This window comes from Muntiacus reevesi, chromosome 2 (genome assembly GCF_963930625.1).
Source record: "Muntiacus reevesi chromosome 2, mMunRee1.1, whole genome shotgun sequence".
In the NCBI taxonomy this organism is placed as follows: domain Eukaryota; kingdom Metazoa; phylum Chordata; class Mammalia; order Artiodactyla; family Cervidae; genus Muntiacus; species Muntiacus reevesi.
In genome coordinates, this window is record NC_089250.1 from 190586183 (window position 1) to 191162898 (window position 576716).

Consider the following 576716-nt stretch of genomic DNA (forward strand, 5'->3'; position numbering starts at 1 on the left):
AGCCCAAACAGGGGCTTTCTCTGGTGGCTCAGTGGGAAAGAACCCACCTGCCAATGCCAGAGACATAAGAGGCCCCGGTTCAACCCCTGGGTTGGAAGATTCCCCGGAGAAGGAAATGGCAACCCTCTCCAGTGTTCTTGCCTGGAAAGGCAGAGGAGCCTTGTGGGCTACAGTCCACGGGGTTGCAAAGAGTCGGACACGACTTAGCGGCCAAACAATAACAACAAAGCCCAAACAGACCAAGAGAGCTGATTCAAAAAAATGGTTGCCATCATTCACACATCCTTGTGAGCAGGTTCCTCTTCAATGTGACTTTTTACAGCTTTTCCCATCAAGAGAAGAAGTCTATTTCTCCAATTCCATGAAGAGGGACTGGTTTTATGGCTTGCTTTGAGCTAACAGAATGTGGCAGAAGTGATGGTGCGATTTTTTCCAACCTGGGTCTCAACTGGGCTTTCATGCTTTCTCTCAAATTCTAGGAAGCCTGCCCAGACACCATGTGAAATACCCTAGGCTAGCCTGATGGTGTATAATGAACCTCATGGGGTAGAGTGGAGCTGACCCAGCTGAAGGCTGTCCCAGACCAACCAGCACCCCGGTGACCTGGCAGTTAACAGCAAATCCGTGAGTGAGCCCAGCCAAGACCAGAAGAATCATCCAGTTGAAGCCAACCTAAAAGTTTCCAGTGCACAGAACTATCAGCTAAACAAACATTACTTGTTTTGAGCCACTGTTTTGGGATAATTTGTTACATGTCAAAAACTGATACAGTCTCATTTATAGGCATTTATCTGAGCAGAGACATATGGGCCTGGGGAGTATACAGTTGGGGCATTATCATCTAGTCTAAGTTGATTCCTAGGGATAAACCTAGTTATTTTAATATAGCTAGCAGGAAAATTCATGACCCCCCAAACCTATTTTGGTTTCACAGTATAGTTGGAGGGCCTTCAATTATTCAGATACTTGCTTCAACCTACCACTTTACTTGTAAATGGAAGCTACTGTGATGTTTTAAAATTAGTCCCAGACTCTGGGATTTAATCTATAGTAAAATAGCCAAAAATTGGGAAGGGTAGATTTGCCAATTTTTCTCTGGTAGGAAATATTTTTTAAAATAACACACACATACACACTAAATGGGCTTCCCTTGTGGCTCAGACAGTAACAAATCTGCTTGCAATGCAGGACACCCAGATTTGATCCCTGGGTTGGGAAGATCCCTTGGAGAAGGGAATGGCAACCCACTCCAGTATTCTTGCCTGAAGAATTCCATGGACAGAGGAGCCTGGAGGCCTACAGTCCATGGAGTGGCGAAGAGTCAGATACAACTGAGTAACAATTTCACTTTCACACACTAAAGGGAAATGAATGTGGAGTAAGTCCAACATACTTTAGAAAGCAAATTGTAATACAAAAATAATATATAACAATTAAAATGTGTGTTTTTTTTGAACACTTATTTCATCAGTCTTACTTGTTCTCAGTTTTCTAAATGGCCCAGTGAAAACCTGAACACATATTGGTATTATTCCTCAGACTAGCTTTGGAGAACTACTCCCCATCCCCCTATTTTCTGATTGCACTCTAGGCATGTAGGATTTTAGTGCCCTGATCAGGGATCCAACCCATCCCTGCAGTGGAAGGGTGGCATTTTAACTACTGGATCACCAGGGAAGTCCTGAGAACTACTTTTAAAGGGCATCTACCAAATTTTTTCCTGCTACATTTCTGAGAATGCTTAGGTACATTTAACTTAAATTAACATTCTCAAATGTCACCACCTCTGGGAAGTCCTCTTTATCTGTGTTGGTGGAGCTAAACATCCTCTTTAAAGTTTCTGTAAGATTGAACTCTGAGAAATGGAGCATTTCCAGCCATATCAATAACCAAAGGATGTCACAGTCATCAAGAATTGCAGCCGCCATGGATGGTGAGTGGGTAAGCCCTGAAGGAGCTCAGCAAGGAAAGAATACCTGCCATCTAGCAGCCATCAGATGGCAGCCACTCCCTACAGTGAGCCCTGAGGAACTCAGGATGTGGAAACACAGGAAACTGGCCTATCAAAGGAACGATTTCAGTGAGCCAGACTCTTGCATCTTCCCATACATAGAAAAGCGCTAAATTTCTTAACTTGGGATACCTGGTTTCAATTTACAATAATCTTTTAAGATTTAGACTACCTGCCTTTTTGCAAAACTTTACTGTATAACCTACACCTACCGCTCTCCCCACTCCCCTTGTCCAGGGTTACTTGAGATGTTGCCTCCTGGGCTTGAAATCCTAAATTCCCATCAAATAAAACATAATTCTCAGCTTTCAGGTTGTGAATATTTCTTTAAGTCAACACCTCTGTTTCTGCTAGAGTTGCATTACCTATATACAGGACTGGTTATATAATCGGTGGGACCCTGTGTTCAAAAATCACTTGGAATTTCAAGAAGGCAACTGTGGAGCATTAAACACGCATTATGCAGAGCATTAAAGCACGGAGCCTTCCCTAAGCATGCAGGCTTGTTGTAGGGCTGCACAGACGGCATGCCCAGGAAGCCTGCCCTGCCTCTATATTCTATCTTGATCTGCAGATGTTGAGATCCTGGAAAGCAAGACTCTTGTCTCAGTCATCTGTCTCCTCACTTCTGGGTGTAGTGCCTGACACAGTGTGGACTTACAGATGTACTGTAATAAGTGATGGTTTCACTGCTAAGTGTGAAACTGAATAAAAGAAACCTCTTTTAAAATGGAGTCAGGAGGCCAGAAGGGGAAACTCTCAGGCACTACCGCTTCATTAAACCACAGACCCCAACAGGAAGAGACATACCTTGCATATCCGGAGGAGGAAGGTATCTCTCTTCCCTACCACCTCAGCCTGAAGAGGATTTTCCCCCGCCCAGCAACAGGCCCAGCCAATGAGAACTGTCTAAACCCAGCCAATAGGAAGCCAGCACCACCCTGGACTCTCTGGATCCTCCGTGGGGACTTTTGCTACAAGCAATGCGGTGCTGCTGGTAAAGAACCCACCTGCCAATGTAGGAGACGTAAGACAGGCGGGTCGATCCCTGGGTGGGGAAGATCCCCTGAAGGAGGAAACAGCAACCTACTCTAGTATTCTTGCCTGGAGACTTCCATGGACAGAGGGACATGGCAGGTTGCTTTGTCTGCTGGACTTACATGGAACGTTTGCTTATCCCACATTGCAATTCTCTGATAATCACAAATTAGCCCATTTTGCTGGTAAAATAAGTGGCAGTGTTATTTTCAAGGTCAGCATCAGGTTCCATTCACTGTGCTTTTATCACTCTACACAAAGTGTGGAGTGTCTGTTACAGGTCTGAGGAGAGGCACCGTTCTTATCCCCATTTATAGGTGAGGAAACTGAGGCTTAGAGAGCCTAAGTGATTTGAGATCATCAACCTCATTTGAGAAACTGCTGGGATTTAAACATAAGTAAGATTCAGTGGGTTTTTTTTTTTTTTTTTTTTTTGTCCCCAGGGGATGTTTTGTAAACAGTTTTTGGTTGTCATACTGGGAGGTGGGCTCCCTGTGGCTTAGATGATAAAGAATCTGCCTGCAATGCAGGCAACCTGGGTTCAGTCCTTGTGTTGGGAAGATCTCCTGGTGAAGGGAATGGCAAGTCACTTCAGTATTCTTGCCTGGAGAATTCTGTGGACAAGAGGAGCCTGGCGGGCTATATAGTCCCTGGGGTCCTGAAGAGTTGTACACAACTGAGGGACTAACACTTTCACTTCTCAACTGGGAGGTACTTTTGACATCCAGTGGGTAGAATCCAGGGATGCTGCTAAACATCCTGCTGCTGCTGCTAAGTCGCTTCAGTCGTGTCCGACTCTGTGCGACCCCATAGACGGCAGCCCACCAGGCTCCCCCGTCCCTGGGATTCTCCAGGCAAGAACACTGGAGTGGGTTGCCATTTCCTTCTCCAATGCATGAAAGTGAAAAGTGAAAGTGAAGTCGCTCAGTCGTGTCCGACTCTTCTCGACCCCATGGACTGCAGCCTACCAGGCTCCTCCATCCATGGGATTTTCCAGGCAAGAGTACTGGAGTGGGTTGCCATTGCCTTCTCTGGCTAAACATCCTACAGAGAATCAATTAACCATTCCAGTCATCAGTGCTGAAGCTGAGAAACTCTGTCCTGATACCAAAGGCCAAGTTTCCTCAATTCTGGTTTTCAGTACCAGCCACTTCATATTCTTTTCTTTATTTATATTTTATTAATAAATTTTTTAAATTATATTTATTATTTTTCTTAAATTGACTTTAAATTGATATACTTGAAAGAACTACAACTTAAACATTGAAGCCATATGTTTGATGTGATATCATTTTTTCCCCTGATATACACTGAAATAAATATGTCAATGAAAAGATGTTGCCTGCATATCAGTAAACACAGGATGTTGCCACCATCAAGCCGCTATAGCTGCCCACTGTCAAACTTTTAGCCGTGGCATTCACCTTCAAGGGTGCACCCAGAGGGAATTCAGGATTCAGAAAAGCAGGATACTGGCCCCAGACAGTTGAAGTGCACATCAAATGAATGATTTCGGTGAGCCCAGAGTGTTGCCAAAATCTTGGCTCCCTGTCCACTGATGCCAAATAGAAATACAGAGACAGAGTCTGGAGGAAATAGAAAAGAGTAGCTTTATTACCTTTGCCAGATAAAAGGGAAACACAGCAGGCTAGTGCCTCAAGAACTGTGCTCCCCCTTTCTCGGGAATAGGGAGACGCTTTATACCCTTTTGAAGTCTTGCATTTTTTTTTCTTGCAAAGTTTCAAAACGGCTACAGTTGGCATTAGACACAAGCATTAGGCTGTGGCATTAGACCCACAGCCGGGTCTTGTGTCCCTGAAGTTATCAGCCCATGACCTGCATGTAGGGGAAAGGTATGACAGGTGCAGAGCATCATCTGTATGGAGAAAGAGGGTAATTAGGTTTGTGAAGGACAAATCCAGCTACAAGTGTGTGTTTGTTTGTAGTAACAGCTAAAGAATAACCGAGATTGTTTAACTCTTGCAGGCCGGTTTGACTAGTATGTACCAAAGGCTGTTCACCAATTTCTGTTTTTGTGGCATCAAATGCCCCTCTGTTAGTTAGTCCCTCCATATCAATGGAGGAAAGGAAACAGGTATCATTCCTGTCTGGCTGAAGACTAAAACTTCAGTTTTGCTCCATTTGACAAATATCAGCTGCCTGGCCCAGGGGCCCATTTATCTCCTACATCAAGAGTCTTGTATTTTCCCAGACACAGAAAAGCGCTAAATTCATTAACTTGAGATATCTGATTTTCTTTAATTAACGGTAATTTTTTAATGTTCTGATTGTTGCAGAAGCCAATAATTGAAAAACCAAAGCACCACACTTGGAGAGTTGGAGAACTCAGGTTTATTATGCTGGCGGGCCCAGAGGAGTTAACACTCCAAGCTCTGAGCCCCGGACAAAGGGATTACAGAGTTTTTATAGACAGACTATACTGGGCAACACTAGCTGTTAAAGGATGGTTTAAACTAAGGGGTTTCATGTGCTTGTGGGAATAGCAGTCAAGATGGGGAGGGGAATGCCTGACTTCTACATGGACAGGCATGATTAAGCAGGACTGCAGGGGCTGGGCAGTTGCAAAGAGCAGGACAAAGGTGAGTGAGATAAGCTCCAGTTCCTAGTATTGTAAGTCCCCAATTTCTGAAACTACATGACCTACGTGATCCAGACTTTTCAAGCAGCAAGCTGAGTTACAGAGGCAGAAGAAGCAGGAGGTTATGTAAAATTTTAACTTTTCCTCTTCACGATAACCTGGCCTTTGTTGCAAAACTTCTGTATATCCACCTTCCCTCCTTACCTCTTCAGAGCAGTCCCTCAGAGTGAGCTGAGAGTCCTGTCTTCTTGACTTGAAGTCCTTAGAATGTCCGCCAAATAAAATGTAATCCTCAACTTTTTAGGTTGTGCATTTTTTTTCCAGCCAACAAATATAAAACTATAAAAAAAAAATCTTTGTTGGGGGGACTTCCCTAGTGGTCCAGGGTTTAAGACTCCATGCTTCCACTGTAGGGGGCACGGGTTGACGCCTGGTAACGGAACTAAGATCCCATGTGCCCCACTGTGCATTCAAAAAATAAAAATAAATAAATAAAAATATGCTAAAGTCACTTAAAAAATTTTTAAAAATCTTGGTTGGAGTACCGCCAAAAATCATCTCACACACTACCTCCGGTCTGAGAGAACTGTATAGCAGACCCACTTTTCTTCTTCTAATAAAACTTCTTTTCAGAACAAGAGAATAAAATATATCATTTCAGTATTTTACTTGAAATTGGCAGGGTGTTAGCAACACTTTGGCTTCTGTTGGAGAAGGTCATAAAGAGGATGTGACCTGAGAGCTAGACCTGGGCAATGAGAGGCTCCTGACTCTCCTTGGCCCTTGAAATATACACTCCAGCCACTTTTCCCACACTAGAAGCTGTTCCAAGGATGCAAAAGTCTAAATAAACAGTTAAGACTGGCAGACGAGTGCAGATCTATTCCTCTTGGAGCCACTCAAGACAAACTCATCTATAAATTCCCATGTTTATTAATCCTGCTAATCTGAAGTGGCTGCCTCTGTCTCCTGTCTTCTTTCTCCGGAGATGGGCCAGTTTGGAATTTCACCTGGGAAGCTCCCTAAGGATTTAAACCAACAGCTTCTGTTTCAATGCTTTATTTTTCTTTCTTTCTTTCTCAAGGCTAACAGTTGCTTAGAGACTACTTTGAAACCCCAAGGCACCGGATGAGGACAATTAACAAAGAACTCCTGGGAGTGAGGACCACTGCACGAATCATCTGATTTGCTGAGCTGCTTCTGGACATGGGTTACAAGTACTGGCAAGCAAGCATCCTTCATTACAAGTCCTGGTAAGTGAAAATCCTTCGTTACAATGCTACCTCCACTAATTGTTGGAGCGGGGTGGGGCACAATTGCATTCTCAATACTGCAGCCTGACAGCAGTAAGGCTGGAGCAAATGAGATTCTTCTTCAGATATTAAAAGCCCCTGTGTTGTAAATAATAATTTCATCATCTCTTTCACAGAAAGCACTTTCATTAAGAGCTACAGTTTAATTTCAACACATTTGCATGAATTCATTTTGGTAGTGGTAGGGGGTGGCGTTTAATAACAATTTTTCATCTTCCATGAACTTGCCAGGTGTTTCAATTAGGAAGTTTATAAACGCACCCCACCCCTCATCCCCAGAAGCCCTGAAAGAAATATCTTCTCAATCACATGTTCCAAATGGGGGCATGTTCCCAATAATCACACATCTGGTAGGAAATAGTGAATCTATTTCCCGAGTTGACATACCCAGAGGAAATCGACTTTTTTCCCTCTGAGGAGTAAAATGAAGATGATTCCCATCTCCTCTGAGTATTTTTCCAAATCTTAGGAAATAGGCTTTGGCAGTATTCCAGCGGACACTGACAGTCACGGCCGGTGGGAACAGGAAGGGAATTTGGTTGGGGCAAAGCTTCCAGGGCTTCAGGTTTGGAATCTGGCAAATAAGCCACGCAGAGTGGATTAGGTCTGCTTCTTCCCAAAGCCATTCCCTGCACTCTGTTTGTCACAAACAGGGGGCAGTCTCTGTTAATTAAAGCCGGCAGCAGCCTCCAGAGCCCGTCTCCTCTGAGGATCGGACTCAAATGTCCTGGTGACAGGCAATATTTTGCAGAGATTGGAAGCTGCTTCTGAAATGGACTTTTCAGTCTAGATTTTGTCTCTTTTTGCTAAGCTTTTTCTTTAAAAATAAAATCAAATTTAGGAATGCCTTCAAACCTCTTTTGCGGGAAGGTGTCTGTGATTTAGCCTTCTGTCGGGGTCTTGCTCTCAGCCCTGATGTTTGCTGGGAAGTGTCACATGGGGTACATGCAGTGGGGTAGGATGGCAGGAGACCTGGGATTAGGGGCCCGGCGCTCTGCATCCAGCTCTGCATTTCCCATTTACTGGGTGTGTGACCTTGGACAAAGTCCTTAACCTCTCTGAGCCTCACCTTCCTGGACTGAAGCGAAAGTGTTGGAGCAGCTCTTCTCAATTCTGAATTCTCGTGTGAAAATATTCCAAACCCTCTGCACGTCTATTTTAGCCCTCAGAGTTTCTTTCCTCTCTTAAAGACAGGGTTGCATAAAAGATGTTAATTAATTCATTAAAACAGCCTGTAGGTATTTTGGGGGGCTTCTCCAGTGGCTCAGTGGTGAAGAACCCGCTTGCCAATGCAGGAGACTAGAGTTTCATCCCTGGTCTAGGAAAATCCCCTGGAGGAGGAAACGGCAACCCACTCCCATATTCTTGCCTGGGAAACCCCATGGACAGAGGAGCCTGGTGGGCCACAGTCTTTGGGCAAGAATTGGACATGACTTAGCGACTAAACAACAACAATGTATTTTTAAAGTATTTCCCACATCCACATTGTTCTAGATGCTGGGGGACTCTTGCCAGAGTCAGAGTCTTTTCTGGTCTGGGCTTTATATTTCAATGTGGTATGACAGTTAAAAAAAAAAAGAAATAATAATATACTGCCAGCTGGATGGAGAGTGTGGAGGCCTATTTTAGGAAGGCGCTACCTGCAGTGGTTAGAATACAGGCCCCTGAGTCAAACTTTTTGGGTCAAATGTCAACAGCAGCACTTCTTTGCTATGTTTCCTTGGGCACCTGGTTTAATTGCTTTGGGCCTCAGTCTCTCCCTCTGTTGTGTGGGCTTGGAAAGATTACCTAACAGGGGGGAATTAAATGAGATCAGTCACTCAATGCTTCAGCAAATATTCCCAGATTGTCTGCTAGATGTGAGGCACTGCTTTAAGCATTGTGAGGAGGTGATTTTACAACAAGCAAGCTTACTGGGTATGTTACAGGCACCGAATAAATGTCAGCTGTGGTCAGCTCACACACCTGTGTTTGCAGAGACTCGCACCGTGGTGGTGGGTGTGCGTGGACACAGGTGTGCTTGGACACAGGTGTGGGTGGACACTGTCTTGTTTGGGGGATCCTGTTCTGATGAACACAAGGAGTTCAGACTACGCAGTCTCATTTCTTGTCCTGATGGGTTTGGGATATAACAGCCTGTAGTTCATTGATTCTTCCAGGGCTGGTTCACTCCTGGATATGGCTCTATCAATATGGCCCTGATGTGTTTTTGTTGGAATCAGGTCATTCTCTGCTAGTCTTCAGCGGGAGAGAGTAGGTGACCATTTCTTCAAAGAGAAGGCATAAATAGCAGAACCCCCTCTCCTGCAGAGAAAATTTGCAAAACAGTCTCATTAAATCCCCATGATTTTCCAATTAAGGAGACCCCACCGTAGTATGTCACCTTCTCTGTGGCCCAAGCTCTTGATTCTTTGGAAATGCCCTGAGAAGCCCTTGACTGCAGCCAAATGGAGAAGAGGGGTGGTGGAAACATTTGCCTGCAAATCGCCTAGCTAACTGCAAAGTGTATACTTAGTTAATGCAATTAAAAAACAAAACGCAGGGGCGTGTGGGGATCTAAATTTGGTGTAGCAGCTTTGGTACAAATCCTGTTTTAGGGGCTACTGGAGTCAAATTCAAGCCGAGGAGAGGAAGAAGTGGGAGAAATGGGAGAGGGCCGACGGCTGGCTGGAATCGGCTGATGTGAGCTAGGGCAGATTTGGAAACACTGACCACGGGAGACTTGGAGCCGAGGAAGCAAGGCCGGGTTCGGCAGCTCCGGTGAGGATATCCGGGGTGGTGGTGGGAGTCGGTGGGGACAGGGGTCAGCCGGCTCCCGGAGAACGATGCGCGAGGGCTGCAGGTACGGGAGGGCGGCCGAGGCTGGGCGCCCAGGCCTTGCGCTGCACCAGATCTGGGCGCGCAGAGGCGGCGCCGCGGTGTGGCCCTCCTGTGGAGCGCGGAGAAGGCGGCGAAGAGGGACCAAGTGGCAGGTCCAGGGGCCTGGGAGAGAGTCCCAAGGAAAGACGTTCTGGGGCCAGGTCATCGCCTCGGCGGTGGTCACTGCCTCACCTTCCCTGCGTTTCTTTGACTTAATTTCATCCCGAGCCTCTCTCCCGGGGGCGCCTACGCCGGGCCCAGGCGCCCTCCCAGCTCTGCCTTGGTCCTCGCCTGGGTCCCGGGAGTCGACCCAGCCCGGGTTGGTCCCGGGTTGGAGGGCACGGCCCAGGAAAGGGCCAGGCAGTCCCCGGGCACCTGGGAGGGACGATCCTGATCAGATCGCGCCCCACTCCGTCTTGGAGTGGAAGCCACCTGGTCTGTCCCTCAACCCTTCGAGACACCCCTTTCCCCGGTGGGCCGACTCAAGCCGCCGCTCCTGCGCACGCACCCGGGAAAAAGCCACCGGCGGAGCCGCCTCCGCGCCCCGAACAGGTCGGGACCGCGGCTCCCGCCCAATGAGGGCGCGGGAGGTCCCGCCGCCGTCCCCCACCTGCCGGGAAATCCGAGCTGTGCCTTCAGCCACTGCGGCTGCCGGAGCTCGCTCCTGTCCGCCCGCAAGCCCGGCTCGGCTCCGCACGCCCCCCGCCTGGCTCCCGCCCGCCCGCCCGCGGGAGTCACCTCTCCCGCGCCCCCGCCCCTCTCGAGCTCGCTCCCGCCCCCTCCCCCCCGCGCCTCCTCTGCCCGCCCTCCTCCCCCTCCCCCTTCCCTCCTGCCCTCCCTTCATTCCACAAGTGTCGCTTCGCTCTCTCCCGCGCACTTGGCGAGCTGGAGAGGTGAGCAGGGAGCCTGCGAGCGGGCGCGGGGCGGCGAGTCCCGAGCCGCCGGCCGAGGGGAGGCGCGCACCGCCCGACTCGCCCTTGCTCTCCGGCCCCCGCCTCCCCCCGGGAGCCAGCCGGACCTGCACCCCGCGCTGGCCCCCGTTCCTCCTCCCCCCGCCCGGCCCGGCGCGCTCCTCCCCGGCCGGCCCCTCGGCGCGCGGCGCGCTGGAGGCGAACGCGGGCTGAGCCGAGCGCAGTGGCCGCCGACCACCGAGCGCCCCGCGCCGCTCCCTGCATGTGCGGCCCGCGGCGGCTCGCAGCCCCCGGCAGCAGCCTCGGCAGCTTCGGCCGCGCCTCGAGAGGCGGCTGCAGCGGCTCCAGCGGCGGCCGAGTGGCCGAGCCCGGGCTGGGAGACACGATGCGCCGCGTCCTCCGGCTGCTTCTCGGCTGCTTCCTCACCGAGCTGTGCGCCCGCGTGTGCCGGGCGCAGGAGCGAGCGGGGCACGGGCAGCTGGCGCAGCTGGGCGGCGTGGTGGTGCTGACGGGGGGCAACCGCTCCGGGGCCGCCTCGGGAGAGGTCGGCGAGGGCGTGGGGGTCTCGGACGCGCCCCCGACCCGGGCGCCCACGCCGGACTTCTGCCGGGGCTACTTCGATGTCATGGGCCAGTGGGACCCGCCGTTCAACTGCAGCTCGGGCGACTTCATCTTTTGCTGCGGGACTTGTGGCTTCCGGTTCTGCTGCACGTTTAAGAAGCGGCGACTGAATCAGAGTACCTGCACCAACTACGACACTCCGCTCTGGCTCAACACCGGCAAGCCCCCCGCGCGCAAGGACGACCCCCTGCACGACCCCACCAAGGACAAGACCAACCTGATCGTTTACATCATCTGCGGGGTGGTGGCCGTCATGGTGCTCGTGGGCATCTTCACCAAGCTGGGGCTGGAGAAAGCGCACCGGCCCCAAAGGGAGCACATGTCCAGGTGGGCTGCCGCCCCCCGACCCCCCACTCCCCGGGCGCCGCTCTCTCTCCCCGCGCCTCCCCACCTTCCCGGAGGCAATGGCGCTCCCCCTCCACCCCGGCCTCTCCGCGGGGGGATGTCACCCGGGCAGCCAACTTGGGCTGGGAGCGCAGAGGGGGGACGGGGACCTCAGCGCAGGTGTGGATGTGAAAGTGTGTGTGTGGATTAGGGGTGTCTCCCCCCCTACCCCCCGCTCCCCAGCTCTCTTGCCGCCCCCTCCCGCCGAGTATTGCAGCGGACTTGAGACACACAGCCTGGGAGCCCGTGTCTTTGGAGTCTTGGGTTTTAGGGAGGGGGGTGGGCCAGCCTTCGGATTCCGCATACGAGCCTCTAGGTAAACGGGGGCCGGCGAACCTGAAAGGGAAGGGGGGCGTGTGTGAGCCCGCGCGCGCGTGTGTGCGGGGGGGGGGGGGGAGGGAGGGAGGCAAGGAGTGTGTGCCGCCTGCAACTCGTACGACTCGCGAAAATGTGGCGAGGGAGGTGGAGAGTGCGGGGAGGGCGAGAACAAAAGCTTTGCTCGGAGCGGCCGCCTCGCTTTCCGCCGAGCTGCCAGGTCCCTGGAATTGGGACCTCGCACCCCCCTCCCCATCACCCCCTCGTCCCTCTCTCCAGTCGACACCTCTCTCTGCCGGGGGCAGCGACCTCAGCCGTGGCGCTGCGCCCTTTGCGCGGGCTGGTGTGGCCTCCCAGGGCCGGAGCCCCCTCCCAGCGTCCCTTCACCCCCCTAGACACCCTGATTCGTCAACTTTCCCTTTTGCCTTATTCATTATGCAAGTCCCAGCACGAGCAAGTCGCAGCAGATGGGAGAAGGCATTTGGGGATTAATGGAGCTATTTGCCTTTTTTTTTTTTTCTTCCCCGAGTGTCTAAATCGATTCGCACAACCCAGTAACTTTGGAGGCGGAAGACGCAGACGGGAGGATGCAACCCCCGGCCGGGGAGAGGCCAGGGGTTGGTGTGGGGTCCCGGCTGGGGTGAGGGGGGACGGAGGAGGGTGTTAAAGAGCGCGGGGTCGCCTGCACACAGCCGGATGACTGAGGAACAAGGTTTATTCTCTTTCCGTCTACGCGCAACGGAGTCGCCATGTGTTCCCCCCACCCCCAAACACACACACACACACACACACCCCGCACCTCCGGCTGCCTGTGCGCGCGCGTGTGTCTGCACGCGCTCCGTGTGCCTGCTTAAAAAATCTCAACAAAGAGACCCACCAAAAATAGGCGAGGAACATCACCACCACCTCACTAGTAATTATTTTCTATTTATATGCAGATTATCGGATGATTCCCCACCCCCTTCCCCACCCCAAGGGAAGAATTTGGGGGAAGAAAAAGGTGAGGAAGTTCCTCTCGGTTTGGGTTAGCAGGGAGGTGTGGATGGATGGTGGGATCAAGAGGCACAGAAACCCCCCTCTCCCAGGGGTTTCAAGAAAGCCTGACCTACCAGAAGAGTCAAGCGCGGGCCCCGCCCACCTCCTGCCACCCCAAGGTGCCCGATCGCCAGCCCCACGGGCCGGTGGTTCCACGTCCCCCCGCTGCCCTCGCCAAGGGTCTGGTGTTGCGAGCGAGACTCGGAAGCAGGGCTGCGGCAGCGACTGTTGCCTCGGTAGGGAAATTCACCCAGGGATGGGTAGGCTGCCTGGCAGATTTCGACTTAATTCCTCTGCTGAAAGCTCCTTGGAGCCTTTGCCTTGCAAACCAGGGCTTTGGGAGCTCTCCTCCTCGTTCGGTTGGGATGGGGGTGGAGAGGCAGGAGGAGGGAGGTGGGAAGCTGGGGAGGAGCGCTAACCTTTGGGCAACTGTGGGAGAAAGTGATGCTGGCTTGAGGCCCCAGGGACTCAACTTCCTCGCCCTGCCCGCTTGCAGCCCAGCAGGCTGCAGCCACATTCCTCTACAGGTACCTGGAAAGGTCTCCTTGGTGGTGGAATCTAGGGGGTATCCAGTCCTGGGGTCGCAGAGCCCCAGCACAGGCTCCCCTTGCATACATCTTGAGAATTCCAGGCAGGAGTGAAGTACATACTCCTGAAAAGAAAGAATGCTTGATTTTTACTGATGACTCCCAAGGTATAGTTTTCAACCTTGGCTGATGTTTAGGGTGACCTGGAATGCTTTTTAAAGAAACCCGGTTGCCAGGGGCCCCACCCTAGATGGGTCAAGTCAGGATCTCTAGGGTGGGGCCTGTACATCCATACCCTGTGTATCTCTCCGGGCTTTATGGTGTTCAGTCAGTCACTGTCCAGGAAAAGGAAGTAACATTTGCTGAGCACAGTTCTGGGTGCCAGGCACTGTACTAGGGGTGTGTGTGTGTGTGTAAACATCATTTAGTTTGCACAGTGATGAGACAGGTGCTAATTCTCTATTACATAGGAGCAAATCATAGCTGAGATTGGTAGCTTGCTCAAGGTCACAGAGAAAATTGCGCATTCCTTAGTCCCCTGGTGTCAGCTGTGTCTGGGGCAGATGTTTTCAGGTTGAGTGAGCATCAGAATTTGAGGAGCTTCCTAAAATGCACAGTCTTGCGCTTGATCCAGAGAGATTCTAAATCCATCTATCTGGGCCTCAGAAGTCTGCGTTTTTACCACCTCCCTGAACGGCTTGTGTAAAGTGGTCCACGCTTGACTTGGGACCATTTTCCCGGATGGAGGGTGGACGGATTCATTCAGTGTGACTCTTACTTACATTGTGTTGCTGGTTCTCCCTGTGTGTATAGCCTTTGGGTGTGTTTCAATGGTGCTGGGGGCTGCCCCAAGTACTCACCAAGTGCATCCTGCTCTACTGATGCAGTTAATCATTTCCTATCCCAGCCATGGCTCATTTGCTTTTGCCCACATGGACCATAGGATGTTTGGCTGGGTCCAGGACGCCAACCTCTGCATCAGAGAGACTGTAGGGTGGCTTTCAGGTGAAATTAATCTGCTGGCTGCAGCCTCTTAATTTTGTCTTGAGCTGCAGGGGTCACTGGAATGGGAAGTTTGTTCTTACCTTAACTTGAGATTACCTTCTCCTCAAAGACTTACAGCATGTGCTGCTCCCACGTCACACCATTGACTGCTTCTAGTGACCCGTGTGCTTGTGTTTGATGAGGTCAGTTTCCAGGCTCAGAGGCCTGGGCACATTGCCTGCTTCCTTCTGGGCTGATTAGGACTGAAAAAGGGGAGAGACATCAATTCCAGAGTGTGCTCAGGCCTGGCCTGTGATGTGGAGAAAACTGTATAGATGCTTCGACAGCAGATATAACCACAGCCACATTCATTCACTATTTATTGGAAGAAGTGACTGCAAATGGTGGGTACCAAATAGTACCAAATCATGCAGACACATTTTATTTGGTCTGCAACATATTTCTATGTCTGTATTCTTATTTTTGGGCTTTCCAGGTGGCTCAGTGGGTAAAGAATTCACCTGGAATGCAGGAGATGCAGGAGATGCGAGTATGATCCATGGGTCTGGAAGATTCCCTGGAGGAAGGCATGGCAGCACACTCCCATATTCTTGCCTGGAGAATCCCATGGATGGAGGAGTCTGGGGGGCTACAGCCCACAGGGTTGCAAAGAGTCAAACATGACTGAAGCGATTGAGCCTGCACACATAAATTCTTAAGTTGTTCCCAATTTGTTATTGTGAAACATTCTAAACATGCAGAAAACTTGAAAGAAGAATAAACATAAACTCCAGTATATCTTTCATCTAGATCAGGATTTCCTCCCCTTGGCACTCTTGACATTTGGGGCTTGATTGTTCTCTGCTGTGGGAGGCAGTCCAGTGCATTGCTGGGTGTTTGGCAGCATCTCTGGACCCTGCCTCCTTAGGTGCAGGTGGCACCCACCCACACTGCAGTCGGGACAATTAAAATGTCCTCAGACATTGCCAAAAGTCATCCAGGAGTGGAGTCACTCCCAGTCAAAGACTACTCATTTAGACTGAACAGTTATTAGTATTTTGTCACATTTGCTTTATGGCTATCTCTCTCTCCCTCTTCCTTCTTTCCTTCCTTCCTCTCTCCTTCCCTTCCTTCCTCTCTTTTTTCCTTTTTTTTTTTTTTTTGGCTGAGCAGTTGAAAATAAGTTGCAGTCATGACACTTCATCCCTAAATACTTTAGCGTGGATCTCCTAAGAACAAGGACATTTCTCCCACATAACACAGTTCCAGTATTCTGCCCCCCAAAAGGAATAAAAATTCCATAACATCATCAAATAGCCAATCGTATTACTGTTTTCCCAGTCATACACCAGAAATGTCTTTTAGAGACTGGGTTTTCAAACCAGGATTTCAGTCAAGGCTCACTGCGTTTGGCTGTGAAATCTCTTTAGTCTCTATGGTGTACAGTGTTTTAAAACCAACTTAGAACCAATGACCAACATTTAAAACACTGGGAGGTTTCGCATAGAAATCCTGATTTTCTGATTTCTCTTGAGAAACCAATAGATCTGGTAGTACTGGACCTGCATTTTCAAGCGGCATTTGTTCCCTTTAAGACCCTCTCAGGTTAATTTCACTTGCCCCCGCCCCCCTATCACCCTGGTCCTCATTTCAGTCAGTCATGTTCCCTGCAGTCCCCAGAGGGGTCGTCCGGCTGATCTAAAGCGAAATGGGTTCAAGTCAAATGGCTCCAGATTCAGTCCCAGCTCAGCCACTTAATAGTGTGAAATTTTGGGAAATTTGTGGCACATCTCTGATTCTCAGATTCCTGTCTTTAAAAATGGGATGATGAGGGTCCCTATGTCATAGGTCTGTGTGAGGATTCACTGAGACTGGGCTTAGAAATCTCATAGAGCAGGACCTGCCATAGTCACTGCTCAGTGACTATGACCCTTTATCATCATCCTTATCATTGAAATTTTCTCCCCCTTATCTATGGAAGGAGGTGAAGTTGTCGTCTGGAACTCTGTGCCTAGTGCTTGCTCTGCCATGTCTATTTAGCTGCGTGACATTGGCCAAGTCTCATCACCTCTCTGGACTTGCACTGAATTTCAGCAGAACAGGTGGGAAGTTCAGTAGGTTCTCATTAGTTATCTATTTAATACATAGTAGTGTATATATGTCAATCCCAATAAAAGTTAATTTAAAAAAGTGACCCAGGCCAAAGCTTTGCCATGTGTTTTATTGGAGTATAGTTGCTTTATAGTGTTATGTTCATTTCTGCTGTATAGCAGAGTGAATCAGTTGTGCTTATACATATTTCTCCTCTTTTTTAGATTTCCTTCCCATTTAGGTTACCACAGAGCACCTGTGCTTACAGCAGGTTCTTATTAGTTACCTGTTTTATACATAGTAGTGTATATATGTCCATCCCAATCTCCCCAATCCATCCCACTACCCCCTCATTGACCTGGCTGATATTCAAGGACACTTGCTGACTTTGCTATTTGGCCATAAGCTTGTGTGTAAATTCTCATTTAATTTCATGTCCCACGGAGGTCAGCTTTATGACAATCTGCTTTTCACAGAGGCACAGATTGCTTTTCAAGAGGATGCAAAATCCCTTAGCGAGCGGAGGAGCTGGACTTCAGGCACAGACAGTCTGAGGCTATGGCACAGGTCCTTGACCACCAGGCTGCACTGCCTTGAAGCATTGACATCCAGGACTTCAGTCTTTGCCGATCACAGACAGGTGCTTGATGCCCTGCAAATAAGAGTGCATGTGTCAGGGCTGGTTCAAGGAATCCGAGTCAGATCAAGACTATGGATGTTTCCTGCATCTGCCCCTGGCAGGGCCAGCCCTGTTGGAAAAGGCATTGGTGAGAAATGGCCTTGGGGCCAGGAATGCATGTTTGAAGCTCTTTACATTCGAAGCCAGTAGGGAACATATGTCATTATCTTGCCCACCTTCAAACAGTCAGAAGTCCAAGTGGCAAATTACATAGCACCATGTCCTGTGTGTTTTTCAAGCATGCTTCACGAATGCTTGAATCTCTTACAAAGAAATGGCATCAAGTGATAAACATCCCTTCTGCTGCTGCTGCTGCTAAGGCGCTTTAGTCATGTCCGACTCTGTGCAACCCTGTAGATGGCAGCCCATCAGGCTCCCTCGTCCCTGGGATTCTCCAGGCAAGAACACTGGAGTGGGTTGCCATTGCCTTCACCAACATCCCTCCTGCTCTTGCCTTTTCTGTCTTATTCCAGCCTCCCCTCCATCTCCCTTTTCTTATACATTTATGGTTATCCTGTGGCTTCCACCAGCTGCCCAGGCTGAAGAAGCCCATGAATGCATATGCTGTTGGCCACAGAAAGTCTGTAAGTTATTTTTTTAATTTTAGTTTTTAATTGGAGGTTAATTGCTTTACAATGTTGTGTTGGTTTCTTCCACACATCAACATGGATCAGCCATAGGTATACCTACATCCCCTCCCTCTTGAACCTCCCTCCCACCCCTCACCGCATCCTAGCTGTGTAGGTTGTCATGGAGCACCGGCCTGAAATTCCTGCATCATATAGCAAATTCCCACAGGCTATCTAAATTTTTCCTTGCAGAATATGTTTTGCTTCTCTTTGCACACTGAGACCTTGCATTTTAAAAATCTACTTTATTGGAGTCTAATTTACACAATGCAGTGTACACATATTATGTGTAGTGTGATGAACTTGGACACATGGCTACACCTGTATAACCACTTCCCCTGAAAGTAACTTCATGTCCATTGCCCTTAGATCTTTGAAAAATAAATGATGCTTCTGGTACAAGAGGAAAAATCTCAGGAATCCCATTCAAGTGTTTAAAAGTCAGAAAACAGTTCAGACCTTGGAACCCCTGGAGGCTTCGAAGCAAGATGTTGGAACTCTGAGCTCCATTTGGCGATGTTGGGGTCTTTTATTTACTCACTGTAATTGGAAAGAAAAGGGATGCAGGCTTTTCTTTTCATTCTTCAAATATGCCATGCTCATTGCTGCCTTGGAGTTGCTGTGTTGGTTTGCCTCAAATTCTCTGGCTGGCCCTTTCTCAGCATTCAGGTCTCAGCTCAGTGTCACCTTGTCTGAGAAGCTGTCCTTGATCCCCTAGGCTTATTTACCAATGCTCCCCCACCCCCTCCAGCCCATCACTCAATGTGATTTGCTTCATTTCACATTATAGTCTAAAATGAACTTACTAATGTACTGGTCTACTAGTTTATCATCTGCCTCCTTCCATTATTGTTCACAGTAAGGAGTGCAGTCTTTCCCCATCTGTCACTTGAGTCCTGGTATAGTACCTGGCACATAGGAGTTCTGATTCCTGACATCCTGGTTTACATGACAGAAGGTACCTCCTCATTCCATCATTTATTTGCTCATGGATTTAGTCATTCAGTAGGTGTTTATTGAGTGCCTATAGTAGATCCAGCGCTGGACTGAGAGCTGTGAAACTGCAGGGAATAATGCAGGCATAGAGCTCATGGTCCATGGCAGGAGATGGGTGACGTACAAGTGAAAGTACAAGTGAATAGACACCAAGTTGAACCTTATGAAACTGCCAGTATTCCATCATCTTCAGCCTCAAAAATGGCAGTCTTTCAGCTGTTTGGAACTGGGTTAAGGGATATCGAGGAAAAGTGTAGTTTCTTCAATAAGGTGCCTTTGTTAAGTCAGGGTTCTCCAGAGGAACAGAATCTTTAGGAGATCTGTCTATCTACTTATCTAGAGATTAGGCAGACTTGCCACACATGATAATGGAGGGTGGTAGGTACAAAATCTTCAGAGTCAAGGTCCAAGTTTTTTTTTTCCTTCTTTTTTTTACTTTTTGTCTGTACCTCAAAGCCTGTGGGATCTTAGTTCCCTGACCAGGGATCAAACCCGTGCTCCCTGCAATGGAAGCATGGGGTCTTGGTCACTAGACCACCAGGGAAGTCCTAAGGTCCCAGTTTGAATCTGAAAGCCTATAAGTCACTGTAGAACCATGAGGACCTGATGTCCCAGTCTGAAGGCCAACAGGCAGGAAAATTCTCTTTCTTGGGGGAGGATGAGCCTTTGTTCTATTCCAGTCTTCAACCGATTGGGTGAGGCCCACCCATGCTGTGGAGGACAATCTGCTTTCCTCAGTCTATCAATCTAAATGTTAATTTCATCCAAAAACACCCACTCAGAGGCATTCAGAATAATGTTTGACCAAATCTTTGGTCACACTGTGGCACGTCAAATTAACACATAAAAGTTACCATCACAGTACATTTAGGATCTTGCTCTTTTAAGTGTGGACCAGCTGTAACTCTGTCACCTGGCTCCAAATCTCAGGGCCTGCCACAGACATCTTGAATCAGAATCTGCATCCTAACAAAAGCCCCCAGGTGGCTCAGAGTTTAAAGCGTCTGCCTCCAATGTGGGATACCCGGGTTTGATCCCCGGGTTGGGAAGAACCCCTGGAGAAGGAAATGGCAACCCACTCCAGTATTCTTGCCTGGAGAATCCCATGGATGGAGGAGCCTGGTAGGCTACAATCCACGGGGTTGCAAAGAGTCGGACACGACTGAGTGACTTTACTTCACTTCAATCCGTGTGCACATTCAAGTCTGAGAAGCACTCTGAGTGTGTGCTACACATAAATACCAATCCCTTAGGCATTTGTTTGGCTTGTGGTGCATAGTTGGTTCTTTCCACTGTCTAATTCACTAAATTAAAAAAAAAACCACATCCTTATTTGTAGCATATTTTTTAGTATACACAATATATGGGTTTCCCTGGTGGATCAGATGGTAAAGAATCTGCCTCCAATGCAGGAGACCTAGGTTCGATCTCTGGGTTGGGAAGGTTCCTTGGAGAAGGAAATGGCAACCCACTCCAGTATTCTTGCCTGGAGAACTCCATGGATAGAGGAGCCTGGCAGGCCATAGGTCATAGGGTTGCAAAGAGTTGGACATGACTGAGTGACTAACATGTATAATATATGCACATACTGGCAAACAATTATTAGGTACACTATAGCATTTATTTTTAAAATTTTTATTGAAAGACAGTTGACTTAAAATGTTGTATTAATTTCTGCAGTAAAATGATCTTCAGCTATATATATTCTTTTTCTTATTGTTTTCCATTGTGAATCATCACAGGCTATTAAATATAGTTTCCTGTGCTATACAGTTGTTGTTCAGTCGCTAAGTCATGTCTGGTCCTTTGTGACCCATGAACTGCAGCATGCCAGGCTTCCCTGTCCTTCACTATCTCCTGAAGTTTGCTCAAACTCATGTCCATTGAGTCAATGATGCCATCCAACCATCTTATCCCCTGCTGCCCCTTCTCATCTTGCCTTCAATCTTTCCCAGCCACAGGGTCTTTTCCAATAAGTCAGTTACTCACATCAGGTGACCAAAGTATTGGAGCTTCAGCTTAAGCATCAGTCCTTCCAATGAATATTTAGGGTTGATTTCCTTTAGGATTGACTGGTTTGATCTCCTTGCAGTCCAAGGAACTCTCAAGAGTCTTCTCTAGCACCACAATTCAAAACCATCAATTCTTAGGCACTCTGCCTTCTTTATGGTCCAACTTTCACATCCATACATGATTGTTGGACAGTCCATAGCTTTGACTATATGGATCTTTGTCAGCAAAGTGATATCTCTGCTTTTTAATACCCTGTCTAGGTTTGTTATAACTTTTCTTCCAAGGAGCAAGTGTCTTTTAAGTTCGTGTGCAGTCACTGTCACAGTGATTTTGGAGACCAAGAAAATAAAGTACATCACTGTTTCCCCATCTATTTGCCATGAAGTGATGGGACTGGATGCCATGATCTTCATTTTTTGAATGTTGTCCTATATAATAGGACCTTGTTGTTTAGATAGACTCTAAAGCATACATAATAAACTCACAATAAACTGTGGAAAATTCTGAAAGAGACGGGAATACCAGACCACCTGACCTGCCTCTTGAGAAACCTGTATGCAGGTCAGGAAGCAACATTTAGAACTGGACATGGAACAACAGACTGGTTCTAAACAGGAAAAGGAGTACGTCAAGGCTGTATATTGTCACCCTGCTTATTTAACTTCTATGCAGAGTACATCATGAGAAACGCTGGGCTGGATGAAGCACAAGCTGGAATCAAGATTGCCGGAAGAAATATCAATAACCTCAGATATGCAGATGACACCACCCTTATGGCAGAAAGTGAAGAGGAACTAAAAAGTCTCTTGATGAAAGTGAAAGAGGAGAGTGAAAAAGTTGGCTTAAAGCTCAACATTCAGAAAACTAAGATCATGGCATCTGGTTTCATCACTTCATGGGAAATAGAAGGAGAGACAGTGGAAACAGTGTCAGACTTTATTTTTTGGGGCTCCAAAATCACTGCAGATGGTGACTGCAGCCATGAAATTAAAAGATGCTTACTCCTTGGAAGGAAAGTTATGACCAACCTTGATAGCATTTTAAAAAGCAGAGACATTACTTTGCCAACAAAGGTCCATCTAGTCAAGGGTATGGTTTTTCCATTGGCCACGTATGGATGTGAGAGTTGGACTGTGAGGAAAGTTGAGTGCCGAAAAATTGATGCTTTTGAACTGTGATGTTGGAAAAGACTCTTGAGAGTCCCTTGGACTGCAAGGAGATCCAACCAGTCCATCCTAAAGGAGATCAGTCCTGGGTGTTCATTGGAAGGACTGATGCTGAAGCTGAAACTCCAATACTTTGGCCACCTCATGCAAAGAGTTGAGTCATTGGAAAAGACCCTGATGCTGGGAGGGATTGGGGGCAGGAGGAGAAGGGGACGACAGAGGATGAGATGGCTGGATGGCATTACCGACTCAATGGGCATGGGTTTGAGTAAACTCCAGGAGTTGGTGATAGACAGGGAGGCCTGGCGTGCTGTGATTCATGGGGTTGCAAAGAGTCGGACACGACTGAGTGACTGAACTGAACTGAATTGAAAGCATACATAAGAGCAGGTATATTAAACAGAACTGAAGGTGAAACAAACATTTACAATTTGTTGCCAATGGTGATGACTTTGTGTAATAACACACTAATGTGTGTTGAGGATGAAAGTCACCATTCATACATAAATCCATATTTTGAATATTCTTCATGAGACTTTGAATTATTTTTGGATGATTTCATTTTGATCTGACTAGGCCATCATTTTTTTTAACCTCGTGAGAAGCTGTTGAAGAGGTGAGGGTCCAGTCTATCATTTTCCTGTACTTGTTTCATCAGTATTGTCTCCAGGCTGTGGTTTTGTTATGAGGGAACATTCTTAAGCCCCATGTCCACCTAGTGATGGTTATTTTAGTAAAACTAGATACTTTGCTTGCACATCCCTTTGGGGGTGTATATAACTACAGCACAGGTGATGCACCCTAAAGATGATGCCACTGCCAAGGTTGGCACCTTGATCCAAGGTTCTTGATTCTCACCATCTGACATGGGTGTTTCAAGTGAGGGCTCCAGCCTCATTTTTTTAAGAAAAATATTTCTTATTTTTAATGACTAAAGACCATACACAGAAGTTGTCATATTTCCTTCCCCCCACTGCTAAACTGTATTAAGCACTCCCCGAGTGAGTGGACCACACCTTGAAGACACCTTGTCCAGGATACAGAGGCCCTAAGAATCCCTGTCCCCATCCCTGCTCTGGGAAGGGCTGCCTTGGGGAAAAGTATCCTTGGTTTTCTCGTGAATTTCATGAATTTTGGCACTCAGCAAGAGCCAGGGAATCTGCCGATGGCAGTGCTGACCGAATTCACAGAGGAAACACCCTGATCATTTACTTTGCTATTCTCTTGAAAGTTCAAATATTTTGAAATTTTGGAGAGAAATCTTTAGAGAATGTGGCGAGAGCTATGGCCTCTTTTTTTTTTTTTTTTTTAACTTGATAGTGTCTCAATCTGCCTTCTTTATTTATTTTTATTTGCTTATTTTATTATTTTGACTGCAGTGGGTCTTCACTGTGGTGTGCAGGCCCTTTGTTGTAGACTGTGGGCTTCACTAGCTGTGGTGCGGGCTTAGTTGGAAGATCTTAGTTTCCGGACCAGGGATCAAGCCCTGTATTGGAAGGCAGATTCTTAACCACTGGATGGCCAGAGAAATCCCACACTATGGCTTCTTGTTCAGGAAAAATGCACAAATAAAATTTCTGTTCAATTCTAGAGGAGTTCAGAGATCCTCTGAAGTTCAGTAAAGAACCTATGTATTTATTTATTTTTATTTTAATATATTTCTTAAAAGTTTTTTTAACTGGAGGATAATTGCTTTACAATGTGTTACTTTCTACCATTCATCAACATGAATCAGCATAGGGCAGCTTCTCATTAGCTATTGTGTTACAATTGGTAACGTATATATCTCACTGCTGCTCTCTCAGTTCGTCCGACCGTCTCCTGCCCTCTCTGTGTCCATAAGACTGTTCTCAATGTCTGGGTCTCTATTGCTGCCCTACAAATAGGAAAGAACATGTTTAGAAGTGGAAAAAAGGCAAATTAGGTTTGAGAAACATCTGTCTTGTCTTTCAAACATTCCTTTCCTGCAGTCTCTTTCAAGTTTCAGGTCCTGCTTACTGTGCAGGGTCCGGAGGAGCTTAAACAATGATTTCAAAGACATTCAGGTTTGTATCTTAGTCCCTCCACTGATTAGCTGGGTTAACTTGGGAGTGCGTGCGTGCATGCTAAGTTGCTTCAGTCATGTCCAACTCTTTGCTACCTGATGGACTGTAGCCCGATAGGGCAGCCTTTTAAAAAATATTTATTTATTTGGTTGTGCCACGTCTTATTTGCATCATATGGGATCTAGTTTCCTGGCCAGGGATCGAACCCAGGCCCCCTAAATTGGGAGCTTGGAATCTTAGCCACTGGACTACCAGGGAAGTCCCGTTGGGCAGTCTCTTTGTTCTGGAGAATGGGTATAGTAATCCACACCTTGTAACGCTCTCCCACTTGTTGGCTGCAGTTCAGCTTTGTTAACCTTCTTGTCCCTCAGATCTGAACTCTTTCATGCCTCAGGGTCTTTGCACTTGCTGACCTCTCTGCCTGGAATGTTCTTTCATCCTCTTTATGGCAGTAACTCCTTCTCACTGTTCAGGGCTCAGCTCAGATGCCTCTTCAGGAGGGCTTTTCCTGATCAGCCAATCTGTCAGTTTATTTAGGATTTTTCTTTTTTTAAAGTGTACAGTGCAGTGGTTTGTAGTATTTTGAGAAAGTTGAGCAACCATCACCACTGTCTAACTCTAGAACATTTTCATCACCCTAAAAAGAAACCCCTCCCTCATTAGCAGTGAGTTCCCATTTCCCCTCCCACCCCCAGCCCCTGGCAAGCACTAATCTGCTTCCGTATGGATTTTCCTATTCTGAACATTTCAAGTGATTGGAATCAGTTCACCTCTCTGAGTCTTTGTTGACTCATTTGCAAAGAAGGAGTAATAACCCTCATGACCTGTTTATGTGCTGTTTAATTGAATTAAGGCTTGTCATGTGACTAGTATAGTGCCTGGCTTATGGGAAGTACTCAGTAAGTGTTACTTACTGTTACTAATACTGGGCTGTAGCTGCACCCGAAGTGTTGGTATCTAGGGTTAGCAAGAGTACCGAGCTGTGCTCAGTTCTGTCCAAGTCTTTGCAACCCCATGGACTGTAGCCCACCAGGCTCCTCTTTGTCCATGGGATTTCCCAAGGATACTGGAGTGGGTTGTCACTTTCCTTCTCCAGGGGATCTTCTTGACCCAGGGATCAAACCCATGTCTCTTGCATCTTCTGCATTGGCAAATATATTCTTTGCCACTAGCGCCACCTGGGAATAAACATTTTTTTTTTTTTATTAGGATTAGTTATAAAGGGTGACTAAACTTGTTAGGTGCAGACATATTACATATATTCATCATTTAATCCTTTCAATAACTCTATAAAGTGGGTAACACTGCTCTTACGTCAGTAACATGAGAGACGTATGAATTCTTCTGCAGGAAATCCTTATGTAATCTCTGATTGCAGTGATCTTATTTACTTATGTCTTTTCCCCCTCTACCCTAAGTAGAATGGCAGCTCCATGGAGAAAGGGGTCTTGTCTTTTGTTCATAAGCCCAAAGCCCTGGTAGCTTGGATGGTAAAGAATCCTCTGCCTGCAATGTGGGAGACCTGGGTTTGATCCCTGGGTTGGAAAGATACCCTGGAGGAGGGAACAGCAGCCCACAGTTCATGGGGTACAAGGAGTCAGACACGACTGAACCACTTTCAATTTTTCAGAATAAGTAGGTGCTAGTCATTGTTTTGAATGAATCAGTTTAAATTTTCTCTCCTTTCAGGGCCCTTGCAGACGTGATGAGGCCCCAGGGCCACTGCAACACTGACCACATGGAGAGAGATCTCAACATTGTGGTTCACGTCCAGCATTATGAGAACATGGATACCAGAACCCCCATAAATAATCTTCGTAAGTATAGCACTGCCATCCAGTTCCAGTCCCACTGGGTGACCCAAGTGGTGGTCACACCTCCAGATTTCATGGTGTGTGTTTGGGTCCATGAGGAGCTTCTCTTTGTTGACTAAGAAGATTTATTTTATCTCTTCTGGATCTAACTGTGGGTGGCATCCTCAGATTTCACTTTGTTTCTCCATTAAAAGAGTCATCCATGTGGTGGATTTCTCATGGTTGGTTCTTCTGTTAACAGACCACTTTGGAGGTTCATCTTGGTCATATATTAACTATTAGCCCTCTTGACTGGTCATCATGGTTAGTTACTTAGCTAACCAAAGAATTACTTGGTTGGTTTATCCTAGATAGTAAATCTGTTAGCCAATAACCTATTTTGTTGGTTCATCTTGATTGGGTAATCTGTTAACCAATGGTTCATTTGCTTATCTGTCTGCCTCCTGAGGTAGACCAGTTGTCACTTTTAGGTTTCACATGGCTTTCAGCTAACAGATACTGGTTCAGAAGGATTAGATTTATTTTTCATGAAACCAGAGTTTCATAAACAATCCACTAACTCTGTGTGTGTGTGTGTGTGTGTGTGTGTGTGTATACCTGTGCATGTATGTGGGGGTTTTGAGTTGTGGTTATGTTAGTTTGGGTGTGTACTTATGATTCAACAGAACAAATTGTTCTGTTGTTCTCCCAGGGGGAAAAAGTTGCATTTGCTATTGTGTTTCAATAGGTATTCTTTAGCTGACAGAGCATACCTGGGAATCTTAGTGTGGTCAAGATTTTCTTTCCTTTCAAAGGTCAGTATATACAATATATACTATGGAGCTGTGTACTGACTATAGGCAGTGGGGAAAAACAAGATTATTTTGTTTTTGACAGTAGTGTACTATCATGGTTATTCCTAGCAATTATGTTTTCAAGTAAGCCCCACATTAAAGTAATGTGTAAGGCTTGGTTTAAAACAATAAAAGCCAGAAAATTTAAAGGATGCATTTAGTTGTGGCTGGAGGTTTTTTAAAAATGGAAACAGTTCTGGCATTTTTGCACGTTTTTCTAGTCTGGGTTACCTTTGCTAAAGCTCCACCAGAAACAGCATTGGTGTTTTATTTGCTGAATCATAGTTTTGCACTGTTTGGTTGCAAATTTTCATGCTCAATGGGTAGAGGAATAAGTCTATGGAATTTGGCATTGGTGATGCAAATTATCTGATTCTGCATGGTGATAATTGTTCATGGCCTTGGAAATGTTGCAGTATGTTTGCAAAGTTGATGTGTACGTGGTTTGAAATGGGTTACAAAGTAGAAAGTCTTAAGTTCCATTCTATTAAATAACTTGACATTATTTATTTATGAACTGGATCATAAAAATGATATGAGAAATAGCCACATGTTAGAGCAAAATACACCAGTCATTGGAAGTCTTATGACCAAATCTCACAGCCCCGAAAGGCATGGTGAATTGCGCCAACTCTGATATAGCAATCGTCGTATCCAATTCTGGTTTTGATGGAAATGAGCACATTCTCTTTCAGAATGCATTGGAAAATAAGTTGAACCTAGGTGTATATGAGTCCTAAATATCATAAGTGAGTGAATATGACCATGAAGTAGAGAAAGCCTGAAATGGTGTTGAGTCCCTGGCTATGAAAAGGTAACTGTTCAAAGTTTCTCATTTGAAGTTTCAATTTCTAGGATGATTTTGAATCAGCTCTTGAGTGGAATAGCAAACTCATTGAAGTCACTCAAATTACACCACTCCGTCAGGCAAAAGGGCAGGCAACATTAATGAATCTTGCTTTAGTAAGGGATTTTTGTTTAAAGTTGCACTGAAAATAAATTGTGGTTCAGAGATGGGTCTCTAGGTACTGAACATTTCAGAAGTCTCCTGTGACAGACTAACTTGGTTTATTTATGAGTCTTGCTTTTAGTCTATATTTGTGTTTCAGTAATCAGTGATCTTTTACACCAAGGGAAAAAAAAATGTGTCTTGTAAGATTTTATTGGGTAGAATTGCACTAGAGCTTTAACTGCAGGGGAGAATTCTAGGTACAATGTCACAAACACTGCATTCCCCTAGGAATTACCACAGATATTAATTTTATATAGTTCTGCTAGGTAGTATTTTTGGGAATATCAGGAAAATAAGAGCATATAGCTTTTCTACAGGTTTACATTAATGAGTTTAATTTAAATAACAAATTACTTCAGTAGTTGGTAGTGATAATATTTACTTGTAATGAAGTGTTTGTCTTTTATTGATTTACAGGAGCTCTTTACATATTATGGACACAGGGGAAAATCACGTGTTCAAAAGAAATAATGATTTGTGGAGTTCATTGAGAAGATAAGAACTAGGTGACTGACATTATCAGTATTTAAAGGTTCAAGAAGCCACGCAGTCTCCAGAGCCCACTGACTAATAGAGAACTAGGAGAGAAGGAATTTTGTCTGAAAATCAGAAACTTAGACCAGCTCTTGGTGCCAGAATTAGAATGCCACTACTGAATATAATGTCATAGGAAATGGTAACATACTATAATATTCTTGCCTGGAAAATTCCATGCACAGAGGAGCCTGGTGGGCTACAGTCCATGGGGTCACAAAGAGTCCGAGCATGCAATGAATGTAAAACCCTTTTCTGGACATTATGGGAGCTACAAAGATTTACCATTACAAAAAGTGGAAAGATGCATTTATTTGTGATACAACAAGAAGGGGCACATTGTGCCATTTTTAGGGTGTTCCTCACTAAATATTCAAGTTGTGAGATTTGATTGAAGTTCCAACTTAAATGTTATTTTTATCTCTGTTTGTTGACCCACTTGACATTGCTTTAAGAGAATAATCATCTTCTCCTCTTGATACTAACACTAGATCACTTTCTGCTCTTTTCCTTATGCTTTGTTCAAACACTAAGAGAACCAGCAGTCAGTCTAGAAACCTGGATATTTGGAAGGAGAGGAGTTGGGAAGGACTAGAGTGAAGGCAAATAGGGAGGAAAAGGCTTCAATATTGGGAAATTTTTTTGCCAACTTTTATCAGTTTCCTATGGTTTATTTTTCCTGTGATATAGGCAGGACTCGCCTTTTTTTATCTTCAGCAGATGCTGTTCAGGGTCTTTTCAGGCATTCAGTGTTATTGCCTAAAAATATTTAGTCTGATAATCAAAAGGGCTTGGACCTCTTTGATTAACAGGATGTAGATTCAGATGAGAGAGTGATTTTCTGCAAAAGCTCCTCGGCTTCTGCGTAATTACAGTTTGCTTTTGAAGGCGCATTTTGTTCTCAAGTACTGTGAACGTGTGCTGTCTCCCCCACCCCAGCCGCCCTGCTTGCCAGTGACACCCCTCAACCCCACCTTCTGAGAGTCCAGGGTAAATATAGGCTTCTTTTAGTGTCAAGATTGTGAGATTTGAGTGAGGGACTGTGGGGACAAAATACAACCTGGATCAACATTTCTCGACTTGCTTGTGTTAAAAGTACACTTCTTTTGAAATAAAGTTTTAATTTGGGAATAATTTTATATTTATAGGAAAGTGGCAAAGGTGCTACACAGAGTTCTGGGTACCCCTCACCCACTTGCCCCTCATATTAACATCTTACATGACTATGGTACACCATAGTCCTATGTCAAAACTAAGAAGTCAACATTCGTACAACATTATTTTTAGCCAAGTGATAGGTATTGTTTGAATCTCACTAGTTTCTTCTCTGATATCCCTTTTCTGCTCCAGGATTCAATCCAGAATACTATGTTGTAGTTATTGCAGCTGACTTGATAGCAGAATTTTGGTTGTGCAGTATTGTTTAATGATGTGGTAAAGGCTGGAAACAACATGAAATAAGTCAGTGGCAATTACAAAGCCTTTATTGCCACTGTATAAAGAATGTTGCCCAGTGTCCATGAAAACCTCATGTGAAGTTATGCACCTGCTCAGGGTTGGAATGGAACCAGCTGATGTCCTGACTGTGCTCTCATATCTATTCATGGGGCAAAGGACCCTCACATTCCATACAAACATACAACTCCACTTTTGAATGGAGTCAACGTTGTAGTATTTATTTCACGGGCATAATCTGAGCAAGTGAGATCTCACCCCAAACTCTGGTGAATGCTGACTTGCTATTTCAGGGCATGGAACTCATCAGAAAGACCGGATTCTTATTCCAATTTCTATTCCCACCCTGTCCTCCCCCAGGACGATTTCCAAGCAGGTTTACGGGGAATCAGATGAAAAGCAGATCCATGTGTTAGTTTCTGAAGAGGTTGTACAGCTCATGTTTAGGGCTAAATGGATTTTCATTCATTTGTCCATATTGACAAAGGCACCCAGGATGTCCCATACTCGATTTTTTTGAAATACTAGAAAGAATATTCCCATATACTTTCTAAAAATTGGGAGGAATTACCAACACGGGCCTACTGTATAGCACAGGGAACTGTCCTGAATATTTTGTAATAATGTGTAAAGGAAAAGAAGGGCTTTCCAAGTGGTGCTAGTGGTAAAGAACCTACTGGCCAACGCCGGAAACATGAGACAGGAGTTTGATCCCTGGGTCCGGAAGATCCCCTGGAGGAGGAAATGGCAACCCATTCTAGTATTCTTGCCTGGGAAATCCCACGGACAGAGGAGTCTGGCAGAGGGCTATAGTCCACGGGGTGGCAAAGAGTCAGACATGACTGGGTGACTGACACCTTTACTTTTGTTTGTGCCAGGCACAGGTGCTAAGGGCTTTGAATATATTAACTCCTTTAATATGCAAAACAACGCTTAAACAGCCTAGCTCATTCCTGCCTCAGGGCCTTTGCACCTGCTGTGCTTTTTGCCTATAGCACAGGATCCCAGCCCTCTTGCATCTCATCTGTTACCCCTGTTGCCACTTCACTAGAGAGGACGTCCTTGTCTACCTCTGCCTCCCAAGTCACCTACTGTTCCCCACTTCCCCACTATTCTCTCTATAACTTTTGTATTCTCTGAAGTTGTCGTGCTCATGTTTTAAATTTATTCCTCTTTCACTATATTGTAAACTCCACAAGAACAAAAGCTTCATATTGTCACAGCTGTACTCCCCACGGCAGGACTGGGCTGGCTCATGACAGAAGCTCCATAAATTTTTGTCCAATAAATGAAAAAGCCTGTGGAAGAGGTATCGTTATCCCTGTTTTATGAAGGAGAAAACCGAGATTCATGGAAACTAAAGAACTGGCATGATAACTGAGATTTACTTTTAACATCGCCAGAAATATATAAAATTGTGGGGGATGGTAGATGAAACAAAATGGGAATAATACTGTTATTACAGCCAGGTGACCAACTACATGGGGATTTATTATTCTAGTCTATACTTGTGTATATTTGAAAATATCCATAATAAAATTGAAAGTTAAACAGCTTGTCCACCAGAGCAGAGTTAATACACAGAGGAGCTGGGATTCAAACCCAGGTCTGTCTGTGTCTGTAGCCTGAACTTTAAGCAGGCATGTGGGTTATCCTCTGGTGAATATCCAGGCTTAGGAAGGATGAGAATCAAGACACCTCAGGGACTTTAGGAGGTAGAGTGGGTAAAGCATCGCTATTGTTTCTGTCCTTAATATGCTCAATCACAGTGTCTTTTAGCTCACTTTATCCAGAGAGAGAAAATGTGGTTGGTTTCTGACCAACCATTGACCTGGCTCCCCTGAATCAGCTGTCAGACTCCTGAACAATCAGTTGGGTAGGATGGAGAATGTCTCGGTTTCCTTCTCAGGACTTAGGTGGGACTAGTCTCCAAGAAGGCTGTGTTTTGAGAAGCACGGTGGAGACTGCTGTTTTAAGCTTCCTAGGGGTAGGGGCAAGGATTACATTTGTTTTATTCTTTTCTGTACCTCCACTGCCTAGAAATTACACACAGTTCAACAGACGTTTGTTGAATGAATGATTACATGCGTCTATCAGTGAATCCCTTGCCGGAGCTCCATAAGTCCAGGGGAGTGCATTAACAGGATCTTTGAGATTTTTGAGTTTTGAGGAAGCTTGGCTAATTGCAACTCATATGAGGCTTTAACTCTCTTCTAAGAAGTGACAGCTACCAGCACTCGTGTTCCTGAAATGACGGGACAGGTAGTCTTTCCATCTGACGATCTATGACTGCAAATAGTTTTGCACACAGGTCAGTAGATTATAGCGTTGCTAAGAGTTAGGGAGTTGGGCCACACTGGATCCACTAGAAACACTTTAAAAGAAAATATTTATTTATTTGGTTGCATTGCGTCTTAGTTGTGGCCTGTGGGATGTTCATTGCATTGTGTTGGATCTTGTGTTGCAGCACACGGGCTCTCTAGTTGTGACTTGGGCTTATTTTCCCCGTGGTGTGTTGTATCTTAGTTCCCTGACCAGGGATCGAACTTGTGTCTGCTGCATTGCAAAGCTGATTCTTAACCACTGCACCACCAGGGAAGTCCCTAAAGACATTTTTAGGTTTAGTGCAGTGGCCTGAGTTCACTTGGTGTGGTTTTAGATTGGAGCCCTGGTTTCCTCCTGAAGTAGTCAGTGTTATAGATGGGATCCTGTGTTATAATGATGCTCATTAGACAGTGGACAGTTTATCTTCGAGATGGTGCAGTGAGGCCGTGGGAGATATGGGCTTGGGAAGTGGACATGGTTGGATTGGGTGTATGTATGCTGTATCATCTGTGAACTGTGGAGTCTTGGGAATATTAATTTAATTCTGTAAGCTTCAGTTTTCCATTCACTGAAAAGAGTAAAATAACATCTACTTTACAAGTTTGTTTTGGAGATAAAGGAATTAACACATACAAAGGATTTAGTGTAATGCCCGGTAACATATGCATTGATTGTTACTGTTATTATTTGGGGAATGATTGAGCATTGATGCTAAGGTGGTCCATAGACTAGGGGCCAGTAATGCTCATCAGCATGCATTTATTGTGCAGTTGTCTTCACAGTGAACACATTTTCATGCTGCCTGTTGATAACCCCATTTGTGTGTGTGTGTTTTCTACTACTGTTTCTGATGTAAATGAGAACTGAAGAAACTGTCAACTCTTTCCCGAAGAAATAACTAGGGTGCAGCAGCTGTCCCATTCTTAGCCATTTGTTCCTGTCTTATGTTTTTCTTTGAGTCCCATTAAAACACATGAGCTTTTGTTCTGAGTGTTGATTTTAATATTTACTTACACTAGCAGACCAGTCCCATAGAAATCTGTCTGGCCCCAAACATGCCTTGTATTTCCACCTAGAAAAATGAGATTTTGTGTGTGTGTCTGTATGTGTGTGTGTGTATGCACAAGCAACAGAAACAGAGCCCTTAAAAGAAAAAAAATTAGCACTTTCTGTAAGTCATCTCCTGGGCTCTTTTCAAAAATTGCTACTAATGCTGGCCACATGGCTTTGCCTAATTGGATCTACATTGCCTTTCCAAAGTGCTTCCAACCAGCTGTAGGACTATTTGTAAAGAAAGCCCAAGTGCTTATCACAGTGTCTGGTTTAGTTTAAAAGATGCCAAGTTCTACTCTTTCCATTCTAGGGAAAGCCTATCCAGCTCCTTTGGGAGAGTGTTTCTATTTAGGTATGGGGACTAAAAGATGCAACATGCTTGTTATGTGATTGACAGCGTGGATTAAAAATGAGAGGAATACATGAAATAATAACATTTGTTCTGCACCTACTACATGCATGCATTTTCCTTCTCACAACAATCCATGAAATAATTGAAATATGTACTGCACCCCCATATTATAGATGAGGAAACTAGGACACTGAGAGTTTAAATAATCTGCTCAAGGCCCCTGAGATATTTGGTAAGGAGTTCAGATCCTAGGGCTTCCCTGGTGGCTGAGATGGTCAAGAATCTGCTTGCAATGCAGAAAACCTGGGTTCCATCCCTGGGTTGGGAAGATCCCCTGGAGAAGCGAATGGCTACCTACCTACCTACCTACCCTTTAGTATTCTTGTCTGGAGAATCCCACAGACAGAGGAGCCTGGCAGGCTATAGTCCATGGGGTTGCAAAGAGTCAGAAATGACAGAGCAATGAACACTTCAGAGCATAGACATGGATTCAGGCATGAATTGTATTCATGACTTTCCTCATGTCTTCCAGGGACATGCAGTGGATGATGTACCAGGTTATGTCTTTTCTCCTTCTCCCCTTTTATTTATTGATCCTCACTAAGAATCACTGTATTAGATGGCACACATCTTTGAAATGGACCAACTGGATAGAGTCATAATTTCTGGAAGATTCAGATATTCACCAATCTTTGCTTTCTTGTCATTAATATTTCCATGTCTTCATCAACACTGAACTAAAATTTACTAAAATTCTGCTATGTGTCAGGCAATGCTCTGTGAAAACTGGAGGTATGAGGATGAGTGAAAGAAAAATAAGAAATATCCTTCTGGAGCCTGTGATGCAGTCAGGGAGATGGAAGGGAAAACAGGTACTTGCAAACAGCGTGATGGGAGTCAGTACAGAATGTCATGGGAGCATCATGCCGGTCTCCTCAAAACACCTGGGGCTGATGGGAAGGGAAGGGAAATGAGGACAGATTTTCCTGAGAAACAGGTATTTTGTTCTGTGAGAGAAATAGTTCCCAACAACTTTCCAAGAACCAGAGTGAAAGAAAGCAGAAGATTTTTATGTACTGACTTTGCTTGCTTTTGATTGAGAAATCAGTCCTAGAATATAGATCTCTCTTGCATGTCTGATTGGTTTTATACAAATTATATAAGGGGAGAAGAGGATTTGGTCATTTAGGGTCACACTGCTTTTGGCAGGAAAGTTAAAATGCCATGTCTGATGTGGGAAGCCCAAAACTTCAGGATCAGCTTTCAGATTTGAGCACAGATTCTTTGCAGAACAGTCTCTGAGTTCAGGTCAGCTTGCTGTTCTTGGAGATTAGCATTGAGTATTTTCTTCTTCTTTGTTTTCTTTTCCCTTTTCTGAGCATGTGGAATCTTTTTTGCCTGACCAGGGATCAAACCTGCGATCCCTGCAATGGAAGCACAGAGTCTTAATCACTGAGCTGCCACGGGAGTCCCTGAATATTTTCTTCTTTTTAAAATTACAGCCAATATAAAATTAAGCAACATAGTTAATACCATAATGCATATATTAAAAGAATTTGTAATAAGGCTTTAGGAAAAAAATCCCAATTAAGAATTCTCAGTAAAGTTAATTACAAGTTGGAAAGGAAATCCCGTCACATTAGTCTGAGAATGCAGTTAATGAAACTAAATGTAATCATAATCTGAATATTTCATTGAATGGAGACTTAGACTCATTAATTTAGGTATTAGGCCTGGAGTTGTGTGCTCACATGAAGACAGCCATGCTCAAAGCAGAGCCTGGATTTTACACGTTGAAATCCAGCCCTTAGTCTAGGGAGATGGGCCTTCTCTGAGATTTGTCCATGGTTCTGAATTACACCCTGGATGTATTTATTCAAGTCACCCAGCAAGAAGTCTATCTTATAGAATTTCAGAGCTAGAAGGAACTTTGGGAGTCATTTTGCCTTTGGTTTACCACAGTTTTGGTTTCAAAGGTGGCCAAAAATTAAAACAAAAACAAAAACAAGAATGGAAGGACCAACATAGAGTGCTTTCAATTTTGCTAAGGAAGATAATGATCTAAAAAGTAACTATGAAAAACAATCAGCTTCATTTCACAAATGATATGGGCATTGTAACACCAAACATTTAGGTTAGGTATAGCTCTCAAAATAAAATACAACTCCTAAACTGAATGAAATTGATTTTTTGAAACACCTCATTCCAGCATCCTTATATTTTCTCTCTCTCTCTTTCTCTCTTTTTTTTTCTTGGCCTCCAGTCAGTTGAAAGTGAGAACATAGACTTACATTTTGGGGGATTACTGATCATTTCTTAAATGGTTTGCTCATTGGATGAGTATGTATTGAGTACCTACTACATGCTTAGTGCTAGGGATATGGAGATTGGCATTGTGTATGTGTGTATGCAAATATATGTACGTAGGTATATATGTATGTATGTGTATATATATATATATATATATATGTATATATGATTTCATGGAGCTTAAGGTCAGTCCATTCTTTGCATTTTGCCAATAATGAAACTGAAGTACATGAAAATGTATGGGTTCTGTTCTTCTTTCTAAAGTGACGCAGCCATGAAACGTGTGAAGTTAATACTGTTTAGAAAACATTATTGTGCTTCCCTAGTGGTTCAGGGTGGAGAATGCTCCCGCCAGTTCGGGAGACACAGGTTCTATCCCTGATCTGGGACGATCCCACATGCCGCGGAGCAACAAAGCCCGTGTGCCACTTCTACTGAGGCCTGTGCTGTGGAGCCCAGGAGCTGCAACTACTGAGCCCACAGGCTTCCACTACTGAAGCCCGCACACTCTAGAGACTGGTCCGCAACAGGAGGGGCCATAGCAGTGACAGGCCTGTGCATCACAGTGAAGAGTAGCCCCTGCAACTAGAGGAAACGTGCACAGCAATGAAGACCCAGGGCAGCCAAAAATAAATAAATAAATAGGATTATTTTAAAAGTTGTGCAAGCAAATTAGCTGAGATATTGATATGGTTGTTAATTCAGAATGATGAAAAGTGGAAGAATTGCTATTTAAAATTGAAAATTTAGGACACAATTACTGATCACAGATACACGTTTACTTGGCAGTTCTTGGAAATGGACTTAAGGATGTGAAACACAGAGATGGACTTCATAGTTATTGATGCAGTTCCTCCTTAGTTTGATGCCTTATCTGTTATCTAAAGGAAGCTGTTTAAAATATTCAGATACTCAGATATTTTAACAAAATATTGAACTGCCCAAAGCCCATGAATTGAAAGTTGTGTAAGGGCAGCATGTAATTTTTGATTTCCTTTATTAAGTATTAAAAAGGAATGAAGAAAGCACCTCATTCTTCAGAGGCATTGTTTAAAAATATTTAGTGCATATATTCAAGATCAAGGAAGGTCCTCAGTCAAACAGTCCTTTGATAATAGCTGGCAGGGGCATTGTATAAGCATGTTTTCCTTTTAAGAGAGAAATTGTATGTTTAATATGTTAAAAATTGTATTAGTGAAGACAAGAATGGGCACTTTAAAAACATTATTTCACTGAAGTGTAATTGATTTACAATGTTGTGTGTTTTTTTGTAAAATATATTTATTTATTTATGGTTGTGCTGGGTCTTAGTTGTGGCCAGCACACATGATCTTTAGTTGCAGCACGTGGGATCTAGTTCCCTGGCCAGGGATTGAACCCAGGACCCCTGCCTTGGGAGCTCAGAGTGTTAACTTTTCCTACAATGTGGGGTTGATTTCTACTGTTTAGTAAAGTGGTTCAGTTACACATAAGATGTACACTTAAAGACATGCGAGAATATTGCCTCTGTTTAAAGAAAATACAAATAAGGCTGTTTTCCCCAAATCCATAGACTAGAACAATGATTGAAGTTAACCCCTGATCCTGCTTCATTTTTTCATTGAACTATAATTAACCCACACCACCATGTTAGTTCCAGGTACACAATGTAGTGACTTAACACTTCTGTATATTACAAAATGGTCACCATTGTATAAGCATGTTTTAAAAAATTGTTCATTATGAAGATTTTTGTTCTGCTAATAAGCATAGAGGTGGGTAGGGTTCAGATCCTGGCATGGTTCTTTAAACATGTATTCATTATTATTTAATTTACATGAGTATTATACCTATGGGCTTCCCTCATAGCTCACTGCTTGCAGTGCAGGAAAAGTGGGTTTGATTCTTGGCTTGGGAAGATCCCCTGGAGAAGGAAATAGCAACCCACTCCAGGATTCTTGCCTGGAAAATCCCATGGACAGAGGAGCCTGGCAGACTACAGTCCATGGGGTCGCAAGAGTTGGATACAACTTAGTGACTAAACCACCACCATTATACATATAATTATGAACCTCTTCACATAATGTGGTGCTGGAAATCTTGCTTCTGTCATTAATCATAGCCTCTTCGTAGATACAAAATAATCTCCAGTCATAATGATTATTAATTCTATGTAAATGAGACCATTTCATTTTATTTCAATGTGAATAAGGTCTATCATGTTGTTGAACTGCTGGGGAGAAAGATCACTTAGGGTTGCTAGGAGGTAGGCTGCATACCTGGAGCTGCTTGAAGCTGCCTTGCCATCACAAGGGGAGGGAGCATCCTGCCATGGAATAAAGACCTGGAAGAGAAAGGCAGAATGGAAAGGGGAGAGAATGAGGTTAGTTCTCATATTGTTTGAGTTCCTGGATCCAGCCATACCTGAAGCCAGGGGCCTTTCGGTAACAGAACAAATTTCTTTCAAACTCAATCAGCTTGAGTTGGGTTTCTGTCACTTGCATAGGAAAGAATGCTGATTTCTATAAGCAAAATCTACCATTATAAATTACCCACAGTTTCCAGTGCTTAGGTTATCTCATCTAACTTTTAGAAAAACCACCTTGGGTCTATTGCCTCTTTAGCCGGGATACTCAAATGTATCCAGAAGTGTGCTAACTCTGTTGTGATTTTATTCTACCAGACTGTGAGCTCTTCTCTGTGTATCTCTATTCCCAACATTTAAACCTGAAAACAGTCCAGTTCAGTTCAGTCACTCAGTTGTGTCCAACTCTCTGTGACCCCGTGGACTGCAGCATGCCAGGCTTCCCTGTCCATCATCAACTCTCGGAGCTTGCTCAAACTCATGTCCATCGAATCAGTGGTGGCATCCAGCCATCTCATCCTCTGTCGTCCCCTTTTCCTCTTGCCTTCAATCTTTCCCGGCATCAGGATCTTTTCCAACACAGTAGACAGTGAGTAATTACTTGGTGAATAAACTAGTGAAGCCCGGCCACTTAACTAGCTGTGACCAGTCTAAGCTAACAGCACTGGCTAAATGGCAGAACAAGGACTAGAATTCCAAACCCAAACCACAGGTCTAGTGCCCTTGCATTTGGCATTGGGTAATTTGGGCCATAGTGACATTTTGGGGTCTTCGCCTGACTTTCATTATGCCACTTCCTGCTTAAAACTCTGCAACTGAGCTCTGCATTGCCCATTTCTGTTGCAATAGTGACAACAAACTCCTCACTTGCCTACTTGGTCTCGCATAACCTGGCCCAAACACTGTCTCATTCACTTGACCACAGGGAGCTCTCTTTTTTCTTATTTAAATGAACCAGGATTGCTTTTTCCTTAGGTAAGGACTTTCTTTTTGCTTTTCCCTCTGCCTTGCCCTACTCGTTGCATCATTTAGGTCTCTGCTAAATAGTTATCTCCCTAGGGAAGCCTCCCTATAGAAAGTAGCTCACCCTGCATATGGAATCCCACCACCATAACTCTCTATTAGGTCACCATTTTCTTTTTGTCATAGCTCATATCACTACCTAAACATCATCTTGTTCATTTGTTTCTTTAGTATCTTCCCCACCCAAAGGTCAGCTCCATAAGACCAGGGAACTTGTTTATCTCTCTATATTAGGTGCTCAATAAAAAAACTGTGAAACAAGTACTGTCAAAATACAACCCTGAGGGACTTCCCTGTGGCCCAGTGGCTCAGACTCCATGCTCCGTATGCAGGGGGCCAGGATTCAATCCGTGGTCAGGGAACTAGATTCTCTGTGCCACAACTAAGGCCCGATGAAGCAAAATAGATAAATAAATAAAGATGAATATAAGAAAATACAACACTGAGCACATTTCTCAAGTAATTGCTACTCACACTTTTTCTTGTCACTTCTCCAGGGTTTTATTTCTTATGGACTAAACTTTTAGTGCAGTTATCAAAGTTTAGCAAATGCCAAGTTGCATGCCTAGAGAAATTACATATAATAAAAAGATCATGAATACACATTCCAGCATCACCTGGAAATTATGACCAGTCCACCAGTTTGAGCACAACTGACTGTTTTCAATGGCGTTTTCTCCCATGTCCTTTCTTTGGACTTGCCTGTGTCTTAGGTCCCCCACGATATCCCTTCTCCATCATGGCTCTCAACTTCATCACCGCGAAAGCAAATTAAAGAGGGAGTTGGGTGTATTTAACACTTTTGAAATAACTATGTTGTATTGATGTGCACAATTAAAAAAACTCAACTCCGGTGTATGCCAAGTAACCGTAATAACAGCCTGCTTAGGATTATAATGTTGATTTTCAAATATTGCCAAGCAGACTATTAAATCCCCAACAGCTATGTTCCACATTTAATTATTATATTTAAAAGGAAGTCTTAAAATCCAGAGGGAGGAGATGGTGGATACAAAGGAAAAAAATAAACAGCAGATCCACAGATTCATTTCATATCCCATAACTGGGCAGTCCTCCATAAACCCTGGGTATAACATCTATGGTTAAGATCAAGTATTTACCTACCTTTTGACTCTGAATTCCAAAATGCCCCCAATATGCCACCGATCTTATAATCCTCACCCTCGGAGCAAAATCAGGTCAAGCTAAGAAAAGCACTCAAGAACAAAAGATGCAGTCTCTGAATTTTCCATCACGAATGCTCTGAGCATCCTCTGCCCTCCAGGATACTTTTTAGTAAAAGTATGGGGAAGAAATGGGATATGTCATGATGGGGAAAGGGTGCAGACAGAGGACATCGTTGTTGGTTCCCTTTGCCTGGTTTTCCAGTTTTGTATCCTGTTGTGGCTGTTTCAGCAGGTTATTGTTCACGTCAGCCCATTTTGTTAAGCATCACGGTATGTGAAACACTTTATGAGGCTTACTTGGGTAAGTGTAATAACACCAATAGTTAGCATTTATTGGACGCTGTCTGCCAGGTGTTTCCAATGTATTATCTCCTTTAATTCTCTTAATGAGCTGGTATGGTGGCTGAGGTTAGCTATATCTGACGGAGTAAACAGATATAGATATCAGATACCATGTATCAGAAGCTATTCTTATGATGCATGGATTCAAATACACTGCATTAGTATTGGTTCAGTTGCTCAGTTGTGTCTGACTCTGCGACCCCATGGACTGCAGCACGCCAGGTTCCCTGTCCATCGCCAACTCCCGGAGCCTGCTCAAACTCACATCCATTGAGTCAGTGATGCCATCCAACCATCTCATACACTGTAGTCTGACTTTAAAACCTGGGTTCTTTCTTCTACCCAAAGTAGGCAAACAGATTCCCTTTTGGGTGCTGGGAAGGGGCTGCCTGAAGAAAAGTGTTGGAAGGGATTTTTAGGTTAGATTCAAACCCAGTGGGCATGAGTGCTGTGGTTGATTAACTGTGTCTGCTGTGAGAGCTGGCTAGGAGTATACTGTTGTTTGCCTTGTATTTATACTCATATTGACATAAGCCCTTTAAGTCAAAGCACTTATGATATTTTTAATGAGGGAAGATAAATGGAATATAAACTGAGGGAATATAAACCCACTTGATGGACTGGGTACTATGCCTCAATGCATAGTACCCAACATATGGTGTTTGGATGTGTAGTAGGTGATTAGCATATCTTTAATGAATGGATGAATACATGAGTGGATAGTCTGAGGCATATTACAACCCTTTGTTCTTCTAGGTTCTTTAAGCTATTTACATGTAACAAGTCATTCTACCATAATACTACATAACAGAACTACATTCCTTTGTTTCCTATAGGAAAGTCAACCTAGAACTGAATATTTCAATAGTATACTTTTGATCTTTAAAAAAATCATTGTTGTGTTTCCTTCATTGGCAGCTGGATTCTTTACCAACTATACCACTTGGGAAGCCCATCCTTTATATAGGGAATTACTTCTGTCTTATGCATGTATTCAACAAATCTTTTTCTTTTTAGATCTAGTTAGACACTGTGCTAATGGAGCAAAATCCTGCCAGGTTTCTGACCTCTGGAGTCTACAGTTGAGGGGGGATAGGACTGTTCGCAAATCTAATAGATTAAATAAGTAGAAGAGATATTACTTGTGCTAAGTGTAGGAGGAAACAAGGAAGATGATGGGATTAAGGATAACAGGGCTAACTCACTGAGGGGGTGACAATTCACGTGAGACCCAAGGATGAGTGAGAAGGATCTGTCCAAGTGAAGCACAGGGGAAAGTGAAGGCAGAGAAGACAGAATGTGCAAAGGTCCTGAGGCTGTAAACTACTTCATCTGTGGAACCAAAGGAAGCCCAAGGGGGCTAGAGTCTGGTGAGGGAGGGGATGAGGTCATATTCCTAAATGTGGAGAAATGATATGCAGAAATGAGAACAAAGTGAGATATTAATTACAGGCATGTCTTGTTTTATTAAGTTTTGCATTATTGCACGTTATAGATACTGCATTAAAACTTTTTTTTGGAGTATAGTTGATTTACAGTGTTGCATTAAAACACATTTAAGGGACAGCTAATTAGTGACAATTAATTGAAAGGATACATGCACCCTAATATTCATTGTAGCACTATTTATAATAGTCAGGACATGGAAGCAACCTAAATGTCCATTGACAAGTGAATGGATAAAGAAGATGTGGTACATATATACAATAAAGTATTGTTCAACCATAAAAAGATACTGCTTTTTTTTTTTTTTTTTAAACTGAAGGTTTGTGGCAACCCTGAGTCAAGCAAGTATGTCAGCAGCATTTTTTCCAACAGCATTTGCTCATTTTGTGTCTCTGTCTCACATTTTGGTAACTCTTGTCATATTTCAAATCCTTCACCAGCAAAAGATCACGATTTTCTGAAGGCTTAGATGATGGTTAGTGTTTCTCAGCAATAAAATATTTTAAAATTAAAGTATGTACATTTTTTTCAGATATGATGCTATTGTACACTTAATACACTACCGGCTAGTGTAAACATGATTTTTATATGCACTGGAAAACCAAGAAATTTGTGTGACTTGTTTATTGCAATACTCACTTTATTGCAATCATCTGGTACTGAGCCTGCAGTATCTCTGAGGTGTCTGTAGAGATTATAGCTGCAATTTTGAGCACTCACTATGTGCCAGGCACTGTGTTAGGGGCTTTACATCTGTTCTCGTGTGTCCCAGGACTGCTCTGTCCCTCTATTAGCTTCCCAGTGGGTGTTTCACTGAACACTGGTCCTTTAGTTTCTTGCCCAAATAAATTTGGGAATTGCTACATGCTCTCTCTACCTCTTGGAGATTCTCAATGTATCTTATTGGCACCTTAAAGACTGAGAATACAAGTAATAAAGCCATTTATAATTGCATTCATTTCAGTGTTTTTCAAACTGATAGATCTATTAAATATCTTTTTGTGGAGCAATGATTGATATATGTGGAAGAAAGGAGATACTGGAGAACTAACTTAGAAGAATGCTGCTGGGTTTATGTTTACTCCGTCTGACTTAATCACCTTCCCTGGTGGTAGACTTATTATTTCCCAAGGCAATTCTTTCTGGTTTGAGGCAGACCTCATTGATAGGGTGCTTCCCTATTAATTTTCCCTATCATTGATAGGGGGCTCAGTGGTAAAGAATCTGCCTGCCAGTGCAGGAGATGCGGTTCAATTCCTGTGTTGGGAAGATCACCTGGAGGAGAAAATGGCAACCCACTTCAGTATCATTGCCTGGAAAATTCCACGTACAGAGGAGCCCGAAGGGCTACAGTCCATAGGGTCACAAAAGAATTGGACACAACTTCGTGACTAAGACAACAACAACAACATTGATATGGAGTGTGCCCTTTTCAAAGTTATTAGCCAACCCCTTGCTGCTGCTAAGTCGCGTCAGTCGTGTCCGACTTTGTGCGACCCCATAGACGGCAGCCCACCAGGCTCCGCCGCCCCTGGGATTCTCCAGGCAAGAACACTGGAGTGGGTTGCCATTGTCTTCTCCAATGCATGAAAGTGAAAAGTGAAAGTGAGGTTGCTTAGTCATGTCCAACTCTTAGTGACCCCATGGTCTGCAGCCTACCAGGCTCCTCCGTCCATGGGATTCTCCAGGCAAGAGTACTGGAGTGGGGTGCCATTTCTTCTCCGAGCCAACCCCTTAGAGCGGCCTAAAAGAGCAAGTGGAGGACAAAGCTATTAACAATTCTCTTTCCTCTTCTCTGTGCATGCTAGTTTCTGTCATCTTTCAAGGCTCGATGTAAATAGTCCATATCAGGGTGATTTGGCTATACATAACAGAAATCAGGGACTTCCCTGGTGGTCCAGTGGTTGGGACTCTGTACATCTAGTGCAGGAGGAATGGGTTCAATCCCTGGTCAGGGAACTAAGATCCTGCATGCCTGCTGCACACAACTCAGCCAAAAAATAAAAATAAAAGAAATTAAAAATAAGTAACAGAAGTCAGTGCTATGAGACTTAAGCAAAAAGGGAGCTCTTTTGAAGAATATGGGATGGTTCATTGAACTGAAGGGGCATTTGAAGAACAAAGCTTGGCATAGTAAGAATCAGGGCAGCTCTAACCAGGGCTGGTGGCTTGAGCCAATCTGTGGTCTCATCAAAGCTCCCCTGCAGACATCAATCATTATAACCATTTTTCTTTTTTGTGCCTACTCCACTTAAATATAAGGTCCTGGGGAGTGTCTGTCTAGCCCACACTGAGTCACATGTTCAACCTTGGCTAGGGAGGGCTGGTACCTTGATTGACAGTCCAAGATTGCACACGGGGAGAAAGACAAAAGTCTCAAAAATGAAATTGAGACTCTGGGCAGAAAATGCAGGGATAGATGCTGAGTATTCAGAGAGAGAAACCAAGGTCCAAACAAATCCCATCTTTTGTCTGATCACTCTTCTGAGTTTATATATGCCTTGATATCTGCCTGAGTCCCTTCAGACCACTCAGTTCTGCCAACATCCAGATGCTGCCTGGCCATCTTTCCTGCGTTGTTTTCCTCCTCTGTGGCTTAGCTCTTGTGGGATGAATTTGCCCTGTATCTCTAATTAGGTATAATAATGAAACCTATACGATGTCTCCAGCAGTAGTCAGAGTTAAGTGATTAAGGGAAAGCATTCCTAGGGGAAGGCAGTCAAGTGATTAGAAGGATGGTGTGAGGTGTGGGTGGGCTTCCTAGGCAGCTCAGTGGTAAAGAACCTGCCTGCCAAAGCAGGAGACTCGGGTTCAATCCCTGGGTCGGGAAGATTCCCTGGAGGAGGAAATGGCAACCCACTCCAGTATTCTTGCCTGGGAAATCCCATGGACAGAGGAGTCTGGCTGGCTATAGTCCATGGGGTTGCAAAGAGTCAGACATGACTTAGCTACTAAACAACAACAACATGAGGTGTGGGATGGGTGGAGGGGATGTGGTTGGTAAAGAAGGAGATGTGGGTAGAAACATGGGTGTATAGACGAAGACGTTCAGAGAAGGCTGCAAAGGTGGATGGAGAGGAAGCAGCCTTGCTGGGATGGAGGGGCTGCCCACGGAAGTGAAGAGTGATGAAACTGATGAATGGAAGGCCCCCGAGTCCAGGTTAAGAAATTTAGACATGCGCCTCTGGGAGTGTTGAGCGGCTGGGCTGCCTTACATCACTTTTGTGACTAACAGTGTCTTGTTGGGTTGCTGGGATGATGGATGAGAATGGCCTTTTAAGACAATTCGGGGAAGCTCCCAAGCCATCTCCAACACAGCTGCAGCTACCTTACCCGCTTACCCATAAAGTCCTCGTTCTAACCCTTCACCAAAGCGTTTTGAGGGTTGCTAGGAAACCGGATGCTTGAACAGTTGGGATCTGATGATAATAATTCTCTAAGTTTCCATGATTGGAGGAAGAGCCAGGTCAGTCCAATGCCATCTTTTCTTACCTTACTATGGAGTAGAGAGAGACAGAAGTGCCTTTAAGACATGTGAATTCTATTCTGTGATCTCAGGTCAGGGATGGGGAGAAGCAAATGGGAGAGGGGGCGTGAGGGGGGGAGAGAGAGAGAGAGAGCGCACAACATAAATAACGTGAGTATTTCTGCTCACCCTTCCACACAATGAGCATATGCTCAGAGTGAGACGGAAGACATGAGTCTGCTTTTGCCGCAGACAGACTCACTTCCCACGAGCTTCTCCTGAGTGTGATTCTAGCATTTAAAGATATGCATTTTTCATATAACTTGGCCACCAAACAGAAGCCACTTACTTCATCTGGTGCTCAACCAGAGAAACAGCCATTGTGGGTAATTTTGGCTGGGCATGATTTTAGCTGCTGCCTCTGGCCTTAGATTTCTGCACAAGACAGGATTCCAGTGAATAGCTCTGTGAAATTCCTACTTGGTGCCATGGATAATCCCACAATGGGGTTCACCTACTTGCCCACCCCCTGGCATAGTATGGACTGGCTGGAGGGTAGTGGGACTTATTTATTTGTACCTTACCCTAATGATGTCATTTCTGAGATCACTGTTATAACCTGAGCAGAAAATACCATTAGGTACTGGTGGCTCAGATGGTAAAGAATCCACCTGCAATGCAGGAGACATGGGTTTGATACCTGGGTTGGGAAGATCCCCTGGAGAAGGGAATAGCTACGCACTCCAGTATTCTTGCCTGGAGAATTCCATGGACAGAGGGGCCTGGCAGGCTACAGTCCATGGGGTCGCAAAGAGTTGATAAGTTGCTCGGACTGGGCAACTTTCACTTTTTCACCCTCATACAATTAGCTGGTCCTCCCAAGAACCACAGCTCAACCCCCTGGGTTATGCAAGTCCACCACTGCCTTTGCGTTGCATGTTTTTTTGGAGATTTAGGGATTGACTTTTAGGTCGGTGGTGGAGCTGAGGATGTCCCACTAGGACAGCTCACCCAAACCTCTGGGGAGTGTCTCTTGCCATTTACTTATAGTACTTTTTTTTTTCCTGCCAGTATTATTGAGATATAATTGACATACAGCACTGTATAAGTTTATGTACAGCATAACAATTTGACTTACATGCAACCTGAAATGCTTATCAGAAGTTTAGTGAACGTCCCTCATGTCGTATCGACACAAAATTAAAAAAATAGAAAAAAAAGTTTCCTTTGATGAGAACTTTTAGGGTTTACTCTCTTAACTTTTGTGTGTAACATGTAGCAGTGTTAGATTTATCACATGTACATTACATCCCAGTACTTATTTATCTTATAACTGGATGTTTGTAACTTTTGACTGTGCATGTGCTTAGTTGCTAAGTCATGTCTGACTCTTTGCAACTCCATGGACTGTAGCCACCCAGGCTCCTCTGTTCATGGGATTTCCCAGGCAAGAATACTGGAGCGGGTTGCCATTTCCTCCTCCAGGGTTCCTTCCCAACCCAGGGATCGTACTCACATCTCCTGTGTCTCCTGCATTGCAGGCAGATTCTTTACCCACGGAGCTATTGGGGAAGCCCCTTCATCTAATTCTCCTCCACCCCTGCCTTTGGTAACCACAAATCTGATCTCTTTTTCTATGACTTTGTTTTTGAAGTGTAACTGACCTACAACACTAGGCTAGTTCCTGTTACACAACAGAGTGATGCAGTATTTCTATGCTTTTCGAAATGATCACCGTGAGTCTAGTTATGATCTGTCACCATACAAAGATATTACATAGCTGTTAGGCACATTCTCTACCTACACTGTACATTTCATACTGGTGACTCATTTATTTTGCACCTAGAATTCTGTGCTTCTTAATCTCCCTCACCTCTTTCTTTCCTCCCCTCATCCCCTCCTCTTTGGCAAACACCCGTTTGTTCTTTGTGTCTGTAACTCTAGCATTGCATATCTGTTAGACTTTCAGCAACTGAGTTTTAGGTGGTTGGTGGAGCTGGAGATTTCCCCAGAAGGACAGCTTAGCCAGCCTCTGGGCAGTGTGCTCTTGCTTTCTGCATTCAGTGCTTCTAAAAAATTAATGCATTCATCTATCTGAATAGTCAACATGAATATGTAGAAAAAAATGAAGTGGTACTAAAGGGTATAAACACAAGGTGTCCCCTAGCCTCCAGGCCACAGTTCTCCTCCTCAGAAGCAATCACTGTAATAAGCTTATTGTCTGTTCTTCTGAAGATACTTATTAACACTTGTAAACACTTTCACACCTTGCTTATTTTGCTTACCAGTAGATGTCTTCATCTGCTCAGGCTACCATAACAAAATACCATAGAGTATGTTGCTTAAACAGTAGAAACTTATTTTCTTATCGTTTTGGAGGCTGGCAAGTCCAAGATCAAGGTGCTGGTCAATTTGGTGCCTAGTGAGAGCACTCACCCTGCCTTACAGATGCTGCTTTCTCACTGCATCCTCACCTGGTGGACAGAAGAAGAGATCTCTGGTGTGTGTGTGTGTGTGTGTGTGTGTGTGTGCGCGCGCGCGCACCTGCTCAGTCACGTGTGACTCTTTGTGACCTCATGAACTGTAGCCCACCAGACTCCTCTGTCCCTGGGATTCTCGAGGCAAGAATACTGGAATGGGTTGCCATTTCCTTCTCCAGGGGATCTTCCCTACCCAGGGATCAAACCCACGTCACTTGCATGTCCTGCATTGGCAGATGTATTCTTTACCAAATTGTGCCATCTGGGAAGCCCCAAATCTCTTCTTAGAAGGGCACCAACCCTATTGGATTAGGGCCCCAGCCTTACAATCTCATTTAACCTTTATCATCTCTTTTTGTTGTTGTTGTTCAGTCACTTAGTTGTGTCCCACTCTTTGCACCCCCATGGACTGCAGCATGCTGGGTCTCCCTGTCCTTCATTATCTCCCAGAGTTTGCTCACACTCATGTCCATTGAGTCAATGATGCCATCCAACCATCTCGTCATCTTCTTTATCATCTCCAAATACAGTCACCTTGGGGGTTAGAACTTTAACATATGCATTTGTGGGGGACACAAGCATTCCTTCTACGACAGTGGATATATGTCTGTTTAGTAGCCTTACATTTTCCCAGGTGATACTGAACCCTAATTGTTCAGCTCACTTATCCATACTCTGGTGGAGGCGGTAGGCATTCAAAGGTTGACTCCTCCCATAGCAGCCCATTCCAGTATTCTTGCCTGAGAAATCCCATGGACTGAGGAACCTGGTGGCCTACAGTGAATGGGATCACAAAGAGTCGAACACGAATGAGTAACTCAGCACCTCCAAGTTATCATATTTTAGTGGTAGCCTTGGTGGGAAGGAAGGCATTTTTGGCTGGATGAACCTCAGGAGCAAGGGATTCTTCTGCCCATTTATGGTTACATGTTGTTCACCCTCCAGGGTTTGAGGCAGAGTCTAGAGCAGGGGTTCGGGGGTCCTTTAGACCTGGGTTCAGATTCATGGGTTCTGCCTCTTATTAATGCTAATGGTGTGATCTTGAACAAAGTATATAACCTCTTTCTCCTCTCATGGGATATAGTGTTACTATGTGGTTCCTTGGATCACTATGAAGATGAAATTAAATAATGCATATAAAACCCTTGGCACAGATCTGAGGATAGTGAAAGCAAACAAACAGACAGGAGGAAAAATAATACAACCAAATCTTGTCTTCTTTAGTGTCATAGTTGTAATATTTTGCTACAACCCTGCCTGTGTTTATGGTACTTGAATGAGACACATGGTTAGAATATACTTCATCAAAGCATCACCTCTCCAAGACAAGTTCGGGGGCACATTTGGCAATTTTTTGCTTGTAAAAAACAGGGAACCTGGGGTAAGCTGTTACTTGGGCTGGAGTCATTTGAAATCCTTAGTGCTGTGACAGTCTGATGGTAACATGAGATCCCAATGGCCTGAGTGAATCATGGAGACAGGATATGAAGAAGAGGGAAGCTCTTGAGACCTCTGACCACTGTGGGTCCCTCCGTCCATCTTCATTAGTGCTGAAGGGCAGGAGGCTCCAATTCTTTTGAACATTCTTCCTCTGAAGGGGAGGGGGGAACCTTCTGAAGTTGAAACAAATGACCTTATTTCATTAAAAAAAAAAAATTTGTTTATTTCTTGGCTGCATTGGGTCTTAGTTGCAGCTCATGGGATCTTTGTTGTGACAAGCAAATCTTCCCTTGATGCACGTGGGCTCTCTAGCTGTGGCACTCAGGGTCAGCAGTTACAGCTCGGGGCCTTAGTTGCTCCAGTGACATGTGGAATCTTAGTTCCCCTTCCTGGGATCAAACCCACATCCTTTGCATTGGCAGGTGCATTCTTAACCGCTGGACCACCAAGGAAGTCCTGAAGGAGCTTATTGCTGAGAAGGGAAAGGCAGAAACAGGCTGAGAATCAGTCGTGGTTAAAATGTCTTGGAACCAGTTCTAGGAATGTTCACACATGGAGAAAACCTTCAGGAAAGTTCATCCTTGGAGCACACCGCCTCTCTCTCAGCCCCACAGAAACAAGTTGACCAACTGGGGAAGAGTGAGTCCCCCAGCATCTGTTTCAGAGTCTGTAAAAGGCAGTTGACTATTTGTATTCGTGAAGGTGTCAATTAGATAAAGCAGTATCCTTCATATCTCAGTGTTCCCTTTCTTACGATGCTTTGAGAAGTCAGTGCTAGGGAAAAGCTTTGCTTCTCTCAAGGAGCCTGAGTGGTCTCACCCACTCATGAAAATGATGTAACCAGCTTTCGCTTTTCACTCTGACTACCGAGAAGCACACAGCCAAATCCAAACCTGTGTTCACCCTCATGTTCTGCTCCCTGGTTTCCATTTTGCTCTTATCTTGGCATATACCCCGTAATGTGTCATAATCTTGTAGGTTCAAGTGACAGAAACCGAATGCAAACAGGAACTTAGTGGGTCAAGAATTTCAGGCATCGCTAGGACTCATCCAGTGTCCTCAGGGATCTGACTCTCTGTTCATCTCTAGATTTTGTGTGTCTCTCTCCACTTAATTTTCAGACAAGCTCTTTCCCTGGGAAGGCAAGTTGGCTTCAGCAGCCCTAATCTGACATCGTCCTTAGCCTCCAGATCTGCAGAGAAGGAAAGAGCTTATTTCTTTACAACTTTGGGGAAAAACGTGGGCGTGGTCTATGGTTGGTTTCTGGTAGGTCACATGCCCATCCCTGGACCAATCATGTTAACTGAGGAAGTCGTGCTGATTGGTTAGTGTAGTATCATGGGTTCACTGTTGGACGTAGCGGGAATCAATTCACAGACTGCACGGGATTGCTATGGAGCCGTGAATGTGTGTTTGTATTTGTACGTGTGTGTACGCGTGTCATATTTCAGGAGGAGCTTCCCAGACAAGAGACACCAAACAGACAAGAACCATAAAGAAAACAACCCCACACACCTGTTGTCCCTGGTTTTGATGTATGATTGTTTATTTATGTTTTGCTTCACTGCCTGAAACCTTTTGTGAAATGAGGTGGAATAAAAAAACCAAGATGTGTAAACTGATTGAATAGACGCATCCATGCATCTCTCTTTACGGAAGGAGGGAGGGGCCGATGAGAGATAGCAGTCAGCAAGCTCAGCCCCAGGTTGAGCTCTGGAATGTGATGGAGAGGGTAAACTTGTTTCTGATTGCCCACGGGTTTGCGGACAAGACCTCCATACTGTTAGGGTCACGCCTGTTAAAAAATGACCCTGCCTTCATTTGTAGATAACTGATGAGAGGCTCATATGATGTAAATAGCATTTTATAGATTGATAACCAAAACCTAGCTTAGGTTCAAATTTGAAATACTTAGTAGTTTTTTTGTTTGCTCGTTCATTTGTAAATATTGCTGCAATGAACACTGGGGTACATGTGTCTATTTGAATTATGATTTTCTCAAGAAAACCACCACTCTTATTTGAATGTGGCTTCTGAGAGAAGAGGGCCTCTGAATAACTTAGTTGTCTGGAACTTAGTAGATGCTCAACAAATCCTTTCTTTTTTTCCCAACAAATCTTTGACTAAATGAACTGGCCCACTTTGAACTAATTTCTAGGTACTTTTGACCTCCAAACAGCCACATTTCTTCTTGTTAGGAGAACTAAACTAATTTGTGTAAAGTCTTACCTCCTTTCAGGGACATGACGAGCACTCAAGAAATGTTTGCTCTTGACATTACTTTTATCATGATTACTTCCTTCCTGGAAGAGTGCTAACCTAAGCCCAATGCCATGTGGTTATTTTGTCCTAAAAATCATGGCTATTTCTTGAATTATAGGAAGGAAATGGATGGAAATAATTGGAGAGGGAGAGAGCAGAACAGGCACAGGGGGTGCAATTATAGGACTTTTAGGGGTAGTTCTCGTGAGATGGCCTTGCCATGTGCCTCTCTTAGAGCCAGATCTCTAGCCAGAGAGCAAAACATTTTCTTATGCAGGAATAGGAAGTCGTCCCCCTCCACACTTCAGTATGGGTGTTTGGAAAAGTGTAGGAACTTTTTCAGTGTCAAGAGGCCTGGGGACTGCCTTGGCTTGAGTTTCCCCAGAAGCTGACCTTGAGACAAGATTTTTTGGGGGAGGTGATCCCAGAAAACACTGTTAGGTAGGTGTAAGCAAGATAGGGGCGCTAATAAAAGGTGTATTTTCCGACCAGTTACCATCAAGGCAACTAGGAGACCAAGTGTGTTTTCCAGGCAGAGGAAAAGTTATTGGACATAGAGTCAGAGGTGTTTTCAGATGGCAGCACTGGGTGTAGAGGTGAGTTGTTGTTGTTAAGTCGCTCAGTTGTGTTCGATTTCTTGTGACCCCATGGACTGCAGCACACCAGGCTTCTCTGTCCTTCACTATCTCTTCAGAGTTTGTTCAAACTCCTGTCCATTGAATTGGTGATGTCATCCAACCATCTCATCCTCTGTTGCCCCTTTTCCTCCTGCCTGAACAGATATTGGCAGGGCACTGCTATGGGAGGGACATTTGGTGGATGGGGCAGTGGTGTACATAGCAAGGTGCTAGAAAAAGGATGAAATCAAGAATGAGAAATAGGGACTTCCCTGGTGGCCCAGTGGCTAAGACTCTGAGCTGCCAATGCAGGGGACCAGGGTTCAACCCCTGGCCAGTGAACTGGATCCCACATGCTGCAAACTAAGACCCAGTACAGTCAAATAAATAAATAAAAATAAATATTTTTTAAAAAAAGAAATATGTCTTGTTTGGGATTCCAGTCTACTAATAAAACATCAGGGTCTTTTCAAATGAGTCAGCTCTTCGCATCAGGTGGCCAAAGTATTGGAGTTTCAGCTTCAACATCAGTCCTTCCAATGAACACCCAGGACTGATCTCCTTTAGGATGGACTGGTTGGATCTCCTTGCAGTCCAAGGGGCTCTCAAGAGTCTTCTCCAACACCATAGTTCAAAAGCATCTATTCTTTGGCTCTCAGCCTTCTTAATAGTTCAACTCTCACATCCAGACATGACCACTGGAAAAACCATAGCCTTGACTAGATGGACCTTTGTTGACAAAGTAATGTCTCTGCTTTTTAATATGCTAAGTTGGTCATAACTTTCCTTCCAAGGAGTAAGCATCTTTTAATTTCATGGCTAGTCAAGGCTATGGTTTTTCTAGTGGTCATGTATGGATGTGAGAGTTAGACTATAAAAAAGGCTGAGAGCAGAAGAATTAATGCTTTTGAACTGTGGTGTTGGAGAAGACTCTAAAGAGTCCCTTGGACTGCAAGGAGATCCAACCAGTCCATCCTAAAGGAGATCAGTCCTGGGTGTTCATTGGAAGGACTGATGTTGAGGCTGAAACTCCAATATTTTGGCCACCTGATGCGAAGAGCTGACTCATTTGAAAAGACCCTGATGGTGGGAAAGATTGAGGGCAGGAGGAGAAGGGGACAACAGAGGATGAGATGGTTGGATGGCATCACCGGCTCGATGGACATGGATTTGGGTGGACTCTGGGAGTTGGTGATGGACAGGGAGGCCTGGCATGCTGCAGTTCGTGGGGTCGCAAAGAATCGGACATGACTGCGTGACTGAACTGAACTGAACTGAATAAAGTTAAATATTTTGGTAGCACCTGCTGGTTGCTGAACACTTTGACCTTCATGTGAGTTACCACAGCAACCCTTCAAGGTAGCCATCCTTACTCTCATCCGTAAAATGGGTGACCTGGGCAGTCTTTGAGCCTAGGGGTCCTTATAGCAGTGTTGGGAGAATGCGGGCATCACTAACAAGAAGGGCTTAGCAGAGTGCCTGCCGCACAATACACTGCCCACCATGTGGTACCTGCTGTCACAGTATCGCTGCTACTGTTAGCTGTTATTGTCATTAGGTCACAAGCCAAGTCAGTGACAGAACCAGAATTTCAACCCAGGCCTGTTAACATAAAAAGTCTGCATTCTTTGTCCTATACTATGTGCTGAAGATGCATCCTCCATTTCTCTCCTCATCCTCTAAAAATCTCATAGCTGTACTGGGAAAGATAAACCTAGGAAGCATAAGACAGCCAAGAGAGAAAGACGAGGCCAGTAGGGAGCCAGGATGGGTTTTAATATCTTATCTCAAGTGGAGTTTCCTAGCAGCAAAGCCTGAGACAGGGGTTTGGGAGGATTTCATTTACCAAGGGAGGCTTTTAGGAGAAGGGGGATGAGGAAGCAAGATGGGGAAAGAGACAAATCTAAGCAAGCATTGGACTTGACTGTAGACTGACTTTTCTGCCTGATGCCAGAGGGGACTCTGGAGCATCGGGTCTACCACAGAGTGCTTTCTGCCTTAAGACAAGTGGCTGACCTTCTCTACTTTCCCCTAAGCCACCCATTCACTGGCCCTGGCCACTCCATTGGATGGGCGTAGGGGTCCAGTAATTTTTTAGTAGAGAAGGCTCTGCTGGTCAAAGTGGAGAAGAAGGCAGCTGGGAGCCATCAGCCGCTGGTAGAAAGGATCTGAGCAGGGCACTGAGAACGGCCACTGCAGATCTCTGGGGCAGGAGTCTGCAAACTGCAATCCATAAGCCAAATCCTGCTTGCTGCTAATGATATAAACAAAGTTTTATTAGAACACCGACATGCTCATTTGTTCATGTCTTGTCTGTGGCTGTTTGTGCTCCAAGGGCAGAGTTGAGTAGTTGTGATGGAGACCCTAGGACTTTGAAAGCTCAAGTATTTGCTCTTCCCAGCAACCAATCCAGAGGTTCAGAGAAGAGAGAAGTTCACAGTAATCCAGGGTGGCTGGAGAATGGAGGTCACTCTTCTCTGGACTGGAGAAGGACATGGCAACTCACTCCAGCCTTCTTGCCTGGAGAATTCCATGGACAGAAGAGCCCAGCGGGCTACAGTCCATGGGGCTGTAAAGAGTCAGACTGAGCACCTAACACTCACTTTTTTTCTCTGGACTTGAGTTCATGATGAGGAATCCAGAAGAACTTCAAGGATGAGCAAGTTCATGTGGGTACAGGGGAAACAGATACACCCAGAAGAAAAATGGAAGGCTGTATACCAAGGAAGCGTGATGTGGTACAAAAATTCTTCTCTCAGGACCACGTGGACATCTGGGACAGTAGCTTGTTCAAGGGAAGAAATCCACTTCAGGCTCATTTCCAGGGAAGAATTCCATTTAGAAACCGTTAATCAGAGGAGTGCACGGTCTGGGGTGTGCTCAACATGATGCGGTCAGACGTAATTATTTGGAACAGCTGTAAACAAGTCTGGTCACTTAAGATAAAGATGGAAAGCACACGCTTTGCCTTCATAGGGACAGCAAAAGGAGAAAAAGGTATCTCGGCCCTTGGCATTGGTGAGCGCTTAGCAGGAATTCATTCAGCACCCGTAGACATCACGTGCTCGCTAACAGGGACAGCAGGACAGCAGCTCTTGAAACTCATGGACTATTTTTGCCAGAGGATTCAGTTTTAAATATTCAATGCCTTTAGGATAACTCATCTATCACTGCGCCAATTTAAGTCTCATTAATCACGTACAGAAGGGGGAAAGAACTCCCAGCCCCTGGAACTTTTAGTGTACAGTGGGGAATGGAGGCTGGGAAGTGGAACTCGAGTGGCATAGTCACACAGGGATGTGAGTGAGAGTGATCCCCTTGCATTGGGGACTGCTCCTTGGCTCAAAAATCGCCAGCTGTGGGTCCTACTGCAGAGCCTCGGGCAGCCTGAATTGAGAAGATTTTGAAGATCATGATGGGGATCTAGGGATTCCATCTAGGAACATGGAGTAGGGTAAAGACCATGACTCTTGGGGCCGGGCAACCTCTGTTTATGGATCTACCATCTACCAAGAGCCTACCATGTGCCAGGCAGCATACTGAGCACTTCTAATGCAAACTCTCATGGAACCCTCATAAGCCGGCGGCAGAGGATGAGATGGTTAGATAGCATCACTGACTCAATGGACAGAAGTTTGAACAAACTCCAGGAGATAGAGGAGCACAGAGAAGCCGACGTGCTACAATCCATGTGGTCACAGAGAGTCAGATGTGACTTAGTGACTGAGCAACAACATGTAACCCTCATAACAACCTTATGAGATATGTCATTGTCCACCTTTCTCACACGCTAGTAAAGTAATGCTCAAAATTATCCAAGCCAGGCTTCAGCAATATGTGAACCGTGAACTTCCAGATGTTCAAGCTGGTTTTAGAATAGGCAGAGGAACCAGAGATCAAATTGTCAACATCCACTGGATCATTGAAAAAACAAGAGAGTTCCAGAAAAGCACCTATTTCTGCTTTATTGACTATGCCAAAGCCTTCGACTGTGTGAATCACAATAAACTGTGGAAAATTCTGAAAGAGACGGGAATATCAGACCACCTGACCTGCCTCTTGAGAAACCTGTATGCAGGTCAGAAAGCAACAGTTAGAACTGGACATGGAACAATAGACTGGTTCTAAATAGGAAAAGGAGTACATCAAGGCTGTATATTGTCACCCTGCTTATTTAACTTCTATGCAGAGTGCATAATGAGAAACGCTGGGCTGGATGAAGCACAAGCTGGAATCAAGATTGCTGGAAGAAATATCAATAACCTCAGATATGCAGATGACACCACCCTTATGGCAGAAAGTGAAGAGGAACTAAAAAGCCTCTTGATGAAAGTGAAAGAGGAGAGTGAAAAAGTTGGCTTAAAGCTCAACATTCAGAAAACTAAGATCATGGCATCTGGTTCCACCACTTCATGGGAAATAGAAGGGGAGACAGTGGAAACAGTGTCAGACTTTATTTTTTTGGGCTCCAAAATCAATGCAGATGGTGACTGGAACCATGAAATTAAAAGACGCTTATTCCTTGGAAGGAAAGTCATGACCAACATAGATAGCATTTTAAAAAGCAGAGACATTACATTGCCAACAAAGGTCTGTCTGGTCAAGGCTATGGTTTTTCCAGCAGTTATGTAGGGGTGTGAGAGTTGGACTGTGAGGAAAGCTGAGCACCGAAAAATTGATGCTTTTGAACTGTGGTGTTGGAGAAGACTCTTGTGAGTCTCTTGGACTGCAAGGAGATCCAACCAGTCCATCCTAAAGGAGATCAGTCCTGGGTGTTCATTAGAAGGACTGATGCTGAAGCTGAAACTCCAATACTTTGGCCACCTCATGTAAAGAGTTGACTCATTGGAAAAGACCCTGATGCTGGAAGGGATTGGGGGCAGGAGGAGAAGAGGACGACAGAGGATGAGATGGCTGGATGGCATCACCAACTCGATGGGCATGAGTTTGAGTAAACTCTGGGAGTTGGTGATGGACAGGGAGGCCTGGCATGTTGCGCTTCATGGAGTTGCAAAGAGTCAGACACAACTGAGCGACTGAACTGAACCGAACCTTTTACAGATATTAAAATTGAGGTTTAGAGAGGTTAATTCTTTTGCCCAAAGCCATAGAACTTCAGAGTGGTGGAGCTGGGATGTGAACCCTAGGTTGACTCATTCCAAACCAAACCAAGCTCTCACCATTATATCACAGTGTACTCAAGGCAAACCAAACTTCAACAGAAATGGAGCCCTTTCTCTCCTTGAAAAAACTGAAATTACAGAATGGTAGGAACTGTTACTGAACCAAACTTGCGTCTCTTTGCCTAATGTGGAGTAGAGCCAATTTAATGGTTGTAGTGAAGGAGTAAAGTGATTTTTAAAAAAAATTAATTATATTTGGCTGTGCTGGGTCTTCGTTGCTGCAGGCAGGCTTTCTCTAGTTGTGACGAGCAGGGGCTACGCTCTAGTTTCAGTATGAGGGCTTCTCATTGTGGTGGCCTCTTTTGTTGCAGAGCCCAAGCTCTAAGCATGCAGCTTTCAGTAGTTGTGACGCATAGGCTTAGTTGCTCCACAACATGTGAGATCTTCCCGAACGAGGGGTGGAACCCATGTCTCCTGCATTGGCAGGCAGATTCTTAGCCACAGGACCACCAGGGAAGTCTTGAGTAAAGTGTTTATTGTCAGGTGCCAGGCAACACATGCCAAGCAAGGAGCATGGGAGGTTAGTGCTCAAAAGACTCAGACTCTTTGATTGCTTTTAGGAAAGTGCTTTTAAAGGGATGAAGGTCACAGGATATGTGAACAACTCATGGACTTTCTTTTCTGATTGGTTGGTGCTGAAGTAACAGGGTGATTTTTTTTTGGTGTCTTGATCATCAACCCTCTGGTTCCATCCAGCCTTGAGTCTCTGTTTCTGCCTGGTGGGGTCCTGGTTTTTGAAAAACAACTCAAGAACATGAGTTGGCCTATGATTTTCATCCTTTGCAGAGGAGTTTGGGGTCCTATGGCTCTTGTTATGGCTGATCTACTTAGTTATTACTACCTTTTTGCTTGACTGTTTTCTTTTTGTGTCTTTTTTCCTGCTTCTGTAATGATTAACTGCTTGCGTCTGCTCTTTGGAACTCGGGGGCTGCCTAGGAGCCCAAGGCTTCTTTTATAAACAAGAACTGGGGGACACAGGAGGTCTATTACTGGGGAGTCCCTGCAGGGTCTTATTAAATTGTAGAATAAACAGCCATTAATAAACATAAACAGCCATTCATTTTGATTGCCCTAAGTAAATTAAAAAAAAAAATTATTTGTTTGTTTTTGGCTTTTTTGGGTCTCAGCTACAGCACGTGGAATCTTTTTTGTTGTGTGGCTGGTGGCCTTCCCTCTGTTTGTGGTGTGGCTGCCCCAGTGTGTATGGGCTTGGTAGTTGTGGTCCATAGGCTTTGTTGCTCTGTGGGGTGTGTGGTCTAAGCTCCTGGGCCAGGGGTCAAACCCACATCTCCTGCATTGGAAGGCGGATTCTCAACCACTGGACCACCAGGGAAGTCCCCAGAGTAAGTTATTGACAGCATTGCACTGTATATCCTTTCAGGCTTTTAAAGAATATTTGTATTTTAGAAGCATATGAGGACTTCTCTGGTGGTCCAGTGGTCAAGACTCCATGATTGCACTGCAGGGGGCATGCGTTAGATTCCTGTTTGGGGGAGGGCCCCTATTCCACACAACTTGGCCAGAAAAATAAAAAAAAATAAAGACACATGTATTCACATAGCACATTTTTGTCTTATTTTTCCAAATCAGCATTATACCATAAGTGTTTAAATACTATCACATACCTTCACAAGTATAATTTTAAATAACCCCATGGTATGTTGTTAAATGGCTGGGTATACTTATCTATGTAAGTTTCCTTATCTTTGAAATGGGACTAGAATTTGCTACCAGACCCTGATGCTGGGAGGGATTGGGGGCCGGAGGAGAAGGGGACGACAGAGGATGAGATGGCTGGATGGCATCACCGACTCGATGGGCATGAGTTTGAGTAAGCTCTGGGAGTTGGTGATGGACAGGGAGGCCTGGTGTGCTGCAATTCATGGGGTTGCAAAGAGTCAGACATGACTGAGCGACTGAACTGAACTGAACTGAGCTTTGTGATGAGATAAGTTATTAAGCCTCTGACATGTGATGGATACTCAGCAAATATTTGTATTCTTTTCTCCTCATGTTTGACAACTTTACTAGAATCAGAGCCTGAGATGGGGATTCTTGCACAGGTCACTTTTTAGAGGTGAGGGGTATCTTAGGAAAGATCTGGAAGGGGGAGATGGTGGCAGGAGGCTGGCAAGAGAGGAAGGAAAAAGCATGTCTACTCTGGAGCCCGGCTACAGCCTGATCCCATGGCGAGCTCTGAAGCATCACAGAGCTGGCATCACCTTGAGGCTGTGGGGTTGACCTCTGACATCTTCACATTAGTGATCATTGGCTGTGGCTTTGTGTAGGAAAAACCTACTCTTCTTCCTGTGTGAGTCTCCTTTACGATCACACTGACACCACTTCTCACACTAGATGTGTTGGTTATTTTTCCCACACCAAACGATTCTCTGTGACACCAGCTGGTTGTCCTACAGTTCAATTATGACATTAATGGGAGGAAGCTCAGATCACAGATCAGACATATTTCTGATGTCAATTGCAAGTCCCAGGATGTCACCTGTACTTCTGCCTGACTGGTTATAAATTAGGCTTCCCGTGACCTACTCCTTGAGTTCAACAACTTACTAGAATGACTTAAAGAACTCCGGGAAGCACTTCCTTCCTTTTACCACTTTATTATAAAAGAGTATGATGAGATGTGGGTTTCTCTGATGGTTTAGCCATAAAGAACCTGTCTGCCAATGCAGGAGACATGGGTTCGATCCCTGGGTCGAGAAGATCCTCTGGAGAAGGAAATGGCAGCCCACCCCAATATTCTTGCCTGGGAAATCCCAAGGACAGAGGAACCTGGCGGGCTTCAGTCCATAGGGTCACAAAGAGAAAGACATGACTGAGTGATGAAACAACAACTTGATGAGATGCAGAGGAGCATCCAGATGGCCAAGAGGCATGGGGCAAGGTGTCGGGAGGTGGTATACACAGCTTCAAGCTCCTTCATATCTTCAGCAACCTGGAAGTTTTCAGATCCACATACCACCGGACTCTTTATGGAGGCTTCATCCCATAAGTGTGATGGATCCTGAAGTCAATTTTTACCCCCACTTTTCCCTTCCTGGAGGATAAGGAATGGGGCTGAAACTCCCAAGCTCCTTATCATAGTTTGGTCTTTCTGGTGACCAGCCCCCCCTTCCAGGACCCCATCAAGCATTGCCTCATTAGAACAAAAGACATTCCTCTCATCCATCAGGGAAATTTCAAAGAATTTAGGAGCTCTGTGTTAGGATCTGTGGTCAAAGACCAAATATTAGAACAAAAGGTCCTCTTGTACCCCTGTTTGTAGCAGCACTATTTGCAATAGCCAAGACATGGAGACAACCAAAATGTGCATTGACAGATGAATGGATAAAGAAGACGTGGTGTATGTATATAATGGGACACTACTCAGTCATATAAAAGAATGAAATAGTGCCATTTGCAGCAACATGGGTGGATCTAGAGATTCTCATACTAAATGAAGTAAGTCAGACAGGGAAAGACAAATAACCATAGGATATCACTTATATGTAGAATCTCAAATATGATGCAGATGAACTTATTTATACAGACATAGAGAATAGAGTTGTGGTTGCCAAGGGGAAGGGAGGGTGGGGAGGAGCTGGCTTAGAGTTTGGGATCAGCAGACACAAACTAGTATATATAGAATGGAGAAACAAGGTCCTGGTCTTCCTTTGTGATTCAACTGATAAAGAATCCACCTGCAATATGGGAGACCTGGGTTCAATCCCTGGGTTGGGAAGATCCCCTGGAGAAGGGATAAGGCTACCCACTCCAGTGTTTTGGCCTGGAGAATTCCATGGACTGTATCTTCCATGGGGTTGCAAAGAGTCAGACACGACTGAGCAACTTTCACACTTCAAACAAGGTCCTACTGTATAGCCCAGGGACCTATATTCAATATTCTGTAATAAACCATGTGTATGTTAGTTGTTCAGTTGTGTCCGACTCTATGCGACCCCATGGACTGTAGCCCACTAGGCCTCTCTGTCCATGGGATTCTCCAGGCAAGAATACTGGAATGGGTTGCCATGCCCTCCTCCAGGGGATCTTCCCCACCCAAGGGTTCAACCCCGGTCTGCTGCATTGCAGGTGGAATCTTTATCATCTGAGTCTCAAGGGAAGCCTCCAATAACAAGCCATAATGAAAAAGAATATGAAAAAAGATGCTATTAGTGCTTGTATCACTTAGGAAATTACTAAGGTTTCAGGGGCTCTGTGCCAGGAACCAGGGGCAGAGACCAATATGTGTATTTTATATTATTTCCCATGTGTAAAACCTCTGGGTAAAACCTCTCCTAGTCAACCAAAGGAGACTGTCTTGAGTAGTCCTTTCCAATGTGGTAGCTCACAGCCATATGTAGCTATGAAGCACTTCAAATGTGGCTAGGTTTAACTGTGATATGTTGTAGGTATAAAATATTCATCATATTTTGAAGATTTAGTGTGAAGAAAGATGTCTGCATTTCCTTAATAATTATAAAGTAGAGTACATGTTGAGATAACATTTTGAATATACTCGGTTAAATAAAATAGATTTTTAAAATTATTTTTATTTTTTCTAATATGGCTGTTTGAAAATTTGAAATTACAGTACATAATTTCTTTAAAAAATTCTGAAATGCATTTGGGTTATATTCATTTGTTTAAATTTATTGTACTGAAGTATAGTTGATTTACAATGTTGTATTAGTTTCTGCTATATAGCAAAGTGATTCACGTGTAAGTCGTTTCTGACTCTGTGATCCCATGGACTGCAGCACGCTGGGCTTCCCTGTCTTTCATTATCTCCTTCACTTTGCTCAAACTCATGTTCATTCAGTCGATGATGCCATCCAACCATCTCATCCTCTGTTGCCCCCTTCTCCTCCTGCCCTCAATCTTTCCCAGTATCAGGGTTTTTTCCAATACGTCAGTTCTACCTATCAGGTGGCCAACGTATTGGAGCTTCAGCATCAGTCCTTCCAATGAATATTCAGGATTGATTTCTTTAAGGATTGACTGGTTTTATCTCCTTGCTGTCCTAACTATATATATATATATTATAATATTAATATATAATATATTATATATATGTATTGTTTTCATATTCTTTTCCATTATGGTTTATTTATGGTTTATTTCCATTATGGTTTAATTAATATTAGTGTTAATATTAATATATATAATATATTATATATATATGTATGTATTCTTTTCATATTCTTTTCCATTATGATTTATCACAGGATATTGAATATTGTTCCCTGTGCTGTACAATAGGGCCTTGTTGTTTACTGATTATATATGTAATGGTTTGCGTCTGCTTCACATTATATTTCTACTGGACACTATTGCTCTGGAGTAGGAGTTGGCAGGCTCCATAAAAGGTCAGAGAGCAAATATTTTAGACTTTGTGAAGCCATACAATCTCCATTGCAATTTCAGTTCTTCAGTTATTGGGGAGGCAACCATAGACCAAACATAAATCATTAATGGGCATGGTCATGTCCCAGTAAAGGATTATTGATAAAAACAAGTGGTGGGCTTGACTTGGCCTGTGGGCTGTAGTTTTCTGATCCCTGCTCTAGGGAAAAATAACAGTTGAGAACTGTTAGCAGTCAGTATTCATACCAGATAAGGATGGTGGTGGCGGAGGGGTCTATATGCCTCTATTATCCTCCTGATTAGGAAATAATTCTTTTCCCCAAATGATTTTCCCCAGGTTTTATTACTGACCGCTAGCTATTTTGTTTATAAAGGAGGAAGCTTTGAGGGGGAAACTTTATTTTAGGGAGCTTGGACTGTGAGACTAAAGATGGAGAAATAGGCAGAAGGAAGGAAAACAGGACCAAATATTTATTTCCTTCTCAGAATTGCAGGAGGGGTACACATACATATCAATATAGCATTTAAAGATGCTGCTTAGTATTCTCCAGGTCTGCGCAACTGGTCTACCCTGGAAGGTGGTGGCAGTGTTGTCTTGAGGATTTAAGTGATTTTTAAAAATGATACATTTCCCCGCCCCCCAACTTTTGCCAACACAAACATAAACATGAAATCTTCCAATTGAGGCCAATTAACATGGAATGCCTTAGGCCAGGAAATAATTAATACAGAATCCTGGAGAAATGACATCTTTGCAACTCCTGCTTTCTCAAGGTGGAATTACTCAATTAAAATGATTCTCTGGCCTCCAGAGAACTTTCTGTGACCTGTTTGGGCTGGACTCAAATGTCTCCACTGTCTCTGTGCATTTCCTCTGGCAGCCCCATGGCCCTGCCCCTCTTTGTAAATGTTGAGACTCTTCTAAAGGCCCCTTCAGCTGGTTTGCAGTCGATTCTTTGCAATTATTTTTACCCATTGATGTATTGGAGTGGTCTCCCCAGTCTTCAGTCTCCTCCAATCAGAATCTTATTTCTTCAAGGAAGAATTGACATTTCCTTCTTTCTGTCCTCTTCCTTTGACAAATGTTTGTGTGCATGCTCAGTCCCTAAGTTGTGTCTGACTCTTTGGTGACCCCATGGACTGTAGCCCGCCAGGCTCCCCTATCCATGGGATTCTCCAGGCAAAAATACTGAAGTGGGTTGCCATTCCCTTCTCTAAGGGGTCTCCCTAACCCATGGATCAAACCTGTGTCTCCTGCTTGGCAGGCAGATTCTTTACCACTGAGCCACTTGCAAAGCCCCTTGACAAATGTTTATTGAGCATTTATGGTTCACTCAGCCTGTTTTAGGAACCATGTTTTGTCAGGCTTGGTATGCTAGTGGGAAGGACTGATACTCATTTTTTAAAAGAATTATTTGTTTTTTTGGCTGTACTGGGTCTTTGTTGCTGCATGCCGGCTTTGTCTAGTTACAGTGAGTGGGGGCTACTCTAGTTGTGTGTGGGCTTCTCATCGCAGAAGCTTCTCTTGTTGCAGAGCACAGACTCTACGCAAGAGGGCTTCAGTAGTTGTGACACCTGGGCTTAGTTGCCCCATGGCATATGGGATCTTTACAGACCAGGGATTGAACTTGTGTCCCCTGCACTGGCAGATGGATTTTTAACCACTGGACCACCAGGGATGTCCTAATAATCAATTTTAAATAAATAATAAAATCATGCAATTTTGCCAAATGATAAGGTTTGTGAAAAGAATTAAAAGGGGTGAAAGAATAGAGAGCAATGGTGTGTGTGGGATATCACAGATAAGACGGGCAGGAGTGGTCTTTTGGAGAAGGTGGCACGTGGAAGAAGGCCTACAAATAAAAACAGCCAGTGCTACTGGCTTTGGTGCCTACTCTGTGCTAGGCGGTGTTTGGAGTGCTTCTCAGAGACTGATTAATCTTCATGACGGTGCAGGAAGGTAGAACTAAGATGAGCCCCACGTGATAGGTGAGAACCTAACATAGAAGGATGAAGTCATTGGCCCAAGGATGCCAAGCTCATCGGTACTGAGATTGGGTTGGAACCCAGGCCCCTGGCTGTAAGTGCCCTTAGCCATCAGGAGGCATAAGGACATTGATTTATTGAATATTTGATTCATTAATTTATTCTCATCTCTCACTCATAGAGGACCTGACATAGGCTAAGTAGACATAAGTAAGACCTACTCCTCTCTTACATAGATGGGGAAAAAGTGGAAATTGTGGCAGATTTTACATTCTTGAGCTCCACAATCACTGCAGATGGTGACTGCAGCTACAAAATTAAAAGACACTTGCTCCTTGGAAGACAAGCTATGACAATGCTAATACTAAACAGAGTATTAAAATGCAGAGACATCATGTTGCTGGACAAAGTTCTGTATAGTCAAAGCTATGGTTTTTGTAGTAATCATGAATGGATGTGAGAGTTGGACCATAAGGAAAACTGAGTGCTGAAGCATTGTTGCTTTTGAATTGTGGTTTGGAGAAGACTTTTAAGAGTCCCTTGAACAACAAGGAGATCAAGCCAATCAATCCTAAAAGAAATCAACACTGACTATTCATTGGAAGGACTATTGCTAAAGCTGAAGCTCCAATCCTTTGGTCACCTGATGTGAACCGCTGACTCATTGGAAAAGACCCTGATGCTGGGAAAGATTGAGGGCAGGAAGAGAAGGGGGCGACAGAGGGTGAGATGGTTGGATGGCATCACCAAATGAATGGACAAGAGTTTGAGTAAACTCTGGGAGATAGTGAAGGACAGGGAAGCCTGACGTGGGGCAGTTCTATTAAGTTGAACAGGACTTAACAACTGAACAGCAACATCGCTCTCTTATTGCCTCATGGTAGAGACAACTTCAGGGTTCAGGCTTTCTGAGAATTGTTATTGAAGTGAGGAGCACATGATCACAGGCTGGGATAGTGGAGGGATAATCATGGAAGATCGTTCAGAAGGGACAAGATGGATTGAAACTTGAAGGATGAGTTTTCAGGATGGCAACATTGAACTAGATATGTACAGAGTGTGAAAATAGGCATGGGGAATGGCATGGCAGGTGGAGGGAACAGACAGTCCCTCCACTGTGCCTTTGACAGACAGTTAAAGGCACAGAGTCAGAGCATCTCAATCCTTAAAGACAGCATAGTGTTTACATGGGGGAAATAACAGTTCATGAGACAGGAAATGTGGGCAGAGTTCAGATTGCTTAAGGAACCTCGGTTTTATCCAGAGGGCAGTGGGTAGCCATCAAATGAGGGGTGATGTGGATAGATTTGTGTTTTTAAAAGATAGCATAGTAGCAGTGTGTGCATGCATGGTGGTTTGATGGGGGTTATGTTACCCATTTCATTTTTCTTGACACCTTCCCATCAGCCCAGTGGGACTTTTTTCCTTAATTCTTATTTATGGTAATGAAGAATAATAGTAGATATTTCTTACAGGGCACATCCTAGGGGCAGAATAGATTCTGTGCTGAGTACTTCACATTTTTTAATGTTATTTAATTCTAAAGAATCACTCTGCATGATAGGCATCCCTGTTGCTATTGTTTCTATTATAGAGATGAAGAAACCAAGGGTCAGAGAGGTTAAATGATAGATCTCAAATGACACAGCCATTCATTGGTGAAGCAGAGATGACAGTCCAGAGATTATAATTCTGGAGGCCACCGTATAATTCCAGAGGCCACAGTATAAAGCATGATGCTTTCATCAACTCCTTTTGTTAAGTGCACTTGGCTTATTGTCATACCCAGAGGGCAGGGAATAAATGAAGACACGCATTGAGCACCTACTAGGTACTAGGTACAGGGGAACAGGTCTGCGTGTATTTCTGATGCTCTTTCCTAACAATAGTAGTGTAGGAATTGTAAGATTCCTTACAACCTCCTTTTAGGAGGTGAGGAAACTGAAGCCAGGAGGTGTGGATTGCTGGTTTTCCCGGCCCCACTTGATATTTCCACGTGTTTCTCCCTGTGGGCTTGGTAAGTTGCCTCCCCAGTCTGCATCTTTGATTGCCTCTCTTCCTGTGGGGTGCACATGCTCTCCCCAACCTGTACTCCAGCCACTGGCCACATTAGGAATACCACTCAGTAGCCGTTGCTCCCTGGTTTCCTTGCCAGGTGCCTCCTTCCATAAGCAGCCTTCTCTCCAGTGCTCATCACACCTCTGGGAAGAGCCTGCCCCTCCAGGCTTTGAGCTGATGTGTGTCTCTGGGTGTCTGTTCCCACTGGGGTGTTGGGGAGGGGAGGAGGGATTACATTTATAGAGACTAATTCTTGGATGCCAAAGACCATGAGTTCACTTTTCCTCGTATTGGCATGACCGATTTATTATAGACACACAGAAAATGTTTATTTGTGTATTGCTTCTTATTCCTATCGTTTTATTCATCACCAAACATTTAGAATGTTTCAATAAGCAAAAATAAGCAATCAAAGTGTTAGTTGCTCGGTCATGTCCAACTCTTTGTGATTCCATGGCCTGTAGCCCTCCAGGCTCCTCTGTCCATGGGATTCTCCAGGCAAGAATACTGGAGTGACTTGTCATGCCCTCCTCCAGGGGATCTTCCTGACCCATGAATCGAACCTGGTCTCCTGCATTTGCAGGCAGATTATTTGCCATTTGAGCCACCAGGGAAGCCAAAAAGCAATCAAAAGAAACTTTTAATTAGAACTTCCCTGGTGGCCCAGTGGTTAAGACTCCATGCTGCCAGTGCAGAGGGCGCAGGTTTGATTCCTGGTCAGGAAACTAAGATCCCACATACCATGTGGTGCAGCCAAAGACTAAAACTTAAAAGGAGAGAGTCAAAAAAGGTAGAAAAGCATTCATCAAAGCAAGAAACTTTTAATCTTACCTCCTAGGGATAAATGCTGCTAACATACTGGGACGTATTTATCTTGTCTGTGTTTTTTTTCCCCCCTCTCTCCTTATTACGAACTAAAATAATGCTATACATGCTGTTTTGTAACTGGCCATTTCCCTTTCACAACTCAACAGAGGCACCTTGACATTCTCCTCTAGTGATGGTTTTCAAACTTGTTTAAGCAGCTCCTGGACCGTTTCTGCAAGTACCGTCTTTGGAAATGAAATTTATTAGACAGATTGTCTTAATCTGCTTGGGCTGCTATAATGAAAACCATAGACTGAGTGGCTTAAACAACAGAGATTTATTTCTTATAGTTCTGGAGCCTGGGAAGTCCAAAATCAAGATGTCAGTCAATTTGGTTCCTGAGAGAGCTTGCTTCCTGATTTGCGGATAGTCACCTGCTTTCTGTGTTCTCACAGGGGCATTAACCCATCCTGAGGTCTCCAGCCCCATCATCTAACCCTAATCACCCCCAAGTCTCACCCCCTATTATTATCAAGTTGAGGATTAGGGCTTCAACATATACATTTAGGTGGGGCCATAAACATTCCATTCATAATATGAATAAAAATAAAGCTTCTTTGATTGAAGTGTAAATAGAGGAACCGAAATTCTGCCTATTTGCTTTATTGTTTTGCTCAAATTAGCTCCTGAATCAACTCCGTGAATTTTCTAGTTTTCCAATCAGCATTGCTTGCAAAAAAAATTCCTCAGTTGACATTAGTTTAAATGGTTGTGTTATATTCCATCATATGGATGTACCCAGTTCCTTTTTGTTGGACATTTAACTTGTTTCTCATTTTCCATCATGAACTAAGTTATAATGGGCAGCTTTGTGCTGCCAACCTTGTGTGTATTCATGATAGTGTTCCACAGATAGTTTTAGAAGCAAAAATGTCTTTTGATTGCTCGCCTGTGGAAATTTATCTCTGAAGCCCTAATCTTTGTCAGGCTGGGACCGTGGGCCTTGGTTCAGAGTGTGTATGTGCTAGACACAATATGTCTTCATAAGATGGGTGGTATTGGCCTGCTGAGTCATGCTTCATTGTCAGGACAGCCACAGACCTTCCTCTGGATCTGGGTAGGCAAGACTGTTGCCGAATATTCTGTCTTATATTTGCAGCAGGCTTTGACAGTTTTCAAAGCCTTTTTTATTTGTTGTCCCACTGTCACTGGAGGTAAATGGAGAAGAGACATATATATCTTCAAAAAATTAAAAGCATATTGAGGTTCAAAGAGGTTAAGTGACTTTCCTAAGATTCTGCTTCTAGTAGATGATGACACTCTGTTTTGGTCAGCTATTACTGCAATAAAGCTGTGTAACAAATAACTCTCTACCTCTCCCCTCCGAAAACATCTCAGGACCTTACATCAGCAGTTATTTTGTCACATAACTGTTGTTGGGTCTGAGGGTTGCCTGTGGTTCAGCTGATCTCAGCTGAGCTGGTGCAGCTGGGCCTATGGGACAAAGAGTATGGTGACAACAGATTATGTCATAGAGAAAGACTTGACCATGACTTTAAAGGCCATGGCGGCAGAGCGGAGTTCTGAATCTTATATTTATTGCAATGACAGGCTACTGAAGGATTTTATGTTGGAGAGTAATGTGATCTGAGTTATATTCTTAAAAGATTATTTAGACTTGTTTGTTCAATGTTAGATTTTTCAGTGCTGGGTTCATAACAGATGCTCCATAAATATTTTATTGGATTAATAAAGAACCTGGTTCCCAGAGAAAGCAGTGCAGGGCAAGCCCTGAGGAACGGGGCCCAGGCCCACTCTGTGCAGGGGGCTGGTAAGCTTGCTGGCTTTTCTGGGCAAGATTCACTAAGTCAGTTTGTTCATTTATTCACTCATTTCACTAATTCAGAGGACATTTACTGGGTGCATTCCCTGGGATGTCCACACCAGCAGAGGGAAGGCTGTGATTCTGTAAACACTCTAGAAACCTCAACTGAAACGATGTCCTCGCTTGTCTTTTCTTTGGAGGAGGAAAATCTCAGGGCAGCTAGTGAAGAAAAGGACTTCCCTGGCGGTCCAGTGGCTAAGACTCCACACTCCCAATGCAGGGGGCCTGGATTCAATCCCTGGTCAGGGAACTAGGTCTCACATGCTGCAACTAAGGATCTTGCATGCGACAAACGAGATAAGATCCCGCACGCAGCAACTAAGACTTGGCTCAACCAAATAAATAAATTAATTAAAAAAAATAAAAAGGGCTTATACTCTTCACAAAAGGTCCTTTATTTTGGGGTGAAATAACCAGGGCAGAGGGAGATAATCACTGCTAGGACTGGGACATCCTTTATTCATCAGTTCACTCAGCTCCTTGTGTGGAAGAGGAAACCAAAACCCTTGGAGAAGAGGGGGGCATCGATTGCTCAGGATGACCCAGAAAATTGGTTCACAGCCCGGGAGACCCCGGGCCCCCAGAGGCCGCCTTGCTCCTTGCTTCAGGCTGCCCTGAACTGTGCCGTGCTTGGTCGCTCACTCATATCTGGCTCTTTGTGACCCCCCGGGCTGTAGCCCACCAGGCTCCTCTGTCCATGGGGATTCTCTGGGCAAGAAAACTGGAGATGGTTGGCGTGCCCTCCTCCAGGGGATCTTCCCAACCCAGGGGTCGAACCCAGGCCTCCCGCATTGCAGGCGGATTATTTACTGTCTGAGCCACCGGGGAAACCCAAGCCCTGGAACCAACTCACCCTTAAACCAACAGTTTAAACACTCTAAATACAAGTTTGGGGGAGAAAATGATGGTCTTTATTTTGAATGAAGATGCTTTTTTGATTAAAAAACAACCTCAGAAAGGTAGTTTGCATTTAAAGAGAAACGGTAAAGTGCAAAGGTCTAGAAATAGGAATTAGGATTTCTAATTGTATCACACTTGGGACCACATGTTTATGAAATCTTTGAAGAAACGCTTTATAAATAGGTCAAAACAGTCGTCACAGTCTTCATGAGTGTATTTGCTGGGTGTACTTGTTTAGTACTGGGCCCTGATCTTCTGGAGCCTTGAACTCTAGTTGCATTTTCTTATGTAAATGAATCATCTCCAGTTAGACTGCAAACAGAGTGTATTTTTTTTTTTTTTCTTTTTCTATTTATCATTCCCTTTCCCTCCGTCCCAGTGTCTAGTGTAGGGCCAGGTACAGGAAGTTTGCTTAATAAATCCATTTCATACCCAGCTTCTCGCCTCCCCTCCTCCCTCCAGCTTTCCCTCCCCTCCTCTCCCAGTTTCTTCTCCCTCTTTCCTCTCAAGCCCTCCTCACCCTTTCTTCCTCCCTTTCCCTCCTTCCCTTTTCCCTCCCTCCCTGTCTTTTTCTCTTTCTCACCACTCTCCTCCCTTCCTTCCATAAACCTGCCCACTGCAAACCAGTGCCAAGGGCTTACAGGCGTTGGGGATTCCGTGATGAGTCAGGTGAGCAAGTGTCTTCTTCTCTGCCTGGGCACTAATCATCTAGAAGTGGGATCACTTATGAAATTATCTTTATACCACGTGGAATGAAGAATGCAATGAGGGGGGGGCTCATTGTGTCAAGGGTCAGGGAACACTTTCCTCTTCCTTCTTGCTAGAGCTGAGACCCAGAGGACAAGTAGGAGAGCAGCTGAAGGAGGGGAGCAGGTGGAACATGGATCAGCAGAGGGAGCCGCATGGTTCTGGGAAAGCCTTGGGCAAGGGGTTCATGGCTGGATCTTTGGAGGGATGGACAGGAGACCTGCATGGCTGGAGCAGACAAAAAGTGGCAGGGAAAGTGGAGAGGGATGTGGACAGGTCAGCAGGCAGGTCAGGCCAGGTCTAAGGTCTGGGGCTGGGGGGCAGGTGTTGGGGAGAAGGTGGAGTTTTTGTTTAGAGCAGTGGAAATTGTGGAAGGGTTTGAAACAGAAGGAAAACACACTTGGAATTCATTTCTGGCAAGTCACTTTAGACCAGAGTGATATGTGGCTTCATTGATGGGGTGGGGATGTAAGCTGTGAAGGCCCGCTCTCTACCCCCAATCATGGCACATGCCATATCCTGATAGACAGGGTCCCCAGAGGGACATGTTGAATGGGGAAAACCAAGTGCAGGACAGTGTCAGAAAGAGAGGTGGATTGGAGTATGTATTTGGATTTACATGTGTTTGATTAAGGAAACACTGGAAGGGTGAAGAAAAGGTACCCCAAGAGGCTATATATTGATCGTATGTATGTGTGGGGCAAGATGTATGGCGACAGGTGTGGTGTCCCTGTGTGCCTTTAAAGAAATTTTGTTTAGGTCACTGCAGAGCATTGAGTAGGGTTCCCTGAGCTGTAGATGAGGTTCTCACTAGTTTTCTATTTTATACATATTAGTATATGTATGTCAATTCCAACCTCCCCATTCATCCCACCCCCCATTTCCTCTCTGGGTGTTCGTGTATTTTTTTCTCTACATGTGTGTCTGTTTCTGCTTTGCAAATAGGTTCATCTGTACCATTTTCCTAGATTCCACATAGATGCGTCTCTCTCTTTCTGACTTACTTCAATCTGCGTGATGGTCTCTAGGTCCATCCATGTCTCTGCTAAAGGAGCAGGGAATCCAAAGCAGAGGGGATCTATGTATAAATGGATTCACTTTGCTGTGCAACAGAAGATAACACGACATTGTAAAGAAACTGTGAAAAGTGCAAGTGAAAGTACAAGTCACTCAGTCGTGTCCAACTCTTTGCGACCCCATGGACTATAAAGTCCATGGAGTTCTCCAGGCCAGAATACTGGAGTGAATAGCCTTTCCCTTCTCCAGGGGATCTTCCTGACCCGGGGATCAAAGCCTGGTCTCCTGCATTGCGGGTGGATTCTTTTTACCAGCTGAGCCACAAGGGAAGCCCTGATTTACTTCACTTAACATGATACTTTTATGTTAACATGAAATCCACCAATGTTGCGGCAAATGGCATTATTTCATTGTTTTTATGGCTGAGTAATATTCCATTGTATTTATGTTACCACATCTTCTTTTTCCATTTATTTGTAGATAGAAGTGGCTTCCATGTCCTGACTATTGCAAATAGTGCTACAGTGAACATTGGGATGTATGTATCTTTTTGAATTAGAGTTTTCTCTGGATGTAAAAAGTAGAAACAGTGACATATTTTATTTTCTTGGGCTCAAAAATCACTGCAGATAGTGACTTCAGCCATGAAATTAAAAAGCCCTTGCTCCTTGGAAGAAAAGCTATGACAAACCTACACAGAGTATTAAAAAGAGTCAAAGGTCTGACAAAAGTCTGTATAGTCAAAGCTGTTTTTTCCAGTGGTCCTGTGCAGATGTGAGAGCATGGCCATGAAGAAGGTTGAGTGCTGAACAATTGATACTTTCAAATTGTGATGCTGGAGAAGATACTTGAGAGTCCCTTGGACTGCAAGGAGATCCAACCAGTCAATCCTAAAGGGAATCAACCCTGAATATTCATTGGAAGGACTGATGCTGAAGCTGAAGCTTTGGCCACCTGATGCGAAGAGCCAGCTCTTTGGAAGAGGCCCTGATGCTGGGAAAGATTGAAGGCAAAATGAGAAGGGGACAGCAGAGGATGAGATGGTTAGATAGCATACCAACTCACTGGACATGAATGTGAGCAAACTCGAGAGGAACTTGGCATGCTGCAGTCCATGGGGTTGCAGAGTCCGACAGGACTTAGCGGCTGAACAACAACAAACAATTGGATGTATACCCAGGAGCTGGATTCCTGGGTCATATGGTAGTTCCTTTTAGTTTTTTAAGGAACCTCCATACTGTTTTCCATTTGGCTGTACCAATTTACATTCCCGGCAGTGTAGGAGGGTTCCCTTTTCTCCACACCCTCTCTAGCATTTGTAGCATGTGAATGTTTTTATACTGCTTTGACTTTTGAGCCACTTGCATGGCTTATTTCTGAAAAATTGAATAAAAATGAGCTGAACTGAGCTCTAAAAGCAGTTGTGGTGAATTTTGGAGTGGGCCGAGGGGAATAGAATGTGAGCTGTCAACCAGTGATGGGAGATTCTGTCTTCTTTCACTCTCAGGAGATTTTCTTCTCTATATCTGATAGTGAGGCTTTAACCATTTATTGAGTAAACAGCCTCTTGGTCTCACACTTCCTCCTCTAGCCAGACTTTTGTCTTAATGGCAAGAATTCATCAACTTCTTACCTTTCACAGTTGTTAAAGTGTTGCCCCCCTGGAGGGTCATGGGACGTAACTTGTATTGAGCACGTACGTCATGCCGGATGCAGAGTGTTCTATCTGTATTGTCTCATTTCGTCTTCACAGCAACCTGTCACCACCATTTTGTGGACATGCAAAGGTGAGTTGATTTGTTCAAGGCCTTTGGAGGTTAGCCTGTTAGAAGGGTAAGATGGAACATTGATTAGTTTGACGGCTGTGTGTGGGCACTGAGAAGGTGCTGGAAATATCCTGATGAATGGAAGTCAGGCTTTGGTCTTTAGAGATCAGACTATCCAAAAGGTGTGACAGAACTTCCGCATGTAACTGTTACGTAGTGTGATGGAGGCTTTCAGCCGGGAGTAGGCAAGGCCAAAGAAATGGGAGAAGGGAATCAGGGAAGGCTTCCTGGAAGAAGAGAAGATGCTGTGGTTATACATAACTCCTGTGTGCATAGAGGAGTTTGATGAGGCAGGTAGAGCCTGGGGGGCACTTTGAGGGGAGGCCAATCCAGGGAGAGGAAACAGCACGTGCAGAGGTCTGGAGATGGGACGTGGGGGACCATGAGGGAGGAAATATGAGAGCCCTTGAACTGCCATGGGGGAGGAGCTGAGTGGGGACCTTGATACCGTGTATGAGGTTCATGCCATTTTCCTCCAACCAACCCCCTTATGATGTGCGACTTTTTCTGCGGGCAGTATGTCCCCTTGCCTTTGTGATATGTCTGTAGTCAGCTCCCAAGATTCATTCTTTGCTTAGCTGACTTGTTACTATGTGTCACCCTCAGAGTTGGAGGTTCAATGGCAAAATGAGATGATGGTGTCCTGGGTGAGTCAGGCATGGAAATGGACAAATTGATATCAAATGGATGTTCATAAGTGGCATTATACAAAGATGCCCAGAAATGGAACATATAATTAGGGACAGGAGGTGGTCAGGAGGACTTCTTGGAGGAGGTGACTCTTAAGCTAAGTTTTGATAGATGAGGAGGCATTGGTTGTGGGAGTGGGGATAAGCTGGTTTGGCCTCAGAGAAGAAGGGACAGCAGGGACAAAGGTCCAGAGGTATGATGAAATTACCTGTGTATGTGGAGCCAGTGGAGTGACCAGAAATAAAACTGAGATGGGATTTACCTGGTGGTCCAGTGACTAAGACTTTGTGCTCCCAATGTAGGGGACCCAGGTTCAATCCCTAGTCAGGGAATTATATCCCACATGTGGCAAGTAAGACTTTGCATGCCACAAATAAAGATCTTTCATAATGCAGCAATATTTGATGCAGCCAAATAAAATAGGTAAATAAATATTAAAAAAAGGGGGGGGGGAAATCCCAAAAGGCCTAATAAGGTGTTTTCACAAGGGAGGAAGAAAAAGGAGAAAGAAGGGGAAGAAAGGTGATATCCTCGCATTCTAAAATGCAAATGAAACCAGAGTATCTGGTAAATCGGATCATTGCACGAGAACTGTTCCCCTGGGGAACAGCAAGTGAACTCACCAAGTCAGGTTTCGGCCAAGCCCTGTGAGTCGAGTGGCTCAGGTGTGATCACACATCTCTGCTGGAGCTGGCCTTTCTCTGCTGGGGAGTTGTATCTTCCAGCCTGGCTGAGACTGAAAACCCAGGGCTGGCACTTCAGGCCAGTAAGAGTAATTAAAATGGGATCAGTGGTTCCCATGGCAACATTGACATTCGTGCTCTCAGCATGGAGGCCTCTGGCCACGGCCAGACTTGCCTCCTGAGGACTGACACCTGGCCCACCTTGCCTGCCCTGGCCAGGCTCACCCTACCAGACAAGCAGGAAACACCCATCATGTCCCAGCGATCATGTGCCGGCGCTATCCTGCTGTCGCTTTATGCATGTGACCTTGGATTCTCAAGACAACAGTCCTGGGAGGCAGGAAGGGGAAACTGAGGCCAAGAGAGGCTCAAGGACCTGCTCAAGGACGGTGGGAACCAAAGTCTGCAAAGTTTTGTATCTGCAGGATACACAACTGTAGATCCTGGGGTCATCAGTTTCAGGGGTTTTGACCTCCCTCCCCATTACTTTTCAGACCCACAGTTGTGAGAATGACACTTGCCACATTCACTTCTGTTATGGACTAAATGTTTTTGTCCTCCCAGAATTCCTATGTTGAAAGCCTAACCCCTAATGAGATGGTGTTAGGGAATGAGGACTTTGGAAGGTGATTAGGTTTAGAGGGGTTCATGAGGGTGGAGCCCCCATGATGGCATTAGTGCCCTTATAAGAAGAACAGACATCAGAGCTCACTCTGCCATGTGAGGTCACAGCAGGAAGGTGGCCATCTGCAAGCCAGGAAGCTTTCATGGTGAACTGAAGCACCCGGCACCTTGACCTTGACCTTGGACTTCTCAGCCTCCAGAACTGTGAGAAGCAAATGCCTATTGCTGTAGCCACTCAGTCTATGGTGTTTTGCTATGGCAACCTGAGCTAAGACAGCTAGCCTTTCACCTCCTTCCTTGCGTGTGTGCATGCGTGCTCAGTTGCTTCGGTTGTGTCTGATTCTTTGCAACCCCATGGACTCTAACCCGCCAGGCTCCTCTGTCCATGGGATTCTCCAAGCAGGAATACTGGAGTGGGTTGCCATGCCCTCCTCCAGGGGATCTTCCCAATCCAGGGATCGAACCCACGTCTCTTACATCTCCTGCATTGGCAGGTGGGTTCTTTACCACTAGTGCTGCCTGGGAAGCCCAGCCTTCTTCTTTAAAGCACCTCAGTTTCCGTTTGGAGGATTTTGTTCCCCTCACTCACTGCATCTTGGTGGAATTGACTGATGATGGTCACGTGACCACATTGGGCCAATCAGAGTTCTTCTCCCCAGGCCTGGCCTCTGCTGATTCTTACAGTCCAGCATATTCTTCCCACAGGGTGCTCCGGGAGACTAGGAGGGAGCTTGGCTCCTGTTGCCTGATCCCAGTCCTACTTCCAATTCGAGTTCTCAACCTTTCTATCCTGTGTAAGCTGCTGTCCATCCAATCACGTCTGTGTCTGCTTCAGTTCCCCACCATCGTTTCTGTTGCTTGCAGACAGAGGTTCCCCAAGGTGGGTAGCCTGGTTCTGGGAGCTTAAAAAAAATTGTTTTTTTAAATCAAGTATAGTTGCTCTACAATGTTGTGTTAGTTTCTAGTGTATAGCAAAGTCAATCAGCCATACGTATACATATATTCCCTTGTTTTTGGATTTCCTTCCCATTTAGGTCACCTCAGAGGTATTGGGTACTTTCAGTGCTGCTTGTTTTTGTTTTAAATCAGCTTTATTGATACATAGTTTACATACCAGTAAAATTACCCTTTGAAAGTGTGCAATTCATTGGCTTTGGTATATTCATGAAATGATGTATCCATCATCACTGTCTCATGTTAGGATATTTTCACCATCCCCAAAGAAACTCATAGCCATGAGCAGTTATCCCTTCAGCCCCAGAAATTACTGACTTACTTTCTACTCCATGGATTTGCCTGTTATTGGCATTTCATCTAAAAGAATCACACAATATGTGGCCTTTCGGTTCTGGTTTTATTTATTTATTTATTTGGCCATGCTGCATGACTTGTGGGGTCCTAGTTCCTTCCCCAACCAGGGATTGAACTCATGCCCTTGGCAGTAAAACCACTGGACTTCCAGGGAAGTCCCATGGTCTGGCTGGCTACTTAAACTCAGAGTGTTTTCAAGGCTCATCCATACTGTAGCACGTATCAGTATTTCTTTGCTGTTTTAAAAGTTGTGGTTAAAAAACACAGAATGTGAGATCTACCCTCTCAACACATTCTAAGGGAAGTGTAGGCATGATGTCATATAACTGATAACCAGGACTTTTTCTCCTTCCATACTTGAAACTTCATACCCACCAAATACACTTGTTTTTTTAAGTTTTATTTTATTTTTCAACACCAGAATCATTTTGTACTGAGGTTATAGCAGGTTAACAATGTTGTGATGGTTTCAGGTGAGCAGTGAAGGGATTCAGCCATACATTTACATAAATACCACTTGTTTTTAATCGTCAGCTGAAAGCGTGCCATGAGATGAGCATGAATGTGTGTGCATGTGATGAGCAAGATGAGTGGGAAAGGTGAGGGACGTGAGGGACATCTCTGCAGGACTCAGGGTGGTGGGGAGGGAGCAGACAGAAGCACGGCGGCAAGCCTGGATCTTTTCTGCAGCCTGACTGGGAATGGGAAATAGTGTCAAAAATACACACAGCATGGCCTTGGCCTTCAGGGCCTCATAGTGTTATCAGCAGAGATGTTGACAAGGGCATAAATAACCATATCAGAGCACATATGATAAAGACATGAGGGAGACAAGATGGGTGATGGGGATCCAGAGGAGGAAGAGATCATTCAGTGTGGGGGATAATTGATAGTAAAACAGTAACAATGATAAGAGGTAGCATTTATTGAAATTTATTGTCTTCCAGGTGCCTTACTGAATGTTTTATATGCTGATGTCATTTAATTTTCATAGTAACCCTAGCAGGTAGCTACTCTTATTTCTCCCATTTTTCAGATGGGGGCACTGAGGCACAAAGAGGGTATATAAGTGTCCCAAGGTCACAGGGCTGGGATATGGTTGGGTGGCATTTAGATCCTCCCTTTCTGGCTCCTCAGCCCATTGGTGTCCCAAGGTATCATGGGGTTAGAGACTTTGGTGTCGCCTTGTGAAAGGCAGGCTGAGAAAATTGATGCCAGAGTCAGATAATACTTGGGCTTCCCTGGTGCCTCAGTTGGTAAAGAATCCGCCTGCAACGAGGGAGACCTGGGTTCGATCCCTGGGTTGGAAAGATCCCCTGCAGGGGGATGTGGCAACCCAGTCCAGTATTCTTGCCTGGAGAATCCCATGGACAGAGGAGTCTGGCGGGCTGCAGTCCATGGGGTCTCCAAGAGTCGGACACGCCTGAGCGACCCAGCACAGCACAGATAATACTCACCTCAGGCAGAAAGCATTAAAACAAGCTTTTTCACATGTTCTGGGTGTTGTAGCCGAGAGAAAATCACTCATGTAATCCCTTCCCTCTAGTCCTCACCGAGGGGGCTTCTGGAACCCTTCAAGTCACAGCCTTATAATTAACTAAATGAAAAGCTCCCTGCAAACAAGGAATCTTCAAAGGGCTACTGCTTGCAGACTAATAACACTGACAGATCACAGTTTTCGTTTTAACAAATTCCTGCTGATGTTGGGCCAGTTCCCAGACCTGCCCTGGCTACGTTAAGAATCAGTCCACTTCCAGATCTAGCCCAAGATGCTGTGTTTGAAAAGAATTTTGAGCGAAGACATAGTCAGAGCCGATCTTGAAGGAAGCAAGATTGTTTTGCGATCACAAGCCCAGGACCTTGGCCTCTGGCAGGTAGATGCAAGTATCTGTTGCCTGAACAAATAAAAATGATTCAAAGGTGATTAATTCTATGGTGCATCGTAGATATGACATGAACCAAAGGAGTGATGGTGTATCTATCAAGACCTTGGGGTTTTCTGCATGTCTATTCAACAGAAATTCAATCTGACTTAAGTAATAGAATTGGTCAGCTGTATAACTAAAATGTCCCACACAGTATGCTGGCCTTCAGGAAAGGTTTGATCCAACCATGCCAGTGTCACAAAATTATGATTTTCATTGAGAGAGCTCAACTTCTGGGGAATTCAAGGCAGATATGTTTATACTACACCTCTGTTTGAAGACTGATATTGTGGTTTGGTCAAGGGTAATATTTTATAGACACACAGTCTGGCCTGAGATGGAAAAAAATTCACCAGATTGCCAAGCTTTTGTGAAGTAGAGAGGAACAGATGACCAGAATTCAGGAACATAACAGAAAATGGAGAGCATTCCTAACTGTGTAACCTCAGAAAATTTCTTAAATCTCTCTGAGGTTTTTCCCCTGGAATAAACATGGATAGTAATTTCTGCCCTATTTTAATGCTTTGGGGTTGTCAAAAGCCTCAACTGAGAAAATATATCTATTAGAATTCTATGCAAGTGAGCAACTATAATTCGTGATCATGGGAATTAATGGGTTATTGATCATGACAGTTTCTTATAGTAGGTGCTTAGACTGATTCATTCATTTATGCATTCATTCATGTGTATTATGTATATACATGCATGTATGTGTATATATATATATGTATATGTATATATTCATGTATATTATGTGCCTTTAGGAAAGGTTTGATCCAGCAATGACAACAAATTATTGTTTTTGTCTTGCAAGTTCAGCTCCTAGGAAATTTAAGAAATGATGTGCTTAAACTGCAACTCTGAAGTCTGTTGATATATGTCTGTGTGCATATATATATATTTGAGATATAACTTACATATCATAAAATTTCACATTTTAAAGTTATACGGTTCATTTTTTGGTACAGTCACAAAACTGAAAATTCACAGGTCATTTTCATCACCTCAGAAAGAAACTCCATACTGATTAGTAGTCACTGACATTCCTCCTCACCCCAGCCCCTGGCAGGCATTAATCTCCTTTCTGTCTCTCTTTTATTGAGCACCTTCTATGTTCAAGGCACTCTACCAGGAGTTGGAAATATGATAATAAGAAAATTCTCCCAACTGACTTGGAATCAGATGAACAAACCCTAAATTACTGAGATAAAAAATGAATGGAACTGACTGTCATTGTCATTGAGGGGGTGACTGCTTCTTTTAAATAAAAATTTTAAAATATTTAGTTAATTCATTTGGTTGTGGAAGGTTTTAGTTGCAGTATGTAGGATTTAGTTTCCTGAGCAGGGGTCAAACCTGGACTCGCTGCATTGGGAGTGCAGAGTCTTAGCCTCTGGACCACCAGAGAAGTCTGGCGAGGGGGTGGTGGTGACTGCTTTTGCAGGGAGGGGCAGTGTCGGGTGGACCAGATTTACTTTCTCTGCCACAGCTTGGCAGCCGTGTGGCCTTAGTCTCGTTGAGTCTTAGTTTTCTTGTCTCTAAAATGCCACCCACCTCTGAGGGTCGTTCTGAGCGTAAAATGAGATGAGGCATGTGAAGAGTTTAGCATGTCTTCTAGTGCACGCGTGTGTGTCAAGTTGCTTCAGTCATGTCCGACTCTTTGCGACCCTAAGGACTCTAGCCCACCAGGCTCCACTGTCCATGGGATTCTCCAGGCAAGAATGTTGGAGTGGGTTACCATGCCCTCCTCCAAGGGACCTTCCTGACCCAGGGACTGAACTGACATCTCCTGAATCTCTTGCATGGCAGGCTCTTTACCGCTGAGCCACTGGGGAAGCTCATCTAGTGCATAGTAAGTGATCAATAAATGGTAATGATATTATGCTTGAAGACTTTACTAATGGCTCAGCGTAAAAAATCCACTTACAAATGCAGGAGATGCAGGTTTGATCCCTGGGTCAGGAAAATCCCCTGGAAGAGGAAATGACAACCCACTCCAGTATTCACATCTGGGGAATCCCATGGACAGAAGAGCCTGGTGGGCTATAGTTCATGGAGTCGCAAAGAGTCAGACACGACCAAACAACTGGGCAAAGTGATGCTTGCAATGAATGATGAGGAGGAAATGATATTTTTGGAAAACCTTGTCGTAAGTGTGAGTGCTTATCTCAGGAATTGAAGGATGGGGGAAATTTTCTTATCAAATGCTCCATTGAAACTGAGGTCTGACTTCACACCATTACCATCGTGGACTGGATAATCCTCTGTTGGAGGGGCTTCTTGTCTATTGAAGGACATTTAGCAGCATCTGTGGTCTCTCTCTGCTGAATGCCATTAGCATTTTCCAAGTTGTTATGATCAAAATTGTCTCAGTGCATATGTGCTAAGTCACTTCAGTCATGTCCAACTCTTTGTGACTCTATGGACTGTAGGCCTCCAGGCTCCTCTGTCCATGTGATTCTCCAGGCAAGAATACTGGAGTGGGTTGCCATGCCCTCCTCCAGGGAATCTTCCTAACCCCGGGATGGAACCTATGTCTCTTGTCTCTGGCATTGGCAAGCGGGTTCTTTACCACTAGGGCCGACATTGCCAAATGTTCCCTGGAGGGCAAAGTTAGTCCCTATTTGGGCACCACGGATCAAAATTGGATTCTCAAGAATCCTCTGAAGAACATGTTGCTTTCCTGCATCTATGATTTTACTCACCTCAGGGACTTCTATCTCCCAGCTCCACCATGTCCAAATTCCACCACTAGCCTTCAAGTCCAGGCTCCAATGCCGCCTCCTTCCTGTGTCTTTAATGTTGAAAGAGCTTCCCCCATCTTGAGTCTCTACAGCACTTTAAAAATTATTTTCAGTTGGAGGAAATTTGCTTTACAATGTTGTGTTGGTTTTTCTGTATGACAACGTGAACCAGCTGTTAGTATACATATATCCCTCTTGAGCCTCCCTCTCTCCACCCCCCTCCTATCCCACCGCTCTAGGTCATCACAGACAACTGAGCTGAGCTCTTTGTTTTGTATAACAACTTCCCACTAGCTATCTATTTTACAAATGCGTGTGTGCTAAGTAGCTTGAGCTGTGTCCGACTCTTTGTGACCCTATGGACTGTAGCCCACCAGGCTCCTCTGTCTATGGGATTGTTCAAGCAAGAATACTGGATCGGGTTGCTATGCCCTCCTCCAGGGGATCTTCCCAACCCAGGGATTGAACCCCCATCTCCTGCGGTTCTTGCATTGCAGGTGAGTTCATTACTGCTGAGCCTCCAGGAAAGCCCCTATTTTACACAAAATAGTGTATATAAGTTAATGCTACCCTCTCAATTTGTCCCACCCTCTCATTTTCCCCCCACTGTGTCCACAAATCGAATCCATAAAGCTCTAAACTTCTTTTTTGGCCATGCCCTGCAGCATGTGGGATTAGTTCCCTGACCAGCTATCAAACCCATAACCCCTGCACTGGGAGCCTGGAGTCTTAACCTCTGGACCTCCAGAGAAGTCCCTAGAATCCCAAAAGCACTTTTTGTCTTATATGATAATGAGTGCCAATAGGTACTGGGTCTGTGCTTTGCAATCCTTGTCATAATCCCATAAGTATATGGCAACCTGTTAAAATGTTTTGCCTTGGATGAAAAGAAAAAATTCCATGAGGATGACATCATTACTCTCATCTATAGATTAGGAAGCCGAGGCTTGGAAAAGCTATGTAATGTGGTCAAGGTGACATCGCTGGACAGTGGCAAAGCCAGGACCTCTGTGCATCTCAGAATTTTGGCTGCTTCTCTTACCCCACCCAGTCTTTGGGACAATTCCTTTCTCCTTTGCACTGGAGTGATCTGTATACATCAGTTATTTCTTTTGGACACTGTGAATCCACTGTCTCCTTCATTTCCAGCACAGTGCCTGTCATGTAAGTGCTAAGAAATATTTGTTGAATATATAAATGAAAAGAAGAAGTCTTAAAGGAGGCTTCCAGGTGTGTTTACTGAGCCGTTGAACTTGAGAAACACACACTTCTATCGAAGGTGGTTAAATATTCACCTTCTGGAAGGGAGGCTGTGGTCCAGATTATCTTTTGAATTTTTGCCTGATTCTGGTCATTTGGTAGAAATTTTCTGAGTGCCTCCTGTGTGCTAGGATTTGTGAAAATCTCTGGGAATCTAGAAATGAAGAAGACATGGTCTTGTTGGGAGAAATATTTTGAAGACCAGTTTGGAAACATCTTGGAAACTGAAAGATGTTCATACCCTTTGATCTAGCAGTTTCTCTCCCAAGTGGAGATTCTTCTTCTTCTTCTTTTTTTTCTTTTGTTGTTGTTTTTTTAAAATTTATTTTTTAATTGCTTTACAGTGTTGTATTGGTTTCTGCATACAAGAACACAAATCAGCTCCAGGTGGAGATTCTAAAGGAGCCCTTGGCTGTGGGCACAGCAGGACCTGCAAAGAATAGTTATTGCAGTGTTGTTGGTAATAGTGAAAAAATTGGAAACAGTCTAATTCAGTGGTTCCCAAGCATGTCTGCATGTTAAAATCACACAGAGATGTTTTAAAAATTGTCTGCCTCCCATATCAAGTCTATCACAATCCCTGGAAGTAGGACATAGCTGTCACTATGGTTTGAAGCTCTCAAGTAATTCCAACGTGCAGAATCCTTTGGGAACCGCTGATCTAAGTGACCACTATCAGCTGAATGTATAAATAAATTATGGTATGCTTATATCATGGATTGCCTTGCTGTAATTATAACATAGGAACTATTCGAAAAGATGTATACCAGAATGTTTACAGCAAGACTTCCCTGCAGGCCCAGTGCTTAAGATTCTGTGCTTCCAATACAAGGAGCATGGGTTCAATCCTTGGTCAGGAAACTATGATCCCACGTGTGGTGTGAAAAAGAAAAAAAAAGAATGTTTATAGCAGGAGCACTCTTTACAATAGCCAAGACCTGGGAGCCTTCTAAATATCCATTGACAGTTGGATGGATAAAGAAAATGTGGTTTATACACACATAGTGGAATACTACTCAGCCATAAGAAGAATGAAATAATGCTATTTACAGCAATGTAGAAGGATCCAGTGATGATCATACTAAGTGAAGTGTGTTAGACAGAAAGACAAACATCACAGGACATCACTTATATGTTGGCTTCCCAGTGGCACAGTGATAAAGAATCCACTTGCCAATTCAATAGACTTGAGTTCGATCCCTGGGTCAGGAAGATCTTCTGGAGAAGGAGATGGCTACCTACCCAGTATTCTTGCCTGGGAAGTACAATGGACAGAGGAGCCTGGCGGACGATAGTCCATGGGGTCACAAAAGAGTCAGGCATGACTTCATGACTAAACAACGACAATAAATAAAATAATCAACAAGAACCTGCTGTATGGCCCAGGGACCGATATTCAATATCTTATAATAAATTATAATGGGAAAGAATATGGAAAAGAAAAAAAGTAGATTTAAGTATGATTGAATCACTTTGCTGTCCATCAGAAACTGATCCAATGTTGTAAATCAATAACTGTACTTCAATCACAAAATTTGTGAAAATAATGTTCATAGCATCACTATTCATAATAGCGCCCGAATGGGAACAACCCAAACGTCCATCCACATATGGATAGATAAATCATGGCGTGTTTATAAAAGAAACTATTACCCATCAGGGAGAATGAAGAAACTACAATGAGTGTGTGACTCACACACGGTTGGGTAAGAGAAGCCAGACCCAGAGGTGTAGACTGTGTGATCCCAAGTATGTGGTGTTCTAAACAGGAGTCAGCCAACTTTTCTGCAAAGGGACAGACAGTGAATTCTTTAGGCTTGTGTGCGGTATTGTCTCTGTTGCCAAGTCCCTCTGCCATTGTTGTACAAAAGCAGCCATGCGTGCTATGATAACAGGTGAGTGTGTCTGTGTTTCAATAAAACTTTATTTGTAAAACAGGTGGCGGGCTGGCTTTGGCTCACCATGTGTAGTTCTGCCGCAGTTTGCTGATCCCTATTCTAAAGCAAGAAACATTTATCAATGCTAAAACTGCCGTGAGACTTGTTGCCCCAGGTGGAGGGTTGGGATGAGAAGGGCAGCTGCAGGAGCTCAGGAAATGGTCTTTTTTTCCCCTTTCTTCTGGCTGCTGATCATGCTGCCGGGTTTTCTTTGTGGCAGTTCATCATTGTGTGCACTTCTGATGTACACTTCTCTGTGTGGTATTATTCTTCAATGTGAAGTTTGCATTAGAAGCGGCAAATAAAAAGATGAGCCAAAATGATATGCCCTAAGTCATAACGTGCAAAAAAAGTTGTGTTTTGGAAGGTATACCCAGAATGTAAAATAGGCAGAACGACGTGATAAACTGTTTAGGGACCATGCACCAGATTAAGATTCAACACCAAATTCAGGATCCTGGATACCTTGGTGTGGAAGCAGGGAGGGATATGGGAGGGAAAGAGGTCCATAGAGGCCTTTATGTGGAGCTGTAGTTTTTTATTTATTGAGCTGGGTGATGAATAAGTGGGATTTATCACGCTATCCTTTATTTCTTTTCTGTGTTCAAATATTCAATACTAGGGGCTTCCATGGTAACTCAGCCTGTAAAGAATTTGCCTGCAATGCAGGAGACCCTGGTTCAATTCCTAGGTTGGGAAGATTCGCCTGGAGGAGGGATAGGCTACCCACTCCAGTATTCTTGGGCTTCCCTGGTGACTCAGACGGTAAAGAATCTGCCTGCAACGTGGGAGACCTGGGTTCAGTCCCTGGGTTGGGAAGATGCCCTGCAGAAGGGCATGACAACCCACTCCAGTTTTCTTGCCTGGAGAATCCACATGGACAGAGGAGCCTGGTGGGCTGCAGTTTGTGGGGTCGCAAAGACTCAGACACGACTGAGCGACTAAGCACAGCACACAGCGCACATTCAATACTAAGAGCAAAAAGAATAGCAGACCATATCCTTATTTTTCGGGGGCAAATGCTTCAAGGTTCAGAAGAATGTGCACCCAGGAAGACAGTGGTTTCTAATTCTCTTATTTCTCTCCAGTACCTGGAATAAGGCCTGGTCTGTAGTAAAGTGAAAGTGGAAGTGTTAGTTGCTCAGTTGTGTCTGACTCTTTGTGACCCCATGGACTGTATCCCTCCAGGCTCCTCTGTCCGTGGAAGTCTCCTGGCAAGCATCGTGGAGTGGATTGCTATTCCGTTCTCCAGGGAATCAACCTGGGGATCAAACCTGGGTCTCTCGCATTGCAGGCAGATTCTTTACCATCTGAGCCACCAGGGAAGCCCTGATACACAGTAAGTAAAGTGAAGTGAAAGTTACTCAGTCGTGTCCGACTCATTGTGACCCCATGGACTGCATCCCTCCAGGCTCCTCTGTCCATGGGGATTCTCTAGGCAAGGATACTGGAGTGGGTTGCCATGCCCTCCTCCAGGGGATCTTCTCAACCCAGGAATCGAACCCAGGTCTCCTGTACTGCAGGAAGATTCTCTACCAACTGAGTCACGATGGAAGCCCTGATACACAGTAGGGACTCCTCACATATTTGTTGAATGAATGAATGGATGAAATGCTCATCACCTGAGACAGTTACAGACTGACTGAAGAATACATTTTGGCAGTGTCACAGGAATTTGGAGAGAAGGGAAGCCAGTGATTCTGTAAAGACCCCCACCTGAGACCTGAGCAGTAAGACAGACTCTGTAAGCTCTCCACTTCTGCCCAGTCTTCAAAGCTTCTAATTTTCCAGCCTAAATGGCAAAAACAAAACTCTCTGTCCAGCATCTAAAAGATGATACCTGCTGACCTTGTCCCCTCTCCACATTCTGAATTTGTGCAGGAAAGGCTGTGAGGGACCCCTTAGCTTGCCTGCCTTCTGAGGCTGTCTAGTAAATCCTGAAGCTTTTGTCAGAAGCCAGGGAGTTCAGATCACCGGTGGGGAAGGAGGTGATGGGGGAGATGGAGGTTGTGCCCGGCCCTATCGCAGAGACAGGCAGAAACCCGCTTGTCTTTTGGCTGGCTGCCTGGTCTTGAATGGGAAAAAGGTCTTCCCGTGAAGCGTGAGTCAGCCTCTTAAGCTTGGGGAGGAGATGGGGGAAACTGTGGCCTAATTTGGTGCATAATTGGGGAGGCAAGCATGCTGCCTGTGCTCGGGGGATGCTGTCATTTAAAAAATTCATGAATCTCCTTACTCACCCTGTGCTGTTGTGTGGATCATCTCTATTTAGGAGGATGAGCCCTGAGCGCCAGGCACTGTACCCGATTATTTTTATGATGGCCATTATTATTAATGCCATCATCGTTGTTCTTGGGGTGGATCTGGGAGGCAATTAATCAAGGCAGCCAAAGTAAAGAAAATCCTGTACAAATGGAGAAAGCTGGTATTTGGCAGACTTTCTTAGCTCCTTTTCAGCTCAGTGTTCAGCTCAATTTTAGTGGTACCCGTGGGGTTATTCATATTAGCTTTCCTTTTACAGGATTGTCCCTTGGATCCTGGCCTGTCTTTGCATTGTATTTAGCCTAGTTAATCCACAAAATTTTCTCTTGAACCCTTACTCTATGCTAGGCACCTTCTGGACACCAGGGATGTGATCCTAAATAAATTAGGGACAAATCTCTGCTCTCCTGGAGTTTATATTTCTAGCGTGTGTGTGTCTAAGTGGAGCCCATGGGGGAGAAATAAGTAAATATATATGATCATTTCCAGTTGTTGTGAGCACTGATATTAAAACTGTGCTGTGTGCGTGCTGCATGCATGCTGTGCTAAGTTGGTTCAGTCATGTCTGAGTCTTTGCAACCCAATAAACTGTAGCCCGCCAGGCTCCTCTGTCCATGGGGATTCCCCAGGCAGGAATACTGGAGTGGGTTGCCATTCCCTTCTCCAGGAGATCTTCCCAACCCAGGGATCAAAACTGTAAGGACATATGTTAACTAGGGTGGTCAGGGAGGGCTCTTTGGAAAGGAAATATTTGAATTAGAACCTGAAAGATAAGAAAAGCAATAAGGATTTCCCTGGTGGTCCAGTTAAGAATCTACCTGCCAGTGCAGGGAACAAGAGTTTGATCCCTGCTCTGGGAAGATCTCACATGCCTGTGTACCACAACTATTGAGCCTGTGCTTTAGAGCCTGGGAACCACAACGAGAGAAGCCACTGCAATGAGAAGCTCTTGCATTGCAAGAAGAATGACCGTTGCTCACTGTAACTAGAGAAAACCCATCTGCCGCAATGAAGACCCAGTGCAGACATAAAAAAAAAAAAAAAAAAAAAAAAAAAAAAAAAAAAGCAGCAGCAGTAGGGCAGAGTGGAAGAGTATTCCAGCCAAAGAGACCCACAGATGCAAAAGTCCTGAGGCAGGACAAAGTCTGGCAGGGTCTAAAACCAAACAAGGGGCTTCCCAGGTGGCGCTAGTGGTAAAGAATCTGCCTGCCAATGCAGGAGATGCAAGAGACAGGGGTTTGATCCCTTGGAAGGGAAGATCCCCTGGAGGAAGGCATGGCACCCTCCCTCCAGTTTTCTTGCCTGGAAAACTCCATGGACAGAGGAGCCTGGCAGACTACAGTCCATGGGGCTGCAAAGAGTCGGACACGGCTAAGTAACTGAGCACACGCCCAAAACTGAAGAGTCCAGTGTAATTCGAAGTGAGCAAGAACAAAAGTGATGCATAATGGAATTAGAAATATTGGAAGGAGTGAAATTATTTAGAATTTTTAAAAGCATAGTTAGTCTTTCTTCTCAGCCAACACTGTCCAGTAGAATGTTCTGTGATGGTGGGAATGTCCTATATCTGCTCTGGTTAACATGGTAGCCACTAACCCTATGTGACTATTGGGCAGTTGACATGTGGTTAGTGCAACTAAGGCACTGAATTCTTAATTTTAGCCAATTTTAATGAATCCAAAGTTCAATTGAAATGGCTGAGAATAGCTAGTGGTTACCATATTGGAGGACAGTTATAAGTGATCCAGGAAGCAATGCATAGTTTCGTTCAGTGCAGTGGTGTGTGAGTACATACTAGGTCGCTTCAGGCATGTCTGACTCTTTGTGACCCCATGGACTGTGGCCCACTCGGCTCCTCTACCCATGGGATTCTCCAGACAAGAATACTGGAGTGGCTTGCCATTTCCTTTTCTAGGGGATCTTCCCAACCCAGATATAGAACCCACAACTCCTGTGACTCCTAAATTGCAGGCAGATTCTTTACCACTGAGCCACCAGGGAAAACCCCAGTGGAATGGCATGATTGGGTAATATTTTTCTGGAGAGTGAATTTTTAGGGCAAGTGTAGAAGCAGGGGCCCATTTCAGAGACTGTTTTATGCCATTCATTTTTCCTGAGAAACCTGGCAGCCGAGTCTAATATTTGAAGAAAAATTTCCTGTGTCCTTCCTTTTTTTTTTCAAATGCTGTCTGATTTTCTGGAATGGTCCAGGATCAAGACTGAGCTGATGCTTTCAGAAGACAGAAAGCCCCAGGGAGTGTGCATTCTAGTGGAATGGATTCTTGACTCCCATAAAGATACTGGCTACAGACCAAGCTACTTTACCACCGGTCACTCACTAGGCAAGAGCAACATTTTGATTTCAGAACAGAGTCGTCAGGCTACTGGACAAGATAAGACTAGTTCACCCCATCACTTCTCTTTCCTTCTGCAGACAAAATGCACTTAATAAAATCTGCAAATGATAATGATAGTTGCCTTTTTGCTTTTAGTACATATGAGCTATACAACTTACATATATGTAACATTGAATTTTCATAACCACTCTGCCTGTTAATGATAGGTCCCCAAAAAGTATTTCAAAATTTTCAAAATAAGATCTATAGAGGAGACTTCCCTGCTGGCCCAGTGGTTGAGAATCTGCCTTCCAATGCAGGGGATGTGGGTTCAATACCTGATCCAGGAACTAAGATCCCACATGCCGTAGGACAGCTAAGCCTGAGCACTGCAACAAGAGAAGTCCATGTGCTGCTATAAAGATCCAGTGCAGTCAAAATATTAAAAAAATGAAATAAAACTAAAACTAAAAAAAAAAAAAAAGACTCATAGAGGCAAGGATGGCATCATTGATTTGGGTGCAATGAAAGGAACAGAGGCTGGTGTTCTAGTCTGGGTTTTGTCCCCAGTTGGCTGTGTGGCCTGGGCAAAGCTCCTCCTGTGTGTCCAGGTATTATGTGGAGGGGATTAATGAGGTCTTCTCTAAGTTCCATTCTGGTTCTGTAACCTATGGCATCAAGGTGTGCTGGCTTTCTTTATTGTGTGTTACATGGCCTCATGGTTATTTAGGGAGTGGAGCTCAAGGGGAGGTGAAGACAGAGGGGAGGGTCTCCAGCATTGGCATGGTCAGGATTCTGGGGTGACAAGCAGCAGAAGCCAGTGGTGCTGAAGTATGAGGCCTCGGAAGGACAGGAACCAGGGAGCTCCGGGGTATCCACAGAAAGGCAATGAAGACCTGTCTAGGTTAAGTCCTTGTATTCACACGCTTGTGATTCAAATTATGGGGAGAAAGCATATGTTTAGAAAACCTTGGCCTACTCCTTGGCCTGGAGAGGGCATGACATCTTTTATGATAATTTTGTAAAAATTGTATCCCGTAGGAGAGAGGTAGTTTCCTAAAGGAGCTTACTAGATGAAAAGGGCAGAGGACCAGATAGACAGTTCCCTAAAAACACAGCCTATATTTTGGAAAATTAAGCATGCTGTCTAACTGCTATGCACACAAAGTCTGTGCTTTTTAGTGATTTTTAAATCTAAGCAAAACCCCTATTCATCATAATCCTCAATTCACTGGCATTTTTAGATTAATCCCTGTGAAAATTATTGTGAAGCTAAGACTATCTCTCTCTCTGTCTTTCCCTATGTCTACATTTATGTTATCAGTATCTATATGTCTCTCTATATATACACTTCCGTGTCTGCTACTAAATCAGCTAAGATTCTTATATGTTGATAACCTACATGCACAGTACTCTCATTCATTCATCCATCCAACCAGCCATTCATCCATCCAGTCATCCAACAAATATTTGTTTAGCGCCTAATCATGGCCAAGCACTGAATAAGTGTTAGCTGCTTAGTTGTGTCTGACTCTTTGTGACCCCATGGACTCAAAGAGTCCTCCAGGGTCCTCTGTCAATGGACTTCTCCAGGCAAGAATATTGGAATGGGTAAGCCATTCCCTTCTCAAGGGGATCTTCCTGACCCAGGGGTCAAACCCAGGTCTCCTGCATTGAAGGCAGATTCTTTACCATCTGAGTCACCCAGGAAGTCCTTATGCACTATATGAGCACAAGTTATATAAGATACATTTCCAGTTCTTGAGGAGTTTTTGGTTAAGTGTGGGTAGTTGTGGGGTGTGGAGAGATGGATAAGATCACAAATAAACTGTCATATGCTGTGTTTGAAACTAGTACAATCACATGAACAAATTGTCGTGGGGGGACTCAGAGATTAGAGCTATTATATTAAGTCCTTCACAATAGTTGGGATTTGTGGGAGTTGAGAGTTAAAGGATTATTAAGACTATTTAAGTGATGACCAAGGAAGGTCATTCAGGCAGTGGTAACTAAGAGGCACATGCATGGAATTATGAATAGGCTTGATCTAATCAGGAACTGGTAAGTTTAAGATAGCACTGGTGAGTGAGGGGTCTGACAGGAGGTGGATGATGACCCAGATTTTGGCAAGATCCTTTGTCATCTTAGAAAGATTTAAAGTCATCCTCAATGGCCTGCCTTATAAAAAAGGATAATGATTTCATTTATTTGAGCAGCGTTTTTGGCAATGAACATTAAACTAATAGAAAATTCTAGTTAAACTTTAATTCATCAGAAAATCTGATGACCCAGAGTGTCCTGAAAAATCAAAGTTTTACTGTGATTCTCAGTTAATTTCACTTGGCAACATGTTTGAACCAATCATGGGATGCCTTCAAATCATGAGTTGCCTCCCTGCTGTTGACTTTAGGAAAGGAAACTCGTTAATTTTTTTTTTTTTTACTAGTGAAATGTAACATTTTTTCCCATTTATTTTTATTAGTTGGAGGCTAATTGCTTTACAATATTGTAGTGGGTTTTGTCATACATTGACATGAATCAGCCATGGATTTACATGTATTCCCCATCCCGATCCCCCTCCCACCTCCCTCTCTACCCGCTCCCTCTGGGTCTTCCCAGTGCACCAGCCCTGAGCACTTGTCTCATGCATCCAACCTGGGCTGGTGATATGTTTCACCCTAGATAATATACATGTTTCGATGCTGTTCTCTTGAAACATCCCACCCTCGCCTGCTCCCACAGAGTCCAAAAGTCTGTTCTGTACATCTGTGTCTCTTTTTCTGTTTTGCATATTGGGTTATCATTACCATCTTTCTAAATTCCATATATATGTGTTAGTATACTGTAATGGTCTTTATCTTTCTGGCTTACTTCACTCTGTATAATGGGCTCCAGTTTCATCCATCTCATTAGGACTGATTCAAATGAATTCTTTTTAATGGCTGAGTAATATTCCATGGTGTATATGTACCACAGCTTCCTTATCCATTTGTCTGCTGATGGGCATCTAGGTTGCTTCCATGTCCTGGCTATTATAAACAGTGCTGCGATGAACATTGGGGTACATGTGTCTCTTTCAGATCTGGTTTCCTCGGTGTGTATGCCCAGAAATGGGATTGCTGGGTCATATGGGAGTTCTGTTTCCAGTTTTTTAAGAAATCGCCACACTGTTCTCCATAGCGGCTGTACTAGTTTGCATTCCCACCAATAGTGTAAGAGGGTTCCCTTTTCTCCACACCCTTTCCAGTATTTATTTCTTGTAGACTTTTGGATAGCAGCCATCCTGACTGGCGTGTAATGGTACCTCATTGTGGTTTTGATTTGCATTTCTCTGATAATGAGTGATGTTGAGCATCTTTTCATGTGTTTGTTAGCCATCTGTATGTCTTCTTTGGAGAAATGTCTGTTTAGTTCTTTGGCCCATTTTTTGATTGGGTCATTTATTTTTCTGGAATTGAGCTTCAGGAGTTGCTTGTATATTTTTGAGATTAATCCTTTGTCTGTTTCCTCACTTGCTATTGTTTTCTCCCAATCTGAGGGCTGTCTTTTCACCTTGTTTATAGGAAAACTCGTTAATTTTTGAAGAGTGTGGTCCTTTGGATTTTCTTCTGTCCTTTTGTGGTTCTGGTCACATGAGCATCATCTCTTGGCTTGAAAGCTTTGAGATTCAGCATCCCCCACTGAATAATTCTTATTCTGCTACCATCTCAACTGAATCACAGAGATTGGAAAGGATGCTTCCTTCAAAATTCAGTTATCTTGCAGGCTTGAACTAAAGATATTTTCTCTATTCTCAGAATCTCTCTGAATCATTCTAGGTGTGCTAAAGTGTGGCTAAGGCTTTCCAATGCAAAGTGCCTTTTGGGGGTTAAATATTAAATGGTTTTTAGGCAAGTGAGTTTTACAGTGGAAGACAGTAAAGTCTTGTGGCTGAAAGTCAGACTTACCCTGATTCCAGGCTTGGCTTTGCCTAGAATTTCACTCCAGGTAGAGAAAATGAGATAGGATAGTTAAAATGGGCAGATATACCTGGGATCTCAGAGGAGAACGGCTGAAGGTAAGTCAGGGGAGGCTTTTAGGAAGAGTTGACACTTTAAATGAAGAAAAAACCATCTAGGGTTGCATGGTTTCTCTGGAGAAGGAGAATATTGTGAATTTGAGTGATATAGTAAAGTATAAAGTAGTGTGAGCAGAGAGCGAATTGAACATATTTCTGAGGTTAAAAACTTAGAAGAATAGGTATATATTAGTCACCATGGTCTAGGTTATGCTGCCGTAACAAATAGCCCCTAAATCTCAGTGATTTAAAACAAAACGGTTTGTTCCACAAGCTGTAAGTTATTGCAGGTAGGCTCTGCTCCTAACTGTACCTATTCAGAAACCCAGTTTATCAGAGCCTCTGTTGTCTGCAATGTTGTCATCATTCAAGGCAGGGTGAAGAGAAGGTGCCAAGTCTTGCAGTGGCTCTTAAAGGTTTCCTTTTGTGTGTGATTGACAAAAGCAAGTGACATAGCTATCCATACCTCCAAGGAGGGGGGGTGTTGTAAATTTCGATCCTATCTGGAAAAAGAAAAATGAGGAATATCAGTGGACAGTAGGAATGCCTACCAACAGTATTATAGCATTAGTTTGGAATCATTTGGATTTGTAACTTTACATGATTTGAGTTTTATATCATTATAATTATAGCTGCAAATTGTGCTATGTTCTAGGCATTGGCTAATGATTTACATACATTAGAAATTATGTGTTCACTACCTACTGTGTGTGGTAGATTTTTATCCTGCTCATTTAACGTGGGAGGAAACAGGTCTGCAAAGGCTAATCTACGTTTGCCCGAGGCTACAAGTTTAGTAAGTTGTAGGGTTCCTCCTGCATCGAAGCTCAGGCTCTCTATTTCTAGGTGAAAGGAAGATGAAGCTCTTAGAGGCATAGCTCCTGTAGTGTGTGTGTGTGTGTGTGTGTGTGTGTGTGTGTGTGTGTGTGATGTTCCCACTGGACTGTAAGCTCCATGAAGCAGGTAATTTCCTGTCTTGTTTACCAGTGTGTCCCACATGCTTAGAAGAGTCCTTGGTAGATGCTCAACAAATATCTGACGGGACTTCCCTAGTGGTCCAGTGGCTCAGACTCTACACTTCCAATGCAGGGGACCTGGGTTTGATCCCTGTTTAGGTAAGTATTAGTAGAGGCTATGTGCTGCAACTAAGAGTTTGCATGCCATAACTAAAACAAACAGCAGCCAAATACCTGGCGAATGAATGAGAAGGGGAAGGTACTGTGTTGGATAATCCTACAGCAGTCACTGGACAGGTAAATGAAGGAAATGGCTCCTTATTTATTTGTTTATTTATCTGTTTGGCTGTGCCAGGTCTGAGTTGGGGCACTCGAACTCTTAGTTGCAGCATGTGGGATCCAGTTCTGCAACCAGGGATTGAAGCCAGGACCCCTGCATTGGGAGCTTGAAGTCTTAGTCACTGGACCACCAGGGAGACCCCCCTGGAGGAGCTCTTGATGGAGGAAAGGATATGGTACTGTGGAGAACACAGTCCAACTTGATGGAATCAGGTGAGGCATCTTTGAAACTGACACCTGAGCAAAGTTGTGAAGAAAGAGAGAGGGATGGATATTCATCTTATGTGAGTAAGGGTGGGGGGTGGCAAGGAGCCTTGCAGAGGGTTTAGGTGGTACAGAGGTAGAGAACCGAGGGAAAGAAAAAGAGTGCTTGGAAATGGGCAGATGACACAGTGAGAGGATGATGTTCTCTAGAAAATAAAATGGAAGCCTGAATTTGGTCCCCATCTAGCTCCTACTTTCATGAACCAAAGTGGCATCACCTACTTGGTATAGGATAATCAGATTGCTTACTGTTTATTCTGGGAGAAACAAGCCTGACTTCTATCTCCCCCTGGGGAAGAATTTTCATAAGTGCAGCCCTATTTCATCAAATTACGATTGCCAATTTGTACAGAGAAGGAACAGCCACTGTGTAACCCAAGGAGTTACTTTGGATTGTAACCTGACGTCTGAGCTTTATTTGAAGCACTCAGAATTCAATTATGCTCCATGTAGATGGTAAATAATTTGAAACGGTAGACAATGAGTGTGTTTCCAAACCCCAGACCAAATGCCAGTGATGCCAATTGCCACCTCTATAAAACTCCCATAAAGAACAATTAAGGACAACAGTGTTTGTTTTCAGAATTATCTGTTTAATATCTAATTCGAATGACGTTAGAAACAGCCTTAAAGGAGTGCAGCTACGTTGTGGGAGGGGGAGGTTGGTGGTGTTTGAGATCATCACAGAACATTTGGTTTTTGTGTTTAAGGCGGCAATGCATTTTCTTTTAAGTTTGTTTTCTTTCCACTGCAATGTGACAGAACCGGAACCACCCCCTTTTGAAGAAAAGGAAAAAGAAAAGAGTTGATGGGTGAGAGATAGATACAAGGATAAATGTATGTAAAAGAAGCTATTCTCAAGTATTAATTGTAGAATCTAAGTGTGAGTGAGTATGTAGGTGTATGTATTCACATACAATTCTTTCACATTTTCTGTATATTGGATAGTTTCTGTAATAAAATGACTAGGGAATGAAACAGTGAGATGCAGTGTCTTTGACTTACGGGGTGGTTCGTGATCTCTTTTGGAATCTCAGAACTTGGTCACTAATGTTGATTCCTCTCTTCTCTCCAACTCCTCATCTGATTAGTCTCCAGGTCCCGTGGATTCTATTGCATTAAATCTTCAGATTCCATCCTTCCCTTAGCTCCTCCCTTGATTCCTGCCTCCAGAAGGTCTTGCCTGGGTTATATAGCCATCCCTTATTGGTCTTTATCTGGTCCCTTTCTGATTGATCCTGCACACTGCTATTAAAGTGCTCTATTTATTCATGAAGCATGTTTTCAGTATCTGCCATATGTTAGGGATTGGACCTCAGGTACAGAAAACTGGAAGGATGATCAGAAATAAAATCAGAATAACCCCTAACACCATACACAAAGTATTTGTTGCTCAGTCGTGTCTGACTCTTTGTGACCCCATGAACCAGGCTCCTCTCTCCATGGAATTCTCCAGGCAAGAACACTGGAGTGGGTTGCCATGTTTATCTCCAGCGGATCTTCCAGACCCAGAGATGGAACCCAGGTCTCCTGCACTGCAGGCAGATTCTTTACCCTCTGAGCCACCAGGGATGGATGATAATCGTTAGTTTATAACACACTTTCATCATTCCACGTGGGACTTGCTTTTGTTTAGTTAATTCTGTTCAGTAGTTAAAGTTTGTTATTTTTAATAATGGAAGAAGCACATCTGAACTCATGCCCCAAACAAAATCTGGAATATTGATGATAAAGTGCATCTAATTTTATGGTTCTATATCAGCCCCTAAACCCCACCCCATGCCTTCCTCCATTAAAGTCAACTACCATTCTCAGTGCTGTGGCATCATTTTCTTGCTTTCCTGTTGATCCATTTATTGCTTCTGTTTATATTTCTGATTGTTTATATTTTTATTTTGGTTGTCTTTAACCTTGCAGAATATGCTGCACACTCTATGTAAGTTTTTGGAACTTCCGTTGCTTTTCTCCACTTACTTAGATTCATCCATAATGTTGTGTGTTGCTAGTGTTCATTTGTTTTGACTGCTGTTTATCCATTTTAATTTATTTCACTTTTTAATTTGTTTCATGTTTAACATTTTTAAACTTTAAAATGCTTTCTTTTCAAAAATGGGTATCTGTATCTCCCCTCTAATAAGATAGGGATTTGACATACCTTCTCATACCTCGGCTTCTTTCCTTCCCATCACTACAGCTAATGCTTTGGTATTATCTGTGTAAAGCTGCTCCGTTTCAAAGTGCATTCAGATCACTTGGGGGTCTTCTTAAAATGCAGAGTCTGTTTCAGTACATTGTGGGTGGGACAACAGTTCCTGCATTTTTAACAAGCCCAGGTGATGCTGCTGGTCCAGGGACCACAATTTGAGTACGATCTGGAGACTTTTAATTCTCTGTTTTTCTGGTTATAATTTCTCTTTCTATTTGGTCCTGGCTATTTTTTAAAGACAGCATCAAGACATTTGATCATCTACAGCTATATATCTGGTACCATCTCCTGGATGTGTCTTTCCTCTTATTTAGGTAATTCATCCCAAATTGTGTTCAAGGTGGAGCTTTGTGTGGCTAATCTTTGAGGACTTCTGTACCTGAAAATATTTTTATTATGCCTTCATATTTCAATGATGGCTTAATTGGATATAACATGTTGAGCTCTATTTTTTTTAACTAAATTCCTTGAAATCATTCCTAAATGTATTCTTTTTTAAGTTATTCAATAAATATTTATTGAGTGTGTTCTTTATGCCAGACAGTGTTCTAAGAATTGGAATACAGCAATTAAAAAAAAACCTAACACTTAAGGTCCCTGCTCTCACAGAGTTAGATTCTAATTGGGGTAAACAGCCAATGAGTAAATACAAAGGGAAATTTCAGATTAGTGTAACTAAAGAAAGAAATATGATAGCAGAATGGAATTAAATGGTGATATCAAATAGAAGTATAAAGTGAGCTACACATGTGTACCATATTAATAATTTAAATATTCTAATAGTTTCATTTGAAAAAATAGAATGATGTGAATCATAATATCTTTTATCCAACTTAGTCAGTCAGTTCAGTCGCTCAGTCATGTTCGACTCTTTGTGACCCCATGAATCACAGGACGCCAGGCCTCCCTGTCCATCACCAACTCCCGGAGTTTACCCAAACCCATGCCCATCGAGTTGGTGATGCCATCCAGCCATCTCATCCTCTGTCATAACCTTCTCCTCCTGCCCCCAATCCCTCCCAGCATCAGGGTCTTTTCCAATGACTCAACTCTTTGCATGAGGTGGCCAAAGTATTGGAGTTTCAGCTTCAGCATCAGTCCTTCCAATGAACACCCAGGACTGATCTCCTTTAGGATGGACTGGTTGGATCTCCTTGCAGTCCAAGGGACTCTCAAGAGTCTTCTCCAACACCATAGTTCAAAAGCATCAGTTTTTCAGCGCTCAGCTTTCTTCACAGTCCAACTCTCACATCCATACATGACCACTGGAAAAACCATAGCCTTGACCAGACAGACCTTTGTTGGCAAAGTAATGTCTCTGCTTTTTAATATGCTATCTAGGTTGGTCATAACTTTCATTGCAAGGAGTAAGCATCTTTTAATTTCATGGCTGCAATCACCATCTGCATTGATTTTGGAGCCCCAAAAAATAAAGTCTGGGACTGTTTCCACTGTCTCCCCATCTATTTCCCATGAGGTGATGGGACCAGATGCCACGATCTTAGTTTTCTGAATGCTGAGCCTTAAGCCAACTTTTTCACTCTCCTCTTTCACTTTCATCAAGAGTCTTTTTAGTTCCTTCTCACTTTCTGCCATAAGGATGGTATCATCTGCATATCTGAGGTTATTGACATTTCTCCCAGCAATCTTGATTCCAGCTTGTGCTTCATCCAGCCCAGCGTTTCTCATGATGTACTCTGCATAGAAGTTAAATAAGCAGCATGACAATATACAGCCTTGACGTACTCCTTTTCCTATTTGGAACCAGTCTGTTGTTCCATGTCCAGTTCTAACTGTTGCTTCCTGACCTGCATACAGGTTTCTCAAGAGGCAGGTCAGGTGGTCTGGTATTCCCGTCTCTTTCAGAATTTTCCAGTTTATTGTAATCCACACAGTCGAAGGCTTTGGCATAGTCAATAAAGCAGAAATAGATGCTTTTCTGGAACTCTCTTGCTTTTTTGATGATTCAGTAGATGTTGGCAATTTGATCTCTGGCTCCTCTGCCTTTTCTAAAACCAGCTTGAACATCTGGAAGTTCACGGTTCACGTATTGCTGAAGCCTGGCTTAGAGAATTTTGAGCATTACTTTACTAGTGTGTGAGATGAGTGCAATTGTGTGGTAGTTTGAGCATTCTTTGGGATTGCCTCTCTTAGGGATTGGAATGAAAACTGACCTTTTCCAGTCTTGTGGCCACTGCTGAGTTTTCCAAATTTGCTGGCATATCGAGTGCAGCACTTTCACAGCATCATCTTTCAGGATTTGAAATAGCTCAACTGGAATTCCATCACATCCACTAGCTTTGTTTGTAGTGATGCTTTCTAAGGCCCACTTGATTTCACATTCCTGGATGTCTGGTTCTAGGTGAGTGATCACACCACTGTGGTTATCTGGGTCATGAAGATCTTTTTTGTACAGTTCTTCTGTGGATTCTTGCCACCTCTTAATATCTTCTGCTTCTGTTAGGTCCATACCATTTCTGTCCTTCATCAAACCCACCTTTGTGTGAAATGTTCCCTTGGTATCTCTAATTTTCTTGAAGAGATCTCTAGTCTTTCCCATTCTGTTGTTTTCCTCCAGTTCTTTGCATTGATCACTGAGGAAGGCTTTCTTATATCTCCTGGCTATTCTTTGGAACTCTTCACTCAAATGGGAATATCTTTCCTTTTCTCCTTTGCTTTTGGCTTCTCTTCTTTCCACAGCTATTTGTAAGGCCTCCTCAGACAACCATTTTGCCTTTTTGCATTTCTTTTCCATGGGGATGATCTTGATCACTGTCTCCTGTACAATGTCACGAACCTCCGTCCATAGTTCATCAGGCTCTCTGTCTATCAGATCTAGTCCCTTAAATCGATTTCTCACTTCCACTGTATAGTCATAAGGGATTTGATTTAGGTCATACCTGAATGGTCTAGTGATTTTCCCTACTTTCTGCAGTTTAAGTCTGAATTTGGCAGTAAGGAGTTCATGATCTGAGTCACAGTCAGCTCCCAGTCTTGTTTTTGCTGACTATATAGGGCTTCTCCATCTTTGGCTTCAAAGAATATAGTCAATCTGATTTCGGTGTTGACCATCTGGTGATATCCATGTGTAGAGTCTTCTCTTGTGTTGTTGGAAGAGGGTGTTTGCTATGACCAGTGCATTCTCTTGGCAAAACTTAGTAGATCCAAAATATTATCATCTCAACATGGAATTAAGATAAAAATTATTAGTGAGCTAATTTGTATTTTTTTTGTCCTAAGCCTTTGAAATCTACTGTACCTTTTATACTTAAGACACATCAGAATCTGGACTAGTCACATTTCATGTAACTACTGGACTGTCATGTATTCTTGCATTTGGTATGGCTGATGAAAAATTTCTGCTGTCAATTTGATTCTTTCTTTTTAAAAATGTGATCTCTTTCTCCTTGGAAGCTGTTTAGAATTTCCTCTTTGCTTCCCTGGTGGCTCAGGATCTGCCTGCAGTGCAGGAGACCCAGGTTTGATCCCTGGGTTGGAAAGATCCCCTGCAGGAGGTCATGGCAACCTACTCCAGCATTCTTGCCTGGAGAATCCCCAGGGACAGAGGAGCCTGGTGGGCTGCAGTCCATGAAGTTGCAATGAGCTGGACATGACTGAGGGACTAAGCACAGCACACAACTTTATAATGTGTGTTGTTCAGTCGCTCAGTAGTGTCCGACTCTTTTAGACCCCATGGACTGCAGCATGCCAAGCTTCCCTCTCCTACACCATCTCCCGGAGCTTGCTCAAACTCATGTCTCATGAGTCAATGATGCCATCCTGCATACCTCATCCTCTGTTGCCCGCTTCTTCCCCTGCCTTCTATCTTTCCCATCATCAGTCTTTTCCAATGAATCGGCTCTTTGCATCAGGTGACCCAAATATTGTAGCTGCAGCTTCAGCATCAGTCCTTCCAGTGAATAGTCAGGGTTGCTTTCTTTTAGGATTAACTGGTTTGATCTCCTTGCAGTCCAAGGGATTCTCAAGAGTCTTCTCCAACACCACAGTTCGAAAGCATCCATTCTTCAGCACTCAGCCTTTTTTATGGTCCAACTCTTACATCCATACATGACTACTGGAAAAACCATAGTTTGACCAAACTGACCTTTGTTGGCAAAGTAATATCTCTGCTTTTTAATACTGTGTCTAGGTTTGTCATAGCTTTCATGCGGAGAAGCAATCTTCTGATTTCATGGTTGCAGTCACCGTCCATAGCGATTTTGGAGTCCAAGAAAAGAAAATCTGCCAGTGTTTCCACTTTTTCCCTATCTATTTGCCATGATCTTAGTTTTATGAGTGTTGAGTTTTAAGGCAGCTTTTTCACTTCCCTCTTTCACCCTCATCAAGAGGCTCGTTCGTTCCTCTTCACTTACTGCCATTAGAGTGGTATCATCTGCATTTCTGAGGTTGTTGATATTTCTCCCAGCAGTCTTGATTCCAGCTTGTGATTCATCCAGCCTGGCATTTCATATGATGTACGCTGCATATAGGTTAAATAAGCAGAGTGACAATATACAGCCTTAATATACTCGTTTCCCAATTGTGAATCCGTCTGTTGTCCCATGCCTGGTTCTAAGTGTTGCTTCTTGACCTATGATGTGTGTAGATGTGGGTTTTCCTCATTTCTTCTCTTTGAGACCTTATAGAACATTAAACAAATTCTGAGAAATTTGTATCTAATATTTTTTCAAATGTTTACTCCTCTTCACTGTTATTCCTCTCTCTGGGAATCTTCTTAAATTTTTAAAAAAAAATGTATTTGAGTATAGTTGATTTACAATGTTGTGTTAGTTTCAGGGGTACAGCAAAGTGAATCAATTTTACATATACATATATCCACTCTTTTTTTAAGATTCTTTTCCCATATAGGCCATTACAGAGCATTGAGTACAGTTTCCTGTACTATACAGTGGGTCCTTATTAGTTATCTATTTTGTATATAGTAATGTGCATATTTTAATCCCAATCTCTCAATTTATTCTCCACCTCCTGGAATCTTATTTTATATTACCAATTCTATTTTCCATATCACTTAGCTTAAAAAATTTTTGGCCTCCTTAAAAAACTAAAAATAGAGTTAGCATATGATCCGGCAATCCCAATCCTGGGCATATATCCAGAAAAGATGAAAATTCTAATTAGAAAAGCTACATGCACCCCAAAAATGATAGAAGCACTGTTTACATTAGCCAAGATGTATAAGCAATCAAAATGTCCGTCACCAGATGACACTGATAAAGATGTGGTACGTATATACAATGAGATACTACTCAGTCATAAAAAGAATGAAGTAATGCCATTATTAGCAACATGGATGGACCTAGAGATTATCATTCTAAGTGAAATAAATCAAAGACAAATGTTGTACATAACTTATATGTAGCATCTTAAAAAGTGATACAAATGAACTTGCTTACAAAATAGTATAGATTCACAGACATAGAAAATGAACTTAGAGTTACCAAAGGGTAAAGTTTGGGGAGGGATAATTAACATATCCCATGTATACTCAGCTATTCACTTGTGTCTGACTCTTTGCAACCTCACGAACTGTAGTCCCCCAGGCTCCTCTGTCCTTGGGATTTTCCAGGGAAGGATACTGGAGTGGGTTTCCGTTTCCTACTCCAGGGGATCTTCCCCACCCAGGAATTGAACCCGTGTGTCATGCATTGGCAGGTGGATTCTTAACCACCAAACCACCTGGGAATCCCAATTAACGTACATACACTACTGTATAAAAAATAAATGAACGTCAAAGTCCTAGTATAGCAGAGGGAACTGTATTCACTGTCTTGTAATACCCTATAATGGAAAGAACCTGAAAAGATATATATATATATATATATATCTGACTCATTTTGCTGTACATCTGAAATTAATACAACATTGCAAATCACCTGTACTTCAACAAAAAACTTTTGTCTCTCTGCTTCCTTCCAGAAGATTTCTTCAACATTGTTTTCCAGTTTCTTAATTCATTCTTCAACTGTGTTCATTCTGTCTCCATTTATCCATCCATTGTGTTCTTTATTTCACCCATTGCATTTTTCATGTGTGATACTTCAGCTTAGCTTTTTAAAAAGTATTTTCTTGTTCTTGTTTTAATTTATTTTGTTCATATTTTCTTTAATCTCTTTAATATGCTTTACAAAAGACTAATTTTATATCCAAAGTCCACCTGTTCTAATATTCTTATTTCTGTTGGCATCTGAAGCCCAGTGTGTTGTTTTCCCTTTGAAGTTATTTTAATCCTCAAATGTCTTGTTATTTTGCGTTATGAGCCCTTGTCACCCTGGAGGAATTGGGCATTGACTCTGATGGGCAATGCGGATGGATGAAGGCCAGACCCCCATGTCAGTTCCCATGAGCTCAGAGGGTAGGGAGTAACTGAGCCCTAAGATGAAGAGCACCAGGCAGAAGTACCCCATGATTACTGCTCACCACTCAGAATGGCTTTTCAGGCATCACTTTTTGCCCCTAAGGAAGCGCCTCCTCATGGAGCTTTTCCGTTTTCCCTACTCACACATACCACTTTTAGTATAAAAGGGAGATGTCCTCACCTCTCTTTGAGGGAGCAACTTCCTTGAGGTCATTTTGTCTCATCCCCATTTCTCAGCACCTTACAAGCACACGGCTTTTACTCTAGCCTGATATTTTCCCCTGATGGCATCTGGACCAGATGAGGTGGGTTGTGGGGGCAGGCACTGTATGTATCTGGGAAATGGTAGGGGGGAGCATCTGGGACCAAACTTCTAGAACCCTCTTTCCGATGTGTCCTCCTCCAGGTTCTCTGCTTTCCTCTTGATTCTTCCAAGGTGGCCCATGCGGAAAGGAGCCAGTATATAGGTCAGAAATGGAACTGTCAATCTTGATTTTTGGTCTGTAGTGTCTTTACTATTATATGAATCGTGCCTCCAAGCTCTGCAACTTCGTGTCAATGTCCTAACCCCCAGGACTTTACAGTGTGATTATACTCGGAGATAGGCTCTTTAAAGAGCTAGTTGTGTTAAAACAAGTCTCTAATCCGGTATGACTGGTGTTCTTATAAGAGGAGACTGGGACACAGTCATCCAGCAGGAAGACCATGTGAGGACCCAAGGAGAAGACGGCCATTGCCACAGCAAAGAGGATGACCTCGGAAGAAACCAAGCCTGCTGATGCCTTGATCTTCGGCTTCTAGCTTCCTGAATTATAAGAAAACAAATTTGCTGTTAGCACATTTCAAAGCTTCCCATCACCTTCTGAACTACACAGATGCTAGTTGGGTTATTACAATATGCTAGGTGTTTGTCCAACTGCTTTATGTGTATTGACTTAACTTATCCTCACAACACTCTTAGGAGATATGTTCTTATCATCCCATTTTACAAATGGGAAGACTGAGGTACAGAGAGTTCATGGAACTTTCTCAGAGTCACACTGCCAGTCTGACTTGGAGCCAGTTTCAAGTCTTCCTCCGAAACTGCCAGATTTATGGCTGGATTTGGGTGTCCCATATCGCAGCCCATAGCCACATCTGGCCATTTAAATGAATTGAAAATAAATAAAGTAAAGAAGTCAGTTTCATTAGGTCCCATTTGTTTATTTTTGCTTTTGTTTCTAATATTCTGGGATGTGGATCATAGAGGATCCTGCTGTGATTTATGTTGGAGAGTGTTTTGCCTTTGTTCTCCTCTAGGAGTTTTATAGTTTCTGGTCTTACATTTAGATCTTTAATCCATTTTGAGTTTATTTTTGTGTATGGTGTTAGAAAATGTTCTAGTTTCATTCTTTTACAGGTGGTTGACCAGTTTTCCCAGCACCACTTGTTAAAGAGGTTGTCTTTTTTGCATTGTATATCCTTGCCTCCTTTGTTGAAGATAAGGTGTCCATAGGTTTGTGGATTTATCTCTGGGCTTTCTATTCTGTTCCATTGATCTATATTTCTGTCTTTGTGCCAGTACCATACTGTCTTGATGACTCGGCTTTGTAGTAGAGTCTGAAGTCAGGCAGGTTGATTCCTCCAGTTCCATTCTTCTTTCTCAAGATTACTTTGGCTATTTGAAGTTTTTTTGTATTTCCATACAAATTGTGAAATTATTTGTTCTAGTTCTGTGAAAGATACTGTTGGTTGCTTGATAGGGATTGCATTGAATCTATAGATTGCTTTGGGTAGTATAGCCATTTTGACAATATTGATTCTTCCAATCCATGAACACGGTATGTTTCTCCATCTGTTTGTGTCCTCTTTGATTTGTTTCTTCAGTGTTTTATAGTTTTCTATGTATAGGTCTTTTGTTTCTTTAGGTAGATATACTCCTAAGTATTTTATTCTTTTTGTTGCAATGGTGAATGGTATTGTTTCCTTAATTTCTCTTTCTGTTTTTTCATTGTTAGTGTATAGGAATGCAAGGGATTTCTGTGTGTTAATTTTATATCTTGCAACTTTACTATATTCGTTGATTAGCTCTAGTAATGAGTCTTTAGGGTTTTCTATGTAGAGGATCATGTCATCTGCAAACAGAGAGAGTTTCACTTCTTCTTTTCCTATCTGGATTCCTTTTACTTCTTTTTCTGCTCTGATTGCTGTGGCCAACACTTCCAAAACTATGTTGAATAGTAGTGGTGAGAGTGGGCACCCTTGTCTTGTTCCTGATTTTAGGGGAAATGCTTTCAATTTTTCACCATTGAGGGTAATGCTTGCTGTGGGGTTTGTCATATATAGCTTTTATTATGTTGAGGTATGTTCCTTCTATTCCTGCTTTCTGGAGAGTTTTAATCATAAATGGATGTTGAATTTTGTCAAAGGCTTTTTCTGCATCTATTGAGATAATCCTATGGTTTTTATCTTTCAATTTGTTAATGTGGTGTATTACATTGATTGATTTGCGGATATTAAAGAATCCTTGCATTCCTGGGATAAAGCCCACTTGGTCATGGTAACAGCCATATGACCCAGCAATCCCACTTCTGGGCATACACACTGAGGAAACCAGATCTGAAAGAGACACATGCACCCCAATGTTCATCGCAGCACTGTTTATAATAGCCAGGACATGGAAGCAACCTAGATGCCTATCAGCAGATGAATGGATAAGGAAGCTGTGGTACATATACACCATGGAATATTACTCAGCCATTAAAAGGAATTCATTTGAATCAGTTCTAATGAGATGGATAAAACTGGAGCCCATTATACAGAGTGAAGTAAGCCAGAAAGATAAAGAACATTACAGTATACTAACACATATATATGGAATTTAGAAAGATGGTAATGATAACCCTATATGCAAAACAGAAAAAGAGACACAGATGTACGGAACAGACTTTTGGATTCTGTGGGAGAAGGCGAGGGTGGGATGTTTCAAGAGAACAGCATCGAAACATGTATATTATCTAGGGTGAAACATATTACCAGCCCAGGTTGTATGAATGAGACAAGTGCTTGGACCTGGTGCACTGGGAAGACCCAGAGGGATCGGGTAGAGAGGGAGGTGGGAGGGGGGAGCGGGATGGGGAATACATGTAAATCCATGGCTGATTCATGTCAATGTATGACAAAAACCACTACAATATTGTAAATTAATTAGCCTCCAACTAATAAAAATAAATGAAAAAAAAAAAGTCAGTTACTCCGTTGCTCTAGCCATATGCCAAGGGCTCAGTCAGTGGCTGCCATGTTGGTCTCTGCAGATTTAGGCCATTTCCATCATCATGACAAGTTCTATTGGACAGCGCTGCACTAGATTGTGTTGCTGCTTGGGAAAGTGATTACATGTCTTTTCTTAGCACAGAAAGTCGCTTGTGGCTTGGCCCTTGTCTACCTTTTTAACCTCATTTTCTGGTACTCCTTCACTCTTGCTGCCTTTCCATGGTGCCCAGTTCCTCAGACCTCTCCAGTGCATCACACCTTTCAGGAATACATTATACTTTCATCATGCCTGCTCATTCATTCAAGACTGGGTTCCTGTGTCACTGTCTTCAGGACCTCTTCCTTGATTTGCTGGGCCAGACCAGGTATGCTTTGTCTGTGCAGCACTCCTTGCCTCTTCCAACCACAGCGCTTATCGTGCTGGATGGCCATGGTTTAGTGATGCATCTATTCTAGATATGGTGAGCCCCCCAAGGGAGGATATGATAACTTCTTAATCTTGGAAGCTTTGGCACCTAGATTACCTGTGAAGAATGAGATGCTCACCCACGAAGTGTGGCGTATATAAATGAGGGCATTATAAGTATCTCCCATTTTCCCATGTCACACACTCACTTTCATAGAGAAGTTTTCACCCCACCATGAGCTGCCCTGATTTTACAAGGTGACGTCTTGCTCATCATCAGAGCCGAAGGGATAAGAAACCAATCAGACTCTTTACTCTGAGAATTTGAAACAAAAGACAGACATTTCCATCAGATGGTTTTGGACACCATAGAATGTAATTGTTGATATGGGTGGGCTCATGTCTCCCCTTCTGGTACTTTCCTCTGGGTACCAGAGCCAGATTTGGGCTGCTCATTTTGCCGCTTCACAAGCTCATTGACGCAGGAAGAGCCAGCCTGTAAGGAGAAGCATTCAGGATGTAGCAGACCCAGAGAGAAGAAGCTGAGATGGAGCTCACGTGACTGGTGATAGAGGACAGTTGTTTTGAGGACTGGGTGTGAATTTTTTCCTTTAAAAAGTTTTCAAATTTATTTTTTAATTGGAGTATAATCACTTCACAATGTTGTGTTGGTTTCCGCTGGACAATAGTGTGAATCGGCTGTATGTATACATATGTCTCCTCTCTCTTGAGCCTCCCTCCCACCCCCACTCCATCCCACCCTTCTAGGTCATCACAGAGCCCCGAGGTGAGCAGGGCATGAATTCTAATTCTGCAAATGTGTAGCTAGCTGTGCAACCTTGGGAAAATTACTTTAGCCTCACTTTTCCCATCTGAAAAATGGAGATGTTTGTGTCTCGGAGACTTTCTGTGTAGGTGAACTGTGAGATAATGCAGGTAAAGCATTTAGCACGGTGCTTGACACATAGCAGGACCTCAGTCAACGTTATGTGTTTGTGTGGAGTCAGAGAGAAGAGGGTGGTTTGCTGTTTTTGTGTCTGGCTGCGCTGGGTTGTCATTCCAGCGTGTGGACTTCTCTAGCTGTGGCACGCTGGTGGGCTTAGTAGTTGTGGTCACAGGCTTAGTTGCCCCATGGCATGGTGGATCTCAGTTCCCTGACCAGGGATTGAACAAGCGTCTGCATTGGAAGGCAGATTCTTAACCACTCGACCACCGGAGAATCCCCTGTGGTTTTGATTTTGAATGTTCTTGTGTATTCACCCTTTTGCTTTGAATTCTCCTTCTGATTCTTCCAATTAAAATCCCCTTCATCTCCAGCTAGTCTGAGTGAGTTTTTGTTTCTTACAACCAAATGGTACATGATTAGGATAATGAGTGCCTGTTGGCTTTTGGCATTAGCTCCTGTCCAAGACTCTCCTATGGGCACTCATTCGACTCCGCTCTTGGTGTTTTTCTTTAAAAACTTGGTATTTAGCACTGATTTTGAAGCTCAAGTCCATCCATGTATGAGACCTCCTTCATATCATCCCAGAATTTCCAGCCTGGAGCCCTTGGCCTTCCTACCAGTTTACGCCATTGCCAAGACACTGATTCCATCTCTTCCTCAATATCAAAGCCTCAAGCATCGAGGAAATGAGCAGCAGAAAGAAATGAAAGGCTCATTCAATATCTGTCATGGTAAAAATTGAAGCCCCCATAATGTATTCAATCATCTTCCTTGTAGAAGGATTTCATATTAAATCTCAGTGGCCTTTATTTTTGCCACCAAATAGAAGCTCAATTTGCTGAAGTTCTGTGAACAGTCAAATTTTCCTTTATTTACTGGTATCTGTATGAATAAAGCCGAAGAGCCAGGGACAAGTCACTTGATTATATTTCTTTCTCTACAGAGGTGGAAAATGAGATACTTTCCTTAGATTAGAGCCAGGCTCAGGTAATCAGCTCTTAAAAATGGTCTTTGAGATGCTCTTTAGACTATCAGAAAGGGAGACTTTTTCCCCCCCGGGCAATAGGGAAATTGGTTCTTGGGGGTGAAATCTAAGAATTAGGGAAAGGACAGCTGGGCTTCATTAAGAATGATGGGTGTCAGGGTGGTACCCAGATTGCCTCTGGTTCCTTAGGCATGCCTCTCTAACCTTTGCTTTTATGGTCTGCTTGCCTCCCCACCCCGTTCTTTTTTTTTAAAAAGATTTATTTATTAATTTTATTTTTGGCTGTGCTGGGTCTTTGTTGCTGCACGTGGATTTTCTCTAGTTACGGAGATCAGGGGCTACTCTTTGCTTCTATTTGTGAGCTTCTCATTATGATGATTTTCCTTGTTGCAGAGCTATGTACCAGCTTCAGCAGTTGTGAACTCGGGCTCAGTAGTTGCAACAGCCTGGCTTAGTTGCCCTACCGCATGTGGAATCTTCCTGGACCAGGAATCGAACTGGTGTCCCTTGGATTGCAAAGAGAATTCTTAACCACTGAACCACCAGGGATGTATCGTCTACCTCTCTTTGAAGGACTCCCTTGGGTTACTGGAGTCATTCTACTGGGAAGGCTACATGCTCTGGGTGCCTACGTGGTGCAGGCATGTGAAAGCCTAGTTCTTTTGCTTCAAGTTGGAACTAACTCTGAAGCCTGATATACACGCCAGAGTTCCAGCTGGAATCAGGGGCTGGGGCTGGGAGGTTCCTGAAGACCGCCTAATGCACAACTCTGTCCTCTTCCCTGACCCATTTCCCCCACTTAAGGAGGTCTCTTCCTGCATGAGATGTTGATGACCCTCACTGCACATGAATCCTCAGCTCAGAACCTGTGTCTGGGTCATGGTTACATCCAGAGGAGGTGATGTTGAGTAGGGATGGCAGTTGGACAGAACAGCAACTCTGGAGTCCTGCAGACTCGAGACTGATCAGAATTTCTCCATAACCATTTATTTGTTGTGGAAACTTTTAGAAGGGGCTTCAATTCTCTGAGCCTCATCTTGCTCATCTGTAAAGTGGAAAGAATGTGATCTACCTTGAGAAGTTGTTGTGAGGCTGAGCATGGCATTTCATGGTCCCCCACCCTTTGTGGGTGCTCTGTACATTTGTTGTTGTTATTCTTAAGTCACTAAGTCGTGTCCGACTCTTTTACGGCCCCATGGGCTGCAGCCTGCCTGACTCCTCTGTCCAGGCAAGAATACTGGAGTGAGTTGCCATTTCTTCCTCCGGAGCATCTTTCTGACTCAGGGACCAAACGCGAGGTTCCTGCCACATCTCCTGCACCAAAGGTGGGTTCTTTACCGCTGAGCCACTGGGAACCCCCACTCTGTACATTTTACCTCTTGTTACTCTTTGGGATGCAAAGGGCTGACACTGGAGATAAGAAGTTTGTATTTCAATGAATTATGTAGTAGGAGAAGCATTGAACCCCAAAGCCGGTACCCCATGCTACTCTAGGCACCATAGCCATCACTTGCATGTGTTCCTTCCTTGTCTAAGGACTTAGGCTGACATTCAGTTGGTGTCATGGGAAGTTCTGGCACTCCATCTAAATCCACTAATTATTATTATTATTATCATTATTATTTTTGGCCATTTTCATGGTGTCTAGCCTTTGACTTTCCTGGGCTCTTGCTTCCAGGTGCGACCAGTGGCTGTTGTTCAGAGGACTACCTGGGCAGCCCCTGGAGACGCTTTGCTTTGCTCTGTATCCTGCTCCCAGGGCAGCCCTCAACTCCTGCCTTCCAGATGCATGAACATGACAGTCAGGCTCTCTAGCCTTAGATCAGCCGACCGTGGGGCTGACTGTTGCTCCAGACTCCCCCGTGGAATCAGGTTGAGGTCACCATCTGTGGGGCTTTGATTCAAGTCCTGAGCCAGCCCAGGCTTTCCTCCCTTCTTTGTTCTGCTTTCTTTGCTTTCTTGCTGTTTTTTGTTTGTTTGTTTTTATTTTTTCTCCCCGGGAACAGTCTTTTAATAAACCACCCACGTACAAATCCTCATCTTAGAGCCTATGTTCAGTCTTACAGTATGCACCAGTGTGCCCATGGTAGGCATTAAAATACTGAAATACTTCCATGCCAGCTGGGCAACAGTCATTGCCCTGGGGCCCCAAGTGCCTTCCCTTCTATCGCCTAACCTTCCTGAGATTTTTAAAATAGAAAGATAACAGCAGGGGACTTCCAGAACTTTCTCTAAAGTTACAGTCTTTGTCCATTCTGCTTGGTTAGTAGATGCACTGTCAGAGTTGTTAAATATTTTGTCCATCACCTTGTTAAGTAGGCACGCATGGGGTTACTCGGAAGTGTGTGTGTGTGTGTGTGTGTGTGTGTGTGTGTGTGTGTGTATTTGAGAATGGCAGGCAGGCTGGTCCAACTTTATCATTTTGTGGTGGCATTTTTCCCAGATGTCACAATGCCTCCCTTGTTTAGCAAAACCCTCAAGCACTTGTGTCTACCCAAATGCCCACACTCTGCCAGGGAAAAGGAAGAATTGTGTTCTGTTGAAGATCAGCACAAGACTGCGAGTTCATTCAGTCTGGGGGTCACCCAGAGTGACCTGGGGGTTGCGGGGGAGGCTGGACCAGCAGGTGTTCAGGTGAATAGGCCCAGAGGAGACACCTGTCACCTGTCTGCTCAGTCAGGTGAGGCAGAAGAGCGTGTGCTCAAGTGTCTGGGCCCTGTGTCCATCCTCAGACAATCCTGCCTTGCCCACGGTTATTTCCTTATCATCCTTTCTGGTTCCTGTTAAAGGGCTTCCTTCTTCACTTCCTGCCTCCCTCCCATCCCTCTCCCCTCTCACACCCACCACACCCGCCCTTCACTGTTTGGTGTGTGTGGCACAGGAGATGGGGAGAGCGGGGTATTGCTTTTGTTTATTTTTTAAAAGTATTTAATTATTTATTTGGTTATGCTGGGTCTTAGTTGTGGCATTCGGAATCTAGTTCCCTGACCAGGGATTAAACCTGGGCCCCCTGCATTGAGAACGTGGAGTCTTAGCCACTAGACCACCAAGGAAGTCCTGATATTACTTTTCAAAGTGATTCGGAGTCTCTTTTCCATTTAGAAAATGGGTGAGTGGCTCCACAGCCACAGATGTTTTGTGGTTTTAGGGGAGGAGGGTAAAACAATAAAAGTGTCCATCTTAAAAAAAAAAGTGTCCATCTTAATTCCCAAGAAAGTTTTCTCTAGATCTGTGTGGTGATGCTGAGGGGGAATTCAGGTGTGGTATGATCATGGCCCCTGAGGTCTACCCAAACTGGATATTGGAAGGGATGGGCTGACTTTCCCTGGGTAGATCCCCCCACCCCCATTTGCAAGTCAGAGACCCAGACTGCCTTTCTAGGGTCCATATAACTAGTTACTCAGATGTTAATAGTGGTAACCAAGCTAACATTTATTAAACCCTGTGTGCTGGGCACAGTTCTAAGGGTGTCCCCTTATTTTGTCCTGACACAACCCTATGAAGGAGAAACGTGACTATTATTCTTTTATTTTATATTGTTCTCCCATTTTGCAGTTGAAAATACTGAGGCTTAAAGGGGTAAAGTCACCTATTCAAGTTCACATGGCTTCAAGATCTGAAGATAAAACCAGGGAGGGTTGTTCCAGGGCCTGTGTGCTACCATGGCCTGATATTGCTTCCTCTTCTCACTATCTGAACGAAGTATGACTTCCTTGTCTGTCTTCTCTACTGGATTCTGAGCAACTTGAGACCAAGGGACTGTTTCTTGGCCATTGCAGTAGCCCCATTGCCTACCCAGGACCAGGCACAGGTCAGAAACATGAATCCTGTGAGAAGTCTTGATGGACTAAAGAACTGTTGTCATTCATCCTTCGTACATCTGCTCATTGACCTACCCCACACTCAAAATTTCAAAACAATGAATTCCACTTTGAGGGAGATTCAAGTTCTATGTTTGAAATAACTTTTATTATTATATTTAAATTTAATTTTTGTTTTCTAGTAGAGCATAGCTGATTTACGATGTTGTGTTAGTTTCAGGTGTATAGCAAAGTGATTATACATATACATACGTTATACGTGTATGTATGTTTTTTTCTTTTTCAGGCTCTTTTCCTGTATAGGTTATTGCAGAATGCTGAGTAGAGTTCCCTGGGCTATACATAGATCTCTGCTGATTACCTATTTTATATATAGTAGGTTTGTGTATGGAGTAACTTCTAATACTTATTTATTTACTGTTTTAGTTTTAGCTGTGTTGACTCTTTGTTGTGATGTGGGCTTCTCTCTAGTTGTGGTACACTGGCTCAGTAGTTATGGGCTTAGTTGCCTGGAGGAATGTGTGATCTTCGTTCTCTGATGAGGGGTTGAACTCACATCCCCTGCTCTAAAAGGCAGAGTCCTAACTGCTGGACTGCCAGGAAAGTCCCTGAAGTGACTTTAAAGAAAGCAACTAGAGCTGCCGTGTTAAGTCCTTGCTGGGAGTTACCTGGCTCCATGCTGAACCTCTTACAGAGGGTAGATATATCACCCACCTCTTGTAGATGCAGAAATGAAGACTTAGAGCCATCAAGTAAGCAACTCACCCAGAGATACAATAGCTAGTCTGTGGTAGGTCCAGAAATCACCTCTAGGTGGTTGGTCTCCAGTTTTCCTATTCTTCTAAATGAAGCTAGTCTGCTTATCTGAGTACACCGATTGTCAGAGATCCAAAGAGGAAAAGGAATTTGCAGGACAAGACAGCAAGATCTTGAAGTCAAGTCTCCAGATTGTTTCAGTCCATCCCAGTGCTAGTATCCACAGTCCTCCAGGGCTCTCCTTCAATGACCTGGGGCTCATGGCTCTCCAGGCTTCAGAGGAAATGGACCACAGCATGCCTGGGAACATTTCAAGTGCCAATTCCCAATGTCTCTTTGTAAGACCCTAGATTGGTAGTCTAACCTGTTAGGAAGTTAAATTTACAGCTCTTGACACTTCAGTACTCTTGACTTGAAGCTATCTCTCCATCCTGTCCAATTCAAATAACGTTTACCCGCAGGCCATCTCCACTGCCAGGTGGATTCTTCATTGCTGTTTTCATTCCACGACTCACAGTTCTGTCCAATGTCAGATCCCTGAGCATCAGTGACTTCTCACTCTCAGGCCGTGTCCCTCCCCAGAGAAACTGGACAAGCTCCTTCTGTCTTGGTGTTGTGTGTTTTAAGAAAAAGATTTTAATTAAAAAGGTAGTACCTCTTAATGAGAACTCATCTTTAGCTGAGTACTTACGACCCCCCAGGCACCTTGCTTAGCACTTTCTATGAATTAACTCGTTTACTCTTTACCCTCTTTGCTGTAGATACATGGTTATTCCCGTTTGATAGATGAAGTCACAGCACCTTAGAGGTTAAGAGCTAGTAATTAGGAGTTTTGAATTTACATATATGCACATTATTATATAAAAAATAGATAACCAACAAGGACCTACTTGTTTCCTGTAGCACAGGGAACTCAATATTCTGTAATATGGGAAAATGAATCTGAAAAAGAACCTGACATGTATACACTGTGTGTCTTTAGCTGCTCAGTCATGTCCGACTCTTTGTGACCCCATGGACTGTAGCTCACCAGGCACCTCTGCCCATGGGATTCTCCAGGCAGGAATACTGGAGTGGGTTGCCATTCCCTTCTCCAGGGGATCTTCCCGACCCAGGGATCGAACCCAGGTCTCCCTCACTGAAGGCAGATTCTTTACCATCTGAGACACAAGGGAAGCCCCATATATACATGACTATGTATAAAATAGATAGCCAATGAGAACCAGTTGTCTGACACAGGGAACTCTACTCGATGCTGTGACCTACATGCGAAGGAAGTCCAAAAAAAGAGGGGATATATGTATACATAAAGTTGATTCACTTTTCTGTACAGCAGACTAATACAGCATTCATTGTAAAGCAACTATACTCTGATAAAAAAGGAATAGGTATATATGTGTGTGTGTATATATATATAAATATATCTGTATCACTTTCCTGTACATCTGAAACCAACACAACATTGTAAATCAACTATACTTCAAGATAAAGTAAAAATTAAAAAATAATAAAAATTATTTCAAAATAAAAAATGTTAAAAAGCATTAATGAGTAGTAGATAGTGCTGGTTCAGTTCAGTTGCTCAGTCGTGTCCGCACTGTGACCCCATGAACCACAGCACGCCAGGCCTCCCTGTCCATCACCAATTCCTGGAGTCCACCCAAACCCATGTCCATTGAGTCAGTGATGCCATCCAACCATCTCATCCTCTGTCATCCCCTTCTCCTACTGCCCTCAATCTTTCCCAGCATCAGGGTCTTTTCCAATGAGTCAGCTCTTTGCATCAGGTGGCCAAAGTATTAGAGTTTCAGCTTCAACATCAGTCCTTCCAATGAACACCCAGGACTGATCTCCTTTATGATGGACTGGTTGGATCTCCTCAATAGTGGCAGTACTCGGATTTAAAGCCAGGTTTTTCAGACTAGAAATCCGTTTTCTGAGCTTATAGAGCCAATAGGTGTTTTAAAAAAGGAAATGAAAATTGCTTTTTTATCCTACTACCTACAGATAATTGCAGTGGACATTTGCTTTATTTCCATTCAGTCTGTTTTTCTAGGAAAAGCATGACTAATTAAATGATTAGGGGCTAATTAATGACTAGCTAAGTACTTTTCTTCTTTGCTTTTTTCATTCACCATTTTATCATGATTAGGTTTCCATGTCATTAAAAACTCCTTGAAAGCAACATTTTAAGTGATTACATAATATTTCATCTTCTGAACAGACTGTAACTCATCTGACCATTCTATTATACCTGAACATTTAGGTCGTTTAGAAGTTTTTATTCTTAGATCAGTGGTTCTTGATGCAGATTTTGTCACCCCAAAGAACATTGTCTATATGAGGCAGTATATGGAGACAACTTTTAAAAAATTTTATTTTATTGAGGTATTGTTGACTTACAATGTTGTGTTAATTTCTGCAGTACAGCAAAGTGATTCAGTTATATATATATATATATATATATATATTCTTTTTCATATTGCTTTCCATTATGGTTTACTGAACAGTTGTGTACAACCTTTTAAGATCCCATGGACTGTAGCCTGCCAGACTCCTTAGTCCATGGGATTCTTTCAGGCAAGAATACTGGGATGGGTTGCCATTTCCTCCTCCAGGGGTTCTTCCCAACCCAGGGATCAAACCCATGTCTCTTAGGTCTCCTGCATTGTCAGGCGGATTCTTTACCACTGAACTACCTGGGAAGTTTTGTGGTTTATCAGAGGATATTGAATATCGTTCCCTGTGCTATACAGTAGGAGCCTGTTGTTTATCCGTTCTTTATATAATAGGTTGCATCTGCGAACCCCAAACTCCCACTCCACCCATCCCCCCCCAGCCTTGGAGACAGTTTTGATTGTCGTAACTAGAGGGATGGTGGGTGTGTGTAGAGTCCAAGGATGCCCCAAACATCCTGCAGTGCCCAGGACAGCCCTCCAAAAAAGAATTAGTTGTCTGGACCCCAAATGTCAAGAGTGCTGAGGTGGAGAAAACCTGATCTTAGAAAAACCATCATGCTAGACTCCTTTGTCCATTAAACAAGACATGTTTGACAGACAGATCTCCTCTGGTTTTCTGTGGTTGATTCCTAGAAGGGAAAGTACTGAGTTAAATATTAGTACCTCTTTGCAGGATCCCAAAACATAGTATTAAATTGCTTTCCAGCAAGGTAGAAATACCATTCTTCTAACACCAACCTATTAAACCCCACTCTAGCAAGCATGGAAAATGATTATACTAACCCTTCGTAATATGAAACCTGAAAGAAGTCCTCTCTTGTTGTTTTAATTTGCATTTGCTTTGATTATTAAGGAGCTAGGTACCTTTTCATATGCTTATGAGTTGTTTGTATTTCTTCTCCTGTGAATTAGCACTCCTGTCCTTAGCCCACTTTTCTACTGAAGTTTTAGGGGTTTTAACTGATTGGTGGGAAAGTTTTTCTTTACAAACCTTTTTTTTTTTTTTTTTGCGGGATTTCAAAGGCAACTCAGAACATACATTTTGGACTCATTATGTACAACTTATTAACTATTGTTGGGAAGAGCTGTCTAGTAGGGTGATTATGAGTTTTTTTGGAGCTGTTCCCGTGTCAGATATAGAGACATCATTGCAAGTTGATAATATCCTTTGAAGATGAAAACAGTGCTTGGGTGTAAACCAAAGTCCTCTGTGACTGAATGGGAGGTGATGAAAGTGCCTGAAGTTTGGGGTGTGAATTAAAAGTGGAGAGCCAGGAAGTTCAAGCATGTTCTCAAACTGACAGAGCCCTAGTCTCTGGCTCAGGAGAAAACTTCTTGTAATTGCTGAATAATCACTTAATTAATGTCACTCTGTTCATGGCTGGAGCAGAGTGGGTTGGAAGAGAGGAGATAAAGTATGTCAGTCTCTCCAGAGAAATCTAGAACAGAACGCTTTTGAGAGTTAGCAGGAATCTTAGCTATTATCCAGGTCTCCAAAAGCATCCACCTTGTATCACTTGGAGCACCTGAGATTGTTAGTCGCTTAGTCATGTCCAACTCTTTGTGATCCCATGGACTGTAGCCCACCAGGCTCCTCTGTCCACAGGATTTCCCAGGCAAGAATCCTGGAGTGGGTAGCCATGTCTTTCTTCAGGGAATCTTTCTGACCCAGGGATAGAACCCAGGTCTCCTGCATTTCAGGCAGGTTCTTTACCATCTGAGCCACCCCTACCTGAGATTAATGTGGATGTTAAAGGACCTGTTTCCTTCTACAATTTTTACATTGATTTTTAAAAAAATGTTATTGAAGTAATTTACAATGTGTGTTAATTTCTGCTGTGCAGCAAAGTGATTCAGTTATACAGAAATATATTCTTTTTCATGTTCTTTTCCATTATGGTTTATCACAGGTTGTTGAATATAGTTCCCTGTGTTATACAGTAGGACCTTATTGTTATTTTCACATTGATTGTAATATACATTAGAAAAAAAATACCTATAGTTAGCTTATCAGTCCCATGAGTTCATGGATATTATTGCTTCAGTTCAGTTTAGTTCAGTTCAGTTGCTCAGTCGTGTTCGACTCTTTGCGACCCCATGAATCGCAGCACTCCAGACCTCCCTGTCCATCACCAACTCCCGGGGTCCACTCACACTCATGTCCATCGAGTCGGTGATGCCATCCAGCCACCTCATCCTCTGTCGTCCCCTTCTCCTCCTGCCCCCAATCCCTCCCAGCCTCAGGGGAGAAAAATAGATATTAAGTTAAAAAAAAAGTCATCTAGAACAGTGCCTCAGTGCCTAGAGGATTATCCAGCATATTGTAAATGCTGATGAGTATTTGTTGAATAAATGGGTATAAATTGGAAATATTTAATAAATAATATTGTGAGTGCATGCATATCTGTAAGTCGCTTCAGTTGTGTCTGACTCTTTGCGACCCCATGGACTGTTGCCTACCAGGCTCCTCTTTCCATGGGATTCAGGCAAAAATACTGAATGGTTCACCATGCCCTTCTCCAATGGATCTTCCCAACCCAGGGATTGAACCCATGTCTCCCGCGCCTCCCGCATCATTGGCAGATTCTTTACTACTGGGCCATCGGAGAAGTGGTATACTGTTCACTAAAATCTGTGAAAGTGGTAGGAGAATGAGAAGTTTGCAAAAGAGTGCTGTTAACATTCTTGACTGCAGACCAAAAAAATTAAGTCTCACAGAAGGAAAAACATTGCCCACAGTCCACAGGGTAGGTAGGACCTAGAATCTGCTCTAGATCCCAGTTTTTCTGTCTCAGAGACCTGGGCTTTTTAAGCCATAATTAAAGGTTGTTTACAGCAATTTAATCATGGGGTTCCCTTCTTCACTGTTGTAACTGTAGTATCCACAGAGGTCACTGTCATTTTTGCTTTGTAAGTAGTCTGGGGGTGACTGGCATTTGCAAACAGGTCAACACTGAATGCTTGAGATTTTCTAGGTAAAACCAAACACTTCGAATGTGTAGCTTCCTGGAGATTGGAATGAGTCTTATCGCCCCATTTCACAACTGGGTAAACTGAGGCCCAGAAGTGCCATCCCACCTCTAGTGTGGCATCGTTTGTACAATCTACTTGGCCCTGAGCACACACAGCCTGTGCCATGCTCTTTGTCTCCATCTTGGATGCTTAAGGAATTCATCTTTGTGTGTATTTCTCTCTCTTTCTCTAAAAGAGATTACTCATTTCATGGTGGAGGCTGGGTGGAGAGGAGAATGGGACAGTTCAGTCCCTCCCTGAGCCCCCTTTGCTGACCCTCAGGTAGGTTTTTTGCATGAGGAAGGAATTGACTTTCTTCTTGTCTTGGAGGTTGACTTACATTGCAAAGAACACAGGATGGATCATCTCATGTCCTGCAAAACTACTTCTGCGTTTCTTCTAGAGGAAGCAACAAGGGACAACACTTACTTGTATGGACCCCAGAAATAGATACATCTGGATTTGTATCTAAGCTCTGATTTGTTCCTCACATTGTGACTTTAGGCACATTACTTCTCTGAGCTTCAGTTTCCTTGGATTAATATACCTAGATCAGGAATGAGGACAAAATGAAAATAAGTGCTCAGTTAAAGAGCATTTGGTATTCATTCAACAACCAGTTGTTTGAACTTCCCTGGTGGTCCAGAGGCTAAGACTCAGTGCTCCCAATGCAGGAGGCCCAGGTTCAGTTCCTGGTTGGGGAACTTGACCCCACATGCTACATCTAAGAATTCTCATGCTGCAACTATAGATCTCGCATGCTGCAATGAAGATTGGAGATCCTGCATGGGGCAACTAAGACCCAGTGCAGCCAAAGAAATAAATAAAATATTTAAAAAACCCAAACAAGCAGTCATCAAGCATCTGCTATGTATACTGTGTCCAACACTGGTGACTTGATGGTGGGTGACATAAACACACGGAACCTGCCCACGTGGAGTTTACCATGTGGCAGAGAGGCAGACATCAAGCTGGTAATTGCCCACTTATAACTTCAATTTGTAATGAATACAGGTTATTTAAGAAACTATATGAAGAGTTCATTTAGACTGGGCAATCCCTTGTCTTTCTGAGCAAGGGTATTATAAACTGACACCTGTCAGTGAATAGGAGGAAGCTCACATAGCAAGGAGAATGGGAAGCACGTTCCAGGTGGAGGGGATGGCATCTAGAATGGAAGTGAGGTGGCATCTAGAAATGAAGATGGTGAGTTAGAGGGACCTGCAGGAAGGTTGTTGTGGCTGCAACATGAGAGCAGAGAAGAGAGAGAATGAAGGCGGGAACCCAATGGGGGTCCATGGACTCCAGGCTCAATAAACCTGGCCTAGAGAGATAGTCTAGGGACAGCTTCGGTTGGGCCTTAGTAATCAATACAGATTTTGAATTTTTCCTAAGTGCAGTGGAAGCCATCAGAGAGCCCACCATGAGCTGATCAACCCTGTGAACACATTACACTGACTCCTGTGTGGAGACAGGTTGGAGGAACCATGGAAGGCAGGCAGGTCGTTGGGGTGGGGTGTGAACAACCAGGCAGAGATGATGCTGACTGGGACGAGGATGGGAGCCATGGTAACGGAGAGAAGTGGATGGATCCAGGGCATATTTTGGATGTCACCGAGGACTCTCTCATCGTTCTGTAAAGATTCACTTTCTGCTTCATGTACTTCCTCACTCTGCTGATTTTGGGCTTGGCCACATGGCACGCTTTGGCTAATGGACTATGGGCAGAACCAACAGGGTACAGTCAGAGAACAGGCTTTAAGAGAAATCATGTGCATCTAGCGGCCTCTTGTGTTCCTGTCACCTATCACCCTGGCTCTGGAATGAGGTGACATTCCAGAGTTCAGGCACACTCCCGAACTTGGTCTGCATCTTGAGAATGTCCTAAACTTGGCCTGCAGAGTCAGGCAGAGCTCTAGCTGACTCATCGTGGTCTTCAGCCACTGAGATTTTAGAGTTACTTGTTTCTACAGCAAAACCCGACCCTTTCAGAGATAGAACTGGTCATCACTGAATCATGGTCAGGGATATGATGTCATGGGTGAGGAAAACAGAGGTGTCAAAGACGATTCTCGTATTTCTGGCATAGGCAGCTAGGTAGATTGAGGTGCCATTTACTAAGAAGATCAAGAGTCCAGTGTTGTTCTTAGAAATTTAAGATACCTGTGAGGTGCCCAACTAAAAAAATCAAGTCTGCAGCTTATCTTTTATGTCTTGGACTCACAAGAGAGTTCTGAGATAAAGATATATGTTTTTTTCCTAATGGTGTGCAAACAGAATTTGAAGACACAGGAGTGGATAGGATATTGAGGGCCAGTGTTTCTTGAATTTGGTGTGTGTCTGAATTTTTTGAAGATACTTGCTGAGAAAGCCAGGTTTCTTGGCCACACCAATGGAGATTCTAACTGAGCAGGCTGAGGCAGGACCCAGATAGGGAAAGGGACTTGAATCAGGTGGTTCAGTTCAGGTCAGTTCAGTCGCTCAGTTGTGTCCGACTCTTTGTGACCCCATGGACTGCAGCACACCAGGCCTCCCTATCCATCACCAACTCCCAGAGTTTACTCAAACTGATGTCCATTGAGTCAGTGATTCCATCCAACCATCTCATTCTCTGTCATCCTCTTCTCCTCCTGCCCTCAGTCTTTCCCAGCAACAGGGTCTTTTCCAATTAGTCACTTCTCCACATCAGGTGGCCAAAATACTGGAGTTTCAGCTTCAGCATCAGTCCTTCCAACGAATATTCAGGACTGATTTCCTTTAGGATGGACTGGTTGGATCTCCTTCCTGTCCAAGGGACTCTTAAGAGTCTTCTCCAACACCACAGTTCAAAAGCATCAATTCTTCAGTGCTCAGCTTTCTTTATAGTCCAACTCTCATGTACATATATGACTACTGGAAAAACCATAGGTTTGACTAGACAGACCTTTGTTGGCAAAGTAATGTCTCTGCTTTTTAATAAGTTGTCTAGGTTGGTCATAACTTTTCTTCCAAGGAGTGTCTTTTAATTTCATGACTGCAGTCACCATCTGCAGTGATTTTGGAACCCCCCAAAATAAAGTCTCTCACTGTTTCCATTATTTCCCCATATTTGCATGAAGTGCTGGACCCAGATGCCATGATCTTAAAAGTTTTCTGAATATGGACTTTTAAACCAACCTTTTCACTCTCCTCTTTCACTTTCATCAAGAAGCTTTTTAGTTCCTCTTCACTTTTTGCCATAAGGGTGGTGTTATCTGCATATCTGAGGTTATTGATATTTCTCCTGGCAATCTTGATTCCAGCTTGTGCTTCATCCAACCCAGCGTTTCTGATGATGTACTCTGCATATAAGCTAAATAAGCAGGGCAACCTTGACGTACTCCTTTCCCGATTTGGAAACAGTCTGTTGTTTCATGTCCAGTTCTAACTGTTGGTTCTTGACCTGTATATGGATTTCTTAGGAGGTGGGTCAGGTGTCTGGTATTCCCATCTCTTAAACAATTTTCCACAGTTTGTTGTGATCCACATAGCCAAAGGCTTTGGCATAGTCAATAAAACAGAAGTAGACGTTTTTCTGGAACTCTCTTGCTTTTTTGATGATCCAACGGATGTTGGCAATTTGATCTCTGGTTCCTCTGCCTTTTCTAAATCCGGTTTGTACATCTGGAATTTCACGGTTCACATACTGTTGAAGCCTGGCTTGGAGAATTTTGAGCATTACTTTGCTAGCATGTGAGATCTGTGCAATTGGGTGGTGGTTTGAGCATTTTTTGGCATTGCCTTTCTTTGGGATTGGAATGAAAACTGATCTTTTCCAGTCAGTCAGGGATGTCCCAAGCCCAAACAAGAGTGTCTTTTAAAAAAATATTATTTTCAATTTATTTTATTTTTGGCTTTGCAAGGTCTTCATCGCCGTGTGTGGGTTTCTTCTAGTTGTGGTGAGCCAGGGCTTCTCTTTAACTGCAATGCACAGTGGCTTCTCTTGTTGCAGAACACAGGCTCCAGGTGCCAGGGCTCAGTAGTTGTGGCATATGGGCTTAGTTGCCCCATGGCACGTGGGATCTCAGTTCCTGGGCCAGGGGTCGAACCCATGTTCCCTGCATTGGCGGGTGGATTCTTAACCACTGGACCACCAGGGAAGTCCCAGAAGTGTCTTTTGAATGTCCATCTGGCCTTTAGCCCAACAAAAATGATGGTTTGGCTTCTGAATTTTTTCCTGCTCTCTCCTTCTCCCTCACTTGGCCTCTACTCTCCCATCGTTAGAGTTCCTCCTAAATCTCAGAGGATTTCTCCAAATGACACGGAAGAAGGGCTTGGAACACCTGAGATGTTTGCATTCATTTCTATGTATTTATTTATGTAGAAGAGCCTGTTTTTAGATGATCTAATGTGAATTTTATTTTATTTTTTAAAACCTTTTTATTTTGTATCGGGGGTATAGCTGATTAAGAATGTTGTGATAGTTCAGGTGAAAAGCGAAGGGACTCAGCCATGCATTTACATGTATCCATTCTCTCCCAAACTCCCCTAAGGAATGTATTAAATAAGCAGTTTTATCTTGCTCATTCATTTAAATGGTGCCTATGCTGAGCTGCTCTGACTCTGAGATCTGGGTACCTCAATCTTGTAATCTCCGCCTTCACAATGGTGGCCACTCAGGTGCATCACTGACCAAGGGGTGGACGGATATGCAGGAAACTGTACCGTATCTCTTTCTGTGCTTCCCGAGCTGGGGTTTCTGCCTGTGTCGCTGATAATGTCGATTGCATAATTCCTTGGAAATTGCAGGGAAGTGTGACTGAGGTCTCCTGACTCAAGGCAGACCGCTCCAATTCCTGGATATATCCATGGCACAGAGGATGTGATACATACGTGCCTCTTTTTATTTGTTGCCAAAAACTCAGATACTGTCTGATGAAACTATCAAACCAAAAGCTGCAAAGTGGTGACCCAGAGGTGTATTTGTCTTGCAGACACATTTGATTTGGGCTACATAATTAAAAAAAAAAATGAACTTAATTCCTAGCATTTAAAAACTGGGAAGCTTCATATGAAATCCAGATTTTTGGCTTCTCTTGAAAAAATTCAGATCTGGCAGTACTGAGCTGGTTTTCCCACATAGCAACAATCAGTCGGAGGTGAGTAGCAGCTGTCCTTACTTTTAGCAGGGCTGAGTTCATCAGTTTGCTCCAAGCCCCACCATGCTCTCTTGAGCCTGGTGCTCTGGCTAAGTCCTAGTTACCATTTATCACCTTTTCCAGGCCTACTTGTCTTGCTTGTGTTACAGCGTGGCCCCCAAGGCTGCTGCCTTGCACACCTCCAAGTGATGTCATTCACCTCATAGTCTGAAGTTGTGCAGTGCTCACCCATGCAACTGACTTGGCTCTCAACCTGGGATTCTCAACCTGGGATCCATGATCTCTAAGGATCTTTGGATGTGTCTCAGGGTCTTATGGGATAGAAGGGGAAGTCCTGAGGGTGGGACCTTCGAGAGACCTCAGTTGCTTATCCCCACTTCAGACAGAAAGCTTCCTTTGGGTCTGTCATTTGGGCATGCTGAATTGTAATTTCGAAAAAAAAGAAAAAAGAAAAAATTTGTTAAGAAAATTTGATAAATGACGGCCAAAATACATTTTATGTAAGGCACTCAGTGCTGAGTCTTCTGGGGATAAAACTGCTTAGCATGCATGTAATTGGTGTCTGCAAGTCCCCCACTGCCAAATCCTCAGCCTCGAATTTGTTTTAATCAGTGTAATTTACATACAGTGAACTGCACAGTAGCTTAAGTGAACAATGAGTTTCGACAGATGCATAAACCTGCATCATCAACTCCCCTATGAGGATGGAGAACCTTTCCATCATCCCCCAAATTCCCTTAGAGCTCTTCCCAGTCGGCGCCTGCATCCCCTAGGGTGGGGGTCCCCAACCTCTGGGATCTAATGCCTGTTGATCTGAGGTGGAGCTAATGTAATAATAATAGAAATAAAGTACCCAATAAATGTAATGTGTTTGAATCATCCCCAAACCATCCCCACCTTCCGATCCATGGAAAAATTGTCTTCCACAAAATTGCTCCCTGGTGCCAAAAAGGTTGGGGTCCACTGCTAGAGGAAGCCACTGTTTTGATTCCTTCTACCATGAAGTAGGTTTGCATGCTCCCCAACATGATACAAATAGAATCATAGGTGATGTAGTCCTTTGTGTTAGCTTTTTTTTTTTTTTTTTTTGTCAAAGGGGTTCACTTAGTATAACTTTTACTGGTGAAATAATTGTAGATTTACAGAAAGGTGTAAAAATAGTACAGAGAGGTTACATGTACTCCTTACCAGGTTTCTTCCACTGGTTCAATCTTACATAATTATAGTTATAGTATCAAAAATAGGAATTTGACATGGATACAATGTGTGTGTATAGTTCTCTGCCGTTTTGTCACATGGATAGATTACTGTAACCACTGCTGGAATAAGATTCCATCACCACAAAGCTTTTCTTCATTCTACCCCTTCACAATCATATACTTCTCCTCCCCCTACACACCCTCAATCCTGAATCTGTTGTAGGTCTGTAAGAGCTTTGTTATTTTGAGAAGGTTATATTGTGTTTGCTTCTCTTCCTCCTCCTCTCCCTGGCCAATGCGAGGGGACCTGCTAACTCAGAAGGTCACAAGGGCTTTTTTCTATGTCCCAGTCTCCTCCCCTCTCCTGAGACTCACTAGGGTAAGTGCATTTAACTAGGTCTTTGGTTCTGAATTTTGACTTCACAAAGAATCTCCCCTAGAGCACTTTTTAGCAATTTTATTAAAGGATAGTCGATTTACAATGTTAATTTCTGCTTCTCTAGAGTATTGAAAACTCCATTGCCCTAAACTAATCAATGGTAGAAAAAAATCAGAACAAAGGTTGATTCTGGGGAGTAGAGGTATGCATTCACTGAGGAATGATATGAAGGAACTTTTTGGGGTGGTGGTAATGTTGTCCATCTTGATACAGATTGAGGTTACTTACGTGGGTGTATGCAAGGGGGCTTCCCAGGTGTCACAGTTGGCAAAGAATCCACCTTCCAGTGCAGGAGACAGAAGAGACTCGAGTTCAATCCCTGGCTCAGGAAAATCCCCTAGAGGAGGACATGGCAACCCAGTCCAGTATTCTTGCCTGGAAAAATTCATGGACAGAAGAGCCTGGCAGGCTACAGTCCATGGGATCTCAAAGAATCAGACACCCCTGAGTGACTGAGCATGCATGCGGGCAGATGCAATTGTTAAATCTGTAAAATGATATACTTCAGATTGTGTGTTACATTCTAAATAAATTTTATCTCCGAAGAGACAAATATAAACAGATACCGAACTTTAGTTCATGACACGATAGTCATGCCGAAGTGTTTAGGGGAAGATAGGCTGCTGTCTGCAATTTACTTTGAAATGAAAAAAAAAAAAAAAAAATAAGCAACCCCATGAATATAGGTTGATACGTGGAAAGATGGATAAATATATGAAAAAGCAAGAATAGTAACTGTTAAATGTAGAAATTAAGTTGTGGATATATGAGCATTCATGGTAAAAATTCTTCAACTCTTCTGTGTGCTTAAGCACGTTCATAATAAATAGGTTGGGAAAAGTGCCAATCGCCCAGGATTCTACCCTAGATAAATGGATTTAATTGATCCGGAATGGGGCCTGGCCACCAGTGCTTTATAAAGCTTTCTGTGATGGAAAACCACTGACCTGACTTAGAGTAATAGCATTTGGACTTTACAAATTGCCAATTTTATGTCAGGACCTTCACTTACAAGATCTTGTTTAATCCCCCACAATAGCTCTGAGTGATCAGAGAGGTGTCTGTCACAGTCACATGGCTACAAAGTGGGAGAGCCAGGGTTGGAACCACTGTGCTCTGGACCCCTAAATCGTGCTCTTTGATGAATCCCCTTAACGTGGGCCAGGCATGATAATAAGCCTGCAGAACTTCCCGGCTTCTCCTTGCAATCATTCCACGAGTTAGTCCTGATTATCCTCATTGTGCAAAAGCAGAGGCTACAGGGGGTTAAGTCACTTCACAGTCATTCATTCGATAATGATCTAAATGTCAGGCACTGTGGGAGGAGCTGGCGATGCCCTGGGAGAGCGTCAGTGATCCCCGTCTTTGTAGGTTGTTGTTGTATAGTCGCTAAGTCGTATCCAACTCTTTGTGACCCCATGGACTGCAGCATGCCAGGCTCCCCTGTCCTCCACTATTTTCTGGAGTTTGCTCAAATTCATGTTGATCGAGTCGGTGATGCCATCCAACCATCTCATCTTCTGCTGACCCCTTCTCCTTTTGCCTTCAACCTTTCCCAGCATCAGGGTCTTCTCCAATGAGTTGGCTGTTTGCATCACATGGTCAAAGTATTGGAGCTCCCGCTTCAGCATCAATCCTTCCAATGAATATTCAGGGTTGATTTCCTTTATAATAGACTCGTTTAATCTCCTTGCATTCCAAGGGGCTCTCAAGAGTTTTCTCCAGCACTGCAATTTTTTTTTAAAATTTTATTTTATTAGTTGGAGGCTAATTACTTCAAAACATTTCAGTGGGTTTTGTCATACATTGGTATGAATGAGCCATAGAGTTACACGTATTCCCCATCCCGATCCCCCTCCCACCTCCCTCTCCACCCGACTCCTCTGGGTCCTCCCAGTGCACCAGGCCCGAGCACTTGTCTCATGCATCTCACCTGGGCTAGTGATCTGTTTCACTATAGATAATATACATGCTGTTCTTTTGAAACATCCCACCCTCACCTTCTCCCACAGAGTTCAAAAGTCTGTTTTGTACTTCTGTGTCTCTTTTTCTGTTTTGCATATAGGGCTATCTTTACCATCTTTCTAAATTCCATATATATGTGTTAGTATGCTGTAATGTTCTTTATCTTTCTGGCTTACTTCACTCTGTATAATGGGCTCCAGTTTCATCCATCTCATTAGAACTGATTCAAATGAATTCTTTTTAACGGCTGAGTAATATTCCATGGTGTATATGTACCACAGCTTCCTTATCCATTCATCTGCTGATGGGCATCTAGGTTGCTTCCATGTCCTGGCTATTATAAACAGTGCTGCGATGAACATTGGGGTGCACGTGTCTCTTTCAGATCTGGTTTCCTCGGTGTGTATGCCCAGAAGTGGTATTGCTGGATCATATGGCAGTTCTATTTCCAGTTTTTTAAGAAATCTCCACACTGTTTTCCATAGTGGCTGTACTAGTTTGCATTCCCACCAACAGTGTAAGAGGGTTCCCTTTTCTCCACACCCTCTCCAGCATTTATTGCTTGTAGACTTTTGGATAGCAGCCATCCTGACTGGCGTGTAATGGTACCTCATTGTGGTTTTGATTTGCATTTCTCTAATAATGAGTGATGTTGAGCATCTTTTCATGTGTTTGTTAGCCATCTGTATGTCTTCTTTGGAGAAATGTCTGTTTAGTTCTTTGGCCCATTTTTTGATTGGGTCATTTATTTTTCTGGAATTGAGCTTCAGGAGTTGCTTGTATATTTTTGAGATTAATCCTTTGTCTGTTTCTTCATTTGCTATTATTTTCTCCCAATCTGAGGGCTGTCTTTTCACCTTACTTATAGTTTCCTTTGTTGCAGCACTGCAATTTGAAAACATCAATTCTTTGGCACTTGGGTCTTCATAGGGCTTGCAATCTAATAGGAGCGTAAGCTCAAACTTGCTTTCTTAACTAAGTATGGATGACAGCCATGATCTATGCTGTTGAGATCTAATTAGAGGGAGCTGTGAGGGCATCTACAAAGGACATTAGACAGAGTCTTGGGGATGGATAGACCATCAAAGACAGCATCCCTAAGAGGATAATAGTGAGCTAAAACTGAATAGTTGGTGTTGTCAAGGGGCACACATCCCACTGGAGGAAACAGCATGCGAATGAACCTCAAAGTGGGAAAGATTTCAGGAGCGAGAAGGTCAGCATGGTTGAAGCAGAGTGAGATGAGAGGGGTGTGGTGCAGAATGAGATCAGAGCAGTCACAGTGGCCAGAACACGCAGAGTCTTAGACCCCATGGCAGTGACCCAGGACTTTAGCCTCAGATCACCGGGGAACCAAGGAAGGGCTTCAAACATGGGAAGAACATGACCCATTTTACTCCAGGTTATGTAAGTTCCAAAATGGCCAAATCCAGATTTAGACCCAGATTTCTTTGCCTTCAAAGCCTCTGTCTCCCTAAGATTGATGTATTCCGATCTTTTCAAACATTGGTGTGTATTTCTGAGAATTGTTTGTTTTGGCCACGTGCAAAAACCCAACCTGCTCGAATGGCAAGAAACATTCTCTTTGTTACAAGACAGAGGGCATAAAAGCAATCTACAAATACTACTAACAACAACAAATAAGCAGAAGTGACAACATCCCTAATATTCTGTGTGGCAGGACGAATTAAGAGCTTTTGGATAAGTCATATGCTGGTCTTGCATTCTTTTTTTAAACTGAGTATAGTTGATTTATAATGTGGTAATTTCAGATGTACAGAAAAGTGACTTCGTTGTCCCTATATATCTACTATATATCTGTACATATCTGTCTGTTCTATTATAGGTTACTATAAGATTGAATATAATTCCCTATGCTGTACAGTAGATCCTTGTTGTTTATCTATTTTATGTATAGAAGGGGATAGATCTGTTAAGCTCCTATGCCTAATTTATCCTTCTCCCCACCTTTTCCCTTTAGTAGCCATAAATTTGTTTTCTGTGTCTCTGAGTCTATTTCTGTTTCATAAATAAGTTCATTTGTATCATTTTTTTTTATTCCACATGTGAATGGTATTATATAGTATTTGTCTTTGTCTGATTTACTTCACTAGGTGTGATAATCTCTAGGTCCATCCATGTTGCTGCAAATGGAATTATTTCATTCCTTTTCTATGGCTGAGGAATATTCCATTGTGTGTATATATTTGGTCTCTTCTTTAAGTCTGCCTCAAAGGGGCTATAGAAAAAAGGCCAGCTTTTGACAGATCTATAAGGCTCCTTAGTGTCCCACTTGTCCATTTTAAAAAAGCACCAGAGAAGAGATGTTATGCAGTCAAAGCTCAAAAGGAAGCCTATGGTCATTCAGGAACCAGAAGTCAGGTTGCTTGATTGTCAGGTCTCTGTGTTAAATATCTCCAAAGTCAGGGCCAAAGGAATGGTCAATAGTGAGGCCAGAAGGCTGGGCTGGGTCAGTTTATGCTCTTTTTTGAGTTAAGGTAAAGATTTTTAATTTTATTCTAAAAGTCCTAGGAAGCCATTGGAAATCTTTACACAGTGGGGGTGACCTCAACCAGATTCCCATTTTACAAAGAGATCTCTAGATGCTCGGTCTAGAGTGGGTCGGTTCTATCATCCAGGCAGGAGATGATGGTGACCAAACGTAGGGTGGGATGGGGATGTCTTTGGAAAGGGGAGAGATTCAAGAAATATATGAGAGACTGTCAACAGAACCTGGTGATGGCTTCATTCTGATGATGGGAGATGCCTCCTGGGTTTCTGGGTTGGCTGGCTGAGACCATTGGAGGTGCCATTTCTGAGATGAAGGTGACTGAATGCTTTGGGGGAGTTGGTGCGGGGAAGAGTGGCTCAGTCCTCTATCTGAGGCATTGTTAAGTTTGGGACACTTGGGAAATGTCCAGACGGAGATGCCAAGTCAGTGGATGGATAGATGAGTCTGGAGATCAAAAGAGAGATCAGTGCTCTAGATTTAAGTTTGTGAGTTTTGGAAAGTTTCCAGATAGATGAGATCAGCTGTTAAGAAGCATAGAGGAAGAAGAGGCTGGGTGTGGGGGAAGGTGTTTATGAAGCACCTACTATGCGTCATCATCTTGCATCTGCAAGCGCTGGATGGTTGGATGCCTATTTGGCCAATGAACAAAATGAGGCTCAGATAAGTTATCTGCCCAAGGGCACATAGTAAGTGTGCAGAAAGTGAAAGTGAATTCACTCAGTCGTGTCTGACTCTTTGCGACCCCATGGACTGTAGCCTACCAGGCTCCTCTGTCCCTGGGATTTTTCAGGTAAGAGTACTGGAGTGGGTTGCCATTTCATTCTCCAGGGGATCTTCCTGACCCAGGGACTGAACCTGGGTCTCCCGCATTGCAGGCAGATGCTTTGCCATCTGAGCCACCAGGGGAGTGTGCAAAAGGGGAGTTTAAATCCAGCTCTTTCTCTCTTCCACTTCTAGGAAAAAAATCTTTCATGAGGGTCCTGAGATTGGCTCTCATTAGACAAATCTGAGTACTTTCTCATCCTTGTTCCCATCCTCAGGCCAGTGGGACCTTCTGATTGTCCAGGCCTGGGACAAGGGTCATCCCTTGAAACTGGACACTGAGGTTGACCCCACTGACCGCATGGCTGCAGAGTGGGGGAGGGGAGGAACTGATCAGAGAGGGGGGGCGTGGATGCTGGCAGGGACGAGGAGCAGGTGATCTTTGCAAACAAACCCTCTGCCTCTTGGGCACTAATGTCCCAGGGACGGCTGCCTGTTTGGAAAAGCATTGCTGCCACATGGCATTTCTTGGGTGACCTCGGCTTGTGAGCAGGGAAGGTCTGAAGCGGTGGGAGGCTTTTATTTCAGAGAGTTGAGCACAGAATGTTGGAGTCCTTTTCAATTGCAAAGTCACCCACAAAGGCATATGTCTCCCTGCAGCTTAGGCTACAGATGGGCAGTGAAGCCACACACATGCACACACACACACACAAACACACACACACACACACACACACACACACACACACTCTCCAAGAGACTGATTTCAGATGAGCTTTTATTAGCTAGCATATCATCTGTGCAAAGAAGAGACTCACATCTGAGTGTTAGCATCATTGGCAGGAAAGAAAAACAAGCCTGCCAGACTCTTTCCTTCCTCCTCTAAAAGAAAGGGCCAGAGTGACCCCAGCAATCTGGGTGGGTGTGTTTGCTCTGAGCGCCTGTCCCTTGCCTTGTTTCCTAAACCTGGAACCAGAGAGGTCAAACCACCAGTCATCAGCTGGGTGATGGGTGGGGAGGGGTAGAGCCCCACTTCCCTGCTAATATATCAACATCCCATTCAGCCCTTGACACTCGGTCAGCATTTATGGAACACTTTCTCTGTCTCTCTGACTTGTGGCTGAGGGCAGAGAGGGTGCCAGTGAAGCATGACTCAGAACTCTGTCCTCAAGGACTCTGCAAGTCACTGGGGACTTCATTCATTCATTCATCAGACCTTTTTTTGGGGGGTATAATTGCAGTACAAGTACAATGGTGTGTTAGTTTTTGCTGTGTGACGAAGTGAGTTGGCTCTATGAATGCCTATTTTCCTTCTCTCTTGGACCATGACCCCATCCAATCCCGCCCCTCTAGGTTATCACAGAGCATCGAACTGAACTTTCTGTGCTCTGCACCCACCAGCTATCTGTTTTACACATGGCAGTGTATACATGTCAGTCCTACTCTCCCAGCTCATCCTCCCTCCCCTCCCTCCCTGTGTCCACATGTCTCTTCTCTACATCTGCGTCTCTATTCCTGCCTTGCAAGTAGGTTCATCTGTACCATAAATTATCAGACATTTTTATCTGTCTTGTTCATTACTGTGGTACTAGTACCATGCATGCTGCCTTGCTCACTATAGGCAGTGAGTACATATATGTTGGATGTGCAAATGAGGGAAGACATAAGAAAATGAAGTGCATTATACCCTCTGATGAAAGGACTGGGACCCTTACTTCAGATGTTTACACTCACCGGGGGCACATAGACACCATCCCTCAATGGCATACACACTCTCCTCCAGCCTACTCGGCTACACCTCATGTCTGACTCCTCTGGACACTTGCTGGTCTTTGAAACTCACCCCTTCCTTGGTTTTCATGCTGTACTTTCTCCTGTTTCTTTTCCACCTTTCAGACCATCCAACTTAGGCTACTCTTTAAAAAAAAAAAAATTATTTATTTGGCTGCGCCAGGTCTTAGCTGCAGCATGTGGGATCTAGTTCCCTGTCTAGGGATCAAACCTGGGCCTCCTGCTTTGGGAGGACAGAGTCTTAGCCACTGGACCACCAGGGAAGTCCCCGGAGTTCAGGCTACTCTTTTCCTACCTGTCTCCAACTGTAGGTGTCTGCAGCAGTTTTTTCATCACCCTCCATACCTTTTCTGCACACGGCTTTTCTGAAATAGCCTCAGGGCTATTTCAATGCTGGTGAACCCCTCCAAAATGTTCCTTCATTGTGTCAGCAGATATTTACAGGGCACTATCCATGTGCCTCTTCAGGGTCTAGTCTAGATGTTATAGATAATACAATGAGCCACACACACCAAGTCCTTGTCCTCCAAGAATGTCTGTCTCCTACTCTCAAGTTTCTTTCTTGAGTTCCAGACTCATGTAGCCAAATGTATACGTGATGTTCTATTGGACATCAAAAAGAGATTCATCCTTTCTCCCACCAGACCGGTCCCTCCTGTTGTTTTATGGATCTCAGCAGATGGTTCTTTCCATCACCTGTTTCCCCAAACCAGAGAATAGAGCCTCATTCTAGACTCTGCCCTCTTCCCACACCTCCCACACCCAGTAGGTCCCAGTCCTGTAGTTCGCACATCTCCCATATTGCTTCCTTTTCTCTGCTCTCCACCCACAAATGTTCCTTATCTCTTGCCTGTATTTATTGCTATGGGCGCCATATTGGTCTCTCTGCTTTTTTTTCTTTTTTCTTTTAACTCATCTCCCCACCGCAGCCAAAGGGATTGAAGATCCCAATAATTTCACATTGCTGCATTACTTAAAAACTTGAGAGCCTTCCACTGCCCAGTGGTGAGACCCAAGCTTTTAAACATGGCCTTCAGGGCCCTCATGACTTTCCCTTCTGTGCACTCTCCCAGCCCCCACTCTTATATGGCCTCATGCAAACTTGCTCTTAGCTGCTCTAGTGGGACCTGGCAGCCCTTTGCTCACGACACCTTTCTTCTCTGCAGCTCCTCTTCCAGCTCCCTGCAGAGAACTGGCCTCTCCCTTCCTCAGACCCCTCTTGTGCCCTGTCATCTAGCTCTGCTCTTATACTCTTTAAAAAAATTTTAAAAAACAGATTCAGTTTTTTAATTGGTGGAAAATTGCTTTACAATTTTGTGTTGTTTTCTGCCATACAACAACATGAATCAGTCATAATTATATATATATATATATATATATATATATATATCCCTTTCCTCCTGAGTCTCCTTTCCCTCCCCCATCTCTACCCCTAGCTTTATTCTTTTCTCCATAAATTTTATTTATTTATTATTTGACTATGCTGAGTTCTAATTGTGGCATGTGGGATCTAGCTCCCTGACCAAGGATTGAACCCAGGACCCGTGCATTAGGAGCTTGGAGCCTTAACCACTGGACCACCAGGGAAGTCCCTCTGCTTCTGTATTCTTATTGCACATGTGTGTTTACATGACTCTCGCCTTTAAATCCCACAATAGGAGGAGCAGTCGCTTAGTCTTCCCAGTGCCTGGCACTCATAGGTGACCACTTGCCAGCATGGGTGATGCCCCACATGAGGGTTTTCTCTGACTGCAGGAGCATGCCTGGGAGGTGAACAGAGCAGAATGGGAGTGTCAGGGTGTTAACATTTTAGGGAACATTGGTGGGTAAATAATAATTAAAAATATCTGCAGTGGAATCATAGTCAGCCATAGAAAGGAACAAAATTAGGTCATTTGTAGAGACGTGGATGAACCTAGAGAGTCTGTCATACAGAATGAAGTAAGTCAGAAAGAGAAAAACAGATACCGTATATTAATGCATATATATGGAATCTATAAAAATGGTATAGATAGGGACTTCCCTGGTGACTCAGTGGTAAAGAATCCGCCTGCCAATGCAGGAGACATGGATTTGATCTCTGGTCCGGGGAGATCCCACATGCCACAGAGCAACAGCTACTGAGCCTGTGTCCTGGAGGCTGGGAGCTTGTGCGGCTGCTGAAGCCCATGTGCCCTAGAGCCTGTGGTTCACAACAAGAGAAGCCACCGCAGCTAGAGAGAAGCCTGCTTAGCAGGGAAGACCCAGCCAGCCATAAGTAAATAAATAAAATTATTTTAAGAATGACATAAATAATCTTATTTGCAAAATAGAAATAGAGACACAGATGTAGAGAACAAACATGTGGATACTGAGGAGGGAAGGAAAGGGGTGCAAGGAATTGGGAGATTGGAATTCACATGTATACACAGCTGATACTCTGTATAAAATAGATAACTAAAGATAACCTACTGCGGAGCTCAGGGAACTCCACTCAGTGCTCTGTGGTGACCTAAAAGGGAAGGAAATCCAAAAAATGGGGATGCGTGTGGAGGTGTAGCTGATTCCCCCTGCCGGACAGCAGAGTCTAACACTGGAAACGCGGCTGTGAAAAGTGAAAGTGAAAGTGGCTGAGTCGCGTCCAACCCTTTGCGACTTTCTCTGGGCCGGAATACTGGGGTGGGTAGTGGAAAGAGGATTTCCCCTCTCCAGGGGATCTTCCCAACCCAGGGATTCAACCCAGGTCTCCCGTGTTGTGGGCGGATTCTTTACCAGCTGAGCCACCAGGGAAGCCCGAGAATACTGGAGTGGGTAGCCTGTCCCTTCTCCAGTGGATCTTCCTGACCCAGGAATTGAACCAGGGTCTCCTACATTGCAAAGCAACTATACTCTAATAAAAAGTAATTCCAAAAAAAGCTTCTAAATTTAGATGAGCGTTGGAGGGTGAATAGCCCAGCTTCCTCACTGCTTGGGTGCAACCATGATGAGCTGACCTTCACACGTGCTCCCGGCGGTCCCCATCGTGAGTGTGCTCCAGCCGTGTCAGGGATAACTTGCTCGTCAGCTCACCCTCACCTCGTGTCACATCCCCGCTTCTCTGCTGAGATGCCCAGGGGTCGTCCTCTCACTAGGTGACGTCATCTCACTAAAGATCCAGATCTTTGTCTCAGCGTCTGCCTCCGCCCAACTAAGACAGTGCCTGTAAGATATTTAATGAGTGACTAAAACATGTCATACGATGACTATCAAGTATCTAAAACAGTAAGGGAGCGACACGAGACAGTTTACAACCACCAATCAGCCGTTTCAAAGCCTCTGTAAATCAGAGGATGAGGACCCCAGTGAGGATGGTGAGTAGTTAGCGTGAATACTGAGTAGGCATTGACCAGGTCCCAGGCTCTAAGAGGGAGTGTGTCTGTGTGTATTTTTTTTTTCCCTCTCATTTAAACATCACAGCAGCTCATGGTCGGGCCGTTATAATAATCCCTATTTATAGAGGAGGAAGTAAGCTGGGAGATAAAATGGTTAACCCAGCTTCTCAGCTGTAGGTGGGGGAGCTGGGAAGTGGTTCCAGACGTCCGGTTTTGAGCTGGATTCTGAAGCGCTGTGCCTTATTGAGAGGGTGATACTTGATTTGGGTTTTGAATGGCTGGAAGAGGTCACTAAGGCCGTTCTAGGAAGGGGGGTCGGCAGGAGGGAAGGCAAGATGAGAAAGGACAGGATTTGTTCAGGGTCATATGCCTTGAGGGAAGGTTTTTTGTTCTGTTTTGCTTCTTTTTCTTCAGTTTTATTCAAAAATAATTGACACACATCACTGTAATTGCTTTTTTTTTTTTTTACTATAAAATAATATACTCATTGTAATAAAGAGAAAAGGGTGACTCAGTGGAAAAGAATCTGCCTGTTAAGCAGGAGACATAGTGTTCGATCCTTGGGTTGAGAAGATCCTCTGGGGAAGGAAATGGCAACCCACTCTAGTCTTCTTGCCTGGGAGATCCCATGGACAGAGGAGACTAGTGGGCTACAGTCCATGGGGTCACAAAGAGTCGGACACGACTAAACGACTAAACGGAAGCAGCAGCGATAAAGAGGAAAAGATACAGAAAAGCAGATTCTGATGCTGTTATATGGACCTAACTACTTTAAGGTTCTCATCCGTTTCTTTCTAATAAAAGTGGGACTTTATTTATTTGCAGGAAGGTCTGCCTTCTGCAATGATCTCATTTCCTCCTCCCCTTTTCCTGTCCCCTATATTATTATCTGAAAGATGATGTTGTTAAAGTGCTGCACTCATTATGCCAGCCAATTTGGAAAACTCAGCCGTGGCCACAGGACTGGAAAAGGTCAGTTTTATTATCAGGCTTCCCAGGTTGTGCTAGTGGTAAAGAACCCACCTGCCGGAGTTGTTTTGATCCCTGGGTTGGGAAAGATCCCCTGGAGGAGGGCATGGTGACCCACTCCAGTATTCTTGCCTGGAGAATCCCATGGACAGAGGAGCCTGGCGGGCTACAGTCCATAGGGTCACAAAGAGTTGGACACGACTGAAATAACTTAACTTGCACACACACGCTATATTATTACCAGCATCCTGGGATGTGGGGAAGGTTGAGGGGTCAAAAGCTATAATCAGAAACTTTGGAGGAACCTGGCTACAGATGCTGCAGTAGCAGATTCTTTTTTGTAGCTTTACTAATTTTAGGCAGAGGTTGCAGGATTCTCAAATGCACTTAGATTCAAAACCACCGGATTCCGGAGCCTCATGGCCAAAGTTGCAAACTCAAATGCCTGCAAGGGCCAGGCAGTCAAGGTGAAGCCCTCGAGGTGAGATGGTAAATGGCAACACCTGTGTCTTGCCTGGAGGAGGCAGGCAATAGTCCACTGCAGCCCCTCGTTGCTTGGTGAGGGTGGGGGCTCAGTGTGGCCACTTTTTCTCTTCTGTAGGAAAGAGAAGACAGAAATCCGTTTTTTAAAAGGAAGAACATCCCAAATTGTGAGTATTGGCCATAAATCAATTTTACAAAACATTTTGCAGGGTGACATTGAGGAGCTCAAACAAAATGTGTTAATGGATCAGATTCAGCTTATAACCCCCTTAATAAGACCCCCTACTTAAGACAATAGAATATTGTGCTTAGCTTGACAGAATCCATTTTAAATAAATAATGAGAAACCGAGAGAATCTTAACGTCAGAATCATTAGTGTTATAGATTCTTAGTGGTAAAACTATCTCCTAGATACTTGACACATTCAGTCATTAGAATAACAGACAGAATTTTAGCTGAAATCTCAGGAATGTAAAATCGAATAGCCAGAAAACAGAATTACTAGCATTATTTGCTTTTTTGAGTCTAGACCTTTACTAATTTACCTCTACAACCTCATAATCAAGCATTGCTAGAATCAGGTGCCTCCTACAACAAGTATCTGGCCTTCAAGAAAGCCGGTTGAATGACTCTACTTGGCAAATCTCTGCTTGAATGAACTGCACCCCCTCCAAGATATTCTTGTTCATTTCTTCCAAAAATATATAGTTTAAATATTTCTGATTTATTTCTTTGGGCTTCCCTGAGGGCTCAGTGGTAAGGAATCCACCTGCAATGCAGGAGATGCAGGAGACCTGGGTTTGATCCCTGGGTGGGGAAGATCCCCTGGAGGAGGGCATGGCAACCCACCCCAGTATTCTTGCCTGGAGAATCTCATGGACAGAGGAGCCTGGTGGGCTGTGGTCCATAGGGTCGCAAAGAGTCGGATGTGACTGAAGTGACTAAGCACACAGCTACATTTGTTTGTTTGGCTGTGCTGAGCCTTAGTTGTGGTTTATGAACGCTCAGTTGCAGCATGTGGGATCTAGTTCCCTGATCAGAGAGTGAACCCAGGTCCCCCGCATTGAGAATGTGGAATCTTAGCCACTGGACCACTAGGGAAGTCCCCCCAAAATATTTTTTACTGAGCACCTAATGTATATGGGCATCAGTGAACCAGAAAGACATAATGCCCACTGTGATGCAGCACACATTCTTGTGCAGATGGGCAGGCAGAAAACAGACATGGGAGATAATTTTAGACAGTGATCAGTTCTAAGGAGAAAGAAAACAGCATAATACTACAGAAAGTGACCTGATGGGATGATCAGGGTGGACCTCTCCTCCTTTGAGAGGAGACCCAAATGATGAGGAAGAGTCAGTCGTGGGCAGATCTGGGGAAGGGAAGTCCAGGCTGGGAAACGGCAAGTGCAAAGGCCCTGAGGTGGGGACAAGCTTGTGTGATCGTGGTGCAGGACAGGCACCGGTGGGTTGAAGCACAGTGAGTGGGAGGGGGAACGAGGTGGGAGGGATGAGGTCAGACTGCTGGGCAGGAGCGCACCCTCTTTTCATTTCAAGTAAACAATGAGAAACTCTTAGCACATCAGTGTTGAACCCACTGCCCACTACACATTACACATAAGTGCTGGCTAAGCGATTTGGATGCAGAAGCAGGTCACAGAGAATGAGGTCAGGGTTGGTACCGCCTTGGGCCACTGCTTCATACAAGGGTCCGTGGTTGTGCTTCCTCGGTGCTTTGCAAGCATTCTTGTGCCTGCGTGCTTATTGCTTCAGTTGTGTCTGACTCTGCGAACCCCATGGACTGTAGCCTGCCAGGCTCCTTTCTCCATGGGATTCTCCAGGCAAGGATACTGGAGTGGGTTGCCATACTCTCCTTTGGGGCATCTTCCCAACCCAGAGATGGAGCCCGAGTCTATGTCCTGTACTGGCAGGCAGGTTCTTGACCACTAGTGCCACCTGGGAAGCCCTTGCGAGCATCTTCTTGTTTACATAAACCACCTTCCCATCACCCTCATCTTGTGACTTCCCCTCCTCTCTGGTCCTGTGGGGCTGGGCTCCTGTATCTCCATCAACGACGGCCAGACGGGGAGGAGAGACAACTTTCAGAAGTGTGTGTGAGAGCTGTCACAGCCTCTGTGCTTGCTATCTCCATGGTACCCAGGCAGGGGGACAATCTAATTAGGCTATTTTCAGCATCCCAGAGGGAGGGGAAGTGGAGGGAGACAGGGGGAAGGGGGCCTGCCTCTCTCGCTGCCTGTCTCTCCTCTCTCTCTCTCCCTCTCTGAAGTTATTATTGATTAAGCAGTCAGAGGCCACGGAGGCAGGGCCTTTCTATGCTCCGTGCTGGGATCAGAGGAGGCTTTTCGGCAATGTGGTGGGACTTGCCAACCGCATCAGGGACCCCAGGGCTGGCGGGCTTCCAAGCGCCCGGTGCTAATGAGCTCTGAAGCCTACAACTTTGACCGAAATCATGTCCCCTGCAGGCTGTTTGTCCTCTGCCAGGGTTGGGCTGCCACCAGCTTCCTCTGGAATGATGGGCCTAGAGACAAGGAGGCTGGCAGGCCTTTATTTCTTAGCCTGCGGCCTGTGTTGGCCTTCAAGGCTTTTGCCTGTGATCTTCAGAGCCTTGCAAGGAAGTTAGGCTTTCATCTGCCTGGAGCACAAGGCCAGTGGCTCCTGGGAGTGACTCAGGGCCATGGACTCAATAAAGATACAGTTGACTAAATTCCCAATGGCCAGAGGTTGCATCCAGTTTGCTTGTCCCATGCTACAAGCTTGTAGCATCCAGAGGTTCTAAGCATTTATTCACCAAATATCCTGCTATGTACTTGTAAGAAGGCTGACTCTAAACCCCATCTTCTTTAGTTCACAAGACCCCACTTTTCACATCTCTGCATTCGCTCCGTTTTGCCCAAGCTTGTTGGACCTGGATGTTAGTGTGGTCAAAGCAGATTGAAAAATGATGGGTACCTTTAAAGCTCTCATTGGACATAGAAATGGTGCCAGGTGAGACACCTGTACCATCTCATTTCACCCTCATACAGCTCCATGAAGTAGGTATTTTTATTCTCCCCACTTCACAGATGAGAAAACTGAGGCACAGAGAAGTAAAGGCATGTGCCCAAGCTAACAAGGCTGGAGACAGATTTGAGATTAACAGCCACGTTTGCCTGACTCCAGAGCCAGCCTCTGGAGGTAACCAATTTAAATGGGACTCTCAGTTTTAGGATTCAAAGGAGTTTAATAGGTTAATAGGATTTATGAATCTCCAAGAAGGGGCATTTCCTACAATCATTCGACCCTTCCGTTTTTATTTTCTGAGCACACTTGTTAACATCTTCTGACAGCGTTTTGGGAATGGTTGCTCGGAGGTAATTAAACAGAGCGAGTGATAATATCCTTAATTAATCCAATCCAGTCTCTTTCATTTGTGCTTATTTCCTTATATTGGCAATAGTTCCAACAGGAGGGCTTTACAATCACATCCCCTGGTTCTTCCTTCTGACTCCAGAAAGAGCATGAACACCAAAGGGGGAATTTTCAAAGAGCATCCCATCTTGGGTTACTGCTTTGCACCAGTTTGATGTGCGGTGCTGTCTATCACAGTGGAGGGCTGATGTGGCTTTTGAACCAGGGTTAAGGCTATTAAACACGCACGCGTGTGCACACACACACACACACACACACACACACACACACCCGATGAATTAGATCTCACTATAAGCCTTTTGTTTAAAATATCGTGGAGCCACAGGATTTCAAAGACATCCCTTGGATATATTTTCATGACTGTGTTCCTTTTTACCTGTTATTTACCTATTCGATAACGGAAGGTGACTTGAAAATGGAGGCCTCACCTATCTGCGTGGTACTTCTCGCCTTTAGCATCTGGTAGAGGGTTGAATGGGCTTCCCTGGTGGCTTAGTGGTAAAGAATCTGCCTGCCAATGCAGGAGACACGGGTTTGATCCCTGGGTAGGGAAGATCCCCTGGAGGAGGGCATGGCAACCCACTCCAGTGTTCTTACCTGGAGAATCCCATGGACAGAGGAGCCTGGTGGGCTACAGTCCATGGGGTCACAGAGAGTCAGACGTGGCTGAAGTGACTTAGCATTCATGTGTGCAGAGGGTTGGACAAAGAGAGCAGTCAACAGATGACTGGTTGGTGGGTCTTTTGTGTTAATCAGCGTTGCTACCATCATCATCATCACCATAACTACCATTTTTTATTGTCTTTCACGTGTAGACACTGGGTTTTATGTTTTTCAGCCAGGAGTTGGCACACTATACCTCATGGGCCAATAGCAGGCTGTCTATTTTCGTAAATAAAGCACTATCAGAACATAACCATGCCTCATTATGTATGTATTGTCTGTGTCTCTTTTTGTTCTGCAATGGCAGAGTTGAGTAGTTGTGGTAGAGACCATACGACCCCGTAAAGCCTAAAATATTTACCATCTGGCTCTTTACAGAAAAAGTTGGCCGACCACTGCTTTATAAACAAACCTGAGAGGCAGTGTTCCCATTATACAGATGAGAGGATTGAGGTTCAAGGAGGTTAAACAGTTTCCCCAACTAACAAGTAGTGAATGCAGGGTGTGGACTCAGGTCTAGCTCTCTAAAGCCAAGGCTTTTTTAGTCTGCCTTATGCTCCCTGTTCCCCGATATTGCAGAAAACTGAGAACAGACTGAATTTTTTCACCGTGAGTTTTGAACCATTTTTGGAGCATCTGGGTTAATTCTTTTGGGGGCTTTGAGGGCACTGCCACCTAAAATCACTCGAGAAAGCAGGCAGGAGGCCTGAGTAGTTTGTGACTGGAGGGAACTGTTGTCTGCATAAATACACAGATTTGCTCTTGGAGATCAAAGGTGTCTGGAGCAGCTGATTCATCAATACCTTTGAAGTCTGGTGCAAGTTTCACAAAGACAAATTAATTTCCCTAGCTTCTTAGCCGCTGATGGTTTGAGTCCTCCTAGAGCTTTCATCTGAAACATCTTCTCCATGCCACAGATTCTTCGTGCGTGTGCACGTGCTAAGTCAATTCTGTTGACTCTTTGTGATCCTAAGGACTGTAGCCCACTAGGCTCCTCTGTCCATGGGATTCTCCAGGCAAGAATACTGGAGTGGGTTGCCGTGCCCTCCTTCAGGTGATCTTCCTGACTCAGGGATCGAATCTGTCTCCTGCATCTCCTGCATTGCAAGTGGACTCTTTACCACTGAGCCACTGGGGAAACTCTGCCACAGATTCCTAGAGCGTCTAAATCTTTGCTGACTTGTCTGTGCAAGGAAGAGGAGGGGCAGTAACACCAAATTCACAAGCGTAAGTCCACATAGTTGGTTGTGTAATAGGTGGTGATGAGGGCAGAGATCTGCACAAAGGAAGATGCAAGGTCTAGCCTTCCAGTTTTGGTGGCTTTTTCATCACTTACATTCACATTCGGCAGATCCTACAAGACTAATAACCAAACTCAACTCAGTACATTCATTTTACTTATTTATTTATTGGATCTTTAAAAAAAAATTTACTTATTTGTTTGTGTTGTGTCTTAGTTGTGCCACGCGGGATATTCACTGCATCATGTGGGATTTTTCATTGCAGTGCCTGGGCTCTTTAATTGTGATGCACAGGTTTAGATGCTCCAAGGCATGTAGGATCTTAATTCCCTGACCAGGGATCTAACTCACATCCCCTGCTTCGCAAGGTGGATTCTTAACCACTGGACCATCAGGGAAGTCCCAAAACATTCATTCTGTTGGTTGATTGGCTGATGAATCAGACCTCTGACAACCTTTATATTGAAAGTGTTACAAAACCATTATACCACGTGTTAAAGGAATGGGCTGTGTGGGAAATCATGAAGGGAGATGAAGTCAACACCAACATGCAGGGACATACCTAGCTTCTTAGGCACTTTCCTGGGATGTTTAAAAACATAATCCCCCAGAAAGGCAATTTTGACCTAGGTGAATATTCTCTGGTATTAGAAATTTCAAAACACATGTTGAAGTATTGAGCAGGAGTCTGAATGTTTATGTATATGTTGGGAGTCCCTGACCCATGGGAACTTTTGCTCTTCTGAAAAGATGGGATGTAAGATTTTGTGAAAGGCACTTTTCTAAACATCATCTCACTGAAGTTTCATAAACAGATTTCCAAGTTGGAATAATTACCCCCATCTTAGAGAAAAAGGAACTGACACTCAAAATTGTCAAGTAATTTGTTGAAAATCTCATGGCTATTGGCTAAGCTGGGATTCCCATTTAGATCCCTCTCATTGAAAGTCCTTATTCTTTGAAAATAACATCATCAACAACAGTAAATATTAATAGATAATACAAACTGCCCACTTTGTGTCAGGCATTGTGGTAAACACTGTCCATGGATTATCTCATTTAGTCCTCACGGTAACCTTACAAGATAGGTTATTATTCCCATTTTACAGGTAAGAGAAGCTGAGGTTTAGGGAAGTTGATTTACTGGCTCAAGGCTCCCCAGCTTGTATATATCAGAGAAGGGGCTTGAATACATCCTTTCGTGACACCAGTGTTGCAAAGACATGGACTCTGCTAATTTCAGCCCTTCTCAAGTCATACCGATTCATGCATTCAACCCAGAGTGTCTTTCCTTAGAGGCCATCTTATCTAATTCCTTCATCCAATAATGGATCAACTGGCCTTAAGGAAATCCCCTTATGCCTGTATTCCCTTCTAACAGGAGATTTTTGGCTACTTTAACATTTTTATTTATTCATTTAAAAAAACTTTCTTGAAGTGTAGTTGACTTAGTTGATTTACAATGTTGTGTTAGTTTCAGGTGTACAACATAGTGATTTCATTACATATATACATCTATTCATTCTTTTTTAGATTCTTTTCCCTTATAAGTTGTTACAGAATATTGAGTAGAGTCCCCTGTGCTATATAGTAGGTGCTTGTTGGTTATTTTATATATAGTAGTGTGAGTATTTTATATAGAGTAATGTGTGTATGTTAATCCCAAAGATTTTTGGTTACTTAAAGGAGAAAGGTCTGAACTTGGATTTCTTCCTTGTACTAGCCAAGACCATTCACACTTCCCCAAGTCCTGTGTTGTCCCCTACTTAGAGGCCAGCTCAGAGTCCCAGCCCTTGGTTGGACAGAGGTAACCTCAGCTGGATCCCTGCCCGGGCCAGCCTTTGCTCCCTATTCTATGCCTACCTTGGAGGCATTTGTAATCAGCAGAAGCCTTCTGTGGAGAGGGCTTCTTGAACTCGTGTTGGCCTGGCTCCCCCTCATTATTCATGCCCTGCACTCAAAGCTTGGCCCCAGATCTCGCAAGAGGGATCTGGCCTCTAGTTTGAATTTAGACTCATGCCAGTTGGCCCCACTTCCTAAGGAAGTCATTAAATATGGTCAGTTAATACCAGTTTCTCAGTATCTCCTGTTTCCTTCCTGTTTTTTTTTTTTCCCCCACTCATTCTCTTTTCCTACCCTCAGTCTGTCTACCCTACCTCTTAGCATTTTCCCTGCACACCATCCTTCACTTCATGGGTCATCTTTTACAAGCGGTGTCTTTGAGCAAGGTGTAGGAAGGGGGAGGATTGTTCCATGGGGATGAAGGCTAACAGTTGCAAAGCAGCAGAGGGAAGAGTCTCAACACGTTCTCTCTGCCTTCATCCCAGCCGTTTTCAGTCCAGGAGAGGCACTGCAGCTGGAAATATTTCCAAAATATGTCTGCTTCAAGTTCTTTATGGACTCCCAGTCACTTGTCAACTTTAGTCCTGCAGTTTTAAAAATTTAATTAATTAATGGCTGTGCTGGGTCTTTGTTGCTTTCTCTAAAGTTGTGGCGAGTGGAGGCCACTCTCTAGTTGTGGTGCTTGGGCTTCTCATTGCAGTGGCTTCTCTTGTTGTGGAGCCTGGGCTCCATGGTGCTTGGGCTACAGTAATTGCAGCAGGCAGGCTCAGTATTTGTGACACATGAGCTTAGTTGCTCCATGGCATGTGGAATCTTCCTGAATCAAGGATTGAACCTGTGTCCCCTGCATTGGTAGGTGGATTGCTATCCACTGCACCACCAGGGAAGTCCTAGCCCTACAATTTTAATGTGTGTAAATATCACCTGGTGCTCTTATGCCAATGCCGATTCCTTGGCCCCACTTTCAGAGCCCCTGATTCAGCAGGTGTGGGTTGTCTGCATCTGCAAGAGCCTCTAGGAGATCTGATGCAGAAGGTCCAGGAACTGAGTTTTGGAAAGTTTCTATTCACAGGACAAAGTTCAAACTCTTTAGACTGAGCCTTTCTCTGCTTGGGCTGCCATAATAAAATATCATAGGCTGGGTGGCTTAAACAACACAAATCTGTTTTCTCGAAGTTCTCGAGGCCAGCAGTCCAAGATTAAGGTTCCAGCTGATTCAGTTTCTGGTGAGGCCCCTCCTCCTCACTTTTGCAGATGATCCCTTCTTATGATAACCTCACATGAACTTTCCTTGGTGTGTGTCTAGGAAGAGAGATAGAGGTAGAGATTAAGGTTGAGGTAGAGGAAGAGAGAGAAAGAGGTCTGGGGCTCTTTGGTGTCTCTTATAAGGACACGAATCCTATTGGATCAGGGCCCCACCTCTATGACCTCCCTTAACCTTAATTCCTTTAAACACCCTACCTGCAAGCATAGCCACTGTGTGGTTAGAACTTCAAAACATGAATTTGGGGATTGGAGGGAATATTTAATCCATCCATATAAGTATGGCATATAAGAGTCTTTAGCACATCCTTTCCATCTCCAATTTCCCTTCCTTCCTCGATTCTATGGTTCAGATGTACCAAATGACACTAGGCCTCTGATACTTCAGAGCGGTAAGTTCCAAGACCTTTGATTATAACTGTCAGGCATTCAGTGTGAGTTAGATATCCTATCACTTACTTTTCTTTGAAGGAATAACACACAAGAACACAGAGTCTTGCATTTATTTTTATCTGCAGACACTTAATATCTCCCCAGTCCTAGGCTCCCCTGGTGGTTGGTGTTGGAGCAAGACGGTCAGGCCCAGAACTTGTTGGGATTTCTGTTCCTGGTTTATTTCAGTCTGGAAGGGCTGGGTGTGCCAGGCTGAGCTTGCTCATTCAATCTCACAGACAAAGAAGACAGAGTGTTTCTACCCTTTCTACAAGCCTCGTAGATGCTGGACTCTCCCGTGGAGCAGGAGTGAATCAACTTGGGATGATTTTCCTCTCTCTCCTCCTTTAGGGGTATTTGCCAGTGTCTGTAGTCTTTCTGCTTCTTTTCTTTTTGGCTATGCTTGGTTCAGCATGTGGGATTTTACTTCCCTGACCAAGGATTAAACCTGCAATGGAGTCTTAACTACTGGACCACCAATGATCCAATGAGTCATCATCACTGGGGGATGGTGATGGCTCTTGGCATCTATTGTTTGTCGAGGCCAGGGGTGCTTCTCAATACCCTAGAAATCACAGGACCCACTCCTTTCTTTTCTTAAAATTTATTTTATTATTATTATTTTATATTTTGGCTATCTCGGGTCTTAGTTGCGGCATACAAACTCTTCGCTGCGACATGTGGAATCTAGTTCCCTGACATCTCTCTGCATTGGGAGCTCTAAGTCTTAGCCACTGGACCACCAGTCCTGACTCCCTTCTTTCCATACACACATAATGAAAAGTGATCCAGTCCGAACAGTAGTGATGACATTGAGAAATTCTCTTTTAGTGGTCCTGCTGGGGGCATGTTTGCAAAACAGTCTTCTACAAATGAGGGATGCAAGTGTAAAATAGGATACGGAGCCAGGCTTCTGATATTTAAGGCTCAGTGCCATTAGTAAAATGTGGCTCAATCCATGTAGCTAATTCCAGACATTCAGATGAGCTACTTCTTTTCCCATGTGAAGTAGGAAGGTTGGGAGCTGGGGTGAGGAGGAAGAGGATGAAGACTGAATTAACTGGCTATTCTTTTCTCTGAAGGTTGAGGTGGAAATTTGGTTAGGGCTGGGAAGAAGATGCATTAGGGTTCTCTTGCAGCTGGATCCTATCACTACCCATTGCCTGGCTATAAAACAATACAAAGTTTTTTTTCTTACAGTTTTGGAGACTGTAAGTCTGAAATCAAGATGTCAGTAAGGCCACACTGTCTCTTAAAATCTATAAGGAATTTTTTTTTTTTTTTTTTGTGTGTGTGTGTGTGTGGCTGCACCTCAAGATATGTGGAACCTCCCTTACCACGATCAATCCCGTGCCCTCTGCATTGGAAGCCTGGAGTCTTAACCACTGGACCACCAGGGAAGTCCGAAATCTGTAAGGAGAATGCTTCCTTGCCTTCCTGCCTTTAAGCATTCCTTGACTTGTGGCTGCAAAGCTCCAGCTTTTGCCTCTGCCTTCATGTGGCCTTCTTTCCTGTGTGCTTTTACGTGTCAAATCTCTCTTTGCATTTCTCTTGTGAGTACACCTGTCACTGTATTTAGGGCCTGCCCAGCTGGGTAATTCAGGATGACCTCATCATGAGAGTCTTCATTTGGTTATATCTACAAAGACCCTCTTTCTATATAAGATCACATTTACAGGTTCTGGGGATTAGGACTTGGACAGACTTTTGTGGGGATGCTATCCAACTCAGGACAGAATGGGATACAATAGAAAGATGGGAGGAATAAGAGAATACTGTGGAAAGTGATTTACCGCCTAAAATTCAGGGAAAGGAGAGACTGAGGCAGAGAGGGAGTAACAGAAATAATACATCTAGTATATGCCAGGGTAGCTCAGATGGTAAAGAATCTGCCTGAAATGCAGGAGACCTGGGTTTGATCCTTGGGTCGGGAAGATCCCCTGGAGAAGAGAATGGCAACCCACTCCAGTATTCTTGTCTAGAGAATCCCATGGACAGAGGAGCCTGGTGGGCTACAGTCCATGGGGTCACAAAGAGTTGGACATGACTAAGTGACTCACACTATATGCCAGGAACTGGACTACTCTCCACTTCTCATAGCCATGAATCCTTGCTAATACTTGTTGGATAGGTTGTCTCCATTTTTAAATTTATTTTTTAGTTTTAATTGGAGGATAATTGCTCTACAATATTGTGTTGGCTTCTGCCATGAAACAACATGAATCAGCCACAGGTACACACATGTCCCCTCCCTCTTGATCCCGTCTCCCACCTTCCACCCCATCCCACCCCTCTAGGTTGTCACACAGCACCGGGTTTGAGCTCCCTGCATCCTACAACAAATTCCCACTGGTTATCTATTTCACATATGGTAATGTGTATGTTCCAGTGCTACTCTCTCATTTTGTCCCTCCCTCTCCTCTCCCCACTGTATCCACAAGTCTAGAGCCTATTATTCAGAATGAAGTAAGTCATAAAGAGAAAAATAAATATCATATATTAACACAGATATATGGAATCTAAAAAGATGCTAGTGATGAACCTATTTGCAGGGGTTGTCTCAATTTTAAAGATGAAAACAGAAGGTCAGGGAAAGTAAATGAATAGCTCAGACACATTCAGAAACTGAACACAGCTCTGCTGATTCTTCCTTGGTGGCTCATTGGTAAAGAGTCTGCCTGCAATACAGGAGATACAGATTCGATCCCTGGGTCAGGAAGATCCACTAGAGAAGGAAATGGCACCCCACTCCAGTATTCTTGCCTGGGAAATCCCATGGACAGAGGAGCCTGGTGGGATTGCCAAGAGTTGGACATGAGCAACTAAACCACCACCACCACCACTGTTGATTCTAGAGTTTGTGCTCTTTCTAGGGTAAAGGAAGCATTTGCGTGGCTTCTTACCAGCAGCTGTAGGGAGAGGTCAAGGCTCAGACATCTCTTTTGCAACACAGAAGCTGTCACTGCTCATCCTGGGCCTTCCCCAGCCTGGCATTCACCACCTTGCCTTTGGCAGCTAGAACTCAGGGCCTTGGGCAGCCCAGCTGGTGGGCACAGAGGCAGATTTTGGCAGGTTCAGTGGTGACACCCTTTCTGGCACCCTTGGCCACTTGGCACTGCAGAGGAGCCAGTCCCACAAATAAATATTAAAGGGCTTGGATTCCCTACACCCTCCAGTGCTGGAATTGGAGAAAGTCAGGCAGAATTTTCCAAGAGAGAAGCAGTATAGTCTGCTATAAGGAGAAGGTTGAAATAAGACAGACCCCAGCTCAAGTCCTGTCTTTGCCATTTGATGGGTTGTGTGACCACAGGTGAGTTATTTCAGCTCCTTGGTCCTCAGCATCCTCATCATCCTCTCAGAGCCTCTGCATCCTCTCTGAACCTCAGCATCCTCTTGAAGCCTTAGCATTCTTAGCATCCTCTTGGAGCCTCAGCATCCTTAGCTAAACTAAAGGATGATAGTATCCACCTTTGCAGAGGCTGCACGTAAAACGCCTTGAATGATGCCTGCCACACCATAGACCCAGAGGTCCTGGGTTGGGTGCATCTGCAGGTCCCTGTGATGCTTCCTTATCCCTGGTTAGCATCTTCTGTAGGGTGAGGTCTCTGCTTGCCTGGAAGTGGCAGGAATGCAGCTGGCATCTCAGTACCAGGTACCTTCTGTCAAATGCAAATATGTTGAGCATCTTCACTAATTGGGGGGGGGGCAGATCTTGGAGAAAGGATGTCTGTGTGGAAGATTGTGCGATCCCATGTGACTTGGTCTGGCAGGGCTTTTATTGAACATCTACTGTGAGTCAGGCCCTGTGCGGGTGCCTTACTAGCTTCTCTCATTTATCCTCATAGTCACCTTGATTTTTTTTTTGTCTTTAATTGAAATATAGTTCTTTTTAAATATTCTTTTCCATTATGGCTTATCACAAGATATTGAATATAGTAACCTGTGCTATAGAGTAGAACCTTATTATTTATCCATCCTGTATATAACAGTTTGCATCTGCTAATCCCAAACTCTCATCAGTCTATCCCTCCCTAACCTTCTCCCACTTAGCAGCCACAATTCTCTTCTCTATGCCAGTGAGTCTGTTTCTGTTTCATAGATAGGTTCATTTATATCATATTTTAGATTTCACATATGTCATAATCCTGGTGAGATTTGCCTAGTGGCTCAGGTGGTAAAGAATCTGCCTGCCATGTGTGAGACCTGGGTTCAATCCCTGGGTCGGGAAGATCCCCTGGAGTATGGCATGACAACCCACTCAAGTATTCTTGCCTGGAGAATCCCCATGGACAGGGGAGCCTGGTGGGCTACAGTCCATGCAGTCACAAAGAGTTGGACAGGACTGAGCGATTAAGCTCAGCACACACATAATCCTGGAGAAGGAAATGGCAACTCACTCCAGTATCCTTGCCTGGAGAATCCCATGGACAGAGAAGCCTGGTGGGCTATAGTCCATGGGGTGGCACAAGGATCAGACATGGCTTGGTAACTAAGCAACAACAACAACACAATGTCATAGTCACCTTGGGACTGATAGCAGTATTTTAAGAGGAGTCTTTAAAACTCAGTATAGCATCATCCCCTCTTGGAATTTTCTCTGAACCTTTAGGCCTGTGTGGTGTCTTCCTTCTGTGAGTTTCTACAATGCCTCATACTTAATTTATCATCACACTTATGACATTGGATTGTAATGTCCTATTTATTATATAGGGTTTCTCTTGTGGCTCAGATGGTAAAGAATCTACCTGCAATGCAGGAGACCCAGGTAAGGATACATTTAAAGGCAAGGGCTAATTATCCTTTTCTCGGGCTTCTCTGATATCTCAGTTGGTAAAAAATCTGCCTGCAATGCAGGAGCCCCCGGTTCAATTCCTGGGTCTGGAAGATCCACTAGAGAAGAGATAGGCTACCCACTCTAGGACTCTTGGGCTTCCCTTGTGGCAAAGAATCTGCCTGCAATCCGGAAGACCTGGGTTTGATCCTTGGGTTGGGAAGATCCCCTGGAGAAGGGAAAGGCTACCCATTGCAATATTCTGGCCTAGAGAATTCCATGGGCTGTGTAGTTCATGGGGTCGCAAAGAGTCAGACACGACTGAGTGGCTTTCACTTTCACTTTCATCATCCTAGACCACTGGTTTTCAGAATTTGGTCCCCAGACCAGCAGTATCAGCATCATCTGGAAACTTGTTAGAAATGCCAATTCTCAAGACATACCCCACATCCATTGCATCAGAGACTCTGAACAGGGGCCCTGGCAGTCTGTTTAATAAGCCCTCCATGTGACTCTCATACATGCTCAAGTTGAAAAACCACTGCCCCAGACCCCTGGTCCTCAAGCCTGGCAATGTGCCAGAAGCCCTAGGGAGCTTTAGAAATTAATGACGCCTTGGTCTCACTTCCAGAGATTCTGACTTACTTGTTTCAGGGGGTGTCCTGGGCACTGGGATCCTTTGAAGTCTCCAAAGGATTCTAATATTTAGCCAAAGGTGAGAACCACCAACATGGTGTGTCACTCCCAATAGGCACTCAAAGTGCATTTGTTAGTTAGTAGAACATAGTGATTCATCGCCTGCTTGGGAGTCAGACATAGATGACACACTAATGTTCTTGTTTTAAACTGTGGGTCCATTCTTTTTTCCACATGTAAGAAAATGTGACAAGAATACTTACTGTGAAATCTACTCTTTCATCAAAATTTTACAATTTTTATTACTGTGTTTTTAACTATGAATCTTTTAACTAAAGAATCTGCCTCCTAGGTAGGAGAGACGGGAGGTGCAGATTCTGTCCCTGGATTGGGAATATCCCCTGGAGGAGGAAATGGCACCCCACTCCAATATTCTTGCCTGGGAAATCCCAAGGACAGAGGAGCTTGGAGGGCTACAGTCTATGGGGTTGCAAAGAGTTGGATACAGCTCCGAGTTGTGCAGAGACTGACTGCGTTTTTAACTACAGGCATTGTTTTGCACGGCAGATCTTTAGAACTTATTCATTTTGCATGGCTAAAACTTCATACCCTTGGAACAGCAATTCCCTATTTCCTCCTCCTTCACAAACCCCTGGCAACCACCATTCTATCTTCTGCTTCTAGGAGTTTCACTACTTTAGATTCTTCATATAAGTGGAATCATGCAATGTTGGTCCTTTGCCACTAGCTTATTTCACTTAGCATAATGTCTTCCAGATTCATCCATATTGTCACATGTGGCATTGTTTCCTTTTTTTTTTAAGGCTGAATAATATTCCATTGTATGGATATGCATTTTCTTTATTATTCATCTATCAACCCTGAGTATTCCTTGAAAGGACTGATGCTAAAGGTCTAATACTTTGGCTACCTGATGCAAAGAACTGACTCATTGGAAAAGACCATGGGGCTGGGAAAGATTGAAGGCAGGAGGAAAAGGGTGCGATAGAGGATGAGATGGTTGGATGGCATCACTGACTCAATGGACATGAGTTTGAGCAAACTCTGGGAGATAGTGAAGGACAGAGGAGCCTGGCATGCTGCAGTTCATGGTGTCACAAAGAGTCAGACATGACCTAGCAACTGAAAAACAACAACAATCAATGGACATTAAGGTTGTTTTACTATCTTGCCGACTGTGAATATGCTACAACGAACATGGGAAGGCAAACAGCTCTTGAGATCCTGATTTCTATTCCTTTGGGTGTATTCTTAGAAGTGAGGTTGCTGGATCTTATGGTAGTTCTATTTTTAATTTCTTTGAGGAAACTCTATGCTGTTTTTCATAGTGATTATCCTGTTTTACATTCACTGTGGGTCAGTTCTTAACCTCTGTCAGCCTTAATTTCCCTATCTGTTAATAGGAGTAATAATGGGAATCTTCTTATAGGCTTGTTTTGAGGATTACCTATGTATTGCATATAAAGCACTCAATACAATGAAAAACTTCCAATTAGCTGGGATGATTAGTATCATCTCCACTTTATAGGAGTAGAATGTGAAATGCAAAGACTTTGGCTGAAGAAAGAGGAAATCAGTGCCGCTTCTGGATCAAAGTTAAAGCGTCAGGTTTTAAGGTTCAAAGTTATTAGTTCTGCCTTCAGGGTGCCGTGCCTTCCTGGGGTTTGGTCGTCTGGAAGAGACTTGAAGAGACTCCCTGTGACTATCTGAACAACTGCACCCAAGTCTTTGGGGCTATAGTTTTATCTACTGAACAACAAAGCAGGGAGCCTCAGGATTTCTCCTCTCAACACTGAGTGGGGATTCCCAGGTGGTGCTAGTGGTAAAGAACCTGCCTGCCAATGCAGGAGACAGAAGAGACGTGGGTTCCATCCCTGGGTCAGGAAGATCCATCAGTATTCCTTCAGTTATAAGTAGCAATAAAATCCACTTCAAACTTCCTTAAACAATTAATATTATTAATTAGGTCATGTAACAAAAAGTCTAGGAATCCAACTAGAAACAGGTGCTCTAAAGACCTTGTAAATAAGGTTTACCTTTTGTTTCTTAATTCAGTGAACACTTAACATATGCCACTGAAACATCCCCTTCCTGTGTATTTACCCAAGAGAATTGAAAATTATATCCATGCAAAGAAATCTACACTAGTATTCATAGAAGCTTTATTCATAATAGCCCCAAACTGGAAGCAACCCAAATGTCCATCAACAGGAGAATTAATAAACAAGCTGGAATATCCACACAATGGGGTAATTTTCAGCAATGAAAAGAATGAATATTGATACATGCGAAAACAAGGTTGAATCTCAAAAGCGTTATATTGAGTAAAAGAAGCCAGGCACATCCATATATTCTGTTTATATGAGATTCTATAAAGGTAACCCTGCAGTGATAAAGTCGACCAGTCCACTGGTTTCCTGGAGTTGTTGTTTTGTCGTTCAGTCGCTCAGTCATGTCCGACTCTTTGCGACCCCACGGGCTTTGAAGCGTGCCCAGCTTCCCTGTCCTTCACTGTCTCCCAGAGTTTGCTCAAACTCATGTCCATTGAGTCGGTGATGCCATCCAACCATCTCATCCTCTGTTGTCCCCTTCTCCTCCTGCCCTCAATTTTTCCCAGCATCGGGGTCTTTTACCTGGAGATGGGATGGAGACTGAAAACAGGTCCGAGACCCCTCTAAGGTGATGGACACATTATAACTCTCGCTTGTCATGGTGGTTACTTGACTAGATGCAGGTGTCAGAATGTATCAAATTGTGCCCTTAACATGGGTGTATTTTATTTCATATAGATTATACCTCAGTAAGTTTTATTGAAAAATCTGCCTCTCTCTCTGGCTCTGCTTACGTTGATGTGGCTTCGTTTGTGGACGGGCTCTTCCCATGTAGTAGCAAAGCCAGTTCATGGCAATTTATGTTCCTCAGTTCAGCAACCTCAAGGGAAAAAGAGCTTCTTCTTATATAATAGTTATGGGATAAATTGTCATTGGAAATCTATGATTGGTCAGGCCTGGGTCATGTAATTGAGTTGGAGGGTGGGTTCAGCCCTCCAAAACTGGAGTGGAATCCTTTCTCAGAGGAATGCAGGGGTGCTGTTACTAAAAGATGGAGAAATGGATGTAAATGCCATAGAGGTCTTCTACATAGACCTTTCCTAGATATAACCTTTCTGGCTGGGTACCCGTCTCTCTTTCAGATCCTTCATCCTCCAGAATGAGATGGATACATCTGTCTCATCACTTTTGTGATTTCTACGACCAGCATGATGTCAAAGAAAGGCAAAGGCATTGAAGTCAGACACATGTAGGTTCAAATTTCATCTCAGCTCCTTCTTGAGTCCTTGAAGTTAGAAAATTTATTTAAGCTCTTCAAGAATCAACTTCTTTGTCTCTGAAATGAGGATACTTATAAGACCTACTCTAAGACAGTGCTGTGAGGATTCAGTGAGATAGTTTGTATTGAGTGCACAATGCTTGGCACACAGTAAGCACCTAATCAGTGGAATCCATTATTATTACTTTTTTTTTTTTTTATTGGGATATAGTTGCTTTACAATGTTGGGTTAGTTTCGGCCACACAGCAAAGTGAATCAGCCACATATATACATTATCCTGTCTTCCTTGGACTTCCTTTCTGTTTAGGTCACCACGGGACTTGGAGTAGAGTTCCCTGTGCTGTGTGGTAGGCTCTCATTAGTTATCTGTTTTATACATGAAAGTGAAAGTTAGAAAGTTAAGTCACTCAGTCGTGTCCAACTCTTTGCGACCCCATGGACTGGAGCCCACCAGGCTCCTCCATCCATGGGATTCTTCAGGCAAGAATACTAGAGTGGGTTGCCATTTCCTTCTCCAGGGGATCTTCTCAACCCAGGGATTGAACCCAGGTCTCCTGCATTGCAGGCAGACACTTTAACCTCTGAGCCAATCTGCATTTGCCAATCCAAGTCTCCCAATTCATCCCACCCTCCTTCTTCACTTGGTATCCATGTTTGTTTGCTACATCTCTGCCTTTATTTCTGCTTTGCAAATAAGTTCATCTATGTATTATTACCATTTTAATATCGTAAGTGACTTTTAAAAAACCTGGGTACTTACCTGTGAGTAACCAAGTGTAGCAGGTGAATGGGTGCCTACACTTATCTCCTTGGCACTTTTATGCCCGTATCTGGTGATGGCATTCCACTATAGGAATCTTCCGCTCACTTTGTAGGAGGGATTTCTCTGGCATGCTCTCCTGCATGTGAGGTGGCCTAGGGGTGCTGGAGAGTTGATACCTCTGAAAGTAGCTCTCAGCCAGCAATGGATACCCCAGCTTTCTCATCTCTTGGGTGAAGTAACCCTAACTCATATTCTACAGCATCTCCCAGGAGTTCCCCCTCCTCCACCATCAGTGTGGGGATTGAGCATCAGTTGCCCCCTGCCATTTAAGATTGGACTGTCTTATGCCCCTTCTCTGTCCAACTTCCCTCCTCTTTCCTACCTACTATATAAACTATTTGCATTCAGACTTTATTTCAGACCCTCCTTCTGAAGCCAATCCAAGATCCAGATCCCATGAGTGAGTTGAAACATCACATTTCTACTCTTGGCTAGAATCACCCAACGTTGTATAGTGTCATAGTCTGGGCTAGTTATCTTCTGCCGGCCAAGGGTATTGATTGGCAGCTCTTTAAGGCTTTGATGAATAAAATATGGTAGAACAGAATTGTTTCTTAATAAATGCCATTTGCTGGGTAGGCAAACCCTATAAAAGCACTTATAGGAGAAGAATACAATGGGGGAGATGAATCCTGAAAGGCCCTTTCACAACAAAAGAGAGGGGAGTTTTCTGTAAACAATGGTTGAGTGATTGATTGGCCTGGCTTGTAGTGTGGGGCTATCACTCTGTCAGAATAATGGGCTGTGGGTTTGTGTGCAGCCAAGTGACTTTGCGAAACCACAAGGCTTAGGAAGCTGAGCACATACCTTCTGGCCGTTTCTGTAGCTCTGCTCTGTTGATGGAGGGGCTAGTTTGAGTAAACAGTGGTTTAAGCAGGTGCTACTGGGCACCGTGGTTACAATGAGTCTTATTCCAGGCATACTGCAAATGACTTTGTTAGGCATCCACAGCCCTGGATTTTAATCACTCTCCTGCTACCACCTTCCTATGTGACCTTGGTGAGTCCCCTGATCTCTCTGGCCTGCAGTTTGTGAAGTGAAAGTTACTCAGTCATGTCTGACTCTTTGCAAGCCCATGGTCTGTAGCCTCCCAGGCTCCTTTGTCCATGGAATTCTCCAGGCAAGAATACTAGAGTGGGTAGCTGTTCCCTTCTCCAGGGGATCTTCCTAACCCAGGGATTGAACCCAGGGCTCCCACACTGCAGGCAGATTCTTTACCATCTGAGCCACCAGGAAAGCCCCCTCCGGTGTCAAACGCAGTGGTCTGGATGAAGCCTCCTGTTTTCATGTATCGTGAACTGTGTGAGGCTATTGCCTTGTCAGTAGCATATGCAGGCTGTGCACCTTCTCTGTTGGGTGGGTGGGTAATAAATGGGCACGGCCCCATTTTACAGATGGAGTAATCAAGGTGGAGCGAGAAGCATGATGCAGTCACTACCTCCTCTGCCAGATTTTTAACATTTCAGTGCAGAATCTTATGTAATTCCTGAAACCTGAGGAGAAGACAGCCAAGGGTAAGGCAACTTAGACACGTAACCTAGGAAACACTGGTGCTGCGATGGAGCCTGCCAGTGTGGAGAGCGCGTGAGCACTACAGTCTGGTGGACACAGCTTTGAATCTAAGTTTGGCCACTCACTGTCTTCCTGAACCTCAAGGTCTTTTCTTTTAAAATGAGAGAACTAATATCTAGGGCATAAGATTAAGGTTAGCATATGAGATGGTTAATTCTGCTCTAACACTTGTCCCAGAAACATGAATTTGTTCCAATGAGATTGATACATTAGGAAGCAATTTGAACATAATGTGAATTTCGTGTTTGCTTATGTACAATTTCATCAGTGAGAAATAATAGGTGAATGAAGGCAGTTGCACTCAGCTGAAATGAGCCATGTAAGAATACATGGGATGCAGTGTGCACACACCTCAAGCATCTACCCAATACCTAAATTATGAGCCACACCCATCCTCATCTGGTGTTAAAACTTTCTCTCTGACTTCAGATAGCTGATATCAGTTCTGTCACCTCATAGCTCATCAGCTGGTTTACCCAATCCCCACTTTAACAAACCAGTGTTAATCACTCAGTCATGTCCGACTCTTTTGTGACCTCTTGGACTATAGCCCACCAGACTCCTCTGTTTATGGAATTCTCCAGGCAAGAATACTGGAGTGGGTTACCATTCCCTTCTCCAAGGGATCTTCCCAACCCGGGGATCAAACATGGGTCTCCTGCATTGCAGGCAGATTCTTTACTGACGGAGCCACCAGAGAAGCCCTTCATGAGCCAACTTCAGGTCTTTTCCAGGGTAAAGGATCATATTTGTTGTAGCACATATGTATTTAAAAATGATTGAACGTGTGTAAAACAGTGCTTCAATTATTATCAGTTTGCTGTATTCTTTAATGTGTCACCGGTGAGGTTTTTGAGTGTTGTACTCCAGCCTCACTTCCCCGTGAATTTTGTGGTTTTTATTGTACAACTTTGCATAGTGCAGTGAATTTTAGGAATGCATATGATATGCATTCTGTTATATGATAGCAGAGCTGTTTGTATATCTGTATAATGAGGTAAAGTGCCTGGCATAATGCACAGTACAGAGTCAATATTAGTGTAGCCTCATCCCCTCACTTTAAATCCTCATACGATGAAAAGTAGATAGAGCTGAATTGTGACTCTTGATTGCTTAGAGAAACGATTTGGGCTTCATAGGTAGAAAAGAATGAGTGATTTATTAGAATAGCTATCTCAGGGAGAGGAATGTAACTTGGCTTCACTGAAGTCATGGCTATGACCTTTAGTTGTAAGAAACAGTAAGCCCAGCTCACACTTGTGAAGACAAAAAAAGGTTTATTGGCTTGTAACTAAGATGTTCCCTGAAGATCTGGTTCAGTCACAGCTGGATCAAGGAACTAAACCCTTGCTATGTCACTGGGACTTAGTTTCTGTCTTTCAGCCTTGCCTTCTGCCGGCTGTTCTCAAGCAGGCTTTAATCCTGGTGGTGGCAAGATGGTGGCCAGTGATTCTTGGCTCACATCCATACATTCCAAGTCTAGTAGAAAAGATAGGGTGCTTCTTTCTTCTAGTCTCATCTGCTTAAATCCTGGGATTTATTGGCTCTAATTGGATCATGTTTCTGAAATTATAATTGTGGTCAGAGTGATGTGATTCTCTTATTGTCGGGCTTGGGTGTCATACATTCCCCTGGAGTTTAGGGTATCATCAGATCTTATGCAAATGAACCTTATGCAAATGAAATGAGAGAGAATTGGAAAGAGTGCTTCTTCACAGGAACCTCAACGTATTGGTACCCGAATAAGGAAGAATGAATACTGGCAAAATCAACAAGATAACACTATAAGAAATTACCCAAATCAGAGGTTTGGAGGCCATTTAGATTTTCTTAACTGCTCTATGCTTCACTGTTTTGTTTTCCTGAAATTTTTCTTTCTCTGCTTTTCTGATTCACACAATCTTCACAATGGGAAGAATCTGCCAGCCCCACACTGTCCAGAGTCTTAAACAGCTAGTCATTGGAAGGACTGAATATCTCAATTCAAAATTCTAAAGCAAGAACTCTGACCCAGCTTGAATCAGGGGCTCTCTTTCATGTAAGCGACCTGATTCAAGCATGGGGGTGCTGCTGTTTTGTTGTGTAAATAGACTCTCAGGAGCCCACCCGTATGTCTCTAGATGGGGAGACCGACAGAATGGTCCTTGTGAGTTGGTCAGACTACCTAAGTAGGTGTCCATAATGAGGCAGGTCATTTCAAATTGCTCTAGTATACCTCCACTACTTCCAGGATTCAAGTCCAAGATGACTTAGCTCATGATTGATAAGGTGATGGAGAGTTGACAAATATCTCTATCTGAGGCCAGAGTTTTCACTCCCTCAAGCAGAGAGGTAGTCTGCTTGGCTCCTTGGAGTCCGGCTCATTTAGTAGGATAGAGGGTAACACAGAGGAATAAAGCTGTAGGTGTGTTTGTAGGGGGAGGGAGGGTGTAGAGGCAGTGAGTACCATTAACATCTCCTTACAAATGACCTCACTTCTCAGCTTCTCTTTCACTTCTTGGTCCTGCTAGACTTGCTAATGAACAGACACTGATTCACATCTTACAGAAGTCAGGTCATTGGGCTATCCTTTTTTCTGGGAGGAGGGAAACTGGATCATAGATATTCAGCCTGAGGCCAGAATTAGTGAGATTCGAGAGTGGGAAGTAATTTAAATTTATCTTAAGTTTGTGTGGCAGATTGGCATTATAGAACCAAGACTTCAGCCTCTCAGTATGCACACTCTTTTCCACGTGACTTTGCAATTTCTATCACCAAAGAGGTGGAGATGTTTTCCCACCTCTTGAACATATGATTTGCTTTGACCAATAGAATATGGTCGAAGTGTCTCTGTACCAGTTCAGAGTCCAGGACTGAGAAATCTTTGTGTGTTTCTGCTTGCTCTCCTGTACTTCCACCATTGCCTAGGGACCGTGCCTGGAGGAACCTGCTGGAGGTCAAGAGGCATGTGAAGCAGAGACCCCCTAGCAATCTCATCTGAGATTATTTCTTAGATTAGTCAACAGTCAACCAACCCTAGACATGTGAGTGAGCTGAGCTGAAATGGGAAGGGAAACCTAGATGATCCTAACCTAAGTCACTGGTCATAGACTTGAGAGCTAAATAAGCAAATTTTGAAAATAACCACAGCATTTGAGGGATGATTTTTTAAAATTTAAATATAGTTAATGAACAATATTATATAAGTTGTTGTTGTTCAGTTGCTAAGTCGGGTCTGACTCTTTGCGATCCCATGGACTGCAACACTCCAGGCTTCCCTGTCCTTCACTATCTCCTGGAATTTGTTCAAATTCATGTCCATTGAGTCAGTGATTCTATCTAACCGTCTCATCCTCTATCACCTTCTTCTTCTTTTGCCTGCAATCTTTCCCAGCATCAGGATCTTTTCAAATGTTATAAGTTACAGGTATACAGTAAAGTGATTCACATGGGGGATGGTTTTTAAAGCAACATTGTTGTGGCAATCTATAACTAATATGTTTAAATTAAAAGTTTTAAATTAAAGCTTAAGTTTAAATTAAAAGTTTAAATTAAAATAATTAAAGGTTTTGTATCTCGGTTATTTACTATGCAACAGACACCATATGTATACTTTCTTCAGTCTTCCCAACACATTTAGGAAGGTTGCATTTTGAAGATAATTGAGATGAGAATTACAGAGGTTAATTGACTTACATGGGGTCAACTAGCTAATAAGGGATTAGTTAGAGATAACAAGGTAGACAATTTCCACTGTCCCACTCTACCTAACTCTCTGTGGTGTATCCACACCCAGAATCCTATGGTGGCCATTGCTGTTAGTTCAAAGAGCTCAATAATTTGGAGTAAAGGGGAATATTCTCTTGGACTGTGTCATCCTGAGGTTGGTTATGTCTTCCTTCAAGTGTCAGTTTTAATAACTTTTACTATGAAGATCTTGTGTTTGTTGATAGTATTAAAATCATATTTAAAAGGGAAAAGGTTTGAACAGAGGGCAAAGGTAATTCACAAATAAATATACAAATGATTGACAAGCACATGAAAAGATGACCAGCATCATTAATTATCAGAGAAATGCAAACAAAAACCTTAATGAGATAGGTGTCACCCATTAGAATGGCTAAATTAAAAATAGTGACAATATCAAGTGATGGTGAGAAAAGTAGAGCAACTAGAATTCTCATACATTGAGGGTATAAAATGGTACAACAAAAAAAGAGTTTGACAGTTTTAAAATAAAGCTAAGTCTACACTTACTGCATGACTCATCAGTGTTACTGCTTGGTATTTATTCAAGATTCATGTAAATGTGTCCATGCAAAGACTTGTGTGCAAAGACAAATATTTGTATCAGCTTTATTCAAAATAACTCTAAACTGGAAATAGTCTGAAAGTCCACCTATTGATAAATAAGTAAATTGTATATGGGATGCTGCATAAGCAACAAAAATGAATAAATTAGAGATATCTGCATTAACATGGATAGATTCTTAAAAATTACATTAAGAGAAAAAAGATAGACATAAATGACTATGTACTATATACTTTATATTACTATTAAGTCAAGGATTGACAAATCAAATCTATAGTGACTGAAGGTAAATGAGAATTTTTCTGTGACTGAGATGTGGGAGATTTATTAAGATGGAGCCCAAGGGGACACTTGAGGATGATGGAAATATTCTGTATCTTGGTGGTTAAACTGGTATACACATTTGTCAAAAGCCATCAAAATATACAATTAAGGTGGTTGCATTTAATTGTATGTAAATATAAATGATGAAGATGATTTTAAAAGAGACTTAAAATTTTGTCTTCTGAAAGTCATAAGATTAAGAATTCCAGGGAGATGGTGGGTGCTGTGGCACAATCAGCTTCCTGGAATTAGGAGAAAAATAGCATAAGTTGCTGGGAAAAAACCAATTCAGAACCATGGACAGCACCCCAGGAGTCAATGTTAAAAATGCAGGTAAAGCAGTTAGCACAGTGCCTGGCAACAGAGTAAGCCCTCACTAGAAGGCAGCTCAAAAAACCCTTTAATGAATGCCTACTATATGCCAGGTATCATGTAAGACCCTATTTATATGCATTCGTTTTATTCTCACCAGCCACTGTTATTATCCTCACTCTGCAGTAGAGAAATCAAACGTTTTCCTCAGGGCAATTTTTTTTTTTTTTTTTTTTTTTAAGGAAAACAGAGAACAATGAAATACACACACGCGCACACACACACACACACACACACACACACACACACACACACGTTAAACTTCAGAGTGGTGGTCTCAGTCCCTGAAATGGGAAGGGGCATTTTACCTCTCGTGTGTAATTGTGTTCTGCTTCCAGGATGTCTGAAGGCAGAATTGTCATCAGGCAGGCAGGTGTACCCGCCAGTGTGTACAGAAACTGCAGGTACATTTCCCCAGGCCTCTGGCAGATTGTTTTTTTACATACGGAATTACTCGTCAGGCAGACTTTTCTCCCCCTTAGTTCTCAGAAGATAGAAACAACAGTGTTACATAACAGGCATCAGCAGTGTTGGTTTTGCAGAGCATCTGACCAAGATCAGAGGGTGGGCAGCAGCAAGGGAGGATGCGAGTGGTGGAAGTGGTGGCTCAGAGGGCCTGGGGTCCTGAGGTTCTGGGCAGGATGCTGGCGAGAGAACGGGGCGGAGATAAACTCTTCTTGTAGGAGACTGGGCAAAGAATCAAGCTGAGAGCTCAACCCCTGCTCCTTGCCTGCCCACATCTCCTCCTGGCCACACCACTATCCCCATGGGGCCATCTCCCATATCTTTCCTGAATTCCAGAAGCAGCCTCCTAACTGGTCCTTTCATTCCAGCCTTTCCCTGTCTTGACCCTAGTTCTTTGAAAGCATGTGTATCTGCTTTTTTCCCCCCACTGTGTTCTCTCAAATATGTTAAACATTCCCTCAAACTGAGCTTTCTCATGTAGTAAAGTCCTCCATAAACATCATGTGTCATTCAAAACCTGGGTTCTGACTATGTCACCAGTCTATTTCTTTGCTCCTTTGCTCAGTCCTCATCCTAGTGAGCTATGGGCAGGGTCCTCAATGTATCACATGATGCGGTATTTCACCTTCATGGTTCTCTCTACCTGAATGCCCTTTCCTGCCTCAGCTGTCTCTGTAACGCCCGGATATCCTCCAATCAAGAATGCATGTGTCAGCCTCTCCGAGTCTTTCTGCTCCTTCTAACACCATTATTCTTACAGCTGGATCAGAGGCCCCTTCTCTGCACCCCTCCACTATCTGTATTCCAATCCTCTTAAAAGTTCCACTTGGTAATATGTGTGTGCTAAGTCACTTCAGTCATGTCCGACCCTGTGGACCATCGCCTGCCAGGCTCCTCTATCCATGGGATTCTCCAGGCAAGAATACTGGAGGGGGTTGCCATTTCCCGCTCCAGGGGACCTGGTAATATACAGATGTATTTAATCATTTGTAATTTACCTTCCATTCTTCATCCCTGTGCCTTCCTTCCGTTTCCTTCAGAGCAACTAAGATGTCACATTGTGACCTATGAGGTCCCGCACAGCGGAGGCTCTGCCCCTGCTCCCGTCTCATCTTGCAGTCCTCTCATTCTTGTTCACTCTGCCCATGACCCCTGGCTTTTTTTCAGTTCCTCTGATGTGCCCCATACTCCTTCTTGCCACAGGACTTTTGCACATGCTCTTCCATAGAATGTTCTCATCCTTCCCCATACCTGCCCATCTCATAGTTCATTTCAAGGCACCCTTAGGATTCAGCTCTGTCTTTTTTTTTCTGGGACACCCTCTCTGAGCCCCTGTATCACCCTGCATGTTTCTTTAAACATGTGTTCTAATAATGTGACATTATGTATTTGCAGAGGCAATCATTTGTTCATTCTCTCCCTGACTAGACTATAAGCTCCATGGAATCAGAGACCACCTCTCATGTCTACTTTACCCACCACTGAATTGCTAGTGTCTGGCGTAAAGTAGAGAGCCAATAAATATTTATTGAATCACTCAGTGGCTCTCTTTACTCATTCCTTCATTGAATACTAAACAATTCATAATATTCATCCTAACATTACACATTTCAGTTCACAAATGACATACAATGTCTTTCCTGTTTCTCCTTGAACTTTCCAAGATTTACAGGACAGGGTATTACCCCATAATAATTTTCAGGTATTTTAAGACTCAGAGAGGCTAAGTGACTTGCACAGGGCCATAAACTATTTGAGAACTTCTATCTCCAGCTCTTTCCACGCCTCCACCTTCTGCTTCATCTGTGGAAAAAGACATGCTTGGCCAATGTGTCAATGACATGGGGTTGTTTATTTCTATAACTCTAAGAGGAGATTGTGAGGCCAAGGAGGGTGGCCCATTCAGAGCCCTGAGAAAGTGACAGCATAATCCAGGCTCTTATTACATTACCCTTTGGAAGATGAATTGGAGCTGCCAAGCATTTGCCTAAATCAATAAGCAGCGTCATGTTAACGAGTGCAAGGTTAATTTTTCTTCCCCAGATGAGGAGGAGTTGGCATACAGGGAAGGCACAAACCCCACACACCTGTTCTTTGGCAATGACCGCAAGAACAAAAGCTCCATAAAAAGGAGAAAGATTGGAAAGAACGTGGGGGTTCTGGAGGCACAAAGACATGGTTTCAGATCCTGGTCCTCATAGCTCCTGACTGTGTGACCTGGACCTCAGTGTCTTGACCCGAGAACACGGGGATGAGAAACCATTTCCTCATCATGCGCATTGGTTGCTAGTTTGCTTAATTCCTTTTGCTTTTCAGTCTTGTCAGTTCCACCTCCCTAACATTTCCTGAATCGCTCTGCCTCTTGGCACCATCTTGGTCCAAGTCATCTCCCTGCTGGTGGTCTGCCATCACCTCCTACCCGGTTTCCTGATTCTGCTCTGGCTTCCTTTACTGTCCGTTTGCCACACAGCAGTCAGAATTGTCCTTCAAAACCAAATCAGATCATCAAACCACCCGCACACTCCTCACGGTGCTTGCTCTGATCCCTGCCTCTTTTTCTGGCTCATCTATTTTTGCCTTACTACTCAGTTCCAATCACACTGGCCTCCTTTCTAGTCCTCAAACACGTGACTCTTGTAGGGCCTTTGCACTGGTCGTTAACCCTGCTGCCTGCTGTGGTAATCTCTTTTAATGTTTGCACGACTGTCTTGTTGTCATTCCAATTTCAGCTCAAATGCCATTTCTAAGAATGGTCTCCTTTTCTGAAAAGCTTCCTGCCTTTTACTCTCTTTCTTTTGCATATCTCCATTTAAAATTTTTTCATGGGATTTATCACCTTCCAAATAATCTCATTCATTTGCATGTCTTCATGTTTATGGCCTGATTCTCTATTAGGATGCAAACTTCAAGAGAGAAGAACCTGGCCTATTTCCACCCCCCCCCACCCCCCGCTCTATCATCAGTGCCTTATGCTGTGTCTGGGGTATAAAACAATAGAATTTTTGAATTAAAAATATTGAAGAGCCACCCAGTAAAGAAAAGCTTCTTTTCCTTCTTCCTATCATGCTAAGATATGGGAACTCTTAGGTAGATTTTTGGTTCAAGAGAACAATCAACAGGATTTTTAAAGACTCATAAACAAACATTGTCTTAAGGTGCTTTACTGAGCTTTTTTCTTTGGAGCAAGTCTGTTTTCTCTAGAGCAAGACAGACTTTTCTGGCTTTGAAGTGGGGAGACAGAATTGGGTCCGGTGATCCCTGACTGCCAGAGGCAAGAAATGGGTTCTGTTGCAGATATAAAACCCTTCATCCACTCATCTATTCAGCTATCATCCATCCATCCACCCACGCATCTATCCATCCATCCACTCCCCCATCCATCCATCCACTCAGCCATGCATGCATGCATATGTCCATCCAACAAATACTAACTTATTGAGGGCAGATTTTATGCAAGTACTGGGGATGCAATTTTGAGCAAACATACGTCTTCTCTTCCCAACAACTCGCAGCTGGATGTGCTGTCTTGTACTTTATCAGAGCTGTGTAGCTGTCCACAGGAGCAGTGCAGGGCCCCACAAAGAACTTTCCTTTCCTCACCATTTTCTTCTTGGCCAAATGGAGCTCGCTTATTTGGCCAACCTGTTATCCTGTTGGCCTCTCTCTGACCCCCTCTCTGGTCTCCCTTTGTGCCTTGCACTCCAGTTCTTCATCATGGCTGGTGCAGATATAAGACCCTGGGCTCTTGGCCGATCCTTGGCTTTCTGCTCCGCCATGATCAGACTTTGAAACCTGCCAGGCTCCTCCCTCATCCAAAGTCATGCCTTGTCCTTTCTCTGGCTGTTCTCTCCCTACCAGCATCAGGCAGCCCCAGGTATGGCTTCCGTGGTGCATGCATACCCTCGCAGCTTGGGCTTACAAACAAGGGGTCTATGCAGCTCTGTTCTGATTTACTTTGTGTTTTGAAATCCCCGTGTAGAATTTGTTTTAAGGAAACCTTGGATCAAGTTTCAAAATCGCCAGTCAGATCAGATGAACACAAAACCCAGTTTCTCATTTTGGCAAAATGTCAACAGAGTGCCCAGACTAGCAGTTCTCAAATTTCAGAGTACATGACTCTGGCTAAGGAAGCCTGATAAAATACCAATTGCTGGGCTTCACCTCCACAGATTGCAATTCAGTATGTGTTTGCTGGTACTCAGGAATCTGCAATTTGAACAAACTCTCAGGAATTCTGATGCAGGTCCAGGGGTAATATCAAAAATATTTACATGATGTCAGCACTAGCCAATCAGCAAGATATTGGAGCTCTTTCTCAATCTCTCCCCTAATGCCTGGGTTGAGCTTTTGGTTTCTGAATTGGGAGAAGGTCTAGGGGACTTAGAGAGAGGGGTTGTAGTATCTGATAATCAGGTGGGTGTTTAGAGTTCAAGTTACCCACAAGTATGGCAGCTTTGCATGGGGCTTCCCCAGTGGCTCCATTGGCTAAAGAATCTGCCTGCCAATGCAGGAGATTCAGGTACAATCCCTGGGTCAGAAACATCCTCTGGAGGAGGAAATGGCAACCACTCCAGTCTTCTTGCCTGGAGGATCCCATGGACAGAGGAGCCTGGGGGCTATAGTACAAAGGGTTGCAGAGTTGGACACCACTGAGCACGTATGAATGGAAGCATTTCTGTATTTTTGAAAAATATTTTTTATTGTGGTAAAAGTCACCTAATATAAAATATACTATTTTAACCATATTTAACTGTAGACTTCAGTGGCAATAAGTACATTTACATTGTTGTTCAACTCTCACCATCTTCCAGCTCCCGAATTTTTCACCTTCCTAAACTGAAGCTCTGTCCCCACTAAACACTAACTCCCCTATCTCCCTCTCCACCCGACCCACTCCAGGCCCTGGCAACTACCAGTATACTTTTTGACTATATAAATTTGACTATTCTAGGTACCTCATATAAATGGAATTGAACCATATTTGTCTGCTCCTAATTTATATTGGAGGAGGGCTTTCCAGGTGGTGCAGTAGTACAGAATCTATCTGCCAATGTAGGAAACGCAAGAGATAGGGATTTGATCCCTGGGTCAGGGATTTCCTGGAGTAGGAAATGGCAACCTGCTCCAGTATTCCTGCCTGGAAAATCTCATGGACAGAGGAGTCTGGCGGGCTACAATCCAGGGGGTCACACAGACTGAGTGACTGAGTACACACACAGCGTTTATTGGAAACATTTCTGTATTTTAATGACCGGTGTGACTACCAAGCTGTTCCAAAATATGCTGGGTGCACGCTTGTAGAACGCAGTTTGAACACTGGCCATAAAGAAAACCCAAAGTTTTGGGCCGGTTCTCACATCCACCTAACCCTGTAATTGTGCTCATATTGACTAGCACCTGGAAGGGGTTCTAACCTGCTACTTGGGGAAGTTTTAATACCATGCTTGTGATTGCTTTCTGTTCATTGACAGAATCGGTTCCTTTGGGGGCTGGTATTAGGATTAATGAAATGGCACATTTACTTTGACTGTAATTAATGGGAAATACAATGACAATTTATAGGACAACATATAGCTGAGCCAAACTCCCCAAGCACTGACAGGCTTTGCAAACATCTGCCCAGCCTCTGTGATGAATGCCTTAGTTGTTCTCATCAAAGTCTTCCCAAGACAGGATCATTTGATTTTCACTGAGTTGAATGCTCAATTTTTTGATGAAGGGGATCAAGAGCCACCTGCTTTGGGTAGTTCTCTGGTCCTGTAGTGTCTAGAATGCTTGGGGTTCTGAAACAGGGTTTTGGGTTCCAAAAAAAAAAAAAAAAAAAAGGCAGAGGGAAGTAGCTGCTCTGCTTAGAGTAAGTTCCCTGTTTCCCACTGTAGTTACATCATCTTGTTTTATTTCCTTTATATATATTTTCTCATTTTATTTCATTTATCTCCTTTTTCTTATGATGGTCTAATGTGATCTTATTTGCTTACTTACTTGCAGTTTGTCTCTTCCCACTACAGTTGCATGGGAGCCCTTCTTCTTGTTTATCACAAATACCTAGAAGCATACCTGGCCACATAGTTGATGCTCAAAGAACATTCATGGAATAAACTAACTCAAGGGGTATATTGCTCAAGGTGATACTAACTTCCAAAATATACAAACCCCAGATCTCAGGGGCTTAATGAAACAGAAACTTCTTTTGTATTCAAATAAAATCTAACTGTTCCTGGACAGCAGCTCGGGATTGGAGATTGATGAGAAGCTCTGTTCCTTGCAGCCACTCGAGAACCCAAGAGGATGGAGAAAGTTTCAGCTTCATCCTATGGCTTTCAGTGTTGGCCTGGGCATCATTATCTAGACATTAGGGGGTTGGGGTGATGTAGGCAGAGGGATGGAAGATGCCTTGGGAGGATTTAATGGGTCTGACCTGGAAGTGACTCCATTAGTTGTCTCCATAGTCTGTTGGCCAGAACTTCAGTCACATGGCCACAGGCAAGGGAGCCTGGGAGATGCTGTCTAGCTGTGTACCCAGGAGGAAGCAGAAATGACCTTGGTACTCCCCACTACTTATCATGGGGTCTTTTGTGGTTGCTCTCACTCCTGTGTTGGACTTTAAGATGTGTCTGTTTTTCTGAGCACCCAAAGTTGACCTCTCCTTTTTTGCAGCAGGAAGTTCAAACTTCTTAGCCTTCCATAGGCTGAACTCATTGTCCCAACAGCCTCACATCCCTCCTTGAATGGATATTGTAAGGTCCAGAGTCATGCAGGTTACACTTTGGGACTTTCCCTCTTCTCTCTGCCAAAAATGCCTTATCAGCTTGTTTTGCTACTTAGTCGCCAAGTTGTGTCTGACTCTTTGCAACTCCTTGGAATGTAGTCCACCAGGCTCCTCTGTCCATGGGATTCTCCAGGCAAGAATACTGGAGTGGGTTGCCACTTCCTTCTCCAGGGGATCTTCCTGACCCAAAAACAGAACCCGGGTCTCCTGCATTGGCAGGTGTATTCTTTACCACTGAGCAGTAAATAAAATAGAAAATGGTTTTTTTTTTTTTCTTTTTGTATCATGCTCCAGAACTTAGCCTGGCCAAACAAATATGTCTTGCTGGTCCCACGCTAGTGGAAAGGGCCCTATTTAAATTTTGCTTGGAGATTGACCCACGGGGATCTTGCAGACTCAAGCTTTGATCTATTTCATGAATTGGAATCTGAAAATCCTGTTGAAGGCAAGGGTCCTAGAAGATGTCTAATTTGATTTTCTGATGTCTGAGGGGCAACAGGTCAAATCCACATGGCACTTGTGTATATCTGGGTGGCAGGAAGAGCTTGGGTCTAGAAAGACACAGAATGGGATCCCAGCTCTGTTGTTTACTGACTGTCTGACCTTGGGCATGTTACTGATCCTCTCTGAACTTTTGTTTTCTCATGCAAAAAGTGATAACTTTAACACATTTGTTTACTGAGTGTCTATTATGTGCCGGCACTGATGTAGGTGCTGGGTGTGTGAGAGTGAATGGAAGGCATGTAGATCTCAGGGACTAGGGGTGTTAGACCAACGACTTTAAGGTCTCTTTCAATGCAAAGAGAAGACTTCAGAGGAAGGGATCCCCAGGAAGCTATGGGGCTGAGACTGGAAAGTAAGCAAGATACAGCAGAGGAAGGGGTTACTGGAAGATTCCAGGCAAAGGCAACAGTATGTTTATATGAAGGTCTGGAGGTGAATGGGGATCCTTGTTAAGTTGTTGAGAGGATTACATAAACCCTTGCAATTTCCCACCAGGTGATAAATGACCCACTCATATTTCTCGGGCTGACTCTATGGTAATAGCTTCATGATCACTTCAACCTTTGAAAAATAGAATTCTCTCCATTTTTGGCATGTTTCATTTTTTCCACCATAAAGAGTAAAAAAAGAAAATTTGAACATTTTTTTAAAAATTTTTTTTTTAAATTTTTCAGTGGGTTTTGTCATACATTGATGTGGATCAGCCATAGAGTTACACGAATTCCCCATCCCGGTCTCCCATCCCACCTCCCTCTCCACCCGATTCCTCTGGATCTTCCCAGCCCACCAGGCCCGAGCACTTGACTCATGCATCCCACCTGGGCTGGTGGTCTGTTTCACCACAGATAAAATACATGCTGTTCTTTCGAAACATCCCACCCTCCCCTTCTCCCACAGAGTTCAAAAGTCTGTTCTGTACTTCTGTGTCTCTTCTTCTGCCCTGCATATAGGGCCATCGTTACCATCTTTCTAAATTCCGTATATATGTGTTAGTATACTGTAATGTTCTTTATCTTTCTGGCTCACCTCGCTCTGTATAATGGGCTCCAGTTTCATCCATCTCATTAGAACTGATTCAAATGAATTCTTTTTAACGGCTGCGTAATATTCCATGGTGTATATGTACCACAGCTTCCTTATCCATTTGTCTGCTGATGGGCATCTAGGTTGCTTCCATGTCCTGGCTATTATAAACAGTGCTGCAATGAACATTGGGGTGCATGTGTCTCTTTCAGATCTGGTTTCCTCAGTGTGTATGCCCAGAAGTGGTATTGCTGGATCATATGGCAGTTCTATTTCCAGTTTTTTAAGAAATCTCCACACTGTTTTCCATAGTGGCTGTACTAGTTTGCATTCCCACCAACAGTGTAAGAGGGTTCCCTTTTCTCCACACCCTCTCCAGCATTTGTTGCTTGTAGACTTTTGGATAGCAGCCATCCTGACTGGCGTGTAATGGTACCTCATTGTGGTTTTGATTTGCATTTCTCTGATAATGAGTGATGTTGAGCATCTTTTCATGTGTTTGTTAGCCATCTGTATGTCTTCTTTGGAGAAATTTCTGTTTAGTTCTTTGGCCCATTTTTTGATTGGGTCGTTTATTTTTCTGGAATTGAGCTTCATTTTTTCCACCATAAAGAGTAAAAAAAAAAAAATTTGAACATTTACATCGATATTTACAGTCTCTATTTGAAAAGCCCCCTGAGTATTTCATGGGGGAGACCAGTTGGGAGTTAAGCACATTGATTCTGCCTGTTTGAAAAATCTGTGCACTGAGGTTTCTAACGTGTGACCTCATACCAGTTTCTTGTGTCTGTTTCCTTTTTAAAACAAAATAATTTATTTACTTGGCTGTGTCAGGTCTTAGTTGTGGCACTCAGGCTTAGTTGCTCCTTGGCATGTGGGATCTTAGTTCCCTGACCAGGAATCAAACTCACATCCATCTGCATTGCAAGGCAGATTCTTAACCACTGGACCACAGGGAAATCTCCTTAGTTTCCTGATCTGTGAGATGGAGATAATAGTAGTCACTACTTCCTAGGCTTGTCGTAGAGATTCCACATGTTTGTTATTATTAGTGGGAGAAACATAAAGACTTACCAATGTACTTAAGTCAAAATTGTGAGTCAATATGAAAGGAAGTTAATAGAGAACTTGGATTGGGTATTTACTAGGTGATGTGCTAATGGTTTTACATGTATGTTCTCCCTGAATGCTCACTATGAAGGTGTGTTATTAACACATTTTACGGGTGCAGACAGGTAAGTAGTTTGCCCAGGGATGTGTCAAATGGCAGAGCAAGGATTCGATGCATTCTGCTTCCAGATCCTCTACTGCTCCCCAGCACACCATACTGTCTCTGTTTAAATAATATAGATGGTCTGTGGATATGACATGACTAATGAAAGACTGCTTGCTCACTTATTCACTTGAGAAATATTTATTGAGCTTCTATAGTGTGGTGGGCTCCATTGAAAATAACTGCTGGGGTGACAATGGTTAGCAGTGAATCTCCTGCAGGGCTGCACTCTCCAGATGACAAATCAGTAAACAAATATGTGAACTAGCTAATTTTAGACCCAGATTTTAAGTCCTGTGAAGAAAATAAAACTGGATAATGGGATGGAGAGTGACTGGGAACTTTTGTGTGGCTGCCCCTCTGGGAGAGGGCGAGTGGTGCCCGGGAAGGAAGGGTTTGGCCGTTTCCCCAGCTGCGGCTTGTCTTCCCTGATAAGCCAGCCCATGTCACAGTTATGAATTCAATCCAAATTTCAAGACGGTCAGGCCTATTAAGTCAGGCCTTCCAACGAGTGTGCAGAGAACAGATTTATTCTCTGTCAATGTTTGTTTAAATTCGTAACTCTCTCACAGTGGAATTGAGGAGGCAAGCTCCAAATAACCATCAAAACCCATTAATTTTCTCCAAGTGCAATAGCATATTAATCAGACATCAGCAAGAAGCTGTGGTCTGAAGGTGATGCTGCCGTGAGACAGATATTGGCTCTCTTTCCCTCCTTTCCTAGGAAAAGGCGAGTTTTCCTCTGTGGCTGCGTGTTTTACAAAGCCTTGCTGTATACTAGATGAATGGAGAATGACAGTGTATTTGAGTAAGAAGCGATCTTTTTGAGGGAGGCTGCAGTTCCTGACTCTCAATTCAGATTCTATTGGCATGACAAAGGACTTAAAATTTTTTTTTTTTTATTGAAACGTAATTGATTTACAATGTTATGTTGGTTTCATGTATACCACAAAGTGATTCAGTTATATATAAATATATATATCTATATGTATGCATGTGTAAGTCACTTCAGTCATATCCGACTTTGCAACCCAATGGACTGTAGCCCACCAGGCTCCTCTGTCCATGGGACTCTCTAGGCAAGAATACTGAAATGGATTACATGCTCTCCTCCAGGGGATCTTCCTGACCCAGGGATTGAACTGGTGTCTCTTATGTCTCCTGCACTGACAGACAGGTTCTTTACTACTAGGGCCACCTGGGAAGCCACATATATATATGTGTGTGTGTATATATATGTGTGTGTGTGTGTGTGTGTGTGTGTGTGTTTGTGTGTGTATGTGCCTTCTTTTTTACACTCTTATCCGTTATAGGTTATTAACAAGATTTTGAGTATAGTCCCCTGTGCTACACAGTAGATCCTTGTTGGTTTGAGAAAGGATTTTCGAACTGCTTTTAAGTGTGGAAGGAATTCAGGTTATGAGATCCAGACTCCCAGAGTATAGAGTTTCTGGACGGTTTGGGGGCTGGGTGACACAGAGCATTTCTTAGGCCTGCTCTGGGAAGGGGGAGACAGGATGGATTTTTGCTATGATGTCCTATCATCAATCCACTTTCCTCATCTTCTAGAAAAGCACTCAGAAAATGTGTGAATAACCCATAACCACATAGCTAGTTATTAAGAGAACCCAATATTCCCTACACAGCAACCAGGGCACACATCATAAAAGGGAATTTCATGAGCCTCCTCCTGCCTAAATTGCTCTGTGGCTCCCCATTGCTCTCACAAGGAAAGTTAAGCTCCTTACCATAGCCGGATGGTTGGATGGCATCATCAACTCAATGGACATGAGTTTGGACAAGCTCTGGGAGATGGTGACGGACAGGGAAGCCTGGCGTGCTGCAGTCCATGGGGTTGCAAGGAGTTGGACACGACTGAGCGACTGAATAACGGCACTACCATGGCCTACAGATGATGGCCCGTATGATCTAACTCTGGTCTGTTTTTAACTTCTTTTCCCTTTCCTCTTCCCTCACGCTTTTAAATCCAGCCACCAACAGCTTCTTTCAGTTCCCTAGACATTTCAGTCTTTCTTTTATGCGTAAGTCTTTGATAGCATCATTTCCTCTGTCTAAAATACACACCTCTGCTTGGCTAATTCCCTCTCCTCCTTCATGCTTCAGTTACAACATCATTTCTCCCAATTGTGTCCCTGGAACCTCTAGGGTAGATGAGCCTTTCCTGTTCTGGGTTTCCATTATACTATGTACTCTCTTGCATACTACGGTGTCCCCAAAACAACAAAAAACAAAACAAAACAAAAAAACAAAACCCAGGCAAACAGTATGAATGTTGAACATGTTGGCAAGTGGACGAGAAAATTTTCAATACTGGCCATGAGAAAAAAACTGACCAGCCTTCTTTTTTTTTTTTTTCTTGTCCCGTTTGTTTTAAAACTATGTTTGTTGGTTTGTTTTTAAAAGCAATATGTAAGTCAGACCTCACTAAAATTCATTTTTGTTTTGATATCATTATGTCATAAGCACCAATATGTTATTCTGACAAGTATCACTTCCACGAAATTTGTATGTAGATGTCATGCACATTATCTTTGCATCTTTCATTACACTAGTGTCAACTTTAGGGAAAGTTTCATCATAAACAAGTGGTGGACACAAAGTAGAAATGGAACTAAGGGATAAATTAGAAGGATCCTTTGAGACTGCCAGGGGAACCTGCAATTTGAAACTAAATTCTACTATAGTTCTCTCTCCAGTGGATCTGGCTGGGTATTTTCTCAAAAGATAAACTAAGGAGGGCTACACATTTAATCCGTAAGAATCCCCTCAACTCTCTACTCTTTATTCTTGCACTGATTGAATTCCTCTGAGACCAGTGTTTCAAGACTTACTCTGGCCATTTCCTCAGAGCCTTCTTCAATCCTTATCTGCCCCTTTGTCTGTCATGGGAAGAAAGGAGCAAGCTCATTCCCTGCCATGGGCCAGCAAGCTTCCTTCCCTCCATCAATGAGACCATCAGCCCACGGTACCTCATCTATCATGGGGAAAGTCAGGAAGACATCCTGGAGCCTTGGGGACCATATCCAGTCCCAGTTGGTGGCACATGGGCAGTTGTTATTTTCAAGAAGCTTTCTTAGGCAACAGAGAGAAGTTTACAGTCAGTTTCCTTGCCCAGGGCATAGGGATTAGCTTTGTGATAGTGGCTTTCTGGAGGGTGCTGAAATGTTTACTGCATAATGATTCTGCCCTTTGAGAAAAAGGATAAATGCAGAGGATCCCCAACAGGGCCATCTAAAAAAAGTGACAAGAAATAAACATTAAGTACCTCCTGAGTGCGAGAATCTGTGCTAGATTCTATATCCACTATATTTCACTTGAGGCTCACACAGCCCTATGGGTTGATTACTAATAATATTCAATAATAAAATTGCTGAAGTGCATTGAGAAATTGTGATGTCTCAGACCTTATGATGAGTATTTAAAATGCATCACCTCATTGGATCAGGAGAAGGAAATGGCAACCCACTCCAGTATTCTTGCCTGGAAAATTCTATGGACAGGGGAGCCTGGCAGACTACAGTCCATGTGGTCACAAAGGTTCGGATATGAGTGAGCGTGCACACACACCTTGTTGGATCATCACTTCCTCCGTGGAAGGTGGAAGTTATTAATGTTCCTTTTTGTAGAGGGACCCTGTAACTCAGAGAAACTGAGAAACCTGCCTGGGCTCACACGTTCTGCAAGGGGATTCCAATTTTGCCCAGCAGATGTCAAGATTCATATTATTTTTTAGTGGTTAGCTAAACTTATCACTGAACATTGTGAGGCTTTCTGAAAGACATCATCCTAGACACCATCTTTCACATCAGGAATTCCTTGGGAAGGATTCTAAAGGCTCAGCTTTGAGGTAGCATGTCTCTACCATCTGCATGCAAAATCACTCCTTTTTTATTTGTTTTCCCCACACAGACGCTGTTGTTTTGATAAATGGCATATCTCAAACAAAGTCGGATGATGAAGTAACAAGCAATTTCTTTGATTTTTTTTCACTTTGCATAACTCAAAATCAGATAGGATCATCAAAACTTCTGATCAGAATGATAAGGAGGGCAAACATTTATGTAACCCAAAGCAGATCCAGGCATGTGTAGAGCATGCAATTTCGAATGAGCTTTTCAACCCATTGAAAGTGACTCATGGACTTAAGTGTGTGTGTGTGTTAGTCACTCAGTTGTGTCTGACTTTTTGTGACCCCATGGACTATAGCCCACCAGGCTCCTCTGTCCATGGGATTCTCCAGGCAAGAATACTGGAGTCTGTAGCCATTCCTTTCTCCAGGAGATCTTCCTGACCCAGGGATCAAACCCAGATCTCCTACATTGCAGGCAGATTCTTTACTGTCTGAACCAACAGGGAAGCCCATGGACTTAAGAGCATCTTTTAAAAAGTGCTTTAGGGTCTAGGAGTCTAGAAAGGAAGCTCTGTTGTAAGATGAACTTTGGACTTTAAGAGAACCCCACAGTGGACAGAGGTCATGAGACTTAATTGGTCTAATATGTGTGGGTTTCATTGAGTAGACAAGTCAGATATGAATTAATTCTTCAATTAAGTACATTCACTCAATATTTTATTTCTCTTATCTCTTGATTGATTCTGTCATTCAATTCATTAAACCTTTTAGTCATTCAACAAACATTTCTGGTCTAGTGTGGGAGGTGCTGGAATTTTCAAAAGGAAAAGAAACCTTCAAAGAAGTCTACTTTTGGTGCTGGGCTTAGTGGGCACTATTCAGGAATTATTGACAAATCCAAAGCTTTGAGCAGCTATTCTAATTTCTGATTAGGAGTGTGTGTATGTGTGTGTGTGTATTGAGTTTGCCGGCTTGCTTGGTATTTTGCCAGGTACAAGTGTAAGAGTGATTAAAGTGTTTCATGGCATAGGGGAAGCAAACAACATTGATGAATGGTCCCAGCCTGCTTTGTTTGGAAGTTAGCATCCCTGGGCCCTGGAATGGCCCTGGTCCTTAAAAACTGTGCCATTTCTAGGGAGTTGAAGAACGTTTTTGGTCTTACTTTTCCTAGCTGTAGAACAGGCAGGTTGACTAGATGACCCAAGATTCCGCATGCAGCTAGTTCACAGTAGGTAATCACTTCCTCTGCTTCTCTTATTCCAGGTTTGAAAAGAGGATTCATCGAGAAATGACCCAATTTGGCTTTGCTCTTTACACTCTGGGGAGGGAAATGTGTCCTCTCTGTTGTTTTCCCCACCGGATCGTGTTGGTAGTGATGAGGGAGCAGGAGATAGTGAAACACGCTGCATGTGTTGTAACTAAAACAAGAACAGCCCTTGACAGCATGAATTTCTTCTCTATCCAGAGCTGAAATCTTCCCTGTCAAGAGGGGAAAATTAGACAAAAGAAAAATTCTGAAAGGATAATGAGTCCTCTTTTCTTCCTGCTGCTTTCCTCCTGGGGCAGCCAGACAAAATGTCCTAGCTTCACACCTCCTACCCCCAACTCAGTTTCCGCTGCCAGGTGATTCTCACCTTGAGAAATGCTCAAATAGGAGAGGTGATGGCATGGGGGGTCAGATCTGCCCTCTCTGTGGCTGGTGACAGCATCTGTATCCCCACTCATCATTTTTTTCTTTGATATTTATTTTCTCATTTGTCCCTACATGTCTCTGCAGGGATAGGGTTCACATCTTCTTCTCAAAAGGAGAAATAAGTTCTAGGAAGTTGATCCCAAGGAAATCAGCTTGGAGCTGTCAAGCTAAATGTCCAAGAAAGGGGATGCTAGATAAAACAAAATATTAGTACACCATATCATGATCATGTAGAATAATTGTTGACACGAAAAAGTATCGTGATGTAGTGGCAAGTTTTCAAAAAGGATGAGTACAAAATTCTATGACTAATATGATCCTACTTGTGAAATGGATAGAAATATGGTTATAGATATGTTTATAGATAACAAAATGTTAAATTTAACCTTTGGGTGGAGAAATTATAGATACACTTTTTAAAAAAATAACTTAAAATTTTAATTTTTTCTTATAATTGAAGATACAGTGGTAAAATGCATATACAATTCAGTTTAGTTCAGTTGCTCAGTCGTGTCTGACTCTTTGTGACCCCATGGACTGCAGCACACCAGGCCCCCCTGTCCATCACCAACTCCCAGAGCCTACTCAAACTCATGTCCATTGAGTTAGTGATGCCATCTAACCATATCATCCTCTGTCCTCTTCTCCTCCTGGCTTCAATCTTTCCTAGCATCAGGGTCTTTTCCAATGAGTCAGTTCTTCCCATCAGGTGGCCAAAGTATTGGAGCTTCAGCTTCAGCATCAGTCCTTCCAATGAATATTCAGGACTGATTTCCTTTAGGCTTGACTGCTTGGATCTCCTTGAGGGACTCTCCAAGGGACTCTCAAGAGTCTTCTCCAACACCACAGTTCAAAAGCATCAATTCTTCAGTGCTCAGCTTTCTTCACAGTCCAACTCTCACATCCATACATGACTACTGGAAAAACCATAGCTTTAACTAGATGGACCTTTGTTGGCAAAGTAATGTCTCTGCTTTATAATATGCTATCTATGTTGGTCATAACTTTTCTTCCAAGGAGTAAGTGTCTTTTAACTTCATGGCTGCAGTCACCATCTTCAGTGATTTTGGAGTCCAAGAAAATAAAGTCTGTCACTGTTTTCATTGTTTCCCCATCTATTTGCCATGGAGTGATGGGACTGGATGCCATGATCTTAGTGTTTTGAATGTTGAGTTTTCAGCCAGCTTTTTCACTCTCCTCTTTCACTTTCATCAAGAGGCTCTTTAGTTCCTCTTCACTTTCTGCCATAAGGGTGGTGTCATCTGCATATCTGAGGTTATTGATATTTCTCCTGGCAATCTTGATTCCAGCTTGTGCTTCATCCAGCCCAGCATTTCTCATGATGTACTCTGCATGTAAGTTAAATAAGCAGGGTGACAATATACAGCCTTGTCATACTCCTTTCCCAATTTGGAACCAGTGTGTTGTTCCATGTCCAGTTCTAACTGTTGCTTCTTGGCCTGCATACAGATTTTTCAGGAGACAGGTAAGGTGGTCTGGTATCCCCATCTCTTGAAGAACTTTCCAGTTTGTTGTGATCCACACAAAGGCTTTGGTGTAGTCAATAAAGCAGAAGTAGATGTTTTTCTGGAACTCTCTTGATGATCCAATGGATGTTGGCATCTGGAAGTTCACAGTAACACATACTGTTGAAGCCTGATTTGGAGAATTTAGTTTGTTTGCTTTTGTAATTTTTAATTAATTGATTTACTATAATTTAGAGACTAATTACTTTACAGTATTGAGGTGGCTTTTGCCATACATTAACATGAATCAGCCACAGGGGTACCTGTGTCCCCCCGTCCTGAACCCCCTCCACTGAACAGTTTATAACTTTCTATAGTAAGTGTCCATTACATTTATAATAAAAATACAGTAAATATTATCATAGATTCTAAATGGGGAAACTAAAGCATGGGGCATCATCAGTCTTTCTTTAGTCCCTTAACAAATTAGTAACTGATTAGAGTTCAGTCTGCTTCCATGCTCAAGTTCTTTTCTTGTGACATTCTGTCTCCTAAAGCTTCATCAAAGATTCAGCAGGAAAATCCCAAGTATTTGCCATGTTTGGCTCATGAGTAAATCCCTGTGTGTAGATGCAGTATAATTTAGTATACTCCGGAGCTCTGCTTTGCCACTACTAGCTGATAACTTGGGTATCAGTCTTTTCGTCTGAAAAATGGGGTTAATAATGATTTCTATCTCAGAGACTGTTTGTGAGGATTCAGTGAGATGAGGCTTCTAAACAATGCTTAGCACAGAATATGGATTGAATACTCTGTATTAGCTGCTTCTGGATGTCCAACACTCTCCAGTTGTTCTTACTACCTTCCTTCCTATCTGCCGTGATTTTCTTTCTCCTCTCCCCCCTCCCCTCCCTCCACCTCCTTCTCCTCCTCTGGTACCTCTGCCTTCCCCTCCCCCTTGCCTCCCCCTTCTCCTTAAAACAACATGGTTTACACAACATGGTTTAAACAAACAAATGAGCAAATAAAAGTGAATCTTTGAAGCTATTCCACATCTCCAGAGGGAGGACCACTTTACAATACGGCCCAGTTTGTCTTCAATCATGGCCCCATAAAGTTTTCATATTTTTAAAGCACTTTTTGACTTTTAACACTTCTCATTGCAAGCCTTCAGTTTTGGAGGAAGGACCAATCAAACCTCAATTACCCACAGATGCTAGAAACCCTCTGTCATTAAAAATAAGAATAAGAATAAGCCAAGAAAAGGAAAGAAGAAACAAGGAATATTGTATAAAACTCCAAATTAGAACCCAGTCACCTAAGGGCTTGATGCCTTTGGTGATGATTTAGAGATTTTTTCCTTCCTTTCTAAGGATACTTCTGGGCTGTGGAAATGAAATCGTTTTTCTGTAATAACTCTTGGTGAATGTGTCACCCCAAATGTTTGGCTCTAAGGATGATTAAAGATTATGTGTGAGGGAGGGAAGAAATAAGGCCAAGGAGACCTTTTGTTGGGCTTTGTCTTCTGAGAGCTCTGCAAACAGTCATTATTAGGAGACATTCCTCCTTTGCTCCATCCTGGTTGTTGAGAAATGAGTCAAACACATCTCTTAAGTACCTGAGGCTGCCAGTTGCACTGAAATAATCATCTTGCCACACAATCTATGGCAAAAATACAACTGGCTGACAGACACTGTCTACAGACCCTATTCAGATGAGTCCACCCAACCAAGAAATCCATATGGCTCCAAACTGCAGGAGAGTCACTTCTGTTTTCCTGAATTAAGCTAAACCATACATATTTTTAACCATAAGTTTTTCTTTCCCAGTGGCAGCCAAACTTCAAACACACTAATGGAAAAATAGATTTTTAAAAAAGATGCCACATGAGCTGAGCCCTGTGCTAAGAAGTAGGTATTTGGTCTTCCTTGCAATTGTCTGTGGGTAGTGGTATTGTTCAGTCGTTCAGTTGTGTCTGATTCTTTGTGACCCCAATGGACTGCAGCCACCAGCCTTCCCTGTCCTTCAGTATCTCCTGGAGTTTGCTCAAATTCGTGTCCATTGAGTCAGTGATGCCATCCAACCATCTCATCCTCCATTGCCCCCTTCTCCTCCTGCCCTCAATCTTGCCCAGCATCAGGGTCTTTTCCAATGCGTCAGCTCTTCGCATCAGGTGACCAAAGTATTGGAGCTTCAGCATCAGTCCTTCCAATGAATATTCAGGGTTGATTTCCTTTAGGACTGACTGGTTTGATCTCTGTGCTCTCCAAGGGACTCTCAAGAGTCTTCTCCAGCACCATTGTTTGAAAGCATCAATTCTTTGGTTCTCAGTCTTCTTTATGGTCCAACTCTCACATCTGTACTTGACTACTGGAAAAACCATAACTTTGACTAGATGGGCCTTGGCAGCAAATGATGTCTCTGCTTTTTAATATGCTGTCTAGGTTTGTCATGGATGATTATTTCCCCTTAAGATTAGAAGAACTGAGGCTCAGAAGATTTCAATGAGTTGCTCAAGTTGATACAGCTGTTAGAAATCAAGAAATCCTTTAAGATTCCCTTCTCCTCCTTGCATCCCACCCTTCATCAGTCAAGGGCTGCCGTCTCACCTCCACAATAATGTTTCCAGCCAATCACTTCTTTTCATCTTCTCTGTTCCTACCCTGGTCCACGTCTCCATCTCTTGTTGCTTGAGCTACAACCACAGTCTCTCTGCTGCCATTCTAGTCCCCCACAATCCATTTTCAGTATAGCGGTCCAAGTATTCCTTTCCAAAGGGGAAATCGTGCTATTCATCTGAAACCACCACAACGATGTTAATTGACTATACTGCAGTATGAAATAAACAAGTTTAAGGTTTGGAGAAAAGACAAGTTAGTTGTTGCTACCATAAAAAAATAAAATGAAAAGGGAAATTGATGGTATCACTCCATTATGGCATCCTCCAGAGGTTTCTTGCCCACCTGAATTGCTCTCTGAACACCCCCTCTCATCTGCCTGCAATGAGGAGAGCTTAGTTTGATCCCTGGGTCAGGAAGATCCCCGGGAGTAGGAAATGGCAACCCACTCCAGTATTCTTGCCTGGAGAATCCCATGGACAGAGGAGTCTGCTGGGCTGCAGTCCACGGGGTCGCAGAGAGTCAGTCGGACATGACTGAGCGACGAAACCACCACCTCCACTCTCTGACCTCACCTTGCCATCTGCCTCCCCCCTCCCTGAGCTCAGCCTCCCCCATCTTTCCTCACAAACCTTAAACCCACCACGCTCCTTCCTGCCTCAGAGCCTGACATTCACACTGGTTCTCCTTTCTGCCTGGAATGCTCTGTCTGCGGGTGCTGGGTGTGTTTTCATAGTCCAGGTCTTAAGTCAAATGCCACCAACTCACCCGGAGACCCTCTGTGATAATCTCAGCCGGAGACATCTGACCTTATCACCCCTAGTCCCTCCTTTCCATATCACCTACTTTATCTTCTTTAAAACTCCCATCAGTCCCCCCATCAGACCTTATTTTGTTTACACAGAAGTGTGCTTAATTTGATGTCTTCCTTACAAGACTGTAACTTTCAAAAGGACAGAAACCATAACTATGTGTTCCTCGCCCAGACAGCCATGCCTGGTACTCAGTTCAACAGACATCTTATGACCGAATAAATGATTCCATTCCTAGGTTTGGAAAAACATGGTCACCCTGTATGCCACCGGCTCTTGAAACCCTTTGTTCCTACCTGCTTGTTGTGTATTTTAATTTTAAAGGGGCTGGGAGGTGTTGGAAGCCTGCCATCAATAAGGTGCCAGCAATATTACTCAGATCAAAATTTACTCAAGAGCCTGACTCGTGAAGATTTCCCTGGTTGTTTTTGGCATGAGAAGTAAAGTGAGCAACCACGCTGGTTTGCCTGGGCCTACGGGATTTACTGGGATGCGGGACTTTCAGTGTTAAAACTGGGATGCATACATGCGGGCTAACTTGCTTTAGTCATGTCTGACTCTTTGTAGCCCTAGGGACTGTAGCCTACCAGGCTTCTCTGTCCATGGGATTCTCTAGGCAAGAATACTGGAATGGGTTGTTATGACCTCTTCCAGGGGGATCTTCCCAACTCAGGGATCAAACCCGAGTCTCTTATGCTTCCTGTGTTGGCAGGTGGGTTCTTTACCACTAGCGCCACCTGGGAAGCCCCAAACTGGGGTAGTTCCAGATGAAACATTAAGGTTGGCTATCCTAAAGAGAGCAGACCAGCTAACCTGACAACCTGACTTTTTGAAAGACTTCTTTCTTTTGTCTCACTGGGTCTTAGGTGCCGCTCACGGGCTTTCTCCGGTTGCGGTATGTGGACTTCCCATTGGAACGGCTTCTGCTTGTTGCAGAGCACAGGCTCCAGGCATGCAGGCTCAGTAGTTGTGGCCCTGTGGCATGCAGAATCTTCCAGGACCAGGGATTAAACCCGTGTCCCCTGCATTGGCAGGTGGGATTCTTAACCACTGGACCATCAGGGAAGTCCCCGCAGCCCAACTTGTAACCATTGCTTTGTCTTTCTGCTTCATCTTAACCAAGGATAGTAGAAACACTGTAGATTTAGGTTTAAACGGTGGCCTTATGCAAACTGTGTAAAGAGACTCAGTTTTGTTTATGTGGGGAGGGGACTGATCTTTACCTTACAGGGCGAGCGTGAAGGCCACCTAGGAGGCACCTGCGTGGAGCCTGCTGCCGCTCATCACTTGGAGCACGTTGGCCCTCGATGAACGTTACGACTTTGCTCTCGCACCTTCTGTGTAACACTGAAGTTTCCCAAGCAGCAAATGATGACTATTCTATTTTAAACTCTCCGATATTTCTGGGAACCAAGGAGTCTTGTAAGTCATTCGACTACACACAAAGCCCTGGAAATTCTTATTGGCGAATCAAGAAGAAGGCCTTTAACTTTCCATCACAGCCTCCTTTTAAAAATAGCTGACAAATTTGACTTATTTTTCAAGGCAACACTAGGATTTTTGCTGAGGGGGTTTGTGACTCTTCTGGAGATGGTTGTTCAAAAGGCAAATAAGAATGATCTGGTGTGGGGGAGGGTTTAGACTTGCCTCAGGCAGATGCCTCAATGAGAGCAGCATCTTGTACATGGGCTGCCTCTCTCTGACCTCTGCCTGCACCTCCAGCCCCATCATGACCTATGTTCCCATCACTCTCTGCCTTCTAGGCATGCAGCCCTCCTTTTAGTGCTAGGAACTTTTCACTGTCCCTGCTGCCACAGGACATTTGCACATGCTACTCTGTCTGACTGCTTCACTATTCTCTCTAGTCTAAAACAAGTTAGCTGCTACCTGTTCATCCAAATAGCTCTTCCTTGGGGAAACATTCCCCAATACCTCCAAATCAAATCTTTTTACCCTCTGCTCTTAAAGTGTCCCAGTGATCACAGCTACAAGTTCACATCTGTGTGTCTCTTTGTTACATTAGTAGCCCTCCCCGCAATTTGGCCATATTCATTATCATCATAACTCACCCCTTTATAATTCCTTTTCTGTGTCCAGCACTGTTCTAAGCATCTGTACTCATATTAGTTTGTGGAATCCACACAATGATCTCTCATGAGTTTGCCACTATGATTGTGCCCATTATACAGATGAGGACACTGAGCCACATTGAAAGTAAGTGATTTCCCTAAGATCATGCTGCCAGTAAGTAGAACTGGGATTAGAACTCAGGCGCCCATGTTCTAGAATCTGTGTTTGTAACCCCTAGTCTATTCTGTTTCCTTTAGGTAGTGACCATGTTGATTTCTGCTGCTTACTGTCTCTCTAAATCTAGCACAAGATAAGCTCCACCTAAGTATTTTGGGGATGAATAAATATTTCTCTCTCTAATTCTGTGCCCTGAAGCCTCTATTTCCTTATTCTGTTTTTTGAAAAGTGTTTATTTATTTGGTTGCACTAGGTTTTAGTTGTGACATGTGAGATCTAGTTCCCTGACCAGGAATTGAACCCAGGCCTCCTGCACTGGGAGCGCAGAATCTTAGCCACTGGATCACTAGGGAAATCCCTCTTTATTCTTTTTTTAAACTGAAGTATAATTGCTTTATGGTGTTGTATTAGTTTCTGCTGCACAGCAGCATGAATCAGCTCTCAGTTTACTATTTCCTTAACCTTGGTGATGGTCACAGGAAGGTCCATAAACTCCCAGCTTGAATCCCAGTCACCTGGGAACTGTAATGTGACTTTGAGGGACCCACTGAGGAATGAGGCAGCATCCCACTCTGATTTACAATAGCTGAGAAGATGCTAAATTCACCCTCTATGTCACCCACCTGCTTCCTTCACAGAACTTTAGAGGCCAGGCCCAACCTGGAGAAACACTGAGATACATTCTTGGGTGGCAGAGAAGTCTGTGGAATCACCGAGGGTGCAGCAGGATTGACATTCTGCTATTCATGACTCAACCAAAGTGTTTTTAGAAAACTTTCCTCTGGGCTCAACTGAGAGTGGCTGAAGAACTATCACGTGTCCTTGGTGAGAACCCATGAGCCCTTGGTGGGTGGAGGCCTCGGGGCTGCCATCTAGACCTATGGACTCTGGCGGGTGCCATAACATGTAGTTTTCATGATGTTTGGGGCCCTCATGTCCTTACTGGGTTTCAAGTCTGGCTTCCTTGGTAGACCGTGATTTCTAGGAGAGCATGGACTCCCCAGGACACCTTTCGGGGTCTGACACATAGCAGGAGCCCCGGAAATATCAGCAGAATGGATGCATGAGATACAGGGGTCATTTTCTTAAATAGACTGAATTGTGAAATGCTTTACCCTGGGGCAGCAGAAGAGGAGGGAAATCCTGCATGCATCACTTAGCACTAAATGACATCAAGTGTGCTGGGGATGTTCACTTTGTTTGGAGAGGCATTGGCAGGAGGAGAGAAGTGCCTTTTTCCAGGGTGGAGGCAAACCAGACTTCATCTACACGGAGGGGCTCATTCACTGAATAGGGGGCTGAATACAAGGAAATAAAAGCCCACTGTCTAAATCCATCTCTCTTGGTAATAGGATCTGCATTGGTCCATCTATGTTGGAATCACCCTGAACATCAAGGACAGATATGTAGACCACCGTTAGAGGTGGAGAGGGACTCCTACAATGGATAAGACTAGGTCGCCATCAGGTATGCAGTGGTGAATTTAAGGGGTGACAGCAAGCATGCTCTGTGATCTGATTGCCTGAGTTCAATTCCAGGGTCTGCTCCTGAATGAGCTCTGTGGTCTTAGCTAAGTGACTGCTCCTTTCCTGTCTGTGAGATGTGCCTCCCACCTCATGGTGTAGTGGCTGAGGACCAAATGAATCAGGATACACAGAGTGCTCAGAAGACTGCCGAGGACAGCATGGGTGCTATAGAGGCATTAATTCATTAGGATGGGAAAGGGGTACATTTCTTTTTGGGGGCTGGCTAAGCCTCCAGTATTATCAGGAAGAAGTGGCAGAAAGTATTATAGACACAGGAGTTTTGGGGAGACAGTGAGTCTGGCAGGTTTGTACCTTTGTATGTTTAGGTTGAAGACTGGCTCTGGGACTCATTAGCTGTGAGGCTTGTTGCTGTTCAGTCACTCAGTCATGTCTGACTCTTTGTGACCCCAAGGACTGCAGCACACCGGGCTTCTCTGTCCTTCACCATCTGGAGTTTGCTCAAACTCATGTCCATTGAGTCAGTGATGCCTTCCAACCATCTCATCCTCTGTCGTCCCCTTCTCCTCCTGCCTCCAATCTTTCCTGGGATCAAGGTCTTTTCCAATGAGTCAGTTCTTTGCATCAGGTGGTCAGAGTATTGGAGCTTCAGCTTTAGCATCAGTCCTTCCAATGAATATTCAGGACTGATTTCCTTTAGGATGGACTGGTTGGATCTTCTTGCAGTCCAAGGGACTCTCAAGAGTCTTCTCCAACACCCCAGTTCAAAAGCATCAATTCTTTGGTGCTCAGCTTTCTTTATGGTTCAACTCTCACATCCATACATGACTACTGGAAAAACCATAGCTTTGTCTAGATGGAGTTTTGCTGGCAAAGTAGTGTCCTGCTTTTTAATATGATGTCCAGGTTGGTCATAACTTTTCTTTCAAGGATCAAGTGTCTTTTAATTTCATGGCTGCAGTCATCATCTGCAGTGATTTTGGAGCTCAAGAAAATAAAAGTCTGTCACTGTTTCTATGAGGCTAGCAAAGGCGAAAATGGCCTTGGTGCAGGGGCCCTGCCAGCAGAGTGCATGACTGAGTTCGAGTATGTGATGTTCTCCAGGCTGGGGCCTTGTACGGAGCTGAGGTTCCCAGAGTGCCCACCCAGCTGCCCTGGCTTTCTAGGAGGCAAACTGCTAGGCATGGACTCCCAGGTATGGAAGGTACTGGCAGGGATCCCCAATTCCCTGAATAATGCTTACTAACAATGCAGACTGTTGGGGCTCATCACAGACCAGAGAATCAGAGTTTGGGGAGCAAGGGTCTGGGAATCTGCATTTTGAACCCACTCCCAAGGAGATCTGATGCGTTATATTGTTTGAGAACTTACTCTAGCAGGTCATTCTTAACCAAGAGTGCACCTCAAAATTGCCTCAGGTCTAATCTTAGACCAGTTGCCCAGAGTATGTGCAGGCTGTGTGTTTGTGGATGAACATTTGGGAAAGTGTGTCTTTTGCATTCATCAATAAGACATTCTGATGAGGTTGTGTAATGAGTTGAATTGTGCGCGCGTGTGTGCGCGCACGTGTGCTCTGTCATGTCTGATTCTTTGCAGCCCCGTGGACTGTAATCCACCAGGCTCCTCAGCCCATGGAGTTTTCCAGGCAAGAGTACTGAAGTGAGTTGCCATTTCCTCCTCCAGTGGATCTTCCCAGTCCAAGGACTGAACCCGAGTTGAACTGTGTCTCCCCCTAAATGTATATGTTGAAGTCCCAGGACCTCGGAATGTGACTTTATTGAAAAATGGGCTCCTGACAGAGGCAGTCAAGTTAAAATGAGGTCACAGGGGTAGGCCCTACTCCAGTATGACTGATGTCCTCATTAAAGGGGACACCTGGGCAAAGAGATACATGGGGTCAGAGGGAGAGAGACGGAGGGAAAGGACGATGTAAAGAGATACAGGGAGAAGATGGCCATCTCCAGGACAAGGAGAGAGACTGGGAGCACATCCTTCCCTCACGGCCCCAGAGGGAACCAGCCCTGCCGACACCCTGGTTTTGTGGGAGAATGAAGCTAAGCCCCCCAGTCTCTGGTACTTGGTTAGCACAGCCCTAGGAAACCAATACTCCAGTACTCTTGCCTGGAAAATCTCATGGATGGAGGAGCCTGGTAGGCTGTGGTCCATGGGGTCGCTAAGAGTTGGACATGACTGAGCGACTTCACTTTCCCTTTTTACTTTCACACATTGGAGAAGGAAATGGCAACCCACTCCAGTGTTCTTGCCTGGAGAATCCCAGGGACAGGGGAGCCTGGTGGGCTGCCGTCTATGGGGTCACACAGAGTCAGACACGACTGAAGCGACTTAGCAGCAGCAGCAGCAGCAGGAAACTAGTACAGGAGTGACTACTATTATCATCCCCATTTTACAGGTGAGTAACTGGAATTCAGGAAGCTCATTCTCCCGGTGAAAACCATTCAGGTTTCTCCCTCCCGTCCTTCCTTGGCCAGGCCCTGCTGGTGAGGGCGGCAATGGTGTGGACCGTGCTTTCCCTGGGGAGCACGACTGCCTTTGGAAGAAACAGACGAGGTTGAAGTCTCCTGTTCTTCATGTGGTTAACTGGAGGCATGAGACTTGTTTTGGTTTTTAATTAATTTTTTAAAATGGAAGGATAATTTCTTTACAATATTGGTTTCATTCCTGCCATACATCAACGTGATTTAGCCAGTGGTGTACATATGTCCCCTCCCTCCTGAAACCTCCCTCCCACCTCCCACCATTTCTCACACCTCTGGGTTGTTACAGAGCCCCGGTTTGAGTCGTACAACAATTTCCTTTTTATCACTGGGTAGTATTCCACTGTATATGTCTGCCACAGCTTCTTTATCCATTCATCTGTCAATGGAACTCTAGGTTGCTTCCATGTCCTAGTTATTGCAAATAGTGCTGCAATGAACATTAGGTCACACGTGTCTTTTTAAAGTACAATGTTGTGTTAATTTCTGCTCTACAGTGAAGTGATCCACGTATGTTGTTCAGTCACTAAATCATGTCCGATTCTTTGTGACCCCATGGAATGCAGCATGCCGGGCTCCTCTGTCCTCTACTGTCTCCTGGAGTTTGCTCAAATTCATGTCCACTGAGTCAGTGATGCTACAGTATCTTATATCTTATACTTCAGAATTGTTTTCCATTTATCACAGGGTATTGAATACAGTTCCCTGTGTATACTGTATGACCTTGTTTATCCACTCTATATATAATCATTTGCATCTTCTAATATCAAATTCCCAATCCATCCCTCCCCCACCTACTTCCCCCTTGGCAACCACAAGTCTCTTCTCTATATTTGTGAGTCTGTTTCTGTTTGGTAGGTAAGTTCATTTGTGTCATATTCTAGACTCCACATATAAGTGATGTTGCATGATATTTATCTTTGTTTGATTTACTTCGCTTGTTATGATAATCTCTAGGTCCATCCATGTTGCTACAAATGCATTGTTTCATTCTTCTTTATGACTGAGTAGTGTTCCATTGTGGATATGTACCACATTTTCTTTAGCCATTCATCACAAGACAGTTTTTTTAACCTCTCTCTGGGCCCCAGTTTTCTTCTCTGAGAAGTGTGGAGAGTGAAGCTGATCATAAAGTGTGTATGTGTGCTCGGTTGCTCAGTCCTGTCCAACTCTTTTGCAACCCCATGGACAGTAGCCCACAAGGCTCCTCTGTCCATAGGATTCTCCAGGCAAAAATACTGGAGTGGACTGCCATTTCCTCCTCCAGGTGATCTTCCTGATCCAGGGATCGAACCCATGTCTCCTGCACTGGCAGGTGGATTCTTTACCACTGCGCCACCTGAGAAGCCCAAAGGTGATCATAGAGGGTGATGGTACAGACTGGAAGGAATAATGCCTGGAAACAGTCTAGAGTAGCACTGGGCATAACAGCACTCCCAGTCCATGGCACCTGCTGCTGTTGCTACTTGAATCAGATGGTGTCCCTTCAAGTCAAGACATGTGGGGTGGGGGACAGGAACTTTTGCTTCCCAATGTTCTCATCTCCATTGAGACCAATGGATCTGGCAGGTAGAAGCAGGGTTTGGTTATTCCCCTGTCACTTGGAAACTTATCTCCTTAAACATAGTAAACAGCAGGGATGCTCTTTCAGGCCCTCCACACGGGACTTGCTACGGCTACAAGCAAGACGTACTAGAATAGGCTTCCGAAGCCTTTGCATATGCTCTGTGCTCCAGCCAGAGATATAAATACGCCTCACACACAGTGTTAAAAGAATCGTTCTGCAGCCTACACAGATGTCAAAATAATAACAGGATGATGCCAGGCAAGGAAATATTTTTGATGACTCTTCCCCCATCTAGAGTTATATAATACATTTTTGGGGGTTGCTATTGTTGTTAAGGGAAGTAACCTGAAGGTTGGTGAGGTTCAAGGTCTAAGACTGTCGGATGCAGGCAAAGCCTTTGATCTGGGCGGATTTATGCACTGCCTGCTTTAAGGGGAGCATGGATATGAAGTCACTTTGGATGATTCTTTGGGGACAGATGAGATGCTGCTGGACTGGGAGTGCCTAATGGTTTGGTTGTGTTGACTTGGTACATTTATCGCGCACTTACTATGTGCCGGGCACTGGGCTCAGTGCGGGGGGGAGACTGGAAGGAGCAAGCTGCCCTTTGGAGCTTGCAATCCTTTGGGAAGAGGCAATCTCAACCCAAGTAAGAGGCCAAAAGGTAAACAGTTGCAAGGTGTGATTCCTCCTGTAAAGGAAACAAGCAAGAGGCAGAGAGAGTGAGACATGAGGTGATGGGAAGATTTCTCCAAGAATGAAGCATTTAAGCCAAGACTCAAAGGACAGAAATGATGGAGCCATTGCATAGTGGAAAGTTGAAAGTGTTAGTCACTCAGTCCTGTCTGACTCTTTGCCACCCCATGGACTGTAGCCCACCCCCATCCTCTGTCCATGGGATTCTCCAGGCAGGAATACTGGAGTGGGTAGCCATTTCCTTCTCCAGGGGCGATTCCTGATCCAGGGATTGAACCAACGTCTCCTGCATTGCAGGTGGATTCTTTACAGTCTGAACCATCAGGGAAGCCCAAACAGAAGGATCCATGTAAGGTCCTTCAGGCTGGAAAGAGCTCCATACAACTGAGGAAGGAAGAGAAGAAAAACGAGGCTAGACTTCAGGTGGTGGGGGAGTGAGAAATGATGGTAGCTAAGTGTCCAGTTAAGTGATTATTTTTATTATCTGATGATTCTTGTTACCTGAAATCTGTTGCAGCTAGGGTTGCTAAATAAAATATGGTGTGCCCAGATAAGTTGGATTTCTAGTGTAAGTAGGTCCCAAATAGTGCATGGGATCTATACTAAAATTGATTTATTTATTTTTGTTTATCTGGATTTCAAATTTAACTGAGCATCTTGTCTTTTTATTTGCTGAATTGGCAGCCCTAACTGGAGTGATCAACTAACTCCATGCAGACTGGGAAGATAGCGCAGTGTTGAGAGAAGTCTCGTGGGCAAAGCTGGTGACTTGTTTTGGCCCTGGAAGTTCTGTGGCGCAGAGTGAGAACTGTGGGGAGGCACAGTGGACTGTGCTGTGACCCAGAGCAGGTTGCCTAACCTCTCTGTGTCCCAGCTGCCATAGCCGAAAAATAGAGATTCCAGTTTACGTCTGAAGTACCTCAACTGGTTTTACTGAGGCGTCATTTGCAGAATGTTTGCTCAAGTGCTGTGAAAAGCCCTAGGATTTTTATTATTTGAGGGTATGAGTTATCATACCTGAGCCCCTGACATCAGTTGGTTGCTTAGGAGTTTCCTGGACAAGGTTGAAGAAGGTATTACCGCTTATTCCTTAACCACAGGCTCCAATTTGGCTTGGCACAGTTACTCACTCTGTCTTTATTTTAAGTGTTGACACGGTTTTATCACAGATTTTTTAAATTAACTTTAAAAATTATTGCATGAAAATATTATTTATCTTGATTGCTCAGTGTTTTGGTGCCCACCTCTTATATTTTACATGCAAGGAGAAGGGCTCACTTGCTTTCACCTTAGTCTTGGTTTCTTTTTCCTTTTGGCTGCACCGTGAGGCCTGTGGGGCCTTTGTTCCCCAGCCAGGGATGGAAACTGTGCCCCCTGCTCTGGCAGTGTGGAGTCTTAACCACCAGGGAAGTCCCCTAATCCTGGTTTCTTAGGCAGAGACTGACAGTATCACGAGTCAGACACACTTGCTGTGAGTGCTTCCAGACCCATGGCTTACTGGCAGAGTGACTCTTAGTGCCTTAGTGTCTCATGGTGCCTTAGTTTCCCTATCTGTAAAATGGGTTTAATAAAAGCATGTGTCTCAACGTTGGTTGTAACCTTAACTGAGGAAAAAAAGTTCATGTCAAGTGCTTAAGACAGTGCCTGGCATTTACAAAGTATTAAAAACACCTCTCCATTTCTGTTAGAGCCTCAGTTTCCTCATCTGTAAAGTGAGGACCACACCAGCTTCTATCTCAGTGATTTCTTATGGTGCATCCATGAGACAGTTATGCAGAATGTCTGAGTGTCAGGATCCCTCAGCATCCTCTCCTGTCTTTATACCAGGAAAGCAGGTTATTGTTATGTATTGGGCATTTTTATTACTTCTTGCCACTTTCCAGCAGGGATGGGTGGTGGCTTCTCATCAGGGGCACAGAGGTGGCAGAGACTATGACAGAGATCTGGACAGTGCGGATCCTGAAGCCAAGGCCAGTGCAAATGCGCCAACTCGGAGAGTGGGTGTGCTGACCGTGACCCTGAAAAATCAAGCCCGGAGTGTTCTGGCACTAGGAAAATGCACATGTTTCCCCAGCAGCACTTTTTGGGCAGCCCCCATCCATTTCCAAGCTTGACTCAGCCTGTGTCTGTGACCCCCCCGCCCACCCCCCAGCCCTGCCCAGCGCTCTTGAGGCTTCCTGGCTGAGGCAGACTCTGTGTGGCTTTCCTGCACCTCTGGATCCAAGACTTCACTGTCGCCCCATTTTCTGTATTTTACCTTTCAGCTCTCAATTTCTGCAGCTGAGAGCTGAAACTCAAAGAGGTGTCATGGCAGGTCACGGTCACTCATTTATGTGAATGTGCTAAATTGCTTCCATCGTGTCCAACTCTGTGCGACCCCATGGACTGTAGCCCTCCAGGCTTCTCTGTGCATGGGGTTCTTCAGGCAAGAATACTGGAGTGGGTTGCCATGCCCTCCTCCGGGGATCTTCCCAACCCAGGGATCGAACCTGTGTCTCTTACATCTACCTGCATTGGCAGGTGGGTTCTTTACCACTAGTACCAGCACTCATTTAGTTGACAGGTATTTGTTGAGCACCTACTATGTCCTGGGCATTTCTGCAGATGCTGGGGTTTCAGTCGGAAACGAACAGAGACAGGTCCTTACAGTTAGGAAGCTTACCCTTCTTGTCTTCCCGTTGTGGTGGCAGGTGAAAAACAAGAGAACAAAGGGTTGAGCGAGCTGTGATGGGGTAGGAAGTAACCCGGGCCAAGGGGGAGGGCGATGGGGAGGAGGTACCCAGGAGAGGGGCAGTCTCACCAAGGTGTGATCTTTGAGCTCAGACCTGATGGACCACGTACTGCATCCGTCCTTGAGCTCTGCATCTTCATCTGCTTGATGGGGATAAATCCTCCCTCTCAGGAGGACGGTGAGAAATAGACATCAGGCAAAGCTTAGTCTCCTTCCCTTAATGGGATCAGTCTGGCCTTAGCCAAAGAGATCTCGCCTTTATCTCCCCGGGGTCTCCTAGGCCCTGGACCTCATTTAACAAGGATGCCAGTCACACCTGTGCCTCATTCCTTGCGTGCTCCCTCTGGTCCTCTGCATCCTGGACAATGAGCACACATTATTGGTGATGGTCTTCTCTCCCTCTCTCTCTAACCCTTCCTCAGCCTCTCTCGTCCCTCCTCTTCTCTCTCCGCTTTTTTCCTTCCTCTTTCTCTCTCTTCTCTCCATCATGCTGGTTGGACCCCAGTCAGGAAACCAGCTCATCCTTAGGGTCAGCTGGATGTACCTATAAACAAGAAATTTGGGGAGAGAAGAGGACAGAATTCAAGGTCAAAACCACGTCCAGGGCTCCAACTGAAACTAGCGCTGTTCCCATGGAAAAGACACGTTTATTCAGGCACTTGATGTAAAAATGATAACTTCAGTTGGCCTTTTACTCATTTCTAGCTCTCGGGTGAGACTTTTTTTTTCTCTTTTTAAATGCTTTTAATGTTCTTTGCTTACTTTGACAATTCAGTTGCTATGGAAGAAAGTTAGAAGACTTGCCATGTTTTCCCACACCATGGCTCATCTGTAGAGAGGAACAGAGAAAGGAAAATAAGTTTCAGAACCAAGGTGTTAAGTCCTTTGAATTCTGCAAGAAAGGCAGAAGCAGCGACTGTCGTCTGGAGCTCGCAGAATCTCTGCTTGTCAGGATGACTTGGCAAGTCTTTCATCACTCTGAACTAGACCTTGACAACGCACTGACTGTCACAGCTCAGTCTGTGTGCAGGCCTGGGTCCTGTGTACCCATGGTGTGTGAACGGTCTTTTGTGCCAGGGTCTGTTGATAATTCATGCTAGTAGCCTGGCCTCAAGAAAAGGTGTGGGCTGGTGAAAGATCAGGGTTTAAATCCCAGTCCTGCAACCTGCTCTCCTAAGGGGCTCCTCTGATCTGTCGACTCAAAGCATCCCCCTGGATTAGTCTCTGTCCCTCACCAAGGAGGGCTGATCACTATCCTCTGTTTCCCTGTCTCCCAGGGACAAGATAGAATCACTATTCTCCTTCTATTTTAATATAAGTTCAGAGTGGCTCTGTGACTTTATTTAACCAATGAAGTGTAAATAGAAGTGATGGGTGTCACTTCTCAGGTGAAGCTTTAAGGGCCAGTGTGTGATTTTCTGGATCCTTGTCCCCTGTCCGTGGAGATGGAACACGCTAAGAGGAAGCCTCCATCACGGTCCCCCAGGGACTAGAGTAAACATAGCCCTCTTCTGCCTGCATTTCACTTGGGGTGTGAATGAGAGCTGGACCAGTCATTGAGACTTAGGGCTTGTTTGTTATTGCAGCATAACTTAATGGATCCTGACATATACAATATCACCTTCAAGTGTTCTCTTTTTTTCTCTATAGCACTTATTAATCACCATCATCATGCTTAGTTATGTTTTGCATAGTTCTTTGTTTTATGCCTCTTTTCTCTAAACTATAAATTCCCTGAGAACCATTTTTTTGTGGTTGTTTATTGGTGTTCAGTGGAGTAACCCTGTTATCCTGAAGGGTGCCTAGTACATGGTAGGCACTCAGTTAATACATGTGTTGAATGAATTGATTAATAATGTGGTTAATGTAGTAAGGTCACTTCACTTCTATGAGCCTCACATTCCTTGTCCATAAAATGGGAATATTAATCATATCTGCCTCATAGGGACATGTTGAGAATTAAAGGAATGAAGGTAAAGGATCTTCCACCCTGCCTGGCACATAATAAGGGTGCAGTAAACATATGCTATTATTTTTGTAATGATTGTCAGGGCCTCTGTGATCAGTTACTTTTAACAGAAATGTTTATGTTGTTCTTCAGACCTGTGGAAGATTCTTTAGCAAAGGGATTGCATTGTTACATTGGAATCCAGGGTCTTCATTCATAGAGGCTCTAGGAGCCTTGTTCTAAGTGTTTGCTTTTAGATCACAGGCTGGACTTGGAATTTGAAGAAGGTTCCTCTTCTATATTGGACTGGAGCACCTTCAAGCCCCCTCAAGCTTTACTTATTTATCTCTTTCATTTTGTTTTTTTGAGCACTTTGTCTCTCTTTGTATCTGTGTCTATGTGTGTGTGTATGCTCAGTCACTCTTTCTAGACCCTATGGTGTGTAGCCTGCCAGGCTCCTCTGTCCATGGGATTTCCCAGGCAAGAATACTGGGGTGGGTTGCTATTTCCTCCTCCAGGGAATTTTCCTGCTCCAAGGATAGAACCCTCATCTCCTGTGTCTTCTGCATGAGCGGGTAGATTCTTTACCACTGAGCCACATTTATGTGTATGGATGTATTTTTTTGATGCTGTTTTTTCTTTCATGTGTATTTCTTCCTCTATTTTTTAGTTGGAGTATAATTGCTTTACAATGTTGTGTTAGTTCCTGCGGTACAACAAAGTGAGTCAGCTCTATGTATACATGCATCCCCTCCCCCTGGGACCACCCTCCCCTCATCCCACCCCTCTAGGTCATCACAGAGCACTGAGCTGGGCTCCCTGTGCTAATCATCACCTTCCCACTAGCTATTTTACATGTGGTGGTATATATATGTTAATGCTATGGTCTCAATTCATCTCCCATCCCTCAAGTTTTAAATGCTTTGAGTCTTAGGCCAAATGTTCAAATAGGAAGAAATAGCTAGTGTCTATAAGGCCTTCACGGAGAAGGCAATGGCAGCCCACTCCAGTACTCTTGCCTGGAAAATCCCATGGGCAGAGGAGCCTGTTGGGCTGCAGTCCATGGGGTCGCTAAGAGTCAAACTCGACTGAGCAACTTCACTTTCACTTGTCACTTTCATGCACTGGAGAAGGAAATGGCAGCCCAGTCCAGTGTTCTTGCCTGGAGAATCCCAGGGACGGCGGAGCCTGGTGGGCTGCCATCTATGGGGTCACACAGAGTCAGACACGACTGAAGCGACTTAGCAGCAGCAGCAGCATAAGACCTTCACAGACAGGGGCAGTGATGCTACATAGAAAAATATACTTTTGATGTCAAAACATCCAGAAGAGGTGGGATGGGGTTGGAGGGGGGAGGGAGGTTCAAGAGAGAGGGGACATATGTGTACTTATGGTTGATGCATGGCAGAAACCAACACACTATTGTAAAGCAATTATCCTTCAATTAAAAATAGACAAATTAAAAAAAAAAATCCAGAAGAGACAGAGTGGGTGCTTACACTTATTTCCAGTTCAGTGATGAGTGTAGAATCCTGTCCCCGTGAGGCAGCAATGGCCACAGCAGCATCTCTTCCAGCCTCTTGGCTAAGAGTAGAGCGAGGCTGTAAATAACACCCAGGTGGGCGGGGCTTGTGCAGGTCCCGCAGAGCTGGGCTCTGGACGTGGATGAACTCACGCTGGAATCTGGATTCCACGACTTTCCAGATGTGTGACTCTGGGCCACATGGCTTCTCTCTGTGCATTGGTTTCCTCTTCTGCTGCTCTGGGAAGAATCAGATGAGATTCTATGCCTCTCCAGCAGGGCTTACCTCCTTCAGTCTGTTCTCTTGGTGGAAACCAGTGTATTTTATCTAAGAAGCAGATCTGATCATGTGATGCCTCTCCTAAAGAAAAAAGTCCTCAGTGACTTGGCATTGTCTTCTGGGTAGAATCTGAACTCAGTTCCAGCTGAGGCTCTGCCTTACCTGGCCTTCCTCTACCTGCCTGCCCATCTCTGCCTGCGCCTGCTGCTGCCGCCACACTAACTGCATCCAGGCCTTGTCGTAGGGCTTCACGCCCTTTCTTACCTGCCCACACTCCCGCTTTGCACCCCGCCTTCCTCCTTTCACTGATTCCCTCTCACCCTTCAGATCTCACTTTAGATGTTCCTTGTCAAGTGCCCAGGCACCAGCATTAACTAACTATGCACAGTGTCTGTCCATCAGTTCCAGGCTGGGGTCGTTATCCTGGGGGCTGGGTAGCGGAGTGGTTCAGGTCCCAGGCTCTGAGACCCAGCTCATTGGACTTGAATCCTGGGTCCATGACTGACAGGTGTTAGCCCTCGGATGGCACTCTTTACCTTCCCATGCCGCAGTGTCTCCATTCATGGTGTGGGTGCCTGGATAGCATCCTTGTGACTCAGTTTTCCTCCTCCATGAAATGGGCTAGCAGCTGCCACTGCTGTGCTAATGACACTGATAATGTAAGTGGTGCCTGGTTCAGAGGAGACGCTTTATACATGGTGGTGTTTTTTTTTTTTCATCACTTTCCTGTTGTTTTGTGGACCTGAAAAGAAAACGGTTCTTCAGAGGGGTGTGAGTGCACGTGCACACATGCACACACACACACACGCTCATTCTCCCTCTCTCTGTCACTAAGAGACCTTGCAGATGGTCCCTTCAAAGTGCCAAACCTTGTGTGACAGTTGGAGGTGGCTTTGCGTTTAGATGGAGAGCAGGAGTATCTCTTCCCAGGCGCTCCTTCCATCCCATCCCTGGAGCTCCGTAAATAAATTGGGTTTGAGCCAAGGCTTTGATAAGCTTCGCAAATGCCAACAAATACTACAGCTGGGCCTTTAGGAAGCCCAACTTTCCCTGCAACTTGCGGATGAGAAAGGGTTCTAGGGGTGTGTGTGAGTATTTTGTACACAAGTACATTTTGATTTTATGTGTGCAGGTGTGTCTGTGTGTATACACGTGTATGGACATGTGAAAGCAGCCAAAGAAGAGAGGGAATCCTCCTCCTCCTCCCCTCCCACCCTTCTCCGTCTCTCTCCTCTCGGTCCCCGCCTGTGTCGCTTCGTCTCCATGGCTGTCCTTGTCCTCTGTCCCCTCTGTCACTGACCCGCCTACTGTCGGGCTGCCACCCCCGGGTCTGTCTCTGTGCCCCTCCTCGGCGCCCCTTGGCCCAGCACCCAGTCTCTCTGGGCTGGCACAGGAGTGCTGGTTACCTAGGCAACCATTGCAGGGTGAGCCCATGTGATTGGCCAGGCTGGGGCCCGACTCTGGGTTGGTGGGCAGATTTGGGGGGCGAGTCTTGTCCTTGGTCCCCTTAGGGGGAGGGATACTCTCTGGAACATGAAAGGAATTGAAGTGTGCCGTGGTGGGCAGGACTTCCAAGCTGGGGAGGGAATCCATGTCCTAATGAAGACTCTGAGTCGCAGAATGAGGTCACTTGAACAGGTTTACAAAAAGGCACGCAAGCAGCTTAGAGGGGCAGGGTGGTCCAAATTGGTAATAGTTCTTACCTACTTATCAGCCACTGTTTGCTAAACTCTTAAAAAATTTTTTTTCTTTATTGGAGTACAGTTTTCTTTACATAGTTCTGTTACATTCTGCTGGGCAGCAAAGTGAGTCAGCCACACATATACCTATATCCTCTCTTTGGTTTTGCATTTCCTTCCAATGTAGGTCACCACAGAGCATTGAATAGGGTTCCCTGTGCTATAGAGCAGGTTCTCATTAGTTATCTATTTTATACATAGCAGCGTGTAGATGTCAACTCCAGTCTCCTTATATACATATATATCTTAACTCATTAGCAAACCTATGAAGTAGGTGGTATTTTTCTCCCCATTTTACAGACTAGGAGAGGGAGACAGAAATAACATGGTTAAGACTGTATGAGATGCAAACCCAGATGTGTCTTGTCATTAAAAAATCTGCTTCGCCACCTTCCCTGGGGATCCTAGAGACGGGCTAGAAGGTGTGGGATCCGGGCTCATGGAAGCAGGGGAGTGAGGGGCTTTTTAAGAACTTTCCTGCCCACCCCACCCCCATCCTTTGATCTGGTTCCTCTCTCTCTGGAGTAACTAGCCAGCCAGTAACTAGCCAGGAGTCCTGAAAGTTTCAGGAACTAGGGTGTGACACCCACTTTCTCATCATCATTGTTGTTGTTGTTGTTGTTTTTAATATTTTTGAGCTGTGCCGAGTCTTAGCTGTGGCATTTGGGATCTTCTTTGCCATGTGTAGAATCTTTAGTTGTGGCATGCAGGATCTAGTTCCCTGACCAGGGGTCAAACCCTGGCCCCCTGCACTGGGAGCTTGGGGTCTTAAACCAGGGAAATCCTAGCCTTTTTATGGGTTAAAAACGATGTGTATTAAGAACGATATGGTATTCTGGAGATGAATGGTGGTGCTGGTTATACAACAGTGTGAAATACTTAATACAACAAAGCTGTACACTTAGAGTTAAATGGTATGTTTTATGTTATGTGTATTTAAAGAAAAGAGTGACGAAGGTCCTAGGTATTACATCCCATTGGGGTCTTCTGAAGCTGTGATTCCGGCCCTATGCTTTTTACTCCACATAAGGGAAAGGAATCAGCCATCAGGGTACTTTTGAGTACCCTAGGTAAGTATCCTGGGTAAGCGCCTCGACAAACGCTTAAATGTGGATTATTTCATTGTATCCTCCCAGCACCCTACAAGGCAGCTTCTCCTATTACCTCCACTTTACAGATGGAATACTCGAGGCTCTCGAAGTCGGGGCATTGCTGGAGTGCGCCCAGCTAGCTAGCCAGGCAGCCCTGGTGTGAACCCAGACCTTTCTGACGCCAGCACACCTCCCAAATCCATGCCGCCTCCTCACTGCTTTACCAGTGCGAGGATGCCGATCAGAGAGCCCGACTTCTCTGTAGTCCCAGGAGATTAGATGATGCCTCGTCCCTGGTTCCAGCTCAGTTCCTTCTGAAGGCCTGAGTGCCCGTCAGTCTCCTAGCAAGCAGCTGGTTGGCCCAGTCTGTCTCCCTAGTGTCCTCAAAGTGTCAAAGCCGCTTCAGTAGTGTTGCAAAGCAGTGGCTGGAAAGAGACCTGGGACCAAGTCTGGTAAGCCAGCCACATCAAAGCTAATGAGGCTCATCCTCGGAGGAGGGCAGCAACCCAGGTGATTACCTGCCCTCATCGATGCTGGATACGTGGCTTGGTAGTAGCTTGGTGGGAGGGGAGGAACCTGGGCCTCTGTAGGGCTAGGAGAGGAAGTGAGGGCCAAAGACACACTTTGCTTGAGTTATCTTTTGGCAGAATTAGACCCGTGGTCCTTCCGGTTATCCTGTGCCCATCACACGTCAGCAGCCAGGCCACTTATCAGGACTGCTGGCTTGCTGACATCTTTAGCTGTAGCAATAGCTACGTCTACACATATGGTCCATTCAGCCTTTTAAGAACTAGGATTGGACCAGGTAAGATTCCCTTTTTTTTTTTTTTTTTTTGAGATTTAGTTATATTTTTGATTGCACTGGGTCTTCATTGCTGCACGCGGGCTTTCTCTAGTTGCAGTGAGTGGGAGCTACTCTTCGTTGTGAAGCACAGGCTCTGGGCAAATGGGTTTCAGTAGCTGTAGTTCTTGGGCTCAGTAGTTTCAGCTTGTGGGCTTAGTTTATCCACGGCACATGGGATGTTCCCAGATCAAGGGCTGAACCCATGTCCCCCGAATTGACAGGCAGATTCTTAACCACTAGATGACCAGGGAAGCCCCTGGACTGGGCAAGATTCTTATTCCCATTTTAGAGTGGAGACAGCTAAGGCTTCGACAGATGAAATGGTTCATCCAAACTCACACAGTTTGGCAAGATGCAGAGACAGGTCTGGCTAAGCTCAGAGCTCCTCCCACTCCCACTTTTTTGTACAGTAGGATTTGCTGCTTCTTGAAGATTAATTTGGGGTCCCTGGGGAGGCAGGACAGGGACTGATGAGGCAGGCAAGGATGAAAAATGGGGGCAAGATCTTTGCCATCTTTCTTCGCTCTTTTCGGTGGAGACATCTGATACTTGTTAAATATCAGAACAGCAAGTCACTCGGATGTGGAGTTTTTGCTGAAGGCAATGGTCCTCAATGTGTGTTTCCTGGACCAGAAGCATCAGCATCACCTGGCAACTTGTTAGACATGCAAATTCTGGGCAAGGGGCCCAGCCATTTCTATTGATTGATGCCCCCTCCTGCCCAAAGGTATGTCCAACTGGAACTTGTGAATGTGATCTTATTTGGAAAAGTCTTTGTGGATGTCATGAAAGTAGGGATTATGAGATGAACTCATCCTGAATTAGGGTGAGCTCTAAATCCAATGACAAGTGTCATTGTAAGAGGAGAAAAGAGGAAACGACACACAGGTGCATGCATATGGAGACAGAGGCAGAGATTGGAATAATGCTCATTTGCATCATTTTTAACTAAATTCCTCATATAAGTGATATCATATATTTGTCTTTCTCAGACTTTACTCAGAATAGTAATCTCTAGTCCACCCATGTTCCTCTAAAAGGCATTATTTCATTCTTCTTTATGGCCAAGTAGTATTCCACTGTATGCCCCACATCCTTATCCATTCATCTGTGCATAGACCTTTAGCTTGTTTCCACATTTTGGCTATTGTAAATAGAGCTGCTGTGAACATTAGATGGGCTTCCCTGGTGGCTCAGATGGTAAAGAATCTGCCTGCAAGGTGGGAGACCTGGGTTTGATGCCTGGGTTGGTAAGATCCCCTGGAGGAGGGCACGGCAGCCCGCCCCAGTGTTCTTGCCTGGAGAATCCCATGGACAGAGGAGCCTGGCACGCTATGATCCATGGGGTCACAGTCAGACACGACTGAGTGAATAAGCACATAAACATTCGGTGTATGTATCTTTTCAAAGGAGAGTTTCCATCTTTCCCAGATAATATGCCCAGGAATGAGATCGCTGGATCATATGGCAAATCTATTTTTAGTTTTTAAAGGAACCTCCATATAGTTCTCCATAGTGACTGTACCAATTTACATTCCCATCAACAGTGTACAAGGGTTCCCTTTCTTCACATCCTTTCCAACATTTATTATTTGTAGATTTTTTTTTTTTTATGATGGCCATTCTGGTCGGTGTGAAGCGGTATCTCATTGTAGTTTTGATTGGCATTTCTCTGATAGTTAGTGACATTGAGCATCTTTTCATGTGCCTATTGGCCATCTGTATGATTCCTCTGGACATATTCCTGTTTTAAACTACTCAATTTGTGGTCACTTTTATGCCAGCCACAGGAAACGAACACAGAATGCTCTAGGGGATTCTGGTGCACATTAAAGTCGAAAGCCCCCCTGCCTCAGAGCAGTATTTCTCCAAGTGTGTAGGGACAGAGGCCATCCCTTGTTCTCCCAAACAAAATCAAACCCAAATCAGACGTTTTTATGTTTTTAAAGCAAGTTTCTATGGTTACTTCTATGCACACTAAAATCTGAGAGTGTTTAGCCTTGAAGAGTGTTACCTTGTGAGTAAACACCTCTTGTCTCTTCTTCTCTGCCGGGCCATGCCAGTCAAACAAGGCACATCCTTCTGTAGCCAGCTTTATACACTTGCAGGAGAACTTTCGTTTTTTTAACTTTTATTTTATATTGGAGTATAGCTGATTAGCAATGTTGTCATAGTTTCAGGTGGACAGCAAAGGGACTCAGCCTTACATAGACATGTATCCGTTCTCCCCTGAACTCCCCTCCCTTCCTGGCTGCCATATAACATTGAGCAGAGTTCCCTGGGGTATCCAGTAAGACCTCGTTGGTTATCCATCTTAAATATACCAGTGAGCACATGGCACACTGATCCGGTCTCATCACTTCATGATGAACAGATGGGGAAACAATGGAAACAGTGACAGATTTTACTTTTTTGGGCTCCAAAATCACTGCAGATGGTGCCTGCAGCCATGAAATTTAAAGACACTTGCTCCTTGGAAGAAAAGCTAGGACCAACCTAGACAGCATATTAAAAAGCAGAGACGTTACTTTGCCAACAAAGGTCTGTCTAGTCAAAGCTGTGGTTTTACCATTGGTCATGTATGGATGAGAGAGTCAGACTATAAAGAAAGCTGAGCACTGAAGAATTGATGTTTTTGAACTGTGGTGTTGGAGAAGATTCTTGAGAGTCCCTTGGACTGCAGGGAGATCCAACCAGTCAATCCTAAAGGAGATCAGTCCTGAATGTTCATTAGAAGGACTGATGCTGAAGCTGAAGCCCCAATACTTTGACCACCTGATGGGAAGAACTGACTCATTTGAAAAGACCCTGATGCTGGAAAAGAGTGAAGGCAGGAGGAGAAGGGGACGACAGAGGATGAGGTGGTTGGATGGCATCACCAACTTGATAGACATGAGCTTGAACAAGCTCTGGGAGTTGGTGATGGACAGGGAAGCCTAGCATGCTGCAGTCCATGGGGTTGCAGAGTTGGACTGAGCCACTGAACTGAATTGAGTGTGCACATGTCAATCCCAAACTCCCTAGGTATATCTTCCCCTCATTCTTCCCCTGTGGCAACCATAAGTTCACTAGTAGGACTGTTATTTTTATTATTATTATCATTCTCACTATTACTTTTATTGTTAGCTTTATTTATGCTTCTCTGTGTTCAGCAGGGGAAGAAAGTGAACCTGGCTAATGGTAGAGATACACACACTCGTCTGGGACCTTATATCTGCCCTATACTATGACTCAGGCTCAATGTCTGAAGCATCCTGGCATGGATGAGAAGATGTCAAAGCCAAGAAGCATGGGGCTTGACTCCCTGGTTCACATCTGGTGGGCAGGACCACCAAGGAAGCCGAGTTGGGGGGGGGGGTGGAAATTTCCTAATCATCTGTTTGAATGGTGTAATGAAGTCAGCATAATTATATACCCAAGAAGTCTCCATTATTCACTGTTCTCTGATCTCTAGCATCTGGCATCAGCCCCTTAGGAGACAGAGGGCCTGACAGATTCTTGCTTGGTCCTCTAGGTCCTAAAGTCAAGGGATCTGGAGCCCATCCTCATGGTTTGAACACTTAGGAAGATCTTTTGAATCCAAGGTGCTCTGTTGTGTCTGCTGCCTATAAGAGACAGGAAGATGGAGAGACAAGCCAGGCTGAACTGGGGAAACCATCAGCTAAGTCTTTGGGATCACCAAGGAATTCTTTTGGTTCTGAAAATTCACCCTGGAGATTTCTAGAACAGCTGAGCTCATTCAGTTCATTGTATCTATTGGTAGCTTTGGTTGTCCTTTTTATGCAACTTCCTCAAGTGTATTATCTTAATTAACCCTCAGAAAACCACCAATCTAGATCCCATAGCCCCTAATGAGCTTATGTGCTCAGTCATATCTGACTCTTTGCAACCCCATGGACTGTAGCCTGCCAGGCTCCTCTGTCCATGGAATTCTCCAGGCAAGAATACTTGAGTGGGTTGTCATTTCCTTCTCCAGGGCATCTTTCTGACCCAGGGATTGAACCCATGTCTCCTGTGTCTCCTGCATTGCAGGAGGATTCTTTACCTGCTAAGCCAGCGGGGAAGCCTATTTGAAAGATGTTATAGCTTCCTATTTGGCAGAGGATGAAATAAGACCCAAGGAAAAAGCAGCCTGCCAAAGGTCACACAGCTGGTGAGACAGAACCAGGATTTATCTAACTCAGCATTTCTTAACCTCAATACGGTTGATATTTGGGACTGGATAATTTTCTGTTGAGGGGGTTGTCCTATACAGTGTAGCATATCCTTTCCAGTTATGACAGCAAAAGTATCTCCAGATGTTGTCAATCATCCTTGTGGGGACAAAACTATCTCCTGTTGAGAACTAGGGGTCAAACTATGGATCCTGTGTTTTTCCTAAGATGCTGCTCTGCCTCTACGAACATCCCAAATCTGAGCATCTCTGTATGAGTCATCAGAGTATAAAGTTATATATGATACAACTCACTCACCTCATCACTGCCTAGTCAATTCCTCTTCGAAACACAAACACACACCACTGGTGTTTTAGTGGTGTGGATCAACACAGAGGTTTGGCCACGTGTTTTAAAGTCAAGCGGTAAGTCGCATGCTAAGTCACTTCAGTCATGTCTGACTCTTTGTGACCCTATGGACTGTAGCCCACCAGGCTCTTCTGCCCATGGCATTTGCCAGGCAAGAATACTGGAGTGGGTTTCCATGCCCTCCTCTGGGGGATCTTCCAGACCTAGGAGTCGAGCCAGCATCACTGACATCTCCTGCACTGGCAAGTGGGTTCTTTACCACCAGCACTACCTGGGAAGCCCCATCAGTAAGTTGCTGGATGGGCTTCTTGAGGCTTCATTATGTGGCCTTAGCAAGAGCATCTTGAGAACACTGATTTCCTTATTTCCCCTCCATTCTTTCCCAAGAATCTGCTTGATTGTCATCTCTGCAGATTAACAGTTTTTCTCTGATGTGTTTGGCATTGTATCTCCAATGCCTGTCATGGTGCCTGGCAGGTAGTAGGCCTTCAGTAAATACCTGTTGAATTCATGAATAAATCAATTTTAGTGTCCTTTCCATTGCATTCATATCACAAGAGCCATCTGTATGTCTTCTTTGGAAAAGACTCTGAAGAAGAATGGCTATATGTGTATTTATGGTCTTCCCAGGTAGCATGAGTGGTAAAGAACCCACCTACCAATGCAGGAGACAAAAGAGACGCAGGTTCAATCCTTGGGTCAGAAAGATCCCCTGGAGAAGGGCATGGCTACCCACTCCAGTATTCTTGCCTGGAGAATCCCATGGACAGAGGAGCCTGGTGGGCTACAGTCCATGGGGTTGCAAAGAGTTGGACACGGCTGAGGTGACATAGCACACAGGCATATGTGTATGTAAAATTGAATCACTTTGAGGTACACCTGAAGCTAACACAACATTGTAAATGAACTATACTCCAATATAATATAAAAATTAAAAAATCTCAGGAGCATTCATTAGCTCTTAATGTCAGTGACAGTTTACCTTGGTTACCACTGGGTTCCGAGGGAAGAAGCAGAAACCACTCAAACTACATAAAGCAAAGGGGCTATTTGCTGGAAAGACCCACAGATACTCACAGATTCCAAGGGCAGAAGTGCAGCCTAGCTTCCTGAGCGACCAGGGCCAGGAACTGGAAATGCCTCAGGACCAAAGCCATCATTCTGCCTTTCTCTGCAGGAATGGCTCCTGACCTCAGGTTTGCTTAGTGATTGCCTTCATCTTCCTCTCTCTGCCTGCCCCTCTCCTGTTTATCTTTTTATTCCTTTTCTCCACACCAGCTTCCTTTGTCTACATGGCAAAAAAAATGATCTGCTCAAGACTGAAATCTTGATCCCCATGTTTACTTTACCTCTTACTTCAAACACAAATCCAGATCAAGCAAAGTCTCTAGCCATCAATTTCAAGTTTTCAGGAGAGAGACCCTGATTGACTCAACTTGGATCAGATGATCATGTCTGGTCCAATCAGGAGTGTCCAGGAAGTAAGCAGGGTTTGCTGTACATAAAATGACCCCAAAGTCCCATTTCTATGTGTGGGGAGTAGGCGATGGGTAAACAGCCCCAAAGGCTGCTACTGTTCTTTCTCTGCCCAACTGAGAAGTCATAGCTCCCCCTAGGCTGGCAAAAGGCATGTACTCAATAAGAAACTTTTGAAGGTAGGAGAGCTGGGTGTTGGCATACCAGCCTTAGGTGGACACCAGACAAAATGACTTGGAAGGAGACCCTGGAGAAAAGTCAGAGTATGACATGATTCCTATCCCAACTGCTGCCATGCCTAATTACAGCCAGTCTCAGTCCATTTCAATTAATTGGGGGTGGAAATCTGGTTTACATGAAAGGAAAGCCTGATATGTCTATCCTTCTGTTATCATTACTTGTAAGGAAAAACAACAAGTTATACTACGGTCTTAAAAATGCAGCAAAAACAAGTAAGAAGAAGCCAAAGAAGATGAATAGAAGCCTAAGTGAAAGAAATCTCAGGGGATCTGCTTTTTTGAATACAACCATAATGATGGTAATGAACACAGAAATAGTTGGAATGAAAACAGGTGCTTGTTTGATTCTCTTAAGTAATGATAATGATAAAAAGAGAAATAGCAAATGTGTATATAGCATTTACTGGGTGTCAGGCACTGTTGTAAGTGTTTAATAGATTATCTATCAACCCATTTAATCCTGCAGAAACTTGATGGAGATTCTAAAGGGTGTGAAACCTAGTACTAGACACTGGAGACTGGGGAGTAGTGGTGCTCAAACTCCTCAAAAATAGCTTTGAAACTAATTAGGAGGATAAAGAGGGAGGGCATGTCTGACTTCCTCTGGAGAAGGCATGAGAGTGGTTAGAGTTAGGCTCTGCAGCAGCCAGATGGCTGTGGTTTGAATCTAGCTGAATCTTGACCTTGTGCAAAGTTACTTAATATCTTTGAACCTCAGCTTCCTCTTCTGTAAAATGGGGATTAATAAAACCTACCTCGGAAGATTGTGGGGAGGATTAAATGTGACATGCATGTGTGCTAAGTTGCTTTAATCAGTCCAACTCTTTGTGAACGTATGGACTATAGCCCCACCAGGCTCCTCTGTCCAGGGGATTCTCCAGGGAATGGGTTGCCTTGCCCTCCTCTGGGGATCTTCCTGACCCAGGGTTCGAACCTGCATCTCTTAAGTCTCTTGGCAGGCAGGTTCTTTACCACTAGCACCACCAGGGAAGCCTGTTAAATGTAACATAGGACCTCTGAAATGCCTAGTACAGCCCCTGGCACATAGAGGACCTTAATAAATGCAATGATATGGTAGTTGGGGATACAGAGTGTGGATTCCAGCCTGTGTACCTTACAATCTTTGCACACTTGGAATTAATTCTCAAAAAACTTTGACTTTCTCATCTAAAAAGCATGTTTGATGATAGATCCTATCTATCTTATGATAGACCCCACCCTATCTATCATGGAGTCTTATGAGGCAGAATTCAGGTAATTCAAGGTAAAGTCCTTAGTGCTATCTCTTACATATTGTCAGCTTGTTGTTGTTATTATTGTCAACATTCTAGGATGAGGAACTAAAGTAACACAGAGAAAAAGGTGGGCAGTTAAAAATGATAGCATAAAACCCATTCCACTGTTAAGTGATTTGCACTGTACAATTAGTAAATTACACTCAAGTTTTTTTGCAAAGCTACTTTAACAAGAGGAGGACGCTTATGACAATCACAACGCCCCCAAAACAATTCGTTTTTCCAGGAAGATCCATCTTCTTCTGGCAATGTTCGTTCATTTTGATGGCATCTGCATTCCCCTTGATTTGCCTAATTTTAATGAGACATTAGGTCAATGTCACAAAACTAATTTCAGAGTTGTCTGGTTGCTTGACAAAAATTCCGTTGTCATGACATTATTCAGCTGATACACAGAGACTCTTTTCCATTGACTTCCAGGTTCAAACTCATATGCCAGTACAAGTGTGAAATGGTTGTTTTTTAAAAATATATGATTAAGGTTTAAAAAATCTGGGAGACACCTTCTTGGAGTGTTAACAGTACACATTAGTATTTGTTGATGCAAGCAATAGAAACCAGCCTTGGCTAACATAAGAGAAAGGAGAACGTTAGAACATACTGAGTGGATAAGAGTAAGGGAAGGGTAGGGAGCCAGCAACCAGGGATTCCAGGTAATAAGGAAGCCGGGCAGCGGAACCGTCTTGTCTAGACTCCAGCACTTGAATTCCCAGTTAGAGTCCCATTGGTCTTGCTTGGCTTGTACATATGCTCCTTGGCGAGGACAAGGTGAGGCACAGTGATTTACAGTTTCAACGAGACCCTAGACACTGAGGGAGAGGAGATTTCCTAATAGGAGGACAGGAACAAGGACATGGTGTATTTGCATGAATGGGATCTCCTTTTCTTTGGTTGTCATTTACCAGAATTGCAATCGATGCTTTGCAGTGGTTGGCTGATGGCCACCTTCAGTCATGGATTGACTATCACTGGAAGCATGACTTAGACACGCTGTCAGAGAAGGGAGTCACTAGATTCTGGAGGACTAGGATGAGACTAGATGATCCTAGTCTCATTTGATTTAATTCAGGGAGTCTTATCTGTACCCAAGAAGGGATAGAAAATGTCGTCCCCAGAGGTGGAGTCTCTTAGCAATCTGGGCTTTGCAGTCATTTTCTGGGTGGAGTACCTCATCTGGATTTAGACCCGAAGCAGTGGGGTGGGGTCACTTAACACAGGGAAGAAGAAGAGATGGGAAAGACAACTTTATAGCACCCTTTATCATGAATGTAATAGGGTCAGATGAGGCTGACAAGCCAGTCCTCACAGCTGCTGTGAAGAAGGAAGGCTGGGCTGAAATTGCAATATGAATTATTTAGGCAGAACATGAGGAAGGGCTTTCTGGCTGCAAGGAAAATCAGACATTGGAGCAAGCCTTCAAGGTATGGTTTTGTTCCGAGGTGATCAGTTCGTGCCCCTTCTGCCCCTAATACCTACATCTGTGACACCCCCTGCCCCCCAGGTAACCACAACATTTTGTCTAGGTAGGATTGGATTTGAGAATATTTCTCAGCCCAGCACTTGAGCTGGCCTCCACTGATCAACTGGAGAATTGGTGGGGGTGGGGGGGATGACCCAATTTATTGCCCCAAATGTAGATTCAGAATTGAGATTGTGAATAGAAACAGTCTGCACTTAAGTATTTTGCCACATTTGGGAGTCATGGCCGACTCTTTAGGTAATCGCCAAGGCAACAACAATGACAACAGCAACAGAAAATCCCAAGGGAGAGAAAAGAAGGACAGGCAATTTTGTATGGGTGAATGCTTTGAAGCAGAAGTGTAGTATTAACCGGAAGTGTTTAACTCCCTCAAGAACACACAGAATAGATATGTGTCACTTAAGAGTTTTTGCATTGTATACAGAAAGGAAACCCAAGTCACTCTGGCTAAAACGATTTATGCAACTTATTCACTACAGCAACAGGGAAATCCAGATTCTGCTCCATTCGGGTGGGGCTTGATCTAGCAGTTTAAAGCCTTCTCCTTTTGCCTCTTAATGGTAATAGCTTCATCCTCAGGCATCTCTTCGTGGGTCATCAATAGCTCCATGCTCTTTGCTCCTGGTCTAGAAACAGCTGCAGCAACTGCAGATGCTCCACCTTTCAGCCCACACCATTCAGAGAAGACAGAACATCTCTTTGAATACCTCTTACTCGAGTCCTTGGGGTCTCTTTCTCATTGGTGGGTTCTTTACCATTAGGGCCACCTGGGAAGCCCACAGTGGTCACATACATGGGTTATTCTGAGGATTTTTCTAGGCATTACATGTGATGATGCCAAGCAATACTGCCTCCATTTGCATCTTAAATTGGATTCCCTAGAAGCAGAGATTCAAAGAGGGACTCTTGTGCAAGAGACCTATTGAAGACTGCTTTCCGGAGAAGGGTGGGCTTCCCTGGTGGCTCAGTGGTAAAGAATCCACTGCCAGTACAAGAGATGCAGGTTCAATCCCTGGGTCAGGAAGATCCCCTGGAGAAGGAAATGGAAACCCACTGCAGTATTCTTGCCTGGAGAATCCCATGGATGGAGGAGCCTGGCAGGCTACAGTCTATGGGATTGCAAAGAGTTAGACACAACTGAGTGACTAAACAACAACATTCCAGAGAAGGGTGGCATCGAGGAAAGCAAATGGTTCAGGAAGCTCAGAAGTGTTGGTCTCAGCTAGTCTATGGACTGATCCCATGGGGACCACTGGGCCTCCATCACGTCTCAGAGCTGGTCTCACTTTAAGGCAAGGGGTCTGGCTTTCTGTGCTGCTGGGCCATTCAGGCTGCTCCAAGGCCCTGGGGATGGAGCCTCCTAGGCGAGGCAGCTTCCTATCAGTGGCAGCCAGTTCTCTAACGATGAGGGTGGCTGTGAGTCTCCAGCAGTCATGGTTCTCTAGCGGGGGATGTGCCCACCATGGTGAAGGGAATCTGGGCAGGGCACCCATGGCATCGACTCCACCATGCTGAATACAACTGGCGACCGAGGGGCGGGGAGACTGGGCTTGTGAGTAGCTCTAGCTGATCAACACTGGAACCGGAGGACAGAGCTGAGGTCCCCGGTGCCAGCAGGCGTTGGAAGAGGACTAGAGATGGAAAATGCTTGCCTCTTACCATGAGCTTATCCCTGCTATCAGTTTTCTCCAAAAAGTCGAATCATTTAAAAAAAAAAAAAAAAGATGATCTGGACCAGCCCCTTTACTCTAAAAACAAGGAAACCGAGGCCCAGAAAAGATCAGGTAACCCAGATTCACACAGAGAGGGGGACAGACCCAAGACTGAACCTGCCCAAGAATCCTTCTTCAAAGCCAGCAAGCCTCTTTCTGCTGCTTCTCTGAAAACAGGCAACTAGGGGAGCAGCAGTTGCTTTGTGGAACTACGTCTCCATGAACTCAGTGACCCTCCTCCCGCTGCTTAGAAGCAAATTTTGGTCACGCGGTGAATAAGCCTCCCAGACAATGGTGTTCTTGCTTCGAATGAGGCTCGCAGGAAATACGGTGAGCTCAGGTCCACGATAGCCAGGGTGACAGAGAGCTGGTGCCTGGGCACTCACATTTATTTAACAAATATTTATTGTGCTAGACAGTGGGGGTTGCAGCAGTGCACCATCCAGATGGAGTCTTTCTTCTGGAGGCTACAGTCCAGTGGCAAAGACAAAAGTTAAACTACTCTTTGTGCAATAAAAAGGACAATTTTGGTAACTGCTCTGAAGATGTCTGGGGTACTGTGTGAACCTGTAAGCAAGTGTCCTGACCTGGTTTGGGGTCAGAAAGCTTTCCTCTGTGGGAGTGATCAGAAGGAGATTGAAAGAATGGAGAGAAATTAGGAATTGGGTGGGTGGGGTTTGAGGAAGAGGATGGAAGAACATTCCAGAAAGAAGGAACAGCTTGTGTATGATCTCCAAGGTGGGGCGGTCTGCTTGAGACCCTGTTCATTTGAGGAAGGTGAGGTGGCTGGAGGGTAGGGTGGGGATGGATGTGTTGAGAGATGAGGGTGGAAATTGACTCTGGAGTCAAGAGGAGGACAGGACAGGAAGGTGAACACAGTAGGCATGAGGGTTGACGGTGTGTGTGCATGTGTGTGTATGGAGGGTAACAGGATACATTTTGGGTTTTAGAAATATCAGTCTGGAAGTTAAGGCATGAAGGAGTATACTTAGCAATATGGCAGACTCAACTGGCATAGCCCTCTTCCTTCTTCACACAAGGTAGGATTGCTGGAGAGGGAAACATATATATTTGATATATATCACAATATATTATATTCATATATGAATATGAATATATGAATATATTATTACTGTTGTGTGGTTGGATACCATCACTGACTCAATGGACATGAGCAAACTCCGGGAGACAGTGAAGGATAGGGAATCCTGGTGTGCTGCCGTCCATGGGATTGTAAAGAGTCAGACAGGCCTTAGCAGTTGAGCAGCAATTATTAATATCATTTATAGTAACTACTGATATCCCCACTTAAGGCTAGAATGCAGCTTCCTTTATTAAAAGGGTGCAGAAACTCTATCCACATGTTCAGGGAAGATTGTTGTCCACCCAGGGTTCCAGGTTGAGAAAACGAAATGTTGTTTAGTCGCTACAAATGTGTCCAACTCTTTTCCATCCCATGGACTGTGGCCCACCAGGCTCCTCTGTCCATGGAATTTCCCAGGCAAGAATCCTGGGATGGGTTGCCCTTTCTTTCTCCAGGGGATCTTCCTGAATCAGGGATCAAACCAGCATCTTTTTTTTTGCACTGGCAGGCAGGTTCTTTATCACTGAGCCATCCAGGAAGCCCCTGAGAAAACAAAATATCCAGTGAAAAGTGAAAGGTTAGATCTGTGTTATGTGTGGGTGCACCCACTTGGAGTAGATTTTTTTTTTTTTTTTTTTTTTTTGTACTTTTTAGCTACACTGTGTGGCATGTGAGATCTTAGTTTCCCCGGATCACTAGGGAGGTTCCTAGAAATTTTAACATGAGAAATTAAGGTATAAATTCATCTGGGGCCAGGGAAACACCTGGAGAGTGAGACCCCTTTTTATGGTAACTTCTGCATCCTTTGACTCACAGAACTTTCACAGAATAAAGAATCTCTGTTGATGAGGAGCTCATCATTAAAAAATTATAAGCCACATCATTAGATATTTTACATAAAGGAAAGTTAAGAAATAACATCTCAGGAACTTGAGACAGTTGAACCATCTGTGAGATTATAAAATCAGTTTGTTGAAAATGATCAAATAAAAGGAGGATGAAAGACAATCATGAAAGCACAGGATATTGTTAAAAAAAAAAAAAAGAGAGAGATAAAAATTTTAAGGCCAACTAAAATGAAATACTTGTGGATTTCCCTGGCAGTCCAGTGGTTAAGACGCCCCGCTTCCAGTGCAGGTTTGGCATGGGTTCAATGCCTGGTCAGGGAACTAAGATCCCACATGCCATGCAGTGCAGCCAAAGAAAAATTTTTTAATACTTGATTTCATAAACAATTAGACATAACTTCAGAGAGAGGTAGTAGTTTGAAAGATAGATTGAAAGAAATTATCCAGAGTGAAAAATTGGTGCTGATGAATCGGAAGGTGTCACAAATAGAGTCAAAAGATGCTTGGGTTGTGTGGTCCCAGGCAAACGTGGTGCCATTAGAATGAAATTTAGGATACTTTGTGTTTCAGGACTAAGAAAAATGGGTATGCTAAGGCAGTGACTGGGCTTCCTGTGTAGCTCAGCTGATAAAGAATCCACCTGCCATGCAGGAGATCCCAGTTCAATTCCTGGGTTGGGAAGTTCCCCTGAAGAAGGGATAGGCTACTCACTCAATATTCTTGGGTTTCCCTGGTGGCTCAGATGACAAAGAATTCGCCTGCAATGCAGGAGACCTGGGTTCGACTCCTGGGTTAGAAAGATCCCCTTGAGGACGGCATGAAAACCCACTCCAGTATTCTTGGTTGGAGAATCCCCATGGACGGAGGAGCCTGGCGGGCTACAGTCCATGGGGTCACAAAGAGTCGGACACAACTGAGCAAGTAAGCACAGACACAAGGAAGAGACCAGTGGGCAACAAGGAAGGGACCAGTGAGCTTATCCTCTGGAGGGAAACCAGTGACTCGGTTGAGTAGAGAGAGGCTGATTTTCAGGCATTATAAGGAAGTTTTCATTTTTCTAAGAACCAGGCTTGAAGAGACAATGAATTATTACTGTGAGCACTAGAGGTGGGTATGGGGCTCCCCAGGTGGCGCTAGTGGTAAAGAGTCTGCCTGCCAACGCAGAAGATACAAGAGATGTGGGTTTGATGCCTGAGTTGGGAAGATCCCCTGGAGGAGGAAATGACAAGCCGCTGCAGTATTCTTGCCTGGAGAATCCCATGGACAGAGGAGCCTGGTGGACTTACATACAGTCCATGCAGCTGCAAGGAGTTGGACATGACGGAGCAACGGAACACACACACACACAGGTGGGAACATGAACCTAGCTCTTTTGGACACCAAAGCCCATTGGTGGAAATACAGAAGCTGGGATGGTAAGGGAGGTCACCTTGAGGTTTTGCTTGGATCTGCAGCAGAGTTGGAGGGGGAAGGGAATATGGGGCCGATGGCTTGGGGAGCTGGATCCTTCTTTTTCTGGACTTGGCCTTGGACCTGGCTTCAACTTCAGGTAACAAGATAATCAGGAGGAACTTCTACTGTAGATTCTTTCATTGTAACAAAGAGTTTAAGAAAGCCTGACTCTGCCACTAGTTGTAGGATCTTGGTCCACTTGCTTTCTGCCTCTGAGCCTGTTTGTTCATCTGGAAACTGGGCATGTTGATAAGGCTCATTTTACAGGACTTTTGACAAGATTTCCTGAATCATACATAAAATGGCAAGTTGGTGATAAGAGTTACAATAAATGTTAGCAGAAAGGTGGTCGGTCATGACTGTTTCTGGATACAACAGAGTAATTGGGACGGGAAGGGCCCACTTAGGAGGGAGTCCGTATTAGCTGTCATCGATTTTTAGGTAAGGATCAAAAAGATTGAAGAAAAAATATTAAAATCCAACTTACGAAGTATGCACATGGGACACAGAGGGAACAGACAGATTATAAATCAGAGAAAGTCAGCCCTCTGGGGAAAACCCTGTTCCCCTTTGGGGAGCTGCTGCTCCAATTCAGCCCTGGGTTTTTCTTCTGGGTGCTCAGGTGGGCTTGGAGAATCTCCTCAGGAGTTGGGTATTTTTCTTCGTTGACCTCCCCTGCCTGCAGCCTTTGTATCTCTTTGCATGATCACAGTGACAAGCCTCTCTCTATGCAACATGCAATATATATATATATAATATATATATATATATATATATATATATATAGAGAGAGAGAGAGACAGACAGAAAGAGAGACAGAGAGAGAGGGGGCTGGCGGGGTGGGGGTGGGGTTGGGGGTGGGTTCTAGGTGGCTCAGCAATTGAGTTCACCTGCAATGTAGGAGCCACAGGAGTTGTGGATTTGATGCCTAGGTTGGAACAGTCCCCTGGAGGAGGGCATGGCAACCCACTCTAGTACTCTTGCCTAGAGAATCCCATGGACAGAGGAGCCTGGTGGGCTACAGTCCATATGGTCGCAAAGAGTCGGACACAACTGAAGTTACTTAGCACAACAGAGAGAGAGAGAGAGCGAGAGAGAGAGAGAGGTGCCAGGACAAACTAGCTCAAATGACACTGTTGCTGACTCAGAGGCTCACTCCTCTGGCAGAGGAGAGGAGCACCAAGGATTTAAATAGGTGTGGCTCACTTTCCCCCACTGTCTGCCTCCTCCCTCGTCTGCCTTTTCTGTAGCTGGACTCTGCCCAGCTTCAGACCACACCCCATAAAGGAATACCCCCGTCAGGAGAAGGCCTATTCCTGCGTCTCCCATCTCCTGTTTCAAGGACGCTGCCCAGGTCTCCGCTTCTCAGTACTTTTCCGTTCTCTCTTTGTCCTTTGCCAAAGCGCCAGCAGAAGGGATTCTGGGAAAGAAAAGATTGTCATTGTCACAGGAAAGGAGAAAAGGGAAAATGTGATGAATTCCCCAGATGTGGTCCTCTGATTTGGGAGAAGGATAGAAGATATGATTTTCACCCTCAGAGCTGCATGAAGCAGTTGACAAAACCTGTAACTGAACTTCACCTCTTTGGAAGATGACTTTAAAATAGGCCATTAGACAGAAGTAAGCAAAGAGCCAATGAGTGCTAAATATACCCATTCTTATAAAATCTGCTATTTTTGAGTTAAATGTTGCAGAAATTACCGAATTTGCATTTAATTATTTTAATAGATCTTGTTTACAGATGACTAGGCAAAAAAAGAAAAAAAAAAATACCCCAAACTAATTCACTTTGACTGTTCAGGTTGTAACTGTGCCTAAAATAGAAAAACATACTCAGAGTATTTTCTCAAAGTCAAAGGGAAAGCCAACTTTAATTCCATTTGTCTCAGTGTCAACACCACACATGCTGCATTTCCCATTAAGTGAGATTTATGCATTTGATATTGGGTACTAAATATACATTCCCTGCAGATGGACTTTTCTGGACCTCTCTCCGAATTGGCTTATAGACCTTGCTTTGGGAGTAATGAAGAGTTAGTGTCTCATGTAATTGACAAGACTCTGGTCTCTGTAGTCAAGCACGACTGGGATTGAATTCAAGTTTTGCTCTGTACTAGCTGTGTGTCCTTGGGTAAGTCACTTAACTTCTCTGAGTCCTGATCACTTCTTCTAAAATAGAGATATTAACTGTGTAAGAGTGTCAGAAAAGTTAATGATAATCTATGTGTAAGCCCAGGGCATCCCAGGAGGTACTGGTGGTAAAGAACCCGTCTGCCAATGCAGGAGATGTAAAAGCTGTGGGTTTGATTCCTGGGTCGGGAAGATCCCCTTGAGGAGGGCGTGGCAGCCCATTCCAGTATTCTTCTGGCCTAGAGAAGTCTGTGGACAGAGGCGCCTGGCAGTCTACAGTCGGTATGGTCACAAAGAATTGGACATGACTGAAGTGACTTAGCAAGCACACACATACATAAGGCCAACTAGCATAGTGCCTGGCACAAAGTGGGTATTCAGGAAATATGTATTTCTTCCTTCTCCTCGCAGTTTCCTCTTTTTACAGAGTACACCAATTTTTCCCCCTCCTCCTTGAGAGAGCAAACTTGCTGGGTTCAACGGGTTCAATGGTTTCTTAATACATCCTAGGCCCCAGGGATAACTGGGAGAAAGAAGAGGAGAATTATCTGAGCAACACTGTTTGTGACCATACTTGCTGGCAACACGTGTTTGGAACCTGTTTCTCAGGAGACTGGCAGGCATCTGCCTGGAACATTTTTCATTTCTACCTCTGCTTTGAGGACGATGAGACCCATTAGCCCACAGCACACATACACAGTTTGTCTTTGTGCTTTCAAGCTAAGCTAAGGATGCTGGGAAATGGCCAACCTTGGTGTTTGGTTTCTCGGTTGGTTGACCACCTCCATTCTGCATGTTTTAATTAACTGGAGAAGGCACAGTGAGTGAATGGGCAAATTATCATTTCCCAAATGTGAATATGGGAACCTCTACTAGGTCAGGGAAGGGACATGAAAATACAAATGGTTGCTTCTGCATATATGGAAGTAGAGAGAAGACTGCTGGCTTTATCTTTGAATCAAGAAGAGCCTCGCCAGACACCCAGTTTGCTGCTGTTGCCTTGATCTTGGACGGCCCAGTCCTCCAGAAGGGCTGTGACACTAAACTAATGGAAATACACTTTGCTGTCCTTGACATGATACGAACTTTGCCTTTGTATCAAGATTTTATGTCTTTGGTACCCAAGGGATCCATGTCCAAACACAATGAGCAGCTACCAATCAGGAGTCAAATATATTGTAGTTTGAGCTGAAGGCAGTTAATTGTTTGGGAATCTGGAGTTGTCTTCTCCGGGGAGGAAGGTTTTTAAGTGTTGAGAGGCTGCCAACTTCCTTTTCAGAACTCTTCTAGCTTGTGTGGGTTTCAGGCAAAATATTTGCTATATGTCAAGGAAGAAGATTGTGGTCCTGGCAGTCCTTATTTTACAGACCACTAGCCTTGCATCCCCTTCATGGATCACAGCCTTGTTGTGGTAAAGGGGCTTGCGTAGCTCAATGAAGCATGAGCCATGCCTTGCAGGGTCAGCAAGATGGACGAGTTATAGTGGAGAGAGTATTAAAAGCCAAAGACAAAGACATGACTTTGCCTATAAAGGTCTATATCGTCAAAGCTATGGTTTTTCCAGTAGTCATATATGGAAGTGAGAGTTGGACCATAAAGAAAGCTGAGTGTCCAAGAATTGATGCCTTAGAGCTGTGGTGTTGGAGAAGACTCTTGAGAATCCCTTGGACTGCAAGGAGATCCAACCAGTCAATGCTAAAGGAAATCAACCCTGAATATTCATTGGAAGGACTGATGCTGAAGCTCCAATATTTTGGCCTCCTGGTGCAAAGAACCGACTCTTTGGAAAAGACCCTGATGCTGGGAAAGATTGAGGGCAGGAGGGGAAGGGGGTGATAGAGGATGAGATGGTTGGTTGGCATCACCAACTCAATGGACATGATTTTGAGCAAACCCTGGGAGATGGTCAAGGCCAGGGAAATGTAGCATGCTGCAGTCCATGGGTTGCAATGTGTCGGACATGACTTAACGACTGAACAAGAACAACAAGCCGTGTATTTCTAAATTTGACAGTGTATAACATTCAGTCAACAAACCCTTCACAGTTAGGCTACACCGGCAGAAGCTGGTGATATTATTTCTCATCTCTATATCCCTGGCATTGACCTGCTATCTGGCATCTTGTGAATACTCAATAAATAGTGAGTAGGTTTACTCTGCTTGACAATAAACTCTAGCCAGTGGTTCTCAAACTTGAACGTGCCTTGGATCCACTTGGAAGGCTTGTGATAACACACATTGCTGAGCCTATGGCTAGAGTTTCCTATTTATTAGGTCTGGGGTGGGGCCTGAGAATTGACATTTTGAGAACTACAACTCAGGTGTCAGTAGTGAAAGCTTTCGAGTCAGACTTGAGTTTGAAGTCCTACTTCTGCAGGTGTTAGCTGGGTAGTTTTGATGCTGGTGAGCGAATCCTGACTGGGACACTTAGCTGTGTGATCTTAGGCAGGGCTTCCCTAGTAGCTCAGTGATTTAAAAAAAAAAAAAAATCTGCCTGCCAGTGCAGGAGACATGAGTTCAGTCCCTGATCTGGGAGGATCCCCTGGAGAAGGAAATGGCAACTCACTCCAGTATTCTTGCCTGAAAATCCCCAAGGACAGAAGAGTCAGACTCAATTTAGCGACTGAACAACAATAATCTCAGACAAATGGCAGTCTCTCCAAACCTCGGTTTCCTCACTGCCTGTCTTGTAATATTTAGACACAATGTGTATAAGATGCCAAATGAATCCCGGGTGTGTCATTGGCATCCATAAATGCCAGCTCTGATAATTAACGGCCAATATCCTTTTCCTTAACTAATTTCAGGATTAGCTGTTCTGTGCTGCCGTAAACCCATTAGAGCCCCAGCAAACCAAGGAGTCTCTGTTTCTCTCTCACTTGCTGGTCCTGAGTTGTGCTCTCTGAACTTCTTTTTTAAAAGGCGCTGTTCCAGACAACGATTTATCCACCAAAGAACCTAAACTTTGAAATATGCATTTTTGGGAATTATTAAGCATTTATGACAGGTTTGAAGTGGCCCCTTCCTTTTTTCAAGGAGTATAAAATATATAGATAATTGGGTTTGTGCATAAACAAACTGGGGCATCCCTGGTGGCACTAGTGGTAAGGGACCCAACTGCCAATGCAGGATATACAAGAAATGATGGTTCAGTCCCTGGGTTGGGAAGATCCTCAGGAGGAGGGCATGGCAGACCACTCCAGTATTCCTGCCTGGAGAATCCCATGGACAGAGGAGCCTGGTGGCCTGCAGTTTGTGGGGTCACAAAGAGTCGAACACGACTGACCACAATAGCAACATTAACGTAAAAAGGATTTTAAATCCTAACAGAATTTCGTTTGTTCTCTTATTAAATTTTTGCTTTCCTTGATTTACTTGTAAATGCTACATCTTGTATCTCTAATAAATCAGGTCCATTTTTCTTTTTCTCATAACTGAAAAATCACCATTCCACCCAGTGTTATTGTATTAGCTTGCCAGTGCTGCCATAACAATGTGCCATAGACTGGGGCTTTAAACAACAGAAATTAATTTTCTCCCAAGTCTGGAGGCTGGAAGTCCAAGATCAAGGTGAGCGCAGTGTTAGTCTCCTGTGAGGTCTTTCTCCTTGGCTTGCAAATAGCCCCTTCTTGCTGTGCCCTCTTGGCGTCTTTTCTCTGTGTGCTGACATCCCGTATGTGTATGTGCGTGTGTGTGTGCGTGCGCGTGAGTGTGCGAGCATGTGTTTTAATCACGCAGTTGTATCCTACTCTTTGCATCCCCATGGACTGAAGCCTGCCAGGCTCCTCCATCCATGGGACGCTCCAGGCAAGAACACTGGAGTGGGTTGTCATGCTCTCCTCCAGGGGTAAACCCACCCCTAGAATTTCCCTGAGTTCTGGATCCTGTTCTCTGCAAGTGAAAGGGGAGCCCTTCCCTGTGTAGAGTGTGGGAACCACTTTTCGGCCACAGTGAGGAAGGAAGGGGGCTCAGAGAATGAGGCATCTAGAATGAACCTAAAGGTCTTCACAGGCTTCTGCAGGATGCCCAGGGCAGAATGTCCAGATTCTCTTCGAGGACCACTTCTGGGCTCCCATCCGCTCTGTGCGGGGGGCAGTTGCTGCCTTGGGAGTGGAGCTCAGCGCTGAGCTGGATGAAATTCCCAGTGGGGTTCTGGAGTCGGTGGCCCCGCTCTGATAGGCCTGGCTCTGCCCCTTCAGGCTCTGTGATGTTGGACAGCTCCCTTCACCTCTCTAAGCTTTGGTTTCTTCATCTGCAAAGTGGGGCGGCTATGAGGAGTAAGTGAACAGTACTTAGCTAAAAGGAAATGGCATATGTTTGTGTGTGTGTGTGTATAAGGGACTGACATTAAAAGCTGCTGAATTTATTCAATAAACATTTTTTTTTTTTTTAAAAATCTAATTTTATTTATTTCACGGCCCCTGGTCATAGTTGTGGGATCTTTGATCATCGTGTGGCATGCGGGTTCTTTCAGTTGTGGCATGTGGGATCTAGTTCTTTGGAATCAGATCCAGGCCCCTTGCACTGGGAGCATGGTCTTTGGACCCCCTGGACTGCAGCACGCCAAACTTCCCTGTCCTTCACTTCACCAGAGTTTGTTCAAATTCATGCCCATTGAGTCAGGGATGCCATCCAACCATCTCATCCTCTGCTTCCCCCTTCTCCTTTTGCCTTCAGTCTTTCCCAGCATAGGAAGGATGGAGTCTTAGTCATTTCTTGAGTGTGTAAGGCATTGTTCTAAGATCCGGGGTTGGCAAACTATGGCCTACAGGCTGAATCCAGCTGCTGCCTATCAAAGCGTGATTAGAACATATCTACATCTATTCATTTCCGTATTGTCCATGGCTGATTTGATGCTACAATGGCAGAATTGAGTAGTTGTGACAGAGACCATATGGCCTGTAAAGCCCAACATATTTACTATTAGGCTCTTCACAGATAAAGTGTGTCGACCTCTGATCTGGGAAATGACACATAGAAAATCTCTTGACACACACACACATCTCTTCCCTAATGTAGTGGGACACTATAGAAGAGGGGAGATAGGTAATAAACCTAATACATAGCTAAACTTTATGTTATAGCGACTTCCCTGGTGGTACAGTGGTTAAGAATCTGCCTTGCAATGTGTGGGACATGGATTTGATCCCTGACAGGAGAACTAAGATTCCACATGTCATGGGGCAACTAAGCCCTCGTGCCAGAACTGTGGAGTCCATGAGCCACAGCTAGAAAAAGTCTGTGTGCTGCAGTGAAGAGCCCACGTGCCACAATAAAGACCCACACAGCCAAAATAAAATCAGTAGATAAAATAATCTATTACATTAGGAGATGGTAAGAACAATGGAGAAAAATTAAAACAGGATGGGTGACAGGGCTTGCTCGTAGGGAATATAGTTGTTGACTTCAAATAGAGTAGCCAGAGCCAGCAACATTGAGAAGGTGACATTTCAGAAGGAGGTGAGGTGTCTGGGAGGAGAGTGCCCAGGGAGAGGAGGTGACACGTGCAAAGGCCCTGAGGCAGAAGAGTGCTCAGAGCATTCTGAAAGCAGTGAGGAGTCCGCATGGCTGGAGCAGAAGGCACAGGGAAGAGAAGTGGGAAATCCATCCTAAAGGAAATCAACCCTGAATGTTCATTGGAAGGACTGATGCTGAAGCTGAAGCTCCAGCACTTTGGCCACCTGATGTGAAGAACTGACTCACCCAAAGAGACCCTGATACTGGGAAAGATTGAGGGCAGGGGGAGAAGGGGACAACAGACGATGAGATGGTTGGATGGCATCATCAACTCAATGGACTCATGGAGTTTGATCAAACTCCGGGAGATAGTGAAAGACAGGGAAGCCTGGAGTGCTGCAGTCCATGGGATCACAAAGAGTCAGACATGACTGAGTGACTGAACAGCATCTCAGTGGGGGGGAGGGGGGGCGGGGGACAGTTGTCTCTGACCTTGTGGTTTCTTCAGAGGATTCTGCCTTTTGCCCTGTGTGAGCTGGAGCACTGGGTGATGTTGAGCCGAGAAGGGCCATGATCGGACTTGTACTTGATAACTCCCTCCTCAGCTACAATATTTGAGCTGGGAAAAATCCAGGAGTTTGGAGAGCCTGGGGTCTCCACTGGTGGACCTCCAAGCCTCCCATCCTGGACCATTTCCCTTGACAGCTGGAGGTGGTGATGAGAACCCAGGAGTTGATGGGGGTCAGCCTATGATGCAACAGCAAGTGGGACTGATGTGAAGGAACAGTGGTCTTTAAGAGATGGATGCTAATCCTCGCCAGCTGGTTGTTGGGAATACAGGAAAGGGAGCTCAGTGCCCCAGAGGTGGTTTCTCAGGAGAACTCAAAAGCAGATTTTAATATCAGGTCTTCCAGGTTTTCTAAGTTTGCTAGTAATTCAACTTGTCTTTTTTAAATACTATGCAAAACAAAGAGTATCAGCAGAAAGTTTCCAGCACAAATACAGGTGAATGCCCCCTCTTTGCTTCTCATACCTTGCAGATAGGCTTCCCAGGTGGCATAAGTGGTAAAGAACCCACTGGCCAATGCAGGAAATGTAAGCGACCCAGGTTCAATCTCTGAGTTTGGAAGATCCCTTGGAGAAGGGTATGGCAGCTCACTCCAGTATTCTTGCCTGAAAAATTCCATGGACAGAGGAGCCTAATGGGCTGCAGTCCATGGGGGTCGCAAAGAGTCGGACATGACCGAAATGACAGCATGCATGCAACTTGCAGGTGTAGCTTGATAGCAATGATGGGTCCTCACTTGGCTCACTCCTACCCCAGGTCTAACCCTGTCCTCAGAGCTACCCCAGAGACTGAGAGGCTACAAGCTTATGCTTGCCCTCCTGAAGTTTCCACTCTAGGAAAAAGAGTAGCATACAAGTCCTTAAAAACAGAGAAATAACTGGGTTACGGTTAGGGTTAGGGTTATTATTATAGACTGGAATCCAGCCAGCAATTGCGTTTTGTTTGAGTAACATAATTGCATATAAATAAAAAATGTCTTAAGTTAACTGCTGGCTTTTGAAAAGTGAAAGATTTCAGAGTAAATTCCAGATTTGGGCTCCTCATGAAAACATGGGGAGAATCTGGCCACACCAGACCCAAATTCCTGCATGGGTGACGGTGATGCTGAGCATGGCTCCCTCTTGCAGGTCGGGTGTGTGCTCCCAGCTCACTCTGGGCCAGGTCCACCTGACTGATTTATATATCCTGCCTGTTCTCCTCCTCCCTGAAGTCTGCCAGGTTTGCATCTCTTGAGGTTGAGGCTGCACGTCTGAGTAGCACACCTGGGGCTGAGTGTGTATGAGCTCCCACGCTTGTCCCTGGGACTCAGAGCCTTGTGTGTCCGCCGTGACCAATAAATGACCAGTTACCATTTCTCCAGTGTGTTCTTGTATCTCCGTGCCCCTGGCTCAATCTCCAGGCCACAGCAGGCTTCAGAGGAAATTACAATTACTGCTATTTTGGTAGAATTCTGACCTGCCCTGTGTGTCCCAGGGGTATCCTTTCTCTATCTCTTCCAAGTCCCTCTGTTCTCAGGTGGATCTCAGGGCCAGGAAGTCCAGGGTAGCCATTGTTGCCCCTCTGAACTATTAGGGGCAAGAGAGAGAGGAGAGATTTCCCTTCCATCCCATCTGATGCCCCCGTTCAACCTTCTTGGTCAAGTTGATCACACCGAAAAGTCAGCTGGGCCTTGGGAAGCATTTCATCCATGAGGTCGTAACTGGCTTTCCCCTTTCTGTCCTCTCTCCTGACTCCCTCTGCCCCAGCCCTTTCTCCATTTCTCTTTCACTGTGATGCGCCACTGATTCCTCTTGACTTTTGGGGAGAATTCACTCTCCATGACTTGTTTTGTCCCTGCTAATCCCCAATCAATATGGCATCCAGTGCAGTCACTGTTCAGGGAAAAATAATTATTATTCTCCCTGGGCCAAAAGTCATCTTAATTTAAAGGATAAATTGCTAAGTCAACTTCCACACTTCATTCTTAAGTTGACATAGGTCATGGATTGGCAGACGGAACAGACAATTTCTGATAGTCTATTCATATAACGATGCCCTTTTTAAATGTTTTTTTTTTTTAAGTATCCAGTAATTAATTAATTTTTGGGGGGCTGCATCATGTGGCATGTGGGATCTTAATTCCCTAACCAGGGATTGAACCTGTGCCCCTTGCATTGGAAGTACAGAGTCTTAACCACTGGACTGCCAGGGAAGTCCCTATCTTTTCTTATTTCTACTTTTCTTGAAGGTCTACTATGCATAAGTGTCTGACTACATTATCTCTAGTTCTCCCAATAGCCTGCAAGGTAGTTTTCTCAGTTATAACATGAAGAAATTGAGGCTAGAAGATAGCACAACTTACCCAAGGTCATATGACTAGTTGGTGGCAGAGGTGGGATTGAAACACAGATGTGTCAGACTTCAAAGCTCATGCCATACATTGAGGAATACACCGACCAAGACCCCATCCTCCTTCTTTTCACCCTTAAGCTTCTCTGGGATAGGATGAAGTCTCCCTCTTTAAAGATATCTCCTGTATGAGTTTGATGATTTATCTCCTTTGAGTCTGATTTATAGAGTTTAGATGATGTCTAGGGGGATGTGATTATCTTTCTTGGATGACTTATTGCACATCTGGGGCCACATAGTATCTTTAATGTCTCATGAGCATGTGAGTGGGAGAAGCTTTGGCTGATGGGAAGGAAGCTTATTGCTCTTGCATCTGCAAAGCAAGAAGTCTTCAGTGGGAATCAGCTCCCCTCTCGTACATCATGTGTGACCCAGTCTTCCCAGGATTCTCAGCCTTGAGGAATGATGGAGTCACAGGGGCAGAGATTGCTCACATTTTCTGACTGTTATCATCATTCACACACACAGACTTCTGCCCGTGCAAACGTTCTCTCTGTAGAGATTTCTCATGGCAGGTTCACTGTGTCCTGCTGCGTTCCTTTCATAGTGTCTGCGATGATTTTTTCTTCTGCTTTGGCCTCATTGTCATTATTTGTGATTTAAGACGCTCTTGAGGGTGCTTTGTGTTGCTGGTGCCCTTGAATCACCACCCATTGACTCTGTGTCCTGATAGTCACAGTTTCCAACTCTGAAGTTTCCAGAGTCATGAGAAGCAGTCTCTCCCCAATTCTGAGATAGAATCTACTACCTGAGCTCTAAAACCATCCTGCTTGGCTTTACACTAAAATGTCTCATGAAACCAGAGCCTTCAGTTTCTCTGTTCATTCCCTCTCTAGGTTGCTCCAGGGGCCATGCACCTGGTTCTTCCATCATCCCCACATCTCTCTCTCTCTCTCAGGTCATCCAAGTCTCTTGCTTTCATCATTATCCTCAACCTATGCTCTTCTGCAAGGGACTCATGTGAAAGCATTGTCTCATTGTCTCAAGGGGCTTAGCCCACCAGTTCACACTCTCAGACATGTCTGAAGTTCAGTCAAGGTAGGGCATGTTAATAGTGAACAGTATGGTTATGGATGGGAATGTAAAATGGTGCAGTGGCTTTAGAAAATGTTTGACAGTTACTTAAAGTAAACTTCCCATACAACCTAGCAACTTCATTGCTAGAAATCTACCCAAGAGAAATGAAAGCATATGTTTACACAAAGACATATCCATGAATATTTATGCAAGTGTTATTCATAATAGCCTCAAAGTTGAGTTAATCCAGATGTCTATCAATCAATGGATGGATATACAAAATGTGGTATATCCATGCAGTGGAATACAATTCAGCAATATAAAGGAATGAAATACTTGAACTGTTATGGCTTGAGTGATCGTCAGAAACCTTATGCTAAATGGGATAAACCAGATATATAAGCTAGTTGTGGTATGATTCCATTATGAAATATCCAGAGAAGGCAACTCTATAGAGACAGGAAGTAGATCAGGTTGCCTGAGACTAGAAGTGGGAGCAAGAATTAAGAGCAAGTAGGCATGAGGAGGGCTTCCCTGTGGCTCAGATTCTTCTTGGGTGCTGGAAATGTCTAAAGTTAGAGGGTGGTAATGATTCAAATATTACAGATCTACTAAAAGTCCCCCATAGAATTGTATACTTACAATGGCTGAATTTTATGGTATGTAAATTACATCTCAATGAAACTGATTTTTAATATATGGGCTCGAATTCAGGCAGACATTAATTTGAGTTCCTACTGCATTGCTCACTAGTTATGCCATTGTGGATTGCTGAATTTAATTGAGCTTCAGTTTCCTTTTCCATTAAATGGGCATAAGCACTCCCTCTTTGGGTTTTTGTGAAGACAGATATTGGTTAGCACATGAGAAATGCTTAGCATCAAGAAAATATAGGAACCAAAATTAGAATTTGTAAAGAAGAACAATTTATATTCTACATGCTCAGTAAGTTATTTTTAATTGTTGTCTTTCTTTGATGCTGATGTTTTTTAATATTATCAACATTTTAAAAATATACTGTAAGAATGTACAGCTAGCAGAGTAATTGTGTTTCTTTATTGCCAATGCTTCCTTTTTCTATTCCACATTTTAAAATGATGAAGTATATTCATAAAAGTACAAATGCAATGACCTTGATTACAAGTATTTAAAATTTTTTTTTATTGGAGTATGGTCGCTTTACAATGTTGTGTTAGTTTCTACTATAGACCAGTGTGAATCAGCTATGCTTATAGGTATGTGTGTGTTCATGCTCAGTCATGTCCAACTCTTTGCAACCCCATGGACTGTAGCCCACCAGACTCCTCTGTCCATGAGATTTCGCGACAATAATACTGGAGTGGGTTGCCATTTCCTCCTCCAGGGGATCTTCCTGACCCAGGGATTGAACCCTTGTCTCCTGTGTCTCTTGCACTGACAAGTGTATTCTTCACCACTAGAGCCACCTGGAAGCCCCATATGTATACATATATCCCCTCTTTTTTGGATTTCCTTCCCATTTAGGTCACTACAAAGCATTGAGTAGATTTCCTTGTGCTATATAGTAGGTTCTCATTAGTAATCTATTTTATACATAGTATCAATAGTGGTGATTAGGTTTCTTTTATCTCGAAAAGTGTTTCTGAACCTACCATGCATCTGCGGATCGATCTGTGGATCGAAGATGTCTAAGACTGGCGGAGACGCACCATCATCATTGCTGCTTACTGCATTCAGTCCCAAGTGGGTCCTATCTGAACTGCATTTCAGGCCACCAGCTTCCTTGCTTCTTGCTTACCACAACAGGTCTTCCGGTCTTCCTGGCTCCTGCTTCCTATTTTTGCAAAGCTTCTTGTAGGGAAGCTTAGAGGGAGGATGGGCAGGCTGTCCCCACGGGGCTTCCCGCAGCATCCCAATTAGACTCGTTGTGGGGAGATTCTGGAGGAGGAAGGTCTGGGCTTGTGCCAGCAGAATGGCTGCGAGTCTGAGGAGAGAGAAAATAGAGCCGAGAAAGGGAGCTGAACTTTCTAAGCAGTCAGTTTCATTTTGGGCATGGCAAGTGCTTGTGCTGTCAGGAGGAATCAAGCTCAGCTGCTGAAGAGAGCTGCCAGCGGCTGAGAAGACTCATCCTTACAAGTTGCCCAGCTCCTCCTGGGTTTACTGAAAACTTGGCACTGCCTGGTGCGGAATACAGAGCTTGGAGGCTGGGAAATGTGGAACTGAACTTGAGCGCACCATCTTGGATATCAGCATGGAAAGTCTTCATCATTTGGCTTCTGGTTGCACACACATCACTCTTGCATCTTACCAGGGTTGACTTCCTCTGTATACCCTGATCTCCCTATTTCCACAGGTACGGCTCTGCCTCTGCTTCTTTGCCTTCATCCCTGCAGCCCTTCCCCGCTTCTCTTTTGGCAGATGTGGAAATCGGTGGTAGAGCTGAAATTAGAACCCAGTTTTCAATGACTCAAGAGCCTGATCTCTTGGCTCCGAAGTTCTATTGCCTCCCAGATTTTGGTGTGAATCATATCACGTGTTATCACATCATTTCATAATTGTACACTAGTGCGTCTGCTTCTCGTGTGCACAGATTGTGTATATTTCATTGCTGTATCTTCTGGGCCCAGCCCAGAGCCTGAGGACGGAAGTGAGTTTGGTGTGCGTTAAGTTCCTGAGTCAGACCTCGCTTCTTCCACTTACTAGCTCTGTGGCTTTGGGTGACTTGTTTAACCTTTCCGAGTCTCACTTTCTTCATTAGAGTATGTGGTGCGTGTTGTTTAGTCACTAAGTCATGCCTGACTCTTGCAACCCCATGGATTGTAGCCTACCAGGCCCTTCTGTCCATGGGATTTCCCAGGCAGGCATACTAGAGTGGGTAGCCGTTCCCTTCCCAGGGGATCTTCCTGACCCAGGGATTGAACCCACATCTCCCGCCTTGGTAGACAGATTCTTTACCACCTGGGTAAAGAATCTGAGCCACCTGGGAAGTCCCTCACTTTCTTTATTAAGGAATAATAATACCTACCCAGAGGGTTTGTGATTTAGTGAGGTGATGCATGTATGGTGCCTGATAGGAATTAAGTGTGGTGGGCAGCTTTGTCTTCCTTTGGGCACCAAAACCTTGTTTATCCTCAGCCAGCTCAGTTTTGATGAGATTTACTGTAATCTCCAGCTCCAGGGACAGTGTCATGACTCTGGTCGCATGGATTGGTTCACAGAAAATCATGTGACCTGGATGGACCAATCCATGCCTGCCCTGGGACTTTGGCTAGACGTATCTTGAAGAGGCACTTTCCAGCCTTCCAAGTTGATGGGTGCCAAGGGACATATAAACACTGAGCTCTTGTTGCCATCTGGTGGGAAAGCATTTCCTGAGAATGAGGCCCAACCAGAGGAAACAGAACCAAGAGAAGGAAGGTGAGGGAGAGAACTTTGGTCATAATGAATTTCTGGGTCCTGTCATACCTCCACATTTCTAGTTGCATAAACCAAAAAAAAAAAAAATTCTCCCTCTCTTCTTGCTCTGGCCTGAGCTAGCTTAAATATATTTTCTCACTTGCAAGAGAAATTTGTGCTTCACATAGTAGGCATTTTTAAATGGCCAGTTTTTTTTTTAATTGAAGTATTGCTGACTTACAATACTTTATTAGTCTCAGATGTACACTGTAGTGATTCAATATTTTATAGATTAGACTACATTTAAAGTTTTTTTAATAAAATATGGACTATATTCTCTGTGCCCTATAATATGTCCTTGTAGCTTGTTTATTTTATACATGGTAGTGTGTACCTCTTAATCCCCATTCTTTTCTTGCCCCTCCTCCCATCCATCTCCCCACTGGTAACTGCTGGTTGCTCTCTGTACCTGTGAGTCTGTTTCTACTTTGTCATATTCATTCATTGGTTTTATGGCAAGTCTTGCTTTCATTTAAATGTTCAGTAAGTGATGGAGTGAATAGAAATAGTAAATGCTTATAAAATGATCAGAGTTGAACTTTAGATTTAGCAAAGATCAAATAATTAGATGGGAAGCCAAGGTGCAGACAGGTAATAGGGTCCAGAATTCACAAGGTGAAAGATTGTTCCACTGGATACAGGTACTGTGGCTGCATTATTTTCTTGTATGAGAGCCACACTGGGATCAAGGAATAATTCTGGCAGATGATGCTGACCAGGTAGGTTGGGGCCAGGTCATCAGAACCTTCGATGGCGTGACATAGAACTGGAGAATGAATGATGGCAGGTGAAACCAGAAGCCAGTAGACCATTTTGGGAGACTGAGTGGGAATAAATGAGAACAGTGGCAGTGTTTTGAGGTACAGAAATAGTCTTTGATCTCAACTCATCATAAATCAGCTTGGAAAGTAGGGATATGAATAGGAGTCTAATATGGCATAGCACAAGCCTTACATGTAGTAGGTTCTACAGGTATGAGTTGGTTTGATTTGATTTTTTTCAAGGAATTGAGGTTTTCAGCTATAGTTTGACAGTATCCTAACACCTTTCACTGACCAAACATTGTACAAGGTACTTGGAATTCAGCTGGTAGAAAAGAGGAAGAGTCCTGGACTTCTCAGAGTGCACATTGAATGGGACAATAGTCTGTAATATGTTAAAGAAGTGTTAATTGCTCAGTGGTGTCAGGCTCTTGGCTACATCAAGAATTCTCCAGGCAAGAACACTGCCTGGAGTGGTAGCCATTCCCTTCTCCAGGAAATCTTCCTGACCCAGGGATTGAGCCCAGGTCTCCTGAAGGGCAGGCAGATTCTTTACCATTTGAGCCCCATGGAATGTATCCGGTGGTGATCAAAGCTAAGAAGAAAAAATTTGGATGAGCAGATGAGAGTTGGGGGAGGAAGTGCTATTTAAGAAGGTGGACAAGGAAAACTGACAAGGAAGTCTACCTTCAGAGCAAGACACATAGGAAGGTGTGCTTATTAATCTCTAGGGAAATGTTCATAATGTAACACAAAATGGAGTGAACTTCAGCAGAAGGAGCTAGAGAGTTGATGGAGAGAAAGAGATTGCTCTTTTGACACTGGGGAAATCTTGACTCTGATCCAAACATTTTTTTTTTTAAGCAAGTCACTTATACACTTTTCTTCCCCCATGATTTGAAACAACTCACAGCACAGTTGATGATATCACAGGAGACTCTCATGAACCTGGGCTGGAGAACAGATTTCCTGGGTAGAGTCAACTTTTCAATATGCTTTCCAAACTGTCATGTCCAGAATGGACTAGGACCTCCCTGGGTGCGCTAAGCATCTAGTGTCGGGTGACATGGAACAGATGAGGCTCTGACATGCACTCTGTGATACAGGTGGCCATTTTGACCTGGCGCTCCTGATTCCAAAGTCATGTGATATTTATGAGCTTTTCAGGGTTCTAAAAATCAAGCCACTGTAAAAACATACCCAATGTTTTGGGCATCAGCACCACCCCCCCCACCATGTTTCATTTTCAGCCTTCAGGGGTAGCCCCATATTGGCATCATTCCTTTCCCTGACTCCTGCTTAGGGATGGGGTGACAGCAGCAAATTCCCTGGGTGTCTCATACACACATCATTAGGTTTTGTAAAAATAATCTGAATGTTTGGTGACTTTAAAAAAAATCTAAGCTCGTGGAGGTGCAATTTACCATAGCATAACATTCACCTATTTTAAATGTATGATTTAGATTTTTTTTTTTTTTTAAAGCTTTATTTATTTATTTAGGGCTATGCTAGGTTTTTGTTGCTTCTTGGGTGTTTTTCTAGTGGCCGTGCATGGGTTTCTCATTGCAGTGGCTTCCCTTGTTTCAGAGCGTGGGCTCTAGGGCATGCAAGGGGCTTCAGCAGTTGTGGCACGTGGGGTCAGTAGTTGTGACTTCTGCGGTCTAGAGCACAGGCTCAGTGGTGTGGTGCACGGCCATAGTTGCTCCATGGCATGTGGGATCTTCCTAGATCAGGGATCAAACTTGTGTTTCCTGCATTGGTGGGTGGATTCTTTACCACTGAGCCACCAAGGAAGCCCCTAGTTTTTTTTTTTTTTTTTTTCCCCAAGTAAACTTAACAACTATCACCACCATGCAGTTCTAGAACATTTTCATTGCCCCAGTAAAATGCTATTCTTGTTCCCATTCCTAGCCCTGGGCAACTACTAATCTATTTTCTGTTTCTGTAAATTAGCCTATTCTGGCAAATTTAGTATCAAATGGAATCATACACTATGTGGTCTTGTGTGTCAGGCTGTTTTTGAGGTTCACGTGTGTTGTAGCAGGTATCAATACTTCATTTTTCCATTGATGATTAATATTCCGTGAGATGGTTAGACAGTATCACCAGTTCCATGGATATCAGCTTGGGCAAACTCCGTGAGATGATGAGGGACGGGGACAGATGGTGTAGGTGGCATGCTATAGTCCAGGGGTCGCAGAGACTCAGACACAACTGATTGGCTGAACAACAGCAGCAGCAGATGGAGAGACCGCTCCACTGACCTGTGAGTGGGCACCTGAGTGTCTTCCACATTGGCAATAGTATGGATAATGCTACTCTGAGTACTTTCATACAAGTCTTTGTGTGGAGATAAGTTTTCATTTGTCTTGGGTAACTATCTAGGAGTGGAATCAGTGGATGCATTCCAGGTGGCGCAGTGGTAAAGAATTCACCTGCCAATGCAGGAAACATGAGAGACACAGTTTGATCCCTGGATTGGATCAAAGAGTCATGTCCAGAGAATCGAACATTGATCCATGAAACAGGGCACTCAAAGCCAGTGTGCTGGGACACCCCTGAGGGATGGGATGGGGAGGGAAGAGGGATGGAAGTTCAGGATGGGGGCTAATTCATGTCAATGTATGGCAAAAACACTACAATAGTGTAAAGTAATTAACTACCAATTAAAATAAATAATTAAACAACAACAACCAAGAGTCAAACATGACTGAGCAACTGAGCACCCAGCCCATAGTAAGATTATATTAAGTTTAAGAATCTGCCTTCCAATGCAGGGGCTGTGGGTTCGATCCCTGGTCAGGGAACTAAGATCCCACGTATTGTGCAGCAAGTTAACCCATGCGTCACAGCCAGAAAGCCCAGGGACAGCAACTAGAGAAGTTCATGTGCTGTAGTGAAGATAAGGGCAGCCAAATCAGTGAATAAATAAACGAAATATTGAAGAAAAGAGAAACTGATGGCTCGGTTTTTCTATCATCCAACACTTGCTCAGTTGTGTCTGATTCTTTGCGACCCCGTGGACTGTAGCCCACCAGGCTTCTCTGTCCATGGAATTCTCCAGGCAAGAATACTGGAGTGGGTTGCCATTTCCTTCTCCAGGGGATCTTCCTGACCCAGAAATTGAACCTGCATCTCTCAAATCTCCTGCATTGGCAGGCGGACTCTTTACTACTTGAGCCATTGGGCAACCCAACTAAGCTTTTCAGCCTTGTTAAGATTTCCTTTCAGCCACATCAAAAGGGCGGTGGCTGAGCCTTCTTTGTGGCCCTGGGTACTCTCCACATGACTGCCGCCCAGCCTGCAGTGGGATTTTTAGGACCTTCCATGCCTTGCCATGTGCTGGAGCAGTTCCACCCACCAATCGCTCCTCCAAGCTTCCCCTTCCTGCCCCAGCCCACCCGAAGGATGAAGAAACACAAAGACAGCTACAGCTGTCTGAACTCGCCTTTTTCTCCAGAGGAGACGGGTGCAGTCCTGTAAAAGCAGCTGCAATGCTTCCCTCCTGAAAAGGGCTTTTCATGAAAGAGACAAAAAAGATGAATGTTGTGCTAAAAGGTGAACCTTGGTAGCGGGTATGAATAGTATGCGGTGTCTGCTCTTCGTTTCTCTGGGAGGAGACGTGGTCCCTCTTCAGTTTCCGCTACTGCTTGGTCTGTTTCAGCATCCAAAAGCACAGAGGGGAGAGACCTGAAACTTTAGTGAGAATCAAAGGTTGCTGGAGACTTGGAGTTCATCACCTGATGATGTGACAGGTCAATGAGGCCAGCCAGCCAGCCGAGGAGCTGTGATGGAGAGAGAGCTTGTGATCAGAGCCTCCTGGCTCATCCTGTGGGCACCTGAGGAATTCAGTCTCAGACAGTCCTGAATTGAACCCGTGTCTGCCCAAGGGACAAGAAAGAGAAAGTGTTAGTCACTCAGTCATGTCCAACTCTGTGACTCTATGGACTGTAGCCTGCCAGGCTCCTCTGTCCATGGGATTCTCCAGGCAAGAATCCTGGAGTGGGTTGTCATTTTATGGCTGATATCCATGGAGGTCCTTTTTATCTTGTATTTACAGATGAAGGAATTAAAGCCCAGAGACATTAGGAAACTTGTCTAAAGACTCAAAGCTAAGAAACAGAGTTGAGATTCAAGACCAGGTCTCTTTCTAACTTCAGTGCTCTGGTCCTTTACCATTTGCCTTCTAAAAATCACCCAAAAGGTCTTGTTACCTTTAGTCCAGGTGCTCACACTATTAAAAAGAAAGGACTTCCTGGGATCAAACCTGCATCTCCTGCGTTAGCAGCCGATTCTTTACCACTGAGCCACAGGGAAGCCTAACATTATATATTCAATACCTGTTTGCCTAATTGAAGGAAGGAGAGAAGGAAGAAAGAAAGAAGAGGTTTGGATTTTCATTCGCAAGATACACTTTTATAATGTATTAACTTTTGCGGGCTTTATGAGGGTTATGCCTTAGAATTTCCAGAGGAACTTTTTTAAAATGTGGTTTTTAGGACCATACCCACACCTACTGAATTGGAATCCCTCAGGTTAGTTGTAGGCAAATGAAATTTGATTCTAAATTGTACATCTCATTGAGAATCGTGAGTTCGTAAGGTTTTTAGTTGTTGTTTTAAGCAAAAGTGGGATTTGTTGCTGGTGGCTCAGGTGGTAAAGAATCCACCTGCAATGCAGGATACCTGAGTTCAATCCGTAGGTTGGGAGAATCCCCTGGAGAAAGAACTGGCAAACCACTCAGTACTCTTGCCTGGGAAATCCCATGGATAGAGGAGCCTGGTGGACTACAGTGCATGGGATTTCAAAGAGTTGGACACGACCGAAGCGACTTAGCGTGCACATACGTTTAGATAACAGGGCTCTCACAGTCTTTTAGGATTAGGGATAGGGGTTTGGATTAGGTATAGGGTATGGGTAGGTTAAGGATAGAGAGATGTGTTTTTCCAGGCAGTATCCATCCTGAGCCAGCCTGGAGGTTGCCTGCTCTGAATTTCCCACCACCCACAGTGGAGTGTGGTCATTCTTGTTTAGAAAGACAACTCTGAATTAACTGGCTGTCTTCAGGACTTGTGGTTGTCACCCATTGGACAAGAACAGACATTTAAGCCTTGGGAAAATTGTCTTGCTTGAGAAGTTCATTATTGCAGCCAATACAAAGGAGTTTGTGCATGGAGGTCAGAGTTAATATGCTTAATATTCAGTTGCTGCAGGGACCCAGCCAAGAAATTGAGACTGTCCTGAAAATTAGTGCCTCATTTGTTTGCATTCTCAGGCTGTGTTGTTGGAACCCAGGGAGGAGAGAGGGCTGAACATATTGGAATCTGAAAAGAGGCACAGGCCACTATCTTATGGAGGAAAAGGGTTTTGTGAAAATAATCAAGTGGTCGCTTAATCTGATTCCCAATCAATGCAGGCCTCTGCCCTGAACTACCTAGCAAGCATCCCTCCCTTCCTCCTTCTCTCCTTCCTTTCTTCCTTCCTCCCTCCCTTCCTTCCTTTCACAAATACTTGCCTTGTACCTATTGTAAGCTTGAAATTATGCCAGGAAAATTTTTAGATATTACCTGTGTTGGTTTAAATAGTCCTAGAAATAAATGACTATTGTTCCCAGAGCACAGAGATTTGACTATTAGCAAAGTCATAATACTGAAGTCTCCCCCAACTCCCAATTTTTTTCTTCTTCATTCTACTTTCTAGTTTGAGGAAAAGGACAAAGAACTAAGTAACAATCACCCAGCTTTCCACAACCCAGAATGAATAATTGTTGACTTTTGGTCATATTTCTTCAGATAGATATGTATATTTGGCATCAGAACCAATGTGTTAATGGTCACGTTGAAACTAGTCTTTCCTGAATCACTTTTCTGTACAGCAGAAATTAACACAACATTGTAAATTGATTGTATTTCAATTTAAAAATAAGTTAGAAGTACAAGAAAATAAAGAAAAAGTGTCAAAAATCAAAAAAGAGGGAAAGGGAAAAAAGTCTTTCCCTAATGCCATCGCCCAGTGTTATATCCCAATCCAATATCCTCTTCCAATCAGGGAGTTAGAGTCACATTTTTTTTCTTTTTTTTTTTTTTTGGCTACACCATGTGACATACAGGATCTTAGTTCCCTGATCAGGGATTGAACTGCTGCCACTTGCAGTGGAAGCACTGGGGCCACCAGCTCACCAGGGAAGTCCCTTTATCGTCATGAATTTTGTGTTTTCTTTTTATACCTAGTTCTAATACCTTTTAACTTTATTTTTTTTAAAGTTTATTGTATTGAAGTATAGTTGATTACAATGTGTTACCTTTTAACAGTAAATAGTTAAAATTATTTATTTTTAATTGTAGAATTTATATAACAAGATTTAGCAGTTTGACATTAACTGTACAATCACCACCACCATTCATCTCCAGAACTCTTTACATCTAGCAAAACTTAAACTTTGTATCCATTACATTCTAACTCCCCATTCCCTCCCTCTAACCCCTGGCAATCACCATTTTAATTTCTATCTCTATATATTCACTACTCTAGGCACCTCATATAAGTGGAATCATATAGCATTTGTCCTTTAGGACTGACTTATTTCACTTTGCATAATGTCCTCAGGGTTCATTCCATGCGTCAGAATTTCCTTTCTTTTCAAGGTTGATTATTCCATCATAAATAAATATTGCACTGGTGTTTATCCATCCATCTGTTGATGGACATTTTGTTACTTCCACAAAGGAACAAAAGTTCCTTGTGAATAATGCATCTAGGAACATGAGTGTGCAAAAAACTGTTTTAGTCCTTGCTTTTAGTCTTTTATTTTTTTTGGCAGGGTCTGCGGGTAGGGGTGGGTAGTATATATCCAGAAGTGGAATTGCTGGATCATATGATAATTCTATGTTGAGTTTTTTGAGAAACCATCATACTGTTTTCCATAGTGGCTGCATCACTTTACATTCCCACCAGCCATGCACAAGAGTTCCAATTTCCTTGCCAACACTTGTTATTTTTCTGTCCCTCACCCCATCTTTTTTGAATAGTATCCATCTTCATGGGCATGAATGTGACTCTTTTTGAAAAAATTTTTTTAAATTTATTATTTCTGGCTATGCTGGGTCTTCCTTGCTGCCCAGGCTTTTCTCTAGTCATGGCGATTGGGGGCCAGCTTTTCTCTAGTTGCTGCAGGTGAGGACTACTCTTCATTGCAGTGTGTGGGCTTCTCATTGCAGTGGCTTTTCTTAATGAGGAGCACAGGTTCTAGGGTGAGTGGGCTTTAGTAATTGGTACATTTAGTAAGGGAGTGGGCTCAATTAGTAAAAGAGTGGGCTCAATAGTTGCAACTCCCAGGCTCTAGATCACAGGTTCAGTAGTTGTGGTGCAAGGGCTTAGTTTCTCTGTGGCATGTGGGGTCTTCCTGGACTAGGGATCAAACCCACGTCTTCTGCATTGGCAGGCAGATTCCTTGCCACTGAGCCACCAGGATGCCCAAAGGTGGAGTCTTAATTTGCATTTCACTGATGATTAGTGATGTTGAACATCATTTCATGTGCTTATTAGTAATTTGTATATCTTCTTTGGAGAAATGTGTGTACAGATCCTTTGCCCATTTTTGAATTTTCTTGTTCTTTTTTTTTTAAAGTGTTGAGTTTTCAGAGTCCTTTAAAAATTCTGGACATTAACACCTTATCAAATATGTGATCTGCAAATAGTTTCTCCCATTCCATGGGTTACTTTTTCACTCCATTGCTTATCTCTTTTGATGCACAGAAGTTTTTGATTTTCACATAATCTATTTATGTGGTTTCTTTTGTTGTCTTTGTTTCTGGTGTCATTTCTAGGAGATCACTGTCAAGCCCAGTGCCATGAAGTTTTACTCTTGTGTTGTTTTCTAAGATTTTCATAGCTTTCTCTTACAAGTAGGTTTGCTTTTAACTTTTACATATAGGTCTATGTTTCAGTAAATAATGTATAGTATTTTTATATTTTCATTTATGTACATTGTCTCATATTTTTCACTTTGTTCTGCTCTTACATTTTCCCTCACTTGACGTTATGCTTTCTGGCTTTCCATGTGTTGCTTTGTAACTAGGTATTATGCCTAGCTCCATGTATCTATCCATCCATCCAGCTAACTGTTCATTTCTTTCTTTTTCCCTTCCTTCCTTCTTTCTTTCCTTCCTTTCCTTTCTCCCTCCTTCCCCTCCCCTTCTTCTTCTCTTTTTCTTTCTTTCTTTTTTTCTCCTCCGTCATTATCACCAATATCATCATCATGGTCATTATCATCATCAGTGTGTCTGTCTACATCAATATGTCTGTCTTATTCATATTTCTGGCTGCTGTCTTGCTATTTTACACCTGTCCTATTTCACTCACTCATTTTTCTTTCCTAATTCATGTATCAAGGGTGATACTCAATATATTTAACAACCTTCATGCCCCCAGGCACCAAATAATAAAAGCTTGTAATAGCCCGATGAAGCTAAATTTGACCTTGAATAATTGGTAAATCTATCATACTGGTTCATACCAGCTGTCCAATAACCCTCCCTGCCTGTAGGCACTTGGGTTTGCAAGCCATATTCTAGCAAATTCCTTCCAGTGCTGACTTCTTATGAACAAAATCCTCTCATTTTCTTCCTAAAGAATATCCTTCCCTTCTACTACCCAAACACCTCCTTCATCATCTCTGCTTGTAGAAATCTAAGCAGCCTTTCAGGCCAAGTTCAAATTCCACTTCCTGTATGGATAACTCTAAGGTCTCCAAGACAAATTTTTATTTTGACGCCACCCTGCTTTGTAATCGGGGTTATGCCTGTGCATTGTCCATGGCTTGAATGGTCCAGCGGACTGTAACTTCCTTTAACCTGGGACTGTACCTTACTAACCTATCTGACCTTCTTTTGTATCTGCCTCTCACTTAAACACTGGAAGAACTGATGCTGAAGCTGAACCTCCAATACTTTGGCTACCTGATGCAAAGAGCCAACTCATTAGAAAAGACCCTGATGCTGAAAGATGAGAGCAGGAGGAGAAGGGGACAACAGAGGATGAGGTGGTTGGATGGCATCACTGACTCAGTGGACATGAGTTTGAGTAAGCTCTGGGAGATAGTGAAGGACAGGGAAGCTGGGGGGGTTAAGTCCATGGGGTCACAAAGTGTCGTACATGACTGAGCAACTGAAAAGCAGCTCATTTAAATGTGCATACCATCTGGTGCCTAGGGGACTCAGCAAATCCTTGTTAGGTAGGCGAGGAGTCAACCATGGAGTCAACAGGCATGAGCTATAGGCGTGCAAGGGGGCAACATGATAATGTCACATCCTCGTGTTCTCATTCATAGGAACTTATCAAGGTGTTCCTGACTCTAAAGGTCCTCGGCTCCGAGAGAGCTCATCAGAACACTGTGGTTTATGGGACGGCAGAATGATGTTGCTGATGATCTTGGGAAGGAGCTGAAGTTTTAGGGGTAAAATGTGCTTTGAGAAGGTGAAACCAAGACACTTTGAGGGCCAGGCGGTGTGGAACAGGGAGCAGAGCTAGACACTAACTTCTCTGAACCTGTGCTTAGAAAAAAGTCTAGAAAAGTGTGCATCTTGAACCTAGTCGCTCCTGGCATGTGGTGGCCACTCAGTAAATATTTGCTGAGTGTGTGAATGGAGCCAGAGAGCCATGTGTTCAAATCCTGGCTCTCATGTTTGAATCTACCTCTAAGATTTTGGACCCATTTCTTGGGCTTCCCAGGGGTGCAGTGGTTAAGAGTCCATGTGCTGAGGAAATGGCAACCCACTCCAGTATTCTTGCCTAGAAAATTCCATGGACAGAGGAGTCTGGCAGTCTACAGTCCAAAGGATTGTAAAGAGTTGGACATGATTGGGCACCTGAGCACCGTTATCTAACGAAGCTCAGTTTCACTGTCTGAAAAAATGGTAACAAAAACAGCCTACCCTTTGGGCCTGTTGAACAAAGGAGATTTCACAGATGGATAGCTTCCCTGGTAGCTCAGATGATAAAGCGTCTGCCTGCAATGTGGGAGACCTGGGTTCGATCCCCGGTTTGGGAAGATCCCCTAGAGAAGGAAATGGCAACCCACTCCAGTACTCTTGCCTGGAAAATTCCATGGATGGAGGAGCCTGGTAGGCTACAGTCCATGGGATTGCAAAGAATCGGACACGACTGAGCAACTTCATTGACTATGATTGGCACATGGTGTGTATGCAGTAAACACCTTTCACGTGATATGGGTGGGAGCTCTTGTGTATATTAGGGACAAGCATCCAGGGAACAGACATATGTGTTTGTCTCAATGCTGGGGAAGGTTTTGCAATTGTTGTTGTTGATTTGTTTTTAAACACTCCTGGCCTCAGTTTCTGCATCTGTAAAATGGGTCTGCGTTAACACAGCAGACATTTCTGGGGATGCCTACCATAAGATGGTGCAGTAGGCTCCTTGGTGGTCTTCAAGAAGACAGAGTCAAGTCCTGATCCTCAAAACCTGTGAATTTGAACTTATTTGGAAAAAGAAGTGTTTTTTTCCCCATTTATTTTTATTAGTTGGAGGCTAATTACTTTACAATATTGTAGTGGTTTTTGCCATACATTGACATGAATCAGCCATGGATTTACATGTGTTCCCCATCCCGATCCCCCCTCCCACCTCCCTCCCTATCCCATCCCTCTGGGTCTTCCCAGTGCACCAGCCCCAAGCACTTGTCTCATGCATCCAACCTGGGCTGGTGATCTGTTTCACCCTTGATAGTATACTTGTTTCAATGCTGTTCTCTCAGAACATCCCACCCTTGCCTTCTCCCACAGAGTCCAAAAGTCTGTTATGTACATTTGTGTCTCTTTTTCTGTTTTGCATATAGGATTATCATTACCATCTTTTTAAATTCCATATATATGCATTAGTATACTGTATTAGTCTTTATCTTTCTGGCTTACTTCACTCTGTATAGTGGGCTCCGGTTTCATCCATCTCATTAGAACCGATTCAAATGAATTTTTTAATGGCTGAGTAATAGTCCATGGTGTATATGTACCACAGCTTCCTTATCCATTTGAAAAAGAAGTTGTAATAAAGTTAAGCTTCTTGAGATGAGATCGTATTGAATTACCTGCCTGAGCCCCAAATCCAGTGGTGTGTCCTTGTAAGAGACACACAGAGGATGCAGCGTGACAACAGAGCAGTGATCCTGGAGCCACCAGAAACTGGAAGAAGCAAGGAACAGATCCTCCCGTATAGCAACCCTGCCTGGACCTTAGTTTCAAATTTCTGGCCTTCAGGACTGTGAGAGAATGAAATTCTGTTGTTTAAGGCCACCAAGTTTGTGATAATTCATTACAGCAACCATAGGAAATTAATACAGGTGCTTTCTGTGATAAGTTCTGATTATTTAAGAATCTTTTGCACACTGTAGGCATTTCCTGGAATGCCCTTCAAAAGTTAACAGCAACTATCATTGAAAAGTATACAGATAATAAATGCTGGAGTGGCTATGGAGAAAAGGGGACCTTCCTACACTGTTTGTGGGAATGTAAGTTGCTGCAACCACTATGGAGAACAGTAGGGAGGTTCCTCAAAAGCTAAAAACACTCCTGGCGTGTTTATCATATTATCATATGGATATATAAACATTATGTATATCCATTATAAACATATAGATATATAAACATTATATAAACATATAAACATTATCATATGATCCAGCAATCCCACTTCTGGACTTATATCTGGAAAAGAGGAAAACTCCAATTTGAAAAGATACATGCATCCCAGTATTCACAGCAGCACTCATGGAGGCAACCGAAGTGTCCATCAACAGTTGAATGGATAAAGAAGAAGTGGTATATATACACAATGGAATATTACTCAACCATGAAAAAGAATGAAATATTGCCATTTGCAGTAACATGGATGGACCTAGAGATTATCATTCTAAGTGAAGTAAGTCAGACAGAGAAAGACAAATATCATATAATATCACTTATATGTAGAGTCTAAAAAATGTACAAATGAACTTATTTACAAAACAAAAATAGATTCACAGACATAGAAAGCAAGCTAATGGTTACCAAAGTGGAAGGTAGGGAGGGATAAACTGGAAATTTAGGATCAACAGAAGCACACTAATATATATAAAGTAGATAAACAATAAGAAACTATTGGAAAGTATGGGATTTATAGCCAATATCTTATATTAACCTATAATGGAAAAATCTGAAAAAGAATATATATATATATAACTAAATCACTTTGCTGTAGAAAACATTGTATACCAATCATACTTCAATAAAACTTGCTTGTTTGGGAAAAACGCTTATGGGAGATGCCATGTAAACCAAAAATTATACATTATAGCTGGTGAAGATTTTGATAGAGAGAAGCACAGGGAAGGCAGGTAACCCAGCAGGGAGGTATATATGTGGGTGTTTTCAGAAATGTTTCTTGAGGCTTAATCTAAACTGTGCCTCAAAGATCAATGAGGGGTTAGCTAGGCAAGGGTTGGGGGAGGGCATTTGAGTAGAGGGAGCCAGAGGCAACAAGATCACAAGAACAGACAACAACTCTTGTCTTTGTAACTCTGGAAAGGTTACAAAGTTAATCATAGTTAACTCAGGGAAGGTCACATAGCCATCTAGAGTGGTGCTTCTCAAACATTAAGATAGACGCAGATTTGACTTCCCTGGCATTTTAGTGGTTAAGACTCTATGCTTTCAATGCAGGGGGCGTTGGTTCGATCCCTGGTTGGGGAACTAAGATCCCACATGCCACGTGACCAAAAAAATATGTACACAGATCACCAGGGGACTCTTGTTACAATATAGATTCTGATTCCGTGAGTCTGGAGTGGGTACAGAATCTGCATTTCTTACAAGCTCTTCAAAGATGCCAATGTGGCTGGTCTGTGGACCACACTTTGAGATGCAAGGCCTGGGTATTCCAAAGTTTAGAGCACTTTTCCCCATTTCTTAACACATTGCAGTCTCTCCTGAAGAATGCCAGGTCCTCGGTTTGCAGCTGTGAAAGTGGAAGCTTAAAGAGAGGAGGTACCTTGCATGACATCACATAGCCTCAAGTGAGATCTTCAATTTTAGATTTCAGATATTCTGGCTTTGAATACAATGCTCTTTTGTTTGTTTTTTTTAAACTTTTTATTTTGTATTGGAGTATAGTTGATTGAGCAACTGATCATGCATGCACGCACGCATGCATACATGGCTGGCTAAGTGTTGTGATAGTTTCCAGTCAACAGCAAAGGTACTCAGCCGTACATATATATGTATCCATTCTCCCTCAAACTCCCCACCCTTCCAGGCTGCCACATAACATGGAGCAGAGTTCCCTGTGCTATACAGTAGGTCCTTTTTGGTCATCCATTTTAAATACAGCAGTGTGTACAATACTCTTTAAAATAACTCATTGTGCAACTTATTTGCGACTTGCAAATAAATGCTAGGCTTTGATTTTTCAATTTTGTTTTAAATTGGAGAATGTTGTTAGCTGCTCATTTGTGTCCAAGTCTTTGTGACCCCATGGACTGCAGCATGCCAGGCTTCCCATTTCCCAGAGTTTCCTCAAACTCATGTCCACTGAGTCAGCGATGCCATCCAACCATCTCATCCTCTGTTGCCCTGTTCTCCTCTTGCCCTCAATCTTTCCCAGCATCAGGGTCTTTTCCAGTGAGTCAGCTCTTTGCATCAGGTGGTCAAAGTATTGGAGCTTCAGCGTCAGTCCTTCCAATGAGTATTCAGGGTTGATTTTCTTTAAGATTGACTGGTTTGATCTCTTTGCTATTCAAGGGGCTCTCAAGAGTATTTTCCAACAATATAGTTCAAAAGCATCTGTTCTTTGGCCCTCAGCAAATAAAGTCTAGCCTTTGATTTTTCAGTTTTATTTTATATTAGAGTATAGTAGATTTACAATATTGTGTTAGTTTCAGGGATACAGCAGAATGATTCAGTTGTATGTATATATATATATATACACACACACACACATATATCTATTCTTTTTAAAATTCTTTTCTCATTTAGTTTATTACAGAATATTGAGTAGAGTTCTCCGTGCTATCTAGTAGGTCCTTGGGCTTTGATTTTTTTTTTTTTTTACCCAGTCTGAGAGTCTTTTTCTTTTCATATATTGTTTGATCATATTTCTACTTAGAATATAACTTGTTTGTGATGAATTCTGTTTTCACTTTTGGGTGATATTCTTGTTCTTCATACCTCCTTGCTGTTTTCTTTCCTTTCTATCTTGTATCTTTTGCTCTAAATTGGTGCTTCCCACTTTAACCACATGCTGGAATCCCATCCAGAGCTTTAACGAATTTTGATGTCTGACTCCCATCCAAGAGTTGGATTTATTTGCTCTGGCATGTGGTATAGGCATCAGGGTTTAAAAATCTTCCCCAGGTATTCTAATGAGCAACCAGAATTGAGAATCACTTATCTCGATCTTTTTTTAGTCTCCTTTCCCCCTCCTTTCCTGCTATTTCCGTGATTTCTGTAGTCATTTTTAAAGTTCTGCTGGTTGCCTTTATGTGCTTAATGAGTACATTTAATTCTTTTTCTTCATTTTTGTTTTTTCTTTTCATCTTTTGTATTGTTTTGTTTCTTGGCCACACTATGCAGCTTGTGGGATCTCAGCTCTCCAACCAGAGATTGAACCTGGGCGGCTGTTCATTTGTTAATAATAAAATTGGAGTGGAATCTTTTCATTCACTATTGTGAAAAAGTTTGAAAAAAGTGGATATTGATTCATGCTTTTCCCATCCTCCCTCTTACTTCAGAGAGTCTCTTTCAGTTTAATTACTAAGCTCTAGGTGGTGGGTGTATGTCCGGGTTGGGGTGGAGTGGGGGCTGTACATTTCACTTCTGTTCCTGTTATTTTATGTCACTTGACTTTTCTTTCAACTTGTAAGACTTACATCCTCTTCCCAAGGTTGCTTAGTTTACTTTCAGATTTCTGTGGCTCCCTTTGTTAAAACACTTTTGAAGAAGTTGAAAGTGCTACAACGATGGAGACAAAATTCAGATCACCATTATATCTACGCTGCTGGCAAGAATCCCTTAGAAGATATGGAGTAGCCCTCATAGTCAACAAAAGAGTCCAAAATGCAGTACCTGGATGCAGTCTCAAAAACAACAGAATGATCTCTGTTCGTTTCCAAGGCAAACCATTCAATATCACGGTAATCCAAGTCTATGCCCCACTCACTAATGCCAAAGAGGCTGAAATTGAATGGTTCTATGACAACCTATAAGACCTTCTAGAACTAACACCAAAAATATGATGTCCTTTTCATCATAGGGGACTGGAATGCAAAAGTAGGAAGTCAAGAGATACCTGGAGTAACAGGCAAATTTGGCCTTGGAGTACAAAATGAACCAGGGCAAAGGTTAATAGAGTTCTGCCAAGAGAACGCACTGGCCATAGCAAACACCCTCTTCCAGCAACACAAGAGACGACTCTACACATGGACATCACCAGATGGTCAATACTGAAATCAGACTGATTATATTCTTTGCAGCCAAAGATGGAAAAGCTCTATACAGTCAGCAAGAACACAACAGGGAGCTGACTATGGCTCAGATCACGAACTCCTTATTGCCAAATTCAGACTTAAATTGAAGAAAGTAGGGAAAACCACTAGACCATTCAGGTATGACCTAAATAAAATCCCTTATGGTTATACAATGGAAGTGACAAATGGATTCACAGGATTAGATCTGATAGACAGTGCTTGAAGAACTGTGGACAGAGATTTATGACATTGTACAGGGAGCAGTGATCAAGACCATCCCCAAGAAAAATAAATGTAAAAAGGCAAAATGGTTCTCTGAGGAGGCCTTACAAATAGATGAGAAAAGAAGAGAAGCTAAAGGCAAAAGAGAAAAAGAAAGATATACCCATCTGAATGCAAAGTTCCAAAGACTAGCAAGGAGAGATAAGAAAGGCTTCCTCAGGGATCAGTGCAAAGAAATAGAGGAAAACAATAGAATGGGAAAGACTAGAGATCTCTTTAAGAAAATTAGTGATACCAAGGGAAATTTCGTGCAAGATGGGGGCCACTAAAGGACAGAAACAGTATGGACCTAACAGAAGCAGAAGATATTAAGAAGAGGTGACAAGAATACACATAAGAACTATACAAAAAAGATCTTCATGACCCAGAGAACCATGATGGTGTGATCACTCACCTAGAGCCAGACATCCTGGAACACAAAGTTAAATGGGCCTTAGGAAGCATCACTAGGAACAAAGCTAGTGGAGGTGATGGAATTCCAGTTGAACTAATTCAAATCCTAAAAGATGATGCAGTTAAAGTGCTGCATTCAATATGCCAGCAAATTTGGAAGACTCAGCAGTGGCCACAGGACTGGAAAAGGTCACTTTTCATTCCAATCTCAAAGAAAGGTAATGCCAAAGAAATTTCAAACTACCACACAATTGCACTCATCTCACACACTAGCAAAGTAATGCTCAAAATTCTCCAAGTCAGGCTTCAACTGTATATGAACCGGGAACTTCCAGATGTTCAAGCTGGATTTAGAAAAGGTAGAGGAACCAGAGATCAAATTGCCAACATCCATTGGATCATAGAAAAAGCAAGAGAGTTCCAGAAAAACATCTATTTCTGCTTTATTGACTATGCCAAAACCTTTGACTGTGTGGATCACAACAAACTGTGGAAAATTCTTCAAGAGATGGGAATACCAGATCACCTGACTTGCCTTCTGAGAAATCTGTATGCCAGTCAAGAACCAACAGTTAGAACCAGACACGGAACAACAGACTGGTTCCAAATTGGGAAAGGAGTACGTCAAGGCTGTATATTGTCACCCTGCTTGTTTAACTTACATGCAGAGTACATCATGAGAAATGCTGGACTGGATGAAGCACAAGCTGGAATCAAGATGGCCGGGAGAAATATCAATAACCTCAGATATGCAGTTGACACCACCATTATGTCAGAAAGTGAAGAAGAACTAAAGAGCATCTTGATAAAAGTGAAAGAGGAGAGTGAAGAAGCTGGCTTAAAACTCAACATTCAAAAAATGAAGATCATGGCATCCGGTCCCGCACTTCATGGCAAATAGATGGAGAAACAATGGAAACAGTGACAGACGTTATTTTCCTGGGCTCCAAAATCACATCAGATGGTGACTGCAGCCATGAAATTAAAAGACGTTTGCTCCTTGGAAGAAAAGTTATGACCAAGATATACAGCATATTAAAGAGGAGAGAGATTACTTTGCTGACAAAGGTCCATCTAGTCAAAGCTATGGTTTTTCTAGTAGTCATGTATGGGTGTAAGAGTTGGACCATAAAGAAGGCCGAGTGCCAAAGAATTGATGCTTTTGAACTGTGGTGTTGGAGAAGACTCTTGAGAGTCCCTTGGAGAGTCCCTCAAGGAGATTCAACCAGTCAATCATAAAGGAAATCAGTCCTGAATATTCATTGGAAGGACTGATGCTGAAACTGAAGCTCCAGTACTTTGGCCACCTGATGGGAAAAACTGACTCATTGGAAAAGACCCTGATGGTTGGAAAGATTGAAGGCTGGAGTAGAAGGGAATGACAGAGGATTAACTGTTTGGATGGCGTCACTGACTGGTTGGACATGAGTTTGAGCAAGCTCCAGGAGATGAAGAAGGACAGGGAAGCCTGATGTGCCGCAATCCATGGGGTTGCAAAGAGTTGAACATGACTGAGCGACTGATCTGAACTGAACTGAATATATGGGACAGGTTATTGATCTGGTGGCAAGCTTTCACGGATACCCTAGTTCAGTTTATTTTTTGTCTTGTTTTGCACCTCTGTGTGTAATGGAGATAGGTTTTCTTGTGTGGTCCTTGTTGAGTAAGGGCGATTGGTTTTGTATACATTTCTAACCATCTTTGTCCTGTCTTTTGTACTAAGATTATACTGCTGTTATAAAGTTATGAGGGTAAGTCCCATCCTTTTCTATGTTCTAGAATAATGTGACTACAATGGGAATTATCTATTTCTTGCAAGTTTGCTAGAATTTGGCTAGAAAACCATCCTGAGCTAGTACCTTTGTCTAAATTTCTTTTTACCCTGACTTTTTATTCTGAAATGTTGAAAGATTGACAAAAACCATTGAAAGAGAAGCACCATAGAAATTACTTCAATTTTTAAATGTCTTTTGGTTTACTGTGATTTTCAGTTTTTTCTTGGGGCAGTTGGGTCATGTATATCTTGCTTGAAAAATTGACCACGTCAACTTGATTTCTAATTTATGGTGAAACTTACAGATCATACACTATTTTTCTAATTCCGGCTATATCTGTAGTGATAACAACTTTATTCTTTCTTATGTGTTTTGTGTTATTTATACTCATAGTGACTTTATGACACAGATAGACATATCCTCCTTTAACAGGTAAGGACACTGACACAGAAAAATTTGGTAATTCACCCAGGGCCAAACAGCTAGTGAGAGGACAGTCCAGGGTTTTAGTGAAAGCCCTTCTGAGCTTAGAGTCCAGCTGACCTCAGTGGTTCCTTCCCAGTTGAGGTCTGTGGACCACACTTGGAGGAGCAAGGCCTGAATATCCTGAAATTTACATGCCTCCCTCCCCTGGAGGAGCTTCCTAGGTAGTGCTAGTGGTAAAGAAATGCCTGCCAATGCAGGAGATGTAAGAGATATATGTTCGATCCCTGGGTTGGAAAGATCTCCTGGAGAAGGGCATGGCAACCCACTCCAGTATTCTTACACTGAGAATCCCACGGACAGGTGAGCCTAGCAGGTTATAGTCCATGGGTTCGCAAAGAGCCAGATATGACCAAAGTGACTTAGCACACACCCACCCCTGGAGATAGTCATGTCCTTGGTTTGCAGCTGAGAAACCAGAAGCTTGTTGACAGGAGGTCTGCAAGCCTGAGGTCACACAGACTCAGATGATATTTTTGATATCAGAACTCTGCTTTTCTGATTTTTTTCTAAGTGGTGTCCTTTTGAATAATTTATCATGCAATTACACTATGTTCTACAAATAAGGGCTAGATTTAAATGTTCCTGACCCAATCTGAGAGTCTCTTTCTGCTAATAGATTCTTTATGTCATATTTCTACTTATTGATATAATGTAAGTGCTCATTACTAATCAATAATAAATATTATTACTTGTATTCTATATTATTGAATAATTATATCAACTAGTGACTATTAGTTATCCTCACTAGGCACTAATAATTTTATGAATTGTAAGTAAATTACCTCTTTTCATAGCGTCCTTAAAGGTGTGGGCAGCAGTGTCTCTATTTGCTGTTTCCTTCAGGGAAGGTGGAGGCTTCCCTGGTGGCTCAGATGGTTAAGAATCCTCCTAAAATTCAGGAGACCCAGGTTTGATCCCTGGGTTGGGAAGATCCCCTGGAGAAGGGACTGGCAACTCACTGCAGTACTCCACCTAACCCACTCCAACCCAGTACTCCTGCCTGGAGAATCCCATGGACAGCAGAGCCTGACTGGCTAGAGTCTGTGGCATCACAAAGAATCAGATAGGATTGAGTGATTAACACTTTCACTGTTAGAGAAACTGACCTAGTGGGAGTTGAGGGTGAACTGGGCTTCACCTGATAGCTTATGGTGAACAGTGTCAGATTCTTGATCTCCAAAGAAGATTTAGCTTCGGGACCAGGGACCAGGCTTGATCACTCAAGAACTTTTGTGTAGCAGAGTTTTATTAAAGTATGAGAAAGGACAGAGAAGGCTTCTGACATAAACATCAGAAGGGGGATGGAGCATGCCCTCCACCCCGCCCTGCCTTGCTAGTCTTAGCAAGGCCTTATATACTTTTATCAGACCCACTCCCACAGCATACATCCTAAGATAACAGGATTAGAAGTAACAATAGAAAGATCTTACCAGACACACTCCCACAGTATACAAGTTTTAAGATAACAAGATTAGTCAGAAGGTTCTTGTTAAGGAGAAACATATCCTTGAGCAAGGTACATTGTTATATTGACTAAGACAAAGCAATATAGGAAAAAAAAATGTTTCTCCTTTTCTCCTCCTTGAGAACCTCAGACCCTTTTCTCCTTCTCAAGGGCTCCAGACTCCTTTCTTCTCCTTGGGGTCCCTGGACTTCTTATCAACCTACCTAGTAATTGACTGTCACACCCCAAACCCCGTTTCCCCTGATCAGAGCCTCAGAGGGCTGTAGTGTGGGTCTTTTGCTCAGTTCAAGGCAAACATTCTGTTACTGAGTTGTTGTACAATTACTCTTCTGAGATGACTACTGAATATTGAAAGAGGCCTCATCTTTTGTTTTTGCTGTTGTTGTTCTGAGTTACATGAGATCTAAGGTACCAGGCAAGTCCACCTTCCATGGCAACAGTCACTAGAATGTACAGTTTTTGGAAGAAGGATGGTGGATGACCTCGGAAACAGGAGGCTGGACTCCAGGGAGAAGGAGAACATGACAGGGAGACATGAAGAGATGAAGACAGTGTGGTCTTAGAGGTCAGGTGGGAAGGAGGTGACTCCAGCTGGCATGTCCTTAAAAATGGCTTGACTGTAGATGCCCACAGGAGGGGACAGTAGTGTAGGTGTATCTGCAGGCAGCTCTGAGAATGGATTAAAGGAAGGGTACAGATAACCATACATATATTTCTCTTAGCTTTGACCAAATTGGTTTGATCACAGAGTTACTCCCACCCGTGAGGGCACTCTCATGGGACTGTGAATGATAGATTCCACTAGAGAGTTTTGGGGCCCTTTGGCATATCAGTGCGGACTTGTTACCAGGGAATTTCACATCAAACATCTGGTCCCCCCACGATGCAGGATGAAGCTAGTGGCCCCGACGCCCCACCACTGCACCATCTCTGCCATGTCCCAGTGGTAGTATGTAGGGAGGAGGACACGGGAGGGGGGGGGGGCGGGCGGGCAGGAGAACATATTTTTACACATAAATATTTATGTCAAATCAGCTCTGTGTAGAAGGTGGCAAAACCAGGCGTGAAAACACAATGCGACAGAGCAGGCTTTGCAAACATTTATGAGAGAGGAAAATGCTGAGAGAGAGAGAAATAGCCCTGGCAGTTTGGCAAGGAAGGGGAGAGAGAAGTCAAGGATGTTTCACAGTGTAGGAAGGCTGTCTTTTTTGAGGAAGGAAATAGAGAAGGCAAGGCTAATCAAATAATAATGCCATTAGGGAGGGAAGAGGATGGGCACTTTCTGTTTCTGCTTTCAGTACCTGTATGATAGTCCTTTTGCTAAGCATGTGTAACTCTTGGAGGTAAGCATTTAAAATCCATTTTACAGATAGGAAAGCATGCATTTAAACCCCATTTTACAGATAGGAAAACTGAGTCAAAGAGATTAAGGGAATTTTTTTCAAGTTACTCAGCTAGTACATAGGGAAGGACCTGGGAGTCCCTACACATTGATTTGTCTCCTAGCCCAGTGGTCTTTCCACCAATAAACCATGGTTACCGGACCCAGTTCAGACCTGTGCAGTAATGTGATGGGCAATTGAGAGAATCTGTCTCTGCATTCTGTACATTTTCTATCATAACCATATGTTACTTTTTCAACTGGAAATACAAAGATTCCATTATATTTGTGTAGCCATTCCTTTCTCCAGATCTTCCCTACCCATGGATCAAACCCAGATCTCCTGCATTGCAGGCAGATTGTTTACTGTCTGAGCCACCAGGGAAGCCCAAAGATATTAATACAAAACTCTAATAGAAGAAAGCTCCAATATATGAAGAATTATATTCAATGTGCCTTTTTTTGTTGGATGGGCAATATCTGGCAAGGGTCTACACCAGACAATATCCATGTTAATCTTGTGAGCCAAAAGGGGAGTAGTCAACTTTAATGTTTCATTTTGTCCATTTCTGCTCAAAAAATTTGCAAGACCATTGTGACTTTTGTAATAGATTACTAAATTCAACACACACACAGAGGACAGGTGTCTATAACAGGCATATTCAGCATCCTTTTCTCTCACTGTCAAGTTTCCTCTTTGATAAAATGATCATAATGGAAGTCCTGTTGCATGGGATTTTCTGAGGACAGAGGGAGAGAGCCCACATCAAATACCGCAGTGCCCAGCACATGGGAAGCTCTCAGTCCATGTCCAAGGTTACTCTCATTTTTTTTCAGCTCACTGAAGAATTGCCTGGAGGAATTGTTGATGGATATAACCCATGGGTTGCCCAGAGTAGGGGCTCAATACTTTTGTTGAAGAAATAAATAAGCTGGGACTGACATTGGTTTTGACAGAAGGAATGTCAGCCTCTGTGTATAATTCAGTTCTAGGCATTTACCAACTATTGTAGAATTTTGCTATTGTTGTTCAGCCAAAGGTCCTCTTCAGCTTTAGGACACGGCCATTTCTTTATTTTGTTTTTAAAAAAATTAATTTATTTATTTTAATTGAAGGCTCATTACTTTACAATATTGTAGTGGTTTTTGCCATACATTCACATGAATCGGCTATGTGTGTACATGTGTCCCCCCATCCTGACCCCCCCTCCCACCTCCCTCTCCATCCCATCCCTCTGGGTCATCCCAGTGCACCAGCCCTAAGCACCCTGTTTCATGCATCAAACCTGGGCTGGTGATCTATTTCACATATGGTAATATACATGTTTCAGTGCTATTCTCTCAAATCATCCCACTCTTGCCTTCTCCCACAGAGTCCAACAGTCTGTTCGTTACATCTGTGTCTTTTATGCTGTCTCGCATATAGGGTCATCATTACCATCTTTCTAAATTCTGTATATATGCGTTAATATACTGTATTGGTGGTTTTCTTTCTGACTTACTTAATAGGCTCCAGTTTCATCCACCTCATTAGAACTGATTCAAATGCATTCTTTTTAGTAGTTGAGTAATATTCCTTTGTGTATAAGTACCACAGCTTTCTTATCCATCCGTCTGCTGATGGACATCTTGGTTGCTTCCATGTCCTACCTATTGTAAACAGTGCTGTGATGAACATTGGGGTACACATGTCTCTTTCAATTCTGGTTTCCTCCGAGGGTATGTCCAGCACTGGGATTGCTGGGTCATATGGGAGTTGTATTTCCAGTTTTTTAAGGAATCTCCACACTCTTCCCCATAGTGTATTCCCACCAACAGTGTCAGAGGGTTCCCTTTTCTCCACACCCTCTCCAGCATTCATTGTTTGTAGACTTTTTGATAGCAGCCATTCTGACCAGCGTGAGATGGTACCTCATTTAATTTTCATTTCTCTGATAATGAGTGATGTTGAGCATCTTTTCATATGTTTGTTAGCCATCTGTATGTCTTCTCTGGAGAAGTGTTTGTTTAGTTCTTTGGCCCATTTTTTTGATTGGGCTGTTTATTTTTCTGGAATTGAGCTGCATGAGCTGCTTGTATATTTTGGAGATTAATTCTTTGTCAGTTGCTTCATTTGCTATTATTTTCTGCCATTCTGAAGGCTGTCTTTTCACCTTGCTTATAGTTTCCTTCATTGCACAAAGCTTTTAAGTTTAATTAGGTCCCATTTGTTTATTTTTGCTTTTATGTCCATTACTCTGGGAGGTGGGTTATAGAGGATCCTGCTATGGTTTATGTCAGAGAGTGTTTTGCCTATGTTTTCCTCTAGGAGTTTTATAGTTTCTGGTCTTACATTTAGATCTTTAATCCATTTTGAATTTATTTTTGTGTATGGTGTTAGAAAGTGTTCTAGTTTCACAAGTAGTTGACCAGTTTTCCCAGCACCACTTTGTTAAAGAAATTGTCTTTTCTCCATTGTATATTCTTGCCTCCTTTGTCAAAGATAAGATGTTCATAGGTGCATGGATTTATCTCTGGGCTTTCTATTTTGTTCCATTGGTCTATATTTCTGTTTTTGTGCCAGTACCATACTGTCTTAATGACTGTAGCTTTGTAGTGTAGTCTGAAGTCAGGTAAGTTGATTCCTTCAGTTCCATTCTTCTTTCTCAAGATTGCTTTGGCTATTCTAGGTTTTCTGTATTTCCATACAAATTGTGAAATTATTTGTTCTAGTTCTCTGAAAAATACTGTTGGTAGCTTGATAGGGATTGCATTGAATCTATAGATTGCTTTGGATAATATACTCACTTTCACTATATTGATTCTTCTGATCCATGAACATGCTATATTCCTCCATCTATTTGGGTCACAGCCATTTCTTGCCAAGACACCAGTGACTGTTTCTGCTTCTGGCAAGTGGCTATCCTCAAATTTTTAAAAAGAATTATTTATTAATTATTGTTGTTGTTCAGTCATTGAGTCACATCTGACTCTTTGTGACCCTGTGAACTGCAGCATGACAGGCTTCCTTCTCCTGGAGTTTACTCAAACTCATGTCCATTGAATCAGTGATGCCACCCAACCATCTTACCCACTGTCGCCCCCTTCTCCTCCTGTCTTCAATCTTTCCCAGCATCAGGGTCTTTGTTTTTATTTATTTTTGGCTGTGTTGGGTCTTTGTTGCTGTGCTTGGGCTTTCTCTAGTTTTGGCAAGTTGGGGCTGCTCTCTAGTTGCAGTGCACAGCCTTCTCCTTCTTGTGGAGTGTGGACTCTAGAGCACAGGCTTCAGTAGTTGCAATGCATGGGTTTAGTTGCTCTGCAGCACGTGAGATCTTCACAGACCAGAGATCAAACCCATGTCCCCTGCATTGGCAGGTGGATTCTTAACCAATGGACCACCAGGAAAGCCCTATCTTCAGATTGATTTGAGACTCCTGCTCTCCCCAAAATGCTGCAGGGAATCAGTTCAGTTCAGTTCAGTTCAGTCGCTCAGTCATGTCCGACCTTTTGCGACCCCATGAATCGCAGCACACCAGGCCTCCCTGTCCATCACAAACTTCCTGAGTTTACTCAGACTCATGCCCATCTAGTTGGTGATGCCATCCAGCCATCTCATCCGGCCGTCGTCCCCTTCTCCTCCTGCCCCCAATCCCTCCCAGCATCAGGGTCTTTTCCAGTGAGTCAACTCCTTGCATGAGGTGGCCAAAGTATTGGAGTTTCAGAGGGAATGGGGTAAAAAGATCTCTGTGATATAGGAAACCAGCCAGGCAGTTGTGGTGGAGGATGAAGAGATACATTTAAGATATTTGGGCATTTTTTTCCAAGAAGTTGAAGAAGAAATATATAGTGTCACTTGGGTTTGTAGGTTTGCTGCATAGTGTTGTTCAGTATCAGTTTTCTGCAAGGAGCAAATAGACAAGTATGATGACTAGTGTTCGGGAGAGGAGGGAGAAGCGTGTTGACATGAGTGGTCTAATGTCACTAACGGTGCTATACTTCGTGCCCTGTGAATGTTTGCTCATTTAATCCTCAGACAACACCACAGGGACAATATTATCCCACTTGTCTTGTGGATAAAGAAACTAACATCCCCAAGCTCGTGTAACTCAAAAAAATATGATGGCACTAGGGTTTGAGAACTAGAATATTTGCCTGGATCCAAATCTTTGAAAGAGTATGTGGGAATGAAAAAAAAATAAGAGATGTGATGGTAAAGGTACACATTAGACAATCATTTTGTTTTTCTGCTCTCTTGGGAAGTGAGGCAAAAAAGAAGAAATTTTGTTAATCCAAAGGGTAAATTCATTCATATTTTTAGGAGCTGTGATGGGCTTGGGTCAGGGCTGGTGAATAGATTAAATTCTAATTTGATCTAATCTGATCCATTGGTAGTGGCTGCTCAGTGGGAAATTGATTAATGATGCCTGGCTGCCGTAATAGGATGGGGTATGAGTGACCCAGTTGCTATTGATACCTACTCATAAAGTGGCTGTTCTGAATAATACAGAAAAATTGCTCTGTTGAATGCACATACTAGGGCATTTATCTTTTTAAAACAAAGGTATGAGGTGGATGGTGAGCATAGGTGGCAGAAACTGAGAATCTAGGTGAGAACGGGCAGATGTTATGTGATAGAAGATGAGTGCATGTCTGACTCTTTGTGACCCAGTGGACTGTGACCCACCAGCTCTTCTGTTCATGGGATTATCCCAACAAGAATACTGGAGCGGCTTGCCATTTCCTTCTCTGGGGTATCTTTCTGATCAAGGGATTGAACTGCTGTCTCCTGCATTGGCAGGCAGATTCTTTTAACACTGAGCCACTTGGGAATAGGAGATGGTGAACTTAAAATTCTTCAACTGCCTCCAAGAGAAGCAGCCCTATCTGGGCAAAACAGAGATATTAGGAAGAATTCAGGAAGTGAGCCCTTTTCCTAGTAAAATGGTTTTAGCCAGGGGACTGTTAGACAGATCATGTTTCAAATCCTGGAACTTATGAGCTATGTGACTTTGGGTTTTTACCTCTGTATTCTCTTTTACAAAATATGAATACTACCCCCAACTCTTGATATTATTCTGAAAATGAAGCAATGTAAATTATTAAAAGGCTTTGCATACAGCAGGTGCTCAGTGGACTGGAGTTATAAATTTAGAAACCATCAGTATCATTTTGGGCTTCCCTGGTGGCTCAGCAGTAAAGAATCTGCCTGCAATGCAGGAGCTGCAGGAGCTGCAGGTTCAGTCCTTGGGTCAAGATGATCCCCTGGAGGAAGGAATGGCTAGCCACTCCAGTATTCTTGCTGGATAATCCCATGGACAGAGAAACTTGGTGGGCTATATAGTCCATAGGTTTGTAAAGAGCTGGACACGACTGAAGCAGCTTAACATGCACGCCTGCAAGTATCATTTACTGTGTTCTTTTATGATGGAGGAATCACTCTGCTTGTCTCCATTTTGAAATGGACGGGATATGAGGAAGGGCCCAGTTCCCTGCCACATCCTAGCTAGCGACAAACCTGAAACATTCTATAGGACGAGTTGAGAACTCTGGGATCTACACAGGCTCACAAAGCCTTAGCAGTCCTGTGTGTGCAGAAAATGGCATCTGGAGTACCGGCTCTTGAGTACCTTCTCCACGCCACTGTCTCCTGCATTTGGGGGTGCTGTCCTTGATGGGGAAAGTCCTCACTGAGGGGCCCTGAATCCTGACTCAGAACTGAGCCCAGCCCTCCATATACAGGCATCTAATGCCCCCTCCCGTGACCCACCTTCAGGATGTACTTGGCTTCCTCTATTACTGTTAAAGGAAACTGTGCTCCCAATTCCCCCTCCTGCTGCAGTTAGTTTACCTCTTAATGCCTCCTAGAGGCTGCCCCCAAAAGATTAGCAACATTGTTCAGTGTTTAAAGGCTCCGCTCTGTGTTGCAAATTACCTAAATGGGGGGATAATGAACCATCACCAAATTGGAGCTTGCTCAAGCTGATACCAAAGAAAGGCTTTGCAGAGAGGTTGACCTATGACCAAAGGTATTAGCTGGGGGGTAGGGAGCGGGGTGTGGAGGTGGGGTGGGGTGTCACTTTCCCAAGCCCAAGAGAGATCAGACCTGTTAAAGCATGAGGCATGTGGAGCCTTTCACTGTTTTCAGGTTACCTAACATTTCAGAGAATTCTGGACAGGTACACCTTCTTCTCTAACCTGTCCTCTGGACAGGGTAATAAAACAGAAGTGATTGGTATCTTCCACCATCTGTACGGGCTTGTCTTGTGAATTCACCACTGATTTCCTTTCAGATGGTAACTTCTCTGATGGGGTGGGGTGTCCCATTTGGAAGGACTGCATCTCAGATTCTGGCCCTCTGTTTTATTAGTGACGTATCTTCGAGTTTTCGCTTCTCTCCTGAAATGAGTATATGATGATACCTATCTCGCAGCACTGTAATGATGAATTAGAGTAATAAATTTAGAAATCATAAGTTTTCTAAGAAATCGTGTTCTTATTTTATGATGGAGGAGCCATGGTGTTCACCTCCATTTTGATCAGTAGTCTTGCAATGCAGATGTCATAACCCACATTGGGAAAATGTTACACTGAGCTGCATAGAATTGAGGTTTCTTACCCAAGACCTCACAGTTAGGAATGAAAATCTGTTTGACTCCAAATATGATGTTTTATCCCATCTACACAAGATGACCTTAATACGAGACAGTCTCTGATTGTCTGATTTTACCTGACTATTCACCATTGCCCAGGACAGAGACAGGCAGACATCAGACCAATTTCTTTTTATCTTCTAACAACAAGGATGACTCCCTCATCCCTGTGCTAAGCGCTTCAGTCATGTCTGACTCTGCGACCCCATGGACCATAGCCTGCCAAGCTCCTCTGCCCATGGGATTCTCCAGGCAAGAATACTGGAGTGGGTTGCCATGCCCTTCTCCAGGGGATCTTCCCAACCCAGGGATCGAACCTGCATCTCTTATGTCTTCTGCATTGGTAGGCAGGTTCTTTACCACTAGTGTCACCTGGGAAGCCCTGTGAAAACCCAGTCTGGTGCAAAGCTATCATAACTACTCAGGATATATTTATGTGTTTTTTGTTTACGAATCTGCTCTCACAAATGCTGAACATTGATCAGCTGTGAGAGCAGTGGTGGACACTGGCCGGCTGATACCTGATTTTACCTGACTATTCACCATTGCCGAGAGACAGAGACAGGCAGACAGTAGGCCTATTTCTTTTTCTCTTTAACTACTAGGATGACTCTCTCAGCAATGGCCAGCTCAGTTTGAAATGGACAAGATAGGAGGAAGGGTCCAGTTCCCTGATTCATCTTAGCTAGCAGCAAGCATTCCATGGCACAAACTGAGAACTCGGTGATCTACAGAGGCTGACAAAGCCTTGGTAGCCCCATGTATGCAGAAGGTGACCTCTTGAGCTGGGAGAGCCTTTTGGACAGTGACATAGAGACTGCCTTGCAGACCAAGCCTTCCCCAGGGGCCCTATTCCACGCTCCTACAGCCCATTGACCTCTCTTACCATCACGCTCACCTCCTACTGCACTTGTCTGTGGCTCTTTATCTCCCGGCTCTACCTGAGTGTGGGTTCCTGGAAGACAGAGACAAGGTCTAATGGATCTTCACATCCCAGTGGGATGCAGGAGACCAGGCAAAGAATGGGTAGGTAATCAATACAGGGAGAGAATGAGAGCACATGAGAGTGAGGAAGTGGGAGGGGGGAGAGAGAGACAGAGATCGAGATAGAGATGGAGAGCGAAAGAGAGGCAGAGACAGAAAGAGACAGAGACACAGAGAGACAGAAACAGAGTTGGAGAGAGATAGACGGAGAAAGAGAGAGATAGAGACAGGGACAAAGAGGAATAGAGAAAGACATCGATGGGGGAAAGAGAGAGAGGCTAGGGAGATAAAGAAGAAAAGCGGGGAAGACAAGAGAAAAACAGGGGGGATGAAGACTAAAATAAGAAAAGAAAAAAGAAAGTTGAGAAGGAAGATAGGGGGAAGAAGGAGGAGAAGAAAGGAAAAGATAGGAAGGACAGGCAGACTCTATAGGCAAGTTTTGGTGGTTTTTTTTGGTAGTACTTCAAAGTTGAAGTTAATTCTTTTTTTAAAAAACATTATTTGTTTTCAGTTGAAGCATAAGCGGCTCACAATATTGATATATGGCAGAATCCAGCACAACATAGGCCACCTCTTGAAAGGTTTCCCTTTGGTTCTTTTCCAAGACATAAATTCTTTTTTAAAAAAAGTTAGTATTTATTTATTTTAAATTTTGTTTTGTTGAAGCATAGCTGATTTACAACATCGTGTGAATTTCTGCTGTAGAGCAAACTGACTCAGTTACACACATATGTGCATTCTTTTTTATGTTCTTTTCCATGATGGTTTAATCCCAAGATATTGAATATAGTTCCCTGTGCTCTGCAATAGGACCTGGCTGTTTATCCACTCTATTTATAATAGTTGCATATCTGCTAATCCCAAACTCCCGGTCTATCTCTCCACCCCACAGCTTGGCAACCACAAGCCTGTTCTCTGCCAAGATACAATTTTTTAACTTGTCAAGGTGGACACTGAGCTGCAGGGAGAGCGTAGGAATTTTGTTCCAAATCAAACTCTCTAAGCCTCAGTCCTCATCTGTGAAATGGGCTTAACCGTGTTGACCTCACATGATTGTAAGAATTAAATTAAATAATAGCAATTAAAAAGTCACAATCCCCAAAGTAGGGGAGGCTGAAGCCGAGATGAGGTATTTCAGAGGCCAAAGCATCCTGAGAAGCTCACCCAGGAGGCAGGGATCTTGGGGAGAGCCCAGCTTCGGTTGCATGAAGACCTGTCAGCCTTCTCCATTTTAAGGTTGCAATTGTTAAATTCTGTTATTACACGTTTTCCTCTGGCTTCATAGGCCTGTGTCTGTGAACGGGACCTTTCCTGGGGTTCACACAGACTGTGCTATTTTGAATGCTGCATCATTAAAATAATTAGGTGCCTAGACAAAGTTTAAATACCATTAAGGATTTGGTGCACACTGGCTGGCCCTTTGTGGCAGAGTCATTTGGGGACATAGCCTCTGCTTGCTGCTGGCTTTTGGAGGCCAGAAGCTTGCCTAGGACAAAACAGCAATCCTTGGCAAAGGAAGAGAAGGAAAAAGGAAGGAAGGGAGGAAGGGGGCACATTTCTGAGCTCTAAGTGTCAGGTGATCAACAGGAATTCTGCACCCAGGGTCTGATTTAATTTCGTCCTCCTAGTAGACGACCAAGTGTCCTTGTGGCTGCCTTGTTTCAGATGAAGATACAGGGTGATGGAAGGTTGAAGGCTCATACCAGGGTCAAGCCTCTAGGAAGCCCCACTGGCCAGGTGGCCTTAAGCCCCTCCCTTCAGGTCTCTAAGCCTAAATGTGCTGACTTGGAAAGTGAAGATAACAATAATACTACCAGGTAGGGTTGATAAGAGAATCAAGTAAGAGGGGACATATATAACACCCTTATCACAGTGCTGAGCAGCTACAAAGAACTTGATAAGTGTGAGTTAATATTTTTATTCATTCTGCGATTATCTGGACCCAAATCCTACACTGGGTGTATGAATCTGTAAGCTCAGCTTATGTACCCTTGGGAAATGGAGTGTCCTGCATGGAGAGGAGTCCCACATGTACATGGAAGTCTGGAAATCTCTTGTTCTGTCTGGGACATGAACACTCTGGGTTCCCATTGTGCTGTAAGAATTCAGCTATGCTGTGTCTGTGTACCCGTGTCTGCATCACGATGCCGTAAGAACTCCATGTGGCTATGTCTGTACACAAGTTCTGACCTGTGCGTTTGCAAACCCACCTTGGCAGTGGTGGTAAAAATTAATATCCTCACAGAACTTTGCTGTTTACAGAAGAGCAGTTTTCTGTGTATACAGTTATCTCATCTTTCCAAGGACTCTAGGTCATTGATTGCTGTTTATCTTGTCCTCAACTTGCTAATATTTTGGTCTACAAATGTTATCTGAACATCTTTATGTCAGACTGTTCTAGACAGAAGGGTGAGTAAGAGGACAGAGTTCTTGTTTTCATGAAGCTTCCATTCCGAAGGTAGTATAAAGGAAAAGTCGAAGAAAGTGGCAGAGGATGAGTTCATTGGATGGCATCACCAACTCAGCGGATGTGAACTTGAGTAAACTCCTGGAGATAGTGAAGGACAGGGAAGCCTGTTGTGCTGCAGTCCATGGGTCACAGAGAGTTGGACAGCAATATCAATGTACTTATATGTATCAATTAGGGTTATGAAGAAGAAAAACAACCCTCAAATCTCAGTGCGTTAATATAATCAATATTTTTTCCCTCGTGCACAGCTAGTGAGTTCTGCTTCATGTAGTCATTTAGGGACTCAGGGACTCTTCTAGTTTCTGATTCCACAATTCCCACAGGGCCGTGGGTCTGTGTCTGACCAGCAGACTAGGAGAGGTCTAGATGGGCTGCTTTACTTGGATGGGCTTGGGGAGTCTTCGAGGGGCAAACATAATTTCTGCCTAGCTTCTATTGGCCAGAACTGTTGTATGCATACATGCTAAGTTGCTTCAGTCATGTCCAACTCTCTGTGACCCTGTGGACTGTAGCCCTCCAGGCTCCTCTGTCCATGGGATTCTCCAGGCAAGAATACTGGATTGGGTTTCCATGCCCTCCTCCAGGGGGTCTTCCCAAACCTGGGATCCAACCCACATCTCTTATATCTCCTGCATTGATAGGTGGATTCTTTATCACTAGCACCATAGGGGAAGCGCAGAACTGCTGTATGGTTAAACCTAAATACAAGAAAGGCTGGTGGATATGGGATAGTTTCCCAGGAAGAAAAGGGAACCTGTTTAGTAGAAATACATACATACCCTGCTGCAGTGTACACAAGTGTGATTGCACAATGCCTTGTTGTGTGTTTACAGTTGCACGAGCTTCGGAGGGTTGCATTCCTTCAGGGGAGGAGGCATCCTTGGTGGATGTGTAGCATTCTGTATGGTTTCACGATGTCCAGGAGGGAAATTTGACCATTAGTCCTGCCATTTTCACATCCTCCTCTTTCTCTCTTTGCCCTCGGTTGTTTAGTCACTCAGTCGTGTCCAACTCTTTATGACCCATAGACTATAGTCCACCAGGTTCCTCTGTCCGTGGAATTCTCCAGGCAAGAATGCTGGAGTGGGGTTGCCATTTCCTTATCCAGGGGATCTTCCTGACCCAGGGATTGAACGCATTTCTCCTGCATTGGCGGGTGGATTCTTTACTGCTAAACCACTAGGAAAGCCCCAGGCCTCTTTTACCCTATGTCTTATCCAGTGCTCAGATATACACAGTGTTCTCCTTTGTGCCTCTTCTCCTTCCTTCTTCCCTGGGTTAAACTCTTCCACTCTTGTGAATCCCTCAGTCACCCCTCAAAGCCCTCTTACAACTGGGAACCCAGATGTCTTACACCTTTAAAAAATTCTTAGCTGTTGGTAGCAGTCCTAGTAATGTTATCACTTAATTTGAATGGCCCTTCCAGTTTTCCGTGAATTTCATGTGCTGAAGTTTCCTGCTCAGGGTCTTTCTATTCCACGAGACCCTAGGTGCCAGGATAACAGGGACCATGCTGTCTGAGGATAGTGGTCCAGCAGTGATTGGCACAGCTCCTAATGTACAGTGGGGAAATCGTATGATAAATTCAGTGAACAAATGCATAAGTCACTGAATATATTTCACTGAATCTTCCCAGCAACCTTAGGAATTGAGTATTATCCCTGGGCTTCTCTGGTGGCTCAAATGGTAAAGAATCTGCCTGCAATGCAGGAGACCCGGGTTTGACCCCTGGGTGGGGATGATCCCCTGGAGGAGGGAATGGCACTCATCCCAGTATTCTTGCCTGGAGAATCCTGTGAACAGAGAAGCCTGGTGGGCTACAATCTATGGGGTCGCAAATAGTCAGACACAACTAACACTTTCACTATCCCCATTATGCATTATTCCCTTTCCATAGTTTAATAATATTATCCTCAGTTAAGAAAACTGAGATCATGGAATTTACTAACTATGCCCAAATCACAATAGTAATCATTGGTTGGACTTGGGTTCAAATGTGCTTGATTCCAAATCCTATGCTACTTGCTTGCTTTTCATTCTGTCACATTGCATGAGGTCTATATTTCTTAGTTCTTTTCCAAAGTGCTTTTCCATGGATCATCTCGTTAGACCATCATGGTAGTTCATGTTTGTGGTCAGCTTGTGTTTGAGTTTTTGTTTCTCTGCTTCATAGATTGAGGAAGAAACACTACAAAGAATTACCTCTATACTAGGGCTCAAGAGACTTTATCTGTAAAGGACTAAATAGTAAATATTTTTGATTTTCAAAATCTGTTGAAAATGTTCAACAGATGTTCAAAATCAAATTTTCAAAATCTGTTAACCCTCCCATCTCCATTACAACTTCTCAGCTCTGCCATGATAGCACAAAGGCAGCCATAGATGACACTTGAAATATGGGTGTGGCCATGTCTCAATAAAACTTTATTGTCAAAAATGGGTGACAGCCATATTTGGGCTATAGGTCATAGTTTGTCAACTTGTACTCTATACAACTGCCCGAATTAAAATGAAAAACATGGAATATGCCCCCCAAAAAGGAAAATGAGATGAATTTAGCAAACTTGCTCAAAGTCCTAGGATATCTTTGTGGCAGAGCCATGTCCTGAATCCGTGTTTTTTGCTTCCTGACTTAATGTACTTTCCACTACACCAACCTCCCTCATTAACCACTATGGCGGAAGCAGAAACCAATCTCGGGCTCATGTATTTGCCATTTGTTCCTTCTGACTGCAAACATTAGTCACTGTTCAGTGTTCACTCCTGATGCCTTTCTTCCTCAGAAACCTGCACAAGTGCAGACGCTCTGCTCTGTCGCATTCTCTTTCCTGGAGAGATGAATCTAGAAGCAAGAACAGATACGGTCCCTGACCTCCAAGACACCCAAGTGGTTAAGAATACAGGTCTGGCGCCAGGCAGGTGAGGTGGGAATAACAGCTCTGATACTTACTAGCTGGGTGACTTCAGGTGCCTCAGGCTTTCCATAAGTAAAATAAGGAGAGTAATTGTCCCTGCCTGAGGGCTGTTGGATGAGGGTTGAAACAGTTCAAGTTCAAAGTGCTTAGAAGAGTGTCTGCCATCCAGTATAGGTGTTTATTGCTGTTGCTGCCATCATCTTCATCATCATCATTATTTTTCCCAACGTGGTACTTATGACTTCATATGTTAATTGCTTCTAAGCACCAGTGCCTTAATGCAGAGTATCTTACCCTCAGCACCATTGGCAGTTGGGACTTGGGTAATTCTTTGCTAACATCCTAAAATTCACAGGGTTTTTTAGGGTGTTAGCAGCATCCATGGCCTCTCCCCTCTAGTTGCAATAGCATCTTCTCCCCCAGTTGGGAAAACCAAAAATGTGTCTAGACATTGCCTAATGTCCTATTGGACCCTGGGGGCAAAAATCTCTCCCCTAGTTGAGAACCCCTGCTCTGGTGTCATCACTTCTTCCTTGTGGCTGTTCGGCAAATCCTGATACATGCCTTCCTCAAGAGAAAAATTAATGTGTTAAAAAATATCAAAAGCAATTAACCCCTAGTCAAGACCCTTTCACTGATATGATCCATTGAAGGTCATTGGAGAAAACTTTGGGGAAAAAGTGAACAGATTGTGGAAAGTGTTTCTGATGGAAGGTAGATATTTTAGGATCTGACCCCAACCCAGGTCTCTACATTCTCTTTATGGATGGGAAAGATGTTCTGAGTGATGTAGTCAATCTCTTGGGGAAGGTGTACTAAGAGAGAGTCGCCAGGTCAGACCATGATGGAAAGAGGGAAAGTCATCATTTAGTCACTCAGCAAAACAAGGGATACTTTTATAGCTCAGGAAGCAATGAAAAGGGAGATACCTTCTTCACATTCCAGAAACTCACAATCTAAACAGACAAATAAGTGAGCAGTATCCCAGATGGGGGCTACAGAGCTGGTTGGGATCTTAAATGGACTTTGGCTTAACCAAATATTAGGGAATTCTGTATTGATGTGGAAATGTGCAAATACTGAAACTCACATGCTCTATTATGATTAAATGCCCATATAAATGATCACTGAAGGCCTGAGACACAGAACTTACTTATAAGTAATGTCCATGATTCTCATTTCTTTTTCTTAATGGAATAATAGTGTGATGAATACTGTGGAAGCCTGGGTCATTGCCTAATGGAGCCCATTCAAATTCAGGTTGAGATTCTTCCCTGAATCCTACTTGCATCTCTGCAGTTCCAATCACTGACATAGCTGGCATGGGAACACCAAGGTGAGCTATTTCTCTGTCCCTACCCTTCAGATTACTGGGTGATGCAAGGCCCTTTGCATTTGCATATGGATTTTTAAAAAATCCTGTTTTTGGAATGCTAGGACCATCCAGCTGAATTGGCTGGTTTCTGCCCAGTTTTACTCACATTATGCAAGGTAGGCAGCATGTCAAACTAGGCTATGGGCTTTGCTTTCATTCAAAGAAATGGAAGTAATTGACTTGTTCTCTATCAGCTGCTGCCTCTTCATCATTCACATTCTCTTCAATTCTATCAACTAGTTTGTTCATTCATTCAGCAACCTTTCAGTGCTATATCAGTCAGTGGTGGAATGGAAATGATCCATCTTGGCATGTAAGAGTATTTTATTACTGACATTTAGAATTGCTAGTGCATGGTGGTATTACAAAGAAGACCAAATGTTGGTTGGTTTTACCACTGTTTTAAAATTTCCTCAGTCAACATACTTCCTTTACGCTTGCAGTAGGAGCAGACCCCCTCCAAACACCCAGCTTGAAATATCACTGCTATCATTTATTGAATATCCACTATGCTTAAGAAACTTGGTTAAATCTCAGTTCACTTCAGTCACTCAGTCATGTCCGACTCTTTTCAATCCCATGGACTGCAGCATGCTAGGCCTCCCTGTCCATCACCAACTCCTGGAGTTTACCCAAGCTCATGTCCATTGAGTCAGTGATGCCATCCAACCATCTCATCCTCTGTTATCCCCTTCTCCTCCTGCCTTCAATCTTTCCCAGCATCAGGGTCTTTTAAAATCAGGGATTCTTAACATCAGGTGACCAAAGTATTGGAGTTTCAGCTTCAACATCAGTCCTTCCAATGAACATCCAGGACTGATCTCCTTTAGGATGGACTGGTTGTCCTTGCAGTCCAAGGGACTCTCAAGAGTCTTCTCCAACACCACAGTTCAAAAGCATCAATTCTTTGGCGCTCAGCTTTCTTTATAGTCCAACTGTCACATCCATATGACTACTGGAAAAACAGTCTTGACTAGATGGACCTTTGTTGGCAAAGTAATGTCTCTGTTTTTTAATATGATGTCTAGGTTGGTCATAGCTTTCCTTCCAAGGAGTAAGCATCTTTTAATTTCATGGCTGCAGTCACCATCTGCAGTGGTTTTGGTTGGAATCTGGGCATCCATGAATTACTATAATATAGCACAGTGGTTCCCCAATGGCTCAGCAGGTGAAGAATCCACCTGCAATGTAGGAGATGTGGGTTTGATCCCTGGGTTGGGAAGATCCCCTGCAGGAGGAAATGGGAACTCACTCCAGTATTCTTGCCCAGGAAATGCCATGGACAGCGGAGTCTGGTGGGCCGCAGTGCATGGGGTTACAAAGAGTCGGGCATGATTGAGCAAGTAAGCACACACAGCACAGTGGTGAAGAAATGCCTAGTAAAACCAGACTGCCTGGTTTTGCCAGTGCCAAGTACCTACAAAGTCACTTAACCTTTCTGGGCTTCAGTTTTCCCACTTGTCAAATAAGGAACAGCAGTAATACCTACCCTCATTTAAGTTAAATAATCTTCATCAAATACTTAGTACAGTGCCTGACATACAACACATCAATGCAAACTATGATTTGTTCCAACAAATATTATTGACCCCCCGCTAAGTGTCTGACAGTGTTCTAGGCACTGGGCAGGGATTAACAGAAGAGTTTCTACCCAGCTTGTTGAGAAAAACTGGAGGAGTTACTTCCGTCTCAGGAGAGGGGATGAGGAAAAATTGTATAAAGTAAAGAATATTTGAGCTACATCTGGGGAAATGGGTAGGAGCTTTCTTCCATGATTCAGGATTACAAACACCTCACATGGGGATTATTTGAGCCATTTGGAAGGACAAGGGTTTTCCAGGAATATAGCTCTTATTTACATGCAAACAATTGCAGCCCTCATTACAAATCATTTTCCTCTATTCATGTGAGCAGGTCATTAGGGTTCTCTATTTGGCAATATCTTTTTTTGAAGGATTCATGGTTCATGAGATGACTAGCATATCTGTTATCCTATTTGGAGTTTTAGATTTGACAATCCCCCCTTTTGCCTTTGCTCTGTGCTTTGTTTGGCATCCTGGGCTTGCAGCAGCTATGAGGGCATCCTATTGCATTGTGGGGTGGCGGAAAGGAAGAAGGAGTTAGTAGAGCCTCTGTCCTGAAACATGGAGTCCTGAATTGGGAAGGAGAGGACCAGAGTTTTTACTATGATGATGCTATCTCCTTTCTTTGCCCTCTGACCTCAGAAATCTCACTTTGCTCTTGACTCTGTTTTCTCATGACAAGTTTGGGTTTTATCAGTAGTTTATTTTCTTCCTTCTTGTTTCTTTTCCTTAATTCATCTCCCGCCACCTCTCTTTCCTTCCTTCTTTCCTTCTCTCTTTTTAACTTGCTTTTCTTTCTGGCCTCCTCTGCTTTCTCCTTCCCTCCTTCTTCACTCCATTTCCTCTTCTGTCTCCTCCTCTCTCTTCCTTTTCACTTTGCTGGACAGCAGAAACTTAACACAACCCTGTAAAGTGATTATATTCCAATAAAAATAATCAGGGAAATGTAAAATAAAGCCACAATTAAAGACACTCAAAAAAGTAATGATGTAAGATTTAGATGACAAAGAAAAATCATAAGAAATAGGAAAAAAAAATTCTTTCATCTTTTGAATGGATGCCCACCCTCCAAGTCAGTCAGTTCAGTCACTCAGTCAAGTCTGACACTTTGCAACCCCATGGACTACAGCACGCCAGGCTTCCCTGTCCATCACCAACTCCTGCAGATTGTTCAAACTCATGTCCATCAAGTGAGTGATGCCATCCAACCATCTCATCCTCTGCTGTCCCCTTCTCCTCCTGTCTTCAATCTTTCCCAGCATCAGGGTCTTTTCAAATGAGTCAGTGGCCAAAGTATCAGGTGGTCAAAGTATTGGAGCTTCAGCTTCAGCATTAGTCCTTCCAATGAATATTCAGGACTGACTTCCTTTAGGATTGACTGGTTGGATCACCTGCAGTCCAAGGGACTCTCAAGAGTCTTCTCCAATGCCACAGTTCAAAAGCATCAATTCTTCAGTGCTCAGCTTTCTTTACGGTCCAGCTCTCACATCCATACATGATTACTGGAAGAGCCATAGCTTTCACTAGATAGACTTTGTCAGCAAAGTAATCTCTCTCCTTTTCAATATGCTGTTTAGGTAGGTCATAGATTTTCTTCTAAGGAGCAAGTATCTTTTAATTTCATGGCTCCAGTCACCATCTGCAGTGATTTTGGAGTCTAAGAAAATAAAGTCTGTCACTGTTTCCATTGTTTCTCCATCTATTTGCCATGAAGTGACAGGACCGGATGCCATGATCTTAGTTTTCTGAATGTTGAGCTTTAAGCCAACTTTTTCACTCTCCTCTTTTCACTTTCATCAAAAGGCTCTTCGGTTCCTCTTCACTTTCTGCCACAAGGGTGGTGTCATCTGCATATCTGAGGTTACTGATATTTCTCCCAGCAATCTGAAGTTATTGATATTTCTCCCAGCAATCTTGATTCCAACTTTTGCTTCATCCAGCCAGGCATTTCTCATGATGTACTCTGCATATAAGTTAAATAAGCAGGGTGACAATTACAGCCTTGACGTACTCCTTTCCCTATTTGGAACCAGTCTGTTGTTCCGTGTCCAGTTTTAACTGTTGCTTCCTGGCCTGCATACAGATTTCTCAGGAGGCAGGTCAGGTGGTCTGGCATTCCCATCTCTTGGAGAATTTTCCAGTTTGTTGTGATCCACACAGTCAAAGGCTTTGGTATAGTCATTAAGCAGAAGTAGATGTTTTGCTGGAACTCTCTTGCTTTTTCTATGATCCAATGGATGTTGGCAATTTGATCTCTGATTCCTCTGCCTTTTCTAAATCCAGCTTGAACATCTGGAAATTCCCGGTTCATGTACGGTTGAAGCCTGGCTTGGAGAATTTTGAGCACTACTTTGCTAGCGTATGAGATGAGTGCAGTTGTGGGGTAGTTTGAGCATTCTTTGGCATTGCCTTTCTTAGGGACTGGAATGAAAACTGACCTTTTCCAGTCCTGTGGCCACTGCTGAGTTTTCCAAATTTGCTGGCATATTGAGTGCAGCACTTTAACTGCATCATCTTTTAGGATTTGAAATAGCTCACCTGGAATTCCACCACCTCCACTAGCTTTGTTCACAGTGATACTTCCTAAGGCCCACTTGATTTCGGACTCCAGAATGTCTGGCTCTAGGTGAATGATCACACCATGGTGGTTATCTGGGTCGTGAAGATCTTTTTTGTATAGTCCTTCTGTGGGTTCTTGCCACCTTTTCTTAATATCTTCTGCTTCTGTTAGGTCCATGCTGTTTCTGTCCTTTATTGAGCCCATCTTTGCATGAAATGTCCCTTGGTGTCTCTCATTTTCTTGAAGAGATCTCTAGTCTTTCCCATTCTATTTTTTCCTCAATTTCTTTGCATTGATCATTGAGGAAAGTTTTCTTATTTTTCCTTGCTATTCTTTGGAATGCTGCATTCAGATGGATGTATCTTTCTTTTTCTCTTTTTCCTTTAGCTTCTCTTCTTTTCTCAGCTATTTGTAAGGCCTCCTTAGAGAACCATTTTGCCTTCTTGCATTTGTTTTTCTTGGGGATGGTCTTGACTAGGGCTTCCCTGGTGGCTCAGCTGGTAAAGAATCTGCCTGCAGTGTGGGAGACCTGGGTTTGATCCCTGGGTTAGGAAGATCTCCTGGACAAGGGAATAGCTACCCAATCCAGTAGTCTGGCCTGGAGAATTCCATGGACTGTATAGTCCCTGGTGTTGAAAAGAGTCGGACATGACTGAATAACTTTTACCACCCTCCAATGTCAACCATTATTATCATCCTTGGTTTTTTCTGTCAGTCTTTTTTTTCTACATAGTTTTTTATACAGTGGAGATGATGACAAAGGAGAGTTTTAAACAGGAAAGTGCTCCCTTTATGGAACCCTACTCCAATAAACTAGAAATTGTTGTTGTTAAGTCGCTAAGTCATGTTCAACTCTTTGCAACCCCATGGACTGCATTGTTCCAGGCTCCTCTGTCGTCCACTGTCTCCCAGTTTGCTAAAATTCTTGTCCATTGAGTCAGGAATTACATAATGGATTTTTGTTTGTTTGTTTGAAATGTTTTATTTTAGAACACTTTAGATTTACAGAAAAGTTGCAAAGATAGCACAGAGAGCTCCTGTATGCTCATTTATTAGTCCTGTAATTAACTGACGTTTATTGCCACTACTTGTTGTCAGTCAGATAAAAAAAATAGCCAAGTCCTGGGACTTTGTCTAAAAACATGATGGCAGTCTCTGCCTCCCATATTTTCTGCAGCAGTGATGCTGGACCCTGAGGAGGAGAGTTCACGTCGATGACCCTGGAGGGACACATCTGTAGATCTTCCTTGCTGAGGCAGGAAATTAACTCAGATGGTAGAAAGATTCCCCATCACACAAGCCAAAATACACCTAGCTTTCCATTCTACCTGAGATAAAGTTGCAGCATCCTCATTCTAGGAATATTCCTGAGGTCATCCTTGGAGCCATAGCCAGTTGGAGATGGTCCTGTGGGGTCTGACTCTAGGTCTTTCATGTCTGGGTGTGGACTGGGTGAAGTAGGGTTCCAGGAATCATTATAATTATGTTAGAAATGGGGTGTCTAGCATGACCAGACTGAATGGTGCAGCCATAACTACTTATTAGGTCTTCCTTAACTCCAGATGAGTAACAGCTCACATGTTCCCTTCCATAGCTATATATACACACACACACATATATATATATATATATATATATATATATATGTATGTATATATATTGTTGAGTCCCTCAATAATACTGCCTGAGTTAGGCAGTTTAAACCTTGGCAGCTTCTGAGTTCCTCTAGGATCCACTTGATTTTCACACTTTGGCTAAGTGCAAGTTATCAGCAACTAATTTATTATACACCTCTGTGGCCAGCTGCAATGGGAATTTTGCAAGTAGGAACCAGTAGACTACACTACTCAAACTCCAAGTCTTCATATTAGATTTATATGTCATTAACTTCTCCCCACCATTAAGTCTGCAGACATTGTATTACCAAATAGTCTCTAACTTGGTCATCATCTGGATTAAAGTATTTCTGTTTCATTTCATTCTGGATTAAAGTATTTCTGCCTCTTGTTTACCCCAAGTTCATTATTTTATTACCATCTCACTATTTCAAGGGAGTATGGTGGGAGGTGGGGGGCGATATTTCCATCATCACTTTGAAACAAATTAAAGCAGGTGAGCACACTGTTTAGGAGTTTTTAAAGAGCGTTAGAGTGTCTGTGACAAGGGTTACAAGGCTCTTCCCAATTCTTCCTTTCTTTTTTTATTTGGTTGCATTGGGTCTTGTTTGTGTCACGTAGGATCTTCACTGTGGCACACGGACCCTCCAGCTGTGGCGCATGGGGCTCCAGAGTGTGCAGGCTTCAATAATTGCAGCACGTGGGCCTAGCTGCTCTGTGGCATGTTGGATCTCAGTTCCCCACCCAGGGGTTGAACCTGAATTCTCTGTATTGCAAGGCAGATTCTTAACCACTGGACCTTGAGGAAAGTTCCCTGTAATTTCTGTTTCAAGTGTTTTATGGGAGAAGATATAGTCAAGATTTTGAGGATGAACTTAGCAGCATGTAGCCATGGATGAAGGTCCTCAGCAGATGTTTCCTTTATTCTGATTAGCCTGCTTGTTCAGCCTAAAACCTCAGCGTGTCAAGAATGAATATGTCCCCATACCTATCCTTCTAGAATTCAGAGCCTACCTAAAGAGACTGATAAGGAAGGAAGCAAAGAGCTACAAAGGAGGGTGATAAGGAGGTGAAGGAAGGCCCTTGGGCAACTGCACTGGTCCAAAGGGGAAGTCGTACTGTGATTCGTTCACCATACCCCAGCTGTGCTACCCAACCTTGCTGGCTATTCCTCTTAATGTGAACTGGTTCCAGAGACTGACTCCCAGTAAACTGATGTATAAACCATTATGTTGTTGTTGTTGCTGTTATTGTTGCTGTTATTGTTGTTCAATCACTAAGTCGTGTCCAACTCTTTGCAACCCCATGGATTGCAGCATGCTGGGTTTCCCTGGCCTTCCCTTTTTTCTGGACTTTGCTCAAATTCATGTCCACTGGGTTGGTGATGCTATCTAACCATCTCATCCTCTGTCACCCCCTTCTCCTTTTACCTTCAATCTTTCCTGGCATCTTTGGGCCTTTTCCAAATGCATCAGCTCTTCACATCAGGTGGCCAAAATATTGGAGCTTCAGCTTCAGCATCCGTCATTCCAACGAATATTCAAGGTTGAGTTCTTTTAGGATTGACTGGTTTGATCTCCTTGCAGTCCAAGAGATTCTCAACAGTCTTCTCCAGCACCACCGTTTGAAGGCATCAGTTCTTTGGTGCTCAGCCTTCTATATGATCCAACTCTCACTTCTGTACCTGACTATTAGAAAAACCATAGCTTTGACAATATGGACCTTTGTCAGCAAAGTGATGTCTCTGCTTTTTAATGCACTGCCTAGGTTTGTCACAGCTTTCCTTCCAAGGAGCAAGCGTCTTTTAATTTCATGGCTGCTGTCACCATCCACAGTGATTTTGGAGGCCAAGAAAAAAGAGCTATTCAGCAGATAAGTGAATTTCCTTGCAAGGACCAAACCATACAGGAAGCTCAGTTACAATCAAAGGATTCCTAATGCAAAGGCTACCACTAGAGATGCCAGAGTCTGCTGGTTTTGATGCACAAGAGCCAATTACATATATCTCTTACTAAATCCACAGTCAATGGAATGTACAATCTGTATACAGAGAATTGTACACATCTCTTTCCAATCCAACATTTATGTTGATTTCTTGCAATGAACCATGGTGGGAATATGTACACTATCATACTTTGCAAATGTTACAAATTAGAGCTCCTTCCCCCAAAATCTGGTTGTTAAACATTTACCAGGATTTGAACTATTATTTGAACCATATATGAATAAGACATATTTAAGCTGATAGGATTTCCCTAAACATCTGCTAGATAGTCCTGGGAAGGACATGCCCTATGTTTTCTTCCGTAACACTCCTGGTTGTATGTGTGGCTCGGCAAGCACCCTTCTGATGAGTGAATCTACTATTATGTATTAGCCCAGATTTTTTTCTTGCTAGTTCTTTAAGGCAATATTTTTTATTTCTCCTCTAGTGTCTATCTAGGGGAGAGAATTGTACACATCTGTAGTATTCCAAGATAACCCGGTTTCTAGATTCCAAATTCTCTGTGGCCACCTCACAGTTGTTCTTGCATACACTATTGAAGAGAGAGGGAGAGATAAAAACAACAACAGTGAAGAAGTGGCTGTGGTCATTTTTAGTGACTGTTTCTATCATTAAATAGCTTCCCTAAAACAATAGATATAAATTTCATGGAAGCTTAAATTTCATGCTAAAACTGGCCTTCTGCTGATTCCGGGTCTTTGTTTGGACAAATGGAAGGCAGCAAAAGCCACCGCTAAATGGATTTTGCTCTTCTTAATGAGAGATATAGTGCCCCCCAAAATTAAGTTTCTTTCATTAGTGAAGATGAGGCTCCTTCATCAACCTTCACATTATACAAAGAAAGAAGGAAAAAAATACAGGCAGAAGAGAAGGAGCCCAGACAAAGTAAACAATTAGTTTTGATTTATTGATCTCTGCAAGAAGATAGAGCTTTTGGCAGAACAAGGAGCATCGTTCTTAATTAGTGTCATGATTTTTCGGTAGTTATTGACAATGCGGTTTCTTCAGCCCTATTGTTTTCTTAATGCCAGCCTCTTTTCCTGTGTCCCTCACCATCTAGTTTGGGGGCTCCATCAGAGGAATGGGGGTGGAGAGAAGATTCTCTGCTTCTGCTTAGGAGACCATGAGAGTTCCTGGATTGTATCATAGGGGAGCGTGGAAACGAGCCTTGGATTCAAATCCCAATTCTGTCACTTAGCAGTTATACTGCCTTAGGCTAGTTGTTAACCTCGATGGGTCTTAGGTCACTTAGCTTGCTCACCTGTAGAAAATAATATTCAGACTTGTGATTTTGTGGACAGAATTAGAGATGAACTATGGAAGGCTTTTCACAGTTCATGGGGAAAGTGGCAGCTGTTAATAATAGCAATGATTAGACAGATTAATTTCTGCAACCTACTGATGGGTACAGTATTTGTTATCCTAACAAATATTCACTGAGAACCACTCTGGGCTGAAAACTGTTCTAGGCACTGAATTGTATCAGTGAATAAAATAGAGGGGAAAAAAAAAAAATCCTTGACCTCATGGAGGTCATCATGATGTACCATCCTAGTACCTTATTAATAATTCACAGCTAAAATTACCATCTGAGTTGAGAAGACTTGGGAAGCCTCAGCCTGATGGACAAGACTCTTAATTGAAACCTAAATTCCAGCATTCAGGAAATGAGAGGGGCATGATCTGTGTCCATTGGGAGGAAGCTAGGTGTATATTTCCTAAAGCAACTTTTACTGAGCCATTACAATAATACAGCATCTCATACAACCTTTTGAGGTAGGTTTGTTCCATGAAGCAGTTGCGACACAGAGACTTTGGCAAACTTGTCCAAGACCGCCCACCTTAACATTGGTGGAGTCAGGTTTCAAACCCAGATATTTGAGCATCCTGAACTCATGCTCTTAGCCAGGACTAAAGAGAAACCAACTTGATGGATGAAGTCTTTCCTTCAAATTCTCCTTCATTCCAGATTCAGGCACAGGTTATGGCACTAGGTTTCTGGAGAAAAAAACTTATTTCAGTTAATTTTAATATGTTAGCTTTACAAGGGCATGGGACATGTCTTTCTGGCTGACTTCTGTATTCTAGTGGTAAAGAATCTGCCTGCCACTGCAGGAGATGCAGGAAAGTCTGGTTCAGTCCCTGTGTCAGGAAGATACCCTGGGGTAGAAAATGGCAACCCCCTCCTGTGTTCTTGCCTGGAGAATTCCATGGACAGAGGAGCCTGGCAGGCTACAGTCCACGGGGTCGCAAAGGATCAGACATGGCTGAGTGACTGAACATGCACACACACTGCATTCTAGAAGGTAACTGAGCTTCTGACTTACTAATTACCAGAAACTACTTTGAATGGATGAATGAATCAGTCATGAGTGACCATGGTAGGGTGTGTCCTTCCCAGTCCTTGATCTTTTTGCAGAAAGGAAGACAGAGGAAGTATGCTTATTCAGCACAGAGGACAGTGACGTGTGTTTCTTTGCTAAGTTTGCCTTTGAGGAAGGATCAGTGAATAGATGAGCCTAAAAGATATGATGGCATGGAAGGATGGCTGGAAGTGAGAAACTAGTAGGATCAGGTCGTGAAGAGTCTTGAGTGGTGCACTAAGGAGATTGGACTCTATCTGAGGACTGTATGGAGGCAACTGGATGGTGGAGTCCCTCAGCCTTGTCCGACTCTTTGCGATCCCATGGACTGCAGCCTACCAGGCTCCTCCACCCATGGGATTTTCCAGGCAAGAGTACTGGAGTGGGCTGCCATTTCCTTCTCCAGGGGATCTTCCCGACCCAGGGATCGAACTCGGGTCTCCCGCATTGCAGACAGATGCTTTACCGTCTGAGCCACCAGGGAAGTGCAGGGAGACAACTCAGGGCTGTGTTAAACACTCTGGAGTGGCTGGAATGGGTGGGAGTTAAGACAGAGATTAAGACAAAGGAGGGATTTACCCAAGGTCAGACTGCAGAATAATAAGAGCAGAAACTAGAAACTCTAAAGTTGGAGAATTTCTTCTAAGCCACACTATGTTTTCTTTTTTTGTTTGTTTGGGTTTTTTTTTTTTTCACACTATGTTTTCTTAATTCTTATGAGGAAATGTGAAGTGAGCTTCAACTCTAGGCTATTTCTGTTCAGGACAGGTTTTATTTTACTGTTTGATTTTGACCATCTCCATCAAGTTGGGACACCTCTGCCTCTAGACCAGAGTTTGAGAGAAGCCTATATGTACCAAGAAATGTCGACTGCCCCAGACTCTTTGTGCCTGGTCCAAGGAATAATTAGGGACTAGAGTCCCAGAGGGGCAGAGGAGAGCAGGAGGTCAGTATTCAGGAGAACACCTTCAAGTAGGTCTCTGGCAACAAGTTGGAGGAAGATCTAGGATGTTGTAAGCATTGGGCAGGGTTGTTCAAGGCTCTGGGACCATCTTTCTTGGTGTCATCAGCCTTGACATGTGCATGCACCCACAGACACAAACAGGCACACACCCCTTCCAGCACACACCTGCATACTCACCACATACTTGTGACCCACATATATTGTCAACATAACGTTTCCCACACAATCTGAATGCACACAAACACACATTCCCCGTCCTGAGTGAAATAATCCACCACATGCTCACATAAGCAAGAGCAGATGCAATGCCTTGGGTTCACATATCTTATGCATCCCTGCAGACACATCAACACTACACACAGAATGCCCAGTTTCCACCACACACGCATACAGCTCATGCTTTTAGCCACAGAAATATACCACACACTGGTATCAAAACTGTCCCATCCATGAAATTTACACACCTTATGCTCCCTACCCAACCCAGTCACATGAAACACATTCTGGACCACTTTATTGCAGCAAAACACAGACCACATTCTCTATATCTACATCCATATCCTTACTCATATCTATATCTATCCATACTCACAACAACCGTCATTCCTACATGTACATACACACAAATATGCTATGCCTATGCCATGTATATGGGGCTTCCCTGGTAGCTCAACTGATAAAGAATCCACCTGCAATGTGGGAGACCCTGCTTCGATTCCTGGATTGGGAAGATCCCCTGGAGAAAGGATAGGCTACCCACTCCAGTATTCTTGGGCTTTCCTGGTGGTTCAGATGGTAAAGAATCTGCCTGCAGTGCAGAAGACCTGGGTTCGATCCCTGGGTTGGGAAGATCCCCTGGAGGATGGCATGGCAACCCACTCCAGTATTCTTGCCTGGAGAATCCCCATGGATGGAGGAGCCTGGTGGGCTACAGTCCACAGGGTCACAAAGAGTCAGGCACAACTGAGTGACTAAGCAAAGCACAGCATGCCATGTATATATCCTATATTTATTTCCTGGGGAACATAATTCAACAGTGAAAAAAACTTCTTGGGGTCAAACATAATTCTTGCCTACAATCACACAAAAAAATATTATTTAAAGCTTAAAAATATTATGGGGAAATAAGATTCTCTTTGCCTATTTTTATCTTCCTTAAGGTTAAATGTGGCCTTATTCCATGCTCAAGCAGCCTCTGGAATTATGTAACTCCAGCATCTCTGACTTCTGACGTCAGCATCTGCTCTACTGTTAGTGATGGGCGTGCAAGTTCCTTTTATCCACCGCCACCAGCAGCAGGTGTTCTAGGCAAGGGGATATTTACTGCTCTGTTGAAGGGATGGAATATTTGGGGAGGGGGGAGAGTGATGCTCTCAGCTAGTTAGATGAGCTTCCTGCCACAGCGTGCCCTGCTTGGTGAAGGCTGAAGCTGAGACCAGTATATGAAAAATGGTCTATTCTTGGCACATATCCCTTCCCAAGATCTCTTGATGTGAGACAAATATGTGGAAAAGTGGGGACTCAGCTGACCAGGTTCAATTCTGGGCCCGGTTGGCCAACTGGGAATGGATATGAGGGGCCCACGTGAAGAGACGATGGTTCAATACCCTGGGTTTTGGTGCTCATGTTCTCCAGGCACAGGGCCACAGGTTTCCAGGAACCACCTACAGGTAAGGATGGAGCGGCCACTGTATCACCAGTCGGGGATAGTAGCCTGCCTGCGTGCTGTGTTCAGGTGTGTCTGACTCTTTGCAACCCTGCAGACGTGTAGCCCTCCAGATTCCTCTGTCTGTGGGACTATCTGGGCAAGAATACTGGAGTGGGTTGCCATTTTCTCCTCCAGGGGAATCTTCCTGATCCAGGGATTGAACCCACATCTCCTGTGTCTCTTGCATTGGCAAGCAGATTCTTTATCACCGAGCCACCCTGGGAAGCCCTGGGAAGGGAGTAGTAGAGCATCGTATAAATTCATGGTGCCTGGGGCTGGTAGCCTTCCATCAAATTCCATCTCCTTTGTCTATTAGCTCCTGGATCTGGGGCAAGCCTCACTTTTCTCAACTCTGAAATGGGGATCATTGTGATGTCCAAAGAGATAATGGTGAAATGAGCACAGCTCAATGCCCACCACACAGGAACCGCGCAGTAGACGTTATCGTCATCATTTTTTTTTTAAGCCAAGCTTATTTTTCTGTAGTGACTCTGGCCAAGATTGAATTCTAAGGAAACCCTGATCTTTTATTTCACCTTTGAAGGATGCACTTTGCTCTTCACCCATATTGAGCTTTCAGTAGTTCCCCAGGTGGCTTCCCACGTGGCTCAGTGGTAAAAAATCCACCTGCCAATTCAGGAGACACAGGTTCAATCCCTGGGTTGGGAAGATTCCCCGGAGAAGGAAATGGCAACCCACTCCTGTATTCTTGCCTGGGAAATAACGTGGACAGAGGAGACTGGCGGGCTACAGTCCACCAAAAGAGTAGGAGCAAAGAGTAAGACGCAACTACTGGGGGTTGCAAAAGAGAAGACACAGCTCAGTGACTAAAACAACAGTTTCCCAAATATATTAGCTCATACCTCTGTGTCTCTTCTTGTGTCATCTTATCTCCCCGTGCTGCCCTCCTCTCTCTTGTTGGCTTGGCAAACCTTTACTCACCTTTTAAGTGTGGACTCAAACGTAACTTGTTTTGAATAGCATCCTGGATTCCCCAAGGCAGACTTAGACTTCTTTTGCTCTTATGAATCCTTGAGCATGGTGATCCCCTGCCCCCCATCCTTCACCAATGTGGCAGACCTGGCCATCTCTGGCAGCAGCAAGAGACAGGGAGAGTGGTTAAGAAGGAGGACTCACCACCATCTACAGTATAATAAGATCAGTCTACTCCTAGCCTTGCTACTCAACCTGTATTTTGGGGTTATCCTTGTCACCTGGGAGCTTGTTTGAGATGCAGAATTTCAACCTTACCCCTGAGCTTCTGAATCAGACTATAAATGTTAATAATAGGGTGATTCATTTGAATAATGAGGTTTGGGAAACACTGTCTAGGGCTTCCGCCTTGCAATGATGGTGATAAGCTGGACAGGTGAAGTAAAGGGCATCTGTGAACACTTGTCTGATTCCTACCATGACCATGGAAGAAACCCCAGGTAGATATCATATGTATGTATGATGCAATCAAGAATACAGTCTTGTCTTTCATTGAATCCTCTAATTTTTCTCCATGTTATCTTTTTCCTGCCTTCATCTCAAACCTCCCCCAAACTCTGTTCCCATATTTCCCAGATGGAAACAGCAAACTATGGGTTACTGTGTCTCTAATTACTGCATATTTCTTTGCATATGGACTTTTTTTTTTTTACATTATCATCAACAGGAGGAGGAATATCCACATATGGAACAACAAAGAGTGGTACCCAATCTCTTTGATTTTTCAGCGTTTTGTACCCTGCCTCCATTTGGCTGAACAGCAGAGAATTCAGCTTCCTCTTACGGTCACAAGAATATAAATACTCCATAGCTCTATCCTCTTTATATATCTCATCCACCAAGATGTGTTCCCTCAATTCTCCTCTATCAGTATCTGTCTCTCCTGCTCTTATGAAAAGAATATTTCTAAATTTACATGACTGCATAATTAAACCTTTACAAATCTTGAGCCAAATATGTTTTGTATGCTTATTAATTAGCCAAATGCACTTTCTCTCATTCAGGAAAGAAAAAAAAAAGGTTTCCCTGCTGATCATTCTACACCAGCACGTGTCTCGTTCATAAGTTTGTCTCTAGACTCTAATCTCCACGAGAACAGGATGATGGATTAGCTGGGGCACTTAGTGGGTATGCTCAGGGAATTTTTTTCAATGAATGGCTCAGTAACTCTCTTGGGCCCAGGGTGTCTGACTTTTTAAATCTCCACATCTCTAAGGTTCCCAGCACAGAGTAGGTATTATAATTTATGTTTGAATGAATGAATGGACAGAAGTGGCAGTCAGTTCTGCAGGCTTTGCCAGTAGGAATTAGTATGGCTCCTTAAATTTTGTGAGAGAAAGATCAGAGAAGAAAGCAAAATAGAAACCTTATTTCACACATATTATCATATTCCTTTTATCATTCAGTGTAGATAAATAAAAAGGGGCTAGTTCCAACAATGGAACTGTGAAAATACCCCAAGATGCATATAACAAGTCTACCACTCCCTAGAAATAAATTCATCTGGCCGAGCTATTTATTTCAGACTCACTTTTTTTTTTTCTTTCAAAATAAGTCTGTTGTCCTCAATACAAGTCAGGAGAGCTTGTCTGTGTGCCTGCTTTATCTTCAGGTTCTGTGAGTTTCTCTGCTTATCTCTGTGTGTGTCTCTGTGTCTGAATATCTCAAGGCTTATGGGTTGCAAGCAACAGAAACTATAACTGGATGACTTAAGCCAATAAATGATCTTTTGGATGAACCATGGGATAGCTCACAGAATCAGAAGACATACTTAGAGAACCTGACTTTAAGAAGGAAAGAGACCAGGGAAGTTTCAGAGAACTGGAACTATTATGCTTCTTTCAGCACAATCTGTGATGAAGGTGATTGAACGTCAACAATTTTCCATTATGGGATCATTCGATTCAAGATTCAAATCCCAGGGACAGGATATCTGACTGGCCTACCTCACATGTATAGTCCTTAAACAGGAAAGAATATGGCACCCAGTTTGCTGAACTGATCAAAACTGAATCAGGAGACTTCCCTTGTGTTCCAGTGTTAAGAATCTGCCTGCCAGTGCCGGGGACATGGAAGCTAAGATCCCACCTGCAAGTAAGCCAGCCTGTTACAACTACTGAAGCCCACGCGCCCTAGAGCCCGGGCTCCACGAAGAAGCCACCACAATGTGGAAATAACTGAATCACTTTGGTGCACACTGGGAACTAACACAGCATTGTAAATCAGCTGTATTTCAATTTAAAAAAAATGGTTTAACAGACTATAATTTAATTATGCCCTCTTTTTATAAATAAAACTTTGTTGCTGTTCTTGTTCAGTTGCTAGGTCATGTCCAACTCCTTGTGACCCCATGGACTGCTGCACACCAGACTCCTATGTCCTCCACTGTCTCCCGGAGTTTGCTCAGGTTCATGTCAGTGATGAATTGAGTCAGTGGTGCCATCCAACCATCTCATCCTCTGTTGTCCTCTTCTCCCCCTGCCCTCAATCTTTCCCAGCATCAGGGTCTCTTCCAGTGAATCAGTTCTTCACACCAGGCGGCCAAGGTATTGGAGCTTCAGCTTCAGCATCAGTTCTTCCAATGACCATTCAGGGTTGATTTCCTTTAGGACTGACTGGTTTGATTTCCTTGCTGTCCAAGGGACTCTCAAGCCTTCTCCAGCACCACAATTCAAAAGCATCAATTCTTTGGTGCTCAGCCTTCTCATGTAGGAAAGGAAGTGTCTGATGCATGCTGGCTTCATCCATTGGTAGACGGTGGAACTTTCTTGCTCCTGGTCCTCTCAGCCGTAGTGTTCAGTGGACTGTGGAGGTATCCCATGCCCACTGTTCTGGAACCAGGTGGTGGAACTCCTGTGGGTGACTTCCCACAAGAGGAGGGGGTCTGCAGGCTCTGCTTCCCACAGAGCCATTAGAAAAAGCCAAAGCGTGTCCAAAAGGATCGGTTCCAGCCATCACAAACTCCAACAGGCAGAGGGATGTGGCTCTCTGAAGGGGTCCAAACCTGCTGTTCCAGGATGTCTGTCAGTCTTCTCTGGAGTGTGAGACAATATTGTGCATGATGATCATTCATTTTGATTACACTTCTGCTCTGGGGAAGTATGGTACCTTTTTTTTTTCTGCAATGTTTGGGAACAAAGCAGCTTTGGGTATTGGTCTCTGCCCATCAGAAAACAGTGCTGTGATATAATTACATTTGCGAAGCAGATGGATCATCATTGAGCACGTGGTTGAAGCTGCTGTGGGAAAAGGCAACAGATCTGAGGGCTGGAAGGGAGGTGGGAGTGGGGCTGAAGAGCACCTCTCTATTCCCAGATAAGAGCCATCTAGTTTGTGTCTCTGATGGTTTCTTTTCTTTTTTTTTTTTTTTTTTTTTTTTTTGCGAGGAGGTTGACAAGGAGATAAATTCAGAGGTTTGGGGAAGGTAATTCATGTTTATTAAGCACCTGCTGTGTGCTGGGTTCTTTCTTTTCCTGTCTCATCACTTACAATAGACCTGAGAAGTAGGTTCTAATTATCCCCATTTTACAGGTGAGAAAACTGAGGCTTGAGAAAATGAAATTAGGGGCCTATGGAAACCCAGCTGGTGTGATCGTCATCAGTGTTGCAGCAGATATTTCCCATTCTCCTCCGAAGAACATAAACATCTTTGTGGTCTTTGTCCTTCTCTGTGCTGTGTGTGTGGGCTCAGTTGTGTCCGACTCTTTGTGACCCCATGGACTGTAGCCCACCAGGCCTCTCTGCCCATGCAACTTTCTAGGCAAGAACACTGGAGTGAGTTGCTATTTCCTCCTGCAGGGGATCTTTCCCACCCAGGACTGAACCCACATTTCCTGCGGCCAGTGTGTGATTTCTCTTCCCTGACCTTTGACCATGAGTGGACATGTGTGACTTTTTTAGGACAGTGAAATGTGAGCAGAAATGACGTGCATCTCTTCTGGGAGGAAGCCCTAAGTGCTAATACATACACTGCTGCGTGCTCTCCCCGCCCCCCACCATGGGGATGGTCAATATTCCAGACACAGGCTGCTCTCGGTCTTGACAGTGAGGCTACCATGGAGCAGAGCCCCCATCCAATGTGTGAGAGCTGTGAGTCATGAGTGAGAGATAAAACTATTTTCAGCCACTGAATTTTTTTTTAACTTTATTTATTTTTGGCTATGCTGGGTCTTCATTGCGGCACGCAGGCTTTCTCTAGCTGTGATGAGAGGGGGCTACTCTCTTGTTGCAGAGCACGGCCTCTAGGGCACACGGTTTCAGTAGTTGAGATGCGCCGGCTTTGTTGCCGCATGGTGTGTGGAATCTTCCAGGACCAGGGGTCGAACTCATGTCTGCTGCATTGGCGGGTGGATTCTTAACCACTGGACCACCAGGGAAGTCCAGCCACTGACATTTTTTAAGGATGTTAGGTACATAACCTTGTCTCTTACAGCTTCTAAGAAGATCCGGAATTTGACCATTTATTAGTGTGGCTTCCAAGTTTATGTTCTTACCTCTATTCCACATGGCACCAAAGCATGGAGATTTCTGTAGAGAGTTAGGCACTCAGATGTTTTGCCTATGATCCTTTTTGTTTATTTGGCTGTGCTAGGTCATAGTTGTGGCATGTGAGATCTAGTTCCCCAACCGGGGATCGAACGTGGGGCCTCCTGCATTGGGAACGCAGTCTTAGCCACTGGACCACCAGGGAAGCCCTTGCCCATGATCCTTGATTCAGCTGGGTCTGTGAAGACTGTAGCACGATATGGCCCTCATTTTGTTTCATAAGGATGGCTTCTGATGTTGAACTGAGAGTGCACAACTTCTGAGATGGTAGAGTGGATAAGGATTCTCCTGCCAATGCAGGGGACTCAGGTTTGGTCCCTGGTCCGAGGTTCCACATGCCACGGGGTAACTGAAGCCTGTGGGCCACAACTACTGAAGCCCAGGCACCAAAGCCTGTGCTCCACAACAAGGGAAGTCACGCAATGAGAAACCTGTGCACCGCAGCGAAGAGCAGCCCCTACTCACTGCAACTAGAGAAAGTGCCGGCACATTGATGAAGTCCCAGCACCACCAAAAATATAAATAAACTAAATAAATTTAAAAAAGAGAGAGAGAAAGATGGGGGCTCAGCCTGTCTCTCCAGACCCCTTCTGGCACCTAGGACTGGTCACATCACCGATCTTGTTGGAATATTTCTGGCAGGAGTTATGGGAACAGATTGAAATGGTTAAGAAGATGCTGCAATGATGAAATGGGATGAAATGGAACGATTTTGGACACTGGGGCTTGAAATGGAAGAGCCTGACTTTCAATGGAATGAGATGACCTGGAAGTAGATTAGGAGAGAATGGTCCGAGATGAGGTAGAATGGCAAGAGTGGGAATTTCAATGGGATGGAAGGTCTGAGAAGGGAATAGCGTATGGTGGAAGCTAGGGAGAGATATAGAGTAAGATATTCAGAACAGGTGGAATAGAATGAATTGAGTGGAACAGAATTAGTCATTGAATGAAAGGCATAGAATGGGACTGAGTTCTTTTCTTCTGGTCTTTTATCCTTGCCTTACCCCCAAGCTGTGCCCTGGGGACTATCTTTGTGGCTGTCAGTAGTCCACAGACTGTGGAGAAAATGTCATTGTTCAAAAGATGTCCCTCTTTGAGGGAGATAGATTTGGCTGATTCTGGGATGGTTTCTGACTTTTAATAGCATGCATGCGTGCACGTGTACACATAAACACATGCACACACATACAGTGCAGAAGAGTTGGGGTATCCTAGTTGGGGTACCCAGACCATAACCTTTAAAAGAACTCACAATTACTGGGTCCTGGGGATACATTGCTGGATCAGGGGAGCATCTGGCCAATTTCATTTGGGGGAAATACATCTTCCTGTCCCATTGGCTTCTCAGCCTGTTCCCCACATCTCCTCTCTCCCTGCCCCTGTTCTGTGTTCCCTGTATAGTAACAAGAGGCTTTCTCTTGCTTTTTCCTTCCCTCTCCCAGAATGAGGGAATGTGCTTGGAAACAGTTGCCGAGGGAGCAATCTTGTTTTTGAAAAAGAAACTGTTAAAAAAAAAATGTGTTTGCGGGGTTGCCAAAGTGGAGTGAGCCTTATTTAAGTGAGTGGGGTGGTAGGAATGTGTTTACACAGCAAGAAAACTCAGGCTGGGTGTCTGCTGTTTCTTAAGTGGATGGTATTTTGAAAGGACTTTATGATCTAGCTTTTAATTCATTGTTACTCCTTCCAGCCCAGGAAAGTGTGCCTTCCTGGCGTTATTCATAGAGCTTGGGTTAAGAAGCTGAAAATTGACAGCCAGTCTGAACCTGTGCTTCCCCAGGGAAAAATCTGTGTATGTGCAGCTCAGAAACAGCTATGCACATATCCACGTGCATCCCTGGGTGCCACTGTATCCACTGTGAGGATTAAATGTGATGATGTTTGCAACATGCTTAAGACAGAGCCTGGCACGTAGTAAGTTCAAATTAGTGTTAGCCCATTAATAACTGTGTGCACATGGGTGTATGCGCCCAATCCTGCAGACATTCACTGAGAGGTCCGATTGTATACAGTGTGAAATTATATCCTTGCACAACCGTGCACACCAAAAACTGGGCACACCTGTGGGATGCTGTTTATCCACAGAAGCCTGTGCACACCTCTTGTTGCGCAAGACTCCATACGGTGTTCCCCATTGAAGCATGAAGGCAGGAAGAAATGGAACATTTATGGAGTGGTTTTTTTTTTTTTTTTTTGATACAACAGATATATGGAAGCGATTTGCAAGTTTCCTTTGGAAACTTGGCTGAGGGCTTTTCAAGCCTACATCAGAGGATACCCATTTAGAGCGACATTTCTATATTCTACTCTTTCTTGGTTCCACGTGGCTCTTTCCTTCTCATCTCCTTGCTACCATTTGAATCCTCATTTTATGTGTTTGCTCATTCATTCATTCATTCATTCCACCAACATGATTTCTATGCCTGTGGTAAGGCTAACCATGGTGCTGGGTGCAGGGCTACAAGACAGATACATGTCTCCTTACTCAGAGACTCGACTCTATCCTGGAATCAAGTACATTTTTTTTTTTTTTTGCTAGTCTGTGTGAAGCAATTTATAGTCACAAAACTCTATTGCATCCATGATAAAACTTGATTAGCATAATCCTGAGGGTCTGATTCTGGAACTAGGATCCCTGGGTTCAAATTCCAGCTGTCCCTGTTATTTGCCATAATTAGACAACTCACTTAAACTTTCTGTACCCTACTTTTTCCTCAGGAAAGCAGAGATCACAACAGTACCCAATTCATGTTTTGGTGAGGAGTGAAAGAATTCATATAGGAAAAACCCTTCAAACAGTGTGTGGCTTATTTTAAGTGCTATAGGTTGTTGCTAAAATTCCTGTGCTGATGTTCTCAGGCAGACCTGTGCAGGAAGTGATGTTATTCCTATTTCGCACATATGATAACAGGGTCAGAGCAGATCTGTGTCACCACCTCTTAGCTGTCTTCCCTGCTTGCTCCCAGGAAGGAGACCACCCCCACACCCCCGTTAATCATTCATTCCTGTTCCCAGTTTCCCAGGAACTGGCCATGATCACAGGCTTTAATCTTGTTTTGAAAAGAGAACCCCTATCTCTCTGTCTGGGAAGTTCCTGCTTCTATTCATGTTTGGGATTTCGTTCCCTCTATTGTGGGCTCCTTAGTTTGAAACAAGATTTTTATGTCAAGAAGCTATGGTGAAGAGTGGTGGAACAGAACGTGAGTCCTGGTACATGAGAGAGAACCAGGACTTACAGTCAATTCCAGGCTGGGTGGTTACCTCTCCTCTCTATGCCTCATCTGTGAAATGGGATCAGCTTTCTCCCAGAGCAGTGTAGATATAGTGGAGACAGCCTGGGCTCTGCCTTCAGACTGACCAGTATCCAAATCCTTGAATGACCTTGATGTCTTCTCCAAGGCTGAATCAGTCTGAGTTCTTAGTTGCAAGCCAAGGGACCTGCCTCTGAAAGATTCTCTCTGGAAACAAATTTGTTGAAGGGATATTAAGGAGCTGATAGAATTTCCAGGGTGTCTGGGAAACTAAGGGCTTCCCTGATGGCTCAGCAGTAAAAAATCTGCCTGCAATGCAGGAGACACAGGAGGCGCAGGTTCAGTTCCTGAGTCAGGAAGATCCCCTGGAGGAGGGCATGGCAACCCACTCCAGTATTCCTGCCTGAAGAATCCCCGGGACAGAGGCGCCTGGTGGGCTACAGTCCATGGGGTCACAAAGAGTCGGACATGAGTGAGCGACTGAGCACGCACACATGCACTGGGAAACTAGCTCGTGAAACAAGCAGAGACAGAGAGACACAATGGCCAGAACCACCATCAGAACCCTGCCACAGAAGCTGTCCTCTGAGGACCCTCTATTGCCCTCCCAGGACCCTGTCTGTTTTGCTGGCGACGCATCTGATTGGCCAAGTCTAGTCACATGCGCCTTCCTGAGCCGCAAGGGAGGCTGGGAAAGCACCTGGTCTTTTCAACTTCTGGGAGGTAGATTCCATCTCTCTTCAAGACTCTAAAGACGGGCACCTCCCCAAACACTTCTAAACGTAGGAAGAGATGATTAAGATAATTGAAATAACAACAAACTCAACTAGCACTGTCAGCAACAATATTGATTCCTCCTCCGTAAAATTGGGAAAACAAGACCCATCTCTAAGAACTGTGGTGGAAGTTGCCTGTTAGCCCTAGGGAACTGCTGGAGCACCGTACCTAGCACATTACGTGCCCTCAACAAATCCTTCTTTCCTGTCCCTGTTTCTGGAAAGTACTTCAGGGCTTGGGTTTCAGGGGATGGTTCCCAGAAGGCTGTTCCTTCCTAGCTACATAAGTGGTATATGATGTTGGTTTATGATGTTGATCTGTCTTCAGACTCCCAGTGGTTCATGGAAGCTCCTGAGAATGACTTCCTGCGGTATGAGAGAAGGGGCCTGATACTGTTCAGTTCTGAGAAGGAATTCAGGATTGGCAAAGGTCTTGTTCCCTTGTCTTGTTGTTCAGGCGCTAAGGGGTGTCGGACTTTGTGACCCCATGGACCGTAGCCTGCTGTATCACTGATCCTGTTCATGACACCAATTGTCTCACAGTTCATACTGTTCGCTGAACCCAGGATAGGCAAGGCGTGAGCTAAGAGGCTGGAAGGAACAGCCGCAGCAGCAGCCACAACATGACCATAATGTAGCAATAACAGCCATGACATAACCTCATATAGCATAACCATGATGCCACTCCAATGTAGCCCCAATGCCGTAGCAGCCAGGGCCTTCGTGGTGAAGCTCTTACAGGCCTACCGCGCAAAGTAGCACGTGACTACGTGAGTGCCTTGTGATGCGCATGCACAGTGCTACCAGCGAGCTCAGCTGTTACATAAACATTATTTACAAAACGCAGGGTAAGACCGAGGGGCTGTGGGGCGAGAGAGCAGGACCACACCATCTTGGCTTATTTGCTCTCTCCCCACACCCTCCAGGCTCTTCTGTCTGTGGGATTTCCCAGGTAAGAATAGAGGAGTGGGTTGCCATTTCCTTCTCAAGGCATCGAACCTGAGTCTCATTTCTTCACCACTGAGCCAGCTGGGAAACCCGTTCCCTTACCTAGGATGAGTTAAATATTTGTTTTATTTGACTGCACCTCGAGTCTTAGTTGTGGCACGCAGGAGCTGTAGTTGTGGCCTGTGTGACCTAGTTCCCTGGGATCGACCCCAGGGATTGATCCTGCGCCCCCTGCATTGGGAGTGTGGAGTCTTAGCCCGTGGACCACCAGGGAAGTTCCTAGAATGAGTTGAATATCACTTAGGAGTCTGACAGAAGTGGACACAAGCAGCTCTTGGTTCACTCATGAGAGCATCCTTTGAGCTTATGCTTTTTTATGGATAAACATTTGTGACATTTCTATGCCATCATAGCATTCCCTTGCATCCAACACTTAGAGGTGGCTGCTCTTGGGAGGAGAATAGCTCATGGAGATGTCAGATCGTCTGCCCATTCTCCAAGACCCGGATTCCAGTCTGCCCCCTGGGTGAAGCTCACTGGGACCATTCAGTGCCCACCCCTGCTCCTGGAGCTCACATGGTTTCCTCTTTTTTTTCACTCTTGGTTTTATTTTCACCATTTTCACCGAGGGCCTAACTATGTTCTAGGGACAGGAGATAAAGTGGGTGATAAGACAAACAAGCTGTCTACTCTCAGAGAAATTTTATTCTAGTGGGGAAAGGAGAAAATTGACAAGTAAAGAAATAAGTTAATTTTATACTGTGGTGGGTGATGGCTAGAAAGACTCTGGGACAGTGACATCAGGGGAGGTGGAGAGACTTGATGCCTGGATGTTAGTGAGGTCCCTTCTAAGGAAGACTGAAGACCCAAGGAAGAGAGTTCCAGGTAGAGGAAACCGAGGAGCACAGGCTCTGAGGTCAGAGTGAGCTGATGTGCTCCAGGCATAGACAGAGGGCTCACATGGCTGGTGAGCAGTGAGGGAAGGAGAGAGGTTTAGCAAGGCGATCAAACCAGTCAATCCTAAAGGAAATCAACCCTGAACATTCATTGGAAGGACTGATGTTGAAGCTGAAGTTCTATTACTTTGGCTACCTGATGCGAAGAGCTCATTGGCAAGACCTTGGTGCTGGGAAAGATTGAAGGCAGGAGGAGAAGGGGAGGACAGAGGACGAGATGGTTGGATGGCATCAACGACTTGATGGACATGATTTTGAGCGAGCTCTGGGAGATGGTGAAGAACAGGGAAGCCTGGCGTGCTGCAGTCTATGGGGTCAGAAAGAGTCAGACACAACTAAACAACAACAACAATGGTATTTTGTGTGTTAGCTTATTAAGTTGTGTTTTTGACAATCAAGTCTGTGTTTCCTACTTCTTGATGTCTGCCTGTTTTAAAAAATTTATTTATTGTTGGCTGTGTTCAGTCTTCTTTGGTGCTCATGGACTTTCTCTAGTTGCGGTGAGCAGGGGCTACTCTCTAGTGGCGATGCTCAGGCTTCTCACTGCAGTGGCTTCTCTTGTTGTGGAGCACGGGCTCCAGAGCACGGGCTCAGTAGTTGTGACACAGGGGCTTAGGTGTCTTTCGCCATGTGGGGTCTTCCCGGACCAGGGATTGAACTCATGTCCCCTGCATTGGCAGGCGGATTCTCAGCCACTAGACCACCAGGGGCTTCCTATCTGCCTATTATTTGTTTTGCTTAGAGTGTTAACTGACTCATGTTGATTGAAATTGTTCCTCCCCTAATTGTATTTTACACTGCATAAGTGGTCCTGGTCCCTTCAAGTTATTATTTCCAGAAAATACTGCAGCCCAAAGCAGAAGGCTACAAGGTCCTATGTGGTTTGTGTGTGTGCCAAATTACTTAAGTCATGTCCAACTCTTTGTGACCCTAGGGACTGTAGCCTGCCAGGCCCCTCTGTTCATGGGATTCTTCAGGCAAGAATACTGGAGTTGGTTGCCATGTCCTCCTCCAAAGGATTTTCCCGACCCAGGGATCAGACTGGGTCTCTTGCTATCTCCTGCATTGGCAGGCAGGTTCTTTACCACTATTGCCGTCAGGGAACCCCCCACATGGGGGCATAGCTAATGAATGTTGGGTCATGTGTCACCAGTATAGTCAAATCAGAGGACCACACCCCAGCATCAAATATGAGAACCAAAATCTAATGAGGAAATTCTTCTATATGCTCTTTGGGGTCTGTTTTTTTAATACCTCCTTGGGCTCAATTGAAAGATACAGCTCCTAGCACATAACAAGCTCCCTGTCACATATGTCCGTAGATCTATCAGAATACTTCTGCTGGGAACTTTACGACAGGAAGGGGATGATGTCTCCCTGAAGTCCTCTAATTTCGCTGCCTCTGGCTGAGACAAGGTGGGAAGAAAGCAGCGCTCTCCTTTTCAGACTGGATGGCTTCAAGGAAACAAGTAAATTCTCAGCCTCGGGATAGATAATGGTGTCAAAATGGCCTTGGTTTCTCTCCCTAGTCTCATTTTCCATGGCAAGAGGAGTTGGAAAGTCAGCACTTGAGCCAAAGCTTCATAAATTATTTGTTGGAAAAGGCAAACCCTGATGAGAGCCAAAGACCTATATTTCAAAGGAGCCATGGAAATTCTCAGAGTTCTCTGTCCTGGCAGGTTCCAGGAGGTAGTGAGCAGATGGAATGATAGGCTGTGGGGAGCTCCAGGCTCCAGGCTTCCATGGCTTTTGGGAGATGTCTGTGATGCCTTCAAAATTAGGGGAGGGTGGACCTCTGCTACTTCAGTGGGTCACTCTTTGTCACATCACTGAGGACATCTTTCCCAGCTGCCCAGGCCTCTGTGTCATTAGACCCAACCACCCACATGGGTAGCCCTACCTCAGAGCTGGACCCTAACAGTCTCACTATTGTTACCTTATTTCTAAACAACGCTTCACCTACATAGCCACATTTTTTTTCCCTGATCAGTTTCTGAACCAGTTAACCCATCTCTTTCATCTTGATCTTGACTTTTGACACTTTTCCCATCTCAATCTCGACTGTCCCCCTACAGCTAAGATGCTGGGCCCACACAAACTCAAAGGCATTTTTCTACCCAGCCATCCTGACTTCCCTATGATGGCCCAGACCCAAGTCTAGGACCCAGGCAGTGATGAACTTATCTTCCTCTCTGTATTTCCCTGCCTTCACTCCCCGAGTCCTATATCTACCAGTCCCTTTTATGGGCATTGCACCCTTTGCAAACCACCACATGCAAGATAAAGTTTTGATGGGTGAGGGTTGGAGAGTCTTCATGCTGCCCTACTAGAAAAACCCCTTCCTTGTTATTTTCCCCCAGTAGTGCTAGAAATGGAGAGTTGCCAATGATTTGCTTCCTTGGAGACTTTATCGTGGGGGAGGGGGAAACGTGATGGCAGAGGGGGACCTCAGATGTGATTGTCAATAGCAGATGAATTGGCTCATAGAAGTCCCCAAGATCCTCAAGTAGATAATATAAGGTTTTGCAAAAGTAGTCAGAAGGGTGGATGTTTGGAAGGAGGTGGGAGAGAGCTTTTTCTTAGAGACAGAGAGTATGCATATCAGTTTCAGGTTCTTGGAGACCTAGCTGGTATAGAAGAATACGGAAAATAAACATGAACTTTTTGAGATTTATGAGTTAGTATATCTCGGTGATAAAAGAATCTGCCTACCAATGCAGGAGATGAAGGAGACTCAGATTCGATTCCTGTTGTCAGGAAGATCCCCTAGAGTAGGAAATGGCAACCCACTCCAGTATTCTTGCCTGGAAAATCCCATTGACAGAGGGGCCTGGTGGGCTACAGTCTATGGGATGTCAAAGAGTTGGATACAACTGAGCATGCATGCATGCACATAGAATGGTATAATTCTCTTGGGGGGGGGGAGAAACAGGGACAAGAGATACTTGTGTCGATAAAGGAGTCATTAAGAAACAAATTAAACCAGACTGGCAGGTGAATCTAACAGGACTGTTGAGGAAAAACACTTAAGAGAAATAAGGATGCTGTTTTTGGTACCTTGCATTAGCATCAGTCACTGTGTTAGGTGTGGAGTGCATCTTTAATATTGATACATGGGGCTGATTGCTGGAATGATAAGTCAAATTCCATTAAGATAAATTCAAAGCTTGTCCCAATTTTTTTTTTTCCTGTGATAGAATTGGGGTAGAGTGAGTGGACTTGGAAATAAGTAGGCCACTCCTTGACTGTGTGTTACACATGGGATTTTGTTGTGATGTGACTTAGTGGATAGCTATTATCAGGTGGGTATATGACCATTGTTGTGAGAGATATCAGACACTCGAAAAAGACTTCAATAGCAAGTGCTTTTGAAAGGAAAGCAACTTAAGTTATTCATTTACATGAGAAAATCCTGATAGAAGAAGTGGTTTTGAGCACATTCTATTTTATCACGTTGGAGTAGTTATCCTACCTCTGTCAAAAGATGACTCTACTCAATCGTCAGTCTTACTGTGAATATTTTATCTACAGTGTTTTTTATTTGCCAGAATGAGAGAGAGAGAAATTCTAAGTCAGCCCATATTCTTTTTCTTAAAGACCGTGAGTTACTTAGCTTAGTTTCACCATAAGTCACTTGGGCCTCAGTTTCTTTGTCTGTAAGGGACGCTCTAGGGCCATAGTAAGGACGATATGAAACGATATGTTTGGAAATACCTGCCTAGGACAGGTACTGGGGAGGGGGCCGTAAGGGAGGGGCAGTAAGGGCAATAACATGTCATTCAAGGAAGGAGAGAGGCATGATCTTCCTTTGACCTTGGGAAAATTATTTAACATTTCTAAGCCAACTTTATTCTACTTTTTAGCATTGCTTTGGTTGTTACAGACCTTTTGAATTTCTGTATGGATTTTAGAATCAGCATGTCACTTCTGTAAAAAAAGAAGTCTGCTTGGGTTTTGATTGGTATTGCACTGAATTTATATACCAATTTGGGGGAAATTGACATTTTAACAACACTGAATCTTCTAAACCAAGAACCCAGTGTCTTATTCCTTTAAAGTCCTTATAAATTTCTCTCAGTAAAGCTTTGTGGTTTCAGTGTATAGGACTTGCACCTCTTTTGTCAGATTTATCTCTAAATATTTAGTATTTTTATGTTATCTCAAATGGTATTTTATTCACATTCAGTTTCTAGTAGTCTATTAGTATTCTATAGAAATACAATTGAGTTTTATATATTGATCTTGTATCCTACAATCTTGCTGAAATCATTTATTAGTTGTGATAGGTTTATTTTATTTATGTTTTTTGTAGATTCTGAAGGAAAGGAATCCTGATAATAAAGGCAATTTCTGACAAGGATTCCTTTCCTTGCTTTATTTTGCTTACTAGAACTTCTAATAAAATATTGAATAAATATGGTGAAAGTGGGTATTCTTGCCTTGTTTCTGACTTTAGTAGGAAACTATTGGGTATCTTACCATTAAGTATGATGTCCATTATCAGTTGAAAATTTCTCCTTTATTCCTAGGGTGCAGAAAGATTTTATCAGTAATAGTATTGAATTTTAGCAAATGATTTTTCTGCATCCATTGAAATAATCATATGATTGTTAATATTATGATGTTCACATTACATTGACTTTCAAATGGTAAACTAACCTTGGTTTTGTGGGATTGTTGGTCCTTGGTCTCAATGTATCATGCGTCATAAGTTTGGATAAATTTCTGTTACATCTTTTGTCCCATTGGATGGATGGGGAAACTGAGGCTGAGGTGGGCTAAGACTCCTCCTCTGTGGGTGGAGAAGGCGCTTTTCAGCATCTTTCCCTCTGTCTCCAGGGGTTTCAGCTCCACACACACTATCCCTTCCTACAACAGACAGGAGAGCAAGCACATTATCATCTGCTGATCAACAAGCAAAGCTGTTTCTGCTGTGAATTTATTAAGATTAATTTACTAGCCTGGTTGGAGGATTTATTGAACATTCAAAAATGTTAATGGACAGAGTTCCCAATAAATCATGTCTCAACAGATCTTTATAAAAAACAGTGGGGAGGTTTTGAATCAGGCCCAAGAAGCAGCATTGGCCCCATATGGTGGGCTCAGATCAGTTTAGTCGCTCAGTCATGTCCAACACTTTGCAACCTCATGGACTACAGCATGCCAGGCTTCCCTGTCCGTCACCAACTCCCAGAGCTTGCTCAAACTCATGTTCATCGAGTTGGTGATGCCATCCAACCGTCTTATCCTCCATCATCCCCTTCTCCTTCTGCCTTCAATCTTTCCCAGCATCAGGGTCTTTTACAATGAGTCAGTTCTTCGCATCAGGTGGCCAAAGTATTGGAGTTTCAGCTTCAGCATCAGTCCTTCCAGTGAATATTCAGGATTGATTTCCTTTAGGATGCACTGGTTGGATCTCCTTGCAGTCCAAGGGACTCTCTAGAGTTTTCTCCAAGACCACAGTTCAAAGGCATCAATTTTTCAGTGCTCAGTTTTCTTTATGGTCCAGCTCTCACACAACCTTTAAGTACAACTCTCAGTAGAGCCTTTAAGAAAATGGCAGGCCTCCCCGGTGGTGCAGTGGATAAGAACCCACTGGCCAATGCAGGGGAGACGGGTTGAATCCCTGGTCCATGAAGATCCCATATACTGAGGAGCATCTAAGCCCGTGCATCACAACTATTGAACCCACACACCTAGAGCCTGTGTTCCACAGCAAAACAAGCCATCGCATTGAGGAGCCCAAGCACCACCGTGAAGAGTAGCCCCAGTTTGCCACAACTAGAGAAAGCTCGTGTGCAGCAACGAAGACCCAGTGTTACCAGAAATAAATATATAAATAAATAAAATTGCTAAAAAAGAAAATGGCTGATATTGTCAGCTGCTCAGTGTCTGGAGCCTGTGATTTTCCTGCTATAAAATTCTCAATGGGAAGTCATTGTCTTAATAGTAGCTATCATTTGTTAATGCCTACTGTTTGCAGGAGATTGTGCTTGGGATTTCATACATGCTGTCTTTGATCCTGCACATGTTTGTTGTAGTATTTTCCATTTCATAGATGAGATAACTCAAGTCTGAATAAATGAACGGACTTGCCCAGGATAATAGCTTGTCACCCAGTTCCTCTCTCCACTGGAGCCATATCAGACCACTAACAGTCCTCACAAGTATATGTTACTCCTTCATGCTTCTGGACTTTTGCTAGAGCGTCTTCTCACTCCTCCTTCACATTTCAGCTCTTTTGATAAAACAGTTCTGGTCATGGGACTCCTGTGCCTTCCAGACTTAGAATACCTCCTTTGTTGTTGTTCAGTCATTAAGTTGTGTCCGCCTCTTTGTGACCCCATGAACTGCAGCACACCAGGCTTCCTTGTCCTTCACCATCTCCTGGAGTTTGCTCAAACTCATATCCATTGAGTCGGCGATACCATTCAACCATCTCATCCTCTGTCATCCCCTTCTTCTCCCACCCTCAACATTTCCCAGCATCAGGGTCATTTCCAGTGAATTGGCTCTTGGCATCAGGTGGCCAAAGTATTAGAACTTCAGCTTTAACATCAGTCCTTCCAATGAATATTCAGGGTAGATTTCCTTTAGGATTGACTGGCTTGATCTTGATCTCTCAAGAGTCTTCTCCAGCAAGACAATTCAAAAGCATCAATTCTTTGGTGCTCAGCTTTCTCTTGAAGATCAAGTGCACACTTCTTGGCTTGGCTGGCTAGGAAGATTGGTGAGGTCTTTCCTAGCCACTTCTAATCAAAGTCCTCTCCTCCTCATCCCATGCTTTCTCTTTTCCTGCTTTGCTTTACTCCATTTTGGCATTACTACCTAACACTATACATTTTTTTCTGTTGCATTGTCTTTCATCCCCACTAGAATGTCACAACTATGAGGACGGATATTTTTGTCTGTTTACTGCTGTGTAACTGGTACCTACCCTCAAATTTTCCAGAGATGCTATCAAAATGAGGGCAACAGAAAGATACGCAATGTGATCCAGTGTGAAGCCACCAATAATATTCACGGGGTGCTTCTGGGCAAAGAAGCCAGACTATCATGGAAGAAGTAGGGAAGTTAAGGAGGCAGTGTGTAGAATACTAAGATTTATTTTTTCTTCAGGAGAATATGCTTCCATTCTTATTTTACTCCATTTCTTAGCAGCACTCTCATTTCCTTGGAACACTCTCCTCCCTTGACTTGGTCTTCTCCCTGTATTTCTGGCCACTCCTTTCCACTTTCACTTATTTGATTTTCTATGCTATTCTCTCTGATTAGAGTCTGCCTTCTTCCTTTTCTCATGACTGATGGCTTTCCATTATTCAGTCTCGGCTCACATGCCTGTTAAGAACCACATCTTCTAGTTTCTCTGTTTGATGCTTTGACATCTTTTGACCTTGTTGGACCCTGATGGGTCTCTCCATCCCAGCATAGCCAATACCTGGAGATAGTAAAGGGCTCATCTCAAGAGTGCCTTTCATATGCAACCCAACCAATCCAGAGTGCAGACACTCCCAGCCACCGCCCTCACAGGATTTCTACACTCTAGATCACTCACTCATCCTCTATGTTTATCACCCAGGTCTAGGTACTAGACAACTAGGAATGGCTCTAACGTCTCAGAGCCAAGCCAAATTATTCACAGTAACCATTCCTAAACCTTCTTACTCTGCCTCTCCTGTTTCTTCTTGCAGAAAGCACAATGGAAACCACAATGCACATGCTTTCTCCTGGCTCCTCACTCTCCTCCCGCCTGGCCCTGGGGCTTCCCCACCTGGCCCCACATGCTGTGCCCCATCCTTTTGGAGTCTAAGAATGTAAGAGGCCATCTTTTCAATGGTAAACATTTCCAGGTCTCTTGATCTGTTGGCCTTGACATACTGGAATATAATAAAAGCTACATTTTAAGACAGTATTGTCTCCTTGGAGAGCCTTTTCCCAACCACCTGTAATTCCCAGCCTGCATGGAAGGTACCCTAGGTTGTTATTATTTAATTCTGTGTTTATTCTTCTACTTAGTTTCTTTCTTAAGGGTGCATTAATCAGAGAACCAGAGCCAATAGGAGATGTATCTTTATATCTCTATCTTTCTCTGTCTCTATTGCTATCTCTCTATCACTGTCTCTCTCTATCTTTATCTCTGCCACTATCTGTCTTTATCTCTGTCTCTGTCTTTATCATTCTGTCTCTCTTACCACCTCTATTTTTCTGTAACTGGAAGTTCCAGTTCAAAATTTGGCGGACTTGAGACCCAAGAAGAGTTGATTTTTCAGTTTGAGTCTGAATGTAAGAAGAGACTAATATCTCAGCTCAGACAGTCAGGAAGGTGAAGGTCCCTCTTACCCAGCCTTTTGCTCCATTCAGATCTTCAGCTGATTAGAAGAGGATCACCGACAGTTGGGAGGGTGATCTGCTTTACTCAGCCTGCTGCTTCAAATGTTCTCATCCAGAAACACCCTCATACATACCCAGAAGCTTTGACCAAACATCTGGGCATCTCGTGGCCCAGTCAAGTTGACACCTGGAATTAACCATTGTAGAGATAGGATCATGTCAGCCTTGATCGCCATTGTCTCTCTGAATGTAAGAGGTGCTTAATAAATCTGTTGATTGAATGAAGACTAGAGACTTACAACTATTCTTTGAGGGGGTTGACTAGTTAGGTGAGGCTAGGCTATGCATCAGTGATTGAAAAAGCCTAGAAACTCAGTAGCTTAATACAATAAACCTTTATTTCTTTTTTATACAAACCCTGCTATACATTTGGCAGTACAACTCTTTTAGTAATGCCCTCCAAGCATATGGCCTCCAGAATTGCCGCAGCAGAGGCCTGGGGTCCATCACTTTTGCCAGTGCTCCACTGATTAGCATTTAATCACATGGTCCAAGCCTACCCACAAAGGAGGCTGGGAAATGTAGTCTTCCTGTGTGCCTTGGTGAACCGCAAAGCATTGTCTCTCTATATACGACATCATGAAAGAGAGGAGGGAGACTTGGAAGACAGCTGGCCAGGGAGCAATGAGAGCTTAGGAACAGCTAGAGATCTTGGATTTGCTCTAAATCTCATCAGCATCTAGATTCTCATTTTTCCAGCATCCCCTAAGAGCCTTGGCACCCAGGAGACGTGGTTAGAAGGGTTTGATTTATTTCTACTTCTGACATTGACCAGCTGTGTGGCTTTAGGCAAGTCATTTGACCTGTCTGAGCCCCACATTCCTTATTGGTAGGGGTGGATATTATGCATCATTGTGCCTTGCATGACCACTTTGCCCTATGCGTAACTGTCATCATTAGAGTTGTTTCTGTGTTCTTGGTTAGCACTGTGAAGCCCACTGAGGCATGGGTCCTACCTAGCAAAGCAGAAGCAGCTTCCAGCTTTTGAACTTCCAACTCCTTGTATATGACAGCCCCACGGAAAGCCTCATGCCTGTTTCAATGAAGAGAAAGATATCCTTGCCCTGGGTTTGGCCATTTCCTCTGCCTTAAGCTTTCCATGTGATCCTTGTCCCTCTCTCCTCTAGCCAGAAGGTCAATGGCAGAGCAGCCCTTTTCCAGGGTAATAAGTTTTTAATGTAGACACAATTAGTGAATAAGCAGTTGATTAGTTCATTATGAAAATACCGAAAACAACACCATTTGCGGTGGCAGAAGCTCCGGGAAGACAGATGCGCTCCCTCTTCATTCTTTCATTTGGGTCAGAGTGTCAGGCAAGTTAACATATTTTACCATAATATTAAGCCCTTTTAACACTGAAAGGCCATTATGTTAGAAAAAAATCCCCCCTCTGGGGTATTAATTAGAGAGATGGAGCTTTAAAAAATCATAATTGCATTAAATTCCTCTCTTACAGCCATTTTCATAGCAAATCCTTAATGCAAAATGTGGATGGAAAAACGCAATGTTGGCTGAAGAATTTATGAAAAACACCAAATGGCTGATCTATCATTTTTAAGGGAAATAAAAAAAAAATTGTCAGATCTCTGGCTTTAGATTTCTAGATCTAAATGGTTTTAGAGTTCTAAAACAATTGCGAGAAGCCTGGGCCAGAAGTCAGAGACTGATACAGTCTTTGTAATACGATCCCTAGCTCCCCCCAGAACTAATGATGATGGATGATCACTCTGGGTAAAAACTCCTGCTCTGTGTCCCAGTCCTGAATCATTCTCTTCTCTTGGGACTTTCCTGGGTCACTCTGGCTCACTGGCTGGTGTGGCAGTCAAGTTCTGAATTGTTACCCATGTGCTTATAAATATTGGCATTTAAAATACATGTTCGTTTGTTCATGTATTCATCCCCATGATGGAGATCTGTTGAGCCACTCTGTGCCAGGTGCAGGAGCTACACTGGTGAATGGAACAGTCCCTAAACTTAGATACTTCTCACGTAATAGTGGGTGGGCACGTGTGTGCTCTGTCACTCAGTCATGTCCGACTCCTTGTGACCCCATGGACTGTAGCCCGCCAGGCTCCTCTGTCCATGGGATTCCTCAGGCAAGAATATTGGAGTGGGTTGTCATTTCCTCCTCCAGGGGATCTTCCTGACCCAGGGATCGAACCCAAGTCTCCTGTGGCTTCTGCTTTGGCAGGCGGATTCTTTATCAATGAGCCACCAGTGTGATAGAAAGTGAAAGTGTTAGTCATCAGTCATGTCTGACTCTTTGGTAAAGAATCTGCCTGCAATGCAGGAGACCCAGGTTCAATCCCTGGGTTGGGAAGATGCCCTGGAGAAGGGAATGGCAGCTCACTACAGTATTCTTGCCTGGAGAATTCCATGGACAGAGGGGCCTGGCAAGCTACAGTCTTTGGGGTTGCAAAAAGTATAATAGAGGGGTTATCCATTCATCAATAAATCACAGAGATTGGTGTGAAGTTGCAAATGAGATAGATGTCATAAATGAAGGAGGTGTGCACTGAGGAGAGTATCAATAACTGATGCTGTTAATACTGTTATGGAGGTTCAGGGACGCCTCCCCCTGAAGCTGACAAGGAGGAAGGGAAGGGGTTAAATGGATGAATCAGGGTTTCTCAGGCAGAGGAAACAGTATCTGCAAAGTTCTAGCCCCGAGAGATTAAGAGCAAAGGACAAGGACATTTGGGAAACTGGAAGAAGGCAAGCAGCTGAAAGTATGAGGTGGTGGGAGAGGTAGGAAGGTGGAGAGGTGGCCAGGGCTGTGTGGGTTCCCTGTCATCTTTGTCCTAGGAGAAGGGAAAACCACTGGAGCATTTTAGGAGGTGACATGAGCACAGTTAGACATGTATGCACAGACAGGTATACGTAAAATAAAGATGCAATGTTAGCTATGTGATGCTGAATGAATTGCTTTCTCTCTCTGATCCTTTCCACATGTATTAGGTGATACTAATAATAGGACTTATCTCTAGTTTTACAGTAGCTATTATAGGAAATAAGCCAAGAGCAGATGCTCCTCCTAGCATTTGGTATGCTGAATATAGGAAAATTTCCTTTCTTTTTCTTTCTCTTTCTCTCTCATCCTCCTTCCTCCATCCCTCTCTCCCTCCTTTCTCTTTTCTGTATTTATCAAGCTAATATCCCCTTTGAGAAAAAACCCAACTGACCAAAGAATGCATTTTTTTCCTGTGCAATTTTAATTGAATTATAATTGATTTACAATGTTTTGGGTGTACAGCAACTTGATTTAGTACACATATAAATTTATGAATATATATTCCTTTTCAGACTGTTTGCCATTATAGGTTATTGTAAGATATTGAATATAGTTCCCAGTGCTATATAGTAGATCCTTGCTTATCTATTTTACATATAGTATCTGTATCTGTTAATCCCCAAATCCTGATTCATCCCCCAACTCCTTTCTTTTTTGTAACAATGTTTCTTTTTTTATATCTGTCAGCCTATTTGTTTTGTAAATAAGTTCATTTGTATAATTTTTTAAAAGATTCCACATATGTGATGTCAAATGATATGTATTTTGAGGTATTTCACTTAGTATGTGGAAACAGTATGGTGATTCCTTAAAAAATGAAAAATAGAGTTGCCATATGATTCAGCAATCCCACTCCTGGACATATATCCAGAAAAAATGAAAACTAATTTGAAAAGATACAAGCACCGCAATATTCACCCCAATGTTTTTTTGCTATTTATAATAGCTAAGACCCGGAAGCAACCTAAATGTCCATCAACAGATGAGTGGATAAAAAAGGTGTAAGTAAATGGAGTATTACGCAGCCATAACAAAGAATGAGAAATGCCATTAGCAGCAATATGGATGGACCTAGAGAATAGCATGTTAGCCAAGAATGCATTTTAATTCTTTTAAAACTCAGGGCTATTAAAAAACAAAAAAAAGCTAGGGACTTTGCTTATTATTCTTACTAAATCAGTTGGTTATCAAATTGATCGAGTATAAAATGGGCACTAACTTTATGCCTGGTTCTTCAAAGAGGGCCAGGAGACGGGAAGGTTTCCCTGTTATAGCATCTGTGAATCTTAATATCATGAAACAGTTGAGCAGTCCTTACTGAAACAAGCAGGTGGTGGTAGGGGCAGAAGGCTGCACAGAAGCAGGTAGCTTGCTAATTACTCTTCCTCCGGGGAATTTGTTAGTGAGTCCAGTCCTCAGTCAAGGCATCAAAGCAAGGTGCAGAATCTCTTTAAAGATGCACAGTCATCTTGACTGTGGTTTGAACTATTCTCCCTTCCTGTGGCACCATCCATGGCTGCTCAGTTCCTTTTAGTGTGTGTGTGTGAAATAATAACAAAAACACCATTTTACCATCACCTTCCTGCTGGCAAGAACAGCAAACATTCAGCCTGCCAGTGGTAATTTGAACCTGTTTATGCCAGTCTCTTTAGGCTCATTGAAAGTGTTAAAAACAATCATATGACTTAATTACAATTCACTTAGCCTGATGATTTTTTTCTTTTCTTTTTTTTTTGTAAATAATCTTGATGTAAATTCCTGGTGGGCCAGGAGAGAGGAGGCAGGATCATAATGAACTGGTGATGAAGTGGAAATATTTTGAAATGCCGAATAATGTATTTTGCTTGTCACCTAATTACTTATCTGCCACATAATAGCACATTTCATAATATCTTATTTCCTGATCTGTTCATCTGGCAATAAAAATTCTTCCTTGAGATTGCCATGTGCTCCCAAGTAAAGACCAGTGCATTAGGAGCTCAACATGTGACAATGCTTTAATGATCTGATAATATCTCTTTTATGGAATGGAGAAAGGGCTTTCTTTCTCCACACACACACAATCACCAATCCGAGAACAAAGAGTTGTTAAGTTCCAATTAACAGCAGCGTGTTTTTGTTGTTGTTGTTGTTGTTACTTTTGTTTTAACAATACAATATAAACAGAGTAGTATTGAATGCATCCCAGAAAAGCAAAAAATCTTATATCCTGGACAATTTATTTGGAAAGCACCATGTGCAAATAGCATGTTTTTGTGTGTGTGCATGGACACACACACACCCCACAAATGCATTTTCATAGGCATAAATTTAATTTCATTGCATGCTTACCATATTCCAGGCCCTGAGCTGCATCATAGGAATATTTATATTCTTATATAAGAAGAACATTGTTTCTACCTGGGGGTGATTTTGTGCTCCTGTCTCTGTCCGCACCCCCACTGCACGAGTATTTCGCGATGTCTGGAGATAGTTTTGGTTGCCACAACTTGTGGTGGGGGTGTTCTGCTACTGGCATCAAATGTACTTCAGTTTTCCCCTTTGAGGAGGTGATACTTCCTATGTTTCAGAGGAGCCGCAGGAAGTAAATGAGAGAATGGATGATAATTCTTTGGAGCCTGGGGGCTTGCCTCTGTGATTTGGGCTGGACACGCCCCATGGCGGGGTTCTGGGGGGGCTGCCAACTCAGTTTCACGCCCACCCCTGGCCAGGCAGAAAGTGACTTTGGAAAGAGTCTGGAATAACAATGATTCTCCAGGTAGTCTTAAAGGGATGTGAGGTTCATTCCAGTGTCTTCCAGTAGAGGCACTGTTAGCATCTTGGATCTTGGAGAATAGTAAGCCCCAAGGCTAGAAGCCTCTTCTTTATCACCGATAAAATTAAAAATGGCCTCTCCCACAGGCCCACAGACTTTCAAGGGTGGGTGGGTAGGATCACTCTGGTTAGAATGTCACATATAAGGAAACCAAGAGAGAAATGTATTGGGCTCAAAGTTATAGAGCTATAAAGTGACATAACCAGGATTTGAACTGAGGTTCATTTTCTGTCTCTGAAAATGTAAATATATATGTATATAAATAAGTACATTTGTAAAAAATATAAAGTACTATATATAATCATATAATATAAAAGTATACATTTTATAAATATGAATGTATTTATTATATATAATTTATAGATCATAAATAAAACATATATAAATGTGTATTTATATTAGTATTCAGTTCAGTTCAATTCAGTCACTCAGTCGTGTCCGACTCTTTGCAACCCCATGAATCGCAGCACGCCAGGCCTCCCTGTCCATCACTAACTCCCAGAGTCCACTCAAACTCATGTTCATCGAGTCAGTATATTAGTATTAGTATTTAATTATATTACATTTTGTGTTTTGCATATATACATATTAATATTTGTTATATATGTTTATATAAATATATAAACATATTAAGATACAGATATACTTTTGTTTGTTTGTGTGCTCAGTCCCTCAGTCATGTCTGACTCTTTGCAGCCCCATGGACTGTAGCCTGCCAAGCTCATCTGTCCATGGAATTTTTCCAGGCAAGAATACTAGAGTGGTTTGCCATGCCCTCCGCCCGGGGATCTTCCCAACCCAGGGATCGAGCTTGTGGCTCTTGAGTCTCCAGCATTGGCAGGCAGGTTCTTTACCACTAGCACCACCTGGGACACCCAAAATATACCTATATGTACATGTTTATAATATATATATATATATTTACATATATTTTCTTATATTTATAACTTAGCTTGATTCTGTTTTATGTCCTTCTTCTGCTTGATGTTAAAAACTTACATATGGCAATTAAGATTTCCTTACTTGATATATTCTGCCTTCACCCTTGTCCCCATGATTGCATCTAAATTCAGAGGGAGTTGACACCTTGTCCAGGCATATTTGGGTACAGGTTTGGCCTTTGGTGATTATGTGTCTATACTGGTTTCTACTGATGGCTATGTCGCCCAGTCTGGTTCTTGACTGACCTGAGGCATCCATTCTTACATCTGTAGAGGTGCCCCTTTCCTTCTGTCTCTGGTGAGATGGTCCAGGCTGTGAGGCTGCTATGTCTTGTCCATCTAGTCAAAGCTGTGGTTTTTCCAGTAGTCATGTATGGATGTGAGAGCTGGACTATAAAGAAGGCTAAGCGCTGAAGAATTGATGCTTAACTCAGAGTCCCTTGGACTTCAAGGAGATCACACCAGTCAACCCTAGAGGAAATCAACCCTGAATACTCATTAGAAGCATTGATGCTGAAGCTGAAGCTCCAATACTTTGGCCAGCTGATGTGAAGGGTTGACTCATTAGAAAAGACCCTGATGTTGGGAAAGATTGAAGGCAGGAGGAGAAGGGGATGGCAGAGAATGAGATGTTGGATGGCATCACTGATTCAAGGGACATGAGTTTGAGCAAGCTGTGGAAGATGGTGAAGGACAGGAAAGCCTGGTGTGCTGCTGTCCATGGGGTCGCAAAGAGTCGGACACGACTGAGGGACTGCACAACAATAGCCAGACCCCAGGGTCTGTCCAAAGACCTACAGCAGCAAAGTCCAGAGCAGTCAGACTCAGGAACATGGGCCCACAGTGGGGGGTCTGAATTCAGCCCAAGACTTGGCCCCCTCCCACTTAAATAACTAGTGGTGACGTTACATCTGTGAGCTGGCTTTTGACTCACCACAATTTTTTTCACCAGTAAAATATAATTGCAGACTTATTGCTGTATTATAACCTCACATGGAGGAGTGGGTGGTAGGGTGGGCAGAAACTTAAGACAGATAATGGCCTTCCAGGACTGCAGCTCTCGGATCACCCACATCGCTTCTCTTCTTTCTGCGTTTCATCTGTTGTTGAGACAATAACTAAGTCATGATGCTGACTTGGAGTTATTGAGCCATGTAGTTACCCAAAGGCTGGGGAGGATATACGACTCCAATTATAGACTGTTTGCCAGTCTTTGACCTTGGAGGACCCAAGGCTGGGGAAGCCTCCTCATTTACTGACTGGGGAAAGCCTTCTCTTGGCCTTTCCTTCACCCTGCTCAGCTCATCAGCTGGGAATATCTCTGAACCAGGGCCAAAGTCTTCAATGGGCTTGGGGATATGAGAACAGGGGAGATCTGTATTTTTGCTTGTGCCTGTTTCTTTGGGCAACCCACAGAACCTCATCTCAGAAAATATAAACGAACAGCTGACTCAGTTGCTCTTTTATTTAACTTTTGCCCCTCCTGTAGCCCAGAATTCCTCATATCTTCTGGGCCAGAAATAGAATGCTAACTTAGCAAATATTTGTCCATATCAGTGCTGTGTTTTGAAGTTCAGAAATCTGGAATGTGACTGTTTTGCTGTCTGATTCCTTTGTGCAAAACTCTCCACCAAGACTCTGGCTGCCCCATGGCCACTGGCCCAGTGAAGAAAGGTCGCTGAATAAAAAGAAGTGGGGTGAGGGGGAAACATAGTGGTCAATTCCTCATAATATTCTGCAACATGTGAATTAGGGACAACTGGTACCCAATACTTTTTCTTTACAAAAACTCGTTTTCTTTCTGCCTAAGATCTGTCTTGCCCACTAGGTTATGGGCTTCTGGAGGTAGGAACTAGGTACGTGTTTTTCATCGATGCATTCAGTGCTTGGAATGAGAACTTATACATAGAGGTACTCCAAAAATATCTATTGAATGAATGAATGAATGTGATCAGGTCTATTCTGAGGTTCTATAGAGAGGAACAGATACTTGAAGAACAAATGCAAGTGTAGAAAGAGAACTGGGAGGTGTTATTCTCACATTGCTCAGAGCATCTCTTCTACCCATGGGTTAGGTGTAAGTTGGGTCAGGTGTATCTGGGTGAAGAGAGGAGTACTTTGGAATCCTGGGGAGTTGACTGTCATCCTGGCAGTCATCATGCACATTTGCTGAGTGACCATGCCAAGCCCTCTTTAGGTCTGTGGCTTGCCTGTGTTTTGACCTTCGATAGGACTGAGAGAGTTTTCAAGGTACACATTCTATCATCTTCTGGGGATGCTTCTGCCCCCTATCCTAGGCTTCATGCTTTATAAGCTGCTTCCTTCAAGCGCTCTCCAGGCTGCTGACACAGCAGATGGAGACGGTGCCCGCCCACGACTGACAGATGAGCCTCATTTACAGCCCTCAACATTTAACCACTTGGCTATCTGACAGTGTCATCTAGCTCCAAGATGCCGGGAGAGCCCTCCCCATCCCCAGCAACACAAACAACTTCCCACCCCCTTGCTCTGTCTGCACCCGGGACCTGGGGAACGTGAAGCAGAGAAGCCAGCTTCCAGCCATGGGTCAGCGAGGCCTTAGAGAGAAGCCCCATTTGGACTTAGCAATACTGCCTGGAAGCTGAAGATGCTGACGTGGTGTCCAGACAAATATTAGCTAGCTTGATCTATTTTCAGGTCCAGTTTCTCAGCCAATGGGATTACTTTGGCTGACCTATTTAGTAATAATATCAGTACTTCTAGAAAAGCCTGATACTGATTATAAGGTGGTCTGAGAATTGAAACACACCTTATTCTTACCTTGTCTGTTGACACAGAAGACTTTTGAATGGTCAGATATTTCCATGACAATAACAACAACTCTCTAATTAATCTGTTGAGTGCTAATTATGTGTGTGTGTGTTAGTCACTCAGTTGTGTCCAACTCTTTGTGACCCCATGGACTATAGCCCACCAAGCTCCTCTCTCCATGGAATTCTCTAGGCAAGAATACTGGAGGGAGTTGCCATTTCCTTCTCCAGGGCATCTTCCCAAAGCAGGGGTTGAACCTGAGTCTCCCCCATTGCAGGCAGATTCTTTATCATCTGAGCCACCAGGGAAGCTGATCACGTGCTAGGCATAAACATCTTCACAAGCTCTTATTTTGCCCTTCCAACACCTCTATAAGACAGATATGATGATTATCACTACTTTATAGCAAGGAAACAGAGAATCAGAGATGCTGAGAAATTTACTCAATGTTGCACAGGTCTTAAAAGGTAGAACCAAGATTGTACTCAAGCAAACTCACTTTCCTTCTCCTTTCCTTCTAAGTAATTGAAGGAAAATCCTCTGTTAAATAAGCAGGCCTCCTGGCCTTGGCTCCAGTGATGATCATCCTCTGAGAAAAATGATGGGGCTGGAAAGAGACTCTCTTCTCCTGTATCTTCCATGTATTATTAATTTTTAGGTTCAGTGTAGAAATTCAAGAATCCGTGGTCCAGATGGAAAATTCAAGGGTGAGACCAGGCCATTGGATGGGAACAGAGCCTTCTTTATTTTTTAATATTTAAGTATCTGTTTATTTTTGGCTGTGCGAGGTCTTCGTTGCTGCATGGCTTTCTTTAGTTGGGGCCACTCTAGTTCCAGTGCGCAGGTTTCTCATCGTGCGGCTTCTCTTGTTGCAGAGCATGGGCCCTGCAGTGCTTGGGCTTCAGTCGTCATGGCTCCTGGGCTCTAGAGCACAGGCTCAATAGTTGTAGCACACAGGCTTAGTTTTAGTTGCTCCACGGTGTGTGGGATCTTTCAGGGATCGAACCCGAGCCTCCTGCATTGGCAGGTGGATTCTTTACCACTGAGCCACCGGGGAAGCCCAGAACAGAGTCTCCTTAATGTAAAGAGGAAGGGTCACAGCCAAAATCCCCTTCTGCTCTTTCACCCTGGCAGAAGAATGTGGGCATTAAAATGTGTTGGGAGCAGGGTGAAATTGATAGGACGAGACTTGGGATATCTGTTTAGGTCTCTTTCTTAGGGTGAATTTTGGCCCAGGATATTGATGACTTTGTAATACAAAAGAGTCATCAGGCAATTAGGAAAATTTCCTGAGTCTATAAGGCGCATGACCTCTGGTTCACTTAGTTTCTGAACTTCGATTGCCCAGGAACCTATGGCGTACAGTTCTAAGAGATCATTGTGTACGGATGCCGTGCGTGCGTGCATGCTCAGTCACTGCGGTCGTGTCCGATTCTTTGTGACCTGGCCAGGCTCCTCTGTCCATGGGATTCTCCAGGCAAGAATGCTGGAGTGAATTGCTGTTCCCTCCTCCAGGGGATCTTGCCGACCCAGGGATCGAATTGGTGTCTCTTATGTATCCTGCATTGGCACGCAGGTTCTTTACCACTAATGCCACCTAAGAAGCCCATTACAAGCCTACTTTAAAAAAAATTATATTTCCAATGTTTCAGGTGTACAACAAAGTGATTCAGTTCTATATATTTATGTGTGTATATATATGTATCGGAGAAGGCAATGGCGCCCTACTCCAGTACTCTTGCCTGGAAAATCCCATGGACAGACAAGCCTGGTAGGCTGCAGTCCATGGGGTCGCTACAAGTCAGACACGACTGAAGCGACTTAGCAGCAGCAGCAGCAGCATATATGTATATTCCTATTCAGATTATTTTCCATTATAAGTAATTGTAAGATATTGAATTTACTTACTTATGCTATACAGTAGTCTTTGTTGTTTATCTATTTTGATATGTAGTAGCGTGTATTTGTTAACCCCAAATTCCCAGTTCACAGCCCCCTTTCCCCTTTGGTAACTGTAAGTTTATGTCCATGAGCCTATTTCTGTTTTGTAAATAAGTTCACTTATATCATTTTTTAAGATTCCACATATAAGTGGTAACATATGACGTTTGTCTTTCTCTGTCCGACTTACTTCACTTATTATTGTTCCTAACCTACTTTTAATGTCACATGTGTTATGGTGAAGTTATTTGCTGTCTGTTCCCCTCATTGAATTGTGAGCTTCTCAAAGGCTCAGGTGTGACTTATCCAATTCTTTTCCTGCAAATACCCAGAAAGATGTGTGGCCTAGGAATGGCACATGATGATTATTTCATAAGTGGGTTATTCACTGAATGAAATTGCTCAACCTGTAATTAGAAAGGATTTGGTTTATTCAACAATCACCACCTTGAGTGTTCTCAGAAAAGAAAATGGTTAGGTTGTTTTTCCTTGGGGCCTGAATTTTTAAAACAGAAATGTTGGGGGGAGGGGAAGGATCTCACATTGCAGGCTCTCACGTGTGCCAAGCACGAAGGTCAGTGTTTTCAGGAGGTATCTTGCTTTGTCCCATCCTGAACTCTTCATAGAGAATCAGTGTAGAGAAAAAAGCACTGGCTTTGGCTAGAGCTGGACTTTGTCTCTTTGCTTGTGACCTGATCAAGTGGTTCAGAGTTTCCCTTTGTCTCCATTTTCTCATCTGCAAAATGAGCACAGTAACGCCTAACTGGGTTTCCCCGGTGGCTCAGTGGTAAGAATCTGCCTGCAGTGCAGGAGACACAGCAGATGTGGGTCCAATCCCTGGGTCAGGAAGATGCCCTGGAGGAGGAAATGGCAACCCACTCCAGTGTTCTTGGCTGGAGAATTCCCATGGACAGAGGAGCTTTGGCGGGCTGCAGTCCATGGGGTCACAAAGAGCTGGACACGAGAGCACACATGCACACACACACACACTCCTCACAAATGCTGTGGGTTTGAGTATATTGAAGGATGTGGAGGTAAAGTACTTGGCATGTGTGCTTTTTGTTCAAATTGTGGTAAAGAACACATAACATAAACTTTGCTACCTTAACCATTTCTGAGTGTATAGCTCAGTAATGTAATGCCTGTTCACAGTGTTGTACAACCATCCCCGCCATTCATCTCCGTAATCTTTTCATCTTACAAAATTGACACTCAGATACCTCTCAAACACTGACTCCCAATTCCCTCCTCTGCTCAGCCCTTGGCAACCATCATTCGACTTTCTGTCTCTATAATTTGACTAGGTGCCTCCTATAGTATGTGTCTTTTTGCAACTGGCTTATTTCACTTAGCAGAATGTTCTCAAGGTTCATCTGTGTTGTAGCATGGGTCAGAATTCCTTTCCTTTTTAAAGCTGAATAACATTCCATTGTGTGAATATATCACATTTTCAAATCCATTCATCCTTTGGTGAACACCTGGGTTCTTCCAAGTCTTGGCAATTGCGAAGAGGGCTGCAAGGTCCCTGGATGTGCAAATACCTCGTAAAGGTTCTGCTTTAAATTCTTTTGTTAGCCTTTGTGTTGCAATTGGTAATACTTAGTTGCCCATTTCCCCCATTTCATGGGCAGTGAAACAGAGGTGTCAGAGGTCAATTAACTTGATTAAGGCCTCACAGTTGATATATTTCTGGAGTAGGATTTGAACCCAAGTCTTCTGTCTCTGGGCTTCCCAGGAGGCCCAGTGGGAAAGAATTTGCCTGCCAATGCTGGAGACACAGGAGATGCTGGTTCGATCCCTGGGTTGAGAAGATGCCCTGGAGGAGGAAATGGAAATGCATTTCAGTATTCTTGCCTGGAAAATCCCATGGAGAGAGGATCCTGGTGGGCTACAGTCCATGGGATCACAATGAGTCAGACACGACTGAGTGGCCGAGCATGAGCACAAACATATGTATCTACATTATCTGTTCTCTCTCCGTATCCTCACTTTACCCTCAAATACTTCTCAGGAGGAGAGGTTGGCATCTTGAGTGACAAGAGGAGATTTGGGGGTACTTTAGAAGAAAAGAGAGAGAAAGATGGTAGCATCCATCACTGTGAATTTCATAACCAGTCATTTACATTCTTTGTGACAGGCCCCGAGTGGGGTAGATTTGCACCCCAATCTAGTGGGCTCTTGAGTAGATAAAATGCATAGATGGTAGGGAAATCAAAAAGTAGCCTGCTGCATGCATTGACTTTGGGAAGCTTCAACAACAGCATGAGCTAAAGACCCTTTGAGTGCATATTCAAAAATTCCTCAGTCCCTAAAGTGAGGCTCTCTAGAGAGTTCTTCAACCCCTATACAGACTTATCTTTACTAGAGCCTCAGTGGAGAACATACTTCACCCTCCATCCAAGGGGCATGTGTGTTGCATTATCACCTGAAGGATACACACCTGGGCAGTGTAGCATCCGTAGTGTTTGGTTAAGCATAAGTCACTCAATTGTGTCTGACTCTTTGCAACTCAATGGACTATACAGTTCATAGAATTCTCCAGGTCCGGATACTGGAGTGGATAGCCTTTCCCTTCTCCAAGGGAGCTTCCCAACCCAGGGGTCTAACCCAGGTCTCCTGCATTGCAGGCAGGTTCTTTACCAGCTGAGCTACCAGGGAAGCACAGTGTTTGATTAAACTGAATGCAGTTTTCTCATCTGTTATATGCTTTTATTGTTGTTATTATTTGCTGTCCAGACATCAAGCAATCCATCAACAAAATGCATATCCACTACACATACACTCCAAAAAGCAAATACAAATTTCAGAGCAACTAGAATAGCTGTTGCTAAACCAATACATTCAGTGCATTTTTCTTAAATGAGTAGTTGACTTTTAGGTAAAACATCTTGCATGCTGCCTGTCACAAAGCATGTGCCTGAAAATCATCCTTTTTCTCCCTCATCCTTTTTGTATTAGAATTCAAAAAGGAATTCCCTCATGGTCCAGAATCTGCCTGCCAAGGCAGGGGACACATGTTTGATTCCTGTTCCAGGAACTAAGATCCCACATGCTACCGGGCAGCTAAGCCCGTGCACCACAACCCCTGAGCCTGCACTCTGGAGCCTTAAAGCTGCGACCACTGAAGCCCGCGCGCCCTAGAGCCCGTGCTCCGTAACAAGAGGAGCACCGCACTGAGAAGCCTGACATGCCAACGAATAGCATGTTGCAGAAGAAATAGTATTTTGATATGTGGCTAGTGGTTACAATCTATTCTAACAAGTGTGGGTGTCACATTTCGAATCCCACAGCACATTAGGAGGAAGTCCAGTGAAGTCCAAAAGAGCTGGCTGCTACTCGCCGTGTGGTTGATGAAACAGACTGACCAAGATGGTGCAGGAAAGTAAACTTAAATCAATGGAATTGGGAGGAAGAAAACACAAAGGGAAGAGAAAAAGGAACAGAAATAAAACAACCTTTCTATTTGGATTTTTTTTTTGGGGGGGGGGGCTCTAGTTTTTAACAACAGAAATTAATCTTATCACCACTCTGGAGGCTAGAAGTCTAAGATCAAGGTGTCGGCATGTTTGATTCCTTCCGAGGTCTTCGTCTCTGGCTTACAGATGGCTGCCTCCTTGCTGTGTCCTCACCTGATCTTTCCTCTGCTGTACATCTCTGTGTTCAAATATTCTTTTCTTATAAGGACTCCAGGCAGGATTGGAGTCAGGTCTACCCATATGGCCTCACTTAATCTTAAAAAAATTTTTTAAACCTTTTTAAAAATGGAAGTATAGTTGACTTACAATGTTGTGTTAGTTTTAGATATATACATGTCAGAATATATGTACATTCTTTTTCAGATTCTTTTCCATTATAAGTTAGTATAGGATATTAAATATACTTCCCTGTGCTATACAGTAGGTCCTTGTTAGTTATCTATTTTGTATGTAATAGTGTGTATGTGTTAACCCCGAACTCCTAATTTATCTCTCCCCTTTCCTCTTTAGTAACTGTAGTTTGCGTTCTATATCTGTGAGTCTATTTCTATTTTGTAAACAAGTTCACCCATGCATGTGTGCTAACTGCTTCAGCTGTGTCTGAATCTTTGTGATCTTATGGTCCACAGCCCGCCAGGCTTCTCTGTCCATGGAATTCTCCAAGCAAGAATATTGGAGTGGATTGCCATGCCCTCTTCTGGGGGATCTTCCCAACCCAGGGGTCAAACCCAGATCTCTTATGTCTCCTGCATTGGCAGGCAGGCTCTTTACCACTAGCACCACCAAGGAAGCCTGTAAACAAGTTCTTTTTTTTTTTTTTTTTCATTTTTTTAAGATACTACATGTAAGTGATATCATATGATATTTGTCTTTCTCTGAATGACTTATTTCACTTAGTATGATAATCTCTAGGTCCATCTGTGTTGTTCAAATGGCATTATTTCATTCTTTTTATGTCTAAGTAATATTCCATTGTGTGTGTGTGTGTATCCTACATCTTCCTTATCCATTCGTCTGTCTACTGAGTGAAGGGACAAACATCCATCATTACACTAACTCATGAGATTGACTTCTGGGGAAATGGCTACTTGAAGCACAGAATAACCAACCACCCTTTGATCCTTTAATGATAATACTGAGCCATCAATGGTGAGTTTAACCACTTTAGAGATGGCCTGTTTCAGAAGCGATGCCAGTAAACTGTAGTTTCTTCGACACACAATGCTACTACAAATTTAAAAAGTCCTTCTCTTCTTGTTACTGTCTTTGAGAGTCTCTCTTTTTCAAAATGTACCTTTTATACCAGGAGGAGAAGGGGGTGACAGAGGATGAGATGGCTGGATGGCATCACCGACTTAATGGACATGAGTTTGAGCAAACTCTGGGAGATAGTGAAGGACAGAGAAGCCCGGTGTGCTGCTGTCCGTGGGGTCACAAAGTCGTAGGATATGACTTAGCAACTGAACGACAATAAACCTGGGTTAGGTACCTGCTTCCTTGGGCCCTCATAGAATCTGTTTTGTTGTATCATAGCACTAACCATGCTGATTTTAACTCTTCTTTTCTCTTACCTGTGTTGTTCTTGGGCTGCTTCCTATTCTAGACCATCATCTCCTTGGGGCACAAACTGAGATACAAAATGGCCAGAAATGAACATTAAATAGACATTTGCTTAACAACCCCAGTTTCAAAATATTCACATCCTAATGCTCAAAATTAATTTTTTTTTTTTTTGCATTCTTAAAGATATAAACTCTTGGGTAACATACCTGATCAATTTGCCAAAGGTTTTCCAGTGATATGTGTACACTTTTTTCTGCATCACAAATTCCTGCTGTTCTCTCTGCCACCAGGGTTCAATAAGATGAATTTAATTCTCTTTTTACATCAACCTTTTCTGGTAAAAGCCTAGCCTTCTATGTTCTCTTTTGACAAATTCAGGGTAATTTTGAGTTGGATCTGATTTTTTTTTTTTTTTGCTTTCCTGTGGTCAGAGAAAAATCTACATGATGTTTCAAACTATAATTTTCAGGTTTTCTTTTTAAAAGGATGCTGGATGTACATGTTTGGATTGGAAAGGAAAACAGAGCTAAAAGCCAGAGCTCTGTTATAATTTCTGAATGTCTATTCTCTTTTTTTTGTTGTTGTTAAGAGAATTAGCAGTGCAGTTGGCTCCCACAGGAATATCTCCCACTTATTCTCTCTCATTTGTCCAGTTCTGGGACAATTGAATAATCTGGAATGTATCCAAGAATGCTGAGTCCAGAGGGGGCCTTAGGGAAAACAGACACCCTCTTCTTCTTGGTTTCCCTGACAATCAGAGGCAATAAAGCTTTAGCTACAATATTTTGGATGCTTACTATGCTTCATGTGTGATACTGAGGATGGAACATCCGCAGTCTCTAAACTTTATAGCAAAGCCTATGAGGATTTATGTTATAGTCCAGTCCATCCTAAAGGAAATCAACCCTGAATACTCATTGGAAGGACTGATGCTGAAGCTCCAATACTTTGGCCACATGATGCAAAGAGCTGACTGATTGGAAAAGACCCTGATGCTGAGAAAGATGGGGGGCAGGAGGAGAAGGGGACGACAGAGGATGAGATGGTTGGATGGCATCACCAATTCAATAGACATGAGTTTGAGCAAACTCCGAGAGATAGTGAAGGCCAGGGAGGCCTGGCATGCTGCAGTCCATGGGTTGCAAAGAGTCAGACATGGCTGAGTGACTTAAAAACAACAACTTCTTCATTTTAGACCTGAGAAATTTTATAACACACCCAAAGATGCTGTTAGGAAATGAACGACCAGAATTTGAATCCAGAACTGGCTGATCCAGAAATCCATGCTTCTTTCATCATGTTGTTCTGGATGTTGTGATGGGAGAGAGTCCGTTGAGGCTACAGCATAGGGCACAGAAAAAGTAGGGGGTCTTGGAAAGAGTAGGGGTTAAAAAGGGCCCTGGGTAGGATCAACATGGCCTGTGGGCCAAGCAGAAATGTGATGCTTCTCCCTTGTGAAAAAAGTTTTGGGAAAATGTTATGAGTTTCTCTAGTTAGTAAGCAGTGTGAAAAGTAAAAGTGTTAGTTACTCAGTTGTGTCTGACTCTTTACAACCCAATGGACTCTAGCCTGCCAGGCTTCTCTGTCCATGGGATTCTCGGGCAAGAATACTGGGGTGTGTTACGACGCCCTCCTCCAGGGGATCTTCCCAACCCATAGATCAAATCCACGTCTCTTGCATTGTAGGCAGATTCTTTACCACTGAACCACAGGGGACACCCCAATTAAATGGAAGAATAGACAAATCTCCTGTGATGAAAAATTCCAAATAATTTATGTAGACATTCTGTATTCAAGGAGGTGGAGCGTGATTCCTTACTCCTTACATGTGGGTTGTGAATAATGACTTTGTTCCAAAGAGTATGATGTGGAAAGAGAGGAAAATGCAGTAACTTTATAGTGGAGAGAAGAGAAATACTGCTTCAGGCAGTGATTAAGGTTACTATCAATAGTGATGTCATCATAAAAGATATCCTTGATATGTTTTGTTGAAAATGTCATCTTATCTGTGTGGATTTCCTCCCCCAGACCCATAACCCCAGTCTAGTCATGAGAAAAACATCAGACAAATTCCAACTGAGGGACATTTCTACAAAATATCTGACCAGTACTCTTCAAAACTGTCAAAGTCATCACAAAAAAGGAAAGTCTGAGAAATTCACAGCCAAGAGACAGACCTAAAGAAAGGTGGTGATTAAATTTAATGTGCTACCTGGATGAGATTCTAGAACAGAAAAAGGGCATTAGATAAAACTAAGGAAGCTTGAGGACTTCCCAGGTGATGCTAGTAGTAAAGAATCCACCTGCCAATGTAGGAGATGCAAGAGATGAGGGTTCAATCCCTGGATGGGGAAAATTCCCTGGAGGAGGGCATGGCAACCCACTCCAGTATTCTTGCCTGGAAAACTCTGTGGATAGTGGAGCCTGGCAGGCTACAATCCATGGGGCTGCAAAGAGTCAGACACGACTGAGCAGCTGAGCACAAGGAAGCTTGACTGAAGTTTGGACTTTAGTTAATAGTTATATATCAATATGATTCATTAATTGTAACAAATGTACCCTACTAAGGTAATTTAATAATAATAGAGGAAACTGGGTTTGGGGATATGGAAACTCTGTGCTATCTTTGCAGTATTTATGTAAATCTAAAATTGTTATACAGTAAAAGTTTATTTTAAAAGATATGTTGTCCCTATATCATTACTCCATAGGATAGATATGACGATTTAAGGAGATAGTGCATGAAATGTTCTTTACCAAGTGATGGGTAATACATGCTCCACAAAGCAACCTGCTTTGACCATTTTGTTCCTTCTGTGCTATTCTTCCTTGTTACCTGCCTTGAAAAGCTTAATAGTGTTGCCTTCCCTCCAAGATGAGCCAGACTGCTCTAGTTTCTGATGGTTGTTATCTGCTTCTTTTCCACTGAGAAGATTAGAGCATCATCCCAGTATTTGCAACTGAGCATTTTTACTTCAGTGAGCCTGTCTTGATTGCACTCATTAGTCTGTTTAGTAACTAAGATGTACCACATAATAATGGTACTTATATGGCGCTTACTTTGGTAACCACCACTTAGTTACTTCCAGTTAGAGTAAGTGTATCTTAACTTTCTTTGAAACTGATAAAGTGTATGAGGCCCTCTTTTCTCTCTTAGGAAGGAGAGGATAGGATGTCATCAATTTGTTTGCTGACGGAGGGTCTTGACAGAATGCAGCACCCAAGAACAGCAAGTCCTCATCAGTTATTTCTAAGGATCAGAAGAAGTTGCAGAAAAAGAATAGACATTATATGTATAATTGATTCACTTTGCTGGATAGTAGAAATTAACACTAAATTATAAATCAACTATACTCCAATAAAAATTTTAAAAAAGAAGTTGCAAAATTATGATTAAACAGGGAAAGTTTTTTTGTGACACTGGGTAGAAAGTACCTTTCTACAGACATGAGGTGAGTAAGATATCTCTGGGGCTGAGGTGTGTCTAGAAGAGAAACCATACTCCTGGCAGCAAGACATTGCTGGTCCTACTAGATTCTCTCTATGGTCATGACTCTGCAAAATAAATTATATGCCTGAGTGCATGCTCAGTTGCTTCATTCATGTCTGACTCTTTGCAACCCTTTGGACTGTAGCCCACAAGGCTCCTCTGTCCTTGGGATTCTCCAAGCAAGAATACTAGAGTGGATTGCCATCCCCTCCTCCAGGGGATCTTCCTAACCCAGGAATTCAACCTAGGCCTCTTGCATTGCCAGCAGATTCTTTACCACTGAGTTACCAGGGAAGCCAAATTATACAATATATATATTTTATATACAAATTATATACATTTGACATATACATATATCTATATATGATTTATTTTGCATAGTATATATATATACTACATAAATACACTACATATAAAAATATGTATTTATCATAATATGTGGGCTTCCCTGATAGGTCAGTTGGTAAAGAATCTGCCTGCAATTCAGGAAACCAGGTTCAATACCTGGGTCGGGAAGATCCACTGGAGAAGGGATAGGCTACCCACCTCAGTATTCTTGGACTTCCCTTGTGGCTCAGTTGATAAAGAATCCACCTACAATGTGGGAGACCTGGGTTCAGTCCCTGGGTTGGGAAGATCCCCTGGAGAAGGGAAAAGCTACCCACTCCGGTATTCTTGCCTGGAGAGCTCCATGGACTGTATAGTCCATCATAATATGTAATTATAAAATATAATATTTACATATACTTAGTGTAAAATTTATAAATATATGATTTATAAAGTTATCTGAAATAGATTTTATATTTATGTACCTATATATTTATTATATTATTATATATTACTACATTATGTAATATATGATTATTTATATTATATATAATGTGTATATATACATACACATGCATAGACACACATACATACTACTTATATACATATGTTCAAATATTTATTGACTTAGTTGCCTGTCTTTATGTTTCTTCTCTCAATTGTCAAGGTGAGGATTTGTAGATAACCCAGGTCTCACCCACTCTTCTCTCTTCACTCACTCTTGTTCTGTTTTTCTTAGATCCCACCCTAAGCTTGCCTCATGTGTATTGTTTGTTTGTCCTCCTTAGCTGGATATATCTGTGCAAAACTCACAGAGAATCTGGGCTGTCAGGTCTAGTCCAGTTTCTTGTTCAGTAAAATGAATATAAGATTTCAAAAAAAAACCCAATCACCAAAGTCTGTTTAATAATTCTTGATTGCTGCTCTGTGCCTGGATTTCAATATTTCTGAATAATCAAAGCCTGGAAGCTAGTACAATATGGCTATCTAAAACTGCCAGAAATTTGCTTCCTGCTGTCCTGAATGTGAAAGCAGAAACATGATTCTGTGGCAGGCTCTTCCTTCTTTGTGAGGAATCCGTTTGGAGGGCCAGTTCAGTCCTACCCACTTCCATTAAGTAACTACTCGCTGCCCCTGAGTTAGCTCAGGACATGGGAGAAACTGGGGCTTCCCTGGTGGTTCAGACGGTAAAGAATCTGCCTGCAATGCCAGAGACCTAGATTCGATCCTTGGGTCAAGAAGATCCCCTGGAGAAGGAAATGGCAATCCACTCCAGTATTTTTGCCTAGAGAATTCCATGGACAAAGGAGCCTGATGGGCTACAGTCCATGGGATCACAAAGAGTCAGACATGACTGAGCAGCTCATTTTCATTTGAGAGAAGTCATCCAAAAGCAAGTGTTTTATACTGATGTATTAAGTAGTCTGTTTAATAATATAAAAGGTTATCCCAAGTGATAAGGAACCTCTCTACAAATTTCTTTTCCCTTAATGAAGTGTTTAGCCTTCCCGTGGCAAGACTGGAAACAGGGTTTGAACAATCGTGGGTGGGATCTGGGACTGAGGGAGCAAAGAGACGGGAATAAGGGCTCCCACTGGATGATGGGCTTAGGTGGTGTCAGCTCTTCAACTAGTTTGGAATCTATTTTCAGGAAAAAAAAAAAAAAACTGCTGTTAAGATAATTAATTAACTTATGAATGTCTTGGGTATTCTCTACTCACTACTCAGGCAATCTGCTGCTTGAAATTTCTTCTTGCAACTCTATTGAAAACCTAGGGCTGGGACCTCCCTGGTGGCCCAGTGGTTAAGAATTCACCTTCTAAGGCAGGGGACATGGGTTCTCACCCTGGTCAGGGAACTAAGATCCCACGTGCTGTGGAGCAACTAAGCCCAACTACTGAGCCCATGTGCAACCAGAGACCACACCTATGCACTGCAACAAAGACCCAGCACAGTTAAAACATAATAAGAAAGAAAGAAAAAGAAAATCTACGGGCAATGCCCATTCCATCTTGATATACTCCATAGACCTCATGGGAAGCTTCTCTTCTGATCAGTTCCAGCTTTCCGGAAGGAATCCAGACAATTGCACTTGTCAGAACTCTATGTCACATTTGCCAGGAACCTCAAAGCACACTAGCTTGTTTAGGAAGGAGCTTCCCTATCTCCTGTGATACTTCTCTTTGTCCTTATTCTTTCACAATGAAGGAACACTTTCTCCACTTGAATTCATGGCCTCCTGGTTCATTGACTTCAAAGCTTCCCAATAGAAAAAACTTAGGGAAGAACTCTGATTGGTCCAGCCTAGATCACATGCTCACATCTGGGCCAATCATTGTGAGAAAAGGTATTGTGATTGGTTTGATTTGGATCACATGCTCACTGTGTGACCAGGGGGTGAGTTTCTGACCTGATTTCCAACTGCCAGCTCTCACTTACATCTCATGACATTAATGTGGCAGGTTCCAAGTGCTGAGGAATTACTGTATCTCAGAAGCAGCCCTCAAACTACTGATGGGAGCTGGCATATAAATACTCAGGAACTCTTGCCCATGGGCTGATAGAATTTCAGCACCACTTATCAGAAGGCTAGAGTGGGATTAAATCCCCATTCTTCACCATTGCCCCCTTGCAGACATTGCACTCTTTATCTGCCTTTTTTATTCTGTCTCTCCCCCTACTTCCTTTTCTGTAGTATTTCCAATTGTTGTTGTTGTTCAATCACTAAGTCATATAGGACTCTTTGCAACCCATGGACTGCAGCACACCAGGCTCCCCTATCCTTCACTATCTCCTGGAGTTTGCTCAGATTCATGTCCATTGAGTCAGTGATGCTCTCCCACCATCTCATCCTCTACAGCTTCTTTTACCCTCAGTCTTTCCAGCATCAGGGTCTTTTTCAGTGAGTCAGCTCTTCACATCAGGTGGCCAAACTATTGGAGCTTCAGCTTCAGCATAGTCCTTCCAATGAATATTCAGGATTGATTTCCTTTAGAATTGACTGGTTTGATCTCCTTGAAGTTCAAGGAACTCTGGAGAGTCTTCTCCAGCACCATAGTTCAAAAGCATCAGTTTTTCGATGCTCAGCCTTCTTTATCATCCAACTCGCACATCCATACGTGACGACTGGAAAAACCAGTTTTGACTATAATGGACCTTTGTCAGCATAATGATGTCTCTGCTTTTTAATATGCTGTTTAGCTTTGTCATAATTTTCCTTCCAAAGAGCAAGCATCTTAATTTCATGGCTGCAGTCACTGTTCACAGTGATTCTGAAGCCTGAGAAAATAAAATCTTCGCTGTTTCCATTTTCCCCCCATCTATTTGCCATCAAATGATGGGACTGGATGCTACGATCTTCATTTTTTTAATGTTGAGTTTTAAGCCAGTTTTTCACTCTCCTTTTTCACTCTCTTCAGGGGCGTCTTTAGTTCCTCTTCACTTTCTGCCAGAAAGGCGGTATCATCTGCATATCTGAGGTTGTTGCTATTTCTCCTGGCAATCTTGATTCCAGCTTGTCATTCATTCAGCCTGGCATTTCGCAGGATATACTCTGCATATGAGTTAAGTAAGCAGTGTGACAACATACAGCGTTGTTGTACTCCTTTCCCCGTTTTGAGCCAATCAGTTGTTCTATGTCTGGTTCTAACTGTTGCATCTTGACCGCATACAAGTTTCTCAGGAGACAGGTAAGGTGGCCTGGTACTCCCATCTCTTTAACAGTTTTCCACAGTTTGTTGTGATCCACACAGTCAAAGGATTTAACATAGTCAGTGAAGCAGAAGTAGATGTTTTTCTGCTTGTACTTGAGCTCTTATCTCAGTGATTTATGGGAAAACCCAAACTAAGAGAGTTATTGTGATTGACAACTCATTACATGAGTCAAACAGGGATGAAGCAGTGTGCCCAAGGAACTGATAGTTCTAAATACACAAAGTAGGAGCTATCCACTAAAATACATAAGTGTGTGTTGTGGGGTGGGGGGAGAAATCCACAGAACAGCAAACAATGAGAACTTAAGGTAAATCTCTTCCTAATACACCAACATTTGGAAACAAGCCGTGACTTGCTTCCATGCCCAGAGGAAGCCAACAGACCTCCCTAGCAGGTTGCTCTAGAGTGGAAAATGTCAGCGGGTCTTGGGGTCCAGGGAACAGGCAGAGCTGTAATTTACGGGAGACAGCGTTTCCACCCTAACTCCATTAATCTTAGGACTCTTTCGCCCCAGCTGAATGCCAGCCAGAAAGTTATCATGGCAGAAGGACATGCCCGCCTCCTCAGATGCTGGCCAGAAGCTGGGCAACTTGGCTTATGTTTGGCGATATTCCCATTAGACAGTTGGGCTTGTGGGTTGGCCCATGCATGTGCAGTGATAAAAATGCTCGCCTTATCTCTGTGTCTCGGCCGTGGTATCTCTGCTCTTCTCATTCGAGTGTGTGCTTAGTCGCTCAGTCATGTCTGACTCTGTGATCACATGGACTGTATGTAGCCTGCACCTCTGCCCATGGGATTCTCCAGGCAAGAACACTGGAGTGGGTTGCCATGCCCTCCTCCAGGGGATCTTCCCAACCCAGGGACCAAACCCAGGTCTCCCGCATTGCAGGTGAATTCTTTACCATCTGAGCCACCAGGAAAGCCCAATTTGAGTGTATTGGTTTCTAAAGCCAAACTTATTCCATACATGTCACAGGTCAAATTGTCTAGAAGCAGTGTTTGAGAGACAGCTGCAGGTGTATGAGACTGACAGAGTAAAACACACACACACACACACACACTTCTAAGGTTATGAGGGAAACAATATAAGAAAAATAAAGGAGACACACTGGGATGGGGATCTCAGTTTCAGATAAAGTCTAGACCAGAAGTTGTCAAACTATGGCCGCTGGACCAAATTCAGCTGCCCCGGTAATTTGTAAACGAAGTTTTATTGGGACGCGGCCATTCCCCTGTGTTAGCATAATGGCTATGTCTGCTTTTTTGCTTCAAGGGCAGAGTTGAATGGTTGCCACAGAGACTGGATGCCCTGTAAAGCCTAAGTTATTTATAGTCTGATTCTTTCCAGCAGAAGCCTACTGACCCCTGCTCTAAAACTTGTCCCAACCCGTGGGAGCTCTGGAGCCTCCGTTGCTTCATAGCGTTATCCCTGCCTTGAGGAAAGGGCTGGTCTTGGTACCTTAGTGTCAGCTGGGCTTTTATTGTCACCCACCTTGGGGTGTTGGGGGTGAGGTCTGTCAACCAGATTAAACCCAAGATGGTGGCTTACATCAGCCAAGAGCAAATTTCTGTATGTTAGGGGAATCCATGTAGCTCAGTCAGTAAAGCATCTGCCTGCAATGCGGGAGACTTGGGTTCAATTCCCTGGCCGGGAAGATCCTCTGGAGAAGGAAGTAGCAACCCACTCCGGTATTCTTGCCTGGAGAATCCCAAGGACAGAGGAGCCTGGCAGGCTACAGTTCGTGGGATCGCAAGAGTCAGACACAACTTAGCGCTATCTTTCTTTCTTTACGAGCTCTTAGCAGCTGAAACAGCTGGGACTCACTTGTGGGGTAAGGGCATCTTTCAAGGTACCAGAAGCAACTTACCGCTGTGTTGATCTGTATCTGCAGATATACTTCCTGGGAATGGGGAGAACCTCTGCTTCCTCTATCTTACCTGAGCCCAAATGACCTCACCTGGGCTTTCTGACTCCCACTCCCCGCTTGCCTCCAGTCCATCTGTTGTCCATCTGTCCCACTGTTCTTGGGGTGAAGACAGAAACCTTTAATAGCACAAAGAGTATTTCCTCCGGAAAAATGTCTTGAACCCTTCTCCCCATGAATCCCAGTCTCTCTAAGTACCCAATATTCAGTTTGTGTGTCTTTGTCTATTTTTACAAACCACAGCACACAAAAATATGCAGACTTTCTTCTCTTTCAACAAAACACTGTTATTCACATTCCTTTGACATTTGCTTTTTCCCCCTTACCAATACAAATCATAAGACACTCTCCAGTTTGAATGTATAGTTCACTGATTTTTAACTCATTTTTTTCTAAGAACTGAATGATAGCCCATCATGTGTATGTATATGTACCTAATACAGATATACCATAATTTAAGAATTGCTTTGATGATAGGAGTTCACATGGTTTCTGTGTGGTTTTTATTTTTCACTTAACGAACAATGGTACAATGCACATCTCTTAATAAATACCCTCACATTCTTTTTTGACAACCCAGAGGGATGGGGTGGGGAAGGTGGTAAAAGAAGGGTTCAGGATGGGGGACACATGTGCACCCGTGGCTGATTCATATCGATGTATGGCAAAAACCATCATAATATTGTAAAGTAATTATCCTCCAATTAAAATTAATTAATTAATTTTTTAAAGGGTAAGGAAAATTTTATATATATATATAATTTTGTATACTTATACAAATTGTTTTTTAATTTATTTACTTATCTAAAAATTTTATTTGGGAAGACCCCCCCCCCCCCCCCCCCGGAGAAGGGAATGGCAACCCACTCTAGTAGTCTTACCTGGAGAATTCCATGGACAGAGGAGCCTGGTGGCCTACAGTCCAGGGGGTCTCAAAGAATTGGACAGGACCGAGCGCCTTTCACTTTCAAATTTCATTTATTTTTTAATTTCTGGCTGTGTTGGGTCTTTGTTGCTGCCAGGGCTCTTCTCGTTGTGGCAGTGGGGAGCTACTCTCTAGTTGTGGCGAGTGGGGGTCACGCTCTAGTTGTGGTTCAAGGGCTTCTCATTGCAGTAGCGTCTCTTGTTGTGGAGCTCAGGCTCTGGGCTCCATAGTTGCAGCTCCCGGGCTCTAGAACACAGACTCCATAGCTGCAGCACATGGGCTTAGCTGTTCCACGGCATGTGGGATCTTCCCAGGTAAGAAATTGAACACATGTCTCTTGCATTAGTAGGCAGATTCTTTACCACTAAGCCACCAGGGAAGCCCTGTTTTTTTTTTTTTTTTTTTAATGTTTTAAAGTATTTATTTATTTGATCGCTCCTGGTCTTAGTTGTGGCATGTGGGATCTTTATTTGCAGCATGTGTATTTTTAGTTGCAGCATGTGGGATCTAGTTCCCCGACCAGGGATTGAACCTGGGCCTCTTGCATTGGGAGCATGGAATCCGAGCCACTGGACTACTAGGGAATTGCCCCCCGTCACATTCTGATGCTTATATTTCTGAAGTCACCCTCCTTAGAATTGGCATCATCTGGTGAACATACCCACGCTAACCATTTTAAATTTCCGTATACACGCACTACCCGCTTCCTTTCTGCAGATCCAGCAAACCGCTTATCTACCATGAGTTTATGAGACTGCCCAGGGTCCAAGCGTCTTTGCCAGATTGGTGTTCTTCAGTCCTTTTAATTTTTGCCAATCTCTTGGCAGAGGAGTGGCCTCCCATTGTTCTGACTGCATTTCTTTGGCTGTTACTGAAGTTGGTCATCCTTTTATACATACGTTGTTTCAATCACAAGAGCATCCCCTGCAGTAATAGGACTTACGTTAAATTGGGGAAGATGGAAATGTTCTAGGTACATCTGTGCCCTTCCCCAGCCATCCTCAGCTGCTCGCCAATGATGACTGCAGAGCTGACTGATGCCATTATACCTGTCCGTCCGTGGCTGGCCCCCACTCTTGTGTCTCTAGAGGGCGAGGAGTTTTGGTCTCAAGGCGTGTGGCGATGGTGGGGATGGGTAGAAGTTCTTGCCCTGTTGATGACCATCTCCTTCTGTTCTCTTCCCTTTCAGATACAACCCAGATGAACAACACAGTGCCCACCTCCCCTTTGCTCCAGCAGATGGGCCACCCACATTCCTATCCCAGCCTGGGCCAGATCTCCAACCCTTACGAACAGCAGCCACCCGGCAAAGAACTCAACAAGTACGCCTCCTTGAAGGCAGTTGGTAAGCACCATTTTTTTCTTCTCTCTATTCTGTACTTTTCTGTTCCTTCTACATTTCCTTATCTCTAACTTTTTTCTACTCCATTTTCTATCTTTCTGATCTCTCTCATCTATCTATCACCCATCATCTTTTTATTATCCATCATCTATCCATCTACCATGTATCTATCCATCCATTATCTCTTTCTCCTTTTTCTTTGTTTCTCTCTGTCTCATTCTCTCTCTCTCTCTCCAATATATTCTGGGTCTCTGTACCTGGGACACAGTTTACTAAGGACCAGAGCCCCTTACTGTTTTCTCTTGGCCCCAGGGCAAGTCCTACCTTGCTGTGTGGGGCAAGGTGGGTGGGGGAAGAGGAGAACATGTATACTCATTTGATCCTGTGGATACCTCAGCCCCTTCACCATCGAAAATCTGCCCTAGTGAATCCTCAGGGAACATGGACATGGGATCCAAGGCATTGCTCTCTGAACATCCTGTCCTTTAGTGGAAGACGCTCACTTTCCACCCGGTCTAGCCTCTCTTGAAACAGTCAGTAAGCCTGCATATTTCTATCTCAGGCAGCTTCTGGTTTCCAGATGCTGGAATATTTCCAATATGCCAATATTCCAATACTGGATTCCAATATTTCCAGGTTGAAGGGACAGCCTGGAGCTCCTGTTATCTGCATTTTTTATCAAGTCTGGGACATTGCATTGGTGTTCTTACAGAACATTGCCTCATTTTCTAATAGTGATCCGAAGAGGAAGGCATAAATATTGCCCCAGTTTTCAGATTAGGAAAATTGAGACTGCGGAGGTTAATTTAACTTGCCCTAAATCAAGCAGCCTGTGGGCAGTTTGAGCTTGTGTTTTTATCACTCCAGAGCCTGTGCTCTTGCCACTCCCTTCCCACAGCCCTGGGGTGGGGGTTCAGTCCGTTCCGGTGATTCATACATGAGGGAGTGTGACAGTGGCCTTGATGATGACCCAGACTGCTGAACAAATGACTCATGACCACTTTCTATTGGATGGAAGCAGCACTCACAGCAAAGGCAAGCTTTGGGGCAGACAGAAAATACCCAGACCATGTGCTTTCTTTTATTATCAGCCTCTTATTCTATTTTCTCCCCCTTCTGCCAAGCTCCTCTTTGGAGATTGGATAGGAGACATGAGCTGATCAATTCTAGTATGAAATATCCTAATTCCAATACAAATTAAGGACAGAAACTAAAACACAGACACGATCATATAACCTGCTGTCGTAACCATGGTCTATGGACATCAGATTCATAAAACAAGCATATAGGTGCCCTGCCGACAGTCAGGCCCAAACTTGGAGCTTAGAGACCTATCTGTAGGAATTTATGTTCCCCAATATCCTAGGACTTCCAAATGGAAACTTTTGAAGAGGGTTTGAGGGGTGCTTATAATTCTGAGGGTATGGCTTGTGCTTCCTAAGTCCCAAGCCTCATAAGCTGTCACATACCAGCACCCCATGTTTTCTGTTGAATTTCTCCACCCAACGCAACCCTTATCTACATCTGTGACCATGAAGTGAAAGTGTTAGTCACTCAGTCATGTCCCGCCCTTTGAGACCCCATGGACTGTAGCCCACCAGGTTCCTCTGTGCATGGAATTCTGCAGGCAAGAATACTGGAGTGGGTTGCCATGCCCTTCTCCAGGGGATCTTCAGGATTGAACCTGGGTCTCCTGCATTGCAAGCTGGTTCTCTACCATCTGAGCCACCAGGGAAGCCCAGCAGTGACGGTAGATTCCCTCTATTCCATATTGCATCTTTGTATAGCACATACATCCTAGGCATGTTCAAATAGACTCAGATATTACAAGGGAGGGTTAAGGGCTGTTTCCTAGGAGAGAAGAAGTCTTGGCATCTGTGCCCAAGTACCTGCATACACCTTCATGCGCTACTCGGTGGCCCACCTCCCTTTCTGAGTCTTGCATTTAGGTGATGACTAGCATCTGCTGTTATTTGATTCTTCTTTTGACATTAAAAAAAAATCCCACCCTGACATCTTTTTCTTTTTGAACAGGTCCCATTACCCCAAACAACTCATTTCTTCACTTAGGCCCAGTGTTTCCTTCCCCCGCGACACCCTGTAGCTCTTCGGTAAATCATAAATGGATCTTCCAGCAGAGTTCCTTGATTCTGTCCAGGCTTGACATAGGGCTCCTTGGTACAGCAAATGTTTGCAGTGCACTTGGAATTAAATTTGCAGTCTGAAAGTTTATTCAACACTCCTTGAGTAACCTTTTCTCCCACAAAGCAGGAACTCCTGAAACGGTTGCTGAATGAATGAATGAATTTATCTTTGATCCCAATCGAAGAATAGCTTAGTTGGAAGGGAGCACCCCTATATCTTCTAAAAACTCTAAAGGATCTCAGATGAGGAACGCTCCTCAATACTGGATATGATTGAGGTGGCTGTCTTCTTCACTGCCCTTCTTTTCTGACTACTATAAGAGTTCACAGGCTTTATCTGAGTCACGGATGGTCTTCTGATGGTCTTGTGAGTTCCAGTGTGGGGCAGACTGAGTGACTGCCTGCCCAAATGAAATGCAAATCTTATAATAAATGTTCTTTCAAGGGTTCTTTATTAAGGCATAATGTGACCGTGGTGTGAAGGATAAAATGCATTTCATTAACAAAATCATTACCACCCAGGAGAGTTGTTTAAAAAATGGTTTGCTGTGGAAAGTTCTGCAGTGTCTGATAACCAGATTCATTTTCTAAAAATTTCAATTCAGCCAATAAGGAGAGGCTTGGACAGCCTTTAGGGTTAACTGCCAAGTTCAAAAATATTTCTGGAAAATCGGTGTTCTCTTGGAGGCTTTAATATTCAGAACCTCAAGGGGGTTTTGGTCACTGAAATCCCCTGGCCTCAGCTTCTTTGTGTGAAAAATGAAGAAGTTGAACTCTGTAGGTTCCAAACTCCATTATGATTTTAAAATTAGAAAATGAAACAATTCTACTCATTTTAGTTATTAGAATACCTGTGGGCCATGAAATATGTCTCATTCATTCACTACCAACTCAGAATAGGAACTGTTGGTAGTTCCTGAGATAAATCTTCCAAAACAGGCCTTCAGTTCTATTTTATTTTATTTTTTTTATTTTATCTTATATTATGGGCTTCCCTGGTGGCTTAGTAGTAAAGAATTCTCCTGCCAATGCAGAAGACATGGGTTAGACCACTGGGTCAGGAAGATCCTCTGCAGGAGGAAATGGCAACCCGCTCCGGTATTCCTTCTGGGAAAAATCTCATGGATAGAGGAACCTGGCGGGCTACAGTCCATAGGGTCCCAAAGAGTCGAACATTTTTTAGTGACTAAACAAAAACAGCAATCTTATTTTTATTTATTGTTGTTTGCTTATTGAAATCACACTCATTCATGTTTAAACAGAATTCCTTTCTCTCTGTGATTCAGGGATTTGGGAATGTAGCATCTGGTCCTGTGTACCATGTGGCTGCAGAATGGTCTCTGTTCCCAAGAAGTTCCCTGCCCAGTTATTGTAAAATATTAGCACACACTAGGGGAATGTAAGAGGCTAAACCTCCCTGGAGTGAAGGAAGTGAAAGTCACTCAGTTGTGTCTGGCTCTTTGCGACCCCATAGACTGTACAGTCCATGGAATTCTCCAGGCCAGAATACTTGAGTGGGTTGCCTTTCCCTTCTCCAGGGGATCTTCCCAACCCAGGGATCAAACCCAGGTCTCCCATATTGCAAGTGGATTCTTTACCAGCTGAGTCACAAGGGAAGCCCAAGAATACTGGAGTGGGTAGCCTATCCCTTCTTCGGGTGATCTTCCCATCCCAGGAATCGAACCAGGGTCTCCTGCATTGCAGGTGGATTCTTTACCAACTGAGCTATCAGGGAAGCCCTAAACCTCACTGGTGTGCTGCAGTCCATGTAGTCACAAAGAGTCGGATATGACTGAGCAACTGAACTGAACTGAAACCTCACTACTCTGTACAAGAAGGAGTGATGGAGTTGAATAATTATTTGTCCAAATCATTCATTCATTCTCCAATCATTTAATCTCATGTCCCTCGATTGTAAATCCCACTGAGTCAGGAACAAAGTCTGTCCCTTTCATCGGTGTATCCTAAGGAGCTAGCACCATGTGACACTGTTCACACCAGCTAAGAGGCAACCCAAACCTCTTTCCTCTCCCCATCAATAGCCTGGACAATGAAGGTCCATGTGCTCAGACCCATGACTCCCATAATCCATCATAGAAAGATTCTGTTTCACTCAATTAACTTTCCTTACTCAGTCAGGAATGTGAGGTTAAACAGTTTCAAAGTGTTTGCTACCAAGAAAAGTCAAGAAGTGTGTGTTGTTCTAGACTCAGCCAAACTGTAACCTTTTGAAAAATCAGTTAAGCACACAAAACCTCTGGCCCGCCCTGCCCCCACCCCCCACGCAATGGTGGTGACAATGTGAGGAGCCACTTTATGGTTCTTCATTGGCCAATGTTTACAAAGACAGTCGTGAAAATACTCCTAAGGGTCACCTGATGGTTCAGAGTTGGTTGTTTCCTGCCTCCAAAACTGGGAAAAGACCACTCTTTTATGTAATTCCTGAGGGGTTCTGGAAAATGGAAAATTGCCTGCACATTGGCATTTAGCACCTATTGGCCCCAGGTCTAGTTTTTCCTCTAGGTGTCTTGAGAGTTGAAATCCTCAGTTGCTAATGGCTCTTGACCACGTGCCTTTAGATGCTTTTGGGCAACCTAGGCTGTCCAGTGAGTAAAAGAGACAGGATATACCAGCATTATTGATAAAAGGTGGTGTTTTCTTTTTAGATTCCAGAGTTTAATTAGAAAATATTTTCTCTGTTACTCTTTAACAGTCTGTGGACTGTCTTCCTAGAACCTTGTTACAATTTTCCAATAGCACTTTTTAAAACCACAGCAACAATGCACTTAGGAATTCTTTTTTACTCTTTCTGTAGGAATCATCTGTAAAGACCCTAAGTGATGCATAAACCCCTCAACTTTGAATTAACCTCTACTAGTTTTTTGTTGTTGTTGATATGGAAGAAAGGGAGCTAGTGTCACTGGATTCCCAAATTGTATACCTCTGGGGGAGGTATCAGTCCCAATGTCAAAATATGGAGAAACTGGGGCTCAGTATAGTTAAGTAACTTTTCCAAAGTAACACCTGAAGAGCCAGGAGTCATATCTGGGATAGCCTGAATCAGGTCTTCTTCCCATGAAATGATGCTATCTCCCACAGAGCAGTTTCTGGCACCAGAAGGATCTTACCAGGCCAAAAAAAAAAAAAAAAAAAACAAGAAGATTGAAGAGACTCATTCTCCTCTTTTGTCCAGGAAGACTTACTAAGGTGTTCATTATTTTTCTTTTGCTTGTTTGCTTGGAGGTAAAATTTTCTCATCATGCTAGTATGATTGAGGTATAATACATTTAAGGTATATATAGTTGAGGTATAATTTAATATGTACAGTATAAGACTCAGATCATAATTTTATAATAGTGTGATTATTGAAATATACATATGCTAGAGTCATCAACATCCCAGGAAGGATAAGAAATATTTTCCTCTCCCAGAAAGTTCCCTCATGTTCTCTTCCTCCCAATGCCTAAGGCCCATCCTCTTTACACAGGCATTTAATTTTTCACCCAACAAATATTTAACTAATCCTCACTAGTGTCACCGAGCACAAAAGGGGACTTAAAGTATATATTTTGTACCATCTTATTTAGTGCCCTTATTAGCACTGGATTTAATAAACAAAACATGTTACTGCCTCACCAGAGTGAAGCCCTGTCCTAGGGAGTGGAGACAGGGATGTCCACCATGTGTTTCCTGCCTTCAAGGCAGTGATGGATTTGACTTGGGGGCAAATGGCTTCCTTGGAATTAGTGACTCAGTGACTGTGTCAGGCTTGTGTCCACCCACACCGGAAGATCTGGGGCTACATCACTATTTCCAGATGTCAGTGATCCTGGTTCAGAGGGAGAAGAAACATTCAGGGCATCCCGCGCGGGTCCCACTTAATTTTAACTTCGTCACTCTTGGCCTGTCACTCCAATCTCCCGACCGTTGTGAGTGATGAGCGTGTAGAGTTCATATCCGCAGGGGGAACGTGGCAATTTGAGTGTCCTTTGGCACGCCTGGGAGGCCAACCAGAAATGCTTTAATGGGCCCGGATCTGTGCTCTGTAATCATTCAGATCACAGACTGTTCCCTGCATCTCCTCCCAGCTGGCAGCCGGATATATCTCTGGAAATTGTGCAGAAACGTTGAGGACTTGGTTTTTCCAGGTAGCTTCCCAAGAAAGGAAACGGGGAGCTAGTAGCGCCCGCTGATTGGTCAGGCCGCCAGCCAATGAGCACTGGCACGTGCGCAGATTTGCCCCGCTTTGAGCAAAGTCCCATAGTACAGAGAAGGTCTATGGAGGACCTGGGTAAGGTGTAGCAGTAGCCTTTCTCACCATCCTTTACGGAAAGGGTTACACTATGGGATCCGGCTAATCATGTGAGATTTTCCCCAGGCTTCAGCCAGTACATCTGAAACAGAATTCAATCTGGAGAAACTGATTTACAATAAAAATTCCAGGCATTAGGGATTGTCAGATAACAAGCTTGATCCCTTTTGCATTAAGGGGAACTTCTTTACCTTAGGAAGAGTGACTCCGTGGAGAACCTTGAATTCATTCATTCATTCAACAATGTTTTGCAAACACAGATTGGGTGGTGGGCACTGGGTTAGGTTGGTCTCCACCCGCCCTGGTCTGCTGCCTAGCATTTAAAGTCACAGTCAGCAAAGCCTAGCCTGCCCCAATTTCGAATATGTAAAGCTAATGATGCACCCCCCCCCCCCGCCCCCAACTCCCTTTTAGCAGGAGGATTGCAGTAGAAGAGGGTCCAGATTTCTCTCTTGACCACAGAGCATGGTTATTAGCCACTTTGACTTCTTGTAACTAAAACTTTGCCTTCTTTCTTAGAAGGTTGAAACTTAGAGCCAGATTTCACCACCTAAGAATTGTCTGTCTCTGTCTGAATACATCTAGGCTTTTTCAAGGGGAACCTTTTTTGATCCTGTATTGGGCATTATCTCGATCATGCTTCAGGACCTTGCAGAGAGAAGTGTTCACATAATCACAGTTGTGCATTCACTCCCTCGCCTTCTTCCTGAGTCCCCTGAGACCTGCCCCCCCCCCCCCCCCAACACACACACACACACTTAAAGACTGCAGCTGAGACGCAAACAGCAGCATCTGGGTGTGAGGGCGCCGTGCACGTGGGTAGCCGGTGAGCAGATCAGCATCTCTCCATTGTTATTTTTTTAGGAAGTTCTGAGGGTGACTGGACAGTGGCGACACTTAAGTCACCGAAAGGTACCGTACGGTTTTTTTTCTAGCTCTTTTGTCTAGGTGTTGTTGGATTTGGCGTTGATCCATGAAGGCACAGAGCATCCCACTGTCTGTGTGTGACCCAGTGCACACGTGTGTCCATGTTGGCTGGATCTGCAGGTCCGTCTGAGTTCCAGTGTGTAGGTGTTGTGTGTGTGTGTGTGTATGTGTGTGTGCACCTGGGGTGGCGTGTCTCCAGGCTGTTGCTAAAAAGTGTGATCCTCTTCACTTCCTGATGTTCATTGCCTGAAGGAAAATGTCGCTATCAGAAGCCATCCCAGGTAAGACATCCAGGAAATGTTTTTTTTTTTTTTTTTTTTTCCTTCTCAGAAAGCTGCACAGGCAAATGGCAAAACATAAGGTGATTTAATGCAGGGGGAAAACAACTTCTGAGGGAGTGACAGATTGTTGGCCTTGGGTCTTGGGATTGATTAGCCTTTTGGGGAACAGATGCTCTTTTTAACTCTCCTGGCTATCATGATGAGCTGAAAGTTAAGGAGTTAGTCCATTTGTGTCTGTGTGTTAACTAGCTGGCTGACAGAGGCAGGTGGTAATTATAATTTATTTACCCCCTGCTATGTGCCAGACAGAGGGCTGGGCCCTTGATATCATTTTATCGTTAAATTCTCTGATGATCCAGCCATATGTGTGTTGTCCTTCCCCTTTATTAATCCTCTTTATTAATAAGGACCCGGGTGTCTGATCGAGTCTAAGTCTTGCTTATCTAAAGTCAGCTAGCTACTAAGTGATGGAGCTGAAATTTGAACCCATGTCTGCCTAGCTCTAATATTTAGTTATTTCCCACTGGGGAGTGGTGGGAGTAGCTCTTTTCCAGAACAGGCCAGAAATGCAGTTCTCTTCTTTCTTCACTCCTTGTGCTTTGTTGAATTTGGTATTGGAAAGATATAGCTGACCCAAGCAGATGGAGCTCCAACTCTTTAGTGACCTTGAACTGGGAGAAGTTAGAAGATGTTGCAGGGCTGTAGGGAAGGTACTGGTAGGGCCATTTTGCCTTCTTGAAAGACAATGCTGGTTTCCAACTAGAGACTGGATCAAGGGAGGGTGGACTGAAATTGGGACCACCCGCTGGGGGGCTGTTGCAGTCATCCAGGTGGGCAGTGCTCTGAACTGGGGTGGTAGAGGATGAAGAGAAGAAAATGGAGTAGAGGAATAATGAAGAGACTGTAGAATGTGTGTGAGAGAAGGGGAGGGAGCTGTGGGCTGACCCATGGTCCTCACCTTTGAGCCATTTAAGCGCGTATCAGCATCCCCTGGAGGGATGTTGAAGCCTGTTTCCTGGACACTATCCTGGAGCATCTCATTCACTAGACCGTGAGTGTGGCCTGAGGAGCTGAATTGCTAACTGTTTCCGAGGTGAGCTGCTGCTGGTGGTCTGGGGACCATACTTTAAAAACCACTGCACTAGAGAAATCTTGCTGGGAAACTAAGACCCTAAGACCCTTTGCTTGGATCGCCAAGCATCTTTCTGTGGCTTGAGAGTTCTGAAGAGGGGAGTGTGACCAGAAACCCAGAGGCCCATAAGCAGCCTCAGCGAAGAGGGGTGAATGGAGAGAGCCGCCCCTTATTCCAGAATTGGGAGAGAGAGAGAGAGAGCTTTAGACCCTCGTGTCTAATGAGAATCCCTTGATCACCCAGTTGTTGCCTTGAGAGAGGGAGTTTTTTGGGTCTTGTATTAGATAATAACTATTCACATGTCAACGTCCATTTTTAGAAATGCAAACAATTTGGAACATGACAGACCTGCTAATTTGAGGCATAAACTTTTTTTTTTTCCTTCCCTTGTGAAAAACAAAGCCATTACGATGCCCGTGACAGCATGTAGAGGCAGTCAATATCCGTGTCCTGATATCAGCCTGTTATTGTCGGATGCATTTAGAACATATTTCAGGATGGGTCAGAAGCAAGGGCTTAGAGGCTATTTTTCTACCCCAACCAGGCTAATTTCACCAGTCCTGCTAAATGCACCTTTATTTATTCTGCTTTATCAGGGGAGAAGAAAAGAGGTTCCAGAGAGGGGACCTCTGGGGTCACTTGTCTTCCCCTGTTGTTTTCTACTCAACCTCCAGACCCTCAATCTGCCTAAGGTGTGGGTTTGTACACCCCTAAGGTCAGGGGTTTGCACACCTGTCAACTTCTTGAGGACTTCCTCAGTGGCTCAGTGGTAAAGAACCTGCCTGTCAATGCAGGAGATGTGGATTCGATCCCTAGGTCAGAAAGATCCCTTGGAGAAGGAAATGGTAACCTGCTCCAGTATTCCTGCCTGGGAAATCCCATGGATGGAGGAGTCTGGCGGGCTACAGTCCATGGGGTCATAAAGAGTCAGACACGACTTAGCGACTGACAGAGCATGCACGCCAGCTTCTTGAAAGGAAGGTATAAGCAGGATGTGATGCGCTTAGCTTCAGACACACCTGGGCTCCATTCATAGCCCCACCTTGTTACTTTCCCCAAGTCATTCAACCTCTCTGAGCCCCTCATTTCTGATCTACAAGGTGGCCACATCACTATCACCTCCCTCCTAAGGTTGTTGTGAGGATAAGATGAGATAACATGTGCAATACATGTCACAGTGTCTGGTGTGTTGAAAGTGATGACATAGTAACTGATATTATGAATACTAATATTATCAGGTGAGCAAATTAAAGTTCTGAAAAATCTCAAGGTAAAGAAACTATCAAACTCTGTAAAATCCATCATTTCCCAAACACTTTAAGAATTTATTTATTTGTTTGGCTGCATTGGGTCTTAGTTTGGTGTGTGGGCTCAGTAGTTGCCCTGTGACATGTGGAATCTTAGTTCCCCAACCAGGAATCAAACCTGTGTCCTCTGCCTTGGAAGGCAGATTCTTAACCACTGCAGTAACAGAGAAGTCCCACAAACACTTCTGACATCTGATCTCTTTTCTATCAGTAAAGCCAGTTCATGTCTTAACATCCGGAGTGTGAGTGTTGCTATGAACCCACTTTACAAACAGCGGGTAAGGGATGACTGTGTCCAGGGGAGGTTAGCTGTGAAGGAGAGGGGGAAAGGCCCCTGAAGATACAAGTGTCCTGCTTCCACTTGCATTGACTCTCACTGACTTTGGAGGGGAATCCTATCTGCCAGGAAATGGCAAAGCAGATCTTACCAGTTTGCGCTGTGGGCGTGTGTGCATATGCAGTCTCTTCAGTCATGTCTGACTCTTTGTAACCCTATCGACTGTAGCCTGCCAGGCTCCTCTGTCCATGGGATTTCCCAGGCAAGAATACTGGAGTGGGTTGCCATGCCCTTCTCCAGGGGATCTTCCTGATCCAGCGGTCAGACTCGCATCTCCTGTGGCTCCTGCATTGCAGGCGCATTCTTGTACTGCTGACCCACTGTGGTAGCCCAACTTGCTCTACTGTATTTGTTTTTTAATACCTGATGTTTTTCAGGCAAGTCTCCCCCTAGTGGTCGCTGCTGGAGGTCCGCGTACCAAGCCCTGGGGACTAGTTTGAGCGTGTCCTTCTGAGACTAAGGACTTCCCAGGTGGCGCTAGTGGTAAAAAACAAAAAACAACAAACAAAACGCCTGCCAGTGTAGGAGACACAAGAGACACGAGTTTGATCCCTGAGGTGGGAAGGTCCCCTGGAGGAGGGCATGGCAACCCACTCCAGTATTCTTGCCTGGAGAATCCCAGGGACAGAGGAGCCTGGCTGGCTACACTGCATAAGGTCTCAAAGAGTTGGACATGACTGAAGCATGTACATGCTGAGGTTAAGCTGGCTAGATGCCATTCATGCTAAATTCCCCCAAATCTTGCATGGTGGCCCTGGCATATGCATTGCATTTGAGGGGAATCTTGCTGTCTTTTCTGAAGAGGCCATGGGAGTAGCAGAAAAATGAACCAGGTGGAAGCCAGGAAGTATGTGTTTAGATCCAGCGCTGGTTCTACTGTGCTGGCTGTCATGTGGAGCCCACAGCTCTGGTTGCTTCTCCTATAAGTGGAAGGCAGGGATCCTTGATCTCATTGAACCCTCTGTCTCCATAAGTAAGGATCCCAGGCTTTACTCTGATTGACTACCTTGTCATGTGACCACTCACCTCTGAACAAATTGTTATGGTTATGAAATGTCATGTTATGTTAGGGTGATGAAATGGGTTATTTGTCATCCTGGGAGGATGGTTGGGGGAAAGGAGTGGAGGTGTATGTCATCCAAACCATGTGGATTTAGAGTAGAGGCAACATGGATCCCTATCTGGAAATTGGGGCTCTTCCTGGGAGTAGGGTGAGTGAATGATTGGTATTTGTGTCAGTTATCCATTGTTACAATAATGCTGCATAACAAGCAACCTCAAATCTCATGCCTTAAAATTATTTAGCTCAGCACTTATTGGGGTTGGGGTCTAAGTGCCAGTGGTTTATGCTGATGCAGGAGGTTCTTCTAATCTCAACTGAATTCACCCATATATCTGGGGGTTGGCTGAATGTTGACTAATGTAGGCTAGTTTCAGCTGGAAAGACTGGGGTGACTTGGTTCTGCTTCAGGTGTCTTTCATCCTCAGAGAGAGTAGCCCAGACATGTTCTCATGATGCGGACAAAGGTGCAAGAGAGCAGCCAAATGCCAAAAAGCACTTTTCAAAATTCTGTGTGTGTCATGTCTGGTCACCTTCATTAGTCACATGGATGAACTTGGAATCCAGTGGTGAGGAAAGAGATCCTTCTTTTGGGGGGTGAATTTCAAAATCACATAAAAAGAACATGGATATAGGGAACATGGAAGAATGGAGGTCCTCCATGCATTCATCTAGCACAGGGTACCAAATCTTATCATCTACTCTGAGACCATCCTTTGCTACAGTACATTGGAAGGAGGTAGGTAGCATTAAGGAGAATTAACCTTTATTTCCTCCCTTTAAAAAATCACCAGATGTGTAAAATTTCACTAGCTGGAAGGTTGATCATAAGACAAACCGAGTAATGAATTTCTGAAAAAAAAAAAAATCTCCATCTAGGGAGCAGGATGAAAGGCGGTGAATGAGTGCGCAGTTTCCATCTAGGACCTTTCAAGGCAGGGGATGCTGTGGTCAGCGATGGATGGACAATGAGGCCATCTGGCTTTGTTCAGTAGCCTTTCAGAAAGTAGTGACTGTCCAGCAGGACTGCCTAAGGGAAGAGACTTGAGGTTTCATCGGTCCGTTGGCAGCAAGACATTCACAGAGAGCTCCCTGCAGCCACAACCAAGGGGCCAATGGTGCAGGTGGACAACTTTAGTGCAAAGCCCAAGCCAGGAACTGTTTCAGAACCCTCTCAACAAAGGTAGCAGGGCTTCCACATGGGAGTTCTCAGGGCAGAGACAAAAAGGGCCAAGCTCCTGTTCTTCCATCTCCAATTTTCTCTCTTGGAGAGATAAGACTTCAGACTTCAGGAAAGATGTGCAGCCCTATAAGAACAGCCAGGAGTCCCGGGTTTCATTAGAAACTGGTTCAAATGTGATTTTCCCTCCTTGTACCTCTGCAGTGAGGCCCGGAACCAGGTGAAATGGGGCTAATTTGCCATAAAGACAAATCTTTCCACCTTCTTCCTGGCTATCTTCTGCCTGGGAAGCTGGGCTTTTTTTTTTTTTTTTTTTCCCTGCCTTTCTTATTTCTGCCTGCTGAGACAGTCCCAGAAGCCTCTGCAGCTTTAGAGCATGTATTTCAAAAGGAGTGAAATACCTGGGTGCTTTTTTTTTTTAACATGATCTATTTCCCCTTTTATTTTTTAATTCAGCTTATGATGGAGAGAAAAAAATGTAGAGATCGAGAAAACATCCCTATATAAATAAAAGGTCAGTACTGTCCTAGTGAACCAAAAGGCCCCCTAAATACAGTGGCTTAAAAGAAAGAAGTATATTTCTGTTTCACGTCATCACCTCAAAGGGAGTGGTCCAGACCGTATTCCAAGCTGTCACTCAGGGACCCAGGTTCCTGCAACATTGTTGCTCTGCAGACCCTCTACTGGATTGTCCTTGTCTGCGCTGTTATAGTTAGTTGTTGTCATGGCCTATGGGAAGGGGGAGAGAGGACACCCAGGACAACCAACTTTCTTTGAAGTGAGTAATATGAAGTGGAAATTGGGTGCATCACTTTTGCTAACATTGCATTGGTGAGAGATCAGCCACATGGCCAAGTTTAGCTTCTAAGAAGGCTGGGGAAGTCTAGGACTGGGTGGCCATGTGCCCCCCCCCAAAAAAAAATGGTAGAAGAGTTCTGGGAGATAATAGCAGTATTTACAATATCATCTCATGTGGGGTGTACATTTAAGGAGTCCTACTGTGCACCGGGCATAGTGGTTTGTGTTTTCATGCCTTGTCTTGTTTACTTCTCTGCTGCACTCTGCACAGTAGGTCTTCTTATCCTCATTTTGTATTCTTTTTATTTTTTGGCAATGAGGCGATAGTGGTTACTGTCTAATGAATACCTACCATGAAGCAAGGACATTGGTACCTCACATTATACAGTATAGTTCACACAATGCTCTTGAATACCCTAACGCCCTACCACATAGGCAGGCATTGTTATTTTTTTTTATCAGAGGATAATTAGTTTAAAATGCTGTGTTGGTTTCTGCCATATAACAATCAGCCAGCACTGTTATTTATTTTCAATTTTACTGGGAAGGTATGAGGACCTAGGTAACTTGCTGAAGGCCTCCAGCTTGTAAATTGAGATTTGAACTCAGGTCTGTGTGCTTTCCAAGTTCATGTTCTTTCTACTGTATTGTAAAGAAGATTCTACAGTTACGAAAAGCAAGGGTGCATTCTTCCAAACTCTGCAATCTTCTGTATAAGCCGGATGCACTGAATTCTCCAGGCTCTCAGTCTCACTAATCTTTCTTTCTCTCTCAGCCTTCTCAGATCTTATTGCCAAAGTCTCACCCTCCAAGACTCTACTGTAGCTGTTGAAATCTCAGTGTAGGATTCAGAAGCAACACTCGGAACCCTTTGTCACCATCAAAAGTGATCTCTGCTCGCTGAGTGGTGGGGAGGGCAGAGTGGAAGCAGAGGGAGAAGAACATTGGTGAATATCTCAGAATGGGCTCTCCCCACATTGTCGTGGAGACAATCGGTGTGATGTAGCATGAAACACCCAGGCAACCGCATCTACCTCATTGGCTCGAGAGGCGGGGCAGGGAGCCAATTAAACGAGATGATTCGTCTGAAGCACCTGGATGTGCCTGGCTGGGGCAATGATGAAGCTTCAGGCTCCTCCCAGTTCTATGAGAAGCATATAGCATCTTACCCAACCCAGCTCTGTAACAGGAAACCACTTGTAGTTGGTGACTGGCCAGCACTCCAGCCAATGCCAGTGCATCTCAGAGGAGGTGAGACCCATACTCTTTAATGCAGTAGCCAGCTGAGTGCGGAGGACCTGGCAGGCAGTCTTATGACATCCCAGCTCCCTTTCTCCTGTCCCACTTTAAGGAAAGAAGCAGCAAACATATCTTGCCTTCAGGGAAAATTTGAGACTTCCAGTTGTGACATTTTGATATCGCCTTGTGTGAACAAGCTTACATGTATATCTCAATCTCCAGTGTTTGGAGAGGAGGAATCAAGAAAAGTGTTTTCTCCATGTACTTTTCACTCTGTCCTCCATCTTCTTTGGAGTTTGGGGAAAACCTTTTCTAGTGGATAGAAACTTGTTAAGGAAACAAGTGTTTCTTCTGTCAGGTGGGCAGATGGCTAAATAGTGGTGAGTGTTGTTGCCACAGATTCGTAAATTCTAAGATACTTGGAATTCAGTCAGGTTCCCTGGATTCAGATCCCAGCATTGTCACTTGGACATGTTGCCAAAGCTCTGTCATTTCAGTTTCCCCATTTATAAAAGGAGACCAACAATAGCACCGATCTCGTTAGGATATTGAGAGTGTGAAAGTGAAAGTGTTAGTGGCTCGGTTGTGTCCAACTCTTTGCGACACCACGGACTGTAGCCCGCCAGGCTCCTCTGTCGATGGAATTCTCCAGGCAAGAATAATGGAGTGGGTAGCCATTCCCTTCTCCAGGGGATCTTCATGACCCAGGGATCAAACCTGCGTCCTCCTGTACTGTAGGCAGATTCTTTACTATCTGAGCCACCAGGGAAGCCTTTGAGAGTATTCAGTGGGGTAACAAATGTCCATTCCCTATCTGGGTACCTGGGGCAGAGCATACACTTAAAGGTGGGCTCTTAGTCAGATTACAGGTTACTGCTGAGGGAGCTGGGAGGGAGGTGCATCAGCACAGCCTGCTGCTGTCTCCAGGCAGTCTGTTTAACCAATCCCTGCCTCCTGCACCTGCCTCAATCCTAGCTCCCCTGAGCTATGGCTGATAGAAAACGCTGATGCCTCTGCAAGTTTCCAGCCAGGGGTTTGGAGCTGGGCAGAAACCTGGTTCTCCTGCCCCAGAAGCTCCAGTCTTTCCATCCCTGTGAGGCCCAGGTCACGAAGACTTCCACAGTGTGGACGATGTATTAGAGAAACAGAACAAATTGGAAGCTGGACACACACACAGAGGAGAGCCCTGTGAAGTCAGAGGCAAAGACAGGAGATGCTGCTACAGGCAGAGAATGCCAGGATTACCGCCACCACTGGAAGCTGGAAGAGACAAGGAAGGATGCTTCACTAGAGCCTGCAAAAGGAGCACAGACCCACTGACACCTGGACTCCAGAACTGGGAAAGAATCCATTTCTGTTGTTTGGAGTTGCCTAGTTTGTGCCAACTTGTGCTGTGGCAGCCTTGGGAAACCAGTGCGCTAAGTGAGGTCATAGCAAGTGTGGGAAGCATGAGGGTGAACCAACTGCCAAGGATCAGGTTAGGCAGACCAGGTCATGCAAATCATTTGGATTTGGTTTGTAAATGTGATGGGAAGCTTATTCCGCTATATTCCTGGACCAAGGATAGGGATATGTGGGGGAATTAGTGAAAGCCTAGGTCGGGACATTGCTTACCAGGTGAAATCCATCACCTGAGACCCAAGATGAACACCAACTGAGAAAGAGCTGTGGGAACCTCTCCTTAAGATACCTTTGTCCCAAGGAAAGAAGGTAGGTGGGAGGCCACTTGCTGAGACCCTCAGCTATGTAGCTTGTTTTGAAAACTGGTTATTACCTTGACTCTTGCCATCCACGGAGGCAAAGCTCCATCCCACCCAGCACCTGTACCAGTGTCTGCTGCTAATTAAGAGAGAGACAGATGGAGGATGGTACAGTTTAATTTTATAGCCTTAGTTCCTTCAAGGCAATTAGGCTTATTGGAAGGAAAGCACCTTTTTCATTCTTTCTTCCTCTCTTTAAATGAAGAAAAATCAAAACAGAGAGGACCAGTGTTGTTGAAAGCCTCACACATCTGTTTCCTGGTTGGCTTGTTAGCCATCTGCCCACAAGATATCCAAGATGATTAGGTTAATGCATTTATTAACGGGGCTTACAAAGCTGCTCAATGAATCTGTGATTTCTTTCACAAGTAGCTTTTTAATATACTAAGACAGGGACCATAATGCACAATGCTGAGAGTGGTCAGGTAAGCATTTCTTTCCTGTCCTCAATACCTAAATCAGAGGGGATGAGAAAGAGGATTCCACGAAAATTGCATTTTCTGGCTATGGGAACAGTTCATCCACCTAACCACCAACCACATCCTTGTCGAAATAATCTCGAAAATAACTCTTTGAAGGACAGTTTCACACCCCAGGCAGCAAGTCTGTACTTGCTCTGCACTTGTAGAAAACACCTCTGAGTCTTGTGAAGGGAGGGCATCAGACAACAGTTGTGAGTAATACAGTCCTCCCTACAGAACATTAGATGATCTGATAACCCCTTGTTTTCTTCACTTTATTACATAGATATCCTTTCAGTTTTTGAAACTACCATGCTACTTCCCACCTCAGGGCTTTTGTAAATGTTCTGTATCAGTTATCTACTGCTGCATAACAAATTACCCCCAAACTTAATGGCTTAACATAGAAACTGCTTATACGGCTTGTGGTTCTCGGTTAGCTGGGCACTTATTCTTGTTTGGGCTGACCTAGCTGTTCTTGTTCAGGCCTTCTTGGTATCTGTGGTTAGCTGGCAGGTGGGCTAATGGTTGTATGGTATCTGTATGGCTAATGGCAGGTGGGCTAATGGTCCAGGATGGTCTCACTTGGTATCTGGCAGGTACCAGGTTGCTGTTGGCTGTGGTGAATGTGGGCAACTGGAATGCAGGTTTCTCATCCTTCAGGAGGCTAACTTGGGCTTCTTTTTGCACATGGAGGCAGGGTTCCAAGAGCCTGATAGCAGAAGCAGTAGAACTTTTAAAAGCACAGATTTGGGGTATGCATGACATCATTTCTGCTAAAGTCTACTAATTAAAGCCAATGGCAAGGTCAGGTCATATTCCAAAGGTGGGGAAATAGACTCTACTTCCTACTGGAAGAAATTGCAAAGTATTACAGCTACTTTTGCAACATACCCTATGTGCCTTCACCTGGGTGCTGTTTCTGATGCTTTTTACCTTCAGATGCCATCCACAAGGATGCATTCCTTAACCAGCCCCTCATCCCAAGTGGAAAAAGCCACTTCTTATGTCATCTCATAGTGAGAACTAGGCACCCATCACACATGGCAGGTGGAAGGAAGCAAAAAGGGGAAGAAGAAAGGAAGTAAGGATGGTTGGTTTGGATGACTGCTTCCTTTGTGCTTAGCAGGATGTCTGGCACAGAGTGCTCAGTAAATGTTGGATTTAATCCAATGCCTCCTTCATAAGCCAGAAGACAGACAAAATAGAATAGTTGAATAGTTACTCTCTTTCCGTATTATGCTATAGAGCTTCTACGTCTCATACAATTTATTCCTAACAATAAACCTCAGATTACTTATTTTATCCTCATTTTACACCAAAAGAATTAGCAATATAGGAGGTTGAAATTACCAACATCTCATATACTCAGGTTCTGATTCCAAAGCCTGCAGACTTTTCTGTCCCACCTTTGTACCACATACCAAACATTTTCAGAGCTCAGGGCTTTCCCAGTGTCGAGTTCACCAAGAGACCTATTCAGGGCTGAGTGTGGAGAAGGATGTAGGTTTTCCATGTGGCACTCCATGATTTCTTAGTGGGGGCTGCTTCTCAAACTAGCACTGATATGGCAAGAGTTGCCCCATGACTAATTTTGTTGTTCAGTTATTAAGTTATGTCTGACTCTTTGCAACACCATGAACCGCAGCATGACTGACTTCCCTGTCCTTCACTATCTCCCAGAGTTTGCTCAAACTCACGTCCATTGAGTCAGTGATGCCATCCAACCATCTCATCCTCTGTTGTCTGTTTTTCCTCCTGCCCTCAATCTTTCCCAGCATCAGGGTCTTTTCCAATGGGTCAGCTCTTCACGCCAGGTGGCCAAATATTGGAGCTTCAGCTTTAGCATCAGTCCTTTCAATCAATATCCAGGGTTGATTTCCTTGCAGTCCAAGGGGACTCTCAGGCATCAGTTCTTTGGTGCTCAGCCTTCTTTCTTTTTTTTTTTATCTAGAATTTTTAAAGAGGATATCAACTTGCCAATTTATTGGCACACCTGCTTCATATTCAGTTTCCTGGGTTTGTCAGAAATAGGAATTCTCAAATGCATCCCTTGATCTGAGCTGACATTAGACTAGTGTGTTGATTGGAAAGAAGAATATGGGGATAAATGGTTCTGAATGATGCTGGGGGTGCAGAATGATGGTGGGTGAGAGTTTTAGCAAGAGACTGAAACAAGGAAAAGAACTTCCACTCCTACTGTTGTCCTGATATTACCTGTGCTTTGTATTTTGATCATAATTTATTCACTGAATAATTATTGCGTATCTTACGTCTGTTAGGAACTAGTTTGGACATTGCTTATACAGTGGTGGGCAAAAATCAGACCCAGGCTCTCTTTCTTGAAACTCTAGTGGAAGAGTTAGACAGTAATAAATGAACTGAATAAACAAATGTAGAAAGGCAGCTGTGACACATGCCCTGGAGAGTGACCTGTTATGGAGGGATCTGACTTTGTCAAACTTTATATGAAGGAGGGGTGCCTGAGCTGGGAGGCAGCTGGAGATAAGAAAACTAAAGTGACTACTCATTTCTTTTTTAATTAAAAAAAATATGTACAGGCAGCATGCCAGACACCAGGGCTGTATCTGTGGTTCTCAACTTGGGTTGTACATTAGAATCATCCAGGGAGGCTTTAAAGAAAAATGCCTGGACCACACCCTCAGAGATTCTGATGAAATTGCTTGGGAGAGGGATCCAGGAATCTGTAATTCTATAAATATCATGCACCATGATCAAGTGGGATTTATCTCAGGGATGCAAAGATTTTTCAGTATCTGCAAATCAATCAGTATGATACATCACATTAACAAACTGAAGAATAAAATCCATAGGGTCATCTCAATCAGTTCAGGTCAGTCACTCAGTTGTGCCTGACTTTTTGCAACCCCATGGACTGCAACACGCCAGGCTTCCCTGTCCATCACCAACTCCCGGAGTTTGCTCAAACTCATGTCCATTGAGTCAGTGATGGAAAAAACAGCTTTTGATAAAATTCAACATCCGTTTATGACAAAAGCTCTCCAGAAAGTGGGCATAGAGGGAACATACCTCAACATAATAAAAACCATAAATGACAAAGCCACAGCTAACATCATATTCAATGGTGAAAAGCTGAAAGCATCTCTGCTAAAATCAGGAACAGGACAAGGATGCCCGCTCTTGCCACTTTTATTCAATATAATATTGGGAGTCCTAGCCATAGCAATCAGACAAGAAAAAGAATTAAAAGGAACCTAAATTGGAAAAGAAGTGAATGCTCTAAAAGTTCTCCCATGTGATTCCCATGCACTGCCAGTATGGAGAATCACTGAGCCCCACAAATGGAAAGATAAGGTTTCTGCTCTCTAAGCACTCACAGTCTAGTGAGAGCAAATAGATGGAAAATGGAAAATTATAAAACAGCACAGTCAGTGCTATGACAGAGAGAGCAGGGGTTGCTGGGGGAGCTTGGGGAATCAGGAAATGACACCTTAGCTTAGTCTTGAAGATGAATAACAGAGCATCTGGTGTAAATGAAGGGGTGAGACATGTCAGCTCCAACTTCTGGTTCTCTGACCAGCTCAGAGACCTTATTATAAATACTCAAAAGATTTGATAGTTCAAGACACTTATCATATTTCTACTTTGATGTCATTTGTGGGACTATTTGGTTCCTTTCTGTCCTCCCTAGCAGAATATCCACTCCATGAGGTCGGGGACTTTGTCTTTTTCTGATTCTCCCTTATATTTTCAGTGTCTGTCACCTGGCCCATGCCTATTTGATGAATGACTAAACAAAATTGCTTGGAGAGGTTTTGGTAGATGGTCAATTTTGCATTTAGAAATATGCCTTTGGCTGCATAGGCTAGAGGAACATTTGGTAGATACAGCTGGAAGGACCTGTGGGTTAGCAGTTGTGCTGGGGAGAAGAGGAAGATGGCATCAGCATCTGCTCCTGTCTTCCTGGCTTGAGTAACCAGAGAGTTGGTGTTCCCACTCTCAAGAGAAGGAAGAACCTGAAGAAACAGACTGAGTGGTGTTGGTGTATGCAGGCTTGGCCACCTCGAGTGGGAGATGCCAGTTACTCTGTTCTGAAGATAACTGGATACATGAATTTTGAAGTCCAAGGAGACAGTGTCAGAGCATCCTTCTGTTGAAACATTATGACACTGGAAACCTAGAACTTTCCTCTAGAAGACAGCAGTTTTACTATTGACTTGAATAACTCATTCCCATGTCGGTAGCTATCCCATGGTTCCTTTTGGAATTGATATTCTGTGTCTTCAGATAGCTCTAGAATTCAAGGAAGAGGGGAGCATTCTCTTGAAAGATTGCATTTTTGCAGGGATGTTTGTATTAAACATGGTCAGAAACCCAACTTAAACTGTGTGGAGCCTAGAAAGTTAACATGTGGCTTCTTGGGGCATCGTGCTGAGGAGTTTAAGTACAGGCCACACCTACTAGGAAAGAGCTCAATGAGTGCTTTCTGCTACAGAAGCAGAGGGGGGCAGGGGGGCATATTTGTCTGCTTATTCCTGAAAGCAAACCTTTCCCTCTGCAACCTTTCAAAAGCATCAAATAGCATCTACTGGAGTTAGGTTCTACTTTGGCTCAGTCACTAGCAGTGAGTAACCTCAGTTAAATAATTTCACATGCCTTAGCTTGAAAGTTTCCTAATCTGTCAAGCAGGTGTCATAATCCCCATCTTTACCACCTCTTGTAGTTAAAGGATCAAATGAGAAAATAAACATAGAAGGGCAATGACCTCCATGAATTTACATACATTCATACATGGAACAGTATGAGATATTAGAAGTGTGCATAAAAGAGCAGCACATTTTTCTGGGCTTCTGAGAGATGTAAGCTCAAAAGTTTATTGATTACATGGTAATTTTAAAGGTATAGTGGCTCTCCTAACAAAAGAATTGTGTGAGAAAATAAAATATAAAGGTCTCAGAAGTTTATTAAATAAATTGAGCGAGAAGGAAAGGAAAGAAGAAAGAAGGGAGGGAAGGAAGAACAACAAAAAAGAAAGAAGTGAGTCATTCAGTGCTGCAAAGGATAATGAATGAAGTGGAAATTGGTGTAATTCTTTTGTAGCAAAGTTGTTAATATGTGTAAAGGGCCTTAATAATGTTTATGCCCTTTGGCCAAGTAATTCTACTTCAGATCATTCATTTCAGGGCTGGATAGTAAATATTTCAGGCTAGGTAACCTATGCAGTCGCTGTCACAAGTACTCAAATCTGCTACTGCAGAGCAAAAGTGGCCACAGTAGGTAACAGAATGGGTCTGGGGACAATTCCAGCAAAACTATTTACAAAAACCAGTGGGAGCTAGATTGATCTGTGAACTATAGTTTTCCATCCTCTGATATAGATTGAAAGATATTTTAAGAATGATTTTATATTCAGAATTCTAAATACAAAGAGAGCTTTAGTCTAGAAAATTCTCATTTCAGCTTCATTTATATTAGCAAAATGTTGGCACCACTTGAATGTTCATCAATAGGACAATTGATTGATTTTTGTAGTTCTGTTCACTGAAATATTATGTAGGTATTAGAGTGATCTTTGTTAGTGATTCATAACAATATGTAGAAATGCTTGTTAGAAAGTGAGAAATTACAATTATTCATAACAATGATGATAATAATGGTGACTAACACCTAAGCACATTGCATATCACTTAACCCACTAAACAACCCTATGAAATAGTCTTTTTATTGAAACCACTTTCCTGATGCAGAAGCTGATGATAATAAAAGTTATTTATCAAAGTTACTCTGCTAGTAGGTGTCAGAAGTGGGATTTGAACACCGGTCTGCTTAACTGCTGAAAGCAAAAAATGAAGGCACTGATGCAAATTCCAAAGGAAGCTGTTGAGAAAACCAAGAGAAAATATACACAAGTATTGATATCAGTTGTTTGGGGCAGTAGCTGATAGATATGAATATTTTTCAATGTGTTCAATATATTCTCTAATGAGGAGGTATCGTTTTCATCATGATGAAACAACACTGGCATTTTATGAGAAAGGCAAGGAGGGCAGAGTGCTAGGTGTGATGGTGAGGGAAGAAGGATTGAGGTGCGGGAAGCTAGAGATTCCACTGGGGATGCCCTCACCTTCTTGGTCGTGGTCTTGTTTGTGAAGAACACATGGCCCTGTCTTCCTTCCTTCTGTCTGCTCCAGGTGGTGTTTCTAGTGTGTGTCTCGTTGGACTGTTGGCCCACTGAGATGCTGTTCTTGGGTTGACCTGGCTGATCCCTAACTGTCTTTCTCTCTCTCCTCTCTCTCCCTCTCTCTGCTCTCTCTTCCCCTCCTTCGTCCACCTACCTGTCCCATGGTACAGCCGACAAGGTAAACGATGACTTCTACTCCAAGCGGCGGCACCTGGCTGAGCTGGCTGCCAAGGGGAACTTACCGCTGCATCCTGTGAGAGTGGAGGATGAGCCGCGGGCTTTCAGCCCTGAGCACGGCCCCGCCAAGCAGAATGGACAGAAGTCCCGCACCAACAAGACGCCCCCCCACCCCCTGGCCTACAACTCCACCGCCAACTTTAAGAGCTGGGACCCCAAGGATCAGTCTCTCCGGCGGCAACAGGCTTATGGGAACAAGGGCAAGCTTGGCACGGCTGAGTCAGGCTCCAGTGACCCCTTGGGAACTCGCACCCCGCACTACCCACCCCCACAGCCATACTTCATCACCAACAGCAAAACGGAAGTGACTGTCTGAGTTGTCGCTACAGGGGGCATCCTGGAGACCACACTCAACTGAGAGAGGCAAAAAATACCCCAGCCCACGTCTCCCCTGTCCCCCGCCAGCACACCCACCTTCACACTCACCCTCCACACCAACTGATGATAAACCTACTGGTGACATGGAATCATGCTTTTCCTGCGTCCTGCCTAATGTGTGTCGGCGGGCAGCTGAGCAAGACTGGAGCGTGGACGGTCCACGGTACAGCCAAGGGGTAACTTGAGGCACCCTCTTTCAACTTCAGGGCTGAGGTGGCCGACTCACACGCCCAAACCATGGGGCTGATTTTTTTCTTTTCCTCCTAACTTGAAACTGAAATCCATGATGGAAAAAAAAAAAAAGGTAGCACAATTTAGAGAAATTGTCCAGTTGAGCACATATACCATTTACCACGTGTTGTCTGTTTCTGGGTGAAAAAGTGAGAAAAGGGTGGAAAGGGTGGGGTAGAGAAAAGGGGTCACATGTCCCCATGATAAGCATTTCCTAATCCCAGGAAGTAGTGGTATGGACACAAAACTTTGCTAAGCACGAGATAGTAACTGGACCCCACCACCACCACCATGCTTTTAGTACTTTTCATATCATCAAGATTGGAAGCAAAAACAACATACACTCAAACTCACAAAAAATAAACAGACCCTGAACCCACCTACAGTGATGGGAAAGAGAGGACATTTTTAGACAACTCCCATAAAGACCGTGGAAATGGGAGGGGTAGGTTTGTATGGCAGGAAGAGGGTCCAGAGAGTCTTCAATAGCTATTTTCTAAAAAAGAAAAATACAATAGGATCCCACTATCACACAGACAAGAACAGCAAAGTAATTTTGGTCCAACGTTTTCAAGACCTAGGAAATCAACAACATCATCAAGAACAAACAAAATTCACAGTTGCGATGTCAACGAGAGGCGAGAAGGGGACGCAGAGCCTGTGATCTCTGGCATTGCCCCCTTGCCTCTGAGATAAGAAGCAGACACAAACCCCAGTTCTCTGTTAACTGTCTATCCCTGACTCCCTTCCCTTTCAGCCTGTTGCTGCCGCCGCCGCTGCCGAATTTCAACTGCTTTGGACTGAAAATGTCATAAGCGTGGGTGGTGCCTTCAATGTGTCACTGTTGAATGACAGTCTTGTTTCTCAAGTGCAACCTGTGTTCTTTCACCTTCCTCCCTCCTGTCTTTCTGCAGTAGTAGAAGTTGTTTCCATCCTCCTTTTGTTGGTGAGCCCACCCCATCACACACTCTGAGGGGGGCTGATGCAATTTGCAAAGACCAAGACCTCCTTACCACCCACACCCTCAAAACTCCATGAGTCCCATGATCTGTCAGCTTCCCAAGCATTTCTGGGTCCCATCATTCCCACTGTCCCTCCAAACCAACTCCCCAGATACTGTGGTCCATTCATCCCTCATTCATGATCCCCCGAGGTGGGTGTTCAGATTGGTTCTCATAGCTAAAGGATGTCCCTACAAAGACAGTTTTCCTGCTAGTTTGATTTGCTTGGTGGTGGTGGTTTAGTAGTTAAGTCATGTCCGACTCTTGCCATCGTATGGACTATAGCCTGCCAGGTTACTCCATCCAGGGGTTTTCCTAGGCAAGAATATGGAGTGGGTTGCCATTTCCTTCCTCGGGAGATCTTCCCCATCCAGGGATCAAACTTGCATTTCCTGCATTGGCAGGCAGATTCTTTGCCACTAAACTATGAAGGAAGCTGATTTGTTTAGTGGAAATCCAAAGGGGGGAACTGACAGAGAAGAGATTTGCATTTAAAGTGAGAAGTTTTCAATCAGTCCCTCAAGGGTTTGGCTAATTAACAGGAGCCTCGGAGAGACCCCTAGGTCTTCAGTTGTCAGAAACTAAATGTGGGCTGGTCTGACAAGACCCTTTCTGGAATGCTGGACTTCAGCATTCTGCCTCCTCATCTCTGCACTCTGACGTCATGGGATGAGGGAAGCCAGCTGTTTATTCCTTACTCCCAGCTGATCTGGGGATATGCACCATGCATTTCATCTCTCTGGGCTTTAGTCTTCCATTTACTATGTGGGGAATTGGGGAGAGATCAAGATTTTCAAGCTTTATGAAAATGAAAAAAAAATGAAATCGTGCCCAGAAGACCTCCTGTTGGATACCTGTGCAGACCGAGGCTCTGTGCTAGACGAAGCAGAGATGGGGATTTCAGTGCTTGCTTTCTCAGCCTCTTGGCTGGAGTCCCGGCACTCCCCGCTGTAGAGTAAACACCATGGGACTTGGTCAGTGTCTCCGTGATGTTAGTTATCTATGTACTTGCAACACACTTCTGGCATGTCTGTGTGTCCCTGTCACAACACTTGTACCTAAATTGATGCATTTTTCATAACTTTTTACGTGACCATGTAAACAGCATTGTCATGTACCTAAAAAAGAAACAGCCAAAAAACAGCACGGATACTTAAAATGAGAGGAGATCAACATTTGTTAAACATATACACAACAACCATCTAGCATTAACTACACAGAACTCCAAGACATTTCTGACAAAGGAAGGTCTCAGACTCATTTCTTTCCAAGTGGGAATGGAGGGAAATGCATAGTTATTTATAATATGAGGGCCATTTTTCATGCACATAGTATCTTCTATGTCTTATGGGTTTTCATTATTAGTGTTCTAACTTTAATAAATAAGTTATTTGAAATCAGATTTAGGGAATATTAGACCTTCCCTTGTAATCTTCAGTGACATTTATTTAGTATATGGCTCTATGTGTCCTGAGTCTAGTGGCTTTGAATAAAGAATGTATAAAGTGCTGGTGTTAGAGTCAGTGGAACAGGAAGTATTATTTGCTAACATTACCCAGAGACCTGCTTAATTTCAGTGATAAATTGGTGCATTTTTAATACATTTACCTTCTGAAAGGAAAACTTCCTGCCAGGATCATAAATAGAAAACCAGTATTCCTCAGTGGCAGCCATCCTAAACAGGAAGTAAGTATAAAATTATTAAGTTCTGATTACAGACTATTGCGCATGGAAGGATTCAAGCCTGGCCTTTGCTTCCCACTTTCTCTTCCTTCCTTCCCTCCTCTCTTCCTCTCCCCTTTTCTTTATTGTTATTGTTGTTTTTTCAGTGGCTTAATCATGTCTGACCCTTTGCGACCCCATGGACTGTAGCCTGCCAGGCTCCTCTGTCCGTGGGATTTCCCAGGCAAGCATACTGAAGTGGGTTGCCATTTCCTTCTCCAAGGGATCTTCCTGATCCAGGGATCGAATCCCCGTTTCCTGCTGGCAAGCGGACTCTACCACTGAACCATCAGGGAAGCCCTTTTCTTTATTAAAAACAGATTAGCAGACATTCAAGAGTCGCTGAAGATATTCTAGCCCCCAGTGGAGACTTTCTCTTTGAAGTAATCAAATGGACTGACGAAAGTGAAAAAGGAATCATTTCCTACGTGAAAATGTTAATTAGTGCCCTATGCATGTACTACTTAAATTCGTCTTGCATTTGCTAGTGTACACAACACATGCTTCGGGAAATACAGGATTGACTCATTTGGTGAGGTTTCCTTCAGCTCAAAATTTCTCTCATTCTAGTCTCCCATTTAGCTGGTTTCTGCTCCCTGCCCTCAATCCCTTTTGTGTGACCTTTACCCCAGCCCTGATTAAGGATCTTTCTTGGTCTCTGAATCTACAGGATGTATTCGTCATGTTCCTTCTCTTCCAAGAAAACTGCCTCCAGTGAATTTTGTTAGTTGGGAGTCCGCAGCTATAATTTTGGCAGTGAAGTTGCAGCATGGTCCATAAGAAGTAGCAGTGGTGAGAATCCAAGAACAGTATTGGGTTGGCCAAAATTTTCATTTGGGTTTTTCCACGAGGTGTTACAAACTTTTTGGCAAACCCAATACTTAGCCTCGTTACCTTCCTCTTGGCTTTGGGAGCTGAACTCATGCGGGAGGAGTGAGCGAGTTTTAACAGGGAAGTTTGTTTTTTGGCTTCTTCTAGGGAGAGTGGACAGACCTTTTGATACTGAAAGAGTACCCTGAAGGATGACCTGTAGAACTATGATGACTATGTAACAGCAAGGATCCTCTAGCTAGAATGGGGAGACTTAGAAGACAGAAACCGGAACACAGCAGGGAGACCACCATCTCATCCCATGCCCTGGCTCTTGCCTCTACTTACTCTTAGCTACTCCCCCACTTCCAACCCAGTGGGACCAGAATCTGACTTCTCTTTGCCCTCCCAGAATATCTCATCCTTCATCCGCCTTGGGCTCCACCTGGCATCCCCATCTAACTCTCCCCAGGTTCTTTTTGTGTGTAAATGGAGCATATTTTATGTGCAAATATTTTAGTAACCGTATGTTCTGCAAGTAAACCTGTGTTAATACTTGTCAACAACTGCAGAGTTTATGATACCAATAATACTTCCTACAATGATGAAAAAAACATTTGTTTGTTTTCTAAGAATGTTTATTTGTAAACATATGTATTCACTATATTAATATGAATTTCTTACCTGGCAATAAAACTGATTATATGTGATGCTTTTGGGGTTGCCATGTATCTTTCTAGGGCCCTACATCCTGATCTGAGTTTTCACCAGTGAACAGCAGTATTGAGAGCTAAATGTTTAATACTCTAAATATATGGGAAATCATTACAGGTAAAGGAAATTTTTAATTAACTGTGACAAATTTTCTGGGAGACTTTGAAAGGTTTTGGGGAAGAGTCTGTCCTGTCTCTTGCTTCACTTCCTGCCTTGAGGTGTATAACACAGATCAATCTCTCTTATCATCACTAAATCTATTCAACATGGTCAGGAATCTTGCTGAGATTTGCACTTTTGTTGTTACCAGTGACGAGGTTTGTAAAAGACACAAGTATTGAAAAAGTATGGGAGACTGGATTCTTCTACTATTTACTGAATTTCATTTCCTGTCTGGCTTCCAATAGCATTAAGTTTGAATGCTCAGGTAGAAATCTGCCTTAATGCAGTTCTACCGGGGAGGGGTTCTGAGAGAAGGATTTAGTGCAAGGAGTTTATTAGAGACATGAAGGGAACACTGGTAAGGGGTGAGGAGGTGAAAGAAACATGGGAAAGAAACCAGCCCATAAAGGATGCTCGATCATGTCAGCTACCACTCTGAGTGACTAGAGTTTAATGCTGCAGGGAAACTGGGAGAATTATCCCACCCAAGTGGGCATGGAGCTGGGGTGCTTACACACCAACTCCCATCAGACCTCATGTGAGCATTGCTTTCAAGGGGTGTTCATGTTCACACAGTCCCAGGCCATCGTGTGCAAGGACAGAGGGATTTCCATGGTGGTAGAGAAAGCCCCACACACAGGGATGGTAGGGTGAGGGGGCTTAGAAGAGAGAACAGGACAAAGCAAGGGGACTATCTTTTCCCCACTCGTGCATGTGTGCATGCTCAGTCACTCAGTGATGTCCCACTCTTTGTGACCCCATGGACCGTAGCCCACCAGGCTCCTCTGCCCACGGGAGTGTGTTGCCATATCCTCCTCCAGGGGATCTTCCTGACCCAGGAATGGAACCTGGGTCTCCTGTGGCTCCTGCATTGGCAGGCAGCTTTCATTACCAATGAACCACCGGAAAGCCCTTCCGCACCCACGCCCTGATGCTAATGGGAAGTCTTAAAGACACAGGGATGGGGGCAGGGGCTCACAGGAGCTGTTCACACCCAGATGTCTAGAACCTCCTGGGAATGAAGCTTCCACCCTCTGGATACTTGGAGGAGTTGTCCGTGAGGATTGTGAATCCCAAACTGCAGTCAGAGTGAGGGTCCTCAGTGTGGGATCTGGGATCCTACACTGGTCGTGGGTCACTTGGTATCTCCCAGAGAAGATGTCATGGCTTTCTCCCTGGGACATAGCTCTGGTGATCAGAGAAGCCTGGATGGCAGAGGATGCTTTTCCAGCACTTGGGAACGGTTCAGATCCATGGAGGCATTGAACAGCACACCCCTCCCCACAGATGCTATCCTAGGACACAGACTCATACCTCTGTGGGCAGTGGGGGGCAGTGACAGAGTCTTCCATCAGTGAATCTTGGCTATAAAACACAGACAATAACAACAGCCACCACCCTATAAATTATATTTGTGGAGTTCTCAGGATGAACCACTGCTGAAGGCTAGGTGGGACTGTCATACTGGACCCTCACAACTGCATAAGGCAGGCACTATTAGCTTTGGAGGTGAGAGATTTATCTAAAACTTGAGTTGTTGTTTAGTTGCTGAGTGGAGTCCAACTCTTTTGTGACCCCCTGGACTGCAACCTGCTAGGTTCCTTGGCCCATGGGATTTCCCAGGTAAGAACACTGGAGTGGGTTGTCATTTCCTCCTCCAGGGGATCTTCCCAGCTCAGGGATCAAACCCATGTTTCCTGCATTGGCAAGCTGATTTTTTACCACTGAGCCACCAAGGAAACCCAAAATTTGAGTAATTTTGTGAAAGCCATTCAACTATTAAGTAGTAGAACTGGGATTCGAACTCCAGACCTCATGCTTTAACTCACACACAGTAGTGTTCATTTGCATGAGGCTGTGAGTCAGCAGGGACACTTGATAAAGATAATGATTCCCAAGCTCCGTCAGTCTGAATGGGGCCCCAGATTCAGTGTTTGTAATAGACATGTCCTCCTCACACATTTGTATGACGCCAGTTTCCTGATCATCCAATATCTGTGGGCTCATCCTGTGGACCTTGGGATGCAGGAAGAAATGGAAGGAAGATGTATGCTTCCAAAGAGAGGGATCTTCACCCTTCAGTTTCAAGTCCAATGTTGGAAGGTTGTGTTCTCTAACGGACAGAGGACAGACTCCTGAAGAGCTGGTTGCTGGTATTGATTCCAGCACTAATTTGCCATGTGCTCTGAGTCCTGAAAACAGCCCACTTGGGACTCTATTTCTTCATCCCAAGAAGGAAGAAGCTGGGATGCAAAATCTCCAATTCTGCTGTCTCACTCGGCTGAATGGTCTTCCTCCCCATCACTGTGTCATCTGCTATCATTAGTAGCACTGACTCCTTTCAATGCTACTAGTTCCAGAGTTTTCTCCTAGATAAACAAGATTTTGCTGGGTGTAATAACAATCACTATGGTCATGACTTTTGTGCACTGAACACTTGCTCTATACCCAGCTCTATGCTAAGGGCTTTTCATTGCTCTAACAGTTATGTGGGGCTTCCCAGGTGGTGCAGTGATAAAGAATCTGCTCACCAGTGCAGGAGATGCTAGAGATGTGGGTTTGATCCCTGGGTTGGGAAGATTCTGGAGTAGAAAATGGCAACCCACTCCAGTTTTCTTGCCTGGAAAATACTATGGACAGAGGAGCCTGAAGGGCTACAGTCCATGGGGTCGCAAAGAGTCAGACATGACTGAATGTGCGTGCGCACACACACACACACACACACCAGCTATGTGCTATGGTGGAGGTTCTTAACTTTTTATGAGTCATGGACCCCTTTGATGGTCTGGTGACACCTACAGTCCTTTCTCAAAACAATGATTTTTAAATGCATTGAACAAAATGCATAGGATTACAAAATAAACCTATCATCTTGAATTAACACTGATAAAAATATTTTAAAATCCACATGTTGTATAGTAATATATTCAATTTTTAATTCATGCATTCAATAACAAGACCTAATGATAAGTTTCAATATACAGTAAGCACAAACAATCCTTTGAGCTCTCTGCTACCCCTGCAATTGGATGTGACAGTATCTGTTCTTCTGTTGGTGACATCATCACCAGTTGAGGGACATACTACATTTCAATGTTAGGCTAGTGAACCGAACGTAAAGATGTCATTTTGTACCATCCAAGTTCCCAGACCCACTAAATTCTATCCATAGATCCCCTTGATGGTCTGCAAGTCTGGGTTAAGCTCTCATGGATTCATGGGACTTGGAGCTACTTACCTATTTTCTCCATACCTCTGTTTTCTCATCTTTTAAAAATAAGAACAATTAGAGTATCTTTATTAATGACTGTTATGAGAAATAAAACAATAGATTAAAAGGCATTGATTAACTCAGTAAACACTTGAGTTGTCTTCTCTTACCCTGATTATTACTTCCGTGAATCCTCATGATAACCCTAGGAAATAGCATTTTATTATTCACCACTCCCAGAGGAAACAGGCTCAGAGAGATTGCATGCTGTGTGCTCAGTTGCTCAGTCATGTCTGACTCTTTGTGACCCCATGGATTGTAGCCCACCAGGCTCCTCTCTCCATGGAGTTCTCCAGGCAAGAATACTGGAGTGGTTGTCATTTCTTACTCCAGGGGATCTTTCCAACCCAGGATCAAACCTGTGTCTCTTGAGTCTCCTGCATGGGCAGGCGAATTCACTAGCAAGCCCTGGGAAGCCCCTCTGAGAGATTACATTTGCACAAGCTCACACGAGAAGTCAGTGCCAGGGCTGAATGAAATCCAGGTCATTGTGATGGAAACTCAAGTCCTTGACCACATACCATGTGGTTTCCATTTTTGTTTTTGTTTTTGTTTTGGCAATTAAATATCCTCACTACTCCCTGGAGTGAGGCCAGTCAGAACCTGGGGTGTCTCCCAGTGAAGTTTCCAGTGTTTCTCCCCTCCCCAAGGAAAAAGGCAGGTTTCAGAAATTCAGGAAGCTCCTGTCAGATTTGTCTGAGGACCATTTATTTAAAGGTATATTGGAGAGAGTTTCTAATAATGTCCTCCCATTCAAAATAATCTCTCCCCATCCCCAGTACTTAGCAGATTCCAATTACAGGCACCTCACTGTCCTGGAAATTTTCAGGTTCTTTTATTTAAAAACTCACTTCCTTTAGAAATATATTTATCACCTAAGACTGAAATAAGTATGTCTTATCAATCCAGACATTCTCAGTCTTGAAAGATATAATAATCATCATAATGATAATAATAGCAACAATTCCTTCTGGTATCAATTCTGGTAACAATTCCTTCTGGTTCAGGCACTGCACACGCATTGCCTTGTTTCCTGCTTTCAACAGTCCTCTGAGGAAGAGGCATCAATCCCCTTTTTGAGTTGAAGAAAACTGAGGCTCAGAGAGGTGGAATGGCTCATCCAAGATCTTACATGAACGGCAGGGTTGAAATCGAAACCCAGATTTTTTATTCCAAAGCCGACGTTATCACAACAATCCACATTCTTGCATAATCCATATCTGTGTTTGCTACCTTTGGGATACATAATTGGGAACTCTAATGCAAACTAAAATTGTTTCAAGGAGATACAGCTAAGTCTGGGAAAAAATAGACTCCTCTGGTTCAGGCAGTATCCACTGGTCACTATTCATCCTATGAGTTGTCACTGAGGTGGAGGCATTGCACTTGGCCTGATGCTGCCTCGGTTGATGACTCTGTCCTTCATGTCCTCAAGTCTGCTCTCCAGCAAAACAGACTTGATCTTCAGAATGGTTTAGGGTCTGTGAGGTAGAAAGAAAACAGGGCCAGAAGGGGCAAGCAGATCAGAAACTAGGAATTTTAACTTAGTATGCCTTCATTTTGAATGACTTTGCAAAAGTCACTTCCCCTCTCTGGACGAATCTTTTGGATAAGAGTAGGACCTCTGAAGTTCAAGGATCCACATCTGAATCCAAGTGGGCATAATAATAGCATCTGTTGGAGAGTTATTATGAGAATGAAATGAGGCAATTTAGATAAAGTTCTGAGCACAGCTCACAGGTAATGTTTTCAGTATTTTAAAACCTCATTCAGAAATTATCATATACCCAGGCCCTGCAGAAGGGATTAGAAGAAATATCACACTTCTTTACTTTGGGTGAGACATATCTGAACCTCACTGAGTGCTTTTTCCTCCAATTCTTTGACTGTTGGTGATGCCATGAGCATGGTAAGGAGTTGATTGTACTGCAGATCCAATTAGATATAGTTATGATGAATTTAAAAACTGGGAAAGAAAATAAATTTTTGCTCAATGTGGTTTTCTTGGTAGAAGGAATTTTTGAGATCTAGGGGTCTACAGGGGATAAGTCATAATTAAAGAGATCCATGGTAGTAAACATGGCTGTGAACGCCTGGCTTTAGAATCACTGTCAATTGCAGCTCAATTGCTCAGTCGTGTACAATTCTTTGTGACCCCATGGACTGGGGCCCACCAGGCTTCTCTGTCCATGGAATTTTCCAGGTGAGAATACTCAAGTGGGTTGCCATTTCCTTCTCCAGGGAATCTTTCCAACTCAGGGAGTGAACCCATCAATTGCAGCACAACTATGCAATTACTCCAAACTTTAGCTTTAAAGACAGCACACATTTAGTGTCAGGAGTCAAGAATCTGAGCACAGCTTAGGGACGTCCCACGAATCTGCAGTTAGTGTTTCAGCCAAGTTTAAAGTCTCATCTGAAGGCTCATGAGGGGAATGATCTGCTTGTCAGCTCAGTTCCTCTAGGATTGTTGGACTGAGGGCTCTGGTCAATAAATGTCCCCTGTTACCACCGCCACAACCACCACCATCATCTTTTTTTTAAATCATCTATTTTTATGTATTTATTTACTTGGCAACCCCATGGTAAAGAATCTGCCTGAAATATGGAAGACCCAGGTTCGATGCCTGGGTTGGGAAGATCCCCTGGAGGAGGGCATGGCAACCCACTCCAGTATTCTTGCCTGGAGAATCCCATGGACAGAGGAGCCTGGTGGGCTATAGTCCACAGGGTCACTAAGAGTCGGATACGACTGAGCGACTACCACTTCCATTTTCACCAGGTCTTAGCTGTGGCATGTGGGATCCAGTCCTCCCTGCAGAGATTGAATCAGGGTCCCCCACATTGCAAGAGGGGAATCCCAGTCACTGGACTACCAGGGTGACCCCCATCATCATCATCTTAATTAAACTTCTACTCTGTGCTAAGAAATTTAAACACCTCTCTAATCCACCTAGCAACCAGTATTTGTAACCCCATTTCATAGATAAGGAAATTGATAAGTTAAATGACTTATTTGAGGTCACAGAGCAAGTGCTGGCATGCTACTTGAAACCTCATTTATGGTGTCTGGTTCCACCATTTCTCGCATCCCACTTAGCCCTCTCAAAGTTTCTGGTATGATATGGACTCAGTTATGGAGGTAAAACCTTTGTAGGAGAATTATCTACATCGTCAGCTTGGCATCTCACTTATTTTCTTGTCAGATTTCCAATCCGAACTTGTGCTGTGTTGTGCAGTTCAAAGAAAGCATTTCACATCAAGAAATGTCATGGTTGCTAGAAATAATTTTGTCACATCCTCTTGAAATTTTCCTCTTTGCAAGTTCAGAGGTTTCAGTTAGATTCAAATCTTATAATGCCTGTCTTTAAAACGTTATAAAGCACAGCTCATTTTTAAAAATCTCAGCGTCCAAATAGAATGGTTCATTGTCTTTGTCTTAAAAGGGACAAAGTGGGAAGATTTTAGAGAGGCAATTTGTGATGTGCAGGTGCCTTATTTTCTGGTAATTGGAAGCTGTTTTTGATGCTGTAATTTCATTTTTGTGTCTCACTGTCCACTTATCAAAGGCAGTTGAGCTGAATGTACAAGAATTCTATAGGTTGGGTGTCACTGGAGTCCCCACATTCAAGGTGCCAAAAGTTAACACCATGTGGGTCTTAAAGCCTTCCCCCTGGGTCTCTCCCCCTGTTTCATGGTTACTCAATACTTTTTCAAATTGATTCAACAAAATTTGAGTGAAAATACAGAGACTTCTGAGAATTTCCCCAAAGTGTTCAGTGCTCAGTCATGGCTGACTCTTTCTGACCTCATGGATTGCAGTCCACCAGGCTCCTCTGTCCCTGGGATTTCCCAGGCCAGAATATTGGAGTGGGTTGCCATTTCCTTCTCCAGGGGATCTTCCTGACCCAGGGATCAAACCTGCTTCTCCTGCATTGGCAGGCAGATTCTTTACCACTGAGCCACCTGGGAAGCCAGGGAAGAATTTGGTTCCTCTTAAAGCACCTCACAGTCATCCAACAAAATACAAAACATCTACTGTATGCCAAGTGTTATACTAGTCCTTGAGGATACAAGGACCATATGCCACCATCCCTTCCCTTAAAAAACAAGGGAAGATGGAAGATGGACAAATGGAAAAGCAAGAACTGTATAGAGAGACATCATGGGTAGAGGAAATCCTTGATGTCAGATAGCCTTGGGTTCAAATTTCCTTCCAGCACTTCAAGCCATGTGACCCAGCAGAAAGGACTGAGCTTTTTCAGAGTCTAGGTTTTCTCATCCCTAGAATGGACACAATCATACCTACCTTGCAGTATTGTTTGAGCATCTGAGATAAGGTGTGTGAAACATTCAGTGATGGTAGATGCTCCAGAAACTGGATGTGATATTAATATGAAACATTTGTTTATCATTGACTCCTACTCATTAGAGACCAGCTTGGTTTTTGCCTTTTGTTTATGTTAGGATCTCCAGAGACAGAGTTCAAGACAAGACATGTTCAAGTTTCAAGGGGATCCTGGGAGAAAGTGGAAGGGAATGGTAGAAGTTAGATACAAGGGGAAGAAGTCAAACAAGGATGCAATTTCAGGGAATGTCCCATGTGGAGTACTCCAATGTGCAGCAGTCTTCAGAATTTGCAATTACCTCTAGCACAGAAGCTGGGCTTTTCCTTCTTCCATTCTTACACTTGCCAATCATTAGCCAAAGGGGTGGCAACCTCAAGAACACTGACTCACCGCATGTGAGGGGAAGTGGTATCAGTAGCCCCAGGCGGCGCTAGTGGTAAAGAACCCGCCTGCCAATGCCGAAGACAAAAGAAACACAGGTTTGATCCCGGGGTTGGGAAGATCCACTGGAGGAGGAAATAGCAACCCACTCCATTATGCTTATTTGGAAAAACCCCAAGGACAGAGTAGCCTGGCAGGCTACAGTCCATGGGGTCACAAAGAGTCAGCCACGACTGAGTGATGATCACACATGAGGAAATCTGGGTGAAAAACCAACTTTGTCGGTTATACCTCCATTTTCTGACTTCTGGAGGACATTAACCCCGACCCAACAGGAAGTTTGAAAGATTTATCTGTCCAAATTTGGCTAATGGGAGGCATTGGGGCATCGCTTTGGGGTCAGCCTGATTCAAGAGAAAATCTCAGCCTATCTTTTTGCAGCTTGTAGGGAACTGATTTAGCCGAACTTAACATTTCTCATTTGTAAACAGAATAATGATATACTTGGTGTAGTTTTGTTCTGGGCTGAGATGCCTTTATGTTTACTGATTTCTTTAGCAGTATATCTATGGAGCAGTTGATATAGGTAGGCTTAGGGCTAAGCATCGGTATCCTGGAATGAATCAGACATAGGTACTGCCTCCCGAGGCCTTGCCACTGGGCAGGAAAGGCAGACCTATACATTACAGACTCTGTCCTTCCTGTATGCTCTCTCTCTCTCCATCTCCCTCTCATCGAGTAGAGTTCCCTGTATTGTATGGTAGGTTCTCATTAGTTCTCCATCTTATACATAGCATCAATAATGCATATAGTATACAGAGTGAAGTAAGTCAGAGAAACAAGTATGGCATGTCAATGCATATATATGGGAGCTAGAAAAATGGTAGTGATGAACCTATTTGCAGAGCAGGAACAGAGATGCAGACATACGGAATGGACTTGTGGATACGGCGGGGAAAGCAGAGGGTGAGCAGAATCTAGACAGCAGCATTGACATGCATACACGGCCCTGGGTAAAGCAGATAGCTAGTGGGAAGATGCTATATTCCACCAGGAGTTCAGCTTGGCACTCTGTGAAGGGTGGGGTGGGGAGGGGGTGGGAGGGAGGCTCGTGAGGGAGGGATATATATAAATATATATATACTTCACAGCTAATTCACGTGGTGTACCAAAGAAGCGAACACAACATTGTAAAGCAATTATCCTCCAATTAAAATTTTTTAAAAATAGTGTATATAGGTCAATCCCAATCTCCCAATTCATCCAGTCCCCCACTTCCCCCCTTGATGTCCACACGTTTGTCCTCTACATCTGTGTTTCTCTTTCTGCTTTGCAAACGGGTTCATCTGTACCATTTTTCTAGATTCCACATATATGCGTTAATGTTTTATTTTTTGATGTGATCCCTTCTCGCCTTCCTTCCGCCCCACTTCCTTCCTCCTTCACTTCCTCTCTACGGTTCTGTCTTGCATCCTCCTACCACACAGACCTAGTTCTTTCTTTCAACTGGACGATATCCAACCTTCAGCCCTGTGAAGTTCCTGCCTCCCGCTGTTATTTTCCAAGGCCCCTCTGAAGGTTGCAGAATCTGTGAAGTTCTGGGAGATTCAATTCAAGCCAAACCCACAGGTGTAACAGAGGGTTTCTTAGAGACAACAGAAAACCATCCAGAGTGTCAGTTAAAGCTTGGGCATGGGGAGGATGGGTTGGGGGGTGAATGAAATTAGCACCCCAGGTAGGTAGCCATGAAAACTAACAGATAGAATATATGGCTCATTACTTTGGGAGGATGGGGGCAAGGGGTGGGGAGAGGGTCTGGACAAGAGGTGATTTTTTCCTGCTGTTTTGCAGATGGGTGGCCTCCCAAGTGCCCTGGGGTAGGGATCGGGCAATTTGTAGTCTTGATTCTAGCACTGGGGTTGAACTTGGATGTTGTTTTTCCTCATCCACATGATAGAGAGGCTGTGATCTTTAAGGATTGCTCCAGTCTTCTTGGCCAGGAATTCCGCTGTCAAAAATCTCCAATTCCTCCCTACGATGGGTTTCAGTCCTGGAAAGGCACCCATGAGGTGCTCCCAGAATAACAACCAGCTTTTTTTTTTCCATTCTCAGATTCTGGGGGATGAGTAGCTTTGGGCTTGAGAAAGGTCTCATGGAAACAGACTCTGTTGGTTAGAATCCAGGTACCATTTTCTTGTGATGTTTAGGGCAGGTGCTCTGGGTGGAGAGGAAAACGTTGGTGACTTGTATAAGACAGTATTCAGACTCGAATAGTTAGGGAGCTTGGGATGGACATGTACACACTGCCATATTTAAAATGGATACCCAACAAGGTCCTACTGTGGAACACAGGGCACTCTGCTTGGTGTTACATGACAGCATGTGTGGGAGGGGAGTTTGGAGGAGAATGGACACTTGTGTATGTATGGCCGAGTCCCTTTGCTGTCTACCTGAAACCATCACAACATTGTTAATCAACTCTAATACTCTAATATGAATTAAAAAGTTGAAAAAAATTAGCCTGAGGAAGTTAAAAAAAAATGCAGTTGGTCTAGGGGCCCTGGAATCAGTGTTTTCAGAAATAAACCAAGAATTTTTAGGTTGGTAATTGACGCACCACAGTTTGAGAATCACTTCTAGACACCTGGGCTTGGCTCTGCTCCCAAAGCTCCAGCGTAGTTGTGGAAGGCCTCTGAGCATCTCTCCTTGTCTGCACAACAGGGCTCTTCATCCCTGCCCTGTATTCTGCAGGATTTCTATCAGGAACCATTGAAATGGCAGATGGGAAAATTATAAGAGTCAAAGGTGATGGCCTTCATGTGTGAGGCTGCACCAGCCCCAAGGTCCCACCACTCTATTCTCAGAGACCAGGGAACTTCAGGCAAAGTGTATTCACGTAAACACTTCAGCCCCTTGCTGTATTTGCTACATCAGACACCTCTTAAGCCCCACTTCACTTCCTCTCGGTCATTTGGTTTTACTTGGAGTCATGGCTGTGGCAACCAGTTGGCAGGTCTACCCAGAGAGCACTAATATTCTGCAGAGCTCATATTTTCTGTCTCAGTGCCTTCCTGCCTTCATCGGGTAAGACAAGGTCAGGAACTAATCCAGTCATTCAGAAGCATGTGTGATTCTCAAAGTGTGAGGAATTCACACCCCATGGTTCAAACCATGACATGGTTTGTCAGTGATATGTTTTATGCCCTTCTGCCTCTTGGGCAGACAATTCTGAGTACATTCCATCAGCTCTGCAGAGGCCCCAGTGGGCTGGACCCCATGGACTCAGTGGTTTTCAGGTCCATGAAGCCCTCTGTCTTTGGCGTTTCTTCCCTCCCTGTTTCTTCTGCCCAGTCCCTCCTTCTTTTCCTTAGGATCACTTCCTGAAAGAACTACCTTGAAGCTTCTACTTTGTACCAATGTCATATTGTTGTTATTTAGTCACTAAGTCGTGTTCAACCCTTTTGTGACCCCCATGGACTGTAGCCCACTAGTCTCCTCTGTCCATGGGATTTCCCAGGCAAGAATACTGGAGTGGGTTGCCATTCCCTTCCCCAGGGGATGTTCCCGACCCAGGGATGGGACCTATATCTCCTGTTTGGCAGGTGGATTCTTTACACTGAGCCACCTGGGGCACCCACATGTCATATGGCAAACCTCATATAAAAGGGTTCTCTAGAGCTGTTCTGCCAATTACAACCTTAATCCTGAACCTCTTTTGCAAACCCACCTGGGCAACCTAGAAGAAATGGACAAACTGTTAGACCCATAAGGCCTGCCAAAACTGAATCAAGAAAAACAAAGCATTTGAACAGACCAATCAAGTGAAATAGAAGTGAAATAGAATTTGTAATAAAGAAAAAAGACTCCCATTGGAACTATATTCAATATCCTGTGATAAACCACAATGAAAAAGAATATAAAAAAAGAATGTATATTTAGGTATAACTGAATCACTTTGCTGTGTAGCAGTAATTATCACAACTCTGTAAATTAGCAACACTTCAGTGAAAAAACAAACAAACAAACAAACTCCCTGCAAACGAAAGTCCAGGGCTGGGTGGCTTCACTGGGGAATTCTCCCAAATAGACAGAGAACTTATGCCAATCTTTCTCAAACTCTTTCAAGGATTGAAGAAGAGGGAACGCTCCCAATATCATTCTATGAAGCCATCGTCACTCTGGTACCAAGACTTGTCAAAGACACCACCAAAAAGAAAAATTGCAGCTCAAACCCACTGGCTCACACCATTTTGTTATTTAGCCGCCAAGTCATGTCTGACTCTTTCAATGCCATGGTCTGTACCCTGTCAGGCTCCTCTGTCCATGGGATTTCCCAGGCAAGAAGACTGGAGTGGGTTGCCATTTTCTTCTCCAGGTGACCTTCCAACCCAGGGGTCGAACTCACATCATGCGCCCCCTTATAACTTATTCAGTTATTTCGAGAACCCATCAGTACTTAAAGTGGCAAGGAACTATATCCACTTGGGCATTCATTATCCTTGGACCAAGAGTATTATGAAACACCCCCATGAGGTCAAAAAGGTGAGCACAGAAGAGTGATTTCATTTAATTTCTCCTAACACTCTCTAAGATTAAGAAGACAAAAATGAGATGCCATTGAAAGTTACTTTTCTTCACTTTTTTTTAAAATCCTCCCACTTCCTGTTTTCTCTTGGGAGATTGAAAAGTGTCTTCTCGCATATTTCTCATTATCAGGACTTAATGAGAATTCTAATTAGGGCTACTGCACACTTTGGTAGCAGCTTTCAAAATGTGGCTCTGGCTTCTTATTTGTCAGGCAGCCAGTCCTTGCGTCATTGCCAAAGATGCCCTCCATCATAATAATCCTAATAGCTATCATTTATTGAAAGTGTACTTCATGCCAGGCAATTTGCATACATTAGCACCAGTCTTCACAAAAGTCATATGAGGTGGGAACTAGTCACCCTAATTTTAGAGGAGGAAAGTGAGGCTCAGGCTGGTGAAGTGATTGGCTTGAAGCCACACAGCTGGAGATGGGCAGACCAAGGACTCACTTTGGCTGAATCACACAGGTCTATTCTCTGGTCAGGAATTTTTTCTGTCCAAGCCCTCACAGGGGATCTTTAGGAGAGACAACAAGACAATAAGACAACTCGTCACCACTTCCAGAATGGTTATCCATCCCGATCAGAATTTTGGCTGTGAGTTATTATGTCTTCGGCCTCGGATTCTCAGTCTCTCTGGGAACAGTGCTATCGTTTAGGGAATCCCAGGAGACTCTGAGACACCCAATTAGAAGGGCAGTAATAGCAGATCCAAGAATAGACTGATTGCTTATTCATTATTCTCTTATTCCTGAACTTTTCCATCTGTGGATCCGGGAACTGTCAGCAATTACCACGGGGTTCTTTCCAGAAAGGGACCTCTTGGTCTGGCTAATCACCTCACCCAGAACGGAACAGAATCTTGGAGCAAATCCTACTGATGTGACTTTAGACTTCAGCTGTTTCTGCGGCTTGCCTGAGAATCCTCAGCGGACACCTTGGGGGCAAAGTGAGAGAGCCAAACTCTTGCAAAAGGAGGAACAGTACCTTTCAGGCTTGTTAAGTGCCAGGCATCTCACTGAGCCTGCTCACCTCTGAGCAGGTGTGCCCAGAGGCAGCATGGTCCTGTGAGAGATCAGCAGACTAATACCGGCTAACAGAGGATCAGGTGTGAGCTGTTGTCTGCATAACAAAAGAGGGTGTGGGCTGCTCCCCCTCCTCCCCACCTGAGTCTTTATCATTCTCCTTTCTCTCTTCGTTTTTAAAAAAATAATTCATTTATTTATTTTTTTCTTCAGTATACTAATGCATATATGTGGAATTTAGAAAGATGGTAACGATAATCATTTCTTTACTTTTGTGCAGGGCTTTCTCTAGTTGTGGTGAGTGGAGGCTACTCTCTGGTTGCGATGAGCGGGCCTCTCATTGCAGTGGCTTCTCTTGTTGCAGAGCACAGACTCTAGTCTCATGGGCTTCAGTAGTTGCGGCTCATGGAATTAGTTGCTCTGCAGTACATGGGAACTTCCCAGACCAGGGATCGATCCTGTGTCACCTGCCTGGGCAGGCAGGTTCTTAACCCCTGGACCACCAGGGGAGTCTGCTTTTTTTCTTCTTTTTCTGTCTCTACTCACCCTCTCAGCGTCCACACACCCATATACATGACTGTACCAGGTTAGGAGCATTATTGACACCCATTGAAACTCCTGACCCTCCCACTACTTTCTCATCCTTTCTCTTTCTCTCCTCTGTTGTGCTTCTGCTCCTTCCTGTATCATTCTACCCCATACTGTTTATCACTGCTGTTCCTTTCCTTTAACTTAATTTTGCGTCTTTCCTTCCTTCGTTTCTCTTTCTTCCCTCCCTCTCTCCTTTCCTTCCTCCCTCTCTTCCTTCCTTGTCTTCTCTTCCTTTTTCTTTAAAATTCTCCTTCTGTCTAGTCTCTTTCTATTTCTCTTCTCTGGTTCTCTGTCTTTGGGACTCTGTCTCTTCTGCCTCTCTGTTTCATTCTCTCTCTTTTTCACGTACATACAAAGGATTCATTCTATCTCAAGAACAGTCCACATGAAGCCATCACTACCACCTTCCATTCCTGCCTGTGTTGTCTCAAACAAGCACCATTCAAGTTCAAAGGACAGAAGTTACACCCATGTTTGGCAGACTCCAATGCTTGTACTGTTAGAAGCTGCCTCAGTCTCACTCTTCTTCACTTATCATGTCTAGTTAATTTCCAGTTCCTGCCAATCTAATACCTGAAATATTTCTCAAACATGACCTCCACTTCTCCATCCTTCCTATTAATTACTTCATTCACCCTATGCTACTTGAGCTCCTGTTGATATCTGTAGTAGGTTTGGGACAGGTAACAAAAATGATGAATAAGATGTGATCCAAGTCTACTTGGAATGGCACACCACTATCTTTGTATACGTTTTTTATGACTTCACACCTGGGCTAATCAGTGAACTTTTTTCTAAATCTGCTCTCCATACTGCAGCTACATTACCTACAGTTTTGTTTAAACCCTTTCACAGGGTCTCCTCCTTGTAGGATGAAGATGAGTCATGTGACAACCTCCATTGCCTGCCCTGAAATCTCCCCAGACTCATCTTTTCTCATTCTCTACATTTCCATATTCTAGGAAAATTAGGCTGTTGGAAGTTCCCCTGTGAATCCACCATCCTGTTTCTTCCTACCTGGCCTGGTTCTTTCCTCTGTCTGGAATGCCTTTCCTTCTATATCTGGTTAACTGTGCTCATTACTTAACACTCAGATCAGAATCTTTCCAACCCTCTCAGGCTGGATTAGATGCTCCTCCTCCTGGCCTGTAAATATGTATTACTGAAATTATAACACTGCCTTATAATCATCTACTTAGGTATCTTTCTTTCTGTTAGATCAGAAGCTCCTTAAAATTGACTTTGTCTATGAATTCCCATTGCCTTGGACAGGGTATTAAGGAAGGTGATGGATAAATACCCAAATGAATGAGTAAATGAAAAAATGGTACTTTTACTACACCTTGTTGCCTTTCTGATCATTGAGTAGTCCAGGACTCACTGAGGACAGGGGAGAGTTTGTGGCTTGAAAGACCTAGGGACAGAGAACCTTCCTTTGAGGGCAACAGGGGATATTTTAGATCCCTCTGAGCAATCTGATGCAACCATTTCCCCAGAAAACACACACACAATATATCTGATATAGCTGTAGGGAATTTGAAAATAATTTTAAATGTCTGGATCTCTTAAACTCATTAGTAAGAACTCCATCTCTAGAAATGGCATCAGGAAACAAATGCTCTGTCAGAGAATCTCTGTCCATTTAGAACAACTTGTAGGAGCAGAAATTGGATGAGAGCTCTGTGTTTCTGTTGTCCTTGGGACATCACATTCTCTCTTGGGTGAAGACTTTGGTCACTGATATGGGAACATTTCTAAAAATGTTTTCCTTCTGTGTTGCTGCTGATATAACATGCTTTATTATCACCCTAGAGAGTGACTTGATTAATCCTTAGAGATATTGCATAGGGTAATTGAATGTAATTAGGCTGGTTGGTCTAAGTTACATCTGGCCTACCTCTTATTAATTACGTGACCGGTTACTTATCTTCTGGAACTCTCTTTCCTCATCACTAAAACTGGGCTAATAATAATAGACTCACAAGGTGTTAAATAGATAACACTCAAGGATGGTGACTAGGGCAATATCTAGTTGTGATACATGGTAAAAAATCATGTCATCACCACCACCCATCATTATTATACCTAAGATTCAGATCTCTTGATCTGACTATGTGATACTTTACCTTTACAATATTATCTTATTTTGATCATTCCTTTTTGTAAAGCAAGAAGTTTGCTGGAATATGTCATTCCCTCCAGGTGTCATTTGCACAAATTTAAATATTGTGCTTCTGAGGAACAACCCAGATGTCTTGGCAGATGTTATCACCTCTATATGCGTGTTCACCTGGAATCAAGCATTGCTTGTAAAAGCCCTTAACTTGACCTTTAGAGTTGGACTGCTTCTTCTTGCCTTAATGTTTTAGGCTCCCTTCTGTGCTACTTGAAGCTGATGAAATCTGAAATCTGTCCATTATGTGCTATTTGTAGAAAATCTTGTTTAAACACTTAATTTTATTGGTGATTTAAACCTGTGTTTGCCATTTTCTTTGCAAAGAACTCTGAGATTTTGAAAGCAGCCCTCTGCAAATAAAAACATCATGACCAGACTGCTCAGCACACCCTGTGTCCACGGATACCTTTGCAAATGGGGGGGAATGTGCAATTTCTTAATTCTAAGTGGTTGGAGTTTGACTAGAAAATCTTAGCAGCCCTAAGGCCATGTAATTTAGTCTTCCTGACACCATCTGCCAGCCTCTTCCCCATCCTGAGTGCTCCTCCCCTATGACCCCACAGGGAAACAGTAAAACTTTGATTACCTACAAGAGTCAGAGTAAAAAAGATTCTGAATAAATAAATTTTCTGGTTCATTAGGGAATCATCCAGTAGAAAAAGATTATTGGGCAGACAATTTCTCAGTACTGTCACTGACATTTATTAATATTAACTATGCATCTGTGGTCAAGTTAACTTTCCAGGGTCTTCATTTCTCCAACCAAGAAATGGGGATAGAAATGGAAATATTGAAAGATTACTTTGAGGATTAGGGATACATTTGCAAAGCATATGGCATATAATACAGTTTCAATAAGAGTTGGTTCCCTCCTCTTCTACTTTTTTGCAAGCAAAACTGCATTTTCCATGCTCGTCAGAAGTCTAGTGGTAACATGTGAAGTGTTCTAAGATGGGGAAGTTTAAGGTGCTTGGGGAGTCCATTCTGTCTCTACAGTCGTGTCTGACTCTTTATGACCCAATGGATTGTAGCCCATCAGGTTCCTCTGTCATGGAATTTTCCAGGTAAGAATACTGGAGTGGGTTGCCATGCCCTTCTCCAGGGGATTGTCCCAACCCAAGAATCAAATCCACATCTCTTATGTCTCCTGCATTGACAGGTGGGTTCTTCACCACTAGTGCCAACCCTAGAAGAGGAATCTAACCCAGCCTGGATTAATTTATAGATTATAGATGGAATTCTAATGGTGATACTGATAATGATGGTAGTGATCATAACTTTGATGATGATGATGATAAGGGCAGCATTCACACTTTATACTGAGCACTGGCATTAAATGACTTGATCAAGGCCACATAGCTGTTAAGTGTCAGAGTTCATTCAAAACTGAGGTTCTTCCTAATTTCAGGGGCCAAGACTCTCACCAGATTTCTCCAAGTTAACAGAGATTTAGGATTTACTCTGAAATGAAACAAGGTTGAAATGTGGGTTTCCAAGTCATGCACTTTGATGATATTTACAACACACTTTCTTATCATCCAAATGTACTGTTTTTGACATTTTTATAAATTCACAAAGGAAGAAGCTGGTGGGTTCATGGTGTCACCTGTCTACTCAGTGCCATGTGCTAAGGCCACATGATCATGAATCCTTTCTGTCACCTGAAATGGAGATGGGCTGGTGACCATGACTTTCATGAGTTTGGGATGACTGACAAAGAAAATTGTGAGATGGAAGTTGTATGTGTGCTCTGTTGCTCAGTCATGTCTGACTCATTGTGACCCTTTGGGCTGTAGCCTGCCAGGGTCCTCTGTCCATGGGATTTTTCAGGCAAGAATACTGGAGTGGGCTGCCATTTTTTCCTCCAGGGGATCTTCCCAACCCACAGATCAGACCCTCATCTCCTGCGTCTCCTGCACTGCAGGTGGATTCTTTACTGATGAACCATCTGGAAAGCCCTAAGATGGAAGTTAGTGAGATTTAAACCTATCTGTGGTCAACTCACTCAGGATGAGATATAACCTCCTCAAGATCAAAGCATCCCTTGCCTTGCCTCTAGGTTCCGCAGCTAAGGATGACAGTAGATAGGAGCTTGCTGGCAGGTGTAGCCCACAGGGGTGTCACTGTGTAGCTTGAACTCTGGCAACAAGACAGCAGCTTCAAAGGTGGCAGGTAGGTAACAGATACATTAATTAAATCAACCTTCTCAGGCAATGACTCAGAAAGTGAAAAAAGAGCCATGAGTTCCCATTGAGGTTCAGAGTGAAAGGAAACCAACACCCCCACCACCCTCAAATGCCCTCAGACAATCTGGCAAAACCAACAGGCTGTCAATCATCCAGGGAGGAGAACTGGTCCGAATGTACTCTGATCCATAAGGAAAAAATGGAGTTGATACCGGCTGTAGATTGAGGTGAGGTGGCTTGAGCTCCTACACAGGTGATCACAGCCAGAATGTGTTGGTTTTCATGAATTATCATTAAAATTGCAAATTCCTGACTCTGGAACCCACAACCTTCTGGTGAATTTCAGCCTCGTGTCTCAGCTCCCTCCTTCCCTGAACACGCTAGTTTCCTTTAGCTCTCACAGCACTCTGGCTACATTAGATCCAAAGCAAAAGTAAGATAGTCTCTGTCGTCGGAGTTTTTACTGTATTTCCATGTGGAGGAAAGGGAGTGGACACATTGACTTCCTGAGGCCCAAGAGAATTCTCCTGTTCTATTCCATCCTATCCTCTCCATCAATTCATTCAACAAATATTCATCAAACATATGCAGAGGATACGTAAACTAAAGATACCTGGTCCCTCTTCTCCAAAAGTGCAGAGTTTAGTGTGGGAGACGGGAACTACTCCTTTCTAGGCAGAAGACAATCAAACAAAAGCAAGCAACTTTAGGAGATTTTTTCTTTTAGAAGGGTCGTTGCCAACATCCAGAGTGTTTTGGCCACCAATTCACACTGTAATCAATCTTCTAAACTCTAATTCATCTCCATCTGCAGGCCTGGGTGGTGAGAATTTCTGTCCTTAAGACATGGGATCAGAAAAGAAAGATTCAATTCTGCTCACCAGACATCAGATAAGAAAGTAAATCCCTGTTTTGTTTTGTTTTGTTTGCATTGTCATGTTCAGAGGATGCTTTTTAAGACGTGTTAATTTTGTATCAAAGCAATTTCATGCATGGAGTTAAAAATATCAATCAGTTTTAGAAGGAAAATCAGAGGTCCTCTTTCCCTATGTGTCCTGTTCTCCCTTCTTGGGTACCTTCTCACAGGCAAAGATTTTTAATGGTTAACTCTATATTTCTAAATATACATGGTTTGCTATTTCTTGATTAATTTTCCCCAGGTATTATTTATTGATTTCTCTCTTTGGGAAGATAAGGGTTTAGTTCTCTTATACTGGAGTGAGTTCTTCTCTTAACCTTAGACTAAGATGAGGATTCTGTGATTCTCAGAGCCTATAGTGCTTCTCAGAATCCCATACAGTCTGTTCCCACCATGAGGCTTGTCCAGGCTAGACAGAGAGAGAGAGAGAGCTTTGATGGGAGCAGTGTTGCCAGGCTCAAAGATACAATCTGCCTATTACTGATATGAAACATTTGTCTTGTATTAATATTAATGTGCTTTAATGTTCATAGTAATAAACTTCTGCATAAATATATATTAAACAAAAGACTCAATTTGCCTTCCTACGGGCACTAACTATTGCTGTTTCCCAGTTGGAATTTCTCAGCGAGGTCTTGGCCTCCAGGAAGTCAGGCCAGCCTTGCAAATGCTTTCCAAAGAACTTTTGGGATGGAAAACTATTTGGCTGGATGTCCAAGGATAGCTCTGAGGACCCTGCTAGAGAGGGGAACTAAGTAGGTGGTAGTGGGTGGAGCAGAGATGAGCAAGGACATCTGTATGGCCTCTGTTATTATTGCCAACCAGTGTTCTTGGCCCTCCTTAATCAATAGAAATTAATAAGAGGCCAGACAAGAAACTGAGGCAACATTTTATTGGAGCCACTCCTGTAGCAGGGGTGGGGAGCAAGAAACAAGTAACAGGTTCCCTTGCTCACTTGTGGAGGAAGGGCAAACTGTTTCCTTATATAGAGTGAGGGGAGGGGCCAGTCCAGGGCTTCCCTGATGACTGAGTGGGTAAAGCGTCTGCCTGCAGTGCAGGAGACCCAGGTTCGAGACCCAGGTTCAATCCCTGGGTCAGGAAGATCCCCTGAAGTAGGGAATGGCTACCCACTCCAGTATTCTTACCTGAAGAATTCCATAGACAGAGGAGCCTGGCAGGCTTTACAGTCCCTGGGGTCGCAAAGAGTCGGACACGACTGAGCAACTAACACTTTTCACTTCCCCTTTCAGGAGCAGTCCAGAGGTCAGCCTGGAGGGGTGGCTTAGATGGTTTGCACACCCCTTTGGGGGATCATGTGCAGGGGGCATGCATAATACCCTGCTTCTGCTCCTAGCACCCTGCTCTTGCTCCCAGTTCTTCAAAATTGGCAGTTGGGCTTTTGATCTTTTTGTATCTTGTTGTCCATAGTTTGCCCCACCTGCACAGCCATGCTGATATTTTCAATCCCTTATAGTTTCTTTGTATTTTGTTGCTGGAGGAGGTGTTTGTCCAGGTGCAAGCATAGCAGCAAAGGGTCCCAGGGCAGCCTACCTCAGTATAACTCAGCGAAGACAAGGATGAAAAACAGTCACTCTCAGGAACAAGACCTTAATATATGATAACAAGCCATGGGGAAGCTGAGGGATTATTTTGTACACACTGCTGGGAGAAATGTTGGTTAGCATTTTGGCACAAACTCAGGTTGATCCTTCACGTCGGATTTAACACTGGAAAAAAGAAAAAGAAAAAGCCTTTCAGATAGAGTCAAAGCCTTAACATTTTTAGTAAAAACAAGCACCAGAACAAAGTAAAATTGAACATTTATTGAGTTGAGGAGACAGAGAGGATATGGGTGGATAAAGTCACAAAATAAAAGATTGATGTATTTAATTATAGATCTTGAAAATCTTTGGTTTAAAAATTGTTAAAAGGAAGCAAAATGGGACAATATTCTAAGTGAAGCTGACAAACCCAGTCTTGATATTCTTAACATAAAAGGGCTTATAAAATTATTATGAAAATCACCAAGATGCTGCAAGCTAAAATAGACAGGAAAATAAAAATCACAAAGAGGAAACAAAATGGCTTGAAAAACATATGGGAAAATGTTCAACCTTGCTAGTAATCAAAGAAATGCAAATTAAAATGGAGATACTATTTTCAGCTAGCAAATGTGTATGTAACCTTTCCAAAAAACCAGAATACCCAAACTGATGGGGGTGTGGTAAAACTGATACTCGCATGCACTGCTGGAGGCAATGTGAGTTCATGCAGTCCTTTTGGAAAGCAATTTGGCAATGCATATCGAGATCCTTAAAAACACCCATGCTTCTTAATTCAATGATTCTACCTCCAAGGCAGCAATCCTAAATGCAGCCAAATCTTCTTGTATTAAAAAACTTCCGAGGGAGGTGGGAGGGGGGATCGGGATGGGGAATACATGTAAATCCATGGCTGATTCATGTCAGTGTATGACAAAAACCACTACAATATTGTAAAGTAATTAGCCTCCAACTAATAAAAATAAATGGAAAAGAAAAAAGCAACAACAACAACCTCCTTGCAGTGTTGTTTACAGTGGTGAAAAGGAGAAGGCGATGGACAACAAGGAGATCAAACCAACCAGTCCTAAAGGAAATCAAACCTGGATATTCACTGGAAGGACTGATGCTGAAACTCCAATACTTAGGCCACCTGATGCAAAGAACTGACTCACTGAAAAAGGCACTGATGCCGAGAAAGATTGAAGGCAGGAGGAGAAGGGGACGACAGAAGAAGAGATGGTTGCATGGCATCACCGACTCAATGGACATGAATTTGAGCAAACTGTGGGAGGTGGTCAAAGACGGGAGAGCCTGGCATGCTGCAGTCCATGAGGTCGCAGAGTTGGACACGACTTAGTAACTGAACAACAGCAAAGTGTATAACAGGAGGGAGAATACTTACATAAATGTTGGAATACATTTGCTGCATTATTCTAGCTGTTAGTAACGAGTCCAACCAACCTGTATTTGTTCCTTTTTTAACTTCCATGTGTCCCAGGGAATGCTGGTTACGTTTCTGATCATGCAGCCTTATCATCTCTAAAATGGGCACACTGAAGGGTGGTGGTGAGAATTTTAGCTTAGTAGTTGGTCCATTGACCAAGCGTGCTTTTCTTGTTTCTCAGCCTTTTATGACTTTGCAGCTAGCACTCTACTTCCAAGTGTTAGGATAGATATTCCTGTGACTCAAAGGATCCTTGTGTCCAGAGGATTTCACCAGGGTCAACTACAAACTGGCATTTGCCATGGGCACTTGCCACCTACTTCTATTAATACAAGGATTAAATCATGTGTTGCTACCGCTGTTGACCTTCAACGCACCCTGAAGGGAGTTCAGGGTGGAGAATAGGAACGAGGCACTCCATGTTCCAGGTCTTCAGATAGCTAGACATTTTCAGGAGCTGATCTTATGAGCCCAATCCTTGCATCTTCTCCTGTCTTGAAAAGCACCAGATCCCTTCATGGTGACATCAGCTCCTCATGACTAGTAGAAAACCTTTGGTAAAGGCAAGTGCATGACTGCAAGAACTCCCCCTTCACCAGAATCTCATTTATTGACCTCTTCACCCCCCACCTCTCTGAAGCAGTTTCTCAGAGCTATGTGAGGTGCTGTCTCCCAGGCTGCAGTCCTCATTTTGCTACAAATAAAACTTAACTCGCAATTCTCACATTGTGCTTTTTTTTTTTTTTTTTTTTAAAGTAGACACCAGGAAGCCATGCATAGAGAGTAAAGGATTACAGTACTCAGGGGCCAGAGAAGATGCAGCTGCTACATGAATCTATGGGGGAAGGGACTGAAGGACCCCACATACCTTCTTTCCTCCCTCATGTTTCTTCTGAAACTTTCCCAATTCAGTTGCAACAGGTGTTTTGTGCTCAGCATTGAGGGCAGGGGTAAGATGGAGATGAATAAGCCATTCCTTATGTTCAATGAAAATTTTTCTCTTTGAGCATGCTTATCAAGACCTAATGTTCTCCATGTTCAGGAGAAAGCGTGAACCTCTCTCTGTAGTGTTCATGGTCTTGTTTCCATCTTCCATGTCAACATGTTTTCCTTTTTCCTATGGTGGACAGTTTCCTGTGATATTTTTTCTTAATGAGATAAAATGTCTTCATATCAATCCTGGAAATCTTTTAATAAAAGGAAGTCAACTTGCAGCTGGAATAAATCACAGTTCTTGGAGAAAATCATCATCACTAGCTTTGTGACACATTCAGCAGGTATTTGATGAATACCTATTATGTGTCCACCTAGACACATAATACCAGTTATACCTATATATCTATTATCAGCTCTGGGTATAGCTATTATGTGTCTGTAATGGGCAGATATGGAAGTTAATACATGGTCTTGGTCCTCCACAAGAAATGATTGAGAGGTGAAAACATTCAGGTCAAGAAATAATTATGACATGATGTTAGGAGAGCCACATCAAAGTGCAATGGTGCAAGAGAAAAAACTGTTAGGGAAAAAGCACCAAGAGATGTTTCAAGAGGTGGTGAATTTGAGCTGATCTTTGAGAGGGGAGTAAGTCTGTGAATGTTTGAAAGCAAAGCAAGGTAGGGGATGCTGTATCCTCTAGGGCATATAAGGAGGACTGTGAAGGCAGAGCCTGGATTAAACCCTACCTCAGTCAGTTACCAGCTGTGTCTACTGAAAATGCTAACCGCTCTCCCTAAGCCTCACTTTTCTCATTTGTAAGATGGGAAAACCAATACTTACTCTATGGGGCATATATAGCATGAGATCTTTCTCTTCTATGTGTCCAGGAGTGCTCAGATTTCGGGTGATCATAAATAGAAAGTACTTTTCATAAGCTGAAGACTTTTATGCTTAGCCAGCTCCGTGTGTTACCCATCAGGGTTCTTGGATTTCTTAATCAATAGAAATTGATAAGAAGCCAAACAGGAAATTCAGGCAATGTTTTATTGGGACTCCTGCTGCAGTATGAGGAATAGAAAACAAGTAACAGGTTCCTTAGCTTCCTCCCTGGGGGTGGTGGTGATGATGGAGCAATCTGGGTCCTTATATGGGATGAGGGTGGGAGCAGGTCTGGAGGTCCTTATATGGGATGAGGATGGGGTTGGGCTGGAGGAGTGGCTTGGGTGGTCTGCCCACCTCCTTGGTGATGCCGTATGCAGGGTACATGCACAGTACTCTGCTTTTTCTCCCAACACCCTACTTTTGTTCTGAACTCCTCAGCAGTGGCAGTTGGGTTTTTGGTCTTTTGGTATCTTGTCCATAATTTGCCTCACCTGCACAGGCATGCAGATATTTATAATCCCTTATAGTTTCCATGTATTTTTTTTTTTGCTCAAAGAGACATTTGTCCAGGTTGCAAGCACTGCAGCAAAGGGTCCCAGATGCCAGACTGTCTCCCAGGCCTGCCCCTCTCTGTCCTCTTAACAATGGGACTCTGCCAATTATATTTTTCCGCTACTGATTCACTGTGTGGTCTTGGAAAAACCACTTCCCTTCTCACAACTTCAGTTTCCTCACCTATAAAATGAAGGTGGTAGGCACAATGGCCTGTGTCAGCTATAATGTTTTATGCATGTTTCAGAAAGAGAAAACAGTATGTGCAGAGGTCCTGGGGTGATATATTTGAGGCAAATGGGTGAGGAGAAAGAATAAAGGAGGCAATGACTGAACTAAATCTGCAGAAGTAGGTGGGAATCTGTGACTCAGTAGAGTTGCCCAAGGCTTTCATGGTGGCTCAGATGGTAAAGAGTCTGCCTGCAATGTGGGAGACCCAGGTTTTATCACTGGATCAGGAAGATCCTGTAGGAAAGGAACTGGCAACCCACTCTGGTATTCTTGCCTGGAGAATTCTGTGGACAAAGGAATCTAGCAGGGTCGAATCCACAAGGGTCACAAAGAGTGGGACACAACTGAGCAACTAACCCTCACACACACACACACACACACACACACACACAAGGCCATATACCTTGTAAACAGGGGATGAGATTTGATTCCAGCTCCAAGCTACTATGAGTTGTATCATATAGAAGACTGAGCACTGAAGAACTGATGATTTCAAACTGTGGTGCTGTAAAAGACTCTTGAGAGTCCCTTGGACTGTAACGAGAACAAACCAATCAATCCTAAAGGAAATCAACCTTGAATATTCATTGGAAGGACTGATGTTGAAGTTGGAGTTCCAATATTTTGGCCACAGAGCTGATTTACTTGGAAAGATGCTGATGCTGAGAAAGATTGAGGGCAAGAGGAGAGTGGGGCAACAGAAGATGAGGTGGTTGGATAATATCACTGGCTCAGTTTGAGCAAACTCAGGAAGATAGTGAAGGGCAGGGAAGCCTGGCCTGCTACAGTCCATTGGGTTGCAAAGAGTTAGATGCAACTTAGCCACTGAACAACAAAGACAAAGTTACCAAAATCTGTGTCCCTGCAATCAACTATAAATGAATGAGACTTGACCTCCAGAAAGCTTCCCTCACCCCACCTGAGCAGCAAGGTGGGCATTTGCCAAAAGCTGGTTGGATGCAAGAAGTTTGCCATAAGACCCTGACAGGCTGACTTAATTATCATCACTCTCCCTATTACAGAACATTTAAAGCCAACTACATGGGGAGGAAGTGTTTGCTGGGCTCTGATAAAGGCTTCAATAGAGCAATGCCCTGCCTTGCTCAGTAGACTCCATCAAAATCCAACTGTTTATTTGATGAAAAATACAATTTGCCTTTAACTGACATTTCCCCCCAATGGTGAGGGTCTGTAGGCTGCAGCCTGGCTGAGAAGGGAGTAAAACTTTGTAACACTGGGTTGATGTACTCCTCAAGGCTCTGAGATTCTGCAGACCTAACAGGGAGTGTGTCAGGACATCATTGTTGACTCTCCAATGCAACCCCACCGAGTTTTTGAAAGAAGACCTTTTGTACGAGGCAAAGCAGACTTAGAAACAGAATGTACTTTCCTAATGACTCTCTCTTAGGAGACAGAGGAATGAGAGGAGAAAATGAGGGAGATAGGATGAGCCTTTGCCAGAATGTATTTACAATTAAATTGCATTTTAAAGGGAATGTGGAAATCCTTACTCTGCAAAGAAGCCTGGTAAAGAGAAGCCAGCAGATTGTGGTAGAAAGTTAGAAAGTGACACAGGCTTTGGAGGCAAGAAGACTTGAGTTAAAGTGTTGATCTGCAATTATCAGCTGTATAACCCTGGCCAATTAACCTAGCTGGGAAGCAATGTCTGAAAATAAGGATAATAATATACTTACACGATGGTGTGATTATGCAGGTTGTGACACAGCAGTCACTGAATATTTTTTTTTCTGCTTTATTAACCAAGAAACATGTACAATCAACAGGAAGAGGGAGATGCAGAACATCTTGGAATCATAAAAGTAGCCTCTAATTAGCAGTATAGTAGGTGGCAATTTGGAATCAACTGGAGTTTCCCTGAGAGAATTGGCTTCTGATCCATTAAAAGTGGTATCTCTAGAGAGAGGAGTAGGGTCTGGAGCTTCACTTGGAAAGTAGACAGGTGCTCCCATTCTGCAGGCAAGGGGGCATATGTAAGATATTTGGATTATAAGGGTTTAAGAGAAAGCCACTGATCTCAGGCCTGGGGAGTAGAAATAGATGGGACTTTGGGGCTCTGTGGAGAGCAGGGTGATGTCCCAAATATGACACAAGTAAAATTCTATAATATAGAGCTCACCTTTGGGCATCTTTGGCCAAGCTCAATTCAGAAGGAGTGAGATCAGACAACCACATTGGTGATTCAGGAACTGTAACATCAATGGAGAGAGAGAGAGGACAAACATCATCTGTTCAGTTCAGTTCAGTTCAATCGCTCAGTTGTGTCTGACTCTTTGCGACCCTATGAACCGCAACACGCCTGGCCTCCCTGTCCATCACCAACTCCAGGAGTCCACCCAAATTCATGTCCATTGAGTCAGTGATGCCATCTCATCCTCTGTCGTCCCCTTCTCCTCCCGCCCTCAATCTTTCCCAGCATCAGGGTCTTTTAAAATGAGTCAGTTCTTCACATCAGGTGGCCAAAGTCTTGGAGTTTCAGCTTCAACATCAGTCCTTCCAATGAACACCCAGGACTGATCTCCTTTGGGATGGACTGGTTGGATCTCCTTGCAGTTCAAGGGACTCTCAAGAGTCTTCTCCAACACCACAGTTCAAAAGCATCAATTCTTCTGCGCTCAGCTTTCTCTATAATCCAACCCTCACATTCATACATGACTACTGGAAAAACCATAGCCTTGACTAGACGGACTTTTTTGACAAAGTAATGTCTCTGCTTTTTAATATGCTATCTAGGTTGGTCATAACTTTCTTTCCAAGGAGTAAGCGTCTTTTAATTTCATGGCTGTGGTCACCATCTGGAGTGATTTTGGAGCCCCCAAAAAATAAAGTCTGACACTGTTTCCCATCTATTTGCCATGAAGTGATGAGACCAGATGCCATGATCTTAGTTTTCTGAAGCTTTAAGCCAACTTTTTCACTCTCACCTTTCGGTTTCATCAAGAGGTTCTTTAGTTCGTCTTCACTTTCTGCCATAAGAGTAGTGTCATCTGCATATCTGACGTTATTGATATTTCTCCTGGCAATCTTGATTTCAACTTGTGCTTCAACTAACCCATCGTTTCTCATGATGTACTCTGCATATATGTTAAATAAGCGGGGTGACAATATACAGCCTTGACGTATATTTTCCTTTTCCTATTTAGAACTTGTCTGTTGTTCCATGTCCAGTTCTAACTTGCTTCCTGACCTGCATACATGTTTCTCAAGAGGCAGGTCAGGTGGTCTGGTATTCCCATCTCTTGAAGAACTTTCCACAGTTTGTTGTAATCCACAGTCAAAGGCTTTGGCATAGTCAACAAAACAGAGGTAGATGTTTTTCTGGAACTCTCTTGCTTCTTCAATGATCCAGCGGATGTTGGCAAGTTGATCTCTGGTTCCTCTGCCTTTTCTAAAACCAACTTGAACATCTGGAAGTTCACAGTTCACGTCTCCACAGACTCATCTGGAAAGCTCTGAAAACCAATATGTGTCTCTACCCCAGGTCTATTAAATCAAAATCATCATGCAGATCCAGGCTTGAAAACCACAGGTGTAGACCAGTTTTAAAAAGCATTAGATTGTTTTCAATTTGTAGCTTTTATAAGTCAAGGCTGTATATTGTCACCCTGCTTATTTAACTTATATGTAGAGTACAGAATGCAAAATGCTGGGCAGGATGAATCACAAGCTGGAATCAAGATTGCTGGAGGAAATATCAACAACAACCTCAAATATGCAGATGATACTACTTTAATGGCAGAAAGTGAAGAGGAACTAAAGAGTCTTTTCTTGAAAGTGAAAGAGGAGAGTGAAAAAGCTGGTTTAAAACTCAATATTCAATAAACAAAGATCATGGCATTGGGTCCTATCACTTCATGGCAAATAGATGGGGAAAATGTGGAAACAGTATCAGATTTCATTTTCTTGGACTTCAAAATCAATGTGGATGGTGATTGCAACCATGAAATTAAAAAATGTTTGCTCCTTGGAAGAATAGCTGTGACAAATCTAGACAGTGTGTTAAAAAGCAGAGATATCCGTTTGCTGACAAAGGTAAGTATAGTCAAAGTTATGATTTTTTCAGTATTCATGTATGGATGTGAGAGTTGGACCATAAAGAAGGTTGAGCTCTAGAGAATTAATGCTTTTGAACTGTGGTGTTAAAGAAGACTCTCCAACACCATAAGGAGATCAAACCAGTCATTCCTAAAGGAAATCAACTCTGAATATTCATTGGAAGTTCTGGGCTGAAGCTCCAATACTTTGCCCTCCTAATGCAAAGACCTGACTCATTGGAAAAGACCTGATGCTAGGAAAGATTGAGGGCAGGAGGAGAAGGGGGTGAGAGAAGATGAGATAGTTGGATGGCATCACTGACTCACTGACAAGAGTTTAAGCAAACTCAGGGAGATAGCGAAGGACAGGAGAGCCTGGCATGCTGCAGTTTATGGAGTCACAAAGAGTCAGAAATGACTTAGCAACTGAACAGCTACAACAACGAGTAATGCTGCTGAGAACATCCATGTACAAGTCTGTGGACACTGATCAGTGGAAAAGTGTGGTCTATCTGTACAAAGGGATGCTTTTCAATGGTAAAAAGGAACAAGCTACAGACACACTCCATCAATGGTGAATCTCAAACCCAAGGTTTGATGTGAAAAAGAAGACAGATACAGAGACAACAGATAAAAAACTGTTTATACAAAATGTCCAGAAAGAATATAAAAGAGAAAGTAGATTAGTGGTTGCCTGGAGCTGGGAGTGGGAATAATGATTATCTGTTAATGGGCATTTTAGGGACCTTACAGGGGGTGCGTGCGTGTGTGCACGTGCGCGTGTGTGTGTGTGTAAATGTTCTCAAACTGACTGATGATGATGGTTAGTCCACTTAGTAAAGTTACTAAAATCATCAAAGCGTCTAATTGAGATGGATGGATTTCCTAATCAGCAACTATACCTTAATAAAGTTGTTTATAAAAGCAGTGCGATGAGGCAGCCAGAAGCAATGGTGATGGTGGGCTGTTTGAAAGCTGTGAATGTTTCTGCTGGAGTGTGGAAGTTGAACAGCCACCCACTCCCTCCCCTACCTCTACCACATGTAGACGTAAACCCCAGTTCTTTCTGGGGTTTGTGAAATTGATAGGGAGATCCATGAGAAGGCAATCAGATTTTTTTTTTTTTTCCAATCTAGTAGGTGAGGACTCTATGATTCCTCAGAAAAATAAAATAATTATCACCATATTTTCAGAGTAAGTTTATAGAACAGCTGATACCAGCTTTGTGAGGATTAGTGAAATGACACATGTTGAAATGATATGGGTAGAACGCCTAGACAGGAGGAAGATATACAACAGTGTCTCCTTTTCCTCAGGCAAAAACCATTCTCTTTCTCTTTACCACCTACTCCCATCCCATTGTTTACCATCAGAACTATCCATGTTATCAAATGGGATTTTTTTCCCCACAGCCCTTAGAATCACCTATGCGATTCTATGTGTCAGTCCTGTAGACGTTTCTGTTAGACTTGCTGATAATCTCTCTCCCTCTCTGTCTTAATTCAGGACATTTAAACTCTTGAGAGAACTAAAGCCACTGCTTTCTCTCATTTTCTAAACTGGGAAAGCCAGGAAATCAGTGCAGTGATGGTGATTTGGCCAAGCCCTGAGCTGATTACCACCAGAACTGGTAGTTTTCACTGCATTACATTGATTGGCCCATCAGCTGTGAACAGTCTACTGAAGTACTTCTGAAGACCCGATTTCTGCCTATGCACCTGGTCACACTGGTGCAAGCAGAGACCTCCCAGAGACATGTGGATGGTGTGACCTAATAGAGGCATTTTGAAATCTCAGGCTTCAGTTGAGCAGCTGCGTGACTGTGGTGGTTGTTCAGCTGCTAGGTCATGTCCGACTCCTTGCGACCCCATGGGCTGTCGCCTGCAGGCTCTTCTGTCCTCCACTACCTCCCAGAGTTTACTCCTGCTGGCTCAGTGGTAAAGAAACTGCCTGCCAATGCAGGAGACCTGGGTCAGGAAGATCCCCTAGAGAAGGAAATGGCACCCCACTCCAGTATTCCTGCCTGGCAAATCCCATGAACAGAGGAGCCTGGCAGGCTACAGTCCATGGGATGGAAAAAGAATGACTTTGGGCAAGTTGCTTAACTCCAAACCTTTTCATGGTCTGTAAATATGGAATGCCTATTGCACAAGGCAGTTATACAGTGGTTGAGACTCTGCGCTTCCAATGCAGGGAGTTCTGGTTCGATCCCTGATCAGGGAACTAGAATCCTGCATGTTGCATGGCACAGCCATAAATAAATAAATGTAAGAATTTTAAAAATAGATTATTCAATTTGTTAAAATAGTGAAACATAGAGTAACTACTATGGACATATGCATTCATTCAATTTAGTTTACTATTGAATAAAATAAATATTTTGTGATAATAAAATATAAATATTTTTAAAAATGAAATTCAACGAGATCATCATATACAAAAAGTCCAAGCACAGTGAACATTCATCCTCTTCCCCAAGTCTCAGAAAAATTACAGAAGTGCAATATTGTCATCAACTGTAGAAGTTCATGGCTATCCGTGTCTCTAAGATCAGAAACCATTTGCATAACTGGCATATCTGGGTCATCAATCAAGCATCATTCTGAGTGAGCTGAAACTGATTGTTGAAAGTGAATCTGGGCTCTTCCAGCAAGATTGTTTCTAGGAATGAATCATTTGCTGTAACGACCTTGAGACGGCCACTCCAGTGACCAAAGAAAGATATCTTAGTTTCCTCATCTAGGCAAAAATAACAAATTTGGCTGGGCAAATGTCTATAACACATGCCATTAGCTTGCTTCCTTCTCATTTGAAGCTTCATAAAATCAAAACATAAAACTGTATTCTGTCCATCAGTTATTGGACTATTCCAAGAATTTGGGGAGCAGCTCATAAAAGGTAAAGCTGGACCAGTTATCATTTTGATTTGTCACCTTTTTTCATCTACATTTTTCACTTAATAGCCTAGCCCTTATTTGCTACCCATGAATCCATCTTGATCCTCTGGATAAATTTCCAATTGTTGTACACACCAAGATTTTTCGGCTTTAATGTCAGCTTTTGTGGTTTGATTATTTATATATATATATATATATATATATATATATATATATATATATATGCTTAAGAAATCACTTATACTGCTAATATTCTCTGGAAAACAAACTTTTCTTTCCTTGCGAGTCAGTTACAATGCCTTGAAGAGGTTACCCACTCCTATAGTTTCAGATGCAAAAGCTTGTAAATGGTTTTATTTTAAATTTTAATGAATTATTCCAGCGTCTAGGAGCTGTGCTCAGGGAAGGCAATGGCACCCCACTCCAGTACTCTTGCCTGGAAAATCCCATGCATGGAGGAGCCTGGTAGGCTGCCGTCCATGGGGTCGTACAGATACAGACACGACTGAATCGACTTAGCAGCAGCAGTAGCAGCAGGAGCTGTGCTAGTGAAGTGGTTGTTAATTCCCCCGGTAGAGACGATGTGGGCAGATGGAAGGGAGCCACAGTACTGCTGGCTGACTGTGAAAGGCAGAGGAAGGAGAAGGCCCTTGATTACGTCAAGTGGCTCAAATTCCGTGCCCACTCTGTGCGGAATCAGAAAGCCTGAAAAAGTCGTTCACACTGCCTTGAAGCTGGAAAAGCCACTTAGCAATGATAGCCATCTCTTTGGAGGAAATCTAGTAGAATCAAACAGGTTTCAGGGAGAACTTGCTAACTCCCAACTGCGGAAAGACATTAGCCCATGCTGCGAATCTAGTCATCGTCCTCTTGTGTGTGTGCTCAATCGCTCAGTTGTGTCCCACTCTTTGGGACCCCATGGACTGTACTACCCGCCTGGGCGCCTCTGCCCATCATGGAATTTTCCAGGCAAGAATACTGGAGTGGGTTGCCATTTCCTACTCCAGAGGATCTTCCTGACCCAGGGGTTGAACCCGCATCTCTTGTGTCTCCTCCATCATTAGGTGGATTCTTTACCACTAGCGCTGCCTCAGAAGCTCAGCTGTCCTCTTATCAAGCACAAATTCCCAAGTTCCACTGGACATCTGGCCCAGCGTGCTGGCCATTGTGTCCATTTGTAGTGGGGGCATTGGTCATTTGATGTTACAGGATTATCTGTCATTCAACATCAAGTGTAAATTTCTAAAATCTGATGACAAGGTGGGCAGTCTGACTTCCTCCTCTACAGAAGGCATGGTCTGACTTTAGCTCTGTTCTCTACCAACTCTATGAGATTGACCAATAACAAGGAAAACAATCCCTACCCTGAGAGGATCAAGTGTGATATGTCTAAAACCCTTAATACTAGAACAGGTTAGGTGTTCAACACACATTTCTTTTCAATATTTCCTATGCATATTTTTACATAATTGAGATGGCACTGCATATACAATTTTGTCTGATATAGAAATAAGAATTCAACATCATATTCTATAAGAACTCAAGACATGGCTTTATTGCTCTAAAAGATGATGTCAATATAGTTCTAGTTTCTTTTTACATGTTTTCTTTTTTCTTTGCTATTTTAGCATTTTCTATATGCCACTATATTTTTAAATTTTATTTCATTGAAGGTGAGTTGATCTACAATGTGGTATTAATTTCTTCTGTACAGCAAAGTGATTCAGTTACACATATATATGTATATATTTGTTTTTATATTCTTTTCCATTATGGTTTACTACAAGATATTAAATATAGTTCTCTGTGCTATACAGTAAGAACTTATTGCTTATCCATCCTATATATAATAGTTTGCATCTGCTAATCCCAAACTCCCAATCCATCCCTCCCCAACCCAATACCCCCTTGGCGCCACAAGCCTGTTCTCTATGTCTGTGGGTCAGTTTCTGATTTGGAGATACGTACTGGGCTACCATAGCTTCTTTATCCATTCATCTACCGATGAACATTTAGGTTGCTTCCATGTCCTGGCTGTATCTGTAAATAGTGCTACTATGAGCCCTGGGATACATGTATCTTTCTGAGTTAGAGTTTTCTCCAAATATATGCCCAGGGGTGGGATTTTGTTTTTGAGAGTTCTGATGTTTCCTTTCCTTTGCAGCCTGTTCTTTCTTGCTGATGCGAAATAGCTTGATAAATTTCCTTCAGCTTATTGTGTTAACTGTTTCCTCCCACATTAATTTGTTATTTATTGTATTTTGAGATTCCTCTTCACACTGTTAGGTTTCTTCAAATGTATGGCATTTATTAGCTGCTGTCCATAATCACTGATGAAATCTAAATTGAGCAGTGTTGGCAGCCGGGGAGTAATTCCTCCATCCAAGTGAAATTTGTCTTTCTCTTGGTAATGAAGGCAGATTTAGATCATAAACACCTTAATGTCAGTGTTTTTGTAAGAGAAGGGAATGGAGGAAACGATGGGAGACCAAGTGGGATTTCCTTTAAGATGTGTAAGTGGAGAATGAGTTTTTCACTGTGAATATGTGACCTCTTTGTCTTTCCTGGAAGCTGTAATTTATCTGAGGCACAGTCTCATCTCACTGGCCAAACATCTCTCTCTGGGAGCCTTTGTCAGAATTTCAGGGTCAAAGATGATATGTAAAACATTGTCCTGGGGACAAATGTCAGATAAAGACCTTCTGCTATGCAGAGCTTGCCTTAATTTCTCTACCTTATAACTACTCACTCTAATAAGAACCCATGGCCATTTGTCCTTTATCCCCTCTTCCCCTGTCAGTCCTTTCCAGCCCCTTTTCTCTTCCATCAGGTTGTTTTCGTGTTACCCTTCCCATCTTTCCAGATCTGCTATGGATTTTTAAAAACGTGTGTAATTCTCTTCTGCCATTTCAGTGCTGCATACTCAACCAACAAGTCTCTATGTACAATTTTATATCCTCTTTTCAGTTACCACTTGTCCCCAAGCATTTTTTTGTCACTAAATGTTTTCACACCCAGGTAAAAATTAGACTCAGGAAGCCCAAATAAAACAAGCAAACAGATCTGAGTGAGCCACTTGTCTGAGCAAAATGTAACAGCCAATGTTTGTTTCTTCCACAATGATGATGAAACAATTAAACCAATATTAGGAAAAAGAGTAACAAGAAGGAACGTGTCATTGACAAAGTCCATCTGAGGCATTTAATGTGTTTCTATGTATCTGTAGGGGACAACTGTTGATGAAACATATCTTCCTTCTGCTTAAAACAGCAGAAATTGATGGACAGAATAGATTTTCAAGAAGGTAGTAATGGAATTAGCATATAAGAAACATAAACTTCTGATCTTCTATATAAAGCCATAAAATGATACTTCTTATATTTCCCTATTAAAAAGGTGAAGCTGTGGAATTTGTTTGGTTTTTGTTTATATTTTTGTAAGAGCTGAGCTAAAGGAATTATGGTCACCAAACAATTACGGGGTGGGGATAGGTTTGCATATTTTTTCACTCATTACTTTATTGATGTACTCATTAAACAAATACAAATTAAGTATTCAAAATGGACACCAAACACTATGCCTACAATGAAGGAATTCACAGTCTAACAGGAGAAAAGTAAGCACAATGTTTAGGATACTGTAAATTGATCCTACAGTAAGATTAATAATGTGGTCTATGAGATCCCATAAGAACCTAGTTAAATTGGGGAAAAGAGATGGCTTCTCAAAGGAAGAGCAACTGAAACCAGCAGAATCAGTAGGAAGTAATCAGGTAAAGAGCAATAGAAAAGATTTTTTAGATAGAATAGATGTTCAAACATTCAGAGGCATTAGTGAGAATTACATGGTCCAAAAAAATTGTAAGTAGATCCACATGACTCAGGGTTTCCCAGGTGCTGCTAGTGGTAAAGGAACCCACCTGCCATTGCAGGAGACATGAGACGTGGATTTGATATCTGGGTCGGGAAGATCCCCTGCAGGAGGGCTTGGAAACCCACTCCAGTTTTCTTGCCTGGAGAATCCTATGGGCAGAGACTTCTGGTGGGCTACAGTCCATGAGGTGGTAAAGAATCAGACACGACTTAACATCCATGCATGCCACATGACTGAAATAAAGACTGTGAGAGGGAAAGAGCAAGAAATAATGTTGGAAAGGTAAGTCCAGCACTTTGATTTGTGCTGAGTTTCTGGCAGAGGGATAGCATGGTCAAGTTTGACTGCAGAATGTAGAATGGATTACAGAGAGCAGACCTGAAGTCATGGAGACCTCTTAGGAGAGCGTCGTAAAAATCCAGGTGAGCAGTGGTGGTTCATTTTCACTAAGGCATTGTCCATGTTAAGTGAAGGTAAACAGAAGAGTTCTAGAACTACTTAATAGTTATACTAAGAATCGGGTGTTTGCACTTGATGGTGGGGTAAAAGATTGCATCAGTGTTGATACTCTTTCACTGTGATACTGAGTCACAGAAATGATGAGTGTGGATGGGAACAATGATGGTTTTGGGAGAAGATAATATTTCAGTTTGGGGCAGGAGGCACCAGTGGAGTATGCAGTGAGTAGCAAGACATGTTCATATGTAGCTCCTGTGGGAAATATGAGCTGCACATTACATCTGGGGGACCTAAATGGTAGTGACAATTGAAAACATCAGTTTAGTCACTTTGTCGTGTCTGACTCTTTGGGACCCCATGGACTGCAGCACGCCAGGCTTCCCTGTCCATCACCAACTCCCGGAGCCTGCTCAAATTCATATCCATTGAGTCAGTGATGCCATGCAACCATCTCATCCTCTGTTGCCCCCTTCTCCTGCTGCCTTCAGTCTTTCCCAGCATCAGGGTCTTTTCCAGTGAGTCAGTTCTTTGCATCAGGTGGCCAAAGTACTGGAGCTTCAGCTTCAGCATCAGTCCTTCCAATGAAAATTCAGGATTGATTTCCTTTAAAATTGACTGGTTTGATCTCCTTGCAGTCCAGGGAACTCTCAAGAGTCTTCTCCAACATCACAGTTCAAAGGCATCAGTCAGTTGAAAACATGGGATGAGGTGAAATTCAACCCCAAAGAGAGTGTAAAGAGAAAAAATTTCAAAGAGATAAGAAGAAAACTAGATTAGACTGGTGTGTTAGCTCAGGCTACCATATAAAATGCCACAGACTGGGTAGCTTAAATGACAAAAATCTATTTTCTCACAATTCTGGAGACTGGAAGCCCAAAAATCAGGGTGCCCAAATGGTTGGGTTCTGGTGAGAACTCACCTCCAGCTTCATGGTTTGCATACAGCCACCTTCTTGCTTGTCTGGATATGGTGGAGACCGAGAGGATGGGGGTGGCGGGATTGGTTTGTCGATGGATTGCTTTCTGGCAGCACAGAATTTCAGGATGTTTCCCAATTTTTTTCCTTTGATCACCGTAAGCTTCCCAGTTTTCTTTCCAGCCACACAATCCAAAAATTCCCTCTTTTCTTTAAACAAGTTTGAGTTGTGTTTATGCTCCTAATAGGTTTGAAGACTCCTGACCAATACTGAGATTGTTGGGGTAGAGATGAAAGAAGAACACTGTAATCTGAGGAATCAATTAAAGGTGAGAAAGTAATGTGGTTGTGTTGTAAGAGAGGTTCCTCCTTTTCTACAAGAAACATTTACTCTTCTGTGTACTGGGTGACTTAGCGTCGACCAGATCCGAGATGTGAATTCAATCCCTGAGTTGGGAAGATCCCCTGGAGAAGGAAATGGCAACCTACTCCAGTATTCTTGCCTGGAGAATCCCATGGACAGAGGAGCCTGATGGGCTGCAGTCCATGGGGGTCGCAATGAGTCAGACATGACTCATGAATGCATGTACACACAGGTGATACATATCTATATCTGAATGTGAATAAACCTCTTTGATAAAAAATTCGGCTGAACATCAAAATTTAGAGCCTGTTTATGGGATGACCTAATCTTCACATCTACAGTATTGCATGTGAAGCAATAATATTGAATTTTTGCTTAACACTGCAAGGGCAAACATTTTCATTTGTGGAAGATGGCCAAAGCAGAACTTCTCCGTTAACTACAACAGTGGTTTGGGGAAGGAAGATGTAAACAGGAACACACGTTCCCGAATTGAACCTTCTCCTTGTCATTCTTCCCCATGGTGAGCATTCACTTACGCTTTTAGCCAAGATGAGCACACGGAGGATGAAAAGGTGCTCCATTGTTAGAACCTGGGAGGACGGAGGCTGATATAGAAGCAGACCTTCTGCACCAGGGAATGTGGTACCTTGTGTTGCTGCCAATTAATTAGTGATGAGTTTGTTGTGTTGCCTGTTTCCCAGGATGATTAATCTGAGCCTGAATCCAACTAAATCATTAAGGAAAGTTCACAGCAAGATAAGCTGTGAGTGACAATGTTACCCTTTAGAAGAAGGGGAGCTGACAGAACGAAATGCAACCCCCTCCCTCCCCCTCACTGGCTTCCCGCCTGTCATGATAAAATCCCTGAGCTCCTGCCGTGACTAATGGGCTGAGAAGGATGCTTTAGAGTCAGACAAATAGGGACAATGAGAACTTAAAGGGGCTTTGGGACATCTTGGTGGTACAGTGGGTAAGAATCTGTCTGTCACTGCAGGGGACATGGGTTCCATGCCTGGTCTGGGAAGATTCCACATGCCACAGAGCAAATAAGCCCTTGGGCCACAACTACTGAGCTTGCGTGCTGCGACTATGAAAGCCTGAGTGCCCAAGAACCCAGGCTTTGCCACGAGAGAAGTTACCGCAATGAGAGGTCCACACACCACAACTAGAGCAGCCCCTGCTCATCACAACTAGAGAAAGCTCCCAGCGACAAAGACCCAGTGCAGCCACAAATAAATAAATGTTACTAGGGACTCGCTTCTCCAACCTGCTCAGCCCACACATGCGGGGGTGGAGGTCCAGAAAGTTCACTTCATTTGCTTACAGATCAAGGCTGTATATTGTCAAGCTGCTTATTTAACTTATATGCAGGGTACATCATGCGAAAGGCCAGGCAGGATGAAGCACACATTGGAATTAAGATTGCTGCAAGAAATATCAATAACATTAGATATGCAAATGACACCACCCTAATGGCAAAAAGTGAAGAGGAGCTTCATAGAAAATAGATGGGGAAAAAAGGAAACAGTGACAGACTTTATTTTCTTGGGCTCCAAAATCACTGCGGATGGTGACTACAGCCATGAAATTAAAAAATGCTTGCTCCTTGGAAGAAAAGCTGTGACAAATCCAGACAGCATATTAAAAAGCAGAGAAAGCATTTTGCTGACAAATGTCCATCTAGTCAAAGCTATGGTTTTTCCAGTAGTCATATATGGATGTGAGTGTTGGACCATAAAAGAGGGCTGAGCATTGAAGAACTGATGCTTTTGAACTATGGTGTTGGAGAAGACTCTTGAGGATCCCTTGGACAGCAAAGAGATCAAACCAGTCAATCCTAAAGGAAATCAACCTTGAATATTCTTTGGAAGGACTGATGTAGAAGCTGAAGCTCCAATACTTTGGCCACCTGATGCAAACAGCCAACTCATTGAAAAAGACTTTGATGTTGGGAAAGATTGAAGGCAGGAGGAGAAGAGGGTAACAGTGGATGAGGTGGTTGGATGGCATCACCAATTCAATGGACATAAGTTTGAGCAAGCTCCAGGAGATAGTGAAAGATAGGGAAGCCTTGCATACTGCAGTCCATGGAGTTGCAAACAGTTGGACACAACTGAGCGATTGAACAGCAACAACCCAGAAAGTTGTTGACTGAGCTGGGACTAAAGCTCTTGTCTTTTGACCCTCAGGGTTGTCCCCTTCCTGCTGTATCACAGAATTCTACTTTCACAGCATTTCTTCTCCTACAGAGGAGAGATTTTGGGGCTTTCCCAGTAGCTCAGTGGTAAAGAATCTGCCTGCAATGCAGGAGACACAGAAGATGTGGGTTTGATCCCTGGGTCAGGAAGATCCCCTGTGGGCATGGCAACCCACTCCAGTGTTCTTGCCTGGAGAATCCCATGGACAGAGGAGCCTGGGGGGTACAGTCCATAGGGTCACAGAGTCAGACACACCTGAAGCGACTGAGCACACATGCAGAGAGAAGAGGTATGGTGTTGAACACACTCTGAAGGGACATGAGAGTAGATGCCTGCAGATCTAAGTTCTGGCCCACCCTCTGGCATCAGTTTACTCTGTAAAGCAACAGTAGAATGAGAAGCTGACTGCCAATGGTGCACCTTGGTTGTCTTCCACGTGGCTGCTCATTCTTCCGTAGGCCAGATTCACTTCCTTCTGTGATGATCTCAGAGAGGCATTCCACAAGACTTCAAGAACTCTTGATACCTAGACTCCAGAATTTGTACAATATCATTTCCACCACTTTCTAAGATTTTTCCTAGTGGTCCAGTGGTTAAGACTCCACATTCCCAGTGCAAGGGGCATAGGTTTGATCCCTGGCCCAGGAACTAAGATCTCACATGCTGCAATCAAGATTGAAGATCCAGAGTGCCACAACTAAGACCCAGGGCAACTGGAAAAAAATTCCTACCACTTTCTCTGGATCTAAGAAATTTACTGTGCCAACCCAAACTTGAGGTGTGGGGAGACAGACTCCAGCTCTTGCTGAGAGGAGTGGCAAATTCACATCACCTGGGGTCATATGGGATATCACTTTTTTTTTTTCACTAACTTTTGCAAATCGCATCTTTTGTCTCTGGCAGTTTAGGAAATTGCTGCTACTGCTAAGTCACTTCAGTCATGTCCAACTCTGTGCAACCCCATCCCTGGGATTCTGCAGGCAAGAACACTGGAGTGGGTTGCCATTTCCTTCTCCAATGCATAAAAGTGAAAAGTGAAAGTGAAGTCACTCAGTCATGTCTGACTCTTTGTGACCCCATGGACTACAGCCTACCAGGCTCCTCCATTCATGGGATTTTCCAGGCAAGAGTACTTGAGTGGGGTGCCATTGCCTTCTCTGTTAGGAAATTGAAGTTCCCACAAAACAGCCACATAACCCACTAACTCCATTATCCAAATACACTTTATGCATTTTCTCTGGATCATGTTTCTTATAAGTGAAAGTTGCTCAGTAGTGTTCAACTCTTTGTGACCTCATGGACTGTTCATGGAATTCTCTGGGCCAGAATACTGGAGTGGGTAGCCTTTCCCTTCTCTGGGAGATCTTCCTAACCCAAGGATTGAACCCAGGTCTCCCGCATTGCAGGCAGATTCTTTACCAGTGGCTTATAAAGTGCTTTTAATTATTTTGTTGTGGTGGTGGTATGAGGGGGTGGTGCTGAGAGGAAATAAAAGCGTATGTATGTAAATCATGTAATCACATACAAGCGTGGATGTCTGTTTATTTCCAAGTGTATGTTTTCATTTGATATTTGATTTACTGTTCGCAAAATATATCATATGACACAAAAGAATATGTAATATCAAAAGAGAAAGCCCAAATTCAAAATAGATGAAAGATCATTTTAAAAACAGAAGAGCAAGAAAATGGAGTCAGAAATGACTTTAAAAGTGTAGACTTATGTCCTTCAGTTCAGTTCAGTCACTCAGTAGTGTCGACTCTTTGTGACCCCATGAATCACAGCATGCCAGGCCTCCCTGTCCATCACAAACTCCTGGAGTTTACTCAAACTCATGCCCATGGAGTTGGTGATGCCACCCAGCCATCTCATCCTCTGTCGTCCCCTTCTCCTCCTGCCCCCAATCCCTCCCAGCATCACGGTCTTTTCCAACGAGTCAACTCTTTGAATGAGGTGGCCAAAGTATTGGAGTTTCAGCTTCAGCATCAGTCCCTCCAATGAACACCCAGCACTTATCTCCTTTAGGATGGACTGGTTGGATCTCCTTGCAGTTCAAGGGACTCTCAAGAGTCTTCTCCAACACCATAGTTCAAAAGCATGAATTTTTCGGCACTCAGCTTTCTTCACAGTCCAACTCTCACATCCATACATGACCACTGGAAAAACCATAGCCTTGACCAGATGGACCTTTGTTGGCAAAGTAATGTCTCTGCTTTTTAATATGCTATCTAGGTTGGTCATAACTTCCTTAGCCACTTTTAAAAAATAATTAATTAGGCTGTGCCAGGTCTTAGTTGCAGCACGTGGGGTCTTTAGCTGTACCACATGGGATTTTTAGTTGCTTAGTTGCAGCATGTGAACTCTTAGTTGTGGCATGTGGGATCTAGTTCCCTGACCAGGGATGGAACCCAAGCCCCCTGCATTGGGAACACAGAGTCTTAGCCTTTGGACCACCAGGGAAGTCCCTATCCCTACCCACAATTGATAGACAAACTACAAATTTGAATCTAAGCATCCCAGGAGACTCTATGAAGAGCACAATACAGGACTGCTCTAGAGGCGATGGACAAAGTAGTGAGTTTTCATTTCTTGGTCATAGAATCTCTGGTCACATAGAGTCTCTGGTCACATGCATTCCCTCCATCAGATTTCATGGCCTACTCATATAAGTTTCTTTGCTTTTTCCGTTCAGAGCTTGAATGGAACTTCCCTATGATCAATTTCTGTTTTGTTTTAAAATGTGACTTTAATGAAAAGCAGAGACTAACTTTGGAGCCACCATGGTCTCTGTGTTCTGTCCTTGGTGCTGAACTAGGGAAAAGCCAAAGGTGAACTGAGCCCCTGATTTCTAAGAGCCTCCAGGTTGTGACTGACAGGAGCCAGTTATGACTCAGAATATGTGTGTATTTGTCCTGACTGCTGCTTCTAAACCAGGCCACCCCCCATTGCAGCACTATTTATAATAGACAGGACATGGAAGCAACCTAAATGTCCATCAACAGAGGAATGGATAAAGAAGATATACGATGGAAATATTGCTCAGTCATAAAAAGGAATGGAACTGGATCATTTGTAGGGAAGAGGATGGGCATAGAGACTGTCATACAGGAGGAAGGAAGTCAGAAAGAGAAAAACAAATATCATATATTAAGGCATATATGTGAAATCTGGGGTTCCCTAGTGGCTCAGATGGTAAAGAATCCGCCTACAATGCAGAAACCCAGATTCGATCCCTGGGTCAAGGAGATTCCCTACAGAAGGGAATGGCAACCCACTCCAGGATTCTTGCCTGGAGAATTCCATGGACAGAGGGGCCTTATGGGCTGCAGTCCACGGGATCACAAAGAGTTGGACATGACTGAATGACTAATACACACACGCATAAACACACACATGGAATCTAGGAAAATGGCATAGATGCTCTTATCTGCAACACTGAAATAGAGACACAGACATAGAAAACAAATGTATGGACACCAAGGGGGAAAAGAGGTAATGGGATGGGTTGGGAGATTGGGATTGACATATGACTAATGATCCTATATACAAAATAGATGACTAATGAGAACCTACTGGATAGCTCAGGAACTGTACTCTGTGCTCTGTGGGGACCTAAATGGGAAGGAAATCCAAAAAAGAGGGAATATATGTTTACGTATAGCTGACTCACTTTGCTGTACAGTGGGAACTAACATAACATTGTAAAGCAACTGTATCCAATACAATTAATAACAATAATGAAAAACCCAGGCCACTTCTAACACACTTTTTCATATCAGATAGTCGGAACCCTGCAACAGAGGAGTTGGATGTCCCCGTTCAGTTCATCAAGAAAGGCTTGGGTTTCTCTATTCATGTCTTTGTACGGCCCCACTCAGAATACCCCCGTGTTTTCACTTCTCTGATCTTTCTATTCAGACTCTGTTACCCAGCTCTGTGCTCACACCAAATCACATGACAGATTTTCTGAGTTTTTTTCCCCCACCTTTCGAATTCCATCTCAAATTTCCACTGATTTCCCTATTACTGGTATCCTCCATCATGTAATGAGGAGAAAGTCTGAGAGATGCCCTCCTAGTCCTGTAATTGGCCATCTGATTCCTACCAGATGGCACTAGTCACTAGGACAAGAGGTAGGGGGCGGTTACAGAGAAAGAAAGCTTAGCTTCAAGACAAGGGCAGGGAGAAAGCAAAAGACTCTGAGACTGACAGCCTATCTCAAAAGGTGACCTCTTCCAAAATTTTTGTCGAGGAGCAAAAGTTCTAGGCCATCAAGTTGAATGAGGATTCTCTGTCTCCTTGCTGCCAGCATTCATCCCTTGGAAATAAAGAAAATATACATGCTACCTTTAGCAGAAAAGTCATTATTGATCTCTGCTCTAGAGAGAAAGAATGCTGCTCTGCGTCAAATAAGAATTTTTTTTAAAGAACCCGACAAAGCCAAGAATACCCAGGCTTTTCCCCTTCCAAATAGTTGTTTATCTTGCTGAGTCTTCGCTACTGTATTAACTAGAAAAATCAAAGCAGCAAACAGATTTTAAATAGCCTCCAAAAGATTGAAACAAGTTCTCAGCTGCAGTAGACAACTTAGAAGTTGTCACAAAATGAGCCTGTGATTGTTTTCAGAAATTTATTTGTTTGTGTATGGAAGTGAGAGTTGGACCATAAAGAAGGCTGAGCACTGAAGAACTGATACTTTTGAATTATGGTGCTGGAAGAGGCTTCTGAAAGTCCCATGGACATCGAGGAGATCAAACTAGTCAATTCTGAAAGAAATCAGCCCTGCATATTCACTGGAAGGACTGATGCTGAAGCTGAAACTCTGATACTTTGGCCACCTGATGCAAAAACCTGATTCATTGGAAAAAATTTCCCTGATGCTGGGAAATTTTGAGGGCAGGAGGAGAAAGAAGCAACAGAGGATGAGATGGTTGGATGGTATCATTGACTCGATGGGCATGAGTTTGAGCAAACTCTGGGAAATGGTGAAGGACAGGGAAAGTTGGTGTGCTGTAGTCCATGGAGACACAAAGAGCTGGATATGACTTAGAGACTGAACAACAAAAACAATTTGTTTATCACACTCTCTCTTTTTTTCTCTCTCTCTCTCTCTCATACACACACACTCACACACACCCCACTGCTAGATTCTCCTACTCATTATTCCTGCCAAGTGATGTCAATTTCCTGCTTAGACTACTGCAATGCCAGACATCTGTGTATCTCCAGAACAGCTCATCCTGTCCATGTAAAGTTCTGACCAATGAAAATTATTTCAAACGTTCAAATCAAACTCGTCCTCCTTTCAAAACTCCTCCCACCTCTTGGTCTCTGTTCTGATTCCTTGATCCCCAGAGAACAAGTCAGAACCGAATATGTGACAATCCACAAAATGTTTGTTGACAGTAATCATTCTCCCATGGATCTTCTCTTCTTAGTGGAATTTTTCTTGTTTGTCACTGTAAATTGGCACCCGCACACAGAACACACATTCTTCCCTAAAACAAATGAGAAGATCAGGTTGTTTTTGAACAGTTTTGAACTCCCTGTTCTTCACCTCTATGGCTGATCAACCACTAGGTTCTGCTTATTCTATCATTTGCAAAACTCTTAAGTAATGCAGGAACAGAGTCAGGCAGTAGTTAGGAGGCCAGATACAGATCTAGACTTCCTGGGCTTCAGTCTATCATTTGTAGCTGCATCATTTGGACCTCAACATCATCAGCTGTAAAAGTGAGGGAGCAACAGTACCTAATTCGTAAGATTGTTAAATAATGGTCAATCATGAGCATGAACGTCAATCATGACGTTCACCTATTATGCTCCTAGATTTCTTGGTGTGAGGAAATTTGCACCTGGGGGATCTCTTGGTTACTGCCCAAGGTAGTGCTACCCTCATGGATTTACAAAGGTCCCACCATTGGCAAATCCTATATCATTTGAATCCACGAGTCTCAAACTCAATTACTTACAAAGGTCAGGAAGGTAATACAATACAATGTGTGTGCATGGGCGCTCAGTTGTGTCCAACTCTTTGTGACCCCATGGACTATAGCCCACCAGGCTCCTCTGTCCATGGGATTTTCCAGGCGAGAATACTGGGGTGGGGGAATGGGTTGCCATTTCCTCCTCCAGGGAATCTTCCCAACCCAGGGATCGAACCTGGGTTTCTTCTGTCTCCTGCAATGGTGAGTGGATTCTTTATCACTGATCTAGAGGTCAGGAAGCTAATACAATCAAAATAATGAGTGAATTGAGTGGGTGAAAAGTATAAGGAAAAGGGGAGGTTATGTCCTACCTTGAGTGAGGGAGGTAATCGCTGAATGCCCCACCCTTGTTAATAGCAACATGTGTGTGTGTGTGTGTGTGTGTGTGTGTGTGAGCCCCTCAGGAGTGTCCAGCTCTTGGCGACTCCGTGGACTGTAGCCCAACAGGTTCCCCTGTCCATGGGGTTTCCCAGGCAAGAATATGGAGTGGGTTGCCAGTTCCTTCTCCAGGGGATCTTCCCAACCCACAACCCACTGTGGTGTAGTAATTGTTCTAATACTTATATACGCTAGACACTGTTTCTAAAAAGTTGCTTAGGCAAGTCTCTGGTGGCCCAGTGGTTAGGACTCCACACTTTCACTACCCAGAGTCGGGAACTCAATCCCTGGGCGGGAAGCTAAGAAACAGTTAAATTTTTAAAATTGCTTATATTAGTTTATTTAATCTTCACAATAATAACAAGACAGGTATTATTATTATTCCCATTTTTTGGACGAGAAAATTCAGGCACAGAGAGGTTTGATACTTTGCTCTGCATCACAGAGCTAGGAATCTAAACCAGGAAGTCTGGCCCCAGAGTTCACATTCTCATACATGGTACTCTACAACCAAAGGGCTTGCCTGGTAGCTCAGCTGGTAAAAAATCTGCCTGCAATACAGGAGACCCTGGTTCAATTCCTGGGTCAGAAAGAGCCCCTGGAGAAGGGATAGGCTACCTACTTCAGTATTCTTGGGCTTCCCTGGTGGCTCAGATGGTATAGAATCAGCCTGTGATGCAGGAGACCTGGGTTTGATCTCTGGGTTGGGAAGATCCCCTGGAGGAGGGCGTGGCTCCAGTATTCTTGCCTGGAGAACCCCCATGGACAGAGGGGCCTGGGGGCCTACAGTCCATGGGGTCCCAAAGAGTTGGGCATGACTCTGACTAAACACAGTGCAGCACATCTACAATCAAATCTTTTTTTTTTTTTAAGTCAGAAATGAGAATTTTCACATGTAATCATTCATGATTTACATCTTGACAAGTCATTTAAATAAATCAAAATCAGCTGTGCAGACCTAGGAAAATATACTTATGGACAGAATTTGGCTGTGGACCTCCAGTTTAAGATCACTGTTCTAGAGGGTTGGTCTGTTCGGGACAATTTTATCATCTTGAATCCAGGGCTGCTGCCCAGACACTCCAGGTCTCCTATTCTTCTGGAAAAGTACTCAAAGCTTCAAAAGTCAGTCCCCAAGATCCCAGCAGTGTCTCCATGAAACTCTGGCTGAATCTCCTGCTCGGGCATCGATTTGTCCAGGATATTAGGCAGTCACTGCTTGACGTTGGCCCATCCTCGAGAGGGTGTTAGAAATTGAGCCCAAGGCAGAGACTGGCCTTGGTTTGCAGATCAGGCTTGGAATTTGCTGTCAACCTTTTCACCTTGAATGTTTTACCTTCCTTCAGGGACATGAGCAGGTAAGAGATGTCTCAGGTGCCAAGCAGGTGTGGCTTAACATTGTTGTCAAGTATTGGCAGGGTGGAGGGAGGGATTAGAAGAAGGAAAACCCCAAGGAAGTCCAAAGGATTATGAAAAATTGATTGCACAATGCACAGAGATGAACAATGCCCAGCGTGTGCCAGAGGGAAAGTTCGAAAATGCAGGGGAAGGAACATTGATTCAGAGAGAACTTTTCCCCTCCTTTTCTTTGAGCCTTTCCTTGAATTGCCCCAAATCACACGACAAGTCCTGGTGGAATCAGGCTATGTCTGTTAAGCTTGTGTCAGACTTTGTGCGTCTATCCATTAGAGAAGATGAAGGATTTTCCCTGCCTTCCTTGCAAATCTGAAAAGTGTCTCTTAATCCCCAGTCCTTCCGTCGGTCTCACCTGTCACTCTCATGCTGCAAAATCCAGCTCACTTGTGCTTTTAGGAATGATAACAGCCAAATCTCTGAGTTAGTGCATTTCCTCCGTTATCAACCCCACCTCTTCCTCTGTCAGTTTGAAAGAAGAGATTTTTGAATTTTTTTGTTTTTTCTCTGCAAAATTCCCCACCCTCCATCTTTTTGGCAGAAACAGATACTGGGATTTCTGAAGGTGGGAAAATAAGTGGTTATATCCTCAAGCTATATTTTTTTTTAGCATTTCATGTAACAAATCCTATCAATATTTACCCACCTGTGCTATCTGGATGGTTGTGATTTGCTATGCCTGCTGTATTTTGAACAGCACGGTGGGGGGTGGGGAGGAACAGATTCCTGCCTCACCGTGTCCAGAAACTCTGGGAAAGTGGCTGATAATATTCTTTTAGGGAGACCCCATTCTGTTGGTGGGACTGATGATTGTATTCATGGCAACAAAACACTTGATGGGATATATGGAAAAAAAAACAAAAACTTCAACTATTTATGTAGCACAGGGTGGAGGGGAGGAAGGAGAGGTGAGATGAATGGAGACAGTAGGATAGAAGCATATACACCACTACATGTAAGATGGATAGACAGTTGATGGAAATTCGCTGTAGGGCTCAGGGAACTTGAACTGGGGCTCTGAAGCAACCTAGAGGGGTGGGGACGGGTGGAAGGTGGGAGGGAGATTCAAGGGGGAGGGGACATATGTACACCTATGGCTGATTCATGATGGTGTATGGCAGAAACCAAAGTAATATTGTAAAGCAATTATCCTTCATTTAAAAATAAATAAATAAAAATCTCACATACCTTATAATATTATTTCCTTATAAACATAATGAGTGTTCATTGTAAATGTGTCTTAGAAACTATAAAAGAGATGAAGAGAATATTCTCTCATGTTTCTTTCCATCAGTGAGACATTTAGCACTTTGAAATATAGTCTCCCTTGCACCTCTTCAGAATAACACTGTAAGTAAATATTAATATCCAGATTTATTTTTTTACTCTAATAGCATCCCTACAGTATTAAAGACTTAAAATGTCTGCATGGTGTTCTGACACACTGATGTGCAATAACATTTTAATCCATCCCCTTGTGGTTCAATATTTAGGTGATTTCCAATGTTTTGCTTCCATAAATGCTACTTGGATAAATATTCCTGCTTCTCATTCTTTGGATCTCATGTTATTACCTTAGGTTATTTGAATGAGTCAGATGGAACAGATTTTTTTCTTTTCTTTTTATCTTATTTGGAAAAGAATTGCTTTACAATGTTGACTTCTGCCATACAATAACATAAATCAGTCGTAAGTATATATATGTCCCCTCCATCTTGAACCTCTCTCCCAAACCCCACCCCATTCCACCTTTCTAGGTTGTCACAGAGCACTAGATTGAACTTCCTGTGTATACAGCAACTTCCTCCTAGCTATCTATTTTACGTATGGTAATGTCTATGTTTCAAAGCCACTCTCTCAGTTCTTCCCACCCTCTCCTCCCTCTTCTGTGTTCACAAGTCTGTTCTCTATCTCTGTGTCTCTATTCCCACCCTGCAAATAGGTTCATCAGGACCATTTTTCTAGATTCCATACATATGAATTAATACACAATATTTGTTTTTCAAGTCTACTGATGATTTTGTAAGAAAGTGGTGCAAATTTATACTGTGAGGTCTTCTGAGACTGGGTCTATATCAGCCTATATTAGGGGCTTCCCTTTGTCCTGTGGGGAGAAAACATTTTGAGAAACAGAGAATGCTGTGGTGGAGTTTGGATGTATAATAGCATAGTCAGCGATGGTGTTCCTATGTGACTGTTATGGACTGAATGTCTGTGTCCCCCCAGACTCATATGTTGAAACCTTACCTTGCAATTGAATGGTATTAGGAGGCAGGGCCTTCAAGAAGTAATAAGGACCAGATGAAGTTATGAGGGTGGAGCCCTGATAAGTGGAATTAGTGCCCTTTTAAGGGTCACAAGAGAGGGACAGTGCTTTCTCTCCCTGCTCCCTACCACATGGGTATACAGCAAGAAGTCAGCTTGGCACACGGCAGAAGAGTGCGCTCATCAGATCCAGACCAAGTGGGGAAGGAAGGATAGCGTGAATTAGAAGATTGGGATTGACGTATATACACTACTATGCATAAAATAGATGACTAATGAGAACCTACTATAGAGAACAGGGAGCCCTTCTCAGTGCTCTGTGCTGACCTAAATAGGAAGGAAATCTAAAAAAGAGGGAATATGTGTGTACACGAAATGGTTGGGTGGCATCACTGATTCAATGGACACGAACTTGGGCAAACTCTGGGAGATGTCGAGGGACAGGGAGGCCTGGCGTGCTGCCGTGCATGGGGTCGCAAAGAGCTGGACACGACTTAGTGACTGAACAACAGCCGCAGTGTATGTGTATAGCCGATTCACTCTGTGGTACAGCAGAAACTCACACAACGTTGTAGACCGACACAACTCCAGTAAAAAAGAAGAGAAGAACCAGACCGTGCTGGCTCCCTGATCCCAGACTTCCCGCCTCTGGACCTGTGAGAAACAAATGTATGTTATGCATAAGCCACTGAGTCTATGGCGTTCTGTTATAGCAGCCCATACTGACCAGGACAATGACAGACAGCTGAATGAGGTGAGAAAGAGCCATCCATCCATCTAAAGGAAGAAGTCTCCACAAGGATAGAGCAGATACAAAGTGTCCCAGGCAGCAAAGGTTTGATTTAGCAAAGAAGAATTAGGAGGGTGGTCTGACTATTGGCTTCATGCTTCCTGAGAGAGCAAGAAGGGGAAATTAACCTCTGCAGGTGCTCCCTGCTGCAGAGAAGGCAATGGCACCCCACTCTAGGACTCTTGCCTGGAGAATCCCATGGATGGAGAAGCCTGGTGGGCTGCAGTCCATGGGGTCGCTAAGAGTTGAACACTACTGACTTCACTTTCACTTTTCACTTTCATGCATTGAAGAAGGAAATGGCAACCCACTACAGTGTTCTTGCCTGGAGAATCCCAGGGACGGCGGAGCCTGGTGGGCTGCCGTCTATGGGGTCATACAGAGTCGGACATGACTGAGCGACTTACCAGCAGCAGCAGCAGCTCCCTGCTGACACAGTTCTCAGGGTTTTCTGAGACACTTACCTTCGATGCACTTGCTGGAAGGTAGGGAAATATGCTCAGATGTCTGATCCAAATCATGGATGCCTGCCACTCAACTGAAAAAAAAGGAGATTTTTATTCAAATACAGTGAGTCCCCACACATATGAACCTTCAAGTTGTGATCTTTCAAAGATGCAAACATGCATTCCCATGTCTAATCACAAAGTTATTTCATGTGTCTGGCGAACATCATCCTGTGCACGAATCCTCTACAGGTTGTTTTGCTTGTATGTACTTTACCGCACTGTATAGAATACAGTAGTACAGTTATCTCTATTTCAAGCCCAGAATATCCAGAAGAGAGAGTAAAAGCATCAGTGACATAGCTGGTACTTTTCAAGGTGTTGCACTGTGAGATTAAAAATGTTTTCTTTATTTTTTGAGCTTTTTAAAAATATATTATTTGTATGAAAAGTATTATAAATCTATTACGGTACAATACTATATAACTGATTGTGTTAGCTTGGTACTAGGCTAACTTTGCTGGACTTACAAACATGCTCTTAGAACGGAACTCATTCTTATGCATCGTGCCTGCTCACTGGCTTCAGTCCTGTCCAACTCTTTGCAACCCTATGAACTGTAACCCTCCAGGCTCCTCTGTCCATGGGATTCTCCAGGCAAGAATACTGGAGTGAGTTGCCATGCCCTCCTCCAGGGGATCTTCCTGACCTAGGAATCGAATCCACATCTCCTGCATTGCAGACAGATTCATTACCCACTGAGCCACCTGGGAAGCCCTGAAGAATACTGGAGTGGGATGCCAAGGCGTCCTCCAGGGGATCTTCCTGACCCAGGGATCGAAACCAAGTCTTATTTCTCCTGCACTGGCAGGCAGCTTCTTTACCACTAGCACCACCTGGGCAGGGAATTTACTATATAAAGATGCTCCCTTCCTCATGGAAGCTCTCCGCAGGCTTCCTGACCAACCCTGTCCTTCTGATGGTTCAGAAGTTCACAGAGGTTGTAGGCTTTGAGGGACCGCACTAAGCCAAAAGGAACTGATGATGAAACTCTTGCTGGAAAAAGTCCCCCTCTGAAAACTCTAATTTCCATTAATTTATTAACTTTACTAATGATTGACATCAATATATTATCAATAATGAAAATAATAACTCACAAATACTAAGCGATGATCTCCCAGGCATTCTGCTAAAAGTTTTACATGGATTATCTCATTTTCATCATTATGACAAGCTTAAGAAGTCAGTAATGGGAGTTTCCTGGTGGCCTACTGGTAAAGATTCTGGGTTTTCACTGCCATGGTCCAAGTTCAATCCCTCGTCAGGAAAATGGGATCCCATAAACCACAGGTACAGCCAAAAGAAAAAAGTATATATAAAGAAAGAAGTCAGTAGGGTCATTATCTTAATGTTACAGAGAAAGAGGAAACCGGGATCTAGAGTGGTTCAGCAGTTTCTCCAGAAGCACAGAACGGGACGTTCCTGGAGCTGGGATTTGAACCCACTTCTGTCTGATGAACTCTGCCTTTCGAATTGCCTCACAGAGGGAGCTCTGTCCGACCCACAGTTTATCCAGTGAATTGCTGATGTGCGGGCTTTGAGAAGCGTTTATCCCGTTAACTAGGCCCTGGGGGAGGAGGGCTGGAAACTCCCGTCTAACGCAGCCTGGCCACCATGCTGGGACCTGGCCTCGTTCAGGCTCTCAGAGCCTGGGGAAGGCTCAGTGTATCAGAAGGGCATGTCCAGCCCCCTGCCGCTTGCCACTGGGTTCTGGTCACTGACAGAGTGGGAAGCTCCCTGGGCAAGGTGCCTGGAGGCCTGTCCCCAGATCCACTTGGATCAAATGAGCAGTCTCCTTGGCTCCCCTTGGAGCTGCAAGAGTTAGGCAAAGACTGCCTTGGAGGGGACCCACAGAAAGATGCTCAGAAGGGCAGCCAGAAGACTTCCTGCTCACGTGATAAAGTCCAGCTGAGATATTCCTCCCCCTTCATCTAAACCACACCCTCCAAAGACGATCACTCATTCCTTTATTGTACTGAATGTCACTTGGTGGCTCAGAATGTAAAAATTCATCTGCCACACTCTCATTAGCACTTACTTCATAAGGTAATCACTGCTCTAATCATTTAGATACTCACCAGGCAGGGCTTCTCTGCTGGCTCAGATGGTAAAGAATCTGCCTGCAATGGAGGAAACCTCAGTTCAATCCTGGGTGGGGAAGACCCCCTGGAGAAGGGTATGGCACCCCACTCCATATTCTTGCCTGGAGAATTCCATGGACAGAGGAGCCCGGTGGGCGACAGTCCATGGGGTCGCAAAGAGTCAGACACAACTTAGTGACTAACACTTTTTGGGCTTCCCTGTTGACTTAGATGGGAAAGAATCTGCCAGCAGTGCAGGAGACCTGGGTTTAATCCCTGGGTTGGGAAGAGCCCCTGGAGAAAGGAACGGCTACCCACTCCAGTAATCTTGCCTGGAGAATTCCCTGGACTGGCGGGTTACAGTTCGTGTGGTTGCAAAGAGTCAGACACAGCTGAGCGTCTCACATTGTTTTCACTCATCAGGCACAGAGACATTATGTCATTTGCTTGGGGTCACATGGCAGTAGGGGCAAGAGCTCAGATTCAAATGTAGATTGAGTGGCTCCAGATTCATGTTTTATTTATCTACTATTTTTTAAAAATTGGAGTATAAGTGCTTTACAGTTTTCTGCTAGTTTCTGCTGCACATCGGTATGATTCAGCCGTAAGTGTGTGTGTGTATATATCCCCTCCCTCCCGAGCCCCCCTCCCAGTCCTTCCCCCCATCTCACCCCTCTAGGTCATCACAGAGCACCGAGCCTAGCTCCTTGTGTTGCACAGAAGCTTCCCTCTAGCAATCTATTTTATGCATGGTAGTGTATATATGTCCATCCAGTTCTCCCAGTTTCCCAGACACAGATGCAGAGAATGGACTTGTAGATTCATATTCTTAACTGTTCTGTTGAACTGAGATGAGCAGATCCAGGTCCCCATCCTGGTTATCTCTCATCCCCCTCTGCCTTTGTGGCCACAGCATTGAAGACTTCTGTGCCTCAGTTTCCCCGTCAGTGAAATGCAGGTGCCAGTTCTACCTACGCCATCAGATTACTGTGAGGATTCAGTGAAATGGCAGACATGAAGCTCCAGTGAAGAGTGTGATTTCCCCAAAGGACTCACCCCCCAAAGTTTTCTGTTCAGCCTTCATTTCCATCTCCATGCCCCTATTTTGAAGCAGTGGAGGAACGTCCCTGTTGATCCAGTAGTTAAGACTGTGCTTTCACTGCAGGGGTTGTTCAGTTGCTAAGTCATGCCCAATTCTTTGCTACCCCAAGGACTGCAGCACACCAGGCTTCCCTGTCCTTCACTGTCTCTTGGAGATATCTCACTGCAAGGAGCACAGGTTCAGTCCCTGGTTGGGGAGCTAAGATCCCACATGCAGTGCGGTGCAGCCAAAACATTTAAAAAACAAAAAAAAACAACAGCAACAACAAAAAAGCAGTCCAGCTATTTCTGTCCTCCAGGATGTGAAACTACCTTGATTGAAGCAAAAGAAAGAATTCAAGGTGATGGAGGGAAGGGGAACAAGAGCCCAGAAGTAGTGGGCTCTTGCCCACCTTTTCCTCTACCAATCCTGAATTTCATGAGGTGCTGACTTCCCAGAATTGATCAACCCCCAATCCCATTTCTGAGTGGGACCCCATGATGTAACAGACTGCAAAGACAAGCCGGCTTCCCAAGAACAGGGACCTGGTTTTGGAGCTTCCCTGCAAATGTGACCCTGTTCCTTCCCCACCCTTCCCCCAGACTAGCTCATCTACATGGGCCCTCCAGGAGGAAAAGCAGAGAGGTGCAGCATTCCTTGCATTTCCCCTCCACCACCTAGTCCACCCCCATCGGCAAAACGCACACGGGCATTACTGGAGATCTCATTTACTAATTGGGAATCGGAGCCCCTTTAGGAGAGAACTGGGTGATTGTGGAGGAGCTGAGCTGCAATGAAAGAATTTAATTTAAAGAACGAGTCGATTCAATTGAATCCTGAAAATCATTCTGATATGCTCCCAGCGGAGTCTATTTAGCATCAATGAGTGTGCCTGTGTCATTGCCTCCTGGCTGCACGCTCCCAGCCTGGGGGGAAGTCGTTCACAGGGACCAGGTTTCCTTTCAGAGAAATGGGGGTTCTGCCAACCACACAAAGGGAGGGCCCTTCTCAGCCTGTGATAGGATCGCTCTCTTTCCTCCTCCGCATATCTTCTGCCCCCTCCATTCAAGGTGCATCTTCCTTTCTTTGTCCGTATTCCCTCTGGCTCCTCCTCCCCTCTCTTCTTTTCTCTACCTCTTCCTTTGCTTCTTTCAAAAATGCCATTAGGGGACTTCCCTGATGTTCCAGTTAAGACTTTAACACGTAAGGCTCTGCACCACCACTGCAGGGGCATGGGTTCCATCCCTGGTCAGGGAACTAAGATTCCATGTGGCACAGCCAGGCAAAACAAACAAATCCGAAAAGTATCTTCCAGCAACACTAAAGCTTATGGAATTATTGCTTCTCTTCTTTTAAAAAAACATGCTGTTAAAATAGCCAAATTCATAGAAGCAGAGGGCAGAATGGTGGTTACTAGGGGCTGGAGGGAGAAATTGGTCAAAGTTTACGAAGATTAGTGCTCAAGGTAAATAAGTTATGGAGACAGCCACAGGGCTTCCCCTGGTGGCTCAGATGGTAAAGAATGCCAATGCAGGAGACGTAAGAGATGTGGGTTCGATCCCTGGGTCAGGAAGATCCCCTGGAGAAGGGAATGGCAACTCACTCCCGTACTCCTGCCTGGAGAATTTCAAGGACAGGAGCCTGGTGGGCTCCAGTCCATGGGGTCACACAAAGTTGGACATGACAGAGCGACTGACCCTTTCACTTTTCATGCAGCAGGGTGAAGGAACCTGGATGCACAGGGCAGCAGAAGAAACACGGGTTTTGAAATTTGACCAAGACATGGGCTCGGAACCCAATTCCGCCCAATTTATTTTCTTTGAACCTCAGTGTTCTCCTTGTCAAATGAGGGTAATCTTGTGTACCTTGCAGAGTTATTGTGAAGGCTAAAGAAGATAGTGTGTAGAATGTGCCTGACACAAAGTAGAGACTGAACTGACGGGGATAATGGTGTAATTTTGCTGTTGCAGAGGAATTGCAGTGTCTGGGGTGAAGAGAATACACTGATGTTTAAAGACGTTGGGCAGCGGGAGAAGGTTTTGTTAGAGAGTCGGGTGGTGGGATCTAGCCTGCTCATTTCCTTCCTCGTGGTGCTGGAGGACTTAGACTTTTGTCTCTTGGCCCGGCTGAGTCATGATTGTTAATGGGAAACCAGGAGAACCAGCAATCTGTCTGTGTAATCTCTTGTTTCTGCCCCTAAATAACTGAGGTGTGCAGGCCGGAAATTAACCCACCCCCGCTTCTTTTTAAAAAAGAAATCAAAGTCCATAGCTTGTGTCCCTGTGTGAGCTGGACAGAGCCCAAACCCTATCCTGGGATACATAGTTCTTACTCAACCCGACAGAGATTAGTTCCTCTGACTCTGAAAGGTAAATAAAGATATGAGCAGGCAGATACCCAGGGAGGAGTCAATGGTGTGAATGGAGACTTGTAGCCTGAGTTCTTTCCAGGCAGGAACTTGGCTGCAACCAGACTAAGCTGCCTGCCTCTGCCTCTGTTCATATCATCCTAGCATCAGCACCCTTTCTGCCCTGCTCTATCCCACAGGAGCAACTTGCTTCACTGAGATAGTCTCGCCTCCTCCAGGAAGCCTTCCTTCATGCAGCTTTCAGTGATCAGTGAAAATGGCAATGACTTTTATGCCTCAGAGGCCTGATAACTCTAAGCTTGAAGCATTCATGTTTTTTTATCCATCTGTAAAATGTGATATGAAGCAGTTCCTCAAAACACTAAACAGAATTACTATTGTCGTTCAACAGCTCAGTTGTGTCCGACTCTTTGCCACCCCATGGACTGCAGCATGCCAGGTTTATCTGTTCTTCACGATCTCCTGGAGCTTGCTCAAACTTATGTCCACTGAGTTGGTGATGCCATCCAACCATCTCATCCTCCATCGCCCTCTTCTCCTCCTGCCTTCAGTCTTTCCCTGCATCAGGGTCTTTTCCAATGAGTCGGCATTTCATATGACAATTCTGCTCCTAGGAATATATACCAAAGAACCAAAAAACAGATACACAAATTCCTGTACACACAAAATTAGCTAGCTAGTGAGAAGCTGTTTTCTAGCACAGGGAGCTTAGCTCAGTGCTCTGTGATGACCTAGAGGGGTGGGATGGGGCGGGTTGGGAGGGAGGCTCAAGAGAGGGGGGGATATGTGTATACTTATAGCTGATTCACGATGTTGTCCGGCAGAAATTCATACAATATTGTAAAGCAATTATACTCCAAAAAAAAAAATCCTGTTTTCACAGCAGCATTATTCACAGTTCCTAAAAGAATGGAAACAGCCCAAATATCCGTCAAAGGATGAACAGATAAACAAATTGTGCTGTATCCGTGCAAGGGAATATTATTCAGCCATAAAATGGAAAGCAGTACCAGTACATGCTACAGTGTGGATGAACCTCAGAAACCTTATGTGAGAGAAACCAGACGCAAAAAGTCACCTATGTGTGATTTCATTAATGTGAAACATCTAGAAGAGGTAAATCCCTAAAGACAGACTGCAGGTCGGTGGTTGCCAGGGGCTGAATGTGGGGTGGGCAGGAACTGGAGAAAGAATGCATAATGGGAACAGGGTTTCCTTTTAGGGTGATGAGAATTATTTGCATCTATGTAGAGATGGTGGTTACCCAATATTGTGACTGTACTAAATGCCACTGAGTTGTTCACTTTAAAATGGTTAATTTTATTATGTGATTTTATTATGGTGAAATTCACCATTGTTTTTTAAATGGGGGGATAAGAAAAACTACCCCCTAACATGGTTGGGTGACAGTGAAATGCAAGTGGAACTCAAATGCACTCTGTGGCTTAATAATTGTCACTCGATAAATACTGTTTCCCTTTTTCTTCCCAGACTTAATCTTTTTACAGACTGTACAGATCACATCCCTGGGTTCTCTTAGCGTAGCTGGGTTATCCTTAAATTTTAAGACTGTATTAATTGCATAGGGACTTCCCTGGTGGCTCTGCAGTAAAGAAAATAATCCACCTGCAATGCAGTTATTTCCTGGGAAATCCCACGGACAGAGGAGCCTGGAGGGCTATGACCCTTTGGGTCCAACACTTATTGTACACGACTTAGCAATTAAACCACCACCACCCATTAATTGTTTAGGGAGACGGAATGAAATTCTTTTAAAGAAAGAAATGTACAAAAAAAAAAAAAAAAAAAAACCCTCTCCACCCTGATTTCTGCCTATACTACAGTTTTGTGGGATCTGATTCTTAATCCACTTCCAATCTCTATCTTGGGGCATCTACACTCGTGGGGCACCAATGGGGTCTTGCAGTCCCTTCCTTGTAATTTTCAATTTCTAGTTCTGGGAAGGTTTGTATAGCAGTGTCTTCCACCATGCAGAAGTTCCCTTTCAGATGTCTTGACCTTCATGGACAAAATGTTAATAATTATAATAACAACAACAGTAAATGTTGCTGAACTTTCCTGGTGGCCCAGTGGTTAAGACTCCATGCTTCCAATGCAGGGGATGTGAGTTCCATCCCTGGGTGGGGAACTAAGACCCCACATGCTGCACAGTACAGCCAAAAAATAAAAACCAAATAAAAATAAATTTAAAAAATAAGTAAAGGTTGCTTTTATTTACTGAGGAGTTAAATTGCTTTGAGAACCACTCTACGAGTTTTTATGTGCATTTCTAGTCCTCACACAACACTTACAAAATGAGTTCTACTATTAACCCCATTTTACAAATGGGGAGTTAGAACATGAGTGAGGTTAAGCAACATGGCCAAGGCTGAAACACAGAATTAATGAATAGATGAACTGTGTTTAGAGATGGACTGCCATCCACTGAATACTCAGGAGTAGAGGAGTTGGCTCCTGTTTTCCGGGAGGGGTGCACAGCAGGAGTTCAAGATGGTTCTTAGAGAAAGCAGGTGAAAGCAGGTGATGGACATCCTAGTCTGGACCTGTTTTGAGAGATAAGGTCAAAATATTCAAAGCAGTATCTCCCAGTGATCCCCATTCCCAGATATTTAGGCTCCCATTTAATCATCTCTCTGAGCTGGTCTGGGTTTTATTGTTCAGTCTCTAATGTCCGACTCTTTGTGACCCCATGAAGCGCAGAACTCCAGGCTTCCCTGTCCTTCACTATCTCCAGGAATTTGCTCAAACTCATGTCCATTAAGTCAGTGATGCCATCCAACCACCTCATCCTCTGTGATCCCCTTCTCCTCCTGCCTTCAGTCTTTCCCAGCATCAGGGTTTTTTCAAACGAGTTGGCTGTTTGCTTCAGGTGGCCAAAATATTGGAGCTTCAGCTTTAGCACTAGTCCTTCCAATGAATATTCAGGGTTGATTTCCTTTAAAATTGACTGGTTTGATCTCCTTGCAGTCCAAGGGATTCTCAAGAGTCTTCTCCAGCACCACAATTTGAAAGCATCAGTTCTTCAGGCTGACCTGGTTACTTGGCTTCTAATAAATATGTGGCCAAAGTGATAGGCTGTCCTCCTGAGATTAGGTTACAAAAATTCTGGTTCCACCTCACTTACCCTCTCTCTCTCATTCCCTCTCTCCCCTGCTCTCTCTTGGATGGAATCCACCTGCTGTGTTGTCAGCTGACCCAGGGGGCAGTCCAAGTGGCAGTCAGGACCTGTGGCTTCTAACAGCCGCGGCTTCTAACAGCCGCGTGAGTGAACCTGGACATGGACTGTTCTCCAGTTCATCCTTGAGATGAAGACTACAGCTTTGTGAGGCACCTTGCGTGAAATGACTGAACAAAATCACACGAGATTCCTGACCCACAAAAACGGTAAAGCATAGTTCCATGGTATTAAGAAATAGATACATCATATACTTTGCAGTCAGACTGACTTGAGTTTGACCCTGGTTCCATTTGCACAAACTTGATCAAGGCAACTAACTACCCTATAGCCCAATTTCATCATCTGTAAAGAAAATCACAGCACCCCTATATATCAGAGTTGTTATAAAGATTAAAGAATCTGATGTATGCTCAGGACTTAGTCCGCTGCCTGGCACATAGAATTAACTTTATGAATGTCAATTATCATAAATATTCTAAATGGAGGGGCCATGTATTCCTGAATGGACGGACCTCTCGTGTACTTTACCTGCTGTTTTTTCCCTTGGCTTATGGTTGAGACTGTAAGGATTCAGACATCCAGGAATGAACTATCCGAGGGGTCTTCCAGTGCAGGAAGGGGGTTTGCTTTCTGTTCCAGGAAAAGCACAGGAGAGCTGCCTGTTTTGTACTTGCTGTATAAAAAGTCTAAAAAACACAGAACCCGATGCCGGTTATTATGCTGACTGTAGACATGATTAATTGGTTGTCTATTCCGAGCATTAACACTTATTCCCATAGATACCTGATTACAATGACTAATTAGACAAAAGTTCTTTTCAAAGCCTGTTTGAATTATAGCTCTAGTGTAATAAACCCCTACGTCTTTATTCAATTTGTACATGATTTTTTTCCCCTGCACTTTCTCTTATAGGAATCGATAAGTTGTTTAGACACATTTAATAGAGAGGAAAAGAACAAAAAGTGGGTTTTGCCACTTTATGAAAGCGACTTCTAAATGTCTTACCTCTAAAATAAAAAGACCATCCTTTTAATCCACTCCGTGAGTTGGAATTTTCAGGAAAATTTAGATGGACTCATTTCTATGACAGGCTTCCCTGGTGGCTCAGATGGTAAGGAATCTGCCTGCAATGCAGGAGACCAGGGTTCAGTCCCTGGGTCAAGAAGATCCCCTGGAGAAGGGAATGGCAACCTACTCCAGTGTTCTTGCCTGGAGAATCCCATGGACAGAGGATCCTGGGGGGCTACAGTCCATGGGTGACAAAGAGTGGGGCACAACTAAGAGACTAACACTTTCACTTCACTCTTTCCATGATTAGGTGAGGACGACTAATGGTCTTGCCAGCAACTAAAGCTGGATGGCCTTGTACATAAACTGGACTGGCTTTCACAGAACTCCCTGTGTTTATTCTGGGAACCACACATCACAGACCCAGGCAGTCTGTGTTCTTCCCTTGTGCTTCATCTCAGGCTTATGTTTCCTCTGCTCTTTCATGACATTCAAAGTGCATCTGGGATGCTAAAATCCTCTTAGAAAATAATTATTTTGAGGCATCACATGAATAATAGGACTGTGGGGAAAAAAGGAATAGAATGTTCTAGGACTTTTTACCCCCCAAAGCAGCAGATCGTATGAACTGCTCTATTATATTCATCAAAGTAGTCTTTGTTCCAGGATCATCCTCTTGGGGGAGAGTCTTGTTCTGATGCTTATAAGTGAGGATGTAGAAGAAAAGCATCAGATGCATTTCAGCTGTCATTGTTTATTGAGGTGAAAGGGCAAGACAAGAGACTTGCCCCGGGCTGTCCTGACCTCATCTTTCTCCATATCCTCCAACCACCGATGCTGAGCGGCCCGAGGCAACATTGTTCAAACTAGACCATTTAGGCAGGAAAACGGGTGGAGATGATGTCAACCACATAGTGTATCTTCAGCATGGGTCTCAGACAAACATTCTGGATATCACAAAACTGCAGCTCCTTCAAATTCTCCCCTGCCAACCCTGCTCCATTTCCAGTATAACCTCCAGCAGAGCCATACCTTGGACTTCCCAGGTGACATTAGTGGTAAAGAACCTAGATGCCAATGCAGGAGACATAAGAGACATGCGTTCAATCCCTAGGTTGGGAAGATGCCCTGGAGGAGTTTATGGCAACCCGCTCCAGTATTCTTGCCTGGAGAATCCCATGGACAGAGGAGCCTGGTGGGTCATAGTCCGTAGGGTCATGCAGAGTCAGACACGACTGAAGTGACATAGTACGCACATAGCCATACCTTGGGAGACAAGGCATATGGGAAGAGATGCAGAAAACCTTAACATAAAAGGGTGTACAGTGATGATTTTAGTGTTTTGCCATCCGTTTAATCATTATACCATCTCAGATTCTTTACCATCTAAGCCACCAGGGAAACCTAATCATTATACACAGAGTACTTACCATTTGCAAGGCACTGTTCTAGATGCTGGAACCTTTTTATTGAGAAAGCTAAAATTCCAAATGGATCATGATAATGCTCCTGGGATCTACAGACCAAATCTTAAAAAAATGCGATCTATTGTATTTTAAATATCAAATAAACTGCAAAGACAATTTAAAATCTTTTCTATCCAACCCATACTTAGACAGTTTTAACTAAGTTCAAGAACTGCGATCGGGTTTAAAAAAGCTTTTTTTTTTTTTTTTTTTTTTTTTTTACTGTGAAATATTTAGGATGCAAAACAAGTGTAAAGAATGTTTTAGTGAGCTTCCAGGTATTTACTACATAGTTTAAGAAGTAAACCAACATAAATTTAACTGAGGCACTTCCTTATCCTCATTCTGCCCTGTCGACCCACAGAATTGCTATCTTGATTTTTATGTTATCATTCCTAGAGGCATGTTTATTTAACAGAGGAATTATAACTCATTAAGATAGTGATGAAAGAAAGAGTATTTTTGTGCAATTGTGTGTCCATTTAAACCAGACTATTTTGAAGAATTCTGAAAAAAAAAAAAAAACAATTGAGAGATGGTTTGAATGTTGGATCTCAATTCTCCACTGTGCTATAGCAAATGGCATTAATTTCACACTTGAACATTCACATTTTCTACTGAAGGGTTATTTTCTAAGGGTGCTTTAGTTGTACATGGGGGGGGAGCCTAGGTGGAATCTAAGACTGAGAATGTCCAAAGGAACTGAGTCAGGGTCTGGGAGATACTTCCTCTTTCTCATCTCTCTGCTTCTCTCCATGTGTCTGTTTGATCTTTCCTGCTCGGCATGCAGACTTTCTCCAAAACAAGGGTATTCACAGGGCTCCTAGAAGTTGAAGCTCCAACACTTCGGCCACCTGATGCCAAGAGAGTTGTCTCATTGTAAAAGACCTCATGCTCGGAAAGATTGAAGGCAAAAGGAGAAGAGGGTGGCAGAGGATAAGATGGTTAGATAGCATCACCAACTCAATGGGCATGAATTTGAGCAAACTCTGGGAGATAATGAAGGACAGGGAAGCCTGATGTGTTGCAGTCCATGGGGTCACAAAGTCAGACATGACTTAGCCACTGAACAACAACAACATCAGTTCAGTTCAGTTCAGTCACTCAGTCGTGTCTGACTCTTTGCGACCTCATGAATCGCAGCACGCCAGGCCTCCCTGTCCATCACCAACTCCCGGAGTTTACTCAAACTCATGCCCATCGCGTCGGTGATGCCATCCAGCCACATGTATATGTGTATATGTGTGTGTGTGTGTATCTATATAATGTATGTATGTATGTGTGTGTGTACATATATATGTGTGTGTGTGTGTGTGTGTGTGTATATATACACACATATATAGTGGTGTTAGTTTAGTTGCTAAGTCGTGTCTGACTCTTTGCAACACCATGAACTGTAGGCCTCGAGGCTCCTCTGTCCATGGGGTTTCCCAGGCAATCCTAGAAGTGAGTTGCCATTTTCTTCTCCAGGGGATCTTCTTGACCCAGGGATCAAACCTGTGTCTCCTGTGCTGGCAGATTCTTTACCACTGAGCCACCAGGGAAGCCCCATATACGTGTTTACCTGTATATATACATATTCATATATACTATATTTTACATATTACATATTATATCTTTTATTTAGTATGTTGTATGTATATATATATGTGTATTATGACACTCAGGTAAATTTGAATTTCAGATTTAAAAAGAAAGATTTTTTTTTAGTGTGTTTTCTATCCAATATTTGGACATACTTACATAAACAAATTCTGTATTTTTTGTCAAAAATCTAAATTTTAGTGGGAATCCTCTGTTTTATCTGGCCATTCTAAGTAGGTTCTACAATACATATTTTAAGTCTAACCCCATGAAGAGATGGGCTTTCCCTCCCTCTCAGTTCCTGGGAGGGAAAGGACTCTGATTGGTCCAGCTCACTTGGACAATGACTTGGAGGCTTTTTTTAAAAAAAATCAGCTCTGGACTGAGTCATGTTGATTAAGCAGGGCTTCTAGAAGACCATCTGGGGGTGAGGGGAGCAAATAAGGAAGGTGACTGTGAGGTAGGAAGATACAAAATTTCCACTCCTAAAAAATCTGTGTTTACAAGCTAGTGAAGATTGCTCGCTTTGGTCCCTTCTGCTTTCATTTCTCTAGGAAGCTGTGTTATAATGTGGTAGTTAGGAGCCCAGGCTCTGGAGTCTGCCTTCCAGCCATGATTTCTTCCTCCATCTCTCACCAGTGCTATCATCCCGTGCAAGTTATTTGATGTCAGTTTCCTTATTAACAAAAATGAGGTTATGATAATAGTAACTATTTCATAGATTGTTGTGAAAATTAAATGAGTGGATGATATGGAAGTCCTTAGTACCCTGCTTGAAAAATAGTAAAATTTAAAAAAAAATTAAAAAAAAAAGAAAAATAGTAAAATTTTACAACTGCATGTTATTTTTCTCCTGCAATAACAGTGGTTTTTCAGGAAGGATGTCTAGGACGAGGGATAAGGAGCTAGTTTCATTTACTAAAACCACCGTAACCCAACCTTCAGCTTTATTCTTCCAAATCTTGAAGTCCAGAAGTCTATGAATATTTCCCTAAAGGCCCAGGTTGTAAATATTTTAGACTTCATCAGTTACTGGGTTTTTGTTACAGTGACTCAACCAAGCTGCTGTAGCAGCCTCTGAATTTATAAACATATGGTCATGGTTGTGTTCCAATAAAACTTTATTTATGAAAGCAGGTGGTGGCCTAGATTTGGTGGGCAGACCATAATTTGCTGACCCCTGCTCTAGCCCTTCCAGCATCACAAGCACCCACTTTTTCCTTTTTTTTCAAATGAACTTGTATTAATTATTTTTCTTATCCCCAATCTCTATCATGAATTTCAGGGACATTCAGTGGTGAATATTTAGAATAATTCCAGGCAAGCAGTTTTGCAATCTTTTTTTAAAAGTAATTTTTATTGGTTTTTATTGGCATAGTTGCTTTACAATTTTATGTTAGTTTCTACTGCACAGCAGAGTGAATCCGCGATACATATACATATGTCCCTTCTTTTCTGGATCCTAAGTAAGGCCACCACAGAGCATTGAGTGGCGTTTCCTGTGCTATACAGTAAGTTCTCATTAGTTATTTATTGAGAGTCTTAAAACTGTTCACATCCACCGCACTTTATTCATTGCTTTGACAAATATTGATTGAGAATTCACAGTATGTCAGGTACCCTACTGGCTACTATTGGGTATCTCTTCTAAAGAAACCATCAGAGAAGGATATTCAGACAAACACAAAAATCAAAGCCTTTTATCACAGTGTAATTTGTAGCAGTGAATAATTAGGGGACAAAAGCCTCTTTTAATCCAACTTAAGCATTTAATAGGGAAATTGAGAAACAAAAACATCATCCAATGGAATATTATGCAGTCACAACAGATGCCCATTTTTCCTACTAGTGTAAATGTTTATTTGTTTTCAGATTTCAGAATCAACCTATAAATAAAGCATTAATGTCTTAATTATGGAGTGAGGAGAGAATATAAGCATTATCAAAACTGAAAAAAGAAAAACTAGTCAGGATTTCCCCTGGCAGTCCAGTGGTTAAGACTCTACCTTTCTCCTGCAGGGGTCATGGGTTCAATCTCTGGTGCAGAAACTAAGATCTCACATGCTGTGTGGTGCAGTCAAAAGTAAAACAAAATAAAAATTTTTTAAAGAAAATGAAAACTAGATTTAATAGAAGTTCAGAAGTGTAGGGAGGAAAACAAGACAAAGATCTTGAAAATGAGAGTTAGGCATGTTATTAACAATTATCATGGTGACCAAGCAGGAAATGAGAAAAATAATGGCATAATTATTATTACAATTATTGGGAGAAAAATAAGGAGAAAAAAGTATATCTAGAGTTGGTGATAGAAATAAACTCAATTCCCATCTATCATAGCAGAAAATCAACAGGTAATTACAAAGTAGAAAAATCTAGAAGTCACATATTAAGCTATATGGAGGTAACAGAAAATCTTTAAACACAGATGGTTGAAAGCGGTTCCCAAGGGGATCGCAATAGATGCATGTGTGTGCAGGGTAGGGTACGCATAGAGCAGGAGACTATTGCACTTGATTATTGAAAAGGAAAATTGTTTACCAAGAGACTGTAATAACATGGGGAAATATTTATAATTTAAGTGGGAAGGCTGGTAACAAATTGCATACACAGAGCCTTCACAAGTATCTAAAAACTAAAAAGAAAACAAACAAAAAGCTATGCATAGGAAGAGTCCTAGAAGGAAACATGCCAAGTTATCTACAGCTCTCTGGGTGGTGGGAAACAGGATCATTTTATTTTTGTCACAACTTTCTTTGTTTCTACATTTTCCCAATTTTCTATGGCAAACATGAACAGCTTTTATAATTCCAAAATAAACCATATATTAAAAGACTTGAGTGGAAGACCTTCAGTGCAGTTTGCCATTCTCTTTGTGTTGAAAGTGAAAGTGTTAGTCACCAGGCTCCTCTGTCCATGGAATTCTCCAGGCAAGAATACTGGATTGGGGTAGCCATTCCCTTCTCCAGGGGATCTTCCTGACCTAAGGATCAAACTCAGGTCTCCTTCATTCCAGGCAGATTCTTTACCATCTGAGCCACTAGGGAAGTCTCTTGTGTTGAGTGGTTGGCAAAACGATGGTTCTGCTGGGAAGCCATCGGGTTTTGCCCTGGTTCTGCTAAACAGCTCTGTCCTCCAGGCAGGTCTCCAGGCTCCCTTCTTCTGCTGCAAAAAGAAGGTTGGAACTAAATGATTGTCAAAGCTTGCTTCTTATTCTGGCGTCTTGGAATCAGTTTCAGGGCAACTTACTGTGTGTGCTCAGTCATGTTCAACTCTTTGTGACCCTGTGGACTACAGCCCACCAGGCTCTTCTGCCATGGAAGTTTCCAAGCAAGAATATGGGAGTAGGTTGCCATTTCCCACTCTAGGGGATCTTTCTGACCCAGGGATTGAACTTGTGTCTCTTGTGTCTCCTGCATTGTCAGGCAAATGCTTTACCAACTGTTCCACCTGGGAAGCCCAGATAACTTAATATGTACTGGGAATAACTCCTAATCTTTGATCATCATGGTCCCTAAACCTTGCTTGGTCCCCTTGAAATGATCTCAGCATCCTTATCAGATAAATAAAGCCTACTGTTGGAGCCATGGGGTAAATGGAGAGAGAATGGGTCTTAGAGTCCAGTAGATGTAGCTACTCAGTAGTTGTGCGCCCTGCACTCCACTCTTGGACAACATGTGCAATGGTGACTGGTCCATAGTAATTGTAAGGACAAAATGTCTCTGAGACTAGCTTCTCATCTTTAAGAGGAGGTAATAAAAATTCTTATTTCCTAGGGTCTTTGTGAGGATGAGAGAGATTGCATGGTCAAGGCCATCACACAGCGTGCGGCAAATGATCAGTGCTTGATAAACGAAAGCTGTCATGACAGCGTTAAACGTTCTTGTGTTTATAAAACCTGGCATTAAGCTATATATTTGCATTCATTATCTTGTTGAATCTTACCACACTCCTGCCATTGGGGAGGCATTTCTATTGGGCTTAGGTCACAACATAAAGTTACAGTTAAGAGAACATAACCCGGAGACTGTCAGCCTGCCATTGTCATTCACTGGGCAACCTCCAGAACCTCCTGAAGCATCCCTTTTTACATCTGTTAAATGGGGATGTTAATAGCATGCCCAGCTCAGAGATGGCTGTGAGGAGCAAATAAACAGTTGTGTGTTAACCACATGGAGCAGTGTCTAGTCCATAATATTGTTAGATATTATTATTCTTGTCTTATAGCTGAGGTCACTGAGGCTGAAAGCAGTTGGGTATTTTCCTATTTGGCCACTTATTTAGGAGTAAAGCTATGACCCTGTATGATGACATACCAGCACTTGTTTCTTAATCATCATGCTGTATTTCCCATCTCCCTAGCTAACTTTTGAGTGAATACTGATAAAAATGCCCTGATGAACTGTATGTTCCTGTAGAATTGCATATTTAGGTCAGAGGAAATAAAATCTGATAAGAAGTATTGTGATCTGAACAATTACATCAATGACAACCAGAGAGTTGCAAATGCCTAATTTCGTGGCCAAGCTGAAGATGAGTAATGGCATTTAGAAAGGGCTTATCACTGGTCCTGCAAAGCCTGGATATGAAGCAATCACTTACTGTCGACTTCCTGGTTGCTACCTAGAGTCTAGATGACTTGGCAGTGTGCCAGGGAGCAGAGGTGGAAGGGTCAGTGGTTTTGTATTGCAAATTATGGAACGAAAGAGAAATATGATTGCAACAGTTCCCTGAAAACACAGATAACCTGTCCAGGGTGATTTATTGCAACCAGAGTTTCATCATTTCTTCCTGGCTAGGGGCTTCTGTTTGTACATTCGCGTCGACCTCTCTCCCTATAAAGGGAGCCCAACTGTAACTGCTCCTTGACCTTCATTGGGTGTAGGTGTTCAAATACATCTTCAGGTCAAGTTCAAGCTCAAGAGGGATCTTCTTCAATCTCACAGTCATTGGGTGCTTATGATATGCTAGGAGCTGGTGATATAAATAGGAATAATAATTGCTAATATTTTAAGCTGTAAATCCAGGCTATATCACTGAATCTAAGATGACAGCAATAACTTACTTTTATTTCATGTACTGCTAAGAAAAAAAACACCCCATCTAACAATCTGTATTGTATTGTAAGCCACCTTCCAATTTTTAAAGATGATAAAATGTGGCAAATGTACACCATAGAAGTGATGAATGCACTGTTAGCTCATTTGGTCTGTCTGTCAACTTTACAAAACAGATATTAATATACACCCCCTTCAAGAAGAGGAAACTGGTTCTAAAACGTTAAACAGCTTGTCAAAGTTATACAGCTAGTAAGAGAGAGGTAGGTAAGTAGGTTTAATCACTCAGTCGTGTCTGACTCTTGTGACCCCATGGGCTGTTGCCTGCCCAGCTCTGTCCATGGGATTTCCCAGGCAAGAATACTGGAGTGGGTTACCATTTCCTTCTCCAGGGGATCTTCCCAAACCGGGGATTGAGCTCAGGCCTCTTGGACTGTAGACAGACTCTTTACTGACTGAGCCACCTAGGGAAGTCAGTTAAAGAGAGCCATAGTTGAACTCTAGGCAGCTTGGTGCAAGCCCATGCACTTCCTGGAAGTTGCAGGTCATCTGCTGTCCAGGCACTTGAGGCAGAATGCTCTCTGGCTCCTTTAATCTTCTACCTCTCCTTCCTCAATTGAGCCTCGGGCCTGTCTTCACAGCTTCCAGCCTCCCCTGCTCCACAGACTGACTTTCTAGCTGCTTTAAGAGGCCAGTAGGGCCCAGGACATCCATAATTCCTTTCCTGGATCTTTTCCTGTACCAGAAATCTCTGGTTGCAAACAATAGAAATGAACAATGACCTGCATTAGCAGAAAGTGGAGTTTATTGGTGAGAAAGGAGGTAGTTGACAGAATGAACAGGAAAGTGGGACCCAGGGCAACACAGGGAGTCTGGTTGCAATTCTTGAGGGGGAATCGATCAACCGTTTCTGTTTCATTGTCACAAAGTTTAAGAGAGAAATTTCCAGGCCAGAAAGTCCAGTTGGCCTGATGTGAGTTATGGCAGGGGATGATGCTCATTGGTGGCTCCCAATATCAAGCGCAGTGGGAGTTCCCCCAAGAGGAAGTTTGGGTGAAGAGTGCAGACTCTGGGGTCCAGTTGCCTTCTCTCCTGCAAGACTGGCTTTGCCTGCAAATGGGGTGATCTTGGACAAGTTACCTAATCCCTCTGTACCTCTGTTCCTTTATCTGTAACATGGAGATCATAACAGCCTTAACCCATAGGGTTGTTGCTGAGGGGGCTGTGGAATGCAAGGGCTAGTGCATCACACTCTGCATATATTGGGCTTCCCAGATGGCACTAGCAGCAAAGAACCCACCTGCCAATGCAGGTAGGTGTAAGAGACGCAAGTTCAGTCCCTGAGTCAGGAAGATCCCCTGGAGGAGGGTATAGCAACCCACTCCAGTACTCTTGCCTGGAGAATCCCATGCACAGAGACTGGCAGGCTGCAGTCCAGGGGGTCACACAGAGTCAGACACGACTGAAGCAGGACTTATCACACACTTGCATATACTAAGTGCTTACTAGATGATAATTACGATTGTCTACTCACACAGCAAACATCAGAGGCAATGGTTTTTTGTTGTAGAATCTTCCTGATATCCAGAGTTTCATGCATTGTTTTTTTTCCAAAAGTACCCTTAGACCCTAAGGTTGGAAACACCTCATGTTTGACTTTCTTGAGCTCTCATTAGGTGCTCAGAGTTTCTATCTGAAATACCCAATATTTGACTGTATATAATGACTATATATACATATATAAATAAATGACTATATATAATGTCTAATAAATGACTACTTTATTGATATATAAATGACTATATAAATGGTATATAAATGACTAATTTCTTTCTTTTTTTTAATTAATTAATTTATTTATTTTACTTTATAACATTGTATTGGTTTTGCTATACATTGACTTAAATCCACTATGGGTGTACATGTGTTCCCCATCCTGAACCCCCCTCCCACCTCCCTCCTCATCCCATCCCTCTGGGTCATCCCAGTTCACCAACCCCAAGCACCCTGTATCATGCATCGAACCTGGACTGGCAATTCATTTCACATATGATAATTCACATGTTCCAATGCCTTTCTCCCATATCATCCCACCTTTGCCCTCTCCCACAGAGTCCAAGAGACTGTTCAATACATCTGTGTCTCTCTTGCTGTCTCGCATACAGGGTTATCGTTGCCATCTTTCTAAATTCCATACATATGCGTTAGTATACTGTATTGGTGTTTTTCTTTCTGGCTTACTTCACTCTGTATAACAGGCTCCAGTTTCATCCACCTCATTAGAACTGATTCAAATGAATTCTTTTTAATGGCTGAGTAATATTCCATGGTGTATATGTACCACAGCTTCCTTATCCATTCATCTGCTGATGGACATCTAGGTTGCTTCCATGTCCTGGCTATTATAAACAGTGCTGCGATGAATACTGGGGTACACGTGTCTCTTTCAATTCTGGTTTCCTCAGTGTGTATGCCCAGCAGTGGGATTGCTGGGTCATATGGCAGTTCTATTTCCAATTTTTTAAGGAATCTCCACACTGTTTTCCATAGTGGCTGTACTAGTTTGCATTCCCACCAACAGTGTAAGAGGGTTTCCGTTTCTCCACACCCTCTCCAGCATTTATTGCTTGTAGACTTTTGGATAGCAGTCATTCTGACTGGCATGAAGTGGTACCTCATTGTGGTATTTATCTGATAATGAGTGATGTTGAGTATCTTTTCATGTGTTTGTTAGTCATCTGTATGTCTTCTTTGGAGAAATGTCTGTTTAGTTCTTTGGCCCACTTTTTGACTGGGTCTTTTATTTTTTTGGAATTGAGCTGCAGAAGTTGCTTGTATATTTTTGAGATGAATTCTTTGTCCATTGCTTCACTTGCTATTATTTTCTCCCATTCTGTAGGCTGTCTTTTCACTTTGCTTATAGTTTCCTTTGTTGTGCATAAGCTTTTAATTTTAATTAGGTTCCATTTGTTTATTTTTGCTTTTATTTCCAATATTCTGGGAGGTGGGTCATAGAGGATCCTGCTGTGGTTTATGTCAGAGAGTGTTTTGCCTATGTTTTCCTCTAGGAGTTTTATAGTTTCTGGCCTTACATTTAGATCTTTAATCCATTTTGAGTTTATTTTTGTGTATAGTGTTAGAAAGTGTTCTAGTTTCATTCTTTTACAAGTGATTGACCAGTTTTCCTAGCACCACTTGTTAAAAAGTTTGTCTTTTCTCCATTGTATATTCTTACCTCCTTTGTCAAAGATAAGGTGTCCATAGGTGCGTGGATTTATCTCTGGGCTTTCAATTCTGTTCCATTGATCTATATTTCTGTCTTTGTGCCAGTACCACACTGTCTTGATGACTGTGGCTTTGTTGTAGAGACTGAATAAATGACTAATTTCTAAAGCCTAAGTGTGCTTTATTTAATTTTCTCCACTGTTTATCCTCTGTGTCTAGCACTTCAGTAGTGTCTATGATTTATGTGCCAGGAGAAAATATCTTTATCATTCATGAGCTTATGACTTATTAGGTCAGGAATTTCTAACCTTTGATTCATTGGCTATTTTGTCAGCTCTTGGTTCTGGGGCTTGTCCTGTGTTCTATAGGATCCATGGTCTTCATTCCTATCTGCCAGCAGCAAATTTGCCTCCCCCTCCCTAGTTATGAAAACCAAAAATGCCTGCAGACATTTCCAAATGCCCCAGGAGAAGGCAGTATTGCCCCTGGTTGAAAACTACTATTGTAGATGAATCAAAGTTTCAGAATAACTTACTTATGTCAGTCTGGTTCATCCTCTATAAAATTTCCAGGCCCTGAAAGAGTAACTAGAGTGTAGTAGGTGCCTAATATTTGCAAAATGATCAAATAAACCTGAATCACAGCCATCTTCCACTAGAAATATAACAAACCAACAAAACCCCACCTCCACTGCCCCCATCACTTGCTAAGTCAAGTGCAGACTCCTCAGCAGACATCCAAAGCCCTGCAAGATACAGGTCCAGCCTACATTCTCAGTCTCGTGCACCAATGAAGACTAAGGCAGTCCTCACAGACTCATTTCACCATATTTATTTTTTGCAAAACAAACCAAACTGTTTGGCAAGAAAGCTCTCCAGCCAGCTGCATTTTTCCTGCCCTAAGAGATCTGTTTGGAGAACTCCCAAACAAATATCTCTGTCACTAATGTGGCACTAAGAGGAAAACCCTACATGAATAAGCAATGATAAGGATTTATCACACAAGAATAAAGCTGACTCTCCTCCTTGCCTGACACAGATTTGAAACAGTACAGCAAAGGTTCTGGTTGGAAAGAGCCCAAGTTCAAGAACGCCTTCCTTCATTTGTTTCTGGCTCCCTGACCTTGGGAATGGGATGAGTGTGTGTGTGTGTATGTGTGTGAGGGTGTGGTTCTCCAGGTCTGAATTTTAAGGCTTTTCATATCTGTTCACTGGGCTTCCCAGATGGTTCAGTGGTAGAGAATCTGCCTGCCATTGCAAGAAACGTGGGTTCAACCCCTAGGTCAGGAAGATCCCCTGGAGAAGAAAATTGTCATGGTCCACGCAGGTTGGAAAAGAATTTCCAGACATGAGGCAGAATGAGGGGAGAATAAAGTTTATTAGAGTGGGAGACGCTGTTAGAACAGGGGACCAGCTCAAGGGAGAGCTGAACACTTCTGCAGGCAAGTAGCCAATTTTTCTAGCCTCAAGACAGAGGAAATTCCTACTGAAATGGTGGCATTAGGTGATTGGTTAAGATGCTACAGGCAGGTAGGTTTGGTCACTCAGTCATGTCTAACTCTTGGGACCCCATGAACTGTCACCCGCCACTCTCCTCTGTCAGTGGGATTTCCCAGGCAAGAATATTGGAGTGGGTTGCTATTTTCTTTTTCAGGGGATCTTTCCAACCCAGGGATTGAAGCCAGGTCTCCTGCACTGTTTGCAGACCCTTTACCGACTGACCCACCAGGGAAGACTAGGATACTGTAGGGTGGGTATTTTAGCTAATACGGGATCAGGGAACCGGTGAGTTTAGATCTGGAGGCTCATGGCAACAGTTGCTATGGGGCTTGGTCAGTTCTGGAGATTTTTATCCAGTAACCTTAGTACAAGGCAACCCACTCCAGTATTTTTGCCTAGGAAAACCCATGAACAGAGGAGCCTGGCGGGCTACAGTCCATGGGGTTGCAAATATGTCGGACACAACTGAGTGACTAAACAATAACCATCTGTCCACTAGGTGCAGCCCTGAGTTGATAGCAGGAGACCTGGGCTCTCAGCTCAGGCTCTTTTGGGGTCCATCTAGGTCCCAACAAAGGTTTTTCTAGGGACTTCAGCACAGAGATGTGCACAGAGCTGATAAAAACAAGGTGAAGAACAGAACACGTGTGGCTTTTCCAGTAGGGATGGTTCTTGTTTAAACTTTGGTTTTACATTTGTTTTGATATTTGAATTTGAAGCAAGGCCAGGAAAAAGGAAAATCTGCAATTATAATAGCTTCTTATCCTGTTAAAATGAAACTCTCAAGTGAAGTGGTAGGTTAGCGTGGAACAAAACAGCAATAGGCTCTGGGGTTAAGAGACTCAGTTTCCAATTCAGGTTCTATAATGGAGCAGGACCCTATTGGGCCTTTCCTGGACAGTCCCTTCCTCCATTTTCTCCACTTTAGCTCCTTTCTGAAGGACCGAGATAACAGTCTCTAATGCACATTTCCTGGGTTGTTTTACAGATGATGAAACGATCACCAAATGGAAGACATTAGCAACTTGATGACTATGAGCACATAGCCCCCAGGCCTATTGGAGCCTAAGGACTGATAATGTTAACCCCTGTGACCTCACCATCAGCCAATCAGAGAACTGTGCATGAACTGATGGCAATCCCTGCGATGCCTCTCTGTCCCTTAGCCTTTAAATATGCTTTGCTAAACCCATTGAGGAGATTGGTCTTTTTGACCATTAGCTATCCTGGACTCCTTGCTTAGTGTTTGCAACAAACATTGCACTTTCCTTCACCATAACTTGGTGTCAGTAGATTAGCTTTACTGCATGCAAGCAAGGAAACCCAAGTTTGGCTTAGTAAGAGAGCCTCTAGTAACTTAGTGGCAGACCCCAGGTTTAGCACTTGGCACTGAGTCAGGTTTGACACCGTTTATCCTATGAACCTTCGACCTGTGAGTATCTCCCTTGCTGCAAAATGAGCCAGGTCATCTGTCTCTGGAAGTTTCTGTAGCTCAGAGTTGGTGAAGAGCCTCCTCTAGAATACCAGACCAGTTTCCAGTCACCTTTTGATTGGCAACCCCAAAGGAAAAAGGGAGAAGAGTTCAGGGTTTTGATTTCAAATCACAAGCCCACCGCTCATTAACTGTGTGACATAGCTTCATCTCTATGACTTGCGATTGATTTTGTGGGGTTTCTGTTTTGTTTTGCTTTTGTTTGTTTTTATCTTTAGAGAGGAGTAGTATTTACCAACCTACTAAGGTTGCATCAGAAGCTATGATTCTTTGGTCACAAGCAACAGAATCTGACTCTGAATCACTTAAGCCAAAAGGAATTAATTAAAAATTAATTTTAAATTAATTAATTAAAAATACAAGGAGTAGCTTCCAGTATAGAACAAAGCCGACAATAAAAAGTGTCTGGGCCTCTCCAAAAGGTCTTGGTAGCACAAAGATGATTATATCAGCCAGGATTTTCCAGAGAAAGAGTCAACAGATGCTGGGAAAGATTGAAGGCAAAAGGAGAAGAGGGCAGCAAAGGATGAGATGGCTAGATAGCATCAGTGACTCAATGGACATGAATTTGAGCAAACTCTGGGAGATACTGAAGGACAGGGGTGCGTGGCATGCTGCAGTCCATGGGGTCACAGAGAGTCAGACATTACTTAGAAACTGAAAAACAGCAACTATCTATCTGTTTATCTATCTGTCTATCTATCTATCTTTCATCTACCTACCTATCAAAGAAATTTATTATATGGAATTGGCTCACATAATTATAGAGTTTGAGAAGTTCCACTTTCTACTGTAGACTCATAAAAGCTGGCAGTGTAATTCCAATCCAAGTTCAAAGGCCTGGGAAACAAGGAAGTTGACTAAGTTCCATTCTGATGTTATAGACCAATGTTCCAGCTTGAAAACAGGAAGAGAGCACACTTTCCCTTATAAAAAGGGAAAGTGTTAGTTGCTCAGTTATGTCTGACTCTTTGCGACCCCATGGACTGTAGCCCACCAGGTTCATCTGTCCATGGAATTCCCCAGGCAAGAATACTGAAGTAGGTTGCCATTCCTTTCTCCAGGGGATCTTCCTAACTCAGGGATCAAACTCAGGTCTCCTGCATTGCAGGCAGATTCTTTACCATCTTAGCCACCAAGGAAGACTCTATTTTTCTATTCAGGTCTCCAACTGATTGACTGAGGCCCATCCACATTGAGAGTAGCAATCCATTTTATTCAAACCAGCCACTGATCTAGTCAAGTTGACACATAAAATTAACCAGTGGTCTCATCCAGGTGCTAATACTGTAATAAGCAAACCTTAGTGGTTTCCATGGTCCTTGCACCATTTCAGTTAAGAGTCAGGGTCCCAGGAAAGAATCAAATTAGTTGATATTGTCCCTACTGTATTGAGGTAGTGAGAAAAATAATCTGGCAGCAGTACCCAGCACATCATAGGTGTTCCCTGTGTGGTAGCTATTGTTATTATTTTTGTCTCTCTCCTCTCTGTGCCTTATTATCAGTAACTCAGTGACTCATCACAGAATGTCTTTGCAACCTGATTATCTTGAAAACAACCTCCTCAACACCCACCAGCCAAATTTGCTTCTTCCCCAGCAACAATATATACAATTTAGGTGCTAAACAGTGTGATAACAGTTATTTCAGTTCTTGCCACAGTGTTTACCAATTTTTAGAAGTCTTGCCTGCAGGAAACACTAGGCATTATCACTCTGTGAAAGTAATGCTCCAGGTTATGCTTCCTAATAGAACTAGTCGAGTCCTAGTAACCCTTCTCCCTGCCCAGCCCACTGGAGGCCCAGCCAAGTCCTAACCAGGGAGGAAGGAGAGCCTGGGGGCAGGGCCTGCTGAGGGTGGAGCCTGATTGGTTGGAGTCTTTTAGAGTTGCAGCCTCTTGGAGGTGGGGTGAGGTCTGTTGGGGTGGGATGGAGCCTTCTGGTTGGCAGATCAGCCAACTCACTTAAAGGCACTAGATCTTGTGTTTCTTTGAGCCCCAAGGCTGTACTTTGACACTTGTCTCATCTGAAATGATTCATCATTCTCACATGTCCATATATTCATATGTTACCTGAACAAATATCTGAAAAGATTCTACTTTTAACAATTATGCAAAGAGAAGAGTGTTGTCTCTCCTGGCCCCGCTTCCCTCTACTCTCCATTTCAAACTGGCCTAGAGCAGGTGCCCCTCACCAGCAACCTTTCTAGTCCCTGCACACTTCTGCAAAACCTTGGACAGGTTGCAATAGCTTTGAAAGAGGAAAAGATCTATTTCCAGATGCCAGCTTGCTAGAAAGGATCTATTTTCCTCCTTAACTATACCAATGTGATTACAAGGGCCTAGTCTACAGGACTGCCCTACATTAGCAACTAATTTTCCTAAGATGTAACCTACTGCATTGGGCTTGGGACCAAAAGATGTGAGTTAAAATTCGTGTGCTGGATTTCATTGTTGACTCTTCTTCACCCTTCTCTCTAACCATGCCCCTTGCCTTATGACTTTTATGTTCTTCCACCAAAGGAGTGGAAAATAATTTCCCAGTCTTCTAATTTAGGTTCAGCCAAGAAACTTTCTTTAGTCAAGGGAATGAAGCAGAAATGACGTGGTACCAGTTCTGAAATTATGCCTTCTGAGGCCTTGTATGCTTCTTTTTGCTTTCTTGCATCTCTGCCATGCCAGGAGAGGAATATGCCCAGGGTAGTGCAATAGATGAAAGGCACAGAGAGCAGAACAGAGCCACCTTGCCCACTCCCAGCCAACCCACAGAACTGGAGCTACATAGATGCTTATTACTGCATGTTGTTGAGATATTGAGGATATTTGTCATGCAGCAGAATCAAACATTTATATTTGGCTCATGGGCTTCCTAGATGGCTCAGTGGTAAAGAATCTGCCTGCCAATGCAGCAGACACTGGTTCGATCTCTGGCTTGGGAAGATCTTCTGGAGGAGGAAATGGCAGCCCACTCCAGTATTCATTCTGGGAAAATCCCATAGCCAGAGGAGCCTAGTGGGCTACAGCCCATGGGATCGCACAGAGTTAGACACAACTGAGCAATTGAGCACAAGCCCAATTTGGCTTATACATCCAGTTCTGTCATTTTGTTCCTGCTTGACTTTGGTCATGTCTGTTTCTTCTACTTTTTCAACAAGAGATTGAACTAGAAGATTCCTAAGGATCTTTTCATCTCTGAAGTTATTCAATGTCTTCTCCAGACCTCCCATAATCCCATTAGTGGATTATCCCCCAGGATCTTTGGGTTGAGCTTTTATTGTGTCGAGCTAGTGATTTATTGAGGTGTTTACCTCTCCTGTTCACTTTGAGATCCAGACGGATCAGCTGTGTCTTATTCACCTTTGCAGCACAAGTGTACACCTCAGTGCTGGAACATGTGAGTTCTCAGTTTATGTTTGTTGTAGAAATAATGAAATGACTGAGAGACCATCTAGAGGCAAGTTCATTTGCCTTCCTTCCACAGAGACAAACAGGATTTTCAGATTTACTAGACTATATGCCTGCTATCCCTTATGCAGTGGTGACTTGTTCAATTAGCAAATTTTTCATTCAATAAATTTATAGCAAACTTACTCAATGCATACAATGTTTGACTCACTACCTTTAAATTTTCATTTATTTATTCATTTACCTAGCTATCTGGTTAGTCAGCTATCAAAAGGTAATACATATAAGTGATAGAAAGAGAGCACTCTAAATAATATTTAGTCAAAATTAAATCTCTCCAGCTCCTTATCTTTCATCCCCTAGGCCACCTCTCTGTCACAGTTTCCTGGGGCTTGTAAAGATTGTAAGATATCTTATGGACATATAAGCAAAATGTACCTATCAATGCATTTCTACTCTTTCTTATGTAAATAGGAAATAGTTCCACATAACTTTGTACTTTACCTGTATCAGTTAAATTTCCTTAAGGATGGTACCATATTTGGTAGACATAGCTCTGTCTTAATATTTTGATAGCTGCGTATCATCCCATGTTAGCAGGAGACACAGGTTTGATCCCTGAGTCAGGAAGAGTCCCTGGAGGAAGGCACGGCCACCCATTCCAGTATTCTTGCCTGGAGAATCTCATGGACAGAGGAGCCTGGGGGGCGACAGTCCATTGGGTCACAAAGAGTTGGACATGAGAAGCGACTGAGGAACACACATCCCACTTTGTGGATACATCATAATTTAAATAATCCTATTTTAGCTTTTTAGGTTATTTGCACTTTAGCAAAATTCTTTTGAAAACCTTGGCTTGATCTGGGACAGAGGGGATGGGCACTTGACCAAGAGGCCAACTGGGAGTGACATTCAAGCCCACACTCCATTCATCAGCCCAGGAACCCTAGAGTGGGACTGTATCCCCCAGGTGTACAAGTGTAGTAAAGGGGGGGTTCCCTGGCCTGACCCCTCTAAAAGTCTTAGAGAAGCAGTCCTCTTTACCTAGAACCCAGCCAATCCCAAGGATCATAAATCATCTCAGGGAGATGACTAGAAGCCACTGTGAACTATACAGACACTAACAACTCAGAAGTAATAGTTTATCAAGAAGAGGCAGAACCAAGCAACAGCTACTGAACAGAAAGCCTGATGGAGGCTGGTACTTGAGAAAGGGACAGAAAAATGAAGGATGCCAGAGTTGTGGAGTGTCCACAACTAGGGAGAAGGAGGGGATATCCCCAGAGGGGTGGGGATAGTGATGCTGAACTTTGGGCCTGGGGCAGATGGAGGAACCTCTGAGGGTTAGTTTGAGGGTTCCTGAAAGTTAACAGGAAAAGGGAGAAGTTAATGGCTGCAAATAGGATCATGAACATCTGGTGAAAAGAATAGAAAATTTTTATTTAACATTTTTTCCCCTTCAAAACCTTTTAACTTTTTTCAAAAAAAAAAAAAGGAAAAAAAGCTATTCCCCTCAAACTCTTCTCCTTCTTCCCATGTTCTCACGTCTTTAAATACACCAAACATGATAATTTTATGAGCAAAGCACATTATACATAATACATTTTTATGTTTCAAAGCTTACAAAATGACTTAAGTTTCATAAAGAGTGTTAAATTTAAAAAAAAAATGAGAAATGCATATATTTCAGTTTTCCCACATTTTTGCTTCATCTGCTCTCCTCCATCACAGTGGTTTTTTTTTTTTTTTTTTTTTCCTCCCTAGCTTCAACATTTTGGGATATTTTATAGCTGTAATCTCAAGCTTCCCTTCCAAAAGGTCTTGGTCCTTGTCTCTTCTCCAGACCAGTCCTGGGTTCTGATTCCAGTTCCACTATATGTTTTCAGTATAGCTTCCGACAGGTCATTGAATCTTCCTGATTTTTATTTTCCTGTCTGGAGGATGGAAACTATAATTGTAACTATAACACTTACCCCAGGTTGTCATGATAACCTGGTATGCATTAAATAGCTGGTACAGTTCTTGACGTGCATTCAGTTGGCTTCATGTTCTATCTTTATTCCCCAACATCCTTCAGAAAACACTCCCCATGATCTTGGGTTCGTTGTCCTTCTTGCTAATCTGGTTGGGGGTATAAATTGGATAGTGATATTTAGAAAAAGAAAGAGGGGGATGGCTGAAGTCTAGAGAAATGACTGGAGGTAGATCTTAAGCAAAGAGGTGCCTCCAGAAAAAAAATGAGAAGTCCAAATGGCAACCCACTCCAGTATTCTTGCCTGGAGAATCCCATGGACAGAGGAACCTGGCAGGCTACAGTCCATGGGGTCGCAAAGAGTCAGACACGACTGAGCAACTAACACACACACACACACACACTGCAGTTATATTGGGGCTTCCCAAGTGGCACTAGTGGTAAAGAACCCCACTGCCAATGCAGGAGATGCAGGAAACTGGGGTTCAGTCCTTGGGTAGGGAAGACCCCCTGGAGGAGGGCACAGCAACCCACTCCAGTATTCTTGCCTGGGAAACCCCATGGACAGAGGAGCCTGGTGGGCTACAGTCCATGGGGTCACAGAGTCAGACACGACTGAGCAACTAACACTTAAAGATATCCAACTCTGGGCTTCCCTGGTGGTCCAGTGGTTGAGAATCCACCTGCCAATGCAGGGAACATGGGTTTGATCCCTGGTCCGGGAAGATCCCACATGCCACAGGGCAACTAAGCCCATGTGCCATGACTAGTGAGCCCACACTCTAGAAACTGCAAGCTGCAACTACTGAAACCCACATGCCTAGAGCCCCTGCTTAGTGACAAGAGAAGCCATTGCAATGAGAAGCCTGTGTATCGTAACTAGAGAGTAGGCGCCCCCCACTCACCACAACTAGAGAAAGCCCATGTCCAGCAATGAAGACCCAGTGAGTCATAAATAAATAAACAAACAATAAAAAAAGAAACTTTCAAAAAAAGATATCTGGCCCTTCATCCTGCTTCTTTTCTTGACAAGAGGTCCTCTGCAGTGTCTGTCTTCAGAAGTCAGAGACCAGGAAGAGCTCAGTGCAGAAAGGAGAACATTCTTCAGTGCAGATAGGAGGATGTTCTCTGGTCCAGCTCTTGGACCTTGCCGATTAGGGGTCATCAGAGCACATGTATGATTGGAACATCCATCCAAACACCAAACAGCCTGACTTCTCTCTTTCAAGAGAAGGGAAGTAAAACCATAGCCAGGGGCAGGCAGGGCCACTTTGGTTCTGGAGCTTTTTCAGCTGCAATCAAAGTTTGACCTGCTTCTTCAGATCATCTGGAAAGGAGGAAGCTGGTTTGGGTAATGTGTGAAATGTTATCACCCTGATGAAATTATCGATAAGTCTCAAGCTGATCCCCAGACATCCACTTGACCAAGATGCATATAGATCACAAACATTACCCTTCTGACATGCAGGAGGGAGGGGGTGTTGTCAAGTCTGCCTATTTTGGTGTTATGCATATTTTATGGCATCCAGGGTGAATGGACCTTCTGGACATCTTCTAACAATCTCACACTCAGAGCCAGGAGTCACATCCTGCATTTGAAGGAACAAGTTGTCTAACTTTGAGAGATAATAACGCATTTACTCACTAAAACATTTAGGAAAGATGGAAGAGAGAGATTAGCAAGGATGTCCCCAAAGGGAAACAGAATGAAATCACTGTGTAAATATCTGGTACCTATACTGTGAACTTCCAGATGTTCAAGCTGGTTTTAGAAAAGGCAGAGGAACCAGAGATCACATTGCCAATATCCACTGGATCATCAAAAAAGCAAGAGAGTTCCAGAAAACATCTATTTCTGCTTTATTGACTACGCCAAAGCCTTCGACTGTGTGGATCACAATAAACTATGGAAAATTCTGAAAGAGATGGGAATACCAGACCACCTGACCTGCCTTTTGAGAAACCTGTATGCAGGTCAGGAAGCAACAGTTAGAACTGGACATGGAACAACAGACTGGTTCCAAATAGGAAAAGGAGTACGTCAAGGCTGTATATTGTCACCCTGCTTATTTAACTTATATGCAGAGTACATCATGAGAAACACTGGGCTGGAGGAAGCACAAGCTGGAATCAAGATTGCCAGAAGAAATATCAATAACCTCGGATATGCAGATGACACCACCCTTATGGCAGAAAGTGAAGAGGAACTAAAAAGCCTGTTGATGAAAGTGAAAGAGGAGAGTGAAAAGTTGGCTTAAAGTTTAACATTCAGAAAACTAAGATCATGGCATCTGGTCCCATCACCTCATGGAAAATAGATGGGGAGACAGTGGAAACAGTGTCAGACTTTATTTTGGGGGGCTGCAAAATCAGTGCAGATGGTGATTGCAGCCATGAAATTAAAAGACTCTTACTCCTTGGAAGGAATGTTATGACCAACCTAGATAGCATATTAAAAAGCAGAGACATTACTATGCCAACAAAGATCTGTCTGGTCAAGGCTATGATTTTTCCAGTGGTCCTGTATGGATGTGAGAGTTGGACTGTGAAGAAAGCTGAGCACCAAAAAATTGATGCTTTTGAACTATGGTGTTGGAGAAGACTCTTGAGAGTCCCTTGGACTGCAAGGAGATCCAACCAGTCCATCCTAAAGGAGATCAGTCCTGGGTGTTCATTGGAAGGACTGATGCTGAAGCTGAAACTCCAATACTTTGGTCACCTCATGCGAAGAGTTGACTCATTGGAAAAGACCCTGATGCTTGGAGGGATTGGGGGCAGGAGGAGAAGGGGATGATAGAAAATGAGATGGCTGGATGGCATCACCGACTCAATGAGCATGAGTTTGAGTAAACTCTGGGAGCTGGTGATGGATAGGGAGGCCTGGCATGCTGCGATTCATGGGGTCGCAAAGAGTCGGACACAACTGAGCGACTGAACTGAACTGAACTGAAATGAAACTACCTGGTCATAAGGTAACTATCCAGTTTTTTTAGCATCAAAAAACTGCAGCAAAAAACACATGGAGGTGGAGGAGTTCTCTAGTGCCCCGGCTGTGACATAATTTCTGCTGCTTTGTTGAAAATAAAACTATAATTAAAAAAGATGCATGCACCCCTATTTCACGGCAGCACTGCATACAATAGTCAGGACATGGAAGCAACTAGTTGCCCACAGACAGAAGAATTTGTAAAGAAGATGTGGTACATATATACAATGGAGTATTAGTCAGTCATAAAAAGAATGAAATAATGCCATTTGCAGCCACATGGATAGACCTAGAGATTATCACACAAAATGAAGTGAGTTGGAAAGAGAAAAACAAATATCAGTGTGTGTGTGTGTATATATATATATATATATATATATATATATATATGGAATCTGGAAAAATGATACTGATGAACCTATTTGCAGGGCATGAGTAGAGACACAGATGTAGAGAATGAACTTGTGGGCATGGGGGAAAAAGAGAGGATGGGACAAATTGAGAGACTGCATTGACATATACACATTACCATGTGTTGCAAAACAGACAACTAGCGGGAAGCTGCTATATATCACAGGGACCTCAGCTCAGTGCTCTGTGATGAGCTAGAGGGTGGGATGGGGGGTGGGAGGGAGACTCAAGAGAGGAGATTCTTGTGTACACATGGCTGATCCACATTGTTATACAGCAGAAACTAACGCATCACAGTAAAAAAAAATAAATCCAATAAAAAAAATCAAAGGCAGTAAACTCCATAACCTTGTTACATAGAATAGCAAAGGCCTCCTCTCTCAGAAAAGATCATCTTATATAGCTCCAAACCATTTCTGCTCTAACTCCAACCATGGAGATTAAAAAGATCAACCTTTTCATCATATTTTTCTGTCTTTGTTGTTGTTCAGTTGCTAAGTCTTGTCCAACTCTTTGCAATCCCATGACTGCAGTGCGCCAGGGTTCCCCGTCCTTCATTATCTCCCAGAGTTTGCTTAAACTTACGTCCACTGAGCCGGTGATGCCATCCAACCATCTCATCCTCTGTTGCTCCCTTCTCCTGCCTTCGATCTTTCCCAACATCAGGGTCTTTTCCGGTGAGTCAACTGTTTGCATCAGGCAGCCAAAGGATTGGAGCTGCAGCTTCAGCATCAGTCCTTCCAATGAATATTCAGGGTTGATTTCCTTTAGGACTGACAGGTTTGATCTCCATCCTGTCCAAGGGACTCTCGAGAGTCTTCTCCAGCACCACAGTTTGAAAACATCAATTCTTCAGTGCTCAGCCTTCTATATTGTTCAACTCTCACATTCGTACATGATTAATGGAAAAAACATAGCCTTTTGCCAAAGTGATGTCTCTGCTTTTTAATATATTGTCTAGATTTGTCATAGCTTTCCTTCCAAGGAGTAAGTGTCTTTTAATTTCATGGCTGCAGTTACCATCCACAGTGATTTTGGAGCCCAAGAAAATAAAATCTCTCACTGTCTCCACTATTTCCCCTTCTATTTGCCATGAAGTGATGGGACTGGATGGCACGATTAATTTTTTGAATGTTGAGTTTTAAGGCAGCTTTTTCACTCTCCTCTTTCACCCTCATCAAGAGGTTCTTTAGTTCTTCTTCACTTTCTGCCATTAAAGTGGTGTCATCATCTGCATATCTGAAGTTGTTGGTATTTCTCCCGGCAATCTTGATTCCAACTTGTGATTCATCCAGTCCAGCATTACACATGATATACTCTGCATATAAATTAAACAAGCAAGATGATAATATACAACCTTGACATACTCTTTCCCCAATTTTGAAGCAGTCTTTTGTTCCATGTCCCGTTCTAACTGTTGCCTCTTGGCCTGCATACAGGTTTCTCAGGAGGCAAGTAAGGTGGTCTGGTGTCCCCATCTCTTTAAGAATTTTCCACAGTTTGTTATGATCCACACAGTCAAAGGCTTTAACATAGTCAGTGAAGCAGAAGGAGATGCTTTTTTGGAATTCCCTTGCTTTCTCTGTGATCCAACAGATGTTGACAATTTGATCTCTGCTTCTTTTGCCTTTTCTAACTCCAGCTTGTACATCTAGAAGTTCTCAGTTCATGCACTGCTGAAGCCTAGCTTGAAGGATTTTGAGCATTACCTTGCTAGCATATGAAATGAGCGTGACTGTATATGGTAGTTTGAACATTCTTTGGCATTGCCCTTATTTAGGACTGAAATGAAAACTGACCTTTTCTAGTCCTGTGGTCATGCCTGAATTTCCCAAATTTGCTGACATATTGAGTGCAGCACATTAACAACATCATTTTTTTAGGATTTTAAATAGCTTAGCTGGAATTCCATCACCTCTACTAACTTTGTTCATAGTAATGCTTCCTAAGGCCCACTTGACCCCATACTCCAGGGTGTCTCACGCTAGGTGAGTGACCGCACCATTGTGGTTATCTGGATCATTAATTCCTTTCTTTGTATAGTTCTTCTGTTTCTTCTTGCCACCTCTTCTCAAATCTCTTTTGCTTCTGTTAGTTTCTTACTGATTCTGTGCTTTATCATGCCCATCCTTGCATGAAATATTCCCTTGATAGCTCCAGGTTTCTTGAAGAGATTTCTGGTCTTTCCCATTCTATTGTTTTCCTTTATATCTTTACACTGTTCATTTAAGAAGGATTTCTTATCTCTCCTTGCTGTTCTTTGGAATCCTGGATTCAGCTGGGTATATCTTTTCCTTTCTCCCTTGCCTTTTGCTCCTGTTTTTTACACTCATCTCAGTCCATTTGATTTCCCCAACCAAGTTCACGCCCCCGGTTTTCAGAATGAGAAAACTGGGGTTTGTTGATCTTTGGATTTTCAGTCCAAGTTTCAAAATTTATAAGGTCAAAGTTGAACATTAAGAAGAGAAATTCAATTCCTTTTCTCTCCTCATTGGGGATATAGTTGGCACTCGCCAATGAACTCTGGGCTTGGTTTTCTCTTTCTTGGGTTTTTCATGTTTTCACCATTCCTCAGAGGAAGAATATGCTTCTTGGTGGTCACTGGCCCAGTTGTCTGAGGTGTGAGCTGGTGTTGTTCGCTACCAATCCTCAAGACTGATGGCCATGGGGAGAAGCACTTCACTGCTCCAGATCTGGAAATCTAATCCTGCCAGCTGAGGCATTCTCCCTTCTCTGAATTTCATGTTTCTCTTCTGTAAAATGAAGACAATAGGATCCCCTACCCAAGATTTTGTTCTGAAAGATCGATGAACAGATATGCATATTTATTTACCCATTACTCAGTAAGCTAAATAGGGTACAGATTGTAAAGTGTAAAGGATCCCGGCACATAGTAGGTGCTCAGCAAATGTTAACTGCCCACCCTTCCTAGAGTTGGATATTCTACTCCAGTTCTATATACTATGGTTCTAAGTATTCTAAGAGGCTATGTGAATCCCATCCTCGATTTTACCAAAGTTTCCTGTTCCTTTCGGTTCTTTCCAGGTGCTGTGTTTAGTTGCTCAGTTGTGTCTGACTCTCTGCGGCTCCACGGGCTGTAGCCCACCAAGCTCCCCTGTCCATGGGATTAGTTCTTTCCATGGGAAGAACAAGTCCTGAATTCTGATTCCCATACAGAGGACCCAAGAGTTATGGGCCACACCGTATCCCCCAACCTCTTATTACACATGGAAGCCCTAACTCTTGGTATTTGAGAATGTGCCCTTACTTGGAGGTAAGATCTTCACAGAGGTAATCAAGGTAAAATGAAGTCATTAAGGGTACTGTCACTGCTGTTTAGTCACTTCAGTCATGTCCAACTCTTGAAACTCCATGGACAGTAGCCCGCCAAGCTCCTCTGTCCATGGGATTTCTCCAGTCAAGAATACTGGAGTGGGTTGCTATTTCCTTTTCCATAGCATCTTCCTGACCCAGGGATCGAACCTGTGTCTCCTGCATTGTCAGGCAGGTTCTTTACTGCTGAGCCACCAGGGAGACCTCATAAAGGGGATCCCTAAACCACCAAGGCCTATGACTGGCATCCTTGTAAAAAGAGGGAATTTGGACACAGAAACTGACGCACACAAAGAAGGTAATGAGCAGACACAAAGAAGAAGATGGCCATGAGACAGGAGTGACGCATCTGTAACTGGAGGGGCCCCTGAGGCCAGAAGCTGGAAGAAGGGCCTGGAGCAGTTCCCTCCCTAGTGTTTTCAGAGAGATCATAGTTCTGCCCACGCCTTGATTTTGGACATTTGGCCTCTAGAACTGTGATATAATGCATGTATGATGTTTTAAGTGGCCTAATGCATGCTACTTTACCACGGCAGCCCTAGGAAACAAATACACTGGAAGTTGGATATGGGCTCACCTAGGTCTTTCTGGTTTATGGGTGAGGTTCAACTTAGAATTCTTTCACGGCCTCTGTGCTATGACCCAGCTAATGCATGCTTCATTGCCTGGCCTCTTCTGCCCAAATCTTCTAAATTCAATCTATTGCAGAAAGCCAAGCTGGGTGCAGAAGCTCACACACACACACACACACACACACACACATACACACACACACACACACAGAGTCTCTATCTCAAATGTCTATTAAACAGCAAATGAGGAAAGGGCATAATCAGGTCAGGAGGGCTGACCTGACAGACAACATCTTCCAGACCCTTGCTCAGAAACCTGGTATTTTGGGAAGAGCTCAGATTTTGGCTACTGGCAGCAGCCAGGGTAAAGTCCAGCTCTGCTGCTCAGCTGCAGTGTGAACGTGGACAAGTTCCTCAGCCATAAAATGAAATACTAATAGTATTGACCTCATAAGGTTGTTGTAATGTTGAATGAGAAGCCATAGCATGGAGACCCACATAGATGACATATTGGTGCTACCTAAAGACTTATTCAAGCCAGGAGAGAAATACTTGCTGAACAATACTAGGTTCCAGAGAGTCTCCTAGGCACTTCCACGGGCCTTAGGTCTTAGTTGAGGCATGTGGGATTGTCACTGCATCATGCAGGATCTTTCATCATAATGCATGGACCCTCGAGTTGTGGTGCACAGACTCAGTTGCTCTGTGACATGTGGGGTCTTAGTTCCCCGACCAGGGATTGAATCTGTGTCCCCTACTCTGCAAAGTAGATTCCCAACCACTGGACCACCAATTGTTTTAATTACAGTGCTAACTAGATAGCTGTGGAACCCCTTAAAAAGTAGTTATTAATAGTGCCATTGCTATTGTGTCCTAAAGAATGAAACAATCACACCTTGTTTCCCCAGATTTTCTTTCCTAATTGCATGCCTCATTAAAAACATTTGAAAAAGATAGAGAACCAATTGGCCTAAATCCCTCAACTACTCATGAAAGATGGTACAATGAATCTTTTCTTCATCTGCACAATGTGCATTTTTGCATATGAAGATGAACTTTCTATAAACCAGGAGTGAAAGCATTTGAGTGGTTTGTTTCATGGTGGTGGAGGCTTCTGCATTTGGTGTTTGCCTATAACATCACCTTTATCCTGACCAAGAGCATATTGTGACAACAATTCTAGGAATAAATCAGTATCAAAAGCACAGGGGAAAAATGGAACATGGGTTGTCACTCTCCACTCTGTGCCCAGGCAGACATGGCCAATCGATTATGGAACTCCTTTCCACAGAATCTGTTCATGGTCTTAGCATCTTAAGAACCCAGCTACTCTCATATAATCACAGTCAGCCTTCAGTATGAAAAATCAGTTCAGTTCAGTTCAGTTGCTCAGTCATGTCTGACTCTTTGTGACCCTCTGGACTGTAGCACGCCAGGCCTCCCTGTCCATCACCAACTCCCAGAGTTTACTCAAACTCATGTCCATTGTGTCAGTGATGCCATCGAAACATCTCATCCTCTGTTGTCCCCTTCTCCCACCTTCAATCTTTCCCAGCATCAGGGTCTTTTCCAATGAGTCAGTTCTTTGCATCAGGTGGCCAAAGGATTGGAGTTTCAGCTTCAGCATCAGTCCTTCCAGTGAATATTTAGGGCTGATTTCCTTTAGGATGGACTGGTTGGATCTCCTTGTAGTCCAAGGGACTCTGAAGAGTCTTCTCCAACACCACAGTTCAAAAGCATCAATTCTTTGGTGCTCAGCTTTCTTTACAGTCCAACTCCCACATCCATTCATGACTACTGGAAAAACCATAGTCTTGACTAGATGGACCTTTGTCGGCAAGGTAATATCTCTGCTTTTTAATATGCTGTCTAGGTTGGTCGTAACTTTTCTCCCAAGGAGTAAGCATCTTTAATTTCATGGCTGCAGTCACCATCTGCAGTGATTTTGGAGCCCCCCAAAATAAAGTCTGTCACTGTTTCCACTGTTTCCCCATCTATTTGCCATGAAGCGGTGGAACCAGATGCCATGATCTTAGTTTTCTGAATGTTGAGTTTTAACCCACCTTTTTCACTCTCCTCTTTCATTTTCATCAAGAGGCTCTTTAGTTCTTCTTTTCTTTCTGCCAAAAGGATGGTATCATCTGCATATCTGAGGTTTTTGATATTTCTCCCAGCAATCTTGATTCCAGCTTGTATGAAAGATATTTGCTATCTATAGCTCAGAAAAAAACAGAAGACCTTAACTGTCATCTCTTTTCTTGAACAAAGAGGAAGCAAGTCATTTATCCCAAAATCTGATGGCCATAGTGGGGAGGAAGAGTAGGGCTTTAGGTGTGAAGGGCTAGTTGAGATCAGAAATGGGAGAAAATGTAAGTAGGTAAATAAATCAGACCCAGGGATAATTAATTCAGGTACCCTGGAGAGGGAAAGAACTTATAGGGAAGTGTCAGGACAAAGAAGGATAATGATGCCTCACATTGAAGACCCACATAGATGGCATTTTGGTGCTGCCTAAGGACTTATCCGTCTGGTCAAGGCTATGGTTTTTCCAGTGGTCATGTATGGATGTGAGAGTTGGACTGTGAAGAAAGCTGAGCACTGAAAAACTGATGCTTTTGAACTGTGGTGTTGGAGAAGACTCTTGAGAGTCCCTTGGATTGCAAGGAGATCCAACCAGTCCATCCTAAAGGAGCTCAGTCCTGGGTGTTCATTGGAAGGACTGATGCTGAAGCTGAAACTCCAGTACTTTGGCCACCTCATGCAAAGAGTTGACTCATTGGAAAAGACTGTAATGCTGGGAGGGATTGGGGGCAGGAGGAGAAGGGGATGACAGAGGATGAGATGGCTGGATGGCATCACTGACTTGATGGGCATGAGTCTGAGTAAACTCCAGGAGATTGTGATGGACAGGGAGGCCTGGCGTGCTGCGATTCATGGGGTTGCAAAGAGTCGGACACGACTGAGTGACTGAACTGATCTGAACTGAAGGACTTATTCAGCCAGGAGAGAAATACTTGCTGAGCAAGTACTAGGTTCCAGAGACTCTCCCAGGCACTTCCACGGGCCTTTTCTCATTCACCCTCACAATGACTCGTAAGGTAGGAAGTATTGTTCTCATTTTACGGATGTGGACACTGAGACTCAGGAAGATAACTTGTCCAAAGTCACGGATATGTGCTACATGCATTTTGAGTCTCTTCCTTTTTCTTTTCTATTAAAGTTCATAATATTAGATCTTGAAGGCTTTCCAGGCTACCAATAAATTGCAAAATAACAACAATCAGAAAATACAAAATAATAAGATATGAATAAAATGCAAAATGATAACAGCAATAACAACTATAAGAAACAGGAAAGATTCCATAAACTTTGCCAGGTCATGTCGACTGAAATTTTTACTTGCTATCAAGGACCTTCAAGGTAGGAACTAATAGATACCCAGACTAGAAACAGAGGTAAAAGATACTCTTGGAAGGCAGGGCTGAAGATGTTTATAGCAACTCTGTCTATGCCAAGGTCAGAGTCAACACAGATTAACAAGTTGGTGGTACCCCATCCCTGGAGGGTGTGGCTGGCAGTGAATGAGAGACAGGGCAACATAATCGTGTGTGTGGCTCATCATGCCAGGCTGCTTGGGTTCAACCCCCAGCTTCACTTCTTCCCAGTTATGTCACTTTTAACCATATGACTTTGGGTGAGGCATGGTGTGACCAGATGCAGATCAAGAGAGAGAAACAGGTAGAGTTTTGTGATTTGCCACACTCACAGCTCCTGGGGAGAAAGAGCATGCCATGTAGGGCCACCCGGCGAGGCAGCCGGTCCATCGTGAGGCAGGGGGAGAGGGAGACTGTAGTCACGCTCCTTTACTGTGGTTTCTTCAGGAAGGAAAAGGAGAGGCAGAGTAAGCAGGTGTAAGATTGGCTCACTGAATAATTTCAGCAGGCTCTGGGGCATCGTTGCTCTCCCAGGTTACCTGGCCTAGGTTCCTTGGGGTGGACAGATTGCCTGGAGTATGAGCCCACAACAGAGGTGCTTGGGTGTGGATGTTTCTGCTCAAAAAGAACTAATTAACCTCTAGCCGAGGCCTCCAAACTGGGTCAAGACAGCATTTTAAAAGCTGCATTAGCATTACCTTCAGCAGATTATGGAATTTCTGAACCCCCATTTCCTTATCTATAAAATGAGAATATACATACCCTATAGGATTGTGTGGAGATTCAGAAAATAATCTTAAACTGGTGTCAGGAAGCATTCAAAAATATGTTATAATTTTTTAATGTTTTTTGTGGTAAAATTCACTTAATATAACAGATAATATTTTAACCATATTTAACTACACATTTCAGTGGCATCAAGGGCATTCACATTGTTGTGCAACTCTCACTATCAGCCATCTCCTGAATTTTTCACCTTCTTAAACTAAAACTCGGTTCCCATTAAAAACTAAGTACCCCCCAACTTCCCTGGACCCTGGTGTCTACCAGTGTACATTCTGACTCTATGACTATTGTAGGTACCTCTTATAATGTTATGATTTTAACAAAGAATGTTAGTAATAAAGTCATTAACAAAATCCCAAGAAGGACCCTACCTTTTTCAACGCAAAGTTCACCATGCACAACACCCTCTTGTAGCTAAAATGGCCCCTGCCTCAGTCCTTACTCAGCTAGGCTGCCGACTCCATGGCGCATTGAATCTGGGGTCTGTAGTTTGTCCATTTGCTGGCCAACGACCAACAAGGCAAAGTAGAATGGCCAGTGGAGTTGATGGCTATCAGCAGAGTCAATCAGACCAGCCTCCTGGGGAATGTGGCCCATAAAACATGAAGAGGACCAGTTAGGTGGGAGGGAGAGGATGACAGAGTTGAGATGAGATGCACAGCCATCATTATGGAGAAAGAGGGAAACGGATGGAACAGGTTGCTTATGGAACTACCCTGAAGTGTGATAGCTTTTCTGGTTCCATTTATACCATTTATATGCTGAAAATGCCTACCCCCTCTGGTTCCCTTTAAAGGAACTGTAGTCTCTTAAAATATGGCAACCATATAGTTTTTCATGCTTTGCTTCAGCACATGCAAAATAGGTTGTCACTCCCACGTGAAACTAGAGAGAGGTCATGTGACTGTCACACCAGCTGATTCTTAACTTGCTGTGGACCATCCCATGCCCTTTCTGAGCCTCAGTCTCTTCATCTGTCAAACCGCCTGGACAAGCTCTGAGGCTCTGACATCCCACCAGGTTCTGGTGCTCTGTGCCTTCGAGGGTGTCTGAGGCCACTGCAAGCTGGGGCCGTGGAACCAGGTGGGAACCGCAGAGTGGAGGCATCAGCTCTGGGCAGGATCATCTTGGTGCTTGGGTCCTGCGTCCCCTCCCCCTCCCCAGATGCCTAGAGAAGAAACAGAGATGTGTTATCAACCAAAGACATGGAGATAAATATAGCCCTTGCTGGATTAATATCCCCAGGATTACTCATGTCTGCTTCAAAGTGAAGCAAAGATCATGTGCCACCTGACAACCACCCATCTGGCCTGAGAAGAGTCGCCATATGGATGGTTCTCGCTAATTATAGTTAAATACTGAAGGCAGGGCTTCCAGCAAGAGCCTCATCAGATCAGAACCCCTTTTCCAGGAGCCTAGTGGAAAGGCTGTGAGGTTACTTTGCTCAGACTCACCCAGGCATGTTCAGGCATGCCATCCCATCTTCCCAGAACCAACTTTCTCCAACTTAAACACAGAGGGATATTATTGATAATGTTCCTTATTTTAAAAAGGGGTCAATGGTAGTGGCCTCTATGCCAAATAAAGAGCCAATGAAGACCCCAGATCATGAAGGGAAGCAAGTAAATAATCAATAATTTAATAAATGCACACTTGAGGATTCATATTATGAACCCAAGTCTCTGTTTAGGTGTACCAGGGCCCAGATTCATATAAAAGATGTTAATTTTTTTTTTTTTTTGCTGGTCCCAGACAAAAAGCAGGCAGTGAATCATTCTGATCCCAGAAAGGAAGCTTCCTTGGAGAAAGCATGTAGCAATCCACAGCAGTGCCTTCTTAAAATAGTTGAAGAGTTTTCTCTCCATCCCAAGAGGATGACCAACTTGGAAGGTGAGGAATACATTCCCTATGTATGTGCCCTTGGACCATCACCAAGAGCTATCAGTTTAGCTGTGGACCAAATGTTGGGAAGGGAATTTGGTTTGGGGTGAGAAGGAAGTGAAATATTCAAACTGTGGATGAATTTTCATCAGTGTTTCCATTCTGTCTGTACCATTCTGTCCACTCCTGGACCCTGGATCTCTGAGTACATTACTCTCCTCCTCATCACGCCATCCAAGTAGCATCTCTTTCCCATGGAGGCTCGCACTTCTACGCCCTCCAAAGCCGGGTAGGCAATCTACATAATTGAAGTGGAACAGAGCTAAGAAAACTCACAAGGGTCTCTCAGTTGTTCATCAATTGACACACTTTTTTATTTTTTTTTATTTTATTATTATTTTTTTTAAATTTTATTTTATTAGTTGGAGGCCAATTGCTTCACAACATTTCAGTGGGTTTTGTCATACATTGACACGAATCAGCCATTGAGTTACACGTATTCCCCATCCCGATCCCCCCTCCCACCTCCCTCTCCACCCGACTCCTCTGGGTCCTCCCAGTGCACCAGGCCTGAGCACTCGTCTCATGCATCCCACCTGGGCTAGTGATCTGATTCACCATAGATAATATACATGCTGTTCTTTTGAAACATCCCACCCTCACCTTCTCCCACGGAGTTCAAAAGTCTGTTCTGTACTTCTGTGTTTCTTTTTCTGTTTTGCATATAGGGTAATCGTTACCATCTTTCTAAATTCCGTATATATGTGTTAGTATGCTGTAATGTTCTTTATCTTTCTGGCTTACTTCACTCTGTATAATGGGCTCCAGTTTCATCCATCTCATTAGAACTGATTCAAATGAATTCTTTTTAACGGCTGAGTAATATTCCATGGTGTATATGTACCACAGCTTCCTTATCCATTCATCTGCGGATGGGCATCTAGGCTGCTTCCATGTTCTGGCTATTATAAACAGTGCTGCGATGAACATTGGGGTGCACGTGTCTCTTTCAGATCTGGTTTCCTCGGTGTGTATGCCCAGAAGTGGTATTGCTGGGTCATATGGCAGTTCTATTTCCAGTTTTTTAAGAAATCTCCACACTGTTTTCCATAGTGGCTGTACTAGTTTGCATTCCCACCAACAGTGTAAGAGGGTTCCCTTTTCTCCACACCCTCTCCAGCATTTATTGCTTGTAGACTTTTGGATAGCAGCCATCCTGACTGGCGTGTAATGGTACCTCATTGTGGTTTTGATTTGCATTTCTCTAATAATGAGTGATGTTGAGCATTTTTTCATGTGTTTGTTAGCCATCTGTATGTCTTCTTTGGAGAAATGTCTGTTTAGTTCTTTGGCCCATTTTTTGATTGGGTCATTTATTTTTCTGGAATTGAGCTTCAGGAGTTGCTTGTATATTTTTGAGATTAATCCTTTGTCTGTTTCTTCATTTGCTATTATTTTCTCCCAATCTGAGGGCTGTCTTTTCACCTTACTTATAGTTTCCTTTGTAGTGCAAAAGCTTTTAAGTTTCATTAGGTCCCATTTGTTTAGTTTTGCTTTTATTTCCAATATTCTGGGAGGTGGGTCATAGAGGATCCTGCTGAGATTTATGTCAGAGAGTGTTTTGCCTATGTTCTCCTCTAGGAGTTTTATAGTTTCTGGTCTTACATTTAGATCTTTAATCCATTTTGAGTTTATTTTTGTGTATGGTGTTAGAAAGTGTTCTAGTTTCATTCTTTTACAAGTGGTTGACCAGTTTTCCCAGCACCACTTGTTAAAGAGGTTGTCTTTTTTCCATTGTATATCCTTGCCTCCTTTGTCAAAGATAAGGTGACACACTTTTTTAAAGACATGGCCACAGAGAAATATTTTTCTTCTAAAACAAAAACAGTGAGAGTATGGTGATGACTGACCATTGATGCCTGGCTCTAGAGTTTGGGAGACAGTAGAGTGTGGGAGGGATGGTAATCAACTGAAGAGTATGTGCTCTGTGTCAAGGGTGCCCTTCTAAGGAGCCAGCCTATGGTTACCATTGCCAACCAAGGCCCAATATTGCTAGATCATCTGACTTTTCCAAAGATACTCTCAACTAGGATATCCATAATTAATAGTCTGAGTTTTTTTCTTGACTGAAATTTTTAGCAAATATTTGAAGATATTCTAACTAGTATGGAGAAAAAAATAAGCACAGTCTTTGTTTTCATTTCGCTGACGGGATAGGTTGTGAGTCAAGTACTATCAGGGGCCTTCTTGTTGACTTGGGGAGAAAGCTTATCTAAAATGACATCAACAGTTTAGAGGAGAGCAGGGCTGGGAGGTGGTGGGAAGCAGAGTTCTGGTGATAGCATTTGAACTCCTGGATCCAACCACACCTGAAGCTTCCAACATTCCTGAACTTCTAGTTGCATGTGTGTGTGCACTCAGTCATGTCCAACTCTTTGTGACCCTATGGCCTGTAGCCTGGCAGGCCCTTCTGTCCATGGAAATTTCCAGAATACCAGAGTGGGTTGCCATTTCCTACTAAAGAGGATCTTCTAGACCCAGGGACTGAACCCATGTCTCTTGCATCTCCTGAATTGCAGGTGGATTCTTTACCACTAGCACCACCTAGGAAGCTCCTTCTAGTTGCATAGCCTAACACTCTTTTCCTTTTATTTAAATCTGGCTTTCTCTGCCCTAGGATTTTTATTTGGAAGTTTGACTCCTCTCCTGCAGTCCTATCTCTTTCTACCTGTTACTTCCAAGGCAGTGGACTAGCTTTCTCCTGCGTGATGAGCTGGAATGATTTAGCCTGTGTTTTGTGGATTTCTAACATCTCTGAGCCATGCTGCAGACTCATTCGACTGGTCTGTAATCCCCTGGTGAAAATAGAGTAAGCTGAAGCTCTTGGCACTTTGAATACATGATACAATAAAGAAAAAGACCCAATAATAGAAGAACAAACAGTACAATATTTTCCTAAGTGTATTTGGATTAGATTTATGTTAGATTTGGGAAGCTGGCAATTTAATAGGTAGGGGAACTTTCATTTAACTTCAGAGAGTACATGTATAATTCATCGCCACTCGGTACACAGAACTGCATGGAGAGATTGTAACCAGAGAGAGAGAAAGAGGAAGAGAAAGAGAGTGAGATATACTGCATGGCAGAGAGCAAAACAGAGTCAGCTTTTACCCTGCTGAACTTCCTCTAGCAATTTATGGGGACTGTCAGCTACTAACAATCTAAATAACTCACTTCTATGCCAGAAATCATAACTGAAGCAGAAAATACTGGAGATTAATCCTGTGTTGTGACTTTCTTGTGTGAAAATGCAGACACATGTTGGTCTGGGTAAATGGGAGTCATGGAGTGGGAACTGGCAAAATTTAAGGGCTAATAGGCACTTTATCATTTTGGTCTTTATTTTCTCACAAGGGTCCCAAAGGTCATTCAAGAAGGGCTTCGATGGAAGCAGTGGAGAGAGAATGATGGGAAAATTGTTTTCCTGTTCTCATGTCAATTGAACTTTGGAGTAAAATAGACCTGAATTTGATCTTGATTCTTTCAGCTACAATCTGTGTTATCTTGAATGAGCTTCAGTTTCCTTATCAGTAAAATGGCATGTGAGCTCAGTCATGTCCAACTCTTTGTGACCATGAAATTTTCCAAGCAAGAATACTGGAATGGGTAGCCATTCCCTTCTCCAGGAGATCTTTCCAACCCAGGGATTGAACTGATGTCTCATGTGTCTCCTTCATTGGCAGGCAGATTCTTTACCGTTTGAGTCATTGGGGAAGTCCATCTCTTTAAGTCTCAGTTTTCTTATCAGTAAAATGGAGGCAATGATAAGAGTATAACAATAGTGGTTGTACAAAGTATATATTCTCTTGTGCCTCCTCTTTAAAAAGTGTTGAGATAATAATTCATGAATAATAATAGTCCTAGTTGTTTTTTTCCTGTTTGGGGTGTGTGTGTGTGTGTTGAGAGAGACAGAGCATGAGAGAAAGAGGGAGAAGAGGGCGGCAGGGAGGGAGGCAGAGACAGAGAGAAAATGAATAAGAACAGAACAGAATGATGCAAACCACCTGGACTCTGAGGCCAGACATCTGGAGTTCGGGTTATGTCTCTGCTATTTATTTGTTTGTTTTTATATATCACAGTTTGCAATGCTTCACTGTTTTAAATTTTAAAAACAAAATCTCCTAGTGGACACACAGGATGGTTGAAGTAAAAAAAATTTTTTTTCTTAAGTTGCTCAACTTTCTAAATTGAAGTATATAGTTGACTTACAGTGTTATGGTAATTGCTGCTGTACAGATAAGTGACTCAGTCATATATAATATATATATATATTCTTTAGTGTATCTTTCCCTTACGGATTATCCTAGGATATTGAATTTAGATCACTGTCCTATACAGTAGGACTTTGTTTATCCATCCTGTATATACTAGATTGAATCTACTCACCACATAACCCCATCCATCCCACCCCACCCCCATGACTCTGCTATTTATGCATCACCGACTCAATGGACATGAGTTTGAGTAAACTCCCAGAGTTGGTGATGGACAGGGAGGCCTGGGGTGCTTCAGTCCATGGGGTTGTAAAAAGTTGGACACGACTGAGTGACTGAAGTGAAGGTGGACTTTCTAAGCAGTGCTAGTGGTAAAGAACCTGCCTGCCAATGCAGGAGATATAAGAGACAAGGGTCCAATCCCTGGGTTGGGAAGATCCCTTGGAGGAGGGCATGGCCAACCACTCCAGTATTCTTGCCTAGAGAATCCCATGGGCAGAGGAGCCTGAAGGGCTACTGTCCACAGGGTTGCACAGTCGGACATGACTAAAGCGACTTAGCACACACATGCAAAGTAAAGGTGATGATACTATTTTATCCCATAGATTGTTATGAGGGTTAAATGAATAATTTCAAACACAGAAGTGCTTAGAACCATGCCTGTAACATCATGTACTTACATCTAAACCATCCATAGTAACAGTACTATTAATTGAACCCTGATATTATTGCTATTAAGAATAATAATGATAATAATTTCTCATTTGATGTAGAGGGTTAGGAGATTTAGGGAGGAAAATGATGACGAGTATATAGACTTTGAAGTTATTCCTGCTTTAAAATAAACTCAACCTTCATTTCTACTTTTACAGAATAGAGTTTGTCATTTCTGCCCCTTGAGATTAAAATGACATTACAGTGAGATCATGGTGTACCAGCTTAGGACACATTGGCTCTTGTGATGATCTCTGACTTTGCAGAGGAGGAAGTAGGAGTGATTCAGCCATTTGTGTATAGACACACAAATGTTCTGGCCAAATGTCTTTTGCTAAACCTCTTGCCCTCATCCCTCCCCAGAAGCTGCCTGCCCTGAAGGACACTGGAAACATTTAGGGGGAAGTGTTAATCATGGGGTTTTCATTCATGGAAAGTGATGGTGTCATGTGAATGGATGTCACAGTTATCTGGGGGATTCTGGGGCTTCCCTGATGGCTCAGCAGTAAAGAATCTGCTTGCCAATGCAGGAGACACAAGTTCGATCCCTGGGATGGGAAGATCTCCTGGAGAGAGGAATGGCAAACCACACCAGTATTCTTGCCTGAAAACTCCCACAGATAGAGGAGCCTGGTGGGCTACACTTCATGTGGTTGCAAAAAGTTAGACATGACTCAGCAACTGAACACACAGGCATGTCTGAAAGTGGAAGTGTTAGTTGCTCAGTCGGGTCCGACTCTTTGCAACCCCATGGACTGCAGCTCTTCAGGCTCCTCTGTCCATGGGATTTTTTCCAGACAAGAATAATGGAGTGGGTAGCCATTCCCTACTGCAGGGGGTCTTCCCACCCCAGGGATTGAACCTGGGTCTCCCACATTGCAGGCAGATTCTTTACTGTCAGAGCCACCAGCGAAGCCCACATGCACGTCTAGTACATCTTTTCTGAAAACTTCCCTGCAAGTGGGTCCTTGGCAGCCATGTGACCCTCTCCTCCTGTTACATGACTGAACTGGAGTTGGACCCCTGATCCAATCAGATTCACTCTCTGCAGAGGTGGGAACTGGAAGATGCGTTCCTCCAAACCTGATAGCACAATTCAGCAAGAGTGATCTTTCTGAAAATCAATCACCTGCTTCTGACTTTGAACACATCTGTAGCTCCCCTTGGCTCTCAGAACAAGGACCTGTTTAGTCTGACCTGAGACACCATGGACCTCCAGGGCCTCATCTCACAGCCTGTCACCTTTCTTGTTAGTGCACTGGCCCTGTGCTTACCATGGGTGCTCTTGCTAAAGGGTCTTTGCTGATGCTGTTCCCTCTGCCTGGAACACCAGTCCTTCTGCTCTCCTCCTTGTCTTTCCTATATCATTTCTGTAGTTACTTTCATAAGGAAATCTTCCCTCACCTCCCCGACTGGGTCAAGCTTATGTTCTGTGGGCTTTCATTGCCCTGTGTGCCTTTTCATCCTAATATAAGTCGCAGTTGCGGTTACACATGTATATGCATGATTATTTGATTGGTGACAGTCTCTCCCAGCAGAATCCAGGCTCCATTAGGATGAAGTCATCTTCACTTTTGCTCTCTGCTATATCCCTAGTGTCTGGCACAGTGCCTTGTCCATAACAGATGCTCAATAAATGCTTGCTTAATGAATGAATAAGTTAAGTTCGGTCGCTCAGTCACATCCAACTCTTTGTGACCCCATGGACTGCAGCACGCCAGGCTTTCCTGTCCATCACCAACTCCCGGAGTTTACTCAAACTCATGTCCATTGAGTTGATGATGCCATCCAACCATCTCGTCTGCTTCTCCTCCTGCCTTCAATCTTTCCCAGCATCAGGGTCTTTTCCAATGAGTCAGATCTTGACATCAGATGGCCAAAGTATTGGAACTTCAGCTTCAGCATCAGTCCTTCCAATGAAAATTCAGGATTGATTTCCTTTAGGACTGACTGGTTTAATCTCCTTGCCAGGAATGAATAGAGTTACAGGGAGAAAGTCCACATATTACAGCTGCTGAGATTTGAGACTTGTCCTGGTTCTCACCACCACTCTCCTTGAAGTGTTCTTTTCTTCACATTTTTGAAGATTCAGTGAGAGGCCCTAAACCTCCTTTCATTGAATGCCTATGCTTTGTTCAATCTTATGTGAGTGAGGTTCTTTTATCTGCAACCCAATAAGACCCTTTATGCTGCTATAAGGAGACGGAAATTGAGAAACTCCCAAGAGATTTCTTCTTCCAGGGTGATTCAAAAGGAGGATACACATGAGGAGGGATGAGATCAGAGGTTAAGGTTAACAGATAGAAGTTTTTATATACAGAATGGGTAAACAACAAGGTCTTACTGTATAGCACAGAGAACTATATTCAATATCCTTGATAAACCATAATGGAAAATAATATATAAAAAAGAATGTTTATACCTGAATACCTGAATCACTTTGCTGTGCAGTGGAAATTAACACAACTCTGCATGTCAACCATACTTCAATAAAAAGTTTGATATTAAAAAAAGGAGAATACACAGCACAGGCTTGTCATCAACAGATTATGGTGGTCATTATTGGCTGCTATTTATATTCTGGCTCAGCAGGTGACCCAGCCTAACCAGAGGGCAGCACTTTGGTTATGTCTAGCACTGGCAGGATCCTACCTTCAGTCCTTAAAAAGCCCTCCCTAACTTCTGTCTCCACATTTCCACTGGAAACACTCTTTCCCACCACAGGTCTTAATTTGAATTCATTAGTAACCTCGTCAAATGCAAAAACTCCTTCTGGGAGATGAAACACTGAAAGTAACATAGAAGGATCCTGTCTATCATAGTAGAAAGATCTTGTCCCTTCCATAATGTTCATCTTCCTAAACATCAGTCTAATCAGGTGTAATAATCAGTCTATTATTTCACCTCCTCTATACCTCAGTTGCCACATCAGGGTCACATTTTAGGACTCATGATCACTGAACGCTGCCCTATTTACAGGCATCACAAATGTCATCTCCCTTCTTTGTGACTGCAAACTCCTCTTCTTCCAGCTTGAAGGCAACTAACTCTCATAGGATCATTCTTTAACTTCATGATGACCCTAAGCCATTGATACCAAGTTCTCCATGCTCCTAAGCCTCTCTTCATGCCTATTCTTATCCTGATATCATGGCCCATCACTTGCAATTATCTGCTCCCAAAGGTCCACTATCTTGGATATACCTGACTACTTTTTTCTCTTCACCATATTTGCCTGGTAAAACCCAACCCTATAGGCAATAAGCCTTCTGCCTTCTCTGTAGCTGCCCCTGGGTGACTAAAAGCAATAAGAAAATAAAACCAGGATACTGGTTTTACATTCTATAATGTATTTCTTTTTTTCCCCTCTTTGTTTTTGTTTCTTTTTTTTTTGGTTGAAATGTAGCTAATTTACAATATTGTGTTAATTTCCACTGTACAGCAAAGTGATTCATATATATATATATCTGAATATATATATATCTGTATATATATATATATACACACACATACACACACATACATACATATGCACTGTTATTATTGTTTAGTCATTGAGTTGTGTCTGACTCTTTTGTGACCCCATGGACTGTAGCCCACTAGCCTCCTCTGTCCATAGTATTTCCCAAGCAAGAATACTGGAGTGGGTTTCAATTTCCATTTGTAGGAGATCTTCCCAACCCAGGGATCGAACCTGGGTCTCCTGCATTGCAGGCAGGTTCTTTCAATGTCTGAGCCAGCAGGGAAGTAGTAGTTAATGTACATATATTTACATAGTTTATGTATACCCAGCCAAGGTTAGGGATCAGTTCAGTTCAGTTACACAGTCGTGCCTGACTCTCTGCAACCCCATGAACTGCAGCACACCAGGCCTCCCTGTCCATCACCAACTCCCAGAGTTTACCCAAACTCACGTCCATGGAGTCTGTGGTGCCATCCAGCCATCTCATCCTCTGTCGTCCCCTTCTCCTCCTACCCTCAATCTTTCCCAGCATTAGGGTCTTTTCAAATGAGTCAGCTCTTCACATTAGGTGGCCAATTTATTGGAGTTTCAGCTTCAACATCAGTCCTAGGTTGGGGAGATATATATGTATATATATATATATACACACACACACACAATCACATACATATAATAACCTTGGGCTTCCCTGATGACTCAGACAGTAAAGAACCCTCCTGCCAATGCAAGAGACCCAGCTTTGATCCCTGGATCAGGAAGATCCCCTGGAGGAGGAAATGGCTACCCACTCCAATATTCTTGCCTGGGAAATCCCATGGACAGAGGAGCCTGGTGGGCTACAGTCCATGGCATCTTAAAGAATTGGACATAACTGAGCAACTAACATACACATGTATATAAACATCATTTTTTTAATATAGTCTTTATTTCCACTGAGCTTACTTTCCTACTCTCCAGGATCTAATCCACTTGCATAAGGTTGTTGTGATGACTGAGTTAATATATGCAAAATGATTAAAATATTACCTGGCATATGGGAATCACTCAATGAATGTTTATTGTTAATATTATCACTGTTGTTATGATTGTTGTTGTCATTAACCCACCTTCCTCTTGCCTGATGATCTTACTTCACGGTTAAGGAAATAGAAGAGAATTCCCTAATCGTCCTATCACTAAATCCCCAGACCTCCAACAGTTCTGCTCATCTCATTTGTCCCTTCCCAAAGTCAGTCCCTCAACATGTGTATATCTTGCACAGTTTTGCTTTTTTAAGACATTTGCATTTTCCCATTTTCTGTCTTGTACCATAAAGTAAAATGCTAGTCATTATCAGAACTAAAGTATTAAGCCACCAGCTCCCATTCCGCATGGTCTGGACAATCCATCACGGAGAGAATCTAAAGCATGTTTCACAAAATGTCGCTGGGTGTCGCTCGGTGGAGAAAGTCTAGTAAGAAAATGAGCAGCAGTTACTAAAAATAAAGGAGAAGATCCTATTATGTAACAAATATCAACCCCCTTTGTCCTCCTAGCTTCTACCTACAAAATGCCAATGAGGTTTGCAAAGCCGCCATCAATTCAGACTTTCCTGTTGCCTGATATTGTTTGTCTTAATCACCCACAATATGAATACATGATGAGTTAAAGGAAAAGGGATCTTTTACAATGGCAGGCTTATATTCTGCAGAAAATATAAAATTTGCCTAGATAAGGAGACAGGTCAGAGTCACAAGGGACGGAAACTATAGATGTGACTTCACTGGTTTAGTACCAGGTCTCTGGAGGCCAACAGGGCTTCCCTGGTGGCCCAACTGGTAAAGAATCTGCCTACAATGCAGGAGACCTGGGCTCAATCCCTGGGTTGGGAAGATCCCCTGGAGAAGGGAAAGGCCACCCACTCCAGTATTCTGGCCTGGAGAATTCCATGGGCTGTATAGTCCATGGGGTCACAGAGAGTTGGACATGACTGAGCAACTTCCGCTTATCACTCTGGAGGCCAAGTACACGGTTCCTGAGGACCATGGAATAGAGATAGAAAAAGGCCTGGGAGCCTGGGAACCTTGTTTGCTCTCTAATCCATTGAGAGTTATAGCATTTCTGTTGCAACAAGTGCCCTTTAGTTAATATGACTAGAATTTTTTTTCTTTCAAGTAGCACTTCTTTCTACATTTTATTTTCTGAACGCCTGTTACAACTGACAATTGATGTGTACATTTATTTTTCTGTTTTTCCCAGAAAGGTGCTATAAAATCAATGACATGTCTTACAAATAGGGCATCTTAGACTCTTGAAAAGGTGGTAATAAATCTCATGCAGGGATGGTTACTGTTGTTTAGGGAAGCAGATTAAGGGGTCCGGTGTTTATCTGGTCTGAAAGGGAGGGATTAGGTCAAATATAAAGACAGACCTGATTCTTCAGAAGTGCAGAAGTTAGAGCATCCATTATTTTCACTAGAGCTTTCTGAAAGGCTCCAGAACTGATAAATGTATATGTTTGGTCCACTGAGGTGAGCCTGGAACCAGCCTCAGGACTCAGTCTTCTGAGAGCCATCCTTGGGAGCTTCAGGTCTGTGTCTCTGCATCCAAAATGCAGAGATGAATTTAGAGAAGGATCCTCTCCAGAAATGCATTTGGGGTCCAGAGGCACGAGTCATTCCAAGAGTTACCTCAGCTCCTCTTTGCAGAGAGAGAGGCAGAGAGGGAAAAGGGCGAGCACCGGAGTATTAACTCTGAATGGCTCATTGAGAGGTTGGTTTTAAGATGTTGCTCCTTATAGCACAGAATCCCTCTTCAGTCTCCAAAAGAGGCTTTGGCAAAGTCGGAGTACGGAAGACCTCATCTCACCTGGAACCCAACTGTTCCAGAGAACACGATGTCCTCACATCTTCCACCAACACTGCTTCACGGATCCATGAAAGGCTTGCATTGCAGATCTTCCCAACAGTAATAATCACTATCATTTATTAAGCCCTGATATGCAGGAATTAGGGCTTCCTGGGTAGCGCTAGTGGTAAAGAACCCACCTGCCAATGCAGGAAACCTGGGTTCAATCCCTTGGTCGGGAAGATCCCCTGGAGGAGGGCATGGCAACCCACTCCAGTATTCTTGCCTGGAGAATCCCATGGACAGAGGAGCCTGGTGGGCTCCAGCATTGGGTCAGAAAGAGTCAGACATGACTGAAGTGATATAGCACACACGTGCAGGTACTCTGCTAAATTCTTTTTTCAAATTTTTTATTTAAAAAATTCTTTCTTTATTTGGCTGCTCTGGATCTTAGTTGTGGCATTCAACATCTTTAGTTGCCATATGTGGGATCTAGTTCCCTCACCAGTGATTGAACCCAGGCTTCCTGCATTGGGAGCACAGAGTCTTATCCATTGGACCACCGGGGAAATCCCTGTGGTAAATTCTTCACAGGAGTCAATTCTTCTCTTTCTTTTTGGCAATGCCCTATTGGGAAGGATCTTAATTCTCAGACCAGGGATCAAACCTGTGTCCCCTATACTGACAGCGTGGACTCTTAACCACTGGACTGCTAGGGAAGGCTTTAGAGTCAATTCTTTTATATGAATTGTCTCGATCAATTTCCCTAACAACCCCTGTTATACCAATGAGGCCACTGGGGATCAGAGAGATTAAGTAACTTTCTCAAGGTCACACAGCAAAATGTAGCAGAACAGGACTCAAACCCAGATCTACATCACTCCAAAGTCCAGTCTCTTAGTCAATTACTGGCACTGCCTGCCACAGGCTGCTCTTATTTTTCTCTATCACAAGGGAGTCTGCCCAGCAGGTAGATAAAATAGGCTTTTAGCCAGCCAATGTTAAAGCTACCAAGGAAAGCAAATGACAGCTGCTTCCACATAAACACACTTTTCTGTATAACTTGGTTTTCTGCCCTTTCAGGAACTCATAGACTGGTGGGTGGCAGAGAAGAGAAAGGAGATAGAAAACAATGTGATGAGCAGAACTACCAACCAAGGACTCTTGATGTGCCAAGGAGGTTGAGAGAGCAAAGAAAGGAAGCCAGAGCAGTTTTAGAGTCAGCCCAGGTCCCGAATGCCCACCCACACCCACAATCCTCTTTCCTGGCTGAGATGGGTCTGGGGAGGAGAGGAGCAAATCAGTGTTTATTTCCTGAAGTTCATGGTCACCAGAGAGGACTGCATCTCCTCCTCTTTCACTTGGAAAAACTGATGTGTTGGAATAATTATGATTCATCCTTTGATCTGTCCCTTTGTCTGCAAAGCATAAATAGTGTCAGCTGGCGAGGTCTGATTGCTCCAATATTTCAGGTTTATATTTTGAATAACACAAAACTTGGTTGCTAGCACTGGTAAATAATTTACTCTAGTCTGAAATACAAGCTCCAGGCAAAAAAACATAAGATCAAACATGGGGAACTGTGGCACCATAGCAAACACACGGCTACCCTGTGAAGAGTTTTTCTAAATTCTCTGCAGGAAGAAGTTCAGCAGGGGCGGGGGAGGGGATGACAACAGGTGGAATCAGTCACAGTGCCGGCTTCTGTGCAAATAAAATGGTTTTACTGACATCAAAGCAGGCTAGAGAGATGAGTATCAATGGCAGTTGAAAGAAGTGACTGCCGAAAGAAACTTCTCCATCTTCTAGCAAAAACATCCCGCCCCCCCCAAAAAAAATCCTTCCATTTTGCCCAAGCTGAGTAGCAATCCTCACTTCTTAGATCTCCTTTTTTAAAAAAAGAATGACTATTTATTGTTTTTACTGAAGTATAATTGCTTTACAATGTCACGTCAGTTTCGGCTGCACAGGGAAGTGAATCAGCTATATGTATACATATATCCCCTCCCCGTTGGACCACCCTCCCTCCATCCCACCCTGCTGGGTCATCACAGAGCACCGAGCTAAACTCCCTGTGCTATTCAGCAGTTTCCCACTAGCTATCCATTCTATCCACAGAGTGCAGAAGAGAGGGAGAAAGGAGTGCATGGTCTGATTTCTTTGTTTTCCTGTAACTGGGGCAGAAATAAAAATGAACCAATGGAGAGAATTATGATAGGAGAGTCTGTTTAATGCTTTTGTTATGATGATACATGAAAAAGGCAGCATTTGAAATGCAGCTGTGGTGTGATCACCATTAAGTTCAAGTCCACAGCAAAATTTCTGCAGTGAGAATAAACTGAAAAGAAATGTATTAATATGTTATCAGTGGTTGCTGCTGGGGATGGGAGGAGTGTTCTACGCCGACACTCTTTGTTGCCATGAAAGTGTGATCCTGGTAGGAATCTAAGGCACACTGTGTTGTCTTGGGATGACCTTTCAGATTGGTCTGGACAGTGAAAGTGTGGCTCTGTGATGGGCATGGCCTCCCATAGAAGGAGAATCGTCTTTCTGCTAGCAAATCTTTGGTGTCAGTTGCTCAGTTGTGTCTGACTCTTTGCGACCCCATGGACTTTAGCCTGCCAGGCTCCTCTGCCCATGGAATTTTCCAGGCAAGAATACTGGAGTGGGGTGCCATTTCCTCCTCCAGGGGATCTTGCCAGCCCAGGGATCAAACCTGAGTCTCCTGCACTGCAGGCAGATTCTTTACCTCCTGAACCACCAAAGTGAAGTGAAAGGCACTCAGTCGTGTCCGACTCTTTGTAACCCCATGGACTATACAGTCCTTGGAATTCTCCAGGCCAGAATACTGGAGTGGGTAGCCTTTCCCTTCTCCAGGGGATCTTCCCAACCCAGGGATCAAACCCAGGTCCCCCACATTGCAGGCAGATTCTTTACCAACTGAGTCACAAGGGAAGCCAGGGAGGCCTCAAATCTTTGGTAAGTCTTGTGAAAATTAATAAAGGGAAATCTTATTGAACTTGGGAATCTGGAAGCCAGAATGGGGTGCTCTCACACACATAACAAGATGTCAATACAAGTCCTAGTGGCAAGAGACTACTTTGCATATTTAGCAGGAAGTGACTCTACTATGGCCAGCCAGAGAGGAAAAAATGTTTTTTCTCCTGACCTAGCAACAGATTAGCCAATGAGAGCCTGTCATCCTCAACCAACGAAAAGTCACTATATGTCAAACTCCCAGTTTTCTCCAATGGACTTTAGCTTATAACAGTCCCTCCCAACTAAGGTCCCCTTCTCCTCTATAAAAGAGTTTCCTCTCTTTTGTTTTACCAGGCTGGCACACGGCTCCCCATTATTGAATGTCCAGAACTGAAATTCTCTGCAGTTCCTAAATAAACCTGTTTTGCTCGTAAAATGACTAGTCATCCTATCACTTTAGGTTAACAGTGGGAAGTGTATCAGGTGGCTCTTACTCAATTGGTAGTGACTATTTGGGACACTGAGAAGGATTTCGAAGAGCCTGATTGATTAGTGACGTCTATGCGAGGGCAGGAGAGGAATTTGCAGTATGAGGGGCTATAGTTGCTGTCCAGATAGCAACTGAGTCCAAGTATTGGCTTTGAGCATGAGTCTTGTTTGTTTGTTTGTTTGTTTTTAACTGGAATATAATTGCTTTACAATGTCGTGTCAGTTTCTGCTGTATGGTGAAGTGAATCTGCTATATGTATACATATATCCCCTCCCTCTCGGACCTCCCTCCCACACCCATCTCGGTCATCACGGAGCACCGAGCTGAGCTTCCCGTGCTTTGGAGCAGGTTCCCACTAGCTTGGCCATCATCAAAAAAATGTACAAACAATACATGCTGGAGAAGAGTGGAGAAAAGGGAATCTTCTTACACTGTTGGTGGGAATGTAAATTGACGCAGCCACTGTGGAGAACAGTATAGAGATTCCTTAAAAACGCTAAAAATAGAAACATCATATGACCCAGTAATTCCACTACTGGCCATATACCCTGAGAAACCATTATTCAAAAGGAAACATGTACACCAATGTTCATTGCAGCACCATTTATAATTGCAAGAAGACAACCTAAGTATACAATGAAAGATGAGTGGAGAAAGATGAGCATGAGTTTTTGAATCTTAAAAAGTCATTAACTTGTCAGAATTAGATGAAATAATCTGTGAAGAATCGAGCTTCCCAGGTGGCACCAGTGGTAAAGAACCCATCTGCCAATGCAGGAGATGTAAGAGATGCAGGTTCAGTCCCTGGGTTGGGAAAGATCCCTTGGAGGAAGGCATGGCAACCCACTCCAGCATTCTTGCCCGAAGAATCCCATGGACAGAGGAGCCTGGGGGACTATGATCCATGGAGTTGGAAAGAGTTGGACACAAATGAAGTGACTTCACATGCATGCATGCAATCTATGAAGATGTATTGGGCATAAGTAAATGCTCAGTAAATTTATCTCTGCTTTCCTCTCCCCTTTCCTCTCCATTCTGCAGAACACGAAAATCATAAGAAAATTTTATCTATTTTCAGAACTCAAATTCAGCACAATTCTAAATAGTTCAATCATCCAGTAGAAATTCTGAAGGTTAGAGAAGATAAACACAATATGGTTGATAGGCCTAGAAGACAAAGAGTTTTTCAGTTCAGTTCAGTTGCTCAGTCGTGTCCAACTCTTTGTGACGCTATGGACTGCAGCACACCAGATTTCCCTGTCCATCACCACCTCCCAGAACATGCTCAAACTCATGTCTATTGAGTTGGTGATGCCATCCAACCATCTCATCCTCTGTCATCCCCTTCTCCTCCTGCCTTCAATCTTTCCCAACATCAGGGTATTTTCCAATGAGTCAGTTCTTTGCATTAGATGGCCAAAGTATGGGAGCCTCAGCAGCAGCATCAGTCCTTCCAATGAATATTCAGAACTGATTTCCTTTAAGATTTCCTAAAGTGCTTTTAGGACCAGTGTTAAAAGATTTGTCAGAATGAGGAAAATGGAAAAGTACCTTAATCCACGGGGGACAATGCTGAGCTAAGCAGATTATACATGGAATTTTTGAAATTCCTCCTCCAAGGACAAAAACCTGGAAATTTAATGACTACATAAAGTCATTGGAGGTAAAGAATATCTTGATTGGGCTAAGAAATGCAATTCCCATCCCTCAAATTTGAACTGGAGAAGAATTTCCAATTTTGAATTCGTTGTGGCTCTCATTTTCCTCTTTAGAGTCTGTCATGTGTCTGGTCTCTCAAGAAATGGATATTTTTAGATCCTGGTCTGGAAAACAGTGTCAGCAAAATTCCAATAATTAGTCCTGGGAAGAAATGGCCCACTAATGCCATTGCCATTTTCAATTTAATAGACTTCTTTGCTGAAGACTGGCAGCATGGTAGCTGAGACAAGAGTTTTGAATTCCATCCCATGTGGGTTTAAACCCCAATCTACCACCTAGCACATGCCACTCATACCCATGTGTCACTTTCCCTTAGCCCATCTCTGATTTTTGTAGTTGTTCAGTCACTCAGTCATGTCCAGCTCTTTGCGACCCCGTGGACTGCAGCACACCAGGCTTCCTTGTCTTTCACCATCTCCCAGAGTTTGCTCAAACTCATGTCCATTGAGTCGGTGATGCCTTCCAACTGTCTCATCCTGTGTCACCCGTTTATTCTCCCACCTTCAATCTTTCCCAGCATCGGGGTCTGATTTTAGCTGAGCTGAATGGTCACTGCCAGTGTTTGACTTCAGGTCCCCACAGTGTCTCCCCACTTTGCTGTCTTAGGGATTTTTTTCTTTTTTTAACGGTGGTGGCAGCTCACTTGGATCACACATGGAAACATGGTGGAGTTAATGCCAGCATGGTGACCCTCAGCCAATGGGAGACAAAGAGTCAGGGGATAAATGCCCCAACTCCTAGTCATCAGAGGGAGCTTTCTGAAGTGCCTTCTATTCAGCTTCTCCAAGGAGCTCCAGCAGGAAGCCTTCTGGTTGGCCACAGTGCTAAGAACTCAGTAATGCCTGCCCCCCGCCCCCTCCGCCATGGAACTTCCTTGGTGATTCAGTGGCTGAAACTTGGCACTCCTAATGCAGGAGGCATGGGTTCTGTCCTTGATCAGGGAACTAAGGTCCAGAATGCTGCATGGTGTGGCAATGATAATAATGCCCCTGTTATCAGCTTTTCCTCCTTTCTTGTCTGATTTGTACTGCTCCCTCTTCTGACTTTTAAAGATAACCTCTCCAATACACTACCCAAGTCCTTGTCTCAGGTTCTGCTCGGGGAGACATAAACTAACACCTCACCTCATTCTTCCTCTTTTCTAACACTCCCACTGCCTCCTTCATTTCTCACACTCATAGATGATTCAATTTCTCTTTTAAAGGTTGAGAAAATCCACCATCATCTTTTCTTCTTTATCTCTTTGCCCACCTTTCTCTTTCTTCCATTCTTAGGGAAACAAGACTACAAGATATGTTGTCTTGAAAAAGCCTGATCCTCTACCAGGACCATATATTTCAATTCATGGTACCGTGATGCCCTTATCAACTTAACCTAGGAAACTGGCCGGGGCAAAGTGGGGGGGAGTCATTCTCTTCTCATCCTTGAATCAGTCACCAAATAGTAATTGTTTCTCTGTCTTGTGCATGTCCCTCTAAATTAATAAAGGCTAACCTTTTGTTTTTTAACTATTTATTTGGCTGTACTGGGTCTTAGTTGTGGCATGCAGGAGCTTCAATCTTCATTGCAACACATTGGATCTTGAATTGCAGCATGTGACTTCTTAGTTGTGGCATGTGGGATCTAGCACCCTGACCAAGGAGTGAACCCAGGCTCCCTGCATTGGGAGAACAGAGTTTTAGCCACTGGACCATGAGGGAAGTCCCTAACCTTTTTTTTTTTTTTTTTTTTTTTTAATATTTGCTAAATGCTAAGCATCTTATGAACTTTACATGCTTAATTTCATTGACATCCCTATAGGGACAATGCTATTTTTTTCCACATTTACCAATGATGAAACTGAGGCACAGAGAGGTCCAGGAACTTGCCCAAGGATGTCTGAGTGAGTGAGTGGGGCCTGGGGTGTTAATCTATTTCCCAATTGCAGAACTCCTGATTTTAACCACCTATGTTCCTACCTGTACATCTTAAGAGCATCACACCCTTTCCTTGCCATCCTAGCATCTCCACCCTGTCCTTCTCAGAGGGCTGCTTCCCTTCCATCTTCACCTAAACTGATGCCTCCTCTGTTTCATATTTCAATACAATAGTCTCACATAAATGGCCTATGGAATGAAGGGCCTTTATTTAACTGACTAATTCCCTTGTTTGCATTAACATTGAAATATTCACTGTCACTTGTCATTACAGAAGGGAGGTAAAGAATTTTGGGCTTTAGAGTCAGAACAGCCTAAGGTCATGTCCTGTTACCATCACTTAATAGTTACGTGACCTTAGGTAACTTACTGAACATATCCCAGAGTTAGTTTTCTCATCTGCAAAGTATGAATTTTAAAAATAGCTCCTCTCCCATAGATTTGTTGAGAGACCTGGATGAGATTGCTTTAATATGCAAATCACTCTTCAATGTTTCTGCCACATAATGCTTATTACTTTATTGTAATAAAGCAGCATAGTAATCACAAAGTACTTTCCTAGTAATAAAGTACTAAGCAGCAGTAACTATACCAGTCACAGTAGTACTGGTAGTAGTAATATTACCACCCTCACTATCTATTAGTAATTATTATTCACTGCAATTGTAGTAACAATAAGTAATAGTAGAAGTAGCAGTAGCACTAAATCCAGATGTTAAGAGGGTCTCCCAACTGTATGCAATCTATAGGAGATGGATATAAATCTCAATTCCATGACCAGGGGAAGTCCAAAGTCTTGCTCAAGATTTCCATGAATTCTGAAGGTCATTCAGGCTCCTTCTTCTCACTCTCGCCACTTATTGTCTATTCTCCACACAGCAGCCAGAAGAAGCCTTTAAAACTCAACTCAGATCATGTCACTCCTCTGCTCTAAACATCGCACAGTCCCCTCCCCTCAGGGTAAAATCCAGAGTCCTTGCCAATCAACACCGCAAGTGATCTCCCTGCTGTCTGGTGACCTCCTCGCTTTGCCTCCCCGCATTCACTCTGCTCCGGAAGTGCTGGCAGCCTTGCTGTTCTCAGCTGGACCGTTCTCCTTCTGGGGACTGGTTCGCTTTCTCCTCTGCCCAGTGGTCTCTGACACAGATCGCCTGTGGCTCTTTATTTCAGTCAGGTCTCTGCTCCATCAGGGCTTCCCTGGTGGTTCAGAGAGTAAAGAGTCCGCCTGCAATGCGGGAGACCTGGGTTCGATCCCTCCACTGGGAAGATCCCCTGGAGGCGGGCATGGCGACCCACTCCCGCATTCTTGAGGGAGAATTGCCATGGATAGAGGTGCCTGGCGGGCTACAGTCCGTGGAGTCACAAAGAGTTGGATATGATTGAGTGACGAAGCACAGCACAGCGGCTGCATCATTTCCTCCTCGAAGAGGCTTTCCCCAGTCACCCTGGACCATCATCACACCATCATTGTGCCCTATTTCATTTTCCTACTTAGCGCTCAGCACTCCAGTTGTGTTAAATGTCTCCTCCATGTGCATGTGAACTCTGTGGGATCAAAGACTCTCCTCCCCTGCTGTGTTCACTGCAGTATCCCCATTTCTGCAAGCATGACCAGCACCCAGTCATGCTCGGTGAGTATTTCTTCACTGGCGTTCTGTATCACTTTATCTCTAAGATTATCTTACCATCATTCCAGTCCTCAGTGTGCTGACCCAGACACAACTCAGACGCTTCCTTTATTTGCCAAAAACAAACATTAACAGAAAGTGCTTGTAAAAGGCATTTGTGAGTTGGTGGGTTTTATTGAAAATTATGGGCTGCACAGGACACACATAGAAGAGCTTCCTAAAGTGATATAAAAACTTCACCTGTTGCTGAAATGCTTTGGTCACCCCGGAACCAGAGAACTTTCCCTGGCCGCTTCATCCCATCTCATGCCTTAGTCTCAGCCCATCTCACTGGTGACAGATGCCCCTCTTTCCCAATCTCTTTCGCTCAGCACTTGCCCTATTTCATTTCCCTTTCTTCTACTGGTATATTCCTTCTCTCCCTACCCCAGGAGCAAAGCCACCTTCCTTTCATCGTCTCACACAGAGCCAAGTACCCTTTTCTTTCATCACCTTGAATTTTCTCCCCAAAGTTCAGATGCTCTGAGCTTTTATTCAAGCCTCAAGTGGCTTCTCAAGGGATTCTTCTTAACTGAAACAGACAAGCCCATACAAAAAGAATTCTGCAGCCACCTAATAAAATAAAGGTTTCCACATCTGCTGCACTAGTGTTAATATAAGGTTGTTGTGATGAACTCAGAAAGCCTTGCAAAAAGACTCAACCACATGACCAACTAAGTACAGAGGAATGAAAAGACGTGGATTTGGCCTTCCAAGAGGCCACAGTCTAGGGGGAGAAGCAGCCGTAGAAAACAGTCATTTCAATGTTGGAAAATAAGCCCTACATTGAAATATGTGTCAAGCAAAATACAGAGGCGGTGTCACTGTTGGGAATTTTTCATTTCCTAATTCTCCCTCCAGATTGCCATTTGTTTGAGGGCGAGATTTTCCTTGAAGAAGAACTAAGTGTTTGAAGGGAGGGTGGTCCTGAGGAAAATGGCACCTGAACTGAGCTCTGAAGCATGAAACTGAGAACTGGGGAGATTATTCAGAACGGATCAAAAAAGCGTGTGCAAAGATGCTAAGGTGCAGACATACTTTTGAATCTGGAGAACTGCAAGTGGTTTGGTGAGCTTCCCCAGTTGAGTAGCTTTCTTCTACCCAACAGTAGAGCATTCGCCTGCAAGGCAGGAGACGCAGGTTCCATCCATGGGTCGGGAAGATGCCCTGGAGGAAGAAATGACAACCCACTTCAGTATTCTTGCCTGGGAAATCCCATGGACAGAGGATCCTGGTGGGCTATAGCCTTTGAGGTTGCAAAAAGAGTCAGACAAGGCTTAGCAACTGAGCACACACACAGACGCACACATAGAGCACAAGTGACTTGGTAAAACTGAGAAGTAGGACAGGGCTTGGGGGTGACAGAGGATAGAGTTCCCAAGGCCAGCAGGGCCCAGCCTTTCCTGCAGCCTTGATGCTGAATCTAGCACAGCACTGGCTTCAGAATAGGCTTGCATGGCATTGATGGTCTTAGCCTTTGGGGTGCACTGTTCCATAGCATGTGAAATAGATACATGCATTCTCAAGTCTCAGAATACTCTGATGCAGGACTTTGGGGGCAGAGGAGCCACGTCAGCATCTCCTGAGAACTTGTTAGAAATGTACTCTCTCAGACCCTCTGCGACCTTCTGAGTCAGACACTCAAGCTGGTGGGACCCAGCAATCTGTATTTTAACAAGCATTCCATATGATTTCTGGTTTTAAATAGTAGTTTCCTTTTAAAATTTTTATTTATGCATTATGTTATGTTTGGCTGCACTGGGTCTTTGTCACTATACGTCGGCTTTCTCTAGTTGCTGTGAGCAGGGCTGCTCTTCATTGAGGTGCGTGGGCTTCTTATTACAGTGACTTCTCTTGTTGCAGAGCATGAGCAGGTGAGCAGGATTCAGTAGCTGTGTCTCACAGGCTCAGCCACACAGCCAGCTTGGTGGCTCTAGACTGTGGGCTCAGTAGTTGTGGCACACGAGCTTTGTTGCCACAAGTTGTGTGGGATCCTCCCGGACCAGGGATCAAACTTGTATCCCCTGCATTGGCAGGCAGATTCCTAACCACTGGACCACCAGCAAAGTCCCTCCATATGATTTCTGGTGCATGCTCAGGTGTGAAGACCCCTGATCTAAGATGTGTGGCTTAAAGTCTATAATTAAACAAAAACTGATCTTTGATGATTTGCCCAGTTTGAGGAACTGTAACACCTCTAGACAGTTTCCTTATCTTTACTCTCATTGGCTTAGCACCCTGCTAACAGATTTACTCTGCCTGTTAGAACTAGCTTGGATTTCTTCAAAAAGACCCATGTCCACTAGGTTCTTACACCCTGCTAACAGATTTACTCTGCCTGTTAGAACTAGCTTGGATTTCTTCAAAAAGACCCATGTCCACTAGGTTCTTAAAAACGATATGAAAGAGACCAGAATCTAGGGAAACAGGAATAAGGCTAGTCTCTGGTGTTTGCATGCTCCGAGGAACAGGGAAAAGCAATTGTGTCTTTGCCAAAGACACTGAATCACAGAAAGACAAGAGACGCCCTGAGAAAATAGAGAAGCAAATTTAGAACCAGCAACAAGAGATATTTCCCCATTCAGCATTCACTCAACTTGCAGAATTTGGGTGGTTTATGTCTTTCAATGAATATGCAAGATGATTCTTTTCACCCAAACATAATTAACACCATTCAGTATTTTTAATCAACAGACAATATGCCATATAGACAATATTAAATAGACAATACCCAATTATACACCAGGGAATATTTTTATTAAATAGATAATTTAATGATAAGAGGTTCTTGAGAGATTGTTTCATATTTCACTTATTCTCTGATCAACCTCTGAAAGAGACTTGATTCCTGGTGTCTAAGGAATTGCACTCTCTGAATGCATTCCTTCTGTGGACATTAATCACTTTTTGAATAATGCAAGTGACTGTTATAATAAAAACTTCTGTATCTGGTGAATTTCTTTGGTTGGAGAATCATGTTCATTTGAGCTTGATGCAGGGCAATGTCAGAGTTAGGGGCTCAGTTCTTCTGTGGTCAATAAGCATGGGGAAATGAGCCACTTGGGGTATGCAACAATGAGGAGGGCAGAGAGGATCATAACATACAAGGACTTTGGGACTTCATATTTGTGTTCCAAAAAGGATGATGATGGTGATGAGTCAGGGATGACTCCCAGGTTTGTATCTGTCTATGGGACTCCATGGACAACCCTTGGGTTTGAACCACTGAAAAAAATGAGGACAGCAGGAAATTTCCCCCAAGGATGGGTACTTCCCTGGTGGTCCAGTGGCTAAGACTCTGTTCTCCCTATGCAGGGGGCCTGGGTTTGCTCCTCAGTCAGGAAATTAGATCCCACAAGTCACAACTGAAAGGTCCAGCGTGCTGCAGCTAAGACACTGTGCCGCCAAATAAATAAATATTAAAGAAAGAAATTTCCACCAGGAAAGTTTTATTTCATAGAAAGTTAAAACTCCCCTGAAGTCTTCTAGATTGCCTTGAATTGAAATGCATGGAGCCCTTATTTTGGTGTTATCATCACATGGTATAATACTGGTAATTTTGTCTTGCCACGGGTCCAGAAAATAAGGATCATTCAAGGGCCAGGTGAAGAAGGTGTATACAAAACTGCCATCAGTTCATTTTGTGACAAAATATCCAATATCTTGTTTAAATGGTTCACATTAGTTGAAAAGATCTTGCCGATAACTAATAGGTAGTACTTTATTGCAACACTGAGTCTTGTCCATTCACTTTCTGTAGTGCCAGCTCTAGACAGAGTTCACCTGTGTAAATAGAGGTTAACATCTATCTAAGGAGAGTGGAAGTGTGTTTTCACATGTGGTATAAATATTTAGGTAAAGACATTTCAAACTTTATTGTGCAAGCATATCACCAAGGATTCTCTTAAAATCCATGTTCTGATTCAGTAGGTCTGGGGATGCTGAGATTCTCCATTTGTACACAAGCTCCCAGGTGATGCCAGTGTTGATGGTTCCCAGGGTATCCTGTGAGTATCAAGGATCTAGGCTTGTAAATACCTGAGCTAATATGTGTCAACGTTTCTCTCCTCTCTCAAAGATCTTAATAACCTCAAGAATCATCTGTGAAACCAGTAAAAACAAGGAGTTCCAATCAACAAAATTTAAACTCAAAGAATTAAACAAACTACCAGGGCAAACTTCTAAATAAATGTCCAAGAACAAGTGCCAGCAACCATTCAGAGATCAAACTTAATCCACTGCTGTGTGTGGAATGCTTATTGAATGCCAGACACCACGCAGAGTATACTCTGTGGTACCCAATCATGCTGAGATCTGAATTTGGGCAAAATGGATACATAAAACAGAGGAAGGAAAGATGTCACCCATGGGTCTCACTTATTAAGCTCTTATGCTGTGCCAGGCACTTTATAGACTTTCTCCCACTTAATCCTCACAATGGTAAGAGGAGAATATTATCATTGTCCCCATTTTTCAGAACAGGAGGCCAAGAGGCAGAGAAGTCAAACAGTGTGCTCAAATTTACTTCATCCTTGGGTGGGAAACTAAGAATTGAACCATCAGTCTCTTGATTCATTATTCAGCTTCTAAAACATTTTACATTATTTGGAATGAAAATGCTGCTCTTTATCCTAAAACAAGATATAAGAGCTGAGAAAATGAAGTTCCCTCCCAAAATAAGTGGCAGACAGACAGACAGACACATACAACTGAGCTGGTCTCAGTCTCCTTTCCTAAAATCTGGATGGAGAAGAAAGATCTGCTAACGAGCCCTTACTTATCCCTGGGCATCCCACAGTCTTCCAGGCCATTAGCCTCCTAGTTGCAATTCAAATCCATGTTGTCAATGACTGTAATCATCTATAACTCAGAAAAGGCTTCTCCAAAGTACCCACAGACTGACAATTCCCTACTGTGCTTCAAGTGATTAATCAACCAAGTTAATCAACAAGTCCTTAAAATTGGGCTGAAATCACCTGCAAAGGCGTTTCTAATCAGCCATATCTGAGCCATGGCACTAGTAGGTGTAATCATGACGATGATTTTGCAACCATGTTTCTAGCCCCCTGGGGAGCCAGAGGTCAGAGAGAGACGGGAAGAGGGGAGCTTCAAGGAACTTTGGTAGCATAGGTAGGGTCTTGCTTGTAACTGCTATCTGAGGAGTTGCAACAGACCAAATTCACACTAAATCAGTATCAACTCTGTATACAGAGACATGCTCATTCCAAGGAACATGACTTAGGACTATCAGAAGAAAGACCCCTGGGAGCTCAGAACCTGTTTGGATTTGAAGGTTTTTGAATGTGAACGGAAGAGGGAGAAGCTATATGAATGAGGAGAGAGAAAGTGTGTGATGAAGCATGGGCTTGTTTTAACACTGATAAAAGACTTTAAAATTTTTTATTGAAGTATAGCTGATTCACAATGCTGCATTAGTTTCAGGTGTATAGTAAAGTGATATAGTTATACATATGTATATATATATAAATATATATTCTTTTTATATTCTCTTCCATTATAGGCTATTATAAGATTATTGATTATAGTTCCCTGTGCTATCCAGTAAATCCTTGTTGATTATCTATTTTATATGCTGTGCTGTGCTTTGTCGCTCAGTTGTGTCTGACTCTTTGAGAACCCATGGATCATAGCCCGCCAGGCTCCTCTGTTCATGGTGATTCTCCAAGCAAGAATACTGGAGTGGGTTGCCATGCCCTCCTCCATGGGATCTTCCCAACCTAGGGATCGAATCCAGGTCTCCCTAGTTGCAGGCGGATTCTTGACTCTCTGAACCACCAGGGAAGCCCATTTTATAAAAGTAGTGTGTATATTTTAATCCCAAACTCCTAATTTATCCCTCTCTACCTCTCCTCTATTAAAAGACACAAGCAACTGGTGAGAAAACGGAGGGTTGTATTGATCAAAATAGGGTTAGACACATGGAGAGAGTAGCAGTGACATAAATACACTACCATGTGTAAAACACAACATTGTGAAGCAATCATCCTCCAATAAAAAAAAAAAAAAGGAATTTATAGGGGTGAAAGTGAATTCTTTTAGAAGATAGAAAACCATTCAGTTAAGTTAAAGATGCATTTGTTAGAGCAATGGCCTCGGAAGCAAGACAATGTGTGTAAAAAAGTCACATCGGGCTATGGGGAGAAAATATTATTAATAGAACTTTTAACAATATTTATGTTTACTCACAATTAAGATGGAAATTAAGCGGCTTCTCTGGTGGCTCAGTGGTAAAGAACCCACCTGCCAATGCAGGAGATGTGGGTTCAGTCCTTGATCCAGGAAGACCTCACATGCTGTGAAGTACCTAAGCCCATGCGCCCTAACTACTGAATCCATGTGCTGCAGTTGCTGAAGCCCACGTGCCCTAGAGCCCACGCTTCACCCAAGAGAAGCCACTGCAGTGAAAAGCCCAGGCCCCGTAACTAGAGAGTAGCCCTACTCGCTGCAACTGGAGCAAAGCCTGTGCAGAAATGAGGACCCAGCACAGCCAAGAATAAAATAAACAAATACATAGAACTGTTTTTTTTAAAAAAGAAGGAAATTAAGCTTTATGGATATTTAACATGTGATTGACAGTGGGCTAAGTGCACAATGTAGAAATGAATATGCACACATTTGGGTGCATAATCCAACATTTTTTCTGGAAGAGAAGAAACTCTCCAGCCAGTAAGACCATTTTTGTGTGAATAGGTGTGTTTGGAAAGATTTTCAATGTTCTGTTGGTAGAAAGATAATGTACTAGAATGAGTAAAGTGTTAGTTACACAATGGAACATTGCAGAGGTGTTAAAATGAATAAACTGAATTTAGATAAATCTCAAAATGCTGTATGAAAAAAGTAAGCTGCGGAATAAATATCCAGTGTGATTCCATTCATGTATAGTTTTACAAACACACAAAACAATATCCTTGGTCACTTATTAACATTTGTATATAGAAAGGCTTTAACATCAAAAATGAGGGACGCTCACTAATTTGAGAGTAATGGTAACACCTGGGAGAAAATTAAGGGCACGCGATTAGAAAAGACCATAAAGGAAGTCCGAACAAAGAATTAGCATTTGTTCACTCTGGGAGACAGGCGTGGTGGCTTGCTAGTTTATTAAATGAATCTCTCCTCTTCCGTATATTCCAAATAGTTCATAATGATCAAGCAAAGGAAATGTGCTAAACTGGTGGATTGAGGAGACTATATCCTGGACAGTGAGATTTGTAAGTCACGGTGTGGGGAGGCTGCAGAGATGACTTTCTTGGTACCCCAAGAGTGAGGTGAGTCGAAATGAGATGAACAGGGTGTTTAACCAAAAGGAGGGTACAAAGGCCATTCTGACTGCTGCGAGGTGATACCCAGTAGCATTAACACATACACACTACCGTGTGTAACATAGGTAGCTAGTGGGAAGCTGCTGTTTAATATAGGGAGGCCAGCCTAGTGTTCCGATGACCTAAGATGGGTAGGAGGGAAGAGGCAAGGGAGGGTCCAGAGGGGGGAGATATGTGTATATATATATATATATATATATATAAGTAATTATGGCTGATTTGGGCTTCCCTGGTGGCTCAGATGGTAAAGAATTTGCCTGCAGTGCAGGAGACTCAGGTTCGATCCTCGAGTTGGGAAGATCTCTTGGAGAAGGGAATGGCTACTCACTCCAGTATTCTTGCCTGGAGAATTCCATGGACTGAGGTGCCTGGCTGATTCACATTGTCATAGGGCAGAAAAAAAACAGCATTGTAAAGCAGGTGTCCTCTGAGGAAAAATTTTAGAAGAGAGAAGCAGAGGGTGTGGCCAAGACTAAGCTGTGCTGTTGCACTTCCAGGTGGGTGGGGTTTTTTTCTTCATGTTTATAGCATCCTAGTTAGCCATGTGCAAATGAAAATCAAGTGATCTGGAGCAATGTGATCTGTGATCACCTATGAGCCTCATCTTGAAGGATTTGGGGTGAATTTGAGAGGGATATGAGAGAAGGATGAAAACGGGGATCATGGGGGCCAGTTAAGCCAATGGTTCTCTGCCCTGGCTCTGTACCATTAATACCTGGGCAGCTCCAATGTGCCTGCTCCCTATCCAGACCAACTGGATCAGCATCCCTGGGAGTGGAGACCTGGTGTGGACATTTAATTTAAAGTCCCTTAGCTGATTTCAGGGTTCAACCTGGGCTGAGAGCCTTGGGCTATGTGTGCTCCAAAGCTCCACAATCACTGGTTCTGTCTGTTTCTACTCCTTCTGGGCTGGTAACAATCAATGTAAATAGTGTCTATAAATACACATCGCCTTGTGCCTTGCTGGGTGCCTTTTCTGCTCAGACACAGACCTCAGTGGGAAATAGAGAGTAGAATCATTTGCCTTGAAAGGGATCTGTGAGACTGTATGGTAGAATGGCAACATTTTCAAAATGAGGAAATAAAGGTCCTGAAACACAAAAATACCTTTACCCAAAGACACGCAGTGAATTTGTAGCAGATCCTGAATTCAAATGATGATTTTCTTTTTTTATTATTATTAAGTTTCATTGGAGTATAGGGCTTCCCTGGCGGCTCAGATGGTAAAGAATCTGCCTGTGATGCAGGAGACCTGGGTTTGATCCCTGGGTTGGGAAGATCACCTGGAGAAGGGAATGGTACCCACTCCAGTATTTTTGACTGGAGAATCCCTTGGACAGAGGAGCCTGGTGGCCTACAGTCCATGGGGTCTCAAAGAGTAGGACATGACTGAGTGACTAATACACACACACACACACACACACACACACACACACACACACACAGTTGCTTTATGATGTTCTGTCACTTTCCACTGACAGCAAAGTGAATCTCTCTGTGTTTACATATAGCCCCTCTTTTTGGGATTTCATTCCGGTTTAGGTTACTGCAGAGCTTTGAGTAGAGTTCCCTGAGCTATACTGTAGGTCCTCACTAGTTATCTATTTTACATATAGTATCAATAGTGTATGTACATCAATCCCTACCTCCCAATTCATTCCACCCTCTTCCCCCTTGTAATCCATATATTTGTTATCTATGTCTGTGTCTCCATTTCTGCCAAATGCTGATTTTCTGACACCATCTTGAAAACAAAATTAAAGGAAATTCTCTTAATAAGGGTTTATTTTCCAGAGGTGATATCTCAAGCTCTGAACTGGCTTGAGAAAATGCCTTTGAGGGGACTTTCTTTCAAGCACAAAATAATTTATAATTATCCTAATTGTATGGAAATGAGAGCTTCTAAAACATCAGACGTTTCATTATAACATCTTGTTCAGTTAACTATTTTAAGTGTTCCCACCATGATCTTATTATCTTTAGCAAAAATTTATTTTTTTTTGAGGGAGTGTTTACTTAGTAATGAAAAGCTCCCATCTACCTCTGTTTGGTTATGCTTTAATATTATTGGAAGCCAAATTAGGAAGGTTCTGAAGGGCTCTTTGCTCCTTACTCTGAGCAAAAGGCTTAGACCAGAGTGGCCTCAATAATAAAAAAATTTTTAAAAACCCATAGAAAACATCTATTAGCACTTGCTGGGTATGCTAAATACTAGTTGCCAGATTTAGCAAATAAAAAAACAAGAAATCCAGTTAAACTTGGATTTTAGATAAACAGTGAGTGCTTCTTTAGTATTGTAAATTTCTGTATTTTTTTTTTCTTTCTGATTCTGTCAGTTCACTAAGTGAATTAGATCCATTTATTCCTTACAACCCTATCAGGAGAGTCTATTATAAGTCCCATGGTACAGTTGAAAAAACAAAGGCAGAGTGTTAGGTTAACTCACCCAAAGCGGCAAAGCTAGTATGTGGCAGAGTTGGGATTTGAATGAAGGAAGTCTATCTCCAGAGCCTGTTAATTTAACCACAATGATGTGATGCACTGCCTCTCTAAACTCATAAGGTGAAAGCCATTCAACAATTATGCAGTCATCAAACTTTTACTCTGTGTCTACTGTGGTTAAGCACTGTGTCTGGTGAGAGGAACAGAGAGAGACTTGGAAAGTCATCTTCCTCTCTGGGGGTCTGCTTCTTCCTGTGTAAAGCAAAAGGATGAAGGCAGATCATTGGTTCTCAACCGAGGGATTTGCTAGATTCCAGATGGCTCTCCTCACCTCCATGGATTTTGAGAAAATGGGCGCAGGGGTGGATTCTTGGCATCTGGATTTTTTAAACAAGCTCTCCAGTTAAAGCCAAGAAACCTGAAGTTTTAGACACTACAAACACACCATTGAATCGAAGTAGAGCTGGAAGGTACTGATGCAGTGCTTCTCAACCTTGGCTCCCACTGTGGAATCACCCAATGGGCTCCACCCCAATCCCAATGAGTCCCAACCTTCCCAGGTGATTCTAATATGCAGCCAGGGATGAGAATCAAGAAGTACAGTTAACTTCAGTAAGATAATTGATTTTTTTTTTTTTTTTTGTATAAAGTTGATTTACAATGACCTATTCATTTTGGATGTACCACATAGTAATTCAATAGATTCATAGGTTATACTCCATTTGATGTTACTGTAAAATATTAATTACGTTCCCCATGTTGTACATTATAGCCTTGTAGCTTATTTACTTTGCAAATAGTAGTGTGTATCTCTTAATCTTGTCAACTTAAAAATTAACCACAACCTAAAAGTTGAGAGTTATGTCTTATTTGGTGGGAATTTTTAGGACTTTAAGTTCAGGAGACAGTATCTCAAGTAACCCTGAGAGAACTGCTCTGGAGGTGAGGGTTTGAGTCAGGTTTTATAGATGTTCGGCAACAAAGAGCAGATAGTCTGAACATCAAAAGATTATTGTCAGTTAAAGAAGGCCAGATTTCCCAAGTTAAGGAATTTAGTACTTTTCTATGTATTGGAAGATGCAAGAGTCTGCTTACTGAATTAATTCCTTTCACATGCATCTCAGCTACCTTGTGGCCAGTATCCTGTTTTTTACATTCTGAGCTCCCTTGGGCTCATCCAGAGGTAGTGACTGGAATCTGATGGCTTTGAGATTGCAGGGATTCTCCTTCTTGATTGCCCTTAGGGCTCGGGAGTTCATGTTGGAGAGCTGAAATCCCTGATGACTGTGACATCCTTGTTTGCTGATATGGCAGTCCATTTTTCAATCCTATACCCTGATATTGCCTCTTCTTCCACCTCTCTCCCCTCTGGTAACCACTAGTTTGTTCCCTATACCTGTGAATCTGTTTCCATTTTGTCTTTTTTTTTTTTTTTGGATTCCATGTGTAAGTGGAAACATTGAGGATTTGTCTCTGTTTGACTTATTTCACTAAACTCCAGGTCCATTCATGTTGTTGCAAATGGGAAAAATCATCCCTTTTTTTAAGCTGAAAAATATTCCATTGTATACAGGTGTACCATATCTTTCTTAGGTCATTACCATATCTTGGCTATTGTAAATAATGCTCCTATGAACATGAGACTCCTATGAACATTGAAGTTAAGTGGGCCTAGGAAGCATCACTACAAACAAAGCTAATGGAGTAATGGAATTCCAGCTGAGCTATTTCAAATCCTAAAAGATGATGCTGTGAAAGTGCTGCACTCAGTATGCCAGCAAATTTGGAATATTCAGTAGTGGGCACAGGGCTGGAAAAAGGTCAGTTTTCATTCCAATCCCAAAGAAAGGCAATGCCAAAGAATGTTCATACTACAGCACAATTGCACTCATCTCACATGCTAACAAAGTAATGCTCAAAATTCTCCAAGCCATGCTTCAATAGTATGTGAACTGAGAACTGCCAGATGTACAAGCTGGGTTAGAAAAGGCAGAGGAACCAGAGATCAAATTGCCAACATCCATTGGATCATAGAAAAAGCAAGAGAATTCCAGAAAAACATCTATTTCTGCTTTATTGACTATGCCAAAGCCTTTGACTGTGTGGATCACAACAAACTATGGAAAACTCTTAAAGAGATGGGAACACCAGACCACCTTACCTGCCTCTTGAGAAATCTGTATGCATGTCAAGAAGCAACAGTCAGAACTGGACCTGGAACAATGGACTGGTTCCAAATCACAAAAGGAGTATGTTAAGGCTGTATATTGTCACCCTGCTTATTTAACTTATATGCAGAGTACATCATGGGAAATGCCAGGCTGGATTTAAGCACAAGCTGGAATCAAGTATGCCAGGAGGAATATAAAGAACCTCAGATATGCAGATAACACCACCCTTATGGCAGAAGGTGAAAAGGAACTAAAGAGCCTCTTGATGAAAGTGAAAGAGGAGAGAGGAAAAGCTGGCTTAAAACTCAACATTTAAAAAATTGAGATCATGGCATCTAGTCTCATCACTTCATGGCAGATAGATGAGGAAACAATGGAAACAGTGACAGACTTTATTTTCTTGGGCTCCAAAATCACTGCAGATGGTGATTACAGCCATGAAATTAAAAGATGTTTGCTCCTTGGAAGAAAAGTTATGACAAACCTAGACAGCATATTAAAAAGCAGAGACATTACTTTGCCAACAAAGGTCTGCCTAATCAAAGCTATTTTTTCTCTAGTAGTCAACTATGGATGTGAGAGTTGGACTATAAGAAGACTGAGCACCAAGGAATTGATGCTTTTGAACTGTGGTGTTGGAGAAGACTCCTGAGAGTCCCTTGGACTGCAAGGAGATCAAGTCAGTTAATCCTAAAGGAAATCAGACCTGAAAATTCATTGGAAGGACTGCTGCTGAAGCTGAAGCTCCAATACTTTGGCCATCTGATGCAAAGAACTGACTCATTAGAAAAGACCCGGATGCTAGGAAAGATTGAAGGTGGGAGGAGAAGGGGATGACAGAGGATGAGATGGTTGGATGGCATCACTGACTTGATGGACATGAGTTTGAACATCTCTGGAAGTTCGTGATGGACAGGGAAGCCTGACGTGCTGCAGTCCATGGGGTCAAAAGAGTCAGATGTGACTAAGTGGCTGAACTATACTGATGAACATTGGTGTGTATACATATTTTCAAATTAGTGTTTTCATTTCCTTTGTGTATATACTCAGGAGTGGAATTGCTGGATCATAAGGTAGTTCTATTTTTAGTTTTTTGAGGCATCTCCATATTGCTTTTCATAGTGTGATGTCTAATAAGGGATCCAAAATATATAAAGAGTTCATATAACTCAGTATCAAAAAACCAAACAACTCAATTGAAAAATCAGCAAAATACCTGAAAAGACATTCTTTTCCAAAGGAAAAGTACAACTGGCCAACAGGCACATGGAAAGGTGCTCAAAATCACTAATCATCAGGAAAATGCAAATAAAAAACACAAATAGGTATCACTGCACAGCTGTCAGAATGTCTAGCATCAAAAAGATACCACATGTTGAAAGAATGGCACCACTGACTCAATTGACACGAGTTTGAGCAAACTCTGGAAGATAGTGAAGGACAGGGAACCCTGGCATGCTGCAGTCCATAGTGTCACAAAGAGTCGGACACTGCTGAGTGACTGAACAACAACAATTGGGACGATGTGGAGAAAAGGGAGACTTCTCTGGTGGCTCAGTGGTAAAGAATCTGCCTGCAGTGCAGGAGCCGCAGGAGACAAGGGTTCAATCCCTCAGTTGGGAAGACCCCCTGGAGAAGGGCATGACAATCCACTCCGTATTCTTGCCTGGAGAATCCCATAGACAGAGGAGCCTGGTTGGTCATAAAGAGTTGGACATGACTGAAGAGACTTAGCATGCACGCATAGAGAAAAGGGAACCTCAGTTCACTGTTGTGGAGGGGTGGAGGGAAGTAAATATATAATTGATTAGCTCTAAAATTTCATTTCCTCTTGGTTGGCTATGGGAACATTCATTCATTCCTTGACACATCAAATAGGTAGTGAATGCTTGCTACATTGTATTGTACTACACAGTGGAATGGGCTTCCCTGGTGGCTCAGCTGGTAAAGAATCCTCCTGCAAGGTGGGAGACCTGGGTTCGATCCCTGGGTTGGGAAGATCCACTGGAGAAGGGAGAGGCTACCCACTCCAGTATTCTAGCCTCTATTCTAGCCTGGAGAATTCCATGGACTGTACAGTCCATGGGGGTCACAAAGAGTTGGACACAACTGAGCGACTTTCACATAGTGGAATATGATAAATAAGAAAACTTGAATTATTCCCTTTGTGCAGCCTCCGGTTTAATGAGAGAGACACTTTAAAAAATAAAAGATTATAAAAGTAAAGTATTTAGACTCAGATTTAACATCCATCAGAGGGACATCAGTGGAAATGGCTTTGTAAGGAACTTCAAAAATATGTTGTTCCATATATACAACACTAGTGAAAATTGTCAAAACCCAACTTTTGCAGAACTCTGGAGGTTAACCAAAGGCTTGCAACAATCTAAGAAATATTTGTCAAGAAAAGCAGATAAATATCAATAAGAATAGAGAGCTTTGTGGCATTTTAACTTACTCCCTTCAAGTCCCTCTCTCCAGCTCCACGCTAGCCTTGAAAATAAAAGCCTGCAACCACAGTGAAAACTGTCTTTTCAGGTGATGTTAGTGGTAAAGAATCTGCCTGCCAATGCAGGTGGCATAAGAGATGCAGGTTCGATCCCTAGGTCGGGAAGGTCCTCTGGAGAAGTACATGGCAACCCACTCTGTTATAGCCATGCTTTAACATGGCTCACTTTAACATGTTTCACTCACAGGAAACAAACTCACTCAGAAGGACAATGCAGATAGTGGAGTACAGTTTATTACACCGGCGGGTCCAAGGCAGAGTCTCCTCTTAGCCAAGGACCCCGACCAGCATTTGTGAAAATCTTTTATACCCCATGTTTACGTATCCAAACCCACCACCCCAATTCCCTTGAGACTTACATAAACAAAGGTAGGGTAAATACAACTACAATAACCCCTTCATTCATGTGTTATGTGTTCAAACAGTCAATAATCAATTAGCCTGCAGTTACATCCCAAACAGTTAATAATCAATAAGCTCGTGGTCATGTTCTGACCAGTTAATAATTGATAAGCCTGTGATTACATCCTGATAGATACAGAAAATGTTTATGACCTGCCCGGAGACAGGGGTGATTATGGTGTGTTTCCTTTTAGGCAATGAGTAACCTGGATGTGATCTTCAAGATTCCCCTGTCCAGAGGGGTTCTTATCCTTCCATTGTCATTCCCACAGGCGCTAAGCAGAGAGTTCAGAGTCCACTGGAGAGGCAGCCGAGCAATATCAGCACAGATAGGCCTGAGATGGAGTCCTAGCCCTAAGAATTCCTTCTTCAACTCCAGAATTCTTCCCTGGAGAATCCCATGGGTAGAGGAGCCTGGTGGGCTCCAGTCCAGAGGGTCACAAAGAGTCAGACATGATTGAAGAGACTTAGCGTGCATGCACAGTGGCCAGAGAAGGGAAAGAACCAGTTTGGAGCTCTCCAGAAAAACCATTCTCAGGTAATTATCATTTTTGACCTATCTGACAATTGCCTGGAAACACTCACTAAGGCAACTTGTATTTACCTGACCTGTCTCAGAGCCTTCTCTTTGTGAATGCCCCTTTCCCTCTAGGCATTTGTCAGAAACAATTAGTGGCAACTGTTTAACATGGAAGCTGCCTGAGGCAGCAACAAAAATTTGAGAAAACAAAATAAACTGACCAAAAAAATAAAAAATAAAAGGAAAAGGTGAAAAATGAGATGTTCATTGAAGGTTTTGTAAGCTTCTGACATGTTCCTGAGAATCTAGGCGCATACACACATGAACAACGCTGCACATGATTAGGAAAGAAATGGGAAGGCCCTAAGTTCTCACTACTGACCTTGAAGCTTTACACAAGGAGGAGGTGAAGCCCAAGGAAGAGTTGTAAACTGCCTGCCATAGAACTGAAGGGGAGTCTCCACATACAGACAGAGACCCTAAACAAAGCCTGTGTGACTTACTGGTTTCAAGAATCCAAGAAAATTTCTGTCCGATTATTAACTGACTATTAAGCTAAGCAAACAGAAACTTCAATGTCTACACATAACAATGAATAGAAATGTTAAATAATTAGTTCAGGAAGTCACTAAAAGTCACTAAAGACACCGCAGGAACAGCAGTGACAAAAACAACAACAAAATGTGGTGGGAAAATCAGAATGATCTCAAGGCAGTAACGTAGTCTTCTACATTAGCAAACTAGAAAAGGAAGAGCAAAATAACCCAAAACAAATAGATGGAAGGAAATAATAAATATCAGAGAGAAATTGGTGGTAGAGAAAAGAAAAATAACAGAGAAAACTATTAATGAAACCAAACCTTGGTTCTTGGAAAATATAAACAAAAGTAACAAAATTTTATCCAGATTGATCAAGAAAAAAAGAGAAGACTCGAATTACTAAAGTTAAAAATGAAAGTGGGGTCATTAATACAAATCTCATAGAAATAAGAACTATAAGAGAATATTATGTACAACTGTATGCCAACAAATAGAAAATCTAGAAGAAATGGGCAAGTTTGTAGAAAAACAAAGATTATTGACATTGACTCAAGAAGGTCTGAATATCAAGTTAAGAAAGAAACATACACAAAACAAATCCCAGACTCAGACGGCTTCACTGGCAAAATCTACCAAATGTTTAAAAAAAATCTTAAAAAATAGAAAAGGAGGGAATACATTCCAACACATTCTATTGGGATAATAGCACTCTGATACTGAAACCAGAAAAAGGCATCACAAGAAAAGAAAACTACAAGCTAATATCCCTTGTATTATGTAGTCACAAAAATCTTCAACACAATGCTAAGAAAGTATATCCAGCAAAATGTAAAAAGAATTGCACACACCACAACCGGGTGGAATTTATTCCAGGAATATAATGTTGGTTGGATATATGAAAAATCAATCAATGTAATATGTCACACTAATAGAGTTAAGGACAAAACTACATGGTAATTTCAATAAATGCAGAAAAGGCATTTGAGAAAATCTAATCCTCCTTCCTGAGTAAAAATATTCAATAAACCAGGACTAGAAAGGAACTTCCTCAACTTGATAAAGGATATCTAGGAAAAATTCATATCTAGCATCATACTTAATGGTGAAGGAATGAAAGCTTTCCCCTTAAGATCAGGAACAAGATAAGGATGCCAACTTTTGCTACTTTTATTCAACATTGTACTAAAGTTTCTAACTAGGGCAATTAGATATGAAAAAGAAATAAAATTGTCCATCCTGGAATAAAAGAAGTAAAACTAGCATCTTGGCATCTTTTTGCAAATGACAAAATCTTTTACACAGAATATCCAAAGGAATAAAAAAAGACTGAAGCTAACAGATTACTTCCACAAGATATAGAATTCAACATTAGCATGCAAAAATCAGTTGTATTTTTATACACCAGTAATGAACAATTCAAAAAGGAAATGAAAAAACAATTCCACTAATAGTAGCCTTAAAAATAATACAATGCTCAGGAAATTTAATAAAAGAAATATAAGACTGAAAAACATCCTTGCACACAACTGAAGAAGTAAAAAAAAGGAGGGGAAGATAGAATGTATTCATGGATCAGAAGACTTCATACTGTTAAGATGACAACACTCCCCAAATTGATCTACAGATTCAACACAGTGTCTATGAAAATTCTTTTCCCATTTTTGCAGCAGTTGATAAGCTTATACTAAAAATCATATGGAAATGCAAGGGATCCTAAACAGACAAAACAGTCTTGAAAAACAGAAAATTTGGAGTACTCACATTTCCTGATTTCAGGTTACAGCAACCAACACAAGTATCCAAGGTGATAGAAGAAGTGCACCCTGGAATGTCACTGATAGTGTTGCAGAGAAAATGGAGAGGAAGTGGACTACTAGATGAAGACTCTCTTCATGACTGAGTCATGTCACTTTGGTTCACATTCTACTTGCCAAAACAAGTCACACAGTGATATCAGTGGGAAAAATGTAGTCTTCCCTTAGAGAGAAGCAGTGAATATGAATATTTTCAGCAGTTATATAACGTACCATGGACAATATTTCAATTAGATTGATGGCATACTAATATGAATAGTTAAAGCTGCAGTTTTTCAAATCATATCCAACTATGGCTCTTACAGATATGAGATTTGGACCATAAAGAAGACTAAGCACCAAAGAATTGATGCTTTAGAATTGTAGTGCTGGAGTAAACTCTTGATAGTCCCTTGGACTGCAGGGAGATCAAACCAGTCAATCCTAAAGGAAATCAACCCTGAATATTCACTGGAAAGACTGATGCTGAAGCTGAAGCTCCAATACTTGGGCCACCTGATATGAAGAGCCGACTGACTGGAAAAGACCCTGATGCTGGAAAAGATTGAAAGCAAAAGGAGAAGAGGGCGACAGAGGATGAGATGGTTAGATAGCATCACTGACTCAATGGACATGAATTTGAGCAAACTCTGGGAGATAGTGAAGGACAGGGGAACCTGGCGTGCTGCAGTCCATGGGGTTGCAAAGAGTCAGACATGACTTAGCAGTTGAACAACAACAAAGTCATAATGGCAGAGTATATTGGGACAACCCTCTGCCTTCTCCTCCCCACAAATTTATGAGGCATTAAAATTAAGAATAAATGTGACATTCAAAATATAAACAAAAGATTGTTAGTTGGCAACACAAGGCAAAAGAATTGATGGATTGCCAGAAACTGGGCAGCATATTCCCTTAGTACCTAGTTCCTTTCAATACTCAGATGACCCCATAACAAAGTCAATCCATAATTTTCTATTCCTAAGCAGCTTGAGCAATGGTACATATAAGCTATTCATGTACATATAGACTGTTCATGGCAATTGCCATCCATATTGGTAGAGGAGCTCTTTATCCCTTATCCATTCAAGACACAGTCTGGCTCACGGGGGTTCACCCTGCTCTTTATCACTGGTGAGCATGGCACCCTCGCTGGCTGGTGAGATGCTGTAATCCTTGCCTTCCTCCTGTCTCCTGAAAGGAGGGAGGTGGCACTAAAGCTTCTTCTGTTTTACATTCCTTTTGGGCAAATGCCTTCTTCATATAAGATCTCATCTTTTATAGAATAAGAAATGTTCTCTCAACTCTACTCTGGGAAGTAGAAAGGTAGTTTTTAATCAGCCTAAAATAAATTAATTTGCTTATTCAGAGGCATAAGTAACTGGTTTTCTGCAACTTTAATCTCTCTTGGAATCACCATACACAAAAACAAAAACAAAAAACACCTCTGGTCATGAAGATAAGGACTGGAATGACTTCAGATACATTAGGGAGTCCCCATCTGTTTCTAACTAATATGTAGGCTTCTAAGTGGTTCAGACAGTAAAGAATCTGCCTGCAATGTGGGAGACCTAGATTCGATTCCTGGGTCGGGAACATACCCTGGAGTAGGAAATGGCAACCCACTCCAGTATTCTTGCCTTGAGAATCCCATGGACAGAGGAGCCTGGTGGGCTACAGTCCATGAGTTCACAAAGAGTCAGACAAGACTGAGTGACTAACACTTTCACTTTCACAAGAAGCATACAGTCATGAGTGCATTGACATCATCTCACACTTTCTGAGGGCTCTGCCAGAGAATCAGTCAGGCTCTAGGAGCAGGGCAAAGAGGTGTTAAAGCAAAACCTCCTTCTGGAAGGGTGAGTTTCCTGGTCCTGTAGCAACAAGGGACCATTTCTAGGAACTTCAGAATTTAGGCACACTGAAGATGTTCACTCATGCTCATTAGTAATGAAATGGTATTTTGAATAGCTGCTAGATCCAGTCATTTGGGATTTCCCAGGTTGGCCAGTGGTAAAGAATCCATCTGCCAGTGTAAGAGATTCAAGAGACCCAGGTTTGATCCCTGAGTTGGGAATATCCTCTGGATTAGGAAATGGCAACCCACTCCAGTATTCTTGCTGGGAAATCCCATGGACAAAGGAGCCTGGTGGGCTACAGTCCATGGGGTCACAAACAGTCAGACACAACTGAGCACACACCAATTATTTATCTATCAAATGGACTAAAGTTAAAATGGCTGGTAAAACCCAGTATGAGTGAATGTGAGGAATTGGGTATTCTTTTTCATGGATGTGGCTGTGTAATCCAGTAGGGCTTCTTTGAAGAGCTACTTGGAAGTACCTCTCAAAGCAAAGAGAAAATACTTTCCCTTTGACTCAGTGATTGACCCTCTGTAAATATATCTTATAGATCCATGAATTCTGGGTGCAAAGACATGTTCAGACTCCTTGCTGCATGGTATTATACTGTACTTGTCTTATACAGTAAATAACCTAAATGTTTATCAATAGAAGGCTAATTAAATAAACTATGACCTATCTATATAACTGAGTATCATGAAGTTATTTGAAACACTGAAAAATATCAGTGTACACTGATATGGAAAGAGACTCAAGACACGGCTAAGTGTTGAAAGCAAGTTAGAAAACAGATTCCTTTAGAGGAGAGATTTTCAACTTCAGCACTATTGACCATTTGGACCAGATAATTCTCTGTTGTGGAGGGGCTGTTCTGTGCATTGTTGGATGATCTGCAGCATCTACCAACTAGATGCCAGAGGCAATCCCTACCCCTCTCAAGCCATGACAATAAGAAATGTCTCCAGGACTTCCCTGGTGGTCTAATGGTTAAGAATCTACCTTGCAATGCAAAGGACATGAGTTTGATCCCTGGTCTGGGAAGATCCTACATGAGCTGTGGAGCACCTAAGCCCATGCTCCACAACTACTGAGCCTGTGCTCTAGGGCCTGGGAGCTCCAGCTACTGAGCCCATGTGCCCTAGAACCTGTGCTGTGCAACCAGAGATGCCACTGCAAGGAGAATTCCATACACCATAATTAGAGAATAGCCCCTGCTCATGGCAACTAGAGAAAACCCATGTACAGCAACGAAGACCCAGTGTAGCCAAATGAATAAATAAATAAATAAAATTTTTTAAAAATTAATTAATTTTAATTGATGGCTAATTACTTCACAATGTTATGGTGGTTTTTGCCATACATCAACATGGGTGTACATGTGTCCCCCCATTCTGAACCCCCCTCCCACCTCCCTCTCCACCCCATCCCTCTGGGTTGCCCCAGAGCACCAGCTTTGAGTGCCCTGCTTCATGCATCAAACTTGCACTGGTCATCTATTTTACATATGGTAATATACATGGTTCAATGCTATTCTCTCATATTGTCCCACCCTTGCCTTCTCCCACAGAGTCCAAAAGTCTGTTCTTTACATCTGTGTCTCTTTTGCTGTCTTGCATATAGGGTCATTGTTATTGTCTTTCTAAATTCCATATATATGTGTTAATATACTGTATTGGTGTTTCTCTTTTGACTTACTCCACTCTACAATATCTCCAGACATTGCTAGATGCTTCCTGGGGAGAACAATGCTAAAGCACTGCTGGTTAAGAATGACTGACAGCCATAGATGCATGGAACTTAAGGGCTCTGAGTGTTTGCACATGCACAGATCATCTTTAGAGTAACCATGTGGATCATCGGTGGTAGCTGTCCCTGTTACAGTTGGGGCTAGGATTGTAGGTGGGAGAGAGGCCTAGTCTTAATTGTAAATACTTTTGTACTGTTTGAGTTCTAGCATGTGTGCTATTTAAAAAATAAGATTTTATACAGAATGAAGTAAGTCAGAAAGAGATAAACAAATATCATATTTTAACACATATATATGGGATCTAGAAAAGTGGTACTGATGAACCTATTAATATTTGCAGACCAGGAATAGAGAGACAGATGTAGAGAATGGACTGGAGGACAGAGCAGGGGAAGAAGAGGGTGGGATGAACTGAGAAAGTAGCACTGATGTACATATTCTACCATATATATAACATACTTATGGTTGATTCATGTTATTGTAGGCAGACACCAACATAACATTATAAGGCAATTATCCTCCAACTAAAAATAAAAAAATAAATAAGAGAGAAGAAAATCAGATTAAAAGTAAACTATACAGTGACATTTCCACGACTGTTGAAGATAGATGTAGAAAGAGCATTTTTAAAAATTTATTTATTTTTTAATCGAAGGATAATTGCTTTATAGAATTTTGTTGTTTTCTGTCAAATCTCAACATGAATCAGTCATGCTTACACATATATCCCCTCCCTTTTGAACCTCCCTCCAATCTCCCTCCCCATCCCATACATCTAGATTGATAGAGTCCCTATTTGAATTTCCTGAGACATACAGCAAATTCCCATTGGCTCTCTATTTTACATATAGTAATGTAAGTTTTCATGTTACTCTCTCCATACATCTCACCCTCTCCTCCCCTTTTCCCCTGTCCATAAGTCTGTTCTCTATGTCTGTTTCTCATTTGATGCTCTGCAAATAAATTCTTCAGTACTATTTTTCTAGATTCCATATATATGTGTTAGTATACGATATTTATCTTTCTGTTTCTGACTTACTTCACTCTGTAAAAACAGGTTCTAGATCCATCCACCTCACTAAAACTGACTCATATGCATTCCTTTTATGGCTGAGTAATATTCCATTGTGTATATGTAGCACAACTTCTTTATCCATTAATCTGTCAATGGACATCTAGGTTGCTTCCATGTTCTAGCTATTGTAAATAGTGCTGCAATGAACAATGGAATACATATGTCTTTTTCAATTTTTGTTTCCTCAGAGCGTATGGCTAGGAGTAGGATTGCTGGGTGATATCGTGGTTTTATTGCTAGTTTTTTAAGGAATCTCCATACCGTCTTCCATATTGCCTGCAACAATTTACATTCCCACCAACAGTGCAAGAGCATTCCCTTTTCTCCACACCCTCTCCAGCATTTATTGTTTGTAGACATTTTGTTGATGGCCATTCTGACTGGTGTGAGGTCATAGTTCATTATAGTTTTGATTTGCATTTCTCTAATAATGAATGATGTTGAGCATCTTTTCATGTGTTTGTTAGCCATCTGTATGTCTTCTTTGGAGAAATGTCTGTTTAGGTCCTTTTCCCCACTTTTTGATTGGGTTTTTTGTTTTTCTGGTATTGAGTTGTATGAGCTGCTTGTATATTTTAGAAATTAATCCTTTGTCAGTTGTTTCATTTGTTAATATTTTCTCCCATTCTGAGTGTTGTCTTTTCACCTTGCTTAGAGTTTCCTTTGCTGTCCAAATGTTTTTAAGTTTAATCAGGTCCCACTTGTTTACTTTTGTTTTTATTTCCATTACTCTAGGAGGTGGGTCACAGAGGATCTTGCTTGGATTCATGTCATCAAGTGTTCTGCCTATGTTTTCCTCTAAGAGTTTTATAGTGTCTGGTGTTACATTTAGGTCTTTAATCCATTTCGAGTTTATCTTTGTATATGGCATTAGGAAGTGTTCTAATTTCATTCTATTGCATGTAGCTGGCCAGTTTTCCCAGCACCATTTATTGAAGAGGCTGTCTTTGCCGCATTGTATATTCTTGCCTCCTTTGTAAAAAATAAGGTACCCATAGGTGCATGGGTTTATTTCTGGGCTTTCTATCTTGTTCCATTGGTCTATATTTCTGTTTTTGTGCCAGTACCATACTGTCTTGATGACTGTAGCTTTGAAGTATAATCTGAAGTCAGGAAAGTTGATTCCTCCAGCTCCATTCTTCTTTCTCAAGACTGCTTTGGCTATTCAGGGTCTTTTGTGTTTCCATATGAATTGTGAAATTTTTTGTTGTAATTCTATGGAAAATGTCATTGGTAATTTGATCAGGAATGCATTGAATCTGTAGAATGTGTTTTGTAGTATAGTCATTTTCACTATATTGATTCTTCCAACACAGGAACATGGAATATCTCTCCATCTGTTTATGTCATCTTTGATTTCTTTCATCAGTATCTTATAATTTTCTGTGTATAGTTCTTTTGTCTCCTTAGGTAAGTTAATTCCTAGATATTCAATTCTTTTTGTTGCAATGGTTAATGGGATTGATTCCTTAATTTCTCTTTCTGATTTTTCATTGTTAGTGTATAGAAATGCAAGTGATTTCTGTGTACTGCAACTTTGCTAAAGTCACTGATTAGCTCTAGTAATTTTCTGATAATATCTTTAGGGTTTTCTGTGCACAGTATCATGTCATCTGCAAACAGTGAGAGCTTTACTTCTTCTTTTCCAATCTGGATTTCTTTTATTACTTTTTATTCTCTGATTGCTGTAACTAGGACTTCCAAAACTTTGTTGAATAATAGTGGTGAAAGTGGACACCCTAGTCTTGTTCCTGATCTTAGGGGGAATGCTTTCAGTTTTTCACCATTGATAATAATGTTTGCTGTATGCTTATCATATATGGCCTTTACTATGTTACTATCTTCATGGCCCAGATAACCACAATGGTGTGACCACTCACCTAGAGCCAGACATGCTGAGATGCAAAGTCAAGTGGACCTTAGGGAGCATCACTATGAACAAAGCTAGTGGAAGTGATAGAATTCCAGTTGAGCTATTTCAAATCCTAAAAGATGATGGTGTGTAAGTGCTGCACTCAATATGCCAGCAAATTTGGAAAGCTCAGCAGTGGCCATAGGACTGAAAAATGTCAATTTTCATCCCAATCCCAAAGAAAGTTAATACCAAAGAATGCTCAAACTACTGCACAATTGCACTCATCTCACATGCTAGTAAAGTAATGCTCAAAATCCTCCAAGCAAGGCTTTAATAGTATGTGAACTGTGAACTTCCAGATGTTCAAACTTGAATTAGAAAAGGCAGAGGAACCAGAGGTCGAATTGCCAGCATCTGTTGGATCATCAAAAAAGCAAGAGAGTTCCAGAAATCATCTACCTCTGCTTTGTTGACTATGCAAAAGCCTTTGAATGTGTGGATCACAACAAACTGTGGAAAATTCTTAAAGAGAAGGGAATACCAGACCACTTGACCTGCATCCTGAGAAATTTGTATGCAAGTCAAGAAGCAATAGTTAGAATGGATGTGGAACAACAGACTGGTTCCAAATCAGGAAAGGAGTGCTTTCCTTTATATATAAGGTTGTATATTGTCACCCTGCTTATTTAACTTATATACAGAGTACATCATGGGAAATGCCAGGCTGGATGAAGCACATGCTGGAACCAAGATTGCTGGGAGAAATATCAATAACCTCAGATATGCAGATGATACCACCATTATGGCAGAAAGCAAAGAACTAAAAAGCCTCTTGATTAAAGTAAGAGAGGAAAGTGAAAAAGTTGGCTTAAAATTCAACATTCAGAAAATTAAGATCATGGCATCCGGTCCCATTAGTTTATGGCAAATAGATGGGGAAACAATGGAAGCAGTGAGAGGCTTTATTTTCTTGGGATCCAAAATCACTGCAGATGGTGACTTCAGTCATGAAATTAAAAGACTCTTGCTCCTTAGAAGAAAAGCTATGACAAACCTAGACAGCATATTTAAAAGCAAAGACACTACTTTGCCAACAAAGTAGTCAAGGCTATGGTTTTTCCAGTGGTCATGTATAGATATGAGAGTTGGACTATAAAGAAAGCTGAGTGCCGAAGAATTGATGCTTTTGTACTGTGGTGTTGGAGAAGACTCTTCAGAGTCCCTTGGACTACAAGGAGATCCAACCAGTCTATCCTAAATGAAGTCATTCCTAAATACTCATAGGAAGGACTGATGCTGAAGCTGAAACTCCAACACTTTGGCCACCTGATGTGAAGAACTGACTCATTGGAAAAGACCCTGATGCTGGGAAAGATGGAAGGCAGGAAGAGAAGGGGACTACAGAGGATGAGATGGTTGTATGGCATCACTGACTCTATGGACATGAGTCTGAGTAAGCTCCAAGAGTTGATGATGGACAGAGAAACGTGACGTGCTGTAGTCCATGTGGTGGCAAAGAGTCAAACATGACTGAGCAACTGAAGTGATGATGTTGAGGTATGTTACTTCTATGCCCATTTTTTAAAGAGTTTTAATCACAAATGGGTCCTTAATTATGTCAAAGGCTTTTTCTGTATCTATTGAGACTATCATATGGTTTTTATCTTTCAATTTGTTAATATGGTGTATCACATTGACTGATTTGCATATATTGAAGAATCCTTGCATCCCTGGAATAAGCCCAACTTGATCATGGTGTATGAGTTTTTTAATGTGTTGTTGAATTCTGTTTGCTAAAATTTTGTTGAGGATTTTGGCATCTATATTCATCAATGATATTGGCCTGTAGCTTTTTTTTATGTTGTCTTTGGTTTTGGTATCAGGGTGGTGGTGTCCTCATAGAATGAGTTTAGAAGTGTCTCTTCTTCTGCAATTTTTTGAAAGAGTTTTAGTAGGATAGGTATTAGCTCTTCTCTAAATGTTTGATAGCATTCTCTTGTGAAGCCATCTGGTCCTGGGCTTTGGTTTTGGAGAAGATTTTTGATCATAGCTTCAATTCCAGTGCTTGTCATTGGGTTGTTCATAATTTCTATTTCTTCCTGGTTTAGTCTTGGAAGACTGAACTTTTCTAAGACTCTGTCCATTTCTTCCAGATTATCCATTTTATTGTCATATATTTGTTCATAATAGTCTCTTATAATCCTTTGTATTTCTGCATTGTCTGTTGTAACCTCTCCTTTTTCATTTCTAATTCTGTAGACTTGATTCTTCTCTCTTTTTTTCTTGATGAGTCTGGCTAAAGGTTGTCAGTTTTGTTTATCTTCTCAAAGAACCAGCTTTTGGTTTTATTAATCTTTACTATTGCTTCTTTCATTTCTTTTTCATTCATTTCTGCTCTGATCTTAATGCCTTCTTTCCTTCTGCTAATTTTGGAGTTTTTTTTGGTTGTTGTTCTTCTTCTTTTTTCAGTTGTTTTAGGTGTAAAGTTAGAAATTGTCTATTTGATGTTTTTCTTATTTCTTGGGGTAGGATTGTATTGCTATAAACTTCCCTCTTGGAATTGCTTTTGCTGCATCTCACAGGTTTTAAGTTGTTGTATTTTCATGTCATTTGTTTCTAGAAATTTTTTGATTTCCCTTTGATTTCTGTTCATTGTTTAAAAATGTATTGTTTAATCTCCATGTGTTTCTGTTTTTTACAGTTTTTTATTGTAATTGATATCTAGTCTCATAGCATTGTGGTCAGAAAAGATGCTTCATATAATTTCCATTTTCTTAAATTTACTGAGGTTTGATTTGTGAACCAAGATGTGGTCTATCCTGGAGAATAGTTCCATGTGTACTTGAGAAGAAGGTGTATTCTCCTGCATTTGGGCAGAATGTCCTGAAGATATCGATGAGATCCATCTCATCTAATGTATCATTTAAGACTTGTGCTTCCTTATTTGTTTTCTGTTTTGATGATCTGTCCATTGGTGTGAGTGGGGTGTCAAAGTCTCCTACTATTATTGTGTTACTGTCAATTTCTGCTTTTATGTCTGTTAGTGTTGTCTTATGTATTGAAGTGCTCCTATATTGGGTGCATAGATATTTACAATTGTTATGTGTTTCTCTTGTATTGATCCCTTGATCATTATGTAGTGTCCTTCCTTATCTCTTGTAATCTTTATTTTAAGGTCTATTTTGTCTGATATGAGAATTGCTACTCCAGCTTTCTTTTGCTTCCCATTTGACTGGAATATATTTTTCTATCCTCTCACTTTCAGTCTATATGTGTCTTTAGGTCTGAAGTGGGTTTCTTGTAGACAGCATATATGTTGGTCTTGTTTGTGTATCCATTCAGCCAGTCTGTGTCTTTTGGTTGGAGCATTTAATCCATTTACATTTAAAGTAATTATTGATATATGTGTTCCTAATGCCATATTCTTAATTATTTGGGGCTTGATTTTATAGATCTTTTACTTCTTTTGTATTTCTTGACTATATAAGTCCCTTTAACATTTGTTGCAAAGCTGGTTTGGTTGGTACTGAATTCTCTTAACTTTTGCTTGTCTGAAAATCTTTTTATTTCTCCATCAATTTTGAATGAGATCCTTGCTGGGTACAGTAATTTTGGTTGTAGATTTTTCCCTTTCAGTACTTTGAATACAACCTACCATTCCCTTCTGGCCTGCAGAGTTTCTGCTGAAAGATCAGCTGTTAAACGTATGGGGTTTCCCTTGTATGTTACTTGTTGCTTTTCCCTTGCTGCTTTTAATATTCTTTCTTTGTGTTTAATCCTTTTTAGTTTGATTAATATGTGTCTTGGCTTGTTTCTCCCTGGGTTTATCCTGTATGGGACTCTGCACCTCTTGGACCCTTTTCTGTGTTGGGAAATTTTTCAACTATACTCTCTTCAAAAATTTTCTCATCTTTCTTTCTCTTTTCTTCTTCTGGGACCCCTATAATTCAAATGTTGTTGCATTTGATATTGTCCCAGAGGTCTCTGAGACTATCCTCAGTTCTTTTCATTCTTTTTACTTTATTCTGCTCTTTAGAAGTTATTTCTACCATTTTATCTTCCAGTTCACTGATTTGTTCTTCTGCTTCAGATATTCTGCTATTGATTCCTTCTAGAGTATTTTAAGTTTCAGTAATTGTTTTGTTTGTCTCTGTATGTTTATTCTTTAATTCTTCTAAGTCTTGTTAATTGATTCTTACATTTTCTCCATTCTGTTTTCAAAGTTTTTAATCATCCTTACTCTCATTATTCTGAATTCATTTTCAGATTGTTTGCCTATTTCCTCTTCATTTATTTGGACTTCTGTGTTTCTAGTTTGTTCCTTCATTTGTGCAGTATTTCTCTGCCTTTTCATTATTTTTGTTTTGAACTTAACTGTGTTTGAGGTCTCCTTTTTCCAGGCTTTAAGGTTGAATTCTTTCTTCCTTTTGGTTTCTGCCCTCATAAGTTTGGTAAGACCCTGATGCTGGGAGGGATTGGAGGCAGGAGGAGAAGGGGACGACAGAGGATGAGATGCCTGGATGGCATCACCGACTCCATGGACATGAGTTTGAGTAAACTCCTGGAGTTGGTGATGGACAGGGAGGCCTGGTGTGCTGCGATTCATAGGATCGCAAAGAGTCGGACATGACTGAGCGACTGAAGTGAACTGAACTGAGGCTTAGTTATCTGGTAGTCTAGGGTTTTGGAGTCAGTGCTCCTGCGCTCAGGGCTCAGGGCTTGATCCTGAGTTTCGCGTGGTTCTATATATTCTCTTCCGCTGGTCAGGTACTCCTGTCTGCTCTCAGCTGGTGTGCTGCACACACTTTTGTGTCTGAAGGTATATTCCTGATGTATCTATGGAGAGAGATGTACTTCACATCCACCTACTCCTCCACCATCTTGTTCTCCAAGAGCATTTTTTAAAATGCCATTTTTACCCAAAGAGCTCAGTACTTTCTCTTCCCTTGGATATTGGAAAGTATGCAGGGTGAAGAGATTTGGAACAGCAGCAAGACGGACTGTAGCTGTGCACCACAGCCAAGACATTCCTGGAGATAAAATCAGTTCCCTTGTAGATACCACTGAGTAAGTTTGGGAAACTGATTTTCTGTAAAGAACATGAAGGGACATTTGGAACAAGAGCAGTTTCAGTTTCAATCCATGATTTGCCTCTTAATGGTAAGTGATCTTGCCCAAGTTAACTCTCTGAACCTCAGTTTTCTCATTTGTAAAGTGAGCATAAAAGTATCCAATTCATAGATATTTTGTGATTATTAAATAATATACACACACATGCACACATGCACAATTTCTATTAAGTCATGTCCAACTCTTTGAGACCCTGTGGATGGTAGCCCACCATGCCCCTCTGTCCATGGGATTTCCCAGGCAAGACTACAGGAGTGGGTTTCCATTTCCTTCTCCAGAAAATCTTCCCAACCCAAGGATTGAACCCGGGTCTCCTGCATCTCCTATACTGAAGGTGGATTCTCTACTGATTGAGCCGCCGGGAAACCCCCTTAAAATTCTGGCGACTGATAGTTAAGAGTACATTTTTTAAATTTATTTTTTAAATTTAATTGGGGGATAATTGCTTCACAATGTTGTGCTTATTTCTGCCGTACAACTCGAATCAGGCATGAATATATATATATATATCCCTGCCTCTTGAGCTTTCTACCATGCCCCCCATCCCAGCCCTCTGGGATTCAAGAGTACATTTTCTGAGTGTAAGTTATATGGGGCCTCCATCATGATGATGAAGAGCTTTTTCTTTGGAATCAGACTAACTTAAATCCAAATCTCAACTCTGCTATGTGGCAAGTTGTGATCGTGTGATCTTAGGAAAATAATTAACTTCTCTGGCTCTCATTTTCTTATTTTTTTTCTGTATAAAAAATAAAATCTCACTGTAGGAATTGGAGACACCTGACACATGGCCCTCTTTGATTCTACAAAGGCTGAAGAGTTGGGAAATATTAATATGCATCAGATTCTATATTAGTTAGGAATAGAGCTCAAACTGGCTTAGATCAAAGGGGAGATTTAATGATCCACATCAAGGCATCCCTGGGAGATACTGAGGGCTCATTTCTAGACCACTGCAATAAAGTGAACATCACAGGAAAGCAATGATGCTGTTAAAGTGCTACATGCAATATGCCAGCAAATTTGGAAAGCTCAGCAGTGGCCACAGGACTGAAAAAGGTCAGTTTTCATTCCATTCCCAAAGACAGTGCCAAAGAATGCTCAAACTACTGTAGTGATTGCAGTGATTTCACATGCTAGCAAAGTAATGAACAAAATCCTTCAAGCTAGGTTCAACAGTACATGAACTGAGAACGTTCACATGCACAAGCTGAATTTAGAAAAGGCAGAGGAACCAGAGATCAAATTGCCAACATCCGCTGGATAACCGAAAAAGCAAGGGAATTCCAAGAAAACATCTTCTTCTGCTTCACTGACTATGCTAAAGCCTTTGGCTGTGTGGATAACAACAAACTGTGGAAAATTCTTCAAGAGATGGGAATACCAGATCACCTGCCTCCTGAGAAAGCTATTTGCAGGTCAAGAAGCAACAGTTAGCACCTGACATGGAACAATGGACTGGTTCAAAATCGGGAAAAGAGCACACCAAGGCTGTATCCTGTCACCTGCTTGTTTAACTTCTATGCAGAGCACATCATGGGAAATGCCAGGCTGGATGAATCACAAGCTGGAGTCAAGATTGCCAGGAGAAACATCAACAACCTCAGATATGCAGATGACACCACTCTAATGGCAGACAGTGAAGAGGAACTAAAGAGCCTCTTGGTGAGAGTGAAAGAGGAGAGTAAAAAAGCTAGCTTAAGACTTGGCATTCAAAAAACTAATACCATGACATCCAGTCCCATCACTTCATGGCAAATAGATGGGTAAAAAGTAGAAACAGTGACTGATTTTATTTTCTTGGGCTCCAAAATCACTGAGCATGGTGACTGCAGCCACAAAATTTATAAGACAATTGTTCTTTGTAAGAAAAGTTATGACAAACCTAAGCAGTGTATTAAATAGCAGAGGCATCACTTTGCCAGCAAAGATCTGTATAGCGAAAACTGTGATTTTTCTAGTAGTCGTGTACAGATGTGAGAGTTGAACCATAAAGAAGGCTGAGCACCCAGGAATTGATGCTTTCAAACTGTGATGCTGGAGAAGACTCTTGGGAGTCCCTTGAACTGCAAGGAGATCAAACCAGTCCATCCTAAAGGAAATCAGTCCTGAATATCCATTGGAAGGACTGATGGTGAAGCTGAAACTCCAATACTCTGGCCGCCTGATGTGAAGAACTGACTCATTGGAAAGGACCCTGATCCTGGGAAAGACTGAAGGCAGGAGAGGAGGATGACAGGATGACATGGTTGGATGGAATCACCTTCTCAACAGACAAACTCTGAGAGATAGTGAAGGACAGGGAAGCCTGGTGTGCTGCAGTCCATGGAGTTGCAGAGACAGACATGACTTAGTTACTGAACAACAATGGTAAAGTATCACAATAAAGAAAGTCACACAAATTTTTTGGTTTCCCAGTGCATATAAATGTTATGTTTACACTCTACTGTGTCTAGAGTCTATTGTGTATGCAATAGCATTATATCTTAGAAAGCAATGTGTATATCTTAATTTAAAAATACTTCACTGCTGGGGACTTCCCTGGTGGTCCAGTGGCCAAGACTCCAAGTGCTCCCAATGCAAGGGTTCCATTCCTGGTCAGGGAACTAGATCCCACATGCTGCAACTGAAGATCTTGCATGCCAACACTAAGACCTGGCCCAGCCAAATAAAGAAAGAATTATCTTTTAAAAATACTGTATTGCTAAAAAATATGCTGTCATCTGAGCCTTCAGTGAGCCAAAGTAGTAAAGTCCAAGATCACTGATATGATCACTGATCATCATAACAAATAAAATATGGAAAAATTTTAAATATTGTGAGGATTACAAAAATGTGGCACAGAATCATAAAATGAGCAAATGTTGTCAGAAAAATGATTATGATAGACTTGCTGCATGTAGGATTTGCATAAATCTTCAGTTTGTAAAAAAAACTTTTTAAAAAAGCATCTACAATGCACAGTTAGGTGAAGCCCAACAATTGAGGCCTCCCTAAAATCCCCAAGAGTTTAAGGATTACTCTTATATGACTACTTTAGGTATGGCTGGTTCCAGGCACTCAGTGTCAAAAGGGTTTGATCTCTTTTCATCTCTGCTCTATTTTGCTCCTCATTGGATTTATTCTCAGGCAGGCTATCTCCTGAATTTTCATTGGAAGGACTGATGCTGAAGCTGAAACTCCAATACTTTGGCCACCCGATGTATAGAACAGACTGACTGGAAAAGACCCTGAGGCTGGGAAAGATTGAGGGCAAGAGGCGAAAAGGGATGACAGAGGATGAGATGGTTGGATGGCATCACTGACTCAATGGACATGAGTTTGAGCAAACTCCAGGAGATAGTGAAGGACAGGGAAGCCTAGTGTGCTGCAGTCCATGGGGTCGCAAAGAGTCAGACATGATGGAGAGACTCAACAACAACAATTCCCTCTCCATATGGTAGCAAGGTACACACGAAGAAACCCTAATATAAACACATGCCTTATTCCAATGATCCCAGCAGTGTCCTCACACAGTGTTGCATTATTCACTCTGAGTCCTGCTCCATCTCTGAAGCAATCACTATGTACAGGAAGGTTCAATGCTCTACTTGGCCAGCCTCTGTTCATGTGCTCATCTCTGAGCACAGAGTGGGATTAGTGCCTCTGAAACACACAGAGAAGTCTCTAGAAGGGAGAAGTTGTGAGCTGCTACCTGTGTCATCCCCCACAATATATAATATGTTTTATAGATTTCTTTTCTTTTCCTAACCTTCTCTTCTAGACCCTGAGTAGAACAAAGGCTTGAACTTTTCTATGTTTCTATAAGCCCAGTGTCTTGTACAATACCTAAAATATGTAGGTGTCCTGATAATGCAATGAATTACAATGCATAATGCATATGCATACTAAGAATCTTGTCTGGGGTCTGTTCCACAGCTCAAAACTATTTCTTAAATGAATTGATAGTTCCTCTGGAGATAGAAGGCTTCCCAGGTGGCACTAGTGGTAAAGAACCTGCCTGCCAATGCAGGAGACATAAGAGACGTGGGTTCGATCCCTAGGTTGGGAAGATCCCCTGGAGAAGGGCGTGGCAACCCACTCCAGTATTCTTGCCTGGAGAATCCCGTTGACAGAGGAGCCTGACAGACTGCAGTTCATAGGGTCATGAAGAGTCAGGCATTACTGAAGCAACTTAGCATGTATGCATGCCAGAGATAGAAATCATATCTGATTCACTGTGTTCTCAGCAAAGCACACATTTACTCGTTAAATAAGTCGTTGGTTCAGTGAATGACTTCTAGGTTCCACCACAGCAAGGGTCCCATCTCTTTGGCCTCTCAATTTGTAGTGACAGGTCCCTACACTCTAGGGACCCAGACACCTCCAGCCACACTTTCCCTCCTCCCCGCCCCCAGGCGGACAACTGCTCCTCACTCATTCCCCAGAGATGTCCAGAGGATGGAGACCATGGTAGGAAGGTAACAGGTTTCAATATAAAGAAGAGGCAAGAAGGAGACAAATGAGGAGTTCATTCCAAGTTCACGTCTATCTTATTTTGGAAGGAAGTGGGAAAGGAGAACACAGTTTTCATGAATAATGCTGCTTATTAAAATGCCTGCTCTCTCCGATGGTGATTAAGATGGATGCAGCATCACACTGACTTTCAGAGAGAGTGGGAGTACAGCTGACAATTTTCCCATCAAAGTTTTTCAGAAAGAAGGAGCAACTCCGAGGTCCCCTCCCTCTCCTCCTCCTGTTCCAGGAGGCCTTTCCTGCAGAGCTCCTGGCTGCTTCAAGGCACTGGGGGAGGAATTCATCAGGGGCTGACAAGTGGCAAATGCCATTAGCTTTCAACTATACTAGAGGACGTGAATACAGCAGGAATGGTGCCCTATCACCCTCTCCAAGGTCCCAGCCCCTGGGCCTACAACAGTGCCTGGGCCCTGGTTGTTGCTGTTCAGTTGCTAAGTCTTATTGAGTTTCTTTGCAACCCTATGGACCACAGGGCCCCAGTCTTCCCTGCCCTTCACTATCCCTCAGAGTTTGTTCAAACTCATGTCCATTGACTTGGTGATGCCATCCAACCATCTCATCCTCTGGCATCCCCTTCTCCTGGTAGGTATATATTACTTTGAATCATTCTGTCATGGCTGTCTATCTTTTTTTGGCATTCCACATTCCTTTCCTTTTCTTCTATTATCGATGCCTTTCTTTTGTTTTAGAGAACCACGCCCTTATCTCAATCCATGTTTCTGGGGATTAAAGGAGCTAATTTCACAAACTTCACAAAGTTCTCCATGGTTCAACTAATATTAGGTATCATTATAGCTAATTTTACTTTATAATTCATGAAATATCATTAAACAGGAAAGCATAGATAAATTATCAGATGTATGAAAGAGATCTTTTAAATTAAAATATCATAACCAAACTTTTTAAAGAACAAAATAAACATAAGAGTTGAAAAATAAAATCAGAGACATCTCAGAGGAAGTAGTACCAAAAGATAAAAACACAGAAACACATATATACATACTTAAAATTTGAGCATCAATCCAAGAGATTCAATATTTTACTAAAGAGAGTTAAAAAAAAAATAGAAAAGGAATTACAGAGAAAGGAAAACCTATTAAAGAAAAAAATACAAGAAATATTTTTCAGGTTTGAAAAACACTCTCTTTCTAACCCAATGACCAGAACAAAACAATAATAATAATAAAACTAAGACACATCATTATTTAATTTTAAAACAAGGGGAATAAAGAAAAACTGAAATGCTTCAAAAGAGACAAAAAGGAGACAATATACAAAGAATTGGAAATGAGTATGGTATTAGTTTTCTTAGCAATGATGCTGGAAACTAAGAGACAATAGAGCAATGATTTCAATTCTCTGACTAATAATGATTTCTGAATAAGAATTCTATGCCATTCAAACCAGCGACCAAGTATTAAGGGAAAGATTTTTTTTCTTAGTATTTGTCAGTTCTCAGGAAGCTATTGGACAAAGTGTTCCTCTAAAAAGAAGTAGCCAGAAGACAGAAAAATAAGATTTCTAGGGGAGGGATCCAGCAGAAAGCAGAAACAGAGGTCATTTTAAGAATGGTTTTGAGGGGATGTCTCTAGATGACTTTGGGAACTAGGCCCAGAGAACAGCCACAACAGATTAGAACAGGATCACAGAGGCACTTGGGAGAGATGAATATAACTGTTTCACGTGACTCTGAGGAAAACAGTGCTAAAGTGATTTCTGGAGTTCTGTGGAGTGTGAAAGCTAAGCAAATGAAAAACTGAAGCAATTATCAACTCCAAGAAAATATAAAGTTACATTACTGAGAAAAGATAATCCATGTATACTGCTTAAGTCAGCAGTAAACTTATGTGTACCAACTAGGCCATGACCTAGTTAGATTCATGATCATTGAACACATAGTTATATTGAATAAATGTAAATAGAGACTAGAAAAATAATAGAAAGGTCAATGGTACTAAGAGTTGAGTTTTTGTAAAGATAAATGAAATTGAGAAATCTTTAGCAAGACTAACACAAAAAGAGATTAAAATAAATGAAAATGAAAGAGGATATGTTACAATTGATGCCACAGAAACACAAAGGATCATAAGAGACTACTGTGAACAATTACATACCAACAAATTGGACAGTCTGGAAGAAATGGATAAATTCCTAAAACCATGTGAACTACCAAGTCTTAATCATGAAGAAAAAGGGAATCTCAACAGGTCAATTATTAATAAAGAGATTAAATCAGTAATCAAAAAAGTCCTAACAAAGAAAAGCCCAGGACCAGATGGCTTCATGGGTAAATTCTACCAAACATTTAAAGAATAATTAATGTCAATCCTCCCCAAATTCTTACAAATATTTGAAGAGGAAAGGAATTGCTCCTAAACTCATTTTATGAGGCCAACAGAACCCTGATATCAAACTCAGATAAGGATCTCCAAGAAAAGAAAATTCCAGGACAATATTCCTGATAAGTATGAATGCAGAAAACCTCAACACAATGCTAGCAAACAAATTTCAACAGCACATTTAAAGGGTCATACAGTACCATCAAATGGGATTTACTGCCAGAATGTAAGAATGAGTCAATATATACAAATCAATATACAGGATACACCACACTGACAGAATGAAGGATAAAAATCATATGTTCATTTCAATAGATACTGAACAAGCATTTGCCAAAACTCAACATCTGCTCATGATTAAAAAAATCTCGGCAGATAAGGTATAGAGGAAATGAATGTCAACATAATAAAGGCCAAATGTGACATACCCACAGCTCACATCATACTTTAATGGGGAAAAACTGAAGTCTTTTCCTCTAAGATCAGAAACAAGACAAAGGTATCACTCTCAACACTTCTACTTGACAAAGTATTGGAAGTCTTAGCCAGAAGTAATTAGGCAAGAGGAAGAGACAAACGGCACCCAAGTAGGAAAGGAAGAAGTGAAATTGTCTCCATTTGCAGATGACATGAGTTTATATACAGAAAAACCTAAAGATGCCACCAGAAAACCCATTAGAACTAATAAAGGGATTCATTAAATTTTCAGGATATAAATTCAACATGGAAAAATTCAGTTATATTTCTACATGCTAAGAGTAAATTGTGGCATCGAAAGACCTGGAATACATTTAACCAAGGATGTGAAAGACCTGATACTGGAAATTACAAAACATTGATGAAAGAAATTGAATAACATAAAAATAAAGGGAAAGATAGCCCATGTTTGTAGACTGGAAAAATATTTTTTAAGTGTCCATGCTGCACCCCCCCCCCCAAAATCTACAGATTTAATGCAAATCTTATCAAAATTCCAACAGAGTGTTTCACAGATAGTAAAAAAATGATTTTAAAATTCATATGGAATGTATGGAACTTTTGACTCCATCCAGGAAAATTCCACATGGTGTGGGGCAACTAAGCCCCATGAGCCACAACTACTGAAGCCCAAAAGCCCTAGATCCACCGAAATGAGAAACCTGCGCACCACAGCTGGAGAGTAGCCCTCGTTCACCAGAACTAGAGAAAGCCTGCGCACTGCATTGAAGACAACACAGCCAAAAGTAAATGGATAAAATTTAAAAAGTGCATAGAGCCAAATACACACACGTGAATGAGTAAAACTAGGTGGATTTATCAGTGTATTATACCAATGTCAATGTCCTGATAATGATATTTTATGACAATTTCGCACAATCATATTATTAGGGGAAACTGAGTAAATGATACACAAATCTCTCTATATTATTTCCTACAATAGTCAAAAAATTAAAATCCCATTGATTGCTAATTGGAGTCATGGATTCCCCTCTACCTCATTTCTGAAGGTGAACGCTTATGACTTTTGTTTTTTTGGTCAGCTATTATTTTAATTCCAATTACATATTTACAAAATATTAGCTCTATTAGAAGGTACACATATTAACTTAATGATCAGAAGAAAACATTCACAAAATCTTATTTTTTTCTAGCTAATAAAGTAAAGCCTGTACCTTACAGAAAAATTATAAAATGCAAAAACATGCCAGGAATAAAATATCAGTAATTCCAATGCCATCACTGGTAATAATCTGCCTTGTCTTACTCAGATAATTTTTTATATGTGTGAAATTTTTCTATACACATACCCACACAGACATGCACACACACATGTGTGTGTGCGTGTGTGTGCTTATACTCATTGGGAATATGCTGCTTTCATAAGCGAGGAAGGTGAGCAAGGTGGTCACTAACATTACCCCAGCTCTCCTGCAAGTTCCCCAAACATAGTAGGTTTATCATGATGACTAAGAGTTTTTAAGGAAAAAAACCAAAATACATTTTTAAGAGAAATAATGAAATGGGGGCAGTATTCATAATAGACTTGTAAATGAAAAAAGCAATTTATAAGATGGTATGTAGTATATTCCCAGTGAGTATAAGCACATTCATTATTTTAATGTCCATTCTTCCAGAATACATAAAACGGTCGGGAGTGGAAAGAGTCCTTTGAATTCAGACAAGCCTGGATTGAAATTCTGATTCCACCACGTAATATCTTTGGAGGCGTAACTTAACCTCTTTGTGCCCTAACTTCCTCTTCATTAAACGGGCTATAATAATATAGTAGTTAATTAGTTCTGAGAAGTTAATAAGTTATTATGTGTCAGTCTGTTGGAACAGAGCCTGGAACATAGTAAATGCTCAATATTATTTTTTACGTTTGTATCCTCAGACTACATGTAGTATACTTTTTTTGATGTTGACTTTTTGTGTTTTATTCAAATGGTATGCTTCCTGTGTCAATCTGTTTGTGCTTTTTTCTCCTCACAACAATCTATCTCAGATTTTTTTCCATGTCACTAAATGTCAAATTATCCCATTCTTTGTCATTGTTGCATAGTATTCCATGATTGGCTATATCTCAATCTATTTACCAAGAGATTTAGATTGTTCCTAATTTTGTGCTATCTAAACTCACGCAAGTGTGTCTCTGAGCTATATATGAGAAATGGAATAGCTGGTTCACTAAACATGACTTGAAACTTTCAGATGGTGTGTTAAGTGCTGTCTATATGAACTTCAGAATCCCAGCAATGGTTTGAAAAATCTCCTTGCCACTCTTTAGAAATTATTTGATTTAAAATGTGGACCTGAAATAAATAGACTGCTATTTTTTTCTCCATGAAAGGTGGGTTTAATCAGAATCAGCAGAGAATATTAACTTGGGGTCTGCAACCATATTGAGTCACTGCAAGTCCCCAAGGAGCAAAAGAAGGAGAAGGCTTTTATAAAGAGGAAAAGCAAGTTGGGATGGGAGTGGGGGTAATAGTAAACAAAGGTTCGGTGGCTTTTCACTGACTGAGTCCTCACCAGCAAAGAAAAGGAGTCTTCCTTCCTTTGGGCTGTGCTATCATCAGAGGGCGTGAGAGCTCCCCCTTCTGGTTTCCCAACTCTACTTTATTGAGGTTTCTGTTTATTAATTTTTCACAAAGTTTAACTGACATATCATAAAATATACCCATCTCTGTAAATTTACATACACTTGCAAGCAGAACTATGATTTTACTTTGCTGTGTATTGAATTGTGTACAGCAGACAAGATATATTGAAATCTCGACCCCCAGGAGCTCAGCACATGTCCTTGTTTGAAAATAGGCTTGTTGTAGGTATAATTAGTTTAATGTGACTTTCTCTTGTTTTAAGGCACCAAGTTGGTGGTACTTTGCTACAAAAACTCTAAGAAACTAATACACATTCATTTTAAAAAAATTTCATTGGAGTTTAGTTGATTTCCAACGTGCTAACTTCTGCTGGAGAGCAAAGTGATTCATTTATACACAAACATACTTACATTCGTTTCCACTATGGTTTATCACAGGATATTGAACATTGTTCCTGTGCTATACAGTAGGACCTTACTGTTTATCCATTCTATACATAATAGTTTGCCTCTGCTAACTCCAGACTCCCAAACCATTCCTCCTTCACATCTCTTCTTCTGGACAACCACAAGTCTGTCCTTTCAGGCTATATATTAGTTTTTAGTGCTTTCAAATATAGCTGGGTTTTTTTTTTTTTTTTTCAGTAGAAATACATTGTACACATTTAGAGCACTTCCATCAGCTTAGTAAGATCCCTTATTCTTTATGCAATTTGCAGTTCATTTCACCCTGACCCTAGGAAAGCACTGACTTCTATGATGGAGCACAGGAGATTCAAGCCTTCCAGCTGATGCCTGGCTTGATACTATCCCTGAGGATTCATTTTCACTCATGAAAATGACTCAGTAGGGAGACTCTTGGGTGATCAACTTGGGGATATAATTTCATTCCACCCTCTCCTCCACTTTTGACCTCAAAAGTTCTCAACTATTGGGTCAAACTAAAATGTGAAAACCTAGTGTAACTCTCCTCCATATATGGGTACACTCCACACTCAAAATTTGGCAATTTTAGATGGTCCACAGTTTGTCTGTGAATCCCAATTTAAGAATCCTTGTTTTTCTATCGTCTGCTTGAATATCTGTGGTGATGGGGCGGTTGATACTACTGAGGCAGTCCATTCTACCCTGGGGAGCTCTCTGCCCTGTGGAGCAATTTCTATTAGTTGAAATCTGGGTCCTGGTGGCTCCCACGTATCAGTTCTGGGATAGTCTTTGTGAATTGCAATATGGAACAGGAGAGCGAAGAGTTTTCAATCCCAGGAGTTAAGTAGGAAACTACAGAAACCTGCATGGAAATGACTGCCAAACCTCTAGCAGAGTCTCAGGATGAAGAAGCAGTGGGAAAGCTCAGAATTTGGAAAATCTTGTGTTTGAAAAATCCTAGTTCTATTATGTGCTGTGTCCTTTGGAAATATCGATAGCCTTTCCGAGCCTAAGTCTCCTTTGTAAAAGAGAGAAACTTGGCTCATAATAGTTATTCTATCAAAAATCGATTTGAGCAAAAAATAGGACCCAATTCAGAGGAGACGGAAAAATCAAAGAGGAAAGGGAATTTTCATATTTAATAGCATCCTAACAAATGAGATTATCAAGTCTTTAATACATAAATCTTTTTTAAAATGTTTGTTATTGTACAGTTGCTAAGTCATGTCCAGCTCTTTATGATCCCATGGACTGCAGCACACCAGGCTCTCCTGTCTTCACTATCTCCTGGAGCATACTCAAACTCATGCCCATTGAGTTGGTGATGCCATCCAACCATCTCATCCTCTGTCACCCCTTCTCCTCCTGCCCCCAATCTTTCCCAGCATCAGGGTCTTTTCCAGTGAGTTGGCTCTTTGCATCAGGTGGCCAAAGTATGGGAGTGCAGCTTCAGCATCAGTCCTTCCAATAAATATTCAAGGTTAATTTCCATTAGGATTGACTGGTTTTATCTCCTTGCTGTCCAAGGGACTCTCAGGAGTCTTCTCCAGCACCACAATTTGAAAGTAAAGACTTTAGAGAAGTTTTAGGTTCACCTCAAAACTTAAAGAATGCTGTATAGTATGTAGCATTTTTAGATTGGCTTGTTTCACTTAGACAGTCATAAGCATTTAAGGTTCCTTCATGTCTTTTTATGGCTAGATGGGTTGTTTCTTTTTAACACTGAATAATATTCCACAGTCTGGATGTACCATAGTTCACTTACCCATTCACCTATTGAAGAACATGCAACTTTTATTGAATTAAATTAGGTCTCCATCTTACACTCAAGTGACCACAGCATGGAATGAGCAGATAGCAGCGTTCCAAGACCATTTGGAAGGGAAATAAGGCCTGTCAATGATTCAGGGTCCCACCAACATACCACAAAAGATAAGTCTTAGATCACTAGCATCCTAACACCTACCAAACTAAGAAATTAAAGAAATAAAATTGATTAGCTGAGGATACTGGAATTGGCCTGAAAATCACAATGCAATACCTCTACCAATTATAACCACCAACAGGTTCCATCCATCCCTACTTCCCTACAATGGGTGCTCTTAGAACTTCAGATCCAGGAAATGCAGCCCCATCCTGCCTTGTTATCCCCACTTACTTCTAATGAAACTACTAGATTAGGCATTGGATTTAACAGGGTCTTTGAAGATTTCAATTGGCAAGTCCCAATGATGAGACTTGAAAAAATATCTGAATTTTTGCCTTGGTTTTCTGAAGGCTGACTTAAACAAAACTTAAATACAATGTTTTACTTTTTTTTTTCTTTTCAGGCTTAAGGGGATTTTTTTCTCCCTTTTCAAAAGACACCAGGTGAACCAGAAACAAACACACATTTTCCAAAACCAGTGAACCATGACATCAGAATTTTCTTTCAAGCCAAACCCAAGTCAAACTTTTACTTCATACAGTTGGAGATTCTCACCTAAATTGGCCCCAGACACGGAATTGTTTTTACCCAATTCACAGCCAATATGACCTGTGTTCACCAGGTCTCTCTCTGGCTCTGTGATAGTTACTGTTGAGGTTTTTATGGTCCCATTCTGTTTCTTCTTCTCCACATCTTAGTGGTTGTCTCTCTTCATCCCCCCCTGTGTCTCTGTCTTTCATCTTTCGGCTTTCTATTGTGTCTCTCTCTCCTTCTCTGTAATCTTTTTTCTCACTTCGGCTTCTGAAATGCTCATAATATAAAGACCCTGGAGCACAAAGCTTGGGCTTGAAATCTATCCCCATCTCTGGCTATGTCTCCTTATCTGTCAGAGGTGCTAAGAAGGGTGCCCGGCATGTAAGAAGCATGCTCTAGCCAATCACTATTATTATTTCCCAAGTTTGTGTAGCCAACTTCCCTAAGTGGTTTCTGGGACCAGCAAACAGGGTGACATAGCAGATTTGGAAAGAGAAGACTGTGGGAGAGAAAGACTTCATGGGTTGAGGGAAAGAGAGACCTACTTAGTTCTCTTGACTGTGTGGTTTCTCCTCATATCTTTTACAAGAAGCAATAGGAGATGTCCCAGAAGATGGAAGGGTCTGCACGTATAACGTCCTGATTGCCACAGAATTTTAACTATTGAACCTACACTCGCTCTACTCCAACCCGTGAAAGTGGTGAGAGCAAGAGTTTTGAGGATAGAAAGGGAAAGAGAAAGACAACATGAGAAGGTACATATGAGAAAGAGGATGAGAATAAATGAGAAGATGGAAAAAGAATCAGTGAGAGAGAGAGAGAATAAAAGGAAAAGAACCCGAGAGGCAGAGGGAGAGATGCACTGTGGCCATAGACCAGTGTTTTCTGCTGAATAGAGTAGGCAAGACCAATCCGCTTCCTTGGGGAAAAAAGATGCTATGGTCCACACGATTACTCCTGATCATACACTGCAGTGAATGTAAACCTATTTTCTGTTCTATTTTGGTCTTACTACAGTTCACTGTGCTGCCTCGGTTTCCAGCTGAGGTGCTGCTTGTGTAAGCCAAAGGCGAAATTCATACGGCAAAGATTTGGCTCCTTAGCAACCGATCAAAGTTAGGCTAAAGAAAATAGAGCACGTGGCCCTGCAGAGTTAGAGAATAGAGATATTGATGCATTTCATTCGAAAGCAACAAACAAAAGACAACCCCCAACAAACCTATCCTATGCCATCTGCAATCAATATGAATCATTATAGCTACGCAGATGGCTAGGTTCTGGGAGGGTTCCAAGCCAGTGGTTCTCAGCCTCCACTATGACTATGATCACCTGGGAGCTTTCAAAAGAAAAGTCTCAGTATCCAGGTTGCACGCCCCCCCTAGACCAGTTCAGTGGTGGGGCCCAGGCAGCATTTTCAAAGCCCACCACGGGACTCCAATGTGTAGTTGAGGTTCACAACCTTTGATCTTGGATGAGTCAAGCCACAGTATTTCCAAACTCTGTAACCTGACTGCAGCAGGTAGGATAGTGTGAGAGATGGCTCCACCTGTTGGGTAATTGCAGTAAAAATTCAGAACTGTCAGGGGACTATGAAAAGTCCATCTGTTTTGGATAAGTGATGCGGTCTAATCAAATGATATTCTTCATGAGCAACTTTCTCATTCCCTGACATTTGGTTTGCCCCTGGTGTTTGATGGTCCTGGTTTGCTGCTGTCTGTTTAGGGCCATCTGCTGCCTGTGGTTCTGGCGGGAGGAGCAGAATGCAGCCAGGTGAGGCGGGGGGTGGGGGGGCTTCCCTGCCTGCCAGTGTCCTGGGGGTGAAGAAGTCTGTGCCGGGGCACGGCCCTGCACCTCGGCCTCAAGTTCCCACCACACCCCTGTTGTGGGTTGAATTGTGTCTCTGGTCAGATTCATATGTTGAATTCCTAACCCCTAGAGCCTTACATTTTTATTCTTTATTTTATCATTAGAGTATAATTACTTTACAATGTTATGTTAGTTTCTACCGTACAGTGAAGTGAATCAGCACTGATTCCTTGCCTCTTGGACCTCCCCCCAACCTCGCCATCCCATCCATCTAGGTCACCGCAGAGAACTAAGCTGAGTCCCCTGTACCATAAACGGCAGCTTCCCACTAGCTAGCTATCTTACACATGAAGTGAAAGTGAAAGCGAAAGCTGCTCAGTCTTGTCCGACTCTTTGTGACCCCATGGACTATACAGTCCATGGAATTTTGCAGGCCAGAATATTGGAGTGGGTAGCCTTTCCCTTCTCCAGGGGATCTTCCCAACCCAGGGATCGAACCCAGATCTCCCGCATGGCAGGCAGATTCTTTACCAGCTGATCTACCAGGGAAGCCCTTCTATACAGAAGCTTCCACAGGAAGCCCTTTTACACTACCATTTTACACATGGTAGTGTATATATGTCAGGCATACTCTCCCAGTTCGTTCCACCCTCTCCTTCCCCCCTGGGTCCATATGTTCCTTCTCTATATCTGCATCTTTATTCCTGTCCTGCAAATAGGTTCATCTGCACTATTTTTCTAGATTCCACATATTTGCATTAATATACAGTATTTGTTTTTTCTTTCTGACTTACTTCACTCTGTATGAGAGACTCTAGGTCCATCCACATCACTGTAAATGACCCAGTTTTGTTACTTTTTATGACTAAGTAGTATCCCATCGTATATATGTATTACATCTTCATCTTCCATTCACTTGTCATTGGACGTTTGGTTAACCCCCGTGCTTTAGAATGTGACTTTATTTTTTTTCATCGAACTATAGTTGATTCACTATGCTGTGTTAACTTCACGTGTACTGCAAAATGACTCAGTTTTGTCTATATATCTCTATATATTCTTTTTCAGAGTCTTTTCTTCTATAGATTATTACAAAGTATTGAGCAGACTATGATGTTTAGAAATAGGGTCGTGGCAGATAAAATTATTTAAGATGAGGCCTACTGGAGAAGGATGGACCCTCCCCTTAATCCAGTATGAGTGGTGTCTTATGAAATGTGGGACTTTGGACGCAGACATGTACTTGGGCATTTCATCATGTGAAGCTGAAGGCAGAGATCGGGTACAATGCCTCGACACAAGCCAAGGAACACCAAAGATTTCCACCAGACCTCCAGAAGCTAGGGAAGAGCATGGGACTGACTTCTCTCACCACCTCCAGGAGGAACCAGCCCTGCTGACACCACAGTTCCTGATTTCTGGCCCCCTGAGTTGGGAGACAATGCGTCTCTGTTGTCTAAGCCACCCAGGGTATGGTTACTGTGACAGTGGTCCAGGCCAGAAGAACCAATCCTTCACCTGATGGGAACAAGTGGAGGGTTTTGGCAGAAGACACGTGCTAAACTAATCAACTGCTCTGGCGGTAATTTGGGCTCAGTCGCTCAGTTGTGTCCAATTCTTTACCACCCCATAGACTGTAGCCTGCCAGTCTCCTCTGTCCATGGGATTATCCTGGCAAGAATACTGGAGTGGGTTGCCATTTCCTCCTCCAGGCAATCTTCCCAACCCAGGGGATCGAACCCACATCTCCTGCATCTCCTGCACTGGCAGGCAGATTCTCTACCACAGTGCCACCTGGGGATTCTGCCCTGGTTATAAAGCTGATTTCAAACCAATCCCCATAATGGTTGCTCTCGGCCCTGTCCTGCTCATGGTACCTGCTGCCCTTAGCTGGCCAGCTTCATGGGCATGTGACCTGTGCAGTGTCTGTGGCTTTTCATTGGCTGAGCCCTTGCCAGAAAATAAAAGGAATCTTCTTTTTTTTTAAACAATATAGATTTATTATCTCATACTTTGCATCTTTCAGAAGGTTATGTGCAGCTTAGCTTGCTGGTTTCTCTGCTTAGAGTCTCATGAGGCTTACATGGTTATACTGGGGCCAGTTGGATAACTTAGGATCCTCTCTCTGCCTTAAGGTCAACAGACTAGTCACCTTAATGGACTCTTTCTTCTTCTCAATGGGCTGTGCACTTAGAAGGGCTCTGGGGTTGTTTCTGTTCTCTAGCGTCACCATCTTGAAATCCTGAATAATTTCTTAACCTGGGCCCAGCATCTTCACTTTGCACTGGGCCCTGCAAAGTCTATAACCAGTCCTGTCCCCAAGCCTCTCACCAATTTTCCTTCCTTCAGTCACATCCTGTTTACTTGCTCGTAGCGATTTCTCATTCTTTCTGGTCCACTAATGTCCCTCTCTTGTTGTTTTCCATTGATCATTTGTTTTCCCTTTTAGTAATATTATTTCGGTCATTTCCAGGGATTTGGGACAGAAGATGGCAGAAGGGGACTGTGTTGGACATCCACTCTGGTGTATTGTTGGGGCTTCCCTGGTGGCTCAGATGGTGAAGAATGCACTTGCAATGCAGGAGACCTCGGTTCAATTCCTGGGTACGTCCTATTAAAGACCACAGTTGAAGGAAGGGGTGAAAGTGAAAGTGAAGTCGCTCAGTCATGTCCGATCCTTTGTGACCCCATGGACTGTAGCCCACCAGGCTCCTCCATCCATGGGATTTTCCAGGCATGAAGACTGGAGTGGGTTGCCATTTCCTTCTCCAGGAGATCTTCCCGACCCAGGGATTGAACTCGGGTCTCCCACATTGTAGGCAGATGCTTTACCATCTGAGCCACCAGGAAAGTAACAGTTCATTAAAGGTTGTGTGAATCTCTGAGGACAGGGAACCCAGCTTTGAGGCTCAGGTGACCAAGTGGGACCAAGAACCATGGAGGCAGTGCTCAGGACTCTTGAAAGTGGTGGCTGTTCACATTAGCATAACATTCTGCTCATCTGATCATTTTATTCATAACTCTCCTTGAAACTCTGGCATGGATTTCTACCCCTAGTATGACAACCTGGGCTATTGTTCCCACTTCTTTCTTCCTTCCCTGAATTAGAAATCGCACCTCCCTGCCCTTTTCCATGGTGTGTGTCTCTTCCTCTGTTGGCAAAGTGACCTTTCCTGCCCTGGCCAGATGACCGGCCTTGGCCAATAGAACTTGAATGGAACTACCATTGTGCCAGTTCCCAGCTGAGACCCTAAGAAACATTACATGCTTCCTCTCACCTTGTTGCATATCTGTCATCACCGTGAGAAAAACATGCCTCACTTAACCATTGGTCCAAAGAGAAGGAGGAAGCAGGTGGGATCAACTCACTGCCCAACCTAGATTCAAACCTAGCTGATTCTAGTCAAGCCCAGAAACACAACTGCCTCTCCAAAGACCCATAAGCAAAACCAAAAGGCTTTTTTTTTTTTTTTTTTTTTAATAGTACAAGTAGTCTGGGAGGTTTTTGTCAGGCAGAATTACAACAGCAAAAGCTGATTGATACAGAAATGTTGTTAACTGGGTGTATGGCTTTTTCTGGCTGGTACATTCTTATTTACCCAGACTTATAACCCCAGCTTCATCCCCTTCTCTCCAGCACATGCTCTGTTCTTTCACTCTTTAACTGTGCCATGTCTTGCTTGGCTTTGAGCACTATGCTTTCGTCTGGTTAATTCCTCATTCTTTGGCTCTCAGACTAAATTCCACTTCCACCAGTAAATTTCTATATGGTCAGGCCCCTAAGATGGCTGTTCTTTTGCTCTCTGTACATCCCCTGCTTGACCCATGCCTGCTTCACCTACACCCTGCTCACACGACTGACCTTCCTACATACTTACCTCTGCCCCAGCTAGTGATTGTTCTGATCGTCAGATTAGAACATCTCAACCATGATAGTTTTTCAAAGGGGTGGTGAGTGGTGTGCCCCTCTGCTCGTTTCCCTGGTAACGGATGAGCCAATCTGACATCAATTCCCCCTATAACTGGTAACCTCCTGCCATGTCCCACCCACCTCATGGTGGGGTGTCACTCCAGGAACTTGCTTGTAAGATCCCCCCATTCATTAAACCATTGATGTCTCTGTCACTGACTCCAGGCTCTTTCTTCCGTCCTGAAGCTGGCTAAGTACAGGGCTTGCAGACTGCTGGGTGCAGCCCAAAAATCTTCCTTGAGACTCGCTGGAAAATGCCAACGGCCCCTGGTATATGCCCCTGTTGCACCATGTTCTGCTCCTATTACAGCACTTGAAACGGTATAATGTCATCATTAGTCTGATAGGAAAATATATTAAGACATGGGTGTTTCGTTGTCACTTCTGTAGAATGATAAGAACAAAGGAGAAATAGCCACGCTTTCCTTTCCAAACTCCCCCCAACCCCCCACACTAATCCCAAGTTGTCTATAGGACCCCTTCTTCCATGTCAATTTTTTGTTTGTTTGCTTGAATATGAATTTATTTTATTATTGGAGTATAATTGCTTTACTGGAGAAGGAAATGGCTACCTACTCCAGTATTCTTACCTGCAGAATTCCATGGGCTGAGGAGCCTGGTGGGCTACAGTCCATGGGGTCACAAAGAGCCGGCCACAACTGAGTGACTGAGCACATAACTACTTTACAATGTTAGTTTCTGCTGTCCAACAAAGTGAATCAGCTGTATGTATACACATAGCCCATCCCCCTTGGACCGCCCTCCCCCATCCCACCTCTGTAGCTCAGTGCTCTGTGACGATTCTCCATGTCATTTTAAAGCAAAGTAAGAATCTGGGTTTGTTTGTTTTTTTTTTCCGCTGTATCTTATGAAATTCTAAGCCATTTCTGGTGTCATCCCAGCAGGGGAACAGGAAGAGAGGAGCTTGACTTTGGGGTTTAGCTTTGAGACAAGAGAGTCCCCCAGAGTGAAGATGGACAGTGGGGATGGATGCTCGGCACAAGGACTTGGAGGTCTGATGCACCAGAGACATTGGACCACAATGTCTGTGCTGCTGATCAGTAAGACTGGTTGTTTCTCAGATGTCATGGAAACCACAGCAGGAACCGTGAAGGCTCACACACTGGGACACTCCCAGAAACCAGGGAAGGGTGGAGACCTCTGTATTCTTGATCTACTGCTGCAAAACCACCACTAATCCAAGGGCTTGAAACAATACAAATTTATTATCTCACCATTTCCCGGGGTCAGGAATCTGGGCCGAGCATAAGTTCTCAGCTAGGAGTCTCAAGGGATAAAATCAAGGTCCTCTGCAAAGTCCCACGTTAAGAGACTGAGCCCGGTAATGTCCAAGATTGAATTACCTGCCAACCAGATACAACTGGGGCTTGAACTGAGCCCTCACGTGGTTTACAGACAATAAATATCTTTGCTATTTCTTGCAAACCTCACTTTTAAAAAATAATTTGACTGGAGTATAGTTGATTTGCAATATTGCATTAGTTTCAAGTGTACAGCAAACTGATTATATATATATATGGGGCTTCCCTAGTGGCTCAGTGCTAAAGAATCTGCCTGCCAAGCAGAAGAGCGAGCTCAGTCCCTGGGTAGGGAAGATCTCCTGGAGAAGGAAATGGCAAGCCACTCTAGTATCTTTGCCTGGGAAATCCCCTGGACAGAGAAGCCTGGCAGGCTACAGCCCATGGAGTTGCAAAAGACACGACTTAGCAACAAAATAACAGCAACAATATATATGTGTGTGTGTGTGTGTGTGTGTGTGTGTAGTCTCAAAAAATTCTTTAGATTCTTTTTCATTATTTGCGGTACACAGTAAATTTCAAGATATTTGTGGTATACAGTAAATCCTTGTTGTTTACCTGTTTTATATATAGCGCTCATGTTTTGGGCTGAGATTCACATCTGCTGCGCTTTAAGCCTGTCTTTCCTGGTAGACCGTGAGCTCTTGGCAGCTGGGTTGCTCCTGTTTTACTCTGTTATATCTCCAGAGTTTCACTCAGTGCTTAAAACATACAGAGAGGGAATCAACGCATTCGTCAAATGAGTGACTGGCTGTTAGGTGCTCAAGAAATGCTTTCCTACTGCATGAAACTGAACCAGTTCTCATAAACATCACGGGGCTCACAAAGACAGTTTTAGCAAGGAAGCAACCAGGTGTGGGAAGTTGAGGTAAGAGGTTCAGGGTCACATAAATAGTAACAGCAGAGCTAGAACTTTTTCATTATCTTCAGAAAAAAAAAATATTCCTTTCTATTTGGAACGTGGCCCTGAAATGTGACACTGACACATTCTAAATCGCATGACTCACGCTTTCATCTTCCATGATCAAGAGTGGGGGAAAGCATAATAAATTAGAAACCTTTACAAGATGAGATTTTAGGCCACGCCCTGAGATGCTAACGTCTCCTAGAAACTCAAACCCTGCAGTGGCTGGATTTTCCAAATGGATGACTCTCCTTTTGTAAAGGAGCACAAACTAAAGCAATCCCAAGGGCTCACAAAAGAACTTGGTTTGTCTCAGACAGGCTTGGCTCTTATTTCAGGATTTCTGTTGCTTAAATAGGGTAGAGCTGTTCAGTGAACAGCAATCTAGGGTGTGGGTTTTATTTCTTATCAATCTTGTGCTGTTGTTGTTCGGTAACTAAGTCCTATCTGACTCTGCGATCCCATCAACTGCAGCACGCCAGGCTTCCCTGTCTTTCACCATCTCCTGGAGTCTGCTCAACTTCATGTCCATAAATCATGTGCCACTCTGTTAATTCTTGCCTCAGGGCCTTTGCCCATGCTGTGATGGCTGCTGAGAAGGCTCTTCCACCTTCCACGTTTCCATCCTTCAAGAATTCTTGACTTAAACATCAATCTCCAAAGGGCGTTTTCCTGGTACTCGATCTGCAGGCATCCTCCTTCTCCCTTTATCCTTCTCCCTATATTCCACATGTAGCATTTTTCATGATTTTTTCAATATATATTAATTTCATGTGCTTGTCCATCCCTCACTAGATTACAGGCTTCACAAGGGCAGCTAACAATGTGGTTTATTCACCAATGTTAACCCAGCTCTAACACAGTGCCTGGACAATATTATATTCGCTGATTATTTGTTAAATAAATGAATGAATGAATACATTAATAAATGGAGTTCATCAGGCCATTTAGCAAGTATTGATTAAGCCCCAACTTTGTGCACCAGATGCTGGGATTAAAAAATCATACAAGACCTGAGTCCTTCCTTCTAGGTGTTCACAGTCTAGTGTAGCAACTTGCACAGATATATCCAAAATGATCCAGGTTTCACCTGGCTTACCCTCAAATGGAGCCAAATTGGCATAAAAACTTAAATTGCAATGGTTCTTTGTCTCCAGCAAATAACTACACGGCCTTATCCTTCCCCACCATCTCCCTTGGCTATTTGTGAGGCCCCAGCCATGATTCATGTGTGCTCAAAGACCAGCCCACTTAGGTCTCATCACTAACATCCTGGTAAATTGCCACATCACTCCTGCCTCTGCTGCTTTTGGTTCCTACCAGGAGTGTGACTTTCCGGCCTTCCATGGGAGTTCTTCCATACCTCAGTGCTCCATAACAGGCCACCTGGGGGTAGCCATGGCTTTCCAGCACAGAAATGAGGAGGGTGTGTATCTATTAATCCCAAACGCCTAGTTTGTCCCTCCCCTCGCCTTTCCTTTCTGGTAAGCATAAGTTTGTTTTCTATGTCTGTGAGTCTATTAAATTTATTTCTTTATTGAAATATATTTGACATATAACATTGTAGAAGTTTAAGGCATATTACCTGTTAATTTGATACATTTTTACATAGCACAATATAATGATCATTGTAGATTTAGCTAACACCTCTATCACAACACATAATTATCATTTCTGGGAATAAGTATTCTGAGCCTAATTAAGTTCTAGTCTCTTAGCCATCTTGATATTTATATTACAATGTTACTGTGTATAAACACTATGCTATGCTTTCGATCTCCAGGACTTCTTTATCTACTAGCTGCAAGTTTCTACCCTTAAACCACATCTTCACTATGGTGAAGGAATAAGATAATCACTTATAGCCTATCCCCTGATGCCTGGAAATCTTCATTGTAATGAGCAATGACTGTAAAGGTTAAACAACTTCCTCATTGTCACTTTATAAGCCATCCTGTAAAGTCATGCCCCTGAGTTTCATATCCTTTTTAAGTCTGAAAGTTCCCCATTCACAAACTGTTCTTGTCTGTAAGAACATACTAAATACTGTTATTTAGTACATCTTACTAAACGCTGTTTATTGATTTGGTTACTTCAAATTTGCTATTTCTGGATTTGGGGCAGAGTCAAATCATTATAACATAAAGTCACTACTTTTCTTTTCAGAAAGACCAAGTGTGATCATTCATGTTAAGTTGCTTCATTCATGTCTGACTCTTTGAGACCCTATGGACTGTAGCCCCCCAGGCTCCTCTGTCTATGGGATTCTCTAGGCAAGAATACTGGAGTGGATGGCCACACCCTCCTCCAGGGGATCTTCCTGATCCAGGGATCGAACCTGAGTCTCTTCTGTCTCCTGCATTGGCAGGTGGGCTCTTTGCCCCTGGTGCCATCTGGGAAGCCCCAGTGTGATCATGGATGGGAGGCACATTCAGATTCCACACACCAAATCTCAGTGGGGACAGGGGGCAGGGCAGCCATGGCTCTCCTTGGCCTCCCAATGGCGTCTTTCTCCAACAAGGGGAACAGTGGCTGCCAGGGTCCCCACAATGGCGACTCAACTAGATAAAATTCATTCTGAAAATCTCTCCATGTCTAAACACATCAGCTTGCCTGTTTCCATTTCATGCAGATCACATGACACCAAATGGCCAGCTATTGAAGGACACAGGCTAGAAGACACTGGATGTGCACACTCTCTTCTTGACGTGGACTTAATTTATTGAGAACCAAATGAGGAAATTGCTGTGAACCAAATACATTTACCCAACATCTCTTAGCAGGTAAGCTGGTGATTCTCCAACAAAAGCCTATGTCGATGTCACTTGGGGAGTGCACTAAAATGCATATTTCTAGGTCCAGACCTAGAGAGTTTGGCAACACTGGGGAAACACTACTATAAGTTGTCAGAGTAATAAACATACTGCTGGATCTTCCAAAGTTTAAGAAGAATTTATTGGGCACCTATATTCCAATTATTCTTCTGACCTCTTTACCCACTTTCATTTCTTTAATCTTCATAAACTTATCCTAAAGGAAATCAACCCTGAATATTCATTGGAAGGACTGTGGCTGAAACTGAAGATCCAATACTTTGGTCACCTGATGTGAAGAACTGATTCATTTGAAAAGACTCTGATGCTGGGAAAGATTGAAGGCGGGAGGAGAAGGGGACGACAGAGGATGAGATATCTGGATGGTGTGGACATGACGGACATGAGTTTGAGTAGGCTCTGGGAGTTGGTGATGGAGAGGGAAGCCTGGCATGCTGCAGTCCACGTGGTCGCAAAGAGTCGGACACAACTGAGCAACTGAACTGAACAATTATAAACTGAGTTTGGAGCAGCATATTTGATGTGTGGTATATATTGTGGAATGAATGAATGGATGTGTAACTGATCAGAAATGAGAGGTACCCTGTGGAATGAACCCTTGATAGCAATCATATTAATCTCATGTGGAATATTATTCATGATCTCTATTGGGTTTGACATCTCCCAAACACCCTATTGGAAATGGAGACAGTAATTCAAAAGCGTTACTTAATCACAGTATTAGATGGTGCTGCTAAGTGTCATCATAGACATACTTCCACAAGGAAAGAAGCATGTTATTAGCATTAAATGATCTGAGTAGGTTGTATAAGGAACTGAGTACAGAATGATGCATTCCCAGTTCAGGGTCTAAAAGACAGGCTGAGAAACAAGTAACTCAAATTTGTAGATGAAGGCTTTGGTACTAAGTGGTTGCGATTTGGGGGCAAGTCACTAATTTACCACTATGGGCCTCAGTTTCCTCCCCTGTGAAGGAAAAGGGGCATAAAGCTGGTGGTTCCTCTGATTTTTCTTTGACCCCATCAAACTATCCCCCTCTGAAAATATAAGATATTGCAAGGGGAAGTAACTCAACAGATCTTGAAAATGGTAGATTTCTGATTCAAACACAGTCTTTCTTTACCCTTAATCCATTCACGTTCCACTACTATTTTCCTTATGTCCTCTCCACTACCTGAAATGCCCTTCTTCACTCAAAAAAACAACAAAATGTAGCTTGGGTACCTGTAATATTCCCTATTGAAATTTGATCCCTGGACTCAGAACAGAGGCCCCTCTCCCTCTTTGACCCTTTGAGACTTTCTGACCAGCATTCTGCTGCCCTATACTCCTTCCTTACCACTCAACCATGCTCCCCAAAGTTCTACAGCTTGTACACCAGTGGCCTTGTGGGTTGGGAAAGCTACATGACATAGTATAAGATATCAGTTGAGTCCCAGAGGTAAACACATATGGGTTTTCTAACTTCACAACTTCCTATGTGTGTGACTCTGGAAACACAACACTAAGCCTTAACTTGTTTATGTAAGGGGACAGAAAGGAGACAGTGATGCTATTGTGAAACTGTGAGATGCTACTGTGCTGTTGCCTAACCAACAGTCATCCCATCTTTGTTGAAAAGAGAGTGTTGTTTCATTTATGCACTCAAAGCAAGGTATCTTGTCCCAGGGGATGAATTTTGACTTTTAGAGTGATCATAATAATCCTAGTCCATTCAGGTTAGGTCATGCAATCATTTCTGGATCATGCAGTCCAAAGGGAAAGAGAATGGAGAAAAGAGTGAGCCCATCTTCCTTTCTTCATAGTTTTAGACATTAATGATTCTTTGATGGTTGGTGCTATAGCAGCTGTCTTGCAGTCATGAGGGGAAAAGAAAGAAAATTGCAGAAAAGTCATACAGAGCCCTGACAGTGTCTAGGTGCTGAATCTACTTTCTCTGAAACATTTTTCTCTAGATGCTTTATCATATGAGAAATAAATTTCTCTACTGCTTAGCCATTTTTACATTTTATGGGATCTGCAAGTTATACTATGTTGTATACACTCTTTAAAAGAAAGCAAAATCAAAACTATGAAAATTAGATACCAAAATAAATGCTAATTTAGAATTAAAAAGGAAGCCACAGCAGACTTCAAATTCTAAGAGATGATAAATGCCCACATCACCAAATTTTTAAAGATAATAGTTTTTACTCCTAAGAGACTAATAAATCTCTATAATATTTTTATCCTCTATACTCATGCTGCTTACTCTGTCTTCATAGAACAATAATTTTATAAAGATACTTTCTATAAAGAGAATAAATAATTCTAACTTTTTCTTTTCAAAACTATTTATTTGGCTGTGCCAGGTCTTATTTGCAGCATGTGGGATTGCTGGTTAGGGACTTAACCCAGGCCTCCTTCACTGGGACCTCAGAGTCTTAGTCACTGGGCCACCAGGGAAGTCCCTTTAATTTTGCTAGCATGGTTGATAAAATATTATATGGCTATTGATTGTTTAGAAAGTTTTGTTTCAGCTGTACAACTCACTATTTTAGTAATGTCATGTAAATTTTTATTGTCACTAAATTTGGGGAAAGGTCTAATCAGTTTGTTTCATATATGGGTTACAAGCTTTAGAAGAATTTCCCATAGACTAGCTTCTGACTCCATAAACTTCCAACCTAAATTCTCCTCTGGTACCTGCATTTCTTCTGGCCCCATCGCAGCACCACCTCTGCCCCTGCAGTTTTGGATCAAGATATCATATGAGTCAGCGCAGTGGCGGCGGCAGTGTTCCTGGAAACCACAGGGACAAGTCACTCCCGGGTGGAGTAACTTCACTATTCATGGAAATGAGTGAGCGCTGCATAAATACATCCCACAAAACCCGGTCCTGATGTGTTACTGCGGCTGAATCCCAAATCCCCAAATGCTCTCAGCCTCTCCAGCACCAACCACGATGGAATATGTAATAAAGGACAAGCCCCAGGAGAAAGAACTCGCAGCCTTAAGCCACTGCCAGTCAAACATTTTACTTTTACAAATTTTCAATGTGTGATGATGGAAACATGTTGCTAGGGCCTTAGAAATGGTCCATATGAGGGAGGGGACCTTAAAATGTAAGTTTCGTGTTCTTCAAATGAATACATCTTGCTCTGATGACAGGCACACTGAGAACTGAATGAATCCACAATATAAATAAAGGGCTTATCACAATGTCTGGCACATGATGAAGTTTGAAATACAGTAACAATGATTATATTTTTAGGAGTTTTATTATTATTTAAGATGGTACCTCCCATAGCACCTCCTTTTTTCCCCTCCTTAATGTGTTTTCATTGTTAGAATTAAAGGGCAGAAAAAAGTCTTTGACCCACACTTTTCTCCCTCTGGGTTGCTTTTCAGTCTTGAAGCTGTGTCTGACTTTTTTCGACCTCATGGACTGCAGCATGCCAGGCTTCTCACTCCTTCATTATCTCCTGGAGTTTGCTCAAATTCATGCCCATTGAGTCTGTGGTGCTATCTAACCATCCCTTTTAGTTTTCTGGTGTGAAATCTGTTCATGGGGCTTTAGTTTTCAAGGGTTAAAAATTCCTAAGCCTGGTAAGGATGAAGGTTTCTTTAATCGCAGTGAACAGGAAATGAGTGATATCTTTCCAATCAATAGTTTTATGATTACTTTTTAAAATTACATCTTTGCCCTAAAATTGGCATGCTATATTTAGGTACCATCACCACCAGACATCTGCCCAATGAAGCAACGGCACTTTTTATAAGTGGTACGTCATCTATTTATTTCGGCAGCTAAGTACCTTCTGGCGCAACAAACAGCCACCTTTGGAAACAAAGATGGAATTTTGGGTGACTTAACAGATATGGGTTGTCTAAAATTACAGACGGTGCTAATTAACTGGAACACAGAATTAGAACCTACAGTTCAGAAAATATGCAAGAAAAATAGAGTGTTTGTCAGAAAGTCGAGCACTGGGGAACGAAGTTGACTGTTTCAAGGATGCTAAATTGATGATAAGAATTAGGTACCGCTGTTAAATCTCAATAAACAAAGCCTGACAGGTTGTGGCTGAATTAGATCATTTGTTTGCTCAAAGAGGGAGTGTTTAAACTCCATTTCACTGATACTAATAAAAATTCTGAATAAACCTAGTGAAAAAAGATACTGCTCTCTGTGGGAGGGGAGACTGAAATTGACCATAACTTCATTTATATCTGACAACAAATTAATTTTCTCCTGTCAAATATACCTTAATTCAAAGAAAATAGCTGTCATTAGTATTCCTGAATTTAATATCCGAATGAATGGCTTAGAGTAATTAAAAAATACTAGGAGAAGCTGGTGGAGTCTGGTGCTTCCAAGAGGGCCTGACGGATAAAGTCAAGTGAAAGAGGCACTGTTGCAAAGTTTCAAAGATGAGGCCTTTTATCCTAGCTCCATCTCTAATTCACTAGATGATTTTAGTCACATACCTATGTGATCTGGCTAATAATTACAGTAATAATTCCTACCTCCTTCAATTCAGTTCAGTTCAGTTGCTCAGTCGTGTCCAACTCTTTGCGACCCCATGAATTGCAGCATGCCAGGTCTCCCTGTCCATCACCAACTCCCGGAGTTTACTCAAACTCATGCCCATCGAGTCGGTGATGCCATCCAGGCATCTCATCCTCTGTCGTCCCCTTCTCCTCCTGCCCCTTAACTGAGTAATAATCATGGAACACTTGGGAAGCTGGAAGGCACTGAATAAAAGGAAAAGAGAGAAGGACAGTAAAGCCTGGAGATTAGAAGTCAGGCCTAAACTCTACTGGAATGTCAGCCACTAACCAGGTATGTAGTCAAGGGCAGAGTCCTTAACTTCTCTTCAGAAACAGCTCCAGCGATGGCCAGATGAGATAATGTGTGATTTAGTTAGTTTACCTGTGTGTATCAATAGCACAGAATAGTAATGACTTAAACATAAAAAAGATGAGATGCAAGGCAAGCAGTCCAGGTGAGCATGGCCTCTCTGCTCTACAAGGTCATTCAGGGATCCAGGACCCTCCTCTCTTGTTGCTCTGCAATCCCTAGGCTGTTCTTGCTTCTGCATCAGCAAAGATGGCTTGACAGCAATCTGAATTCCAAGAAGGAAGATGAATGAAGGAAAAGTAAAGCGAATATGGGCATATCCCTTGTCTGTCTGTCTGTCTATCTATCAACCTACTTCCCTGTTATTTCTGTCTGTGCCTATGTGCTCAGTCACTCAGTTGTGTCTGACTCTGTGACCCCATGGACTGTAGCCCACCAGACTCCTCTGTCCGTGGAATTCTCCAGGCAAGAATACTGGAGTGGGTTGCCATTTCCTCCTCCAGAGGATCTTCCCGACCCAGGGATCAAACTCGGGTATCCAGAGTGTCCTGCATTGGCAGGTAGATTTTTTTTACCATAGGAGCCACCTGGGAATCTCTCATTATTTCTATCTACATTTCTATAAATAACATGCTTAACTTTTATCATTATGAGACTTAACAATTAAACAATGTCTTTATACAAGGAGTTTTACAACTCATCATTGCAAAGTTCTGATATTCTTGGAGACAGGTTACCGTCATTTTGGGCTCTTCAGTGTCTAATCTGTCAGAGGAAGCCTTACCCTTGGACTGCAGCAGCTAACGGGAATTTGTCAGTCCAGGGAGCCAAACATGTCCCAATTTCCTGGGATGTTCTGGGTTTCAGAACTAAAAGTCCTGTGTACCCTGATCCCCTCTAAGTCCTGGGAAAGCTAGATGGTTGTTCACCCAAGATGTTCCATCATGGGATTCAGAGAGACCTCTGGGGATGAGACTGGTTTGGAGCTTCAGGAGAACCAGATGAGGCACCTAGGGTGTCAAAGATAGAAGGGGTTTTGAAATATAGGCCAAATCCATGTTTTATGGTTTGTTATTGTAGTTTAGTTGCTAAGTCATGTCTGACTCTTTTGCGACCCTGTGGACTTTAGTCCACCAGGCTCCTCTGTTAGACTTGCTATGTATAAGGAAGGGAAAGATGTACCCATGGTTATATCATTCTTAACTGGAGAGGTGTATGTATTAGTTACTCAGTCGTGTCTGATTATGTGTGACCCCATGGACTGTAGCCTGCCAGGCTCCTCTGTCCAAGGAATTCTCCAGGCAAGAATACTAGAGTGGGTTGCCATTTCCTCCTCCAGGGGATTTCCCGGTCTAGGAATTAAAACCAAGTCCCTTGAATCGCCTGCATTGGCAGGCAGATTTTTTTTTTACCTCTAGCACCACTTGAGAAGCCTAACTGGAGAGGTAGGTAGAATAAATTGCAGAAGGCGGAGGAGGCCATTGTCCAAACACACCTCCAACGTGGGTCTGCCCTGGCATGGCCTTTCCCTCCCACCTAAAAAGAAACTTCATTCACAAGCTGGTTATTGGGTTCAGCTCAGTTCAGTCACCCAGTCATGTCCGACTCTTTGCAACCCCATGAACTGCAGTACACCAGGCCTCCCTGTCCATCACCAACTCTCAGAGTCCACCCAAACCCACGTCCATTGAGTCAGTGATGCTATCCAACCATCTCATCCTCTGTCATCCCCTTCTCCTCCTGCCCTCAATCCCTTCCAGCATCAGGGTCTTTTCAAATGAGTCAGTTCTTCACATCAGGTGGCCAAAGTATTGGAGCTTCAGCTTCAACATCAGTCCTTCCAATAAACACCCAGGACTGATCTCCTTTAGGATGGACTGGTTGGATCTCCTTGCAGTCCAAGGGATTCTCAAGAGTCTTCTCCAACACCACAGTTCACAAGCATCAAATGGACTGGTTGGATCTCCTTGCAGTCCAAGGGATTCTCAAGAGTCTTCTCCAACACCACAGTTCACAAGCATCAATTCTTCGGTGCTCAGCCTTCTTCACAGTCCAACTCTCACATTCATACATGACCACTGAAAAAACCATAGCCTTGACTAGACGGATCTTTGTTGACAAAGTAAAGTCTCTGCTTTTTAATATGCTATCTAGGTTGGTCATAACTTCCTTCCAAGGAGTAAGCATCTTCTAATTTCATGGCTGCAATCATCTTCTGCAGTTATTTTGGAGCCCAGAAAAATAAAATCAGCCACGGTTTCCACTCTTTCCCCATCTATTTCCCATGAAGTGATGGGACTGGATGCCATGATCTTAGTTTTCTGAATATTGAGCTTTAAGCCAACATTTTCACTCTCCTCTTTCACTTTCATCAAGAGGCTCTTTAGTTCATCTTCACTTTCTGCAATAAGGGTGGTGTCATCTGCATATCTGAGGTTATTGATATTTCTCCAGGCAATCTTGTTTCCAGCTTGTGCTTCCTCCAGCCCAGCATTTTTCATGATGTACTCTGCATATAAGTTAAATAAGCAGGATGACAATATACAGCTGTGACTTACTCCTTTTCCTATTTGGAACCAGTCTGTTGTTCCACATCCAGTTCTAACTGTTGCTTCCTGTTATTGGGTTAGACCATGAATATTCAATCAGTGGAGAGGATCTAGGAGAACCCAAAAGTATCCAAAGCCTGTCCTCTTATTTTTCCTTACTCTTTTCTCTTTTTTCCTTCTATAACTCTCATGTTAGTTGGAGTTCTGTTGATTATAGACAGATGAAAGAAACCTAACTCAAACTGGTTTCAGCAGGAAAATGGAAATGCATTGGCTCAAGATGACTAGATTCATAAAATAATCCAGCTTCAGGCACAACTGGATTCAGGGGTTCAAATCACAGCATCAGGAATCTATTTTCATCTCTGCTTCTATCTGAAGAAGTTTTGTTCTTTGGCAGATTTTTCCCCTCATGCTGACAAAATTGCTGCTGGTAGACCCAGACACACTCCCTTGAAACCTGTGAAAAGAGAGCTTCTCCTTTTAGTAGTTCTCATAAAATTCCCAGAATTGAGTGACACCAGTCTGACTTGGTCACATGTGCCCACAATTATGGTCAAAGGGTGAAACCTGCTGCTTGGACAGCCTGTTTTGTGTACTCACCCCTGGAGTAGGGGACTGTGAGATCAGCCCCACATGAGGTCCACAGGCTGGGTGAGAGGGTTGGTTTCCCAGATGAAAATGTTGATGCTAGAGCTGGAAGAAGGGAACAGAGATGCTCAGTAGACAATATCAACAGATGTCCATAACACCTCCTAAATTCTCTCCTCTGTCTTTTCTTTCTTTTTTCTTATTTCCCCTATACTACATTCTCTTTCTCCCTCCTCTCTTCTTTTTTCTCTCTGTCTCTGTATATTTCTCTCACTGCAATAGCCATTATGCAAGATGCAAAGATGAATTCCTTCTGATACCTGACTTTAGACAGCTATCAGATTCAAGAAGACAAGGGACGATTAGATAACACATCTAATAAAATGTGATGTTCTTGGGGAATGCAGTCATACATACACACATGAATAAACAAATAATAAATGATTGAGTGAAATGTTATAGTAGAGAAATATGCAAAATTACCCTAGGCACACAGAAAAAGGAGGGATTGATTTCATCTGGATCAAGTGAAAACTCAGGGAAGTTCTCACAAAGGAAAATCTGACTCCAAAGGATGCAGAAAGAAATCCCCACAAAATTACAATTAAGATCTACACCATCAGTTGTGTGCTCACCTCCAAATTTCTTTATGGAATTTGAAGAAAATTTGATGACTGAAAATCAGGAAATTTGAACAAATAAAACCTGTCACTAAAATAACCTTGTGTAGCCATCTATGGGGTTGCACAGAGTCGGACATGACTGAAGCAACTTAGCAGCCCCAGCAGCAAGCAATTTATCACTCTTGTCATCAATTTTATCATTGTAATAAGCAGATGGAACTATTTCTGAGGCTCTTCACTGGGCTCTAAAAACAAGGGTTTCTCTCTTGAAAATATTAAAGACATTGGCTTTTAGAGTGAATGAAAGGCTCTTTGATGATGAGATTCTAATTAACTGTGCACCCCTGCTTTGAGGTGTCTGCATGTATACAGCTGTGGAGAAATTGGTCTACCAGATGTCTGAATCAGCCAGTTGATACTCTGGGTATCTATGAGTATATCCTTAATGGGAGATTAAGCAGAAGAGAAAGCAAGATGTCCCTAAGCTAAACCTGGGCCATTTTACTACATTGTCAGAAGTCATCTTGGAAATGTAGCAACAGCTAAGTCATAAAGGCAACCACAGAGCCAATAGGGAATTTCTGTGGCCAGATTAATCTCTTCTTTCCAAGTTCTGTCATTTAAGGATTATCTTGGTAAGTCCTTTTTGTGGCTTTTCCCCCAATGAGTTAAATTTGACTTTTTCATGGCTAAGACATGCCACTTGATTGCCAAATGAGATAGAGTTGGGTGTCCTAAAATATGTGTATAGTTTTAAGCTATCCCCAGCTTCTGCTTTCACTTCTTAATTTAGTAAATAGGAGGAAAGCAAAGCCTCCACTACCTCTCCTGTTGTAATCTTGCATGCAAAAGTCCTGTTGAGAGAGCAGCATGACCCATTAAGCCCCGACTTTTCAACCACAGAAATTACTACTTTGACCTAATGATTACAATTTGTTATTGGTGTATAGCACTAGCAGATGAGTAAGTTCTAGCATTCAGGGAGAAAATGGACTTGAAAACAGGATGGAGTAGGTGTTGACAAATGCCCACACAGCATTCCTTGAAACAAGGGCTTTGAATTCCCTGGGGATATTATTAGTCTCATTTTAAGCTCAGGGAAATAGGCTTAGAGAAGTAAAATGACTCACCATGTCACACATCTAGGAAGTAGATTTGGTAAATTCGAGTTAGGGGCTCAAAATTATTTATTTGTTTATTTTATTTTTTTACTGTAGCATTCTTCTCACTGTCCTTTGCTAGATGGATCTTCAAAAGCAAAACCAACACACCTACCAAAATGGTTAATGCTAGTGGCAAAAATGAAGAGAACTAAGAGCTCTCATATACAAGGGGTGGGCATGTAAATTGGCGCCATGGCTTTGAAAAATTGTTGGCGTTGTCTAGTAAAATCATATTTATTGGACTTCCCTGGTGATCCCGTGGTTAAGAGTCTACCTGCCAATGTAGGGGACAGAGGTTTGATCCCTGGTCTGGGAAGATCCCACATGCTGTGGAAAAACTAAGTCCGTGTGCCACAACGACTAAGCCCACATGCCCTAGAGCCTGTGCTCCACAGCTAGAGAAGCCACCGCTATGAGCCCACACACAGCAATGAAGACCCAAGATAGCCAAAAACAAATTGAAAAAATCTACACATTTATCCATTCTCCATGACCACTCATTTCATTGTCAACAGTAACATGTATGTATGTCCACTCAAAGAAATGTTCAAGAATGTTTGTAACATTCTTCACAACCTCCCCAAACTGGAAGCTACCCAAATTCTGATCAGCAGTAGAACAGATAAATAAACCCTAATGTACTCATACAGTGGGATATTACACATTCAGGATATTATACATGCAAAAGTATGGATGACTCACACACATCCAATATTGAGCAAGATAAACCAGTCCCCAAAGGGTACATACTGGAAGATTACATAAAATTCAAAAACAGGCAAAACTAATCAATGGCATTAGAAATCAGAAGTGCAGTTCTCTTTGGGAAGTAGTGACTAGGGGGTGGGGGGAGCGGGGAAGCTTCTTGGGTCCTAGTGATGTCTGTTTTTGCTTTGGGGCTGCTCACATGACTACGATCAATTTGTGAAAATCCATTGAGTGGTGTTCTTATGACCTTGGCACTTTTTTGTACGTATATTATACATGAATAAAATCTCAAAAAGTTAAAAAAATTCACACAGTTAAGAAACAAAATAGACAGTAGCTATCAGAAACCTTTATAAATAACAACAGTAACTGTCACTTTATTATACGCTTACTTAGAGTCTCAAATTTTTATGCATTCATTTAATTAATTCTTTCAACATCACAAAGTGAATGCAGTTGTTATTCCATCCTTAGAAAGTAAAACAAGACTGAAAACAAGACTTACCCTAGACCACACAGCAGAAAACAGTAGAGCAGATATTCAAACCAAGGCAACCAGCCTCCAGGGTCCACATCTTAACTACCATGTGATGTAGCCTCTGGGAGGCTGGATCACCCAAGAAGACTTTGATTCACACATTAATTCCTGTGAAAACTACCCAGAAACCTAAGAAATTGGGATAAGTTCCTTCAAGTTATCTCCGGAAGAAATGTTTAAATCAAAATCCAATGGTAACTAAGATGGAGAAAGCCTGCTTATCAAAAATTTAGGGCAGCCACAGAGAAAATCACGCGGGCTATAACTTTCTTCTTTGCTGAAAGCTCCTTTTGAATAAATCACTGCTCCCATCACTCCGGAGAAACTGGAGAAGACGTGGATGGATGCAGACATTTTCAGGATGCTAGAGGACTGTTAACATCGGTGCAGGATTTGTGACAATGTGTTGAAGGATGGTTGGCACCCGAAGGAGAGAATGGTATATGTTTCATGTTTTATGATATGTTTTGTCACTTGAAGGAATTCAGAGTTGGAGGCACTTATAAAGTGAAAATGGAAACCAACATTCTCTTCTTGTCCCTTGTGTTGTTTGGAAGGTTTTAAGTTAAAAAAGAGAAAATCAGAGGCTAACTGTCCACAAAAGGACAAGGGAGTTTCTCCTAAGAACTGGATTGGAAACCACGGAGTAGAAACAGCAGCAAGACTGAGTGAATAGCTACTTGTTCAGTGAATTCACTTTCTCTCTCATTAGCAATTGGGTTCCTGTCATAGAGTCTTCCTGGAGGAGGAAATGGCAACCCACTCCAGTATTCTTGCTGGGATAACCCCATGGATAGAGGAGCCTCATGGGCAACAGTCCCTGGAGTCCCAAAGAGCTGGACACGATTGAGCATGGCGTCTTTGTTTCTTTCTACAAGTCTAGGCTGTTGGTCCCTTTAGATCTGCTAACCACTACCGTGTTCCTTGTTCCTAAACCAGAAGAAGCTTGACTGAATGGCACGGTCATGGGTGTCACATGTATTGGGCAGATGTCACCATCACAGATTTCTGTCTGTGTAGGTACAAATCAGTCCTGAATATTCATTGACAGGACTGATGCTGAAGCTGAAACTCCAATACTTTGGCTACCTGATGCAAAGAACTGACTCATTTGAAAAGACCCTGATGCTGGGAAAGATTGAAGGTGGGAGGAGAAGGGAACAACAGAGGATGAGATGGTTGGATGGCATCATCAACTCAATGGACATGAGTTTGAGTAAACTCCGGGAGTTGGTGATGGACAGGGAGGCCTGATGTGCTGCAGTCCACGGGGTCACAAAAAGTCGGACACGACTGAGTGACTGAACTGAGGTACCACCTACAAAGACAACTTACAAAGAATAGCCCATCACAGATTTCCTGAGTGGGGACAATGGGCAGATTAACTCCAAAGAGCAGAGCAAGGAGGGTACGTAAGTTTACCCTAGTGACAAGGTCATTATGTCTTATCTACCTAACACTGGAGTCAAGCAGAGGACGCTTGAAGCACTGGTGTGGTGAAGCTGGCAGAACTTTGAAAATCACTTGGGAAGGTTTATGCCAAATGATACCCTTCATAAGTGCCATTTTATATTTTTCTTTCTGAAACCATGAACCTCTTATTTTGTTCCTCTTCCCCTTCCTTCTTTGAATCCTTCCTTTTTTTCTTCCTTTCCTCCATCACCCATTCAACAGATACCTGACATGTTTTAGAGGGGAGGCCCTCCCCTGAAATTCTGTTATATTCATCTCTGAGAATATGGCTTGTCTAGGCATGTCTAATTTGCTGTTTCAGGGTTGACCTATGCGTTTTTATGAGCATGAAATTTCAAGAAAGGAGTAGAAAGGGGTGTTCCAGTTATTTGTCACTGCATAATAAAACAGCCCCAAGCTTAGTGGCTAAAAGAATGACCAACTTGAGGACTTCCCTGGCAGTTCAGCAGTTAAGACTCCATGCTTCCAGTGAAGGGTATCTGGTTCAATTCCTAGTCAGGGAACGAAGATCCCACATCAAAAAAAAAAAAAAAAAAAAAAAAAGAATGACCATTTTAATATGCTCATGATTTTGTGGGCCAGGAATTTGGGTTGTCTGTCCATACTTCTCCGCATTCCACAATGTCTAGTGTAATTTGAATGGCTAGAGATGATGGAATCTCAACTGGGATGTATTTCTGGGTCTTCAGTTCTTTACCTTGTGGCATCTGTTGGACTGTCGAAGATGTCTGTTTCACTCACATGCCTGGTGTCTGGGCTGAGATGGCCAAAACATTTTGGGGGTGGACTAGCACTGCTCTTTCTTCATGTGACCAGGTTGGGTTTCCTCACAATATGATGGTGTCAGGATACTCAACCTAGATATACCATAGCTGACTTCCCCCAGAGCAAGTGTTCAATAAGACCAAGATGGACGTGGCAAAGCCTCTTAGGACCTAGCTTTAGAAGTCACACAGCATCAGTTCTGGTACATTCTATGAGTTACACAGGGTTAGCCCCATTTCACGGTGGGATGAGACAACTTAAGGGCATAGATACCAGAAAGTGGGGTACTTGGTGATGGGACTCCAGTCCTCAGAGATTCATTAGTGCAGAGGAAATAATGTGCATAGCAAGAATCCTGTTTGGATCACCCAACCACATCCAGAGACTCCTGCATGGGTACCTGGAGAGAAGAGAAGTTGCAGGAGCTCTAAAGATGGGGGACCAAGCAAAGATGTTCTCTGAGCAAAACAGCACATGGGTGGGGTGATTTTATTCACCTTCTGCTTGACTTGATAACAATACAGTATGGCTTGAGCATCTTAAGTCCTGCAAGTCACAGTCTAGCTTTGGGTACACAGGGACTCAATGCTTGTCATGTTACACTAGGATACCATTAGCCCACCCAAGGGTCAGAATAAACAGCCCAGGGCAGAGCAGGAGAGAACAATTTACATTATCACACAGTGGTCAAGTTAACACCCTGGTTAATGAGCACAAATGAGACAACCCTTGGGAGATTTCCAGACGTAAACCAGGGACACTCCACAGAGACTGGCTGTTTCCTTGTGAGTAGTTGAAGCAAAACTAGTGAAATGTGACTTTTCGATCTTATATAAGCCCATTTAAGCAAACTGGATTATGAAGGAGCAAATTAAACTTGATAACATTTTTAGTTCAAGTTTGGTACTTAATGACCTCACCCTAGGGGTTTAGCATCTAATTGGGAAAATAAAATTAATATACATTAAATAATGGCATAAGACAATATGAGAGCTGTCACCAGGGAGCCCCAAAGAAATGGCTCACGCATTAAGTTTTATAGGAATAACCTCCAAGGAAAATAGACATTTTGAGAGCTGGAGGGAACAGTGGGGCCTCCTGAAAATGGGAAACTTGATCTGTGCTCTGGAAGTTGGTAAGATTTAATTAGGCGGAGAAGAAGCAGAGAAAGGAAGAAATTTTAAAACTAGAAATGTTTTTTAATGACTTTTGGCCCAAGACACAATTATTTTTTCTCCTAAACATTTTAAATTCTTAAACCTTAGACATTTTTAGTGTATAATGTGTGGAACTCTGCAGTTTAAAGATTAATGGGAAAATTAAATGTGGCTATAAGCAGAGATTGAAAAATCAAAAGGCTAGGAGGTATTTTGAAGTGGTTAATTACTTATATCTCTTCTTGGGCTTGAAAGGAAAGAATCTAGACCTGGAGTTGGCCAGATGTTATACAAACTATTCTTGGCTTGGTGAGCTGTGCCGTCTTTATTGCAATCACTCAGCTCTGCTGTTGTGATACACAATCATCCATAGAGGATCCATAACCAAATAGACATGACTGCGTTTCAGTAAAACCACATAGCAGGCTGGATTTGGCACATGAGCCAGAGCTCAATTAACCTTGCTCTAGGCATTCTATTTTATCTTGTGAATGTTTACTGAGCTCTATGATAAGCTTCGAATTGTTGATAACAATGTGATACAAAAGCTATGGAGAACAGTATGGCGACTCCTTAAAAAACTAAAAATAGAGCTCCCATATGATTCAGTGATCCCATTCTTGGTATATATCCAGACAAAACTATAATTCAAAAGGTACATGCACCCCTATGTTCATAGCAGCACTGTTTACAGTAGTCAAGACATGGAAGCAACATAAATGTCCATCAAGAGATGAATGGATAAAGAAGAAGTAGATATATGCATATATGTGTGTGTACATACATATATGACTATATATATTGGATTGTTACTTAGTCATAGAAGAGAATCAAATAATGCCATTTGCAGCAACGAGGGTAGACCTAGAGATTATCATGCTAAGTGAAGTAAGTCAGACAGAGAAGCCAAATGTCACAAGATATAACTTATGTGTGGAATCTAAAAAGATGATACAAATTAACTTATTTACAAAGCAGACTCACAGTCATAGAAAACAAATTTATGATTGCTAACGGGGAAAGGTAGGGGGGGATAAAATAAAGGTTTGCAATTAAAATACACACACTACTATATATAAAATAGATAACAATATCCTACTGTATAACACAGAGAACTATACTCAATATCTTGTAATAATCTATAATGGAAAAGAATTTTGAAATATTGGTGGCTCATCGAATCTGCCTGCAATGCAGGAGACACAGGTTCAATTCCTGAGTTGGGAAGATCCCCTGGAGGAGGGCATGGCAATCCACTCCATTTTATTTTTGTCTGGAGAATCCCATGGACAGAGAAGCCTGGTGGGGTACACACACACACACACACACACACACACACACACACACACACACGTGTGCACATATATATATATATATATATATGTATAATATGAATCACTTTGTTGTACAACTGAAACTAATACAACAGTCAATCAACTAGATTTCAATAAAAAATTTTTAAAAAGAAGAAAAGAAGACCAGAAAAGGCTGTTCACTTAGCAGATACTTACTCTAGGGTCAATGGGAATACAAAGCTGAACAGGTAGGTGTGACCCTTCTCTCCCAGAGTGTCCAATCTAGAAGAGATGCCTGGACGTGGGACGGAAAGATGCAGTGGATATCACCTAATCTTAGAGGATGAAGGAGCCAGAAATGACTTCCCTGAGGGAGTGAGGTTTAGTCTGAGACTGGAAGAATAGTATAGATGGTTTGTGGAAGGAAGGATGTGAAGGAGGGTAGAATTGTTCCATCTAGAAGAAACAGCTGTTTCAAATGCACCAAGGTGAGATAGTGTGTTTCATTAGAGAAAGTAATAAAAGTTCAGGCTGAAGGCAACAGGGAGAGGGAAGGAGAAAGGAATGGGGAAAGACAAAATTGGAGGTGTCAAGAAATTGGAGTCATCCCAAGAAATACACAAGCGGTGAAGTGTCCCTGACCACCCCCTCCCTGCCCCAGCAGAGCTCATAGCCTCTCCAGCCTCAGGATGTATTATAATCAGCCTTGTTTGGAAACAACTGAAGTTCTGAAAACAGCAAATACCGTGAAATCCTCTCATCCAGACAAGCTTCCACTCATGAGAAGATGGTGTTAGGGCTACTCCAAGCCAATCAGCTCAAATCTGCTTCAGGGGAAAGCAGCTCTTCCCACGCACCAGGCAAGGAGAGAGTGGATTTCCACATGGTTTTCAGCACTGATTAAACTGGGACCAGTGAATGCAAACCTAGAGAACACTTGGAAGTGAGCTTTTTCCATCAAGAATATGCAGTTGGCTGGAACTCCCCAGCCCTGGCCCATGCCAGGTAAGACAGTCTGCACTGCATTCAGATCTCCTGGAGGCAATGCCATTTCTAATCCCTGTCTTAACCGACAACAGGCATTTTCTCTATTCCACGTAATTCCAATATACCATCCTTCAGCTCTAATGAACCAAACCGTGAACTTCATTCAGTGGAGCTCAGTAAACCATCAGTACATTTTAATTGCTATAATTCTGTTGTATGTTAAAGGATCTCTCACAATGCATGAGGTGCAGGGGATATCAGCAAATATTTGTTCTCTTCCCTTTCCTCCAGACCATTCTACTGTACACAATTCTTGCCTGAAATCTCATAAAACCTTTTACTGGCCTTCCCCACTTCACCTAATACCTTGAGTGCATCTGCACAAATAAATGCCAGGTTGGAGCAAATCCTGTCCAATAACACTCTGTAACCCAGCAGGACCCCAGGGGTCTTCTCAGGACAGCCTCCTCCCCCATATCCTCTGCCGTAGCTCTTCTCTGTAGTACCCAGATAATAGGATCTGATGCCTATTCCCTGAGTTGTTTTACAGAGGCTAAGACCCCTACAAAATGGATGAAATTAGCTACTTGATGACTCTGAGCACGTTGGCATCACCGACTCAAAGGACATGAGTTTGAGCAAGCTCCAGGAGTTGGTGATGGACAGGGAAGCCTGATGTGCTCCAGTCTATGGGGTCAGACACGACTGAGTGACTGAACTGAACTGAGCACATAGTCCCAGTACCTACTAGTGCCTAAGGATTGATAATGTTAACCCCTGTGACACCTCCCTGTTACCTCACGAACAACCAATCATAGAATTGTGCACAAGCTGATCACATACCTTGTAAGCCCCACCCCCACCTCCCTCACCTGCCATTTAAAAATGCTTTGTTGAAACCCACTGGAGAGTTTGGGTGTCCTGGTCCCTAGCTACTCTGGACTCTTTGTGTATTTGGTCACTTGTGTCTGATTCTTTGCGACACTTTGGACTATAGCCCGCCAGGCTCCTCTATTCGTGGAATTTTTCAGACAATAATACTGGAGTGGGTTAGAATTTCCTTCTCCAAGGGATCTTCTTGACCCAGGGATCAAACCCAGGTCTCCTGTGTCTCCGGCATTGCAGGGGGATTCTTTACCTGCTGAGCCACTGGGGAAGCTAAATATTTATTTATTTATTTGGCTGTGCTGAGTATTAGTTGCAGCACTTGGGATCTAGTTCCCTGACCAGGGATTGAACCCAGGCACCCTGCATTGGAAGTACATTGGACATTGGACCACGGGGGAAGTCCCTTGCTTGGCGTCCTGCAATAAATGTTGCACTTTCCTTCCCCACCACTGGATGTCAGTAGACTAGCTTTACTAGAAGTGGGCAGTTCAGTTCAATCGCTAAGCTGTGTCCAACTCTTTGCGACCCCATAGACTGCAGCACGCCAGGCCTCCCTGTCCTTCACCATCTCCCAGAGCTTGCTCAAACTCAGGTCCGTTGAGTCGGTTATGCCATCCAACCATCTCATTCTCTGTCGTCCCCTTCTCCTTCCACCTTGCAAGCTGGCAATGGGACCCAAACTTGGTTTGGTGAGAGCACTGAAAGAAACGTTTAACCAGAAGGAGGCAGAGGAAAACCTGAATGCCTGGTGACAACCACAGGGAACGCCTAGATTGGGCCCTAAATATTGGGCTGGCCAAAAATTTTGTTTGGGTTCCTTCATAATGAAAAAGTTTCTGGCCAACCCAGTGCTTTGTAGGGCTTTTCACTCCATATGTTTTCTTTTTCTTTTTAAATTGAAGTATAGTTGATATACAATGTTGTGTTGGTTTCAAGAGTACAGTAAAGTGATTCGGTTATGCATATACATATGTCCCGTCTGTTTTAGATCTTTTCCCATATAGGCCATTAAATAAGTAAATGTAAGTGGGTTGCCATTTCCTTCTCTGGGGGATCTTCCCAACCCAGGGACTGAACCTGGGTCTCCCGCATTGCAGGCAGATTCTTTACCACCTGAGCCACCAGGGAAACCCCTATAGGCCATTACTCTCCTATGTTTTCTACTGTGGGACTGAGTTGGCAGAGACAGCTGAGCTGGACCTGCTCAGTTTCCCTTCCCTCTGTGGAGGAAAAGGGCCACAGGAAGCATCACTCCAAAGACCCAGGCTCACCCCCTAGTAACATGTGGCCCTTGATGTCATACTCAGGTGCATTCTGCAAACGGTCCCCTTAAGCAGCACAGAGGGGCAGGGAGGTGCCAAATGTGTGGGGGGTGTAACTCTGCTCCCAGGTTAAAGCAGAAAGCAAATGACAAATACGTTTATATCTCTGCCACAAGTACCAGGTGAAAAAAACAAGTTTCTCCATGCCACCAACCTTCAAATAGACTGGAGAGAACTACATTCAAAATGATTGATAGAAAACCATTGGGAAGAGAGTGAAATTGGAATTCTAACCCCGTGGCTTCCACTCTCTGGCAAGTGATCTTGGTAACAGCATTACACCAATTTTGTGTCTCTATTTCCTTGTCTCCCTAATAAGGATCTTGCCCAGCTGAGAGTGGAGATTCCTTACAGCTGTAAAAGGAAACGTTCCAGTGGCAACTTTGGAGTGAAGAGGAAAAATGGCAGGATGGGGAGGGAGGAGCTTGGATTCCTACCCCAGTTCTACCACCAACCAGTTGCATGGCTTTGAATAAATTTGTTTCCCTGAGAACACGTTTGCTTACCTACAAAAAGAGAGGGATAGGCTTGATCACCTCCAAGTTTTATTAGTCAATGACAAAAACGGCTTGCTCGGGGCATCCAGGAGTTCACAGAGGTAGGTATCCAATTGTGTGTCTGAAAAGAAGAAAGGCTTTGAGCTACCAGGGAGGGCAGAAAGGATCGCCTACTCATTTTGCTGTCTCTGGCCATGTGTTTCCCTGGAAATCGTTTCCTTTATTTTTGTCTTTTATTTTTTTTTTACAGTGTAATTTTTTAATGACACCTGTTGACCCTTTCCAGAATTAACATTTATTGATGCTGCTATATCAGCTTAAGGTTTTTTTAACTGAAAAAAAGGTTTTTTTTTTTGTGATAAATCAGAATGTACATTAATAATGCTTTTGTTCTACATTTGTTTTTTTTTTTTTTCCACATGATTTTGGTGGTTTTTTTTTTTAATTTATTTTTTTAGTTGGAGGCTAATTACTTTACAATATTGTAGTGATTTTTGCCATACATTCACATGAATCAGCCATGGATTTACATGTCTTCCCCATCCTGAACACCCCTCCCACCTCCCTCCCTATCCCTTCCCTCTGGGTCATCCCAGTGCACCAGCCCCGAGCACTTGTCTCATGCATCCAACCTGGACTGGCAATCTGTTTCACACTTGATAATATACATGTTTTGATGCTGTTCTCTCAGATCATCCCACCCTCTCTTTCTCCCATAGAGTCCAAAAGTCTGTTCTATACATCTGTGTCTCTTTTTCTGTCTTGCATATAGAGTTATTGTTACCATCTTTCTAAATTCCATATATGTGCATTAGTATACTGTATTGGTGTTTATCTTTCAGGCTTAGTTTAATCCATCTCATTAGAACTGTTTCAAATGTATTCTTTTTAATGGCTGAGTAATATTCCATGGTGTATATGTACCACAGCTTCCTTATCCATTCATCTGCTGATGGGCATCTAGGTTGCTTCCAGGTTCTGGCTATTATAAACAGTGCTGCAATGAACATTGGGGTGCACATGTCTCTTTCAGTTCTGGTTTCCTTGGTGTGTATGCCCAGGAGTGAGATTGCTGGGTCATATGGCAGTTCTATTTTCAGTTTTTTAAGGAATCTCCACACTGTTCTCCATAGTGGCTGTACTAGTTTGCATTCCCACCAACAGTGTAAGAGGGTTCCCTTTTCTCCACACCCACTCCAGCATTAATTGCTTGTAGACTTTTGGATAGCAGCCGTTCTGACTGGTGTGTAATGGTACCTCACTGAGGTTTTGATTTGCATTTCTCTGATAATGAGTGATGTTGAGCATCTTTTCATGTGTTTGTTAGCCATCTGTAGGTCTTCTTTGAAGAAATGTTTGTTTAGATCTTTGACCCATTTTTTGATTGGGTCATTTATTTTTCTGGAATTGAGCTTCAGGAGTTGCTTATATATTTTTGAGACTAATCCTTTGTTTCTTCATTTGCTATTATTTTCTCCCATTCTGAAGGTTGTCTTTTCACCTTGCTTATATTTTCTTTTGTTGTGCAAAAGCCTTTAAGTTTCATTAGGTCCCATTTGTTTATTTTTGCTTTTATTTCCAATATTCTGGGAGGTGGGTCATAGAGGATCTTGCTGTGATTTATGTCAGAGAGTGTTTGCCTATGTCCTCCTTTAGAAGTTTTATAGTTTCTGGTCTTGCATTTAGATCTTTAATCCATTTTGAGTTTATTTTTGTGTATGGTGTTAGAAAGTGTTCTAGTTTCATTCTTTTACAAGTGGTTGACCAGTTTTCCCAGCACCACGTGTTAAAGAGGTTGTCTTTTTTCCATTGTATATTCTCACCTCCTTTGTCGAAGATAAGGCATCCATAGGTATGTGGATTTATCTCTGGGCTTTCTATTTTGTTCCATTGATCTATATTTCTGTCTTTGTGCCAGTACCATACTCTCTTGATGACTGTGGCTTTGTAGTACAACCTGAAGTCAGGGAGGTTGATTCCTCCAGTTCCATTCTTCTTTCTCAAGATTGCTTTAGCTATTCGAGATTTTTTGTATTTCCATACAAGTTGTGAAATTATTTGTTCTAGTTCTGTGAAGAATGCTGTTGGAAGCTTGATAGAGATTGCATTGAATCTATAGATTGCTTTGGGTAGTATACTCATTTTCACAATATTGATTCTTCCAATCCAAGAACACGGTATATTTCTCCATCTATTTGTGTTCTCTTTGATTTCTTACATCAGTGTTTTATAGTTTTCTATGTATAGGTCTTTTGTTTCTTTAGGTAGATATACTCCTATGTATTTTATTCTTTTTGTTGCAATGGTGAATGGTATTCTTTCCTTAATTTAAGGAATTTGTTTAAATTTCCTTAATTTCTCTTTCTGTTTTTTCACTATTAGTGTATAATAATTTCTGTGTGTTAATTTTATATCCTGCTATATTCATTGATTATTAATAATTTATATTTTATATACAATAATTTATATAATATATAATAATTTATATAATAATAATTATTAATATTATATCCTACTATATTCATTGATTAGCTCTAGTAATTTTCTGGTAGAGTCTTTAGGGTTTTCTATGTAGAGGATCATGTCATCTGCAAACAGTGAGAATTTTATTTCTCCTTTTCCTATCTGGATTCCTTTTATTTCTTTTTCTGCTCTGATTGCTATGGCCAAAACTTCCAACACTATGTTGAATAGTACTGGTGAGAGTGGGCACCCTTGTCTTGTTCCTGATTTTAGGGGAAATGTTTTCAATTTTTCACCATTGAGGATAATGTTTGCTGTGAGTTTGTCCTATATAGCTTTTATTATGTTGAGGTATGTTCCTTCTATTCCTGCTTTCTGGAGAGTTTTTATCATAAATGGATGTTGCATTTTGTCAAAGGCTTTTTCTGCATCTATTGAGATAATCATATGATTTTTATCTTTCAATTTGTTAATGTGGTGTATTACATTGACTGATTTGTGGATGTTAAAGAATCCTTGCATTCCTGGGATAAAGTCCACTTGGTCATGATGCATGATCTTTTTAATATGTTGTTGGATTCTGTTTGCTAGAATTTTGCTAAGGATTTTTGCATCTATGTTCATCAGTGATATGGGCCTGTAGCTTTCTTTTTTTGTGGCATCTTTGTCTGGTTTTGGAATTAGGGTGATGGTGGCCTCATAGAATGAGTTTGGAAGTTTACCTTCTTCTGCAATTTTCTGGAAGAGTTTGAGTAAGATAGGTGTTAGCTCTTCTCTAAATTTTTGGTAGAATTCAGCTGTGAAGCCATCTGGTCCTGGGCTTTTGTTTGCTGGAAGATTTCTGATTACAGTTTCAATTTCCGTGCTTGTGATGGGTCTGTTAAGATCTTCTATTTCTTCCTGGTTCAATTTTGGAAAGTTATACTTTTCTAGGAATTTGTCCATTTCTTCCAAGTTGTCCATTTTATTGGCATAGAGCTGCTGGTAGCAATCTCTTATGATCCTTTGTATTTCAGTGTTGTCTGTTGTGATCTCTCCATTTTCATTTCTAATTTTGTTGATTTGGTTCTTCTCCCTTTGTTTCTTAATGAGTCTGGCTAACAGTTTGTCAATTTTGTTTATCTTTTCAAAAAAACAGCTTTTAGCTTTGTTGATTTTTGCTATGGTCCCTTTAGTTTCTTTTGCGTTTATTTCTGCCCTAATTTTTAAGATTTCTTTCCTTCTACTAACCCTGGGGTTCTTCATTTCTTCCTTCTCTAGTTACTTTAGGTGTAGAGTTCAGTTATTTATTTGACTTTTTTCTTATTTCTTGAGGTAAGCCTGTATTGCTATGAACCTTCCCCTTAGCACTGCTTTTACAGTGTCCCATAGGTTTTGGGTTGTTGTGTTTACATTTTCATTCGTTTCTATGCATATTTTGATTTCTTTTTTGATTTCTTCTATGATTTGTTGGTTATTCAGAAGCATGTTATTTAGCCTCCATATGTTTGAATTTTTAATAGTTCCTTTTCCTGTATCTAGTCTTACTGCATCGTGGTCAGAAAAGATGACTGGAATGATTTCATTTTTTTTTTTTTTTTAATTTACCAAGGCTAGATTTATGGCCCAGGGTGTGATCTATTCTGGAGAAGCTTCCGTGTGCACTTGAGAAAAAGGTGAAATTGATTGCTTGGGGGTGAACTGTCCTATAGATATCAATTAGGTCTAGCTGGTCCATTGTGTCAGTTAAAGTTTGTCTTTCCTTATTAATTTTCTGCTTAGTTGATCTATCCATAGGTGTAAGTGGGGTATTAAAGTCTCCCACTATTATTGTGTTATTGCTAATTTCCCCTTTCATATTCATTAGCATTTGCCTTACATATTGCGGTGCTCCTACGTTGGGTGCATATATATTTATAATTGTTATATCTTATTCTTGGATTAACCCTTTGATCATTATGTAGTGTCCTTCTTTGTCTCTTTTCACAGCCTTTATTTGAAAGTCTATTTTATCTGATATGAGTATTGCGACTCCTGCTTTCTTTTGGTCTCCGTTTGAGTGAAATATTTTTTTCCAGCCCTTCACTTTCAGTCTGTATGTGTCCCTTGTTTTGAGGTGGGTCTCTAGACAGCATATATAGGGGTCTTGTTTTTGTATCCATTCAGCCAATCTTTGTCTTTTGGTTGGGGCATTCAACCCATTTACATTTAAGGTAATTATTGATAGGTATGTTCCCGTTGCCATTTACTTTGTTGTTTTGGGTTCATGTTTATACAACCTTTCTGTGTTTCTTGTCTAGAGAAGATCCTTTAGCATTTGTTGAAGAGCTGATTTGGTGGTGCTGAATTCTCTAAGCTTTTGCTTGTCTATAAAACTTTTAAATTCTCCTTCATATCTGAATGAGATCCTTGCTGAGTACAGTAATCTAGGCTGTAGGTTATTCTCTTCCATTACTTTAAGTATGTCCTGCCATTCCCTTCTGGCCTGGAGGGTTTCTATTGATAGATCAGCTGTTATCCTTATGGGAATCCCTTTGTGTGTTATTTGTTGTTTCTCCCTTGCTGCTTTTAATATTTGTTCTTTGTGTTTGATCTTTGTTAATTTGATTAATATGTGTCTTGGGGTGTTTTGCCTTGGGTTTATCCTGTTTGGGACTCTCTGGGTTTCTTGGACCTGTGTGACTATTTTCCATCCCCATTTTAGGGAAGTTTTCAGCTATTATCTCCTCGAGTATTTTCTCGTGGCCTTTCTTTTTGTCTTCTTCTGGGACTCCTATGATTCGAATGTTGGGGCGTTTCACATTGTCCCAGAGGTCCCTGAGGTTGTCCTCATTTCTTTGATTCTTTTTTCTTTTTTCCTCTCTGCTTCATTTATTGCCACCATTTTTACCTTCAACCTCACTTATCCTATCTTCTGCCTCCGTTATTCTACTGTTGGTTCCCTCCAGAGTGTTTTTGATCTCATTTATTGCATTATTCATTTTTAATTGACTCTTTTTTATTTCTCCTAGGTCCTTGTTAAACATTTCTTTCATCTTCTCAGTCCTTGTCTCCAGGCTATTTATCTATAACTCCATTTTGTTTTCAGATTTTGGATCATTTTTATTATCATTATTCTAAATTCTTTTTCAGGTATATTCCCTATCTCCTCCTCTTTTGTTTGGCTTAGTGGACTTTTTTCATGTTCCTTTACCTGCTGGATATTTCTCTGCCTTTTCATCTTGTTTAGATTGCTGTGTTTGGGGTGGCCTTGCTGTGTTCTGGTGGTCTGTGGTTTCTTTTTATTGTGGAGGTTTCTCCAAGTGGGTGGGGTTGGACGATTGGCTTGTCAAGGTTTCCTGGTTAGGGAAGCTTGCATCGGTGTTCTGGTGCATGTAGCTGGATTTCTTCTCTCTGGAGTGCAATGGAGTGTCCAGTAGTGAGTTTTGAGATGGGTCTATGTGTTTGGTGTGACTTTGGGCAGCCTGTATGTTGACACTCAGGGCTATGTTCCTGCATTGCTGGAGAATTTGTGTGGCATGTCCTGCTCTGGAACTTATTGGCTCTTGGGTGGTGGTTGGTTTCAGTGTAGGTATGGAGGCTTTTGGATGGTCTCTTATTACCTAATGTTCCCTGTAGTCAGGAGTTCTCTGGTGTTCTCAGGTTTTGGGCTTAAGTCTCCTGCCTCTGGATTTCAGTCTTATTCTTCCAGTAGCCCCAAGACTTCTCCAACTATACAGCACTAATAATAAAACTTCTAGGTCAATGGTGAAAAGATTCTCCACCGTGAGGGACATCCAGAGAGGCTCACAGAGGTACATGAATTAGAGGAGAGGGAGGAAGGAGATAGAGATGAGCAGGAGGAGAAAAGGGGGGAGTCAAGAGGAGAGAGACAGATCTACACAGTACTCTGTTCCCTAAGTGTTCTCCATAGCCCAGAACACCCACAGAAATTCACATAATTGGATTGAGAAGAGGAGGGGGAGGGAGGAGATAGAGGTGATCTGGGGGAGAAAAAGGAGAGTCAAAAGGGGGAGAGAGTAATCATCACACTCCTGAGTAAAAATGGGTACAGAATATTGGATTCTTAAATGTCCAAAATTGATATCAAATACTGAAAAACAAAGATTAAAAATCTAGAGTAGAGGTTAGACTCTTAAAAATACAATATTGAAAACAAAAACACAAAAAATTTAAGAAATATATATGAATTTTGCTTTAAAAATAGGGTCTTTTTTGCAAAGTTATAGTGGGTTATGAAAATGAAAATTAAGGAGTAATAGAGGACTTTAAAAAAAATAAAAGAAAAAAATTTAAAAAGGAAAAAAATTTTTTTTAATTAAAAAAAATAATAGTAAAACTATATCTAGGAATTTTCTCTGGAGCTGTTGTGGGCAGTGTGGGTTTGGTTCAGTTTCAGATAGCTCCTTGTTCCAGCTTACACTTCTTGATATCTATAGGCCCCTTCCAGTGTAGTCGGTGTTAACTACAGGGATTTTAATCTGTTGCACGGGTCACTTCTAAAGTGGTTCCCTAAGAAATCTTTAGAGGGGGAGGAGCCAAGATGGCGGAGGAGTAGGATGGGGAGACCACTTTCTCTCCTAGAAATTCATCAAAAGAATAACTGAACGCAGAGCAAACTTCACAAAACAACTTCTGATCGCTAGCTGAGGTCATCAGACGCCCAGAAAAGCAGCCCATTGTCTTCGAAAGAAGGTAGGACAAAATATAAAAGATAAAAAGCGAGTCAAAAGAGCTAAGGACGGAGATCCATCCTGGGAAGAGTCTTAATAGAGGACGTTTCCAGACACCGGGAAACCCTCGCACTGGCGGGCCTGGGGGAAGTGTTTGAATCTCAGAGTTTGAATCTGACTAGGAGGGATACAATAAATAAAACCCACAGATTACGAGCCTAAAAGCAACTCCCAGCAGAAAAGTACCCCAGACGCCCGCATCCGCAACCAGCAAGTGGGGGGCGGAACGGAGAGGAGCGGGCGGCATTACTTGGGGCAGGGTCCGGGCCTGAGTGCCCTGAGGACAATCGGAGGGAGCTTGTGTGAGTTCCCAGCTTGAACTGTGGGAGAGCAAAAGAGGGAGAGAAAATTAACCGGCCCAAACACACTGCTGGCCCGTTCGCAGAACAAAGGGACCGAGAAAGTCCTGAGAAGAGCTCGCAGGCTGCGGACCGGCCCAGCCTCACCGGAGGCAGGAAGCAGGGGGGAGGGGAAGGGGGCAGGCTCGGCCCCAAGGACTGCATCCCCTGCCACACTGCAAACGGGCCTCCGCCCTCTAATCAAAGACCTCCCGAGATTCTGGATGGTCGACATCCGCAGGGAGGGTCGTGGCTAGACACGGTACACGCGCCTGGCCAGTGCGGGCGGGATTGGGGCTGGGGACGCAGAGGGCAGAAGGCGCACGCACCCAACTGGCGCGGCGGAAACTGAGGCTGGGGATAGCGCAGGACAGAAGGCGCGCCGCACCCGGGGAGAGAGCGCCCGACAAGCGCCTGGCTGCCTGAGCCACTCGGGCGGCCTAGGGACAAAACGCAGGCGCAGCTTTGTGTACTGCGCTTTTGTGAATCACCTGAGGGCTGGAACCGCCGGGAGCCTGAGCAGCCCAGACGGAGAAAATAGCGCCGGCCCCTCCCCGCTGCGCCGACCCCGCCCTGCAGCTCCACGGAACTAGCTACCTGAATAAGAATCCACCTCCGCCCGCCTGTGTCAGGGCGGAAATTAGGCGTGGAAGAAAGTGGCAACAGAAGCCAAATAAACAAAGGGAACTGCTTCAGAAGGGACCGGTGCAACAGATTAAAATCCCTGAAGAAAACACCGACTTCACCGGAAGGGCCTATAGATATCGAGAAGTATAAGCTGGAACGAGGAGATATCTGAAACTGAGCCGAACCCACACTGACCGAAACAGCTCCAGAGAAATTCCTAGATATATTTTTTCTTTTCTTTTTTTTTTTTAAGTAGGAAAAAGAAAAATTTTTTTTTCTTTTTTCTCTTTTGTTTTCCTTTAAAATTCCCTATTACTCCCCCATTACTCCTTAACTTTCATTTTCATAGATTTTTACGATTTTTTTAATTAGGTAAAACAATATTTTTCTCTTTTTTTCTTTTTCTTCTTTTATTTTCTTTTCTTTTTTCTTCTTCTCTTCTATTTTATATTTTTCTTTTTCTCTTATTTCTTTTAAAGTCATCTAGTACTCCTCTTACTACTCCTTAATTTTCATTTTCAATACACTATAACCTTACAGGAAAAAAAAAAAAAAGAAGACGAGAAGCCCTATTTTTAAACCAAACTTCATATATATTTCTAAAATTTTTTTTTTTTATGTTTTGGTTTTTGTTTTTAATATAGTATTTTTAAGAGTCTAACCTCTACTCTAGATTTTTAATTTTTGTTTTTCAGTATATGATATAAATTGTAAACATTTAAGAATCCAATATTCAGCTCCCATTTTTATTCAGGAGTGTGTTGATTATTCTCTCCCAATCTTGACTCTCTGTTTTCTACCTCAGAACACCTCTATTTCCTTCTTTCCCCTTCTCTTCCCAATCCAATTCTGTGAATCTTTGTGGGTGTCTGGGCTACGGAGAACACTCTGGCATCAGACAACTTTGTAGACCTGTCTCTCTCCTCTTGAGTCCCCCTTTTTCTCCTCCTGCTCATCTCTATCTCCCTCCTCCCTCTCCTCTTCCTCATGTAACTCTGTGAACCTCTCTGGGTGTCCCTAACGGGGGAGAAACTTTTCACCATTAATCTAGAAGTTTTATTATCAGTGCTGTATGGTTGGAGAAGTCCTGAGACTACAGGAAGAATAAGACTGCAATCCAGAGGCAGGAGGCTTAAGCCCAAAACCTGAGAACACCAGAAAACTCCTGACTACATGGATCTTTAAGTAATAAGTGACCGTCCAAAAGCCTCCATACCTACACTGAAACCAACCACGACCCAAGAGCCAATAAGTTTTAGAGCAAGACATACCACGCAAATTCTCCAGCAACGCAGGAACATAGCCCTGAACGTCAACAAACAGACTGCCCGAAGTCACACCTAACACATAGACCCATCTCAAAATTCATTACTGGGCAGTCCATTGCTCTCCAAAGAGAAGAAATCAAGATTCACGCACCAGAACACTGACGAAAGCTTCGCTAATCGGGAAACCTTGACAAGCAAATCGTATAACCCCACCCACTGGGTAAAACCTCCACAATAAAAAGGAACCACAGACCTCTAGAATACAGAAAGCCCACTCCAGACACAGCAATGTAAACAAGATGAAAAGGCAAAGAAATACCCAACAGGTAAAGGAACATGAAAAAAGTCCACCAAGTCAAACAAAAGAGGAGGAGATAGGGAATCTACCTGAAAAAGAATTTAGAATAATGATAATAAAAATGATCCAAAATCTTGAAAGCAAAATGGAGTTACAGATAAATAGCCTGGAGACAAAGATTGAAAAGATGCAAGAAATGTTTAATAAAGACCTAGAAGAAATAAAAAAGAGTCAATTAAAAATGAATAATGCAATGAATGAGATCAAGAACACTCTGGAGGGAACCAAGAGTACAATAACGGAGACAGAAAATAGGATAAGTGAGGTAGAAGATAGAATGGTGGCAATAAATGAAGCAGAGAGGAAAAAAGAAAAAAGGATCAAAAGAAATGAGGACAACCTCAGGGACCTCTGGGACAATATGAAACGCTCCAATATTCGAATCATAGGAGTCCCAGAAGAAGAAGACAAAAAGAAAGGCCATGAGAAAATACTCGAGGAGATAATAGCTGAAAACTTCCCTAAAATGGGGAAGGAAATAGCCACCCAAGTCCAAGAAACCCAGAGAGTCCCAAACAGGATAAACCCAAGGCGAAACACCCAAGACACATATTAATCAAATTAACAAAGATCAAACACAAAGAACAAATACTAAAAGCAGCAAGGGAGAAGCAACAAATAACACACAAAGGGATTCCCATAAGGATAACAGCTGATCTATCAATAGAAACCCTCCAGGCCAGAAGGGAATTGCAGGACATACTGAAAGTAATGAAAGAGAATAACCTACAACCTAGATTACTGTACCCAGCAAGGATCTCATTCAGATATGAAGGAGAATTCAAAAGCTTTACAGACAAGCAAAAGCTGAGAGAATTCAGCACCACCAAACCAGCTCTTCAACAAATGATAAAGAATCTTCTCTAGACAGGAAATGCAGAAAGGTTGAATAAACGTGAACCCAAAACAACAAAGTAAATGGCAACGGGTCCACACCTATCAATAATTACCTTAAATGTAAATGGGTTGAATGCCCCAACCAAAAGACAAAGATTGGCTGAATGGATACAAAAACAAGACCCCTATATATGCTGTCTACAAGAGACCCACCTCAAAACCAGAGACACATACAGACTAAAAGTGAAGGGCTGGAAAAAAATATTTCACGCAAACGGAGACCAAAAGAAAGCAGGAGTCGCAATACTCATATCAGATAAAATAGACTTTCAAATAAAGGCTGTGAAAAGAGACAAAGAAGGACACTACATAATGATCAAAGGATCAATCCAAGAATAAGATATAACAATTATAAATATATATGCACCCAACATAGGAGCACCGCATTATGTACGGCAAACACTAACGAGTATGAAAGAGGAAATTAATAGTAACACAATAATAGTGGGAGACTTTAATACCCCACTCACAACTATGGATAGATCAACTAAACAGAAAATCAATACGGAAACACAAACCTTAAATGATACAAAGGACCAGCTAGACCTAGTTGATATCTATAGGACATTTCACCCCAAAACAATCAACTTCACCTTTTTCTCAAGTACACACGGAACCTTCTCCAGAATAGATCACATCCTGGGCCATAAATCTGGTCTTGGAAAATTCAAAAAAATGGAAATCATTCCAGTCATCTTTTCTGACCACAGTGCAGTAAGATTAGATCTCAATTACAGGAAAAAATTTGTTAAAAATTCCAACATATGGAGGCTAAATAACACGCTTCTGAATAACCAGCAAATCATAGAAGAAATCAAAAAAGAAAACAAAATATGTATAGAAACGAATGAAAATGAAAACACAACAACCCAAAACCTATGGGACACTGTAAAAGCAGTGCTAAGGGGAAGATTCATAGCATTACAGGCTTACATCAAGAAACAAGAAAAAAGCCAAATAAATAACCTAACTCTACACCTAAAGCAATTAGAGAAGGAAGAAATGAAGAACCCCAGGGTTAGCAGAAGGAAAGAAAACTTAAAAATTAGGGTAGAAATAAATGCAAAAGAAACTAAAGAGACCATAGCAAAAATCAACAAAGCTAAAAGCTGGTTTTTTGAAAAAATAAACAAAATTGACAAACCATTAGCAAGACTCATTAACAAACAAAGAGAGAAGAACCAAATTAACAGAATAAGAAATGAAAATGGAGAGATCACAACAGACAACACTGAAATCCAAAGGATCATAAGAGACTACTACCAGCAGCTCTATGCCAATAAAATGGACAACTTGGATGAAATGGACACATTCTTAGAAAAGTATAACTTTCCAAAACTGAACCAGGAAGAAATATAAGATCTTAACAGAACCATCACAAGCAAGGAAATCGAAACTGTAATCAAAAATCTTCCAGCAAACAAAAGCCCATGACCAGATGGCTTCACAGCTGAATTCTACCAAAAATTTAGAGAAGAGCTAACACCTATCTTACTCAAACTCTTCCAGAAAATTGCAGAAGAAGGTAAACTTCCAAACTCATTCTATGAGGCCACCATCACCCTAATTCCAAAATCAGACAAAGATGCCACAAAAAAGAAAACTACAGGCCCATATCACTGATGAACATAGATGCAAAAATCCTTAGCAAAATTCTAGCAAACAGAATCCAACAACATATTAAAAAAATCATACACCATGACCAAGTGGGCTTTATCCCAGGAATGCAAGGATTCTTTAATATCCACAAATCAATCAACATAATACACCACATTAACAAATTGGAAGATAAAAACCATATGATTATCTCAGTAAATGTGGAGAAAGCCTTTGACAAAATTCAACACTCATTTATGATAAAAACTCTCCAGAAAGCAGGAATAGAAGGAACATACCTCAACATAATAAAAGCTATATATGACAAACCCACAGCAAGCATCACCCTCAATGGTGAAAAATTGAAAGCATTTCCTCTGAAATCAGGAACAAGACAAGGATGCCCACTCTCACCACTACTATTCAACATAGTGTTGGAAGTTTTGGCCACAGCAATCAGAGCAGAAAAAGACGTAAAAGGAATCCAGATAGGAAAAGAAGAAGTGATACTCTCACTGTTTGCAGATGACATGATCCTCTACATAGAAAACCCTAAAGACTCTTCCAGAAAACTACTAGAGTTCATCAATGAATATAGTAAAGTTGCAGGATATAAAATTAACACACAGAAATCCCTTGCATTCCTATATACTAACAATGAAAAAACAGAAAGAGAAATTAAGGAAACAATACCATTCACCATTGCAACAAAAAGAATAAAATACTTAGGAGTATATCTACCTAAAGAAACAAAAGACCTATACACAGAAAACTATAAAACATTGATGAAAGAAATCAAAGAGGACACAAACGGATGGAGAAACATACCGTGTTCATGGATTGGAAGAATCAATATTGTCAAAATGGCTATTCTACCCAAAGCCATCTATAGATTCAATGCAATCCCTATCAAGCTACCAACGGTATTTTTCACAGAACTGGAACAAATAATTTCACAATTTGTATGGAAATACAAAAAACCTCGAATAGCCAAAGTAATCTTGAGAAAGAAGAATGGAACTGGAGGAATCAACCTGCCCGACTTCAGACTCTACTACAAAGCCACAGTCATCAAGACAGTATGGTACTGGCACAAAGACAGAAATATAGATCAATGGAACAGAATAGAAAGCCCAGAGATAAATCCACGAACCAATGGACACCTAATCTTGGACAAAGGAGGCCAGGATATACAATGGAAAAAAGACAATCTCTTTAACAAGTGGTGCTGGGAAAACTGGTCAACCACTTGTAAAAGAATGAAACTAGAACACTTTCTAACACCGTACACAAAAATAAACTCAAAATGGATTAAAGATCTAAATGCAAGACCAGAAACTATAAAACTCCTAGAGGAGAACATAGGCAAAACACTCTCCGACATAAATCACAGCAAGATCTTCTATGACCCACCTCCCAGAATATTGGAAATAAAAGCAAAAATAAACAAATGGGACCTAATGAAAAAATTAAAAGCTTTTGCACTACAAAGGAAACTATAAGTAAGGTGAAAAGACAGCCCTCGGTTTGGGAGAAAATAATAGCAAGTGAGGAAACAGACAAAGGATTAATCTCAAAAATATACAAGCAACTCCTGAAGCTCAATTCCAGAAAAATAAATGACCCAATCAGTAATCGGGCCAAAGAACTAAACAGACATTTCTCCAAAGAAGACATACAGATGGCTAACAAACACATGAAAAGATGCTCCACATCACTCATTATCAGAGAAATGCAAATCAAAACCACAATGAGGTACCATTACACGCCAGTCAGGATGGCTGCTATCCAAAAGTCTACAAGCAATAAATGCTGGAGAGGGTGTGGAGAAAAGGGAACCCTCTTACACTGTTGGTGGGAATGCAAACTAGTACAGCCACTATGGAAAACAGTGTGGAGGTTTCTTAAAAAACTGGAAATAGAACTACCATATGACCCAGCAATACCACTTCTGGGCATACACACTGAGGAATCCAGAACTGAAAGAGACACGTGCACTCCAATGTTCATCGCAGCACTGTTTATAATAGCCAGGACATGGAAGCAACCTAGATGCCCATCAGCAGACAAATGGATAAGGAAGCTGTGGTACATATACACCATGGAATATTACTCAGCCATTAAAAAGAATTCATTTGAATCAGTTCTAATGAGATGGATGAAACTGGAGCCCATTATACAGAGTGAAGTAAGCCAGAAAGATAAAGAACATTACAGTATACTAACACATATATACGGAGTTTAGAAAGATGGTAACGATGGCCCTATATGCAGGGCAGAAGAAGAGACGCAGAAGTACAGAACAGACTTTTGAACTCTGTGGGAGAAGGTGAGGATGGGATGTTTTGAAAGAACAGCATGTATATTATCTGTGGTGAAACAGATCACCAGCCCAGGTGGGAAGCATGAGTCAAGTGTTCGGGACTGGTGGGCTGGGAAGACCCAGAGGAATCGGGTGGAGAGGGAGGTGGGATGGGGGACCAGGATGGGGAATTCGTGTAACTCTATGGCTGATTCATATCAATGTATGACAAAACCCACTGAAAAATAAAAAATTTAAAAAAAAAAAAAAATAAAGTGGTTCCCTTTGTTTATTTATCTTCTGTTTGCAGGTCTCTTCAGTGTCTAATTTCTGCCCTGACACAAGCGGGCGGAGGTGATCTCTTGTTTAGGTTCGCTTGTTCAGTCGTGCTGCGGGGAGGGAGGGACGCTGCAGACAAATGTCACTGGCCTGTGTGGGGAGCACTCGCAGTGTTCCGGCCACACTGGGTTTGCCCCCGCTCACGGCGTGTGTGCTTCCCCTGTCTACCCTGCTCAGGCTCCAGGCTGCTCTATAGGGAGCGGGCCGTGAGTTGCGTGCAGTTCCCAGGCCTAAGCCGCTCACATTCAGGTTTTCGAGTACTTCACAAAAGCGCAGACTCGGTTGGGCCTGCGTTTTGTGCCTTCCCCGCCGGAGCAGCTCAGGCAACCAGGAGCTTGACAAGCACCGACCGGGTGCGGTGCGCCTTCTCCCCTCCGCGGTCCCAGCCTCAGTTTCCACAGGCACAAGTCGGGTGGGCCTTGTGTCTGCTGGGGAGCTGGTCTCTAGCTGCGACCCTCCCGGCGGATGTCAACCATACAGAATCTCAGGAAGTCTTTGGTTAGAAACTGGAGGCCTGTTTGCAGTTTGGTAGGGGGTGCCATCTCTGGGGCCGAGTTTACCCCTTTTGCCACCCCCCTGCCTCCCCTCCAGTGGGGCATGGGCCTGTCCGCCGCCAGCTAGCTCTTCTCTGGAATTGCTCAGTCCTTCCTTTGTTCTGTGAACAGCCGGCAGTGTGTTCGGGCCGGTTAATTTTCTTTCTCTTGCTATCCCACAGTTTAAGTTGCTATCTCATGTTAGCTCCCTCTGATTGCCCTCAGGGCATTTGGACCCAGTCCTTACCCTAAGCAATGCCGCCCGCTCCTCTCCGTTCAGCCCCCACTTGCTGGTGGTGGATGTGAGCGTCTGGGGTACTTTTCTGCTGGGAGTTGCTTTTAGGCATGTAATCTGTGGGTTTTATTTATTTTTCCTCCCAGTTAGGTTGCCCTCCGAGATTCAAAAACTTCCCCCAGACGCACCAGTGAGAGGGTTTCCTGGTATTTGGAAACTTCTTCTATTAGGACTCCCTTCCCAGGACGGGTCTCCATCCCTAACTCTTTTGTCTCTCTTTTTATCTTTTATCTTTTGTCCTACCTTCTTTCGAAGACAATGGGCTGCTTTTCTGGGCACCTGATGTCCTCTGCTAGCGATCAGAAGTTGTTTTGTGGAGTTTGCTCAGCATTCAAATGTTCTTTTGATGAATTTGTAGGGGAGAAGGTGGTCTCCCCGTCCTATTCCTCCACCAACTTGGATCCTCCCCCCTATTTTTGTCTTATGGTAATAGTTAGAAAAGTTCTAAGGCAGAGAAAAGCAAAAAAGAAGAAATAACCTATCCTGTAATCTATCCCATCCCTTAAAGATACTCATAGTTACATTTTGTTTTATATTCTGTGAACCTGTTTTTCAATATTTCCAAGTGAGAGTCATCGTTTACCCAGGCTCCTCTATCCATGGAATTCTCCAGGCTAGAATACTGGAGTGGGTAGCCATGCCCTCCTCCAGGGGATCTTTCTGACCCAGGGATCAAACCCATGTCTCTGGTATTAGAGGCAGATTCTTTACCATCTGAGCCACCAGGGAAGCTCCTATCATTTACCCAAATCATCCCTAATTTCTTTGGCTTTCTGGGGCCAGTTTTTCATTTAACACACAAATAAAGTAACTCACTTTCCCTGTGTTAGTTCTGCGTAACATATCATCACACATTTGGGAGCTGATAACCAAAACCAGGCAGAGTATGGCTGAGAACCCTGCTCAAGCTTTTATGGGGCTGAAAGCAAAGCATTAGCTGGGTCATGTTCCATTTTGGAGGCTCTGGGAATGAAGCCACTTCCAAGGTCTTTCAGGTTGTTGGCTAAATTCAGGTCTTTGCAACTGTAGGGCTGATGCCCCTGCTTCTTATTGTCTTTCAACCAAGGACTGCTCTCTGCTCCAAGAGGCTGCCTGTATCCCTCACCATGTCTGTCTCCTGTTAAACAATAATCAGTATCAAGATTGTTGGGCAAAGAACAAAGAACTTTATTTGCTGCTGCTGCTGCTGCTGCTTAGGCCTTTAGTCATATCTGACTCTCTGCAGTCCCATGGACTGTAGCCTGCCAGGGCTCCTCTGTCCATGGAATATTTCATGCAAGAATACTGTAGTGGGTTACCATTTCCTACTCAGGGGATCTTCCCAATCCAGGGATTGAACCCATATCTCTTGCATCTCCTGCATTGGCAGGCAGAATCTTTACCACTTGTGCCACCTGGGAAACCCAAACTTTATTTGAGGTCCTTTGTTGTTGTTGCTTAGCCATTCAGTCATGTCCAACCCTTTGTGACCCCATGGACTGAAGCACGCCAGGATTCCCTATACTTTACCATCTCTTGGAGCTTGCTCAAACACATGTCCATTGGGTCAGTGATGCCATCCAACCATCTCATCCTCTGTCACCATCTTCTCCTCCCACCTCATCTTTCCCAGCAACAGGGTTTTTTCAAAAGAGTCGACTCTTCCCATCAGGTGGCAAAAGTATTGGAGTTTTAGCTTCAGCATCAGTCCTTCTAAGGAATATTCAGGACTGATTTCCTTTAGGATCGACTGATTGGATCTTCTTGCTGTCTGAGGGACTCTCAAAAAAGTCTTCTCCAATACCACAGTTCAAAAGCATCAATTCTTCAGCACTCAGCCTTCCTTATGGTCCAACTGTCACATCCATACATGACTACTGGAAAAACCATAGCTTTGACTAGACAGACCTTTGTTGGCAAAGCAATGTCTCTGCTTTTTAATATACTGTCTAGGTTGGTCATAGCTTTTCTTCCAAGGAGCAAGCATCTTTTAATTTCATGGTTGCAACCACCATCTGCAGTGATTTTGGAGCCCGAGAAAATAAAGTCTGTCACTGTTTCCACTTTTTCCCCATCTATTTGCCATGAAATGATGGGACTGGATGTCATGATCTTAGTTTTCTGAATATTAAATGTTAAGCCAGCTTTTTCACTCTCCTCTTTCACCTTCATCAAGAAGCTCTTTAGTTCCTCTTCACTTTCTGCCATTAGGGTTGTGTCATCTGTATACCTGAGGTTATTGATATTTCTTCCAGCAATCATGATTCCAGCTTGTGCTTCATCCAACCTGGCCTTTCGCATGATGCACTCTGCATATAAGTTAAATAAGCAGGGTGACAGTATACAGTTTTGATGTACTCCTTTCCCAATTTGGAACCAGTCTGTTGTTTCATGTCCGATTCTAACTGCTTGAGGTCCTAGGAATTACCATTTGGGAAGACACAGATTTGGGTATAACTGAGTATTCCAAGGGAACTCTGAGCCATCAGAGAAGTCCTGAGAAATGACGAGTCACTTCTTTACCCTTTGAGAGTGAAACTCCTGTCCCAGGCCACCAGAGGAAAGGAAAACTAGCATTCAGAGAAACTCTTCTTTGAAAGAGAACCACTCATTTACATTAATATGAAAAACAGAACTTCCTGGTGGCCCAGTGGTTAAGAATCTGCCTGACAGCTGCTGTGGACGTGGGTACGATCCCTGGTTTGGAAGACCCCACAAGCCGAGTGGCAACTAAGGCCACGTGCTGCAACTACTGAGCCTATAGAGCCTACTGTGCTCTATAGCCCGTGTTCCCCAACAAGAGAAGACTTGTTTCAGCAATGGCAGAGATTGCCCACTGCAATGAAAATCCTGCCCATTGCAACCGAGAGAAGCCCCCACTTGCCACAACTAAAGAAAGCCTGCACAGCAAAGAAGACCCAGCACAGTCAAAAATAAATAAATATTTTTATAAAAGATATGAAAAACATGTTTAGCTTTCTATTGGCCTTATTTCCATTCTCGATTAACATTGTTTTGGAAAGACCAATTTGAAAGTCATTGTTGCTGTTTATTTACTCATCTCTTTCCTCCTAGAGAATCCTTAAGCCACCCAAAGACCAGGAAACTAGAAATAAGAGTTATTATTGTTGTTTTGCTGATCCTGTAGATATAAATGGAGTTCTTGGGCATGGTTCAAGGTCAAATTTCCTGTGCTCCCCTCCCCATAGCCACTCTGTAAGGGGAAGCTAACATGTGGCAAGCAGACAACAGAAGACTGATCTACCCTTTGCTACACCAACATCAAAGGTCTCTGTTAACTTTCCTTCTTTCTCCTTCCTGTTATAATAGAAACTTCACAGTTCATTGGGTTGTGTAGAGTATTTGGCAGAAAATGTAGTTTGAGCTGCATCTTGCTGTAATAATAATAGCTACCATTTATTGGGAGCTTACTCCACACCAGGCACTTGGCCAAGTGTTTTATATGTGTTATCTCATTTAATTCTCACAACAATTCTCTGAGGTAGGCACTATTGCTCTTTCCATTTTATGCAAGGGAAACTGGAGTGTCAAGGGGTTAATCAGTTTCCCCAGATTCGCAGAGCCAGAAAGCAGTGCAGTCAATGTTGAACACAGATCTCGCTGACTCTAAAACCATTTCCTGTAGCCACTACACCCAGGAGCCGCTACTTCCAGGAGACCAAGTCCCTGGTGACGCACTCTCTGTGTACAGTCCATCTGCTCCCAAGGTGACAGAAGGAAACAGCCCCTCTTCTTAAGGGCACCATAGAGATCTTTTTTTTTTCAAATTAATATCTATTGGAGTATTGTTGCTTTACAATGCTGTTAGTTTCCACTGTAGAGCAAAGTGAATCAGTTCTATGTACACACATATATGTGTATATATATATATGTATGTGTTGCCTCCTTTTTCAATTTCCTTCCCATTTGGGTCACCACAGAGCACTGAGTAGGGTTCCCTGAACTCTACATAGGTTCTCATTAGTTATCTATTTTATACATAGTATCAGTAGTGTATAGATGTCAATAAATTTTAAGATCAAGATCACTTAATAAAGTACTTAGATTGATGCTCTATTTGTTTAAGCCAGGTTGGGAGACTTAATTTCATACTAGGAAATTAACATTAGGGGGAAGCAAGTGCCACAGAGCTAACTTAATAAAGCTCCTTTATTTGTAGGATCTTTCAGACACATCAAAATGTAACACTGAAATGGGATGGCTGTATACAGATCATTTAGAATCGACATCCTCTCTTCGTCACTCTGTGCTTTACAAACGATGATTGAGCACTTCCAGTCTGCCAAGTACCACCAAGCATTGTTCTTACCTTATTGTATTTAATTCTCATAATAACCCTCTGCATCAGTCAGGATAGTCTAGGCTATGCTGCAGTAACAGGCAATCCTCAAATGTCAGAGGCTATAAAAAGATGTTTATTTCTCACTCTTGCTGTACATCTATAATAGTTAGCTGGAGACTGCTACTTTGGAAATCAGGCAGAAGAGCAGGCACTCTCAGGAACATTGCTACTTGGCCTTCAGAGGGTAGGGGAGTTTGGGAGCATCTCACTTCGCCAATTCAATGCTCAAGACTAGAAATGCCACATGGCCCTTTAGTCCAAACTCACCAGCCACAGCAGCATGAGAAAAGGAAAGAAATGAATTCTTTGCTCCAAGGTGAGTGTTATAATCTTTCCTTTCATAAAGGAGGGAAGAGAAGCTAAGGAGCCTATCCAGGGTAAATATCTAGCCTATCCAGCTAGATAAAGTCACTCTTCCCTCTCTGATAAAGAAGTGTAACAAAAAAGAAGCAGAACCAGATACAGAGAACAAACTAGTGGTTACCAATAGGGAGAGGGAAGGGGGGAAGGAATACTATAGGCAGAGGGGATTAAGAGATATAGACTATTATGTATAAAATAAGCTACAAGGATCTATTGTACAACATGGGGATTATAGCTATTATTTTATAAAAACTATAAATGGAATATGGAGCTTCCCCAGTGGCTTAGCAGTAAAGAATCTGCCTGCTGTGTAGGAGCTACAGGAGACATGGGTTTGATCTCTGGGTTGGGATGATCCCCTGGAGGAAGGTATGGCAACCCACAACAATATTCTTGCCTGGGAAATTTCATGGACAGAGGGACCTGGTGGGCTACTGTCCACAGGGTCACGAGGAGTCAGACACAACTGAAGTGACACACACGCACACATAAATGGAATAAAACCTTTAAAAAGTGTGAATCACCATAGAGTACACTTGTGAGTTATATAATATGGTACATCAACTATACTTCAATTTAAATAAAGAAGTGTAAACAGATGACTGTCATACAAAACAGATTGAGGCAATCGCAGTTTACTTGAAAAATCAAACTCAAAAGAATTGTAAGGGATGAATCATTCTAATTGGGAGGTAGAAGAACTAAAAAAGACAAAGCCTTGTGAAGGAGATGTGGCTTGAGTTGAATCTTGAAAGAGAGAAACTTGCATTCTAGGTAGTACAGGATAGAAGGAAGTAAATGCATAGAGATGGAAGAGTGGATGATAAGGCAGGATATTTAAAGCAGTGTGGACAGGCTGTGAGGGGGCACTTGAGAGGAGACAAATAGAGAGGAAGCAGGAGATGAGGTATTTACAAGGCAAACTGGAGACAGACTATAGGTTTTGTTCTCCAAGCTGTAAGAATATGCAAACAGAGTATTATTCTAGAACCACTCATATTCACAGATAGAAAAAATCACTGAAGATACAACCCACTCGATAATGAGTCAAAAGCATCATCTTTTATAGAAGTATAGCATTTCTGGAGTTTCATATATGGCACATCACACTAGAGGTGTTTAATAAACATTTACTGGACATTGAATGATTTCTAGGAGAAGTCAATTTGAGGTTTAGAATCTGCCCTGAAGACAAAACAGAAAGAACTACTAGAAATCTAGAGATAAAAAGAACCCTGCAAGGAATTTTCTGGGTTGAATTTGTCACCGAGAGACACAGAATACCACATGCTGGCAAATAGCCAAGGCAGCAAGAAAGATGGCACATGAGCACAAACTGTGCTGTCAAGGTTTAACTAGTCTTGCAGTGAATGGGGCTGCCATATGGAATTGTTTTTATTTGCTGCGGGTAATTTTCTGTGGAAGAGCATTCTCCTAACCCAGCATAATAAAGTCGATTATTCGTGCTCAGAATCACCAGCAAAGGATGGGGGTGGGGGAAATGAGAGAAATGCAGTCATCAAACACTTTCATCACTGAGCTACACCCTTGGTTGGATTCCATCACTGGGGATCCTCCTGGCTGGGCCACGAAAAGAGGACACAGGCTGGATTGTCAAGTACACTGACCAAGAGCTCAAAACAATTAGGGGTTCCTTATCTCCAAATAAACACACCCTGAGTGGAGAATGTCTCCTCAGGAGGTCCCAGTGACTGTCAGTCCTAAAGACAGATATCCAGTAGTCTTGTACAGATGTGAGAGTTGAGCCACAAAGAAGGCTGAGCGGCAAAGAATTGATGCTTTTGATCAATGGGGCTGGAGAAGACTCTTGAGAGTTCCTGGGATGGCAAGATCAAACCAGTCAGTTCTAAAGGAAATTAATACTGAATATTCATTGGAAGGACTGATGCTGAAGCTGAAGCTCCAATATTTGGCCACCTGATGTGAACAGTTGACTCATTGGTAAAGACCCTGATGCTGGAAAAGATTGAAGGCAATAGGAGAAGAGGACGTCAGAGGATGAGATGGTTGGATGGCATCATCGACTCAATGAACATGAGTTTGAGCAAACTCAGGGAGATAGCAAAGGACAGGGAATCCTGGCGTGCTGCAGTCCACAGGGTTGCAAAGAGTTGGACACGACTTAGCGACTGAGCAACAGCAACAAAAGATAGATGTATCTGTTTCTGATGCTAGCTTCTCAAAGGTAATTCAATTTCCTGAGACTGGGTCCTCCTTTCCATTTCATGTCCAAGTGAATTCTGACCCCTAAGAAGAAATTCATGAGATCTATGGGATAATGCTCCTGGAAGAGAAGTAATTTTATTAATGGGAGACTTTGTTCCTGGATGTTGGGCTGATAATCTTGGCGCACATCCTGAGGATAACGGTGAGGATTCTGTACAAGGTGACACTTGAATTGTGGAAAGGTCACCATGCAGGTGAGTGGAGAATAAATGGAAGGAAACAGTGTTAGTCTTGCGGCGGGAGCAGCACCTAAAGCTAACTGGGATAGACTAGGTGAGAAATGATGAAAAGCTGGTGAACAATTTCACCTGTAGTTCTGGGCTGTCGACCTGAAACAAATAGACTGCTGATGCTTCTTTAGCAAAGATGGATTTTTTTCGGGGATCAGCAAGGAATTGCAATTTTGGGTCTGCAACCATGGGGAGTCATGCGCAAGTCCCTAGATGACCAGAGAAAAAGAACTCTTTTATAGAAGTGAAAAGGAAGTCGGGAGGGCTGTGGTCATTGGCTGAGTCCTCACCAGGAAAGAAAAGTCTGTCTTCTTCCTGATGGGTTGTGCTATTATATCGTGGCAGGGTGTGAGAGCGCCCCCTTCTGGTCTCCTAACTCTACTTAATTGAGATTTCTATTTATTATTTTTTTTACAAAGCATATAGAGATGACCTGTATTAGTTTTTCAGGCTGCTGCAACAAAGGACAACAAATTGGGCTGCTTAAACTACAGGAATGTACTGTGTTCCAGTTCTGGAGGCTAGAAGTTCGAGATCAAGGTGTCAGATGTGGGTGATTTCTGAAGGCTGTGAGGTCTGGAGAATCCACTCTGTGCCTCACTCCTAGCTCATAATGGTTTGCTGGGAGGCTTTGGCATTCCTTGGTTTCTGTTGCAACATCCAAATCGCTCCTTCTGTCTTCACATGCTCCTTCCCTGTGCTTGCCTGTCTTTGTGTCCAAACCTTGCTTTATTCTAACGACACCAATCATAATTGGCGCCCATCCTATTCCTGTATCACCTGCCTGTGAAGTCTCAGTTTCCAAATAAAGTCACATTCTAAGGTACTGATGTTAGTACTTCAACATATGGATGTGGCGGCAAGGGGACACAACCCATGACAGAACCCATTTCAAAGGTATTTTGGAGTTTTGGGAGTTATAATTGACCTGATGACTAACTGAGTTTGTTTTTCTTATTTATAAATTTAGTTTGCAGATGAAGGAGATATTAATATGTAATTTACAACTTAGCAAGGGGTAAACATGAGTTGCAACATTCTTATGTGGGGCTGAATTATTCCCCCCCTTCACCAAAATTCATATGTTTAAGCCCCCATAATCTCAGAAAACAACTATATTTGGACATAGGGCCTTTAAAGAAATAATGAAGGCTAGATGAGGTCATCAGGGTGGGCCTTAGTCCAATGACTGGCATCCTTAAAAGAGGAGGTCATGAATATGCTAATTGACTTGACTGTGGTAATCATTTCACAATGTGTACATATAACAAAACATCACGCTATATACCTCGCTGCTGCTAAGTCACTTCAGTTGTGTCCGACTCTGTGTGACCCCATAGTCGGCAGCCCACCAAGCTCCTCCGTTCATGGGATTTCCCAGGCAAGAATACTGGAGTGGGCTGCCATTGCCTTCTCCAGCTATATACCTTAGGTACATATAATTTTTACTTGTCAAGTGCACCCAATAAAGAAAAATTAAGAAAGAAAGAAGAGAAGAAAAAACACAGAAGAAACATGATGTGAGGATATTGGGAGAAGACAGTTATCTATAAGCCAAGGAGAGAGGTCTCAAAAGAAGTAACCCTGTAGGAACTTTGATCTCAGACTTCCAGCATCTAGAACTGGAAGAAAATAACTTCCTGCTGTGTAAGTCATCCGGTTTGTGGTACTTTGTTATGGCAACCCTTGCAGATGGATATAGTCCTTAACAATCTAATGATGCTCCTTTAAGGTGCCTGACCAGTAGAGGACCTAATATGTGCAAGTGGGGGATGTTGAGTCTTTCTAGGTAACTGGATTCTTAATCTGCCAAAGGACAAGTTTGATGCTGCCTTTCTGCAAACTCCAGCAGGCTGGAAGCTTAGAGAAAGAAGCATTTATAGTGCACCCACCTTAACACGACCTGGTATCCTAAATGCCGCCATGTTATTTACTTCTGGCCGCCATTACCATTGGGGTTTTTACTTTTAAAAATTAAAAATAAAATTTGGTTGTGCCCCTAATTTTCTGACCAGGAATCAAACCCGTGCCCCCCTCCACTGGAAGCATGGAGTCTTAACCATAGGACCACGAGGGCAGCCCCACCATTTGGGGTTTTAGATAAAAACTTTGTTCAGTGAGGATAAGCAGAGTTTTACTTTACCTGTCATCGGCTGAGGGAGGAAGTTGAACAGACCAGAGGATTAGAAAGAAAAGAGAGGGGAAAAGAATGGGAAATAAAAATAAAATGGAAGAAGGGAGAAAAGGGAAGTATAGGGAAGAGAGAGAGGAAATGAAGACTGAGAGACAGAGGAGTGAACGTGGGGTTTCTCAGCTTCAGCATGACTGGCTTGGGGGGCTGGGTCACCCTCTGCTGTCCGGGGCTGTCCTGTCCATTGCAGGACGTTTGACAGTATCACTCCACTCACTAGAAGCCACTTACACCTACCGCCACCCCCACGCCCTCAGCTGTGACAACCGAAAAGTCTCTAGACATTGCCAAATGTTGCAGAAATCGCCCATGGTGTGATTTCTCATAAAATATGTAAGCGGTCATTTCAGTTTTCCAGGATGAAGGGCAGAAGGTGGAGACATGTATAAAAACACAAAAAGATAGGAAGACAGGGCTGTAGGTGTGGGACTTGCTGAGCCCCACGGTTTCAGAGTCTGAGATGGACGGGTGTGGTGGGAGATCTGGCACCTGATGTGCTGTGTTTATCGGACACGAATACCACTGCGACTTATCCCTCACTGTTTAGACAGAGGAGTCCGTGTGCTTGTGATGGTGACACCACATTGCTTCTAACAAAAACATCATCCTCCTTACCCAGAACATGGAGTGCCAAGTCAAGTACAATTACAGATAGGGGCTTCACTTTGTTTTCCTAACTGGTTCCAAGTGCATCCTATTTCTTGGATCTCATGCTTTTCCTCAGCTAGAAGGGAGAAAAGGGTACCGCAAGCCTTTGCCTTTGACCATTTTAGTGAAATCAGTGGGAATCTAGGAGGCACAGTTATTGCTGAAAGTTTGGGCTCTGGTGGGTTACTTCGAACAGGCTATTTTTCTAAGTCCTCACTTTCTCATGTATAAATGGAGTAAAGGGTATTCCCTGGTGGTCTACTAGCCGAGATTCCACACTTTCAGTGCAGGGGTCATGCGTTTGATCCCTGGTCGGGGAACTGAGATCTAACATGCTGAGAAGCTTGCCAAAACAACAACAACAACAATAGGGGCTTCCCTGGTGGTCCAGGGGCTAAGTCTGTGCTCCCAGTGCAGGAGGCCCAGCTTCAAACCCTGGTCAGGGAACTAGAATTCATATGCTGCAACAAAAGATCCCTTGTGCAGCTAAGACCTGGCACAGCCAAATAAATAAATAGGGTAAAAAGAACCTTTCAAAGGATTTGTCGTGAGGGTGGAGATAACAAGCCAAAAGTGCTTAGTAGAGGCCCTGAAAGGGACTCATTGAACATTTAATTTTATCAACAAAGGATGATCAGAAAGATGAAGGAAATCGATATTAAGTTATATGAGGAGTGATTACAAGATGTTTATTTTTATAAGGGAGAGTTACAATGGACACAAAGACCATCTTCAACTGTCTGATGGAACTCTGTAAAAAGAAGAGTTTTTCCAAAAGACAAAACCAGAGATAAGAACAGTGTTACAGGAAGGTGTATTTAGGTTCCAGAAGTTTTCCAACAACTGCGTCCACATGGTTAACTAATAGAAAAGGAGGGGGACTCCTCCTCATGAGGAATGCCTGAGCAGAGGCTGTTTGGGAAACCTCCTTCACTGGATAGGGGAAAACTCCTACACATCTGTCAAGACCCATCTCAGTTGTCCCTGCTTGAGAAAATCTGTGATCACCTTCATGGTCCAGCCTGACTTCAGTGTCTTGAACTTGACCTCCCCAGATTTTACAGTTAACCTGTTAACCTGCCTCTTTCTGCATTTATATGGTAAACTTCTTTTGTTCTCGGTTGTTTAGTTCTTTAGACACATTTCCCATCATAATACCTAGAACTGAGTAGAAGCTCAGAAGATGTCAAGGGGAGAAAGAATTGAATGGACAGAAGAGATTTCTGATTTAGGAGAGGAAACTGACATTGGCTGTGTATAAATTTTCATCCAACTGGAATATGTGATGTGTTCGTGGTTCTATTTTCTAATATCCAACTTATTTTTACCAAGATCTTATCAGGCTGTATATCCAGCAACAAAACCACAGCTTGAAGCAAGAAAGGGTAAACAAACAAACCAAATGTATTTGGTTCCTCTAGCAATCCCACTCCTGGGCATATACTTGGAGAAAACCATAATTGGAAAAGATACATGTACCTCAATGTTCATTGGAGGACTATTTACGATAGCTAGAACATGGAAGCAACCTAAGTGTCCATCCACAGAGGAAAAGATAAAGAAGATGTGTCATATATATATCATGGAATATTACTCAGCCATAAAAAAGGACAAAATAATGCCTTTTGCAGCAACATGGATGGAGCAAGAGATTGTCATACTGGGTGAAGTAAGTCAGACAGAGAAAGACAAATATATAATGTTACTTATATGTGGAATCTAAAAAAAAATGGTACAGCTTTTTTGGTTGTTGTTGTTTGTTTGATTTTCCAACTCCATGCCTATGGTCCATTTTGTAGTAAGCATGATTTCTTCCCTGGTCAATCTGAGAGTCAATGGACTTAAACAACTGGTTTTGGACTCACTCAGCTTCCTGTGTTCCAACAGTGACTTTGTTGTCCAACCTGTTGAGGAATTCAGATTTGTAAGGAAATACATACTCAATTCCAATAACAAAATTAGGATAACATGTCTCTAGGTTGTACCCAGGCTTGTAAAGTCTCATGTTATGAATTTCTTTCCCACCGTCTCTGAAAGATGAAAAGCAGAACAACCAATTGAAAAAGCTGGTCAATCCATCCTAATTTCTCTTTTCTGTACTTCCTAGTTCAGAATATGTAAGACATCTATATTCTCTTTAAACATCTTAGAATAGATGCCATTTACCTGTGCCGGTGGGCAAGTGACTATTTGCTAGGCTGCGAAACAAGCAAAAACAGAAGCTGCAAATGTAGATTGGAAGGTGAGAGTTATTTTCTAAGAATCCTTATTGTGAGGGACTGAGAGAGGGAAAAAAAAAACAAACCTGGAAGCTAATGAGCTGTGAAATGATTGAAATGGAGGGTGGCATTCTAAAATGCTCAAAAATTTTCATTTTTGCATTTGTCTCTAGGGTCATGAAGAAACATTGATTCAAAAACTTGATAGAATTATAGTTTAAAATAGTGTATCTGTTAGTTTTTATTTGTTTTCTTCTGTTGTTTCATTTTTAAGAAAGGCATTTCAACTCAACACACACATGTTGTGGACCTACTATGTGCAGAGCACAAAAGTAGGAAGACAGATGAATAAATATGATGTACTTTTTGTTTCACTATGTTATTAACATAGTGCTGGGAAAAGATGATTAAAAGTGTGTTTATTATAGTGCATGCCAAATCACTTCAGTAGTGTCCAACTCTTTGGGACTCTATGAACTGTAGCCTGTCAGGCTCCCCTTCTTCATGGAATTCTCTAGGCAAGAAAATGGAGTGGGTTGTCATGCCCTCCTCCAGGGGATCTTCCCAACCCAGGGATCAAACCCCACGTGTCTTATGTCTCCTGTATTGGCAAGCAGGTTCTTTACCACTAGTGCCATGTAGGAAGTCCATATTAATAGTTACCACTTATTAATTTTATGCCTACCATGTTCTTCTAGAAAAGTCAGTAGAACAGAGTGGTACAATCATGAAGACTAGAGGCAACACATCTCAATTCAAAACTCCATTTCACCACTTAACTCACTGTATCACGTTGGGAAAGTTCCCTAAACCTCTCTGCATCTCAGGTTCTCATCTGAAATAACCAAAGCGCCTATTCTGTAGCATTATTGTGAGGGTTTTAAATGAGTTAATATACCTAAAGTAATCATAAAAATACAGTTAGTGCTGAAAGTGTTCATTATAATTACTATTACCTCTGAGTGCATGAAACACACTGCATTTATGATTTTTTTTTGCCACACCCCATAGCTGGTGAGATCTTAGTTTCCTGACCAGGGATTCAACCCAGGCCTCTGGTGTTGGAAGCTCAGAGTCCTAACCACTGCACTTCCAGGGAATTCCCATGTTTATGATAGCTTGTGGAAATTTTTAATTATTCCTGTTTCACAGGTGAATAAACTGAGGTCCAGAGGGATTGATTCCTATGCTCAAGGACACAGGGCAAGGAAAGATTAAAGCTAGGATGCAAACCTCAATCTGATCGTAAAATTCACATTCGAACAACCATGCTTCACAGCATCCAAGGTAACAATAATATAACACGAAAGGAAATAAGTGAAAATGAAGGTATTGGGTAAGATTTTTAGGAATGCAGGGGGGAAATAGATGAATGGGTTCATGAAGGAGAAAGCATTTGAGCACAGCTTGGAGGATTTGCCCACCTGACTTAACCTCATATCCTTAGGATAGACAGATTATGTGTGCTTTGGTTCTAGATCATTTACTATCTGCTTTTGTCAGTTTGGTGACATTTCTGTGATAGACGAGCTATGCCTGGTACACACTATCTACTCAATGATTCTTGTTGAAATGAAGAATTAATTAAGTAATAGGAGCTGGTGTTCCAGGTTTTTAGCAGAACTTTAGCTAAGTAATTCAGTAACATTCAATAACCTATTAACCAGTCTTCCCATTACAAAGTAGTTGTATTCTGCTTTGATTAGAAAGAAATTGGTATTTTTCTGAATATAGCATGAACAGAGAATGCCTTTAGGTTTTGTTAATAATCCTCTTTAAAATGAAAAATATACAAACACTGCAAATGTATTGCATGACAAGATCTCAGCCCCGTAGGTAATCTGTTCTTTTTCAAACATAATTTCTTCCCTGTTTACTTGATCCATTATGCTAATTAATGAAAACACCAGCTTTCAAGAATGTACCAAGGTTCTGGTTTTGTTTTGTGTAGCGAAACTTCTATTACTTTAACAATATGTATTGCCGGAGAGGATAGATACACACATTCTTTGAATCATTTCTTCAGGAATTATAGTGAGATAACTCTATGTCATAAGTGTTTAGAATTACAAAGACTTCAAAGACGTTTAGTGAGAATTCTCCCTATAGGAATCTGAAATGTGGTTGAAAAGAGAATTTAAACACATAATAATTGAATAACAAAGCACTGGGTGAATGATGGTAAACTGTCCTGAGAAAAGGCAGTCAACTGCATAATTGAGCCCAGTTCAATGAAGAATGATGTCTACTCCAAAGGGAATTTTTTTTCTTTCTTTCTTTTTTTTTTTTTACAATCTTATGTTCATTGGTGTGTAACTGGGAAAAAGTAATTTTCAACGAGCAGCTATTAATAATATACAGACTATCCAGACATTAAAAAAAAATTATTTCTGGTGGACTCAACCATGGCCAAAATCTGAGAAAAAAAAATTAGCTCCTCCCATAGCTTCTGATAGTTCAAGCAAAATGGTTTCTTTTTAAACATTTGGATATTATCATTCCTCATTAGGGCTGTGTATATGAATACGAATTAAAAATAGTGAAATAAGGTGAGAGAGGTTCATTCAATGTTCTGTCCCCTGATCTGAATGTCAATTACATCTGGGTGTGCTCGTGTTATTAAAGTTCATTTAAGATTTGTATCCTTGCCCATAGACATGTTATACTTCAATACAGTAAGCCCCCTACATACAAACCCTCAAGTTTCAAACTTTCAAAGATGTGAGCATGCATCTAATTCCAGCAAGGAACCAGGACCTGTGCCATCAATGTCCGACATGAGTGGAACCGCAGTTTGCCCTCCGTCTCCTCCTGCTGACGATCCTTCAGTTCTACCGTCTCCCACCTCCTACCCCTCCTTCAGTCTGCAAGTCCTCTTGCCTGTTCACTCGATGCCAGCCCCTGTATGCCAGCTGTGGTACTGTACTAGATACTGTACTATAAGATTAAAGTGTTTTCTTTATTTTTTGTGTGTTCATTTTTTTGCATATTATTTCTGTGAAAAGTGTTACTAACCTACTATAGTCCAGTATGATATAGCCAATTGTGTTAGTTGGGTACCTAGGCTACCTTTGTTGGATTTATGAACAAAAGTGTCTTAAAAAACATGCTCTTGGAGCTGAATTTGTTTGTCTGTAGAGGACTTACTGTACAAATTTTATATTTAAGAAAACTGGGATGACCCAGAGGGATGGGATGGGGAGGGAGGTGGGAGGGGGGGTTCAGGATGGGGAACACATGTACATCCATGGCAGATTCATGTCAATGTATGGCAAAACCAATACAATATTGTAAAGTAATTAGCCTCCAATTAAAATAAATAAATCTATATTTAAAAAAAAAGAAAAAAAAAAGAAAACAGAAGGGAATAAACAACTCAGATAAGCAAGGACACTTTAGAATTCTTTCCATTTTCTATTCCTGCTGATTTCCACAGTCACCTTAAAGCACAATGACCTTGTATTTCAGATAGACTTGATTTTTGCCTCATCCATTTGTGTAGTTAATTGCTTTAGGACATCCTGTCTAATCCCCCATATCCTTGCTTAAAGCATTTTACAGCTCTGATGGAAATTTAGATTTCTTTTGGCCTGGAAGAATTAGATAGCTTTGGTTTTCAAAAGAGATTTTCAAGTTTTTGCTTAAGGAAAAAAAAAATGTCATGGAAACATCTACAGAGGCTGTTTGCCATGGTTACCATAAAGGCGATACAACTCCAGAAAAGATAGACATTAAAAGCTGGGACACCCTGGGGAGAAGAGATTTCTAGGACAGTGATGGTCACTAATTACTCAGCACTTCATTTCAGACTCAGTTCTTTGCACTTTTAACATATGAATACACTCAATAGTGCAACGAGGTCAATGCTACAAATATTTCGACTGTACAGTTAGGAAAATGGAAGCAGAGAGAAGAGAAGCATTTTTCCTAAGACTTCACAGCCATTAAGTGGGGAAGTTGGGATGAAATCAGCTTGATTCCAGGGACCATGCATTCATCCTCCATTCTGTATGGCCTCCAGTACCACAAAGAACAAACAGGACATGTGACTCCATTGGGAAGGTCCTGATGGGTTTCAATTGTCTCTCCTGTAAACCCCCTTGGCTTTTTTCTCTTCTTTAAGAATTTTTTTTTTTTTTGATGTGGACCATTTTTAAAGTCTTTATTGAATTCATTACCGTATTGATTTTGTTTTATGTTTCAGTTTTTTTTGGCCACAAGGCATGTGGGAGCTTAGCTCTCCGAACAGAGATCAGACCTGGACCCCCTGCATTGGAAGGCAAAGCCTTAACCACTGGATCACCAGGGAAGTCCATCCCCATTAGCTTCTTGGAGATGATGCTTATCATATCACTAATAGTTACTAATATTGTTTCAGGAAGGGGGACCACTTCCAGGGCCCGAAACTGGGCTCTTGTCTAACACTCGGAAATGAATTGTCCAAGCAGACACAGGTGCTGACAAAGCAAGAGATTTTATTGGGAAAGGGCACTCGGGTGGAGAGCAGGAGGGTAAGGGAACCCAGGAGAACAGCTCTGTCACATGGCTTGCCGTATCGGGTTTTATGGTGATGGGATTAGTTTCCGGGTTGTCTTTAGCCAATCATTCTGGCTCAAAGTCCTTCCTGGTGGTGCGCATCTCCTTCAGCCAAGATGGATGCCAGAGAGGAGGATTCTGGGAGGTGGTTGGACATGTGGTGTCTCCTTTTAACCTTTCCTGAACTCTTTCTGTTGGTGGTGGCTTATTAGTTCCGTGTTCTTTACCAGGACCTCCGGTCATAAAACTCATGCAAATAGTTACTATGGTGCCTGGCCAGGGTGGGCGGTTTCAGTCAGTGTGCTTCCCCTGACAATATCAGCTTTGTATTTTTAAGGTGATGCTTGACTTGTAAGGTAAGAGTACCAAGGTCATAAATGTAAATACAACAAAAACCACCAAGCCCTGAAAATTCCGCTGACTGGCTTTTGGGCAAGACAAGTCGGAGTTTATATCACTTTTCTACCACTTAACTAGGGGTTTTCCTGGTGGCTCAGA

The 576716-nt window shown here is 43.1% G+C and overlaps 1 protein-coding gene across 1 annotated transcript; it reads left to right on the top strand.

Moving 5' to 3' along the window:
- The first annotated feature begins 11116 nt into the window (after positions 1–11116).
- On the top strand, positions 11117–352509 carry SHISA9 (shisa family member 9). Its single transcript, XM_065920299.1, has 5 exons — positions 11117–11679; positions 25906–26033; positions 328703–328858; positions 336176–336223; positions 352127–352509. Exons 1-5 carry the CDS (start codon positions 11117–11119, stop codon positions 352507–352509), a joined length of 1278 nt encoding a protein of 425 aa, XP_065776371.1.
- The last annotated feature ends 224207 nt before the right edge of the window (positions 352510–576716 follow it).

Excerpts from the sequence above, each read along its gene's own strand:
- SHISA9 (XM_065920299.1), top strand. The coding sequence starts at position 11,117 with ATGCGCCGCGTCCTCCGGCTGCTTCTCGGCTGCTTCCTCACCGAGCTG. Across the intron at positions 328,859-336,175 it reads CGCCTCCTTGAAGGCAGTTG|GAAGTTCTGAGGGTGACTGG; the intron begins GTAAGCACCATT and ends TTATTTTTTTAG. Across the intron at positions 336,224-352,126 it reads GACACTTAAGTCACCGAAAG|CCGACAAGGTAAACGATGAC; the intron begins GTACCGTACGGT and ends CCCATGGTACAG.